The 570,592-nt window shown below is 45.5% G+C and overlaps 12 protein-coding genes across 23 annotated transcripts; 10 read left to right on the forward strand and 2 right to left on the reverse strand.

Moving 5' to 3' along the window:
* Positions 1-101,070: 101,070 nt before the first annotated feature.
* CACNA2D2 (calcium voltage-gated channel auxiliary subunit alpha2delta 2) lies at positions 101,071-300,629 on the forward strand. Its single transcript, XM_030458167.1, is given in 39 exon segments — positions 101,071-101,220; positions 124,337-124,418; positions 184,536-184,652; positions 259,563-259,622; positions 268,856-268,900; positions 276,475-276,613; positions 280,013-280,144; positions 280,398-280,455; positions 282,365-282,415; positions 282,561-282,660; positions 283,387-283,545; positions 283,985-284,092; positions 284,635-284,713; positions 284,888-284,937; positions 285,721-285,810; positions 286,012-286,080; positions 286,494-286,568; positions 286,961-287,035; positions 287,190-287,261; positions 287,609-287,680; positions 287,859-287,920; positions 290,204-290,280; positions 293,824-293,884; positions 296,167-296,264; positions 296,480-296,570; positions 296,717-296,779; positions 296,899-297,002; positions 297,087-297,185; positions 297,283-297,377; positions 297,652-297,699; positions 298,101-298,172; positions 298,339-298,491; positions 298,611-298,663; positions 298,769-298,824; positions 298,923-299,046; positions 299,497-299,606; positions 299,798-299,886; positions 300,431-300,464; positions 300,467-300,629. Coding segments are annotated over 39 exon segments (3,339 nt in total). The 5' UTR covers positions 101,071-101,095; the 3' UTR covers positions 300,559-300,629.
* A 2,602-nt stretch (positions 300,630-303,231) lies between these two features.
* Positions 303,232-305,961, forward strand: TMEM115 (transmembrane protein 115). The gene is made up of 2 exons (XM_030458172.1): positions 303,232-304,164; positions 304,840-305,961. The coding sequence occupies exons 1-2, from the start codon at positions 303,311-303,313 to the stop codon at positions 305,036-305,038; spliced, it is 1,053 nt and encodes a 350-aa protein (XP_030314032.1). The 5' UTR covers positions 303,232-303,310; the 3' UTR covers positions 305,039-305,961.
* A 79-nt stretch (positions 305,962-306,040) lies between these two features.
* On the reverse strand, positions 306,041-308,064 carry LOC103533206 (cytochrome b561 domain-containing protein 2). The gene is made up of 3 exons (XM_030458175.1): positions 307,890-308,064; positions 307,769-307,806; positions 306,041-307,575 (listed from the first exon to the last, which is right to left on the reverse strand). The coding sequence occupies exons 1-3, from the start codon at positions 308,014-308,016 to the stop codon at positions 307,072-307,074; spliced, it is 669 nt and encodes a 222-aa protein (XP_030314035.1). The 5' UTR covers positions 308,017-308,064; the 3' UTR covers positions 306,041-307,071.
* A 133-nt stretch (positions 308,065-308,197) lies between these two features.
* Positions 308,198-312,906, forward strand: NPRL2 (NPR2 like, GATOR1 complex subunit). Of its 2 annotated transcripts, XM_030458170.1 has the most exons (11): positions 308,198-308,386; positions 308,564-308,655; positions 309,100-309,268; positions 309,504-309,612; positions 309,879-310,015; positions 310,286-310,383; positions 310,469-310,505; positions 310,651-310,744; positions 310,814-310,931; positions 311,120-311,262; positions 311,518-312,906. In XM_030458170.1, exons 1-11 carry the CDS (start codon positions 308,315-308,317, stop codon positions 311,583-311,585), a joined length of 1,137 nt encoding a protein of 378 aa, XP_030314030.1. In that variant the 5' UTR covers positions 308,198-308,314; the 3' UTR covers positions 311,586-312,906. The 2 variants fall into 2 exon arrangements, with proteins under 2 accessions (XP_030314030.1, XP_030314031.1); XM_030458171.1 differs by lacking the exon at positions 308,564-308,655 and having other exon boundaries at positions 308,306-308,386; positions 311,518-311,849.
* On the forward strand, positions 312,608-321,956 carry ZMYND10 (zinc finger MYND-type containing 10). Its single transcript, XM_008499044.2, has 11 exons — positions 312,608-312,725; positions 313,281-313,397; positions 314,215-314,268; positions 314,368-314,520; positions 316,636-316,724; positions 316,979-317,079; positions 318,380-318,552; positions 318,853-318,978; positions 320,636-320,757; positions 320,941-321,066; positions 321,755-321,956. Exons 1-11 carry the CDS (start codon positions 312,654-312,656, stop codon positions 321,837-321,839), a joined length of 1,218 nt encoding a protein of 405 aa, XP_008497266.2. The 5' UTR covers positions 312,608-312,653; the 3' UTR covers positions 321,840-321,956.
* Positions 321,957-322,936: 980 nt separating this feature from the next.
* RASSF1 (Ras association domain family member 1) lies at positions 322,937-328,195 on the forward strand. Of its 2 annotated transcripts, XM_030458173.1 has the most exons (6): positions 322,937-323,187; positions 324,244-324,365; positions 326,506-326,610; positions 326,691-326,985; positions 327,507-327,622; positions 327,725-328,195. In XM_030458173.1, exons 1-6 carry the CDS (start codon positions 322,938-322,940, stop codon positions 327,869-327,871), a joined length of 1,035 nt encoding a protein of 344 aa, XP_030314033.1. In that variant the 5' UTR covers position 322,937; the 3' UTR covers positions 327,872-328,195. The 2 variants fall into 2 exon arrangements, with proteins under 2 accessions (XP_030314033.1, XP_030314034.1); XM_030458174.1 differs by lacking the exons at positions 322,937-323,187; positions 324,244-324,365 and adding an exon at positions 325,519-325,540 and having other exon boundaries at positions 327,725-328,192.
* Positions 328,196-328,553: 358 nt separating this feature from the next.
* On the forward strand, positions 328,554-333,025 carry TUSC2 (tumor suppressor 2, mitochondrial calcium regulator). Its single transcript, XM_030458176.1, has 3 exons — positions 328,554-328,816; positions 329,092-329,212; positions 330,314-333,025. Exons 1-3 carry the CDS (start codon positions 328,665-328,667, stop codon positions 330,377-330,379), a joined length of 339 nt encoding a protein of 112 aa, XP_030314036.1. The 5' UTR covers positions 328,554-328,664; the 3' UTR covers positions 330,380-333,025.
* Positions 333,026-335,942: 2,917 nt separating this feature from the next.
* HYAL2 (hyaluronidase 2) lies at positions 335,943-339,030 on the forward strand. Its single transcript, XM_030458168.1, has 4 exons — positions 335,943-335,981; positions 336,436-337,379; positions 338,023-338,112; positions 338,281-339,030. Exons 2-4 carry the CDS (start codon positions 336,453-336,455, stop codon positions 338,677-338,679), a joined length of 1,416 nt encoding a protein of 471 aa, XP_030314028.1. The 5' UTR covers positions 335,943-335,981; positions 336,436-336,452; the 3' UTR covers positions 338,680-339,030.
* An 82-nt stretch (positions 339,031-339,112) lies between these two features.
* Positions 339,113-341,456, forward strand: HYAL1 (hyaluronidase 1). The gene is made up of 3 exons (XM_008499048.2): positions 339,113-340,748; positions 340,874-340,963; positions 341,052-341,456. The coding sequence occupies exons 1-3, from the start codon at positions 339,861-339,863 to the stop codon at positions 341,367-341,369; spliced, it is 1,296 nt and encodes a 431-aa protein (XP_008497270.1). The 5' UTR covers positions 339,113-339,860; the 3' UTR covers positions 341,370-341,456.
* Positions 341,457-352,266: 10,810 nt separating this feature from the next.
* On the forward strand, positions 352,267-403,212 carry LOC103533133 (6-phosphofructo-2-kinase/fructose-2,6-bisphosphatase 4). Of its 7 annotated transcripts, XR_003988060.1 has the most exons (15): positions 368,312-368,477; positions 375,821-375,937; positions 379,531-379,627; positions 381,960-382,026; positions 383,387-383,461; positions 384,331-384,387; positions 384,704-384,825; positions 386,501-386,708; positions 387,282-387,428; positions 387,975-388,079; positions 389,731-389,860; positions 390,241-390,303; positions 392,680-392,744; positions 400,364-400,609; positions 401,430-403,212. XR_003988060.1 is itself a non-coding variant. In XM_030458304.1 (14 exons), the coding sequence occupies exons 1-14, from the start codon at positions 352,353-352,355 to the stop codon at positions 400,421-400,423; spliced, it is 1,365 nt and encodes a 454-aa protein (XP_030314164.1). In that variant the 5' UTR covers positions 352,267-352,352; the 3' UTR covers positions 400,424-403,212. The 7 variants fall into 7 exon arrangements, 6 of the variants coding, with proteins under 6 accessions (XP_030314164.1, XP_030314165.1, XP_030314161.1 ...); XM_030458304.1 differs by lacking the exon at positions 368,312-368,477 and adding an exon at positions 352,267-352,404 and having other exon boundaries at positions 400,364-403,212; XM_030458305.1 differs by lacking the exon at positions 368,312-368,477 and adding an exon at positions 368,145-368,206 and having other exon boundaries at positions 400,364-403,212.
* A 2,123-nt stretch (positions 403,213-405,335) lies between these two features.
* On the reverse strand, positions 405,336-463,368 carry PRKCD (protein kinase C delta). 4 transcript variants are annotated; one of them, XM_030458527.1, is made up of 18 exons: positions 463,190-463,360; positions 433,971-434,105; positions 430,071-430,270; positions 428,436-428,496; positions 419,079-419,235; positions 418,372-418,403; positions 417,607-417,692; positions 417,121-417,250; positions 416,377-416,477; positions 415,107-415,203; positions 413,538-413,668; positions 412,720-412,893; positions 412,113-412,204; positions 410,504-410,566; positions 408,281-408,419; positions 407,319-407,507; positions 406,940-407,068; positions 405,336-405,860 (listed from the first exon to the last, which is right to left on the reverse strand). In XM_030458527.1, the coding sequence occupies exons 2-18, from the start codon at positions 434,083-434,085 to the stop codon at positions 405,702-405,704; spliced, it is 2,055 nt and encodes a 684-aa protein (XP_030314387.1). In that variant the 5' UTR covers positions 434,086-434,105; positions 463,190-463,360; the 3' UTR covers positions 405,336-405,701. The 4 variants fall into 4 exon arrangements, with proteins under 4 accessions (XP_030314387.1, XP_030314384.1, XP_030314385.1 ...); XM_030458524.1 differs by having other exon boundaries at positions 405,339-405,860; positions 413,538-413,671; positions 463,190-463,368; XM_030458525.1 differs by lacking the exon at positions 463,190-463,360 and adding an exon at positions 462,636-462,665 and having other exon boundaries at positions 405,339-405,860; positions 413,538-413,671.
* Positions 463,369-519,181: 55,813 nt separating this feature from the next.
* On the forward strand, positions 519,182-534,486 carry RFT1 (RFT1 homolog). The gene is made up of 13 exons (XM_008498964.2): positions 519,182-519,303; positions 519,402-519,487; positions 520,056-520,172; positions 521,931-522,120; positions 522,667-522,768; positions 523,696-523,830; positions 524,721-524,799; positions 525,076-525,126; positions 526,403-526,533; positions 527,708-527,852; positions 530,105-530,210; positions 531,052-531,301; positions 532,169-534,486. The coding sequence occupies exons 1-13, from the start codon at positions 519,241-519,243 to the stop codon at positions 532,331-532,333; spliced, it is 1,620 nt and encodes a 539-aa protein (XP_008497186.1). The 5' UTR covers positions 519,182-519,240; the 3' UTR covers positions 532,334-534,486.
* Positions 534,487-570,592: the final 36,106 nt, after the last annotated feature.

The following is a 570,592-nucleotide window of genomic DNA, read 5'->3' on the forward strand; positions in this document are numbered from 1 at the left end:
CACGGGTCTCTGAGGACTTAACAGGGTGTCAAATGATTGTGGTTACACACAGCTATCACCATGCCTGCAGTTTTATCAAAACAAAGAATTACATTGTAGCTTTCATGTTTTCATTTCAGAACAATGCAAAAAAGTATTTGTTTAACACCACTGCTCAAACTGTCCCCTTCTATGTCATCTTGTCTGATACAGGAACTGCTTCTTACAGGGGTCCTCATATTGTATCTAGCTATAGTTAGTTAACAGAGAAGAATTACAAGGCTTGGCTAAACAAAGAGCAATGAGATACCTGTAACCAGTCTACTACTTTGGTCCCCCTCTTTTGGTACACCTTACTGGGCAGCAAGGTCACCCTGAGAAGGAGAGTTGAAATCCTTGCTATTGTTGCTTTCAAACTCCCTTCCAGAAGCACACAAGGTTACTGCAGCCAGGTTACCTCTCTCTGATCTCCTGCAGCTTTGTGTCTGCAGGATGACTTCCCAAGCAGGCAGAAAGAAAGAACCAAAGGACAATAGCAGGTCAGACATGAGTAAGACAGTCTGAGAGCAGAGGCCTAAGCCAGTTGTCTCCCCTGCCTTCACCACAAGTACACACAAGGCTGATCAGTTCAATCTGACATCCTGGCTCAATAAACCAAGCTGAGAGTTGCTGTTATACACACTCCTAGGGTTATAACTACCTTATAGCAAGGGTCCAGGTCTAGGAATAAGGAGGTGCAGAGGTGCATCAACAAAGGTGGATACTAACCTGGCTTGCTGCAGTATTAACTGGTAGTGCCTGTGTTAAAATCTAGAAGTAGATGTTTGAAAAAAGAGGTTGAAAAAGGGGCTTTAGCACAGCATGGGAGACCACCACATTTGCAAAAACAAAAAAAAGACTGAGGTTGCACCAGCACAACTGTGGGAGAAAAACTTGCACAATGCCTTGACTGCAGCCACAGTTGGTTTTCCTCACATTTTGTGGGCTCTAATTCTACCTAAAGTAAGAAAAGAGGGAGTGACAGACACTGCATCATCTTGACAGTCCTTTCTAAGTATATAAAAGATGAGCTGTAAGTTCCTCAGTGTCTTGCTACCATCTAAGCAGTCAGCAGGAAACTGCCATCCCTAGAGCCATTCAGGACAATGACAGATGGGTGAAAGTCAGCCTAATTCTGCCACGAGCAGTGTCCAGCCATGTTTTCCAATAGTTGGCTAATTAGTAGACATACAGATTTCCAAAAGACAACTAGGGAGCTCTGTAAAAGCCTCAAGGCTGGCTATGAGACAAGTCTCAGAGAACTGTTTACATGCATGCATTCCCCTGATTTTAAGCTGACAGAGATCAGTGTTAGACTAAAAGCCCTGATGGATGTGTTACCTGAAACTGGATGACTGTCTCAGTCCAGCTTCTCCTGGAAGGCTGCCTATACCACTAAAGAAACAGGCAGTTACCTTGTGTTTCCAAACTTGTGGGCACTTGAAGTTGAATATGAGGATATGAGGGCTAAGGTGTCTTGGCCCCTCAGGAGAGATCCATCCAGCAGGACTGAAACAAACTGACAGTGTGGAGAGAAGCAACTTAGGGCACTTTGCTTATGCTATAATTGTCAAAAAAAAAAAAAAAACAAACCAACTCACATTTCTATGTCTGTCAGTCTGGCATACTTCCCAGGCACTAAAATTCTGTAATAATTAAAACTCTGGAACATTTTCATTAAATAGCCAGAGACACTGCTTAGCAAAAGGTCACTGGGGGAGCAGAAACATCAGGTTACAGCCAAAACAAAAACCTCAGCAACAATGGGAAGTCTGGTGGATTAACAGGCTGTACTACCACAAAATTAGCTTTGCAGGGGTTGTAACTTAGGACATCCTATAGTTGTGACTGCAACTTAAGCAGTAGTGTAGGGCCACATCTTCCCCTTGAAATGGGTGATAGAAATGAATGGTAGATAATTACCAAATGGCTGTACGCAGTGTAAAATTAAGTAAAATTAAGTTTATAATTGAAGAGAACTACAAGATAGGAAGTTTCAGCAATATCAAGGAGGTTCAATCCTTTCCAGTTTAGAATAAAACAGCAAACTGTACTTAGCCTTCTGTGAACTGCTCACATGAACACTCAAAAAAGGTCTGGCTACTTGTCTGACATTTCTTAGATCTAAAACTGTGTCAGAAATCAGATTTCTGTTGGATTATTACTTTTCTGATTATGGTGAAAATATAAGGATTACTTTGGGGGATATGAACTATATATATGACTACATTCAAGTTCTTTATAGCCCAAGCCTACAATGAGATTAGCCAATCTCATTGTGCCTTATCTCATTCAGACTCCTCTCTAAGACAAAAGCTACAGCTGAGTAGATATAGCATTGTTTAAAACTTAAAATATTACTGTAAAAACGAGGAGCAGGATAGTGAGGGCTCAGATATGAAATGTTGGTAACAGTTTGTCATGAGTTCTATGCAGCAGGGAAATGTACTGCATGAAAAACAGCCTCCTACAAAACCTGGGCTCAGGTCAGGTGCTGTGGTATACACCAAATCTGCTGCTTTGAACTGCATGCTAAAGGAAACCAGGAGATAATACCATGTGCTGAGAACTGTGGTTTCTGAAACTCTTGAGTGGTGTTTTAAGGCAGTCCCATACAGAGCCTTCATTACAACAATCAGAATAAAAGCTTCTTCAGAGAGAAAAGGGGTGAGTTCCATGGGAAGTACTTGGGAAAGAGCATTTCAAGCTATCTGTACAAGAAAAAAGAAAAAGTAGCAGATTTTTATCCTTGCTAATAAGCAACTCAGTAATGGAAACAATGCTACATGTTCCATCTGCTTCCCAAAGAAACCAGCATTAGCTGTCTTGTCTCTGAGCTTCAGCCCACTTGCACCCCTGGAGCTCCTGCAGGGAGGATGGAGAGTGCTGCTCACAGAACAGCACAGTACAGCAGCAGAGCTGAGGCTGCTGCATCACTTCAGGCCTATTTGAAAATTTTTCCATGGGACTTTGGCCTTAGAAACAAAATAAAGTGCAACACAACCCATGTCCCCAGACAATGTGATGTTCCTGTAAAAAGCAGAGAGTTGTTCAGCACTGTGGCAAAATGTGAGAGATTGCATCGTGGCAAAACCTCTTCCAAAACTGATGCTTTATGGAAAATCAGGTAAGGGCTCTGGAGCACAGCTCCATTCTGCAGCTAAGGTTAGTCCCTTCCTGCTCCCACTGTAAAGTCCTCCATATCAGCTTGGATAATCCCCAGAGAAAGTGTAAATTATCCAGCAGAACCATTACAGGATATAGAAAATTATGCAGTCCATTCTAAGAAGGACTACTATTGCTTTTTAGAAGGAAGACTTTTAATTAATCAGACCACCTTCACATACAATTAGAGCTGCATCTCCCAGTGATACTTCTGCTTTGAAAACCTCATGACCTTCAGCGAAACAGAGCTTAGCAAATGACTGCTTCTAAATTTTACATATTGAGGATTTGGTGGGTCATGACTTTTGAGTGTGTTGAAAAGGTAACACAGGCAGACCAAAGAAAATATCCTCCCCCTTCCCTCTGCAGCAGTAGGCATAGATCTTCAGTTGTTTGGGAGCTGACAGCACAGGAACAGATCCAGTCTTTGGTAAAACATCCCTCCCCCACTGTAAAAGCAAGTTTATCACAGACAGATCCCTTAAGGTTAAACATAATGAGTCAGGGCCAGCTGCTCTCACAGCCTCCTTTTAGTCTCCTCTAACATTTTTTGAAATCACCTGTAAGTTGTCATAAAAAAAGAAACCAAAAATCAAAAACCAGAGAAAGCAGCAATGCTGGAAGCAGTTCAAGCTGAAAGCCAGACTGAGTGCACACCACTGCAGTCAGAGTCTCAGGTGGGAACTCTGACAAAATGACAGTGTAGAATGACAGCTTAAGAGGAACCTGTGGGCGTGCAGGCATTAAACCTGTGCCAGACACACAGACTCATCACCTAAGTCACACAAGAAGAGGTTGGTGAAACAGCACAAAATTATCTAATTGTATTAGGAAGAAGAAGAAGTTATCTAATTCATGTGTTGTGCTGCCAGAAATCCAAATCACAGCTCACAACACTGGAATTTTTTGTATCTTCAGACAAAGCGAAGTGGCAGATAAACTCTTTTTATTTTCATTCAGAACGAAAAGCCACTGAATTTTTTTTTAATTTTTTTTTTATATATATGTGTGGCCAACACAAAATCAGTGCAAATAAAGGAAAGGGCAAAGTTTGATGGTGCCTGTCTCCTAAACCCTTCCATACCACGAACAGCTGGGCAACAACATTTGGAGATGAAACAGTCTCTCAGTCAGCCTCAGAGCTAGATGAAGCAAAATCAACACCATGACAAAAGCAAAGTGAAGAAGAGCTTACCAAGGGCCAGTTTTACATCTCTTATTTTATATCTTACAACACAGTCAAGAAATCATGGATGGTGTTTGAATTCTTCATTCCTTCCTATACTTCAGCACTGCTCAAATAAGAAAGAATATTAAGAATACGTGGTATTTCTGCTCACTGGAATAGCTAATGGTCCTTTCACTTAATTTCTTTTAGCACCAAAACAGTGCTAAGAAAACTACAAGTGAATTCTAGAGACCTTGCAAACCTTCCTATTGTTAACCTTCTTTCAGTAAGACCAATGAATATAAAACTGTCAGGGCTCTGCCTGCATGAGAGGCCAGGCATGGTGAGAGCATGATAAAACACTTGAAATGGCTCTGGCTCTTCTTCTCACATGATGCTCAGAGCAGCTGTTCCTATAACTGTTCCAGGGCATCCAGAGGGATGTATTTTGCCTAAGCCATGGTGGTGAAAGGCTGTCCTTGCCATCTGTGGTGAGATGGAAAGGTGGTTTCCTTGGCTGCTCTCAGCTACGACTCTGTCCTCTCTGCTGCTGATAATCAGGGAGTCACCCTCCTCAGAAGAGGCTCCCTGGGCATGTGGTTTAGCAAGGGATTTACAGTTGGATTAGCAGCTGTACGGCTGCTTTTAAATACCTCACAGGAGGGATTTGCTGGAAAGCTCAGGCATTGCAATGGGACTGACAGTGCTCTCTAGCTTATACACGCCAGGCTCTGAGTTCACTCGAGTAGTGGGAATGGAAAGGACCAAGGAATATTGTCTTTTCACAGTGATTTACTAAACCAGACTCCAAGATAAGCTGTAACACTGGCACATGCTCCCTTGGTGAATTTGCTTATGTTGTTCAGTTTTTCTTATGACTTCCCAGCAAACTTGCTCTGAAGGTTTTCCTGTCTCCCACCATGTCTAGCAGTAGAACTTCTCTGGATCAACTGCACAGACACCTTATTCTCTGAGTTCCTTTCATGGCCAGTAATCCCCTGACTTTTCAGACCTTGGTCAAATGTGAATAACACACTTTTTAGTAGCTCACTTGACATGTAGCACAGTGCACAACTGGTGTCCTGAGGACACAGAAGTCCAGCCTCTGAGAGAACAGGCAGACCCTGGGCAATGGGAGGTGATCTGCATGCAGATACACAGAAGGATCACTACTCTCTAGGGAGCCAGCATGAAAAGCATCTGCCAAAGGAAACCCTCCTAACTAACTGCCAAGGGGTGAAAAGGAATGACACTGTGACAGACAGAGTGACAAACAAAGAGTGACATGTGTATAGTGATAAGTGTGCAGTGACAAGCGTGGAGTGCTTCACAACAGGGACCAGTCTTTTGGTGATGCTCAGAAAACCCCTGATCCTCACAAGGAGGGGAAAGGACAAACAGACTTCACCCAAGTTTTACCTCCATGGTGTCCAATGTCCTTTCCACATGCTCAGTCAATCCCAAGGCCACAGGCCAGGCAGGCACACGAGTAACTCTGGGGTAGTGCTGTACACACTGACATAATGAAATTGTAGACCCCTTCTCCTCCATAAAGATTCAAGTAATCATCCACTTACCAGCAGAAAGAGCCCTGAACCTTCCTGAGAGATCTCTGCAGAACAGGTCCTTGAAAGTCCAGTGGAAGTGATTGATGCCTTTCACATATATATGAATTAGCAGCTGGAGATTTCTCATTCTCTGTCTCTCTGCTCCATTTGCAGGATGGCCATCACTGCTGTAGCTTAATGCCAACATTGAGTTCATGCCACCTCCTGAATGCCTGAGGAGACAGTATAAATAGTTATTAAACCTACTCTAGACTTGCTGTCATATTGTTAACTAGGCACTGGAAATCAAATAAATATATAAGATGAGCAGTTAAAATGTCTATTGAAAAAACAGATTCAGGCAAAATGGCTTAATCTGCAGCATTAATGACTAACAGATTGTTCCATCAATAGTATATGAGGAGCAGCATGCAAGAAGGCAAAACTCATACAGAGTTCCCAGAGACTCATACCTTTATAAAAGGCATAGTGCAGAAGAGCAGTCAAGAACATGATTAAGGTTAAGCATGTGTTTAGATCCCAGTGATTCAGTGAGACTGAGGTATATGTTTAAATGCTTATTTGAATCAAGGTGCTTTACTGAACTGAAGAAAATTCTGTGCATAGAGCTCAACGTCAGAAGCAAGAAAAGCTGAGAGTGCAAGGCTGGCCAGTTCTGCATTGACATAAACAGCCATCCTGCTACACCAGCTACTAGGAGGAGGAAGTCATGGCTCTATGTCTCATCTTCAGCCTAAGAATCTTCCCTGAGATGCATCTCCAAAAGTAGCCTTTGTCCATGCCACACACTCTTTTTTCCAATGTAATCCTCAGAATAAGGAGAAAAATGAAAATGGATCCCCAGACTTTGCCTGGTGGCCTCCAGACAGCCTGGTGGCCTACATGGGCACAGCTCACAGCAATGTCACTGCACAGCCACCTTCTGCTCCCTGCTGAGCAGCACACGGACAGCTGCAGATGATCAGTAGTACTTCCAGGATCCATCAACAGCACCAGGGTCACACTTCCCATGCAGAATGAAAAACTGGCTTTTTTCTCAAAGAGATTGCTGATTTAATGAATGCTGAGAGAAAGAGAACAGAGGAATAAAACAGAGAAAGCTCAAGGCCTTTAAGGACAGAAGGAGTGTCTGAGAAAGGGAGATAGTAAAAAACAGACTGATAGTATTTCTTCTGTTGAACACATTCACCTAAAGCCCAGCAGAAACAATACAGGGATATGAATTTGTGTGTGAAGCCCTGGCCACCAGAATGGCCCATACCCATATTAATTGAGTATGCCTGCTATGCCATTAGCTAGATGCTGCAGAGAAAATAATGAAATTGCTCCACAAAAGCAATGAAGACAACTTGCCAGCTCGTTCTATGGCTAATCCACATTGGCTGTGTTTCTTATGTCTTATTATTCAGTTTTAACTTATTCCTTTATTTCTTATGTCTGATCAGGTGAAGCAGATATAATACTCTGTTCCATACACACACAATAATCTGTTTCTATTCCCTTAACAGCAGTTTGTGTTGTTCTGCTAGCAGCAAGGGGTCAGCATGGACAGTGGTTAGGAAAGCAGCAAAAATCAGTGTGACTGGTGCTAGTGAATGGGCTGCTCTTGCCATGAACACTTTGCTGCCTAAAGCTTAAGGAGTCACATGGGGTGTTTAAAGATAGGAGAAATTGTCTATTAATTGGCAAAGCGTTTGGAGCCTGGGGCTTTCATCCAGCTGTTACACTGAGGTGAAGCAAATCCTCTGGGATTTTTGTGGAGGGATGGAGATCACCATTTTCCCTCTGTGACAAACACGTTAGGGAAATGTGCACAAATATGGAGAAAGGAAAGGACATCCCTGTCATGCTCAATGCAAAAATCCTCAGTTATGCCTCCCTGGTAAAACCAATTGTCTTGATGTTTAATCTTTTCATAGTCTTTAAACAACTCAATGGTGTTAATTCCAAACTAGCTCAATTCCTATGCAGAATTTCTGCAAAACCACCCCTTAAATGGGTCTGCTACTATTCATACTATGGTCCCTCCTTAAATCCCTTTGGGAGAAGAAAAGGGAGTCTGCAGGCTAGAAGAGGAAGACATGGATTTCCTCTGAACTGCAACTAGAAAGCATTGCAATGCCCTTGGATGAGTCAATGACTTTCTGGTGCCTGTCAGTCAGGGAAGAGGGAGCTTTACTTGTCTGTATGAGAGCACACAGGTTGGAGCTAGGGATTCTGACCAAGTCCTTTGGAATCCTGGAGTGCAAGGTTTTAGAACAAAACGAAGTCACAGTTCCCCCTTGTCCACACCTCTGTGGAACTGACCCCGTGAGGAGGAACAATGACATGGCCCACTGGAGCAGAAACTGTTGGGCTGAAAGAAGGACTTGCAGTATGCCCCCACCCTTAATTACAGAGGTGTGTGCCTCCTGGCTTGCATTTCTCCACCTGAACATAGCATGCTGGGTAGAAGTGCTAGTTAGAGGCTTTCACACGTGCCAGAAAGCTGCCTTGGTTTGATGCCATGGAATAGACACATTCATTCTCCACGTGTTGGGGGCTGACCAAGGATGGCAGCAAACATTTACGAGCACAGGTGTTGCTGGCAGGTGTTTTGCTTCAGAGGAAGCTGCCTTCTGGCTGAGCTGCTGCCAGCCCATCTATCCACCCCCCCAATCACCACACCACCTCCCCCAGGGACTTCCAGGCAGGCCTATTTGCAAACAGCAAGCACAGGCAATGAACACATCAGGTAATTAAATGGCAGATCAATTCGACTTAGCATCTCTTGGGAAAGCAGCCCTTGGGAGACAGAAGAATGAGGCAGCAGGAGACAAAGGCAGAGGGAAAAACTGGGAGGTAGAGGAGGGAAAGAGAAGAGCAGAAGAGCAAAGATGCAAACGCAGCAGGCAGAAAGGGGTGTGCACAACCTGGTGTGAAGCCACAATGGCAGGGGAGGAGGCATTCAGGGGAAAAAGGGCATGGATAGTCTTGGCAGCATGAGAAAGACAACATAGCAAGGAAGAGAGAAGAAAGAGAGAGCATATGTCTACAGGAACTTAAGAGCAAGATAGATTAAAAAAAAAAAAAAAGACTGGATAGAGTGGGATAATGAATACAGCAACGTTAGAGAAGAATGGCCCCAAGTGGCTACCTGGATCTTAAGCACAATGGGTCCCCCATAAATGTTAACATACCTGAAAAAAAGTAAGCTTTAGAAATCTGGAGCCATCAGCAAAACATACATTTGTAATATCCTATTTATTTTATTTAAACAAAGATGGAGAATCACTGGATATTGACAGAGGACTTCCCTCCCTGAAATATGTCATGAACCCAGGAGCATTATACCAATCTGAAAAACAGACGGTGGAACTGACAAGCAGGAGGAAAGGAAATTAAAGAGGCTGGTATCACTTCAACCAGCTGAGTGGAACATTAGAGAAAAAAACAACATGAACTCCTAATTAGTTTTCAGTTTCTATCTTTAATGATCTGAGATACCGGTAGTAGTAACCCACTTAGTAATGCTAGTCCTTAAAGAGTCATGAGTAAAGTACCAAAAATCTGAGTCTTGGCTTTTAAAAAAGACACAGGATTCTTATTTTCCCCTTCTTTTAAAGCCATGGGATTTGTGTTTTCAATTTTTTTGTTTGCAACAGAGGTACTAGAAACATAATTATATTTTAGAAAGACAGATGAACTTCACAATTGTCACCTGACTTTGGGGGAGGACAACACTGAGGGGGAGGGAGGCAGAGAGAATTTAAGAGTCAGCAAGACAAAGGGGCCTTTCACAGTATGCCCTTCATCCTGTCAGATTCCCCTTTAACAGAGGGGGCCTCTCGCAGTTATGTCTCTGTTTGCACTGGGTTGGAGGCAAATATCTGTCTTGCTGCATCCAAATCTACTTCTTTCTGCTCTGCAGGACTCTGCCACATCCTCCTAGGGGTCCCCTTCTCCCATTGCTTTTATGGCATGGCAGGAGCCAGCCACAGGAGGGCCACCTAAATGTCAGGGCTTGAAGCTGCTGTGCCAAAGGACAAATGAAAGATCTCCTGGCGATCCTAGGGAAGCCATGTCTTCCCAGATTTTCAGCTAAGGTTCTGTAATATGCAATGCTCTTACTAATTCCTTTCTTGAATGGCTTCCATCCAAGCATATCAAGGCTTTTTACATACACCCACCATATTTATAAAGTGCTGTGAAGAAGCAAAAGACAAAACCATATCAAACCATGCAATGAGTCAGTGGCAAAAATGCTAATAAATCCAGATTCCTTGCTGCCTTTTTCTTCTTTTTAGATAGACTACATTGCTTTTATTCAGCTTTCTTCAACTGTCCTGTGATAGATATTGAAGAATAAATCTTTGAAGAGTTAACATTCCAGATTCTGCTAAGCAGAGGAGCCAAAAACATTAAATCAAGTGCTAGGCATGACCAGGGAATAGGTAACCAGTTAGGAAATCTAAGGCTTGATTGCTTCACACATCAAGGGCTTTTTTCTACCATTTTTTATTTTTCTCTTGCCAGAAAAAGAATGAGTTTGCCTAGACTATGTCAAGCTCCAGTTTGTCCTACAAGGTGGAATCTGACCATACTGTTCATTTAATTTTCTTTTCTCTTTCCTAAGCCTTGTTCCCTCTCCCTCTTACAGCCCACCTCCACAGCTTACACTGTGCCTTCACTACTGACAAATTCTTTAAGTTCTATACATTCCTGACAGATGTTGTTCCTCAGGCCATGAGCTCCACACTCTGCACTTAGAAGCAGAATAGCAGCGAGTGGCACTGCCAGGGCACACAGGCTGCTGCCACAGAGGAACTGAGGGTGGGAATATCAGCCAGCAGCCACTTCACCCTCTCTAACCTCAAGCCAGTGATCTCCAGTGCCAAAGCAGTGAATGGAATTAGGTAGCTTGCACTAGGAGAGAGGTAAACACACAACCAGGAGTATGGAGAGGAAAGAAAGTAGAAAAAAATTAAGTTAACAAAAAACAGGAGGGAACCAGGAACATCCTCAATATAGGTTCCCTGTCTACCAGATCCTGCAAACAAATCAAGTCCTTTACACAGACTTGAATATCCACCTCGAAGTTGCTTCTTCCTAAGACTTGACACTAAACAGCTCAAGCTCTCAGCCTCTGCTTGTCTGTCCTGCTAAATTTTCCACAGTATTTATACTGTAGATGGGAAAGATGGGCAGAAGCAGCTGCAGCATCAGTTCCCTCTTCTCCACAAACACAAGCCATGCATGGATTAGATACTGCATGCTCTGTGGAGGCCAGATTGCATAGTGGTTTTGCTGCCACAGAGCTCTGTGTCACAGTCCTGAGGGGAGCAGCTCCAGAGCTCCAGCAGCTGTGGCTGCAGAGGGAATCTTCTCTAAGGGCTGGAACAGAGAATCTGCACAAGTCCCCAGAGGAACCTTAGCCTCCCAAATATTCCCATCTCTTCTGCCCTGCTGCAACACTGCCAGGGCTTGCATTCCTCATGCACAGCAGGAGACAAGCTGTAGCACAGCATTGGAGAATCAAGAAGCAAGTTCCTGCAGCAAGGCAGAAATATAGGAGCTGGAGGTAACTAGAAAGGGAAGATGAAGTCCTCCTAACTCTCAGTGAATCCTCACTTCCACTGTTCTTTATTGTGAGACAACAGGGCTACCTGATCCCTGCTGAGAGGACAGCTAACAGGAATCCTAGCTATGCTTTAGTGGCCTTGTTCAAAGCCAGCAGATCTTTGAGTTTTCCCTCTTTTTTTTTTTTGAATCATACATTTTCCTATGTCTACACTGTCATCAAGGGGGCTGCAGCACCTGGAAACATACCAGAGAGGGTTTTAAACTGTCTTGCTGTATTCTTTGTCATGCTGTGTATGATCCAGCTGCCTGTATTCCCTCTTTCTGACTTACTGAATTGCTACTCCCAGAAATCTGCCACATTAAATAAAAGGAGCAGATAAATATTAAATGAGGAATGTATCTCTGTAATAAAAACTGGCCAAGCTTTGCAGACCTTCGTTGTATTAGCCCACTTCTATAAGGCTACAAATTAAAGGTTGGTCCAGACTATACAACTCACATCAAGTTCAACAGGTTTTTCAAAATGCAATTCACTGAGATACTGCATCTCTCAACTGGAAGAATATGGTAAGAACTTCACATCTGCCTTGGTTCTGAGTGCAAGAAAGCCATAGTGCCCATTGTGTCTATTCTGGAAATTAAAAATCAAGAATCCCAGGATCAAGTGATTTTTTAAAATATCAATAATCAGTTGGCTTTGAGACTGTACATGTTTGTGCTTCCAAGTATTTCTCCACGGGTTAGAAACTGACATTTTAAAAAATGAAAGCAGAGACTCACATAATTGCATGACCTGGGAGACCTGAAAGCTTAGGCTTTAACATCAGATTTTACACAGCTTACAACAAAAACATAGTGGCTGGTAGCATGGGGGATTCATATTCCTTTCTTTGTGGAACAAAAAGAAAGAACAACGTGCACATCCCAAACACATTCTGCCACCTGTGTTCTTCTTGATCTTTTGGAATTTATTGAGCCTGTCAATTGCAGTGGAGGACAGTTCAAAACGTGGTCCCCCAGTGGTAACATTCTCCAAATAGGTGTGCAGCGTGCAACACCACCCCTATAATAACTGCTGTGGTTTATGAACTATTCCTAGGGCAGCTGAAAAGGAGCACTAAAAATTGATATAAAGGACACTGACCATGCTTCTTGGCTTTATGTCCTGGCTTTTTATCCCATAGCACCACCTTTGTTCTTCAGGATTTTTTTCTTTCTAAAGTCTTCACCTTCTGAAAGTTCTCCTGTATTTCCACTCTACCTTCAGTCTCTCTTTTCTACTGTGATTCTGATTTATTTTTGTTTCTCTATCCTCTCTTCTGACTCCTTCCCCTCAGCTGTCTTTTAGCATTTTGCAATGTATAATTTTTCTCCTATGTCAGGTTGGCACCAGCTGAGATGTGATCAGATCTTTTATCCTGAGGGATGCAATGTCTCTGCAAAAAGACTTCGTGCTCTGCCAAAGCAGAAAGATCCTCTCTGCACCATAATTTCCAGATGTGCCAGGCTCATGAGCTCTATTTAGTTTCTGTATTGTCAGCTTCAGGTGGTTGTTGCCTTGGTCACGATACCTACATGTCCCTGTCCTAGGGACTGTGACTTCCTGATCTACAGGTGCTGGGGACAAGCATGTTATTATTATTGCTGCATTGTGCTGGATTAAGGTACTTCTGGTCTGCCACCTAGCCCAGATCAATCATTTACAAGTCTGTCACTGTCTGATGAGGAGTCCAGAAGATGCAGAAACAGTCCAAATTTCCATATGCTCATTCCTACCTCTAAAGTGCTTTCCTGGTCTTTTCTCAGTTTTCAAACAAAATAATTCTTTTTTATTATTATTTTCCTTGCTGAAAATTCCTGATTTCCAAATGGAAATTCCTCTCCATTCTCACCTTTCTGACCAATTCTGGAGTGGCAAGCCCTTGCACAGGCCTACCTGGGGTTGATATGCTTTCTTGTTGAATCTTGATCAGTAAGATAAAGACTTTGCAGATGAAACCTGGACAGCAAAGACAACCCTCTGAAACAAGGCAACTGGCAATTACACAGACATTCAGCTTCCTCAGAGCTGGTGCAATGAGGGTCTGGGGTAGTGAAGCATCTCTCTAGAAAAGCGAGATCTTGGTGAACTGGAGTCACAAACTCCAAATTAATCACTGCATTTGGCTTCCCTGAGCCTTCCTGATCTGTAGGTGGACCCAGCACCCTCCTCCCCCCGAGGTCACACCCTGCTGCTTGGCACTGATAGGACTAAGGGGCTCCACAAAGCCTGGAGCATTCTCACCTCCCAGTTGCAGCAAACGGAGCCTCAGCACATCTCAGGGCCAGGTCTTGCCTGCCAGCTGCATTCTGTGCCTCCAGCAGCTCTTCAGCAGGGGTGGGTGCTCTGGAGCAGGCTTTATAGCTGATGCATTGTATTTGCATAGGCCATTGTCATTCTCTGTGCAGCTCCTTGCAGCTGGCATCCTGAACTGGAGAAATATCTTCTTTAAGGAGAAGCATGAGCGACGCAGCTAAAGATAAAAATAACAACAATTTTACTAAATGAAACTTCATGTTAAGCACTTAAAAGGCAATAAAAAGTCAATTTTCTTTCTTTCAATTATTATGCTTATTCAGTTTTTGGAAAGGAAAAAAAAAAAGGCGGGGGCTGAGGGGAGGAAAGAAAAAAGGAGGAAAGTTTCCTAGTTAAAAAGATGTCTGGTTTTCTCATTAGCACCCAATGTCTTCATCATTTCTCACCTCTCTCTCCTCATTGCCCTTCAGCTCCCCAGGTCCCACTCTCCACAGCCATGAAGACAGCCACCAAGGCAGAGCTGGGGCTTCCTGCCATGTGCAAAGGCAGGAAAGGTGCACTGCTACCTCACGAGCAGTCTGGTTCCCCACACAAGCACCTTTTCAGAGAAATGGAAAAAGATAAAGCAGAAATTACTGCTCTAGCACAATATATGCCAAGTTCATAAGAGCAGTGTTTAACACTTTATCAAAATGGTTTGACAATGTAAAAATTAGGTTTTCGAATGTCATTAGTGCCTTATAATAGGTTCAATTTATATCATTCCCATCCCTGTTTTTTCATCTCTGCTAATTGTTTTTATTAATTTCTTTCATTTTTTACACTGTTGTCTTGTTGGTTTTAATTTTTAATTATCAGAGGACTTTTTCTTTTGCCTTACTAATTGGTCTAGGCTTGAAAAGACTGTTTCTGTCATTCTTTTTCTCCTAGGGCAGCTACAAGGGATTTTTAGGCAGGTTCTTTTTCATTGGTAGGCAAGCTCTCTCCTGGGCTAATTTGGGTAAAAAAAAGCACTTGCTTTTAGGTCACTATGAGCACCTTTTTTGTAGTTAAATTCACAGAAAAGCTCTCCTGTATTGACCTGTAAATTTCATTCTGAACTGGCATGCAGGATTCCTTTAGTACTGGCATGGAAATTGGACCTCTGTTCTACAGTTGATATGCAAACTCTTTTCTGTTTGGAAGAAGATGAAAGTTCTCTTCTCCTCTGGCTTGCAAGGTCTTTTTTGTATGGTCTCTCCTTTCTGTCACCCACCAAACAGAAATACACACACACACCATTTCTCTTCCCTTTCCATGTACAAGAATGTTCCAAGTCTTGGTTATCACAGGGCTGCAAGATGTCATTTGCATGGAGATGTATATTGGCACCTTGTTGGTTTGGTTTTTTTTTTCTGTCAGCATAAGTAGAACTGGTTGAAATAATTCCAATGACATTTTTGAGGCAGAAAACCATTTTTGGGAATGGCCATTTTTTTAGCACAATGCTGATAGCTGTTCAGTTGTATTTTGCAAAGGAATGTACTTTGAGTCTTAGTGGGAGAGAACCTGTAAAACAAAACCAAAAAACCTAGGCAAAATTACTAGCTGTGGGTGAACAATAATCTTAGAAGACAAGATGAAGAAACACTTGTGGGAATGTCCAGGGTGACTTCTTACTCCTGGTGGAAACCAAACCTTGTAAACACAGAAACTGTCCCTGACAGCAAGAGTGGGCAATGGCAGTAAAGCTGCATTGCTTGGCACTGCTGAGGACACTTGGAAGTTTATTCTTACTGTCACTCCCACTCAGTTCAGTCCCACTGACTGCAAAATCCTGCCTTCATCTTCCTGCTGGCACTGGTGCACACTGAGTGCTAATCAGACAGGAAACTCGTTAATTAGAAAGAGATCATCTCAGTAAATGAGACAGTCCAGTTTTCTTCACCCCTCCTTGGTGTCCACCATTTGAAAGGGAGTCACTATAATCACAAGGTACAGCTGCTGACATCCCAAAGCACCTTTGCACCTCTTGTATGGCAACCAAAGGCCTCGTAGCCAAGTTGTCAGACAGAAGCTACACCATAGTTTTATTCACAGGGTCTTTAATGGTGCTGCCAGGGTGGCTACTACACCTTCTCACCTAGAGGTCTACACTGTGTCTACTACCTCTTCTACACCCACTGCAGCCTCTGTATTTTACCCCCTAGCTTGAGGATACAAATGCAAGTGTTTCTTCCTACTTAACCTCAAGATCCTCTGTAAATAACATGGAACAGGTCTCAAATTAAACTTCCAGAGGCAGAGCTCATCACAGAGTCCTACCTGATAAACTGCCAAGGCACTGCCTGGCCCTGGGAGACCTCTCATTCTGTTTAATGTGCTGCTGGCTCCAGGCAGCTTTCTGCTCTATGATGGACAGGCATGGCTTCATCAAAGGTTCTCCAGAGCCTTAAATCAGGAATGAAACAACCTGTATATGAGATGCCAAGAACCTAGAGTGATGCCTGATAATAGGAAGGCCTTTTACTCACCCCTCTCTATATTTAGCAGCATTCCCAGGCAGTGTTTCTAAAAATTGCCAGCTGCAGTAATGTGATTCATATCCCCATCACCACCAGCAATGGATAAAGAGAGTGTAAATGACATGCAGGAGAAAATCATGAGCAGTGTAGCCCAAATCAGGACCGTACGGGTGTATCCCTTGGTGCCTGCATTGACGTCTATGCCAAGCTCTCACAGAAAAGCAGCTACCTGATCTCAGAGTCTGTTTTCTTTCACAGCAGTAGGTGGGAATGTCCCAAGCTGTGATAGTCACCTACAGAGGAAAGGCTTGAGACTATTTTCAAGTCGTGTTTTTGGGAGAGCCTGAGTACAATCAATAATGACAGAAGATGTGCACAAATAGCTTCTGTAAGGACACTCTGATGCTTGGGATGTCAATGCTGTCACTTGCCTAGGCTCTCTAAGGGTCTCCATCTACAGAAACTTAATAGCAGACAGGCAAAGCATCTGTTTCTACTTTTGGAACCCATTCCTGAGACAGAAAGAATGAGTGTTGTGATGGTTGTCATAATCTGCCCTGAACCAGTCTGGAAAGACGCATTACTGTGGAATCGGTCCAAGAGCTGGAGCTGTTGCAGGTAAAATACCATAAACATCTAAATCTTTTAGGGGGTTCAGTCTGCATATCTGGGCCATTATGGAATATTAGCTAAAATGCTCATTTGAAAAATTATCCTGTGAACCACTACAATGTAGCAGAGGAGCTGTTTTGCTCAGATAAATAATAATTGAAAACTGACTCAGAAACCTGCAGCCGTACCTGGCTGTGTTGAGATTTTGTCACAACTCATCACCTAATTAGTAACAGGCCTTGCTGGTCCATGGCAGAGGGACCTGCAGAAGAGGCAGAGAGTCTCAGAAAACAGTATTTATTATCTGAGAGAGAGCTCTTCTCACAGACTTGGCACTGAACCAATCCCTCAACAGAATTAAAGGGAGCTGTGCTTCTAGCAAATGCTTAAAAAGAAATTTAAAATGGTGATAGCCTTAATTATGGTTGCCCTGACCCAATAAATACTTGAGAATTACTTCCCACCATTATGAAATATCCCTCCCTTCATCTCATCTATACAACAATGTCCAAGGAATGCCATGTTGTTCCTCTCTTCCTGCTTCCACAGATATTTCCTGGTGCTTTCAAAAAGCTTTTCCACATCCAGAGAGCAATGGTTATTGCCACACCAGTTGGCAAAGCACTCTTGGACTCTTAAGGTTGAAAGCACATATATTTGATATAAGAAATGATGTCACTGTTATCATGTGCCATTGTGACAAGTTGTTAAAGACCAAAAAAGAGGGCAGTAATGAAGTCAGAGGAAAGAGAACTCGGGCATAGCTAAAACTCTTGCACATGATGCAGAATCTTAGGTAGTTTCTTTTGGTGAGCAGAATAGGTCTTCATCCACTATAGCAAAGGCCAACAGAGAAGGACTTCCTAATCCTCACTGTGTGCCTCACAAAGAGCTTGAAAAAGACCAAAGATAGAGATAGAAATAGATAGATAGAAAGACCAAGTAATATATCCACACGAATGCTGAACAAACCATGTGCAGAGAGAAGCAGAATTCCAATGGGTGGCAGCAGAGCCAGACAACATTTTACATTTCTTTAACATTTTGACACAAAGAAAGTCTCCATTTGCTTCAGCTCAGGTGAAGAACAGAAAAAGGGCAGAGCTCTTAATGTGAGGAGCTGACTACAGCAACCCAGTAAATCATTGTCTGTCAGTAATGTTCACAATGTATATATGGCTTCCTTCATGATATTTCTGTTATTCAGATAATTTTCACTGTCTTCACAGAAATTCCATGTATTCCACTACAGATTTTATTCATTTCCACCCAACTTCCCTAGCTCCAAACTGGGACGCAACCAGGGAAGGCAATGGTAGCCACACGAGGACTGGAACAATGAAAAGGTTAAGAACTGCTCCCCAGAGATAGGATTAGGGGGCATAATTTTAAAATCAAGGTGAAAAAACAGTTACTGGGCAATTTTATTTTCTATTAACCCAATCAATGGAAGGTTCTCATAAGCCATTAGCAAGGAGTTCAGATACAGAAGGTGTTGTAAGGAGTTAGATAAATATGTTTCTGTGTCTATTAGTACTGACAGCTTAGGGAGAGAGAAGAAAGGAGAGAATAAGGGTGAGAGAGAGGAAAAAAAATCAGGATTGGGACACAAAGAGAAAAGAAATTACCTATCAACATGTAAATTGTATCAAATTCCTGTGCAGATGTGACAAGACATACTAAGGCAGTGTATTAAGTCACGCATTAGAGACAGGGAATTATGTTGGCCAATATCCCAGGCCTCATCCTGCTCAGTGGTGAGTTTGGGGATGACCTTGCTACATTAAATCCAGATTTACACTGTGCAAACAACAGTGATGAAGGGATGACTGTGCCCCTGCTTGTGACCGACAAAACAGTTGAGAGGCCTCCAGCAAGCATCAGCCTACACATCAGAGAGCAGAGTGATCTGTACTGCAGCTTACTTCCCTGGTAGAAAGTGGGAAAGACCTGGGAGTTTCAACCACTGTCTGTAGGTCTAACCAGCATCATCCAGCAGCTTGTAAGTCTTCAGATTCACACACAATGGCAGCAGCAGTCAATAAAAAAATAACTCATTTATAAAAGGAAGTTCAATTGCATCATCCGTCCTAAGTAAAAATTCAGTGTTTCCCAATACAGCTTGTTTTGATTTAATGAATGGGGAAATCATCCCTTCCTTAAGTCCTAGCACATTTATTTCTTATTTATATTTAAGCCCTAGCACAAGTGGATCCTGCATCATCAGAAAGTGGACAGAGAAATATTAACAGAAATGCTGGAAACTGCTGCTTCCACACCCCTGGAAGCATTCTCACAGGAGGAAGAAGAAAGTGTAACCAACCCCCTGTTCTTCCACAGAGTGGAAGTGGGGTGCCCTGCTTATCTCCCTTTCAGTTCTAAGCTGGAAACTTGGATCATATTAGATGTTATCACCCAAGGGGAGACTCTGCACAGTTTTTACTGAGAAAAGAGGCTAATGGTGTCTGAGGGCTCTGTAGTCATGAGAGGAGCTGGAAGGAAGCATGATGTGATGGTGGTGGTGAACAGAATGTGGCCAGTTCTTGGAAGACCTCTCCCTCCTCATCTTGCAGAATTTTTGATGACAGTAGTGTGGCTCTCCTTAAGGAGGCAAGACCTCTTCTTGGTCATCTGGGTGTGTTTAGCTTTTCTGGAAAATTTCCTTTTCCCTCCTGAATCCTTTAATCTCACCCTAATGTAGTCTCCCTGTGCTGTTTACTAACCACATGCAGGCACAGCCTTCCCCATTGCTTGCTCAGGACAGTAATAAAATGCTTGCCCACCCATGCAGCCAAACACAAAGGGGGCTGCTAATGGCATCTTCCTTTTGAAGTGAAATCCCAAAGCTTTCATTTGGTTCATGTTCCTCCCTGATAAAACTCTCCTGTCTCTGTCTCAATATGGGGCACTCTTATCTTGTCTCACTTGGGGGCAGCAGAAGCTCTGAGGCTAATCTGAGGAGTGCTCTACCTCCCTCTGGTGAGGAGGAGAAGCCAGGAGCCATAGTACATAGCAATCAGGTGTCTCAAAGGGGGCACAGGACCATCATTACACCGGAACCAATAAGGGATGTGTATAATATATTAGAAAGGCAGGGAAACAGCCATCCTACAGATGTGGAGGGATGTTTCACGATTCCTAGGATCAGCCTGCAAGATGAATTTTGGGGACAGAGATCCACAGGCAAATCCTGGTTATTGCAATGCAGCTGTTGGACATGAAGCAGCTTAGTAAATACTAAACTACTGTGTTCATCTGTAAGATAATGTGTTTACAGAGACAAGACAGACAGATATGCTTTATCAGACAGACATGACTCAGAATCATATCCAAACATTTTCACCTCAGTTTTTGATGTGGTAGCTGGTTCTGCAACTAAAAGACATTTGTGTTTCTCAGCATTGGATCCAAGCTTGTAACATACCTGTTGTCTGCAGAGAAAGGCAGACACTTTGTGAGGCTGGAGCAACCTGCTACAGAGGAAATGTGCACTGTGTTGTCTCTGACCTGGAGGACTTAATATTATACTTTCTTTCCTTGTTTCCTTCTCTGAAGATTGTGAAGCTCTTCTAGTTCTTCTTTGGTAAGTGGAGAAACAGACGAATGGCATCAAGGCACAGAGTTAGCACCCACAACACAAGATGTTGTTTGGTATCATGTCCCACTAGGAATCTACCTAAAGAGCACCAAAGAGGGGAAGAAAAACCTGCTTGTTCTGTTTTCTTTGTACTCCAACACAGTCTTGTTTGGCTTCACAGATAAAGCAGATGGGGATCTTCAAGGGACCCTGATCCAGTATAGCAAGAACTTGAACATCCAGACTGAGAAAACTGCAGTTCTCCAGCATAAATGCAAATGATGTAATTGGTAGATGAACCACAAAAAGCACATTCTGGGAGTTAAGGTACCTGCAACCTGCCTAACTGCCAGTAAAAAACTATGACACCACTTTAAAAAAATCTTGATCTTAAAAATTGATATAGTTCATATATTTATGCAGTTGATGGTAGTTTGCAAACAGGGGTTATCAGCCCTCCTCCCAGTCACTGCCATTCCCAAGATGCCCAGGCTATAAGGAACTGAGAATCAGGGTGGATGTCCCGGGCACAGCACTCAGCAGGAACATTCCCAGCACCCTGCAGAGCACCACACCTCAGAGCCTCCTCCAGCACAGGGCATGTGGGCTCTAAACAGAGAGGAAAGGGTTCTCCTTTCCTACCATGGTTTTGATCCTCTGCTGCTGAGGCTGGGTGACATGTTTCTACTGAGTTCACTGATTCAGCAAGATCGAGCCCTTAGTCTTAAATAACTAAAGACCGCAAACTGAATATTGTAGCCATGGCAACGGGCAGCTCAACTTTAAACTCTCTGATATATAAAAAGCAATTTTCTTTATTTTTTTTTCTCTCTGCATTTTTATATTTCCAGAACTTACAATGGTAATAATGGCCTCAGGCCCTAACCTCCACCAGCCAGCCATTAACTTCATGAAAATGCCTTCTCCATCAGCCCCTATTGTCAACAGTCAGCACCATTCCACAGAAACCATAGGGTCTCACCACACTAACACGACTGGATGTCTCAGCTGTGCCACAGGCCTTTGCAATCCTGCTACAGACTTATTTCCTGATCATGACAAGAGAAGCGAGGCCCCATTTAGAGAGGCTGCGTGACTCTGCAGTGCTCATGCTTCCTCTTGGAAAATGGGGAACAAAATGTCTCTCATCAGACTGATTGCCATTGTGTCCTGCACATGGGCAGATCTGTGCCTTCCCCCTCTGCCTTCCAGGCTCATCCCAGTTTAGGCTCTCCCCATCCACCTTTCTCTGAATGGAGCAGGAATACCTCAGTTTAATCTGGTTTCCTATTTGTGCATGAGAAGCATTGTCAATGCTATTGAGAAAACACCAAAAACAGTGGAAATAGTTCTTTACTAACTGCTGCTAAGGCACAGCCAACAGGGGGGCTTCGGCATTTTAGGAAATTCTTTCCTTATTCACACTCAAATTCTTCCTGAAACTTGCCTTCAAGAGCTCAGGCTGGATTAATGATCTAATGAATTGCTTAGCATGTGGAAGACATTGCTTGCCTATTCATAACAGAAACAGAAAACCTCAATCCTACATTTAATTTTCTCCTTGATTCTCTATGCGACAAGTGGCTTAGCCTCTGTGCCTCAGTTTCTCCTTCTGTAAGCTAGGAAAGTGGTATTTCCATCTCTTCTAATTACAATGAGATTAATTTCATTAGCAATGTGTGTGTAGTAAGTAGAGACAGCAGGATGGATGGTAATAGCTGCAGGTATTATTATATATCACTCTCAGCAGAGAGAGATTTCTTCAGTAGGTTAAATTCTGGCACAGAAAGTACTTGACTGTGTCCCTTTAAGGTCACAAGCTATTAGGATGTTGAAGACTGAAATCCTTTGTATATGATCATGAATAAATGAATTGAGTATCACTGCCCGGCCATGTGGGATATAGAAAGGATACTGAATATCATCAGCCTGAACTATCAACATCCATCAGCTTTCCCCTTGCTCATCTCTCAGCTGTTGCAATATGAAACCCACTCTGCCCCAAGATTTCAAACGATTGGGGCTAAACAGTAAAAACATTCAGTGACTAAATTTGCCAGAGAAGGTCTCAGTCACGAATGACTAAAAACAAAATTATAGAGCAATCTCGGCTGACTGAGAGTGGAATGAAATGTGATTCATTTTCATCCACCTGGCAGGGACTGCAGGGAAAAAAAAAAAGACAAAAAAAAAGACCAGATTAACCCCTTCCTTGCAGCAATGCCCATGCTACCTGGGCTGATCTGCATGCAGTTTGCATTACTCAAATACTACTCAATACTTTTTAGTTCTTCTGCTTCTTTTGCAAGGCAACTCAGAGCTCTTATGACTCAAGTAGACCAGACCAGTAGGTGAACTGTGCTGAAAACATTTAGCATGGTTTACTTGAAAATCACATATCCTGTACTAAAACTACAGACTCTGCTGTCCTCTCTCTATCAAGAGAGACACCACTCTCTGCCCCAAAGAAATTCTAGTTTAAAGATGGAAGACAAAACCTGAACAATGACATAAGATGATGGGATAAAACATTTGTCAGGACACGCAGGCAGAGGTGTCACCATTGCATCACCTTGCTGTAAATAAAGGTGGGGAACAAAGGGTGACAGTGACATGGCTTTCTGAATGCTCACAGGAACCTCTCATGTGATGAGCAGCAGAGGAGAAAACACAGAGACAGTAGCCTGGAGGTTTGACTAGATGATGGAGACTGCTCTCTTGGGGATACAGGTGGATGCCCTGAACAGGAGCCATCATTGCAGGCTGCCTTTCTCACCACCCATGCTGCACTCAGAAGCTTTGGGGATCACCACTGGATTCAACTCTCTTGGGAAATGAGACTGACAGTGGTGCTGAGCATCCTTCATTGCATGGGAGTCTGGGACAAATGTCACTATGCAATTTCTACCCATGATTGGAAGGGAACAGGTAAAACACTACTCGAGTTTAGTTCCTGTGCATGACAAAACCTGTGACCTGAAGGCTGTTTGGTTTGCTATGTACACCAGCTGTCTGTATGTTCTGGCTGACCACTTGCTGGAAAAAATATATTAAAAGTGTGTGTATTGTCCCTAGCCCAGAAGAGCTGTGTAAAGAAAGAAATGAAACACAGACAGACTACATTTTAACAGTAAACATCTCACATGGTTTTTCCTTCAGCATTTTATCTTAATGCTTTTCCTACAAGTAGAATAGATAAAGACTGCCAATAAGCAAAGAATTTATTGATAAGTCAAGGGCTCACCCTGAGGCATCATTGTTCCTGAGGTCAGAAGCTGTACTGGGGTAGGCCAAGCTGTGCAGGAGTCCCTCCTTGGGTGCCTGATACCCTCTGTGTGGACACTGCTGTAAATCTTTGGTATAACCACAGCAGCAGTCAGAGCCATGAGACAGCAAGTCAAGTTAATAGATGATACTTGTGATACTTAGAGCAAAGTGGAAGCACAGGTGAAGTGCTGGAGCAGGAGCAATTTACTTAGAGCTTCACAGATGCTAGAGAGAAGGCAGACTTCCCCTGCCATGTTTTGAGAACACTAGACAGAAAGCTCCCTAAATAACTTCTCAATTAAATCAGGAAGTCAAGCCAGGGACAGGATGACAAAGACCAAAGAGGCAACTTCATGAATCAACAGCTTGTACAGAGTAAAGGAATGGCCCAAGGAATGACACCACGTACGCTGTGATGCAACTTACATGCTTGGTTTGGTTTCCTCCCAAAACTGGAAAGTTTTCATGAACCTTAAAAAACCTGTTTAATAATCATCCAGGTTTACTGCTTCTTTAATAAATTTATGGTTGGCCAGTTTAGACTTATGACTCTGCTCTTCAAACAACATAAGCAGAACACTTGATTTTTTACTATTCGCAAGCAGAAAGAGGAAAAAACATGGAATTGCCAGAATTTTAAGTATTTGCATCTGCTGGGGTGTTATAAAAAGCAGAAATCTTCATTAATATCAGAAGGTTATGGTCTGCCTGGACCCAACACAGCATCTCACCAGGTCTCTGAGTATCAGTGGAATGATCATAGCAACATTGCTTGTGCTCCTTAAGATGGCTCAGGCAGAGCTGGTTCAAGTTCCCTGGCTTGGCATGGTGGAGCTGCATAAAGAAATATCCAAAGGTGCCCACAGTGCATTTCCAGTTTAAAATCAGTTCTCTTCTCACCCCTCTTTTAAACTGGCTCCTTGTGTTGATTAGATCAAATGAAAAAGATTTGCTTTGCCTTATGGTTAGTGAAACACCAACATGCCTGTAACTAAATAATTGTAATTGGCCAAATCCTCACAGCAATGAAATGCCTCTGGAACACCCGGACGCTTATCTTGATCTCTGTTAGACCCAAACAAATCCATTTGCTTCAACAGAGCAGCTCTTGTATAATGGAGAGGGGGGGAAAGGAATTTGGCCAAGCAAGAATCTTCCAAGTGACAGAGTGAAAAGGGCTATGAATTTTGCTGATGAGTGGTTATTTTAAGGAACCATATGCACAGGCACTTCCTGACTCATGGTGCTGTCAATGAAGGGCAGCTGTGCTATGGCAGAATGCATCCAGGAGTCTGGTTCTGACTCTGATTCACAACATGACCACCTGCAAACCTCTTGGATCAAGACACTCTGTGAAATAGAGCTGACAGTATTGTCCTTTATTAGCCAGTGCTTACAGATCCTCAGAAAAGATTGCTCTGCTGGTGCAAAACTAGAAGTCTCAGCTGCCCAGCTGCCCTCAAAGAATGGACAGGATGAGGCAAGACTGGATTGGAAAGGGGGAGGACAAAGGGGTATCCTTTAAGTAGTACAAGATACAGGAATAAAAGACCAACAAACACTTTCCAGTGTGTGGCTTAAAATGGGAAGGTGCTCACAGTTTCTAAGTACACAGAGCATTTGCTTTGCTTGTAATTTGCTTCGCTTGCTTAAAGGGAAGCCAAAGGATGCAATTAGGATTTCATGCAAATGAAGTTCCCTTGTATTTTTTTCAGATGAAATCTATTTCCTTGACTTAGAATCACACACCACAACCTGTTAACTGCATGAACAGAAGTTGTAATGGAAATTACTAAAAAAAAAAAACAACATCCAGAATCACATTCAGCATCAGTTCCTCTCTCTGATCTGAGCTGGATGGGTACATGTGGAGTAGCATTGCTTGACTGAAAACTCAGCATCCAAAGTGGAAACACACAGAGAAGTGCAGTGACCTTTTAGGACAACACAAAATGCCACTGGCAGACAGAGGAAGGGGCCAGGGTGAACAAAGTCTTCCTCAGTAGCCCTAATTCCTGCCATCCCAGAAGAAGTGCATCACTGTTTTTCTGTCAGACATTAAGTTTGCACAAAACAGCATTTTAGCATAATATTAAAAGAATGAAGCTATTTGATGAGACTACAGTGAATTTGCTGAGCAGTATTTGATGAAAAGAAGAGGAGGATTTTGAGCATCAAACAGCTCATCTTTATATCTTTTTGTACAAAAGGTTTCTTTACTGCTTTAAAATATTTTTTGCTTAAGGAATTTATTTGAACTAAAAAAGAGAGGGTAAAAAACCCAACCAAACAACAAAACAACCCAGAAGAAATGGACAAATAAGCTGAAAATTAAAGAAAAATGTTGCTTCATTCCCACAAATCTAAAATATCAATTTTAGTCTTTTTTGGTTGAGCCACAGAACCAACAGATTCATCGCCTTCCCAGCTCTGCTCCTGACATTTCAAGCCACCCCTCCTTTGGAGAGACAGTCTTAGCACCTCCACATCATTATAGAGCCTGTAACTCTCGTGACAACTCTGTGCTTGGAGTACCCTGCATGGGAGCCCCTGTGAGCATAGTTCTGCCACCAGTCCTTTCATGGGCCTCCAGTTTTATAAAATAATAAATAAAATACTTTGTTTTATTTATTACCTTTTATTATTTTATATAAAATATGAACTAATAAATAAAATAAAAGTAAAATAAATAATGCTAAGATAAATAAAATATAAAGGTTTTTTTCACTTGCAGCTCACAGTTTAAATAAATCTTGGGGGGTATGTGGGAAAATGGAAGGCAGTTCCCTTTGATGCCCAAGGAAAATTATGCAGCCAGGTCAACTGTTCTCACAGAATTCATCCTGGTTTCTCATGGACCATGTTGAACTCAGTGATAACTGACACCTAAACCACACTTGTGATCAAAAAACACTTGCAAAATGAATGGGAACTTGAAATGCAAGGACGATAATCAAAGACAGAACAGACATAATCTCTCTTTGTATGCAATCTGCAGGCAGTCCTAATCATTTAATTACCACACAAGACTGCAGAAGTGTGAGTAAAGGCACACAGTTCCACTTGCAGGAACAGACTTGTGCTCCTATGAGTTAGGACAGGCCAGAAAGTTGAAGGGAACTTACAGGACAAACTGTAATCCTTTTCTCTTTGTGCTTTTTCCAACATCAAAGCAAAGCACAGTTTTGTGTTCTGGTTAGAAGTAAGCCAGGTGAAGGTGTGATGGCATGGGCTGCACACATCTACTGTACAAGTCCTAAATACAAGTTTGGGTAGCTGCCCTACTTTGTCCCCTGCACTGCTGGCATATGCTGCAATTCCACCTGACAGTCACTTTGCAGAGATGTGCTACATCACAGAAATGGGATTGCACCAATGCTTGGTAATCTACTTGTGCAATCTACAGGAATGCACAAGCAGGAAGACTGCCTGGCATGTGACTGTGAGCACCCCTTGATGCAGCACACACATCCTGCTCCTGCCCTCTGTGAAGAAGGCACTCTGGGGGTCACCCAGCCTGTCCTCTGCTGCCCCTGCCCACCACAGACGCAGCAGCAGGCTTGGTCCAGGGGGGTTTTTGAAAAGAGTGATCACACAGGAGCTCACTAGGGCAACCCCCGAGAATTTGGGGTCACAAGGGGGGCTGTGCCCACGGGACTTGTGTAGTTCCACACTTGGGGCCCAGGAGGTAAGAGGAAGGGATGGTGCAGAGCAATGGCAGGGGCAGCCAGGAGGCACCTAAGCCACTCTGGGTGACAGAGGAGGAATCTATGGGTCTGCACTGCTAACAGCCTCCTCTCACTCCACTCTGCACAGAAATATGTATTTAATTAAGAGCTGTGTGCCATGCACAGCACTCCTGAGAGATGGGCTGGGGTTCCCCTATAGCATTTAAGGAGCAGAGGGCCTGGAGAGAAGGCTGGGGCTCGTTCACTTCTCTTTCTTACCTGCAGGGTTTCTATCTCAGCCTAATTTAAAGTGCTGCTGAGCCTCTGCTCTCCGCAGGCCTGGCCCCATTCAGCTCACGGACACGGAAAACAATTTAGGTCTTGCAGCTACAGCAGGGTGATGCAGCTGATAAGAGGATTTCAAGGTTAAATAAACTGTTCTGTGGGCAGAGGGCTGGGAAAGGATGTCCACAGAGCCAAGGAAGAAGATGGGGAAGCAGAGGCAGTGGGGAATGGCAGGATGGAAACACTTCCCTGAACCAGGAGGGACTTGCCCGAGGCCACAGCAAACAGAGGGCTGGGAGAGCTGATCCACAAATAACAGAGGAGTTTTTGTGTCACTGCTCTTGTGCTTTGTATTAGAGAAAACAGAACCTCTGATTTTTGGCTGGGCAGTACTATAAGAAGTGAAAGGTAAACTAAATTTTTTTTTATACTGTCATAACATCTCCCAGTCAAAAAACTTGCTGTGCTTTAGACCTATAATTTCAGTAATGCCAAAAAAAAAAAGAAAAAAAAAAAAAAGAGCAAGAGTGAAATTTCTGTATGAGGAAATGTCTTCTCTGCAACATATTGCACAAGCTTTGTCACACAAAATTACATTCACCCTGCAGGCAGGCAAACAAACCCTTTCAATCAGACAGTCCAAATGCAATGGCTTTACATACTTCACCTATTTGCATGCCACATCTGCTAGAACTTCTTACCATCCAGTACTCTGTCGTGACACTGCTGTCCAGTGTCTCTCCAGGAAGGAGAGATTATCATCTGCACATCACACATAAGGAAACTCCTGAGGGAAAAAGCACACTGCCCATGGTTTACTATAAAAAGTCTAGGAACAGTCCTTAGGGGTTACTGCCCAGTTCTTCCTTCTAAGTGTCAGATACTCTTCATCTGTTTATGATACCAGAGGAAAGCAAATCCCAGTTCTAACTGTGTTCTCAGTCATGTATCTTCAGCTGGGCAGAAAAGAGGGAAGGAGCACTGTGTAGCTGGTGCCTTGACACTGCTGTTTTAAGACATCAGTAGGGACTGGCCAGGTCTGTATTTCCATACAGCCTCTATCATGCTACTGCTATTTCTCATTTGATAATTGCTTGCTGCTAGCAAAGAACAGAACTCACAAGGCACATCCATCCTCCAGAGAGCTGAGATGGAATCTTACAACTTAGGCCTCTCTCTCTAGTAGAAATACCAGCAGTGATAAGAAGTATGGGCTTGATGGTAGAATACTACACAGGTGATCCCCTGATTCCTTCAGACAGCTTCCTGTTCCCTTCGATGTTCTCATCCTGTTCTGTTGGGGGTTTTTTCTTACATACACCCTGATGCAAGCATGTAGTCCTTGAGACTGTCAGTTCACTAGGTTACTCTGGCACTATATTGCCAAATAAAATTGTCAGTACATTGCATGAAGTGACTATACAATAACTCCTGCATTGAATGAGTCAGGATGGGCACTGTCCTCACAAGACTATAGCAACACAGGGAGATCACAGCCTACCCACAAAGGGTATCTTGTAAATTCCCATAGTTGTGTAAAACACCAAAGAAAAGCAGTGGCAACTGTCAGCCAAGGTCCTGCTGACTCAGTGCCACCTTGGGCTTTTATCAGGAAGCACGAAGCAGATCATCAGTGAGGGGGCAGAGAGGGCCTCTGTGTAAGAACTCAGCCTACTTTAATCTGTGACATTCTGGATTCACTCAGAGCAGCCACTGAACAAACCCAGGACACCTTTTTCCTGCAGGAATGCTATGTCTTTCAGCCATCTGAGCCTTCCTGGGGGACAGCTGGCATCACCAGTACTAAATGAGACACAAAAGGGTTGAAGGTTTTTGCCTGACATCACAACCAGCCAGTGGAGAGCTTTGAAGCAGAGCTTTGTTCTTTGAATGATGTCCTACAAAGTCTAAACCTCTATTCCAGACTCCTCTGGGGCAGAAATATGTGGGCAGCATTAGTGACTGTCATGAAACAGACTTGCAGGATGCTATGCAGAGGACAGTAAACTTGTCCATGTTCCTTTCTTTCTTCCTTTCTTCTTAGTGGTTGGCCTTGCAAAGAAGCAGCCCTGAAGGGCCTTAATGCTCTCACTCCTGAAGAGCCCTGGTGTGAGATTAAATCCCACGTTTGTCTACTGTCTTCCCACTGAGGTTGGAACATGCTAACTCAAATGAGAGGCAGAACTATATCCATCTTTGCTCTTGTCTTCCCTGGGGAGAGGATGTCTTGTGCAATTTTATAGCACTGTGGTTCTGGGGGATGCAGGATGGTGCTGGGAGAGCACCTATGCAACTTGCATCCACCCTAAACTCTTCACTAGGTAGCACTGGTGGGAGGCTCCTGAGGAACAGCTCCTGCTCTTCCAGTCCTGCAAATCTCCACTCATACTTGTCCCTCAAAATCTGAATGCAAGCCTCCTGTTTATGAATAAAAAATCTGCATGCTAATTATCTCAGGTTCTAAGACCACTTTCATTATCTGGTACTTTAATTTGGCAAATATACAGATATAGAGACAGCTGTAGAGATACAGATATGTAAATCTGCATTCTTGTTTCATCAGAAAAAAGTGCTAGAGCATCTTTTCTGGCCTAACCACAGCAGAGAACATCAACAGAAAACCTCACTTTGCCATTTAGTACACATCAAGTACATGGGACCAAGTCTCTGCCCAGAATAGGCTCACTCAAGTCAAGCAGAGCTTACATCAGAACTGAATTTGTCACTCTGATTTTACTGAGCCTTACAGCAGAAATTCAGACAGATTCTCAGAAATATTCCCACTGAACATGCTGAAAGTGTGAGGTCACGACTTGGGGGAGAAGTGAAGTCAAAACTCTGCTGCAGCCATTTCATAAGCTTGTCTTCTGGATCAGCCCATCTGTCTGATTTGCCTTTACCATGTCCTCTTTTCAGGAAAATGGAGAACATTAGGAATTGTCTACAGAGCAAAACAGGGACACCTCTTCCTCCCTGTAAGACAAGGCTTCTGTTTGCACAGGAAATCTGAGAACACATGGCATGAAGCATGGTCTGTGTGACAAAGACACCTCCAGATCACTGCTTTCCACAACCAGAGGCCACTTTTCCACAAGTTAGAGCCCAGCTCACTGAAACTAAGCACATCCTTAAGACTTGCCCAGGCTACTCACCAGTGGGATGAGTTCCCAAATTGTTAATACACATTGTCTTAAGCTAAACTCCCTGAGAGAAACCTTGCCTCTGCTGAAGCCAGTGAAAGCCTTGGTATCAGTTCCAGTTACACCAACATGTCTCCCACCTGGTTTCTGTTCTTCACTGCCAAGGTGCATCTTTTCACTGAATAATAAATTGCTGCAGATAAGTTGAATCCATAGGAGCAGTCCCTTCTAGCTGCAAAAGGAGCATGGGGACATAAAAAACACCCTGTCTGATCCTGTTCTAATATTATTCTGAACTCAACAAATTTTAAACTGGTGAAATGGACCTGAACACTCTACATTTTCTTGTGTACCTTCCTTTACATGGTGTTTTCTTATTACAGATGCTAAAAGAGAACCTTTCTGCTGTGAAACACTGATTTCACATAGAACTTTCTGTCCATGGGAAGAGAGAAGCTCATTATAATCACCTGAAAAAATTCTCTTCTGAATTTTGATTGCTCTTGATAATTTCATTTAGCCAGTGCTAGTTCATTAATTTACCAAATACATATATTTCAAAATTGCATTTCATCAAGCTTCATATTTTCTTAAGCTGCATAACAAACCCCTAAGACAATCAACCTGCCAACAGGCTGGAGGTGGGGTATAAACCCATTTAACACAGGGTTTATGCATCAGTGTGACCTCAGCTCAACGTTAATAAATGCAGAGCTGGCAGAATGGTCTCTGTGCAAAATTCCAGTCACCCCATTTAGCTTTATCTTCCTAGAAAAGGATCTGCAGCACAGAAAACCACCATCAAAACTCTAGTGCAGAGAAACTGACCAGACCTTTAAAACATACCTATCAACTCACCCCTAGAGCAGATACCTCTAGTTCAGGAGCAAGTCACGTTGGAAGGAGAAATGGTGATTGGGAAGTGTCTCCTGTTCCTATCCACGATGCACAAGTTCTGTCACTAAATAAAGAACCTCATTCCCCAGAACCCTTCAAGCCAGGACCTTTCACCCAAACTTAATCAATTTTTAAAGTTGAAAGCCCAACTTTTAGATTAAAAGGAGAGTTTAAAACACTATTTCATTCTTTCAAGCTGTGCTACAAATGGCCAGCACCCAGGGGGGAAACATTAACTCTCAGGACCAGTGAAAAGACATATAAATCACCTAGGGAAACATCTTGGCCTACAGGGTACTAACCCATTGGAGATAAATATAGGAAAAATCTTCCTGGAGTTTTACAGACTTTATTTTAAGAGAGAAGAAATAGGGGGAAACAGCTTATTTGCTGGTTTTAATTCAAATTCAGCAGCAAATACCAGTCAGTATTATACTAGCTAAACAATACACCTTTCCCTACAGCAACAAACCACAAAAAAAGTTATCATATCCCTTATGTTAAGCTGTGAAGCTGTTACAGAATTCTGGCATTTCAGTAGCAACACTGTGTTGTCTGGATTTGCATTCACACCTCCTAAGGGTATGAGTTTATCAAAGGTAGAGGAGGTAGAGTATGCAGATAAGCTGCAGAGAAGAGGGCACCAAGGATCACTCTGGGAAGAAAAGGCAGAAAAGTCTGTGCCCAGTACCAGAAATTCCCTTTCAGAGCCCAGAATATAATCTAGCATTCAAGAGTCTCACTATCTCTTGTTGTAAGCAAGCATCTGTAGAACCCAGATGCATAATGTTTGCCTCCTTCCCTACTGTATGCTGACCTACAAGCAGTACCCATGTACTGCTGCTATCAGTTACTCCCACAGCCAGGGCAGCAGAGGTCTGTGCAGTCTGTACAAATGTTCCCACATTGCTGATGAATCACCTAGGAATGAATCTGAGCTCACGTGACAACATTTCTGAAGTTTCCATTTGCTTTTTTTTGTAAAGAAGCACATGCACAGACACACATACAGGAGAATCAAGGCACTGAAAAATTGCTGATACTGGTAAGTCATGTATTTAGAAGATGGGAAGTAGCAGGTGCAAATTTAACATAAAGACCTAGTAAATCCAGTTCCTTTGAACATATTTCTGGTGATCTGGTCCTTTCTTATCCTATCATGTACTATTTGCTGATAGAAGACTGACTTACATACTGCACAAGGCAGAACAGGAGGTTGTAATGCTAAAGGATGTTGTCTTTAGGATCTCTACGCATTCTCTGCCAAAATGGGAAGGTGTGAAGTAAACAAGGCAAGGAACTGAGGGGAAGGAAGAGGTAGGTTTCAAGATGAATGCAGCTGAATGTCTAGAGGGGTGAATTTTCTGCTGCCTACAAAAGTTGCTGTGCAAATGGCTTGGCTTAAGCAAGACACTTAAGCCAAGTACCAGGACAGGTCACTAAGCATGCCCCATTTTCTTGACTCCTGACTTGAGGCCTGGGTTGTGATTCACATTCTGAGCATCTCTGTCTGCAACAAGGAAAGATGGGAGCTGTCGGGTAAATGCGTGAAATGTTTAAAAACTCCTTACTGCAAGGTCTCTGCCTCAGTTTCCCCAACAGAAACTTAGTACAATAGTTGGCCCTTATAAGCCAGAGATGTGGTACTAAATCAGGTGATGTGTGTAGAGCAGCTGCCCACTTCAGTGACGTCTGCCACACACACAAAAAAAATAATCCGTGAGAAATTTAGTAATTTTCTCCCCAGAGTAAGGTTTGAATCGTGGCCAGCAAATAAAGCCTCGAGCCATATGCCAAGCAATGAGAAGGAAATAAAATATTGACTAGCTGCTTATTCATAAAGCTCCATCTATTCTGTGCACTGTCCTGAGACAGAACTGCTGGGTAAAAAGCAGTATGAGGAGATGCATTTGAAGATTTTATTATCTACCCAAAAGGAATCTCAAGCTTGTGTTTGCTAACTTGGCATTTGACATTGCCTAAGATTTGAAGCTTTCTTTGCAGTTCCTAACATATAAGATGTTCATACAACAGCAGGTACCCATATGCAGGAATGTTTCTGTGCTGCTCTAAGCAGGATTATGTTCAGAATCAGGTCCCTAATTCCTTTAGGTTTCAGCTGTATTGGAATCTATTAACAGGAGTAAACTGTTAAAGCAATGGTGAGAGGCAAACTAATAATAGCTCAGTTTAAAACCACAGGTGACTTCTGCAGTCAGGGAAAAACTCCCTCTGAGGGTTATCTGTGCCTCTCTGCCTCCCTTCTCTCCTCAGCAGAGATAAGTGTGTTTTCCATAGGAATTCTGTCTGTGCTAGAGAGCTAGAAATCCAAGAGCAAAGGCTTCAGCTAAACCAACTGAGTAACCTGAAGGACAAGAGGTCAGGATTTCAGAAGGGAACACAAAGCAACCCTGAGCATCTCCGGGGACAAAAATGGCAAACCCTGCACTCTATTTTGTGCTCCTGACTTTAATGAGCTTTGCTATCCTTTGCTTCCACTCCACTGCCCCTTGGACATAGACAAAGGAGTACAGTTAAAGGAATTTACCTGCTGCCTCTATCAGAGAAGCAAGGAAACAAAAACTACAACTTCGAAACAGAGAGAGGAAGAAGCAATTGGTTGTCAGCTTCTAATTAATAAATTCTCCTTGGACTGTTTCTTGTTCACCTGAGCCTGATCAATATCCATTGGGGAACCTTCCAATGGCACCAACTTTTAATTTATCTCCCAATTTCCTCTCCAGAGCCTGGGCATCAGATATAATTACTGTGCCTGTTTACTGGTTTTGCTTTTCTTCCTTGCCTGCATGCAAGGAGGACATTGTGCTTCTTGATGGGGAAACAAAGATGTTACAGTGCAAAGGAAATGCTTAGTGCAGGAGCCCTGAGTACCACATGCAGATAAACATTTCTGGCCTTCCTAAGTAAAGGAGAGGGTGCAGGAGGAGAAAATTAGTCACTGGAGAGATGACACCAAGCCTGAGGAGACACATGTGATCAGACAGCAGGAAGGTGCAGACAGGTGTATGGAAGGACACAGAGAGAACTAGAACACAGAACCCAGTTCTTTGGACTGGTAGGCTCAGAGACAAGAACATAAATGAGAACAAATTAAATTAAACATGATCTCATGAATCTATCAGCTCTTCCTCAATAGCTTTGTCTTAAAAGTGCCTAAGCCACCCAAATTCTAGGGTGTTGGAGTACTAAATCCTGTTGAAAATCTTGGTTAGAAATCTTTACTCTCCCATCTCCATGTCATGTATAATAGGGACACTTTCCCTGTGAATAGCTGTTGAAATGTAAGGAAGAAATTAACAGTTGAGCAGGTTCCCATGATTATTATCCCAGGCAGTGCTTATTAATGATGCAGTGCAGCACATTCACTAGTGCTTTAAAGATTCGGACAGGTACTGGTTATGGAACTTGGATAAATCTGGGATGCACTGTTTTACAGCAGAGGTAACTTCTTCTTTTGTACAGCTAAACTGCAGGCCTTACCAGAAGACTGAAGCTGCCCAGACATCAGATTGGTAGCAATGCTTCTCCTTGCCCTTCTTACTTAGGGATCCCCAACCAGGAACTCAGAAAAGATGGATTATAAAATAGGTGGCAAGAGGATGGGAAAACAAGCAGAGCATTCACAGTGCTGCAGAAGGCCTCAGATACACTAGTGCTCTATCCAGCCTTACTGATGCCAAGGGCCTGCTATTTGCAGCTCTACAACCCTTCACTTAAGCTGTCAAGACAGTGATTTTCCAGAGTGGCAGTGGCAGTATTTTCGCTGTAGTGTGCCCATGCTGCTATTCTCACCCTTTTTCCCATTGTTGTTCTCATGCTGTTACACTTGCATCATCCTTTGTGCAACACCAGCCATAACTGAAGCGCCACTACCATCAAGGGCTGTTACTGTGTCAACCAAACCACCAGAAAAGCAAAGAGCACAACCACAAGTTAGGGAGAATACAAGCACAAACAAGCTGTTCACATACCCTTTCTTGACCCATGTACCAGCCTGCTGGAGGTACAGCTGCTGGGTATCCACTCCCACCAGACCCTGCTGGCTTCTATGCTAGAAACTTGGTAGATAGTATCAGTTATAGTAGTTAGTAATGGGATTTGTGTATAACAGCTTAGGTCTGTTAGGAGGCCTATCAAGAAAGGAAGCACAAAGAAACAAAAAATTAACCAGAAAGGCTTGTGTGTTCTCTTTGTTGTTTGTTTCATTTGGTGAGGAGTTAAAAGGTCTCTTGGGAACAGCCCTCTTGACTGAGTCTGCATAATCATGAGTGTGCTGGCACAATTGCTCTTCCGTGATGTTTTCCAACAGTTGCTATAGCCCAAGGTACAAGAAAAACCATGCTGCTATCCTTCCAGACCTGGCAGTAAAGAAGCTCTCAAAGTCTCAGGAGAATATGAAGAATAAGGATTAAGCTGGGGAGGATCAGACAGAGCAATAAACAGATTAAACAGCAGGCAGAGAGAAGCTTACCTGACAAACAGCAGCCTAAAAGAGCTGAGGATATGAGACAAGAGGTTCATTTTCAGCTGGGAGAAGGAGAGGTGTATTGAGAGGGGTGATACTTGGTGGTATGGATTAATAGCAGGTGCTGCAAACACAGCATGCTTGTCCCACCAATGATGAAATCCAGATGAAAACTCAGAAAGGGGGAGAGATGCTGAGGGAGTCAGAAGAGGAGAGACACAAAGAGGGGAAAAAAGGAGATTACTCAAAACAAAAGACTTCCTCCAAATCCCGTTGCATTGGGTAGGAGTGATGATCCTGCTTTTATCTGAGTGTACACATGGGATGAAGACATCAGCACTCTTGATGCTGAAATCCAAAGAACTGGCTTGGTCTCAGTGCAAACTGGAGAGAACAAGAACCTACAGTGCAGTGCAATCAAAAAGCCAGGACCAGCTTTTACCTTGGTTTACATTTTAACTCTGGCAAATAACTTCACATGGCTCAGTGTCTAGCAGAAGCCTGGCTAAAGGAGCCCTGTAAAAAAAATCCTACTTTATCCACTTTGGTTTGCAGCATTTTCTGTATTCCTGGTTCCATAACTTTGACCACTCCATATCCATGTACAGGAGTTAGAGGTTATGTCAACAACAGAAAAAACAAAGGAAAGGGACAGAGACATGATCATCTGCCTAGAAGTGAAACACAATATGTGTGAGATCTCTGTGCATCTCCAACAGCAGAAGGACTTGCCCCTGCAATTAGCATTGCTGTTTAGCTTACTGAAAAGTGCTGCTTTACATTTATGCATAAAAATGCAGAGAGAGGAAAACAATCCAAAAAAAGAGAGATCAGAACGTGGCAGAGAGGATTAGAGGTGCTGTTCAAACCAAATAATTTGCACTTGTTAAAAGCAGCAGCTGGGTTTGCTCAGCACTTGTATCTAAGTCACCTGAATAACTCACTTCAGTAAATAGTATTTCAGATTTCTACAGCATCTTTCAAGAATCTGAATTTCATAAGCACAAATCAATTACGGCTCACAGCCCTCTCATGTGAGACAGGCAAGTTCTGTTACTCCTCATATTCCTCATCCTGGATTCGAGGATTTTCCAAAGCATTGCTGGGGGTGCAGACAAGCATTCTTCACCATTTTAACAAAGACAAAAACTAAAAAACCAAACCACAATCCACCCAAGTAACTTGGAGCCTTAAAATGTTTGGCCAAATGTATGCAGCTAAGCTGTGACACACAGAACAGGTTGTAGGACCGAGGCTGCCTGACTCCTACCTCCTGCTTCAGTTTCAGATCTGTCTCTCCTACTAATGTGAGGGCAGAGGAGGAAATGGAATTTTCCTCCTACAGGGAACTTCAAAATAATTCTTCATTTCAAACATGAGGAGGAAGTAAAAAATGTGGGGAAATGTATAAATGTTAAGATCTAGACATTTTATATCAAAACAGAATGATCCAACATGTCATTCTGTTGTGCCATTTTTAATTTGGAATCAACATGTTGAAGCAAAAACAACAACAAAAAAAGTCATTTATGTTGAAATGTCAACTCCAAACAAAATACTTTGCTATGTTTTTCCCAGCTGGAAAACAGTATTTTTTGTCAGAACTGACATTTTCTCATTGTAAATTTCAGTTTAGGTGAAACCACATTGTCTGATGGGAAAACATTTCTGTGAAAAAATGTTAATCAGCTCTGAAGCAACTGTTTTCTGTCAAAAAAAGGAAGACATAAAATGCTGACTTCAAAATTCTGAGGAACTGAACTGTTCTGAACAAAAAAGATCTGGGAGGCCTCTGAGCTGGACTGAAGTGCTGATTGGGAAGAAGTAAATTGTTGTAAAATGGAAGTTCTCAGCAAAGCAGAATTCAATAGCCAGATAACTGAATGAAGAAATTCAGTGTCTTTATGTAGCAATACGCAAGGTACTTTTCCTAGGCCTTGGAAACAGAGGCAGATTATATAGCTGGATAAAATATGCAATGGAAGGGGCACCAAAATTGTTTCTTGGCTCAGAGAAAGATGACCTCACCTTGTAATAGACATTTAAGACAAAGAAAAGTGCAAAGGAAACCTACTGGCTCCTCTTGATCTTGAGCCACTTGGTATGCTTCATGTTTTGAATCATACAGGTTTATTCCTCTTCTGTATCAGTTACATACAATGTAGTTTTTACTCACTGAACTTGAATTTGTAATATCCAGGTTTACAGGTAATTTGTGTTACATAATGGATTGTGACAGTAGTACACGGTAGAAGCTTTCATCAGTTACTACCCTGAAACATCTCAAGGCAAATTTCAGCTGCTGCTGTGCTGCTTATTTATTTATTTGGTTACACAACTCTAACATTCCTCTTTATCTTCTCAGTTCTGAACCACTTGCTGCAAATTCAGACTCTCTATTGATCACCTGGCCTGCAGCTCACTAACAAACACAGAACAACGTTGTTGCCATTACACAACCTGGCAGCTCTCTGCTTCCAGAAACCTTTTTGTATTGAAAATTAATGCATTTTATGTTGACCTCTCCATTTGCTGCACCTTAATTTTTTTGAATGTACAAGAAAATGACTTCACTTGGTTTTCCCTTGCTTCATTTTTGTGGACAGGAAAATGAAAAAGTGGTTGAATAGTGAAGCAAAGCTTTCCTTTGCATGGTGAAGCTGCCTTGTCTGTCAGACTGCTCTCCCTTATAAAATTTATAACACTGCTCTTATTTGTGGCTTCAGTCAACCTTCTTGGTTCTCAACTAAGCCATAATGCAGTTTTGCAGTTACATGGAAAACAGTTCTGGATGCTGTTATTATGCAATTCTCTGATGTTTTGTCCCTTCCCTGTGTGGTGGGGATGTGAGACCCTGGGACAGCGATTCAGTGACCAGTGGGTACAGATCCCACTATTGCCCACAGCCAGAACAAAACTCCCTTTCATTGTTTCTGTTTTTTAAAGTATCACCTTAAAGGCAGAAGGGTTGCTTGCCCCTTTAATTATACTGCTGTTCTTTAACTCTTCTCTCAAAATCTTTGCAGTTCAAGTAGAAATCAGTCACTCTGTTTCTCCTGGTGTTTCCATAGCTCTCTCTCACCAGTACACACCACCACGTATTTAAAACAGGTTTCCCATCTTCTTTACCAATATTATCACAGAAGCACCTAGAGGTTCAAATAATAACAAAAATCCTCCAGTCTGGGAACAAACCTTATTCTAAAAGGTTCACAGTCCAACTAGGTAAGTCACACCACAGGGGAGCAGAAGGACAATTAAATCATATAACAGATCAATAGCAGTGCCAGGAATCCCCAGGTTTCCAGCAGGTGCCCAGCATTTACACTGCTGCCACACGTAAACAAATTCCTATTTGCAGTTTCTCACCTTGCAACCACCAGCCTCACAAACATGTCTGAGTATCCCTGTCCATCACATCCACCCATCCATCCAGGCAAACAAAACCTGGGCTGTGGCTTCAGCACACAAAAGCTGCCCTACAGCTTCCAAGGACTACCTGGGTCTGACAGAGTTGGGGCTGGTCCTGCAGCTCATTGCCAGTCCTTGCAGCTATCAGGATCACCACTAAGACAATGACTGTGCCTTCATTCATATGCAGCCATCTCAGTTACTTGCACCACTCTTATTCATGGAGAGACATTCCCTAGGTGAAAAAATGTATTTTTGCTGTCAGAAGATTAATCACAATTTATTTTTTTTTAAAGTCAGGTTATTTAGATGTCCTGAAAACTTCAGCACTTCCGTACTTGTGCATTCCTCCAATGAAGACATGTAAATATAAAACCCATCAAGTGGAAATTCATGCAGTCAGGTAGAGGGACAAGTTGTGTTGGTTTGTCACACACTATCCAGCCCCAGGCAGAGGCTGTGAATCCTGTCAAGCTGCCTCAGCTGCTTTCTGCCCTCATGGCCTGGGCCAGGGCTGCTTTCTGCCTGACATGCATCCACCACTCCTTCCATCTGCATGACAGGAGATTCCCTATCTCCTTGTCATTCATCCAAATCATTCTAGCAAAATTGGGAAAGCAGGTATGAGTGACAGCTTGCTGCTTCAATACTGCCAAAATAAAACTACATGCAGAGACAGATATCCACAGTCTTGCAGCCTTAATGTATTCCCTTCTTTGGGGTCTGTCTTGCTTGTTAAAATTAAGGAAATGTAAGTCCCTTGAATTTGTCCTTCATGTCTCCTCTGCAGGTTCCTACTCTTTGATTCCTCTCCTGTCCCTTTTAATTGGCAGAAGAAAAAGAAAAGTGTATTATATTAAGCACAGGCCTATCCACTGGCTCAATGGAGAGAATATACATCCCTCTGCAGAGGCACAGATCCTGTCTCCAAGTAAAGATCACCATAGATAACCCTGCAGAAGGATTTTCATTCTAAGCCTCTTATTATTTTGTTTGCTTAATAATTTAATATAATTTTTGCTTCCAGAGTGCTTGTCTCCAAGATAAACCATTCTCAAAATATTAAAAAATAAGTAGTTAATTATTTTATAACTTTATCTAGGTCTTCTGAGTGATAACAAGATTCTATTGGTTTTGTTAAGAAAGAAAGCATAAAACATAATATTTAAATTTTTTTTTTTAAATTTCTGAGCTTTCATTTAAAAGCTGTGCTAAAATGGGAATCCAGAGTTGAGCCACCACTGAAAGATCCCAAGTCCATCTCTGACAGTTATAAATGACTGGTTTGGACTTTAAAAAAAAAAAATTAGAAATCTAAATAAAGTAACCCTGCTCACCAAGTTTAATCCCTCACTTCTTGTCATAGTTCAGAATGTCAGAGAATCACTGAATCTTAGAATGGTTTGGGGTTGAAGGGTCCTTAAAGATCATCCAGTTCCAACCCCTCCTGCCATGACAATCAGCCACACCTATGGAGAGTAGTCCTGATCTAGCAAATCCCTTTGGCACAAGCCTAGAATGAACAAGGATTACAATAAGAAACTTGGTTGCTTAGTGAAAAATTTCATAAGTAATTACCCTGCTCTAATACCATTTCATATTCATTATCTACTAGTAAGAGGAAATGAAGAAGGCTCTTCAGAAGCACAAGAAAATAAGCAAGTTAACTGGGTTACTGTCTCTCACAGGAGTTCTCCAGTGGCATCTGTCCAAACCGCTGTTACAGCATTTTTACTTCTTTCTAAATCACACCTCTCACAAGTCCAAACAATATGGTAGGTAGGAAAGGTCATTATAAGACACACAATAGAAAATTATGAAGAATTCACAGCTTAATCTGAAACACTCGGATCACCTTCAGATTCTTTGTGTCAACTCTGACTCAAAGGAATAAATCATGGTACAACCTTAAGACTTTATACAGACCACACAATACCAGCTCGTTTTTCTCTCCAAATCTTAGGTGTACACATAAAATCTGGTGCTGTATTACCTAGTTCAGTCCCATGGAGTAATCAATGTGAAAAAATATGAAAAGCATTTGCCATCCTAACTCAGATCACATACTATCCTATTACATGAGAAACCCCAAGAGGAATCTATAGGATTATTCAATGAGTAAGGTACTATTCACGGTGAGTAAAGGTGGCAGAATTAACTTGCTACTGATTACGAGCTGCTTTTCCTCACTTACACTGCTGTAAATTTAAATTAACTCCACTCAATCAATGGCAAATAATTGATATAAAATCAGAGTAAGAGGAGAATTAGTCTATAAGTATGTCTAGAATGAATAAACAGTGAAAATTTGCTGGCATATATAACACCCCCTTGAAGCTTTGCCGCAAGGTTACTTTTATAACTGATTGTTTCATTCTCAGAAGTGCTCTGCTGCTGCTCGAAAAGAAAATATATACTGAGCCTCTGCATGTTAAAATACCCCTTGGTTTCCAAGGTCTCATGTTTTCTTGGGTGGTATGAAAATCCCACGAATCCCACTGAGCTTATTTTGAGCCATGGGCACATCTAGCTAGCAAGGGCAAGTAGGTCTTCTGGTCACCCCTGGGGTATCCCATCTGTGCCCCACAGTCCCGTGGCTGGGTCTTGGCTTGCCACTGGAGAAAAGGGGAATAGCACAGGGATGCAGTGGTTTGAATGTCACACCTCTTTTTCCTCTCAGCCTGTCCAGCAGATGCTCTATGAAAGCAGACAACAGAGCAAGCCAGGTCTGCACCATGCAGGTTCTAAATAACATGGAAGCCCCTCTAGGGTCCCACTGCCTCTGTGTTCAGCCGGGAGGATTCTGCTCCTTCCTCTCTCCCCTCTATAATTTTTCTGGAGCAAGAACTATCCTTAGCTATTTTTGTACAGCAATTCCCACAACAGGGTCTGGATCTGGTCAATGCCTCTAATTACTATCACAATGCTATTATTACTTAATCTGCAGAGACCTCACGATCTCTCCCTGGGTGGCTTATTTTTAACACCCATGGCTATTGCCTGGATATCATTTAATTTTAGCACCACACATCAGATTTAGAGAATGATAAAGTTGCCTTCCCCCTCCTGTGATGCTGACCCATCCCCTGTCCTCACCTAAACACCTGCCATTGCTTTCCCTGCCACACTTTCCTCTCCCCTCCCATCCTCAAGCAGCAGGTCGAGGAAGATGCCACCACCTCTGGTACTTGCAGATTAAAAGGCAAAAAATTGACAGTAAACTGCCAATGGCTCATTTACTGGTGACGGTGAGTCAATCAAAATCCTCCTTTCCCACTGCTTCCCAGCTTTCCCATCTGTGTGAATTCATGACCCGATTTCTGATGTGTTCCACACTGTTACATTTTCCCCCTCGGAGTTTAATTGCTTCTGCTTCACATTTGGGTGCTGAAAAATTGACAGAAGCTGCACAATTCCCTCCAGCAATGGATCCTATTTATATTGCTGTAAACTACGTTTTGCAGTGATATGATTAGTAATAAAAGGGAGAAAATTAAACCGGAATTAGCATCTCTTTGTATAAAATTTGGTTATCAACCAAGTTTTTCTCTAAGGGTCACAAAAAGTGTAAACATTGTTAAATGTCCTCCACACCTTAGCAAAGACATCAAGTCCTCACACACAGGACACTCCATGAGCAGAATGACTGCAACTTGCCTTACACCAGACATAGCATTTATCCAAAGAAGTGTCTGTCTCAGGACTGAGCATTCCCAGCCACAGCACATGCAGAAGGAGGGAGAGCAGGAAGAAGAAAGTTTCTTTCCAGAAATGCCATCCTGCCCATTTCTGATGCTCTCACAGAGGACATCCAGCCCTTTCCCTACAACCTAAGTGCTAAGGTCACAGTATGTGTGAGTAAGCTCTGGGAGGGCCTGAGAAAAGAGTTGTGAACTCACTGTGCATGGTCAGAGCTGCCCTTGGGCTGCCTGAGAGCTGCACAAGTGGGGTCAGGCTCCAAGTCTCCAGGAGCTCCTCTGAGGGCAGCAAAATTATTGTGCTATGAACTTCTAGGGATGTCAATAGGGCTAATATCTTTTAAAAAAAACAAAACCAAACAAAATCATAAGCAAACCCAACAAAACCCCCAAATAACCCAAAAGCAAAACCCCAGAAAGAAAAGGTTTGGGGCACATATGCACATCTTGAATGGGATTTCAACTCTCTCTCCTCAAAGGGTTTGAAACAGACCAATTTCTTCTTTGTCAGAAGAGTGCCCATGCCATTTTTGTCAAAACTATTTTGCCATTTTTTGTCTTGAAAACACTTTTGAACTTTTATTTGCTGAATACTACAACATTCAGTAAATAAAGATCGATACATAAAAATATCACATTTTGTTTACTAAAACATATTCATAGCACACAGAATATTTAGTTATCTTTTGGGGTTATTTTCATCACTATTATAACTTTTTAAAAGTTCCCCGAAATTACATGGAAAGATTCATAAGAAATAGGAAACTCAATAATGCTTGTTGGATTGATGCTTTGTAGAAGGCTCATCTTTTTTATGAGTCATTTTGCCTGGAAAACCTTTGCACGAGGTGCTCTTGACCTGCTCTACCTAAATATACTCACTGCAAGAGCAATTCTCAGAGCTTGACTCAGCCTTACCCACAACCAGCACTGGTGGGTACTTTTAATCCTTATGAAACAGCTGCAAAATGCTGGACTCTGCTGAGATGCATTGTAAGACTGGAGCAGAGCAGGGTTGGTGCCAGAAACTTGGTTCTCCAACCTTTCAAATCATCATTAGAATTTCCCCACATAGGTGAGCACTTTTATGAACAGAGTAAACACACACACACACAGACCCTTTTTTTTTTTTTTCCCTGCAGTCTGAGGTTTATTTTCTCATGTAGTAGACCCTCATGGTGGATAACAGGCAACATGTCAAGACCTACTGGCAAGTGTTACTGCTCAGTCAGCGTGGTACCAGACTTAGGTAGCTTGAATAAGGATGTCCTTATGGCCAAAGCAGATGAAAGCTTTCTGAAGTGGGGTCTGAAGTTTTTCTCCAGGTCTCTGGCAGTGGAGAGCACTGGACAGACAAAGTTTGACTGGGCACACAGTGCCTGTAACTTCCAGTTATTATCTAACTATGCCACAGGGGTGCAGTTGACTCCTACAGAACAACAAGCACAGGTTTGGAGACACCTTGGCAAGTGAACAGTGGGATGGTCCTTCCCATCCTCACTGAAGCAGCAACATAATCAAATAAAATAATGGAGAATTGTTTTCCAGAAAACGTCCCTTTGCTTGTGAGGAATTTATGCTCCTCACAAACCAAATCGTACAGAACCCTCTGTCCTTTCTCTTACCATAGCTAAAGAGAACCTCTTAGCTGCTTCCTCTTCTACCAAGTTTCCATGAACAAGGAAGCTGTTCAGCAATTCTTCTACTTCCAGCACTGGAATGGCTGATTTATCACTCTGATCCGTTTATTAAGAAACACTTTTTTCCAGAATCCCTCTGCTAACAAACTGCAATGCAATGCTAACAGACCACCTAGTTCTCTCCTGCAGGCAGCTGCTCCCAAAGAGGAAGAAACAGATTTATTCTGCCACCCCTGGCACATAAACTTTGGATTCTGTTACCATTTTCTTATCCTTTTTTTAGCTCTCTTTGAAGCTGATATTTGCTGTGTCATGATGTTTGTGTATGACTGCACACATCTGCATGTGTCTGTAACAGGCAGATGCAGTGATATGCCCAGAAGCTGCTGCATGTCAGGACAGTGACACATGAACAAATATTTTCTCTTCCCAGAGCAGTTTTCCTCCTCCCTGTTTCAGCCACAAGGAACTTAAAATGTGAGGGTACACAGCAGTCTCCTTACTTCACTGCCCAGTAACACAGTGCAGCTCTCCAGCATCCTGATTACAATTTCACTCACAAATGTGGAGGTGGAAAGTCTCATCTACCTTCAGCAGACAGGATCTGACCTAAGTGGGACCTTAAAAATAATCCCTGTTGGGATTTTTTTCTTCAAAAAAAGAAACACTGTTACCCACATTGACCCTAGATGGAGGACATGGGAATGGCATAAAAAGTCTTCTACTGTTTGGTAGAAAATCAGCACAGGGCCATACCCAACATGAAATGTTTTGGGAAAGGCAGTGAAGTCAGGTTCTGTACAGGAAAATCATGCCATTTGTAAATTTTCTGGTCGTTGGTGCAAATGAAGTCTTTTGGCTTTAAATCAGAGGTTCTGGTTCCATTCTCCTCGCATGACCACCTGGTCAGGGAATGTAACTACAAATGGCACAAGAGTGAATCCTAAAGGTGACTCCTTTGGGACAGTGAGACAACACAGTGCAGTACAGTTTGGAATCCCTGCAGTGCCATTTCCCAAGGAATGCCACCTCAAAGTGTACTGGCACTTTTCACTGCATTCAACCTGGTGACAGCTTTACTTAGAAAAGGGTATTTTGTCTATCAGATTTCATGACAGGACTAGTGGAAATTGGGCTGGAAACCAGCAGTTCAGGCAGCTTACAGCTACAGCCCAACAAATAACAAAGTTTCAAAGGATTTAGAAATGAAAGCTAAGAAAGAAGAGCTAATGCTTTCTTTCAAAAGCTGCAGATTTCACCCCACTCTTTTTTTTAAAGGGAAATCCCTGCAGCTAAGTCAAAGGCAACCAAATGGTGGAATATCCTGTTGGAAATAACTTTTTGCCCTTTTAGAAGAGCAAATGTTTCTAAAGAAGATGGTAATATATCTCCCATCTCACACGCTTCTCTCAAAAGCTTGGGTGTGCTGGTACAACATCTGCTATTACACCTTATTATCTTTCTTTCCTGACGTATTCTGATGTACAGGTATGGGGACAACACAGTTTGACTTTTCAAGGGCTACTGGGGCACTGCATAGAGCCCCAACTAAGTTGTGAGGAGGTAACGTCACCTTTTCAGAAGACTGGTGTCAGTTTGGCAGCTTTTGGCATTTGTTTAATTTGTACTACTGTTATAGAAACCTTTTTTTTCTTTAATTCAAGGTTGAGATTCTGGAAGCTGCTCATTCATGTGCCCAGAAACTCCACTTGGGCTTTAATACCCTACCAGGGGTGCATATTCTTATCTCTGGAAACAAGGCAGTCTAAGAGACTTTTCTGAAGAAAAAAGAAAGCTACCAGTAAAATTCACAGACGTGTCCAAGATTCCCTCTGTGAATTTGGGCAAGTAACTTCGGGTACTCTGTGCTTTTATTTCCCTGTTTTTGAATGGGGGTGATAATTCATCCAACTCTTTTAAAGGTAACATTCACAAACGACTGATGTGCTCAATAAACCATGATTGAGTTGCAAAAAAATGACTGAGGAACCAGTATAAGTCTGCTAATTAATCTAGTCCAGCTTCTGCCAATGCAAGATTTCCCTGTAGACTGGACTTTTTTTTTGTCCTGTACAAAAGACAAATAGTCTTTAAACATCTGATAACCCAATCCATAGTGGAAGTCCTTCTTAGAGGCAAAGAGTAGAAACTAGAACTCTTGGGTGCTATTTTAAATTCTGCCACTTACTCACTATTTGACTATGACCAAAGCACCTACCCTCCCTACACTTCATTTCATTAAAAACAGATCAAGAGGGTATTGCAAGGTTATTATTTTTCTAATTACCCCAGAGTCCTTGCATGAAAAGCCTTCCAGAAAGAGAAGATTTTTACAGAAAATAGTAATCCATCACTTAGTTGCCAAGAAATTATAAAACTGCACAGACTGAACCATGACCAAGCTGTGTCACTGAAGCTTATTTGAACTTCTATGTGACAAACACCTGAACAAATCAGCTGTGGGAGTAAACACAATCAAAGGTTATTAGTTAATAAGTACTAATCTCCCACAAACACTTGTATACCAAAGCAGGTACCTTCAAAACACAGGCTCCCATTTCGAAAGAAATTTTGCTAAACCCAAGTTTGTTTTTTTCTTGCCTATTGCCTAGAAACTTCCAGATGGTGTTTGAATATCTGCTAGAAAATGCACCTCAGGAACATCAAATCAGAATTCCTTTTGTTTATGTCAATTGCTCCACCACTGTTCAGAAGAAACGGTGGGGTTTGATCTGCTTAGGTGACATCACTGATGTGATTAGTACTGCTCAGTTTGCTGTCACCCACCTGTGACAGGCTGAGTGCAGTTCTATCACACAGGCCTCGAGAGACAATGTGGCCGAGGCAGTTCTTGTACCAGAATGCCACATTCTGCCAGTCATTCCTGCCCAACCTACATGCCACACTTCACAGTGTCCTCTTTTGTAGAGCCAGGCTGTTCCAAAAGACTGACCTCTGTCTTTTCAGTGATGCTTTACTCTATGGACCTTTGAAATACTGAACTGGGAAAGCAGAGGGGATGTGTACCACAAAGCCTCTCATTATGGCTCTAGGTGTCAATGGCATTTACCTTTTCCAAAACTGAACAAAACTGGAGCAGAAAATCCTCAGCACTGTGGATATTTATGTTAGGTGACAACTCTCCTGACATGAATGTCCCTTTCTTCTCCAGACCTCAGAAGTAATGATGACCCAGTGACCCAATCCTGTCTGTGCAGTGTGTTGTCAGTATACCAAAGGCTCTGAAAGTGTGGGGAGGATCCCACATTAAAACCACTGAAATGAGAACTTTCAAGCTGGTTGCTTTCTCCTGTTCAGCAGCTCCTGAGCTCTGCCTGGAACTGGGACACATTCAGCTCTGACAGCTGTGCTGAGCCCTCTGGGGTCTAAGACACTTTACAGAAAAATGCTACAACCATTAACCAGCACACTTTAGTTTACTTCTAAGAAGCTGCAGTATCAAAGGCATCCACTATCAAACCCAAGAAGAGCAAAGGGGAGGTTAAGTGCCAGAGGGCTACGGAGGCTCAGGGTAGATGGTACAAAATCTGGGTTGAAGTTTTCTAAGTCATTTAAGGAGCAGCAACACACACTGAAATCTCATTCTTGAACATCTCCTCCCAGTCTTCTACTGATGCTGTGTGCTTCTGGGATATTCAGTGTCATGAGAGAGAGAGTATTTGCTCACATTTGTTCACTACTTTGAGAACTGTATGCTCAAATAGGATTTTACAAATTACTGCTGGAGTGGCAGGTTCAAGCAGCACTGAAACACCTGCCTTTCTTCCAGTCTCACTGAAGCTGACAGGACTACTTGCATGCTTCAAGTCAAACACATGCTTAAATAGCTATTATGTGAAGTCCCATCACAACTGAAGATTGTGTAAGTGATGAAGTCACCCCTGACCTGTGTGTCTCATGCTGAAACACTTCGTTGTCAACAAATGTGGCTATTTTGGGCATTAACTCATCTAGCATCAAATGGATTTCATTATCTTTCCACAAAAGGAGGTGATGCTAGTGGGCAGTGATTCCGATGCCATTTACCAGCATCAGTTTTTGCTCATGTGAAAATCTCATTTCTTGTGGATTACAGTCAAGCAGAATTTGTCAGAATTGCAGAGAGGCTGAAGACCTCTGCTTCTGATTTCTGATCACAGCTCTACCTTCCTCCACCAAGAAAATAGAAAATGATTAGTCATGTAGTGCCTATTGATTTAGTAGTCTTCATTTTAAAAAATATGTTTCCCAGTATTGTTCTTTTTTTTATTATTATTACTGAAGCAAATTGTAACACACTGAATTGGAAATTAACTCCTTCCTATCTCTGCTTTTATAGCTCATTTTCTCTCTGATTGAACAAAAGCCATAAACTGAGAACTGTTTTCGCTAAACATAGGAAATAAAAGACAGGCTTCATAACAACATGTCACGCTCAGGTTACTTGTCCCCTTTCATTCTCACCATCCACTGTAATTCCTTCCCTTTCTTCCCAACTCTTTTATCATTACCTTTCTGTGAGAATCAAAAATATCTATTAGCAGAAGCATGCAGCAGATAATTTCTGATAGTGAGGTGATCTGGCTAAACTGTCACATGAAAAATATTTTCTGTGCCTGTGACAAGAAGCAGAATAACAGCCCAGTTTGCCCCCTGGATCAGAGAGGCACCAGCTAATCTGACAACATTGCTCCCTCTCCTCTACAGGAAACCTCAGGCTTTTCGAAGAGCATTGGGATAAATGCAAAAGGAAGTCTCAGTCTGCCTTCTATGGATGGGTAATGATCCTCAGTGAGGAAAGCTCTGGAAAAGGGAGAGAGCAGCACTGAAAGAGAAGAGGGAAAGTCTGTAAAGGTCTCTGGCCCACTTTTCCCAAGCAATGAAAAAAAAAAAGAAAAGAAAAAAGTGATATGAACAACAGATGGATCTCCTCGGTCATGAAATCCATTCCCTCCAATTGTAAGTAATATGCAACATAAATCTTCTTAAAAGCCTTTGGCTACCACCATGGAAACCACTGATCTCTGAAGTGTCCCTTTCCTGAAATATCAACAACAATCAGGCAGTTAAGATTTGGAGGGGAAAATTCTAGGACAATAGCATGGCCAGTCTGGGCTTCATGTTGGGACAGTAGAACCCAGAAAGGTAAAAAGAAAACAGACTTCATGGAACTAATAAATGCTTGGGGCATAAAAGATAATAAGAAACATATATATTTGCTCATGGATTCTTGAGGCAAGAAGTGTCAGCCCATCTTGAACTAAAGTGGTGGCAGATGTTGCCCAGGAGTTGTATCCAGCTAGAACTCCACATAAAATATCTGAGTAATTGCTATATAGTCAAAGTGAGTTGGTATGGATGGAAAAGGGTAAGCAGTTCACCAGCAGTATTAAATTGCAGTCACTGTCCTGGATATTCATTCAGAGCTTTCCAGGCTATTTTTCTTCTTCTCAGTCTTAGCCCAGTGACCTTCATTTAGCCTTTTTACTAGACAAGGCTGGGACTGTCAGGCATATATCCCCTAACTGGTAAGGATAAATAGATTCATAGAATTGTTAGGTCTGAATTGCACCCACAGCATGTGTGCTCTAAAGATATACACTTTAGCTCAGCCAGAAGTCATGGGCTTGACACAGGAGATTCTGAGTGAAATTCTCTAGCCTGTGCCATACAACGAGCCAGACTCAATGATCTAATAGACACTTCTGGCTTCAAAATCTATGAATCTATGAAAAAAAACCCCATCTGTTCTATGCTTTGCTTTATTCTGCAAGCCCATTATCTCTCCAGGCTATCTATATTGAGCTTTCAGCAGCCTCAGGCTTTAAGCATTTTAGTGATTATAATTCTACCACCATTTTGCACCTCCAAACCTTTTCCAGGGAAGCCTTCAGGAACTGGAGCAAGTCACAGCCCAGTTGCAATCCCAGTTTGCCAGTTAAATTGTAGGCTGACTGATTGCAATGGTAACTGTCATTAGAGCAGAACAAGACAGAGCTGACTCCTGAGAACAAGTCAACATGGGAAGTTGTGTCTGTAAGCATCAGAAATGGCATCAGAGAACTGAGAGGTCTCAGGCTGCATGTTCTTCCATTTTTATTTATATATTGTGTTTTTAATTAAATAGGCTTCCAGCTCACAAGCACCTTAATAACAACCCTGTTATCCATGCTCTGTACCTCCTCCTTGATACCTTGAGCCAGATTCTTACTGAAATCAGTGACATTTCATTGCCTACAATGGGACTACCTGGAATTTGCATATGCCTTAGGGGAGAATCACAGCCCTCTTCTCCTAGTCCCTGTTTCACCATCACAATTCTCATTTGTTATTATTTTTTAAGGTACTAATTTAACCAAGCCACTGGTTCTGCTACCTCCAGAATCAATATTTTCTCTGTCTTTTGACATTTTTTTTTAATTTTATTTTTACATGCGGTCTCCAAAAGGGTATAATTTACAGTTAACACCATGCAATCAAAGACAATGGCAGGATTCCTGTAAGCAGAGCAGTCCTGGCTTCCTAATCATGGCTCTCATGCTCTACAGAAGAATTACAATCCTGCTCAAGGAACCATGAGGAAAATCCATGCCTCTCTCTGCTCAGGAGGATATGACTACTTAAAATCTAACCATCCCTTGGGAAAGGCACCATGAGAAAAGATGATTTCCCAGCTGGGCACAGCATAGCCCATACTGTGCTTTTGCATGTCACTTTTGTTCAGAAATGAGGTGCAAGGTTATTTTCACCACAATTTTGTGACAAATACCAGCCATGTCATGACTTCAGCAAAGCCTCACCTTGCTAGGAACTGTTGCAAGATGAGTAAATTCACATCTTCTGCTCTGCTGAGGAATCATGATACCCAGCAGAACAGTAACACCAAGAGTACATCCTGCTAGGTCTTCCACACTCAGTAGATGAGCCCCACATCAGACCTCTGACTTAAATAAAACAAAAGCAAATAAATAAAGGCTGTTGTGGTTTGAGGTAATTCTGCAGGAGGTAAATAAAGGGTAAGCACTGTGACCTTTGGTGGAAGGGAGGAGAACCCAGAGGAATCTGCCCCAAGGCCTAGATAAAAAGAACACACAACTTTAAATGTGTTAGGGTATCCTTAAAATACACAAGTATGTGTGAGGATGACAGGGTTGAGCTTCCAGTTTTGGTGAAAGGAATTTGGGTACATCAAGGCACCAATGCATTTTAGGTGTCTTTCCCCACTTGCAATCACTTTGTTGGAGCATGATTACCTTTACTAAACGAAAACAACCAAAAGGTGTCCAGGGTCTAAAAAGCAATATACAAAGCAGCCAGAAATGAAGAAGTATAGGGTAGGGATCAATTGAATTCTTCCCTTTCCACAAAGACATTTAATCTGTTGCTGCAGTGACAGCTATTCCACTAATTGTGGAGAGTACCAGTGATCTTAGTGTTTTACAGGATGAGACCAAATGGAACATCAGGGGACAGCATTAGGGTGCAAAATGTGAGGGCTTACAAACAGCTGGAATGTTGTGAGAGGCTTTGAGGCTCCTACTCTCAAGCTGCTTTTTTCTCTCTCTCTGCCAAAGGAGGCAAGGTTTGTGGTGGGAACTGCTTAGCCTGTTCCACAGCAAAAGCCACTGACTTTGTACACTGTAGGCATCTCTTAGGCAAAATTAGACTACCCCCTGTAAGCTGAAGTGGCAGTAATCCTTGGAGAAGGAACCATAAAGACAAGCTGGAACAACTTTAACATCATATTTTGCTACACTCATTTACTAAGTTAACTTGTGTCAAAATGAGCTCTTAGCACACTCTGAATTCTCCTGCTGCAACCAGTCTTTTCTGAATTAAAACAAAGTTTTTGACTCTTCATTTGCAGTTCTCCAAAAGTATAAGATGCCATTCCTTTTCAGCACTGTCCCAGCAAGCAGAGAAAGCCTGTTTGTCTCCCACTTTTAACCAAATATAACATGACCTAAAATCAAGTGGCTTCTAGGATTTTCATTTTTATGTTCTCATAGAAATTTATAGAGAAAACAGAGTTGTACAGAATGGAACAGACTATTCTCCTGCAGCATCTCATCAAATGTCTGTCAGGAAAAAAAAAAAAATCTCTGTCCCACCTCAGAAGAGGCAGTGGAGCAATGAAGATGCACTGGCTATTTCCTATAGTCTTACTCTTCCTGCTCCAAATTGTCTCAAGAAATGTTTACAAATTGTTGACAACTGAGGGAATATACCAGGAGAAAGATCACTCAGTACATGCCATTTCCTATCTCATTCCCTAGCAATTTGCTACAGAATACTGTCAGAGAAGCATCAGCATCAAACACACACACAAGTCACATTAAGCAACACAAGAGAGAGGTAAATAAATTGCAGAGAGTCCAGAAAAGGTGCAGCAGAGTCAAAGCTGAGCTCCTGGCTTTGATGGGAGTTTTGGGGAATGGAAGAGTATATCCCTGAGAAGGGCAACCCAGGGAGAGAGAATAATGCTTAGTATATAGTGCATTCAAGAGGAACTGAAGAGGAACAAAGGCATGGCCAACAGTGTATCCATGTGCTGCAGACAGGCAATTACTCTATAAATCACAGTTAAAGGAGACCTCTACTACATGGCACTAACCACAGACCCTTACTGTCAGAGGGTCAGCTAAGCCACCATCACCACAGGTAAAGCCAGAGACTTGGTGGGGAAAAAACTGATAGACTAAGGCGGGGCAGAATCAGCACTAACCCTCAAGTGGGTCCCTAAAAAAGTAGGGGCATCTCCCCTGACTGAAGGTGCCTTGAGGGTAAGAGTTCTAAAACTGATGCCGAGTAGATGATGGGATACCTGACCTGAAGGGGGGTGGCCACAAGGGCATGATGAGCTGTTCTTGAGAATCACGGGCTAAAACCACTTATCATGATGGTTTCATTGCAGGGAACAGTCATGCACTATTAGTGCTGAAAGATTTCCCAGCCCTAACGGCTAGGATTTTAAGAATCTATTTAACTTTGATAGTCTATAGCCCATCACTGGGAGTCTGCTTAAAGGTGTGATTGCTCTTCTTTGTATTGGAATTGCTGACAGATCCTTAACTATTATGGCGCTTACCAGCAGTAACCCATTTAAATAGAAAGAAAGAGGAGAGAGTAAATGGCTTGTGCTGTTTGAATTTGATTTACCCAGCAGCAGAAAAAAGTTTCGTGTATAGATCCTTGCTACACTATCCAGACCATAAGTCTGCCCTGCTTTTTGTATACCAATATACTATATAGTCAGAAAAGGCATTATCCTGGAGGAAGGATGCTACACTGATGGGAATTTTGGTGCTGGTTGTTTTTGAACTGTGCTATGTGGCATTGTAATTCTGTGTCAGTGATTTAAATGCACTGATAGAGCTGGTGACAGCTTAAATGGCTCCAGCCCCCAGCCTTCCCTCACCCCTCCTCCCTGCCTGCAGTCTCTCTTGCAGATGGAAGGCTGACAAGTTCTGTGCAGGAACAATGGAGAGTGGGAGAGTAGGTGGAGAGACCGGTAATTGTTTAGGGTGGGGTTTTTCTAGTGTTGTTTTAAAATATGAGCAAATATGGAGACATTTCACCTTCTTTTTTCATGCTGAAGTGCAACTAGCTGTGAAACCCAAGAGAGGCTGACTGCACAGCCATGGACCCTGTTGCCCCTGCCCTCCAAGTGAGAGGAATGAAAAAAAGAGTGTGAGAAGGTGACTTTCATCATCCTGTACCTGCTATGCAGTGACAGACTTCTGACAGCAGACAACCATCTCTCTGAATCAATCCTCTGCTTTCTTGTTCCTTCTTCCCCTCCCACATCCTGCAGTGCCCAGGATGCTGTGTGACAAAAGAGACCTCCAGGTGCTGGCTCTCCTTCCTGTATTACTGAGGGTTAGCCAAGTGCGCTTCTCAGGCTGCCTCTTTGGAGCCACTGTGAGGGATATGATGGGTCTTTACCTGGATTCTCAGGAAGGCTGAAAGAGAAAGGGGACCAACTGCAAGTGCAGGTGATGAAAATTATCATTGCTTCTCTTAAGATGCTCACATGAAAGCTGCCACTCGAACACCAGAGGGGCAAGAAGACAAGTCAAGGCTGGAAAAATACAGATACAGAATATACACACTGTGCAGGGCTGAACCCCACTGGGAAATAAGGCATCAAAGCATCTTGTTATCACTGCTACCCCTATTAATAACATCAGCCACTGCAGGTACAACCTCAGCAACTCTGGAATGGTCTAAAAATACTGAGTGATGGATGGTGTGGTACCACGCTCCTGATTTACATTTGTTAGAAGCAAACATCCACAATTCATTGAGAGTAAATATGTGGTGCTGTCATCCCTAACTGGTGGGAATAAAAAAATGTATTACCCTGATCTTTATCATGTGCCCTGGCTCTATTTACACCTTCTCTCCCTCATGCATGCTGATACAGATGTAATGAAAACAGAAAGGGTATGGAAAGGATATCCATCTGAGAGAGGAAAAGTCAGTGACTCTGGTTAACCTTGCAGCTTGAAGAAGTCAGTGGTAGGTGTTTTCACTTTGGACATCAAGACTTCAGCACTTCATGAGGCCACTGCTAGCACAGGTTACATACTACTAGACAGGTAACTACCAGGCACTGGGTGGAAAAAAAAAGCCTTCTGTAAGACAGATGTAGGACACTCATGAATCTGTCACTACAAACAGCAGCAGATTTTAAAAGCTCAGATTCATTGCACCTAATTCCAGCTTCTTAAATTCAGCATCTGAGATGAAAACCTTCTCATGCCAGGCTCCCTCTTTAGAAAGGGGAGAAATACTTCCAGAGTACACAGCAGATCTTTAGTAGTCTCTTGCTTTTCTCTTTTCCTAGTTGAAATACCTCAGCTAAGTGCCTAAAGTTAGGTGGGATTAACTCAGAGCAGAATTCCCTGATTTCACCTTGCAGATCCACTTTCCATCACTTCTGACAGGCAGATTCTCCCCTCTGGTCAGCCTACAGTGCTAAAGCCCACTGCTCACTCACTTTGCTTACAGGCAAGCTCCTTCATATTCCTTAAACATGAGGACCTTCTCCATAAACATCCAGAAATGCACATAAGAGTTTTCCATCGAGTTCCTTCTTTTTCAGACTCTAGGTTGTCAGGCATCTTAGGGTGCTGCTAGGGGTGGCTGCTGTTGACCAACTCCATATGATGAAGAGTGGGTAGGTTAGGGATTTGTGCCGTTAGTGCAGAGACAGCAATGACTGCAAGTAGAAGGAGGAAGGGCTCAAAAGTTCAGCAGAATGTGGCTGGGGACAATTCTCAGCAGAGGAATATGGGGGGAGGCCCTGGGGGGCTGGAGGAAGGGAGCACACAGCTGATGAGGGTTGCCTCTGCAGCATGGGTAGGTTAGGGATACAAACTCCTGCAGACTGCACCTGGCATGGAGAGTGGGGTTGGACTCTGGCCAGCCCCTGCCCAGCCATAGCTCTGGGGCAAGAAGATTGTACAACATAAATAAATAAATAAATAAATAAATAAGCTCTGCCAAACCACCTTAATGAAAAGACTGAAATTAGTGACACTCCCAGCTGCTTATTTAAAATGACAATGTTTTTATTAGTGCTAAAATAGAATGGGAAAGAGAAGGAGTGTTGTGTAAAGTATGTGTTGGCCTTTGTGCCTGCTGCTGGGGGTGTGATCAACAACACCAGCTGGCAGCTCTTTGGTTAAGAAAAAAAATAAAAATAATACAGTCCTGGAGAATACAGTGTGAACAAGAGCAAGCAGAGCACTCAGCACAGGAAAAACAGCTGGTGAGGGACACAGGCTGTCAAAGCCCAAATTGCAGTCAAAGCTCAAATTGCAGTCAAAGCCAATAAGAATTTTCTTCTAATGCTCAGGAAGTTCTCTCCATCATTTCAGCTTTCCCACACACTCCTTTCTCAGTGCAAAAGCAGATACCTGTGGAGACATGCTGCCTCTACACACCTTGGCCTGGACTACAACCACAGGGTGAGAAGTAGAGAGTGGGCTCTGGCACACATGGCAGGTTTGCAAGTTTGGTGGCTCATGTAAGGTTTGTGACTAGTATCCTGGGAAAACCAGGAACAGGAAAAAAAAAACAGACCAGGAAAATATATATGGTCCTGTCCTGCAGAGCCCCCACTGCCATGGCAGCCTCAGGCTCCCATCCAGCTCTGCAAAAGCATTTCACACACTCCCAGCTCCACCTGCCATTTCTGTCCCACAACCTGATGCAGTTCAGCTGATTTCACTCAGTCCTGCCCTGAAGCTTCCCATTTTTCAGTTCTGCACCACAGAGGTGATGTAAATCCAGTTCTGCCCAGCAATACCCTCAAGTGTCTAGAAGTCATTTTATTGTGATCAAAGTCAGTCAGCTACAGCCAAACTCTGCAGTGTGTTGTTTGCAGTGCAGCTGTACTGATGCATTCACAGCATATTTATCACCACCAAGATAAGCCATTTATTCTCCCTTTGATTGGAGGTATTAATTAAACCTATTTTTATAGAGATTGAGGGCATACAAAACCTAAAGACCATCTTTGTTTCCTAAAGCCAGTAAGGTGAAGCAGAAGCAGGCTGTAGAAAGAGTTCATTAGCTTGGGAACAAACCTTTTCTCTGACACTGACCTACTCCATGACTTTGAGCATCTTATTTTACCACGCATGACAAATACCAATTAACTTGCTGCATACGTCATTAAGGAGTTTTAGCATATACTGTGAGAAATTAAATGAGACAACTTTGAAAAAATAAGCTGGGAGGTCAGATTGGGGCTAAAGTGCCTACATATATCTTTAACTGTACGATAACTCAAGACTTTGAAAGAAAAAAAGGTGAGTTCAAAAAATTAAATCAAGAAATAATTGTGCAGCTTTAGCTCTAGATAATGGCAGCATGAGAAGTGGGATAATTAAATGACTGATATGATTTCAGAAAGAAAACACACTTTTCCTGGGCATGCACAAGGTTATCTCTGTCATTTAATTAACCTGCATGCAGAAGAGGAATTCTCTGCCGTTATCGCTTGATCCCAGTCCTGTGATGTCTGTTGGGGTTATTTTTTGTTTTTGTTTTCAGAGCTAGGTTGTGGCTTGTTGGGTTTTTTCCCCAGGGATCAGCAAGAGCTGAAGAGATTGTCGCAGAGCAGAAAAGAAGTATAATTTAAAGATTCTTTAGAATGGTATTAACTGGGGAATACTGTGTATCAGTTGTCTTGTTTGGTATACTGATGAGGTTGCTGCCTCAGGTCCTTTCCTGTAGTGGGGAACCAGTGTCATTTTGCTAGTTCAGCATTACCTGTAAGGGGGAAGAGCAATCGGTGCACTGCTCCCTCATCTCCATGATGTGGGTGAGCACGAACTCCCCTACTGCCTCCTGCCTACTAACCAGCAGAGTCCTCTCATCCCCAGCAATCTGCTTCAGCCATTGCCATGCTCCTTGGCCTCAGCCCTTTCCTGACAAATTCCTCACTTGCAGCCCTTCCTTTTCCTCAACAAGGATTTGTGCTTCTCTCTGGAAGCCAGCTCCACTCTTTCCTGCAGGATGCACCCCTTTTCCAGCTGCCCCTCTATCACACCTTAGTTTTATTTGTTCTAGATTCCCCATGAGCAGACACAATTGTGCATGTTTACAGAGAAAAAAAAAAATGGGAGTCTCTGGGGAGAGAAAAAGACCAGCAGGGAGCTGAAGAAAGGACACTAAAGTGCAGGTCTGGGACACTGGCCAAGGCATTTGTCTTCCAGTGAAATATGTCAAAATTCAGAATAGTCCCAGCCAAACCAGCACGACTTCTTTGCTGTCATCCTCAGCAGCACTGCCAATGAACACCTCAGCCATGAGGGCTCAGCTTCCTTCTATCTCCCTTGTGCCTGATGGAGGCTCAGCTGTAAGGTGGCACTGAGTGATAGAAACCCACCCATATGGTATTTGTTGTATCCAAAACTTCGATCAGTCCTGTGTCTCCCTACAAGAAAGCCAGGGAGCTCAGGGACTGAGAGAAGAAGGGAAGGCTCTGTTCAAGCTTTGCTTTCAAATTCAGTCTTTCTAAAACATACCCCAGGCCCTGCATGCTAGAAGCCAGCACTTCTTCTGAAGATGTCAAGTAGCAATACAGATCATGAGAGCAATGAGTCTATATATAGTAGACAGCCATGTATGGAGGGAAAGGGAGTAGAAGAAAGGGAGAAGATAGACAGGTGTGTGGTTGTGGAAATGTTTCTTAGAAGCTTTTGATGGTACTCTCCTGGCCTTGTCAGGAAAAACAGGCATATGTCTGAAAGCTCTTTTATATAAGATTGCCTCTCCAACTTAAAATTATTCCCTGTTGTATTCCTGTTTGGTGTCTACACAGAGGCTCAGTGCCATTGTGTATTTTTATGCCATCTGACATTGGTGCATCAGCCTGCTAAGCAAGTCCTGGAAATCAAAGTTCACTTCTGCAGAGCCTCATTCACAGTAAAGGGAGCCAGAGATCTGTTTAAGAGAAGTGACCCCTCCAATCTGGTCTGAACAGCAAGGCAGTGCTGCACTGAGAATTGGTAGGGCACAGCTTATGTATGTAAACTTCTGTTCTTATTTTAAGATCTTGGCTTGCTGACACTTGCTTCATACCAGTACAGCAACAGTGATGCAATTCTATTGGACATGGTCATCAAGGCTTTGAGAAATGCCAGTACTAAAAGCAGTTTTCAATTATTCAGAATTAAAATTTGATGTTATATAGTACAGATCCATTCTGCAAATTTCTTCCTTCATCAAAAAGCTGGGTTTGGTGGCAAATTAAAATCAGGTTACTGAAATAGTTATCATCCCCACCCAGTTGCAGAGCCTTTCTACCTTATCACTCTAGGCTGAAAGCTGGGGTTCAGGAGCAGAAGCAGAGCAGATATCCAGGCCTTGAGGTACTGGTGGATGTTAGAGAAGACAGACAGGAGAGGCAACCACTTAACTTTCTCTAGAACCCGTTGCATGTAATGTAAATGTAGTACAAACATCAAATTGATAAGGTTTTTACAACAGGAATAACAGTGTAGAAACTATTGTCTCTTCCATATGCTACTCTGTGGCCAGCAGAGGATTTTATTTTTATTTAATTAATTTTTCTGTAGGAAAAAAAAAACCCAACCTAGAAAGATTAGGCTGCCCCCTGTGGAATGATGAATTCAGAAAACAGTACAAATTACATTTGTCAGCTCTGTTCACAAGCCAGACACTATCTGACCTCCCTTTCCTGGGTCTCTGAGAACAGCAGGACTTGCATGGGGAGGTAGGAGGCAGGCACAGGAATGCTGCCAGCACTGAGAGTGTACTCATGACACAACTCATCATCACAACTGCCAGCAGTGACTTAGTCCTACTGGGGAAGGCTTCTGATGGAGAACGGAGTGAGCCCAAGCTGTGGTAAATTTGCTGTAGCAGGTCCAGAGCAAATACTACAGAAAGTCCTATGTGACTCTGGAAGAAAGATCCTTCTGGAGCCTTCCCTCATCCTGGCAATTCTGCCTACAGACCAGAGGCTACTTTTTCCCTTTCTGATTTGAGAAAGGAGCAGAAGGACAGTCCTTAAGGCACAAAATGATAAACCAAGGTCAAGTACTTTGCAGAGTCAAATGAGGTACTGGGATTCTTTTGAAAATTCATTGATGAATACAACTTGTGGATATTCTGGGGGTGACATCTACAGATAAAATCATTATCTGCCCTGAAGAACAGCAGTCAGGAAAAGTATTATCAAGGAGGTATATATGAACTACACAGGCATATTTAACTGCCATGAGATCTTGGTTTCCAGTTCACATGTTCCCAAGGGCTATTTATTCTTTTTAAAAGAATAGTTAGTCAAAATTGGGAGCCTGCAGAAAGGAGGAAAAACTACAGATACAATCAACTCTCTCTTCTGCAGTTGTTTGTATTTACAAGAATAAACCAAGTCCTGAATATTAAAGCATGGGAGCATCCAGAAAAACAGAGCTGGGGAAAAGTTTTCACCTGAACCTCAGCAGAACTGGAATAGGGATGCCCCATTAGACTGCACACCCCAAAAGAAGCACAACCTGTTGACCTCGCTTCTGTTCCGAGACCTTGGTGAAAATTTTCAGCTGTCTGGCAAATCACAAACCTGCCACAAAGGAGTTAGACAAAGGTGGTGTGCTGCAAATGCAAGAGACAAAGATTCAATGACAGCAGCACATGCGGCCAAACAAGTGACACACAATGTCTGTGACATTATTTTCCTACAGTGCAGTGGTCTAGAGAAACAAAAGGCAAACACATTCAGCCTACTGAGCCCCAGACAAGGCTCCTAAAGCATCCTGGTTGAGGCTGAGGCACTCACTAGAGAGTACTTCTGAGAGAAAGGGTCAGAGGCTTGCCATTTCACAGAGTATTTCTGAGTCAGTGAAATGCTAAAGAAAGAAATAACAAAATATTTTGCAATAATTTGGAGATGGAGTATTAATCCCTGCTCTGTTTCCTTCCTTGGCATGCCTGTGACACGTTTCAGTGACATGGGCAAGCTGAAGGAGCCTGAAACCATCCCCCTCCAACCACTACCACTTACTCGCTCAAGCTTGCAGAGTCAGCAGTGTTAATAAAGCAGTTGCAGAAAAGCATGTGACAACAAAACAAAATTAATTTGATACAATGTGATATTTAACCAGAAGAAAATAACAGAGAAAGGCTCTAGCTTTTGGACTATTACCCACAATCCCATGCACATGATGGCAGTGACAAAGTGTCAGCTTCCATATGCTGTATTACAGTGACACTTGCAATGCTAAACACTGATTAGAATTAAAATGGGAATGACATCTATGTGCATTACTCTGCCATTTATCTTGATGCTCTACATTTTATGTTGACAGTGGGATTTTGCAGGGGGAGCCTAAAAAGACACGGGAGTTATTGTGGTTTTTTTTTCCAGTTCTAATTATAGAAGTAAACATGGTTCTGAACAGAGGCATAAAACAGTGAATTACACTGGGTATCTCAGAAAAAAGACAAGATCTTTGTACTGTCGCTCGCTGGACGGAGCCTGGTTCCAGAAAATACTTGTATGAATCTGTGCAGTAAGTTTTTTGCCACCAAAATGGAAATTTGATGTGACATTATCATGAGTTTATTTAAATATTTGATGCAGGTGCCTGCAAATCACATAACTACCTTACACTGTTGCTGACTGTACCATAATTGTGTACACAAGTGGTGTTCACAAAGGGAGAGTGATTGATTAAGACATGATACCTATGAGATGAGATTCTTCTCAACTGCAGTGGAGCTGCTGAACAGGAGAAGTTCATACTTTGTTCAATGGCTTGTCCCAAGTTTATGGAAGGGTTAATACAAATCAAATATCCTGGGGGCTCTGAGGAATGCTACAGCAGTGACAAAAGCCCTTTACCACTCATTTTAACAGTCCCCACCCACTAGTTTAAAGATAAGCCTCAAAGGCAGGACAAGAACAGATCCTCTTTTCTCTGATCTACTTCCTTATTGAGCTCTGCTAAAAGTCCCTTTCTTGGGACAACACCATAAACACCCTTTTGGGAAGGGGCAGATAAAGCAGGTTACTTATCATCCACCACAGAACTGGAATAGCCAGAACCCATGCTGGCTTAGATTAGGGCCTATGTCTGACCTGCCTTTGTAGTCAAGTATCTGTGGTCCTGTAGAAACACAGTCCCTCCAGCATGGGGAGTGGAAAATGTTTAAACTATTCCTGATTTTCCTGAATTCACCACCTCTTCCAACTCTCAAACAGCTGATGGAATTTTTTTCTTAAAAAACCCAAACAAACAAACAAACAACCCCCCCAAAAAAGTACATGACTGCAAGGCAGTTCAGGCTAAAACTAAAATGAAATTCAGACAATGTTTTCCCCTTGCCCCAGTACAAGATCTGATTACACAGCAAAAGGCAACAACAAACCTAATGCACTACTAGTACATGAATGAGAAATACAACTGTAAGAGCTAAAAGCTGCTCCCTCCTAGCTAGGGAGGCCTTGCAGAGCTGCCTGATCCTACATGTAGAAGCTTGACAGGAAGGTCCATCGGGCTCTATCAGTGCACAGGAGTTAGTTCACAGCCTGATAGCTGTCCTGTGCTCCATCAGGAAGTGGTGACATGATTACAACCTTTCTCCAACCTACCTGCCTGTCCTTGCCAATAGATCAGATTCAAGGAAACATTTAGACCTGAGCTTCACTTTGCCTTTTCCTATACATGCAGTATGATTATTTAAGTGCTCAGACACCCATATGCTATTTACCAAATCATGGCTGAATTCCTGAACCAAGACTACACAAATCATAGGGGAATGTTCTATCAGCATTTCCAGGACCCACCTTAACTCTACCCCAAGCCACTGGTCTCCCTTCTCTCTACAGAAGCATTCCCACCCAGGCTCCAGGCATGATGGATAGCTTCCCTCTCCTTTATCTCATCCTTACAACACTAAGGCATAAGAGGGTCTTGAAGGGGAGGGGAGAAGATGCCTGTAATGCCTGTAAAGTTGAAGATAACATTTAAGCTTTGTTACACCGATGAGGCTGCATTAAGCTCCCATGACCTTGAGCGAGAGCTGCAGCTTGGGTTCCTCTCCTAAAGACTGTTAACAAAGTGAAAAATTGTTTCAATACAAAATGTGATATTGGGACATTGTTCGTGCATATATTGAGCTTAAGTCAAATATTCTGTGTCCTCAAATCCGACTGATTAATAATTAGAACCAGAAATTCTGTCTTTACTCTAATGTGTTTAGGAAAACTGATGGATTTAATTTTTTTTATCAGCCAAAAGTAAGAAAATGTAATCTTTCTTAAAGTATCTAATACAACAATGCAGAATAATTAGTTTCTATGAAAACAGGCATAATGGGACAGAATAATAAATCACTTTCTGTTTTGTATCTGTCAGTCTGATGGAAGAGAGATTTACTATACAGTATAGTGCATGATGCTGGAGGAAATATCAGGCAATGGAAGAAATCTCTATAAGGGGATAAAGTATTTCCAGCTGTGAATACAGCTCCCGAAACACAGGAGTGTTTCATTTCATGACAAAGCTTCAGAGATAGGTCTGAGGCATTATCAGGCAAAAAGCAGCCCCTCTTAGGATTACAACTTGCCAAAATATGTCGGCCCCTAAATCTCCAGTTCTGCACCCCCCGTGGCAGTACACTCATTTACTTCAATAGACCTGTGCCCTTTCAGAGAGTTCTACATTTCCTTTTTCTTACCATCTCCATCTCTTAGACACACTAATGAACAAAAAGGGGCTGTTCCATGCCCCTGTCACTTGGGCAGCATAATCCATATTTTGTATCTGGACAAGCCAAAGGAGATAGTGGCATGGCCAAGGCCATGTGACAGGTAGCCAGCTGCCTGAGCCTGAATCAGAATCACTTCCAACAGACTTAACCCAAAGCCCTTTTAATTAAATTGAGAGGAATACCTCACAAATCTCAGGAGGAAGGAAGATTCTCCAGCAGCAGATGTTTTATTTGATGGTAAGTTGTGGTTTTTTCTCACTTTTCTTCTAGCTTTCCTAGAAGAATGAAAGTAAGGAGGTTGATATCTTCTCAAGGTACATGCATGAGGTGTCTAGAACAAGCTTCTAGCTGGGCATTATCACCCTGCTTTCACTGTCTGCTACTAGATCATCATTGTGCTGCTTCCTCTGGGACTTGACTCCAAAGGCATGATTTGGTCTGTCTCCTTTTACTGCAGGTGAGTTCATTCTGATTTATCTTGCCAAACCAGAACAAAATCTGTTCCTGTGGGTTTAGTCAATACTTGCACAAAGAGTATTTTTATTTGATCCCAGATTCTGCTCTCCTTCTTGGGAATTCTTTTGAGACCAAAAAAATATCAGTGAGAGAGACAAGAAATTGGCCAAGAAAAACTGTATTTCATTAAGTCATATTTGGAGGCATTCCCACAGAGCCAGAGATCTGAAATCCAGACACATTGAGGAAGCTCTGCTGTTAGACCCAAATGCCCAAGCTTCCTCAGTCAATTTGACTCAATTCATATGGAAAGTCCAAGGACCTATATAATTCTTGCTGACTCTTCTGGAGCACAAGCCATGGTACATTTAGCTTTTGCTTGTGATGGGAAATGGTCTCTTCCCTTATAGCGGGGCACCTGAGAGCCCTGACTTTCCATGAGCTGTCAGCATGCTATACACAGTAGTGATACTCAGGAATAACAACAGTTACACCTTTTCTTTTAAGCCACAATTATTCCACAGATTTTTTTTTTCATTATTATGATTATTTTTTTTAGAAACAAATGTATGCAAGAAGGACTTTACCTAGAACTGACAGGAGACTTGCTCTGTAGTGAAGCATGACATTGTTTAGCAGTACACAGCAGCAATATAAAACAGTTTAAGACTAGAAAGAAGAAATGAGCCAATGACCAAAACCAAAACATGACTAACTAGACAAACAAATATTCACAGCACACCCAGGCAGTCACTGATATAGAAATTATTACAGATACCTTAATTTTTAGCTATAAGACATCTTTCCAACATCAGATCACCCTCTACAGATCGAGTTTGGTTTCTATCCCATACAGAATCACTCAGGTCTATGCCTAATCCTGTATATCATGCCCAGTTATACCATAAGGTACTTGTTCTCCCTGCAGTCTTGGTATGCCACAGACCACACACCTTTCCCATTTGCAGGGTCATCTGGGACTTGCAGTTTAAAGGGACACAATCACTATAAACACCACTAGTTAAACCACTGACAACAATGTATTTCCTTTGCAAACAGCTCATGCACAGTAATCTGATCATGAGACCTCTGTCAAAAAACTATCAACTGCTTTTAAATGGCAAAAAACCAAGGAGAATGGAAACTGCAATGATCATGCCAGCTAGAAAAAAATACTATCTCCAGGTCAGTATGCAACACCCCCCTCTACTGGATAAACTCCAGTCAGATGAACTGTGTGTCAGGGGGTTGTACAGCCGGAACTCCGTGACTCTGAACTGCAGGGCAGAGCTTCATTTGTGCTGCTCCTCTCCCATTGCTGCTATAGTACATCCTCACAGCTTTGAAGAGCCCAAGCTAGTAGAGATTTACTCAAAACCTACTTTATGATATTTCATATGTCCAGTTTGAAACTTAGTGGTTGGGACAGATTCCAGGATATCTCCTTCACTTTGAGGGACCTCTCTAAGTTTTTGGGATTTTTTTTACTCCCAGTGGTGGATACTTCTGGCTCAGGCTTGGACCTGTTTACCCTTTAAGCTGTTCCCAACCTCTTGACAGCTAGTCTCAAGCTGTCACAATCAGTGTCACAGGAAAATTACCACGTCATATAGGTGACAACTCACACCTACACTACACAAAAGGAAAAATTATCCAGTGATGCATCAAATGGATCATATTCGTGTACCACCCAACACATCCAGTTCATAGAAACTGACATTTCTTAGGCAGCTAGAGGAAATTGTAAATTACAGAATGTGCAGGCTATAGAACTGGCAGTGGCTAGCCCATTCTCAGGCCACAAAACCAATGCCTTCCTTCCTCCACAAAATCTATATACTCACATATACATAGATGGACTCTGTCACTTTAGGTTGTACCAGGTTATAAACAACACAGAGAACACATTCAAACTTCTCTATCTGTAGGTTGTCCCCACCTCCCTCCATCTCTGGATAGCTACCTGCTCTGCTGTCCCTGAACAATTCCCCCAGGGAAGTGTAACTGCCAGAAGAAGCAGACAGGAAGGCTGGGGGGACTCATGGCTGCTGAAGGTACAAGCCTGGGACTTCAGAGTACCAGATGCAACTCCCTCCTCTGCCACTGACTTAGTGTTTACTTTGACACAAGTCATCTGGTCTCTCTGTGCCTCCATTTTTCCTTCTGTTAAATAAACAGCAAACCTGTCCTGCCAAAAGAAGAATCAAGAGAATAGTATATGTTAACCAACACAAGTGCTCATATATTCTAACCAACCTTGATGCATTCTAGCTTAAGCACTTTAGACAGCCCAATAAAGGCTTTATGGAACACCTGACGAAATCAATAAATAGATGTCCATGGATTTCAGCAGGCAGTGTTTAACCCCCTGTGAGGGAATGGGTGGTGTCTTCATTGTATGTTCAAGAAATGTTTTCCATTAGACTTCTCCCTTGCACTTTGCTCTTCCCAAAATACATCTTAAAATGCAAGAAGAATCTCAGTCACTGACAGCTTTGAACCTGGAATAGCTTAGCTGTATGAAGAAAGCAAAATAACAACCTGCAAGCAGCAAATAGAGGAAAGACAATAGCAGGCTGGGACAACAGAGGTCTGAGTTATGTTCTCAGCTCAGTCCAAGATTTCCTGCATAATCTTACATGAGACATTTAATTTCAGCATGCATCAGCCACTTATCTGCAAATCAGGGATGAATAATCATTCATTTGCCCTTGCTCTCTATTTAAAATGTAAGCTCTCGGGGGTTGAGGCTTCCACTTATTGTTGACATCTCTACATCAGCCATGAAATGTTTCTCTGAATTGCAGAAAAAATGAATTACAGTCGCAGAGTATCTGTTCTGTTTCTACACTCCAGAATAGCCACATGGACTGAACACAGCCAATGAGCTCCACTGGACCCTGTCATAGGTGCAGTAGTTCAAGCACAGCATTGCATTAAGGAAGCAAAATCACTTCAGCAGCAGATTGTCCCTGTGTATTTGCATAGAGCTGTGCCCTGCTAAATGAGATCCCCTTGATACAGAGGTACTTGAGAGGGCAGCATAGCAATGCTGGAGGCAGCTCTGTGAAAGTCAGCTCCTATCAGGAAGCAATGGTATTATTTAGGAATTTTACATACCTGGAGAACCCTTGCCCTCTCTTGCTCCTTCTGAGGGATACAGGATTACCTGTACGTAGCATGCAAGCCCTCACCCCAACCAGGATGTTTGGAAATGTCAGAGTAAAGGTAACAACAACTATAGAGAAACTTGCCCACACAGAGCATTAACCCAATCTGATGGCAGTACAGAGACAGTCATCACCCAAAGATTGTTCACTCCCTTTCTGTCTCCAAGAGAGTGCTTCCAGATCCTTCTCCTCTGGCACAAAGAGTTAGCAGAGTTCAAGTAAGATGTATTTGATAAAGACCATATAGAACCAAAGTGCCACATCTGCACAGTGAATTCAGAAGATTAGGCCCATCTATTTCCTGAAGATAGGCTGCATGAAGAGAAATAAGTGAAGCTTGAAATGCATCCTGTGTGAACGCAGGGTTGATCATGAGTATTAAACCATTTCTATTTCTCTACCATAGGAGATGAAAGAACAAAAGAAATGGCTCCTGTGGGTGGGTTTAATTTTTTAACAAGTTACCATGTTGCTCTTGTTCTAAAATTTTGGGTGTTTATCTTTGTAATGTCTACTGCAAACACTGTAATTTTCCAGCAGCCAGGTACATTAAAGGCAAAAGTACTAATAATGTGACATCATTATTTTTGTTCCATAGCAACATCCCCCCACACCCCTTACACAACAGGTTATAAGTCTGTAAAACTCTGCATTTTTACAGCACTATAAACCTCCTCCAGCTGTTATAAATATATCGTTTTAAGCACTTGCATTTAAAAAAATGAAACAGAAAAATACTATGGAAAAGTTCAATGCTTTTTCTTCTCTGCATTCAATTGCATTAACTTTTTCCCTGCTGGTCTCCAGACCCACTGCTGGGCTGGCAGATTTCCACAGAAACCAGGGGAACATTCAGGATGCACACAAGCTGCTTGTTGCTATGAAAGCATCTATTTTACCATGAGAGCTGTCCAGTGGGAGTGAACTTTTAGTAAAAGGATGCATCTTGCATGTTTGCCAACATGACAGGTGCATGTTATCTAGTTGGATCCAGGGCCACTGGCAATGGATTTGTAGAGATGGAATCCCTCTTGTTGCTGTAAGCTGAGATAACACAGTACACCTGCCTCCCAGTTACAGGCAAAGGGGAACTGGTGCTGTGGCTGTTGGTTGTATCTCCACCTCATTAAACTACTCAGCTAAGCAACTCATTCCACTGGGAATCTTTTCACTTAGTCAACCCCTAAGGCAGCTGTAGGTGGAGCAAACCTGCAGCAAAGCAGGCAGTAAGGGCAGCAGAAGAGGCAGGGGCTGTACACAGCTGTACACAGGTCCAGGTCTCCTCAAAGCTGTGCACCAGGGGTACCACAAGGGCAGGGAGTGGAGAGAGCCTTCCTTGGGACACTGTCATCACTTGCCAAACCCCTTGTTTTCAGTGAAGCTTATCTTTAAAGAGCTCTTTCACTTCTGTTCTGGGCATGTCGGCTCAAGCAGTGTCTATGAAAGGATTAATTAAATATGTGCTATTTGAGACCAACAAATGTTTTACCACCAGGGACAGTAAGTCCAACAGGCATCCACAAAGCCTCTTTTTTGAGCACCGGGAGAGAAAAGTCTCAGCCTGAGCTTGTGCTGTCAGTGGAAACAGAGCTAACTATAGTCCCCAGTCACCAGTGCCTCCCATAGTGAAGAATACCTAGGCCCTGGAAGAATGTTGGTGCTTCTGCTTAAGTTGAAACACTCCAGAGCAAGGACTGGCTCTCACCCTGGGTGGTGATGAGTGTACTCAGAGCCTTGATCTCATCTAAAGGTGCTGCTATAACATAAGTAAAACCAGTATTAAATAATTGTAGGTAACTTCTGCCTGCCACCTCAAACATGCTCTGAGCCTGAAGCCTCATTTACTGGGCTGTGGATTTTACCATCACCAGTGAGATTTCTGATTTTCTCCTTTTTATAGGTTCTATTTTCCTGGCCAGTGCTTTAAGTCATCATGACAACTTGTTGGGTAATGACAGGATAATTGTTTGGTTAATTAGCCATTATAAACCATTTATTGATCATTCTATACCATCTATAATCCAATCATTATAAGCCATTGCCCAGAGAAGTTGTGTGTTGTGTGAACACTGGAAGTGTTCAAGCCCAGGCTGGATGGAGCTTTGAGGTCTGCTGGGAGGTGTCCTTGCCTATGGCCAGAAGGTTGGAACTAGATCAGCTTTAAGGTCCCTTCCAACCCAAACCAGCCTGTGATTCTGCATCTCTGCATGATGTATAGCATTCAAAATACTCTCTCCTCCCCTCTCCATTCCCCCACTGTGGGGACAGCTAAGCAGATCAAAAGCCCACTGGCTTTAAGCAATCCAATTAACAATGAAAACTTTGGAAATGAATGAGTCCTTACACCGTTTCTTTGATGACTCCCTATTAATCCTTTCAAGCCACAAAGAAAGTGGCTTGAAGCAGTTAAGACATCTGAAGAAATGGAAGTGCAGGAATAGTGAGGAAGCAAAAGGAAGGAATGCTGAAGGGCTTTTTCATTTAAGTGCAGATTACAAGTTGTGCTAACATACCAGGATACCAACAGTACCATTACTGAGTCAGGACAACAAGGAACAGGAGCTTGCTAGTGCAATCTAACATCAGGCTGATACCCTACTGTGGGCATTCTCCTCTGAAAGATTGACCAGAGCAGGTGATGAAGGCACAGCTAATCCTTACACCAGCCCATTGTGGCACTGCTTCCAAGTTCCAGGAGAGAGGAAAGGTTCAGGCTACCCATCACAACTGCATTTCTACCCAGCCATTCATTTCCTGCCAGCTTTACTGAGATACTTTTATTTCTGCATGCAGCTAATGTTCTAGATGCTATCTACAGTTTACCCAAAGGGCACTTACTCAATGACCAAATAGCACCTCCAACTTCCACCTTAAACAGTTCTACCCTACTCCTCCAGAAAAAGCATCAGGCACCATTATAAAGACAGTATAGTATTGACACCAAGAATTTCCATGCATTTATACCTGAAATTACAGCAATTTTCCCTGTAGAACCTGAGTTTTCAGCTGCAAGGTATAAGTAGATGTCAGCATGTCATAAGCACCCTGCTATTCACACACAGTTATGAGGTGTCCCAGTGGAATGAGAAGGGGATCACAGTAGAGAATAAGCATATAATCACTGGAATAGGTGGTGCTTGCCTGACTCCTACTTGGAAATACCTGGGAGAAAGGAATTGGCTCATTTACATACTTCAAAAATCACAAAATTGTTCTGGGGCTGTTGAGGAAATCACTAAGAAATTAACAAGGAACCAGAATAGCTCCCTACCTACTTTAATCTTTATCTATGAGTTTATGGGGGTATACTCACTGGAATTTATGTATTCATTCAGCAAATGATTAGAAGAGAACAGGAGAGGGGAAGGGAGGTAAATGGCCCCTTGGCCATTTTTTGCAGGTTACTGAACCAGTAGACAAATCCAGTAATGTAGGCAAATAAGGCAGGGGAGAATTCCTTGGAAGAGCCCATTCTCCACCAGATGTTGCCATGTGCATGACAGGGCTGGGACTCTCCTGAGCTAGTTCCTCTGCAGGTGTGTCTACAGTGCAATCAGGAATGTGACTGCAGCACATACTGGCATCCTTCAGCTAGTTCAAATTTAGACAGCATACACAGCAAAAGCACAGAAGCAGAGAGTGGCTTTAGCCTATGCAGCATCTCTTTATTAAAAATGGGAGCCTTCTGTGAAAAGTCCACTTTGTACCCCTATTCTGACTGCCATCTGCTGTGGCTTGGTTGGGCCCATACACCACTGTTAAAAGATAGTGGAAGAAGCTTCTATGATCACAGTACACATCAAAAAATATAGAAATAAAAGCTTACCATGATGCTTATTTGCCCTTCCAGGATGTACCATCATGGTATGCCAATATATACATATTGTCTCATTTTGAGCATAGCTTACAGCTCCCAATCACTCTTACATTCAGGATGAACATCTCACATGGGTTTGCCTGACAGCTCTTAGTGAAATCTTTATTCCTCTCCAGCACACATGATGGAGATGAGTCCTGATTTTCACATTCCTTTACATTCAAAACCAACTTTGCTCTTTTTTGAGGTTTTCTTTCTGCCACAAGACAGAGGTATGGCATAATCAAGAAATCCAAACTGTTAGTGCCTGACAGAAGATTTTCTCTGAAATACAGAACTGCTTTAGAGCAATCAATAAAGCACTAGAGTAAACCTGCACTGGAAATTCCTCCAGCTAAAATTGAGCTTACCATCAGCTAAGATGCCATCGCTGGAGGACTTAAAAGTACGTATCAAAGAAGAAAGTGTTTGGTTTTCATTATGGCAATTGCATCAGTCTCTGGTTGCCTTTGAAAACCCCCAATCTGCTAAATATTCTCTGTCCACTGTCTGTTTCCCTCTCCTTGCCCAGGAATTAAAAGAAGAGAAAGGACAAAAAATGTTTTTGTCAAAGACACACAACAGCAAAACCTGCCTGTTGATTAGACATAACACTAGCATTAGACATAACCCAGCAAACTGAGCTGATGCCATCAAATGGGAAGAAACTTTGGAAGGAAGGAGGGGTCCTGAGCATAGAAGACTCTTCAGATTTACTCAGTTGGCTACTTAGAACAATAGTAGAGTCATAAAGAAGTCTCCAGAAAACAGCACGATTGAAATCCTGTTAGTTTGAACTCAGTGGAAGGGAAATTTCAGTCCCTTGAATGGTTTCATAATGCATCAGGGCACATCAGAAGCAAAGGAAACAGTCTGGCAGAATTGCATTAATTTTCATGAACCCAGCAGCCCTGGAAAATCATGAAAACTGCTACATAATGAAAGCCTGGAAGGGAAAAACCTGCCCTCTTCTTCACTGCTGGAGAATCTGAATGCGGATTCCATCAAAGGAGACAGTCCAAGAAACCACAGCAGGAATAAAAATTAACCCTTTTGCTCATGAGACTGCAGGGTTGAGGAGTCACCATTCTCTCAGTTACCAGTCTGCCAAAGGAGATAAACTCCTGTCTGAGGGCTCTGTGCAATTAGACCTTAGCACTCTGCATGACACAATGAATTGCTGCCCACAGGAGTTAAAGAAGACATTTTCTTCTGTCTTCCCAGTATTCATCTTCTGCCCTCATTTTGGGGTCTGTCTGACTGATTTTAGTGGGAACAGGATGTATGTGTTGGATTGATAACGTCCTAGGTGGATGCTCCCAATGAGCAGGAATGATGCTCCCAAAAGAAAAAAAAAAAAAACCAAACCAACAACACTTCCTTGCTCTTAAGTGACAAAAATCAATCCCATGTGCAAAATACTGCCAGATAGTGTAAATGGCCTTATCAGATATTGCCATCTCATCTAATTTATGTGTTTAGGGGTGCAACTCTTGCAAAAGCAGGAATTGCCTACGCATTACTATTATCACTACTGACCAGAAGAATAACAAATGCTGAGGACTGTCTTAACACATGGGGGCTAAGATGTTGACCACTCCATGCCTACCTTCTGCTGCTGTGTTGTGATGAAGAAAGACACCACTGAATGCAAGCACAGATGACATTCTGTAGGGCCTACCAATGCACTTTGGTTTCATGCCTGCCTCTGCCGGTTGTGAAGCAGCCAGCAATTAGCTTAACAGCAGTTGCTCTTCCGGGAGCTTTGCTGACATCATCTCCAATGCCAGGGAACAAACAAAGCTCTTTTTGCAGGATAAAAAGCACAACATGCATTGAGGTTGTTGTTGTTAAACAAAAATAACCAAGCTAATTTCAGCTTCATTTAAAAGCATGGGAAATAATCATTGCTCAGTGAATGGGAAAAGGACGAAATCAGTACAGAGAGAAAACATTTGCAGGGTCGTGAGAGACTTTTACAAGCAACGAGTACTGCAACTATTTTTAATATTCCTCAACAGTGCCCTTGAAATATCTACTGCTCCCTACTACAAGGATTTGGGAATCTTTCAGCTTAGAGAATGTCTATAAATGAATATTTTTCCATTTTCTCCCTTTCATTTATTATATAATAAACATTTACAGTTAAATAACATCATTACTTCTAAAGCCTTGTTTGATAACATGACTTACTCTCCTCAAAAAACTTTAGCCCCTTTGGAAATGCACTCAGGGTGACAGATTATCACCGCTCTATGTGCTGTACATTAAATAGGAAGAGACACCCCCCCATTTCACTATCATAGTAAAATTTTTGCAGATATGCAAGTGAGACACACAGAAATTAACAGCCTTGCTCCAATTTGCCTGGAGTGCCAGTCAGGGAGAAGGGATTGTAGACACAGCTGCTGAGCCATTGTCCAATGCCTTAACCACAAGAAACAAGGTTTTTAAGAGACTTTGATCTTAATCACGCTGGAAGAAGTCCAGAACTACTTTATTGTCTCAGTGCAGCATCCCCAGAGACACCATTATAACCTGAAAGATCACTTTGCTCAGAATGAGCATCATCTTGCTGACCACAGCCTACCTCATTCGTTTTCCTCCTGGTCATGGTATTTTCCATCTGGTGACCTCCAAAATAGCTTTCTCCAGGGGCAGGGCTGTAGGATTTCTCAGACACCCTGCATTTCAAACATAAACAGTGCTCACAAACAAGTACCAGCCCTGAGCTCTGGGCACATGAGAAGCCCTCCTTCAACCTCCCAGCTGCTCCACAAGGCAAGGTTTAGACTGAAGCCCTCCAGCAGTCCAAGAGAGCATGGTTTTGGCCATTTGAGCCACAGGAAACACCCTTTGTGATTACTCTCCCCTTTCCAAGAGAGAAACAGCTGCTAATCCTTACGAGGGACGGGCTGCTCTCATTTTTTTCCTCAGGGAGACCACTGCCCCCTCAAAGGCCCCGACCAACACTTCCCAGTCGAGTCCAAACTTCCTCCCCTCACGCCCAGGCCATGGAAGGCCACAGGGCTGCCCGCACAACCCACCCTTCCCCGCACCCTCAGCCCCTGCCCTTCTTCTTCCCAGCACTGCCTCAAAACTGCCACGAACCTGAGCAGCTCCCGCTCTTTCCATGTTCCATCCTCCAGGAGGTTCCCGGGCAGCAGTTCTCCTTCACAGACCCGAGGCCAGCAGCCTCGCAGCCCCTTCTCTCAGAAACTTAACATCAGCTACAGCCTCGGGGCCCTGCGCCTTCGAAAGGGCCATCCCCCTCACAGCCTGAGGATGACTGACCCTGGGAAGCGCTTCTTGCCCCGGGGGTCTGCTGCCCTCTGAGCCGGCTGCTCCCCTCACGGTACGGGACCTCTCTCTGGGGGGCCGCTCACCTCACGGTGCCAGGGCGCTCTCTGAGCGGCCGCTCCACTCACGGTGCCGGGGCTCTCTTTGAGGGGCCGTTCCACTCATGGTACCGGGGCGCTCTCTGAGGGGCCATTCCTCTCACGGTACCGGGGCTCTCTCTGAGGGGCCATTCCTCTCACGGTACCGGGGTTCTCTCTGAGGTGCCGTTCCCCTCACGGTACCGGGGTTCTCTCTGAGGTGCCGTTCCCCTCACGGTACCGGGGCGCTCTCTGAGGGGCCATTCCTCTCACGGTACCGGGGTTCTCTCTGAGGGGCCGCTCCCCTCACGGTACTGGGGCTCTCTCTGAGGTGCCGTTCCCCTCACGGTACCGGTGTTATCTCTTGAGGGGCCGCTCCCCTCACGGTACCGGGGCTCTCTCTGAGGTTCCGTTCCCCTCACGGTACCGGGGCTCTCAGGAAGAAGGATCTGCGGGTGTGTTTTCCCGGCTAAAGACGTGAGAAATGTCCTGGCACAGGTGAAGCTGAGTGGTCTGGTGAGGGGTGAGGGGGTGGGCGGGAAACCAAGGCGTGAGGAGAAGTTCACTGGGACAGACCGCGTGTTCAGCACCAACCCTGTGGAGTGGGTGTCAGGGAGAAAATGACCGTGCGTTTGTGTAATGTTATGCAAATTGATGTATATCTATGCAAATTTGTGTTAAGTAGATTCTACTGACGCTCTGGTTTCAAATATTTGTAGGTATGTGCTGAAACATGTAACAGACATTGAAAACTCTCCCGCACGCCACAGTGACCCAGTCAGTATGTTGTCACACACAGAGAGAAGGTCCTCTCTTTGAGGTAAGACAGAAAACTGAACTATCCCCAACTGTTTAAGGTTTTAACATAGCTGTTAGGCATAGCTGATTCTGGCCAAATTCCAATGATATAATTGTACCTCACCTACCTACTTCAACTCTCCCGACAGCTTTACCTGGTAAAATGTGTTCCTGTTTTCCTCTGGAATGCAGTGTTAAATATCTGCTATTGCCCCAGAGACTAATACATGGCTTAGCTGTTCCCTGTGTCTGGGATGTGCCAGTACTTGGAACTGAGAAAGTTCCAGGGAGCATGTGTTAGCCATCTCTGTGACTCGAACGAAAACGAAAGGGTCCATTAGGTGATAATTTTAATTCAAATGATGAGTATACTCTTGCTTCAGTGTTGTCTTTTCAAGGTGCCCAAAGCTGTTTCTAATTTGCAGGGGAGTTTATGTTCTAAACCAAGAAATGTTGGGGAAATTGAGTAGCTTGCTCTCTATATACATAAAGACTGAATATATGAATGCCTGGGAAGTGACTCTGTAACTAAATAGTAATGGAAATGGTCAAGTTACTGAATTAAGGTTGAGGTAGAATTAAGATGGCAAGGAAAAGTTTCTGAAATTATTGTTGTGCTAAGTACATGTGGTGGAACTGATTTGAGGTACCCTTCAGAGATGAGACTGATAGATACCAATATTCAGAAAGGATCTGAATGTGGCACAGAGATCAAGTGTTGTTGAAGGTGACATCAACAGAGCACAGCCACTTGTAAAACTGGAGAGAACCTCTGTGTTGTCTCATCATTTGAAGTTGAAATAAATTGTAAACAATACTGAGTTGAGGGATTTGAATTGATTCAGAGTTTCAGAGCAAATATTAAATAGCCCAGAAAGTGGAGTGTCTGCCACATTTTATATTCATAAGGGTGGTTTTCTATGTGCATTAATTTAGTCGCATAATGAGTGGCTAAAATATTCCTTTTCCCCAAAAGCACTTTTAAAAATTGCTGCTAAATTTCTAGATATTCCTATGTGCACTCTAAAAGGAAATAAAAATGCATTTAAAGGAAATGCTAATTTCCTCAGGACCAGAACCCACAGGAGGATGGATCATAGCTCTGCATCTGCTACCAGTCTGCTTGGTGGGTGTGGGCAAATCTGCACTTCATGATTGTTTCCCTTTTTTGTGAGATGGACTCAATGTCTCTAACCTTTGTAAGGCATGTAAAGACTTATTGCTGAAAAGTGTTGTAGGAGTGCTGGATGCTATTAAAGTTGTTCAGGATTTTCATTTCAAATTTAAAAAGGTAAGAGTTTAGACATTAGGAATTAAAGACATACTGATAAATTCAGGTCCTGTGTCAAGCAGTTTTATATTTTTCAAAATGGCTTGCAAGGCAAACTTTTCTCATGGTATGTCAGCAGTGTGAGAATCAGAGTGAAGTTTTCCACCAAAAAAAAAAAAAAAAGGGCAAATTAGTCTCTGTTTTTGTGAATTTGTTGCTTTAAGAAGATGTGCTTTGGACTATTTTCCTTAGGGAACAAACTTAAATTACTTTCTTGTTCATTACAGATTTCTTGTGCATTTTTCTTCCTCTAATTCAGAGATTTTCACAATCAGCATCTTATTTAGTGTTTTTAAAAATCACTTTTTTCAGCTTTTGAACTCTGAAAATGTGTTTAAAGGAGTGTTTAGCCAGAATGTAAAGCCAGAATCCTGCTATTCCATCTGAGTGTGTCATGGCAATATAGAAGCCCTGAGAGTGGTATGGACTACCATAGGTGAAAGAGTGCTCATTTTTCTGCCTTCAGTAGATAAATGGAAATTTCTGTTCAGTTCTGTCCTACTTTCTTGGCAGGATTTGGTGTAAGTTATTTTAAAACTATTTATTTGTATTGACACATCATAATTTTGTTATGTCTGGTAATATTTAATGTGTTTCTTAATTGGTATAATCCAAGATAATTTGAACCTCAGCTTTTTTTTTTTTAAGAGTGTATTTCTAAAGTTGATAGCAAAATGGGAAGCTTGCAGACGTGTTCAGCATGTGCCAGATAGACCTAGGAAGTCAGAAAGGGCTATAAAGAAGCTGTGGTATGAACACACATGTGTAACCCCTGGGTTACACCACAACATTTGGTTTTTTTCCTTCTTCCTCTGCAGTGCTGTTCCTTAGTCATTCCCAGGTGTCTACTCATGGAATGGTGTTGCCCTAGGGTGTCATCTGTGACATTTGTGTTTGCTGTATTAGGCTCATATCACAGGTTTGTCCTTTCAAGGGTTAAAGGGTATAAATGTATTAAATGGGAATCTGTCAGTTGTTTGTATACTAATGACTCTGTGCTGAGTTCGACTTGGAGCTGAGAGCCAGAACCTCTTGCATCCAAAGGCTGGGAACACAGCTTCATGGCACACGGGGGTACCATCAGCACATGCTGATTTCTCTGGGTCATATTTTTCCTTGTCCTAGTACAGTTCATTCCTTAATTTCCCAGCCTCATTTTGTCTGTCTGTAAAATCTGACGTGTCCCTGCTCTGCTGCGGAATGCACTGTAAAGACCTAGATAGAGAGGCTAATAATGCTCTTTATTTTACTCACCTCCCAGGAGTCTAGGAGAGTTAATGTCTGCACAGTGCCTTGGCAAGTGTAAAAGTACTTAGCTTCATTATAAATTGATTTATGTGCAAGAAAACTACACAAAATAATAAAACATGCAATCTGCTTAAAATGGACTGTAGGCAGAGGAGCAACACATCTTAAATTTAACCTTAAAATGTTGCACAAATCATGTGAATGAACTGAAATAAGGTGGGCTTCCCACCAAATCCAGCACTAATGGGAAAAAGTCCTATATTTGGAAATAGCACAAGGCCCAAAGCGGGCTGCGTCTAGATGAGAATTCCCACATGGAGACAGAGACACGAATTAAATTAGAACAGATAATAGAGCTCTGGGCCAGATTCCTATCCTAACTGCAGGGAAGTAAACCAGAGAAGCACCAGCAAGTCACTGATGTAAGGCCAGCATGAGTGAGAGGAGAATCAATCCACAGGTAATAAGGGCAGCATCAGTGCCTGCCTAGGGTTTCATCCTGTGCTTTGTCCTAATTATGAGTAGATTAATGGCATGCTAAAATACAAAACAGATTTATGAGCCATTGCCATCTCCCTCTGCATTATTGTACAGCTGAGTCAACAGAACTCTTACTCCTTGGCTAGAAGGTCAAGTTAGGTTTTACTAAGCTAGAGCTGGGGCCTGGACTCAAAGAGATGCTGGCTTACTGAATGCTACTGCTGGGATAAATGCTAACCTGAAGCCCCATCTGCTCTCTCCATGTCCTGTCCAGATGGATATTTAAAATCCAACAGTACTTTTTGCATAGAGGATAACCCAAAATATCTTGCCAGCATTCTTCCTGCATTACAAAAGAATTGGACCAGGTAGTATTTGAAGTCATCAGAATTACTTCTATGTTTTCTTGCAAAGCCAGTGCCTCTCCAGAGACTGGAAACACTGAGCCTGGAATGGGAAAGGGGCAATGTGTAAAATGAAAGAGACAGTATTTTGTGTTGATCATTGAAGAAAAACAGGAAAAGCACTGTGCTGAGATTGCTGTATGCTATTGCTTGAAGAGTATTTACTGAATGTAGTGTACCTATAACAGTGCATTGCCTTTTGGGGAAAGAAAATGGGATAAGGCACAAAGCAGATGACAAGCCACAAGATTTCCTGGCTTCCCATCTAAGTGTTGCCACTAATGGACTGTAGGCAAATTCCTTCATTTCTCTGCCTCTCTGTTTCCTGACCTGTAAATAGCAATAATAATAATTTGCTGTTTTTCAGCCTGACTGTGAAACTTGACCTGGAACTGTTAACAAAATGTTTTGACATTCTGAACTAGGAAGAGGGATTGATTCAGCTGCATCTTCACTTTGAGTTGTCGATTTCTGGGGAGCGGAGTGAAAGGATGTCTCAGGAGAAAGATCACATGATACTGTTCTTGTTTCTTAGATATTCCCTGCTCCAAGGAAGCAGTTCTGTTCTAGACCTTTCATTCTATGCTTGGCAAAAATTGCAGTCCCTTTCTAGTGAAACCCTATTGTCTAACCTTCTTCATCAACCTGTATGGCTTTCTCCTCAGTAGACATTGGTCTCTCAGGGGAATGCTGCAGATTTCTTTGCTCTCTCCTTACATTGCTGCAGCCTTTTTTGGGGCAAAATTTTCACTTGCCTTCAGCAGGAATTTGCTTGGTGAGCTAAGTCAAGACTCTGGCACTAATCCATCCAGGAGGAGCTTCCAGGTGCTCCTCTTTGAAGTGAGGGCATGCCACTGGTCACTGCATTAGTGAATTTCTCAGCCTCCACTGCAGAAGCTGCTGGTTGTGTAGGATTGATAGAATGACTTTTGCCCCATGTATAATCCATATATTATCAGAGAAACTTCAGGGTGATGGCAGTAAAACAACTTTTGATAAGACTTTCTCAGTTCTGCTGCACTGCTGGGATGCAGGTATAAAATCAGCAGGCAGGTAGAAGGGTAAAAGAGGCTCTTTCACCTCTTTCTTTTCACAGAATATCAGATGTGCACCATAGTGTTCGATACCCCTGGCAGAGTTATATTCACATCTATACTGGCAATTTTTCATCTGGGCTCAGAGCTAACTCAAAACATGCTGCTATTCTAGGGAAAATGTGGGGAAGGAAGATGTGGGCACAGTGTCCACAGCCCTCTGGATACAACACCTGAAATCTCACATGTTTGCTGGCCTCTGATCTGGCTGATAGGCTGCAGCAAGACCACTTCTCTTGGCATTGCCATCTCCCTGCTCACTGCCAAAGCTGGAGTTCTGTAAACAGATCTCATCCTGGCATATGTTATATTGCCATGCAGGCAACACTGCTCTGACTGATTAATAACAAGCAGCTTGATAGGATTTGGGGAGGCACTGGAGTAATTAGTAAGATAAGGGCAGGTTCCTTTGTGCTGCACTTTCATGGATGACAAAAGCTTTCCCCCTGAAGAGTTTCACTGATAAATCTGTATATAATAATAGTAATAGTAATAATAAAAGCTTTTTGCTAAAATGTGAGCTAAGTATTTCTTTAGGGAATTAGAGGGGAGGAAATGCTCAAGCCCTGGTACTGGTGGTAGGCCAGGAAAATGGAAAAAGGGAGGAAGATAGGTCAAAGCTGGTAGGAAAGGACCTGCATCTCCACCTCTGCTGATTTGCAAGGTTTGAGATTTAATCTCCTAACAGCTAAGCATGTTCATTTTGGTTGGCATGTTGGCAGGACTGACCATTCAGTCCTCACAGCCAGGGCTGTTTGTGTATCCTCAGGGCATAATGTGCTGATTTTCTCTGGCAAGACAATGAGGTGGATTGTGGTTGTAGACTGGGCCCTGCTCTGCCCTTCCATGGAGTTGCTCCCACTTACACTCATCCAGGCATTACCAAAATCCAGATTATATGGGGCAAGTTTCAGCTTCCACATCCTTACTGTTTAGCTGCTGGTAGCAATGGGCTCATAAATACTGAATATTCCTTATTCATATTCTCAGCAGGCATAGTTTCTGTTAGCTCTGGTGAGAAATTATGAGTGTGGGTTTGACTCATACAGAATAAGTGACCAAGTATCAAAACTAAAAAAAAAAAAAAAAAAAAAAGACTAAAAGCTACAAATGTTTCCAAAGTGACAGCTGCTCATTTACTAAAAATATCTTTTAATGTTGCTGGAACTTTTAAAATAATCTCATTTATATGGAATATTCCTCACTAATTGAAGCTGTCTCTTTTTTATTAAATAGAAAGGTTACAAAAAGGTATATTGATGTTTTGAGAGTGATTCCTCTCAGGTGCACATTGTCATGAATAGGCTTTTAAGTGATGCAAGCCCCTAAATACCAACAGTGATATGAGGAGACCTGCAGATTCTTGTAATTGTAAATGCAATAGGGAAGGCTTTAGGCTATTGCATCCCCTTTCTGGAGATCATTGTTGTAAAGCTCCAAGTGTTGTTTAGCCCTTGGTGTTCTCATTTATTTCCACAGCTTTTTCTGAAAGCAGAAGTTTGAAATATGAAAGTCTTTCAAGAATAATCACTCTCTAAACACTTAATGCTGCTGTGACAGCACTGTCTATCACTCAAGATTTAACTTTGGAAATCCACATAACATAGAGGGGAAAAAAACCTTTTCCAATTAGCCAAGACTGGAGGCAGATTAGTTCTCAAATGCAGCACTGAGAGATGCCAGGGTGTATATTAATGGACCACAGGAGCTGATTTCTGACTATAATTCTGACTGCATTGGGTGGTGCATCAAATGGAAACAGCAGCCCTCCTGCCTAGAGATACAAGACTGGTTTGTGTGAGTTACTCTTGGGTATATCTCATAGGTCGTAGTGATCTACAGAGCTGTCAAGTACAAAATATCTCATCCTCATGCTTTTATATAGATGGGGAAGTCGATGTGTGGAGAGGTTAAGAGATTGCCCAAGGTCATGCTGTTCTTTTGGCACAGGTAGTAGCACCCAGGCCTTCTGTCTCTAGCTTGGTGGACATGTGCACATGTTTAAGTCCTAGCCACAAAATCTGGTCAACAAACTCTTCCCCTTTTTTGATCTTTAGAACCTGATTTAGAACCATGGCTTCATGATCCCTGCTGCTGCAAAATTAACAGTCTTTACAATCTCTTACAGTGTAATTCTCTTCACTGGGGCAAAAAGATGCTTTTCCCCAGTTGACAGGATGCTTAGATCCACAGAGGAGCAAGCCTTGAGCAATTCTTATACCAAGAGTTTAACATTGCTTTTCTCAGATCTGTAGCACAGACTTGTACCACTTGAGCTAACAGGGTACATTGTTATACTGCTATATGTCATATGATCCTGACATTAAAAGATGAAGAATAAAGAAATAAACAGATGCACACCGTCAGGAAATTTCACAGTCCTGGCTGACAACAGATGTCACAGGAGGGATGGGTTCAGTTTCATGTCTGTGTTGTAGTTCCATTGCTCTCGGTCAGTTCTCTTTCCTCTTGAGCTCTTGACTGTCCCCCAGCTTTTCTCCTGATCTCTTTTTTTTACTCATTCCATCAACATGGAAAATGTCACCAGTTCCAACTAATCTTTTCAAGTTTCTATCTCTCTTCCTTTTAATTTTCCTTTGCTTTCTTTCACTTGGATCCTTTTCTTATCTTTGGGCATCTATTTGGCCCATAACCTGACTTCTTCTCTCCACAGCCAGTCCTGCTGCCCTTTCTCCTAACTTTTTTGTGCCTTTTCAGCTCCCCACTCTGACTCTGGTCCTTCCTATTGCCTTACTGTATTTTTTCCTGGAGGTGGCAAAAGACATTCACAGAGTCATAAGTGAGGAAGAGCTGAGCAAACTGAAGTGTAGGCATGGCTACCAGTAATACATATTTAGCTTTTATTTGGGCATGAAATATTTCTTCAGAAGAATTAGATCTAAATATTACAGGACATTAAATATTAAATGACCAAAATAATTTAATATGAGGGTAAGAAAGTAGATGATGGATTGAAAAAGAGACAAATGCTGTAAAAAAGCAAACAAACAAGCAACAAAGGCAATAAACCACAGCAGAACACAGGCAGATTGTGTGCCATCCTTGTGGTCTATCTACATCCCTCTTAAGAACCAAATTCTGGGCCCCTTCTTACTGAACAGGCAGATAGTACCTGGTTACTCCCAGGTAATGCTTCTAATCAGTCTTTCATTTTGTGACTGCTGTTTTGGGATTTTGGAGAGTTATTTTTTGCAGCAGTGTTGTGGTTTTGGGACAGTAAAAATGAGATGTGGTCTGACCCAAGGAGCAGGTTTTGGAAACTCTCTTATTCTAACCCAGCTCTGAAAAAGACTCTCACTGCATCCCAGACTAATCACCTACGTTCAATGTCTTCAGCTCCTTCTGTTTTCTCAGACAGAGCTACCTGTACTGATCAAACTGCTGCAGGAGGGTATTGCACCAGGACTCATCTGCTTTAAGTAGGATGACACTAGAGCTTTGGCTTCTCCTGCTGATTTTGATAGGAAAGGTAGTTAGTTGTATTTTGCACCTCTGCTTGCTTCCAAGAAGCTATTGCACTGCTGAGCAAAGATGAGCCTGCAGTCCCTGTACCTACTGTGTTGCTTTTATTAGGACTACTACGTTAGAGCCCTGGTGACCAGACGAAAAATAGGGCACAGCTGAAATGGTTCCAGGGAAAGGAAGCGTCATGGAGAAGATAATAGCAAAGTGTAGATTCTGGCTTTCATATGTCTCAAGCTACTGTTGTAAATACCAGCCAGATTCCTGAACTCTCTGAAACCTTTTTTCTTAGGACTGCAGGAACAAGGACTGAATTAAAAGCTGGCTGTCAGTGAGACAAAATAAACCACCAGGCCAGTGAAGCTTTGTTGGTTTTCTTTTCTTTTGACTGAAGTCATAACTGGTTTTATACTGACAAAAGATGAGGGTTTCACACACTGGATAGTCCACTGAATGGGCATAAATAACATAAACTGTGCAAGTGCTGCTTAATTGGAGAGACCAACTCAAACTGCACAAGAGCCAGTTTGGTCTGTGTGCTTTCCTGAATTTCTTGTAGCAAATGCTGGTAAGGATACCAGATCAAAGAGAATATTTGTTGTCAATTCTGATTATTGCAGACTGAATTACAAGTTATGGGCCACATACAACTATCATACAAGCCCATCCAAACAGTACAGTTTTCACTAAATGGTTTGCAGGTGGATCTGGTAAGAGTTGATGAAACATCCAGGTGTTATTACTCACCTCTGAGATGGAGCAACCCACTTTTAAATAATTTATTTGACATATTTAGCAATACTTACATTGGCTTCTAGTGCTGCAGTTCCTCATACCACCTGTCTAACATTTGCCTGCTTATTTTTGCTGCAGGTTACTACTGTAGTTTTGATTGCAACAGTCAGTCTGTGGATGGTATATTCAGGTTAGTTCTCACTAGAACAAGGAAAAGTCTCCTCCCAGTACCAGGAGCATAGGAGCAGACACAGAAGTAACAGACTAATGCTCCTACATTCCCAAGAAGAATAAAAGAAGTGCACATTTGCTAAGAAAAGAAAAGCTAATAAACACTAAAAGGATACAAGTATAGTTTAGGCTTAGGTTAGAACATAAGTGGTTGTGCAATGGAGATCCTATTAACCACTGAACATTTATAGAAGAGGTTATGCATGTCAAAACTGTCATCTGATTATATAAGAAAGCTGCTGTCCAAAGTTAATATGTTCAAATCATCCCTAAATCAGTCCCAGTTAGAGCTACTGACTGTAGAGGTTTGGGCTCTAGATGTAACTATTCCTACTTTGGGGCTGGGCAGTGTGCTCAAAGTTCTCTCAAGGTTTCTTCCAGCCTTGCTTTCCAAGAGTTGATAATGTGAGTGGGAACTTTACAGTGGGGAACTTTATAGTTTTTGCAGCAGTGGAGCTTGCATAATAATATTTACAGTCCCTAGGGTTATAATAAGAAGCTAAGTGTAATATCATCAAGTCCTCCTATTAAAAAAACCTTGAGAGCTTTGAACTTCACCACATTCAGTCAAAAATTACCAATTCCTAGTTCTTCAGATGTGCCTACTGAGTTCTGAAACTGCCAAGTTCACAGGAACCCTGAGGACAAGGAATTTCCTTTTTTCCTAACAGAATCTCTGGATACCTCCCAAAATGAAGAGCAATCACTACCACTGTTTGTGCATAAAGAAATTCTTTTGTTGATCCCTTAAGTGGGATGGTAAAAGAGGCATTAAGTTACTATATCCAGCAACTACCAAGGGACTATGAAGGTTTTGGCACGTCAGAACTTCCTTCAGAGTAAATGGAATGGTGTGAGTGCAGTGAGCCCTGAGTGCCCATTCAGGTGCTCTGAGCACTTGCCTGCTGAAGCTCAAGGCAGACTTTCTTAGGCCAGGATTCCCCAGTGAGGACAACCAAAACTGCACGGGTTTGAACCCCAAAGCTGGAGTATCTTACCCATCACTACAGTAGTTTTTAACTCTGCCAAGAGAGCTCTGTCCAAAAGATGGACAGGAGAGTGGCACTCCAGCACGTTCTTCCGTGCACGTGTTTTCTCAGATTTCCAAACCCCAAGCTGCCATCTGTGTCCTCTTGCATCACCACAGGTCTCTCCCTCTGCTCTCTGCCAAGCCCTGTCCCACAGCCAGCTCCCAGAGGGCTGCCTCCATGCAGGCCCTGTTCCTGTAGGAAGCCCTTGACAAGCTAATACAATAGTTGCCAAAGTGTGGGTCACTTTCCAACAGTTCAAGAGAGAGTGGGCAGTCATAAGAATACCTGTTAATTACTGGTTGAGCGGAATTTTGTCAGGGGAGCAGGAGAGAAGGAAACTGATCTGAGCTAATTTGCAGACATGGGCCAACTGTTGTCTATGGGCTGTGCACAGCTCCCAGAGCTCTGGAGTGAGATGTCTTCATGCCTGGACACAACTCCAGCTGAGCTTTGTACCTTAACCTCAGCCTGCCTAGTTGCATCCCATTAATGTTGGGATTTTTCCCTGCCCAGCTTTAGGCAGAGCTCTTCATTCATCTCCAGCACTGCTCCTCAGACAGCTGCAGCAGAGCAGTGTGCAGCCTGCTCTTGTCAGCCACTCAGAAATGTAGATTTGTGAAAGTAAGTTAATGGATAAAACTGAGAATATGTGGAAAGATGGCATAGCCCTTTTGGGGGCAATCTGTGGGAAGTCTGTTGGTGCAAGAAATATCAGTCTGTGAGAGACAGGAGCTTAGTGAAGTTGTCTTAAGGAGGGAGGTGATGACTGGATAAACAAGCTCTAAGCATGCACAATGGATGAAGGTGTCACTGGCTTTTTGTTATTGCTGTTCAGTAACACCAGTTGAGATCAGGATCCCCTGAACTCAGCTCTGCAGGCTGTCCTTGCCCTGATGAGTTTACAAGCTGAGAAATTGGGTTCATGCTGACTATGTTTAAAAAACGTGGACCTAATAAATTACCAGGTTCAAATAATTTGCATTCCAGTGGGGAAAGGGAGTTCCTAACTTGCTGGATGCTGGCACCAAATTCTTCCTTCCTGCAATATCAGTAGCAGACATAAGCCCAGTCTGTTCATGCCATCTATGATATATTATTTGCATTTCTTGAGTGGTATCAGAATTTTTTTTCTCATCATCAGGCCTCTTAACAACAGTTCTGCTAGTTCTCCCTAATGGCTCCTAACTGTGCTAATAAGCATATTGTGTGTAATGTGGCATATCTGCCTTGGGATATTTTAGGGACATAGGAGACGAGGGGCAGTAGACCAGCCAGTGTGAGTATAATGTTTTGTGTTGCTAGCAATTTGTTCGTGTTATAAGATCTCTCCTGTTTACTCAGCTTAAAAAAAAAATTAGTAAGCATGTAAGCGTCACTCATTTAGTTTAGCTTCAATATTTGACAAAATTATGAGGACTGACTCTAGTCATTAGGACCATGGTTTCAAACCCCAGTGGCAATATTCACTGAATACAAACATAGCTGACTTACCCTCTTGTGAGAGGAGAGTTGAGCCCTGTGGAGCCTATTATAAAAGACAGTTTGATGGAAGAGGCTGAAATAGCAAGATTTATAAATAAAAGAAGTTCAAGAGAGCTGTACATAAAACAGCCCATACCAAACTAACCTAATTACTCTCTGTGGTGAGGTCAGTAAGAGAGCTGATAAAATGAATGTCTATGATATTTCTGTCTCTTTAAATCTTGGAAAGCCATTGATAAAAATCTCCTATCAAAGGGTTGGACTCCGGCTGCTGAAGCTGCAAAAGAATGTCCCAGGCATTAAAACAGGGATGAGCAATGAGGAGGTCATTCTTGGGGCCACCAGGTTCTTACATGGGTGGGTTGCTTTCAGAGACCCTCAGCATAGTTTCTCAGCTCCCCAGTGACTAAGAGCAAGGCTGCATGCAGAGTAATAGTGGGTTTTATGACACACACATCAGAAATGTTGTTAACTTCAAAGAATCTGCTCGACAATTCCTTCGAAAAGCACAAAATGTGTCAGGGGAATGGGCTAGAAAATGGTTGATGGGAGGTAACATGGGAAAATGTGAAATGAAGCACTTGAAAATCCCAAGATCACACAGCTGGCTGTGTTCAGAGAAGCCATGGATTGTTCTGGCACTCTCTGGGGCTTTGAAATCCTTGTTGGCCCAAACTAGAGCAGAGCAAGGAAAGAAGAAAACATATTTCTAAGAATGTGTAGCTATGATGTTGTGAAGCCTAATCACTGCCCTGTGTACAACCTTTCCCACTCAATTTGTTTTGATAATTGAGCAGATTTGGATACACACAGCAAAAAGGGGCAATTTGCCCGTGAAACAAGAGGGTATCTGCAAACACCCATGTGCCATTTGAGCCCGTGGCACCTGCTTTTCTCTTGCCTGTGGCTTATGCTGGCATATTTTACCTTGCAGTTGGGGGCAGAGGATAGGAATGTGCACACAGCTCAGCTAACATTTGTTCAGTCTCCATAACCTTCAATTTGGAATATAAGTGTGCATGCACAGTGTTGCACAGGAATGCCTGCCTCCTAAACAGCTCCATGCTTACACAAGCCACAAACCTTGGTAGGATTTAGGAACAGATCAGTCTGTCTGATACATCAGCATCTCTGTAGAGCTGCCAGCTGAGACTGGGACATAGTGGACGTCCAGTTCATTTCCAGCTGGCTATAAAAGCCTCTCAGATGGAAATTACTTTCATACCAAAATTAACCTGGGTTGGTTTCAGACCAGTATCTTAAAGGCGTGCAGATTTTCTGCTACCCTTTGAATCATCCAGTCCCCCAACAGGGAACTTTAATGCCAGTGCAGCATCTGCTGTAGAATATTTATATTCAGGGCTTCCTGTGTGAAGCTCTGGATGGATGTGATTACTGAGTATGTTGGAAAAAGGACAGTTTACTGCCTGCCTTTTATTTCCTGCTATTTTGTATTTCTATGCAAGGAGCTTATATGCCATGTTGTAAACAACTGGTTTTCTTGTATGATGTCTCTTTTTTTTTCTCAGTCTCTTAATGGGCTTCTCGCTAAAACTGACGTTTCAGCAGCATTCCCATTATTAGTTATGATGCCAGTAAATGGAGGTCTCAGTAGTGGGTGAAATTTAAATTGGGTTTGAAGAGCATTCAAATATTTCAGGGCTTTACTTTCATTTGGTGGTTCAGTTTGCACAGTGTATGATTTAGTTATTCACATTTTAGTTACTGTGTTGATGTTGTTTGGTAAAGACCTTGTTTTGCCTGGGACCCGACTACAGCTCCCAGCCAGTCTAATGTTGTTTACTGTAGCTAGCATGAAACTAATGTTTTGTTCTCTGGGTCCCTGTTTGATGTTATAAGCCGAGTCACACTAGCTAGTGCAGGAATAATTTCCATTTTGCTTTATACGGCTCACATGAAAAACAGCTAGGAGTGGAAAAGAACCTATTTCTGAGCATAAATGGCATAGGCATCCCTAAAGCATAGGGATGCTTTCTGCTGCTGGGAGTTTGTAGTAGTATAGAATCATGGGCAGGGCTTTGCTTTTCATTCCAAAGAGCTACCCTAAACTGTACTGATTGTTTTGAAACAGGATGTAAGAGACTAAGCAATCCAAACCTGAGTCCTGAAAGAAATCTGCAAAGTTTACACCCTTCCCTTGGACATCTTCCATCGTCCTATGAAAAATTCTTACTGGGAAGAAGTTTTCATAACCAAGGCTTATATGAGTCTTGGTAAATATCTCTCAGAAAAGAATAAGCTTAGCAGTAAATATCAGTCAGCATTGTCTAGAGACACCAGATTTCTTAGGATGTGTTTCCAGATGCTGACAATGCTTCTGTGCATTTAGTTCATCAGCTCTAAAATGAAGACATCTCTTATCATTATCCCAGGCCAACATGGGAAAAGTTCCATGCAGACTCTGGCTGTGTCAGACTGAGTTGGCTCCCATCAGTTCCACATCTGCCTTGGATGCTTTCCAGGGGTTTCATCCAGGACCAGAAGGTTCTGTTTCTCTGTCTGGTGACCGAGTGCATGAGCAGGGGAGCTCCTCCTGGTGAGGAAGTGCCATCACAACACCGTGTAATGTCACCACATCACTTGGTGCTGTCATGGCATGATGACATTAATTCATCACGCCGTGGAGCAGAGGCTGTTTATTATGATGGAGCAGTATCTCAGGAGAATGTCCAATTACCTCCATATGTACACTGGATCCTCCTGTCAGGCCTGAGATTCACCTGAATATGGATGTTTGATTACACCCTGTGAGGTACATACAGGAAGCACAGAATGAAAATAATCGAGCCCAAATGATATTCAGTCCCATGTATCCACTTCTCTTATCTGAACAGAGGCTTGAAATAGAAAAATTAAATGCTGTGGGCCTGGTTACTCTTTCATTTACGAGCACGTAAATCAGAATGAATTCCACTGAACTCAGCAATAAGTAAAATATCTGCCTGTGAGAGCAGAGCCCAACTTCTGAAATGCAGAAAAGATACATTTTAACCTTTACATTGACACAAAGGATACCCCAAGCTATTAATAGGATGCATTTAATTTTTGCCCAGTAGCCTAATTAAGAGCTAACTAGTACTTGAGAAGAAAAGGAAGCAATTTGATTTACAGTATCTTATGTGATTAAATCACCAGGGAAGAGAGAGAGGGATTTGAGATGGAAGGGGGGGAGTTTAAAATGTATCATTTGTGAAGAAGGGAATCTCTTTCTTCTACAACTCTTTTGCCCTGGTGTTCACTGATTAAAGAGGATTCACTGACTTTTATTTATTTGCCTAAACCACTGATTTTTCATCTTGGAGGGTGGCTTCAAAATCCAATGTGAACTTTTTAAGGCACCTAATGATCCATTCTATTATCCCCCAGGACAATGCTAGTTCCAGCGATTTCATGGGGAACTGATTCGGAAAATACCCTTTTTCTCCCTTGTGGTCTCCTGGGCCCTTGAATCATGTTAATATCTGGATAACTCTTTTTAGTTTTTACAACACTGTGCTGGTAGCCAGAGTCAGCAAACAAACCTGGAGTGAGGGTTGATTGGGGAAACAGGCTCACCCTGTATGCAGCCCAAACAATGTACCTGCAGAACCTCTCAATTTCACTGCCAAAGATGAGACCTTATTGTCAGGTAATTTTATAAGTGGTGCAGACACACAGGAGTCCTTGCTCTTCTCTCTAAGCATATAATACTGCTTTTTTTTTAAAAAAGCCCTTCTTATTGATTTTCATTTTGCAATAAACATTCTTACAAACTTAGGCTTGAGAAACTGTAAGCCCATACCAACAAGAAAGTATCACAGGGCTTACAAAATAGGGTGTTCACATATTGTTGTTGAACTAATAAAGAGGCAATTGAGAATGTAATAAAGCATTGCAAACTCTGGCCATCAACTTCTGTCAGAAGTTTCACAGGCATGAATCTTTGTGAGGGAATTGTGGCACTTGATGACAGTCATGTTTTTCATCTATGCAACTCAGTGCTTTATAAGTGTCTAAACATTTTACTGACTGGAAAATTGTGGCACTATGTAACCAAGGGATTTGCTTAAGGAAACACATCAGATAATTTCTGATATAATTGAGGCTAGAAATAAGGCCTCCTGGTACTCTTAGTTTAACCATTAGACCTATTCTGTCTCATAGCCTAGTGTAGGGAAAATACCACAGCAGAACTGCTGCACACTTTCTTTGTAAAACAACCCTGCCCAGAGCCTAATTCCATTCTGTGTCAATCTGGAGTATCTCTTCCAGTTCCTTCTCTGCAGGACTGAGGGCAGAATGGAAATTTAGACCCTGACTCTTTTTCAAATCCTGATTTTCTCCCCTCTGTTGCATCATGAGCCAAAGGGAGCTCAGGCTCTTTTGAAAGCAAAATGTCAGTCACACTGAAAACTCCACTCTTCTTTCCTGAACCCAGGTAGCACAGGATATTGCTGCCCCATTTCAGGAGTGATTTTGTACATGGCAAAAAAAGAGGGTCTGGATTTTGTAAAAATGATTCTGTAAAAATCATTTTTACAGAACAGAAAACCCTGCAGCCTTCCCTAAGCTAAGAATCTGGCAGACTTAAAAGGACTGCACAAAACAAGTTGTTACCTCTGCTGGGAAGTGGCAGGAGCCATTTTGGCAAGGTGGGAGTTTTCAAGAAATAAAATAATTAGCTATTCAAAGGAAAGTAGTAAATCTGCCCTCACCTGAATGCTAATTTGTTGTTCTAATTTTTCACAGCCATGACCTTTTCTTTCATTGCTAGCACCATTACTTAATTCTGCATGTTTCCAGAATGCAGAAGCACTCATCAGTTTGATGCATAGGCTGTGTTACAGCATGGGTGGGGGTAACACTGAAGTGGGGAGGTGTGATGGGCTGGGTCCCCTTTCCTGTGCAGCAATTGGGTGATACCCAGTGAGAGCTGGAATGTGTTTGGGGGGCAAGACACTGGGATGGTTAAACATGGAATGCCTGCACCAGGGTGTGTTGATAACTTTTGTCTGGCTTTACTATGTTCCCTGTATGCTCCCCTTACACCCACAGACATGGAAGAGCCTGTCCCACCACTGTTCTTGCTGGCCTTTTGGCTAAACTTGACACTTCAGCCTTGCCAAATGCTTGCTGCATTTAGGCCTCTGGGCATACATGAATCATGAGCCACCTTGGCCACAATTCAGGGAACTGTGGCAGATGTCTGTCTTCTGGAAAAATGCCACAGCCAGCCACAGCTCATAGAAGAATTAACCTTGGGAGGTGGACTGGAGACATGTGCAGAGCAGGTCTTTCAGCTGGAGTTATCTCCAGTGTCTCCTTGGGAAGACACACCCTCTGGGAAGCACCTCTTTAAGGGCTCTGTGTTTAGTCCACGTTGTAAGGAGTGCTTCAGAGGTGATCCAACCAGTTTCCAGTGTTCACTCTGGAATATTACCATGCAACATCACTATAAGATGTTGTTGCTGCTCCCTGTGATTCACTATTCTTTAGCTTGAATGTAGGTGCCCCTTGACAACCACTTCTCTTGTTGATTTTCCAGTGTTTGCTGTAGCTGCCTCCTTTTGCTGTAACACTAACTGGGAAGAACAGGCCAGGGATATTTTTCTGTCGTTTTGGAATAGCCTGATTGGTAGCACAGAGAAGATCAAAATGACACAAGAAGATAGAGACTCTTGCTTTAAAGGAGTATTGCAGATATAAGAACAGAGACAAGTGAAAAGATGTAATGCTGGGGAGGAGACAGAATTTAGCTTGGTAGAGCCAGGGAGACTGAGGGAGAGATTCAGAGGATTTGAGGGAAGACAGCACTGTCACCTCATCTTCAGACTAAAGAGCTCAAGAGGGCAGGTAAGGCAAAGGAAAGACAGAGAGGTAATGGGAGGAAGGAAGCCAAGGGATAAGATACAGATTTAGAGGGGAAAAAGGAAGAAAAAAGTATCTTAAAATAACAAAGAATATGCAAAGTTTAGGTTATATCACAAAATCAGGAGCATTATAAATTTGCCTCTTCTCCAGAATAAGTAGCTTGCTAGATTCAGGCCCTTCTGGTCCTTCTAAACTGGATGTTTAACGGCCACCTGTATGTGGCCAGAAAAGAAGGCAATGGTCCTATCAGAATATGTCAACAATACTAAAATAGTCATGGTGAGAAAGCAAGCAAGCTGGCTTCTACTCAGGGAACAGCTGTGCAGAAAGTGTCTGTGCAGCACTGTAGAGAACCACTAAGACCTCTGCTTGGGAATGCAGAGTCTGCTCTGTAAACCCAGAAACAGAGGCATGTTCTGATTTAGGGTTACTGCAGTTCTTCCTTGATGCTTACCACTTCCACCTCGAGGGGAAAAAAACAAGTGCCAGAATGATTTAAAGGCAGAATATCAACCCACAGTGCTGCAGGCCTGCTTTCCACATTTTCTTGCTTTTATAGTTTTAGTTCTTGTTCCAGGAGAAGGGTTTCTGTATGCGTGTGTGTCTGTGTGTATTTTCTTCCAAAATTCACACGTGAAATCAATGACTGAAATTCTTAAGAAAGACCTTGGTAGAGATTTTCAGAAGCTTGTGATGTAGAATATCCCTCCTATCTTCCCTCCCCCATCAGAAGGGAAGCACTTTGTAGGAAAAATAAGCGTGTGTAACTTTATTTTTGTGTCACTTTTCCATCATTTCCATTACAGCCAAATGCAAAAGGGCAAAGGCAATCTAAAATATGAGACACACCTCTCCAGAATGGGAAGAAATGCTCCCTGCAGTCCTACAACTGTTTAGTTTGATGTTAGGAAAATCACTCCCTGTTCCCCATACCTGAGTTTCTGAACTGGAATGTGGGAATTACACTTCTTGTTGCCTCAGAAGTGGTGGGAAGAGGAATCTTTTAAAGACTGTGAGATGCTCAAATGCTGATGTGGAGATGAACATTAGGCAAATATGCAAACAGGAAGCCTAGTAGATGCCTTTCCATGGGTTTTATTCAGAAACCTATCTGACAGACAACTACCATATTTTCACAACCCCAAGGGAGGTTGTGCAAGCCCTGATTTCTGGGTGGGTCTTTAAAGAGATGAGGAAGTTTAAGATCAAGGCTGTAGCATCCCAGTAACATAATTTTGCTTTACAGGCAAAGAGGCACAAAGCAGTGCCAATGTCTTTATTTGAAAAACTCCCTGAGACATTTCTAAAACAGATTTTCTCTAAAATCTGTTGCATTCACAACTACAGAATGTTATGATCTATCACAAAAGTTTTTAGAGCTACTCAAATATAATAGAGGAATCCCAGGCTCAAGCCTATAAAACCTTTTATAGAAGAGCCTTCCCTTACAGATTTCCTGTGTATAATTCCTGCAAATCAGCACCTATTGCTGTGTCAATTGGACATTTAAATGTTATGTAGGAATGCTGACAATGTTGTTCTGGATGCAGCAGTACCTATCTGATAAATAGATTATTATTTTTTTGCCCTGTAATTGAAACCTAATTAAAACACAGTGTAGAGGAAAAATTTTGAAACACATGGATGAAGTTTAAATAATTACCACTCACATGTTTAGTTCCAGAGCAAAGTGCTTTTTATTATAACATGCTTCTTTATTCTGCCTCCCAGCTATGTTGCAGTGCACTCTTTGCTGTTTTACAAACTGTAACGTAGAATGATGGTCATTACTATTCATAGATTCATAGAATTTAAGATTGTAAAGGATGATTAGATGATCTAAACCGACCTCCTGCTTAACAAAGACCAAGCAATACATCCAGTTGCCTCTGTATTGAGCCCAGTAACTCGTGTTTGACAAAATTGGATCTTCCTGAAAGATATCTACTCTTGATGTGAGCAATTCCAAAGGCAAATAATTCCTGGATAGTCCTTCCAGTATTTAATCATGCTTACAGTAAGAAAAACCCTCAATTCTGCACCCTGTTTCTAATTTGAATTTTCTGGCTTTAAATTCCAGCCATTAGTTCTTGTAATATGTCTCTTTCCACTAGATTAAGAATCCTTTTAAAACCCCCTGTGTTCTTACGATAAAGGTACTTATAGGATCTCATCAAATCACCTTTAGGTTGTCTTAATAAGAAAAATATCTTTATTTTGTAGGAGCACTTATAGGTCCCAATGACAGACCAAGGCCCCGAGGAAATGAGAGGTTTTAAAAGGGCTTAGTTTTTAGGAAACTGGAGTTCACTTCTCCTCTGTGGTAGATCTCTGGCATGTCTTTGAGCATGTCACTTGGCTCCTTTATTTCTTAGGCACAGAATCATCTACAGGATGGAATACCACAAGGATGTATAGTACACGTATATTCCTCCACAAACTCTGTATGTTAACAACTGGGGGAACAATATTAGTCACTGTGCTAAGCACAGTAGAAGCACTTAACAAGATGGCAATCCTAATTCATTGTCCAACTAAAAGAGAAGAATCCACATCTCCATGTTAGATATGGGTCAAGACTGAGTGTCTCCTGTACTGCACTCTGAAACAAGTGCTGATTACTGTTGTGAAGTAGCTGTGTTTTAAATTAAAGCAATAGTGAGCCATGACTACATTAGGTAACTGAGTGCATTGCTCTGTGACTTGATATGATGCTGACCTCAGCTGTTTCACCCTCACATCATGCAGAAATATCATTTAGATCCAAAGATAAATGCTTCAATGGCAGATGACTTGCACTTGAGTTAAACCATCTGACTGAATGCACTTTTTTTTCTTTCCAAACCCACACCAGATCTGTACTTGGAGCACAGGTACAGTTGAAAGCTGGAGGAAAATACTGTCTTCTGCTGTCCCAGCTGCCTCCAAAGCAGTGGTGGAACTCTACCCAATTTTACATACTGGCCTGTCAGCCCTTTGGCAGTGAAGCTAGGTCTTCACAGAGCTGTAAAAGTTGACAGTCATGGGTAAGACTTTGCTTCCCTGTATTGAGAGAATAAAACCAGTAATTGTTAAGTCAACAGGCAAATTCCAATTGCAGTTCCAGGTTAGACTTTCAGGCATGCCCAAAGCCTCTGTAAATGCAAATATCACCTAGAAAGCTCTTGAGACTTGCCAGTTTGAGATGGAGCATATCTACTTCATAGACTGTCTATAAAATACTTGTAGTACAAAATGACAGTGTTGAAGGAAGAAATTCTGGTTGTAGACTCACACCAGGCCTTTGCCTTGGCATGACATGAAGTCTGGGCAAAGAGCCTGTATGCTTCTTGGCGTTATAGGCCCTGAAACATGCAGGTAAGTGCCTGTTGGAGACAGATGGGAAAGGATTTTGGAATAGCTTTTATCTTGTCCCTGTGCTGTTTCTCTTTCCCATCCATGATGGTATCCTCAGGATGCTGCTTTGCTCTTGCAGGTTCTTACTCACTCCAGCTCCGAAGCTCAGCAAACAGACATGGTGCTGTTTCCTTTCTCTCTAGGCTCTTAGGTACAGTGTGGCTTCCCATGACTTGTGCTAAGTGCAACAGTACTTATGTTTTTGTCAATGTTAAGTGCATTCTTTTCTTTCTGAAACACTTACATCTAGTACCAAGCAACCCCATACATCATTAGCCAAAGATATCTGGTTTAAGAACCCTGAATAAGAATAAACCTCTGAAGTCAGGATATGTATTATCTGTTATCATTTACTCACTCTTAATTACCTCTTCCTCTTATTTGTCTCCCTTTAATGGGATGTCAACAACATTTTCTAACCTCTCACTCAGCAATGGATTTGTCAAGCCTGTAGGTAAACCTTAGCTCCAGTTACAGGCACGTGTTTAGCCATGGGGGGCCAAACTGTGCTAGCAATTACCCAAGTGTGAATCTGGACTAATTCCATGGAAGTCCTTCAGTTTTAACTGATTTAATTGTTCTGCTGAACTGCCTTTCATGTAACAAGCCAGGTGCTTGTACTACTCTGCCTAAAGTTGAAGCCTGTGTCCTGTGGCACTGCCTGAAGTTCATGAGGAAATCCTGTGCAGAGCTGTGTTCCCCCAGGAATGAGGGAATCTCCCCTACATCTGCCCATTGCAAGTTCATCAGCAGAGGCATTTCACTGTATATTGCTGTAAGGGGAGAGGAGTAGCCTTGCTGCCCAGTTCCTCTCACTGTCATTCTGTCTGCACAAAAGGGATGGGCAGTGTGGATGACTCTCCCTTCTCATTCATGTCCTGCATGACACCACACGCAGGGGAAGCCTGAACTTGGTTTACTTGAAGTAGCAAGGAAAAAAACCTTGTCCATGCAGCAGTTACTGTCTGCAAAGGCTCACATCTTTTCCTGTGAAATGATAGGTCAGAGGAGAATTAAACTCACACCTCCTCTAGCATTCACCTGCATTTGCAAATAAATCAGCCATAAGAACAACTTAGACAGCCTCCTCCTACATGGCTTCTCCACTAAAAGATGTGGGAGAGTGGCAGTGATGCTGCCTGTTTTGCTTCAACCCTCTCAGTGTTTCAGGTACTGTGCTGAATCTCACAGGGTCCTGTATGGATTACAGTGCTTCCACTGCAACCTGAGGCTGATTCACTCTTGCTCTGAGAACCTACACTGAAGTATTAAAAGCTGCTCTGGAGGCTATGGCTTGAACTCCATGTTCAAGCCCACGGTTTTGAGCTTCAGCTGTACTTGGTACCAGCGATGCTGTCTCTCCTGTCATCCTCAACAGAGTAGCAGGTAGAAGATGACTCCACTGATTTGCTTGTAGGACAGCATTGGTTTTGAAAACTGTTGGCATAAGGTCTTTGTAATGCATAGTTTTATGCAGGTTCTGAATGTTTCTCCTGTGCTCAGCTTGGAAAATAAACTTAAAGCATTTTTAAGGATGGTAAATTCATATACATAAATTCATATACAGTTGTGCCCTGAGAAATGGGCTTTGGTTGTGAGGTGACAGGGTTAATCTAGGAGCCTGCAGGCATGAATCAACACTTTTTCCTACCTTGTATCTTGGCTAATTCCATGATTTGGTCCCTTTACATTTAAGAATGTTTCCAACCAGCTTACTACTAACCAACCTACCCAATGTATGGACTGCAGCGATCACAGCAACAAATATGACATATTCAAAACCCTTCAAAATAACAGTGAAAAAAACAACCGTGACAAAATTAAAGCCAAATGCCCATCTCAGCAGTGGAGGGCTGTTCTTTAAAGACAGGCAAGGCTTTACTGTTAACAAACCCAGACAGCAACATTTGAAAATCATTGCTTGACATCTAGAGGTCCTGCAAGCCTGCAGTGCTGGGTTGTTGTGCCTGTGATGGAGCCCTCTGTACATGTGCACTGATTGAGCACAGGAGGCTGGAGCATCCAGTGCTGGGGCTGCTGCCTACATGCCCTGCATTTGCAATCGTGGAGCAGCCAGCTGCTGGGTGCCAGGCATTTGGAAAAGCAGTTGATAGCTGTGGCAATGCACAGTTGTGTCCCTGAGCTTTTCTTACAGGACAGAAGATCAGATTGCATAATGCAGAAAAATCCCCATACTATCGAGGATGTCTGGCAATTGCGACGTTGCCTCGTAGACCCTGAGTATCCTGTTAGAACAGGAACCTGAAATCTGGACCCTGTGGTCCCATATCTTGAGTTAAATGTTATCTGTTAGACAGATGCTAACCCAGGTCCTCTGGGAAAGAAAGTATGGATGTAACAGACAACAGAATTTGTCTTTCAAGAGTTTGGAAAGCCAAATTCTACACAATGAGGAGTGCTTACTGTCTGCTGCTGGCTCTGCCAGCAACGGACAAGCTGTTTATCGTATTGTCCCTCTGTTTCCCATGTATACACTAGAGATTATCCACTTTGTACTGCTGAAACATTGGAGGCTGTAAATTGGAAATGTCTGTGTGATAGGTCAGTAGCTGTGATTTCAACTGTAACAGCCCATGCAGACCTGGCTTAGACTACGTGTGGTGGGTGCAGTTTAAATACAGGATGCAAAACCAGACCATGTCCTGAAGGGTGTGCAAGGAACGGAGTCCACATGTGGTACAGGAGCTAGAGAGGGAATACTGAAGTATTTCTTAGTATTTTACTGAAGCATTAGTTTCCTGTACATATCCATCCCTGTGATGAACACATCAGGTCAGTGTGATGGTTTTGCAAGTCCAATTTTCTGGATTTGACTGCGAGTTTTACTGCTGACTTCCAAAATGAGTTGGGAGAATGATAATGTTTCTCTACCTCATTAAAAAAAGAATTGCCTCAGTGAACCAGCTTGGACTACAATTGCTGCATCAAATCCTGCTTGTTTCCATTTATATGTCAGTGCTTCTCACCGCAGGAAGTTTGTGTGTGTCTGGATGTGATCACAAGAGTTCAGGCGGCATTCTTGGTGCTCCTGGGGTACTGGTAACCCAAGCCTGGGTCACTCCAAAATGCTTTTTTTCCCCATCAAAAGCAAAGGATGGAGACAGTTCCATCCATCTGCACAGGAAAACCCTTCCTGCAAACCAGGGCATGGAGCAGCAACCTCTCCTCATCATAATCCTCCTCCCTTCCCAAAATGGAAGTCTCTCAAGCTGCTGTGATGGGATCCAAACTGCCAGGGGCACCTCTTGCTACTGTGCCTTGCTGTTCTCCCAGGCAGTACCAAAGAGCCTTTAAATCACTGATGTTTCTTTATCAGGCTCTTCCTCAAGAGCTGTCCTGTTCCTGGCAGTCCTGCCAATGTTCCACTTTTTCTGAAGTTAAAGAGAGTGAAGCGATGCTACCTCCCAATTGCCTGGCCTGCCTTTGTCCGGATTTAGGCTCTCTGGGGAGGGAACCAGAGAGCATGTGGACGGCGCTCCTGCCTCTGCCCTTGCCAGCTGTCCCTGCGAGTTGCCACTGGTCACTTCAATGAAGCTGAGCAGCTCGGGTTTGGATTTGGAGAAGACGAAATGACACTGCAGCTACCCAGAAGACAGCGTGGCAAAAAATCAGGCCTTCAAAAGTCTGGCTCGGAAGCCCTGGTGACTCCAGGCTGTGCTTTATTAATTCTGTTGTCTTGAATGTTTAGCCTGCCCTCTTGTCACGCTCCCCAATGCTCCCCAAAGTCACAGCGTGTTTAAAAAAAATAATTGTAGCTGCTGTTATAATTATTTAATGTAACTGGAGACTTCCATACGCTGATCTGTCTCCGGGAGGTGGCCCCGGAGAAAAGCGCTGTACCCGGCAGGAATGGCAGTGACAGCTCCGCGGGGGCAGCACCCGCGCCGGCGATGGGAGGGAGGCCGGGAGGGTCCCTCGGGGGTCCGGGCGGGAGGGGCGAAGGGAAAACAGAGACCCGGGGCGGGGAGATGAGGGACAGACCCCAGGCGGGGGGGTAAGGAGGCTGGGGGAGGCCACAGCCCCCAGCCCGGTGCCCGCCCGCACCTCCCCGCCTGGGGCCGGGGGCGGCGGGCGCGGGGGGGCGCGGAGCGGGGCGCATGCGCGGCGGCGGCCGGAGCGGCGCGGGGGGCCGGGGGGAGGGAGGCGGGCGGGGAGGAGGCTGGGCCGGGCTGGGCCGGGCCGGGCCGCCCGCCTGCCCGCCTATTTGAGGGAAAGTAGCGGTTCGCGGGCGCTCAGTGCCGGCCGCCGCGGAGAGGCAGCGGGCGAGCGGCCGCCGGTCGGTGCCCGCAGCCGGCGCGGCGCTGCCCCCCTGCCGAGGACTGCCGCGCTCGTCGCACGAGTGGCGGCGGGGGGAGCCGCCCCCCGGGGCCGCCACCGCCTCTGCCCCTTCCCCGCCGCGCCGTTAATGGAAACATGGCGATGGCGGCTCCGACCGGCAGCGCGGCGCCCGTCGCCCCGGCCCTCTGCGGCCACCTGGCCCTGCTGCTGCTCCTCGCAGCCCCCGCCGCCCACGGCTACAGCTTCCCCCAGCAGCACACGTAAGTGCCGCCGCCCCGGCCGGGACCCACCCCCCCACCCCCCGGCCGGCCCGGTGCCGTTGCGCATCGCGGGGCCGCCCCGGGGCCTGCCGGCGCCGCACGGGAGCGGGAGCGGCGGGCGCTGCGCTGCGCTCAGCCGGGCCGAACCGAGCCGAGCCGCGCTGTGGGCGGGCGGGCGGGCGCGGGGGTCGCCGCCCGCTCCCTGCCGGCCGCCGGAGCGGCGGGGCGAAGAACCGACCCAAAGTTGCTGGAAAGCACAAACTTCCCCGGCGGGTGCCGGGGTGCAGGGCGGACATCGAAGCGTTAATGTGGCGAGAGGGGGGAAAGACGAAAAAGGACTTTTTTTTTTTTTGTTGCACTCCCTCCTCCCTCCCCGTTCCCCCCCTGTCTGAAGCACACAATCTGGTCCCCACAACCGGCCGTACCCACCGGAGTTTGAGCATAAACTAATAATGGATGGATAGTTCCACAGGCTATCCGAGCTGGCGGCTCTACCCCTCCCTCCCTCTGGACCGCCAGAAATTGGCTGTTACCTATTGAAAGTCGGAAAGCAGCTCATTTGGGTGAGGGGGTGGGGGACCGGAGAGTCGCTGCAGGATGAATATAAATAGAATTTTTAGAAAAAAGCGAGCATTTTGGAAGTTAATGTTTGGCAATATTTGCTAAGACGTTTGGCTCCATCGCATACTGTGATAACCCCGAAGCCCTCTACCCCTCCACACAGCCATGCAAAATCTCGCCAAGATGTATTTTAAGAGGCTGTCATCTCCGTTATGAAATGTTGAGGTTTGTTGACACAAAACTGAAAAAAAAATAAATTAATTCCAGACGATTCAAAGTAAAGGCTGACACTGTGTCCTTACAGTCTGCGTTTCTGAAGGTGGGGAAAGATTTCAATGACATAGAGTTAATAATAGCAGTGTTGCCCTTAACTTCGTGATGCCCCAGTGGATGTGCACTGCTCTATGTCACAATTTTCTTGTCATTTTTGATTTGCTTAAGAATAGAAACAGGTTATATATATATATGTCATAGGAAGTATTTTTTTGCAAGCCTTTTTAGATTAATGTCTTTGATGTCAAAGTACATTTTTACAGGCATATAGTCAGGCCTTCTGAAAAGAAGGCTTACCAGCAGAAGGAACAGTGTTGTTTATTTGGGAGAGCTGTAGCTTCCCGTGTTAATATTTGGCTTTACCAAAGGCATCATCATTTGCACTCCTTGTTTATTCAGGAATATCTCCCATTTGAACAGGTTCTTTCTGGATTCTTTTGGGTCTTGTATCCATATTTATAAATGTCTTTGACCTTTGGAGCCGTTGGGTTCTGTTTCCTTGCAGTCACGTAAATACAGAAATTCTTCAGATTAAGACCCTGAGAAATGTCTACCTACAGGGGGAGGAGAGGGAATGTGCCAGTTCTCCACCAAGTGCCACAGCCGTATGGTACACAGCCACTGCTCTTGCATGAATAATCTTTACTTCCATTACATCCCTGTAGAAGTAAAGGGGATTAAGTATGTGATGAAGCACAGATAAAGTTTGTGAGATGTTTTTGATATTTCAGCAGCTTTTCAGGGGTTGTAGGTTGTTGCTTTCTCCTCTTTAAATTTGGAATGCGGTATCATATTATAGAATAAATCTCTTTTGGGTAGTGGTTTATAAGCCAGAACTGTTTTCTTTCTAACTGCATAAAGTTTCATAAGAAGGTTCCTAAAACAGGAGAGACATACTTGAGAGGCATATAATTTAGAAATAATGCATTGGCCTTTCCTCACCCAGACTAATTATTATCTATATTGTTCTAATAAACTATGCCAGCTTTTTAGCCAAAGCACTTTTATTCCAGATAAATTGGTGGGGTTTACTGGAGCAGATTTCATTAGCTCTGATTAGTGGTCTTATCGCAGTGGGCATGATCCTGTACTGAGAGAGGCCAGATGAGTGAAAACTGAACCCAGTGGCAAAGATACAGAATTTCTTGCAAATATGAAGGAGTGGTCCTGAAAGGGCCACTAATTCTGTGTGTGTGCCTCAGGTGGGTAGTGATGCTATCTGTCTGTGTCTGTAGGAGAGGCTCAGAAGGAGCACAAGACCTCGGCCTGACCTGATATCTTCGTGCTCGTTTTATTCCCCTTATGGCCTGTTTTGTGAACCCAGAGAAAAGAAGAGTCACAAATGTATATTTGATGATGATGCACGATTGTTGGGCAGTAGGTTAATGCTGTAACATGTGGGCTGAAATGCCCTCGGGCTGCTGTGATTGTTTCTTGGGAAGGAAATATTTAATAGGAGTAAAGAGAGCAACGGTAGCTGGCACCAAGGCTTGAACAACACTCTTGAACTGACTCTTCTCTCCTGAGTAGTTTCATATCTGTACCCTTCTTGTTTTCAAATACACTGGATATAACTTAGATTTTTTGAGCAGGTTTGTTGGTCAGAGGCTGAGTTGAGCTGATGAGATGGGCTGCTAGTTTCTTCTTATGAACCAATTTTCTCCTACTTTCGGCAACGCATCCTTGTAACAACTGTGAATGATTCAGAGCATTGATTAGAAACCATGTTTGTCTTCGGAGGTTTTCTCTGTAAATCGCTCAAGTCATCTTTAGCTACAGGACTCTCAAAAATGAGGCTGCTTTTTTTTTTCAGCAGCCCCAGAGCTGTTTCATTCTGACAGGCAGCAGACTGAACGATTAGGATATTTTGCCTAAGGGAGGGAAAGAAGAAAATAAAGAACAATGGATTCTTTTAATTTTTTTCAAATTACAATTGTATTAATTATCATCAGTAATTCTGTTTGTTGATTCTTGGTTCTGTCTCTGATAAATCACTGCTGTTCCACATTATCTCTCTCCTCCCTGGTAGCATGGTTTTAATCATCTTATGCTGAGCTAAGGAAGGCTCGGCTCAGCCAGTTGTCCAAAGGGGAATTTCTCATTGAGATTTAAAAAGCAAAATCCCAGATTGGAACAAACCCGTTGGGGAGGGTGCGTTAGGTGATGTCCACTGACTGACAAGGCTCCTTTTAGGAGTGGTCACGTACAAGGACGCGCATCCGTGTGGTCAGTGGGATTAATGGCTGTGGAAAGAAGGGCTGTTGGTTGCTGTTAATTATTCTTTTAAATAGTACACAGAGGATTCCTGTGGCAGCACATTAACAATCTCAGCTTGAATATCTGAGAGATTTGGTATTAGGTGATTGAAAGCCTGGTCAGCCAGGGGCATCCTGCACCTGTACAGCCATCATCTCCTCTTAGTGGGCATTTTGTGCACATGAGTGCTGGAGAATGTGGCTGCCAGTGCTGCCACCCAGGAGTAGAACAAACCCGCTCCTTACTTCGCAGAAGATCTTTTTGTAACTTGGATTTGAAAGAAAATTGCCATCTGCTAGAGGGTGGTGAGCCATTTGCTGCTTGTGAGGAAGCAGGTGTGTGCAGAATTGCTGTGCATCCGCGGGTGAGGCTTGGCTTCCTTGATGCTCTGCAGGGCATCTCTGACCACCCAGCCCGAGGAGAAGGGGATGTCTGCAGGGGAAAACACCAGCCTTGGCACCAGGTCCTGCCTCTCCAGTGTAAAGATAAACACTTGTTACGAGCAGACAGTATTTTTGGGCAGCAAGCTGGAGTGTTCCTGTGGGATGGCGGGTAGTGAAGGCTCGTGCTGAGAGCAATACAGCTGAATAGGTGCACATCACCACTGGAAGGTGGGCCTGCTGCTGCCTCTACCAAATTTAATTGCTTCCTTTTAGCAGATTTTGATTTGGACTTGTGTCATTTCACCCCAAATGAGGTTAATGATGCTGGTAGTGATAGCACATCTGGGCTAGCAGGGCTTGAAATAAATATCTCTATTAGGACTGGATGTTTTAGGGTTTGCAGAATGCCATGTAGAGGAAGCTGCTTCTCTTGTTCTACTGCTCACCTGCTGTGCAGCCAGAAAATCTCTTCCAATTACAGTTTTGATGCTTGGGAAGGGAACTTGTCTGGAAAGGCACAGAGAAGAAGTGAGGAGATGGCCTTGCTTGTCTCCAGCTACACTTGGCTGAGCAGAAAGACATCTCTTTGGGCAGGCGACCTACCCTGATGAATGACTGACAGATAATGTGACTGCATCCCTCTGAGGGCTGAGCAGTCTGCATGAGAACTGGTACCCAGTGGAGGCACAAACACCCAGTGTTCCTGCAACAGCCCTGTGTGGGCTGAGCATCAGGGGCAGAGGCACTGGAACTTCCCAGAGGTAAAAGAACAGCCCGATGAGAGGACCAAATGTTTTTGGTTTTTGTTTTCTTAAAGCCATTTGCAATATTTCTTTGGCATTTTTTAAAATTTTCTCCATTCCTGTTTACAGTTCCTGAATGCTTCCAGCTCAGGTGGCAGAGGAGGAAGAGGCAGGCATCACAGAGCAGAGGTTGGAAGCAGGCTTGTGCCTGGTGTTTGACAGGCAGAGTTTAGAAGCTCTGTTGTAAAGAAGCTTTGTGTGTATTGTACGTGTGTGTGCAACAGCCTCTTGAAAGCTGAAGGCAGTTACAGAGGGTCTAAATTGAAACCTGAAAATTTATCCTTGAGCGAGCTTCCTGGTGCTTGGCTTCAAAAGCCATCAGAAAAGGCTCTTGAGAGCTTAAGTACTGGGGCATCTGCACACTGTAACATTGGACATGTGTACAAACCATACAATTTAGACAATGTTGTTTTTTTTTTCCACCAATGAAATACTCAAGTGGGATGCAATAAAGGAAAAAGCCATTACCAAGCAAAATACCTGAGTGAAATACTCAGCAAGAAAAGAAGGTATTTGAACATTTAGGTATTTACTTTTCCAGGAACCTCTTGAAAGCAAGATGTGTTTTGTTAGCAAAATTATTTGGTTCTGTCTGGAGTAGTGCTTTGTTGTTTTATTGCTGCTCCTGTAATCTAGCCTTCGTCCTCCAGTTTGTTATTGCTGGATTGCATGGGCAGTGGGGTGCTACAAGCTGTTGTTACTGGTAAGTTGGGTTGTGTCAGTGAGCTTCTAGGCTGAACCATTTGATCTTTCTGAGAATGCATGTGGATTTTCATAACTTTGACAGTCATCCTATGACCTTTCCAGGGCTGTCTCAGCCATTATCTTTTGGTCATAAGTATCTTTTAAGAAATAAAAGATGTTTAACCACAGCAAAGAATTAAATCTTCTGTAAAGCAGAGTGGTTTTCTCATTGACTGATGTGCATCTAGATCAGCTTGTGAAGGGTGAAAGGGCTGCAGGGCAAGAGACACAGGAGCTGAGTGGCAGTCAAGCCAGACAAAGGTTGCACGGTCTGTGGCTTTTGTATCTATTCATTAACTCTGCACAAGGTCGTTATTCTTGCCTGTGATTAGGCCACCATGCTGACTCCTGGAAGCTGCTTCTGGGTCTGGTGGGGATTCTGCAGGAGCTGTTGTACAGCTCACCTTTGCCAGGGACACTGTGAGCCTGGCTTGCAGGAAAATTACCATCAGGCCTCCTCCCCGTGCTTCTAGTTGAGGCTGAGAAGTCCAGAGGAGGTAATTGCTGATAGTAATCAGGCTGGGTGTTGAATAGGGATATAAACCATTTAGTGCAATAGCTCTGGTGATGATAAAGCCTTGGGAGCAGTTGCCAAAACAGAAGTTGAGTTTGCATATCTCTCATGAGCCAAGTGCCATTGTGCAGTAACACCACTCAAGTGTGTGGAGTTACACCCAAGAAGTTACAGGAGGAAACATGGTTATTAGTTCTGATTTATGTAAAAAATCACTGAAGTTCTTGTAATGAAAAGGAGGTCTTTAATGAGTCCATGTCCTCCCACATGATTGTCCTTCCATTGCTCATGGGGGGTCAGAATGAAGCTGGGCTTTGCATGGACTGGGATGGAGATACTTTTGCACCAGTGAGTATCTGTTACAAATCCACTGAAGCCCTAGACAGACTTAAAATTTCCTTGGGTTCTGTGACTGTCAAAACTGTTCTGCTACCCTGTTCTGTACTGACACTCGGGGAATTCATGAATCAAGATGGGCTGTGCCTACAGTGAGCATGTGGATCCCTGTGATAGAAAACCTGGAGTAGTGGATTACAAAAGGCACGTTCATTTACCTGACAAAAGGTTGTCTGTCTTGAATTATTTATGAGGTTTCACATCATGGTAGTAAATTTTGTAAAAGCAATGAAGTCCTGGTAACGTGAGCCTCTTCACTGCAGCTTCTGTAGCAGTTTTGCTGAGAAGGTTCAGGAGGTGGGGGGTGGAGGAGAAGGAAGAAATAGGCAGGCAGTGGTGGGATAGAGAGAGGCTGCTGGTTTTGTATGCAAATGATGAGGTGTGCAGAGCAATGACGAGTGAATTTTTTGGATCATCCTGTGCTTTGGAGCAAAAATTTATGTAGAGTTTGAAAGCAACTTATGCTTCAGGGAAGGGTGAGGGGGAAAAGGTGGGGAGTACAGATGCAAGGACAGAGAAGGGTGAAAAATCTCATGACCACAAACAAAGGCAGCATTCCTATCTGTAGGAATGCTATTTGCAGGGGTGGTTTTTTTAAAGTATATACTCATTGTGGTGAGGTTTCCTTATCTTGACTTCTGCCAAATGAAGGATCATGCCAGAATTGTCCAGGCTTTTTATGGCATTGGGTGGCTGGAAGGCTTGTGAGCTTGCAGACCATGTGGTTGTGGACCAGAGGATTACCTGGAAGATACGTGGCCCAGAGGAGCATTAGGTCAGTGTTACCCAAAAGGGTTGAGCCAGGGCACTAAGAGCTGAAGTCCTGGTGGCAGTGTGTTACCTTCCCTTGGTCCCTGCTGAACACTCTTTCAGAGCTCAAAATCAGTGATGCAGCAGGCAGGATGCAGGTTTGTGGTGAAGCTGGCACTGCCTACCTGATCTGTTGATAAACAGAGCCTCCCTCACACTTTCAGGCTTCTAAGCTTCTTGGCCTTTCAAGTACAAATTTACCCCTTAAACTGTTAAATTGGTGGAAAGCATTGGGAGTGTTGTATCTAGCTCCTCTGGAGTGACAAATGAGGATAAGATTTTCCTTACAAATACCAGTGCCTGTCCACTCCTTACAGGGCTGGGTCCTGAAACTTTTCTCTTGTTGCAAGCTACCAGTTTGTTTGTGGTCAGTCTCTTCTCCAGCGAGTACTTAAAATTCTTCAGTCCAGAAGAAGCCAGTATCCAAAGTCTGAGTTCACATTCATCCTCCAAATAAGAAAATAAGATGCATATTTGTAAATGTTTTTTCAGAGTCGACGTTGTATAAAACACTTAAGTTTCGGAAATGTATAAAGCTCTCAGATTTAATTTCTATTGAATTGGAGATAGTCTTGTGCCTGAATTCTCATCTCTGTTGCAATCTCTGTTGTAATAACATCTCTATTGTGGCCAGTGAACACTTTTTGTACAGTACAACACAGTGAGGGTCATGAATGTAGCACTGTGCTTGCATTTCTAATGTATGGTGGGGTTTTGGCAGCTGTAACATGGAGACCAAAATAGAGATAGACTGAAGCCAAGCGGAGCACCTAATATCCAGCTTTATCAGGTGTTGAAGATTGAGTCAGGTTCTGGGCTGTGAGTGGTTGAACATCTTTTTATTGCTCCATAACGAATGCAGCAGACCCAGTAGGAGCCAAAGTACCATTTCCTCATGTCTGAGGTAGTGTTATGACTTAGAAGTCTCTCCTAAGAATTCACTCCAGTGTTACATTCCTGTGATCAGGGGCCAGATGTGTGTGTGTGTGTGTGTGTGTGTGTGTGTGTGTGTAACGTATTGGGTGGGCTCACGCGCATTCAGGACCTTTGCAGGGGAAGATTTACCTGTTGCCCAGGTAAAAGTAAACCTTCTGCAGCATGCCAGGGGAAAAAAAGGGTGGAAGAAACAGCATTTAATTATTCAAGACCTGCAAGCTGAAGAGTTTGAGGACAGTGAGCTGGGCATGCGTCACAGCGTCATGGGCACTCTGCTTTCCCCTCCTTCCCTGTCTGCTCTGGGAAGGAGGGCAGGTTACTTGAGTATGAAAAACATCAATATTTTTCCTCTTGATGTACCTCTTGGCTTTTATTTATTCTGGTTTTGTTTGCTGGGAAATCTTGATAATTGTCAATTGGTGACCTAACTGATGACATTATTTTCCCTCCCACAGAATGACAACATTTTCAAAAGCACAGACCACGGAGCATCAGCCCCAAAGGAACGCCCTCTGGGCAGGAATGTTTTCATGCTCCTCCTTACCTGTGTGCTGTGTGACTGCTCCTGATTGAGCCATTCTTCATGATGTTGGCTTTGTTGTGATGCAGAAGAGTTTGCTGTTGTCAGTCGTGCCTGCTGTACTATTTAGGTTTAAAAGCTGAGAAATATCATCATTGTTTTTGAACCTCTGGGCCAACTTAATCTTAGATGTAACAATGCTGTGGGATTATGCCTGGGACAGCTTTCTGGTCTTTGTCTTTTAACTTAAATATCATGGTGGATGTGGTTGGTTCTGACATGGTTTTTTGTTTGTTTGTTTTTTTTGTGAGACTGGGAAAAGAAAGGCATCTAACTCCTCTGCTGTCTGCTTATGCTCTGGTCCCAGTTTCTAAATAACCCCATTTAGCACTTGCCTGCCTGTTGACCCAACCACAAAAATGTTGTGTTGGCACTTCTGACATCAATACTGCCTTTTTACCCATCATCTTAAGGCTAAATTGAACCTTATGTGTCACTTGCTCCATGCTATGTTTATTTGTTTTGACCTAGTCTTCACTTTAGAGAAAAATCTAACCAGCTCTGTCTCTCTCTTACTGCCTGCTAGGAGCTGGGGCTCTCTTTCCTGGGAAGTGGCTCATTCCTCCCTCAGTTTCCTTCTCCTTCCCCTTGCTCAGTTGTGAGTTTGGAGCAGCTGGGTATGATAGTTCTGACAGACACCTCTTGGCACAAAGGTCTTGCTTCACTGTTCGGGCTGCTGAGCTACTCCTACCTTTTCCCTGCTCTTGGAGCCCTGTCCTGACAGCCTTGCTGGTGCTGTGTCAGCTTGGGCAGGCCCAGCAAGAGGTAAAACTGTGTCCCCAAGGCTGGTGCTCTGCGTGGAGTGGGAATCTTCTTTTCCTGCCTTTCTTCTCTTGACACCACTCCAAGTAGAGCCTTGTGCTGAAAGCATTGCTGGTTTGTGCAGTTTAGCAATGTGAGTGTGTGTGCAGAGAGCAGCCTTTTTGATTTTATAAGGGCCACTTAATAAATGTCACTTATTTGTTGATGCTTAGTGCATGGCTGCCTCCTCGTTGGGAAGTGGGTGCCAGACCCTGTCCTGTTCTCTGGAGTCTCAGCTGGCTGGTGGAATAGAAGGTTTTGCTACTTGCTGAAAGAAGAAAAAAAAAAAACAACCTGCTTTCACAATAGCTTGCATAGTGCTTGACTTTCATTCTGAGTTGGCTCTACTTACTGCTGTATTTTTGCCATTTCAGTTATGATTAGATCCCACAAGATAACATGAGGGTTCTTGTATGTGAAGTTTTTCCAGAGAAAACCAAGCAGCTGCAGAAATAGAGGAATATCTCAGTGATTGCAGTGGGGTGCTGGTGAACTAAAAATGAGCTGCTGTGGGTGTGATGCTCCAGCTGGGGCATTACCTGAGGGCTGTGTGGGGACCACAACTGATGTGTATACCTTCAGCTTCTTTACTTAAAAATGTAGATTCCTTGTTGGATGAGGGATTTGTCTGCAAAGTCTGGTGCTTCAGGGCTTGGGTGGAATGGGTGTTGAGAGCACTGCTTCATCCCACACCAGAGCTGCCAACCTGCACTACTGAATGAGCTGCAGTTTCTTAAATGGTTCTGAAGCTTGTAAAGTTTGTTACACAGACAAGGACTCTTCCATGTATGTAGTATTTTTTTTTGTTTAACTTTCCACATGAAGCTAATGTTTCTTCCTCATTTGGCTTGGCTACAATATTGTTATAGTGTCCTGTGCTCTCATTCTTTCCTACTGCTATGATATTCAGGTTTAGTATTTATTTTCTAGTAGTTTCTGAATAGCAGAGTGCTTGTGTGATTGTCAGTGAAGTATAATTAATCTTGAGCAGATAGCTGCAAGGAGTCCAGATAGATTTCAACCCATGGTGGCATGCTTAGAAGTGAGGAAATTAACTTGGAAATTGTTAAAATTGCTTCTGTGTTAATCTTGCTGTGAGACCACAGCTTCTGGCAGTATGTGGGTTAACAAGAGGTTTGTGGCTGAGAATGAGGACGACTTCTCTTTTTGGAAGGTTCTCAGCAAAGACCTTGTCTTACACCTTTGCTTTGAGGGGATTTACACAGAGGAATTTGGCCCATTTTCCCATTGCTAGGCCCATTTCCAGGTGTTCTTTTATCCCCAGTTGATCTTCTGGCCTACTTTCTATCCACTGTGTGTTAAAAGGTGACCAACCTGTCATCTTGGCTAGCATCAGGAGCAAAACTTGTGTGCCTCAGGCTTGTTCCCTGGGGAGACAAGTAATTCTTTCATGGCAGCCTTGGGGTTGTCCCCCCTCCCCATTGCTGTGTGAGCATCTTGTCCCATTCTCCATGGTCCACTCCTTATAATGGTAAGTGAGATGAAACTAAGGCTCCAGAGACTCCAATGTGTCAGTGCTGGAGCAGGAAATGCAACTCAGGTCATGTAATTCCTCCTACTCTGTTCCTTCTAATGAAACCATGCTCTTTGTTTTGGGATAAGTGTTTCTCCTGTGAGGTATGAACCTGACATCAGATTCAGCTGCAAGCACAGAAATGTGGCCAGGAGGATTTGGACTCCAGGGATGGTATTTGTCCCTTGGTGTTGGGAGAGTGGGAAGTGTCCTTGTGGATGAAAAGCTTTGCTGAAGGACACTGTTTTCTGGGAAATGCCTGGACATGAAAGTTTGCTTCTCTCTCTACAGTTAGGCAGAAGGTGAGAGGGCTTGCTGCTGAGAGCTTAGCACACTCAGCACTGGGCTTTTGCAAATTAAATGGGTGCCCTCTGCTGCATAAGCTCTACATTGGCCACGTAAATTATGGTCAGGCACCTTTCCCAATAAATGCTTTCCTTAAAATTGCATTTTTGTGCTGATGATGCACTCATTTAAAATTGGATCTCTTGTGCTTATTGTCTCCTTGTGGCGAGCACTCACTGGTGGGACCTGTTAGAGGGGGAACTGTAGGGCAGCAGCTCCTGACCATCCCTGGGACATTAATCCCCTCAGACAGTACCTGACAGTACCTGAGATATCATCTGAACATTTCCCACTCCCTGTGTGTGTCTCGGAGAAATTCTAGAGGCCATTAAGCTGGGTAATTTACATGCTTCTTGAGCCTGTGCCTAGGGAAATATATTTCACAGGTAATTTCAAATCTCTTGGCGTGTGGAAGAAGTCATTATTCTAAATAGAAAGGGGCTGGTGATGTCACGGGCCCCATTGAGAGGACCACATTAGAAACTAGGATTTTTCTCTCTCACAAAAAAGAGTCTGAGGCATTATATTAATACGGTTTTTGGCTGTCAGATGTTTATGGTTTTAACCTGGATACTCATTTGGTACAGCAGAAGAGCGAATTATCTTGTAACCTGATATTTCAGTTACATGTGAGCATATTGTGTGTGAGGGCTGGGAGACCTTCTCTGGGGTATCCATTGGAGTGTGGGGGTCCTGCTCCCATGCTCGAGTGCTACATTCCAAGGGCAAACATCAGATTTAGTGACCTGAGGTTGAGTTGCAGTTCTGACTCTGCTTCTGAAAGTCTGTCTGGATTTGAGATTACTGCTTTGCTATTGTAGCTCCGTTCTTCCCTCTTGAAAAGATGGAGAGTATTTTTTTCAGACATACTAGGAGGGTTTGACAGTTTAATGTTGATAAGTTCTTTCAAACTTCTGTTTGGGCTTTTGCACCGTCTGTGTTTTAGTTGTGATCCTGCAGTAGTGAGGTGAGGGAACACAAGCCATCACTGTGACAATTGTGTGCTGCACTCCTGGTTTGTTACCTTGTCACCTGTGCTGGGGCTCCAATTTCCTGGAGCAACCGAAGAGGAATTTCCTGGTGACCCTTCCCTTTTACTAATGGAGATAACTTGTTGCAGACTGGCAACAGCAGAGGAACTCCCAAGGTGCTGGGTACAGCATCATTGTTCCTGGAGGTCCTCCAGCACAGCATCCTTCTTCCTTGGGGTCCTCCATGACAGGAGGTACATCCTTTTCCAGTGTGTTAAGCTGTCTGGTGCTGGAGATGGGAAAACTGAGCCTGAGGGAGCAACACCCTGAGTGTGTATAGCTAATCCTGTAGTACCTCCTGAGTATTTCCACTGTGGTTCAGTGACCTCCATTTCAATGGGCTTGTATCCTTTCCAAAGGAAAGGTTGTAGGTATATATCTTTCCTTCTGGAGGGACCAGTGTTTGTCCCAGCTGCATGGGTAGGAGGAGAGGAGAGGAGGTGACCTGTGAAAGCTGATGGTTTCATCCCTGTTTCTGGAGTGCTCAGAGTGATGCAGCAGCATGGAGACAAAACTGAGCCGGGCTTCACGCTTCCCCTGTCCCTGCCTCAGAGCGTGTCTGGTGCCACCTTGCAACAGGAGAGGTCCTGCAGAAAGCTTTTAGATACGTATCACGGAGTAGGGAGGTAATGGCTTTAAAGTGCTGTAAATTTTTTTTTTTAAATGCTCTCCATCCCCATCCCTTTTTTCTATCCTTGCTGAAAGGGAGTAATACAATGAAGAGCTGCCACAAACGAAGGCGACTGCATAGGAAATAACGGGCCTGGGGGGTTGGCTGGTGAGAGATGCAATGAGTGAGCATCACTAAGTGCTTTATAATAACAATGATTACAGCACTCTCTTAGGCACAAGGAATCTCTTAGGTAGGGGGAAGGTGGGGAGTGGGGTTGTTCAAGATGGGGATTTAACTAGATGGGCATCTAGTGAGAGTGACACCTAGAAAGCCCTTGAGGAATGCTGCATATGATGCTGTGAGAGGCTATTCCAAAAACCCCAGGAGACTTGGATCAACATGCTTGGAGGCTGAAGAATAATGGCAATGGGTGCACCTAAATAGCTCCTGTAGCAGGAGGTCTTTGTGGTAGAGGTTAATGATGCCTTCTTGGCAAGGTAAGAAGTTGTAGACACAATTCCACAGAGGTCTGGCTAGTCAGGAGTCCTCTATCAGACTCCTTAATACAGCTTGTGTTTTAGTGACCCAGTTAATCATTGTGTGCTTAGTCTGTTGCTGATCAGCTGAAATCTGAAATTGGAAAGGTAGATGCTGAAAGCAGTCCTCTGGCTTCCTGCAGCTACCAAGAGTTACTCATTGTGCCATTTTCAGCTTGGCCATGCTTGTGTTTTGCTGCAGCTCTGTATAGCAGCATGACTCTCCCTGGCAGTAGGAACATGGTTGGATGGAGTACTTTGCATGAACAAGAGTGTTGGGGAAGTTCTTTGTAGGGGGTTGTAGTCAGTCCTTTATTTCCTCTCTGTCACTAGGGCATGACATCTCTTCCTTACCTTTTAAACAGCACAGTTGAGAAATGAGAGGTGACTACAACGTGTGTATTCAAAATGCTATCCCAGGTGCCAGGGCATGGTGTTCCTCTGTTATCCTTTACCTCATACCTTGACCAGGCTCTTTACACAGATGAGCCAAGCAAGGGGAACTGTTTTGCTTTACCCCGTGTCTTACTGTTTGCACAGCCAGGAGGTGGTTGCTATGAACTTTCCTGTCTTTCCTGCAGATACCTTGCAGGATCCTGTATCAGCTTGGGCAGTCGTGCTGTTGCTGAGCAATGATACAGGAGCATGGGGCAACTCAGAGCATCTCATCACAAAGCTGTTTGCAGATCCTTTAGATGACAGTGTTCTGGTGGCACAAAATAGAAACGCTACCCAGACTTTCTTGCTCCAGCCATCTATCCTCAAGGGACACTCAAGGGACAGCTTCACTGTTTCTCCAAACTGTAAAAAAAAGCTCATCCACTTCCAACCGAAAGTGCAGATCCTGCAAAGTGTGGCTGTTTTGTCTTCTGGGGTGGTTCAGCCTTCCACCTGGTGATGAGGATTTACTGTAATAAGCTAGAAGATGCAACATTCTATCCTACTTCTGTCTAGCTCCCAAGAGAGCCATGAATTATACACAGAAAAAACAAATAACCCAATATGTCTGTCATTATATCATAAAGGACTTTAATAATTCATGCAGCTTGCAAAATCCTTAGTAAGACCTACCCTCTATAACCTTATCTTTGTGTGGGGGATGGTATCTCCTCAGTCTCCACTCAGATTGTATCTATAAAACAGAAAGAGGCAGTGAGAAGGAAGGTTTTATCAGAAAACTTCATCTGTATAATGGGTTGCAAAGCGGTGTGCAAGAGTTATCAGCCATTGGGGTCCCAAGAGGTGCTGAAAATGACAAATGGCTGCACTGGGTGAAATTTATGCAGGTAGTGTGCTTCATAAAACTGACACCTATTCACTTATTTATTATTTCATTGTGTTTCAAGTCCAGATCTATGACAGGCTTTGAGATCAGGACCCCAGTTCTAATTCTGCGTGACGAGAGTGCAAACACGGTGGAACTCGGAGGCATCTCTTGTTTCTGATGCACATCAGCACGCCATGGAAATCTGGTTGCAAGGTGTAAAACAAGAGCTTTCAGAAAAGCAGAGAGGACAAGCATTAGGTTAGCTTTGGCTCCAAAGAACACAGTTAGCTGGTCTGGGTAGCACATTATGGTACACCAGTACAGCTCCAGCAATGTTAGCCATTGCCTTTGGCTTATTTTGCTTGTTACACTCCTGGGGCTGAGTGATGGTGCTTCTGCCACCATCACATGAGAGGCCAGAATATGTGAACTACCACTTAGTTTCCATTCACTGGGCCATCCCCATAGCAGCAGGAACAGTCCATCTGTATCTCCAGATGTAAATTCAAAACCTAATTTATTCCTGTTTGTCCTGGTTTTGACTGGGATAGAGTTAATTTTCTTCCTAGTAACTAAATAGTACTGTGCTTTGGTTTTAGTATGAGAATAATGTTGATAACACACTGATGTTTCAGTTGTTGCTAAGCACCAAGTCAAGGGCTCATGCCATGCCAGCGAGAAGGCTGGAGGTGCACAATAAGCTGGGAGGGGACCCAGCCAGGACAGCTGCCCCATGCTCAGCAAATAAACTAGAGATGGGGTCAGCTGAAGGGGGCAATGATCACCTCTTAGGGAGAGGCTGGGCACTGGTCAGGGGACAGTGAGGGTTTGCATGGTGCATCTCTTTTCTGTCCTATTAAATTGTCTTTGTCTCAACCTACAATTTGTACTTCCCCCCCCTGCCCCAATGCACTTGAATGGAGAGTGAGTGAGCAGCACCAAAGCCTTGGGTGAAACCACTGTAGTGAAATGAGGCAACCAGGTGCCACTAATTGCCAGGGAGTGAGCATGAGCTTGTGTCTCAGGACTCACCTTTTATTGGCCTCCTGGTCCTGCTCATGTGCAGTGGGGGCCCACCCTAATTAGGCACAGGTGGGCTTGACACAAGCTCATGCTCACTCCCTGGCAATTAGTGGCACCTGATTGCCTCATTTCACTACAAACCACCACTGTGGAGAGTCAACCAGACTCACTTTTGCTTATGCAGTTGTTAAGTGGCTTGGTCACACTCCCTGCACGGCAGGGGACTTCTTGCTGAACTTGTGCATTGTCCTAGCTGAAAACACCAAGCTAGCTGACCATCAGAGGTGCTTGCTTCTGCTTCCACTTACAAAAGTGTGAGTTGGTTGCAATGTGCTGAGATCAGACGTGTGCCTCGAGACTGAGAGGGTTAATTCTGGCAGGGTTTTGGTGCGCCTGGGGATCCTCATGTAGACATCCTGCAAAATAACTCTTAATTTTCAAATATCCCTCATAGGATGTCTGTGTCAGTGAGTGTTCACCTGGAGATGAGCTCTAGGCTGATAAAGATGGGAGGAACTCAGTGATGGGGCTCGTGGCTGGAAGTGTCTTTTGGGAGAATGCTGTCCCCTGCCACATGGTCTGCAGAAGATATTGCCTGTGGTTGCTTTGCCATTTGCTCTTTGGATTGCTGTGCCAATGAGAAGCCTGTACCTGCTATTGACAGGAGAGTGCAGTGTCTGGGCAGGCAAATGTACCCACCAACACATTCAGTGACTTCTCCTTCCTCTTTCTTTTGGCAGATCATCCACCAGCGGTTGCAGTTTTCCCCAAACCTTCTCTTAGGCTTTAAATTATTCACTGAATTATCCTTTGGCCTCCAGCTCCTTTGCATACCAAATATTCCAAATCAGCTTTTTATAAAGTTTGAAATTCAAGATACTTTGATTGGACATGGAGTTCTCAAAGAGTAGTTATCGTGGCTCTTTGTCCTTCTGGGAGGGCATTTCAAATGGGGTTCTGCAGGGATCTGCCCTGGGCCTCCTTTTATTCAATAGTTTCATTAATAACTTAGGCAATGGAATGGGAAATATGCTTATAAAATTTGTAGGTGACACTGAGCTAGGAGGTTGGATGTACTTTGGAAGGCATTATCAGAATTCAGAATGATCTGGAGAAATTGAATGGTGAGCTGGATATCAGCAAAATGAACTTTAGTGAAAACAAATGCAAAGTGCAGCACTTAAGAGGGAAAATCAAAAGTATGAATACAGAATAAAGAATACCTGTCTGGGTAGCAGTGTGGCAGAAAAGATCTTGAGAATTATCATGGACCTCAGACTTTGAGTCAATGCAGTGCTGTTGTAGCAGGAGGGTGCATTTATTCTGCAACATCCCATAGTTTTCTGGACAAGACTGCAGAGGTGATGTTTTCCTTCTCTTACTTTTTGTTGGAGTACCTGATCTCACATTCTGGCATGAGCCTTTGGAGATATAGGCAAACAGTAGGGAATCCTTAGCAGGGCAACAAAAAGAATGGAGTGTTTAGAAAACAGTGCAAAAGAGGGAAAGTTGGAAAAAACTGAGTTTAGAGTAGAGAAGTAAAGACCTAAAGGGCAAAGGATACAGTAGAATATTGGTTTACCAGTTGATTGGAGATTGTCATAAGAATTTCTGTGTCTCTTGTAAATGGGCTCAGTGGAAAGAGGGAAATGAGGTTCAGTGTAGAGAAGAAAGAAACATTCTCACCACATGGTGAAAAGAAAAGGGTACTGTGGGGATCTTGGATTTACCCACAGCAGATGAAGTAAAGAACAGACTAGACAGTACTTCATGCAGAGCATTCAGGTGTTTAGCTGTCCCAGTGCAACTAATGGCAGAAGAGAAATTCCCAAAGCATCTGCCATCCCCCATCTCTGTGGCTGACTGAACACTTGTTTTGGTTCTAGGTGGACTTAACTCTTAAATGGTTAATGCTTCTGTGTTTCAATGGAGAAATTGTGTTAAACAACTTTCCCATTGCCCTAAAGGTGTCAAGTTGGTGATTACTGTTGGTTTTCACACAGGTGCCTACAAGAATATTTGTTCTCAAGAACTGTTAATGAAACAGAAATTTTATGTATAACTGTCAGGCTATTTTCCCTTTTGACCAGCTCTATTTATCCTGCATTTGAGAAAACTTGCCAGTTATCCTATTTATTGTATTGTGAAACTTGATAAAGGCATCAAACTGGGATGAGAGTTGGTTTTTGGCTGGGTTTTTTTTTGTTTGGTTGGTTTTTTTTGTGTGGGTTTTTGTTTGTGTTTCTGTTTGTTTGTTTTTTCTTTTTTGTTTTGTTTTTTTTTTATAAGACTTACCCTGCTGCAAAAAAATCATAGAGGCAGAACAGAGGAACAGGCACAGAAAGTCAGTGTTTGAATCAAGAACAAACTAATTGGGTGATAGAGCTGAATGTAGAACACACTATCCCACTGTCTTTCCCCTTCATATTTCCTAAAAATCTTTTTCTTTAGGATATAATTCTAATACTCATTTGGCCCTTCCTTTCCTCATGTAATAACATCAAAGGTGCTTTCTTATTATAGGGGAGAACAGATGGTAGAGGTGAAAAATGTCTTGACAAATATTAAAAGACTAGTCCAGCAGGCAAATTCTTCCCACCCCTCCTTTATATAAACAGCTGTGCACATACTTAAAATTAAAAAGGGGTCATAAAATGACAGTGTGGGAGGCTTGATGATGTCTGGAAGCATGGTCAGTAAGTTATTTGGTTATTTTGAAAGAAATAGGTGCTCTCTGGGCCTTCTGGGAGAAGAAAAGTCAGCTTGCTTTTCCTTGATGTGCAAATATTGGCTCACATGGGGTTTTACAGCCCAGGTGTGTAAGGAGTGACAAAAACTTGGAGGGGGCAGGAGCGTGCACATACAAGCACGCAGGAGTGCCCACTGACACGTGTGCTATTAAAGGATTAAAGCATCTTGAAGGAATAAGCCAATTAGAAGAAGTTCCTGCACAGCAAAAATCAGACAACACAGTAATTAATAACCTTATTAAATAGCAATATTTGGGCACTGAACCAAAGCGTATGAATCACAGTGAAGCATTCTTGGCTGAATACGCTGCGTGAAGTGTAGACACTTGTGCAGAGCTGTCTGTGTGTAGAACCCAATAAGCTTTGGGGCAGTTTATCTACTTAGCAAGTAGTTTTTCCTCTTGTCCTTTCACGTGTGTGTGTATCTTTCTCTTTGGTTTGGGCCAGGAAGGCAGCAAGAGAAAAAGACTGAGTCTCCTGTCTTTTTTCATCATCCTCTCTCGCTTGCAGCCAAACAAGCACTCTCTTTAGGCTGCTTTGAAAAAAGAGTCCTCAAGCAGAAAACTCTTTTTGTTTTGTTTTTCTTCTGACTTCTCCTTTCCCTGTGCTTTTCTGAGAGGCAGTTTGCAGTGAGGCTTATGTTCATTAGTGGTGTGTGGGCTGCCAGGTAGAGCCCAAGGGGAAGGCAGGTGTTGGACACAGAGGGGTGCCACCACTTGAGGGATGTTACTCTGCAGGGGCAGCTGGAGTCTTGTTTCTGCTCCTTTAGCAGTTGTGTTTCTGCTCCTCAGCCTGGCTCAGGCACTGTGAGAAATTGCCTTCCCCTTTCTTAGGTTGGACATGAAAATGTGTGACAGCCTGTGGGGGTCTGTCCCTTGTACCCTGAGCCACCAGAAGCCAGAGTGACCCTGGGCTGAGTTGCAGAGGTGCATGCTCATGGTGCTGGCCACAGGCTGCCAGTGTCCACCTTGCACTGGGGGCTTGTCTGCAAATGTTTCCAGCTTCTGTAGAGAAGAGCAGGACTCCAGGCTGCCTTCTGTGTGTACAGAAGCATAGGAGGGTGTGAGCCAAGGCCCTCCTCTCTTTCCAGGCAATTCTCGCTTTCTTCTGAAGCCACACAGCTGGAGCAGTGGTGGAGCCTCACAAACCAACATGGAAGTGCACAGAAGTCTCTGCAACTTCTTGGGCCACCTAAAGCATGAAGCATGCCCTAACCCTAAGTAAGCCTTGACCAGTGGCAAAGGTGCAGGCACCCACTGAGCAGGAGTTGGACAGGCAGAACGCTGTGTCCTGGTGCTGCCTACAGCAGCACTGATCTGTCTTCTGATGTGCTGCTTGTCACAGTAAATATTTTTGAAGCTCTGCAGCTTTTTTTAAGCCTACTTTATCTCATCTTTAAGAAAAATCAAATATGCAAATGATGAAATCAATTAGCATTTTTGTAGTTTTCTTCAGAGAGGCAGTGATAAATGGTGTTGTGTTTTCAAAAATCATTTATGTCCCTTGTTAAATGTTGCAGAGGAGGCTGTAAAATACACAGGGGAAGGAAACAAACCCTTTTTTTAAAATGCAAGGGATTTTAAATATATATCTTGAATGTGAATGAACATGGTTGTGCATATGAAAGTTGTAGAGTTGTTGGGTTGGAAGAGTCCCCAGCAAAGGCAAAACCCCATGAGATGATGGGGGATCACTGGGATGTGGTGTACATGTCAGTACTAAAGAGATGGGGGATGGCAGGGCTGCCAGGCTCCTTTCATGCTGTTCTGTAGGCACAGAGCTTTGGAGTGCATTCCCAAATACTTGAGCTCAAAGATTTTTCTCCTCAGCCATGTTTAGTCACTACAGAGGACACTAAAATGGTGCTTGGTGTAAGGAGGAGACTGCAGATGTGGGACATAAAGGGGCCTGGTGGCTTTCTGTGCCCAGCACTGCATCCATGCCTTTTATGCTTTATTTGTAAATGCCCTTTCAGAAGAGCAGCAGGGCACTCCAGGCTGTGTGTTTTGAGGAGTTATCACCCCTCAAGCCCTGTAACACCCCCAGTGATGGCCCAGGAATGTGGTGACTGTTGTGTCACAGCTTCCATGGGAGACACTTCTGAGGGGAATCTTCATGTTCATGATGGGCTTTCAGTGTCCTTACCCTCATCCTTGCTACAGTCACTTTACATAAAATTTTAAGTGCAGTGTCAGTGGGAGAGAGACAAGAGGCAGAAGGTCAACTGAGACAGAATAATTAAGGGGTTTATGGGTTTTATGGTATTTTTAAAGGATAGCTTTCAACCCACCATACAGTGAGTGAGATGAGACTTCAAATTTTCAGATCTGGCCCACTATAAAGCCTCCTGAGCATGGACTTTACCAGGGCTAGAGGGACATAGTAATGGGTGAAATACACTCAAGGGTTTTGCCAGTGGAGTGGGTAAGGGATGTGCTAGCTGGAAAAAAGCATTTTTCCTATCACTGGCAAAAGCTCTTGTCTGTACATACTACACCCAGAAAAAGAAGCTGCTTCTGCTATTACTTTTTTAAAATCTAGAAAGCTGGTATCAGCTGTGCAGAAATCCCCTCTCCCCTTTTATGATTGTGAAATACACTTTTTTTTTTTATTTTTAATGGAGATGCCTAAAGCTTGTATTACAAAGCTTACTTGGGCTCTGAGGAACTGCTGGTCCATAAGGTTTAGAGCCAGCTCTCAAGACTGCACAATTAAAGCAAATCTTTTCCCTGAATGAAGAATCCAATGGCTTTTCCCTGAAATAGTAGTACTTCTTGGGGCGGAGACAGGGGGTGGAATAAGTTTTAGAACATTTTTTAAACAAATCTGACTAATTTTAAATCCCAGCCCAACTGAGCACTCAGTGTTTCTTTTGCACATGCCAACAGTGTGATACTGATGCCTCTGCCTTCCTCTGTAACTAATCCTCTCTGAAGGCTCGGCCATACGTGCCATTTAGGTGGATCTGAGCAGTTGTTGATGGATACAGCTGGAGATGGATGATATTTTTCCTCTGGTGGTGTGGGTGTTCCTGGGGGGAGCTGACACAGGCAGGTGTCATTGAAATTGAGGATCTTGCACAAAGCTGGAAATTAAGGGAGGGTGTCAGTTCTGTAAGTCCACAGCAGGGTTTCTTGGGCCTGTGTCTGAGTATGAGCATATAACTGATTTTTTTTGTTCACTGGACAAACTGAAGGAGGGGAAAAAAAATAAAAAAGCAGTTTTGGTGTTTCACAGTGTTTGTTTAAATTAATGGCTTGCACTAATTCATTAATTCTGAAAAGAATTCAGAAGATTTATGGATAACTTTGGCAATCTGAGTAAATCTTTGATGGCAGGTAGAATGTTTGGCTGACAAAAGGAAATCAACACACCAACCCAAACTCTCACTCAGCTCTCTTACCCACTATCTTTACAGTGTCAGTCCCACTGAATGCTTCACTTTCCCTTCTTTGGCAGGCAAGTGGGTTTGCAGGTGTCTTCACCCATATCCTTTCCTGGATTTCCTCTCTCCCCAGCCAGGCCCCCACTGAAGAGACAGCGTTCCATCTGGGAAATAGCATAACTTACAGTGGAAAACTGGAAAGATTTGGTGTGTGCAATTAAATCTTGTTTTCATCCCCAGCCTTGTATATTATTAGCTGGCATGAATTGTGCCCGTGTGAGTAACAGGCGTCTGTCTGCCAGTCCCTCCTTCTGTCTCCTTCCCTCTCCCTGCCCTTCACAAGTGATTTTTCAGCTCTATTCTGCCTTTCATCTCTGGCATCTTTCTGCTGTGATATTTCTGCCCAGTGTTTGGACCGTGTTGTATAATTCAGAGTCCTCCATGGCCTTGCTTCTTAGTTGGGTTTCTTTGCTCCTTGATCTCCCAGAGGGTCCCGGCTGTGGGTTTGAGGGTGGTGGGGGAGTACGTGTGGGAGACATCTCTCTGCATGAAGAATGAAATGTCTCTCTGAGCCCAAGCAAGGTGTAAAAACCTCCTCCCTGGCCTTCCACTCCTTGTGCTTCTTCTCTCCTTTCTCCAGTGTAATGTTAAAGGATGGATGAATCTGTGGAAAAAGCAGCTCCCACGGTGCTGGATGGTGCTTTTCCAGGTCAGATGGGAGATTGGGCATTTGCGTGACCAGCGGCTGGAGTCAGGAAATCTCATTAAAAGAAGGAGAGCTATCAAGTTCTGTGGATTTAGTGGAGGGTTTTTTGTTGTTGTTTTAACTCAGTGTTGTTGCTCTAAGCAGAAATCTGTGCAGTTGGGTACATGAGAGGGTGTTGTGCATGGAAGGGCTGGCAGCCACCTCCTCTGCTGTACAGGGACCAGGATGAAGGAGATAGCACATGGCAGCTCCTGACCCTTCCCACTGCCCCAGGAAGCAGCTCTGCCCATGGGCAGAATCAGTGCCCAGCTCAGGTTGGGCTTAGCTGCAGGTGCAAAGCAGCTGAGCCCTTGGGCACTTGATGCCCTCTGCTTGGCTCCTGGCCCTGCCTGGGTCCTTTCTGCTGAGCTGCAGTAGGACAGGCACCACTGGTCCTGCCATGGTTTGCTCTGCCCCAGAGCCTTGCTGAAGCAGTAAACTGTTCTCTGTACTCCACAACACTTCAACCTTGTTAATCACTGTAGGCTTAAATAATTATCTGCTGCAACTGTTTATGTGAGAAGGAAAAATCCAAACAAACATGCATTATGATTTTGGTTGTACTTTTTCCCCCCTTTTCTCTCTGTGTTGCCTTGTGCACAAATTTTGAAGTCTTGAAGTTTGCAAGCTGCCCCAGCTGTAATTCTCCAAGCCACTTGTTCTTCATCTGCCTGCCCTTGGTGCTGCAGGGAGGGAGCACTGAGCTCAGCTGAGGGCCCCCATCTCCTCCCTCTCCCTTCAGTCACCTTGCTTGTCTGCCAAGTGCCAGGGCTCTGACTCTTTCTTTCTTTCTCTCCCTTTCTCTTTCTCTCTGTCTCTGTCTCTTGCAGTATGCAGTACTGGGCCAGGAGGCTGGAGCAGGAGATTGATGGAGTGATGAGGATATTTGGTGGAGTCCAGCAGCTCAGAGGGGTAAGCTGTCTGTCTTTTACCTGTGCTTCCTTTCTTGTGGCAATGAATGTTCTCATCTGCAGAACTCACCTGTATGAACAGTTGCAGTAAGTCACCCCCATGGCTTGTTCCATGTGCAGGGTCCTGGCTGGCTGTGCTCCTGGCTGCTGCTCAGTTTGATGCATTTATTGAGTGTGTGGGAGCCAGTGTGATTTGTACCTGTCTGTCTCTCGGGCTGCATGTCACTGCTATCTGAGCATGTACCAGTGTTTTTTTTGTCTATATGACACACAAAATGCATCTTAAATCCAAATAACCTTTCCTCCAGGGACTGCAGGTAGTTTTATTTGTGTTTTAATTTTAAACTTATGTTGACAAAGCAGGAAATGTTCAGAGGATAATTTGACTAGCCCTTGGAAGCCCTTTGGTTTTAAATCTACGTTGCAGGTAAAACTGTGTAATCCTTGTTTGGCTTCTATTTCTAAGTGCACAAAACAAAACCTGGTTACAGATGCTGTCATCTGGTCCCTGACTTAGCATGGATGCAGATGGATGCGGGATGCAGAAGCCACATCTCCTCCTTTCCTGGCAGCAGTGCCCTGGGTTGGGCTAGGGCAGTTATCAAATGGTTTTGTCATGATTTATCAGGCTTGTGGATCAAAGGGTCTTTGAGACCTTCCCAGTTTCCTCTTGCCAGTAAGACCCTGTTTCCCTTTCCCAGTACTGCTGTGCTGATTGGTGTTTTGAAATGGAATAGTTTGAAATTAGGCTTATGGTTTAATTTGTAGTAAATGGACTTCTCTAGCATGATAAATATGTTATCCCAGAAAAAAAGCATGGGGTGTATTTGTGTTTCCTCATGGCAGTGGCGTGTTCTTCTCAGATGCCATTGATTTATGGGCCTCCTTCTGTCTGTCTTACACCAGTAGCTATACTGATCTGAGCAGAATTGCTCATGTTTTATGCTGTAGGTTATACTCCATTGCCTAAATAAAGAAGTTGAATATTTTCTTTCAAATCTTTTCTTTTAAATGCATTTTAAAATGAGTGTAACTGAAGGCTTGCATTCATCCATTCATTCACATTCATAGTTGGGCTCTAGAATGGTGTATCTGGGCTTTGCTTGCATTCATTTCTTCCAAACTTCAACTAGATTGATAGAAATGCATTAAAAGCTGGTACTTATACACTACTTTGGTCTTGACAAATATTTTTTGTTGTATCTGTGCATTTATGCAATGCAGTTTTGCATGTTGGCAGGACCTTAGAATGAGAGCCAGGGATGCAAGTTTTTCAGGCAGTGCAGAGGCACAAAAGCCAGCATACTCTTGAGCAGAGAACACTTAAAAAACCAGCCTGCTACTCTATTTCACAAATGTCCTCTCTCCAATTTATTCTTATTAGCTTTGATTTTGCTCCCTTGCATGCTAAGTAGGTATATCATGTAATTTTTTAAATGCCATAATTAAATAGAAATTACACCTCCAATTTGCCAGCACTTGACTCCTATTGGCCAGTCAGTCAATTACAGGTAAGAGAGCTTCCCACTTTTTCTGTTTAATTCTTCTGATAGATCATAGTGCATCACTGTAATACCAGATCAAATGACTAGAGAGGATGTTTTGAAATCTGTTTTGGAACCTTCGTGTGAAGGGAGGGAGCTGTGCACGACTTTGTGAATGCATAAACCACCCGGAGCCAAAAAATGAGCTGCTGAAAGTTACAACATCAAGCCATTAAAACAAAAAGAAGAGGCTGTATGTGGCTCTCCAGAAAAGGGGAGCTTGAGATGTGGACCTCAGGTTTGATTCATAAGTGGAATATCAAGTGAATGGCAGTGAAGGACCCCACCACTTGCTGGTGCAAAGTGGCATTGCTACGCTGATGCCAAGTGGCACAGGGTGCTGTGTCCTGAGGAACTGGGGCTGTAGTCTCAGGGGGTCCTTGTGCCCACTACTTGCACACAGGGTCACCTGGGCAGCAGTATGGCAGCTGCTTAATGTCATAAAGTGGTTCTGAAACCCACTCTGAGACATGGATTAGAAAAAAAAAAATAATTATATTGTGCTGCAACCATGCTTGAAATTTAGAGGGTGGCAACTGATTCTTATGAGTGTGTGTTGGTGGGGGTCTGTTGTGCAGGCAGTGGGTCCCACTGGCAGCTCTCATGGGTATGTGTAGCAACTGGGATGGTGCTGTACCTAAAATGAATGTTTTCTTTCCAGATCAAGCCTCCCTATCATACTGACAGACTGGCAAATAATAATAATAAAAATACCCATCTCTGAGGGTTTTATGGTTTACTCATGACTTTTTTCCACAAGTTGCTGTGAAAGGATGTGGACCTGTTCCTTGGTTATTGACTGAAATCATAACTGTTGTGGCATATGAGGCATGAAATTTATTGTCAGAAATACGGTGTCCAGGGACATAACTGCTGAGTATTTTGTCTTGCTGGAGTGCTGCCCACCCAAGAGTGATTCTTACTTTAACTCATCAGCTTTTTCCTTGAGTTGAGGTACTAAATGTCAATTGTCCCTGCTTCCCTTCTCTCCTGGAGGGTGGACAGGCAGTCATCTCATCTGCTCCCCCTGGGCAGCTTATCCAAGCTCACACCATTCAGATGCTTCTTTGCTCAAGTGGAGCAATTTTCTGCAGTAGTTACAGAAGAGGGTGAGAAGCTCTGAGATGCAAAGGGTTGTCACACCAGGGATTTGCCATTCAGCTGTGAGACACCACCTAATTTCTTTCCTGAAGTCCAGACCTTGAAAACACCAAAGTTCCAATGTCCCTGTGGGCTGGGCTGGCTGTGACGGGGCTGCATGTACATAGGAATGTTGTGGGCTTAGGGCTGTAGGGAGGACCAAGGCCTTGCTGGGTTCTTTCTTTGCCCAGTGAAATCAACACTCTGGGTCCCTGTGGTGCAGCATCATTGACTGGCTGGCTGGCTTGCTCCCAGGGGGCCTTAAAACAAATCCCAGCACTCAGAGTTATGGCATGTTGCTTTGCCTCTCTGTCCTTGTCTCCCTTGTGGCTCACCAGAGGTAACTGAGAACACAGATCTTTGCTGATTTTACTCTAACTGGCACAATGGTATGTGGAACCCTAAAAAACTAGCTGAATGGGTTGAAAATCTTGAAATAATTCTGTTCTAGAATGACAAATACTACACACAGAAATCCAACTCCCCAAAGTTTGTTCTTTTTCTGTTAGTGACTTACTTCATAGCTGCAGTGGGCTCTTCATCACTTTGCAGGACAAGAAAATGTTTCTGACCTTTCCTGCTACACTGCACTCAATTTCTGTTACTTCCAGTGTTTCTGGCACAAATAAAAGTTGTTTAGTCAAAAGTTGAAAAAATTGTTGTTTCCAGCCTAGATGGTTTATTCATGTTGCAAAACCTACTCCAGGGTAGTTTCTTTTAGTTGAAAGAGATTTCCCATGCTGGTTCATCCCTGTCCTGATCTACCAGTGTCTTGTTGTGCCAGCACTCATGGTGGGACTGATGGCAGCAGGGCCACATGTGCGGCTTGGGTTTGTGCCTCGTTGAGCAGCTCCCCTGGATGTTGTGTTATCCTTTTCTGGATAGCCAGGATGAATTTGAAAGTCTCCTCTGGATTGTTACCTAAATTGTGGTTGATCCTGTGTCTCCTGGGGTCAGACTGTGTCATTGTGTTCCTCCAGTTCCTTTTGTCTATGGCTGCCTGTTAATGGGATTGGCTCTCTGATGAAATTCACTGAGGAAGCCAAAGCCTTCAGAATGAGAAAGGGAAAAACTGGGCAGTGTAAGTCCTGAGCCCCCTTTTCTGTGCTGCCTTCCTTTCTGCTCTTCTCTCTGGCTCTTTTGTGTGACTGGCAGATACAGATACTGCTGGCCTGGTGGTGACAAAACACCCAGTCCTTAAAGGTCCAGATGGCCCCAAACCTGAGCCTAAGGTAGTAGATGGTAAGCAGTCTCTGGCAGAGCCGGGCAGGCAGTGAGGAGCTGCAGGAGCTGGGTTTGTCCTCAGCACGTGTGACTGCATGGAAAGGAGGAACAGCCCAGGGAAAGGGGAGACTCACACTGTGCCCTTTGGGATGCAGCCTGCTACCCATAAGGGCTTTGCTGAACATAGCACAGCAGAAGTGGCTGGGCTTGGTCCTGTAATCAACATCTTATTTTTCACATCAGTGGATTTTTTATATCTCAGTCTTCTTGCTTGTTAACTTGTTCTGTTTTATCAGCTTTGTTTTGCCAGCTTGGCATTTCTGCCTGGAAGAAGTGCTGCTGTTCATTCATCTGGTATTTTGTGAAAGGGAAGGATAAATCCTGCTGGCCAGTGCTTGGGCAAAGTGACCAGGATCTGTGCAGCCATCCCCACCTTTTTCCCCTCACAGCAGGGCCTGCAGCCTGCCTGTCCTTTCTGCTCAGTGCTGCTTCTCTGAGATGTCACTTCTTGTTTTCAAAGCATTGCCATCCTTGAGCTGAGGCAGCCACAGGTGAGGAACTGTGCTTGAGCTGTGCACAAATAGCAACTTGGATTTTAAATGATGAAACGCTAGCAGATCTGAGGAGCGTAAGTGGCATCCACCTTCTGTATTTCTGCAGTCACTGACACTCCTGTGATGGGGTCTCTGCAGTACTGTTTCACCAGGCTGTTAGAGTGTGTCCCTTACAAGACTTGGTACAGAGAGTGAGAGACCCTTTAGTGCCAGCACTAGGATGTAAGACATGCTCTTATCAAAGGAACTGTCAAGGTTTTCTGCTCAACTTTTTTCACCTTGGAAGACTACTGGCACAATAGTGACATAACCTAGATCTTCCAAGTAGCTGTGGTATATTACATGATGTTTATTTTGCTCTTTTGTTTTCTCTGGGTATAGAAACACTCACCTGGTCATATAGTAGAGCTGGAGAATTTAGGGTGTGCTTAGGAAATTTGAAATGAATGATGCTAGAGAGTCATAGCCCCTGGAACAGTGCTCTGCCTGTAGTGTCTGAGGAGCACATCTGCTCCCAAAGGGCTCTGTGAGATGTGCTGGGTACTTGCAGAAGGACAGTGAAGTGGTCGTTAGACATGGCAGAGTTGGGAATAATGCTAAGTTTTTGATATTTAATCTAGTACCATAATCTACCGTTTGGACTTAAAAACACTGTAGCAGAGTGCATCTGGTTTTTCCTTCTGTGAGGAGTCAGCTGCAGGCTCTGGAGTGGGAGATGAGTGATGCCCAGGGACTGCACTGTCCTCAACAGAGTTGAGAGAAGGAGTTTCAGCCCCAAGCTTGGGCAACACACAGAGCCAGCTGCTTATGCTGCAGCAGCTCTGAATGCCTGCCTGCTTCCAAATGCTGTGATGGAGAAAAGTCCTAACTGAGTTTTCCAACAGCTGGTGCCTACTGGGGACAGACCGGGACTATGGACTTTGTATCCCAGTGAAGTGATGTTTCTATGCTCTTGGTTACAAGAGCTCCATGCTCTCGGTTCCCAAGCCCTCATGCATTATCTGTCTGATCCTTGCTGTTCCTCTCCCCCTTTCCCTCCCCCTCTTCTCCCAGTGTGCACACAGCCTGCTTCCGCACACCATCGCTGTGCCCTCCCCTGCTCCTCATGTTTGATAAGAGGAAGTGTGTGATGCCAGATAAACACATTCCTGTTCCAAACTGCTTGGGTTTATTTTAATCTGCCTGGGCCGTTCAGCAGCCTCAGCACTCTGTTCAGCACTGAGTGCAAAGCCAACAGTATGTTATCAAGGAGGAGCATTTAAATGTCCTTAGCCCTGCAGCAGCTTGGCTGGAGAAGGGGGATCCTCTGTCACCCTTTGCATGGGTCAGTGTCTGCCATCATTAGCCCCCTTGCACCCATCATTTTCCTTCTCACTCCTTCTCTCTACTAGAGCTGTATTGTATCCATACTGGGAGATGTCAGGGAAACATATGCTCCAGCTTTTAGTACATTTGCATAATTAGAGTAATGTGTATGAATAATTTATAGCTGCATGTGGCTGCTCAGTGTGTGACGTTAGCACCCCTTGCTAAATCGTTTCCAGTGGGTGGTGCAGATCCTGCACCAGAGCCATTGTGCTGATGCAGTGTGCAGCCTGTCAGCAGATGCAGGAGCCCTGCTTTGAGGGATCAGGGTGTGCACATATATATATATATGTGTGTGTGTGTGTGTGTATTTAGCAGAGAACGATGGGCTCTTACAGTTGAAGGGGAAGAGCAGGCTAGAAGTTGGAGAGGCTGATATGTCCTAGACTCTCAGGCCCAAAATTTGCTCCAGTTCTGTGGAAGCTGTGAGTTAAAAAGTTCTGAAATATTTGAAAGCTGAGGCAGGGATTTCTCCAGCAGGAGTCAGGTGTGATTAGTTTGTTAGTTTGTGTGCCAGGTTTGTTTGGTTTTTAAATTACTTTTTCAGATCATAAAACTTAGTGGCTTGCAGGAAGGGGGAATAAACTGGCTTACTCTGTCTCATAGAGCCTAATCTCAATCAGTTGGTCAATAAATAGTAGCTAAGGAGTGCCTGGGCTCACACTACCAGCTCTTAAGTGTGTGAGTTCTCATGCTTCAAAGCCCAGAGTGCCAGGCAGGTCTAAAGGAGTGATCAGAGTGGTTGAATTCTGGTATATGTTCCAAATATAGTTTAAGGTAAAATTATCTGGTCCTTTCCAAATGTCAGAGAACTTTGGCTGGAGAGCACTCTGTAAACTGGAATGAAGTGCAGGCATGAGTATTTACTAGCTCATTAGTGTTATTTACTGGGAAACTGAGGCAGGTGGTTAAGCTGAGCACATCTGTGTAATGAATGTGTGGTGCAGGCTGGGCTGTCCTCTGTCATGTGTAGAGCCAGCAAGTCCTCAGAGGGACATGGATTTAGAAGGGCAACAGGCATAGTAATAGTCCTTAAAACCCATGCTCTGAACCTTTTCACTTTACAGAATTATTTTCTAAAGATAGCACACTTGCAGCCAGTTGGTGAGTTAGCAGACTCAGAGGGGATTGTTGTTTAATTTTTATGGAGTAATTTCTGATTTATACCATGGTCAGTGACAAGTTAATGAGCTCAGCATTCAACAGCCTGATGGGCAGGTGCCTGCATCTCCTGAGTGGGAGATGGTCAGGCATTTTGTGTCCCAAAAACATAGCTGATGGACCAAGCTACTCAACAACCATGTTTGCAAAATCCTCATGAATAGTGAAATTTACAATTGATGGTGTTGCCATTACACAACTGTACAAACCCATGGGAATGGTGAGATTTTGGTCGATGTTTCTGAAAACCTCACTCAGCCACATTGTCCTGCCCCTGACTGAAGAAGCTGGTGTGGTCCCACCTCTGCTCCTGCTGAAATTGTCACTTTCAGACCATGTTTGAAAAAAAAAAAAAAAAAAAGCAAGACAGAATCCCAACCAACCTGCCAGAACTCAGGGTGAATAATTAAGGGGAGATCATTAAAGTTTGCCTCCTTAAAAACATACATATTTTATTCTTTAATGGAAAGTTAATTGTTTTATTATTCTCTCCAGATGGTTCTTCTCCTTTACATTCACAGGGGAATTGAAATAGCCTGGGACTCAGTCTCCTGTGAGTCTCCTGTGAGCAGAGCTGATAACCTAAAATGCAACTATTGCTGATCAAGATACAAAACAATAAAAAATGTAAAACTTATTCCATTGTAGTTTTGGATTTTAAATACAATTTATAGGCTGTAAGTGCCCCCCACCTTGAAATGCTGCAGGCTTCAACCCAATGCTGGTTAATTGCAGCTGTGAGCTTGCGTGTTTAGTGAGCATATTTATTGTTTCTCATTGCAATAGATCACCTTAGACATCTGATGGAAGTAACATGGATGGGCCCCTTATTTCCAGCACCCAGCCACACTGAGTTGTTGGTCTGCAAGGCTTCTGCTGGTTTTAAGGGTGCTTACTTCCTTTTAATTGCTTGGATTTAAAATATTATTGTAAAGGAGGAAAAGTGGAATCTGATATATTAGATCAGCCTTGTCTTTCTCCGTGAAGTCCAGGTTATATCTGAGAGCTTTGTGCAAGACTGAGGACCTGTGCTGTGGTTGATGCTACAATTTGCTGTTGCTTTATGGAAATAAGGCTCTGCTTTGGGAGGTCGCTGCCTCTTGAGAGACTCCACATTGTGGTAACCTTCAGGATTCTGTAGCTTTCCAATATTTGAATCCTTTGCAGCTAACTTGGACAAAGCTGCATCTAATGAGCTTGAGAAAACCTGCACTCTTGTGTCCTAGGGATAAGCCAGGTCATAGTTTGAGAGGTGATACCCACAGCAGAGGGAGTGAAGGGGAAAGGAAGATAAACAGTGTCAGGAGGAAATGTATCAGGAAGGTGATGCTAATGGTTATGGATTCTCCTCTCCCTTCTGTTGCTCCTGGGCTGATCAGTGCCAACTGATGTAAGTAAAGCATCTTCTCTTTGGTATATTTTAGAGAACTTCTTTCATCTCTGAGGATTTATATTTTTTTCTGGTTCTGATTCATTTATTCACTGGGCTTCAGATTCTATTGACTTTTTTCCTTTTTCTGAATGACTGTATGAATATAGGACTTATTTAGTCTGTGTTTTTTCAGCACCTTCCATAACCAGTAGCATAATGGTTTTTGGACACTGGTCATAGTATGCATATCAAATAGTAGGTAAGAGAACTGGGAAAAATCCTGTCTGAATGAAACATCTGATGTGCTTGTGTGAAGAGATGCTGTGAATGAGAGGCACAGCTATTTCTCTCGGGGCAATTCCCTAAATGTCTGGGTGATGTGTCTTGGCCTAGTAGCAGGATCTAGATATTTGTATGTGTCAGAGGAGCTGCTCTAGGGATTGTTTAGGCAGTAGCATTAGTTATCATCTGTTGGATAGCCAAGCAAAACCTTTATTCTAGCTAGGAGGCAAGGATCAGATTTTCAGTTCCCTGCTGTGACTTTAAGGCCAGGTAAATGGAGAAGGAGGAGACAGCAGGGGGTTTATGTGACATGAGGAGCAAAGAAGATTGTAATGGTAAATGTTGGATTACTTCTAAAAACAAGTAGGTCATTGAAGATACCATGGTTGGTGAACAGAAAAAGAAAGAAAGGCAGATTTATTTCTTGTTCTTCTAAAGATTTGTTACACTGTAAAGCTCACTTCATTGCTCAGCATGCTGTCGTTTTTAATTTTGGAAGTTCTTTGTTTCTGTTTTACTCAGTGGTCCAGCAAAGATGACACTGGACCTGAAATTAGGGCCCTGGAATCTTCAAAGGAGCCTTGGTTCCCAGTTCCCCTGGGCACTGTGAGTAGGCTGAGAATTACAGTAATGCTTGTTGGGAACATCACCTGTTGTTTCCTTTTTCTGCTCTAGCAGGGATTTGCGTGTGACTCTACAGTCCTTAAAACAAAATATTTAACATTCACAATGTATTTTGTCTTCTCCTTTTGCAGACTAGCAGTACACAATAAAAACATTTTTTCCTCCATCCCTGCCTTTAAAGGGTGGCTACTTTACATCCCATGATTATTATTTGATATGAGGTATCTACCTACATAAAGAGAGTACACATAACACCTTACAGTGCATGCCTGATTCAGAGTATAAATGATAGCTCCAATTTATCCCTAAACTCTTAGTGTCTTGGTGTTCACTGAAAAAGTAATCATAGCATGATGATACTGTGCTTACATCTAGTGCATTTCATGGCTGATTATTAAAATTACTTGCAGAGAAGTTTGCTCTCACATCTTGGTACAGAACAGAAGGAAACCATTACTGTCTGTTCACTGTAAGTAGGCAAATGGAGGCTCGGGCAAGAGAAATCCTTACCCTGCACAACAGTTCTGACAGGAGGCTGTAGAGGGAATCTGAATGTTAACTCCAAGGCTCATCTTTCAAACGTCTTCCTTCATAACAACTGTTCAGTTTGTCACTTTGGGGTCATTAGGACATCTATTAGCACCGAACAATGCATCCTGGGAGATACAAGTGAGACAGACAAACTTTCAGCTTTTAATTCTCCCTTAGGAAACTTATTCCTGGCATGTTTCACAAGTGGCAGCTCCTTATTTATATTCATGGACTTTTACAAAGTGGTATTTTCACTTTGGCTCTGCCCTCAGCTCCCTCCCATGCCCAGGTGATGTCCCTTCCTTCTTGCCTTGCCTCTGCTGTCACTGACTGTGAGTTTGGAGGGCTGTGCTGCTGCTGCTGCAGAGCCCAAGCAGCAGTTGATTGGTAGCTTTCCCTCCTCCTTGGATGTGTGCTAGCTCTCAAACGACATTTTGAGGTGCCCGAAGCATTCTGTAGAAGAAAATTAATTGGTTTTGACAAACCACAGCAGTCCCTTGGGTGCCTGGGAGTGCAACATTTATTGAAACCAGGCAGGAAATCAAAATGCTCTAGTGTTCATTCACCTCCAGTGCAGCTGTATTAAAAAAAAAAAATTAAAAAAAACATTAAAAATCCTTAACCTTCTCCGGAGTTTTTGCTCTGACATTTGGATCATCCACTAACTTTCTAATAAAACCTCCTTTTTCTTTTAAAAGAGAGTTTAGTGTTCGTGAAGGATGCCAGAATGACAGCCCAGGGAGTAGATGGTCTCTGTTTACCCACAGAGCAAATGCAGCATCAGGGCAAATGTACTTGCCATTGTATTTCCACCTTGACCTGCAGCATCCCAAAGGAGAGCAGGGAATGGCAGTTTTTTGGCACTCCTAGCCTTGGCTTCTCTTCTTACACAACTCAATAAGGAATCAGGCTGCTTCTGCTATTGCAGAACAGTATCAAGGAAGGATTTTTCATCACAGCTGTAGATATAACAACTTTAATGCAAACCTCAAACTGAAAGGACTCTGCTAGCAGAAACCATCTCCTAGCCCCACTCTTCCAGGAGTCTGGCCTGTCTTCCTAACATATTGGTTACAATATGATTCATTTCTGAAACATATGCTGATATCCAGTACAAGTTAACAACCATTCTGGCCTGCAGAAGACAGTTCTACATGTGGAAGGTGTGCTGTGGTGCACAGCCCTGGCTATCCCTGTAGCCCTGGGGATGCCCTTTAGTTGGACACTGCCTTGGGATCTCTGATCTGCTCCTCACAGACTTGCTGATGGGGTCATTAAGGTACCATCAAGTTTGAATTAAGTGTTGGTTCACCTTCAAAAAAATTACAAGCTGTGTTCTCCATACAGCTCTGAAGGCAAATCTGGGAAGCAAAGGTAGCAGTTTGTAAGCACAAGGTGGTTACTGCCCAGGCACAGTCACAAAATGAGGTTGGTTTTGGTTTAACACACAGTGTCCAGCAGTCAGGCTGTAAAGTGATGTGGGATTTCTGAACTGTGCCCTGTTTGACAGGACTGTGGGATCTTTCTACAGGTCTTCTGCTGGGCATCCCCAGGAATGGTGTTAGTAGGGGGAAAATGTGCTTTTATACTGTAGGATTAGGGTTACTACGGGTCCTGGACTGGAAAGAGTACTGGAGCCACTGCAAAGGGCTGGGAAAATGATTTGCAGACAAACTATGTGATGGAGTTATCCAGCCCCTCCAGGTGCCTTGTTGCAACAGATTTGGGGGGTTTAGCAGGGTTTTTTTTCTGTTTGCCACCCTAGGATTTATATGGGCATGGTAGGGGTGAGCACTCTGAGTTTTTTAAATGAGTATCTGGGGAAGCTTTGTTAGGCAGAAGGTCCTTGTGTATGTTCTCAGCAGCTGCAAGTGTTGAAGGGAGGTGGGACCCCAAGATAGGAAAGCAGTGCTGTCCCAAGGCTGTCGGTGTGGTCAGGAGCCCCACGGGTGGACTGAAGCTCCTGCTGATTGCTGGGTGGCAGAGATGGGGAAGCCAGGAGGTCAGGGGAGAGACCTTTGCTTCTGAAGTCCTGCTGTGACCTGGCTCTGTGCAGAGGTGGAGCAGGGGTGTGTGGAGGATGTGAAAGGGACAGATGGGAGAGCAGCCTTGGTAGGTCCTTGAGACAGAGCAGGTAACGTGACTGCGGCAGCGGGCGGAGGAGTGCGAGCGGCTGCTTGCTCTGCGTCATGGGGAGACGGGAGAACTCCTCCAGCAATTAATTACCTCAGCTGAGAAGCTGAGCTCAGTGCTAAAGGTGAGCTGCAGTTGTACCAACAGATATCCACACAGGCTTGATTGTTCTGGCTTAGGACCTAGCTGGGGGCTTGTCTTGGTGGTTGTTCATGATTCGCTTTCAGAAGAAGCTCGCAGCTTGTAGGAGCATTGCCTCAAAAGCCCAGGGATGCAGGAAGACAGAGAGGGGGTCATCAGTGATCCTAAATGCATCTTGGGCAGGTCTGGGTATTGTAGGAGAAACACTCAGCTATGCAGTCTGTGTCAGAGTGCTGCTTCCACACTGTCCCACCTGGCTGATGGGTGATCCAACACAGGGAGATAAATGAGTACCAGCCCTCGGGAGAAGGGTTGCATGGAGATGCTGATAGAGATAGGGGTGGGTGAAGTTTGCACTACAAGTGACTGAGTGCTGGCAATGGATGCACAGAGTGGCAGCAGTGCTTTCTGGATTTACTGCATGGGCTCCTTCTTTACCTGTTTCCTCTTCTAATGATTCTGTTTTCTGGCATAACAATGATCTTCTTCGGATATAGGAAACTGGCTGTAGCTGAAATAGTAAATTAACTGCTTTGAAGCTTATGTCCCAGATGTCAGTAGTGATAGATACTGTTGAGTGGTTCTCAGCTAGAAAAGACTTTAAGCGGTGTCATTTTTCATGGGAAAACTTCCCATATGCTTCTCCAAGAGGCTTTTCTGGGCAATTAAGTGACATGCTGTACACAGAGATAACGTGACTTTGGAGAGCTTTTGCATTTCATCTTCTATGACATATTCTACATGCAGCAAAGGTGGTCACCACAGGTATTGCCACTGATCTCTTTTACTTCTACAGGAGCAGGGTTTGCCACCCCAGCTATGGACCTGTGGTGTTTCTTTTTATGAGCAGTGCTGCACTGTGAAGCTGTGATGTGGGAGGATCTATGGAAGAGGGAATCCCATCCTAAAGACAAGGGAGACCACTGAACAGCAGGGTAGGGTACTTAGCCTTGCAGGGCACTAAGGCCTTTCAGATATCTGGGAACAGTGAGACAAGGCTCTGGTCAAGGTTTCAGTGTCACAAGAGTGAAGATCATTTGATGCAACTGAATGTCTTCTTCTTTTCATCTCTTATTTAACAGACTAATATAGCTCTCACAAGGAACATCTGACTATGCAGGGAAAACCAAAGTGTGCTACTGCTCACATCTGGGATAACAGGACAAAGAGGTCTGGGGGAAAACTCAGCAAAAACTGTCATTCTAGAGGCATGCAGAGTCTCTCATAGCTTTTGGAAAAGGAAGAGTACAGCATGGATGGTGAGTTAGGGGGCTTTAATGAAGCTCCCCACAGAGCAGAGAGGACATCATCTGGTAGCACTGGTAGCTTCAGTTAGCTTGGGGACTGAGGTGTGAGCTGCCCTGGCCCCTGTGTGTCTCTGAGCACTGTGCCATCTGCTTTGTTGCCTCCCAGGAGTCAAGCCTTCTTCTCTTCAGGATTTTCTTTGCTTGACTCCTCTGTACCAGCAGCCCTGAAGTTCCTGCTGCTTTGCATTACAGCCGTGTGTCAAGAAATCCCAGCTCCTGGGGTCAAGTGCTAAGTGTTTGCTTCTTTATCAGATATTTACTTTGGAGAATTTCATTATACTGAATCTACGAGCTTTGAATAAATTCACATGCAGTAAATTTATTCTTGTCCTTTTTAAAAGGACTTCCATGCTAGAGAAAATTTTGAAGACCATTTATACCAAAAGCAATTACTTTCCTGGTAATTTTCTGTGTATTTTTGTGCAGATACTGTATTTCTGTTTGACTATGAGCTTTCCCTCCCGAGTGCCACTGCTGTGCTGGAAGTGGTGAAAGTTAGATGCTTGAATTTGTGGTGCCTCTGTGCTTTCACAGATTTGTCTCAGCACTTATTTGAACAAGCTCCACCTGACTGAATAAAGCCACGGGCTGATCTTATCAGAGTCCACTTGTGGTTGCCACAGGTGATGTGGGAGGGGGTTAGTTTTAGTTTTTATGGGGTTTTTTGGCTGGTTTGTGTGGTTTTTTTGACAAGACTAGTGTGTCCTCTTCTGGTTGTTCTTCAGCCATGTGGTAGAGCTGGTTCTATGTGGTGCTGCAGAGGGCACCCCCAAAACCTTGCTTCTCAGTTCTTGAGCATCCAGAAACCATACAGGTAAGCTGAAGTATTGGTGAAAGCAGCTTGGTGTGCTCTGGCATAACAAACAAACCTGTAAAAATCCATCTGCAAGTAACTTTCATATACATGATAGGGACAAAACTGACTTCTCCACTTCAGCAGCTGGTTTGCTCTGGCAGCACAGAGTGATGCCATCTGTGCAGCAGCCTCTGTCTGGGGCCTCAGTGGCAGCAAGCACTTTGTGCACAGGATCTCCAGTGCCTTGTCCACATTCAGAACAAAGCAGATGCAAAAGTAGAAATTTAGGCTGTTTGGTCTGATAATCCAAGTCCTCTCTCCACTGGTTTGTTTTAGACACTGTGCTTCAGCAGAAAAAAACCCACCAGGGAAGTCATTCAGCACCTCTGTGTTGAACAGAATAAAAATACATGGCAGTCCGTGATTAAAAAAGCAATACCTTGGGGCTGAAGATTTGATTTACCAGAATTACTGGTTGAATAGATATTGATGGTGATTACAGGTGTCCATCCTCCAATTGAATGTGCTGTTAGCATTCCCAGAGTGCAAGCATGTGCATGGATCCTTTTAAAAATGGACAAGGGAAAACTGGGGGAATGTGCATAGAAATGAAGCATGTTCATACTAAAATTCAGGAGGGTAGAATATAATTGCTTTTTTCCCAACAGGAGTTGCTCATTAATGGGACTTGTTTCATTTAGAAGTGCCTCATTGACTGATTTAAAAAAGGAAAACAAACCAAAACCTTAAAGAAGTATAGGTCTGTGTTTACTTGCAAATTCTATATTCATGCTTGATAATTGGTTTTTGGGGAATCACTGACAGTTACAATGCATGTGTCTACCTGTTGCATCAGAAAACAAAAATTGTTTTTCAAGAGGAAGTTAGGGGGGAAAAATTAATTATAAGCTATTGCTTTTGTAATGTAGAACACTTGGGCTCAAGCACAAATCTGAAATTAAAAAAATCTTGTCATCTCTACAGCCCTCAAGATCCCAGACTAAACTTGGTGGCTAGCTTTAACCCTTCTGATAGGCTGAAGAGAAAAATTGTGTGCTTTCAGATTACTGCTATCATGAGGTGGCCCAAAACCATTCATCTGAGCATTTCTATGGTGTGAGAGCATTGTAGAGCTTTCTGGGCTGTTTGTTATCGAAGTAAGCCTCTTGCATTTGAAAGAAATACATCCCACTTGATTTTTGACCTTTTTTTTTCTGGCATGGCATTTGGTTTAGGATTTCATGTCAAATAAAAAATTTATTTCTGGATCAGTAGGTCTGTGAAGTTTCAGTCAATCCAGACAGGGCACAAACTTGAGCTGATTTGCTGGCAAAAGGAGGAAAGACTTGGGTGGTTCAGGTAGAAAGTAGTTGGTCAGGACATGGGTGCTGGCTCCTGTCTCTCTCTTGAAGCCCTTCTGTGAGCCTGGGTAGCCCCTTGATCTTCTACATATGCTTCATCCTCATGTAGAAATATGGAAAAATGATGAAAATTAAAATTGTTTTCTCTCACACAGAGAAGATTTCCAAAATCACATTGAATGAATGTTAGGAAAACCCACCAAAGAAAACCTAGGGACAAATTGCACACTATTGGCTGTTTTTAAGAGGATACTCAAAGAAAACTAAGCACACTGTGAGTGCTTGGTAATAGATGTTTTCAAGTTGACACTCAATAGGTAGAGATTAGCCTGAACTGAAAGTAATGAAAATTTTTGGGCACAACAGGGCTTTGCACTACTTTACTAGAAATCCCCAAAAAGTACATTTTAACAGATTTCTGGTTTAAGCTTGTCCACTATTATAACACTTGGAGATCCAGCAAACCATGGAAAAATCACACCTGTAAACTCACTAAAATCTTTGTGAAGTTTTTTTATCCTGCAAAGCTTCTAAATGGAGGTTTAAGGCTCGAGGTGCTTCTAGTTGTTGCAGACTGCCTCAGCTTTAGTTATTTTTCTCCAAAGAGGGTGCAGAAGTGAAATTGATGCAGTAATGAAGGGTGTCCCTATTTTCTAAGGGTCTCAAGAGCAGCTGAGGACAAACATTAGCCTAAGAAGGTCTCTGGGGGTTGGCTTTGATGGAGGTAATCTTTCTTGTAATGCCATTGCTAATGTGGATCTCTGTTAGCTGTATGTAATAATGTCTTGCTCTATATTTGTTCTGGTACATCTCTGGGGCTGCTTGTATGTGCTGGAGAATATTTACTGTATTTCTTTCTTCCCATCTGTTTTGCCATGGTCTTATACATATCTATTGCAGATCTGTTCTTTTCTAAGTGTGTGGTGTTCCTCTTAGTTTTCTCACTTACCCTTTACAGCAGGTTTTTGTTTGTCTTCTCCCTCAGCTCTCCTGCTCTAAGCATTGCATTGAGGGTACCTCAAAGGACAGTGGCAGTTCCTGCTCATACTGTTGGCAGTGTTGAGAAAGGGGGGGAAAGGAATGGAACAGCAATGGTTGCCTCAGTGTCTGATTCTCACTGGTGGCTCCTGGGCAGATATGTCTGTCTAAAATGCTTGAAGGAATTCAACTATAGTAGCTATGTTTTTTCCATTTGGTCCTGGTGTGTTTCCCCAGTGTCACGGTTTAACACTGGCCCGGCGATTAAACCGAATAACAGAGGCTCTCTATTAATCTCTCTCTCCTTGATAGAAAAAGGAGAGAGAATAAGGGAGAGAGACTGATGGGTTGGAAACTAAACTACACAACTTTAATGAAACAGTAATGATAAATAGGTAAAATTACTAAATATATACAAATATACAGGAAAATGGATACCACATTCCTCCCCCCTCTCCCCCAATAACTCTCACGTCACCACCGAGGCTGTAGGGCAGCCCTGGGAAAGTCCAGGCTGGACTCCTGAAGTCTGCAGCAGTCAGGAACTGGAGGCAGGAACACACAGATATGGGCTGGCACGGATCAGGAGCACAGGCAGATGAACGGACAGGATCCTTCCAGGATGCCAAGAAGGAAGGGAAGCAGGAAATCAGGAAAAGATCAGGCTCGGCCCTCGTGATGCCTCAAATTTATACTGAGTATGACGTATATGGGATGGAATACTCTGTTTGGTCAATTCTGGCATCTATCTTGTCTGTTCCTCCCTGAAGGAGGGCTCAGGTGGGACCTCTGTGTCCTCCTAGACGGTAAAATGTTTTCCTCAGAGCTAAGCAGTGTCCTTGGCTCTGCATACCAGTCTCTAGCAGTAACTATAAACATCAAGTGTTATCAATCCTAGAAACACACACTGTCTGAGAAACTTAGCTAAAAGCAAAAGTACAAGACAGAAAATCACCTTTATCCTGGTCCAAACCAGGACACCCAGCAAGTCCTTCCTGTTTGCTATTAAATTCTCCTGACCTGATATTAGCTGTTATCAAGTGGCATCTTGATGCTTTGAGACATTTGAAGGTGTTTTAGTAGTCTTGTTACTCTGCTTCTCTTTCTTTGCATCTCTTTCGCTGTATAGACCATACCATAATAAAATAGCAGGTCATGGAGGAGGCTGTTGGGTTGGGTTTTGTTTTGACTGTTACTGCTTGATTGTATTTGTCATTGCTTTTTCCTTCTTATTTTTCCCATCCTTTGGATGTACCTGAAGATGTTTTGGTCACATACTGACACCCAGTAAACCACGGCAGAACAAATCTTCTCATAGAATAATAGTAGAACACTTGTTCAAATCATCCTCTACCTCTGCTGTCTTCTCCCTTGTGCCACTCCATCCATTATATGTGCCAGTCCAATGTTTCTGATGGCAGATAATTTCTTTTATTTGTCATCTAGAGCTCTCCTGCCTGTCTGGCCATTTGCCTAGAAAATCTAGATAGCTTTCAAACCAGTCAGAGGAATTCTATGGCACTGAGTTAGCTGAGAGCTGGGGAACTCTCTTCATCTCTGACCTTTTTTGTTCTCCAGATCAACAGAAAGTTCCAGCATTTGGAATGGGTCTGCTTCCTGTCCATAGTGTGCTGGGGAATCAGTCTTGCATCTGTTCTGCTGCTGCTTCTGAATCACAGAATCACAGGACTGTCATGGTTAGAAAACACCTCTAAGATCACTGCATCCAGCCATCAACATCCCCCCTCAATAAAATAAAAAAATATATATTTATCAATATCTGTATCACCACATCCACTAGAGCATATCATGAAGTGCCTCATCTAGTGATGGATCCACAGGATTGTCCAAACTGTCCCAGGGAGGGTGCTGAGTGGCAGCCAGAGCTGGACCTCTGCTGCCTTCCTGGGAGACCTGGGGCTGCATCCCCCACCTGTCATCCCCTAGGAAGGGAAGTGATCCAGCTGACCAAACTCAATTACTTTGTCAATGAGGATTAAAAAAAGGATCATAATCCAACTGTTATGACAATTGCAATGCAGCAAACTCGAGGAACCTTTCCAAGGCTTCTATATTTATACTTCACTCATTTAAAGCAAAAGGCAGCAGATCAGCTTTTTGCAGGCTTTCCTTATTTCCTGACCAGAGGACACCAGCAGCTCAGACAGATCTGTGGTGGTTGATAGGTGTCAGTAGGATCATCTCCCTTACTGGTGCACTCTGTGTCGAGCACCAGGGACTAAGGGCTGGTGGTGACTTGTGATAAATACATAATAAACTAAGAATAAAACCCTTGGCACTATAGTTCCCAGCTGCTCAGCGTTGCCTCTGTACCAAGCTTAAGCCAACAGCTGCAGGTGGTGATCCCATTTATCAAAAGATGGGAAATTAGAAGTACTTCATTTAAAATCTAAGTTCAGAGTCTTTTTAATGGGAAAATGCAGCATAGCATCCAAATTAAAGTAGAGGACTATGGGTAAAGGAGTTTTCTGATAGTCTCTAAGCAAATCTGAACGAGATTGATTATTAATGATCAGGTACTTTCAGGAATTTATCTTAGTTTTTTCTGTGTTCCAAGTGATACCATCAACAGCGTAACAAAGACAAAATTTCCATAGGTGTAACTGAAAGCTTGGTGCATGCTGTATTTGAAGCAACCAGGTCATAGTTTGGTTGTATTATTAAAGATTATTGTGTCTAATTACTTGGATACAAGAAAGCTAAGCCAGCAGCATAGCCCCTACAAAGCAGGGTCTAACCTTGCCATAGAGCTCTTCTGCAGGGGGCTATGCGCAGGGTGTTTGTTCTCAGGGCTGGGGGGCAGCTGAGGTTTTTGTCCTGACCACAGACAAGAAGCTCCACAGGTCCCTGGTGTCACAGGCAGAGCTGCTGTGCCCCAGGGGTGGGGAGGGACCGGGTGGGGATCTTTGCAAACACCGAGGTGACCAAACTCCAAGGCTCATCTCTGCCAGGTCTTCTGCATGGAGATCCTTGTTCCTGTGCTTGCTGCCAGGTCATAAAATCAATTTCAAATTAATGGCCAGATTCATGAGTTCAATTCAGCTGTTCTAGTGGTACAAACCAGCTGCAAATTCAGCTTTTGTGTGGTCGTTCCTTCTCCCAGCTTTTATGTGTTTGTAGCTTTGCCCTTAAAAGCGTTTTTAAAATGGTTTGAGATTGATGCTTCACTTCAAAGTGCTAACAAACACTGCATTGCAAATTCCTCCTTGGGCTACTTGATTACTTCATTTTATTTTATTTTTTTTATATATATAACTTTGAAAACAAAAGATATTCTTCAGGGAAATACTGTGCTAAGGTGAATGATGTTTCAGAGCTCACATCAGTGCAGCCTGAACAAAGCATTGCAGTTCCAAAGGCCAGTTCTAAACCCAGGATTTGCACAATTAAGAATGCCTGTTATGAAGTACAATGCTGCTAGGTTAAGGATAAAAACAAAAGAAATCTCAATTTTGCCCTCTCATACGCTAGTACCATTTGTCTGCTCTTGTCTGAATTTGTTGAATCGTGTGACAGTTTGAATTCTAAATTTTTGTAGATTAACCAGAGTTATTTTACTCTTAATAGTGAAAGATTCTACTCTCACTTATTTTAATTCTATTAAGCAAAACCATAACGATTATGGTTAAGTTTTAAGAACCTAAATTAAGTAACATATTTTGAAACATCACATTTTTTTAAAAGTCTCCCATTATGTAATTACCACACAGTTTAATTTTTTGAGGGTTTCACTACCCATTTCAGCTAGCTTATCATGCTCATTTTGCTTTCCAGTCTTGTGTCAAAGCATGACTTTTCCTGCTTTCCTCACACATATTCTTGCACAAGTGTTTTAAAATTGTTTTTAATGCATTTTGGAGAGCTAATGACAACTCCTTAGGGTTTGTAGGGGTTTTCTCATGTTTAAGCTGCTAAGTAATGTTCCCACTTAGCTTTGTCTTGAAGTATTTATTGTAACTGAAAGCTTCTAGTGGGCAAAATCACCGCTGGCTGTATAGGTTTTTTTTTAGCAGGTCTTTAACCAATTATCTGGAATTAACAGCAATGTCTGGTGTGTGTGCCTGGACAGGAGGTTGGTTTGTATTTATGCAGCAGTGAAATGGGAAAAAACACAGGCTAATGCACTGGCTTCCTCTCCTTCCTTGTGCAGCTTTTCTCTAGGAGCATCCTAGCTGTGGCTTTCAGGAGTTTGTAAGAGACCATCTCCATCTGCCTGCCTGTGTCTGATTTCTGATTTGACTTGGATGCGTTTGTACCTGACTCAGAGAGAGGGGCCAAGGGAGGGAGAGTTTGTATAATCCTCTTTGCTGGAATGAGTGAAGATCTCACTGTTTCCCCCAAATAAGCAATACGCTCCATCAGCACAACAATAAAGTGTACATGTGCATATTCATCACAACCTGTATCACCACACAGTTGTATAATTAATCAGGACTGGGGGGAAACACATTTGCATCTACGCAAATGGTCTTCCAAAAAAAAAAAAAAAAAAAAAGAAGCAAGGAGAGTTTGTTCCAAGTAATCAGAAGAACCCTCCTTGCTTAGGGCAGCAGGTTGGCTGACGGCACCGTGAACTTTCATGGGGTGGGTTAAGGAAGGAGATCTGACTATTAATTAATAAGTTGAGCAGTGGTGTGTGGTTGAGGAGAGCAGGAGGCATCTGCCTGCAGTCTGTGTGTGGTGTTGATGATGGCTCCTTTGCTCTGGGGAAGATTAACCTATTTTTAGACCAAATCGTTGGTGTGAGGCCAGGAGGAACCTTCCATCTTTTAGATTTATGGAAGTTGCCAGGCAGATCTTAAACACTTTCTCTAAGCTGCATTTATTTATGTTTTGGTTTCTTTGAAGGCCAGGTTCCCTGTATCTCCTTGGATAGGACTCTTGATATTGAAATGGGTCTGGAGTTTGCCACGTAGTCTAATTCATTCAACATTTGGAATTACCATGCTAAAAAAAAAGTAATTTATTTTCTAATTATTCCCTGTCTTGCACAACCGTGCATCGCTGAAGTGTCGCTATTTAAAATATTTATCTCTCTCCACTGCGTGATCTGCTTGAAGGCCATGGAGGGGCAATGAAATAAAAGCACTCGTTCCCAACACAGGCACATTACTTTGACTTGTCTTGTTTTGACATCTCCTGTAAATACATTTATTTTTCATTAGAATGTTTCTGGGTTTGTGGCATCCAGGAAAGCCAAAGCCATTATACTGTTCATCTGTTACCAACGAAATGAAGATAAACAAGCGTAATGAACTCCTGCTGAAGCCATTTCTCTGTTGTCTTTCCCTTGCTGCAAGCATATGTGGGTACAGCCTTGCTCGGGCAGGTGGGATGGGTGTGAACCTGTTCCTACTTGCTGCTATCCACGTTTGCCTTGTGTCTTTACAAGAAGGGTTCAGTCTCCAAGTGTGCACTAGTCTTAATATGTTTGTGTTTGGAGAGCTCAGGCATGGGGCATCACACATGCCTTCTTTCAGGGAGCTGAGGCTTTTAATTCATTATCTTGCTCCCCCACTTGCAGCACTTGTTCCCATCAGCAGTTCCCTCCAATCCCCTCCATTGTGTTGCAAGGATAAATACACCAGAGATGAAGATGTGAGGAGGTACCGTCTGGTAGGTCCAGGTGGGTGCTGGTGGGGCTTGGAGGAACCAGCAGAAGATGATGTGCTCACTGTGGGGATTTCTTGTGCAGGCTGGACAGCCCCATCCCAGCAATGAGCTCAAGGAAACTATCACAGTGCCTGTGCCATGGTAGGAAGTACCCAGTGTAGTTGGAGCTTGGTGGATAGGGAGTTAAAGACAGCCAGAGACAGGAATATTGTTTGGAGATCAAGGAAAGCTTGGAGAGGATAGAAAGTAAGCTGCAAAAAGGCATGAAGACAAGAATAAAAATGAAAGCGAATATTGAGTTTTCTGGGGTAGCAGATATGCTCTTTCTTCTTACCAGTCTTTCAATTATTTCTCATTTATTTGAACCCTCCCTCCTGCACCCATCCCCACCCTCCCAAACTGACTTGCTCATTGAGTCCAAGTGAGTTCATGTTGAATTTTAAAATAACTTCTTTTTCTCCATCTCTAAACTGCTAATCTCCCAGGCTGAGGAATCCTGGGACAAAGAAGAGTCTGCAGAGTGGAACTCTGTAAAATTAGCTTTTGCAGCATTAGTGTCTGCACAGTTACAGGCTGAAGACCTGCACCCCCCTGCCTGGCAGCCTGCCCCCTTCCCCGGGGAGGCTTCTTCCTTCTTCCTCCTCCTCCTTCTCCCTTGCAGCCATCCCTCTGCTTAACAGAAGCGGAGGAGAGAGGTTTGCATCTGCTCAGACAAGGGTTTAATTTGTGTTGTCTCGGGCTCATTTGCTGTTACCAGAGTGTGCTCTCTCTCAAATGCAGCACAAAATCGAATTTCTAGTGCTGTTGACAAGTCACAGGGGTGATTAGATGGGAAAAGAGGGATGAGAGGGGATGTTTTTGGGGTGAAGGTATTGAGCTGAGACTCGGTGCATGCTGTGGATTGGCTGCGTTGTGTCTGATCTTGACAAGCCATTTAATTTGGGACCTCTTTATGCAAGATGGGGATGGTTTTGGAGCAGAGGGAATGTGCAGAGGTGAGGGTGTTACAGGCTGGTGTTCTGCTGTACCAGCCTCTACCCAGGCAGGGAGAGTCCTATCTGTGCCTTTGGGAGATAAGCAGGTTGTGAATGGCTTTGAGTGAGTGGTTGCAACCCTGAGGGTGCAGAGCTGCACAGGGACATGTGTCTGGATGCCCAAGCAAGCAGAGAAACCAAAGCACCTCTGTCTCATGACTTTACACTTTACTGTGAACTGTATGTTGTCTTGTGCCCTGGAAACCCCTGCTGTCCCTCTGAAAATAATGGCCCTTCTGGCTTTGAGGCTTATGACACTACAGGTGTGCTGTCTTTTTATGCAAGGCATGTATGGTGCCCTCAAGTCTAGCTTTGTTCTCCTTTTTACCATTTAATGTGTTCTCTGAGTTCCATTTTTATTGTAAGAACACTTAAGCTACTTTAACCAGTTCTCACTTTCTGCCACTTGCTCTGTGCAAATGTCCTGTTCAGACTCCATCTCCATTGCCTGCCCTTCTTTATTCCTCAGTGCTTCTGCTGTTGTTTATTAACGTGCTCTGTGTGGCAGCTGGGGAATTTGTTCACTGGAAAAGGAAAATGAAGTTGTGCTGCAGCCTCACCCATGCAGCCTGCCGGGCTCTGTGCAGAATCCAGTGCCAACTGCAAACCCTCCCTGCTTCCTCTCCCGGCCCTGCTCAGCTGATTGCCTTCTATTTTTCCTTGTGGTGTTGTTATTAATAATCATATACCAATCTCCTCTGACAATCATAATCATTTCCTGGGAGAGAGCAAATCCAAGTCAACCACATCCAGCTACCCAGCAAAATGATGTGTCTACCAGGCTGATGAATGCTGCTTCTGCCTGTGCCCTTTCTCGTCTGGAGCACTTGATGATGCTGGAGGCTGCACTGAAGGTTTTAGCTCTTTGTGTTTCTCAAGGAAAGTGGCTGCAGGGAAGAGACATGGCTGCTGAGGATTAAATGGGGTGGTGATTTTCTTTGGGAATGGTCATGTGAAGTAACATAGTTCCCCTGGATGAATCTGCCCACAGAGGTCAGGTGCCATGAAGGGACTGTCCACGGAACTCGTGTCCTCAGTCTGGTTCTACATGGATGAAGTCTTTACCCTTAGTGCATGGTTGTAACTGGCTTTGCAAAAGGTTTTTTTGGAATGTATTGAGCCACATACCCTATGCTTCCACTTGTATCTGTTCCCCCAGTTTCTGTCCTCGTGTGAGCTGAGACCCTTGCCAACAGGTTTGGCAAAATGGGGGTGAAAGCTTGTTCCCAAAGATCACCCTTTCTCAGATAGCTCCCTCTTGCTCTCAACTTGGCTCTGTGGGCTCCCAGGCTGCATGTGCTGCCAGTTTTTTCTACCAGAGCAACTTCCCTTGTTACAGTTCTTGACAGTACCACTTTTTCTCCAAGAGACATTGGGCTGCTGAATGTCTAGCAAGCTCAATTGGCCTGGATGGATGGAATGAGCCAGCTGGGTGTGCTTCAAGGCAGAAACCACCTTTCCTTTTTTCAAATAAGTCACTACCAAAGAAAAGATGGTGACTGTAACTTTCTGGGGAAAAAGATTGCACCTGGGTGTAAAAAACATGGTAGGGAATGGGCAGGGCAGGGGGGCTCTGAAACAAGGTGCCCTCCATCCCTGTCTGTGACTCTTCTCCAAGGTGCCTTGCTCTGCAGCCTCCCTGGTTCTGCCTTTTATTGCATTTCATGAAAATAAGTTGTCTTTTTGGCTGATAGGGTTAACATGACTGGCTGTGCCATGTGGGAGGCTGGGCCTGGCAGGCACACACTTCACGTGCAGAGGGATTGCAAGGGACTTGTTGAAGTGAGGTGCCCAGGAAGGCAGAACTGTGGGTTGTGTCTTGGGAAACTAGGTCAGAAACCCTCAGGAGCTCTATTAACCACAGATGACCAGAACAAATTAGGGCACTGATTGCAGGACTGCTTGCTGAAGACAAGAGCCTGTGGCCTGCTTGTTTTGCTCCAGGGTTAGAGTGTCTTTATGTATTTTGCCTTTATTTTTCAATGTTTTGTTCTTGTTTTCAGAGTAGACAGCCCAGCCCTCAGCTGCCCAGGCATTGCCCTTGTGTCCAGGCTGTGCTCTCGTTGTTGGAAGCAGGGAGTAGGGTGCAGCCTCCTCCCAGTACAGGAGAAGAGCAGAGCTAGTGTCTCCCTGGCCACATGGCTCCTCTCCTTCCCTTCATGTTCATGAAGTTTGTTCAAGCAAACTCTGACATACATTTGTCTCTTCTGTATTTCCTTGTAGATTTTTCTATGAAATATTGTGAAGTGGATCCTGTTTTATGTTCCAAGCCATTCATAATGAGATTGGAGAGACACACAGTGTTTGACTGCAGTGGCTGTTAATTTTAATATGCTGTGAATCTCAAGGTGGCTTTTTATTCTTCTTACATTGAACTTGCAGGCTGCTGCTATAGTCTGAATGGGGACATGTCATGTGAAACCAAAAGGCTTAACAAAGGACAGAGGGAAGAATTCTGACAGTATTTTATAAAACTTGAAGTCTGTTTTCTTAAACACAAGTCATGATGTCTAGATGTTTAGAGGTTCATGATTTTGCAGCTCTAAGCAAAGGTTTGGCTGCAGTAAGAAGAATAAGGAGTGGTTGACACAAGGTCTTAAAAATGTACCCAGCTCTGTTAGGCAGAAGATGAGGGTGTGGTGGCAAAATACCAGTCCCTGCTGGGCTGAGCAGACAAAGTCCTTCACTGGTGAGGGATGGAGGGAAGCTCAGCAGCAGCACTAGGCCACTGGTGGCAGGTTGGTGCTATGGAATGTGTTTCTTAATGGTTGGATGAGTTGGGCAAAGACCAGTGAAATGAAAGGGGAAAGGATGGGGCAAAGTGGTCAAGACCTGGGAAGGAAACCTTGGGAACTCTTCATAAGATGCTTCAAGTGGATTCTTGCCCACATCCTAAACCAAAACAAACTATAAAAGCACAGGTGTCTAAAAAGCATCAGCTGAAGGGAAACTCCAACGTGGTACCAAAAGGCTCTCAGTAGGGTCTGAGCAAGCTCTCCATGGTCACCGAGATCTGAGTAGCAGCTTCTGGACTGATCCTGACTGAGCTCTGGGCCTAACAAACAAGGGGGTTTGAGCTGCACTGGGTTTTGGGCTCTGTCTTTATTTTGTTTTGTCTGTTACAGCTGTTGAGCTGAGTGGCTGCTCTCGGACTGCCTTTTCAATCAGAGAGGGAATGTCACCGTTTGTGTTGGGTTTGTCAGTTGCCTGTGAGCAGCAGACTGTAGATGCAAACACATTTGATCATTTGTCAACTTTTCCTTTTGTGCTGAAAATCTGATAGTGTTTGCTGGAGACTTGTACAGTTTGTGCTTGTTTGACTTGCTGCTGCAAGAGCTGCAGGTGATGAAAGCAGAGAGGCTGGGACATGGCTACCACACATCTACAATTGAATATTTGTCAACAGGAAGGTACTGGCTCAGCAGGAAGGTACTGGCTCAGCTTCCTAATAACAACCATGAGGAAAGAGGTGGTTCCAGTCCTCATGTGCAATTACTACTTGCCTGTAAGCAGATTGAAAGCATCTCAAATTGCCTTTGCTAAACTGCTGTTGGAGATGTGTTTCCCATCAGATCCAGAGCAGACCTACAGATTCTCAGCATGATGGTGACTCTCAGTGCTGTAATCCCTGAGAGATTCATATGGGACCTGGCTTTATTGCTACAACTGTTGAAGATTTTCATGGGAGAGAGCTGGGAAATGGCAGGTCTTTTTAGTATCCAACCCTTGTGCTCTGGTGCATGTAAAATTCAGCTGTACAGGAGCTCTTCTGAATAGAGAGCACTGGGGTCTTGATTCTGAGGTCTCAGGAAAGCTGGCCCCACTCACTGGGAGAGGAGGATGCCCTTTCCCTGCCTCCTCCTCCCCACTCAGAGCCTCCCTGAAGCCTGAGCAGGGCAGAGCTGTGCTTTGACCTGGTTCCTGCTGTCAAGTGCTTCCATTTACTCTGTGAAAAAAACCCTTCCTCAGTGGCTGTGGGAGCCAAAGTCCCAGGAGGAGCTCCTGGCTGTGACCACTCCTTGCCCTGTGCAGGCACCTGCGCAGAGCTCCGAGCAGGCTCTGGAGCAGCAGAAAGGCAGTGGTTTGTAAGGTGGGGTTTTTTTCCACTTTTGTTTCTCATCAGAGGCTGAGTAGCGCTCTTGCACATGGCATATCAGGCCTCTTGCAGCACACTTCATTTAAAAAGCTAATTTGTAATTGCAAAGCAATACACATGCTCCAGCAACCCCCTCCTCTCCAAAGCAAACAGAAATGCCACAGAGAAATAAAATAAAATGGGTCGAGAATTATCCATGCTTGCTCTACTCTGCTCTTTGTCTGCTGGGGGAAAAGAAGGGGTGAAGCAAAGTTGCAAAAATAAACATAATAATAAAGAAGAATAGAAACACAGCCTCTATGGTACTTAGCATTGCAAGTTGTGAGACAGGGATTAGCCTTCCTGTGGTGGGCTCTGAACTGTGGGATCAAGGTTGCCATTTTCATACCTACCCTTCTGCAAACAGGTGTGGGTGGTGGCAGTGAGAGGTGCTGCCAGCCCTCCTGTCTGGGACTGAGCTGCTGGCCAGCACTGTGGCTGAGCTCCTTCTGTGTCCCTTACTGTCCCCGTGTATTTTTAAAGAGGGAGCGAGTATGTTGTTCTGCTGTGTAGCCATGGAGTAAGGCTGAATGTGCCCCTCAAGGGACTCCTGACCAGGCTCTGCTTGCATCCAGTGTGTACCTGTTCCCTTCCCAAATGCTTTTTCAGAGGAAGGAGACAGCTGTGTCACTGTGCCAGCCCCAGGGCTGCTACCCACCTCTGTCTCCTGCCCTCCTTCCTGCCCTCCTTTGCCACCATCCTCCTTGCAGAGCCCTCACGGTGGCTCGGAGAGGGGAAGGTGAAGGTGAACCCACTGCGTGTTGGGCTTTGCTCTGCGGAGCTGCCAGCTCCGATTTTGTCATCCCTGCTCCACGCTGCCTCCGCGAGTTCAGCGGGGGCATTTTCAAAGGCGTTCACTGTAGTTCGCAGCATGGGTTGGAGGGGCAGGGAGGGGAGGAGGAGTGAGCAGCTCTTGCTGAGGAGCAGTTCAGGGTTGAGATGTGAGGTGAGGGCCAGAGCCTGCCAGGATCCTGTCACTGCCAGTATCTTTCACTGCAGCTTTTTTGCAGCATCAGAAAGGCAGGGTGGAATTAGGCTGTGTAGCCTGTGGTAGGAGCGCTGCTTGTTGGTATTGTTAGAGTGGTTCTGCTCAGAATATGCTGACTTTTTCTGAACAAAAGCTAAAAAGCAATCCTGACAAATTAGTGATTATTAATACTTTGTGCTTTCTAAGCTATGCACACAGCCATTCAGGGTGGTAAACACCCACTCTCTTGCTTCATCATTGTGTTCAGCTCGGCCTCTCTTGGATGGCAGCAAAGCCTTACATTGGGAGCTCCTGTGTTTGGGGGCAGCCTGGCAATTGTAGGACAGCACCTCTCCCCTTCTCACATAAGAGACAAGTAAACTGTTTGAAGCCTAAAGGAGTTACATGGATCCTATGGTGGCACGACTAAGATCAAGTTAGGGAGTTCATCTAGTGCCAGTTGTTATTGATTCTGTGCCTCCCCTATTACTGTGATGCAAAGGCAGACTTATAGTGACATTTGCTCTGGCCCTGAGTTTGTCTGACTCCAGTGAGGGCAGGGATTTTGTGGGATTATGAGATAGAACAGAAATTTGTGCCTGCTAAACTGAGTGGTAAAGTGGAGTTCTTTGAATCTCAGTTCTTGATCTCCTGGCAAGGTGGAGATGCATTGCCCAGCCCAGCCAGTGGGAGAGGAGAGGGTACTGGTACAGCAGGGAAGTTGCTGCGGGTCACTGGTGTCTTGTCCAGCTGAACTTTACAGGAATCCAGCACTCTTGGTGCTGGGTCCCTGGGAGGAAAGCAGGACTGGTGTGACAAACACCAATGCAGTATCTTATCTGTGCATGGCAGAGCATGGTGGTGAGCACGTGTGGCTTGAGAGCACATGGAGGTGGGCAAGTTAGGATGTCTTCTTCTTGGATTGCATTTGGTGTGCTGGTTTACGTGCAGTAATGTGCTGCTGGATTACTAGCAACCAGCAGCTGCAGCACCCCGGTACCCTTCTCTGCTGGCATCTGTGGCTGTGTGGAGCCATGAACTGGGAGTGAAATATTCATCTCTAATCTGGGAAGTCAGTCTCTCAGCCACCAAGGTAACTAGGTGTCTCAAAAATAAGTTCTCAGCCTTTCCATGTTGTGACTTCCTCCACTCCCAAGTACTACCCGTGTAATCTCCTGCACGTTTCAGAGCTACTTGAAACAGCTTCTTGCTTTAGTGCTTGCCAGATTCCCCCCCAGCTGCCAGGAAGAGAGTAAGCAGCCACTGCCTGTTCTACTTGAGAAATTCAACTGCCAAGTGGTTATTTACAGCGGGCAGAGGAATGAAAATGTTAAATGAAATCAATTGCTGGCAATGTAAAAAAAGGAAGAGGAGGGAAAAAAACCCCAAACCCTTACAAAATCAGGATTACACTGGCTGCAAGCTGCAGCCACCTTAAAAGGATTTCAGACAACAAATAGCAAACTGACAGTGACAGAAAGCCATGCCTGCTTAACCCTGCCCTCTGCTAGCACAGACTTTGGTTTCTGTGCAATTTCCTCGTTGTCCATCTTGGTCTCTCTTCTGGCAGTGGGTGGGGAGATGGAAGAGTTTTGTGAAGGTAGCTGGATTGTGTTAAAACAGTTGTTTCAATTCATTTCAACATCAGGCTCCCTGCCGGGATTTAACCTGGAGGTAAATGAAAAATTAAAAGCTAAACGAGCCCTATCTCCCTGGTGAACATTGACTTCTGCCTTAAAAATGTGAGCATCCTGATTTCCTTGAATTTTCTCATGATGGAGATGGTGGGAAGGTTACTGTGAGAGGCTCTGGTTGGTTTAGTTTTGACTAGATCACATGAGGACTTTTTCCCTGGTGTCAATCTCTTCCTTTTCATGAAAGCCTCAGGCTTCCCTGCTACATCTCTACAGAGACAAGTGAATCACAGCCTTGCGTTGGGCAGTGTGGCAATTAATCACCCATTAAAAAGGAAGACCTGCTGTCTTACAAACCAATTAGAAGGGAACTGGTTGCTTGTGTAAGTAATGTAGTGGGGTTACCAGTAAGTTAAAGACCTGTTGAGGAGAGAGGAGCTGAAATAAAGCTCTGTTACAGGGGTTTAAATAACAAGTTGAAACCACCAGAGCACCAGATCTTTCTCTTTAGAGGAAGATTCCTGATTTAACAAGAATCTCAATTGGCAGCTGTATGTTGCAGTAAACACTGTCCCCTCTGCTTGCCTTGCTGAAGAAAGTATTTTTAACTCTTGATGATGAAGTGTATTTTAAATCCCCTTTGTTCTTACATCTACACGGGGTTTCTGGACACGGGGTGGAGATGGGCAGGAGGATGCATGGTAGCTTAGCTCCTGGAGACCACCTCTGAGGCAATGCAGCAATCCAGGTGCTCTCTATCACTGGGGACAGCTCTGTGTCGTGCAGAGGGGAACGATGCAAGATTGAGGTGGCAGAGATGCAGCAAACTGGTGCAGGATTTGGTGCTTTCTCCATTAACACGTCCCCTTTCTATCTCGTTTGCAGCATAGGGTTGCTCTCAGGACTGGGGCTGATGCTTTTGCAAAGCACTTTGTGTTTGGGGCAGTGTTGGTGTGGGGCAGGATTGCTGGCTGCAAGCAGGGTCTGTGTTGCTGAGGCAGCACACTGCCTTGTCTGTGGCTTTTGCAGGGTTTACTCCAGCAGCCACCAGAGCAGATCTCAAGTGTTTAGCTGGTTGCATCAGGCTTTCATTTCTTGGCAGTTCTGCTAATGTGCTAATTTGAGCTGCTCTCTCCTGACAACACGCTCAGTCTGCTGGCTGCTGAGCCAAATAGAGCAGGGGGGCAAGCTCAGCCTGCTACCTGGGAGAACCCACCTGCTACCTGGGAGAACCCCCCTGAGGCCCTGCATGTGGATTTTAGGACTAGCCCTGGGCTCCATCCATCCTGCCAAGGACCTGCAGGAGTCGGATGGGCCCAGATGGGGTGGCTGTCCCAGCTGTAGAGAAGAAAGCTCCTGGGTGGGAGACTAATCCAGCTGATCCATTAGTTGTCTGTTCAACCTATTCTGCTTTTAGAAGAGGTGTGATTGGCACTGTTGGATTGCTAAAGTAACAGAGGTATGTTTAACTTTGGCTGATATACCATGTGCAGCTTCTTCAGAAGCTCCGTTGTAACATGGGGCCCATTAATGTCACTGGGAATGTGGGACTCTGTGTTCACTAACACTTCCATTTACCAGCAGTCACATGCAGAATTTTAACAGATTGCTCTAGACCAACTGAGGCAGTTGATCCTAATCCTTTTTTTTGCAATTCCAGTAAGTAGGAATAACTTTAGAGTAGATCTGTGGTAGGGAGACTTTGTGTTTATAATATAAAGGCAAGGCAGTGTGGGGTGGCGAGAAGGGCACTGGGTGCTCCAGCTTCTGGTTTGGCTCTAAAACTTGTTTTCTGACTGTAGAAAAGACATGTAACTTCTGTGGCCTCTCTTTTCCTGTCTCCCCTCCTTGCACAATGCATTTTTTAAAATATATTTATGACATTTCTCCAGAGCAGTATTTGCATCATTTCTACAGGAGCACTGGCCCATCCTGCACGCTGATGCTGTCTTGACCAATCTGAGTATGTGGGGGCAACACAAGCTGTACCTTTGCTTCATCAGTGATAAACTGCTGTACAGGTCAGAATAGCAGTCTGTGACAGTGAGTTCCCTTTGCTTACTGCTCAGGAAATTCTGTATTTTATGGCTGAGCCTGGCCCCACCATGGGCTTAGTTGAATAGATGCTTTGAGTCTGGCCAGGTGGAGCAGCCTCTGCTTCTTCCTCTGCCTTGCTCTTCAGATCACTTCTCATCACCCCTTGCTCCTGACCTTTCCCTGGGTCTCATTAGCCCCAGTTCAACAAGCTTCATCTTTATTAAACTGTAAGTGTGGGCTTGCAGACAGGAGGGTTGGTGTGTTTTGCTGAGTCAGGTGTGTGATTACACCAAGTGTATGACAGCTCTGCAGCCCAAGCAGAAGATGCCCACGTCATCCATCCAGCCCTGGGCTGGGAAGCAGGGGAAGCGTGCACTGCAGCTGAAAGGCACCTCTGCTGGAGCCTGCTGAGCCAATCCACAAATTGAGTTTGAAGTCATTAAGTGGAAAAGAAAATTTTTGTGACAAGTGATTTCCCTGAGCAGGTGACAAACTATAATGAAGCAGAGCAGTTTGGCTGGAAAGGTTTATGATAGCAGCTGGGTTCCTTTCCTCTCCTGCAAGCAGGCTGGGCAGGAGAGGAATCATGGAAAACTGTCCATGTGGCTGCAAGATGTGTGTGTTGGCCCTAATTAACTGTCCCAGTCTTTATCCTAAAATGCTGCTGGAGATCCTTTGGGAACAAAGGCAGGATAGGTGATTATTTCATGCCATTTCCACTGTATTCTTCTTCCCAGCAAAGCAGTTAGTTGTGAAAAGCTTGTGAGCAAGTAGCACCTCTGGAAATGGTGCAGTGTGACAGGTCTGAGAAATTTGGGTGTGCTACTGGTAGTTACATTTACACAATTTCTTCCTCTTGCTTTGGTTTGGTTCTTGTGGAATGGAGGTAGCCAGCACATGTCCACAACAGGATGTTGGGTGTGCTGGGTATGCAGCTTCTGGCATGGCTTTAGCAGGTGGCTGTAGAGGTTCAGCAATGGGCACATTGCAGCTGCATACAGAATTCTCCCCAAAACAGCCATGCAGTGCAGCACTGCCCTTGGGCAAAGCTGGAGGAGAATGGTGTGAATGAGAGCACTGGGATGGCCCTTCTGCAGCATGGGAAGAGGTTTGGGTACAAGAGCACCAGGAAGCTTATTTTAAAAAGCTGAAGATGTGCAGCTGAAGAGCTGCTACTGACAGCAGGACACTGGAGCAGGACAAGTGGTTGCTAATGTTAATGTGCAGGTGACAAGGTGTGACAGTCCGTAGCAGTAACACTTGGGAAAGTGGTGCAAAGGGTGAGGAGCAGGCTGAGCAAGTACACAGGTGTCTTGGTGAGGACAGCACCTGCTTCTCTTCTGTGCTCTGTAGGTACATAGGCAAAAGATAGTCTTGTCTTGGCAAGGTAGTGATTAAAAACGAAATCCCTAAAATAAAGATGAGGACTTGGGGTGGTGGTCAGGAGGATAATGGTCTTTAAAATAGGTGTTGTTCGTCGTGCACTGCTAACCAGGAGGTTTCTGAGGTGTTCCTCTGAAGTGGTGGGTGCCTGGTTAGATGTGAGGCTTGGAGCACTGCAGGCCAGCTGCTCCTGATTTCTTTTTTTCCCCTGATTGCTGGGTATGCAGTGTGTGGGTGGTTGTTCTTTTCTTAGTACAATGTCAACTGCTGGCTGAGCAGTGATGTGGATTTGTGTGAGGGCTGTGTGCTGGGGTGGGGGATGCTGCTGGTTCTGCCCAGGAGGAACAAGGAACACTCATGTTCTGCAGGTGCTCTCACTTGTTGCAGAGAAGTGGGATCTCCATGTTGCCTGCTCAGGGTGAGCTGCTCATGACCAGCCCCTCATCCTCTGGGCTTATGTTGGTACCTGTTTAATGGGATTTCTTCCATGAAAGGGTAGTGCTGAATCACTCAGGTTAGACATTGTTGTCTAAGGCCACCAGCTGCTGACCTTCAGGACAGTTGGATTTATACCTCAGGTGTTGAATTCCTGATGCACAGGGCAGTGCAGAGCTGGGAGCTGTTTGGTCTGGTCTGTTGTCCATCCCACACTGGACTGAATTATCCAGCTGTCCATGTCTGCTCACCCAGGCTGGGGTCTCTGGCAGCAGCACACAGGGTGAGGAGGTCATGGCTGATGAGCAGCTGTGAGGGCTTCAGGGTGCTAATGGGCCTCAATCAGCCTCACCTACTTAAGGATTGATCCACACCCACTGACCAGCTTCAGGAGCATCATTTGAGCACAGGTCCTCCTGCTTTTCTGAGGTGTGCTGGTTCTGTGGGATGGCCCCAGATTATGTAGGTTCTGGCTTCAACCTTTTCTTTGGCTGATTCTCCTGGAGGGATGTTGGAGCAACATTGCAGGTAGCTTGGCCTCTTACCCCATCTCCTGGATGGACTTTGGACCTACACTGCAGGTACCCTCTACAGCTTTGTCTCTCTTCATCCCCTTGACTCAGTTTGGTTGATGGGCCCCGGGGCTGACCAAAGGACCTGTCACCACCCAGCCCTACTCAGACTTGGTGGGACTGTGCTGGGTCGGAGAGGGCTGCCCCACTCTCATGGCTCCAAACATGGTCTTGTGGGTGTAATGTCAGGGCAATTCAGTGCTGTTGTTGAACCCTTAGCACTTGGCTCTCTGTGAAAATTCACTTTTTTTGTGCTTTCACTCTCATGGCTGTCCCTTGTCCCTGCCCAGGGTTTCTGGGCTGCTGGTGTTTGGAATGTGGTATGGAAGCACTTTCCTGTTCTGACTGAGAGGTGCCTCCTAGGCAGAGAAAGGGATGAGGATGTTGCTTAAAGGGGATGCTAAAGATTTAATGTGTGTACTGGGAATAGAGCAGGAATAATTTTTTGGAGACACTGCTCTCTACACAGGGGCTGAACATTGACTGGGGGAGGGATCAACAGGAGCAAGTGATGCCAGCTGGAGACACCAGGAGCTTTTTTTAAAAGAGCTCACAAGCGACACAAAACCCAACACACTTGCATATTCCAAGCAGTGCACGTAAGCAAGACTCACTTTTACATTTTTCAGAGCAGATTAGCGATTTTCTAATTAGGGAAAGAGCCGAATATTGAGCACTGAAATGGATAAGCGACTTAAAAAGAACACAGAAAATTGCAAAGTGAAATCACTTAAATCAGCCTTGTCTCCTCCCCCCTTCATGCTTGGTATGCTGTTTATCTTGGCAAATGGGGGTGAAATAAATTCCCTGGAGGTGGCACATACACGTTGCTACCTGAATGCGTCAGATAAATCTAAGCAGAGAGGTAAAAGTCTTGAAACTGCAGGTTTAGAATCAGCCTTCTGCACCTGCAGAAATAGAAGCAGGGCTGCATCCTGGGCTAGGGCTTGGTCTGTCCATCATACTAAGCAGCAGCTGTTTGCTGCATTTTGGTCTGGACCTGGCTGGGGTTTAAAGACCTCCAGCTGTTAAAGGTTGTTTGGTATTTTGAGCAGCTTGAAGCTGGGCAGCTTTGTGAGAGAGCTGAGCATTGCCTTGGTTGGGATTCTGAATGAGTTCCCTGGGGCAGCATCTTCCTGGATGCTGCCAGGTGTGGATCCTGAGACCCAAAATGTTGCTGGCCGGGTGCTTGTAGAAGAAAGCATGCTTTAGAGTCTAAAATCTTGTTTTGCTTGTCTGCCCTGAAGCTCTTCACCTTTTCATACCTTAGATTTGCCATCCACAAAATGGGGCATAGCAGTTGCTAAAATGGGATTGCAGTGGGTCTAGGTGGGTGCCTATGGAAGGGGCCTTTTCAGGGAACTCTGGAGAGGTGCAGAAGGCAATTTACTCCAAGAAATCTTTTCTTAGGCCCTTGTTATCCCAAAGATAAAGCTTAAGAAAGTGTTATGACCTGTAAGGATGCAGGGCAGGGACTGCATCTCGCTGTGCACAGGCAGCTTTTGGCACACTGCAGCCACTGCTGGACCATAAATAAATGTTAGTGGGCATTCTCTCTCCCCAAGTACCTATCACTGCTGTTATCCATGTGGAAAGAGGAAAGTAAATAGATTCTTGGATTGTTTTAAAGGCAGAGGGAATAGGATAGGATCAGTCTATTGGATTTGTTGAATAAACTACAAAAAACAAGATATAATTCTCGGCAGACAGAGGGTAATGGACTATGTTTGTATTTTGCATTTCAAGCACCAGAGCATTCATACTGAGCTGTCAAAAACTGGTGGATTTGTTTGAATTAACCATGCCTTGAACTGGGCACAATATTTTTGTGGCTCACTTATGCTCCAGGAGAATTTATTCCTGTTTGCAGCACACACAGTGCACTCTGCTTGCTCAGGGAGGTGTTTTCTGCCCCTAAGTGCTTACAGCATGAGGTACAATCAAGAACTTCTGTCCAAAAGCCATGCATCAGCATGACTTGGTTTGTTGGCATCTGCAGAGAGGCTGAGGACAACCCCCATCTCACCCCAGCTCTTACCCCTTGTCTGACCAAGATGCTCAGGTGCTAAGTTGTTACAGCCCAGAAGAAAAACAGAGGTGTGCTGAGGTCAGTGCTGTTTTTCCTCTCCTCTGGTCTCTGAACCAAGAGCATGGCTCTTGGTTTTTGCCCTCAAGGGATCTGAAGTACCAGGGAGAGACTGTGTGCCCTTTCCTTCTAAAGATATCTCACCTTAAAGATAGGTAAGAGGGATTTGTGCATTCCCTGACAGCTGTGGCAAAGAGGGAACTTTCCCTTCTATTCTGTAGGTGAAGGTCAGAGGTTGTGAGAGGAGAGGAGAGGAGAGATGGTGGCAGTGGTGTGACCTGTTGGTTGATTCATGGAACTGTCAGTTGGAGTGATTCAGCTTCAGGTCCTACAGGGGATTTCTAAGTATTCTGCTGAAAGCAAAGACATAAGGAAACTGAAGTGCACAAACAACATGAGAAATGATCAGCCCTGCAGCAGGCTCTTGCTCCCTCTAAAGTATCATTATGTCCTATGAATTGTATTCAAGGTGGAAAACCTTTGCTGCACCTCAACAGTTGCCTTGTGTGTGTACAGGGCACACAGGTCTTGTGATATAGGTCATGTCTTTGGTCACCTGTAAATAAGGTGAGCCCCAGAACAGTGTAAATTCCCTCTAATGTTCGTTCCCATTCCTTCCCCCCACCTTGAAAATAGCCTGAGAATTGAAGATTTCAACCACATGATTTCCTCTCTGCTGTTGCCCAGGTGTTAGTGTCTGCCCAGCTACTGTCACTGCAAATTTTGTGGACAAGATAGAATGTTTTAGTCACATTAGTGTTTTCTTTTGTCTTTGGGAAAGCAGATTAAGAGTCTCTGGTGTGTGCTGATGCTGTCAGGTAGCAGGTGAGGTGATGCTCAGTGCTGACATCCCATGTCTCAAATGGCCTCCAGCATTGCTTCTGTGCAATTTACACCCAAGACAGCTGCTGCTTGCTGTGCATGACTGGTGTTGCTTTAAGGAAAGGTGAAACTGTTTGGCAAGCTTCACCTCTGTCACCTTTTGTTTTCCTGCTGAGGAAACAAGGCCAGTGGGTGCATCTCCTTTGGGAGCCTTTTGGGGTTTCACCTGTGATGTCCTGTGTCCTTTGAGGCCACAGGTTTGGTGCCTTTCTGCCAAGTCCAGCCTGCTGGAGCACACATCTAATGCAACTTTGGTTATACAGACAGGCCCTCTGACGTGGGCACCTAAGAGCCCATGGACTAAAGGATGTTTTTGTGTGTTCTAATCCTCCTTTCCATCCGTAGAGTGTATGTAATGGGAGATGGGGTTTCTTTTATCCCCCAAGAGACCAGCAAGAGGGACTCGGGAGTGTTTCTGGTGGGGCAGCTGTGTTCCTGGCTGTCCCTTGCAGATGAGGTGAAATATTGCAGCCCTTTACGTGTTGCAGCCACCAGGATCTGCTGCCCTGGGCTCAACAGACCATCAGCCCCATGGCAGGAGAGGAGGGGGTTAGGTCAGTAATGCTGTAGGACTGAGCAAAGCCCTATTACCCTACACTGCAGCCCTGCCAGCCTGCATTCCCTGATGCCTCCAGCCTGTGGGGTTGCATTAGACATTAAATCTGTCCTAAAAAGTAAAATAAGCCAGGGGCCATCCTCTGGCTCTGAGGACAAGTGGCATGACATGGTTCATGGTCCTCATGGCTGACCTCTCCTCCCCAAAAGTGACCTCACCTGGACTGCCTCTCTCCCAAAAATATGTTGAGGAGAGGGCTGGAGGAGTCTGAGCTGTGACTGTGCTCCACTGTGGGTGACAGCAGGACAGTGCTGCAGCCTGTATCATGGTCCTGTTTATTTACTGGTGTGGAAGTAGCCAGCAAGGCTCCAATGGTGCTTGAGTCAGAAGGTCAGGGTGAGCTTCTGCACATCAGCAGGAGGATGCCCTCATACTTGGCCCCAAGACTGGAGGCTGTTCAAAGGTTTCCCCTGCGTTCTGTGGGACTCTAAGTTGGGGAGATGACCGATGTCATTTTTGTCTAGTAGCTGGGATGCTGGCTTGCAAAAATCTGGAGAAATACAGAATGGAGGAATTCCAGCAGAGTCTCACCACCTTTGCCAAGTAGCAGCCAACTCGCCCCACTGAATGCCCAGATGGGAAATAAACTTGCTAAATGAGTATATTTACTGCAAATGAATTTGTACCAAATCTTGTATGTGCAGCAAAATCCTCTTAGATGAGCATCTGATAAAGGATTAAAACTATTAAATGATTAAAAAATCCCCTCCGCCAAATGGTGGAATATGCAGATTATATAGTGCTTTGTTGTTTTGTTTTTCCCATTGGCTTTGCTATTCCCACCTTCCTTGCCCCTGTCTGAGGGAAGGGAGGGAGAAAGGGCTCTGCTGCACAGCCCCCTGAGGAGAGGTTTGCAGTGCTGGGGGAGCAGTAGTGGACTCCATTACACAGCAGCAGGAGGAGGGAAAAGGTCCAAAACACCTGCTGCATGCTGTATCCTGCTTTTCCAGGAAGCAGATGGATACCTCCTTAGTATGGAGAGCTTTCCTCATGGGAAGAACTGGGCACACTGAGAAGCTGCTGGGAATTTGTAGATAGTGAAGCCAGTTGATTGGGGAACAAGAGTAAATCCTACACAAGGGCTGTTCTGGATGGAGTAGCATCACAGAAATGTCCCCATGAGTACAGTCCTACCAGTCCTACCTTTCCTCCTTCAAAATAAGGGAAGGATTGTTTTCAGGTAGCTCTTTCCATGTGAGCTGCCAAGTCTCTGGTGAGGATCTTCTCTGTTGATGGGTGGGGGGACCATCAATGTTTCCTTCATCTGTAGGACACATCACCTTCCTTGGTAAGCTTTTCTGCAGAAAAGTCCTGGAACTCAGCAGTTTCCCATTATTTACAACATCTGTGTTGCAGGTACCAGCAGGTGAACTTAGTTATGTTGGATGGGAGCAGGCAGGGAAGCATCAGACCATTTCTCCTGTCAGAACACTCGTGGGTTTTGCTACCTGCATGTCACTGGTCAGCTCTGGGTTGGCATTGCCAAGCGTTTAGGAATTGTTGGGGATCACCTTAGCACCTTAATGCCTTAGCATTAATTGGGACAGTAATCAAAGACCCAGTATTGAAGAAAAAGTGCCAAATCTTCTGCTCAATGAGGGGTCGAGCTAAAGTTCCATCTGATGCTAGTTATGTTTGCAAGTCTTATGAAGGTGTGAGAAGACTGCCTTGTTCTGGCCATGTGCCTGGGTAACTCCTGATGGCTCTTGAAGATGAAAAGTTTTGTGGGAGGTGGGGTAAAGGACAGGGTACAGGCCACTATTATGACTGAAGGTTAAAATGGGGATGAGCCATTGGCCTTCCTGCTGTGAAAGGATCTCTGCTGCAGGCTAGAGCAGAGCCAGGATTTCCCTCAGGCTACCAAAGGCTGATTTCAGGCTGTGGACCTGTACCCCACCAGGCAAGTGCTGCTCCTGAAAGTGCCCATTTCCCTGGAGTGCTGGGCATGGGCACTGCTCTGCTGAGGGTGGTTGGGGTCAGGCCAGATGAGATAACCCATGCACTAATGTAACCCTGATCAGGCAGGCAGGGACTGCATCCGAGTCCAAGTCATGAGGAGCTGTCAGCAGCCGAGCGTTCAAGTGGAAGGATGGCAGAGGAGGAAGGAAGAGCCAAAGGGGCTGTGGCAGTGGTGGTGTCAGCTCGGTATTTATGAGGGGAATAAGCCTCTGGTGCTTTATGGCCCGTAAGATGCTGTTTTCTCTGGGTCTGTTTGATTAGATAGGATTATCTCAAGGGCTCAAATGGTACGTTGTTGGTTTCTGCTCACTTTCACAGGGACCTTCAGCAGCCCTGATCTGTACCCCTGTTCCCAAAATACTAAGAGGTGACAGGCACTGCTGAGGAGCAGTCTGTCCCAGGAGGGACTGTTTGGAAGCGTGCACCCCTTATTTTGTCTGACTCCAGCTTCCCTGCTCTGAGCCTTCTGTTGTGATTGCTTTTAGGCCAAAAAAATATTTTTTTGTCTCCTAAAATCAAGAGCCGGTAGGATGATTCCATTGTCTTGATGTATCGGGCAGAGCTGGACAAGGACAGGAAAGGAAAAAGGTGAGGGAGAAATTTAGCAGCTCAGAGTGACCAAGAAAAAGGCCACTGTTTGTAGCTGGTCTAGCACAGTCATAGTCAGAAGCATGAAGAGGTGGGGATCAGATTTAGGGTTATTGGTCACGTGATGGGTTTTCCAGCTTCATGTGTCCAAGCCCTAATTTAGCATTCATCACTCCTGTGGAAAACCTGTAAAAATCTTGTGCCAGGTACCAAGCCCTCAGAAGTCTGTCCTTGTGGGTTCCAGAGTGCTTTGGGTAAGGGCAACTGCTGGCAGCAGTCAGAGGTCTGAGCCTTACTGAAGTGAGTTGGAGAACTTAAGGGCTGCAACAGGGACCACCCTCCTGTATTTCCACATCATAGCTGCTGGCAAAAGCCTGAAATGTGGTGGCAGGTTACTTTTCTAGCTGTTGTCCATGTAGACTGCAGGCTGAGGGGTTGCAGAGCAAACTTTTCCAACAGGGTTACAGTCTTCTGACCATGTGCAGAGGAGGGATCTTTGTGCCATGGAGGCAGAGAGCAGAGCAGGAGAAAAAGGAGCATGAGGACAGGTTTTGCTGTACCCTGACCCATTAGAGGTGGGAGAAACCAGTGCATCTCCCAGCAGCATTGGAATCAATTGCCATGAGGAAAATTGTAGAATATTTCATGTTGTTTAGTGCATGAGGGTGAAGGCAAGGACACCACAGAGATGTGGGGGCTTGAAGAGACAGTGATCTTGTTGGGTCTTAGCAATCACAAGTGGATGGGTAACTTCTGCCACCTTCCTGTGTGTAGGGGACAGTGGCTTGCAAGCCAAGGAGCATCCCAACTTGGTGGCCACCAGCTTCAACACAGGGACTGTCTGTAGGAGAGGATTTCATGAGCTGCTGTGGCTGGCAGCACCTCCGGGCATCAGTAGTGAAGTTCAGTGACTCTCTTCCACTTGGCATCACAGAGCTGATGAACTTAACAAGCTTGGGGGCTCTAAAAGCACTGTCCTTACTCTTCTCAGAAGTGGGGCTGAGGAAGAGATGGAAAAGAACGGGATTGTCCATAGCACGGCAGGAGGAGGGGTGTGGGTGTCAGAGAGTTCCTGGGATGGGACTGAATGGGGGAACCTCTGGGCAGAGGAGCTGGTGCAGGTTGTGATGTGTCAGTGCAATTTGAAACCAAGGAGGGGAGCACGGAGGAGATGGCGATGGGTCCACTCAGACCCTGGGGTTAACTGTTCCTCTCTGAAACTGTATTCCCTATAAACTTATGCTTCAGGTTTTTGAACCCTTTGAAGCCTTTCCCCCCCAGTTCATCTGAAACAGAGACACTTTTTTTTCTTTTTAATTCAGAGGAAGTGCAGGCGCTTGGCTCCTGCTGGGAAGAAAGTGCAGGAGCCCAGGGCCTCTGTCCCTGCTCACACTGTGCCCTGATCAGCAGCTTTGCTGGAGCCCATCAGCTCAGGAGGCTCCTAGGGGAGTGTGGATGGAGGGGAGCAGGGAGGGATCTGTGAGGAGACTTCCTGCCTGGTTTATCTGTGCTGGGTCTGCAGGGCTTGCTGCCTGCTCTGCCATGCCTGCCTGCATTCCTGTGCCTTGCTGGCTCTCCTGGACATCACCTGCCTTTCCCTGCTACCTCTGTAACTGAGTTTATTTCCCTGCAGTGGAGGCAGGAGCACAAGCAGGGCAGGCTTCCCCTTCCCACTGTCTGCCTGGGCTGAGAAGCTGGTTTCTTCCCTCCACTGATGCTCATGATGCTGCCCAGGCAGTTATGATGGTGTTTAGAAGGTGGGACTTGGATGAGACAGAGATAAAAGAGTGGACAGATTGAGAGTTAAGCTGAGCCCTGCCAAACTCATTTCAAAAAGGCCCTGAGGAGCTACTGGCAGTGTCCAGCCTGTCCTAGCCCTTTGGCGTTGGCTGAGGAATGTCCAGGCCTTGCCACTGCAGTAGTAAAACCACTTCTGAGGCTTCCAGTCAGCCCCTCAAAGCACTGAGGTTGGATTTCTCTTCCCTGAGGTCTGGAGGCAGTAAAAGGAACTGCCAGATTGTTTCAGAGCCTGCAGTACCAGATGGACACCAGGAAGCAATTCCTGCAAAAAAATCTGCCAGCAGGGAATGAAATAACCTGTAAAATCATTTTACCCCCATCCACTGGGACTGTTTGCTACCATCAGTAGTAAAAATGGTCCTATAGCAACTATAGGCTGCCCCTTCCACCTCACTCCCACTTTAGTAATGGAAGCACTCCCTTCTCATCCAAATCTCTCCATCCTGCAAAGTTTTAATGAAGTAAACCTGGCACACAGTCTCCTGAAAGGAGGATGTTCTCTGTCAGCCAAAATCTGTGCCTGTTCCATTTTCTTCTGATTTAATTTTCCAGAGATTAAGATCCTGCTCATCTCCCTTCTCAGAACTTGGCTGCCTTTGTTTTGTTTGTTGGTTTTACTCTGCTGTTGTTTTTTTTTTTCCCCTTTCTGTGGGTGGCTTTGTTATGAAAATCCTGAAACCCCAGGGGCATTGATTCCCAGGGATCCAGCCGGGTGTGAAATCCATGGAGAGCTGTGCTTCCAACTGCCTGGCACCACCTTGCCCATGCTTGCCCCCTGCTCCCAGAAGTGGTTTGTCATCGTCCCCCAAATGGCTTTGGCATTGCCAGCACTGAAAAGTGTTTCTTGTGTGAATGTGTTTCCTCATAGCTGGGGGGTGCTCCTGGCTGCTGCTCTCACCTGATGCACTGTCTATGCATGTTCTCTGTCTATGCAGCCATCTCTGGGTCAGCAGCTCTGTGTGGCTTTAGTGACAATAAAAGTTTTACCTTCTTGTTCTAAAGCTGGAGTAAGCTCTATGGATTTGAGGAGGTGGTTGAATTGCAGATTGTGGAATAGTTGAGGCTGACAGGGGTGTGAGGGGGTATAATCTGGTCCAACAGCCCTGCTCAAGCAGGGTCACCTGGAAGTGACCTCAGTCAGGACCATGTCTGATGGCCTCTGAATCTCTCCAATACGGGAGCTGCCACAACCTCTCTGGACCATGTACTTGGTCACCCTCACAGTGGAAGGAAAAAACCCCAACAGTTTATTTACAGTTTGGTGGACTCCCTTGTATTTCAGTTTGTGTCCCTTGCTTCTTGCCCTGTAACTGGGCACCACTGAACAGAGCCTGGCTCTGTTGTCTGTACACCTTCCCTTCAGGTATTTGTAAATCTTGATAAGGTCCCCCTCAGCCTTCCCTTCTCCAGGCTGAGCAGTCACAGCTCTCTAAGCTTTCCTTGTATGGGAGATACTCCAGTCCCTTAACCATTGTAGTAGCCCTTTTCTGGGCTCTCTCCAGTTCTTTCTTTCCCTGGGGGTACCAGAACAGGACTCAGCATGCCAGGGGTGGCCTCACCAGTGCCGAGTAGAGGGGAAGGAGTACTTCCCTCAGCCTGCAGGCTCTTCCCAAGGCAGACCTGGGTGCCATTGGCTTTCTTTGCTGCAGGGGCACATTGCTGCCTTATGGTCAACTGGTGTCCACCAAGGCTCCCAGGACCTTTTCTGCAAAGGGAAAAGCAGAGTTAATGGTCATCTCTTTGAAAGCTGATGCTTGATGGCTCCATTAAATACATTCATACTTCTCTGAGTGTATCAGCACTTGCTTGCACCCTGTTCCTGATGGTCTGGCAGACTGATGGGCTTTAGCTTTTACAGAGCATGGGGCTGTTGGTCTTCTGCCTGGAGTTCCTCTGGTTCCCTCAAGGTGTGTTTGCTGCAGGGACTGCACTTTCGAGGGAGAGCATGTCTTCCATGGAGAACACATTCTTGTGTTTGTGCCAGTAGAGGGGAAGTGTCCCCAGAGCTGACCTCCCCCTGGCTGGCCTCTGAGAACTGTTGTTTCTGAGGAGATGGAAACACCCAAATATTTCCAGTGCTCTTCACAGCCTGTGCAGATGTCTGGGGTCAGTGGTGACAAATTATGTAGATTCCTCCCCCTTTCCTCCATCCTTTCTCATTTCCATTATCTGCCTTTTGTAGAGGCTGTAATTTATTGCATTTTGCAACCTTGTAATTTATGGCTTTTTTTTATAATTCTTTCTGAGCTTTCAGAAGTAACAGCTCCATGTACCCCAGTGCATTTCATTGTCACACTCGAGGCTTCCCCACCTCCCTCTACACTTCCATGCTTTTCTTGTAACTTGCCTGTTTACTGGCTAAATTATTATTGTGCACTCAATAAAAATTGCATTTAAAAAGTGATAACTGGAATGACATTTAACATGGAAAGCACTTAAGCATAATTACACTATATGCATTACACCATTTTGTGACAGTTAATAAAAAAATATCTGAACAGGGTTTTGTGTTGTTAGGGGCTGGAGAGAGTGAGTGCTGCCATTTTACCACTTTCAGAAACATTTTTGTATTTTCATTGGAGGGCTTTGTCCTGGGGTTTTTTTCTCTCCTTCCTTGCTGTTGCCACAGTTCTCCTGTACCTGGTGCAGCAGCACAGTGGGAAGAAGTCAACCCTGTCATTCTGAGGGGTTCAAGCTGGCATAACATGCTTAGGGTTTGATGTGGTTTATTTCCAGCTGGTACTTTTGATAAGGTTAGTTTATCTGGATCAGTGGCTTGAGCCAAGTTGCTGCAGAGCTGTGCCATCTCTTGTGTTGGCACCAGGGATGCAGTAAGGGGACCAGGTGACAACCCTCATGGCTGCAGAAGTCGCATCTTGTCTTCGTGGTCCACTTGTGGCAACTGGTGTCACAATGGTGAGTGCCAGCATAGCTTCAGCTCGTTGTTGTGCTTTACAGTGATTTTTTTAATCTTTTTTTTTTCCTCCTGCAAGAAGCTGCTGCTGGGTGCAGCTGAGAGCTGAGCAGTACATGTCCATGCTTTACACTGTCCAATGACTTCTACAGAAACAGGGGATGTGTGGCAACCCCTCATGACCCCATGGCTCACATTCTCACTGATATGACTACTTGATTATTAGATTACCTGCAAATCATAGCTCCTTGACCATCTGCTTTACAGAATTCCTCAGCTCGACCCCAGCGTCTGTCCAGCCCATCCGTGCAGACTGTGCTGAATTCCTGAGCATTTCAGCCCAGCTGCTGAGCCAGGGTTTCTTCCATGTCTTTTCCTGTCTTTTTCCTACCTACCTGCCACAGAACTTCTGCCTTAGGGGTGACCTTTGTTCCCTGGCCTTCTTCCTTCCTCTAGAAAGTGAGATGAGCCTTGGCATTGAGTCAGTGATACAGAATGCAAACCAGCTCTGTGAATAGTCCTCATCTTCTGTGGGGAACTTTAACTGGAGGTACAGATGGGAGGTCCTGCAGTCCTGGGATGGGCTCCCCCATAGGACCTGTGGTCTCCTTCCTCTGGGGGTCCTGAGCTGCTTGGAAAAGGGGAGTGGTGTGGTGGGCTTCTTTCTGTGCCATGAGCAAAGAGACAAGAGGGACCTCAAGCAGCAGGACAAAGGAAGATCTGAAAAATCATTTGAAATCTAGCAAATAGGTGATGGGAGCCACAGTGCTTGACATTTCCAGGCTGCATGTGAGTGATTTTGGAGTAAGTTGAGATGGAGAGCAAGTGTTTCCTGCAATTTAGAGGAGTGATCTTTAGGAAGCAATGTCTGTGGCAGATCTGGAGACTGGTCCATGAATAGGAAGGGGAGTGGGCTTGTGGGAAAGTGAGAGAAGCAGGACAACATGGAAGCTTGGGGTTTTTTTGTTTTTTTATTTTTTTTATTCCCCCCCCCCCCTTTTTTTTTTTTTTTTAAACAGGGAGAACCCTCGTGTCTGTAAGTGAACTCCCCATCATGTCTAGAAAGGCTGTGCTGCTTTGCTGTGGTGGTGTTGCCCTTCAAGTTAATAAACTGTTAATCACTTCATGGGTCATTTCCTTCAAAATGTTCACTGAAGCATCCTGAGGCTGAGAGAAAGGAGTTTTGAAAACTCGGGTGTGTTTTTTCTATTTTTTTCTTCAAATGCACACATAACTAGAAACCATGCAGAGGCAGTAATAACTAACATAGCTGGGAAAGGAATCTCCTGGAGAGATTACTCTATGCTTTCTCAAGGAGGAAAAGGCATTTCTGGATCTTTCTTATTATTTTTCTGAGTTCAGCATTAAGAAAAGGAGGGAAAATCTATCAATAAAATCCTCATCTGCTTGACAATCAGTCTCATCTGGGAGCTACTTGGTTTTATCTTGGCTTAATTCATTAGTAGGAATAAAAAGGCATTAAAAATGGACATCTCTGTTGAGAGCACTTAATTCTTTGCAACAAGAGTCGATTATGTCCTGTTGAGTAAGCCCCATGCAAAACCACTTCCTTGTGAAATTCCTCAGCCTGATAACAGACCTGGGAAGAACAAGGCAGAAGGAGGGCAGAACCTCCACTAGCAGGAGCCCTGAGAAATGCCCATTTCTCCATGGATTTGCCCATGTGCCTGAGCTGGGAGGCTGGGTGGCAGGGGCTGGGGTCATGGGGTGGTCTGTGACCTGCAGCTGGCTCTGTTGGAGGGAGAGGGGAGCAGTTCTCCATGAACACAGTGGGTGGCTGCAAGTGTGCTTTAGCTTTCCTAATGGTTTTATGGCTGAGAGCCCACTCGTTTTTGTGGGGGTATTTTTTCCCCCTCTTCAGTTTCTCCTGCACTTACTTCACAACAGCTCTTCAGTTTCTAAGGTAATGAGGCTGAATGCTTGTGCAACACGTTGCAGAGGATACTTCCACTATGTACCCGCTCTGCTTTTCAAAGAGAAGGCTGTACTGTTTTTTAATGTTTTGATTTTGTTATGGGGTTGTGTTAGGACCCCTTTGAGGTTACAACACACCCCCTGCCTGTTTGTCTGGGTGCTTGGGATGAGCCCATCACCACCGAGTCTGGGCGCCTGGCCTGGGTATGGAGCTGCGTGTGGGCTTGGGACTGAGAACTCCTGTCTGCTTGGATAAAACCAATTATTTCCGCTCAAGGAGTGTGGCTGAGTGTCCCATTTCAGCAGGAATTCACCCCAGCAGCCCTATTGCCTGTGTAGTTCAGGAGATCAGGTGCAGGTTCCTCCTGGCAGTGTAAGCAATGGCATTGGATGTGCTGGGAATGTGGCATCAACACTAGAGGCAGAGGATTGGTCAGGGGATGAAAGTAGTTTGGATAAGTTGGATGAGGAGACTTATAAATGGTAGGAAAGGGAACAGCACTGCAAGGAGAAGCAAGTTGTGAAGCATGCTTCTTCCTACAGTTTTTATGGCTAAAATATGGTGATCCTTTAAGATACATATTGATTGTTCTGACACACAAGAGATGTTTGTGGTCTATGCAATCATCCAAGTTTCATTTATGATACATACCAAAGTCAGCACTATTATTTATGAATATAATTGCAGACCTTCTTTTCTGTTACATGATCAGCTACCCTCCTCTGCAGAGCTGGCTGCACCAAGATGTGCTCCAGGACCACAGGGGTGAGCAGGGTGCTGCTGCCATGCTGTGGGGTTCAGTCCACTGGGCTTGGGAGAAGAAGCTGCAGAATAAAAACCTAAGGTCTGGAATGTGAGGCAGAATCCTTCAGCCCAGGGAAATTATAGCTTCCCCTTCAGAACTTGCTCTTTCATTTTAGGAGGAAAGTTACAAGGTGGCATTAAAAAAGCACCTGCTGCATCTCCATCAGATGTCTCACCATTTGAATTTAAATGTCTCATCCTAAAGAATTCTCAGCCATGTTTCCTTTAAGGCAATCGGAGCTGCTTGGGTTTCAGCTTTTGCTGTTGCTGTTTAGAGTACTGCTAATTAACATTCTGGGTAAAGGAGCAGAGCAGGTAAGGGAAATGCTTATGATTTGTAAATGCCACTTTGCACTTCTGGCACTATCCCTCCAGAGAGATGATTTCTTTCTTCCTGTTCTTGTTCCCACCCCCCCTGTCTTGGCACAAAGCTGATGGTTGGGCATATATTTTGCCTTAAGCATATGCAAAACTTTACACTGTGTCTACCTGTGTACTGGCACAAGAATCTGTAAGGATGTGAGGGTACCTGTGTGCACACAGAGCATGGGAATGTTGCTTTGAGCAACCTGTGGCTGATGCGTGTGAGCCTTTATCAAAGGAGGAGGCACATGGCAGGCTTGTCCCTGCTATGAGTTTCCCATTCCCTTGATGATAAGCTACAAGCAAATGGAATTGGAATCAGAAATTGGCAACATGCTGTCAGGAGGGATTGGTTTCTGTCCCTGATTAACTTTATGCTGGAACAGCAGGGGACTAATACTTCTCCATACGTGGTGCCTAATGCAACCTGCTCTGACACCGAGTAGATCCAAATCCATCCCTGGTCCTGCTCTCCTCTGGTTGTGTTATTCTAGATCCAAGTGGCAGAGCAGCTGCTCTGGATGCATAAGGACAGCCACATACACGTTTCATAATGCTAATGGAAAGTACTAAAAAAAAATCTGCCAGTGCTACGTGGGTCTGGCTTGAGCCATACAAGAGCTTTACAAGAGCTTGTAGCAGTTTTAATGCACCAGGCTGTTCCAAGAGGCTGCTGGGGGAATATTACTGTTCTCCAGTCATATGCTACCTTCCCTTTAAGGCTTCTACAACACTTGGCAAAAATTAGCACTAGATTCTTTTGAAATGGGAGGTCAGTGAGACCATTCAGTCACAGGAAGATAATTTGCCCAGCATCATGCAGGCAGGTTGGTGCTGAGTGTGTGGTAAAGCAGGGAGAGGGACCAAGGTCCCCTCTCTCAGCCATAAGTGCCAGACAGTTGCTCCCTGCTTGTGGCTAAAACTTATTTATGGTGGCAGGCAGTGGCAGGGAGGGTGCAAGTGTGGAGCTGAGACAGTGGTTTGTGACACCAGCAAAGGGCACAGGCAGAGGTGTGGGGAGCTGCTCCTCTGAGAACAGAGGGGTCTGGAGCTCAGCAGTCTGTGTGTGAGCACGGGTCTGTCTGAAGGGGGAAAGGGCTGGGACAGCATGGCCTGGAGGCCTCAGATGTTGGGGAAAATCTGAAGACCAAGAGGGCAAGGCAAGCGAGGATGCAAGTGTGCACAAACTTATGTGATGGTGTTTGGGTAGATCAGTACTTCTGGCTCCTTTGGGGGTGCTGGCTCCCTTGATGCCCAGCTCTGGCTTTCACCACATGGGTGCTTTCCTGCATCCTGCTGCTTCTTGGGTGCTGTGGGGACCTTGAAATAAGAACCTGGGGACTGAGTGCTTGCCTATCTTTGGGGCACCCCTCCTGTGATCTTGGTGTTTGTTGGCTGCTAGGAGTGATGCTGGGACTGCAGATCATCCTGCTGTGTCTCCTCTTTGGCTTTCAGCTGTATCTAGCAAAAGGTGAGTGTTTGCCTTGGTTCTTCTCTCATGTTGAGGTCCACCCTTCCAAGAGCTGAAGGTTCTGGCTGATACCAAGGAGAGGGTGGGAAAGAGCCCATGAGGTATCGCTGCACTGTCCAGGGCTGTTGGAGGAGAACTAACCATGTTTAATTCCCAAAAGCACTGCTCAAGCAAGCAGTGCCTGGTTTGGGAGGGAGGGTGTTCATTGGGGTTGGCAGGGAATGGTGCATCAGGAAGCAAATTCTGCCTGCAGCCCAGCAAGTGAGTGCTTGTGGGGTCAGGGAAGGGTCCATGGGATGCTTTCCCTCTGCTGCCCACCAAGAAGTCCCTGTCTGGTCCTTCCCATGGTGACAGTGAGCAGCACTGTGCTGTGCTTGTTTGTCACAGCCACAGATAAACAAGCAGCTGATTGAGAAGAAGGGGGAATGGTGATTCACTAAGAGGTCCCCACTGTATTTTTTCTTTAATCTGAAGGGCTCCTCAGCTGGCTGCCAGGGCTGGGATGTGGCAGCTGCACCTGCATGGCACTGGGAAGCTGTGTGCTAACAAATCCTGCACAGAAATAGCCTGGAGTGGGGGGCTGCAGCAGGCTGAGTTTAGCAAGAGCATCTGACTGACAACAGCAATTTTTCATTGGTATAATCATGTATTGTTCAGGTTGTGAAGATGAGGAAGGTGGCAGAGCAGGAAAGGATGGGACCTGGCACAGATGGATGCTGTTGAAGCCTCCCACCATGGCAGTTTTGCCATGGCACTTCCCTGCTGACCTTTAGCTCTGCTATTCCATGGCAGGATGCAGCCCCACTCCTGTCAGCAATCAAATCAGGACCTGGAATCTCAGAATTCCTTGAATCTTAACTTGCAATTCCTGTCTGAGCACTCGTGTACTGTCTTTCAACCCTTCCATCAAAAAATGTGTGCTTTGTTATGCTCAAGACTTGGGCTCCTTCTTTGGTCTCTTTTTGCCCCCACCTCTCCCCCTCACTGTATTATCTTTTCCCCCAAAGTTGTGGTTTGGGGCATCTGATCAAAAGTGCTGAGCTGTGACTGATGTGTGGACATTCTGGGGGCTCTTTTGAGCAGCACCCTAGTGAAGGATCTACCAACAGCGTTTCTTGTCACCATAATTGTAGTTTGAACCCAAGGCACTTGTATATGAAAAGTGTTAACTTGTAGCAAAAGAAGAAGTTCAGTTTTTTAGCTTACAAGTGTAGAAACTAAAGTCAGGCAAATCTTCACAGATGTAATGGGGCAGAGCAACGTGAGGCAGAAGTGCCTGTTCTTCATTACTTCATTAGAACTTTATTAGTTCTGGGTCTTTCCACCAAGAACACTGTTTTAAATTGCAACAAGGGACTTTCACTTTAGGCATCATAAACATTTTTAAGTAGGGTCATGGAGTAGCATTTTGCCTGGTGGGGCACAGGAATGTCCATCACTGTATGTCTTTAAGGTCAGAGGAACACATTAGGAATTAGGTAACTGGAATAATTATGCTAGAAATGACAAATTCACTGGACTGCCTCACTCTGTGTCTGAGTGGTCTGGGAGTAGATGAGCTGATGGGCTGCCCCCCAGCCCTCTGTGATGTTACAGAGGCTTTTGGATCTTTCAGTGGAGTCTCTCCATTCAGATGTTACACCTCTGGATGTTGTCTTCAGAAGAGGCATCCTGTGGAATCTTTCCTGCCCCTATGTCCACCTCCAAGAGTGCTGAAAAATAAAACCTGGGATGGGTTTCTCAGCTGAAGGGTTTGGTGCTGCTGCTCTTGTCTTGCTGGTGGGGTTTGGAGGTGGAACTACATGGAAGACCTCAGCTCACAGGACTTGGCAGAGGGTCACATGTTTTTGTTTTAAAAATCTCCAGTAACGTGTTTTATTTTTTGTTAAAGTCTTGCTTTCTGGACTCCACTGGATCAGAGCAGGGAGCACTAGCAGGGGAAAGCATGAATCTGGAAATGCATGGAAGAAAGCTGCCTGCTAATGTATTCTCCACATGCTGTGGGACAAGGAGAAGACTTAGAAGCCTCTGCCACAACAGAGAGGACTTTAAATTAAACATAAGCAGTGCCTTTCTAACAAGCTGGCTACAAAAACATTGGAGAGCATCAGCCAGGGAAGCCTGAGCTCTCCACTTTTGGTGGGCAAGAGTGGGGCTTTTCAGCAGCCCAGGTTAAGTAGTTAAGTAGATCCTACATGAGCCAGGGGGATGGGTTTGGCAAGTACTTTCCAGCCTTGCTTCCAATGAGTCTGAATTTAGAGAATTGCTTCCAGTGCTTGAGATTAGGGAGTAAAGCTGAAGATCAGAGAAAGCCCCAAAACCTACATCAGAAGGGAAATCAAGAAAATTGCAAAGCTGCTATTTCTAAAAGTTCAATTTCTTTAAAATAGATCATTACTCTGCAGAAAACTGTGAGGGTAACTGTTGACAGTGCTGACTTATCCTGGCCTAGATTTCAATTGCTCCAGCTTTAATAAGAGATTTCATTTACTTCCATGTCAGTGGAGTTATCCCAAATTTGCATCACTGCAGCTGAGAGCTGAATTTGGCCAGTTGTAGCAATCAGTAAGAATTAAAAGGCAGTAATTGTTACTCTCTTTCTTATGTAGTTAGAAGAGAATCCTGCAAGGGTTGGAACTAGATGATCTTTAAGGTCCTTTCCAGCCAAAATCATTCAGTGATTCCATGAAAGTTGTCTGGGAGCTTTAGTGTTAGAGGCTGCACAGCACAGTGTTTTTTCCACAGCCCTTCCTACAAGAAGCAGCAGCTTTTCTACCACAGAAGATAAAGCTGCTTTGGGAAAGAGACCTGGTTATTTATTTGAAGTCAAGTCTCTGAGGATCTGGGAGTCTTGCATCACTTGGTGTGCAACTGTGCTGTTTTGGGGTTCAGGGAGCAGCCTTCACCCTAGGACCTGTCACTATCAGGGTGCTGCAGGAGATGAAGCTGGGGGAAATGCTTTTCATCTTCCTTATGGCAGCGGTGGTCCCTTCATTGTCCTCCTCACTGCTGAGGAAAATCAGTCCAGTGAGATCCCATTTTGGGTCTGTATTAGCTTTTGTAACTAGTGTCCTAAACATTTTGCCTTGGAGAAGAAGCAGCAAAAAACCTAAAAGGAAATAAAGTTTTAAACCATCTAGCAATGGCAAAAAAAGGCAAAACTACTGCCAGACAGAATCCAGGGGTAATCTGTGAAGCAGCAAAGAGTTTCCTGTTTATCTCTCTAAGCACCATCATCATCTTCTGTTCTTCTCATTCATGTGCTCTCAGAAGCCATCAGTCCCAGGACAAACCCTCTCTCCCTGCCTGGGCTTCCTGCTTCATTCCCTCTCTTCTTTGATCCTGCTTCAGTGTCCCCTTCCGTCCAGCCCCTGGTCTTGCCCTGGTGGGACCAGCATGGTGCTTCAGCCTGTCTGCCAGTGAGATCACTTTGAGCTCTTTTCCTTAAACTGACAATCCATTCCAAAAGTGGTTTTAATCCTTGCTCATAGGTAAAACAGTGGGAAATGGAGTTCTGTTGAACCAGTATAAATCAAGCATGCATTTCTGGAAGGACTTCAAGTGGAAAGATTTTCACCTTTTGAACCTGACCTATCCCTTGCTTCCTTACAGCACAATTTCATTCTGTTATGGGCACTGGGATAAACCCAGTGTGATCCATCATGGGGAGGCACTGATTCTGCTACAGAAATAGTATAAAGCTGCAATGTAGCAGTACTTCTGATACACCTGGGGTATTCTGGGTGCAATTTAAATGATACAGATCTGAAGTACAGCTATTCTGTATAGACATGATTTAATCAAGCTGGATAGAATCTGCATGTATCATGAAGGAAAGGGGTTGAGGTACCTTTAAAAACACTGTGGTTTCCTTACTAAAGCTTTCATTATGTCCCTTGTAACCAAGAGAGCATCCAGAGTCAAAGATGAGGTTGGAGTTTCTTGTTTTCTTCTGTTTCACTGTACAAGTGTATATTTTTAGAGATCATGTGATCTCTGAATGCTTTTGGGCATTTGTCCAAGATGCTCTCTCCCTCTCATACTTTGGCATAGGTGGGCTCATGCCCTGACCTGGCAGCAAGATCCACACCATCCAGATGGCTGCGATCTGTAGCCTGGGCAGAGCTCCCATCCTGGTTCAGACCTCAGTTTTCAACCATGCAGACCTTTATTTTTACAGGACTTTATCTGAAAGGCGAAGACTGAGTCTGAGGTTGCGTGGAACTGAATTACCTTGAAGGAGATTCCCTCTCTGTAAATGCCCAGGCAGGTCTGTCACTCTGAGACCTCCCTGTGCAAGGGTTTGAGCTGCTGAAGACTAAAAGCAGCTTTCCAGTCCAGGAGAGGTTTTCTATAATCCAAGCTCACCATGCATAGCCCTTTATCCCTGTCTAGTCACTAAATTATGCATCTCAGTCTCAGGTCTGCTTTGAGGCTGGCAGGCCTGATGTCTCAGCTGTAGGGACTCGTGATCCTGGGCTGGATGAGCAGAAGTCCAGGCAGTGCCACAGAGGGTGGAAGATGTGGGTTCTGGTGCTGGATGGGGCAAGACAGTGAGCACAGGAGCAGCTCACATCTCCATTGCTGGTGGAGTGGGTTGCCTTCCTCTCAGCCCCCCATGTCCTCTGGGGTACTGCTGCCTCTTTAGTGAAGGAGGGAACCTTAGTTCTGTAGTTTGTTTGCTTAAATTATAGCTGAAGGTCCCTGAAGAGCAGCTAAAGGGTGCATTTCCATGTCCTGTTTCTACAGGAGAGATGTGAAGAGCTGCTTGGAGGGTGCCTGCTTTTCATGAGGTAGGTGGAAGGAAGGAGCTCAGCAGGGAAATGGCACTGTGTGAGGAGAGGGGGGACAGCAAATGTCAAGCTGTTTGCCTCCTGCACCCACTCAAGCACATCTTCAGCTGCTGGAGCAGCTCTTGCTGAGGACCAGGCAGAGGAGGTAGCAAGGGACATGTTGGGCTTGGTGGGAGCTGACTTCCCCCCACTGCTCCTGGCAGGGCACTTGGGCTGGGGGCTGTGCCCATAGGGCCCCCTCCTCAGGGCTATTGGGGTTCATGGGAGTTGGGCTGGGGGAGATTTGCAAAGTTCTCACTGGACTGTGGCTCCAGTGCTTACCTGAGGCTGCTTCCCTTTGCCTTCCCCACTCCTGACCCCTCGACAGGGGAAAAGCAGGATCTAGCACCTTGCTTGCTGATGGCTGCTGTCCCAGAAAGCCACCCCCGTGCCCTCTGCAGGTCCCTGTCCCCCTCATCCCTGCAGCAGTGTGTGCTCTGCTCTGTGCAGCAGCACCCCGAGTCCTGGCGGGCTGTCAGCCAGGCCGGTACTGCTCTTATCACTGCTTGATTATCCCTGACACTGCACTGAGGCTGACATCCCCCTGATGTCACACAGACACCACAATTTTTGCCATCATTGCAAGAACCATAAGCACCAGACGATGAAATTTAACAACAGTAGGTGCAGCAGGGATGAGGAGCGAGATGGGAATCGTGCTGTCTCTGCTCTCTGCCTGTGGCCCTGAGCAGTCTCCATCTTCCAGCAGGATCTCTGGGGTTTTGCAAACCTTTTCCTTGCTGTCACTCAGCCACAGTGCTCCTCGCTTGACCTGGGCTATTTCATGGTGCTTTTTCTGGTCTTTTATATTAAGGGGTAATTCTTCTCAAGGCTCTCTCTTTGACAGAGGGGTCTGCTCTGTGTGCCCAGGGCACAAGCCAGTCTGCTTAAAGCTTTCCCTTGTCTCTTCAGTGGTACCCTGAGCCATGGGGGAATGGCAGGACCCCACCATGTGTGGCTTGATACTCAAAATGGGCCTGTCCCATCTCTTATGTGGTGGAGACCACCAGATCATGAAGCTCCAGGAGAAGCCCCTAGACATGAATCAGAGCAAGTGATGCTTGAGTAGCAGTGCTGGCGAAGGGGTCTGTTTTGGATCACATGTACCTCACCATCCCATCCCCCCACCATCAGCAGTGTCCTCCCTGATGTCCTGGCCAAGGAGGCTGGAGACTGTGCCCTGGCCAGCTGGGGCTGATGAAACAATTTTAACTTTTCAGTGGGTCCCAAAGGCACACATGCTGATGGCACTTATACAGGGAGCTCCTTTCCGCCACGTTTTACCATCCTCAGCTGATGAGAAGGTTCTGGGTCCTCTTGTGACAGCTCCTCAAGGAGGGATTTCTGTACTCATGGGGGTATTTCTTCCCCCTTTTATGTTCCTACTTGGGCTGCCCAATTTCATGATACTGGGTATGCTCACAGGGAAACTGGGGAGCAGCAAATGCTTTCTCTGAACCCTGACAGCTCCCTACATGTCTGGTAGGCACAGAAGGGATTAATGGCAGAGATGAGCATCATACATTGTGTACTGGGAGCAAGGCAAACAAGTGAATTTAGAGAATGGATGTGCTGAGGCAATGTCAGATCTGCCTCTGTGGTTATACAGTCCTTGCTGTGAACATATACTGGCAATTGGTTGTGTTACCTGCACTGCTTTTAGCAAGGCTGCTTAGCACTTCTGTGCTGGTTTAGATCATCTCAGCTGTCCATAATTGCACTATGCTCAGAAGGTTTTGTGATAAAATTTTTCACATTGCAGACTGTCTTTAGCAGTTTTGATTTTTCTCTCCCCCATCTGTCACCATTAAAATTTAGGTGTTTTTTTTTTATTTATTTCAACTCTGTACTTTCTGTTATTTTGTTTGTGTTAATATTTCCCCTTGCTTTTGCCACTTACTAGTTCACTCCTGACATCCACTGCTGGATGCCTGGGTCTTCTGGCTACTGCATCCAGCTTCAGCCCTTCCCAGACATTTTATTGAGTATTCCATTTAATAATTCCATTTTGAATCCCATCCCCTGAAGATAAGCTTCTTCCTCTGTGCTGCCCAAGGGCTAACACCTCCCTAGGTAATTCAGGGGCTCTGTGGAGCCCTCCTTTTGTCTATCTTGCCAGCCCTGTGGAGCTTGGCTAGTGCAGGGCTGTTACTTCTGGAGCACACAACCTGCACCACTTTCTCCCCCAGGGTGCAGCGTGGCTGGATGTGAGTGCACCCAGCTGGAAGCAGAAGCAGAGGTTTCTTGGCTCCCAGGTCACTGCTGTTACAAATTTCATACCCTGGTCCCAGAGCACCAGTCCACAGGAGAATTTCAATGAGAAAGGCTTTTTGCTGTTGCCGAGGAGCATTTGGGATGTCTTAGGCCAGAAAATTCACCCTCTGATTGAGCTCAAGAAAAAACCCAATATGGGAAATGTCACCTTAGATAAGTAAAACCCGGCCAAGTTCTGAACAACCCAAAGCAAAATGCTACAGTGGAGAGCACGAAGCTATCTTAATTGCCTGGAGCACTACCATTCATTCCCCTGCCTGTCTGGTACGTTCTTGCTCTCATATGGTCACTGTTAATTCATGCTGGATTGTTCTAATTAACGCAAATGAACTGTTCAGCCAGGAAGACTGCGGAGCTCTGCAGCTGCATAGAGGGCTAGAGGAGCATCTCCTGGTTTCTTTTTCTGGTTTTTTCCTCCCTTGTGGACAGGCACCGTTTCTGTCTGTATCCAATAGGAGACAATTTTCTGTTTCATAATACAAAAATCCTAATGTCAGAACGCCCTCCTTACCCAAAGCTTTCTCCTTGAAGATTACTCCTCTTTGCTTTCCTAATTGCTGCTGCTCAGCTGGAGGTAGCGCGCGCCTTCCAAACACATTATTTTGTTATGCTGGCTCTTACCAAAGGGAAAAAAAGGGTATGAGAGAATATTGTCTTGAGCTTTCCTTGCTTTAACCCTTTCTGTACAGATAGGGGGTGGTTTTTCTCTAGCACAGAATGTTTTGCTATTGGAAATACCTTCTTGGGGTGTAATGCATCCTCACATCAGCATGTGAAGAACACGGAGATATCATTTCTGCTGGAGTCTGAGGTTGCCTCTAAAATGTGTCTCTTACTAAAGCATCCTCTTTGGAGTCACTGCACTTACATAACAATAACCTTTAATCATAGAATCACAGGATGGTTTGAGTTGGAAGGGACCTAGTTCCAAGCCTCCTGCATGGGCAGGGACATCTGCCACAAGACCAGTTTGCTCCAAGCCTTATCCAGCCTAGCACTGAACACTTCCAGGGACGGGGCAGCCACACCTTCTCTAAGCAACCTGTGCCAGTGTCTCACCACCCTCACAAGAAAGAATTTCTTCCTAATAGCTCATGTAAATCTCAGCTCTTTCAGTTTGAAACCCTTCCCCCTTGTCCTATGACTCTATGCCCTTCTAAAAAGTCCCTCCCAGTTTTCCTGTAAGGCCCACTTCAGGAGCTGGCAAACTGATGTGAGGTATGTGTTGTCTGGGGACCAGGATAATTTGAGTGAAGCCCTTGGCATCAGGTTGGTTGAAAGTTTGATGCTTGGAGTTACCCTTCCTTGAGGAGTGGCAGGTTCCTGAATCCCTGGAGTAGAGCTGGGATGGAGTGCTAGTGCATGTGGAATTTCGGGATGGCATGAAAGATGGAAGGAGCTTGGGCAGAGCAGAGGCCCCAGTGAGAGCTGCAAAAAGCAAAGCTGAAGCCTGAAGATTAGCCCCATCAGTCTGGGGAGATGGTGCAAAGCTGAAAGAGCAGCTCTTTACTTCGTCAGTGAATGTACTTCTGTGGCTTCAGCCTCGGAAACCACTTTGTTTAACCACAAGGGAAAGGGGAGGCTGCAGTGGGGCCTCTGCTCAGGCTCTTGGATTCATCACCAGCTCCCTTGCAGTGAGCAGCATTGCCTCCTGCTCCAGCTCATCAACATCTGGAAAAGAAAAAAGGTGGAGTGAGGAGTTTCCCAAGGTATAAGAGGGATTTCATCCTGTTCTTGAGCTGTGTGATGTTTTGCTGTCCTGGTCCTGGACACCTGCCTGCCCATACCTTTATTTTTTCCTGACTTCCCTAAGAGAAGCAGTTGTGATGGTCTCAGCCTGGTGGGTGTCTCCAGCCAAGCCTCTCCTTGGTCCTGCCTCCTGCTGCCAGCACGGGGCAAAATCTGAGGAGTTCTGACTTATGTGTTTGCCTTTTAGAGGCTGCTTGCTGGTTTTTTGGGTGCTGCTCTGAAACCCAGGGGAGATGTTTTGTGGGTAATGGTTTTTGCCCAACCTGGTCTCTTACTTTGTTGTGAATGGTCAGGTCTACAGCAAACTGGCAATTACAGGCAGGGTATTTAATCTCTAACCAAGCTCCAGTAAAGAGGTTTTTTGACCTGTGGGAAGCAATGATTCAGCTCCCAAGGATCATGCAAGCTCGGGTGTATGCCAGACATGCTTAGCATGGAAATCACAGTTAAGCATGGAGTCAGCTACCATCTTGAGGAGATCCAGCTCTCCTTAGAGGGTTTTTGGCTGGTAGATGTTTTTAGGTGGCTGTCTAGATGTCTGGAATCATAGGTATTTGCAAGGAGCCTTGAAGCATAATCCTGTTTGCTGTGTGTTTTCCTTCATATATCTTACTTAAGATAAGGGATGAGGATATTATTTTTTTCCCCTCTGTAATCTTAGATGATTTTAAGTTCTTTTCCTTTGCCCTGTGTTGGTTGCACCTGAATGTGCAGGCAGGTTGAGTTAACAAGTCAGAAAGTTGTTTGAAGAGGTACTGATGTGGCTTGGGATGGTAGACCCATAGGTCACAGCTGCCCTCTTTGGGTGCAAACATTCAAATCCAGGTATTTGTATCTGGTCTGCAGGATAATCCCAGTAGATCTGTGCCTTACCACCACCACAGCCTGGCCAAGTTCTGGATTCTGGACTGGCTGTAGAAATCCAGGTTTCCTGAGGATGCTGCTTTGCTATGGCTTGCTTAGTGACAAGGTTTTATTCTACTTAATGGGGTCATCTTGCTCCTGCTCCTGGTGCCTGTACCTGAGCTGCCAGGCTCTGTACCCTGGGGGCAGGCAGTTGGTCTTGCATTTGGAAAATCCAGCAAGTGGCCTTAGTGGAGGGGTTGTGTGAGCATTCAGTGGGCTTAGAGGTGTGTTTGGGCAAAGCAGAGCAGAGGAGGAATCAGGTGGCTTTGCCTGGGCTGCTGGTTTGGCTCCAGGGAGGTGAGGGGTAGACAGCTCAGCTCTAGAGTAAGAGGGGGAGGATGCTCACAGCCTGCAAGCATGAAGCAGCTTGAAAGCCAATGGTGTGGGCAGCAGGTCGAATACTTTTTTTTTTTTTCTGTTTGCAAAGCCTTTCTTCCCTTGCTCCCCTCATTTTCAAAGCTGATGCTGATACTGTTACCTAATCCACATTGCTAAAATTCTTCTGTGTTAGAGGATCAGCTTTTCTGGGGAAAAGACTGCTGTACCTCTCCCTAATATTAACTGTCTCTCTCTCTCTCTTTTTTCCCACCTTAGATCTACGAGGAGAACAGAAACCTGTTTAAAGTCAAGGAGAACGTGCCCAGAAAATTGGTGGAGAAGGTCGCAGGAGACATCGAGAGCCTCTTGGCCAAGAAAGTCCGTGCTTTAAAGGTAAGGTGCTGGACCTACCTGCTGATCCTTTGTCTGGAATGTTCAGTTTAAACAAGAGGGTTGATGCTGGTGGAGTGTTCTGATCTCAGCTTCAAAGTCATTCCTGTGATTGTGTGGCCTTTTCTGGGAACTGCATCCAGCAGCTGCACAGATTCATGTGGAGTTTATGTCTGGGGTGTGAGGCGAGGACAAATCATGTGAGGTTCTACTGTAGGTATCTTGCTTTTTATCTCTTTTCACCATCATGTGAACAGGTGAAGGTGCTGCCACATAAATGCAAGTGATAGCAAAAGCCTGGCAGCAGTTCTGGTCCAGTCATTTAACCAGGAGAGTGGTGGGCAGGAGCAAAGGTACTGCAGTGTCTGTGCCATATCTCATGGAGCTGTTCATACAAGCAGGGCTTGCTGGTTAGGAGAGGATACACTGAAATGTTCATGCTGGTGACTGGCACGTGAATCCTGTGATTGACTGCGTGTGGGGGGTTGCCCTCATGGGTGCCTTGTCCATTTCCTATCTATTATCCTATTTTGTAGCCCTCTTTTTATAATGAATTCATTTTACCTGTAGGGGAGCAAGGTAACCTGCTCGTGGTGCCAGCTGAGTAGAACCCAGTGGTAGCTTTAACCAGGCAGCAGTGGGGCTCTGCTCTGCCACAGTGTTCTCTGCTGCCAGGGTAGAGACAAGGGATTGCATTCCTGGAGAGATGGAGATTTCCTCTCCACTGCAGTGGGAGGTGGGAGCTGTGTAAGAGTTTCACTTCCAGGAGCTGTGGTGTCTTCTCAAGTACCTGATTGTAGCAAGCAGGAGGAAGCTGTGCAATGGACATCTGTCTGACTTGCAGAGAGTTGTGTGCCCTCTGATGCCAGGTCAAGTGTAGGACTGCTGCTTGTTGTATGAGTAACAGTTTTGTTTTCCTGTTTGGCTTCCTTGGTGTTGGACTGGCTGGTGCACTGTTAAGGGCTCACCTGATGCTGGACCCAGTGCAGAGGAGTGGTTCTGGCAGCACTGGGTTAGGTAACAAGCATTTGGTTGATGTTTTATTGTAGTGAGCGTAATGATCTGTTGACCCAAATTTGTTCATTCCAAGAGGGATCCTTCAGAGCACTGTCACTGGATGGAGGAGTCTCTTACATCCAGGGTGCATGTGAAATTCTTGGCATTTTGGATTTGTGGTACTGACAACAAAATCTGGAAACAGGGAAGGTGATGGGAGGAGTTGATGGTTGGATCTCTGAATTTCTTCCGCCTTGTGCTGGGCTCCTTTGAAGCAGTTGGGTTCCCACAGCTTTTTCCACTCTCCAGCCTGTCTTTTCTTGTGTCTCAGCACTCCCCTTAGTTGAATCATCTCTCCTGGAGTCATTTCCTCCCATTCTCTTGTGACTCATGAGACTGATGATGACTTCTTGAAATACATTTTTCAGCATCTGAGTCAGGTGGAACTCCGTGTATCAGCAGGTGAGGAGGGAGAAATGGATCCTCTCCTTGCACTATAAATTGCCCTGTCACTCATGTACTCACTCCACTGAGAAGATGCCCTCCTGTCTCCTTTGCTGCAGGAGAGAGAAGGGCTTTTGCCTGTGCTTTATGAGCACATATGAGCTTTATGTGCTTTCTAGGAAGGTGCTAGCCTTGGGGCACAGCTGATGGATGCACACATCAAGAGTTCCATTCTGATTAGGTGGTGATTCAGTCCAGCCATCAAAGAGTCTTTTTTCCTATGTTCCTACATGAAAATATAAATGTGTCTTTAATAAACTGTGTGCAGAGCACTTATCAGTAATACATAGTTTCTCAGCTTGTGTGTTGCATTTCTAAGAAGCAGAAATCAAGCACAAGGAACCCCAACTGGGCTGTCTGGCCCTGGCAGCCATAGTGCAGCACTCAGGCACAGCCTGGCACTAGCAGGACACTGATTTCACACGAGCTTTTTGGAGCTGTGCTGGAGCCAGGGGTGTGTGGCAAAGAGGGCAATTGCTTCCTAAAATAACAGTCATCTACAAGGGGCTGGTCCCTCTCTTTTTGTTCCAGACCATAGTATCTGATGACAGTGTCATCATGGGACAGAAAAATTCTTGGTGAATATTTGAATATTTTATTCAATTTCTAACTGTTCCAGCTGGCACTGGGGAGGAACATCTACAGCTGATTCCTGGGGGGGCTTTTAACCTATGTCCCATGCAGCAGGCTCTATTTGACATGGTATTTTATCTCACCACTAACATCCCTTTTCCCCAGCATCCTCTAGTGGGCTTTGTCCACAAAGATTTAATTGCTTCATACCTGTCCTTTGTGCTCTGTAGTTCCACCTGCCTTCTGCTCCCAAGCTTTAGCAGGAGGGGAGGCAGGAGAGATGATCTTCAATAGCAAAGGTATAGCTGCTCTTCTTTGAAACTGAAGTAGAATATATAGCTAAGGTGGAGCTCCTAGGAGCTCTAGTGTGGGATGAGAATTTGGGGGAAAGGAAGGGGTTTGGTAGGACAGTTCAGGACTCCTGTTTCTTCAGCTAAAATGTAGGAGCTCACAACATATTTCACTGAAGACTTTCAGATTTTCCTGTAACAAAAGTATGAAAACCTACACTTGGCTTTAGATATTTTCTTTTGGCAGAAAACTGAATACAAAGGAAAAGACTCTGGGGACTTTTTCTTTTGAAATCATACTACAGGGACCTCTGGCTGGGTTTCTGGTGGCTCTGGAGCCTGAATGAACATTGCTCTAGGAGTTTGGGGCATTCTCATCTCCCGTTGCCTCTGATCCTCAGGGAATGTGGCTGGAAGAGGTAGGATTTGCTGCATGGCAAGGATAGTTGATCTGGAGATGAGTAAGGCTCAGGTTTTCTTTCTGCCTTAAGCAAATTTCTCAGATTTTGATTTCTGAGATCTGATTTCCACCCCCCCACTCCTCTGTCCTCAGTTTTCCCACTTACTGGCATTTTTTCCTTGTGTATTCCTTCTGCTGTGATGGTGCAGTGAGTACTGGTCCATGCTTTAGGATCCTCTGATGGAGGGTGAGGTGGGAGTTTGATGCATTACCACCAAGTACTTACCAAGCCAGCTTCTCGGGGGCAAGAGCTGGTCAGCAGGGCTGGCAGGAGGCAGGAGTTTGGGCTGGCTGTGCTTTTAGTCCCAGCTGAATGCTCAGTGCATTACTGCTGGCTGGGACAAGTTCCAAGCTCCATTTATGTCTGGCAGAAGCATATATCAAGGGTGCAGAGCGGATTTAATTGGACAGGTTTATCCCTTTAACAGTTCTGATAGCCCTGAGATTTTTTTTTTTCCTTGCAGGTATGTGGTGGACGGAGTCTTTATCAGCTCTTCTGCTCCCTGATAGGGACAATAAAAGGTTTAATTTGTCTAAAGAGCTGCAAAAATTGGCATGCAGCACAGCACCTCCCAGCCCAGTTTGGAGCATCTCTTCTCTTGGTGGCACTGACCTCTGTCAGGAGGTGGGCTGGTGGGAAATGGGCAGTGAGGGCACGGCAGCTTTCTCTTCCTTCCCTCCCTCCCTCACTGTTGGAGGTGTTGCTGTCCTCTGGTCTTGGTGCCATGTGGTCTCCAGGGCAGGCAGAGGGGGTCAGCATTCAACAGGAGCAGCCCTGGGCTCATGTGGATCTCTCCTGTGCTGCTGGCAGTGCAGGGCTCCCGGTGCCATCTCACTGCCCTGCTGAGATGTCTTAAGCAAGTTGTTCCAGGCACCTGTTGGTCACATTGTTGGTGTGTTTAACTAGATATGGGTCCCAGGAGAGGAGAGGGAGAGCCTCCTGAGCTGCCTTGCATCAGGGGGTCAGGTTGGGTGGCAGATGAGGTGCTGTGCATGAGGCCCTGTTGGTTTTTCCTGCCTCAGTGCAATCCTGCCCTGGTTTTTACCTGATGGGGACTTCAGGGCATGCCAGAAGGCTACCACTGGTCACACTCTGATCTACTGGGTCCAAGCTAGGGGACACATTATGTGTCTTGCCTAGGCAGTACAATGGGAGAGGAAAGAGGGAATAAACAGTTCAGGGAAGCTCAGATGCAGTCTGTGGTTTTGGTGGGATGTGGGGCTTCATTGCCCTGAAACACCAACCCTGTTCCAGCTGCCTGGCTGTGGACAGGAACTCCTGCATGGGTGGGGGACAGGCCAAAACCATCATCAACCTTGTGCATGTGGAGGTACAAAACACATCAAGGTAGATCCCTGTGCTTTGTTAATTCATAGTGACAAATCCATCCCTCTTCCCGCTTCTTTGCTAATTGCTGGTTGGTAGCTTTTGGTTTTAATTCTATTTTTAATTCGCTCCCAAGCAAATCCTGGCTGACTGTCCCCATGTATTTATTTCTTTATTTATTTCTGCATTTGGGAGCGTGTGCCTTCTCCTGCCTCACGATTGTTCTTGTGCTGGCCCTGCTCCAGTAATCCAATTTGAATCCAATCTCCCAGGTCTGGAATTCTAATTTACAGATTGCAGAGGGGAGCTGAACAATGCCCTTGCTCCAGGATGGGGGTTTATTGTCTAATCTAATCAGGGACAATCAGATGTTTGTAACAAGTCTATCAAAACTGTATTGGGCCAGTTTGCTGAGCGATGTAACCCGCTTTCTTAATAGTGCTAACGTGATTTAGGGCTTCCTGCACTTTCATGCAGATTATGTTGAACATTTCCCTTTCTTCTCCCATGCTGGCTTGGCAGCAGCCCAGCCCGAGGGGCTTTACAACTTTATAAGCTGCTTGGTGCACTCTGCTGCTGCTGAGGTTTGGGAGGGTGCAGGGGCTGCCTCCCCCAGCACCAGAGTTTGGGGGAGCTCCTGGGACCACCCCGTCTGGGGGCACCTCTGCAAGGCACAGATTCGGTATCAGGAATACATCTGGAGTCATGGGTAGGGGAGAGAAAATCCCTGGTCCCAACCTTTTAAAATGTTCAGCAAGTCACCACAGAAGGTCTGCAGCCCTGTATGAGGGCTGTCAGCCTGCAGGCACCATGGGTTTGCCTGGTTGGTGGCAAAGAACAAGTGAAGGAATCTTTGTGGTCTCTTGTCCTTGGCAGATTCAGGCTGTTGTGTCTGGGTGTTTGCTTTAAGAGGTTTGGATGGTTGGAGTTCAGAGAAGGGCCCTCTGTGAGGTTTTGTGGGGTGTCCGTCCAGGGCCTGGAGCCAAAGAGGAGGCAAACCCAGGTCTGCAAATGAGCTGATGTCTTCAGAGACACTATAATACAACCCTCCAACTCAGACTGGAGCTTTCCTTTTCTTCCTGTGCAAATGAAGTCAGCTTCCTGACTTTCCCCTTCCCAAGAACTGGCATATCCCTCTGTTTCCTTACCCTGGCAGCTAGCAGTCAGCCAGGAGATGATTTCACTCCGGTTCTGGCACTCCAATCTTAAACCACTTAGCTCTGTACCTGATGCCTTTGCCCGGGGATTTATTTCAGGCTTATGGGTTCCTCCCTGCCCCAGAGCATCTTCCCCTTGGCAGACACCTAGAGGGGAGCTGCAGTGTCCTGCTGGTCCCTGTGTTGCATCAAGGGCTGAGGCTCATGGTCTCAGCTCACACTGCAGCACTGGCAGCTTGAGCTGAGCTTTTAAAAGCCTGAGCAGAGCTTGTCCTTGCTCCTGCTCCCTGAGCTCTGCCAGAGTGGTTTGCACACACACAGAGGAGGACTCTGCACACCCTGTAATGGGAACTTAACCTTTCCTGGAGGGTTTAATCTCTGTATGTGCTGTGTTTTCCTGTGTTCTGCATCCCGTGGCATGAGAAACCCAGAGACTTCTGAGACCAAGTGAAGAGAAGGATGAAATAGTCCTTAAAGGGTGTTTTACTTCCCTTCCTAAAACTGTGTTGTGTATTTGACAGCAGTTTGTGTGTTGTTTTTCAGTCCTTCCTGGTTCCTCCAGTGCAGAAGTTCTTAGCAGGGGTGGAGGTAACTGAAGCCATCAGTGTTGCCAAGGGATTTGCACAGTTGTAGTTCTTGGCTGTCTCAAAGCTCAGGTCCATGAGCTTGGTCTTTAACCTCTGGAGTTTCCAAGGCTTGGTAGGGCTGCCCTATTCCACACACTAAGGGGATGCTTTTGGGGATGTTGAAAGGATATAAGAAGATAAGTAAGACTTACTGGTCTATCTCAATAGATAGATACAGACATAAAAATGGTGAGTGATGCAATAAAGGAGTGGGTCTCTGAGGGAATTGGTACTAAGGAAGAGAATTGCCATTTAATTCTTTATAAAACAGCCTTTAAACACGGTTGGGAAGAAATGTTTGCAATGATAGCAAAATAAAGAAACCATGTAACTGAAAAAGGGATTTATTTGAATTTCCTTGGTTAGTTTTGGCATGAGAAAATGCATTTTCATGGCAGTTTTGGTAGCTAGAGTCACTTCTGCACCCTGTCCTGTGCCTTTGTGATCTGTGTGTGGTGGGAGAGGGCAAAGGGAAGATCTTTATTTCCCCGGGGTTGCCTGTAGTTTTGCAGGGAGTGTGTACCTGTGCTTATGGATCTGCTCTTAGTCCTCGGGATTTCAGCCCCTGCCCTCTGTGCTGCTGCACGTCCTTGAGGAGCTCTCTGAAGCCACAGATCTTGAGCTGAAAAGCCTCCCACCAATTTTTTCTCTTTTCATTCCACGCCCCCCACCCTGAATGTTTGAAATGCATCATCTGGGATGGAAGGCTCTTACATTGAATGGGAATAATTGACCTGGGAAGGAGAACTGAATTATTTTGAATTCAATTTAGATAGAATGAGGTGTTGGGTTTTTTTTAAGGGTTTCATCCCCTAGTTGAACTAAAAATCAATTATTTGTATAGCTCTGTTTATGAACAAGTAGCAAAGGTAAAGACTTTAATGATTGAGGGGGTGGAGGCTTGGTCCTGCAGGTTAATGGACCTGCATGAAATATTTTTGTCTCAAAAGCTCTCTTCAAATCCCACCTTCTTTTCCTAAAGAAAGTGAATCTGGCAAGTGTCATTTCTGCAGCCCACAAAACACAAATCAGCTCCTGCACAGTTGATCTCAGTAAGTCCTGCACAAGAGTCCTGTGAGTGGAGCAGCAGGTGAAGAGCATCAGGCTCTCATGAAGATGCTTTGCTCAGAAAGCTTTTAGCTTGTCTCTGGACAAGTGGTGCTGTGCTGTTGTCTGTGGGCTGGCACACGGGCCTGCTCTCTGTCTTCTGCTGTAATGGACCTGGGTTTCTGCTCCATGTAGCTTTGCTTTGTGTCTGCTGCAGCTTTGACAGCAGGAGCCTGAAACCTATCAGCATCCAGCCCTACCCCCTAGTAAGGAGCTATTATATATTCCCAGAGTAGCTGATGTCCATTAAATGTTTGAGTGACACTAGAACAATGTGTAAAATATCTGTGATAAGGATCTAGCAAATGTTAATAAAAAAAAAAAAAAGCGACAAGAATGTAAATTGCACATGCAATTGTGATAAAGAGCCAGAGATAACATTAAAGAGATTGTATCAATTAAATGCCAATTTAGTGCCAAAGCCTGTGATCTGCTCTTTCAAGAGGAGCTGTTGGGAGCCTGTGGTATTCCAGCAGACAGTGCTCAGATCTTCCCAGTTCTCTGGAACTGACCATCCATGCTGCCAGCATCCTGTGTGGCAGAGGTCTGCTTGCAGGGGATTAATGCAAACCTTTCCTGTCACTATCATAAAAATGACATTCCTTGGAAAAATAAAGTGCCCCTCTGCCTGCCGGCCTTTGGGTCCCTCCAAATGCAATTAAAAAGCAGCTTAATACAGCCACGTGATGAGAAATCTGTCAGCGTGCACAGGAAGGATTGGAAGGGAACATGAGATGAAACAGATGCGAGCAAAAAGATTTAACCATGCACCTGCCTGGTGGTGCTCATGGAGCAGCCAGCTGAACTGGGATGTGTGGGGCTGGAACTGGGTTAACTGGGTCAACTGGCAGCAGGAGTGGCTCCTCAGGTAGGGAGCTGGGCTGTAGCACCACCCACAAGGGCATGGAAACTCAGTCTGGACCAGCCTGGGCTCTGGGTGTCTCTGCCTGTGCCAGCCAGCATCCCCATTTTCTGAGCTGTTTTTTCTGCTTTGTGTCCTGGTTTTCTCTCCCTCCTTGACTGTTCAGCTGTGCTGCATCCCTGGAAGTGGCTGAAGAGCCATGGCAGTTTGGTGGCAGTGATAACTCCAGTGTTCTGTGCAGGGCTGCCGGGTGTTGGTCAGTATTTGTGCCTGCCAAGATACCTTCCCAAATCTTGAAACATAACAATAGGAGTTAAAGCTAATTTGAAATGGTAAGGGTTTTTTTTTCTGCAGGCATGCAAGTTTTAAGCATTAAGTAAAGCTGGTAATTCCTTGGCAAGTGAGGGATTATAAAGGCTGGGACTGAGCCACCCTTTCAGGCTGGGATGCTGGCACAACGCTCCCACTGGGGCTGCAGTGCTGCAAAGGAAGGGTTGGTTTTGTGCCCACCTGCATTTGCTTTTTGGAAAATCTATGAGCTGAAATCCCACCTCAGCTCTACACTTCATTGGGGTTGTGCTGGGAGCAGTGTTTCGTGGCACACGCCAGTAGATGGCACAGCGCTTATATCGGCGAATTACATAGGGAGCAAGCGGCGGGCTGTGCCCTTCCCCTTCCTCAGCTTTAGCCATGCCACCCACTCCCCTCCCATAAACGAAGAAGTCTCTGCTGATGTGCCTGTAGTTGAGGAAATCAGATGAGATTACGGGAGAAGATGTTGACTTGTGCAACATTTAGGGGGTGATGGGCAGAGGAGGTGAGCAGCCCTGCTCTGGGTGCAGCTTGGAAGCAGATAAGCAAACTTCAAGGTGGCTTCCTGTGAATATTCCAGCAAGTGATGAATTCCCTTAGGACAGCTATATTTGACAGCTCCAGCTTTACACGTGGGGAAACTGAGGACTGGATGGCTCCTGCTTTGTCTTTGTTACACCTGGGAACAAGAGCTTTGCTTTCTAATTAAGTTCTGGGACTTTAGCTACAAGGTGTCCTTCACACACACTTCCTACAATAACATCTCCCTGGAGCCCAAAGCTCCTTCCCTCTGCTCTGCTTGCGTTTGGCACTGTTGTACCCTGGCCGGTTCAGGCTTTAAATGGGAAAATTTTTAGCAGAAAATGTGGAATGCACACATCTGAAAGAGCTCAGCCTTAAATCTGCTCCTTGCATGATGCTGCCCAGCTGTTTTGCACCTCCTGTAAACCACAGCAGCACACTGGCCCCTTCAGGATGGGCTTATGGAGGTTGCTCAGTGGTGGCCATCAGAGCTGGGAGGGTTGCCCAAGTGCAGCAAGACAGCCATGAGAGGGAGGCTGCTTGCCCCTGCACAGCTGTGTCCCGGGAGATGTGCAGAGACCCCAAAGTTAGAACCAATCTTGTTTCATACTTTTTGCTTTCCGAGGAACTTTTTTCATGGCTGAAATTGATTTTTGCAAGTGGATGGAAAGGATATATCCCAAATCTTGAGGGCCTGGAGTGCATTTGGAATATAAAGCAGTGTATGTATATGCTGCCGTAAATAGAGTTGTCACTCTAAAAGAAATGGGGTTTCTAGTGCTTGTCAGATCACTTTAAAACCATTTTTATTACTAGATTACATTCTGAGATAAAATTTATTGTAGAAAAAAAGAGGGGAGGTGTAGCATTTGACTGTAGATTTGGAAACACACTTTAAAATTATGAAGAGTCTTTGAGCCTTAGCTGAGGGCAGACTGCCTGCTCCAGGGTTTTCCTCCAGCACATCTCCTGTCCAGCTGAGTTAAAGGATGATTTCCTGATTTTGCTGCAGACTCTCTCCTAGCACATTGCCTTTTATCACCAGGCAATGATGGCCCATGCAGATGTTGGCACAGAAGCTCCAGCTCACAAACCCATGTCCTGAGTGTGGGGCAGAAACCCTTCCAGGGCACCCATCCCCGCTGCAACTACCTAGTTCCTCAAGTGTGGCTTTAAAACAATGACCTTAAGAGTTTGTCAAAACTGAGGTTCAATCCTGGCACATGCTGACTTCTTTCCCTTCCTCTTCCCCTGAGCTTTGCTCCTTAAATATTTTTGCTCTAGTTACACGCTTTGTCTATGCTCTAACTTATAATGCTAAGTCTGCAAACAAAAGAAAACACTGGGTAGACGCCAAGTCTTTTCTTAGCTCTTCCTTTCAGATAATAGTATCATCCCTTTCTTTAACCCTTTCCACCTTTTCCTCCTAGTTTTACTGTGTGATATTTGTCTGCCTTTGATATGCATCACTGAAAAAGTTGTTGTTTGATGCAGCATACCAGAGAAAACAGCAGTCTCCTTCTCCCACCAGACTTGGGCTTCAGAGCTGTGATGTTTCACAGCTACCTGCTTCATCTACTACCCCAGTTCAGACAACCACAAAGAACATCACAGCCCAGATGCTGGAAGAAGCAGTTCCTTTGCAAATCTGACCACTGCACAGAGCAAGCGTGGTACAGAGCTGCAAACAGGAGCAATCTGCCACTGGAGAGGGATATTTGGATGCAGCACATCTCCTGCTCCCAAATTGGTGTGCAGGTTTGGTCACAACTGGGTTGGGTTCTTTTTTATGTTGCACAGATATTCAAAAGTCAGTCTGTATCTGGAGTGGTGAGAAGAAAGTTGTCTGGATATAATCCTTAGGCTTGGATAGAGCCTTGTTTGCCATCGCCTCTGGCCTCTAAGGAAACAGGTTTATTTTGCATCCAGATTAATGCAGGCAGTCTCCACTGCCTTGATACCAGTGTTTTTCTGCCTCTCCCACTGTCAGCTCCTTCTCAAACCCAGAACCTCCCCCCCCACAAGGTCCCATTCTGAGTAGCTGCTTTGCTCCCTCTGTGCTGAGCATCTCTAAAACCTGAGCAGTAATAGCATCCCGGCTAATTATATCACTGCAGATTTATTTCATGGTAATATTATTGCTGGCCTCAGGCATCATCACTATCATTGGAAAACATCGAGCGATCACAGCTCCTTAGCTGCCTCCATTAAACCTGAGAGAAGCGTCTGGGCCTGTTTATAAGTTTGTCTTTTGATGAGAGCCAAGGATTGATGAGTTGGTGGATGTGAGGTTTGCAGAACGTGCCCTGGAGGGAAGCTGCCTCGGCACAGCAGCCATAAGGTGCAGATGGCAGGGTTGCTGCCTGAATGCAGACACAGCCTGGGATGTGGGGAGCCAGGCAAGTGTCACCTTTATCTCTTCAGGGCAGACTTTGCCCTCTCCCTCACAGCAGAATCCAGCGCCAGGGGCTCCATGTCCTTGGTGTGTGGGATGGCTCAGCCCTCAGGACCGGCGGTGCCGGCAGCTTGGTCAGAGCTACTCCCAGGGAAAGGAGTGTTTTGAGTAAACATGACATCTTGTGAGGCTTTCTGCTGCAAGTCTTGGAGACTGTACGGGAGGAAAGGCAAAAATATCAGTGGTGTTTTATAACAAAAAATGGAGACAAAGAGCTCAAGAGTTTTCTCGATGTCTTCCTTGCTAGAAATAAAACCCCACAGCCTGGATACCAAGGCCTTTTGCTAGGAGCGTGGCTGTAGGTAAGTGCTGTTATCTCCAGGGCTGTTCTGCTCCTGGCACCCAAGCTTGTAGCTGCAGACCCCACCCTGATGGAGCACAGTGATGGGATGGCAGGAGGTCTGTAGGGTGAAAGATCTGGTACCCTCTCTGGGTTTGGAGGATATATCAAAATATTTCAACATATATCCTGGTCCTGTGTAGGTTTGTTGCGAGGGAGTTTTTATCTGTGTCTGAAGACTGGTTTGACTGCCAGGGATGTGGTGACTGTCATCCCTGTCTCAGTGTGTTTGACTTCCCCATGGTCCCCAGACAGCCACCTAAGGGAACAGCAGTAGATTATCACAGATCTGGGATTTAGCTCATGGGGAAGATGCCCAGAGGTAACTTACCAAAATCCCTTTCAAGATCTATAAAAGCAGATCAGCTGTTATTGATTTTACTGTGTCTGGCCATAAAGTCCTTTTTGGCTATGGCGTGAAGTGCTCCAGCACAGCAATGAGTAGGCCAAAAGCTTGACTGAAAAGGGGTCAATAAATTACATGCAGACAAAAGGCACTTACACTCAGACTGCATCAAGTCTCCTGGTAATTTCAGCAAAACAGTCAGAGCAGAAATATGCTGGATAATTATTTAAATTAGACTCTGAGCATGGAAATTTTTTTCTTCGAGTAACAGCACTTCAGCACTTGCCCAGATGAGTGCTAATTTACCCAAATGGAAGGGTTTATTAAACATGCCAGCCAGTGCTTTAGTAATATTTAGGACAGCAATTTTACTTTATTATATCTCTTAACAAAGAGGACACAGGCTTCTTGATCCAGCACCTGAGCAGTTGGGGGGTGTTGGGCAGGAGCCACATCAGCTCTGCCTGGGCTCAAATTAAGGTGCATCATTTCTGCTTCAATTCTGCCTCTTTGCCAAGTGCAAGCCTGAGACCTGGTTTGAAAAAAACTTCACTGACTTGATCAGCTTTAAAGAGACTCAGATTCTGGATGTCTTCTAAGCAGAGGAGTCCTGGCTACGTTTTGGAAATGCTGAAGGATGAAACTGAGTTTGGACTGGTGAAATGGATCCTGGCCTCATGCTGAGGAACAGGAGCTTCACCCTCTCCTCCTGCCTCTCTTGCTCAACAACTGTATCATTTTGTGAAGAAATTTAGGTGCACAAAGACAATGCCAGAGCATCGTTTGCCATCTCTCACTCATCTGCCACACACACAGCCTCCTGGTCTCTGTCCTTACAGTGTGTGGTGTCTCATAGGTACCTACAAACTGATAGGTGCAGTTGAACCTGAGCTGGCAGCTATCTGAGCTTGAATCTGTCCAGTGTGTTTATTGTTTCACAACCAAGCCTGTCTTCAAACTAATTACATTGTGCTCTGCTGGCTTTACTGCTTCCCTTATGACCCCAATTTTTAATTTTTTTTTTTCTTAATGTGTTCAAGAGGGTGCTTCACAAAGCCCCAGGGACTCAAGTTCAATGAGTGCAGATGTTTGGTTCTGTGGCTTCTCCCTGGACTCAGATGTGGAATTAGGACTCCTGGCATGGATAAGTGATAGTGTAGAAGTGTCTTAGCCTGAGGAGGATGTAAGGGTTTCCTGGAGATCCACCCAACAAAAAATTACTTTTAGGCTTTGAAACTCCTCTGGGTCCTCTGGAATAAAGCCATTACTTCCTTTATGTGTGCAGGCTCACCAGGGACATGAGCATTAGAAACACTGTATAACATACCAGAGTCTGTGTTGGGCTCTTTACATTGTTAAGACAGAAGGCCAGGGACAGAATTTTGGGAAGGACTTCAGTTCACTGCCATTGAAGTTTTAATTGGAGTTGAAGGAATAGGAAGAGTTAACTATCCTGCTGTGGGGGAGTGTAGTTTGCATACATCATGTTCATTCATAATGGTATTTTTCCATCCTCTGATTATTGGTGGGAACTGTCAGCTTTGCTGTTACAGAGGAGATGTCTGTCTTTACTGAAAGCTTTTCCTCCTTGCACCTTCCATAAATATCTCCTCCTTCTGTCTTTCCATTTTACCCCCAAGACTACTGTGTTAAACTTTTGTACTGTAAATCCTGGGAATGTCTGGAGCTCTGCTGTTTGCAGATTTGGCAAGGGAGAACCTATGGGTATTCTGGGTTGTAATTTCTTCCAGAGCTCAGGTGCAGCCAAAGGTGACTGGAAGATTTTGGCTCAATTCCAGGCACTGGGCTGTCTTCAGTACCTCTGGGTGAGCAAGTGGTGTCAGAGCAAGGAGTGGGTAGGCTGTGGCTACTCTTCTCTGCACATATGGATGTTGAGTGTCCCAGAGGAGAAACAGAGCAGTGGATCTTCTCTAGAGTTAATGCAGAGGCTCTTTAATCTCCTCAGAGAGCTGGAGTCACCCCAGACCATTCAAATACTGTTGTGTCCTGCTCTGCTGGAAGTGCAGAAGAGCTGCCAGGAGGCAACATGCCTTGTCTGCTCCCCAGCATGACTGGGCTGCAGGTTAGGTCTTCTAGGGTCAATTCCCATTCCCCTCATGCCCCAGGAAGGGCAGAGCAGGAAGGGCTTTCACAGCTCCAGAGAGGTGGGCACTGTGTGTCCTAGGGAGGGACTTGGTGCACAGTGGTAACATGGCATGGAGATGGACACTACTTACATGTGCTTTGTCACCAGCTCAGCCTTGGGCTTCCTGTTCTTCATCATGCAGATAATTAAACCCAAAGTACCTCTAGTGATAGAGTGTCATGAATGTTTCTAGCAGACCCTCAGGTCTTAAAAGCAGCAGAGCTTGTTGTAGGGACAGCAGTGCTGCCTTACCCAGACGTGTTTGGTGAGATGAGTGAGCAAACCCTACACTGCTCACTGGCTGCTGCATCCCACCAGGCAGCTCTCCTCTCCTGGCAAAGTCCAATTTTCCTAAGGTTTGCAAAATGTGGCTGCTGCCAAGTGTTTTGGGGCAGCCACCAAGATAAACCCCATCCATGGCTATCGATTACCCATCATGTTGCTAATTCCAGTCCTGGCAGTGGGCTGGTAGGAATATGACGTTTTCAGAAGGGGGAATAGAAATGGAAATAATCTGAAAGGAAACTCTTTAGCTCTGCATTATTGATGATCCATGGTTTTTAGTGTTTGGCATCCCACAGGGAGGTGTGCTGTGACACCTTATTTATGGCAGAGCCCCAGTGTGCTTTGGACTGTCAGCTGATCTCACCCATTCACAATAACAGCTTTGTGGGGAAGCAGATGAGAGGAGTCCTCCTGGATTATCCACCTTTAAAAATCACAGAGAGACAGCCTGGGATTTAATTTTACTGTTCTAGCACCTTTCTCACCACCCTGATTGGAAGTCCTTAACCTCCTCTTCATTAATCAGTTTGAATTTTATCTGAAATTCATTCTCAATGGAGGCAAATTAGATAGAGCCTGTTGCTTCAGTCCTGGGCTGAAAATGATGGCAGTGCACACAGGATTTAGCAGGTAAGGACACTGCAGCTTGGATTGGTGTGACACCACATTTCTGGTGGCTCTGTACTGACCAGGCTAGAGGAATCAGCCATGTCCTCTGTCCTCAGTTCCCAACAGCTGCATGATGATGTCCTGTTGAATCCCTGGGGACACATGGTTGGGCAATATAAGCAATATAAGTCAATCACTATGTCACTGAGGTTGGCAGGGACCTCTCTGGGGATCATCCACTTGAACCCCTGCTCAAAGCAGGGAGAGCTGGAGCAGGCTACCCAGGAAATCTGTTGTTCTTAGGGAGGATGCTCTCATTGTTCTCATTTTACAGACTGGGTGGAGGAGGCCCTGGGCTGTGATACCTGGGAGTGAGTCTGCAGGAGGTTGCCTGGTGTGGGAAGGTGAAGAAGGCCTTGAGGCCGCAGGTGTGTGTGTGTGTGTGTGTGTGTGTGTGTGTGTGTGCTTCCTCATAATTTCATGAGCTTCTGGTTGCAATGGTGCTGTCTTTCTGTTAAGGATTTTTTTTCAGGTATCAAAGCTACTTAGATCTGTAAGACTTGATGAGCTTTAACATCAGTACGCAAATGCATCAGAGAGATTTGTCTTCTAAACAGCTTGTTTACTGTTGGATGGTTTTGTACAGGATTGAGTGGAAAAAAAGGAATAGGGGGATAAGAGACTGAACTTTGTGGAGTCCTTGGCCACCTTTCTAATGAGATCCTCTGTGAGAAGGACTATTGTGAAGAGATCTTTTCTCTAATGATCTGGGGACAGTTACACAGTCTTCCTGGTCCTTTCTGCCTCATCCACAGAGAAATCTTACAGCTCTTGCCATAGGAATTTCTGAAAAAATTAGGCAAGTAGCCAGGTATCCTGCTAGATCCTGGCCAAGCTATGCTCTCCTGCCCTGGTGTGAAACAGGCATTCCACTGGGGTAGCTCTGTCAAAGCCACACATCATCTTAAAATGTCTGATGAATCTTTTGTGGCAGGATTTCAGCCAAACCTTGGGAAGGGTAACAACAGCAAGGTGGTCACATTTGAGCTCTTCCATCTATCCAAAACCTGCAGGTCCATCTCCTGAAGGAGAATTCCTCCCAGTGGCTGTGGCTGATGAGACAGGGAGAGGGATCTGAGGGGCTGTGGTATTGCAGAAAACTGTGAGCTGATTTACCTGAGCTGTGGTGCTGAGCTGAAATGCAGAAGTGCCAGCTCTCATCCTGCTGCAGCTGTGCTTTCATTGGGAGGGAAAGGGGGGAGAGCCAGTGAGAGAGAATCAAGCTCTTAGGCTGTGTAAGTTGCTAGTCTCCTCTCCTGCTTGGAGGGCAAAAAAAATGGTCATCTCAAATTCTGCTTTATTTTCTGTTTGTTTTTCCCCTCTCTTCCTGGTGAAGGCAGGTAGTGCAAGAATTAACCTCAGTGACATCCTAGAAAGAAAAAAACCCATTATTTGCAGGCTCCTAGGAATGTGAATTTCACTGGCAGGAACCACACCTAAAGGACCCAGTAGTGTCTGTTGGGATTTCAATATTTTGTAAAGTGTCCCAAGTCCTCACTATGTCACCTTGGCTGTGGACCTGGAAGGCCCTTATAGCCCCAGTCCAACTCCCTCTTGCACAGCACCTCACTGTGCTGCCTGTGGGGGTTCAGGACCCAGTGTGTGAATCTGTTCTTTCCATGGGGTTGCTCAGTTGATGGCTGGCACATTAACAGTCTCCCACATCCCATGGAGAAGAGGAATGTGGTGGAAACTAAAACAAACCCAGTTTTGCTGCACTGCTTGAACCAGCTGGTGAGCTGGGAGTTTGTCCTTCCAGTCCTTTCCTTGTACCTTCTGCTTTATGCTGTGAATGATGATTGGGATGAGAGCAACTTGGTGGAGGAGCTCCACAGGCAAAGCCTTCTTGCTGTCTGGACCTGAGCCTCCTTTTTGCTGCTGCTGCTCTGATCTAGCTGCTTACTAATCCTTTGATGCTTGTGGGTTGCCCCATTAGGAGGAGGAGCTAATGATGCACCCCTTGCTTCCAAGGTCATACACCAAGGCTAGTTTTGCCCATACAACATCTTTGCTCACAATTGCCAGAAATTCATGTGAGAACAGTGCTCAGAAAGCTGTTCTTAAAGCTGCAGGAGCCATTAAAGCCCCTGCAAGTACCAAAGCCTGTCTGGTCTTCTGTCTAGAGACTTTCCCTGGCATGATCCTGTTGCTTGATTCCTCTTCTTTCTTCCTTTGTTTTTTGTCTCTTTTGCCCCATTAAACACATGGATTTGAATCAACACCCTCTGTCCACTTCCATTTCTGGCATGCCCTGCACACACAGCCTGGGTTTTAGGTGATGCCCCATCTTATTTCACTGGTTCTGCTCCAAGGAGACAGCTTCTGAGCCTCCTTTTATTCAGGAAAAAGAATGTTTTACAAAGAGCTTCAAGCCCAACCTTTTGGACATGGATAGGCAGCAGGGAGCTGGATGTCAATGTGAAGACTCCTCCCTGGTGCTGATATTATGGAGAGATCCTCCTGCCTGCTCTGATGCTTGTTTGTCACCAGGGGAGAGGTGTAACTGTGCTTGAGGTGTTGGGTGGTTGGTTGAACACTGGGACAGGTTGCCCAGATAAGTAGTGGAGACTTCATACCTGTGGGTATTCAAAACTCAGCTGATCACAGTGCTGGTACTTGGTGGCCCTGTCTGCATGGGGACCAGGACTGGGGTATATGCTGGTCTTTTCTGTTGAAGAGAAGTAAGCATTCAAGCTCTGAACTGAGGCAGGAGGTTTGGTGGTGGTGCAGCAGTGGTAGCAGACAGGCTGCCTGCAGTATGTAGGACACCCTCTCCTGACTTCCAGCCAAGCTGAAGCTGGGGGAGGGAGTCTTAGAGATGACTTTGTTGAAATCATCAGGAGAACAGCACGTCTCCAACTTGCTTTATAGGTCTTGTGCGGATTTCATGTGCCAGAGCTAAAATAATAACGTGATTTGTTAAAGTGGCTCTTTTCACGGTTGTAAGAAACAACCCAGCCATGCTGCAGAGAGCACTGATGGGCACTGGCAGGGTGGGCTGTGCTGGCTGCTGTCAAAGTGCTGTTTCTGAGGACAAAGGTGGGAACAAGGGAGCCTGAAGGCTAAAACTGGACCTTGCTGGACCGCCCTCGGCAGCACATCCACAACGGGGAGTGCAGGGAAACAAAACGGGAGCAGGGCTGCCAAACTGGTGGCAGTAACATCTGCAGGGTAACCTGCTAGAGAGGGAAAAGAGTCAGCCTAGCTGATTTTTCCAGTAAATGTGACCGATGCCTCCAGGACATAGGAGTCACACTGGTGTGGGGTTCACCTGGCCTCTCAGGTGTGGCATCCAATGCACTTTTAAGGCATGGAGGTTTTTGAAGATTTCCATTACTGGTTTGCTAAATCCAGAGCTGTTGCTGTAGTGAAGAAGGTTGTTAAAAACAAACACCAAAAAAAGTGGGGGTCAGAGCAGTTGCAAAATTCAATTCTGCAGAATCTATAATATTCAGGAGCTGCCAAACCTGATCCATGATAAAGGACAATTTTTTTCTGTTCCTTGATGAGGTTCCTCTGCACATTCAGTGTGAATTGGGCTTTTTGCTGTCTTTCCTTACTGTAATTTCCTAATTGGTTTGCTGCATTCACTCCTCAGTCGCTGTAAGCATTAAAGTGCAGTGAGTCCCATTAGATAGCCCTTTTCCATCTCCATTACCTACTTTAGCAAATTTCAAATTAAGATTTTCCTTTTTTCCTACAACTTCAGCCTTTCTGATGTGCCAAGCAGCTCATGTGTCAGATATACTAGTCTCATGGGTGGTGGGTTCCCTCAAGTCAGAGGGGAATGATGGCTCATCACAGGACAGCATCCATTGCATCCTGCTCCCATTTGCTCCTTTGCCTGGATGCAATTTTGTGTTGTGGTTTTGTTGTTATAAGGAGAGGATGAATGATTCATTGCTGCCTCACAGCAGAGGGGTCAGCAGGTCACCCACAGCCATATCTTATTATCTTCTGGAGCTGAGGCTGCTGAGGTATTGCTAACCATCTGTAACACATACTCCTCATTTCCGTGGCGTGCTCATAACCTCTGCTAATTATTTATAAAGGGTTAATTAATAGGATTCTGCTCTAAACAGTGACCCAATGTTCTTTGTTTCTGGTCCTTCAGCTAAAGTAACAGCACTGCTACTGAAAACAACAGTAATTTATTCTTGAGAACTAAGGTTTTGAGGTGCTTTATCAAAGCTCAATGGAAAAAACAAATGTGGCATCTATCTCTTTCCTCTGATCACTGATTTTGTAATTTTATAAAAGAAAGCAATCAAGTTTGTCTCATTATATTGGTGCTCATTGTTAAATTCCATTATCCTTTTAGGTTTTTCTCTCAATGTTTGTTCCAGTGTTTTAGTAAGGCTTGAAATTAGACTAATTCCCCAGATCACTCTTCTTCCAGTTTTAAGATTTAGATGAAACAGATTAAGATTATTGAGTTTTGAAAATCAAAGAGATGACAAAGTGCAACTATTAATGTGCTGAAAGAGACCACTTGCCTGGTCCTGTTAGCCCCTGCTCCGAAAGAAAAAGTAGAGGGCACCTGGGATAATTGAAGGCAACAGGTCTACTAGAAGTTAAAGGAAACACTTTTTAATACAGCTCATAGCTAACTGGTACAACTTGTTGCTTAAAGATGTTCTCAGAGGAAGAAAGGTAGCCAGACACAAAAAATAAGGGAAGGTTGTTATGAGGGTAACTTGCTGTGATCCACCTCACCTGGGCAGCATTGCCACTGAAACAGTGAGGGTACTTGAGGGATGGAGGCTTTCAAGATCAATGTGAACATCTGTAAATTGAGCTGAGGAGAAGATAAATGACCAAGGCTGTTCTGGCTTTTGCTTTGGGAAGATTTAGGGCAATAACTATTGAGGCCAGAAAAATGATTTTCATTCTTGCAGATGGATTTTGCAAGCTAGATACTTGCAATCTTTCAGGCTAAGAAGATGGGAGTTGGGTCTTTCTCTAGGCCATTTGCAGGATACAGAAGTTGGTGGGACTGTAAGCTTTTCCTGAACAATGCATTAAAACTGTCCTATTCATGCTTTACAAGTACACCTCAGACTGAAAACACCTGGCCATAAATCTGTGTACAGAGAGCCTCCCAAGAAGCTATCTCCTACTTTACTGGGCTCTAAACTCTTTTGTGTCTTCAAAGTATGATTGGCAGGGAGGAGGAGTATTTTTTAATACACCTGCCTTAGTAGCTGAGCCTGATAGCTACTCTGCCTTTTCAACTCTATCAACTGTTTGGTTATAAAATATGTATTTTTAAAATCATTAATGGGAAGATGAAAAGGAGAGATGAGATTAAGCCCACTGCTCTAATGGGAATTTTAGGCATAAGAGATGTGTGTGCACATCTTCAGTGCTTCTGCCTACAATTCATTATTCCTTTCTAAGCCTTTTCCTTTAAAAACGAAACAGTTTCTTAAACAGGGAGTAGTTTTGCATGAATTTTACCCATTCGGTCTATTAAAAGATCTTGACCCCTTCATTTCCATCTTTTGGGATGAAAGTAGTGAGCTGTGCCAATTTGGTAGTCAGTGTGTGGAAATCAGTGTGTCTATGAAATGCATATTCCCTTTGATTGCCTGCATTTAAGCCTGATTATGTTCGAATCACCCAAACATCACAAAGTGCCATGCAAAGTATAATAATTTGTCATCAGAGGCAGACAGAGAGAAGGGGAAACAACCTTTTAGATTTTGGTAGAACCCAAAGAGTTTTACACATCAGCTTTTCAAACACCAATCTGTTGGGCACATGCAGAGCCAAGAGCCCGGCTGCTACTTTGCAAGCTCAGAAGCCCAGACATCTCTGAAAGGGATGAGGCTTTAAAGCCAAGAATATGTTTTGTGTTTTAGTAAATCCACCCCAGAAGTTGCTGATGTTGCACAAGTCACTTACACTCTACCAGATTCCAATCTGAAGTTCCTGTTGGGTGCAGTGGAGATGGAAGCAGGTCTTTTGCCATCCTCCAAAGATAAATGAAGTCATCTGCTCGTCTAATGCCTGAGCTGCTCCTCAGTGGTATGTCCCAGAGACCCTGCATTTGGCCTTTGACAGAACTAATTTCTTGATCCATTTCCCCTCTAATAACTGCATGCAGTATGCTTTGATCATGGCCCCGTGGGTTAAAACTTCTGCTGCCCCAGACCATCTCAGAAACAGTGACCATGCTTCTCTGCATCCCTCCAGGTGTTGGGGTTTTTTTGGTGTAGTGCTTCTCAGCTGGGAGGCAACTTCTGCATTCTAAATTTATTACCTTGGCTGCTAGCCCAGCAGTCTGTGGCCATAAAATCTAGTTGTCAAATAAAGTAACTTATTTATCCTCTAGGTTATGACACTGGTGGGCTGGGTACCCATGAGGAGGGAGAGGAGGACACCCTGTCATCCTCCTTCCCTGCAATCCCACTGTGGGGTGGGGATGCTCTGTGCTGCAGCACGTGGCATGGCTGAGCCTCCTGCCCTCTGAGGTGACCATTAATCAGATCAGAAAGGTTTAAGTGTGGAGATAGACTTTAAATCTCTTACATTTACAAAGGGGGAGAGGGTTTGCTGTTTCCCTTCCATGATGCTGAGAATATTGCATGAAGTGTCTCGTCTGGGTCTGGGGTGCCCTGGCACGCAGGCACCGTGGGAGAAGGAAGGGATGGAGTGGGAGCTGTAGCTCCCTGCCTGTCTTCCCTCTTCCTCTGTGTAGCTGCTGGAGATTAATATTGCCAGCTTAAGGCATTCATCCATTTAACTCAAAAAATGTGTTTGAAGGGAGAAGGAGGGGGAGGGCAGACCTCTTCCCTGGAGCGAGATGTTTGGCTTGCAGAATTCCAGCTTTACTGTTTCCCAATTAAGGCCCAGTAATGTCTTCAAGTGGATGGGAGTCACTGACCTGACTCTCTCTGGTAAGGCTGGAAGGTTTCTGGGTTGGGAGCTCTCCTACACACGTGTGGGTGTATCTGGATGTGCTGTGCATGGATGCTGCCTGGCAGAGCAGGTCTCTGTGTACCAGCACTGCAGGACGAGTATGGTGAGTGAGCAGAGGGAATGCTGTTTGCTTGTCTCCAGGCAGCTGTGCCTGGAGGTCTCCTTGTCCTCACAGAAAGCATGGTTGTTGCAGTTTCAGGGCTGTGCTCTCAATCTCTTAAGTAAATTACCAAGAAAAATGGTTGATGCTATTTTTCTCTCTTTGTGCTCTATTGGTTCTGTTTGGGGCTGTTGTGCTGAATTTTCTTCTCTTTATCCTCTTGTTTTTCAGCATGTCTGCCTTTTTCCTTTCTCTTTATATTGAGATTTGTCTTTTCATTTATAGAAATTAAAAACACTACAGCCCCACCAATCTGAGACTGAGGCAAAACTGAGGCTAGACAATAGTTTGTGTCTCACTGAGATTTGAAAAATACCCCTCAATGATGCTGTCAGATATTATGCGTGGGAATATTTTGATTGCACTTGTTATGGCAAGCCCACGTTCTGCCATTGCAGGATAAAGAGGACAAATGAGAGGAGCATTCCCACCAAGAGGTGTCTATCCTGAGGAGCTCAGGGGGGAAGCCGTGTTGCTTGTGCACATACATCAATGTCTGGCCTGAAGAGGAATGCAGGGATGTAAAACACTGTCAGGTTTGCTTACCCACATTGGGCTTTTTTGATTTGTTCTACTGTAGCCTCTTGCCCAGCTGAGCTCCAGCCCTTTGGGGGTGACATGAGCACCAGACAAACCTCCTCGGTGCCTTTGCACCATTTTTAGCAAGAGTACCCTGGAAGATGGGCTGAAAGCTTTGGGCAATGGCCTGTGGGTCTTGTATTATTAAGCTTAAACTTCCTGCCTGGAACATAAAGCTCAACTAGAAAACTGATAGGAGTCTCTAAAACTGGAAAATGCTGCTGCAGTGCAAGTGTCCAGCATGGGCAGGAGGGGAGAGTCATCAGCAGGAATATTCTGGAGTATTCACAGAGTTAAACATGTTTGTAATGTCAAAATACAGATGGGTGCAGAAAGGCTAAGCAGCTAACGGCGAGCTCAGCAGCCCTAAATCTGCAGTTGAGCCATAAAGAAGCAAAGCCCAGTGTCCATCAGCAGCTTGAGCAGGGAGTGCCTGGCATCCGTGCAGGGCCCGGCCCGGCAGCGGGCAGCTGGCGCTGGGAGCGAGGGCTGCTCGGTGGCAGACAGTTAATGGGGAAACAGCTCTGCCATTTGGGCAGGGTTCAGATAAATGCCAGACCAGGAAAAGAGCTAAATTTGGAGAGAGACAAGAGCGTCTGAATGCTTAACCAGCCATCAGGTGCTCTGTGAAGGACAGAGAGGAACAGAGTTGGTCTGCTGAGGTCTGAGTGCAAGACGTGGCTGAGCTGTGGCATCCTAGCATTGTGATCCATGCAAGGGGTGACAGGGAGCCACCTCACTGCCCACACATCACCCCTACCCCTTTCTGCTCTGTGCCATGGGAGAGCCATAAGCCAGCAGCTCACAGGTTTTGACAGCTCCCTTGGCTGCTTGTTGTTTTCCTGAACATTGGAGTCCAGGGTGCAACATTGGAGTTAATTGGTCTGTGAATGCAAAATAACTAAGGATCTGCCAGAGGCGTTTCCTGGCAGAGTTGGCACCCAGACTTCAATGCCTGAAGTTGAGGAACTGGTATCCCCCAAGTCAGTGGGAGGCTGGACCTTAATGACAGGCCTGTGGCTGGTGTCTGAAAGTCGCCCCTCCAGAGCCTGCAGCTCGACCTGGCATCCATCAGTGCTGCCTTCCTGCTTCTAAAACCAGTGGCTGTGCATGCCTGGCCTCCTCTGCCCTTCCATCCAGGCTCTGCTTTGTGCAGGTACAGTATTGCAGAAGAGGAGGCTGAGGGCTTGTAAGCCTGAGGGCTGAGCAGTGCTGGAATGTTTTCCCATACCCACTTTAAAAATAGATGTACTTGCATCTACGGATTGCATTCTTAGATGGAAGGCAGCGTCCTTAATAAGAAGAGTCTTTCTTCCTACATCTAACCACTCCAGTTCTGTGTACCTCCAGGGTCCCCAGAGCCAGCCTTGAGTTCTGTCCTGCTGTTGACTCGCTTCCCAAAGTGGTTTAGAAAGCAAAGAGATGGAATTGTTCAGCCGCTGTGAATGCTGCTGCCACGGCGGGGAGCACTGGAGCCTGCGATGGAACTGGGGGGGTGCAGGTTCGGGACCCCCTCCTCACCTCGGAGTCGGGCCTGGCACTCCTCCAGTCTCCCCAGTACGGTGCAGAATGGGGCAAGTGTGTGTGGGCAGCTGAGAGTGAGTGAATCCGTGATTTTTGTCTCTCTCTTTTTTTTTTTTTTTTTTTTTCCGCTAAAAGGTCAAATTTACATTGTATAAATTTGTGTATTACAAAGTAAAAACAAATGTAACTGCTTGAGTGCTTGCATGGGGCACTGCCTGCTAACTGGGGCACTCAGAGGAGCACTGGTTCCTGGCTTGGAGGCAGGCGATTGCTCTCAAGTATTGATCATTTTAGAGCAGGGCTGTGCAGGGAGAGCAGAGGAGGAGGCGGGTGCTGCAGGGAGAGGCTCGGTGGCAGCACAGCGGCTGCTGCTGCAGCTTTCGGATGGCTCTGGGGAGGCAGAGCTGGGCTGGGCTGCTCAGGAAGCCTCTGCTGCTGCCTCAGGGAGAGGAGGGCTGGAAGTCGGTAACCCTAAAGCGTAGTGATTTGTAGAGCAAATGGCTGAAATCTGCTGGAGCTGCAGGAGTTTGGCAAGTGCTGAGCATCATCAGCTTCTCCTTGAGATGAGGCCTGTGGGGCTTTCCAAGCTGCAGGCGTTTGAGGAGGAGCTGGAGGAGGATTCCAGAGGAAATGTTGGGAATGTTGGAGCCATGGGGAGAAAAGGCAGGGCTAGGGTGTGGAGCCAGAGGCAGCCTCATCTCCAGACTCTCCTCAGATCTTCATCTCTGTCCTGCATTGCCATTTCACAGCCTCTCTTCTCCCAGCAGTTCATCCGTTCACAGCTTTTTCTCTCAGATCATCCTGCTCTCCTCTGAGTGTGGAAGCTCTTCCTGGTCAAGCAGTGGAAAGCTTCTGTGCCATTGTCATTCAGATCTCCCTGGAGAGCTGGGTTAGAGATGGAGAAGGATATCCCTCAGCTGTCCCCCAGCACCCCAGAGTGAGGTGCTCAGCTTTTCCTTCCCTGCACGCATCCCTCAGTGAGCCTCCTTAGTGTGCATTGAGATACTCCATGCTTTCAGATACTGGTGATGACCAGCTGGAAATCCAAAGTCTTTTGAGGAGTTAGTGACTGTGCCCCTGGACCAGGCATGTTGTCCAGAGACCTCCACCTTTTGGTGATAGTGGTTGCAGGAAGGAGTGAGTTCTGCAGCTTCATCAGTGTTGTTCCAGCACTGCCTGGCCATGGAGCATGGAAACTCATGTGACATGTGCCACAGGGCTTGGTTTTTATTTTATGCTTCCTCAGGACTGCTTTCATGCCTGTTTTGCACAACCTCTGGGTTGTGCAACGTTTGCTGAAAAGATGCCACTTACCCCCCTGGACTTCCCTGTGGATGCTGGGTCCAGGGCATTTTCATGCTGGGAGACAAGTCTGAGACACCTGTACCCCTGGGATGTGGTGAGCTCCCTGCACCCCAAAGGTGAAACAGCTGACAGCAAATGTACCCAGTGCACTCTCTGTGCTCTGTGTGCTGCTCCCCAGAGGCAGGTCCAACCCCAGGCAGTCTGTAGAGGGAAAACCTCCCTGAGAACAGCTCCTGCCCACTTTGTGTGAAGTGGTGTGAGGCCCATCCCCTCTTCCCCAGTCATTTTGCAATGATTTATGCTATTTGTGATCTGCTTTCCCATGGATAATGCTCTTGCTGCAGTCCAGTGAGTTGTTTGTTGGGTTGATTGATTGGGTGACAGTGTCTGGGAGCATTTTTGAACCTGAGGAATGCTGCAGATGCTCCTCTGTTGCTGACCATTTTGAGAAGGAAAAGGCAGTGGTAATTTGGCAGCACTGCTGTGGTGTGGGAGTCAGCACACCACTCAGAGCTGAGGGAGGGAAAATCATGGCCAGGGGGCTAGCAGGGGGGGATAAACCCATTCGGCAGAGAGTGGGGAACTGCCTGGACCTTGGTCACAGTCATGTGTAGCCATGACTTCTGTCCTGGCTCTGCAGCTGCCTTCCAGGCAAAGTTGGTCATGTTTATAAAAATAAAAAGGGACCCTGGAGAAAAATCTCTCCCCTACCTTCTACTGCAAGGATAAATTCAGAAGTGACTGTGAAAATTTCCAGCCCTGCTGTGAAGGCCCTTGGAAATACCTGGAAAGGACAATAAATTTCCAAGCTGTGAGCATTGCTTAACCTAAGCTACTTTCCATGGTCCCTGCACTGCAATACTGTGGTTTCAGAGTCACTCTACCATTTGTCCTTCAAAGAGCACAGCAAGAAAAATAGTTTCTTTCCCAACTCCTGCATTTAATTCTACTGGCACTGGTTTGTTCCTCTTGTTTTAGATAGTGTTGTTGTGCTCCATCTATCAGACCCCCGGGTGCTCTGGGCTCAGTCAGGAATTCCAGCTTTGTGCCTGCTAATTGTGCAGCCATTTGGTGGCTGGGAGCTCTTCCAGCTGATGGATGGATGATGTGTGTGGAGGTTTTGCTTCATCTTGACTGACACCCCATAAGCAGCAGAGCTTTGTGTGCACCCCCAGCTCCCAGGAGAGGGTTTTGCACAGCCATGCAAAGCAAGATGTGTTGTGTGCGCATGGGGCTGTCCCCTCACTGCTACTGGGAGAGTGTTTAGGCTGTCACCACGGGAGCTCTGGTTGTTGAAGGGGTGCTGGGTCAGCCAGAGCACAGCATGGACTCCTTTGGGATGCTGAAATGTTGGAATGGGGCCCTGCAGGGGTGTGATGGACTCAGCAGGTTATGAGAAATTGGTGGTCCTCTCTGGTGGGAAGGCACTGAGAAGCAGGCATGCTCTGACCTAGCTCACACCCTTCCACAAGATACCATGGGATGCTGACCATGATGGCAGAGGAGCAACATGCAGCCAGGTCCATCTCCCAGCCTTGTAGAAGTGGCTGGACTGCAAGGTCTGCATGGCCTCTGTGACTGCCTGCAGCTTCCCTGAGTGGTCTTCTGATAGCCCTGCGTGGCTGTTGGGGGATGACTGCCCCAGCACACCTTGGAGAAGCCTCCTTGCATCTGTAAACAAGTCTGGATCTGAAGGTAGAGCGTGCTGGAGTGACAGGTTTACCCTTCTGAGGCACTTTGATTTTGCAGGTTTGACTTGACATGTCAGACAGCTCCTCAGATTGTAACCCAAAAAGGGTGTTACAGGAGATTGTGTGCTCCGGGTGACACTTTTAATCTCATCTCTCCCAGCTAATGCCTTTCCCTGATCAGTTTGCCAAGCAGAGCAGCCTCGCTGGCCATGCCAGCCCTGAGCTCCTCTGCCGTCTGCCCCTCATTCTGCACACGCTGCCATGCAGCTTAACGATTGTGTTTTCTATGAATAATTTGTTGTCTCCCCATCAGGCAGTCTGTGGCACTTGGCTTTAGGAACAGCCAGCAATGCTGGTCCTGGGTGAGTCTGCCCTGGGCCTCCCTGCACTCAGAATAAGAGCTCAGGAATTTCTCCTTCAAAGCAACGTCTTTGACTGCGTGCACACACGCTGTGTGCATCTCCTTTTGGCTGTGCTCTCTCCTTAGTGGTGTTTCAGTGTCAGCTGGTGAGTAGGATGCTGTGTCTGTCCCCAGGAGAGTGCTTGTCCCCTCTGTTTGCTGCTGGCCATGATTTGTCTCTTGTGGTGGAGCATCAGAGGCAGCAAGGGACCAAAAGAGCCCCTGCCCCTGTTGTGCTGGCCAGGAAGTTTGCTTTCTAGTTATCCCCCAGGTCTCAAGGCTGACACAAGATCCCCTTAAGAGCAGCACCTACCCTGACACCCCTGGGGTGGGCATTTCCAGTGGGTGCTCAGCTGGGGCTCTCCCAGCTGTAGCTTTCCTTGGAGAGATTTATTTGGGCTACAAGTGAATCCCCTTGCTGTGATCCCACCAGCTGCTGTCTGCACAGCTTTCCCAGGGATCAGCTGCGTCCTGAGGATGCCAAAGGAGCTGGTTGAACCCTCATACTTGAGCAAATAGCAGCTTCCATGAACTCTGTTATTTGCCCTAGAAATTTCTTGTTAGTGCTCTGCTGCTGACAGAACACACAGGATTTGGGTATCAGATTAGCTCCTCCCAGGCCTCAGAGCAGCATCCTGATCACAGCAGACATCAGTTCAGATTCCCATGTTTGCTCAGGAAAGCTTTCCTTCCAGGATAATGCTCAGGCAGCAGTCAGGCAGGGGCTGGCAGGGCTGGAGGGAATGTCCTGCCCTAGCCCTTAGGAGTGCAGTGCTATCTCACAGGGATGTGGTGCTTACCAGGCCCTTCTACAGGAGGCTGGTGCAGCATTGTTTCTCCCAGTGTATTTTCTGACTTTTCTCCCAATTTGTTCCAAAATTGCATCACAGCTGGGCTTTACAGACACTATTCTTTCCAGAAATACTGGAATTAGCCTACTAAAGCTAGCTTGTTTAAACAGAAGGGGTGGAGAATAGATAAATATTCCTCTGGAATACTCGTGACTGCTGTCAGGATCCATCTATGAGAACCTTTTCTCTGTCCCAGCACTACTGCCATGCTTTGGGATTTGACTCAAAGTCCATGAAAGTCAAGATGAAGCTTTCCCATGGACCTTCTGGGCATTCAGTCTTGCCTGAACATCTGTGGGTATGTAGTACTGGTCAAATGGATATAACCATGTTTTTAGAGAAGGGGAAACTGAGGTATAGAGTGTCTGAGTCAGAATATGGATCCAGCCGTGTGGGAACTCAGTGCACAGGCTCTGCTCATTCCAGGAGAGGGACAGAGGGAAAGTTGTGCAGTGGCCCAACTACTCAGTGGAAAGGCTCATATTGTTACAGTCAGGAGGGCTGAGGTTTCCTTCTGCCATACATGACCTTTTCAGTGGCTTTGAACCAACATCATTGACCCAAAGACCTTGCTCTTGTCTTTATGATGACCCTTAGGTGCTGTGGTTCTGTGGCCAGCTCAGAGGCAGGCCAGCACTATCAGATGCTTCTTGGATAACAGCCCATGGGGCTGTCATTTCTGTTGGCTTGTGATACTCGGTGCATGTTTTCAAATACCAACTGGAGTTGTTTGCAAATGCCTAGTAAATCCCAAAATAGCCCCAATTTACTGAATTTTGTGAATAGCATCAGCCCACTCCAATGACAATAGGAGTCTGCCTCCATGCCTCGCTGGAGCTCTGCAGAGGTACAATAGTGAGAGGGGCAATGAGTGAGGCTGGGCGAGCAAATGTTATTATTCCAGCTTGCTGCACAAACAATGGGTGCTATTTGTTTTTCTGGCTTCTAGAGCATCTTATTTATATCGGCTCCGATTCTTCCACTGCATTCCTTGTTTTTCTTTTGTGGCTTCCCACTCTTTGGGGATTCATTTTCCTGGTGAAGCGTGGTTCCTTTCCGTTGGCTCTCCAAAGCTGGAGGACTGATGCTGGGATGTGAATCACCTCTGATGGCATCTCCCTCCTGCGTGGGTGGGACGTGGGGGAGGATGCGAGGGGGATGTCTGTCTGTGAGCATCCCTTCTGCTAACCCGCAGTGGCGTGTCCTCGGTTCCCCGGGCTCCCTGGGAAGCCTGGCAGAGCAGGGGCTGCCTTCCCCCCTTGCCCCAAGCTCCTCTGGCTCTGCTGTTTACGTGCTGGAAAGTTTATCTGCTGCTGTTTCTTCCTGGTGTCCAGCAATGCGATGATGATGAGGAGTGACAGGAAGGTCACAGCGCAGGGGAGGAGAGGGTGAGGAGCTTGCCCTGAGCTTGGCTCTGCCTCCCCAGCCCTGCTCTGGCTCTGCCTGGCACAGCCATGCTGGGACAGGGGGAACATCCTCAGCTGCCCTTGGGGCTGCTGGAGGTGGCAGCCTTCCTTTTCCCTGGGGGTTCTGCTTCATGTGAGACATGGATCTTTATGATCCTTTATTTATTCCTTTTTTGCCTTTTATTTTCTCATCTTGTTTCTGAGGCAATGGGTGCATGTGATGAGCCTGAGCTGGCTGCTGGGGATGGGCGGGTCCCAGTAATTCTCCTTTTGGCTCCTCTTGGGAAGATTTCCCCAAGGTGGATAGACCTGCTTTGCTGCCAGTACTTGCTCTGGAAGAAATGGTATTGCTTGGGTTGGGGAAGGGATGCAGGCAGGATGACAAAGCAGCTGGTGTGCTGCCCAAACCATCAGGCTCAGCAGAGCCAAGAAGCTGCCAAGACACCTACCCCAATGTGGGAGATGTACATGAGTGCAATGGGACGGGTGTTGCTCTGGGGATCAGGCAGAGATGGGACCTGTTGCAAAGCCATGTGATGCTCAGGCTTCATTTATTTATTGTGGGAAGGGAGCCCTGGGTGCTGTGCTCCCTCTCTCCAGTACTGTCTGAAGCCTCAAACCATGAGTGGGATTGGAAAGGGTAAAATTCATTAGCATGTTAAAAATAAGAACAGAAAAATTGCTGTCTCTTCAGATTTGCTGTAGGCTGATGGACTGCTGGTCTACACCAAGCAGTCACTGCCCAGCAGAGACCTCTCTCCAAGGCTGGCTGCAGTAATTGCAGGGCACAGTGCTCAGCGTTCATATCTGAGCTTGGCATCTGTATCTAATCTGAAAATAAGTCACTATGTATTTCATGAAACCAAGGGCTGCTGCTTTTATTTGCTTATTTTGAATATTTCTCTTTTCCCTTGTAAACCAGTCTGGTTTAGAGAAATAGTCTGTGTGCATGACCCATCCTGCCCCAGCCCTCCCACCCTCCCTGGGAGACTCAGGGGCTGAGCCACTGTCCACCCATGCTGCAGGGAATGGGACAGGAGGGTGTGGCCCCATGGGTGACACCCATGGACATCCAGCCCTGTCCTGGGACACACATCTGCATGTCCTGTCTGTGCCACAGCCTTGTGACCTTGAACAAATCACCTGCAAAGTGTTTGGCCCCTCCTTTTCCTGTCTGTACTGAGAGATGGAGCAGCCAGTGTGGATGACCCTGAGCAGCCACACAGACCTGTGGGTAGGTGGGCTGTTAATATTTGCCCTCATTTTGGCCAAGATGAGGTGAGTGGGCTGGCTTCACCACTTTGCCTGCTGGCAAGCTGCCTGAAGTAATTACCTGGCCTGCCATGCTTTTGGACCATGAAAGAGTCTCAAACCAGCAGCAAATGAAACCTGTTAACTTCCCAGGTATAACTCTGCCCCACTTTGCTGAATTTTGAAGTTGTGGGAATTGTATTTTTAAATTTTGTGCCCCAGCTGGGACTGCTGGCTTTGTACTTCCCTGGTAAAGTGGAAGTTGAGGTTCTTGGGTCATCTCATGGCCGAGGGGGTTGTTGCTTTGCAGGGCAAAGCCCCCAACTCCTGCCCCAGGGAAGGAAGAAGGGATGTCAGCAGCTTGGGTGGGCTGAGAGGAAACCTCCTACAGCCAAAACCTTGCATGCTGCTTACGTGCAGATCTGTTAACATATGGCAATTAGGAAACTTATTTCCAGCCCTCTGTTTGCTGTGACAGATTCCTGAACCCCAGCCAGTGCTTTGCAGGAGGAACTGTCGTGGAAGAGGAAATAATGGGAATCTCGGGCTTTTTATAGCGCTCCCGGGTCTCTCTCAGCTGCCTGTGGGGAGCCTGATGTTCCTGGCACCCAGCGTGGTGTGGGAGCCCACTGCAGGGTGAGTGGCTGGAGCAGGACCCTGGTCTGAGGACAAAGTGGGATCTGGATCCCAGGGGAGGTGGGACCCAGTGTTTCTGCTGGGTGACAAACCAGAAGGTTGAAGCACGCTGAGCGCCCACCCATCCAAAGCCTGTGTATGCCAGGATCCTCTCTTTTGGAGGGTGCTTCACCATCCTCACAGCTGGCAGCTGCCTGACCAGTTGCTGCCTGTAAGGGGAGCAAGTATTTGGGAATTTTTAGGAGTAGATGGTGATTTTGATGCCTCAGCTGCTCGGCAATACAGCTGGAACTGTGCAAGCATGCCTGGTTCTCAGACTGAAGTAGAGCTCTGCTGGGCCTGTTGATCCAGGTCCTGAATCACTTGGTTGCCCAAAAGTTTTTCTAGAAAAATCTCAACCTTGCACCTGAGTGAACTGAATTTTTTTTATTTTACTTGAAGTCTTCAGTACTCTTTCAGCTGCGCTTGAACCACACAACCAGGAGAGGAAAACAAATCCTCCTCTTTTTGTCCCAAACTGAGTCCCCATTGTCTCTCCCCACTCTTACTGTCATCTCACTAGATTCACTTCTTGGATACCCCCCTTTTTTCAAAACTAGTTCCTTCTTTAACCTTCTGCCCCCCAGACAGGGCTGGGCTGGCAACAGGCAGCACAGGGCAGGAGTGTGGCAGCACAGCAGAAGCAATGGGGATGGGAATGGGTCATTTCTGGGCTTGCTGCTGCTCATCTGGGTGCTCCCTGCACATGGGTGCTCTCTGCAGTTTTGAGCAACAAGAACCCAATCTGATGTCTCTGTGCTGTCCCATCCTCCCCATGCACCCAAAGATATGGTGTCCTTGGTGTGAGGAAAAGGGAAAAATGTGATCAGAAAGCTCCTGGTGCAGCTCTGTGTCTCCTGCTTCTTTCCACACCTTTTCTACACACCTCAAGGTCACTGGGTTGTTGCTTTCTACAAACTGCATTTTCCATCCCCCCTCTTGCTCTCATGTTCAGCCAAGTCCAGCTGCTGCACAACCACTGTGATTAAAGCATCCAAGCTCTGCCTGTGGTGGCAGAACAACTCCAAGTGTTGCTTTCCTTAATGCATTCAGCCTTCTTGCCTGGCAAGGAGCTGATTGACCCTCCAGAACTGGATGGGCACGTGTTAAACACCACCTTGTCTCAGACATGCTGGCTATGGAGGCCTTTCCAAGGGGCAAGTCCCCCCTTCCCATCATCTGGTTGCACTCCTGCATTCTCCCTTCCATTCAGAGCAAAACCTCAGGAGTAGGAGCACACACCTTGTGCTCTGCCCTCAATTAAAGCACGTTTGCCTGTTGGTGTTTTACAGATGGAGGTGATCACAATCCAAAGCATTTAAAATTAGGACTGTGCATGTAGCAATGTGTTGTCCTGCTGGTTACTGGGGGCTCTTTCTGCATGATGCTGAGATGCAGGCATGCTCTTTAACCAACATCTCTCTTTCATCCTGATTGTGTGTGGTGAGGGCACAGAGAGAAGTAGGCTTTGCTTGGCAGAGAGGCAAAGGGGAGGATATCACAGGGGCTGTGTTTATTGCTGGTAACTCTCAGTGTGGGATATAAGACCAGCTGGATTCATAAACTGTGTGTAACCCACCTTAGGGACAGAAACATCTTGGCTGTGGATTGAGAGGGAGTTTTCAGCAGGAGCTAAAAGGCACAGCCAGAAGCTTGTGAGACCAGAGCTCTGCTTGTGCTGTGATGGCCTGTGCAGTTCTCCTTCATGCTTTCTGGGGGTCCCTGGAAAGCTGCACCTCACTGTCCCAGCCCTGCAATACCACACCAGGGTTGTGGGGACACCAGTCCATGCAAAGCCCAAATCCTGAATCCTGCTGGTCTCTGCCCTTTGCATCCTCACGAAGGGAAGAACCCACAGTGTATAAAAGTGGAACATAAGCTGTCATTAATTGCTTTGGTCTTGATGTCTCAAGCATAAATGATGCAGTGACATCTGTCTGAGCCAGCAGCTGCCTTTCAGGAGGGGAAGGAGCAGCAGCAGTGTTTTGGGAGGGAGCTGCTGCCACAGGGGACTCATGCTATTGCTGGGGAAGCCCAGCAGCCCCTTTATGTTCCCTGGGTGCAGCATGGTAGGAGGGTACAAACAGTCTGGGGTCTTCCCCCTGTAGCCCACAGTGACTGCCCCAGAAGCTCCCCCACACCTCTCTCTGCAGCCATGGCAAAGCAAATTAATAGTAACAATAATAATAAATGCCAGCTGGGCCACACTGCTATGTACAGCTTAAACCCTGGTGCCCTTGCGGGAGTGAAGCTGCTGGTGTGAAGAGTGGGAGCAGTCCCTTGAAAAAACAAATCTTCATTAGTGATGCAGAAATGGTGTGATCATAGCCTCTTACCCTCACTGTCACCACTTGTGTTTGTAATCAGGGGGCTGCTGGAGGTGACGGAACTGGCAGGAGTGGTTTTGGGAAGCAGTCTCTTTTCTGCTCAGGGCTTCTCTTTGATTTTTCTACAAAGATTTCTTGTTCCCCACTTCAGCTTCTGTTATCAAATGCCTTTCTATGTGGTGCTTTTTTTGTGTGTGTGTGACTGTGGCACGTACACTGTCACTGTCTTAGGAGTGCTTTTACAGGGAAGAATTAGGGTGAAGGGTGGCAACGTTTCTTCTTCACCTTTTTTCCCTTCTGTGTTGAGAGACTGCTGAGGATGATGCTGGAGAGCCACGCTGGCTCCGAGGGCATCCCTGTGTGTGTGTGCACGGGGCTGTGGGTGCTGCTTGTTTCAGAAGGGCTCAGATGCTTAATAGCAGCTGCTCTTGAGATCGGGGCTGTGCTTCCTGCAAGAACAAGCTCTGATCTCCTTCTAGAGAAAGCATTCAGTGGCAACCACTCTTTGCCCAGAGCCTTCTTTATGCTGCCTGTGCCTGGAGACACAGAGAGAACGCTGGTGTTTTGCCCGTCTGTCGGAACGCCACCAGAGAGGACTTTGCAGAGGTACTTCCCCAGGGATTTTGTTAAGTGCTGTTCTTCCTGATAATTTTCCAAATGCCATTTGTACGCTGAGTAGGGTTTTATTGCAAGCATTAACAGCACAAAGAGCGTACTGTGGCTCTTTCTTGAGTTAACTACAAGCAGCTGTTCTGGCTTGAAACTCAATTTCTCTCTTTCATCCTAAAGTTCACCATATTTCTTCACAAGATCTGCTTTTGGGAGGGGAACGGTGCTGGATAAAACATTGTTGTCATGCACTGAGTCACATGCAGCCCATGTCTCTCCATGCCACCCCAGGCTGCCGTGCTGAGGGCATCAGTGGGGCAAGAAAAGATGAGTTGCATTGGTGTGAGTGGGTTTGTTTCTCTTTTTGGCTCACTCTCAACAATTTTTCAGGCAGGCACAAAGCACAGTGAGGTCGCTGGTGCTGTCTGTGCTGGCCTGAGCTGCACTCATCCCATCGATGTACAGGTGGAAGGCTCCTCAGCTGGCAGCTCTTCCCCTGGACTCTGGTTGCAGCATGTTACAAGCCCCATCCCTGATTAGTATTGTACTATCTTGCTTTTGTTATAAGTAGCAAAAATTGAAGCCCAGTCCCTGTTCCATGATGTGAGTAGCATTTAAAGTTGATGATGATTGCAGTTCTTTTAGCTTCTTTTGTTGCACAGGGTGGTTTAGTATGTTTACCCACAGTATTTTTGGCATGTGGGTTTCACAATTTGTTTAGCAGTGTCAATACCATCTGGAGCATCATCTATTTAAAGTACATTAGAGAGATGAGGAACAACCTATCATATTTTTCCATAGGGTGCATCAAGATTGGAAATGAGAGTCATTCAGAAAGGTTTAATGGGAAAGAGATGTTCGCTGCGCTGCGCCCTCATCTCTTATCACGAGCGGTTCCAGCTCTGGTGCTGTTCCTCTCCTGCTTTTCCTGATTGTATTGTGCCACTGTATAATGTCTGCCTTGAAATGCAAACAAAGCTGTCGTGGAGATAGGATGAAGGGACAGGACCTTTAACATATTCCCCTGAATTGAGTAGGACTGCTTGCAGAGGCTCTATCGGTGCAGAGGGTGTCAGATGTGGTCTGTGATAAAGGCTGTGAGGGATCCTGTTCCTCCCCTGCTTGTGGATGCAAGGCAACGATTTGATCCCAGTTACATCACTTTTGGGATACTCTGAGCCAGGCCTGCTACTGACCTGCCTTGATGGTGGCCTTGGACCTGAGAGGGGAGGGGGTCCCACATCCTTCATCCATGGGCCAGCCCAGCGTGAGCGTCAGTCCATGGATCATGATGAGCTCCAGCTGCTGAGATGGAAACCTCTGTTCCTCCTCTGCTGTAGATCCCCTTTGCTTTGAGTAGCACCAGGTTTCAGCCCTTGTGCAGTGGCACCTGCACTGTCCCCTCAAGGGACTCTGTGGGGTTTGGGGTGGTACAGCTGTTCTTCACCAGGAGCCCTGGGGATGCAGGGAAGGTCTCAGCAATGCTGGCTGCAGAGGTCCCGGAAATCTCTGGGATTAAATTCTCTGTCCAGCACTGGAGCACTGCCTATGGTAGTGTCCTCAGGTACATGCATGTGGGGCCTGGCAAGCCTGGCTTGCTTCTCCTGGTGCCAGGACCACTTTTGGAAGGGGTTAGCATCACCATGCTAGCAGTTAGGTGCCAGTTCCTGATTTCTGCAATAGAAGCAGCAGTCCCAGCTCCAGCCTGCTCAGGATGAAGCTCCAGAGTGCAGATGCTCTGAGGGCTGTTTGGCATCACTGACATCTTGGTGAGGGCTGTAATTCCACCCTGTGAACCCTCGGAGGGGTGCTGGGGGATGCTGACCACACACCTGCTGCTCCTGAAGGTGAATCACTGATGAGCATGAACCCTCCTGACCCCACACTCCCAGGGGTGGTCTGCAGGGGCTGGTGGGCTCCAAGCACAGCTCACATCCTGGTGAGAGGAGCAGAGCCTCCAGCTGAGCTGGGGATGGTGACATGCCAGTCACTCATAGGCTCTCTGTCTTCCAAACCTGGAGGTGATGATTTGACACCTATGCAGTGTTAAACCCAGCTGGAGGGTCCCTGTGGCACGATGACCCCTGGGGTGCCCAGTTCCAGCTCAGCAAGGTGTGGTCTCTTCACCATCCCCATCACCTTTCTGCTGCTTGCAGTTCATGAACAGCTCGACTGCTAAAGGGCACTCTCCTGCTCTGCATCAAACGAGAGTAATTGAATTTCCCGTTCCCTTCGGTATTTAGCATTATTTTCAGGTCGTGTTGGCATTAGCAGGAGCCTGGCTGTGGTTTGCATGAGGATATTTATAGGTCCCTATGCAGATGAAGCGTCGCCTCCTCATATCATGTGCCCAGCTTGGACGAATAAATTTCACATTGTTCCTTTGAACTGGGTCACCAGAAACTTCAAAAAAATATATTCCTCTGATCGTTTTGATACAGGTTACTTAACAAGGGAGATAAACTAGTACTTCAACACAGTTATAGGGAGAAATGGATTTGCAGAGCCCAAGGCTATGTCAGGGCAGTGGAAGCTGTTCTGATACACATTCTTCAAAGCTTCTTATTTTTGCCAGCCTTAGCATTTTTTATCATTCTGCTGGCTGGCATTTGTCTGGTGAAGAGTATCAAAGCACTCCTGCAAATGGGCGAGTGTTTTGCCACAATCATTAGTACAACCCTACACTTGTCAACCTTTTCCCCTTCAGGAGGTTGCAAGGGAAAATCCTCGACGTATTAAGCTACAGGGGGGTTTGCTCTGTGTAGAGGAGAGGTTGTAATTAGTTCCTACTGCTGGATTTGGGGAAGTTGCTTTGTTTATTAGAGGAACTTGAGTTAAAGCTTTACCCTAAGCTTCATGACTCCAGTCCAAGGTGCTCGGTGGGTTGGAAGGTGCTGTGGCCTCTGGGAAACCTCCCAGCTCCTCCAGCCAAAGGGAAGTCAACACGTCTGGTATGGGGAAAGAGTATACATTAGCTCTTGCACATGCCCACAGAAATGCTCTCCTGCATCACTGCATGCAGATAAATACCTGCCCTTAGGCAGCCAACTGAAATTGAGACCCAGGTAATAATTAAATAATTGTGTTGCATTTAAACAGAATGGTGACCCACTGAAATCTTGCTGTGACAGCTGCACATACATCATCCTGCAGCTTGAGGTCCTCCTCGTTTGTTTTAGCACTGGCAGAGTATGACAAATCTGTGTGACTGGAGCTTGAGCACTCAGAGCAGGGGGACCAGGACCCAGCACTGCTAAGCCCAAACCCTCATGTGTCTGTCTGTCCAGCTCTGCTGTTGGGGGAGGATGTCTGTGGCTAAAAAAGGGGGATCCAAATCATATGCTGATCCAATCTTTGCAAAAACTATTGTTAAACCATCGCTGTGCCTTGGGTTTATTTATATTTATTTTTAGTGGCTTACTGAGGTGTTCAGATGAACTCATCCAAGTCCCAGATTCCAGTCTTCTTACAGAGCTTAGAAAGAAAAAAAAATTACACAATTTTAACGTATACCTATAAAGTTGTGATGAGCTATCAAACACAAAGCCTCATCTGAGACAAATTATGCAGGCACAGATTCTGCAGTAGAGAAGGCACAGGAGCACTTTCCTGTATCACAACTTGGGAACAGTGTCCTGGAGGATTAGATGAGTCACTGGGGTCAGCCAGGGGGACAAGAGCAGAGCAATGAATTCTCTCCTGGATTCCAAAGCCCCATTGTTTTAATTAGGAGACCATCCTGCCAGGATCTGGTACTCAGTGATGGGCAGAGCTGATGAAGGTGCAGCTGGAGGCTGTTTCGCTCCATAGATTAGCTTTGGACACAGTGGTATTATCTAGGTTTGGGGCCTGGAATGGGACAATAAATCATAGTTAACTTTAATCATTTACACACATCTCCATGTGAAAATGGCACAGATTTCCCCACTGGGTTTCTCATAAGTCATACCAACTGTGTGAAGAGAATATTTTCCTATCAAGGAAGCTAAATAGTTCATCTGTGCTCCTGGCTGTCCTAATGTGTTTGAGAAGTCTTTAAAAAGCCCGAGAGAAATAAATCCAGATTATTGAAAGCAATTTGTCTTGTACAAGGTGAACGTGCCTGCATTTAACCATGTCTCTCTATTTTGGGTCTCTGATTTCTTGGGATGCAATTGTAGGCTGGTGTGTTCATCCTGCCTGCTCGGAGCTCCCAACCTGCCACGGTGGCTTTCCTGCTGCAAGCCATACTGAAGGATGAGCAAACACAGAGGAGGTTGTGTCTGTATGTGAAATGTGTCTATCTCTGCCCTGGAACAGGGCAATTGACTTTGATCTTGTGGGCTGGTGAGATTCACTTAACACTGGACCACTCAGCCCCTGGATGGGGAGATGGGAAAGCCCAAGCCCATCATGCTCAGCTGGGATGGAGTGGAGGTGTTTGCACCACCATCCTTCCTCTGGGAGCACATTGAGCCACCTGATTCCTAGGGTCATGTCTGACCTTGCCATCCCCTCCAAGGCAGCAGGGCCACTGTCACTCATACCTGTCCCTCCAAAGGAGGATTTATCCTCCCAACTCTAGGACCTGCCTCATTTGCCCAGCTCCAACCTCCCTGGGGCATGGCATGGAGCTCTTTTTCCTGCTCTCTGTGCTTGACCAGGGGAGGGAGGGAGACCTTGTTGTTCTGGCTTGTGCTGTACAAGTTAAGTGCAAGTGGTTTTGTTTCAAACATGTTGCAATGGGTGTTTCTGTGCTGTCAGTCAAGCAATGACATTTTCTCGGGGTGAAGCTTGCTGAGGCAGCACTAGTGAGCACCAGCGTCACACAGGAGGGTTATTTCTGCCTGGTTTTAAGCAGCTACCAAGAATTAGTCTTTTATATCCAGGACAGCACTGTGTGGGCAGCAAAAGTAAAACTTCCAGCTCCAAGTGGATAATTAGGCTTCATGCCTTGGGGACCCGCAGGAGAGAGAATGGGATCAGCAGAGTCTTGTATCTGCATCTTGATGTGAGGTTCAGCATCTCAGACCAAGGTTCAGAATCTCAGTCTTGACTCCTGTGTCCTCACAGTGCCTGTGGCTCTGAGGGGAGACTTTCAGGAGCCAGACCTGACTTCTTGGAATGGCTGCGTCCTCTCAGGCTTATCCAGGTCACAGCTCAGCATCTGTGGCAGGTCAGGGGCTTGCAGTTTGAGAAGAGCCAGAGGCTGGCGAATGGTCTGAGATGCACTCCTCTGGGGAAGGTCCCTCTTTAAAACAAATCTGGGAACATGGCCGGGGAGTTGATGTCTGCTGTCTTAAGAAAAAAATAAAAGAAAAATAAAGAGGTCTTGCTTCTTCTCCTCAGCAGACTTTAATGAAGGCTCCTGCAGAGTGTGTCTTAATCGCTGTGAAATTATCACTTCATCTGTGTGATATATCTCTGTGTCTGTATCAGATCCCTCTGAGCAGTTTGGCTGTCATGTCAGCTTCGCCACACTGCCAGAAGTGACTCCTCTGGCCCCCTCCCTGCTCCCCCCTCACGCTTAAGATAACATGGAGGGAATTTTTCAACACACAGAAGATGGTAATCCATAAAGACAGATTAACATTAGTCTAACAAAGGCTGAGACATTGACAGATGAAGGCCTTGCCTAGGCGAGGACTCGCTGTGTTGGTGGTGGGGCACGTGTCCTGTGGGGATGCCCTGGCCCCAGGCAGAAAGTGGGGTGTGCTGGCTGAGGTTTGGGGTGCTGCCCATGAGCACCAGCCTTCTCCATCTGCTGCAGCAAAGGGTCATGCTGCTTCACTAGCAGCAAACAAGGCTTTGGTCCCAAGCTCTTTGGCTGCTCCCGTGGTATTTGGCATGGGAACCACAGCACGCAGATCTTACAGGGTGGCAGGGCAGGCTGGAAATAGGGTAGAGTTTCTGCCCTGCATCTGAATGAGTTTGCTGTTGACAGTGAGTAGTGTTATTTTTTAATTCTTCTTTGCTGCTTGCAGCTAGACATCTCCTATTCAGAATAATCCTGTTTGTGTTGCAATAACAATGGAATTACTGCAGCTAGCATCAAAGCCTGTGTAGGTCATAAGTGTTTTGTTTCATAATCTCAATGTGGTGATGATGATGATGACCTTTTGCTGTCTGCGTTTCCGTGTACCTGTGTCTCGTTCTTATTAAATATCCTTGCATTGAAATCTCTTGCTAATCTAATCTCTCCATGTGGCTGCTATATAATTATCTCATTTTGTAAAATATTGCATCTGTCATTCTCCCCCCCACACTTTTGGAGCAGAAGGGAGGGTGAGGGAGCGACGGGAGCAAAGAAGCTGCTGGAGGAGGCAGCAGTAATCCCACTTAAGTGACAATTTGTACAGTATGGGTTTGTAACAGCTGCCGCGCGTGCCACCTCCTAAGAACCACATTCCCATCACCGTGGGAGGCAAAAAAGGGTGGCCTCAAGCTGGAAACATGTCTGCTGGACTTTTTAACTTGTTTTGGGGCTTTTAATAGATTTTCAACTTGGTGGGTCTGTCCCCACTGTGGTTGCTGCCTGCGTAGGATCTGATGCTGCTTCCTCATACAGCTCCACAGGGAGGAAGGAGAGCAGAGTTGTCCCATGCTGACCTTCCTCCCCAGCTCAGGGTTTGGTGCCAGCCAATGCTGCCTTCACCCACTCAGTCACAGAGGGGAATTTTTCCTCCCTGAAACAACTCTTAAACACCTGCACTCCAGGAGCCTCTTGTGCTGGCACCCAGAAGCTCCTCTGCTGCTCCCAGTTGAAGTGAAGGGGGTGTTGACCCAGTGCTGGAGATGGGCAGCAGCAGCATGGGACCCAGAGCCCCTCTGGCTGGTTGTCTCAGCAGGGTGGCACAGGGCCCTTCCACGCAGAGCCATCAGCTAATCAACAACTTAAAGTGAAGAAGACAGCAATGCCACAGGGCTCCGTTTTTGTAAAGCATCCCCAGGGAAGGACCAGAGCACATCTGCTCTGGCAGGTCCTTTCTAGAAATAGCAAGTTTAATTAATCATCCTGTTTTCTTTTCTTAAACTGTATAAATTCTTTTTTCCCCTCAAGGGATAATGCATTGCTGCCTTTTAAATAAGTGCCTTGGTTGTAAACTCCTGCCATACTTCTGTCTGGGAGCACATCTGTCTTGTGGCTCGGAGCACATCTGTCTGTGCCTCCCAACTCATCACTCCTCCATTCTGGCACAGTGGGAAAATGTGTATTTCAGAAAGGAATCACACAGATACTTTCAGGCTGTGGAGGGTGTCAGATGCAGAGCCCTTTATCTTCTAAACCCCCTTATCTTTTAATTCTGAGACATTTTTGTCTGACAGTTCATAAATTAAAAATGTTTCTGAGGTGACTTCTTGCTCCTGTTTCATATGTATTTCATGTAAAGACTTTACAGGCCTTTGAGTTCTGGAAAGAATAATGCAAACCCAGAAGCTCTGTTTTTATGTTCCTATGGGACATGCTTGGCACGCTGCAAACCATGACGCTGAAATCAGTGACTGAGCACTTTAAAAATACCAAGCTCTTTAGGGATGGTTGTGAAATTTTCCTGTAGCCCAAGTGTCGCCCTGAAGACACATCAGATGTGTTGATTTATCTCACCGAGCTCTGAACTTGAGTGAAGTTCATGTGCTGACCCCAGCCTCATGCTGCTCTCTCTTGGCTAAGGGCAATGTTGATGTAGTGATGATCTCTCCAGTGATGTGATAATACCTTGAGTGCCAGCTCAAGGCTTTCACACCAGGCTGGGTACTGCTCTGGGTGTGCAGGGGTAAGTCTCTCCATCCACGACTGGTCACCCCCCTGCCTCCAAAGCCTCTTTTCTTCATGCTGCCTCTCCTTGCTGTGCCTTCTGATGCCTGTGTAGTGGGTTTGTTGTTGTTTTTCTCTCTTCTCTCAATATTTCTGCTGTTTCTGCCTCCTCCTTCCCTCTCTACAACATGGTCCCGACTCCTGGTCACAGATGGTTTTCACCCCCACCTTTTCTTTACTGCAGTTTATTTTCAGACACTGCCTGTTTCTCCATGCCCCTGTTCACCTGCCTATGTTTGACATTCCCCCCCTCCCTGTGCCTCTCCCGGGTCCCCAAGCCACCACTCTCAGAGTCGCTCTCCTGTTGGGCTGCTGCAAAGATATTTTTTTTCTCTTCTATCTTTATAAATCAACTTCTCTGCTTCAAAATACCCCCTCACCAAGGCCTGTTGCCGTTTGCCTTCATCTTTGCTCCTGTTCCCTCTGTTCTCCTTGAAATGCTTTTCTGCATCTTGTTGCTTGCCCTGAAATAGCCCCTAAAAATACAAGTCAAGCTCCTTGATGGCTCCCACCTCCAGTGGCTTTTTGCCTGCACGGCACACCAGGAGCGAAATCCATCTCCCATAGGCAGCTCTTTGCACCTCTGTGAGATTTCAGGGAAAATAGAGCTGCATATGTATTGATAAGGCAGATGGAGCAGAGAGGACAATTGAATCGCTGAGGCCGAGGCATGCATCAGTGTCCCTGACAATCCAGTAATCAGCTGGCACAGGAGAGCGAGCAGCGAAATGAGCCTGGCAGTGTGTTCACAGGCGTGAGGGCTTGGCTACCACAGAGTACCTGCTTTCTGCCCTGACATCTGGGGCTGCACTGGGATCTGATGGCTTCTTCCACTGAAAGTCACCGTCACCTTGGAGATCACAAACAGCCACGTGGAGAGCAAGTTCTCACGCAGGCGCCAGCGATCCCTCCCCGCTGCGGAGCTGGGTGGGACTTGGGGTGCCTGTGCTTTGTTGCTGTCTCACCCCTCTTGCTCTCAGCTGTGGCTGTTTGCACAGCAAGGGGGTCTCAGGCTTGCAGCACAGTGGCAGCACCCCAAAACCTCATTGTTGGAGACTCTAGGTCGCTCTCCCTCCTTTTCTGTTGCAAATTTTATGCGTCGATGGTAATGTGTCTGTGCTGAGGGTTGGGGGTACCAGGGAAAAAATGTCCCCACCTGCTGCCTGGGGTAGGTACAAACAGATATATCTGAACACCTGTGCAGGTGAGGTATGGTGAGGAGGGGTTTACACAAATAGGGGAGATGGGTACTCAGGATGACATGTTTCTGCTTTGGTTGTTGAGAGCACCGTGGTACAGTCCCTCAACACAGGCTTTTGAAGAATTAAACTGCTTTGGAATAAGAGGGAGGATGGATAATTGGGTAAATGAGAGATTAAAAGGTGTGGAGGAAGTTTTCTTTGTTCTGTAGAATTCCCTGTAGGGTCAGTGCTGGTCAGTGTCTTTATACACAGCGTGGGAAGAAGGCTGAGAACAACACCCCAAAGGTGCCTGGTGCTTTGGGTTTGTCCTGGGAGGGGAGAATGAGTCAAGTGCAAAGAGTTGCAAGGGATGTCAGGTAGCAATGAGCAGCTTCCCCAAAAAACAGCACTGAAATCCAGTGTCATTGAAGGCCAAGTGACCCACAGGAGGAATAATCCTCACATGCATAAGTGGTGCCAGGCTCTGACCTGGCTGTTGCCAATGAGAAGCCATGTCTTGGAGTTAGGATAAAGACTTCCATGAAAACGCCAACTCTATAGCAGTCACAAAAGCAGATTGAATATAATGAATTTTTAGGAAACAAAGAGAAAACGAAACCCAGAATGGTTACAGATTGTTGCAGAAATCCACCATGTGTCTGCATGGGAGATAAATACCACGTGCAGCTCTGATTCCTTGCTTCAAGGCAGAGAGGGGAGGCAGAGCAGGAACAGAACAGGGTGACAAAGGAGAGGGGACATCCATACAAGATGTGGCAATGTAGGTGATGCTCAAAATCTGCAGTGGGATGGGCAGGGTAGCTGTGCAAGTAGGGATGAGCTCTGCGAGGTCAGTAGGAAATGGCTTCTCTTTGTTTCTGCTAATCAGATGCTGGGACATCAAATTAAATTAATAGATGGCAGGAGCAGAGCAAACACACAATAGCTCCTCTATGGCAGGAGGAAGGAGAGTAGTGGAACTGGCTGCCAGATGAGTCCAGAAAGCTTCCAAAAGTAATTAGACAAATTTGTAAGAGGAATATTCCATCACAAGTGTTGCTGGCACTGCCGGTGATGAGCTAAATCTCTGCACCACAGGATGCATCAATGGATGCTTGTGTGACCTTATGACCTTCCCAGGGCATCCCCAGTGGCTGTGGAAATAGAACTGGACTGATTGCAGTGTGTTCATCTTTTCTTGGAGTGGCTTCAGTTTGCATGTGTTGCACAAGTGGAGTAGTGGATTGGTAGCCAGCAGCGCAGAGGAGCCAGGCACTGGAGAGCTGAGCATGACCAGTGCAGAACTGGGACAGCAGCTTGGCATCATACTGGCATGGCTGTGAGTCCCACTGGGATAAGGATGGCTGCTGACCCTGAAGGTGGGTGTGTAGGTGTGGGTGTGAGGTTTACAGTCATAGGATGGAGGGGGAGGGAGATACCTCTGGGCAGGAGGCATCACTTGAAGAGCTGTAGGTGGGAATTGGAGCTTGGGATCTCCCCAGTGCAGCACTCAGGGTTAGGCTGGAAGGCACAGGCTGCATCTCAGGGCAAAAAGGTTCTTCATGTTCCTGTTTTCCTGTGCTGTGAAGGTGTGTTGGGCTGTTGCCTTCATGTGAAGGAGCTGAATAATCAGTGAGAGAGGTGGAGAGTGAGAAAATACCCTGGTAGCATCTTCTGTTAGTGGCCACTGGTGTTCCTTGACCCTGGCATCCCTCACAGTGCTTGGCCAGGCTGTCCCTGCTGCTGCCATTCCAGGGAGCACAGGAATACCAAAGCTCTGCAGGGAGGGGGAAAGCAAAGCAAATAAACAAGGAGTGCGACTTCAAATCTCTCCAAGTGTGCAGTGTTTTGTGACTAATACCAGCGTAATTGCTGTCATGCTTTTAACACAATGCTTTTATCTCCCAGATAGACTCCTTCTTCTGGTCATTAATCTCCAGGGTTTGTAAGCAAGTGAGCGTTAGAGAGCATCAGGAGTGCAGAGCATCCCAGGGCACACCCGGGACTGGGGCTTTGGGTTACCCTTGGGGCTGTGTTCACAGCTTCACTCTGAACCCTTAGAAGCCCTGGGGCTGGACAAGGCTGTGTGTATTCTTGATTTTTTTTCTTCTCCGTATTGCTGTGCCCTGGTGGCCCATAAACCCAGCACAAGAGCTGTCTGACAGCTCCCTTGGTGTGCTCAAGCTGTCTCCATCCTCTGCTCAGCATCCCTCCACCCCTCTTTAACCTTGAGGAGCAGTGCTCAGGGAACAACTTCTCCCTCTTTCCCAGTTCTCTGAAGTCCATGGACACGAAGGCCAGGAGAGGCAGTTACAGCCATAAGCTCTGACCTCCTGCCTAACAGGGGCCAGGGAATTTCACCTAGTAATTCCTGCCTCTAGCCCCTGCCTTCTCTTTGGACTGGCCCCTGCCTTCTCTTTGGACTGGAGAGCACCATGCTGATAGGCCTGATGATGATGTCTTTTTCTGAGATCATGCTGGTCTCCTGCAGGATGGTCTGCTTCTGGTTTTTTTTTCATTTGGCCTTTCTGGCCTGCTGTGTCCTGGGTCAGTATGTGGAGGTGTGGCTGTGCTGAACCTGCTCCTGCTGCTGGGGGGATGACCTGCTGGCAGCAACCTCCTTCTTTCTGGAAGCTCACTCTTGGTGAGACTCCAGGTTGGTGCTGCTGAAAGGCTTCCAACCTCACAAAACAGCTGCTCCAGCAAAGGCAGAGCCAAAGGAGGAGAGGCAAGGAAATCCAGGCTAATTTCCAGGAAATCATCTTGCTGCCTCATTTGTTTACTGCAAAGGTCTCAAAATGTCACCCAGCTCCCCGAGACATTCTGCCACAGCAAGAGGGAGCAGCCTCCCTGCAGGTTTGTGCAAAACTTGCAAATCTGCAGCCTTGCCCAGCACTTACTGAACATGACAGTAAGGGTGGGTGCTGACAGTGCTGGATCCCACAGCTCAGGGATGCTCTTGAGAGCGGCACCAGTCTGAGCGAGGCTTGGACTGGGAGCTCTGTCCTACCTGCTGAGCCAAAACCAATATCTGCCAGCCACCTCAGGAGCATGTCACATCCCTGCCCACTGACAGCAGGCACTATGGTGCTAGGGGGGTGTTGGAGAAGGGTTTGGGGAAGGGGCTGTGGCAAGAGCCAAATGCATGGGGCATGGTGAGGGCACCCCAGCTGTGTGTTCCTGTCCCATTTTCTTTACCCACCACCCATCCCTTGAACTTGTCTGGGTTTCAAAGGAGGAAATTGAACCAATCTCAGTGCTCACCCCATCCAGCCTTTCACCACACCCCCATCACTGTCAGGCAAAGTCCCATCTCCTCTGCTGTTCCCAGTGTGTCCCAGTTGGGGCTTGGATTGGAGGGCAGCAAGACAGTGTGGAGTATTTCAGACTTTCCTGGTATTGCTGGCTTATGATTTATTTTTTTTCTCTCCCTCTGCTCCAGAGAGTTCCCCTCTTGCATCCTTCCTCTATCTGGAAAGCAGCCACCCCTGCAGATGACAGAGATGCAGTGGGTGCCTCCCACCCACTCTGCCCCATCTCCCCCACCCAGTGCAGCATCACTGCAGGTTCAGGCTGGGCTCTGCTCCATCCTGCCACCCAGGGATGGCCAGGCTGGCAAGCACCTTAGGCATCTCCTCCTGTTGATGAAATGCTTCTGACCATGCAGTCAGAACGATTTTGACATCCTGGGGAAGGAGAGAAATCCTGCCCGGCATTGTGCGTGGTTGGCAGAACTATTGCTGACAACATGAATAAAGGTGGATGGCTCTCAATCAGCTTCCCTTTGCTATTTGTTTCTAATTCAGACATATTGTCAGCAAACTGTCTCTTGGATCAGTTTAGAGGATTCTGTGTGCGAGTGTTGTGTTATGTTTGAGCTATAATGACATTTGTGGCTTTTGGCATGTTGCAGAGTAGGAAGGTGAGATGCCCCCTTGTCCTGCAGAGTTCTGCAAGGATCATTGCTGGCATCACCACTTGCTTTTTGTATTTTGGCAGCTCTTTGTTTCCTGCTCTGCAAATACAGCCCATACCCAGGGGAGCAGAGAGCCTCGGGGGCTGTGGTGGCAGTGGGGATTTTGGGTACTTAATACCCTGACATGTCATGAGGGTTGATGTGGGAAGTGGATCCTGGGCAGCAATGTTGAAAAGAAGAAGCTGTTCCAAATCTTACCCGATGTGACAGAGGGAGCAGGTCAGAGCATTCAGAAGCAGCAGCCTTTACAAAGCAAATGTTGGTGATGAAGCACCAAGGTTTGGTTTTGCTCTTGCCAAAAGGCCAGTCTGGGTGCATTGGCAGCACTGGGGACATCTGTCCTGTTCCATGCACAGATCCCCCAGCACGCACTGCTCTGGGTCATGCATCCCCAGTGGGCCCACAGCAACCAGTCTGCAGCCCATCCTGATGCTGGGCTTTCCAAGGGAATCTTCCCAAGGACTAGGGGGCTGTTCAGAGCACCTTGCTTCCCCATTTCACTCTTTGATACATAGGTAGTGAAGTGGGAAACAAAACGGAGTACTGGGACCACACTGAGTTTTGTTTCCAGTAAGCATCCCCAAGACCATGTTATTCTGACCCCCCGACCAAAGTGGGATCTGGTATTGATGCTCTGAATTAATTCAGATGAAGTAGGAGCCTTGTCCCACTCTGTACATGTCGTTGGGTTGTTCCCCTCCATCACCTGTTCAAACAGACAGCTCCCAGGTCAGTGTCAGAAGAAAGGTTTGGGTTTAGAGCAGATAAGAGCTCATTGCCCCCACCATGATGTCTGCCTGGTGTGCTGAAGTACCTCTTAGTAAGGATCAAGGAGCTGCAATTCCTTCCTATCCAGCACATCCCTGCATGGACCTGCTGAGACTGCCAATGCTCAGGCAAGCTGCAGGCAGTCTGAGAGAACCCAACAGGGACCATCCAGTGGCTCCCATGCCAGCCCCTGCCCAAGTGGAACCTGCAGGGATACTGTAGACCCACTTGATACTGATGCACAGATTTCTCCTTCCCCACCCACAAAATAGGGGTGCCTTTTTCTCCTCCTCTGGTCCTGTGCTGTACTGAAGGTTTCCACTACAGTGCTGCAGCTCATCCTGGTTGGTCCTTGCTGCTGGGTCTGGAAGGGCAGGAAATCATCACCTTCCTCTTTGCTTTGGCAGCAGTTTTGGTGCACAGGGGGCTGGGCATCCATGGCCCCCTCATTGGCAGCCCAGACCCCTACAGCTGCTCCCCCCGGGCTCACTCCTCTCCCTGAGCAGCAACAAGTGCATGCTCCAAGGGAGTGATTGCACTGAGTATTTTACTGCTTCTCCAATGTATGGTGCCATATGGGAGCATACCATCAGTCAATTACAGCTTCTTTTCATATCTAAATAAAATGATTTGTTAATTTGAGTGAGTGATCACTGCATGGCCAGGATGCTTTTCCTGCACTGCCGAACAGCTTGCACGCTCACAGAGATGGATGGTGAGCTGGTGCCACTGGATACTTTCTGGGGTTGTTTTCAATTTAGCTGTGAATTGAATGAGAAGAAAAACGTTTCTCTTGGCAATTTGGTAGGCGCTAGCTCTTCTGACAGATGTTGGAGTTTATTATCCCACTGGGACAATGTTTTGTGGTTTGGAATTGCTAATTGCTTTGGAGGCTCGGTGCTGTGGGAGAAGCAGGATGTGGCTGTCAGCAGGTAGCAGGTGTCACCAGAACCCGGAGTGATGGACACTGTCGCCTTCCCACTAAATGGCTTTTGACCCTGGCTGCCAGCCCGGCCTCAGCACCATGTCCTGCACAGGGACATGGTCATTGGCTGCTGTCACTAGGGAGGGAGTGTTTGGGGGCTGTCCCCCGTGCCAGCACCTGTCCCTGCCCTGCTCTCCACCATTGCTGGGTGGCACTGGCTGCAGACAGGGCTGGTGTGGTCCTCAGCCACCTTTTCTGTACCTCCGGGGATATCTCGGGGCTCTCTGGGCGCTGCAGCCCTCTCTGCCTTGCAGTGCCCTGGGGCTGCAGGACCATCTGGAGCAGAGGCACCCCCCTCCTGCAGCCTGGCTGCCCAGCCCCAGGGCTGGTTTTTCTTCAGCACCGCTGCCCCCTGTGCTGTTCTCGCCTCTCCCCCTGCCCGGTGTGCCCCACTTGTCTCAGGTCACCCAGCTGGAGATGCTGGTGTAGCTGCAGTGCTTCAGGCCGTGGGTGTGGAAGTGTGCTGCTCCCCTTCAGTCCTCCTCGCATGCTCCGGCTGATGCCGGAAGGAAGGTTTAAGATGCACAAAGGCTGTTAACAGGAGCCAGGAGCTGGTTAACATCAGTTATTTTCCAAGCCCATCCTCCCGAAGCGGAGCAAAGCCGAGCCGCAGAGAGAGGCGAGCAGGCGCAAACAGCACCTGGCAGACATGCCCACGGTGGCCCCGGGGCGAGGGTCCCCCAGCACCCACCCGCCTCTGATAGTGTTGGGGTGTTCGCTGGAGCGGCTCGGGGCTGGTTTAGGTGAGGATTTTTGATGGGAAGTTGTGTGAGCAGCTCTGGGGCAGCAGCTTGCTGGAGCTCCTTCCCTTGGCAGGGGCGTCACCGGGCTCTGCTCCTCCCTGCGCTGAGGTGTCCTTTGCTCCTCCGTTGGAGGGAACCCAGCGCTGGTGGGACCCTCACCCCTCCTGACTGCAGTGCCCTGTGTGCCCTGGGTTGGGGAAACCGAGGCCCAGAACTACACGGCTACTCCAGAGATGGGAGCCGGGACCCAGGGGTCGGTCCCGCAGGTGGGTGCGGGCAGCAGCAGGGATCACATCTGGGAGGCAGGTGTGGTTTTGGAGCTTCACTTGCCCGCCCTCTTCTGGAGCCTCCCCCGGGAGCAGCCCCTTTCCCAGCGCCTGCCCTGACACCCCTCACGTCCTCTCTGCGGCGCAGCGAGAGCCCGGCAGCTCCTGCGTCCTTCCCGTGCCCTTGGAGACGGAGAAGCCTTTTGCAGAGCGGAGCGCAGCAAGGGCAGCGCAAGGAGCCGGAGCCGCAGCCGCCCCGGGTGGCTCTGCGGCCGTGCTCGACCTGTGCCGCTGCCATCCATCCATCCAGGTCCCTGCAGAGAGCTGGGGTGAGCGGGCAGTGCCAAGTGCCCAGCCCAGCCCCGGGAGGTGTTTGTCCATCAGCGTGGTCAGGAGGGCTCTGCTTCCCACCCTGCTTCTCAACTTCCCCATCTCCATCTTGGAGCTTTGGTGGAAGTGCTCTCAAGGAGCTGGGCTGCACCTGTCCTTCAGACCACACTTTGCCTTCCCACAGGGACCTTTTCCTCGTGTACTCTTGCTTCTCTCTCTAGTGTTATATATATATATATAACCCTTAACACAATGCAGTGCCTGTTCTAGCTGTGGGATTCATGTAGCTAGTGGGGTCTGGCTACAGTCTCTTAATTTTGCTTTTGACTCACTGTTAGAGCTCAAGCAAATATCTTTACCCCTCTGTGCTCCACGTGCCTGTGGGTCAAACCAGCTGATGGTGAGTGATACAAAAAGCCCGGGGTGCCCTTGCTGTGCATGGCAGTGTCATCACTCAGAGATTGGCTTTCTGGTGGAAGTTACCACCATGGCTGTGCCTGGAATGAACAAGGGCTGGGGTCCCCGGGAGGACCTGGCTGCTCCACAGCTGCTGTCCCAGCGCCCTTGCTCCTGACCCAGACTCAGAGCAGAACATGGGACATGGTGTTTTTTGACCTTCAAAAGTCATGTGTTCAAAGCCAAAGGTCTGTGCATCCTCCCTGCTTGTGTCTAATTACAAGCAAAGGTTATTCCAGGCCAGGGTAAAGTCCCTTCCCATGTTGTTAATGATGAGAATTAAACCTGCTCTGTCTCTGAAACCAAACCCCAGCACTGCCAAGCCTCAGGGAAGCTGAGGCTCCCTGCATGCAGCCAGCACATTTCCCACGGGCTGCATCAGTCTGTGATTCCTGAGGAGTGGCTGTGCTGGAGGTTTCCCTGGAGGGGTGTTGGATCTGGGCACTTAGTGCTGTATTTTAACTTCTGCCAGGGCTGCGGAGAGGTGAGAGCCAGGAAGAAAGGCTAAGAGGAGAAGTGATGGAAATCTCAGCTGGCTGTAGAGAGATGGAGAAGCAGATTGTAGTGTAGAAGTCTTTGATTGACCACAGTACCATTTTGTGGCTTTTTCTCCCTCTCTCTGGGTAAAGCTGCACCGTGACATCCATGCCATTAAATAGGCCATGTTCAAAAGAGAAAATTGCTGCTATTTTCCCCCTTTACTGCCATAAAAAATTGATCCCACATAGCATCCTTATTTCAAAGACGACTTAAAAAAATACAAAATTCTCATTTGGTTTCTGACAGCTGCATAAAGCATTTTTTAAATGAAAGGGATGTGAAACATGTAAAAAAAAAAATCTCAACCCTCCTCATCCCCTGAAGTTTTTGCTCCAGAAAGATGACCTTATTCTAAAAAGTGGGTGGAAAGAGGGAGTGTGTTAGTGTAAGAAGGGATTCGGTTTCTCTTTCCTTGTGGCTGGTGATGGAATTTAAGAGTTTACTGGTAGGTGGACAAGAGGTGGAGCAGCAAACCCCCTTGCTTACCTGGGCTGGGGTGTTATGGACTTTCTTTGGTAGCAGAGGGCTTTTTCAGGGGGTGATGGCAAAGAACTTTCACTGAGGTGGGAAGGCAGCAGGCAGGAGGAAAGTGAGTACAATTGGTGGAGAGTGCAAAAAGGGATTTCAATGGGCTGCAGATCCCTGTGGAGGGAGGGGATGGAGCCAGGGAATACAGGACTTGGGCAACCATGAGTCAGAGGTGATGGAGCACATGAGATGGAAGGGATGGTGTGGGTAAGGGGAGCATGGACCTGGCAGAAGAGGACTGCAGAGCGCAGGGTAACAGGAGGTCAGGACAGCTCTCACTGGAGGAGTTAATGATCTTAACAAGAATCCCATTTAAACAAGATGCTCTTCTGAGAAGATTAAGCAGAGGGAATGTTGATAAAGCACTGAGCGGGGCTGCCAGGACTCCAGCAAGCAGCAAGCTGCTGCTCCCTCTCTCTCCACCTGCTCTCCAGCTCCTGCTCTTTCCCTGGTTAACAACCAGTTGCTCATGGCCACCGGGCATGGATGCAATGGGGCCACTGATGCCTGTCCCAGTGGCAGAGGTGGGTGCCACACTGCAACGGCAGAAAGAGGTCCCAGCTGAAGGGTGGCCCTGAGCTCCTTGCCTGGCTTGGCTGGATGGAAACAATTCCTGGGGAGACGCACAGTGGGTCTGGAAGGAGGTATCCCTGATGTTAGGTGGGATGAGGCTTGGCAGAGGGATGAAGAGGGAAGGTGACAGTAGGACAAGCTGTTTGAGCTGCACAGCCTCTAAGTGTCAGCACCAGAGTAAGAGCAGTTGTTGCTGTGCACTGCATGCCCAGCTTGCTTACTCTGAGCAAGCAGGGCCATCAGCTGAGCTATCAGATGTGCCACCAGATCCTCCCTGTGTCTTCTCCCCGCTCACATTGACATCTGTTTGCCTTTCATGTCCAGCAGGCCTCTGAGTTATGAGGCTCTTTCCTCCACCAGGATCTTAGGGAGATGATGAAAAGTTAGACGAGCTCTCCATAAATAGCTCTGCCATTAAGAAGACCTCAGCCCCTGTTTTAATGTTAGCAGGATTAGCCATCTGCAAAAGTACAGGCTTAGGACTCAGCAGTAGGCTTTGCCCCCGTAATATGTCTCTATTTTCTCAGGCTTGATTTCTCCAGCCAGCCTGGCTCTGAATGCAATAAATTTTGCTCTTTACACCTCAGCTGATGACTTACTCTTCAGAGCCTGTGTCCTTGACTAGCTAAAGACCCTTCAAAGCTAAATTTTGTTCTTGCCTGCTCTGAAACCAATGAGGTCCTTACAGAAAGGACCAGAATGCATGCAACTATGAAGGTTGAAAGATGTTACTGGTTCAGTTCTCCAGTTTCCAGATTAATCTTATTTTTGATTAATGGCCTGGTTACAAAAGAGGATGTGCTAATCAAATCTATTGGGGTGCCACATGCATTATGCAGGCAGAGGAGGGCCAGGCTGTCACCAAAGAGCCCCATGACCTTGAGGACTGGACAAACGTGAAGCAGCTGGGATGGGAGGAGGACACAGTCAGGGAAGAAGGATAACAGAGTGCATGGGTGAGCACAGGAGCTTCTTCAAATGGGGATTGAACTAGAAAGTCTGAGCTGTGATTGTTGGTTGCAGGGTGACCATGAGCTGCTGACATGATGTGCTCCTGGAAAAGGCACGCAGGATCTACAGGAGTTCACAGGAGAGCCCCACATGGTGATGATGGGCAGTCAAAGTGTCATCCCACAGGGCTCTGGTGAACTGTGGCTTGTGGTGTAAACATGGCCTGCATCCACGTGTGTAGTGTGCTGCGCAGGGAGCCCCAGCAGTGGGAGAAGTTACCTCTCCCCTTTGGTCATCCCTGTGATGGGGTAGCAGCTTCCAGGAAGAGGACAGGTGGGGGCTAATGCAGGACCTGTCCCTGCTGCATCTGCAGCCTGTGAGCATGAGTGGGAGCCCAAAGGTTGGGGGCAAATACAGTTGTGCTTGTGATACAGCAGGGGGGATAAGGGTTGTTGATGTATAGCATCAGCCCCAGAACAAATGAGAAATCTCCAGTGATGATTCTGGAAAACCACCTCACCAGTGACACAGAAAAAAATCAGCTGACCCATCTTCAGGCATGTTCCTTAGCAGTTTCCCAAGGGGCTTCCATGATTTGTATGCCTGTGGACAGTGACCTAAGGACACCTCCTGAGCCACCCTGTCCCTAGACAGCCAAGAGCAAAGCCAACATCTGCCCTTCAGTGTGGGGCTGGGGCTCTGTGCCACACTGCCCCTTTGCTTTGGGTTTGTTTTAATTTTATTTTTTTTCCACTGCAATATAAACCCAGCATGTCTTTAAGGCCATGGATGTGTAGGGGGATTTGCTGATGGCTCATCTTTCTAGCAGGTTTTTTCAGCTGAATGTCAGTTTATTGCTTTTGCAAATTGTCTTGTGCCTACATGGAACCGGCTGCCTCAGCAGCGGACTCTGCCAACAGCGTGCTCTATAAAAGGGTTATTAGGATAACAAGAAAGAAAACAGAAACCTTTGCAGAATCATAACAGCAAAGCGTAGCCCAACCCCTCCCCTCTCCCAGTTTATTACCCTCAAGTGCTTCTGAGTTGGGCTTCAAACCATTGTGCTGCTGGATAGAAACAAGACGGTTAAAGTACCCTAGACAGGAGGTAACTCTTTGGCAATTATCTGGTCAGTGGCAGAGCACCGGTCTGTAGCTTGGAATAAACATCATCAGGAAAATATGCACAGTTTGCAAATTAAAAAGCAATTGTACTGTCTCTGCCCGAGCCAGAAGGCTTCTGCTATGATTAGGGTCTTACCCATGGAGCCAGCCCAAGCATCATTCGGGTCTCTGACATCAGTCCTTCGTCACAGGAGCCCATTGCTGGATATTTCTGTTTTATCTGTGGGATATTTCTGTTTTATCTGCAGGATATTTCTGTTTTATCTGCAGTGCTTTTGTACCTGTCTGGGGGGCATGTGTTATCAGATGTTATTGTTTTCCAAAACAGCACAGATTTCACCATTAAAAGGAAAGAGGGCAGAGTAAGGCACGAAGAAGACAAGGTAGTCTTATGTGATACTTTTGAAATTATATTGCATTTCTCTAAGCTTTACAGAAGGGAAACATTAAGTGGAATGCTCTGGTTGATGCACTGCAGATGTGGCTTGTTTGTTGTTTTCCTAAGGTTTAGGGTCAACCTTTATTATAAAAAAAGCCTTACTGGGGCTGCTCTTCTCACCTGGGCTTGTTCTCTGATGTGCCTTACAGCCCTCTGTGCCAGAGGGGAGTTGTTCTCTCTTGTGTGAAGCCAGCTGGGACAGACAGAGGTGAACTGCCTTGATGAAGTTTGCAGAAAGCCCGAGCAGAGCTCACCTCTTTGAGCCCACAGAGTAGCAGAGGTTGGGCCCAGCCCCCTCTTTGTGTTCCCATCTTCCTCAGAGCTCAAGAGACTTCATTGCTTGCCCTGGGCTACCTGCCTAAGAGCTGAGCCTAAGACTTTGGGAGGTGAGCCTTGGGGGCTGCCATGATCCAGAGGTATTTGCACAAGCACAGGTTGTACAGTTGGACTCAGAGATGCATGAGGCAGTTTGGTGTGTGAACACACCAACATAACCAGCTGCCCTCCCAGTTCCCAGCCAGTTTTTAGGTGTCTCTGCAAGCCTGCTTTTGTTTCAGACCAAGCCTTTTGGTGCAAAGATGGTTGAAGTCACCTCCTCAGCTGTCACTCTTCCCCTCACTGTCAGGCAGCCTGAGCTGTCTGAAGATGAAGGGCTCCCATCCCAGCAAAGCCAGGACACCATCTTACATCAAATTCTGCTGATTCCTCCTTCTAAGAATCTTTCCCAGCCCCATAGATTGGGCTGTGCTCAGCTCTTTCATTCCTTCTTTGTTTTTTCTTCCCTTTCTGCCCAGGGCAGGAGCAGCAATGTTGAGTTCCAAGCAGGAGGCAGTGCCAGCACTGGGCTCGTGTGCCAGGTACCCAGCATCAGCAGGTGGAGGTGACAATGGGTCTGAGCAGGCAGGGTGCCTTGCCAGTGTCTGGTGAGTGTCCCCTGCCCCGCCAGTTCTTGTGACACTCGCTGCTGGCTGGCGCTGGAGCTCGGTCCCCTCCACACCACGTTTTCCCAGCACGACTCCAACAATGGCTTCCTAAAAAATGGGAAGCAGCGCTGTGTCCCCATCCTCCTAGGAGGCTGCAAAGGCGACCTCCTGTCAGCTCCGATATCCCGTTCCCATAGCAATGCTTTCCCTCTGCTGCTCCCGGCCCTGAAACGCCTGGCGAGGCTCTGACGTTGTCCTTGGTGCTGCCGGGCTGTGACAGCCAGGGCAGGGATGGCAGCACAGGCCCCTCCGACATTCTGTGCCACATCCCCTTCCAGGTCAGCTCCGGTGGTGGGAATACCCATTGGAACATTTCGCTTGGAGATGACAAACAGCCCAGCAGCCAGGACATGGGGAGATGTCAGTGGGATGAAGCTGTCCCCAGGGCTGAGCTGCCAGGAGCTCCCAGGGCTCCTCTCCCCAGAGTTCTGATCCGGCGTGTGGCCCTCTGGACCATGTGTGTGGTGACAGTCCCTTGGGTGTGTGGTGGAAACAGTGTTGTGCTGATGGCAGCACCTTCCCAGCCAGCTCAGGCATGGTGGTGTCACCAAGGTGACATCTTGGGGACCAGACCTTCCAGAGGAGGTTTAGTTTTCAGCTGTAGAGCTTCTCTGCACTTCTGAGCATTCCTCCTTTTACCGATGGTTGTTCTGAAGTGGAGAGAAGCACCTGGTGCCTTTGGGTTGGGTGTGTGCAGAGGGTGTTTCTTTAACCATCAGAACCCTGTAGTTAGTTTGAGATGAACTGCTCAGGAGCTGCTTTGCTTGGGATGTCTCTGCTGGTAGCCAGCTGCCCTCTCCCCAGCTGCACATCTCCAACTCTGCACTGGCCCTTGTCACCTCCACCACATTCCTCACACAGGCCCAGGAGGCGTGTGAGCATCAGTGGTGGCACCAGGCAGGGGTAAGTAGCTCAGCTCCCCATAAGCTGGGAATTGATAAGGGGTTTATTTGTATTAAGAGAAACAGGCATTGCAAAGGAAGGGTTCACCCTTCTCCTGAAGATGGGGGAAGCCATGGATGGGACACAAGGGGCCCCCAGTAAATGCTTGGTGTGTGAAACCCTTCAGCATTTGGCCATGAGCAGCCACCAGAAGATACTGAGAGGGATGCTGATTTTTTTCCTTTCCTACACGCTTTGTGCTGGTTCTGCACATGCAGAGCAGAGGCTGGATGTTGGATCCAGCTGGGTGCTCCTCCCTGCTTCTGCTTCACCTTATTTTACTTTCTGGGGAGAGGACAGGGGAGTAAAATTCTTGACATTTTTCTTGTAGCTCTAATACTTGAGCTAACCTTTCAGTCTGAGTTTGTTGGAGGAAATCAGTTACATTGGATGCCTCGGTGCTATGATCCTCCTCTCTCCCTGCTTCCTTCCTTCATACACGTTTCTTCTCAGTGTTATTTCTGTGCCCTCTCTCTCCAGCCAGCCCTCCCTGATGGTGTTTGGAGTCATTTGGGTGTAGGGAGTGCATTCCATCCCACGTCCTGCCTTGGCTGTGTCCCAGCCCTCCAGATAACGCTTTTGAACAAGAAGGGGGAAGCAGGCAGCACGTTCCCAAATCCCCATGTTCAATCTTAAATGGCAAATGGGTCATCTTCCATTAAGTGCACCACATGTTTGAAAAGAGCAGAGGGGAAAAACCAACAAGAGCAAAGGTGAGGTGAGGTTTATCTAAGGTATGAGTGAGTTCTGCTTGCCTGGGTTTGATGCTACATCAAGCACCGACTCGATACCATAGACCTACCACAGAGAAACTGCCTGAATGGGAGCACTCGTCCTCCCACAGCTTTGTATATACACTATCTGCTGGGGAAATGCTCCATTTTAGGAAGCAACTAGAAATTATTACAACAAATTATACAGAAATCAATAGACTTGCTGCTGAGGAGCCTACCTCCCCATGGGTGGTGAGCTCCAGGAGAAGGTATCAGTGTGCTCTGCTCTGACAGCTTCTGCCTTGGTGCAGTCCAGGTTACCCCAGGAGAAGCAGTAGTGTCCTCATGTTCCATTTTGTAAGGTAGCAATGAGATCAGGTCAGGTTTATGATCCACCTGGCTTATTACTATCTCCATTAGTAGCTGCTAGCAGATGTTGGGAGAGAAGGATTATTACTCTCACTGTGTATACTTAGCTGGCAGATTATTGAAATTTCTTTCTAATCCTAAGCAGTTGCTTGGGAGGCATAAACCCTTCAGTGATAGCACTTATATTCCTCTGTACTTTGATCTTGGCTGGCATAACCAATGATATTCTGATTAACCTGATATCCTTAAAAATGTATCATGTCCTCACCATCTCGAGGCACTGAGTTCTGCAGGGAACTGTTTCTTGTTGTTGGATCAGAGTGCTTAAATAATCAAGCTCAGAAATACTTTCTCTCTTATGTGCCGGTTTGTACCTCTGCATCCTTTGAAATTAATTTCTTCCTGTAAGTAAATCCAGTCCCCTGAATGTTTTCATCTTGTCTTTGCCTGGGTTCCTCTCGTGCTCCCACCACACACATTGCTCTTCCCTGCCCTGCATCTGTCTCATCCCCACACTCAGTGCAGCAGAATCGTGCACGGTGTCACAGATGAGGGACCCACTGATTTATAGACCTGCTTGCTAATCTGACAGTTTTATTTACCACTCGCTTCTGAGCATAAACTACCATTTTTGGACTATCATTTGCACTGAGATGTTTGTGCTCGGTCATGTCTCCATCTCCTCCTTGGACAGTTGGGATTAATTTGGAGCACGTGTGACAGCTCCTAATTGTTGCTTCCCAAAAGCATCACTCTGGATGTACTTGCCCTGAATCTCATCTGTCGATGTGCTCTTAAATTCCCTGAATTTAAGGGGAATGAGCTGACTCCTTCCAAAACTACTTGCATGTCTATTGGGTCCCATCTGATGTTTTTCCCCTCTGTAAGGGATTGCCATCTTACATACTCCCACTTCATGCTCCACCATTCCTCCTTTCAGTCAGTGGTTTGGTGCCTGTGCATTGTGAGACATCCTTCTCCTTCACTCTCTGCCCTTTCCCATCCTCTTTCATTTATCCTTCTCCAGACTGACCAGGCTCAAATGAGATCTGTTCCACAGAAGAGCCTCACTTCTTTTGCCTTTCAGGAGGTGAAGAGGCCCCAGCAACTTTTAGAGGTCCTTGGAGAAAAGGTTTTGCCACAGGTTTTCTCAAGTCAAATCTCTAGTCTGCCCTCTACTTATGGTTTTTTTCCCTTTCCTCCCACTTGAGCAGCAAAAACTTAGGAAAAGGTTGAAGTGGGTGGCAGTGGTTTTACTGGAGTGCAAGCTTGTGTTTGAAGAGGAGGCAAAAAAAGGAGGTGCTGATTGCATCACACCTTGTGCTGTGTAACCCTGGTACCCTCCTAAGCTCTGTCTGTACCTTGGCTGATGCTGGCCTGGGGCCCTGTGCCTGGTGCTGTGCTTAGAGAGGGATGGTAAGTGAAAAACAGGCATAAGGATAGAAAAGAGTATTAGAAAGCATGCGCCTGTTTGCAGGTCCTGGAAGGAGAGGTTGTGTTTTTTCTGGAGCAGATGGAAGTAAAACATGGTAACAGCCGTCAAAGCCATAAAGGGTTGCTGTTGCTGGGCAGGAGGTGGTAACAAACCCCTCCTCCTTCTGCACACCTGCATCATTTTTTAAGCTGTTGGTGTTTTATTTTGCAGTCTTCCCCTCTGCAGAGCAGTTGTACCTCTGCTCCATGCCCCATCTCCCTGAAGCCCCTGACTGCACTGGGGGGCTCAGCTCTGGGATCACAAAGGTTTAGAGATCCCTACTCAAATGTGCAATCAAATTTTACTTATCCCATGCCTCGTCATTTTGAAGGTCATCTTCTAGCCAGAGGAGAGGAGTGTGAAGGGTGTGTGGTTGGCTCTGCCAGGATTAGCTGGTGCTTGCTGCAGTTTTGCTGCTGGCAGCCTGACACTGGCATGGTCTGCTGGCTCTGCCATCACTCTGAGTTTCAGTGTCAGTGCTGTGCTGGTCACACCAAGGTGCTGCCCTCTAAACCAAGGTCTCCAAGGCACCTCTCCAAGGCCCATCAGGGTTGCAGCAGCAACTGCTCTACCACATCCTGCAACCCTAAAGTGGGACACATTCATGTCCTTGTGGATCGTGTTGAATCAGCACCTCCACACTTCTTATCCTGCTGTGAAATCTTTGAAAGCTACAGATTTCTTCTGGCTCCAGCATTTTGTGTGCTTGTGCCCTGAATGAGAAACCACGGAGCATCCCCCACAGCCAGTACAGCAGGGACAGCTGTAGGATGTAATACATGTGCTGGTCAGTTGGGATCCTCATGCTTTCCTTTTGCTTCACTGCTTACCCAGCTCAGCCTTCCTCAGGGACACATCTCCACAGCACTTATTTATATATTTTTCCTCCCCTTGCTCCTCAGAGAAATCAATTCCATTCCCCAAACAATGGTGAAGGCCTTGAGGAGATATTGATCTGTGGCAGAGCCAGAGAGGGGAGCATTTGTGACACAGAGATGCTCTTTTGTAAGTAAAAGATAATTACCAGATCATGGGGACACTTGCTGAATAGGATGACATTAAACAGGCATCAGGGTGAAGGGCGCCGGGGCCTCTGAATGAAGCATTGGCATATTGCTGTCCTCCCCAGCACCTCCTGCTCCTCCTCCCTGCTTCCCTCTGCCATTTCTCCTTCTCCCCACCCCATAGCCTCCTTTTGTCCCTCTAATGCTTCCAATTTCATCTCTTTGTCATCCTCTCATGGTTCCCCAGCCATCCTGTCTCCCCCAGATAAATCCCTGCCATGGATGCAGCCCCTCCTTGCTCCCTGGGAATCCCTGCTGCAGCTGCCATCCCCAAAAACAGGGCTGCAGAAGGGGTCCCTCTCCTTGCCTTTGTTTTTCTGGTGCTTCCAAACCCTGGTTTCTTTATTTAAATACTAGTAGCACAAATAGACCTCAGCAGCAGTGCTTTTTTGCAGCAGCAATGAACCCCATGGTGATTTTAGACAATGGGTCTTGAGTGGGGCAGGGGGCTGCCCCTCTGCTGTGAAGCTCCTGCTAATGGGTCCGGGGTTGGGGTGGCTGCTAGAGGACCTGGAGCCCGTGTCTTGGCTCATACTGTGGGTGCTGAGGTCCCCTCAGGAGCTGGTGTTTGACTCTCAGCATGTTGGTAATAACCTGTGTGTGTGCTTGGAGCACTTCTCTGCTTGTGCTGTCCCCCAGAGGTTCCAGGACACCAGAGGATGTGGGGACAAAGAGTTGCCACGACCATGATGTAGCTGTGTGGATGAGGGCACAAGTGGGACAGGGTGTGCTGAAGGGTCAGTAACTCCTAGAGCAAGGAGGGAGCTGGAAAAGGACACTCAGGATGTCCTTGATGCTCCCTCGTGGGATCCTGTCACCTCTGGAGCAGCTGCTGGTGTGAGTGGCAGTCTGGTTTGGTTTGGCTCACGGAGGAGCCACAGCAGATTTATTGCCTGGGCTTTTCAAGACATCCCTGGCAGCCGTCAGCTTTGGGGTGCAAGTCCCAGAGCAACAGGCACAAGGTGTGTTCCCAGATGTCTCCTTGGCAGGAAGCTCTTCTGCATGGGCTCAGTGTGATATTTGGTGGGGATATTTGGTCACAGGGCTGGATACTGGTGCAAGTCAGTGGTGACTGGGAGAGTCACTGCCAACTGTGTCTCAAACCGGTGAAGCACAATGTGAAAAAAAAACCCTCAACTCAAAACACTGTGTCATAAAATGTCCCTTTTTATTTACACTGACACTAGTAGTATTCTCTTAATTACTTGCTGGTACACTCAGATGGATTATGGTGCTATCTTCTTGTCTGTGTAGGCACGTGATGGTGGGGATCCTCTATCTTTGGAAGTTTCTTTTGATTCCAGCACATTTCCAAACCCAGCACTGCATTTCCTCTGAAGAGGGAGCACTTCTCCCGCTGTTACCAATGCAGTGTCAGAGAGAATCGAGCCTTTTCCTTTACTCCCAGGGTGGAAGGGCTCTGATATCTGAGTGTCTGAGCTGGTGGTAGCAGCACTTACCCCCAGTCCATCCTTGACTTAGCAGTCATAGGGCTGGCACCTCTCTCTGGTTCCTGCTGCTCCTGGGCAGCACCTTTGGGTTTTGAGTCTTTGGTTCTTTGCATCTTTGGAGTTTACACCTTTGAGTTTTGCCCTTTTGGATTTTGCACCTCTGGATCCCGGCCATCGAGGTGCTGGGCCGAGCAGGGTGTCAGAGCAACCAGCTGGGATTTCCATGCTTCCTGCAGCTGCCAGCTTCCTCCAGCAGCCCCGTGTCCTGGTGTCATTCCCTGCCATCACCAGGAGAGAACCGGCTTCACAGCCCGGCTCACGCCGTGCAAAGCCAGCAGAGCAGGGAGCCTTGTGCCTTTAAAACAGATAAATAAATAAATTAAATAAACCCGTCACCATTATTGAATAAAATACCGACGATTCTAAAAACTCCTTTAAATATTGTTGCTGTGTTTCCAGCTGTTAAAATCTTCTGTATTTCGTTATCATAATAACAAAGTGCCGCGGCTGATTTGAGCAGCGGGGAGGCAGCACCATTATTCAGAAAGGTTTTAAACACTTGGGTTTTCTGCCTCGCAGTGGTGCTCCCTTGCCTATTGAAAGCCCTTTTTGTTACCTTGGCACCTCTGTCCTGGGTGGCAGGGGTGGCACCCGAGCATTGGCAGAGGGCCCTGCTGGCACTTAGCACTGGAGCAAAGCCATGCAGCCTCAGCAGGATGCTGGGGAGCTGGGCACCATCGTGGGCACCTGCAAAAAGTGGAGCAGAAAAGCTCTGCCACTTCTCTGGAGGGGTTTTGTGCTGTGGAGTTGATGAGGAGAAGGAAAATGGAGTGAGCAACACCTGGGCTACCAGCACAGGGAAGCACAGGCTGGCTGAAGCAGGTCTTCTTGGCCAAGCTGAGCTCCCAGGTGCTGGAGGAGGTGGGGATGGCCACAGCCAGGAGGGTTCACCTGGCGAGCATCCTGGAGATAGCCAGAGTCAAACCCAGGGTTGCTGGAGAGGCAGGAGCAGGCTGAGATCAAGGATGTGGCAGATTTCCTTCCAATAAAAAATGGGATTTCAGTGCCCCCTCCCCAAGGTGGTGAATGTTGGCAGAGACACAAACAAGCCTGCAAAGACTATTAGAACCATCTTGAGCAGAACTGAACCATTGAACCATTTCTGAGCAGAAGCAGGCTGCTACTGTGCAGGCTCTGGGGACTGCCAGAGCTGGTGAGCCCAGGGGGAATGACCTGTGGTCAGCAAGTGGCCATGGGGCAACCAGCACAGGATGGGGCCCTGGGAGGAGGTGGCAGAAGATGCGGGGTCCAAGTGACAGGAGTTGGTACTGCCAGCCCAGTGGGCTCTCATCCATCAAGTTTTGGGTGCCAGGCCACATGAAAGCATTGTCAACAGGAGTGACCACTTTGTCCCCCAGCACCCTCCATGGCAGCATCTTCCCCAGAAGGTTACCTCCATCCAGCAGTGCACTGTGGGTAATGAGATGCAAATTGAGAGCCAGACAATAAGGCTGTCTTGTGAGCCCTTCCGACGGGGGACAGTGGTTAAAAGTCAGCCTGATTGCCTCGCTGGCAATTTGCATAGCATTAACCAGAGAGATTTTCTTTTTAAACTTGAACTTACTTTTTTTTTTTTTTTTTTTTTTTTTTTTTTTTTTTTTTTTTTTTTTTTTTTTTTTTGTCCCCAGAGGTCACCTCAAACTAATTACATCTCTGGTGCTGCTTTACAAAAGAGGCTCTCGGGCTGCCAGGGTGGGCGTGGAGTCTGAGCTGGGGACTTCCCCAGCATGAGGAGGGGGCAGATCTCAGCCACGTGAACTGGGGTGGTTTTCCCTGCCTGCACCAAGATGGTTCCATGGGAGAATCCTGTTGGGTGTGTGTGGATGCAGCAGCATTGGGGCTGGAGCCTCAGCAGACAAGAAGAGTTGATCCTCCCCATAGTTATCTCCAGCACTTGACTGGGCTGGAAAGCGATGGGGTCACCCCTCTGCCTACTTGGGACGCTGCAGGGTTGGAAGTGCCAAATCTTGGGGTGTTTTTGAGCCTTTTCCTTCGACACAGTTCAAGAAAGGATTTCAGGATGTTTGCTTTGAAGTTGGTGTAAAAGCAACTGGAGACCTCAGGCAAGGAGCTCTTCAGGACAGTGGTGCCAGGCTGCTGGGGGCACGGGGTTGTGGCTCTTGGGCCATTTGCTGTTGCAGTTGAATTCTGTCTGGGCTGTTGGTTTGGATACAAACTGGGCCAGAGTCTGCTTAGTCTTGCAGTTGGAGTAGATGATCATTGTAGATCCCTTCCACCTGAACTCAACTCTTCTCTCTTTCTTCCACTATTCTCCCCTGGCAGGTTCATAGCTTTGTGTAGATCTTTGCTAACCCAGTTCAAGTTCCTGGGTTTTCACTGGGCAGCTCTGCCAGTGGGTCTGGAGCAGCAGCTTGTGGGGAAGCCAGGGATGCTCCCTCCTCCCAACCTGCCAGGAGGCACCAGGCTCCTCAGAGGTTCCACATGGCCAGCCAGGGTGATGACAGAGCACCTCTCCTTACCAAGGCTGTCTTCAAGATGCAAAGCCTGCTCAGCAGCCCTGGGTGGCCATGGGACAGTCCTGTGGGTTGGTGTCTGCATGTTGCCATGCTGGTGGAGGGACTTTGCCTCCAGCAGTGCCACCGTGCCAACAGTACTGACAAGGCCCTGTCTTGGGAGGCAGGGAGTCAGGATGGTGGCAGGTTTGAAGAGCCAGCTGGACAATTTTATGACCATTAATGTTATTTGTAGTTAGGCAGGCCATGGCCATGATACAAATAATTAAATCTCATGCTTCACAGCATCGTCTGATCGCCTGCTGCAGTCAGGAGTGAATCTCCTACACAGAGTGTGTGCGACTGAGTAACTCTGTTATGGGGTTCTTTATGTCCTCTTCTTCTGGATGGTTCCTCCATTTCCTTCCTCCTGGCTGCTGCTGTGAGGCTCAGCACTACAGCATCATCATCTCCTTCACGAAAACCCATCAAGAGAGTTGTCCCCTGAGGTCCTTTGGCATGGGTGGAGGCAGCCCACACGCGAGTCACCCACAGGTTCCCGACCACCACCAGCTGCCTGCCCAACCATGTCCCAGGCACCCTGCCCAGGTGATGCTGGGGACTTGGCAGCTTTCACATTCCCCTCGCTCCTCCCTGCTCCTGGTGCTGGAGGCTGGAGATGCTCAGTGGCATACAGCTGGTCCACAGGTAAATCTGCCTGCCAAGAGACTCCCCTGCTCCTGTCTTGAGGTCTTCAGGCCATTTGTTCAGTTGCCTCCCAGCTTCTAGAAATCCTCAGTCCTTGGGATCTTGCCCTCTGAGCTGCCATGAAGCACTTGTCCCCTACCAAGGACTTGTTCCCTGCCCATGGCCCCATCTTATGTTGTTCTGCAGCCACATCATCATCATCATCTCGTGGAGACACTTCTCCTTCCAGGCTGGAGCCAGATGGATTCATATCATCATCATCATCATCTTCCTCCATGGCATTCTTCTATCCCGATTTTTAGCACAGACCCAGGACACAGAGCTCACAACACTCCTCTAGGTCTGTGAACAGTTCTGGCACCCTTGATCTCTTCTCCATTCCCTGAGCAACTCCTTTCTGGAACAATACTCCAGCCAGTCCCAGAAGGACAAAGATCAGCAGTATGATGGCACCAAGTTATTGAGCTGGCTTAGCAGGTCACTGTGACACTGTTGTGCTTAGCCAGGGACAGCAGAGCTGCTGCTGCTGTGGCTCTGTGACTCACCAAGGGAACTGGGGTGGGAAAACTGAGCAGAGAGAATTTTATATTTTTCCTTCTTTTTTTTTTTTTTCTTTTTCTTTCCTCTTTTTTCCCATTCCTAAAGATTGAGTATAATCAGAGCTAATCAGAAAATTATGAGCTGTCTGATTGCTGATTAGATTCCTAATGTTAATATAGTCAAGAAGCCTCTCTTAGTGTTGTATTTTAAGAGAAGTGTAAAAATAACATCTTAGAAGGAGCAAGACAGAGCTGAGGGAGCAGCAGGGAACCCAGCACTGGCTCCTGCGAAGGAAAGCAGAGCTTCACCACTGGCAAGGAATTGAGGCCAGCAGAGAGGGAAGGCACAGGACCCACCCAACCTCTATAACCAGATGTGGTGGCTTCAAGAGGGCTGCAAGAGCCTGGGAGGAGGAAGAGCAGAACACCAGCCCTTCCCATGGGTTAGAGCTTGTGCAGAACCAGACTTGGGAATTTTGCTGCTTTGCTCAGGAAGCAGGCAGGCAGCTCTCTGCCCTCCCAGAAAACAGCATCTTCTTTGCTGCAAGCAAGGGGCAAAAGTAACCCCAGCATGTGCCTTACACCAGGGGATGTTTCAGCCAGAGCAGTGACCCACCATCCCTGTAGCATGCGCTGGTGGGGTCACTGAGATGACAACACAGAAACTGGGACAGATTTTATGCTCCTTCCACCCAAAGCCTTCTACAAAACCATGCAGTTGTGATGTAGGCTGTGTCCAGAGGTTGTCCTTCACCTCTTCCAGCTGTGCTGCCATGGTATTCCCATTGCTGCCCTGGCCAGGCAGTAGCTCTCACCCATTCAGAGCTGGGCAGACCAGCTCTTGGATGAGGCTTTTCTGCTGCCTGTCAGCTGCCTCTGCTGCCTGCTCTGGCTTTCCTTCCAGGGCCAGGGAAGTGCAGGGTGCTGCTCAGCACCCTCACACTGCCCCTCTCATAGATCAACTCAGAGATGCACTATGCTGTTACATCTAGCCACCCTCTTCTGAATCTTAAGAAGGGCTTTCAAAATTAATAGTAAAACCAATTCTTGCTGCTCGGTTGGCATGAGAGCCAAGTTCTCTGGGGTGCTGGTGAGCAGAGATGCTCCCTTGGATGCTGGTGGGAGCTGGGGCAAATCCTTGTCCAGTTCTACTTGGTTGAGCCATCGAAAAAACCTTTAGGGCCTTCCAGAACCAGAACTGGAGGGAGATGCCGTGTTAAAGTGGTTAAAGTTTTGCCCTTTCTCCCTGTTGAGGTGCTGAGGATCAATCCACTGGTGCCTCAAACCATGGAGTGAAGCTGCCAGCTCTTTCCACAACTTTCCTTCCCATTCCCCGCCGGCACTGGCGCGGCAATAGCTCCCAGGCTGAATGGCAGGTATTATGTTCTGGTGCACTAATGTTCCCCTTAATAAGCTCCTTGCCATTCACTCTGTGTTTTACTTCGATTCATCCCGACAGCAGTGCTGTATAATGGACTATGTACTGTAATTGTCCCCCATTGTCACCACTTAATAACTTAGTATGATGTTATCGCAGTAATTCGTGTATTTTTCCGCAAACTTTGATGAATTATATTTTGTTCTTAGTGAATTTAAAAAAAAAAAAAAAAATCAGGGAATGGTGAAAAGAGGCAGAAGTTAGACAGAAATCTGCTCTAATTGCAGAGCTGGCTTAATACAAATGTCCATAGCTGGTGTCCGAGCTGCTTTTGTTTCTGAGCCTTTGGGAACAGGCCACGAGGCCATCTCGAAGGAGCTACTCTTAACTATAATTTCTCTTTTAAAACATCTTGATCAGCAGGAATTGCCTCTGTGCTTGGGGGATTCATTTTGCTTTGCTTGCTCTTGACAAGCCCAACATCAGACAGAGCAGATGGGATTTATGTTGGTGTCCACAGGCAGGGTGAGGGGTGATGTCCATGGGGTCAGTGCAAGAGCCATGAGGGCAGTTGCCATGGTGAGCAAGAGTGTAGATGGTGGTTGTTGTGGTGTGCGTGGCTTGGGCATCACACCAGCCCCAAAATCTACCACGTGGGGAGGAATTCAGGCCTCAGGATGAGCAGCAATACATGTGCTGTAAGCTGTGCTGGAGCCTGGGCAAGCATCTTGAGCTCCCTGACTGCCTCTCCAGGTTAGACATGCAACATCTCACCCGATGGTTTATGTCCCACCATATACACTGTAATCCCAGTATATATTCTATGGTTCTGTGATTCATATTTGTTGCCCTCAAGCATTTATCAGCATCTTTGAGTGCTTATGTGCCACACTCCATGTGTGGCACGGGAAGGAAAAGTCCAGAAGAGATCAAATCTCAAATGTGATGAAAATGAAGGCAGGGAGGTGGATGCCTGGGCTGGAGCACACCAGGTGGGAGGCAGGGAGAGCTCCTTGGCATCCACAGTGCTGCAAGTGGGGACCTAAATGAGTTTTTCCCTGTAACACATGTCCTGACCTTTTTTTTAAAATGAAATCTATTTTATTAATTTTTTCTTTTTGATCAAATCTGTCCATGAAACATTAAAGATACGACTCCAGAAAAGGTCAGGAAACATGTAGTTGTTGAAATCTTGTTCCAGCTGATGGCTTTTCCCTTAGGGGAGCTCTTCTGCACCTTCTCCTCCCCCAACTTGGTCTTTAAACAAAAAAGTGTCAGGTCGCCTTGAGCTTTGGGTTTAACAGTAATGCTGGAAGGTGCTGGGGGAGAAGGATGGAGGGCAGGGCATTGCAGGCTCCCCAGCAGGGCTGCTGCCCCCGGGGAGCTAAGGGATGAAGCCAGCATTGCCATAAGGACAATCTGAGCTGGAAGTAATTTCTCTTGACAAACGCAGACCCTGAGGTGGGGCTGTAGGGTCTGCAGCCATGCCAGAGCAAGCCAGAGGCCAGCACAGCCAGAAATCCTATTCCCCAGGGAAGAGAGGCTCCTCAGGGGCTGGTCTGCAGCCAGGGCACAGCTCAGATGAAATGAATAAAGATGAAGCCTGAGCCGTGGGCGCAGCCGTGAGGAAATGGGTCTGGAGTCCCTCTGCTTGGCTTGGGCAGCTCTTTCTTTGCCGTGAGAATGGGATTCAGTCCCACTGGCCAAAGGGAGGAAGGGGGAGCTCAGCTCTCATTTCAGATGGGTGTATGAGCACTGATGCTCTCTGGGTGTCAGATCTGCTGGGCAGGAGCCACGTGCCCAGATTTGCGGTGGGAGACGAGAGCACTCTCCTTACAAAGGGCCAAGAGAAGGAAAGAAAGACATGAAAAGACAACAGTTAAGTCAGGAGTGGATCTGTATTAAAACTCACTTGGAAAAATTACATTAAGGTAACATCTGTGGAAGCCAGAAAATGGAGAGACACAGAGTGAAGTTGAGTGGACACATCTCCTATTCCACATGTGTCTCTGTGGGCTTTCAAACTGGAAAATTTTCAGGCTTCCTCTTGAGGCTTACTTGGGGCATGGGGGTCATGACATTTTGGTGCGTTCTGAGGAGATTTCTATGTGCTGAAAACGCTGCCTTACCATAAAAACTTAATAACAGAGGAGCTGTTGCTGCACCGGGATGTTGTGTGGAAACCCCCACGCAGCAGCAGATAACAAACGAGGTGCTTTTTAAAGCTCACACATCACAGCGCAGCAAGGGGTGATGCCTTAAAATAAATCAATTGTGAGTGGTTTCCAGTGCAAACTTTGCTTGAATGGGAGGCAAAGAGCTAAAGGAGAGGATTTCAAAGGCCAAAAAAAGGCCTCATCCCCATGGAATAGGGAGCCAGGGAACACCAGGATGCTGGTTTGATGGCTGGCTCTGCTTCAGGTACCCAGGGATGCTCTCCTGCATCTCACTATTGTTGGTACCCTGCAGAGAGCAGCAGGGGAGGGGGAGTCACTCCTTGACCTTCTTGTCATTTGTAGAGGAGACTTTATTTCTTTGAAATAAGGAAGGATAAGAAAGTAAGATATTTTATTTTTCATGGGAGACTTTGACTGCTAAGTCCTGGCCAGGCAAATTCCTCCTTCTCCTGCCCAAATGACAGGAGTGAGCAATACTTTGGGGTAGGAAAAACACTCCCAGGCAGTGATGCCCTCCCTTTTCTTCTCTCCCTCAGCAAACACATGGTACCCATCTGCTTTGGGATGTTTCACCTCTCAATTCCCTCTGGTTGTTACAGCTGCTGATGGTGTTTCTTAAAGCAAAAAACATGGTTCTGGGGGAGAAGGAGCAGAGAGAGACATTGGCAGGAGAACAAGAGCCACACACTGCTGGCCTGCAGAGCTGGGAGTTATTGAGATGGTCAGTAGAAATTATTAAGGTTGTGGCTTTGGGGCACGTCCCAGGCTCCTAGGGCACTGGCTGTGTGGGGTCTGTACTGATTCAGGCTCTGGTTTTGCTCCAGTTTTGTGCTTGGAACCCTCACTGCTGGTGGCCCTGGCTCTGCCAAAGTGTCCCCTGCTCACCACCCTGCAAGCTCCAGAGACAACACTGGGGACTGAAGCCCTTGGAGGATTTACCACTTGCTCTTTACTGTCCACTGGGGCTTTTATTGCCCTCCTGCAGGCCAGAGAATATTAGCAGCCAGCACTGGCCCAAGCTCCATCGTCCCCTCCAGGACAGGCAGGATCCAGGTGCCAGAGGAGGAGAGACAGGCTCTGGCCACCACTTCCTCCACATGGCCAAGGGATTTATTGACAAACAAGTTAGTGCTCTGAAAGAAAAACAAGTACTTCAGTGTGTTTGAAGCTGGCTCCTTGATCAATACTCAGCTGTGGCTGAGCCCATCACTGACTGGATTTCAGGTGACAGCTGCAGGAGTAATAAGAGCCCTGGGATCAACTGTCTGGGAGATTATTACAGGATGAGATGCTTCACTGCTTTGTGGTGTTTACTCAAGATTTATATTCCCTGTGTGTATATAAAGGGGTTGTCATCTTTTGTTGCTGGTTGATCATTTTTTGGTGGCAGTGTGTGTGCTGCACTGTAAGGGTTTGGTTGGGGATGTGTGTGGTGAGTTTGGTGCATGGGGAGAAGAAGGAGAGCTGGGGCTGAAGCACCCTGGAGCTGGTGGCAGGAGGTGGGACTGTGGCACAGCAAGGTGTCACAAGGTGCACAAAAGTGCACAAAGCATGTGGAACAGGCCTTCACCTTTCCAGATGCTGGCTTTTGGGATGCTCCATCTATGGGGGGATGTTGGTACTTGGGAGAGGGCTTGAACCATCATCACTCATCCATCATGGAGGAGGAAGAGCTGCAAAACCAGCTCCTGGGGGCTGTTCCTGCTCAGGGTTTGAGTTGCTTGTCTTTGTCGTGCAGGTTTTCACTTCATCTTAACCTTTCCTCTGTGCTTTCTCACTCTGGAAAGAGAGCTGGGCTGACACAGTGCTGCATGGACCTCTCCATTCCAGTAGCACAGGGCTGGTTTATTCTCCAGCAAAGATTTCTCCTTCCAGCTGTGTGCTCATGTGTGGGGGGTTAATACACTTCACACCATTCTAAAGGAGCTGAGATGAGGGTGGTAACAGCCACATGGAGAGGAGTTAAATGAAGGCTTGGCAGGAGCTGCTCTCCCTTGGAGCAAATGTTCCTGGGCACACAGCAGTGGTGTGAGCCCAGCCCTTGCCAGGCCCTTCCTCACTGGCTGTGGGGAGAAACCAGGGAAAGCATGGCAGGAAAGCATCCCCCAGCATCAGCACAGGTGTCAGGTGCTTTATTTTCATGGGGATGGTTGGAACACAGCAGCAACATTGGTGCTGTTATGCAGGCTGCTCAGTCTCCTCCTGCAGAGTGTTTGCTGTAATCCTGTTTTATAAATCCAGCCTTGGCCTTTGGCCTCCCTGTGCTGTGCCAGTCTCTGCTCCACTGCCTCCCATGTTAAACCCACTGATGTGACTGAGGTGGGAACAGCCAAAGCATACTTATTGCCATGTGGGGGCTGGGAAGAGAGGTTTGGGAAAGCATTGGACCCGTTCCCTTGGAAAATCACTGTGCAAAAATACTGGAGCAATGCGGGAGGCCCCTGGGTGTGATGGGGGAGGAGGAGGAGGTGGGCAGCACCCTTCAGTGCTTGCCACATCGGGGACAGTCCCCCAGTGCTCTGGCCCCTCAGGCCCCAGAGATGCTGGCAGAGGGGACAATCAGCTGTGCCTAGAGAGGAGGTTGTGGTCCCTGCCTGCCCCAGCTCCGATGTTCCGAGTGTTCCCCATTGTCTTGCTCCCAGCAGCTCCGGGACAGCACTGCCCCCCAAAAAGTGCTGCCATGAGTGAGCACGGAGCAAAGCGAGAGGAAAACAGCTTTGCATTGGGAGGTGGCATCCTCCCGGCAGGCAGAAGATCACCCACTTTGTCCCCCCTCTGCATTCCTGTGCAACTTTCAGGAGGGGGAGGGTGCGTTCCCGGCCGTGCCACCTCTGCTGCCAGCTGCCCACCCCCAGCCCGTGGTGTCCCCAAGGCCCTTTAATCCCGGGCGGGGCGATGTCCTGAGCAGGGAGCTCCGGAGGGCTCTGCCCTGGGGAGCAGCCGGGCGGGGAGCAGCGCTGTGCGGAATACACAAGTGGCAGGAGTGAGATAAAGCCCGTGCAGCACCTTCCTCCTGGCAGACCCCTGCTGTCGGGATCACCAGACACCAATCCCTTGCAAATCTCCTCCTGGCCTTTCATGACCTGCAGAGTCTTTTCAATTTGGTGTTTTCAGCCTCTAAATCTCCTGTCCTTAGCCCTCAGTGACTCCTGGGGAAAGAGCCGTGCAATCCCTGCACCAGAGCCTGCTGGAAATGTGCAGGTATTTCATACCCATGCTTTAGTTTTGGTAATTCCTCTAATTTTTCTTGCTTCTGGAACCACATAATTGACAACCCCAGGTCTGAAGCTCCTTGGAGGTCTCACTTGCTGCTGTGTTCAGGCACAGGAGCCCTGCCCAGCACTGCCTGTATCCCCTGTATCCCTGCGAGGGACTGATTGATCTGTAACACTTGAAAAATAATGGTTTAATCATTATTAAGGATTAGAAATAATCCTTGACCTGCATCGATCACAATAGCATTATTCATGATGAATTTATTTGGTGTGAATGGGGATGTTCTGCAGCAGTGTCTGCCTGCAGGCAGAGACGTCACCTTGCCCAGGGACACATGGCCAGGGGGGCTGCTGGAGCAGCAGCAGATTCCCAGCCCTAACTCACAACTCCAGGTCCTGCTTGTGAGCAAAGCTGTCCCAAATAACCCCCTCAGAAGGCCTGTCCTAATAGCTGTGGTTTTGGAGGATCCCAAATCCAGTGATCACCCATCTCCAGACAGGGGCTGTCCAGAGCTTCCCTCTAGCACCAGACAAGGGTGGGACAAGACTGCTCCCATGGGATTCCCCAACACAGCATCACTCTGAGTGTGTACCCCAGCTGGGACAGAGATGGGAAGAAGGTCCCACGTTGCAGAGAGCTACTGGCAGCCAGGATCCAGCTCAGCACCCTGCTACAGCAGTGCTTCCTCATCCCTGCAACTTGTTGTTCACCAAAAAATAATTTAAAAAAAGACATTAAAAAAAAAAATCCAACACCAAAGTTGTGTCCAGATCGACTCTGACTAATTGACATTTTGCAGAGGAAAAATATCTTGCATCAAAGTGTTGTTCCTGGATGTAGCCATCCCTCACTGCACCATTTGCAACACTCCAGGCACTTTGCATGAGGTGATGAATAGTTAAAGATGTCCATAAATCTTAACCCAGCCTGTAATAAACAAACACACTCTTATCAAGTCTAGCAAAATGCATATTTCATCACGGCTGCCTTAAATGTGACTCAGAATAAATACTTGCCTTTAATCAGCCACCTTGATATATAAACAGAGCAAAAAAAGCTCGGGGGAATGAGGTAGAGCTTTTCCAGGTGGTTCCAGGGAGGCAGGGCTGTGGCTGGGTGGGTGAATCCCTGGAAAATCTGCCCTGAAAATCAACATTGGTTGGCTTTTCTGTCCAGCCACATGTTGTCTCCCATGCTCTTCTCTCCCCCACCAGAGCCATAGGTGTTTTGCTTCAATGCTCAGCTGATAGCCAATCTTTCTCCTTGGATGCTGGCTGCTAAAAGCAAGTGCTTTGATTTGGAAATCAAGATTAAAAACAAGCGAAAAGATTAAACAGGAAAGTTTCAACCAGCACGTGTGCTGAGATTGTGTGGTGATGGATATGCATTTCCCCACATCTGATAAGAACAAACTGCCTTCTCTGGCTGGGGAGGGCCACATTTGTGTCTTTCACCACTCATCACCTTAGTTTTGAGCACCTGAGCTTTGCTCCCTGTAATTTGGCTCTGTGGGCAGGCTCTGGGTGTTGTGCTACCACCTCTGGTCAGGGTTTGGTGCTCTTCAGGTTGTACAGCCCTGGCTGAGAGGTCCCTGCATCCCTGGGGACCCTGGGAAGGGGCAGAGGGAAAGGGCTGGGTTGCTTGTTTTGCTTAGCTTAGCAATGCAGAGCAGACCCAATTGGAAAGCCTGGAGCTTTTGCCCTTTCTATGCCCCTTGGCTCCATCACAGGCTGGATTACAACTTCTTCCCAGCACTGCTAGCACCCCAGGGACTGCCTGCCCCCCTGCTGCACCCTTCATGCTGGTGAGGCCTCCCATGGCTAAGCCCAAGGCCAGCCCAGTGCTGAGCATCACCCCATCCTGCCTCTGTGTCCCCCTGCCTCCAGAGCCACCGGGTGAGGACACTTGTGTCTTTTCTGAAGCCTCAATGTGCTTTAGTGGGGGAAGGTTTTATTTGCCACAGTCTCGTGGCTGGTCCCAGGTTGATGTGGGTCATGCCCAGCTCCTCTCACTTTCCCCAGACTCACTTCTCCTCTCCTGCTTGCTTTGCAGAGGCTTGCCAACGCCGCAGAGAAATTCCAGAAGAATCATCACTGGCAGGACAACATCCGGGTAAGGTTCTGCGCGTGACCCAGCTGCTCCCAGTGCCTTCCATCCTGGATAGAAACTCTGCAGCCTTGGGGATACCTCCTGGCATGGCAATAGTAGAATCATAGAATGGTTTGGGTTGGGAAGCAACTCTAAAGGCCATCTAGTCCAACCCTTCTGCAATGAGCAGGGACATCTTAAACCAGATCAGGTTGCTCAGAGTCCCATCCAACCTGACCTTGAATGATTCCAGGGATGAGGCACTTACCACCTCTCTGGGGCACCAGTGTTTCCCCACCCTCCTTGTAAAAAATTTCTTCCTTCTACCTAAATCTCCCCTCTTTCAGTCTGAAACCATTAGCCCCTGCCCTATAGCTACAGGCCATCTGTCTTATAACCCCCTTCAGGTACTGGAAGGTGCTTTAAGTTCTCTCTGGAGCCTTCTGTTCTCCATGCTTACCCTCAGATCTCAGCCTGTCTCCAGAGTAGAGGCCATTTTTGTGGCCCTGGTCATCTCCTTGTGTCACCTCTGCTCCCATCCCTCAGCAGTTCTTTCCCTCCTTGCCCCTCTCTCAGCACCCACACAAGCCACCTCTGGCCATGCCATGCTGTGTCACACAGGCATCACTGCCTGCCAGCACTACCAAGAGCACTACCAAGGCCATTTGGAGCTCATTTCCAGCTTCCTCTCTGCCTGCACACCCACTAAGGAGAAGGCAGGAGGTGAAGCTGGTGGCTCAACAGTGAGGTTTCGGGGACCAAGGACACTCTTCTCCCCCCCTTCCTCCCACCATCATCACTGGCTGCTGGTGGGTTGGGTGCTGAGCAGGGTCTCGTGTGAGGTGACAGCAGTGCTGGCTCCTCTGTGGTACCTGCCAGCAGTCATGGTGTGAGCTGGTTCTGGGAGAAGGAGCAATGCAAGCTGGGAGGGGGAAGATGCAGGTTTAATGATTGCATTTGACTTTGTAATTCTGGTGGTGATAGAGCACAGCAGGAACCTGGAGGATTCTGTCTGGAAATGGTCTCAAATTGTAGCAGTAATACAAAAGGAAGGAAAGATTGTTTTCCTTCCAGTCCAAATGGAGTCAGCAATAAAAAATACTCCTGAGGCACCCAGACCCTTCTTCAGGGTCAGACCAGATCCTGCCTTGCCCTGGGGAACCCCCATGCAGTCACTGGGGGGACATTCCAGGGGCAGCCCAGCTGCTGGGTCATGCTGGTGTGTTGGGTGGGGGGACATTTCTCTGTCTGCAGCCAGGATCCCATCAGGGTGGAGAGGAGATGAGGTCCTGGAGCCACATCCCACTCTTGCAGATCCTCCTGCCATTGGTGATGGTCACTGGGGTTTGGTTTGGAGAGGAAGAAGCAGGAGGAGCAGCCTCTGAGACCTTTACTGCAGGAGAGCACTGCTGAGTTACTGTCACCTCTTTCCAGGAGGCTGGTGGAGGAGACATGAGGAGGATAGTGAGGGTTGGTGTGTGTGCAGACTGATACCAACACCAGTGCTTCCCCAACACCTCGACTGTGGACTGGGGGCTCCTGGGGAACTGGGGAAGGCTGGGAGCAGTACCAGGGAGGCACGGGCTCATAAGCTCTCTGCCCTGATCCTGTGTGTCCTTGGGGGTCAGGAGCCCCAGGGCAACTGATCCCTGGTCAGCACCCAAAGCTTGGCTATGGGTATTCCAGGGACATTGTTGTGGTCCTGTGCACCCCATACTGGGCTGGCACCCAGGGGTGGGTGCTCTGTGGCTGGGGCATGGCTAGGACAGGTAGAGCTGCAGCAGAGGCCTATCCAGAGCCACAAGGAGCTTCCTCTCCATCCAGACCCGGCTGCCTTCCTCTATGAAGCAGATAACAGTCAGGATACAAAATGTGTCAAGAAGGGCTCCAGCGCTGGGGAGCCCTTGGCTCGTTTTGCCATTCTCAGCACAAACCTTTCAGAAATCCACTTTTGTAGAAAAAATATTTTTAATAGCACTGTTTGCAACCACTTCATCAAGGTAATTAGGAGCGAGTCACCCAGAAACAATGTGCAGTGACGCGTCACTCCAGGGCTCTCCACGGCTTTATCAGGACAGCCCAGACCCGGCTGGGACACTTGATGGACTGGCCAGGATCTGTGCACAGCACTCGGGCCATCGCTCTCTGGCAGCACCAGCCCTGCCAGCACCAACTCTCCCTGCACCAATCCTGCCTGTGCCAGCCCGAGCTCCCGAGCAGAGGGAGGGTGGGTGGATGGATGGGTTGTGTAAATGACTCTCGCTGCCAGAGTTGGATCTCTTTTTGCTGTCCTTCGTCCATGAGATGGCAGGACACAGTCAGACCCGGCTGCCAGCACCGGTGACACCGGCTCTGCTGCTGCCTCCGCCTTCTTGCCGGCGCTGGCAAGAGCGTCAGGCAGGGAAGGCAGCAGCGCAGCATCCCCAGCTCCTCCTCTCCTCCTTTCCCAGCAAGCAGCTCGTTCCATCCCGGCCGCAGCTCCCTCCTCCTCTCCCGACATGTCGCATCCCAACCTCACGCCGGGGTCGGTGACAATTGCCGAGCGCGGTTGGTTTTGTGTCCCCACCGCAGGGCGCGGCAGCAGATGCCGAGTGTCCGCGCTGCGGTAGCGCTGGTGGAGGCCCCGTTAAACCTGGCTGCGGATGGGTTGCTATGGAGGTCCGGGGGAAATGAAAGAGGAGAACGAGCGGCTGGGAGGCTGCTGCCAGCGATCGCTTACAACCCGTCTCTGCGGCGAAAGTTGTGAGGTTTTTGGTTTGGTTTTGGTTGGTTTTTTTTTCCCTGTGTTCCCAGCCTCACATCGGCCGTGCTGGCCTTTCAGAAGGGATTGACTTCAAGCCTCCCAACTCAGGGGTTTTGCAAAGCACCTCCCTGTCCCCAAAACACACCCCCCGACCTCACTCTGTCCTGCCCCGTCCCTGCTCCTTGTCCTTCTCGCCCACCCCCAGTCCCCCCGTGTCTCCTGGCCATGCCAAGCCAGGGCTGTGTCCCCCCTCTGCAGAGGGTTGTTTGGGACAGGCTGGCTTTGCTCTGTGCAGAGCCACAAGGGTCTGTCCCTCAAGACACATCAGGGATGCCCCCTGCTCTGGATGTCCCCAGCCCTGTCCCCAGCTGTGGTATCAGTGCTGAGCACAGAGCATCCCCAGCAGCAGATGGAGGTGCCAGGGCTGCACCCTGCACCACGCTGTTGTTTACCAGGTTTCCATCCTCTGTTTGCCACCCTGCTCAGTGAGAGACCTGTGAAATGTACCTATTATAATGCTGGAATGTCCTGTCGAGTTTTTTGCTGCCATCCTCCGGATCCATCCTCGCTGACAAGCTGCTGCACTGCCCATCAGACGTCCTGTCCAGCTCCTGTGTTCTCCCAGCTCCACTCCACTCACATCCTCCAGGGTTTTCCACTGCCTTAGACTCTTTTCCGGACCTTCAGCCCCATTCCAGCACCATTAGAGGGGTCTCGGGTGTCCTGCACTCCCATGGTGTGTGGGAGCTGGGGCCATGCTGACCCAGGGATGCTGTACCAGGGATGCTGTCCCAGGGATGCTGTCAGAGGTGCAGGTATATGCTGCCAGCCACAAAATGCATCCCAGGGCATTATCATCTCTGCCTGCTGGTCTGCTGGGGTGGCTGCAGCTATTTGTCCTTTTAAGGGGCACTCCAACACTGCAGAGAGCCATCCCCGCATTTATGTGCACTTGGCAGGATTATATAAATTGCCTTTAGAAGTTGACTTCTTTATTAGCCATTTTCTGCTTCATAAAATGTTTATTACTGTTATTTTTTTCTCCCAGTTCTTCTTCCTTGCTGCATTTTCCATAGCTACACTGGGAAGCTTCCCCCTCCCTCCACCTGCTACCCCCCTGCCTCCCCCCTCTCCTCACTTTTTGGGAGACAAAAAGGGTATTTTAGGGCTCAGAGCTCAGCAGACCCTTTCTCCTTGGAAAAAAAGTGATAGATACACACTGTGTAGGAGTTGCTGGGGACTGGGCTTAACTGTCCCACAGTTAACCCCCACACATGTGGTTTTGGGGTGCACAGAGGTGTCAGAGGGAGCATGGGCAGCCCCACTCCACTGCCCCCATCGGCAAACACACATCCAAATAACAAAGCCCAGATAATTTCAAGCTCCATTAAAATTGAAACTCCGGGGAAAACAGCATTGTTGTTTGCCAAATGGAGGAGGAGGACAGAGGGGATAGCAGAGATTTTGCTCCCAGACGCCCAGGGAAGGTGAGGGATGAAGCTGCACTCCTGCAGGGACCTGCAGACCAGCTACTCCATCCAGCATCACCACGGTGTGCCCGGCACAGGGCTGTGGTGGGAGAGGTGGCAAACACCAAGAGCTCTTTCTGTGGGACTGCCGTGGCCGTGCAGGCAAAGCTTTGTGTTCAAAGCGGTGTTGGAAGGGCGGTCGCCAGCTCCTTATCCCCTTTCATTTTTCTCCTCCTTTAATTACAGATCCTACTTATCGGCTGAGAACAGAAAGATCGTCTCTGTAACCTTGTACTTGCCCTTGCAGAAGGTTTACCTAAAAAGTTAGAAAATAAAATCAAATACTCTAATTTGCAGTCGTCTTGCCATTTCAAACCCAGTTTTCATTACAGCACAGAAAGTGCATTGAAGCTGTGTTTATAACCCCCTTTTAGATAACAAATCACATTTTCTTTTGGCTGGCGAGTGTGTAGAATTGATATTTTTTTTTTCAGTGTAATGGGTTTGTGTGTTCAGGAATGATCTCCATCAACTGAGAGTCTTTATTGTGTTTGATATAATGTCAGCTTTCATTACGCTCGGAGAATTACTGTGTTAAAGCACCAACCTTGCTGTAGAGCTGATCTGGCTGAAAAGCAGAGCAAGAAAACCATTCACAAAAACCCCATGTTGGTGCTGCTCCTTCTTAAAAGCCAAGGATGGGGCTCAGGGAGGTTCTCCTCACCCACCCCACCCCTCAGCAAGATGGTTGGGCCACCTGTGGTGGCCCCATGGCTGTGTTGGTTCAATGGAGGTGCTGCCACCTTCCCCCCCCCATCCATGGCTGACAGAGCAGGGGATCCCCAGCACCCCACAACTCTGTGTGGGTGCTGGCATCCTGGTGGTACCTGGGTACAGTGGAGGGGGAAGGAGGCTCTGTCTTGTTGGATGCAGTGTCAGAGGAGCAGAAGAGGATGAGAGGATGGGAGATTCTGTGTAAAGAAGAATAGCTGGTGAGGCGTGATCAGATAAAACATCCTCTCAGGGAGATGAAAAAACTGTTGACGGGTCACTTAAATATTTCCCCAGCTCTGTCAGAGAGACAGAGGGAGGAAATTGCTTTTTTTTAAAAAAAAAAAAAAAAAAGAAGATGGCTAGGCAGATTGTGATGACTGTTTCCACCTCTCCTTGGTAATGCATACAGCGACTGCTGCTGGATAGGATGCCAGGGGACTGGTGTGGCACGGGCTGCAGGAAAGGCCTGGTCCCCCAGCAGCTCTGGGGACCCATCCTGGGCCCATCCAGCAGCCTGTGGTGGCTGGTGTGACCATGATTATTTTCCTCCTCCCAGGAGGTGGTGAAGGATTTGTGATGATGTGTATGGACAAGGACAGCTTTAGCCTGGTGGAAGGATAGGTCTCACTGACCCAGGGGAGCCACTGCCAGAGGTTTTTGTGATACCCAGAGCCAGGCATGGGTCACAGGAGGGAGTTTGACCCAGGAATTCACCCCATCCCTTTGGGACCCTTTGTGGCCCTCACACCACCCATGACAGCTGTTGCAGGAGCATTTTCCTTGCCGTGTTACACAGCTGCTGCCTGAGAGGGGCAGAGCTGGGAGACCTTGGGAGGTGAGCCCTCACCCAGCTGGGACATCTGGCCCCAGTTACCAGCTGGGACAAACTGGCTGGCATGGAGCCATCCCCAGGCACAGCTACCAACGTGGGCAGGCTTGGCAGGCTGGTTTTTATAAGAAGGGTGCAACCATAAGCAGAATCTGTCACTGTTCCAGTGTGCATAATGGTTCAGGGACATGAAAAACTCCCTAAGTGTTCCCTGCCCATTATAAGTGCTGCTGGCAGGGGAAGGATGGGCTGGTGAGCAGAGGCACTGCACAGTGCCAGCTCCTGTATGTTCTCCTCACCTGCTGACTTGCCCATGGGTAAGGACAGGGACACATCCCTGTCACCCAGCTTGTCCCCAGGTGGACAGGCTATGAGCTGGCATGCTGGCCCTGCCACCAGCCCTGCATAGTAGCTGAGAAATGGGCAGTTTCTGGCTTGGGATCCAGCTTGGAGAAATGAATCCCACAGCAAGAGGGATGGGATGGACCAAAGCCAATGTGGTGCTGTGGGAGCTCCCTGCAGAGCTGGCCTGAGGAGCTGCAGTGTCCCCAGGGCATGCAGTCAGCAGGGTGACCTTTAGAAGATAGCAGTGAGCAGTCCTGCAGGGGACAGCATGGGGAGGAGAAGGCTTAGCCAGTCAGGGGATCTTACAGAAGACTTTTAGGGGGTGAGTGAGCTGTGGCCCCTCTACTGTCACTTGTGTGCTCTGGCTGGATGGGCTGGAGCAGGAGCTGGTGGCCACCAGCAGCTTCCTCCCAGGCTTTTTCAGGCTGGTGGCAGCTGTGTGCTTGACATGGTTTGAGTGCCACCTTGTTAGATCACTGACCTGGAGGTTTGGGCCAAACTGCCAGGCTGCAGCAAGGTAGCAGAGCACTGACTTTTCTAGTGTTATTTTTAGTTGCTGTAATTGTTTTAGGTGAAAAAAAGGCCTCTTTGAGTGCTCTTTAGGGAGGTGACAGGGAGGAGATCCCTCATCACCCACCTAAGTCCCCTCCATGCCCCTCCTTGTCATGGGCTTTGACTCAAACCTGATCTGCCAGGATGTGTCTGGGGAGCACCCATGCCAGAGCAGGGTCCTCCCTGGAGCTGCTGGCAGGGCTCCAGCCTGGTTTCCTTAGTTAGCCTTTTGCTTGGTGTTTTGGTGTAAAGCAGGGAAAGGAGCAGAGTCAAGGACTTAGTGTTGGCACAGTGGTTGTAGGGTGGTTTTGCCAGAGAAGCCTGGGAGATAGCTCCCCTGGCACTTGCAGATTACTCTCCCAAAGCCCTTCTCACTGGCTTCACCCTGTGGGTTGAGGAGACTGAAATTGCCCCTTGGTCATCCACAGTGACACGGAGCTTCTTGCAGTGCCACTGCCACTCACCTCCCCTCCAGCCCCAGCCAGCAGTGGCTCTTTGCAGGCTCATTTGCAGGAGACAGGGACAGTGTTTTGCCCTGAAATCCCTCGACATCTTCAGCCTCTTGTTTTCTTTACTGGTATTTATTCTGAAAGGCTCTAGACATATCCATGCTATTTACACAGGCTGGGTGCTGGCTTTAACACGGACTGGAGGAGGAGGAGGAGGGGAGGATTAGATGAGGAAATTGTAGGAGCCCATGTTCCTCTCAAGAGATACCCAGCATCTCTTTAGAGCATCTCCAAGGCCTCTGTCTCCCCTTCCTGGAATAAATTCCCACCAGCCTTGGGGTGCTGAGTGTATGGATTCCCTGCCAGCTCCTGTGCCCCAGAAACCACCCCCAGCATCAGTGGAGCTGTGGCAAGGAGAGCAGGGCCTGGTATCAGGGCGTGTCACAGTGCCAGGGCCATGGTGACACTGGCTGTCCCACATGTGCCATCTCACATGTCCAAACCTCAGCTGTGGTGTGGAGTGGGGCTGGGATCTCACCTGGGTTCTCCTGAGCTTGAAAAAGTTCCTGGCAAGGGAAGTGGGTGGGAGAGATGTCCTTCCAGGAGGGCTGCTCCCTGTGAAGGGGGCCACCACATCTCAGAGGGGACTCAGGCTTTTCAGAGGAGCCAATGGAAGATAAAATTAATAACAAAGCACCTTCTGGATGGCTGTTGTTAGTCCCACTCACTTCTGATTAAAGATCATTAAACATGAAATTAGCTCATTTGTGTTATGGGCCTCCTGGGGGTTCCTTTAATTAGGAAGTGCAGATGGCCATGTAGCCAGGGAGATGGCCACACCAGTGAGGGGCAGGGGCGAGTGTGGGGCTGGAAGAGGCATTGGGAGGGTATCCAGAGAGAATTTTAATTATTTTTCCCTTGTTGTTGTAAACCCCTCAGCATTTCACAAGAAATCACAGATAATTAATAAGTACATCCCCTAATGACTAAGCTTTTTAACAGCAGAAATTGGAAGATGCTGTGTCCATTTTTTTGTTCAATTTCCCCTCTCAGCCCTGGCTTATCACCACAATTGGACTTGCAGAGTCCACCAAGACACCCACCCAGCCCCTGTGCCCTTGCCACTCCTCATCCCAGGGGGACATCAGCCACACAGCCTGCTGGGGTCCCCCTGCCACTGGGTGTCATGGTGCCACCATCTTTGCCATGAGCCCTGGCCTTGTTGGGTGCTACAGTGGCAACAGCAGAGCAGGAGTTGGGGGGGACAAATTAAGGTTTTGGCCGAGTTTCTGTTCTGGGCCTGGATGGCTCTCCTTGTTGGATAACAGTGGTGATGATCACCCCAGAGCAGTGGTGGTGGGAGCAGGAGGGCTGCTGGCTGGCACGGTGTCTGACAGCTGATGGAGCAGCAGACACGTTTGCACGGTGACGCTCGCGTCCCCACACGCAGAGAAGAGGCTCTGAGTGCCTTTTAATTACCCCTTCTGATGGCACAGGGAACGCTGCTGTGACAGCCTGGCTGCTCTCTGAATTGCCTCTTTAGGAGTTCTATCAGCTGCCTCACATCTTGACATAGAGGGAAGAGGACTCCGAGCAGACCTTGATGCGTAAATAGGAGCTAAATACCCCAAATTAAGGATGGAGGTTTCTTCACAGAGTTGAGGATGCTCAGCTCCCTGCCTGTGCTGGAGCTCTGCCCATTTGTGGGACCTACTAGTGCCACACTGCCCTCCCACAGCAGGACCAAACCATCCCGGGTGTGGGGACACAGTGCAGCTTCATGCCTGGTGGCAGCACAAAGGCCACGGTCACACCAGTCCCTGGCAGAGGCTGTGTGTGGCCCCAGACTGCTGCAGCTCAGTGGAGGGAAGCAGAGCAGATGATGATCAGTCCTTGGAGAGCAGATGAGGGGGTGCGGGGTCCCAACCATGTCCCAGGATCAGCGTGGGGTGGGCAAGGTTTGGTCCCTGGTGATGTGGTGGCTCCCAGCAGCACGATGGAGGTCCTGCAGGGATGAGTAAGGGGGAGGGAGGGTGGTGATGGGAACCCTCTGCATCCTTGCCCTGCCCTAACTCAGCTCTCCCTTTTCTCTGCAGGAGGAAGACATCGAGTACTACGACTCCAAGGCTGACACTGAATATGTGAGTACTGTCCCTGCCTCACTGCTGGCACTGCCACCACCCCTGCCTTGCACTGAGCCCCTCTATGGGACTGTCCCAGCACTGTCCCTGGAGGAGACATGGTACAACACGGTGTAATAAGACCCAGTGGTGGGCAGCAAGTGCCCAGTGTGCCCCCACCAGCCCAGCTGTGGTGGCATCTGTCTGCCATCTCTGGGCCCAGCAGCAGGCAGGTGGGCAGGTTGCTCCACTGCCTGCAAAAATTTCTAAAATTAAAGCTGGCATCTGAAATTCAAATGAAGAGTAAACGTTTAATTAGAGCCTGAATCTAATTCTCTGCCCCCCCTCCCAGCACAGCCATCCCGTGATTTCTGGCAATCAGAGCTTTAAATACAGACCCGACAGCTCCGCTCCCCCGGGTCCTCCCCAGGGGGTTGGCATTTGATGGCTCCTCCACACAGTGACAGTGACAGTGATGGCACTCAGGTGCCATGCCACGGGTGCTCCACCCACTTTGCTGGGGTGGTCACCCACCTCTCATCTCATGCCATACCATGGGATCCTTTCAAAATACAGGTTCAGTGATGCTTTTGGCATGGTGTGGCTGGGGAGCAGAGGAGTTGAAGTGTCCTCAAAGCTGACCAGGAGCCCCAGGCAGAGCAGGGTGGGGCTTGGGGGCAGCTCCAGACAGTGCTGGTGTCCTGGGACAAGCCCTTGTCCAAGGCAGAGTCAGCAGCAGATGTGCTTTTGAGGGATGGGTCCTGCAGCAGGAGTGGAGGGATGGCAGCACATGGTGTTGGCAGCAAACCACTTGCAAACCATAGGGCCTTGTCCAAAAATAATCCTGGGATGACCCGACGAGCCTTTAGAAGACCATGTGCAGAAGGGAAGGGAGGATCCAGGCTTGATGGGGTCCCACCAACTGCTTTGGAGACGATGCACTGAAGCTGGGGGCAGGGTGGAGCAGAGGATGGATACCTTGAAAGCATCAACAAACCACCAGTGCCACCATGCCCAGGTGGTGACAGCAGGCAGGGCTTCTTGGCGGGGAAAGCAGGAGCCAGGAAGAGCCTGGGAGGTGGAAGGAAGTCATGCAGATGCTGTGACCAAAGGGGAGGATGCTTGCTCTTCCCATCATGGATCAGGAGCATCCCTCCCTGCTTAAGGTCCCTCTCACTGGGAGCAGGGGGTGTCTTCTGTCCCACCCCAGCCCAAGGAAAGCTGGACAGGCAGGATCCTGCTCTTCATGGCTGCTCCAGAGAGGATGGAGCTAATGGGCTTAAAATGCATTAAAGAGGATCTTGGATAGAAGCAGAGGAAAACCTGGTTGGTGGTGTAGGCAGGAGGAGACAGCCCGGAACAAGGGCCAAGGAGAAGGGCTCATGTATCCCTCAGGCTGGGCAGGGCTTTTGCCATCACTGCCATGGGGCAGGAGACAGGGGAGCTGGATGTCCCCAGAGCCAGTGTTGCCCTGTGCAGTCCCACCCCCAGCTGGTGCCAGCAGGGAGGATCCAAGCTGGCAGCTCCTGGCTGGCAGCTTTGGGAATATCCATTTCTGCAGGGTAGGAGAGCATCCCTGCTTACATTAGGCAGGATTAGGAAACAGGAGTCATCTCCACCTTTGCCTGCCAAACCCTTCAGGTGCACCAAGCACCATGGTGTCCCAAGGTGTCCCTGGGGACCGTGGGGCTCAGCTCCCTGGTCCCCAGCCCTTCCCCAAGGGGGGTGGCTTGTCACTGGGAAGAACACCCTTCCAGCGTCAGCCACACCAACTTCAGTTCTCCTCTGGGCACATATCAAACAAAATGGGGGTGTCTTCTGGCCATGGGCTGTGGGGCCAGCAGGGCCAGTGCTTCCCTATCAATGCAGTTCCTGCTTGCTGGTGAAATCCCAGCAAATTTAGTTCCAGCAAACATAAATGGAGAGAAAAGAAGGTGATGCTAAAAGAAAAAAAAAGGAGGGAGATGATACCCAAGGGTCTGAATGGAACTAAATAGCACTCTTTCTGTCTTTTTCATTATTTAGCTTCAATTTTTATATTTAAATGGAGCAGAATCTAGCTGCAATGGAGTTAGTGCTGATGGACAATGCCTATTCAGCCTAACTGGGGCTTATTCACCAGCCTTTGCTGGCTTTAACTACAGCTTGAAAGGAATGAGCTTCCTATTCATTGGGTTGCACTTCAGCTCCACTATCTTTCAAAACAGATTTTGGATTTCCAAGTGGTTTTTAACAAATGGGAAAATCATAAAATTTTCCTGGGGGTCCCCAAAGCTCTCAAAATGTTTGCAGAAGCAAAGTTTTCACCTTTCCTTACTAGCAAGGGCTGTGGGGTTTGTCCGTGGAGGAGTGTGCAAACCAGCAGCTGGGTATTTCAGGCAGAGCAACACAGAAATAGTGATTTTCCATCTTTACTACTGTGTTTATGAAAGGGGATGATCCTTAAAGCACAACCAAGGCCCAAACCCCCTGGGATGTGCCACTGGTGGATGGGAGGTGATGGAGCCATGCCCAGGTCCTGGCTGGAGGACCATGCTGCAGGCTGTATTTTCTGCTTTGCATCAGCCTGGAGCTGTTGGCTCCACAAACTGACCAGGAGATGTTCTGCTGTCATTGCTCCTCCCACAGTTGGAGAGATGTTCTCTGTGGCAGTACAGGACCTGATGCCAACCCCTGGGAATATCTATGCAAGCCCTGATCTTTGTCCCTGTCCTTTGGACACCTGCTCCAGGTCCTTGGGAGGGGAGAGAGCCTGAGAGATGGTGGTGGGAGGCTGGGGGTCCACCAGGCTCAGCACCCTCTGGGGCAGGGAGGCAAGGGCAAGCACCCACTGGGCCCAGCCACAGGCAGGGGCTGCCTGCTCATTGCTCACCCTGCTCACAAGGTGCAGCCAGGCAGGAGTGGGAGGAGGGGAAAAAAAAGCCCCAAAATGTCAGCAGCAGATGAAGGGTGTTGGAAAATTTAATCTTCCAACTTTCTCAACTAATGTGACATTTGGATTTCCTCCCGATAAGCTATCAGCCCCAGAAGTTTCTTTCTTTCGCCTTTTTGCTTTTGCTTTTTTTTTTTTTTCCCCTTCTTCTCTCCTTTGCCTGGTAATTTAAAAATAAATGATCTCAAAAGATCTCTAAACAGTACCTTTGGCAAAGATTAAAAAAAGGAAGAGGGGGTAGGGGAGCAGGCTGGCGGGAGAGACTGATTGTTATTTATAACCTGGGCTGCTGTGAAACCAGGAACGTGGCTGGAGAACACATCATCTCCCTCTTTGGTATTAAATTGCTGCATTTCAGGAAAAGCTGAGAAATTTAAGAAGGAGAAATACCCTTTTGCATAGGCCTAGAGTTTCTCAGCCATGTGCCAGGGGCTGGCATTGTTGTTCATTGTTAGTGATAATCATGACGTCTTGATTATGAATATTTTGCTGGTTTTCCCTGACTTAACATTTCCTTGGGAAATGTAGGATGTGTTGGGATATATTCTTGATTGGGTGTGTGAGGGACAGGACATGGGATGCAGGGCTGCTGTTGGGATGCTGTGGTTTGCAAGAGCTCTGCCAGTGCTGGGGGGGAAGACTGTGGCTACCTGGCTTGTCCAGAGGTGCCAGACCCAGCTGGTGTCCTGGGGTGGCCACAGGCTGGCTCAGCTCTGCTTTTGTCATCAGTGCTGCCATTTAAGCTGTCACCATCCCATCATTAGCTGTGATGGCTCGTTCCCATGGAGATGAGCAGTGAATAGAGGTGTCTGCATCCACAGGAGCTGCCTGACCTGTGGCTCCAAGTCACATCCCTGGGTCACATCTCTGGGTCATATCCCTGGCTTGATCTGCATCTCCAAACCCTGTCACCAGTGGGGACCCCCCAGTAGTCCTTCTGCCCGTGACTTGTCCTCAGCCAGCACCAGGCTGGATGTGATGGAGGGCAAGTACTTGTCAAGAGCCCAGCAGCCTCCAGTAAAGCTCTTGCTTGGTGCTACTGGTGCTCACTGAGCATCGAGGTGTCTTTGAGTTTTACCCCTTGCCCATCAGGAGTGCAAGGACAGGGAGCCACAAAGCAGTAAAATTGGAGTAAAACTGAATAAACCTGCAAGATCAGGTTGCTCAGAGTCCCATCCAACCTGACCTTGAATGGTTCTAGGGATGAAGCATCTATCACCTCTCTGGGCAGCCTGGGCCAGTGTTTCCCTACTGTCAGTGTAAAAAATTTCTTCCTTTATAACTAGTCTGAATCTCCTCTCTTCCAGTTTAAAACCACAGAGTTCTGTCTCTACAGGCCCTACTACAAAGCTTATCCACATCTTTCTTATAAGCTCCTTTAAGTACTGAAAGGCTGCAGTAAGGGCTCCCTGGAGCCTTCTCTTCTCCAGGCTGAACAGCCCCAACTCCCAGCCTGTCTCCATAGCAAAGGTGCTCCAGCTCTTGGATCATCTTTGTCACCTCCTCCAGAATCACTCCACATCCTTCCCGTGTTGGGGGCTGCAGAACTGGACACAGTACTCTAGGTGGGGTCTCACAGGAGCAGAGGGGGAGAGTTACCTCCCTTGATCTCCTGGCCATGCTTCTCTTGGTGCAGCCCAGGACAGGGTTGGCTTTATGGGCTGCACGTTGCCGGCTCACATCCAGCTTTTCACCCACCAGTACCCCCAAGTCCTTCTCCTCAGGGCTGCTCTCAATCTTGTGACTGGCAACCCAGCTGCTAAAGCACCAGAGATGGCAAAAGCTCTCGGCACGCAATGGCTTCTTGCTGAAGCAATAAATATGTATAATATTGATATATTGCCATCGAGTCAATTTCTAATGATGTGTAGCAAATGATATATTCAAACTGTGGCGTCTGCTTCTGTGACGTCCTACATATTGTAACAGATCAGACATTAAATAGATGTTTCGAGGTTCTTTTGAAATGTAATGATGAGAAGTGCTGTGAAATCTGTCTGGGGGCCTGCCAAGATGCTCACCATTACACCGGTGTAAATCCAAAACTTGAATCATATTCTCCTTTGCTCTAATATAAATTCAATGCAGTGTTTCTTCCTCTGGTCTTCTGAGGTGGCTCTCTGTAGCTCCAGCCTGCACTGAGATGCTCCCATCCCTGCCTGGGCTAGTAACAGCTTTGCCTGCCTTCATATGGGTGGAAGTGACCCCATTTCAGGTGGCAAATTCAGCTTGGCTTAAACAGGAGTAACTCAGTTGAGGTCAGGAGATTTATGGATAATGGGTAAGCATGGCTTGGATAACATCAGTTCTTCCCATGGGTCTCATTGCCATATAGGTGTCAGTGATGCATGAAGTGTCCCACGTACAGACAGCTCTATGTTTGTCTCCGAGATCTATGCATTTCCCTCTTTACAGCTCCATGAATGAGAGCAGCCAGACAGCCCCGAACCTCACAGAATACAGATGAGCCCCTTGGAAGTGGGGGATACAATGGAACAACAATAAACTGGGGAGTGGTAATTAAGTACAGTAGTCCCAGCTCTGCTGGGGGATACCCATAAGAAGGGTTGGGTTTTCCCCAGTGACATCAGGGGGCAGTGGATGAGCTGGACCTGGGCAGGGTGCCCTGATGATCTGAGATGGGGAGGTGTCACCAGGACTTTGCTGAGCTGGGGGTATAAAACATTTTTAGTGTGAAAGCAGTGCTTTTCTTGCTGCAGGTGCCCTCGGGTCATGGCTTTATCCCCTCTAAGGCCTGTTTCCAGCAGGAACCTCTAAATCACCATCTGGTGCTGGGAGAGGTTGGCAGGGACGAACTAGTGCATGGGCATTTGCTTTCCCCAGGGACCTGACCTCACATCCAAGGCAGTTCTGGGAACAGATCTGCTCTCTAGATAGCCTGTGGCCTGGCATGCAGCCGGGGTGCCAGCTCTGCTGCAGCAGTGCAGCTTTGCAGGGGCCTAGCAATCAGGTTTCTGCCCTACCTCTGGGTTTATGTGAAACTGAGAGTGTAATCTGGATTTCAATCTTGGTGATATGGCTCAGGGAAGGTGGGGACTGTTCCTGCCCACCTCTCACTTGGCTGCTGCAGCTGTACTTGAGTTCAGCATCATTCTGGATGGCTGGAGCCCCTACCCCGGGATCAGCTCTGGGTTTACATTCGCAATCCATCAGCTGGAATTAAAGCCCAAACCTCTCATGTCAATCCTGTTACTCTCCCAGGCTGTGGAGAATGGTTTGGACACCCCTCACAATGTCAGGGGAATGTCACTGGGGTGGTGGCTGGTCAGAGCTGGAACAGGGCAGGTAGCATCTCTCCATTTCATCTGTGGAGAGGACACAGGAGGGAGGCCAGGATGGGTTTTTAACTGAGCTTCATAGTTTATTTACCAAACACGTAATTTTCCTTTAAATCGATGGCTTTTCCCATGAGAAATTCAGTTCTTTTATCCCCTGGGTTTTGTCGAGAGAAGTCTGAGCTGTGGGAGAGCAGTTTGTATGGGGCCATCGAGGACAGCAGGATGGGACCATTCCCTGACCCTTGGCCCTGCTGGTGCCAGGGTGCTTTGCCACAGGATGGCAGGGGCCATCCCTCCAGACTGCTGTCCCCATCACAGCACCACACGATCCCGCCTGGAGCTGCTCACACTTCCAGTCACGTTGGCTGTTGTTTCTCTGGGGCTGATCTTTGCCACCACAATCAAACAGCCTTACACAGGCTCGGAGATCGGCACAACACTCAGGAGGAGGCACAAAGGGAGAGGCACTGAGCTGCTTCCTGAGGGGAATTTGCTCCCTCGTTCCCTCTCAGTGGCCAGATCCGGTTCTGCTTCCCTGCAGATGCTGCAGCAGCATCCTCCTCCCCACCCTGAGCATCTCACGGCCAGCTGCAAACACCCATTGCTGGCTGCCGGGCTTGTGGCAGGGACACAGCAGCCTGGATCCAGCACCTCCTGGGTTTCTTTGTGATTTCCCCAGTGGGTAGCAAGGCCACCCACTTCCTCCTGCGTACCACAAAGCCCCACAACTCAGCTCCAGCCCTTTTCCCCCACTCTGACCCTGTCCCCTGCCCACAGCCACCCAGCTGTCCTGTACTGGTTCAGTGTATCCCTTCCAGAGGGGTTCTATCCCAGTGCCAGACTGGCAGCCGGGCTGTGGGAAGGAAGAGGAGGGCTGGGAAGGTGCAGCAGCACTCTGTGGCACCGGCTGCAGGGAATTTGCCATCTCTCCACCATAATTAAATATTGTTTGCATTGCTTATTGACAGAGCACTAAGCTGCACTCCATTTTAATTTGTTCTTTGATAGTTGCCTTTTGCTACTAATTGATTTTCAAGGCTGGCTTTTTTTTTTGGTTTGGTTTGGTCTGGTTTTAGGTTTTTTGGGGAGGGCGTTGTTCAGCTTTTTTTTTTTTTTTTTTGTCTGGTTACTGCTTGCCATGCTACCAAAGCTGTAGAAGCAAGTGTAACCAAGGTTTGCCTTTGTGCACACCCACTCTTCTGTGCTGCCAGCCAAATCTGGCATGAAAGCCAGCACTGCTTGTCTTCACAGGGGGATATTTGATGATGGACTTTGGGCAGTGGTGTTCCAGCTGTGTGTCCAGGGCTGGCACACCCAGATGTGTGTGCTCACAGATGACCCCATGTGCTCTGCTCCTTCCCCAGGACGATCCTGATGGAGAAGAGATCGAGAAGGAGAAGTCCAACTCCTTGAAGCTGGAGTTCACTGATGATGACAACTTCAAGACCAAGGTTAACTACTCATACGCTGCCGTGCAGATCCCCACGGACATCTACAAAGGCTGTGAGTGTCCTTCCTAACCCTCTCTGCTCTGCTCTGCACTGTCAGGCCAGGCTCAGCCTTCCCCTCCCCTGCTCAGAGTGCTGCAGCCCTGGGGACTGTCAACCCGGGGTGCCCCAGGTGGGTCTCGGTGCCAGGGCACCCTGGCTTCCAGCCAGATGGGCACTGAGAAGCAGCAGAGTCACCACGTCAGGGCAAAGGTGACATGTCCATCCCCAGGGACTCCCAAAAGCTCAGCATGGGCCGGAGGCACTTCAGGGGTTAGGGGTTTTTAGGAAGGGATGGAGAGCAAAGGAGAAATGGTAATTTCGATAGAAGATAAAGCTGGGCTGTGCCTGCACAGCTGTGCTCCTCCCGTCCTCGTAGAAGAGCTCAGCAGATCCTGAGGAAGTTCAAAGCAGGTGCTGGAGATGATCAGAGGGACGGAGCAGATCAGTATAGGAGGGATTATGGCAGCAGCAGCAGCTCCCATCTGATAGGAGGGAGCAAGATGGGGCTGAGTGGTGGGAGAGGGTGAAGCAGGGATGGTGCCTCACAGATTGTGAAATAGGGGGTGAGGCAGCTGAACTCCTGCAGGAAGGCAGCAAAGGCCATGGTGGGACAGTGTAGTGCTTTGGGGTATGGAGGGTGTCAGCCCCATGGCCATATCCCTGGGGATGCTGGAGGGTACGGGCTGCTCCAGAAAGGGGTCCCGGGTTGGTGGATCAGCCCAGGAGTGGGCAGGGAGCAATGGGCTGAGGGACAGATGGACAGACAGAAAGGATAGGACGTGTCACATGAGATTTCAGTCACCAACGGGAGGTGACACAGTCCCTGAGCTGCCAGAGCTCTCTCTCTTACCTTCCCTGCCGCGGTGGTACATGGTGACAATCGGTCTCCATTTCCCTCTAGTGGCTGCTCTGCACCGAGCTGGGGACCGCTGCCAGCCAGCGATCATCCTCCAGCACCCTTGGGATGCATCCTGCTCCCAACCCTGCTCCCTGCTCTTGGGGGGACCCCTGGTCTCCCCACACCACCGAGGGCTCCACTGTCGCCGCATCCCCTTGTTTTAGTGACACTTGTAGAGGGCTCCCGGGTGGTCTCAGCGGTGATGGGGGCTGAGCTCACGTTCCTGCCCCGGTACACGGGCTCGTTACCGGCGAGGCCGTGCTCAGAGCCGCATCCGTGCGACGGTTCCATCACGGTGGCAGTGGATTAGAAATTTGCAATTAGTTTTATTACCCATCTAGCGCAGGCCAGGCAGCTAATGAAGCACATCATGCGAGCGGGGGTGGCCAGCGGGACGGGCTGTGTGGGATGAAATATTCATTACTCCTCACCCCTACTCTCTAGCCGACGCCGCGGCTGCCAGCCTGCCACGGCCACATAAATCACCCCCACTCGGCCGTGGGATGAGAGGAAATTGGAGATTAACCATCTCCAGGAATTCAGGGCTGCTCGGAGAGAGATGCTGGAGAGGGGTTGGAGCAGTGAGGGGTCCCAGGGGAGAAAGGGGCCACAGCCACGGGGAGCAGCACAGGGATCAGACAGTTCCCGGCTGTGCCAGGGGGCTCCAAAAAAACCAGGGTGCAGGGCAGGGTGCTCAGCGACTGCACCCCAAAGAGCAGGTTTGGCACAGAGCCACCCGTGTGTCCTCCTGCTGGGGACACCAGCGAGCGTCGCTGGTCCCCAGACAGCCGCCGGCAGAGAGCGTGCCCCTGGTGGGACCCGCTGGAGAGGCACTATCGCTGCCTGGCACGCTAATTAAACCGCTGCAGAGACGCCCTCCGCCGTCACCCCTCGCTACACACACAAATTACATCCTATATGTGTTTTATTTACTGTGCCGCTTTTAATTAAACCTGCAATTGCTCTCTGGCGGGGCGGGGCTGGGCTCACCCTGATGGGGACAGGGACAAGGTGGGGACAAGGATGGGGGATGTCACCAGGGGGGCTTCGATGAACAACAGCGTATTGCTCTGAGCACCAGGAGAGTGTAGGGGCTCTGGGGGGGGGCTGTGTTTGTGTGCAAGGATGGTTTAGGGTCTGCATTGATGAGCAGGGATTGCTATAGGGGCTGCACTGTGCAGAGATGGTATAGGGGCTGTGTTTCTTCACAAAGATAGTATGGGGGCTGCATGCAGTGCAAGCCTGGTGTGGCTGAGGGGATAGGGGTGCAGGCACTGCTGGGGCTCTCAGGGATGTGTCTGTGGCGCTGCCTGGGGCTGCTCCTGACAAGCTGGAGCCCGGCAGCCTGCTCATGTCCCCTTCTCCCGGGAAAAAACACTTCTTGTGGCAGAGCCAAACAAGAAATCATCCCAAGAGCCCAGATCACAGAGCTCTGTGTGGCCACAGGCTGGGGAGATACGGCTGGAGCAGGTGGAGGTTTGAAGGCACAGCAGCCTGAGGGAAGGAGAAGTCTTCAGCAGTGGTGTTGGGATGGAAGGACCGGGGATTCACCCTGAGTGAAACCTGCCCACGTCCTGCCAGTGCCTTGGGGCCATGCTGAAGCTTTGGACTGGTGATGACGGTGTTTTGAGGAGGGACAAGTGTAGGGGGAAGCCTTAGGAGAGCTAAGTTTGAGGAGTAAATTCGAGTACTCAAATTTGTGGCCACTCTGGGGAGCTCTTGCACCAGGAAACCCCCAAAAACGCATGAGCAGTCTCCCCAGGAAGGAGCAGTGTCTTTGGGGTGCTGCCAGCTGCCTGCTCCTGCCCACAGCAGCACCTGGGAGCTCCTCCACGCCGCGGCCCCGGGCTGCTGAGGGTGTCCCAAAGAGCTCAGGGGGGATCCCACCATCCCCAGGGCAACCCCCCCCCTCACTGGCTGGCCAGCCCCATACATGCCTGGCCGTGCTGGTTCCCCCGCGCTCTCCCAGCCCCCCTTGATTAATCACAGGCTGGGGCTGCCAGCAGCTTATCTTTTGCTTTAATAGCTGAATAATTTAAAACCGCTGTTTGCCGGCATCTTAATTGCTTTTGCGTCAGGTGCGGGGCCAGCGGGGATGCAGAGCGGAGCCCAGGAGACACGACCTCTTGGTTTCCCAGCTGGTGGCTGTCCCCAGGGAGCGGGGCTGGCACGGTGACAGGAGGAATAAGGCGTTTCCTGGGAAGGGGGTGAGATGGCAAGCTGGTTGTCCCCAGCCAGGGCTGTCCCTGCCCCGGAGCCAGGGGACAGGGATGGCGAGCGCCTGGGGGAGTCTTTGAAGGGCTGGGGACAAGGGACAGCAGGCTGATGCTGGAGAGCCGGGGGAGCAAGAGGACCAAAGGAAAGCCCACGTGGGTTCCTCTATGAGAAGGGAAGAGGGGACACACCACCTCTCCCTCCCTGCCAACATCATGGGGACACGACGCTCCCCACTGCCACCAGCCCACCCCCAGCTTCCCCACACCCACCCATTGCCCCCGGCTTTGTCTCCCGCAGCCACCGTCATCCTCAATGAGCTGAACTGGACGCAGGCTCTGGAGGATGTCTTCATCGAGAACCGGAAGGAGGATCCCTCCCTGCTCTGGCAGGTGTTCGGCAGTGCCACCGGTGTCACCCGCTACTACCCTGGTGCGTGGTAGGGGGCGGTGGCCGGCTGGGGGGGCTGGAGGAGGGCAGCCTGAGTGAGATGTGAGCAAGGATCTCCTGCCACCAGCCCTTGGGGCTGCCTGCCACATCTAACTGTACTGTGCCGAAGCCCAGGAGTTCCCCACTGGAGCCAGCTGCTTCCTCAGCCCTGGGCATCCCTCTGCCCTGTCCCCCCACCTCGTTGTTTCCCCAGGACAGCCCCCACCTCACTCACCTCCTGCCTTCCCCCCCGCAGCCACCCCCTGGAGAGCCCCCAATAAGATCGACCTCTACGACGTGCGCAGGCGGCCCTGGTAAGGGGGTGTTGGGTGGGCAGGGGGTCCTTTGACCAGCACTCCTCAGCTGGGAGCAGCCCAGCTCCCTCCCCTTTTCATTTCACACATGGTTGGCATTGATAAACAGGCACGGGAACGCAGGAAGCGGCGAATGAGCTGCGGCTCAGTCTCCCCTCCCTCCCCTCTTCCCAGGAAGGCAGCGTGGGGTGGAGGGATAAATCCTTGTATAGGGATGAAGCGTGAAGAGCTGCCCCTCACCCTACTCCTCGCTGCAGCCACAGTGGCCAGCACTTGGTCCAGGCCAGTGTTCCCATCCAAACAGGAAAATAATAATCTCTTGGAAACTGTGAGCTGGGAGGATGGGGAGACAAGAGGACAGGCAGCACCAGGTTAAGTGATAGCTGTAAGCAGCCATTTATTCCAAGGGCAGGTGAGGCTGGATGGAATCACCCCCCTTCGGTCCAGATAGAGGTGTGCTGGGTTGGCAGCACTCATTCCCGTGCTGCCCATAGGGAGCTTTGGCCCATCCTGCCTCCAGTTCCTGCCTAAAACTACAGGCAGGGAGAGCAAACCACGCACAGGTCTTTAGGTATGTGCCAAAGAGCCCTAGATGCCAGGGGAAGCACCCCCTGCCTGTCCCTCTGCAGGGACCTGTCCCCTCTTCTTGTCAGAAAATTAATAGCCTTGCTGCTATGGTTAATTGTCTTTGAGGTTAATTGCCTCCACTTTAATTATTAACTGTTCTCCACTGGGGCAGCCATGTGGATCATTGGCAGAGTAGGGACAGGGAGCCATTTGAGGAGGGCTGCTGATCTCTAGGGGGCTACCAAGCCCAGCTAGCCAGGTTACCTACCCACTAGCCTGGCCATCCATACCCAGCCATGGAGGAGCAGCAGCACCCTTTGCTCTGGGGACACCATTTTGGGGTCCTCTCCTGACCCAAGGCCACTCACCTGCCCCCCCTCCCATGATGGATGGTGCTGTTAGCCACAGTTGTCATCCCCCACCCCAGGCCAAGGGATTCAACTAAGCAGGGCAGCTGAGATGGATGAGCTGCCAGAACCCATTCCAAGCATAATCTTAGTTGTGCCTGGGGAGGTGGTCAGGCACCAAGCCCTTACTGGGAGGAAGCTGCCTGCATGTCCTGCACCCCAGCATGGAGCAGGGGATCTTGGGGGGACACAGCAGCCCTGCCAGCATGCCACATCCCACCCAGGTAATCACTTGTAATTAGGGAACATCAAGACCTGGGATTAGTAATCAGAGCCTGCCCCTTCCCCAACCCTCCCCAGTAATGGTGAGTAATTAATACTAATAGCAGACTAATTAATTAGTGTCAGGTCTGATCCTGATCAAGCCAATAATGAAGCTGCCTTGGACTTCAGCCATGGCAGGATCAGGCCCCACGTGGTGGGATGGGGAGGCTGAGCTGTTCTTTGGGGGGTGAGAAAGGGTTCCCTAATTGTTTTTAGGGGAGGTCTTAAGTAGTATTATTATTTTTTCCTCCTTGAAGCTAAAAATAACCTCATCAGCCTGGCCTTTGTAGCTACCAAGGGGGGTAAATAGCATCTCAATATGGATGCGTGTGTCAGCATAATCAGCTGGCAGCAAAGGGCCTGCAATGATGGAGGAGTTTAGCATTTAGAGCTCATTAGGCTGCTACACTGCAGAGCAGCAGGTTGCTGGCAGCCTGCCATGCCACCCCACATCCTCACCCCCCCCTCCCCTGCCACCGCCTTCTCCCTGCTCCTCCCTGCTGGGTTCCCAGGGCTCGGGGTGCACGTGGGTGCATGGGTGCACAGCAGTATCCCTGACTGCCCATGTGCTGGGGAGAGCTTTGTTCTTGGGCTGCACCCAGAGAGTGTTTGGGGGGGTCAGGGCCCCCCAAAATGAGCTGACCCCGCTGACCTCTCTCCACACCCCACAGGTACATCCAAGGTGCTTCCTCCCCAAAGGACATGGTCATCATCGTGGACGTGTGAGTACACGGGTGGGGCTGTGCCAGGGCAGGATGGTGGCACAGCTCACCGGGGTGCCACCATCCCACTGGTGGTCCTGGGGAAGCTGTGTGGGAGCACCCTGCCCCTCTCTGCTGAGCCCCCAGCACCCCTCTCTCCCACCAGGAGCGGCAGCGTGAGCGGCCTCACCCTCAAGCTGATGAAGACCTCAGTCTACGAGATGCTGGACACCCTCTCAGATGATGATTATGTCAACGTGGCCTCGGTGAGTGACACAGGACAGGTAGCAGGGCTATGCCCCCCCCAGGCAGCTCCCAGCACCCCACCGTGGAGCCCTTTGCCCCCAGACCCACTTGGCTGAGGGCTCTGCAGAGAGAATTTCCTGGGTTTTATTTCTAATTCTTAACCACCCACCTACACATAAGCAAGGAAATGGCAAATGAAAGCTGTCCCCATCACAGGGCGTTTGGCAGACATGCTCCTAGGGCAATCCCAACCAGCCAGCCCTTGTCTGTCACCAGCCAGTGACACCATACCCCCCGTGGCAATGTCATGAGCCCGTGACCTCACACAGTGCAGTGGCTGTGCCACCACATCTGTTCATTGCTGGGTGCCCAGCCTGTGCCAGCCCTCCCCTGCCTGACACTAATTAACATGTCTGGCCTGGCTCTGTGAGCTGGATCACTGCTCCCCTATCCGTGGGCCCTACTGCCAGCAAATGAAGCTGTAAGTGAGAGGCAGCACCTGCTCCTGCTGCTGGCACAGGGGGTCCTGCAGTAGGGAGGGCACAGCAGCACCTACTGCTAGCACCCACCAGGGTTCTTGGTGCTGGATTTGTCCCTTCCTAACCCCTGGTCCCCGGGTTATGGGGCATGAGGTGCTCCAGCTTTGTCCCACCCACTGGAGCTGAGCGTGGTGGGTGGTGTGTGCCCACTATCTGTGGGTCCCTGTCCCCTTTCTGCATCTCACTCCCCTCCATTTTGCCTCCCAGTTCAATGAGAAGGCGAAGCCCGTGTCATGCTTCAAGCACCTGGTGCAGGCCAACATCCGTAACAAGAAGGTCTTCAAAGAGGATGTGCAGGGGATGGTGGCCAAAGGCACAACTGACTACAAGGCTGGCTTTGAGTATGCCTTTGACCAGCTGCAAAATGTGAGCCTGGGGGCTGAGCTGTGGGGTGGGGTGGGCAGAGTGCACCCATGGGTGCCTGGAGAGCTCTGAGAACCCTGTGATGCCTTGTGCCTGGGGCTTCAGATTGCAGAGGCTCCTTGTCTTTCTTTGCAGTGTCAGGAGGGACATCCCACCCCCTGGCATGCTGTAGCCAAGGTTTTGCTGGAGCTCTGGCCCCTCTTGGGTTATTAAAAGTTAGCAGGGCTGGGCAGAGAGGGACAGACCCAGCCAGACAGCCTGCCAAAGGCAAAATAAAGATGAATGGTGCCATTAGAGGCTGAGCAGCAATAGCCACAATATCATTTCCAAGCAGACGGGGTCCTTCCTCCTGCCTGCTCACCCCAGAGAAACAGGCTGGGAAAGGAGATGGATCAGGACCAGCCCTCCTGGCCACATCCAGCCCCATCTCCTTTCCCCTCAGTCCAACATCACACGTGCCAACTGCAACAAGATGATCATGATGTTCACGGATGGCGGTGAGGACCGGGTGCAGGACGTCTTTGAGAAGTACAACTGGCCCAACAAGACGGTGAGGGGCTGGGGGGATGTGTGCCAGGCTGAGGCCACTCGCCAGGGAGAGAGATGGCTGCAGCAGCTCCGTTGCTGTCACAAGCAATGTCCCCATCCTTCCTCCCTCCCTCCCTCCCTGACAGCCTCTGCCATGATGCTGTCCTGGAAATGGGGTGGCTAACAGACCGGTGCCCTTTATAGCTCCCACCTTGGTGTGCAGGAGGCAGGAGGGTCCCCAATGCCACCCAGCACAGACCCCTCCTCAGGCAGCGATGCCCCAGCATAAGGACCTCGAGTCACTGGGAACAGTGGCTTTGGCCATGGGGGACAGAACTGGCTGTCCCCAGGCAGGGAGAGAGGGCTCCATGCCGCCTGCCAGCACAGCTGCCCTCTGCACAAGCCTTCTCCTGCCTTCTTGCCCTTGGCCATGGGCATCACCAGGCTGCTGGGCAGAGAACAGTGCCACGCTGTCCCCTTAGAGGTTACCATCAGACAGGAGCACCTCAGTGTTTAGGGCAGGGGTACCTGGTGGATGGTCCTCACCGCTTTGCTCTGCCACAGGTCCGGGTCTTCACCTTCTCTGTTGGTCAGCACAACTACGACGTGACCCCGCTGCAGTGGATGGCCTGTGCCAACAAAGGTGAGTGGGGCTTCACCTGGGGGGGCTGCAGGGTGCTGGGCTCAGACCTCACCACTGGGGTTGGCACCGGTGTTCCAGCACCGGTGCTGGCTGCAACCCCACAGGGATTGGACAGCAGGACAGCCAGACTGCCAGACAGCAGGCTCTCTGACTGCCTTTCTCTTTCTTTCCAAGGTTACTACTTCGAAATCCCCTCCATTGGCGCCATCCGCATCAACACACAGGTATAGCAGGGTGCTTGCAGGGTGCTGGCAGGGTGCAGGGGGGGTGCTGTCTTCCCTGGGTGTTCTGCCTGGGGACAGGCTCAGGCTGCAGAGAGCCCACAGGCTAGTAGAGAAGGTGGCAGTGAACAAGAAGGCTGAGCCCAGCCCTCAGCCAGGCCTGGTGCTGTTGAAATAAGTAATTCATCTTCAGCAGCTCCCCAGGGACCTGCTGCTTTTAGAGTGACTAATTATGAAACATCAGGCGTTAATCAGCACGGAGCAGAGCCAAGTGCGGGCAGGGAGCGAGCACAGGCAGGGCCAAGCTTGGCAGAGCCAGGCATGGCTGCCCCTTTTCTACCCCTTTTCTGCCCCTTTTCTTGACTGGATGCATATGGCGGGCAGGTGATGGGAGTCCCTGCTCTGGGCAGCCCCTTGGGGCAGGGCTGGCATCGTGGCATAGGGGCTTTCCCCCCACACTCCAAGGTCTGCCATGGCAATGTGAGCCAGGATAAGATCCCAAAAGGCCACTGGGGTGACAGCAGGGGTGTGGTCCAGGCACTGCCTGGGGAGCCCCTGCCCCGCTGGTGCACACCGATGTTTGCATCTTGTTTGCATCTCAAACAAGCCCATTCTGTTTCCAGCTGGAGCCATTCCTCTAGGTTTGGGAGCTGCCAGCCTGCAGCTGGGGGATGGCACCAAGCACCCTGTTAATATCTCCTGGGGAACGTAGGGGACAGGGGTGTCACCAGTTTGAAGTAGGTGACACCAGCTCCCATGTCATGTTTTTACCCTGTGTCCCTACAGGAGTACCTGGATGTGCTGGGCAGACCCATGGTCCTGGCTGGGAACCGAGCCAAGCAGGTTCAGTGGACCAACGTCTACCAGGATGCCCTGGTGAGAACACCCAGCCTTGGGTTACCAGAGGGGACAGTGGCCCCAGTGTCCTACACAGCCCTGGGGGGCAGCTGGGGACACTGGCCCTGAAGTTCTGCAAAGTCCACGATCCCATCTCCCTTGGCAGGGGGGTAACCCCCCTCTGCTCCCCACTTGCAGTCCCAGAGAGGGGACGTAAGACATTCTTCTGTGCTTGTGCAGGGGCTGGGCCTGGTGGTGACAGGCACACTGCCAGTGTTCAACCTGACAGAGGACAGCAGTGACAGGAAGGTAGGAGACTGTGGCTGCTCCCACCCTGGCTGCACTGGGACACGCAGGTGTGGGGTCTTTGCTGGGTGGAGAGGGTATCCCAAAACTGGATCCATGGCTGCATTGTCACCCCTGGGGTGCTGCTTGCTCTGCACCCGCTCCCTGGGGTGAGACCAGGGGTAATTGCCATCCCAGAGACCCAAACTGGCCTTGGCTAGCTCTCCTGGTTCAGTGGGGACAGCTTGCAGCTGCAAGTCCCAGGAGGGGCTGCTGAGGACTGGCACGTCCCACCCTGTGCCCTTGAGATACCTGGATTTGACCTACATGTCCCCAGAGGGAGAAGAGACCTATCCCCCTGGTTCCCTGTCCTCGTACTGGTGGTGGCAGGTGACAGCCCTGCTCCCACCTGCTTCCCTCCCTGCCTTTCCTTCCAGAACCAGCTCATCCTGGGTGTGATGGGGATCGACGTGGCTCTCAATGACATCAAGAGGCTGACACCACGATACAACGTGCGTGGGAGACCCTTCCCCTCCCTCCCTGCCCTGCGCTGCCTGAGCCCATAGCACCTCCGGCAGCTGTGGCAGCAGCTGGCTGCAGAAGCCATGATTGCAGGCAGGGGTCAGAGCTGGGTGATGATCTGGGACCCAGAGCAGAGCTGAAACCCTTGCAGGGCCATTGAGGAAAATAAACCTGATTTTCCTGGGGAAAAGGGGCAGCGAAGGAAAATCCAGCACTGGGGTGAGAGGTGCTGTTGGTCTGAGAATAGAAAGAGGCTGAGAAAAAGACTGAGCCCAGGGGGTGGTGAGGTGTGAGCTCTGCTTGCAGAGGTGAGGGTGATCCCAGTGGCATGGCACAGAGCTGCCTGGTTGGCCTCATCCCTCCTCCTCCTCTCCTCCTGCAGCTGGGGGCGAATGGTTACGTCTTCGCCATCGACCTGAACGGCTACGTCCTGCTGCACCCCAACCTGCAGCCCCAGGTGAGGAGGGACCCGTGGGGCTGGGTTAGCCCTGTGGGACACGTGGCTTCCCCCAGGGTCCTGAGGAGCTGATTGCAGATGTGATGTTCATCTGGACTCGGTGACAGCCATAGAAGCCCTGATCCCATCCCCAGCTCTCTCTTTCTTCCTTCAGATCATCAATTTCCGTGAGCCGGTGACATTGGACTTCCTGGATGCTGAGCTGGAGGATGAGAACAAGGAGGAGGTGGGCAGACCCAGGAGCAGGTCTGGGGGTACAGGCTGACACCCTCCCCCAGTCTGCAATTGCAAAGGGCACTCAGCCCCTCAAGCCTGTCCTGGGGAGCTCCTCATCCTAAAGGCCCCAGCACTGCTCCTGTGAGGCCATGATGGGGACAGGAGCTGGGTCACTCTGTCCTGGGTGCCAGCCCAGCTCTTCGTGCCCTGCACTCCTCAGATGGCCCCCAAGACCCCAGGCTGCTCACCCCTGCACCCTGTGGGTCCCCAGTGCCACCATGCCAGGGGGGAGGGGATGAGCCCATGGGTGTATGGCCAGGCTCTGTGGCCCTCAGTCACCTCCTCCATGTCCTCCAGATCCGGAGAAGCATGATTGATGGGAATGACGGGCAGAGGTTCATCAAGACCCTCATCAAGTCCCTGGATGAGGTAAGGCTGCAGGAAAAGGGGGTCATGGCCAAAACCGCCATCATGCTGAGCACCCACCCCTGGTGGCAGGGAGCAAGGGGCCACAATCCAGCACCAGACTTGGAGCTGGAGTCCTGTGCCACCGTGCTGGCCACCTCCCAGCATCACAGAGGCCTGACTGGTTCCCTCTGACCTGCAGCAATACATCGATGAGGTGTTCAGGACCTACACGTGGGCCCCCATCAAAAGCACCAACTACAGGTGAGCAGCACCACCAATCCCCTCCCCTTCACCTGGACCCCCACCAGCACCGTCTGTGGTCTCCCACCTGCAGCTCAGAAGGTCCCCAAGGCCTCCAGAAACGTGCCCCATGGGCTGTGAGGTTGCAAACACACTGCTGGGTTGTTGCATACAGCCATTGGTGCTCTAAGGGGCACTCCAAAAGTGCTGCCTGATGGGATTCAGCACTGGAGCTGGGCCACTGTCCCCAGGGCTCAAGGCAAGAGCTTCAGAGCTGGTGTGCAGTGTGCAGGACAAGGGACACCCCTGCTACCATCTGCCTGCACAGCCAGAGGCTCACACAGATCTCTGCTCTGGGGTGGGTGACAGTGACATGTGCCCAACCTGCAGCACAGGTAGTGGCTGAGGGCAGAGGGAACTGCATTTATTGATGAGTTAGGACAAGCAGGCATGAAAAAAGACCCCAGTGTGATCATGTCTGTGCTGTCCAACTCTGGCTGCCTTTGTCCCATGAGGAGCTGCACAGTCCCCTGCTGTGCCCTCCTCCTCACCAGCAATCTCCAGAGGGGCTGGCAAGGGTCACAGCCACCTCCTAGAGCTGCCAAGTGCCTCCCATGCAGCTCTGGTCCTGTGGCAGCTCCATAGTGGCATTGCTCTTGGGCCAAGCAGTGCTTTTGAGGAGGGGACAATGACATGGGGCAGCAAAGCTGTGACCAGGACTGCGGGTTGATCTGTAGGACAGAAGGTGTTCCTGTGGCTCTGTAGCACAGCATGGATCTTCCATGGGTTTCCATGAGACGCTGTCAGCATAGAATCACAGAATGAGCCAGGTTGGAAAGGACCTCTGAGATCATCAAGTCAACCCTTGATCCACTACCACCCTGGTTTTCAGATCGTGGCACTGAGTGCCACATCCACTCTCTTCTTAAAAACCTCCAGGGACGGAGAATCCACCACCTCCCCGGGTAGCCCCTTCCAATGTCTGATTACCCTCTCTGTAAAGAATTTCTTCCTATTACCTAACCTAAGCCTCCCCTGGCAGAACTTAAGATCATGCCCTCTTGTCTCACTGAGAGCTGCCTGGGGGAAGAGACACGATGGTGGCATATGAGACCCATGTGGCAGAGCACTGAACAGAAAAACTCACCACCCTCCTGATGCTACCTGTAACTTGGGGTGCCACCAGCTCTGCCATGCTTGCTGGGGTGCCCAGCCCAGGCTGTCAGGTGCAGATGGAGGGGTGGCCTGGTGGCTCAGGTGCACATGTGACATTTGATGAGGGCCAGTCCTCACCTGCCCCTGCTCACTCACTCTGGGCAGCACCTGGCACAAACAGCATTACCAAAGGCCACCAGCTGCTGCAGCCAGCACCCAGGAGCCCAGCTCCTCTGACAGTGTGTCCTGTGGGGGTGGCAGCCTTGGCATCACCTCCTGCCACCTCCTTTCCCCCCTCCATCCTGCCTCCAGTGTGCCAGACCCCCAGCTCGTGGATCCTTCTTCCTGGCTCACCAGCAACTGGTGCCTGGGGCTCTCTCTGATCTCTCCTCACTGGGAAGGTTTTGTCACTTCGTTCAAGGGCTGTGTCTCTTCCTGCCTTCCTCCCTTACAGGGATGTCCTGTCCCTCTTCCATGTGCTTCTCCCTAGGTTCCCAGCCAAGTGTGTCTTCCCTGTCTCAGCCCTGGCTGGACAGCCTTGACACCTCCTGTGCTCAGGGGTGCCCCTGGGACAGCCCTGGGTCCTGGACAGCCAGCGGGATGACCCGAGGTGCTCTGGAGATGGTTTGGGTCCTCTGGGAGCAAACTTGAATGCCATCAGAATGGCCTTGGGGGCTCTAAGGATGACCTTGGAAACCACCAGGATGGCCCTGGGTGCCCTAAGATGACCCTAGGTGTTCTGAGGATGGTCCTGGCTGTTCCAGGGGATGGCCTTAGGTGCTCTAGGAATTACCTTGGGATCCACCAAGGTTACCCTGGATGCTTCAAGGACAGTGCTAGATGACTCTGGGTGCTTCGAAATGAGTCTGGATGCCCCAGGATCACCCTGGATGCTTTGGACACAGCCCTGAGTGCCACCAGGATGTCCCTAGGTGCTCTGGGACAACTCTGGGTGTTCCTAGGACAGCCCTGGCAGCAGTCCCTCAGAGAAGGAGGTAGTGGCCTCTGCAGGGGGCCAGCAGGGATGCTGCCTGCCATCAGCTGGGGCCAGGTGCTGCCAGGTGGGATGCCAGCAAGGGGCTGGGGGCCGGCCAAGGTCTCTGGTGAGTGTAAAGCCTTACACCACCTGTCTGCTCTCCCCTTCCGCAGCCTGGGACTGGTTCTGCCTCCCTACAGCACCTACTACATCCAGGCCAACCTCAGTGACCAGATCCTGCAAGTGAAGTGTAAGTAGCCCCTGGCTTTCCCTCCTGCCCTCTCATCCTCCTGCTCACCCCCGTGCTGGCCCACGACTGTCGGGGGGAGAAACACCAAGAAAAAAACTGGCAAAAAGAGCTAGGGATCACTATGAGAGGCCAAAAAAAAAAAGAAGAAAGTAACAGGAAAATTTTAAAATAAGTGAGGCATGAGTAGAGGTAAAGACACAGAGGGAAAGGAGCTGCCTGCCTGGGTGCCCCTGGGTGTCAGGGTTTGGGCTGTGGGCTTTGCACCCCAAAACCCAAGCCCCAGGCTGCAGGCAGGGGTTGAGGGATAATGTTGTAGCAGCCAGTTAATTTGTGAGCCTGGGGAAGTTTGCATGGATCTCTTTGGTTTCCTTTGGTTTATTACAATTATTTGGTTTTGGTTTGGTTTCAGTCAGCCATTTATTCTTTTTATGAGTTCGGTTTCGATTGGTTTCGGTTTTCGTTTGGAATTAATCTGTGTACGTGTGTGTTAGCCTGGCCCCCCCTTTCTCTCTCTTTCTCTCTCCCCTAACCCCCCCAAGCCTTTTTCCCACCTCAGGTCCGCTCTGTTCCCAGGGACCCTCTCCCCTGTGGGAGAACTGGGCCCTTTCCCCCTCTCCCCTCTGGTTCCCCCCCGTCTCCCCTTCAGCCACCCCGGTGGTTCAACCCCAGCCCCACTCTGGATCCAGCCCCTGCTGCCCCCTCCATCCATTGGCAGGAGCCTTGTGTCCCATGGGGACGAGGCCAGTCTGTCCCTGTCCCCGGGAGGGGGGACCCCCCGTCCTCCCTGGCTCTGCCCGCCCTGCCGTGCATGCCCCCTAACTCAGAGAGGACATTTTGATATCAGGACTGTTGCACTGTTTGCTACTGACTCTCATTTTCCTTTGGAGTATTGAATATATATATATATATATTTCTCTAGTTATATCTTTGCATTTTTATTTTTATTTTTTTAATTCTTATTTCACCGTGGCCTTTTCCTTTCGTTACTGGGTTTTTTCTTTCTTTTTCTTTTTTTCATTTTGTTTTTTGCAAGAGGTTTCCTTTTGGTATGATTATGATACACAATATTTTTATTCAAACAGCAATTGAATAAAATATTGTTTGTGCCCCCCTTCCCCCTTTCCACCCAACCCCCTTTTTTTTTGTTTGTTGTTTTTTTGTTTGTTGTTTTTCTTGCTTTCTCTCTATGGTGGATTCACACAGTACCAAACATCAAAATAAAGGGCAAGTATTTTCAGTCTCAGACCACTCACCTTCACCACCCCGTCCCCTGCCCCGTGTCCAGTCCCCCCCAGCCCCCTGCTTGCCCATCTCCCTGCCCGTTTGCCACACCGAACCTGCAAACCGCCACTGACTCGCCCTTCCTCCCTCCTCCTCTCCTCCTCCTCTCCTCCAGTTCCCCCTTTATTTGAAAGCAACATGTCTTGTTCTGTCCATGAGAGCTTTGTCACGATGATCCCCCACTCTCCCCCCCTGCACATTGCTCCCAAACCTGGTTCGATACCGTTCAAGAGCCGATCTCGTATGAAACTCTGCCGGTTTTGATCCATGAGGGGTTTTGTAGCTAGTTTGATACCCTGCTCTTCCTCCTCTCCCACCACCACCCTCTTCTTGTTCCTCTCCTCCTGCTCGTCCTCCTCCGGCTCCTTCTCCCCCTGTCCCAGCTCCTCTGCTTTTCCTCCCTCCCCAAGACAACTCAACCTGAAAGGGATAGGGCTGTGCAGGGAGCGGGGGACACAGGGTGGGCACCCAAAGGTGATGGGAATGGAGAGCAGGTGGGGGGACCCAGTCTGCTGCCATCACCCTCTGGGATGGGCATTTCTGGGGAAGTCCCTAAGCAGGAACCTTCAGCAGAGGTGGGGATGGGACCATCCCAGGGCGATGCCACCCCTCTGCATGGGGGACAGCCAGCCTGGGGACAAGGCTGAGCCCCGGGGTGCTGTGCTGCCTGACCCCCCACGTTGCTCGGTGGCTGTCTCCAGGGCCCAGCATGGCACGATGTCCCGGGCAGCTGCAGCCTCCCAGCACCCTCCATGCCCCCTGGAGACAGTCTGAGTCCAAAGTTCCACCAGGGCAGGTGGGGGGGGCCGGGGCTCATGTGACCCAGGGCGGGATTTGAGCCGTGTCCCTACGATTCCTGGCCACTGGCTATGAGGGAGAGGACCCATGGGGCTGGACCCACAGCCTCAGGGTGGGTCAGGGGATGCCCTGGCATGCAGGGTCCCAGGGGACCCGCCAGCTTCCTCCCCAGCACCTACTCCTCAGCACGGGCGGGGGGTGGCTGCAGGGGACACGGCAGCACAGGGGGGGATGGGGCCATCAGGCAGGACAGCGGGGTGCTGGAATTGTCACCCTCAGCCCTGTTCTATCAGCTTTGAGTTGCCTCTTCCCGGCGCCCCTGCGATGGCAATGCTGATGGACCAAGTACGAGTGTTTTGTACTCCTTTCCTTCTCCTCCTTCTCCTCTTCCTCTCATCGCCTTGTTCCCAGCCCCTGCCTACAGCCCTGGGAGAGCAACAGTCCAACCTCTGGCTGTGCCATGCAATGCTCCAGGGCCAGCGGGAGGGCGAGGAGGTGGCTGTGCCCGCCAGGGGCCCTGGCAGCCCCGGGATGTCCCAGAGCACCCCCCACTCACCCCCTAACCTGGCTTGCAACCTGTGAGCTGAACCCCGCATCCGCCGCCCTTCTGCCGGGGGGATGCCCAAGGGGGGCACCCCAAACTCTGCCGGACTGTGAACCCCCTCCTTAAAGCAGAGCGAGGTGCGAGGCTGGCGGGCGAGCCTGGGCCCCCGCTGGAGTCCCACTGCCTCGGGAGGGAGGGGACAGTGGCAGAGCCTGACAGCGCATTGCACGGCATTTTGCTGGCGGGGGGGGGCCTCCTGGTTGGACTGTCCTCGGCAAGGTTTCCCGTTTGGCTATGTCGGTGCCTGAAAACTCCTTTTCTTTGTTTCCTTTTTTTTTTTTCCTTTTTTTTCTTTTTTTTTTTTTCTGTTGTTCTTCTCGTTTATTTTTCTCCCGACAACCAAGTGTTTTGGTGATCCTCCTCCGGCCAGGAGCGCAGCATGCGGTTCCCTCGCCCACCTCCTCCCCTTCCGAGAGAGAGACGCCCCACACCCCCCACACCCCCAACATGCATATATATATATACATGTGCGCGCATATATATATGTGTGTGTGTGTCTCTGTGTGTCCCTGCGTACACACCACCGGCCGCGCGTACGCAACCGCCTGCCTTCAGCCCGCCACCGAGCAAATTCGAGCCGAGATGGGCAAACCTCTCCCAATTTGGCTATAGCTTTCCTTCCTGTGCGGTGCCAGCGACAGCAGAACGGCCTTTTCCTTCCTCTCTTGTTACCAAGAGCAGCAAATGCCTTTTTTTTTTTTTTTTTGCCTTTTTTTTTTTTTTTTTTTTTTTTTTTTTTCTTTCCCGTTGTTGTTGTTGTTCCCCTCCCCTCCTCTCTCTCTGTCCGTCTCTCTCCCTCCTGGCCCCCCGGCTTCCCCTTCCCCCCCTCCCCGCCGGATAACCTCCCCTTTCTGTTGCAGATTTTGAATACCTGCTGCCCAACAGCTTTGAGTCGGAGGGACATGTGTTCATTGCTCCCAGGTAGCCTTTGCGTGTGCGCTTGCCGAGGTGTGCATCCGCCCCGGCCCCGCTGCCGATCCCCCCCCTCCCCCCCTCATCGTGCCTTGTGTCCCCCTCCCCTTCTCCCGACCATCCCCCGTCGCTCTGTGTGTCGTCTGCCCGCTCGGCCAAGGGAGGGGCTGCTGCCAGGACCCCAGCCCCGCTCCTGCCACCCGGTTGCATCCAGCACAGTATATATGCACCCAATCTGTGCGGGTGCATATATAGGTATAGTTTCTGAAAATCCACCCCTCTCCCAAGCCAGGGGCCGGCGGTGGCATCATACAGTCGCGCTGGTCGCGGGAGGGGTTTAGGGAGAGGGAAGAAGAGGTTTTTGACTCATATCCGGAATGCCCGGGAGGGTTGGGGAGGCTGCAGGCTGTGAACGGGGGCGTGAGGACAGCGTAGTGGCCCCCGGACAGGCAGACATCTCCCCTCCCCTGGAACCCAATCTTGTCACCTAGCAGGGACACGGACTGTCCCTTGGTGGGGTGTTCCTGGAGTCCTCTGGCTCTGCCAGCACCCTGCCCTTCCCACTGTTGCAGTGCAACCTCTGACCAGCCCTAATTAACAGTGCCAGATAATCACCCTTGTATTTACAAATCATTATAGCAACCGAACTCCCTGTTAATAGGTGCTTTATTGCAGTTCTTGGGCAGTGCAAGCCGAGGTAACCGCATCGCTGTCACCTGTGGGTACCCCCTCCCCTCCCTGCCTACAGCAGCCATCACTTGCACTAACCCTGAGTAAACCAGCCCTGAAATGTGCAGCTGTGGTACAGCCCCGGCTTTTGGGGGAGCACTTGGTGCCCAGGCAAGGCACAGGGCAGCAGGGGTGAGGTCCAGGAAATATGGGAGCCAAAGCAGAGTATTGGTGAGAAACAGAAAAACCTGTTTATTAGAAAAATGACCCGAATCTGTGGCTAAGGGGATAAATACAGTGGTGAAGCCTGAGCCCACATCCCGAGGAATGAGTCTGCCCCTCGCTGCAGTGATAGGGTCAGTGTCCAGTGTGGGGAGTGTCCAGTGTTGCTAGTGGATAGAAAAGCAGGCCTTGAAAAAGAGGGGTACCCCTTCGGTGTCCACTGGAGCTGCTCCATCAGCATCCTCCCTGCGATGGGTGCCAGCCCGGGGCGTGAAGCCACATTCTGGGGGGGTGCCCAGCACCCAGGGTGACTGTATGATCTGCCGTCAGCACCGCTGTGCCCACAGGCCACTGGAAATTTTCAGAAACCGTATGTCCTCCTCCCCCGTGGGTGTGTGAGTACCTGTATCTGTGCGTGCCGGGGTAGATATTTAGGTGTCCACTCCCCCCGAGCAGGGGCTAGGGGGCTGGGACAGGCTGGACAGGGTGCCCCAGCTCCTTGGGCTGCCGTGTGGGCACACTCCCTGCCACCCTCTGCTCTGGCATTTGTCCTTTTCAGTGAGGTTTTGGGCAGAGTCAGGAGCTCAGCAGAGGGGACCAGGAGCAGGGGGAGCCCTGAGCCCCCCAGCACCACCTGCAGCTGTGCTGCTGAGCCAGGGGGACTCTTGGCACCCCAGGGTGGCACTGACAGGTTAGAGCCTCGTGATGGCTGGCAGGGTTACATCTGTCCCCACCATCAGTGGGGATTGAGATCTGCACTACGGGTGGCCCCAGACCAGATGGGGGATGTGGCAACCTCACGGTGCCTGTCCCAGGAGGGGCTCAGGGCCAGCAGTGGCCGTGGGCAAGCACCCACCTCCGCCAGCCAGGCCTCACCCAACTACCTGCACCAAGGGCACGGATACGGCTGCCGAACACCGGTGTGGGGGCTCCTGAGGCAAACCCCCACCCCCCGGGGTGCCTCAGGGCAGGGTGGGCACAGCAACACCTGCGTGGCCCCCAGGTAAGTACAGTGGCACAGGGGCCCTGTCCCACCAGTAGCCCCACCAGTATGGGGAGAGCCAGGCTCAGGGTTGCACCGCTCTGGGCAAACTGGGATCTGTCAAACCTGTCCCTGGCAGCGGTGACAGCACCGCGGTGCCCGTGGCAGTGACAGACCCAGTGGCCGGTGTGGTGGCCGAGCTGGCAGCAGTGCTGGCAGCAGTGGGCTGGGTCTACAGAGATGCCCACAGCCAGCTGCTCCCACGGGGTGACGCTGGCAGGAGTGGTGGCACATCACCACCATCATGTCCCTGGGTGCTGGTGGCACAGCTGGCACCTGCCCCACCGTCCCCAGGGGAGAACTCTGACCTTGCCTTTTCCATCCTCGCGAACGTGAAACCTTGTCCCCCAAACCCCAGAGAGTATTGCAAAGACCTCGACTTGTCGGATAACAACACCGAGTTCCTGGAAAACTTTATTGCCCTCATGGAAAAGGTGACCCCAGATTCCAAGCAGTGTGAGTAGTCACAGGTGGCTGGTGGGGGGGCTGGGGGCGTTGGGGTTACAGGGGATGGGGAGATGAAGGGAGGTGGGGCAAGGAGTGAACCATGTTGGGGCTGGGGTCCCCAGAGCCACTGCAGAGCAGGTGGCAGTGCTGGGACAGGGTAGAGGGTCATGGGTGGCCCCTGTAGGGCTGTCCCCCACCTTCTCCCTCTCCATCTTCCTCCCCAGGTGACAACTTCCTCCTGCACAACCTGATCCTGGACACAGGCATCACGCAGCAACTGGTGGAGAAGGTCTGGAGGGACCAGGACCTCAACACGTAGGTGGGGGCAAGCTGGCCTGGGATGGGCAGCACTGGCTGGGGACAGAAAAGGGGGGTCATGGAGCTAAGATGGGCTATGGGGATGGGACAGGGGCAAAGCAACACCCTCTGATGCCTGGTGTGCCTGTCCCCTCTCCTTGCAGGTACAGTCTCCTGGCTGTCTTCGCAGCCACTGACGGGGGCATCACCCGCGTCTTCCCCAACAAGTGAGTTTCCAGGGGGTATGCATGTGCCAGGCCCCATGGGGTGACACACTGCTCCTGCTGGGCCATCTCTGGTGGGACTGGAGCTGAGTGACATCTGTGGCTGTGGCTGTTCCCCCCAGGGCTGCTGATGACTGGGAGGAGGAACCAGAGCCCTTCAACGCCAGCTTCTACCGGAGGAGCCTGGACAACAAAGGCTACATCTTCAAGCCACCCTACAGGGATGGTGGGTACTGGCTGGGAATGCTGGGGGCTGGCACAGACTGCTGCTGGTCCTGTGTGTCCCCTGATGCCACTCTGCCCTCTGCAGCTGGCTACCGGGGCCTGGACCTGGAGAACAACACCATTGGGATCCTGGTGAGCACAGCTGTGGAGCTCAGCATTGGGGGCAAGACACTGAAGCCAGCAGGTAGGCAAGGGGCTGGGTGGTCTGTCACCAGGCTGGGGGGTCCCCTGGTCGTCCCCTCTGAGACAGAGCTGACCCTGTCTCCCCACTACCCCACTAGTGGTGGGGGTGAAGTTGGACTTGGAGGCCTGGGCTGAGAAGTTCAAAGTGCTGGCAAGCAACCGGACAGACCGTGACCAACTGGGAGCCCGTCGGGTACGTCCCCCATGGCACTGGCGTGGCATGGAGACAGGGACAGGGACAGGGACAGGGACAGGGAGGGAGCTCTGCTGGCTGGGGATGTGGCTGGAGAGTGCTTCCAGGGCACAGTGCACATGGCTCTACTGGGCTTGTACCTCCACCCTGATTGGAGCACCTGTCCCCATCCCCTGGGGACATCACCCTGCATGTCCTCTCCTGGCCCAGAGGACAGCTCTGGGCAGTAGGAATGTCCTGCTGACCTCTCCCTCTGCCCTGGTTTGCCTGACAGTGCGACCCCTCCACCAGCTGCGAGATGGACTGTGAGGCCAACAATAAGGTGGGTGGTGGGCAGGGGTGGGAGCAGCGGGGCACAGCAGTCAGGGGGTGGCTGGGAGGGCTACTCATCCTCTGCCCACCCAGCTGGTGCTGTCTGGTTGAATGTCCCCACCTTGTCCCCTTGCTGCTCCCAGGGCTTGGTCAGCCCCCAACCCCCCTTACAGGGACAGTGCCCCTGGGGTTGCCTCCTGGACTGTGGATGCTCCCCAAGGCTGGTAAACCCCCCAGGGTGGGTGGTGGTTCCTGCTCCCTGCACCCCCCACAAGTGTTCCTGACAACAAGATGCCCCTGAGCAGCCCCCAGGCTTGGGAGTGTTGTGCCCTGCCCGACCCCCCACCCTGCCTGTCCTTGCTTTGCCCTGGGCATGGCCACAGAGTGGGTGACACTGCCCTCCTTCCCCAGGACCTCATCTGCGTCCTTATCGACGATGGGGGCTTCCTGGTGCTTTCCAACCAAGAGGACCACTGGTACCAGGTGAGCGGTGCCTGTGTGACAGCTCTCGGGGTGGGATGCCAGTGGGGAGCTGAGACCTCTGAGCTCATGTCACCTGTGGTGTGACACAGCCCACACTAGGGTCCCTGCCAGGGGAGACCCCCAGGCAAGGTGTTGTTTGAGTGCAGACTTCATGTCCCCATCCCAGGTGGGCAAGTTCTTCAGCGAGGTGGATGCCAACCTGATGTCTGCCCTCTACAACAACTCCTTCTACACCCGCAAGGAGTCCTACGACTTCCAGTCCGTCTGTGCCCCCGAGGCCCAGAGCAACACGGGTGCTGCGCCCCGCGGCGTCTTCGTGGTGAGCATCCACGGGGATGGTGGCTTCCAGGTGGTCCGGGAGCTTGGGGACCCACAGGGTTGTCCCCAAGTGCCCCTGAGATGGACCCGCTGGCTCACCGCCCCCCTCTTTGCCCACAGCCCACTGTGGCTGATCTCCTGAACCTCGCCTGGTGGACCTCAGCTGCAGCCTGGTGAGACCCACTGCATCCCCTCCTGGGGGACATTTACGTTGAGGGGTGACACCAGCATGTCCCTAGGGCTGGGACAGCTGACGTGGCCATACTCTCCTTCCCCAGGTCCCTCTTCCAGCAGTTCCTATATGGCCTTACCTACAGCAGCTGGTTCCAGACGGGTGAGTCCCTGGGGAGCCTGGGCTGGGGGGTGGGCAGGGGAGGTAGGGGGGTGACAGGAGGTCTGTGGCCCCTGTCCCACCTCACTGTGCTGGCACAGAGGAGGTGGCAGGAGACGGCATGGAGGCCAGGGAGACAAGCTGCATCATGAAGCAGACACAGTACTACTTCAGCACTGTCAACGCCACCTACAATGCCATCATTGACTGTGGCAACTGCTCCAGGTAGGTCTGGGCAGGGTTGGGGACACCCCTGAGGCTGCCTTTGCCAGGACCCCATGCAGCCACCTTCCTGGGAGATTCCTGCAGTGCCCAGACAGGGTGGGCAGAGTGCAATGTTAGTGCCCCTGTGGGCTGTGGTATGACAGTGATGTCCCCAGGGCTCCTCCAGGTGGGACCGAGCCCTGCAAGCACATTGGTGCTGGTTCCCTGAGCAGCCCCTTGGCACGGGGATGGGGACAGGGACTGGGTTGGCAATGGACATGGGAACAGGGATGGGGTTGGAAATGGGGATGAGAGGGGATGGAGATAGGGATGGGAACAGGGATGGAAATGCCCTATGAGCTCAGCCTCTCCAAAGCCACCTGATGTCAAAAGTGGCACTGGGGGCTCGGGGGGGGGGAAGGGAAAGAGGGCATGGGATGACCAGGGTCCTTGCTGCCATTGCACCCCCAGGCTCTTCCACGCCCAGAGGCTGGCCAACACCAACCTCCTCTTTGTGGTGGCTGACAAGCCCCTCTGCAGCCAGTGTGAGTCTGTCAAGCTGCTGCAGGCAGAGGTAAGAGGTATCCTTTGGTGGCCCAAGCCATGTCCCTCCAGGATGGGGTGGCAGAGGGTTGTGGGGACGGGGGATTGTGAAGCTGGGAGCTGCAGGGGTGGAGGGAGGTGGCCTGCTGCCAGAGGGGCTTGGGGTGGCCATGGGGCACTCCACAGGCCCCTGTTGCCCTGTCCCTGGTGGTTTCCTTGACCTGCAAAGCCCCCCCGAGGGACCCCAACCAGTGTGAGCTGGTGGACAGGCCCCGGTACCGGAAAGGCCCCCACATCTGCTTCGACTACAATGCAACAGTATGTGGGGTACAGGGGGGGAGCGGAGCTGTGGCGGGGCCCTGGGCAGCAGGAAAGTCTTCCTGGGGGTGGGCCTGGGGCAGTGGGTGCCCCTGGAGAGGGGAACAGAGCTATGAGGGATCCCCAGAGGGGGATTGTAGGGGTGGTTGCCCCTCCTATGGGGGAGCAGAGCTATGGGGTGACCTTGGGGAAGCAATGCCATGGAGTGTGCCCCTGGGGGGAGCAGAGCCATAGGAGGACCTGGGGGTTAGGAGATCCTTGGGGTTATTCCCAGGAAGGTCAGAGCCATTGAGAGCAATATTGTGGGGTGACCTCCTGGGGGGGAATGGAGCTGTGGTGGTCCCGAGGGGAGCAACACCATCCCAGGGGCTGTGCTGGGGAGTCCCAAAGGGAGCATCACCATGGGGTGTCCCAGGGGCACTGCCACGAGATCCCGGGGCAGGAGACACAGCAGGGTGTCCCGGGTGCCCCTGCCAGGGCAATGGGATGCAGAGGCACCAGGGGAGATGCTCCACAGCCCTTTTCCCTTTGCCCCCTCCCCCAGGAAGATACCTCAGACTGTGGCCGAGGGGCTTCCTTCGCCCCTCCCTGGGGGTCCTGCTCTCCCTGCAGCTGCTGCTCCTCTACTCCAGCTCCAGCCGGCACCCGCTGCCCCCGGCCGCCTGCCTTTAGCCCCCCCGGCCGTCCCCGCCAGCTCTCTTTTCTTTCAAGCTCCATCTCCATCTCCCTCCCCGGCCCGGTGGAGCGGGAGCGACGTCCCCTCCTCTGCCATCCCGGGGACCCCCGGCCATGCCGCAGCCAAAGAAGAGTCGGGGTGCGGGCAGGGGCTCCCCGGCAGAGCAGGGGCCGGGCTGGTGCCCTCCCAGCCGCTCGGACTCGGAAAGCGGCGTCGGTGCCCGCCACACCCCCACCCACTCCCCCCCAACATCCACCTCGCCTATTTTTTTAGTCTGAAGATTTTAATCCAGATCTTTCTACATCGAGTTTCCAACATTTTTCACCTGGAGAACGGCGGTGTTTATTGTCAGCAATGAGGACACGTGGGGGAAAAAATAGGGAAAAAAACGGAAAAAAAAAAAAAAAAAGAAAAAGGGGCGGGGGAGAAAAACAAAGGGGAAAAAAAAAAAAAGGGACTTGACTGTGCGGGTCAGTATGATTTGTTCCAGTGGGTACCAGCCCCCCGGGTGTGCGTGGCAGACCTTCAGCATCCCTGGGGGCTCAGGGGGCTGCGGGCAGGGGTGAAGCGGGGGCAGGCAGCACCGGGGCAGGATGGAGCCCTCGTCGCTGCTCTGGGCTCAGCCGCTCTCCTGAGTTCTTGGGCACAGATATCGGTGGGGGAAAAGGAGGGGGGGAGAAGAAGAAAAAAAAAAAAAAAAAAGAAGAAAAAAAAAAAAAGTGTATTTTGTTTCTTTTCCGTTCTGCAGATCACTGTGAAATCCTGCCCGCTCCCCAGCCCGCCCTACCCCTCAGCCTCCCTGCCAAAGAAACCGTGCTGGCCAGAGGGACGTGTGGCCTGTCCCCACATGGGCTGTGCCATGTGTCCCACACGTCCCCCAGCAGCAGGTGCCACGTGTCCCCAAAAGGGATGTGCCAGGCCGTCCCTCGGGGCTCCGGCATGGGGGCTGCAGGCAGCGGTGGGGGGGGGGAGCTGCCCCCTCAGGCATTGGCTGGGGGCACCCAGATTTGGGGTACCCCGAGGTGCTGAGGATCACACCGGGACACTGGGGTGGGGGTGCCATCTCCCACCAGCCAAAACGCTGGATGCCAAGGAGGGAACCGAGTGGCACCCGCACCCCAACAGCCCAGCTGGGAGAGGTGCCACGGGTGCAGGTGCCCATCCATGATACCCTGGGGGGCTTTCCCCCCCTCCCCCTCCCCAATGCCCCCCACTGCTCCCTGCAGTGTCGGGGTCCCTGCCCAGGCAGGCAGCCCCAGGGACCCTCACCCCCCTGGGGCACCCTGCTCAGGGCCACCCCATCCAACAGGGCCCGGGGAGCCCCCTCGGCGTGGCCACCCCGCGGGGTGGCTGGGGAGGGCGCCAGGCACTAATTAGTGCTGGGGTTAATTAATGGTCATTCTGCTTGTAGCTTTTTCAGTGTGTGTTTGGTTACTGTCTCTGGGAACCGTGTTTGAACAGATGGCTCTGTGTTACCGGGAGTGTGTGTACCTCTGTAGTCTAGTTAGGTGCTCTGCCAGAAACCCACCACTATACATACCTATAAATATATACATATATAGTCTATTTTAAGTTAAAAACCAATGAGATGATGGGGCAGCGTGGCTCTGGGTCTCCCCATCCTGCCGGGACACGTCGTGCCACGTTCCTCCTCCCTCCCCTGGAAAGCTTCTCTCTGCTCATTCAAAGGCGTTGGGTTTTTAATTGATTTTCTTTAATTTATTTTTAATTTCTTTGGGTTTAATTTTTTTTCTTTTTTTTTTGTACAGAAGAGTTGGAAAACTTAAAAAAAAAAAAAGCAACAACAAAAAGACAATTTGTAAGATATCGTGCGTGTGACTCCTTGTAAAATATTTTCAAATGGTTTATTACAGAGACTCAGTTATTAAATAATGTTCATATTTTCACTTCACAGGCGGTGGCTGCGTCATTCCCGGGGATGTGGGCAGGGCCGGGGGGAGGGCGGGCAGGACATTGGGGTGTTCCCTGCTGCCTTCACCCTGCCCGCACCTCTGCGGGGGGGCTGATGGGCAGGGATGCGGGCAGGACACGGGCAGGGATGCGGGCAGCGATCCACCGGCATGGGGACCGGGAGAGAGGAAGGGGCAGGGAGAGAGGCGGGGGCACAGGCGGGGGCACAGGAAGAGCTCCATGCACAGCCCCCCCCAGGCTGTACAGGAGGGGCTGTGGGTCAGCAGGGACTCAGCCCCCCCCTCCCCTAGTGAAACCCCTCCAAGCTCCCCCGATCCCTGTGTCCCCTCAGGACTCTGTCCCCCCCATCTGTCCCCCCTTGTCCCACACCCTCCCTATCGTGTCTGTGTCCCCACATCCATGTCCCGTGGGATCCACGTCCCCGAGTGGCCCCCCCACCCATGCCCAGCCCACTTGTCAACACTGCCTCCCCACCAAGGTTTGTGCCTCTCCCCGTGTCCACGTCCCCATAACTGCCCCCCACACCTGTGTCCCCCATGCCCTTCCCGCCCCTGTGTTCCCGTGTCCCCCTCCGTGGCGGGCAGTGCCACCTGGACTACAACTCCCGGCATGCCCCGCGGCGGGACCCGCCCTCCCCGCCCCGGGCCCTCCCGGCGCGGCCCGGCGCATGCGCGGATCCGCTGTTTGTCCGCGCCCGGCCTGGCCCAGCAGCGGGGCCCAGCGCGGCCTGGCCTGCGGCGGAGCGGGCCCCGGCGGGGGGTGGGCCGGGCGCTGTAGCCCCCGCGGGGCAGCCCCGTCCCGCCGGCGGGGCCGAAGATGCGGCGGTACCTGCCGGTGGCCCGGCAGCACTTCTTGGCGGCGTTGGCCGGCACCAGCGTGGTGGTGAAGGCGCTGAGCGCCGCCGTCGTGCTGCTCTACCTGGTCTCCTTCGGCCTGGACACGGCCTACGGCCTGGGCGTGACCCCCGGCTACCTCCTGCCCCCCAACTTCTGGGTCTGGACGCTGCTGACGCAGGGGCTGGTGGAGGAGCGGGCCTGGGGGCTGGTGGCCAGCCTGGCCACGCTGGGGGCGGCCGGCCGGCTGCTGGAGCCCCTCTGGGGAGCCCTGGAGCTCCTCGTCTTCTTCGCGGTGGTGAACGTCTCGGTGGGGCTCCTGGGGGCCCTGGCCTACTTCCTCACCTACGTGGCCACTTTCCACCTCGCCTACCTGTTTGCTGTCCGCATCCACGGCGGGCTGGGCTTCCTCGGCGGAGTCCTGGTGGCCCTCAAGCAGACGATGGGGGACAGCACCGTCCTGAAGGTGCCCCAGGTCAGAATGAAGGCTGTCCCCATGCTCCTGCTCCTGCTTCTGGCTTTGCTGCGGCTCGCCGCGCTCGTCGAGAGCAATGTACTGGCCTCGTACGGCTTCGGGCTCCTCTCCAGCTGGGTTTATCTCCGGTTCTACCAGCGGCACAGTAGAGGCCGCGGAGACATGTCTGACCACTTCGCCTTCGCCACTTTCTTCCCTGAGATCCTGCAGCCCGTAGTGGGTCTGGTGGCCAACCTGGTGCACAGCGTCCTGGTGAAGGTGAAGGTTTGCCGCAAGACAGTCAAACGCTACGACGTAGGCGCCCCCTCCTCCATCACCATCAGCCTGCCGGGGACCGACCCCCAGGACGCCGAGAGGAGAAGGTACCGCTTGTCCCGCGTCTGCGGGGATCGTGTGCACCGGGCAGCCGGGGCAGGAGCAGCGGGGACGTTTGGGTGCGGGACGCTAAGGGAGCGGGGGGTGTCTTCTCCAGGGGTCTGTGGGGGGCTGCCCTCTGTGATGGAGGGGCGGGGAGGGGAGTATTTCGTGGGGCTGGTGGGATGGTGTCCCATTCTTCTAAATGCGGTGGAAGTGCAGAGGAGGAAGGAAGAGATCCTGGGAGAAGGGACGAGCAGAGTTTGGGGTTAGGGGGACAGTGGCCTTCTGGGGAGGTGCCAGCCCCCCGTACCTGTCATCGTGAGACGGGGAAAGGCGCTGAGTCAGCGCCAAACGCCTGGCATTGGCCTCCCCAAGCCCCGGCAGGAAGGTTTGTAGGAGACGCTGGCACTCCGCTTTCCCCCACCCTGTTTTACACCTCTCCTCCCCCGTCCCCGGGGCGGCCCATGTGCCACCTGACAGCCTCGGAGTGCAGCGTGTGTCATCGGAACTGGGTGTCACGCTCAGTCTGGCAGCGGCAGTGGATTTCTGCGGGGCGGTCCCAGGGTCGTCTCAAGCGCTGCCGAATCTTCTCCTGCCGGGAGGAAGCCCCGGGACCAAGCCCCGTGGAGCTCTGCCCGTCAGAGCCGGAGCTAACCCGCCTGTCTGCTCTCACCCCGCAGGCAGCTGGCCCTGAAGGCCCTGAACGAGCGGCTGAAGCGTGTGGAGGACCAGTCGGCCTGGCCCAGCATGGAGGATGAGGAGGAGGAGGCGGGAGCAAAGGCTGACAGCCCGCTGCTGCCCGATGCCGGTGCGGGGGGGCCGGGGGCCGGCCAGGAGTCCAGCCTCATCACCTTCCAGGATGCCCCGTCCCAGCAGTGACCGCCCCCCTTCCCGTCCCGCCTCCGTCGGAGAGCTGCTGACCCCGCCGTGTCCTGGGACGCTCGGGACTCCTCCCACGGCAGAAGCAGGGGGCGGGATAACTCATTCCAACGCTTCGTTGCCGCTCGTGGCCAGCACCGGGTTTCCAGGACAGTGACACTGCAGCAAGGACGGGGGTTCCTCCAGCTGCTCCCCCTGGTGCAGGTTGGGACGTGAACACCGGGTTTTCCCCCCTGGGAGGGGGACGTGGGGCTGATCCTTGCCCCCCCAGGCTGCTGCACCGGCCCAGCCAGGAGCTTCCTCGCTTCTCCACGCCGGGGCCTGGGCCGGAGCACTCAATGCTTATTTCCTGTTCCAAAGGTAGCTCTGTCCCTAACTGAGGGAACGGGAGGGCCCGTGGGTTCCTTTTCCGAACCCCTTTCCCTTGTGGAGCCTCCCCTGCCCCAGCAGGAGCTCGCCCTGACTGGGGAGAGGTTTGCCAGGCAGGGGACAGGCTGCTGCTGGGCAGGAGGGGCTACCAAGTCCCGTTCGGTAGTGGTCCAGCACCAGAAGCCCTGGGCAGTGCTTGGGGGTGTCTCTCTTCTCCCAGCCATGAGGAGCCATTGCTCTTGGCAACTCCTGGCCAATCCGTGTGTCAGATTACACTAGTAGCTGGAATTTATTTTTAGGGTGGGGCTCTCATTGCTCCCCCCCAGCAGCAGGTTTCCTTTTCTGCGGGTAGAATCTGGGCTCCCCCTTCTCTTTTCCTCCGTGTTGATGGGCTTTTTCTTTTTTTTTTTTTAATTTTGTTTGTGGATGGAGAGGATGCTTCCTGTGACAGCCTCCTCACAGTTCCTGACACCCCCCCCGCCCCCCAGGCTGTAGGCCAATGGTGTCACAATTATTTTTTTAAAGGACCACATGAGAAGGTTTTGTCAGCTGGGGAAAAAACAAACAAACAAACACTTCGTTTATCAATAAAGAGCTCTTTGAAAGAGTTGGCTCCCGCAGCAGGGCAGGGGGCACAGAGCAGCCCCCAGGGGCTGGGGAGGGGGTTTCTTCTTAGTTGCTCTCAGCAGGTGAGATGCTTTGCAAGCAGGAGGGGGCAAATCTGGGGAGATACAGGACATCTGCCCACACCCCAAAGGCCTACTGGACAGGAAACAGGACTTGTCACACTGTAGCTGCCTGAAATTTTTATTGAGTAAAAGCTCTGGATACAGAGGAATTTCCCAGCTGGGAGCTGCTCCCAGCTCTCCAGCCCTGCCTAGAGCAGGATCCATGCTGAGGAGGAGCTGCTGCAAGTGCCTGTGAGGGCTGGAAGGCAGGCAGGCTGCTGTGCTGGCAAAGTGAGGGGGCTCCTTTCTGCCTTCCCAAGGGCTGTGCTGCAGGTTGGCTCGAGAGTTTTTCCCCCCCCCCAAGTTCTGTTCCCTGAGCCCCTCAGAGCCTTCGCAGGCTGCCCCTTTCCAGCTCAGCTCTGTAACCGCTCTGTAAAATGGCCCCCACATCCCAACAGGCTGAAGCTTCACTGCCCCAGCCTAGGGGAGAGATTTGTGCGTGGAGCTGGGCACCTGGACCCAAAGCTGTTGGTCAGGGCTGACTGCACTGGTCCCAGAGAGCCCTGCCCCATGGGGACAGGCACCATGAGTGCTGCCACCCCACTTCAGCCCTCCAGTGGCTGAAGCCAAAACCGTGCCCAGCGCCTTCACTGGCCAAGCTGCCTCTGTGGCAGGAGAGGCAGCGTGGTGCCCACTGCAGCCTCCTGGGCGAGCGGGGACTCCCTGCCCTCCTCACCAGGAACACAACAGCTCTGGGTGGGAAGGGAAGAGGAGCAGGAGTCCTGAGTGAACACTCTGGTTCCCAGCACTGAGCACCAAGCTGCTGCAGGGACCAGCAGCTTTACCTGTGCTGGGAAACGTCCCCACCAAAGCAGGCAGGAGGTGGGTAGGTGACACACACCCAAGCCACTCTGTGGGGACGAGACACTAGAGACAATCCAGGACTAACAAGAGATGAGTAGGGAGAAATCTAGTACCGAGGAGACCCCCAGACCCTCAGTGCTGGCTCCGCTTGCGGTACAGGTAAGCGTTGCTCACCTGGTTCATGATAACCAGGCTGGTGAGGAGGGGACACAGCATGGCAAGGTACCAGGTGACGCTGGTCACCGAGGCGGTGAACCACAGAGAGCACATGCCCAGCATCAGGCTGGCACAGCCCAGCAGGTAGCCCACCAGCCCCGAGGTGGCGTGGTACAACTTGAGCTTGGCCAGCGTCCAGTTCTTCATCAGCTTGGGATAGAGCAGCAGCGCTCCCCCCGTGCACTGCCCGCCGGTGTACAGCACGGTCAGCAGCCCCGTCAGGCCGTGCCAGGTGACGAAGTGTGCCTTGCCGTTCAGGTGCTTGTTGTAGGTGATGATGCCCAACCCCAGGAGGGCACAGAGGAGGGCCAGCAGCTGCAGCGCCCAGTGCACCCGCACCTTGACTTTGCGGGAGAAGGAGCGGAGGGGCGAGGTCTCCGGGGAGAACACCAGCAGCGCTTCCGTCATCAGGAACGAGAACTGGGAGACAGGGGAGCAGGGGGTCGGCACCGGTCGCCCCCCCCTCCCCTCCGCCTCCCCGGGGCTCAGCATCCCGCCAGCCGGGGGGAGCAGAGGAGCCTCGTTCCCTTGCGCCCGGGGGGTCCCCGCCAGCAGAGCCGCTCCCTGGGGTGATCGGGGGGGGTGTCCCGGTAACCGTGGCGGCGGGACTTACCGCGAGGGCCATGAGCAGCGGGTGCCAGGAGAAGAGGCCTGCAAGGGAAGGGCAAGCGCTGAGCTGAGCTGAGGGGAGGCCCGGCCCGACCCGACCCCCCCGGCCTCACCCCGACACTCACTGGATCCGGGCCGCGCCAGCACGGCCACGGCGGTGGGGAAGCCCAGAGCCACGAGATGGGCGGCGGCGCCGGCGGCGGCGCGGAGAGAGCGGTAGAGCCGGGACTCGGTCTCGGCCGTCAGGGCCATGGCGGCCTGGGGGGAAGGGGGGGGGGTCCGCCGACACGGCCGTCAGCAGGGGCCGGGCCGCGGCCGGGTCTCCTATTGGTCGAGGCGGGCTGTCAATCCGCGCTAGGACCCTCCCCCGACGCCCCTCGCCGCCGTTGAGTGGGTGGGCGGCGCTGTCACTCAGCGGGAGGGCTCCGCCCCTCCGGCGCTGCCGGGTGACGCGTTCGGCGGTACCCGCGCGTGCGCCCCGCCGGTTCGGTTCGCTCCGCACCGGTACCGCTGCTGTCCCGGGACCCAGCGGGGTCCTCCCCGGGCAGCCATGGGCGGCAGGATCGAGTGCGTGTTCTTCAGCGAGTTCCACCCCACGCTGGGACCCAAGATCACCTATCAGGTGGGGGAGGGCTGCGCCTGGGCTCGGGGGGGGGAAGTGGGCTCTGAAGGTACCACCCGGGGGCCGGTACCGGGGCAGGGCCCTGTCGGGGGCCGCGTCCCGGGAGCACCCGCCCGCTACGGGAGGCCGGCAGTGGGGTCTGCTCCCCAGCAGCGCGGTGCCTGTGTGCCGCTGCAGGTACCGGAGGATTTCATCTCCCGGGAGCTCTTTGACACCATCCAGGTGTACGTGATCACCAAGCCCGAGCTGCAGAACAAGCTGATCACCGTGTGAGTGCTGCCGACACACCGTCTGTCTGTCCCCCCGGGGCTTTCCGCTCTCCTCGCCACCACTGGGCGGGTCTGACCCAGCGGGAGGTGTGGCAGAACCAGCTCTGGGCCCCAGAGGTTCTGTCTCGGTGGTCCGCGCGGTCACTACCGTGCCCGCAGTGAACCACGAAGGGGTCTACAGGGCTGGTTGTGAGGGTGGCCGGTGCTGCATGTGGTTGTCAGCCTCAGAGAGTCAACCGAGCCTTGAGAGCTGTGCTGGTTTTGGAAGGAGACTGTTTTCTCCTCTTCCCCACACACCCCTTCCCCAGACTCTGTGTTTTGCACTCTGAGCCACCGTTTCTCCTGCAAAGCAGAGACCCCACCCACCCACCTCTGCAGCCACCCTTGTGCCGGGCTCATCCCTCCCTGAGGGTGTAGGTGCAGGTTATCTTTGTCCCCCAGCAGCACGGCCATGGAGAAGAAGCTGATCGGGTGCCCCGTGTGTATTGAGCACAAGAAGTACAGCAGGAACGCTCTGCTCTTCAACCTGGGCTTCGTCTGTGATGCCAGAGCCAAGGCCTGTGCCCTGGAGCCCATAGTGAAGAAGCTGGCTGGCTACCTCACCACCCTGGAGGTGAGACCCCGGCCAACATGGGACAGCAGCTGCCTCACCATCTGCCCCGTGGAGTCACTGCTACTCTGACACACCTTGTGCATCACTGGGCATTGCTGGGAGGTGGGAGGGGGCAGCTTTATAGTGAGGAGGGGTTTGGCTGGTTTCACTTCAGGGACAATAGGACCTGAGACTTGTGGTTCCTAGAGACAGGAATCCCCTGGGAAGGAGCTGACTCGATTTCTGCTCTCTTTAGCTGGAAAGTGGCTTCATCTCCAACGAGGAGAGTAAACAGAAGCTGGTTCCCATCATGACCATCCTGCTGGAGGAGCTGAACGCCAAAGGGAAGTGCACCCTGCCCATAGGTACGGTGTCAGCAAGGGCAGGAGCTGGGGAGGGCAGTGATGGGGGGCTCTGGGCTGTCCCCTGCACTGCCCCTGGCAGCTCTCTGCCTCTCTGCAGTTGAACCTGAAAGCTGGCCAAGCCAGCCTGGGCTCCAAGGGCCAGGAGGGATGGGGTTATGGGCTGCAAAGCTCCTCCTCCATGTGGTGTGGGGGTATCCTGGGACTGGCAGTTGTGACCTCCTGAGGAAGTTTCTGGGAGGTCTGAGTGTTCCCCCATCCCTGGCCAGATGAGTCCAACACCATCCACCTGAAGGTGATTGAGCAGCGCCCAGACCCCCCCATCGTGCAGGAGTATGATGTCCCTGTCTTCACCCAGGACAAGGATGACTTCTTCAACTCCCAGTGGGATCTCACCACGCAGCAGGTCCGTGTGCTTGACCAGGGCAGTGTGGTTTGAGGGGGATCCTGGGTCAGAGTTGGGCTGTACTGGAGATCACCATGGTGATGAGCAGGGTGTGGTGCTCCCCTTGTCCTGCTGCTGGGGCCTGCGTGCAACATGTTCACCAAACACGAGGATAAAACACTGCCAGAGAGGGAGCCCAACCATCCCAGAGTGCTCCCAGGTGCTGGGGGGGCTTTAAGGTGATGCCTCCCTGCTCTCTCCCTTCCTAGCTCTTGCTTCCTCCCCTCCTAGATCCTGCCCTACATCGATGGCTTTCGGCACGTCCAGAAGATTTCAGCAGAAGCAGATGTGGAGCTGAACCTGGTGCGCATCGCAGTGCAGAACCTGCTGTGAGTGCAGGGGGGGCCTGGACAGCCTGGGGCAGGGGCTGGGTGCTTACAGAGGGTCTCTCACCTTTTCCCTCCCTGTCTGCAGGTACTATGGGGTGGTCACGCTCGTCTCCATTCTTCAGGTGGGTCAAGCCACAGGGTGTGGAGCTGCAGGTGGGGTTTGGGCATCGGGGCAGCCACTCAGGGGGGAATGGTGGGGTTTGGAGTGGGGTGGGTCTGTCTCTGGGAGCTGTGGCTGAGCAGCTTTGCCTTTCCCTCACCTTCCAGTACTCCAATGTCTACTGCACCACACCGAAGGTGCAGGACCTGGTGGATGACAAGTGTCTCCAGGAGGAGTGTCTGTCCTATGTCACCAAACAAGGTACAGTGACACACTTCTGGGCTGCCGGCAAAGGGAGAAGGGTGGCTGACTGGTGACTTGTCCCCACAGGGCACAAGCGAGCCAGCCTCAGGGATGTCTTCCAGCTGTACTGTGGGCTGAGCCCTGGCACGACAGTGCGAGATCTCATCTGCCGATACACCCTGCAGCTCCAGAGGGTGGATGAGAGGTCAGAGCCAGCACCTTCCTGCTCAGCTCCTGGGGGTGGCAGTGACACCAGGGGTGTCAGGGGGAGTGCCCCACTTCTGTAGGTGGGGAAACAGGCAGCAATGTTGTGGAACCAGGTGGGAATGGGGGGAGCTGGAGGGGTTGACTCTTCAGTGTCGTGGTCCCAGTCTCTTTCCCCCTTCTCCCCAGGAGGCTCATCCAGTTTGGGCTGATGAAGGGCCTTATCCGGCGGCTCCAGAAGTACCCTGTCAAGGTTGCCCGGGATGAGAGGAGCCACCCAGCCCGGCTGTACACAGGCTGCCACAGCTACGATGAGATCTGCTGCAAGACTGGTGAGGGTCTGGGCTGCCCCATGTGCTCTTGGGGCTGGTGGGAGGTCAGGGGCTGCTGGGTGGGCACCCAGGGCCTTCAGACCCCGGGGAGATGGGACTCTGGGCTGGGCTCTGTTCTGGGCTGTCAGACCCACGCTGGGGTGCGGGGGATTGAGGGGCCTGGCCAGCTCCCAGCCACCTCTGCTGGCCACCCCAGCCACCTCTGCTGGCCACTGGCCCCCCACTAACAGCTCCCCCCCTCTCCCTCCCCCCCAGGCATGAGCTACAAGGAGCTGGATGAGCGCCTGGAGAACGACCCCAACATCATCGTGTGCTGGAAGTGACGGGGGAAGGGCAGCCGGGGCCCGGGTGTCCCCGCGTGTCCCCCGCGCTGTGTCCCCTGTGCCTCCGGACCACCCCTTTTTTGCTCCTCCGGACCGCCAGGGGGCGCCAGAAGCTTCTCGGTGCCGGCAGGGGGCGGCAAAGGCGCCCCATCGCTCCGTTGCTATAGCGACGCCGCCGCCATGGCCGACGCCGCCGGGTTGGCGACGTTGCTGCCCGCCGAGGCCGAGGCGATGGTGCAGGCGCTGCAGGGCACCGAGCTGCGGGACGTCGGCGGGCAGGGGTGCGAGGGGGCGGTTTGTTAGGGTGCAGGGCCTGGGGGGAGGAGGGGACACAGTTCTGGGGCGTCCCCAGCAGGGTAAGCACAAAGAAGGGGCTCTAAGTTTGGGGTGTTCCCTTTGGAGGTGTGGGAGGAAGAGGAAGGACCTCTGTTTTAAGGTGAATCCAAGGGGTCTGGATGGGCGTAAGGAGGACTCCCCTGATGGTCTTAGGGTAGAGAGGAGCAGTGTTCATTTTAGGGCCCTCACAGTGTGTCTGTGAGACAGAAGATGAGAATAAAGAGGAGTCCCCTGAAGGTCTGGGGAAGAGAAGAAGGGCTGTGGTTTTGATGTGACACCAGATGGTCATGGTGGAGTGGGGAGAAAGGAGGAGATTCCCCACTTCTGGAGCCCTCCTGGAGGGGCTGAGAGAGAGAGGAAAGTCTGCACAAGGAAGGGCCCCAGTTCTGGGATGTCCCCAGAGTGTTTGTGTGGGGAGGGGTAGTGGAGAGGAGACCCCCAGTTTCAGGGTATCCCCAGTGGTGTGTCTCATGGTGGGTGTTGCTGGGGGACAGTGGGGTTGGGGCTACCACAGGCAGAGCTGCTCTCCTGGGGAGCTCAGTCTCAGTTGACAGTATGGGGTGTGGAGGTACCTGGCAGGCTTGGGGCATTTCCTGGGAATGGGAGCACTGGGAGCACCTCCAGGAGCAGAGTGGAGCCTAAAAGCCAGTGGCCAGAGGTCTCTGTCACTGATGCCCATGCTGGCTGCTCTGCAGATGGCTTCGGCAGCATGAGTATGTGGAGAAGCTCAACATGCATTCCATCCTGAGTGCCTCAGCAGGCCAGGAACAGTTCCTCATCGAGCTGCTGGTCAGCTATGCCAAGGTGAGCTCCTTGGGTGTGGGAGTGATCCCTCTGCCAGCTTCAGCCTCAAACTGGGGGTGTCTTGTGGACACCTTGCAATTCTGGAATAAAATGGTGAAGAATCTGGTGTATCTCTGGCAAAGTTGTTTTACTGGAGACTTACCAGTGTTGTTTTTTTAAAAAATTAAAGGTTGAGCTGCTGTCTTTCTACTTGCTGGTCTGTGGTTCCTCTTGGAGGTTGCTTTGTTCCCAGTCATGCACTGGCACCTCTGGTTGCAGATCTCTGCCCTGTCCCGGGGGATTGCTGTCCCGGAGCATGCTGGATTGCACTGGGATGCCTGGTGCCCTGGACCTGCTCAGCTCCTGGGGGTCCTTTCTCCCCTTTGCCACCCCAGGAGCTGTCTCTGCCCTCTGGTCTCTTGGGGAAAGGCTGCTGATTTCCAGACTGGGTGACCATAAAGTCAGTGTGCTCCATGTCCACTCTCTTCACTGGGATGACTCTGAAGTCTTTTTGTGGAATAACATCAACAGTGAAAGTGGTTCCTGGTCTGAAAGGCTTTGCTCCCACATCCCTAGATTCCTGTGCTCATTGGGGAGCTGATCTCTGTGGAGATCTGGAAGCACAAGATCTTCCCTGTGCTGTGCCAGCTGGAGGACTTCAAGCCCAGAAGCACCTTCCCCATCTATGTGGTGGTGAGTAGAGGAGGCAGTGGGAATGAGCCTGGAAATTCAGCTTAAAAGTAAATCTCACTTGGAAGATCCCAGAGCTGAGGTCTTGTATCTCACCAGCCCAAGAGGCTGTGGTGAGCAGCCTGACAGGGTGGGAAGCACCTGGGTTCCCAAAGCCACAAGCAACAAGCTGGTGTCCTCACACTCTGAGAGGGACAGGAACTCACTCCCAGAAGAGCTCAGCCCCTGCCTAATCCTGCACAGAGACTCACTGGAGCTGCTTCTGGAGCTGGCTATGCTCCTGGTTTGCAGCTCTCAATGACTTGGTGCTACCCCAACTTCCAGGCAGCAGCATCCCTGGGGTGTCTGCTCCTCTTCAAGCAGTTTTACCCTGGCACCTCTACCCGGAGCACTGTCCCAGGTTACCTGCCTCTGGGCTAAAAAAAATCATGGGGAGTGTGCTGAAGGCTTGGAAGTTTTAACCTGGTTTTGGTGCCTTGCTCTCGGACACTGTGTGGCTCTGTGCTGGTGCTGAGGGCTGAAGGTTGCCCAAGGGCTATGGCTGTGGTGCAGAGACAGAGCCCTGAGGAGCTGGGCAGCAGGGCTCTGGCAGTCTGCTATAGTGTCAGGGACATGTTAGCATGGAAATTAATATGAGCTTTATGAACTGGAGTGCTTTTAAAGATTATATCACTTGTGTTTGGCTCTTGGACTTGCATTTGGCTACAATTACATGAGTAGCCTCTTGGAAGAGCCTTTTCCCTGTCCCAATGCTCGTGTCCTCACTGCTGTCCTGTGACTGCTCTGCTCTTACCTCACTCTTGCTGTTTCCCTCCTGCAGCTGCACCACGAAGCTTCCATCATTAACCTCCTGGAGACAGTGTTCTTTTACAAGGTAAAGGAGAGATTCCACTTTTTTTCTGTGCAAAACCCCTGGGGTTGCAGGGCACAGCTGTGGGGCCTGGCCCTCCATGACACTCCTGTTGTCCTGAAGGAGATCTGCGAGTCAGCAGAGGACAGCATTCTGGATTTAATTGATTATTGCCACCGAAAACTGATCTTGCTCACAGCCCAGAGTGCCAATGGACAGGCAGTGACCCCAGCAGAGCTTCGTACCAAGGATCTGCCCAACCCCTCATCCATGCAGGTGAGGAGACAGACAGTGCTGTAGCTTGGGGGGGACAGAGGATGTGGGCAGCCTGCAGAGGCACAGGGAGCCTTCCTGTGGAGAACTCCTTGGTCACAACCCCGGCACCTCCAGCTCATCCTGCAGGGCATCTGGTGCTTGTCCATGCCACGGTCACTTGTGGCAGGGCCAGCCTGAGCCTTCCTGTGGGACACGGTCCTGCAGGGGCACTGGGGAGCTGCCAGATACACGAGATGTTCAGGAGAGGCTTTGGGCTCTTTGCTGTTGCTCTGAAATGCTGTGTGTGTGTGTGTGTGTGAGTTTGTGTGTGTGTGAGTGTGAAAGTATGTGTGTGTGAGAGTGTGTGAGTGTGTGTGTGTGTGTGTGTGTGTGTGTGTGTGTGTGAGAGAGTGTGTGTGTGAGTGTGTGTGTGTGAGTGTGTGTGTGAGAGAGTGTGTGTGAGAGTGTTTGTGTGTGAGCCTGCAGCCTGTGAAGCCACCTTAGCTCAAGCTGCAGCTGGAGCCAGAGTCAACCATGAGAGGGATCCCTCTGAAAATCGATGTACAACACAACCAAGGATTGCCCTCGTGTTTTACCCCCAGTTTCCTCACTGTGCTGGTGGGGAACCCGGAGCTGTTCCCAGTCTGGGTGTTCCATGGCTGCCACACACACACCTTCCCAGTGCAGGAGCTCTCTTTGCTCTTAGATTTTGCCTCTCAGCACCTCAAGTTTTCTCCTTCAACTGCACACATGAGGAGGTGTGACTGGAGAAGCAGGGTTAAAGTGATAGCCTGCAGGCTTGGCCCAACCTCACTGCCTCCAGCCCTTGGCTTGCTGCCCAAGCACGTGCTCCTCTTCCAGAAGAGGGAAGGAAGTGGAGGGCTCTGTAACACAATAGGGATGTTTTCCAGGAAATGTTTTCCCAGCTGGGGAGGAGAAGGGGGTATCTCTGTTAGTGCTTTGACGTGACTCAAGTTTAAAAAATTACCTTTTCCAGCCAATGTGGTTCTAAAAAGTGCTCATCTGCCAAGGAGCCTGGTTTCCTCTGATTCATTCCAGCCCCTCCTGACTCTGCATACTGTAATCCCCAAGAAAAAAAAAGTTTTCCTGCCCTCTCCTTTGTGACTGTGTACAGTGTTCACCCCTGGAGCAGGACCCATTCTGCTGTCCCCAGAAGACAGTCCCTGCCTGAATGCAGCAGGGATGAGATCTGGATAGTGGGAGGAGCTGCAGGAAGCAGCCTCACCAGCAGAGTTTGGAGAGGTGGGGGGAGTGGAGGGCAGAGCTCAAGAAGCTTTCTTGGTAGCATGTGGGGCACCAGAATGGGGAGCACAGAGCTTCTCACCACAGGAATTTGGAAGGGAACTGTTGCAGAGGCACTTTAGAGGAGCAGGAGCTGCTGAGGTCAGTGCTCTGCACACAAGGATGTGAGCTGCTGAGCACTGGGCTGGAGAGCTGAAATTCTCTCCATGGAGAAGGACTTGGCACCTCTAAGCCTTTCCATCCCAGTGGTCTCAGAAGACCACTCAGGGGGTGACCAGGCTGTTAGCCTGAGCACTTGGGGCACAAACAGGGAGTCCACACTGCCTGGGAAGAGAAGGAGTTTGGGGCGCTGGAGAGCATGACGTAGCTGTAGGCTGGGATAACCACAGGCAGACACTCAAACTGACTGTCCACAAGCTGGAGGGAAGCCAGATCCAGGAGGGGTGATGTTGGACTGCCAGAGTTTCTCCTTCTTCCTCCTCTTCTGATTCCTCTGCTCCCCACACAGCTCCCCCCTCCCTCAACCTCACATGTCTCTGCAGGGCCATGTGGCATGGGATGATCCCAGAAGGGGACAGAGATCTTGGACTGGCCTTTCAGGGAGTGTCCTGGGGCAGGGGTGCTGCTGCCCATAGCTACCCACAGGGGCAGGGAGGTGAGGGACAAGCAACAGTGTGCTGTGAGCACTTCTGCAGCTGCCCTGGCAAACAGGCAATGCTGGCACAGTCGAGAGGAGAAGCAGAGTTTGTATTGCAGGGCTCTGCTTTCCTCCCCAGCCTATGGTTCCCGATGCACAGCTAGCAGGCTGCTGGCTCCCTGTAGCTCCTGGGAAATGGGGCCTGAAATCCTGAGGCTGTGCTTGTCCCTCCACAGGAGCTGAAGAAGCAGGCAGAGATGATGGAGTTTGAGATTTCCCTGAAAGCCCTGTCTGTGCTGCGGTTCATCACTGATCAGGTGGAGAGGTAGGTGCCCAGGAGCAGCAGAGGACATGTGCCCAGCTCTCCAGTTGAGATTCCCAAGGGGTCACAGCAGGTCCCTGCATCCCTGGTGGCACTGCACCCCAGGAGGCAGATGCAGCATCCACCCCACCTTGCTCCATGGTACTCATGGTACTCCATGGAGCCCGGATCATTGTTGGTTTTCCTGCCTCTCCCAGTTGCCTCAGGAAGCATTTGTATCTCCTCTGGATGTTTCAGCCTTTCTGTCATCCCTCCAGCCTGCCCCTGAGTGCACTGACACGGATGCTGAACACCCACAACCTGCCCTGCCTCCTTGTTGAGCTGGTGGAGCACTGTCCCTGGAGCTGCAGGGATGAAGGTACAGATCATGTCCCCCCAGGGCACCGTGGGCACACTGATGGTGTTCTGGGAACTGCATCCACTAGCTGGTCTGCTGCAGAAGCCTTTGCTCCCTCCATTACCCCTCTCCTTCAGCCCCCCTATTTACTGTTTCTTGCCTGAAGCTGTTCAGCTGGACAGCAGCTGCCACACACTGGGCTGGGGACCTGGCAGTGCTCCCCAGGGCCCCTCCTCACACAGGGCTGTGTCTCTTCTGTGACAGGACAAGGAGCAGGAGCATAGCATGTCTGTCAGCCCCAACTGCTCCTCTGAGGAGCCTTGTCCTGGTCACAAAAAGACCAGAGTGCCAGTCCCAGTCTCAGCCCCTCTGCACCTCTGGGGGACAGCACTGAGAGCTGGAGCCTGACCTGGGCTCTCCCAGGCAGCTGACCCATTGCCCTGAAGCTGCTGGTCACTGAGCTTTGCTCTTGCCTCTGATCAGGTTGTGGCCATCGCCTGCACCCCCAGCCCTCCCTCCTGCAGCTCTGCAGCCAGATGTGCCCCCTGCACAGCTCCCCCAGTTCCCCCCCTGCCTCCCAGCACAGCCTGGAGCGTGGGAACCCATCCTCCCATCCCCAGCCCGGCTCCAGGGGGGTCACAGTGCAGGCAGGGATGGAAGAGTTGCTGGGAAGCACGTGGCTCTGCGCCTGTCAAGAGGAGCCCAGCTGGTTGTGAGAGCTTTCCTTCTTCCTCCAGCCAGGAAATGCATCCCTTCTCCTCCCTTGTGTGCTTGGGGTATCAGAGGGAGCTTTGATCCAGGGCCCTGAGGGAGGGACTGGAAAGAAACAAGGCATTTCCAGGCTGTGCAGATGCAGAGTTACATCCTCTTCCATCCCTCAGAGCAGCACAGTAGCTCCTGGAGCTTGTTTTGTCACCTCTGTTATATTCATGCTACTTCTGGCTTTCAGTGACAGAAGAACCTCCAGAAGAGCAGGCGTTGGCCCAGCTGATACCCCAGAACAAGCCTCTGCAGCCACTCCTGCTGCAGCTACCAGTGCTCTGTGCTCCTGGCCGAGTAGAGAGAGAGATATTTTAGGGATCTTTCTGTTCCTGCCACAGCACCAATATTTTAATAAGCATTCTGTTTGTGCTCTTTGATGTATTGTCTCACTATCAAGAGGGCTGCCACGCTGAGTGAAGGGGTGGGGAAACTGAGGCAGGCTGGAGCAGTGGGGCTTGCCTCTGTGAGGCAGTGAGCTTAGGTCAGCATCCCCACCACTGAGCTGTCTTCCCTTGGGCAGTGCTTTCTCTCTCAGGAGCTGTGTTCTTCTGTCCCTCAGGCAAGCTCAAGAAGTTTGAGAATGGCACATGGCATGTGGTGCCCCCTGAAGACCAGATGAAGATGACCAAGCTTGATGGGCAGGTGTGGCTTGCTCTCCTCAACCTCCTGCTCAGCCCCGAGTGCCAGCGCAAATACCACTTTGATGGCTTCAACAAGAACCAGCTCCTCAAGGTAGGACCCTCTACCATGAAGTCCATGGGCCCCACAGCACAGTAGAACCTCACCAGCACTGGGCACATCTGAGCATCTCTCCCCATCCCTGCTGCAAGCTCCTGGGAGCCAGTGGTGGGCTAGCAGAGGGGTCTGTCACTGTGCCAGCAGCAGCAAAGCTTGTGAGTGCATCCTGTGGGACCCCCATGGGTGTTCTGGCAGTGCCCCAGAGATCCCTGCTCTTGCTGTGCTGCTTCCTCAGGTCTGGCTCCCTTGTCTTGATCTTCCTCTGTTTGTTCTTCTCTTCCTCTGTGGCTGCAGCTTCGTGTGTTCCTGACTGACACCCTCATTGACCAGCTCCCCAACCTGGTGGAGATGCAGAGATTTCTGAGCTACCTTGCTGTGACAGAGCCAGCTCGTCCTAAAAAGGACCTTGTCCTGGAACAGGTATCCTGTGGCTCTCCCTCCTCCTACCCAGCCACTCTGTTTTGAGCCTGGCAGATCCCTGTGCCTTTTCCTCCCACCAAGCTCAGCTCTGGAGAGGTGGTGCTCTGGTAAAGTAGCCAAGTGCCCATGTCACAGTTCCATCCTTACTGCCAGCAATGTTTATCGTGGGCAACATGAGAGCTTTGTCCTGCTACAGCAGTGGCCAAGGAGTCACATCTAATAGCATAAATTCTGGGTTATAAACAGCTGTCCAGATGGCATTGAGTCCCCAGGGTGGTGGCTGCATGGGGCAGGGACAACCCCTGGCTTGTTTTGACAATTAACTCCTTATTTATCAGTGGTTCCCTGATGAATTCTGGACTCCCCAGTGGAGAAGTCCCCCTTTCAGCCCTGGCACAGGGCTGCTTGGCACACTGCATGAGGAGGGATGCCAAGGTCTGGTAACAGAGCCCAAACTGGTCTCAGCTCATGTCTGGGGTTCTGAGGGTCTTCAGACAGCTGGAGGTCCTTGGGATTTTGAATCTGTGCAGGGTTAACCACTGGGGAGGAGTGTTGCTACTGCCTTCTTTGTGAGCCTGGGGGAGAAAGTGGGGGCATGGGCAGATCTGCAAAGTGGGCACTGGGTGAGCAGAGATTCTTCCCCACTGCTGGAGCTGCAGGGAGGCTCCACACTGCTGGGGCTGTTGGGCAGTGGGTGCTTGGGCTGTGTGGAGGAGGAGCACACTGTGCCCAGCTGGCCCTGTGGCCTGTGGGTGGGTGGTGTGCCCCTTGGTCTATGCCTGGAGGTGGGTCAGGCTCCAGGGTGGCAAACCCAGCCCTCGGATGGGGATGGCAGCCAGGCAGAGGTGGCTGTGGATTTGCTCCAGGTGCCTCAACTGGCAGCGTGTCAGTGGGGCAGGGACAGGCAGCTGCCACTCTGGGGACCTCATCCAGCCCTTGCCCAGGCTGCTGCCCCTGTCTGACACTCTGCCTGTGTGCTGGTGCTGCTCCTGCCTCCACCAAAAGTGTGGGGGCTGAGCCTGGTGGGCAGGGACAGCCAGCTGAAAGCACACACGTGGGCTCCCTACTCTGCCCAGAAAGTGGTGAACTCACTCCCTGTCAGCAGGCCAAGCTTTGGAAAGGCCTTTTTCCATTCCCCTGCTTCCAGAGCAGCCTCCTCCCCTCCCAGGCCTGGCTATTTTTACTCTGCTGGAGAAGACAGCACTGTTTGAAGCAGCAGCATCCCCTCCAGAGCCTGAGCTCCCCACACTGCTCTTGGCTGGTGCTTTCCCTCTTGCACTGGCCTGTCCTTCCCCGGGTGTTCATCTTCAGGGAAGTGACGAGTGGAAAAATCTGCTCAGGCAAATGGCTGCAGAGCACGGGATCACAGGGTGCTGAGACCCCAGGGCTTTCTCTTCAGGAGCCTGTTCCTCACGGCTGGACTGGCTCACAAACAGAGTGTGCAGAGGTTTTTCCTCATTTCACCTGAACCCTGTCCCCTTCCTGTACCCAAAACCACAGCTGCACTCCCTGTGCCTTCACCTCTGTGTGTGCTGCCTCCACTCACCCTCCTGTGGGGACACACTGCTTGTGCCCAGGGCTTGGCCCCACATCCCCCCAGATACCCCCATACTGCAGCACCTTTGATCTGGCTGTGAGCAACACTTCCTCCTTCCAGGTTCCTGTCATCTGGGACCACATCCTCAAGAAAAATGCAGGGAAGTGGGAGGCCATTGCTAAGCACCAGGTGAAGCGTGTCTTCAGCCCCACTGAGGAGGAGCTGAAGCTCCAGGCACACAGGTAAGACCTTGGCACATGCCCAGGGAGTGCCCAGTGGAGCCAGTATCCCCATTAGCTCAGCACTGGGAGGACAGAGGAGTCTGCGGTACTGGCTGGGGACGTCCCCTCAGTGGCAGCAGGGACAGTTTGCTGCTTGTTCACAGCTCCCTGTGAGCAGCCTCACCCCGTTTCTGCCCACCACAGGTGGGCACAGACCTACAGCCTGGACATGATGGAGGCTCTGGTCCCTGACAAGCCTCGCTGTGGGGCGTGCGGTGTGGAGGCAACCAAGCGGTGTTCTCGCTGCCGGAACGAGTGGTACTGCACGAGGTAAGGGAGCCATGCAGCCTCCGGTGCCTTTCTGCAGCCCCCAATGCCTCCCTGCAGCCCCCAGTGCCTTCCTGCAATCCCCTATGCCTCCTGTGCACCACAGACCTCACCAAAGGACACTGTGAAAGGGCCAAGAGAAGCCAAGGGCTCCCTTGCTCAGCACCACTGGCTCTCCGCTTGTCACATACATCTCCAAACCTTACAGTGAGGCTGATGTGCTGGGACACTGGTAGAGGAGGTGCTGGAGAGTGTTGTCACCCCTCCTGGTGCCCACACCAACAGCAGCAACAGGCGGGGTCTCCCATGGTGACACTGTCTTCTTCCCCTGAGCCTTGGCAGGACAGGAGTAGTAAGAAAAGCTCCTGTGGATTTGTGGATGCAGGTGATGTGGCAGCTGGGATAGTGGCAGTAAATTAAATCTTCTCTGCTCCTGAACCATATGGCAAGGTCTGGCATTAAACCCTCTTAGCCCCTGGAAATGGGGGCCTCATACATCTCCCTGTTGGGCTAATGCTCAGCCATGCCAGCTCCCACCCAGCACCTGAAGAGTGCCGTTGTGGGGTTTGTCCTTTTCACTGCTTCACTCACAGGGATGGGTGTGGCCCTGATGCATCCCTGCTGCATCTCTGCTTGAGCTGCAAGCACCCCAGTTTGCAGCAGAGCCCCTGAGCTGCCTTCCCCTCCACAGGGAATGCCAAGTCCAGCACTGGCAGAAGCACAAGGCTGCCTGCAACCTGATGGCCGAGGCACTGAGGAGAGCAGATGACCCTTAAGACTGGCATCTGACCCACAACTCAGCGAAGCAGAGGGGCCAGGGACCACAAAGAAGTCAGCAATGGCCCCTTTTGCCTTCTCCCAGACCTGGGCAGTGCTGGCCAGGATCAGCTATTCCTCCCCCCCTCCCCCAGCACCCCTTCCCGAGCTATCCCCAATAAACCCCCTCCGAATGCTGCTCAGCTCCTGCTTTTTTCCTGCCAGCTGAAGATGCTAAACTGCTTCCTCCCCTCCCTTGCTCCTAGGGCAAAGGGGCATGGAGTTATTTCCCTCCTCTACAACAAGAGATCCCAGAGAACCCAAAAGAAAAGAGCCAGTACCCCCACGGTTACCAAACGGGCCCAGCCTTCTGCAACTGAGAGAGGGAAGGGGGCACGAAGGCCTTTGTGTTGCCATCATTTGAGCAGCTAGGGGAGGCAGAGGATGTGGTTAGCATGAGCACCTCGCTGTGAGAAAGCACTTGAATTTTTCTCGGGTGTTCATCAGCCGCCATCTCATAGGGCTGATTCTCCCCCTCACTCATTAGTGAGGGAGACCAAGCTAATGGTCCCCTGCGCACCTGCATCTTTCCACAGGGTTTATTGATGGTCTGTTGTGCCTCGGGGTGCATTCCCACCTCCTCCTGGCCGCCAGCCTCTGCCGAAGGACCAAAGGAGCCGTGACAGTGAGCAGGAAACCATCTTAGTCTTTGGAGTTTACTCCTCGCCCGGGCTGCTCAGCTGGAGCTGTGTCGGTACCAAGCACGGGGGGCTTAGGCTGTTTCTCCCCCGCTGCCAGAGGTTCCCTTAGCACCTTTCCCCCCTGGGAAACTGAGGCAGGGAGCCAAGCTGGCCTCGGTGGAGAGAGCAGGGCTGCCGGAGCCGGGCCTCCCCCTTACCCAGCAGCGACTCCGGGAGCCTCATCCCCGCCTCCAGCCCAACCCCGCCGGGGTTGCCAGGACCGGGGGTGGCGGTCGGGACCCCGGGGATGCTGCGCGGCTTCCCCTCCCCGCCCCGTTCCTGCCTCAGTTTCCCCCCCTCAGTGCCCGGACGGGGCGGCCCCTCCCGGTCCCCGCCCCGGCCCCATCCCCGGTGCCGGCCCCCGGCCGCGAACGGGACATGGAGCTCATCGAACTACGGGAGCTGCAGCCGGAGCCGCGGCCGGGACGGGGCCGCCTGGAGCGAACCAACGCTTTGCGCATCAGCCCTGCCCGGCGGCACGGCCCAGGAGCGCATCCGGACCCGCGGCTGACGGCGGCACCGGGGACCGGGCACCGCTTCGAGCCGCGGCGCCGCGGGCTCCACACCTGGTGCGATCTCTGCGGGGACTTCGTCTGGGGCGGCGGCAGGAAGAGTCTCCAGTGCCGCCGTGAGTACCGCACCGTGCCCCAGGGCTCCCGCCATCCGGAACCCCCACGGGGCATCGGGCATCCCTCCGCCGGGCGTCTCCACCGGGCACCTCCACCAGGCACAGGGCACCCCGCCACCCCGCGTCCCCAGCACTGAGCATTGGGCCACTGGGCATCCCCACCGGGTACCAGGCATTCCGGTACCGGGCATCCTGCCACCAGGCACAGGGCATCCTAGTACCAGGGCACCCCCACTGGGCATCCGGACATCTGAACCCCCACCTTTGGGAAGCCCCACCAGCCACTGGGCATCCCAGTATTGGGCATCCTGCCACCGGGCACAGGCATCCCACTGCTGGGCACCAAGTGTCCTAGTGCTAGGTACCCCCATAGAGCAGCAGGCATCTTGATACCAGGCATCCCTGCCAGGGATGAGCACACACCCCAGGCACTAAGCACCCTGGTACTGGGCCCCTCTACTGGGCACACTGGGCATCCCAGTGCTGGTCACCCGCACTAGGCAGAAAACATCCCAGCACTGTGTAGAAGCCTCCTGACACTGGCCACGGGCATCCTAGCACCAGGCACCCACACCAGATGTGGAGTATCGTGGAACAGGGCATCCACACTGAGCATGGCATGGTGTACCAATTACACCATGCACTGGTACTGGGCACTTCCTTCAGACCCTGGGCATCCCCACACTGGGCAGACCCCTGGGTAGGGAGCAAAGGCACAACAGTGCTGTCCCCTGGGACACCTGCACAGTGTGGGCAGGCAGCTGGCACCACGTGCAGTGGCATCCCAGGCACTGGGTACCAGCACTGGAAGCAGTGCAGCCCGGGGTACTGGGCTCCACTACTGGCACCATGCACCAGCTCTCACCCCACTGGGCACCAATACCCTCCCTGGCATGACCAGCAACCCTAGCCTGCAGAACCAGGCTCTGGTGGTGATACCAGCCGTGGTTGATATCCAACAACACAACACAAAGCATCTTAAAATCCCACCAGGATTTGGGGTGCCATGGGATGGGTGGCCCCACTGACCCCCACCCATCCTCTCCCTGTCTCCAGACTGCAGCTTCACCTGCCACTACCGGTGCCGTGCCCTGGTGCGGCTGGACTGCAGTGGCCCCCCGGGTGCTGGTGACGAGGACGATGGCACTGAGCAAACGCTGGAGAAGGACACCAATGTGGTAGGGCTTGGCCTGTGCCTGTGGAAGGGGAAGGGGTGGCCAACCTGGGGCTGCCTGGGCTGGGGTGGCTGTGCTGTGTGAGGCCATGTCATGTCATGTGCTGTGCCACACTGTGCTATGCCATGCCATATGAGGCTGTGCCACGCTGGGCTGGGTTTCCTGTGCTGTGCCATGCCGGGCTGTGCCAAGCCGTGGCTCTGTTGAGCCATACAGAACGGAGCTGGGCTGGGCTGGGCTATGCCGGGATACACCAAGTGATGTTGGGCTCTGCTGGGCTTTGCCGTGCAGAACCATGCCGGGCTGTGCCGAGCTAAACCGATATGGTGTGGGCTGTGCCATGCCATGCCGGGCTGTGCCGCGCCGCGCCGGGCTGTGCTGTGCCACATGGGGCTGATCTGGGCTGTGCCACGACGGGCTGTGCCGTACTGTGCTGTCCGCCCTGCCCGGGTCCCCGGCGGGTCCGGGCGGGCGGGCTCGTTGGCGGTGAAATCACCGCCGGAAGCGGGGCTGAGCCGCACCGCCCCCGGCCGGGGCGGAGCCGAAAGGGGAGAGGGAACCGCGCTGAGTCGAGGCTGGGACGGAACCGCGACAGGCATCGGGCTGAGCCGAGCCGCGACTGCGACAGGGACCGGGCGGTGCTGAGCCGGGCCAAGGATCGGGAGCGGGCTGAGCCGGGCCAGGAGCGGGCGGGCTGAGCCGAGTCGGGACAGAGAGCGGGCTGAGCCGAGCCGGGACCAAGAGCGGTCCGCGCCGGGCCCCAGCCGGGCTGGCGCGGGGCCGGGTGTGCCCGTGTGCCCGCGGGGCCGCGGGTCGGCCGGGCCGGCCCGCGGCCTCCGCCGTGTCCGTGCCGGTGTCCGGGGCGGGGGGCGGCCGCGGCGCTGCCGGGGGCTGCGGGGCGGCGGCTCTGGCGCTGCGGCGGGGCGGCGCGGGGGGCACGGGGGGCAGCACGGCCAGCAGCGGCTACTGCAGCCAGGAGGACTCCGACTCCGAACCCGAGCTCTTCTACACCGCCCGCACCTCTTTCGGCCGCCGCCCTCGCCGCCGCCAGGTCGGTTCCCGGGCCGCCGGCCCTGACGTCACGGGGGGATGGGGTGACGTCAGCCGGGGGAATGCATTGGGGTGACGTCAGCGGGGGGAATGCATCTCCCCCTCCCCCCGGAGGCTGGGTGCTGGGGGTGAGTTGGGCGGGCAGGCGAGGGTGGGCTTGGTGCGGGGCCAGTTGTCGCCCAGCGAGGGGGAAAACATGGGGTGCTGGTGGTTGTGTCTTGGAGATGTGCACGGCCCTGCTGTGGAGCGAGTGTGGGCTTGCTATGGGGAAGCGTGGCTCTGTCCAGTTGGACATGGGGCTTTACTGCTTGGCATGGCTGCCCCATGCCCCCCCAGGCCTGCAGCTGCTCCCAGAGGGGGTGACGGATGGTGTCGGGGTGAGCCCCCTGGAGCAGCCTCGTAGCTGTCCCCATCCCTTGGGCACCTCATCAGGGTCCAGCAGTGCCTGCGTGCACATGGGGTGATCATCGGGGCTGGGAGCCTCAGGTGCCCCACGGCGCTATGGGGACACGCGTGGCTCTGCGCGCCGGCTCCGTGGCCCCACGTAAATACTCATTGCCGAGTGCTGGCGGCGGGGACGCCGAGCTGGGCCAGCCGGGTTCCCTCTGGCGTGGGGCCAGCGCTTTGAAGCCGGGTGCCAGTGGCACGGGCGGGCTGCACCCCCAGCCCTGCCCTCCTACCCCAAATCTCGGGGCGTCCCCGCCGGCGCCTGGCCTGCCCCGACGCCCTGGTGCCAGGCTGGCGGCTGCCGGTGCTCTGCCTCGGGGACAGCTCTCTGATCTGGGGTGTCGGGACGGGACGCCCGCAACCGGGACGTTCTCGCAGCGGATTCATATGTCCTTTCGGCACCGGGGATGGAGACAAGGGCAGGGGGGAGTGGCCGGTGGCCGTTTGTCCTCTGGGGGCCTCGGTGATCTCAGCCTCGCTTCCCCGGCGCAGCCCAGCTCAGCGCCAGCCGGGCTGATGCAACCCCGCGCAACTACCTACGCGTGTCACCGGTGTTTCGGGGCCGGCGGGGGGGCCGCGGGGCGCTGGGGTGGTCAGAGGGGCCCCCCCGGCCAGCGTGCCACTAATCCCGGCTGCTGTCCCGCAGGATGAGCCCAGCGAGTGGGAGAAGACAGAGCTGGACCAGGCGCAAGTGGAGCAGCGGATCAAGGAGTACAACAGCCAGATCAACAGCAACCTCTTCATGAGCCTGGTATGAGGCCGGCGCGGGGCTGAGGGAGGGTCGCAGGCCCTGCACTGGCCCTGCTTACCCCCTCTCCCGGTGTCTTCCAGAACAAGGACGGCTCCTACACCGGTTTCATCAAGGTGCAGCTGAAGCTGGTGCGCCCTGTCTCGGTGCCGGCCACCAAGCGGGTCCCCTCTCTGCAGGGGGGGCGGCCGGGGCCACGCGCCTCCGGGGTGAAGCGCCGCACGTCCTTCTACCTACCCAAGGGGACCGTCAAGCACCTGCACATCCTCTCACACACCCGGGCCAGCGAGGTGATCGATGCTCTCCTCCGCAAGTTCACCGTCATTGACAACCCCCGCAAGTTCGCCCTCTTCGAGAGGTCCGAGAAGGATGAGCAAGGTAGTGCCCGGGGCGACCTGTAGGAGTGGCTGTGTCCCCGTGGTCGTGTCCCCTGTGGAGGCAGTATTCCCATGGCATTGGTGTTCCTGTGGTGGTGGCTTCCTCCCTGGTAACATCATCCCTGTAGCAGCAGTGTCCCTTGTGGCAGTGGTGTCACTGTAATGGCAGCATCCTTGCTGCAGTTGTATCTTCCGTGGTGGCAGTGTCCCCAGTGGCTGTGGGACTGTCCCCCATGGTAGCAATGTCCTCCATGGGGATCTCCCCATAGTGGCAACATCTCTATAGTAGCAGTATCGCATTTTGGTGGTACTGTTCCTTGTCACCATGGGCATGTCTCCCGTGGCAGCAGTGTCCCCCATGGCAATGGTGTCCCCCATAGTGGTGATGTCCCTACAGTGGCAGCATCTTTATGGTAGCAGCATCCCTGTAGCAGCAGTGTCCCCTGTGGAAGTGATGTCACCACAGTGGCAGTGTCTCCATGGTGCTGATGTCCCTGCTGTGACACATGGCCACCATTGCAGTGTACCTGCGGAAGCTGGCGGATGAGGAGCAGCCCCTGCGGCTGCGGCTGCTGGCCGGCCCCAGCGAGAAGGTGCTGAGCTTTGTCCTGAAGGAGAACGAGACCGGGGAGGTGAACGTGAGTCCGGGGACGGGGAGGGGAGTGACACCTGCACCCCTGGGGGACGTGGTGTGTCCCCACGCCACATCCCCATAGTGACAGCAGCCCATGTGTCTGCAGTGGGACGCGTTCACGCTGCCGGAGCTGCAGAACTTCCTGCGCATCCTGCAGCGGGAGGAGGAGGAGCATGTGCGGCAGCTCCGGCACCGCTACGCCCGCTGCCGCCAGAAGATGCAGGAGGCCCTGGCCACGCGCATGCCGGGATGACCGTGACAGCCGTACCCGTGGCCAGCCAGCACGCCAGGACCCTTGCCTGCCGGCGGGGGAGGGGGCACACTGGGCCATCACGGCCCCCATGGGGCTGGCCCAGGGAGTGGGTGTCTCCTGGGAGAGTGAGTGTCTCGAGAGAGTGGGGGCCCTTGGGGGGAGAGAGTGTCCCCTAGGGGTGTGCATGTCTGTAGGGAGTGAGGGAACCCAGGGGGAGGAAATGTCCTCTGGGGGAGAAGGTGTTCTCCAGGGATGGGGGTGCCCTAGGGAGCAAGTGTTTGCAGGGGAGCGAGCGTCCTCAGGGGGTGTTGGGTATCCCCAGGGGGTGTTCATGTTCTCAGGGGAGTGGGTGTCCCCGGGGGAATGGCTGTCCCTTGTGGGGGAAGCAGGGCATTGAACACCAATAAAGACATCTGGGTGACGAGGCCTGGCCTACGGCATGTCCTTGGGCGGGGAGGGCTGGGTATGGGGCGGGAGGGGACAAGATGACCCCTCCGGTGCCATTGAGGTGGGTGTGGCGGTCGCTGCGGGATTCGAACCCGTGGTCCCGGGGTTCCCGCGGGGCGGGGCGGGGAGGCGGGCGCGTCCCGCGCCGCTCTCACGTGATGCAGGAGCCTCCGCCTCCTCCCGGGGTCACGTGCGGGGGCCCGGCGGGCGCCGGAAGTGCCGCAGCGCGGCGGCGCAGGGAGGGGCTCGGTCGGCGTCGCCGGCGGCTCCGGGCCGCTCTCCCCCGCCCCCCTCCCCCCCCTTCCCCTCTCCCCCTTCCTCTGTCCCGCTCCCGCCGCCCCCCGCCATGGGCACCACCGGCTCCAAGTCGAGGGGGCTGTGGCCTTTCGCCTCCCCAGCGGCGGGTGGCGGCGGCGCTGACGGTCCCGGCGGGCAGCAGGCCCTGGCCCGGGCGCGGGCCGCGCGGGCCGCTACGCCCTTCGTCTTCACACGGCGAGGGTGAGAGGCGGGGAGCGCCGTTGCCATGGCAGCGGGGTTGGAGGTGGGTGGGTGGGGGTTCTGCGCCGCTGGGTCAGTGCAGGCCTTGCCCGAGGACGGGCCCCGGCATGGTGGGGGGGGGGGGGACAGGCCTGGCGTGGGGCAGGGGAGCAGCCCCTCACGGGACTGGCGGTGCCGGCTCGGCTCGGCCTGGTCCGGTCCCGGGGGCTGACAGCTGTCGCCATGCTCTCACCTCATCCCACTTCACCTTCTCACCTCTTCTCCTCTCTCGGCAGCTCCATGTACTACGATGAGGATGGGGATCTCGCACACGAGTTCTACGAGGAGACAATCGTTACCAAGAACGGGAGGAAGCGTGCGAAGCTGAAGAGGATCCACAAGAACCTGATACCTCAGGTAGCTTGTGAAGGGTGGGGGAGAGCGACTGCCAGAGTTCCATGGTGACAGCTGAAGTCTCAGCTGTGCATGGGCCTTCTGCCTCTGGGCAACTTCTGGCCAAGAAGGATGTGTGCATGACAGTGGTGTTGGCAGTGATGTGTTTTGTACCTCAGTGGTGCTCAGGATTTAGTCTCATCTTAAAATAAGAAGTTGGCGTAGAGCTAGACCAGGGATAGGGTCACCAACTGAGGGACTCGGAGCGGGAGGAGGATAGCCTGCTTGTAGGGAAGCTTCTGGGGGCATAAAAGGAGAAAAGGGAGGATGAAAAGGAGAAGCCCTGCAGGAGTCTTTTCTAAGTACCCAGAAAGGCAAGCACCTGAGATAAGCCTCTGGTGTGCTCCAAGGGGTGAGCCTCCCACCAGTGGGATGGGACCCTTCTGTGGGCTGAGCAGGCAGTTGTGGGAGGGTGAGGATTCAGTGCTGCTCCCCAGGCAGGCCTGGCCTGTGGGACTAACTCCTCATTGATGTGGGTTGAAACTCACCCGATTGCAAAGCTGGGTTGAGCTGGAGACAGCAGGCCCTGATCCCTGCCCCTCCTCCCCCCCCTCCATCCCAGCCCCCACCTGCCAGCGGATCTTCCTGGTGTCGTAACAGGAGAAGGCTTGGACGGAGCATGGGAACGGTGCCTGTAGCTGGCATGCGGGGAGCGTGCATTCAGCAGCCTCCCCTCTGGAGAGAAAGCTGCTTTTCTTGTGCGCCAGCTGCCCTGGCTGCTTTCTCTCAGAGAGCTCTTTTCATTCTTTTAAATCCCGTGAATGAAAGGTGCCGGATGAAAAGCGCAGGCAGCCAATATCTGCCAGTCACACACCAGCTGCTGCACGGGCAGTGCCTGGCAGAGCAGCTCCCTCCTTCCTCGCCCCGCTGAGCTCTGCGCCCGCCGTGTGTGGCAGCCAACCCTCGCTCTCCAGGGACGAGTTCGAAGGGCAAAGTGCTTTTATGGCTTCGTGTTCCCCGAGGGCAGCGTGTCCTCTGTCTGTATAGGGCGACCCACGAGGCTCAGGGCTGCTGTTTGGTGGCTCTTGGGTGGTCTCCTCTGCTCACCACTGGCTCTTCTTTCAGGGCATAGTCAAACTAGAGCACCCTCGCATTCACGTGGATTTCCCAGTGATCATCTGCGAGGTGTGAGTCGACGGAGGTTGCTGCCCCTGGCTGGGAGGCCCTGCCTGCCCCGCTGCCCCCAGCCTCACCAGGCCAGGCTGCCTTGTGTTCCCACCCCAGGAGGACTCTGGGTGCGTGGCAGGGACAGTGGCTTTCCCCTCACCCAGAGGTGAGGTGGGACGGAACCGGCCGGGCTGGGCTTGGCTTAACACTCCTCGCAGGAGATGGGTGACCTTGTGCAGCGACTGCTTGAAAAACACCTTTGCTTGAGTCAGAAGACTTAAAATACCTTTTGTAGCCTCTAGCCGACATTTTGATGGGTAACTGGAACTGCAGACGAGCTGCTTTGTGGGAACTGGTAAAGGGAGAGCGAGCCTGCACTTCTCACCAGAGGATATCCCCTGCTTCTCAGGTACGCGGCCCAGGGTGAGCCAGGGTAAGGTGATGTGCTGCCTGGAGTCCCTCGGGCCCAGTGGAGAGATGGCCAGTGTTGCAGCCTGGCACTTGACATGGGGGTTTTGTGCTGCTGCCCTGGGCAGGTCTGTTGATGGAGGATGAAGGCTGAGGGGGTTCCATCTCAAAGCACACTTGGCTGCTGCTGCGCTTCTCTCAGGACGGGGACAGAGATCAGATGCCACTCTCATGGACCTCAGTCTCTCCCTTCCGTGTGTTTCCCACTCATCCCAGCACTGGGGACTTTGGCTTTGCTGCTGCCCACAGTCCCTCAGCATGCAGATCTCTGCAGCCCGTGGCTGCTGCTGGTGGCAGTAAGGTCCCCAGCTCTGCAGCAGACTTGCTCCTACCAAGCGCTGTCCCTTACCTGCTGCAGGGCCGAGCTGCAGGGCATGGTGTCTCCTCATAATGTCCTTGTCCCCCAGTGCCACCTTGGATGTACCTGCTGGCGGGGTGAACCTTGACAGCACTGACCAGGAAGGAAATCATCACTTCCCTCACTGTCCCCTGAATCAATTGGTGTGCCCGGCTTGGAAATCTCCCTGGCGATGTGATCTATGGTTCCTCCCGCATCCCAGCTGGTGGCAGGAGGAGAAACACGATGCACTTTAAAGGAAGGCTCTCTGTTCTGTCTGGGAAGGTTCTGCTCTTTTCTCCTCTTTCCGCCTGCTTGAGAAGGTCAGGCTTGCCTTGCAGAAACCTGAAACCTCTCTCCTCTGTGTTTGAGCCCCAGGACACCGAGCCAGTTGCCCCAGGGCCCGGAAAGGGCCTAACCTGCTCCACCCTTGCCAGTGCTGGGAGCCATGGCCTCCCTGCTCGGCTGTCCAGGAGCAGGCAGGTGGAGGTGGTCTGGCCATGGGGCACGGGCACAGCTTTAAACTGGGTCAGAGCCTGCTCCCCATGGCAGCCACCTTGGCTTTCCTCCTCTTTCGTTCCAGAACTTATTTACTTTCAAAGCACTTCAGATGTTTGCTACCTCGATTTTTAATTTAAGCCACTGGCACTTGGCCGCCAGCCCTGTCGGTGTCTACGTTGGATGTATCCATCCCCACGCCCACCCAGAGCCGCCTGGGCGCGGGGCCACATTCCCGGCTTCGGGGAGATACGGGCGGCGTGGCTGTTGCCGTCTTCCTGTCACCACCTCTTCCCTCCGTGTCCCCTCACCCGCTGTTCCCATCGGCAGGCGCGAGCAGGGAGGGTGAAGTGGACGTGCTGGCAGGGAAGCCGGCAGGGCCGGGCAGGGCTGAGCTCGCCTACACTGTGATGCTGGGCGCTCCTTTCCACGTCTTTTGTTCTGCTTGCTTGAAAAGAGTCTTGTCTTGAAACAATCCCCCACTGAAGTGTTTCTTACTTGCACCACCGGCTCTCAAATTCCTCCTGGGCTGGATCTCCCTGGGAAGGGGTCCCCACAGGAGAGCAGGAGCTGCTGTCCCCCAGGAAGAGGAGAGGAGAGAAAGCCGTGGCTGGGCTGCCTGGCCCTGCTGCTGTCCAAGGGCTCAGGAGGCTGCACTGAGCCCACCTCGGGTACCAGAGAAGGCAGAGAAGGAGCAGAGAGGAGGTGGGTGCTGTTTGCCTGCCCTGACTGGGAGCCCCTTGCCTGGCTGCTGGCCAGAAATCTGCTGACAAGGCACAGCCTGAACCCCGGGGGGACAGAGACGGGAACCAGCTTAGTGAGGATGCTTTTGTCCTCCCTGACAAGCTGCCTGCCCTTCCCCCAGCGTGTCAAACATGCTTCCCCCAAAAAAAAGACTTCTCCCACCCTGCCGTGTCACCAGAGCAGCAGGGAACCTCTGCAGACTGCCAACAAGTTGTGTCCTGTCCCTCTGCTTCCCAGGCTGGTCCCCGAGCAGCCAGACTCCCAGACCCCTCCCTTACACTGCAGCAGCAGGGCCTTAGGAGGGCCCAGAGGGATCTTAAAATGTGAAGGTCACTGTAAATAGTATCTATGTCCACTGTGGTGTTGGAGCAAGCGAAAAAACAAAAAGGAAAGTTTTTTCCTTTTGATTTTGTGTTGGGATTTTTTGTATGATTTCTGTGCGACATTGTGCTTTCTTGTGTGGATGTGTAGCTGAACCATACTCACCAACACTAGGCTCCTTGCTCCTCTAGAGTACGGGTAGGACCCGTGGGGTTGGGAAACGTACACTATTTATGGTCCTTCTCCCAGTGCATCTGTCCACTTTTGTTAAACTTCAATAAAATTATTTGTAGAGCCCACAAGTCCAGGAGCTGTTTGACTGGGGAGGGCGGGTGGCCGTGCCTGTGGGATGGGGAGCTGAGAGGAGGGGGGCTTTGCCGTGCTGGGCTGCTTGCTGCTGATCTCTGTTTTTTTCTGGAGGGAGGTGTTAGGAGATGCCGGGCTGAGCTGGTGGTGGAGGAGTTGGGAGTCATGGCCGTGTCCAGGTACTTGGATTAGGCACGGCTGGAGCCGATGGCTTTGTCAGACCGAGACTCCACTTGTAGCTGCTGTGACAGCCTTTAAATATATAAACGAAATGTATTTATGTAAATACAAGTCTCTTGTTCAGCGTGGTAGGGTTGGAACCCAGGCCCCCTCGCATGGAGAAGGAGGTCTGGGTTGGAGGCAGGGGGTCTGATCCCAGGAGGATCTGTCTGTCTGCTCCTTCACTGCCTGCCCTGCCAAATCAGTGCCTTGTTAACCACCAGGGCTGACGACATTCTCGAACCCGGCGTGACCCGGTGCCGGGATGCTGCCTGTCCCGGAGTGGTGCTGGCTCCCCCGTGGGACCGGCGTGATCCCACTTTTTTCCCTGTGTCCTGCCCCCGGCTGCCCTGTGAATGTTTTCGTGTAGCCACCGCCACCTCTCATCATTTCCTCCGCGCAAGGCAGCTCGGAAATGAGCCGCTGACGAGAGCTGTAATGAGTGAGTGGTGCGGGGTGTCCTGCCAGCGCTTCGCCTTGTGCGGGGTGAGGCACTGGGATTTTTGCCCAGTGATCTGTAGAGGCAGCAGCCCCAGGAGGGAACGGATTGTGGTGCCCTCCAGGGTGACCGGGTGGCTGCACCGGGCATTACAGCTCAGCGGGGTTAAGCCAGGCAGTGGTCACCTCTCTGTCCCCAGCTCAGCTCCTCTCGCACCTTGGCCGGACCCTTCCGGCACCGGCGGATGTGACTAACGCCCCGTTATCCGGTGTCACGGAGGGATTTACAGCTGCAGGTCGCTTGCTGGGCTCACCCCAACCCCTGCTCACCTCCACCTCTCTTCTCTCCTGCCTGCTGGGAACCGCTGCCCCCTCCCAAAATCCAGGGTTTTCCCTGTGGGTAGACAGGCGGGAAACGGGGGCCGGCAATGCCAAACCGTGCCGGGGGGTGAGAAGCTGCCTTGTGTTGAGGACATCAGCCCTCCCAGCAGCAGAGCCGTGTCCCCCTCAGCCACCCCGCTGCTGGGGGGCCCGTTACCTACCACGCACGAGGCCGTGGAGGGTGGAAAATTTTAGGCATTCTTGGTGCCGGATCAGGGAGCTGTTTACTGCCCGGAGGAGAGGGCAGCACCCGCTGGAGCTGGGATTTCTTGGCTCCCAGCAATCTCCCCCGAGGGTTTCTGCAGCCAACGCCTGGCCACTGGCCGACCTTCCCTGCCTCATTCCCGACCAGTGCCCGGCCCTGCCCACGGGCCGGGATGAGCTGTGAGGCACAGCCTAGCTTTGGAGCAGCCGGCTGGGACATCATGCCTGTTCATGGTGACCCTCCTGTGGGATCTTGGCCATCAAAGCTGGCACTGGAGTGGGTCCCGCTAACTGGAGCCATCTGTGGGTGCTGGTGGCCCTGGGCTCAGCACCGGGGACTGGCACTGAACAATGCCAGCCTGGCACTCCCACCCCATCCCGGGGGAGCACGGGCGGCTGGGGAGCGCTTCCGCAGATTGAGCCCCGCTTCCTTCCCTGCCGGCCGGCACACCCTCGCACTCCGGCCCCACGCTTCCTCCGCGGGGACACCCCGCTGGCCCCTGGGGCCAGCCCTAGCAGGGACAGGCAGGACACAGGGCGGCCACATGGCTGGTCCCTATGTCCTGCCTGTCCAGCTGCCCACCGGGGGACCGTCCAGAGCCTCAGCAGCACCCCGGGAAGGAAGCCCCCCCAGCCCGGCTGCTCCTGCAGCCCCCTTTGTCCCCCATGTCAGGAAACCCGTGGGGCCATGGCTGAGTCAGCAGCACTGGCTGTCCGGCCCCACACAGGACGTCCTGTCCTGCACAGCACTGCCCTGGGGACACCACCATCCTGTGGACACCACCATACCAGAATTTCACTGTCCTGGGGACCACTGTTCTAGGGACACCACCATACCAGGGGCATCACTGTTCTGGAGATACCATTGTCCTGGGGACACCTCTGTACTAGGGACACCACTGTCCTGGCCATACCTCCACCCTGGGGATGCCACCACCCTTAGGACACCACTGTTCCAGGCACACCACTGTTCTGGGGACACCACCATGCTGGGACCACTACGGTTCTAGGGATACCAACAAACCGGGGGACATCACCATGCTGGGGCGACACCAGTCTGGGGACACCACCGCCTTGAGGACATTGTCACTCTAGGGACACCACCATTCTGGGGTCACTACTATCTTGGGGTCTACAACATTCTGGGACCACCGCTCTTCTAGGGATGTCACTATCATAGGGGACATGACTATTTTGGGGTCACCATTGGTCACTGCTGCCCTGAGGACATCACCCCCCCGAGGTCCCCACCACTCTGGGGACACTCTCATCACGAAGTCATCACCACTACTCCAGCGTCACCCCCATTTTGGGGTCCCCGCTGTCACCACCGCCTTGGGCCCCCCCCGCGCCCCGCAGCGCCCCCTACCGGTGCCCCCCGTCGCCCCGGCCCGCCCCCTTCCTCCGCGCGGTGGGGGCGGAGCCTCCCGGGCCGTACCAAGCGCAGCGCGACGGGGGGCACCAAGCCCTACCCGGTACCACGGCCCCACGGCGGGAGGTGTTGGAAGGGGGACCAGGGGGGCCTGCCGCCGCTCTGCCCCTCCCCAGGCTCCACGGTGGTTGGTTCTGCCCCCCCGGCACGCGGCGCGTGGGGCAGGACGGGGGGGGGGGGCGGTGCCCCCGCGGGTGGTGCGGGCCGGGGAGGTTTAAAGCGGGCGGCGGTGGGAGGAGGCGCCGGTGGGAGCCCGCGGCGGGGAATGGCGTGAGGCGGTGAGAAGAGAGCGGAGCCGAGCGGTGGGGAGTGGGGCCGGGGGGCCGCGCCCCGGGGCTTTGTGTGCCGGCGTCGGACAAAGGCGGCGCCGCGCCGGCACCCGCGGGAGCGGCGGGGAGAGGGAGCGGGGGCGTCCGGGAGTGGGGAGGACCGGGAGCAGCGGAGATCCGGAGCGAGGGGGTGTTCTGGAGGGACCGGGACCGACCAGGAGACAAGGGATATTGAGGAGGGATCGAGACCGACCAGGAGTGAGGGGCTACTCGTGAGGGACCGGGACCGACCGCAGCCGCTTAGGACAGGGATTCCCGGGCGTCAGTCCCCGGGGCACGGGCAGAGCCGCCTCGGGCCGGGTTGTGGGGAGGGGGCTTAGGGCAGGGTCTGCCTTGGGGGGTGCGGACGGAGCCACCCCCTGCCCTCACGCCTCTCCTGACGCCCCTCTCCCACTGCCCACAGGCCCCGCCTTGGGCAGGATGCGCGGGGGCTGCGCGCTGGCCGTGGCCCTTCCCTGGCTGGCCCTGCTGGCCCTGGCCTGGCAGCCCCCCGAGAAGCCAGCGGCCACCCCACTGTTCACCCGCCGGCCCTTCTTGGTGGCCTGGAATGTGCCCACCCAGGACTGCAAGCCCCGCTTCCAGGTGCCCCTCGACTTCAGTGTCTTTGACCTGCAAGCCTCCCCCAACGAGGGCTTCGTGGGGCAGAACCTCACCATCTTCTACAAGGAGCGCCTGGGGCTCTACCCCTACTACAACGAGCAGCGTGTGGCCATCAACGGTGGCATCCCCCAAAACAGCAGCCTGTCCAAGCACCTCGCCAACCTTCATGAGGGCATCAACAAGTACATCCGCTCACCTGCCAAGGAAGGACTGGCTGTTATCGACTGGGAGGAGTGGCGGCCAATCTGGGCACGCAACTGGAAGCCCAAGGACATCTACCGGGAGGTGTCTCAGCATCTGGTGCACCAGCGGCAGCTCAACTGGTCCCGTGAGGAGGTGAACAAGCAGGCAGTGTTTGAGTTTGAGTTGGCCGCCCGGCAGTTCATGGTGAGCACCCTGCGTGTGGCCAAGAGCTTCCGCCCCAAGCAGCTCTGGGGGTTCTACCTCTTCCCCGACTGCTACAACCATGACTACAGCAAGAACAAGGAGAGCTACACTGGGCAGTGCCCGGATGTGGAGAAAACACGCAATGACCAGCTGTCCTGGCTCTGGAAGGAGAGCATGGCCCTCTACCCCTCCATCTACCTCGAAGCTCTCCTGGCGTCCACCCCTAACAGCCGCAAGTTTGTGCGGGCACGGGTGATGGAGGCCATGCGCATCTCACAGCAACACCATGATGGTTACTCCCTGCCTGTCTTTGTCTACACCCGGCCCACCTACATCCGCAAGCTGGACGTGCTCAGCCAGGTAGGGCTGTGCCACCGGGATGTCCTCATCCCTAGCCCCACACGCCTGACTTCTGGGGTCAGCCAAATTGGTCCTGTGACTCATCCCCATCCACAGAGTGGGACGGCTCTTGAAGCTGATGGCCACGCTTATGGTGTCACCAGCACCTTGTGGTTTGGCTGTCCCCTCGCAGGGTGGTGAGCAGCACTCTTTGGCATAGGGCTGGCCTGGGAGCCAGGAGGAGTGCATGTCTCTGTCTGTCTCCCTCCCAAGGGGGTTATGGGCACCCAGTTCAACTCTTCCATGGGTAAATGCTGAGGGCCCACAAACTGCCCCTGCTCTCCCCTTCCACTTATGGGCAAAAAATATCTAGCAGGGCTGGCACCAGTGGTCACCATCATCAGGTGACCACAAGACTCCTGGGTCCTGGCAGCCAAGACCCTGAGGGATGCGAGTCCACAGCCCCTGTACTGTGCTGGCTTAGCCCTTGAGGAGGTGTGGTGGAGTTGGGAAGCCTGGCCCCCATGGAGCTGGGACAGTCCCCTCTCCTTGTGGCCTGGAGCAGGGATGAGTTTTGCTTCTCTGACTCCACAGTGGGCTCTTTGAGGCACACTGTGCTGGGGGAATGGGGTCTTTGGGCACTAACTGGACTCTATCCCTGCAGCTGGACCTGATCTCCACCATTGGAGAGAGCGCAGCGCTGGGTGCAGCTGGGGCCATCTTCTGGGGTGATGCAGACTACACTAAAAACCGGGTAAGTGTGGGGTCAGTGTGCCCTTGGGGACATAGGTGATGACTAGGAGGGGTTACCTGCTCCTAGAGAAGAGGACCAGTGGCTCATTGCTGGGATGCCTTTGACATATGGAGTGCTTTTTCTCTCTGGGCCACCCCAACACACACCTGATGCTCCCCTTTCCCCCAGGACTCGTGCCAGATCATCAAGAACTACCTGGAGGGGGACCTGGGCCGCTACATTGTGAACGTCACAACAGCAGCACAGCTCTGCAGCACAACGCTGTGCCAGGGCCGGGGCCGCTGCCTGCGCCAGGACAGCACCGCCGACGTCTTCCTCCACCTCAACTCCACCAGCTTCCAGCTGCGGCGCCGGGAAGGGGACAACTCCCAAGGCCCCCTCTACTGGCCCGAGGGCCATCTGTCCCCTGCTGACACCCTCTTCCTACGGACCCACTTCCACTGCCACTGCTACCAGGGCTGGCAGGGTAGCAGCTGCCAGGTGCCCGCCAGCCCCCGCAGTCATGCCCCAGCCCTCCTGGCACCGCTGGGGCTTGGGGTGCTGTTGGTGCTTGCCAGCTGGTGCTGATCCCCCCCCTGGACTGAGCTGGCACCCCTTTTTTGTGGCGGTGGAGGGGACCTATTTAAGATTCCCCCACTCTGCCAGTGTGGCAGCTTGTTATGGGGGTGCTGCCCCTCTCCGAGTGGGAGGGGTGTGTGTTGTTGCCCCCCCTCTGCCCTTCCTGCTGTAACGCGGGTGCCCCTCATGGGGATGGAGGGCAGGGTTGGGGGGCGGCCTCTCCTGTTGTAAGGAGAGGACGGGAGCGGGGGGGACTAAGGAGGGCATGGGGGCAGGGAGCGGGTGCTGCGTGGTGCTGAGCCCCTGTGCGCTGCCCCACACTGAAGTGCTTTACCTCGAATAAATCTGGGCGGAGTGTCAGTGGGCTGTGGGCTGATTTGGGGGAGGGGGAAGGGGTCACCCTGGCGTGGGAGTGCGGGTCGGGGAAGGTGCTGCGGGGGCTGGAGATGCGGGACGCGGCTGGGCCACCCACGTGGAGGCCGCTGAGGCCACGCCCCCTGCCCATAACCACGCCCTTTGCTCTAAGCTCCGCCCACCTGGGGGTTCCCCCGGGCTGGCCCCGCCCCGCAGCGCGTGGTGAGGGCGGGACCGGGCAGGGTTCGGTGCGGCGAGGGTCGAGTGGGTAGCGCGCTACGGGCCGGGCCGAACCGAACCTCTGCCCCGAGTGTCGCCGGGTACTGCTGTCCCCAGGCGGTGCCCTCCTGTGTCACCAGCGTTCCCGGCGCTTGTGAGTCACCAGATCCTGCCCCACGCCGAGAGCTTCCTCCCAGCAGTGCCCTCCTTCTCCTGCCTCATGGCCGATGTTCTTCTCTGCGCTACCCCAGCAGCCCACCCCCCTCGCCGTGACCTTGACCCCCACACCCTGTCCGTGTCTGTTTGTCTTTCTAGGCCAGCTCATCGCCGGCTGGTCACTGGGTGTTGACTCTGCGCATTCCTCCCCAGCTCTCATTAACCGGGGCAGGCGCGCTGCCGGCGCACTCCGGAGCCACCCCGCTGGGCTGCGGCGGATGCTGATATCTTGGGGACTTCACGTCAGGAGGTGTGAGAGGTGACCCTGGTGACTGGCGTTGCTTGGGGACGGGGGTGTGGGTTAGGGCTGGTCCCAGCTTGGGCTAAGGACAAAAACGTTGAGGTCTGCCCAGATCTCAGCCCATTTCAGCTCTGGGGCCCATCCTGTACCCACTGTCACCATGGCAATGGAGTGGTCCGTCTGGGTCCTCCTGGTGCTCCTACCCACCGTGACCTACACGGGGGGGCCTGGCCCTGTCCTCATCAACCGCCCCTTCGTCACCATCTGGAACATCCCCACCGAGCGCTGCTCCATGAAGTACAATGTCACCATCAACCTGGAGGTCTTTGATGTCTTGGCCAATGACCACCAGTCTTTCATTGGGCCGGACATCACCCTCTTCTACAGTGAGGAGTTGGGGCGCTACCCCTACTACACGGCTGAGGGGGTGCCAGTGAATGGGGGGCTTCCCCAAAACGCCAGCCTGCTGGCCCACCTGCTCCAGGCCGCCCAGGACATCAAGGTCACCCTGCCCAGCCCTGCCTATGATGGCTTGGCCATCATTGACTGGGAGAAGTGGCGTCCGCTGTGGATCCGCAACTGGGACTCCATGGATATCTACCACCAGAAGTCAGAGGAGCTGGTACAGCAGCAGCACCCGCAGTGGTCCCCCAAGGAGGTAAAGGAGGAGGCCATGAAGCTGTTTGAGCAGAGTGCCCGTGCCTTCATGGAGTGGACCCTGCAGCTGGGCAAGACCCTTCGTCCTGGTGGCTACTGGGGGTTCTATGGCTTCCCCAACTGCTACAACAATGACTTTGACAGCCTGCCCTACACTGGGTTGTGCCCAGAGGTGGAGCACGAGAGGAACAAGGAGCTGTGGTGGCTCTGGCAGAGCAGCCGGGCACTCTATCCCAGCATCTACCTGCCCCCCCACTTGAATGGCACCAGCAAAGTGCTTCCCTACGTCCGGCACCGCGTGGCCGAGGCTTTTGCTGTCGTCAATGGCAGCATCCCCGTCGTGCCCTACTCCCAGATTGCTTTTGACTGCACCAGTGACTTCCTCTCCCAGGTGATGGGGATGTGGGGATGGTGGGCACCTCTCGGGTTGATAGGTTGGTGCTGGGGAGTCTTTAGCTCTGCCGGGGCACTGCAGGGGCCTTTGGGCACCACTGACTTCTCTTCCCATGGTTGCAGGAGGACCTGATCAACACCATTGGGGAAAGTGCTGCTCAGGGCGCTGCCGGCATCGTCCTCTGGGGCAGCCTCAACTACAGCATCTCCAAGGTGAGTGTGCTGGGTGGCACCTTCCCACTGCCCACCCAAACCTCCCTGCCCCATCCGTGCAGGGCTATGACACCAGGTGCCATTTCAGGAGATGTGCCTGAGGCTGAAGGACTACACGGAGGGGCCCCTGGGACACTACATTGTCAATGTGACGGCCAGTGCCGAGCTGTGCAGCCGGAGCCTCTGCTCAGGCCGGGGCCGCTGCGTGCGCCGGGACAATCAGCGAGGCTTCTTCCACCTGGATCCCTCCCGCTTCTCCATTGACCTGCAAGCCAGGAAGCCCTGGCTGGTGGCACAGAGCCTGGAACCTGGTGACGATGTCTCCCAGCTGGCCGAGGAGTTCCGCTGCCAGTGCTATGACAAGTGGCAGGGACCCCGCTGTGACAGGCAGAGCTTTGCCCTGTGAGCTCCCCTCTGGTGCTGAGGACACTGGGCAGGGCAGGGTGAAATTGTGGGGCTGGGAACCCGGCTGCTAATAAAGCTGATAGGCACCTGCATGTGTCTCCTTGTCTTCCACCAAGGTATGTTTTGGGGCAAGAGTGTCCCCCAGTGACATTGGCAGTGCCTTGGGATGCTGCCAATCGGGCTGTGCATCGGTTGGGGGGTCTGGGAGTGGAATACCTCAGAGAAGCCAGTAAAAAAAAAAAAAAAAATTATGTGAAAAGGTACAAGAACCTCCAGAAATGTCTTTGCTGTGCTGGTGGCTTTTGAGTTGCTGCTCCACAGCCTTTGGCAGAGAGCAGGGTAGCAGCAGGGCTGGAACTTCAGCCAGTGTCCAGAGTGCTGGCTTGTGGGGTCCCTCCTCAGCCAGATGCTGCTGCACCTTCCCTGTGTCTTACCCAGGCCCCCTGGTCCCCTTTATTTCTCTTGGGTTTTTCCAGCAGTGTGGAGTTCATTTCCCAAGCTGAACAAATGCAAGAAAATAGAAATCTCTTCCTGTTTTCTGCCTGTTTCGTGAGAAGGGCTCCGTGGTTTGAAGAGCACAGTTTCCACATGGGAAGAGGTGTGTGCCCAGACGATGCTCCCTTCCCACACTGCAGCAGTCTCCCAGGGGCTGATAACTGAAAGTAAAACACCACAAAAGTTGTGTACAGGAAATGGAAGGACAGGGATGTGTGCCTCCCCCTGTTCCTTGCTTTGGTTCCTCTACTTCTCTTTGTTTTTTCCAGTGTAAGAACAAGAGGAACAAAACCAATCCTGCTCTGTAAAGCTTTAGCATCACCTCCCTCTCTGCAGGATCAGGTGCTTTGCTGCAAAGGAGAGGTCTGATCTCCAGGCTGTGGGACTCAGCAATTCTCTTCCCTTTTACACAATCCTTCTCTGGATTGTTTATGATCCTGTGAGTGTTAGGGCAGTAAAGGTGAGGACATTAAGCATAGGGACAGTGTGGGCAGAGCTCCATGGTGGGCATTTGGCCAGAGCAGGGAGGGTCTCCTGGAGCTTGCAGAGCATCACTGAAGGCCTGGCCTGGACAGAGAGGCATGGTGCAGATCAACTGGACTTCACTCTTGCCCTGCAGTGCTGGCATAAATGGAAGGTTTGGTATTTCCCCGCTGCAGAAATGTCATATGGTCTTTGTTGCCTTGTCCCTGGATGCTGACTGGAAGGAATTTTCATCCAAGCTGTGATCACAGCCTAAATTTTGCATTTGCCAAAATGCAGAGAACTGCAGCAAGTGTGTAGGAAGAAACCTCTGCCAGGCACAGGAGAAGGTGGCCCAGGCAAAAAGGAGAATTGAATTCCTCCAGTCCTTTCCTTTTCCAAGTAACGTTGTAGCACAGAGCCAGAGGACAGACATCTCTTTCAGAAGAGCAGAAAGACCGAAGGGAAACTGCTCAGCAGGGACTTGCTATTTTTCTTCTCTCTGGGCAAGTGCAATGCAGCTGCCTTCATTGTCACAGGTAGGAGAGCTTGTGCAGGTAACACAGTTTTAGCAACAAAACTTTATGACAATGAAAACAGTTCTAAGTACCTGTTTTTAAGATGGGCACAAATGTCTTCCAAAAAAGCAGTCACTACCACCACCATCCTGGCATGAGTAACTTAGGGTTGTACCTTCAGCAGTCTTATGGACCCCAGTAAGAACCCGAATTTGATTTCTGCAGAGCTGCTGCAGCTGACTTGTTCATTTCTTGTTATACTGACTATGGCTCTGAGAAAGGATCTGCTCTTTGGATTCCCCAGTCATGGCTTTCAGGAACTTGTACTGGGTTATCACCAACCTCTTTGCCAAGCCTGTGCCCCCCCCTAAAAATTAGTCAGAATTGGATTGTGTCCCAGAATTAATTGTTTAATCTAATTGTTATATAGTTAGCTTGGTAAATGTTGGGTGTGGATGTTGGGAACAATGTTATCTTAGTATTTTTTGTATGTGGAATGTGATTTAACTTAATGAACACTCAAACACACTCCTCCCAAGTTACAGAGAATTGGATATTTACCATTTATCACATGCTGGAACTGAAAGCAAAGTTCACCCTGCTAATCAGACAAAATGTCTGAATTTCAAGAACTCCTGATGCCTGGCAGGTATCACAGCTGTGTGCCAGGAGCTTTCAGTCTGTTCTTTCCCTTCAGGTTTTGAGATTCTGAATATCTGGTGCATTGTTAGGGGCTGGTTTGGGACTTGTACTGGGCACAGAAGTTTATGTTATCTCAGCCCATTAACTGAACTGAGCATTGAAAGAGGTATCAGGAATGATGCTCTTCTGGCCTTGCAGAAGGGTCTAACCCTGTCAGCAGTTGCACAAGCACTGCAAGAAAACCTGCCTTTGGGTGCTGCTCTGCAGTTCATCTGAGACGGGAAACCCAGACCAGACCTGCTTCTTGTTGTTGAAATGATGCAAGTTGGGCATGAACACATAATAATAGTTTAAAAGGTGTAAGAGGATTTGTTTTATTCATCCTGTTTGTGGTAGCTATTCCTTGGTTCTTCCCTCTTGCCATATATCTAAAGACACCCAAGACACTGGATTTCATGTAACCCAGCTCATTATCCTCCAGCCTCCAAGGATCAGACACAAGTAAGACCTGGCATGCTCTGCCAACAGGCAGCTTAGATGCACTGAACATCTGCTGGGCTGGTTTGTTTTTTTTTTTTTTTTTTTTGGTTTTTGTTTGTTTGTTTGTTTGTTTGTTTGTTTGTTTGTTTTTTTCAGGTCTGAAAACCACACTCCACCTTTTACCTGTGCAGTGCTCTCCGAGTCCACCCACAACATGAGAGAGCCTGGGCTGGAGAGGAGCCAACCAAGATCCCACAGCGTGGGTCCCACCTCTGCCTGCTCCACACCAGGTGGGTGCAGCATGCTCATGATGCCCTCACACCAGCTCCCATCTTCTGTGCTCAGGGTGATTGAGAAATCTGCTGTGCTCAGAGCTCAGTTGTCCTCTGGGCTCACTCAAAACTGCTTTTTAGGCTTTTTCCATGTGTTGCTTAAAGAAATAAGGGCAGGCTGCCACTTAAAACTGTCCTTACATTGCACAGCTTTTCATTTCAACCACTAAGGGTTTTTTTGCCTCGGTAGCTTAAGCCCCATGTTATTGCCCAAAAGAACTTAAGTACTTACTATGGTTACCTATCCCAAGCAGACAAAATTCAGTTGCTGATTGCTCTGAAATGAGAAAGATTATTCTGTGATCTAGAATGAAGCTACTGCTAGTGAGAAGCCTTAAATGCTTCAATATGACTAGGACATGAAGGTCTAGCTGAATGGTACAGTGTAGATTAAGTCTGCATAAAACAGGCTGAAGGAAACTCTCCCAAACAATCCACAGGTTTTTCAGGTACAAGTTGGAAATTAGAGGCCTGGTAATAAGCTCATAAGAAAAGTTCTCCCCTGCCTTGTTCCCTGAGTAAGAAGGTCACAATCAGTAAAGACAGAATTTTTCCACATTCCTCTAAGTGTGTCCAGTCAGACACTAAGATGATGTTTTCAGTTTTGTATTTGTCTATGCCTATGGTCTGACCATCAAGATGGTGACTGTATTTTGAGACCTCAGGAGTTGTTTTAGTTTTCATTTACTATTGCACTCCACTTCATACAATGCTTTGGACAGAAATCATAAAATGAAAATCAGAAGAATGGGAAGCAGGTCCCTTCAGCCCATTTCTCCTGCAGCCCTTGCAGCTGGGTGCTGAGCTTCTCCCACAGCCTCTGGACTCAAGGTACAAACAAGCAGCAATTTTTTATTAATTTAATCCTTCCTAAAAGCAGTCACAGCAACTGTATGGCTTGAAATTAGATGCCATGTAGGTGTTTAAAATGCTTTTTATTCCATTTACATTGCAGCAGAAGTTTGTGGCCCCAGTACTAATGTTGCTCTGGGTACCTGTAAGCCCATTGCAGCTGAAGGAAGACAGAGCTGAGTGCCCTGAACCTGGAGGAGATATTTAGAATCAGTGCCAGCAGCATGAAGTGATGACAAAACTCTGTGTTCATGTGAGACCAACTTTAATCCACCACCAGGTCAGTACAAGGCATGAGACAGTGTGGGGGCAGGACTGGAGTGTCCTGGGGATGGGTGAGTCTGGGTATGGGCTTTGGTTGTTCTGTTTAGCTGCAGTCACAGAAAGCTCATCAAATTCCCCATCACCAACAAGCTTAGAGGTGAGAAGCTCACAAAAGCAAAGGAGCTCAAAGGCTGTGGAGAGAAGCACCTTAGAGAAACAGGAGACCAGGAGGAGGAGAAGGCACAAAAATGTGTCCAAGGACAATTGCACTTATGAGTGGCTCGAGGTGCTACCCAGAGCAGCAGGAGGGAATGGCCTCAGGTTGTGCCAGGGGAGGTTTGCATTGGAGATTAGGAAAAATTTCTTCCCCTAAAGGGTTGCCAGACACTGGCACAGGCTGCCCAGGGCAGTGGTAGAGTCACCATCCCTGAAGGGATTTAAAAGATGAAAATATGCATTCATGTATTTCTTAGGGACATGATTTGGTGGTGGAATTGGCAGCGCTGGATTAATGGTTGATAATCTTAAAGGTCTTTTCCAACCAAAATCATTCTATGGTTCTATCTAGAAGAGATGTAAATCAGTCTTCAGGGGCCACAGATGCTGCTGTCGCCTTGAATGTGGTGCCTCTTGCAGGGATATCAAATGTCATTCCTCTGATTCAACAGATTGCAATTTCAAAAGTTACTTGAAAAAAAAAACCAAAAAACCCCAAAAAACCTAAACCCTGAAGCATGGTTTTCAAGCTCTCAGCAAGTGTTGAAACATCCAGCACCAACAGCAGCCCCTGCCTCAGGTTGTGTAAATAAAAATGCCTCTGTGTTTGGAAGCTTGAACCACTTTGTTCCATGATTTTTTTTTTCAGATCTGCCAGCAATAGGGCTGGGCACCCAAAGAGAGGTGCAGGAGCCTGGTTTGTGTGCTGCTCCCCTGCAGCCACAATGGGCAGAAGCAGCACACTGGTGTTACTTGCAGTATCTCTGCTGCTCTGATTTGGCAGCAACTCCTCTCCTAGTTATTTTCCAGCCCGAGGAACAGGCTAATCACTGTCTTGTGCTGGCGCTAGGAAGTCGGCAGGAGTGTTACCAACAGCCTGAGGAGAGTCAGAGCAAAGCCTTGTGAACTGACCTCAGTGAAGCTGTTTGCTTGTGCTGTGCAAAACGCCCTGCAAAGTGATCTTCCTCTGCTGACACACGAAACCACACACTGCTCCAAACACTGCTCTCATCTGCTGATGCCAGCTTCAAGCAGACACCCAATATTACAGCAGAACAGTCTCCAGGACCTGTCCTGCATTTGACTGTAATCCTTCTCAGGAGGAAAAACCCTGATTTTACAGATTACCAGTCATAATTCCCAATGAAGACATCGATAGCTGTAATCCTCTGTTGGGTAGAGCTCAGGGTTAGTTTTGGCAAACACAAACCAAGTTGGAATCGAAGGGGGAAAACTAAAAAAAAAACCAAACAAACTTTGAGGTTGTTCCTGCCCTCAGTGCAAAGTATGTATTCTTTACTATCTTATTTGTTTTAGCACACACCAACCTGCTGCACACAGCAGCTATCAGCTGAGATAACAGGGAGTCCAATGTTTGAGGCCCAGCTTTCCTCACCATAACAACAAAGCTGTAAAGAGAGTAAGGGGACGTGGGTAATTGCAGCATCCAGCATGGCAGGTGCAGCCTTGCTGGAAGGCTGATATTTTGTCAGGATTTATTTTATACTGTCACGGTGCATGATGTGGAGCCACAGTGCATGTCTGAGCACAGATACCCCACATACTCTGGGGAGTCTGTGTGGTGCAAAGCATTGACAGAATATAATATACACAGTGTATACACAGTGCCAGAGAGCATGTGTGTGCTGCCTTGTCTTCAAGGCAGCTGGGAAAAGCGGTGGTCTGTATTTAATCTTCTTGTCCTTTTATAAAATAGTGGAGGTGGTGACCTTTGAATATGGTCTTCTGAAACCAGCCTGCTCTCCCTGACTGATTAAGCCAGCTCTTGGGGCACAAGTGACTCTTTATATTCTCTGATCTAGACCAGAAAAACCTCCCTCAAGCAAGCTGCCCTTTTCTCCCTGCATCTCTGCTACCCTATCAAAATTCATTTGATGGGGCAGATTTTCTGATAAAAATCCAGATTGCATTTAATCACACTGAAAATACCTATGCTGCTTTTTATTTCGTGTACTAACACTGTTGTGTTTGCTTTGCCAGTCTGCTTGTAGACCTTGTTGAATCAGTAACCACATTCAACTCGAACCAATTAATGGCAAAAGCTCTCCCCACCAGTCTATGAAAGCAGGTAAGCCCTAGAACAATCCACCAAAATCTCCTAGCAGCTGCTCTTTAGGGTGTTAGTCAGAAGGGTCATGAAACCTTTTCCTCTTCAGTTATGGCCAGAAGGCATAATAAAGTATATAAATCCAATAACATGGAGTAAAGGGATCTCATCTTAGAATGCCTGGGTCTGAGTTCTTGCTAGATAAATCAATGTAGGAGCTAAAATAACAAGGCAGTTAATTGATGAGTAATCCCTAAGTGGCATGGAACTAAAATACATCAAAGTAGTCCTTTCTGTTGTGGCTGAGCACATTATTTATCGCTTCTACTACACATATACTAGTAGAAAGAAGTGCAACAGAAATGCAAGCAATTTGCCAAAAGATGTGCTCAATATAATATTTATATAATCTTCTTATGTGCTGCCTGTCGTGAGGGGGGCCTGCAATGAAAGAAAGGGTTTTTTTTCCCAAAGGTTATGGAAAATCTCAGTTGCCTGGGATAGAGAAGCAGCAGTTGACTACAGCTGTGTGTACAGAAAACGTGAGGCATAAAAATAGCCCAACACTCCAGCAACGCACGCAGCAAGATTCCCCACTTCCAAAGAGCCTGAGAAAGGCCAGGCAAGCTCTTAGGGTCTGACCAGACTTGAATGAGAATTCCCACTCACCAAGATAAGGCTTCCCAGACCAGTCTTGAGGTAGCTTAACATGCTTCTATGCTTCAGGACAAGACTCCACTTAGTTTTTTAAAATCTTATAGTCTGGACAAATAGCTCAGAGAGAGAAAAATCAAGGTAGTGTCTGACTACATCAGTAACTGTATTAACTTTTGCTTGCCAGTTCAATGGTTGATGTTTCTGCCTTCTATTCTTCTCCTTCCCACTGGGCAGAGACTGCAAAATGTCTTAAAGAAAAAGAGTGGTGCTACCTGGCACAACTGAATGCAGCACAGTCCTGCATTTGCCCAGTTCCTATGAAATTTAACAAGGACCCAACAGGTTAAACTTTCCAGTGAAACTGAGGAACTTGACCACAACCCAGCTGAAATAGTTACAAACCTCTCATTGATTTACCCATCTTTTATTTCTTGTCACCCAGAGATAAAAACCATGGGCTCATAGTTAAAAAAGTAAAGTAGGAGAAAGCAACCTGTTAAAATAACAGCAGCATCAGTGTCCCCAGGCAGCTGAGGCTTGTCACAGCAATGCTGCTGATAAGCCTGATCAGATGCATTCCCTTGCCAGCAGCTGCAGGCAGCTGCATTTGTGTGGCCTTTTCTTCAGCCTCGGGGTAGAAATACACACTGAGCTGATCTTGGAAGCCACAAAAGCACGTCCAGGGCAAAACATTTTCCAGGGTCCCCAAGTGTGGGATTGTTTCCAATTTAACTATTTTTGAGAAGGACTCGGGACTAAGTCACACGTTTTCCAAATAGATGACCCTGCTTGCTCAGTCTGTCTGAGCATAAACTGGGACCAAATATCCCAGGGAGAAACTTTGTGAGTACTTATCTTAAACTCTTCTTCCTTCCCAAGTCCTCTGAAATGCAAATAAATTATAAGATGTATTTTTTTCTTTCCATAAATCTGCCCCTAGTTCCACTCACCTAATTAACTACACCTCTCTAACTTGGACAAAACCAGCCTGATTAAGGGTTGGCTGCACAGATCTTGAGCAGAACTCAAGATTTCTAGCATTCTTGTACTGGTTTATCTGCTATTTAATGTGTTTTGCTTTTAAAAACACTTCAGTCCTCTGCAAACTTTGTATCCTGCAGTACAGCTGCTTTTCTGGGAGCTGCAGAATGCCAAACCCTCTGGGACAAGAAGGCACAAGAAGGGACAAGCCCCACCGCAGGCAGAGGATGGGAGGAGCTGAGGGCTAAGGTTTGCCTTTGCACCTTGAAGAAAAGCTACAGAGGAAGATGCACGTGGTTAAACAAAAGACAGAAACCACTGAGAGGACACACAAGCACCTTGTTTGGTCTGCTTCTGTCCATCAGCCCACACCAGACTGCAGGCTGCTTTCACAGTTAGGACCTTCTGCATGAAGTTTCTGGTTGTTACTGAGCTACTTCTGACTGGATGGGGGAAGAATCCCTTTGAACCCTTTTGCCAACATGGAATCCTTGCAGCTGTGTGGTTTTGTTGGGTTTTCTTTACTTTTAAGGCCAAGGACAGGAGGGTGAACTGCTGCAGGGCCCAGCCCCTGAGCTCCATTTCTGGCCCTGTCTCAGCTGCTCATGATGCTTCATGCCAGCTGCAAAAACCTCTTTTTTTTTTTAATTTTTTTTTTTTTAAGGGAACATGGGGATGAGGTTTCACTAAGCCCAGAAACTGGGGCTGTAAGATGTTTCAACGTGAGAGCAGGTGAGATCAAGGGCCTCTCCCCCATCCCAAGGGCTTACAGCTGCAGGACATTTCTTATGAAGTCTCTCAGAACTCCAGCAAGTCGCCCTCACTCCAAGCTGGAAGGAGCCAAACACCAAAATCAGAGCTATTTATATCCAGTTTTGAGCTATGTCATCCCTGCCAGTGATAACCACTCTGCTCCACAACAGCATTGGTAACATGGTAGCCCTGTGCACCTATTGTATCATCATTTTCTTCATGCTGTTAACAGTGGGCAATGAAACTTCTAATACAGAGAAGGCCACGGTTAGGTGAAGTTACTTGAGCTTCTTAAGAAGATAAAGCAAATGAAATGTTAATGCTTCAGATGAAATCACAGGGAGTTAAGAAGGATTGTCCAGAAGGGGGACAAAATACTGTCCAGCAGGTAGATCCAATAGGCAACTTTGGTCTCCATGGAGCCAGTGACTTGCACTTGGGCACCTTGAGAAGCTCTACAGCTCTCCAGGGGATTTCTGTGGGTTACTGCTTTCTTTTGGTACAGCTTAGGACTGAAGGAGTGGTGGGGTTTGGTCTCAGAGAGCAGTAACTCAACCCTTGATCTGAGTCACCTACAGACACTTCAAGGAAGTGATACCGAGCACTGTACTGACCTCAGCTGCCGAGTTTCCTCATTACAGGAGGCATCATCACCTGCAGATAACCATGCAATACTCTGTTTGCAAAAAAGCTCCCTTTCTTTCATGTGGCTTAATTTCTGTAAGCAATTAACACTAAAGAACCTTTTTTTCAGTAGAGGTTTGAAGCACCAGGTGATCCCCAGGCAGAGCCAGGGTAGTTACAATGCTTGTTACCAGTGGGAGTCTGAAACCTGCTGCCCAAACAGCAAACTTTTGAGCTCACTTGGAGAGAACCTGGGAAGCAGAATGAAGATGTGCAGGTAGAGTAAGAAGAACAAAGATGCATAGGTAGACATCCTGCCTACAGGATTATTCTGACTTTTAGCTGCCAAGCACTTACAGACTGGTGCTTTCTTAAGCTTCTTATGTTTTCTGCTTGGCCCCTTTCATTAGTGGTGGTATTTTTCCCTCCCCAAACTTGTTTGCCTATCTTGGCAGGTCAAGTGCTCTGAAAGACAGATAGCAATGCTCTCCTGAGCACAGGGCTGCCTCTCCTGCTCCTCACCACGTACAGGACATGCTTACAGTGTGATGAGATAACAACTGCAGAGCTTCCATGCACACCCATTGATTTGATGCCTCCCTCAAATCGACAGTGTAATAAAATTACAAAGCAGTTGATGAAGCGAAGCCATAAAAATAATCTGTCCCTCCTTGAACAAGGCAACATAAACACTTAAACACTGCCATGAGGATAGTGTGAGGAGCCAGTGGATTGTTGTCACCATGCTTGAGCTGACAAATTGTCCTCAGAGATCCTGGATGGAGAAGCTCCTGCAGGACCAGGTAGGGGGCTGTGGCCTGGGTGCACTTCCAGGCTGTCATCGCCCTCTTGGCTTCCCTGGGATCTCACTGAGGGGGATCCCAGCCCCGAGGTGTGTGTGTCCCTGCCCTCCTGGGGACACTGCTGGGGTGTGCTGCTAGTTGGACCCACTGGGTCCTTGCTGGGGTCACCTGTTGACTCCTGAGCGAGTGCTTGGAGCCGACAAACATCGTTTTCTCCCGAGAAAGTCGGTCCCTGCCTCCAGCTGGGCTGGCTGCCTTCATGGCCAGGTCTGCAAAATGGCTACAGCAGCTCCACCTCCGCTGTTTATTTGAGTTTTGGGATTTTTGTTTGGTTGGTTTTTCTTTTTTTTTCTTTTAATTTGGCTCATTTTACCAAAAAAACATAAAGTCAACCAAACAACCCACCATAAAACCCTGATCAGAAAGTAGGAGCGCGGCTGACGTCCCGGGCGGGAGCTGGCACCGGAGGAGCTGCCGAGGGATGGGGCCGCGCTTCACCCCGGAGGGGCGGCTGCTCTGCCGGGCTGAGCCGAGCCGGGCCGGGCCGCGGGCGGTGCGGGGGTTCCCGCAGCAATGGCCGAGCGGAGCTGATCCCGTTCCGCGCCCGTTCCGCTGCTGGCACGGGCGGGCCGGGGGGAGCGGCGGGGGCGGCCCGGCGGGGCGGGGGCTGCCCGGGGACGGTCTCCGCCGCTCCGCTCCGCCCCGCGCGGGGCGCGCACACCCGCGGGCAGCTCCGCGGGGCGCCGCGGCCAGGACCCTCCGCTGCCGAGCCGAGGGGTTGCGGGAGGGTCTCCCCGCGCACCGCCGGGCCGGGCCGGACCGGACCCTCCGCCGCAGATGTGGGGCTGCCGCCGCCGCCGCGGCTGCCCGCAGGGCCGGCACTGCCGAGGTAGGAGCCCCGCGGCCTCCCCGCCCACAGCGGGGCTGCTCCCGGTGGCTGGGCGCCCGCCGGGCCCCTTCGCCCCTTCCCATCCCCGGCTGTAAAGGGGGGGAGCCCCGGGGCAGCCCCCCCACCCTGGGGAGCCCCACGCGTGTCGGGGCAAAGCTGGGTGTGGGGTTGGGAAGTGTCGTGTGTTCTCTGGGGCAGCCCTTTCCAGCCCTTTCCTCTGGATTGTCCTTTCCAGCTCCACCAAGCAGTAAGGGTGACCGACATCTCCAGGGCTGGGGAGGTGGGAAGTGGGAACCCTGGGCCAAGGCAGAGGAAGGCTTGGGAGATGTGGGTGTGGGGAGAGGGAATGGTAGTGTACCAGCGACTAGTTGATGTCTGAGTTATTTTTGGAAACTGCTGTGAGGGATATACGTGTTTTTTAACTGTCTGTGGGAAGGTGTATTTACATCGTGCTCTTCTGAGCGTTGGTGCTTTCCATTGGCTGTAAAATCACTGTTCTGGCAAACGCTGGTCCAACCGGTTAGTTGTTCTTTCCCATTCCTAATGGCAACACCATAAAAAACATAATCTGCATCTTTTTTATCTCTTCCCTTGGGATTTTGCTGCTAGCTTGCTGTAGCCCTTCCTCGGGAAAGGCCAACTCTCCCCAAGGACTGAGGGGCCTGGTGTGTTCATCCAGCACTTTGTGTAATGCAGGACAACAGCCCTGATGCAGGCACTCCAAAACTTTTAAACGTGGGCTCAGTCTTGGTTACGTTAGGCTGGTTCTCCCCTTTTCCAGGAAAACTGTGTCACATAGGCTGGAATATAAACCTGGCTCCTTCCTGGGCTCTCCAGGAGCCATGGGCAGGATGGGGAAGCCGAGACAAGGCAGGTTTTTTGGCAGGTCTGTTAACGGGACTGGGGATCCTTGGCCTGGCACCCTGAGTGCCACAGAAAATTGGGTGTCACTGGGTGTTGAGTGGCTGTGACTTCTGCCCAGTGACTCAGAGGATTGCTCTTGTTTACAGCCATTGCTTTGCTTCTGCAAGTATTCTGGTAGGCAGCTGCCCTCTTCATCCATGCCTGGCCCCAACCCAGGGCATGGAAATGGATTTCATGCAGTTTGGTGGTAGTTCCAGGCCCTCTGGTCTAAGGGGACCCTGAATCAGCTGTTGAAACACAGTGATGGGCCACTGCTTGTCTCTGGATGAACTGAAAACCCTTTGTTGCTCCTCATGTCATCAGGTCCTCATTGTGTCTGCTGTGAGCAATGGTTTTGTGGCTGTGTGTGTGGAGCTGCAGAAATGGATAGGGGCTCGTGTTCCTTATTCTCAACACCTTGTTGCCTGGCTCAGTATTGACACCGCAGCAGCTCCTGTTGTGCTCACGTGGCTATTCAGAGTGTGGGGAGGAAAAAAAAAAGTATTAATGTTGGAGAAATTTGAAGGCTGAAGTTTTTCCATCTTTAGAACCATTTATTCTGAATGGAACACTTTATATTGCTAATTGTTGAAGAGAAACTACTTGACCCAAGGCAAAAACATACTAAATCAAGTATTACTTAGAGTGATCCCATATAGGGTCAGTTGATTTTTTTAGTGCTCTGCAGTGGGCTGGTGGTGGGACTGAATAAGTACCAGTTGTGGCAATCCTGATGCTCATCCAACACGCTGCGGAGAGGTTTGCGCAGTTTCCAGCAAGTTTGCTTAATGTGGCCTTACTCAGTTGCAAGGCACTCCCATAATTATGCCAGCAATTAAAGGCAATAACATCCATTTACATAAGGTCCCAGTCCTTTTAAACCAGCGCATCATCTAATGAGAGCTTTCGTGTAGGGATAGCTATGCAGGACGGGGGCCCAAAGCTGAGAGGATTGCAGGGAGGGTTTTGTTTCAGAAGTTTTTTTGAGGTCATTTGAAGGAGTGGTCTGCTTTAGTCAAGTGATATAGGACATTTTGTTATGAAAAAGTACAGAGTTATAAATATAGTCCTTACCAGTAGTAGGATGTTGTTGAATTATATGCTTTTAGCACTTCATTTTTTTATGCATCCATGTAGTTTTAAAAAAATCATCGTGATTACACCAGTATTTTTCTCAACTGGGTTGCGTCAGTGTTCCTTCTGCTCTTATGAGTAAGAGATTTGGTAAATCCAACTTGTGGATTAAATGTAATTGCTGACAGAGCACTGCGGATGTGTACCAGATTGCTCACTGAAGTCGCCTGGTTTCCTTGGGGCTTAAACTCTGCACGTAAAGTCCACAGGTTTGCCTTTGAGATGAAAGTAATCATTAATTTATAAATGCAGAAAAACTTCATAGATTTGAGGGGCGTTTCAGCTTTATTCTGAAGAAGATGACCTGGTGGAGTCAACTCACCTTGCTCTGTATGGTGTTTTGTCCTCTTGTTTCAGGTTTTTTTGGTTTTTTTTAATAGTGTTGTTTTTTAAATTCACTGAATGTAGTGTAAGCCCCACACCCTGGCTGAGGCAGGTCCTTGGGAAGAGTCGCAAGGCAAATGTAATAGCAATGGTAAAGAGTCTCAAAATAGAATTGAAGAAACACCAGTCTCAGGTCAGAGAAGTGTTGGGTTCTTTGGGTCTGCTCTGCTTTCGTCCAGAAGCCTTTTTTTCCCATTTTAAGTCAAATAATTAGTCTGTTAATCTTCTATCACAGACACAGCCCTGGACTTGTGGCCTCTAAAAGCACAAGAGGTTAGGTAATTAAATGCTATAAGAGCGTAAAAAAGAATAATGAACTCCAAACCTACTAAGCTGTCTGGCTGGGCTCTCCAGTGGCTAAAATTAAATAATTTGATTCTTGTGTTTACATAATTTTTATTAGGAGTTCAAAGTAGGGATGAGGGAAAGAGCCCTGCGCTACTTCTCATGGGTTATTGTTTTCAGAGGTGAGTTTATTTAAGGTACAGTTCTGTTGGACAGCTGATGAAGTGAAGCCACAAAACCAATCTGTCTCTACTGGAACAAGGCAACATAAACACTTAAATATTGCCATGAGGGTGGTGTGGGGAGCCAGCGTTTGGACAGAGGGGCAGTGCAGGGGGGGGCACTGGCCTGGCTGACCCTGAGAAGGTGCCCTGTGGAGTCAGGTTGGCTGATATCCCAGGCTTGTTCTTGGTTCCTGCCAAAGCCCGGCCCTAAATATTGTAATCACATGCTAATTATGAATGCTAATCTCCAGATGTACTTAATATATTACCAGGTGAAGCACTGACCTTGTAGGTGCTGGGTGGTGGTCTCTGTGGTGTGGGTGTTTTCAGTAAAATCAGTGTAGCGTGGTGGGGTGTGAATTTGTGTCCCTGCAAAGTGAGGAAATCCTTGTGGTTCTGCACGAAATATGTTGAACTTACCCTTGCAGGGCAGTTGTAAGTGCCTTTGAGGTTGTGTGTTGATGATGTCAAACAAACTCATCTGTCATTTGAGAGGCAGGTGAGTGGGGGGCTCTTCTGAATGCTGGCATCCAGATCTGCAGCATTGAAGGGTCTGAAGCAATGCACTGGAATTAATCCTGAAGTCTTTAAGCTGCCATGGTAGGTCCTGAATGCAAGTGATGAGTCTCCTAATTGTGTCTGATTTTTATCCATGTGATGGGTAAAAGGGATGTTTTGTAATGTTTTATTAATAAAATGGGATGGATTTGTCACGAGTGCCTCTGTGGAAATAATGTGCCTGTAACAACTTTAAGTTTGTGTGTGTTGGTGTAATTTCAGCACAACTGATTACTTAGATATATGAAATGACTGTGTGGCATTGGTTTCCAGATGATTCAGTACATTACTATTTTGTTTACAAGGCATGTACAAGTAGGAGAAGGTAGGAAAGGGTAAATCAGATTGCGTTTTAATTCTTATTTTCCTTTTTTCCATTACTTGAAGGGGTCTACAGGAGAGCTGTGGAGGGACTTTTTACAAGGGCATATAGTGACAAGGCAAGGGGGAATGGTTTCAAAGTGGAAGAGGGGAGATTTAGCTTAGATATTAGGAAGAAATTCTTCCTGGTGAGGGTGGCCCAGGGTGCCTGGAGAAGCCGTGGTTACTCCATCCCTGGAAGTGTTAAAGGCCAGGTTGGATGGGGCTTGGAGTAACCTGGGCTGGTGGGAGGTGTCAGGCAGAGGGTGGGACTGGGTGGTCTTTTAAGTTCTCTTCCAACCTAAACCATTCTATGATTTTTCACTCTGAAGTTGACTGCCTAGCTTGTTCCCAAATAATTAGTTTTCCAAAAGGAAATTCTCTTCTCTTCCCACATAGTGTCAAGTCTCTGCCTGTGTCATGGTCTAGGAACTGGCTTCATGTGTGTTGTGCTTCGGCACGGGGAATTGTTGGGCTGCCGGGAATTGCTGGGTGATCAGGCTCCCTGGCAGCTGTTCCCAGCTAGGGTTACAACATGCCCTGCCAGCCACCGACCTGTTGTGGGCTTGGTCCATGGCTCTTCAGTGATACCCAGACTGGCTTAGACGTGCTGCTATTTCTGCCTTGCTCGGAAGGGCTGCTTGTGGTGTTGCATCTTTTGAAATGGATTCCAATGTGAATGATTTCTCCATTGGCAGACAGCAATGTGTTGTGTTCACTGGGTTAGTCTGCAGTGTAACTGCAGGGGCCTGGTTTGATCCTGCCTGTGGATTAGGTGCATAAATAGAGTCAGAGAATTGCAGACTCTTTCAGGTTGGAAAAGACCCTTGGGAGCATTGAGTCCAATTATCATCCCTGCTCTACCAAGTTCTCCCCTAAACCATATATCCCTAAACCATATCCCCCAACACCACATCTAAAATGGAAAGGTTTTCCTCAAGCAGCAAGAAATCCTCATGACTGGATTATATACATTTTACCAGTGGGTAGTTTCAGTCAGTTGATTCAGGGGAGAAAATATTTGTGGTGGTTTATTTATAGTTAAAAGCTTCCATGTGACACTAGACATCCCTTTTGACATAAACTAATTAAGGAGCACAACAACAGGGGTTGTTTTAGTGCATTTGAAACTGCTTCTGACAGTTATTGCCACAACAGGATTTGGATTCAAAGCTGGCTTTCTTCCTTTTAAGTTTTCTTTTGTGATCTATTAATCTCTGGAAATCTAATTGATGTCTGTTAATAACAAGCAACATTTGTTTTTCATGGGAACCCTATGGATACTCTTAAACTTGAAGCTCTGCAACATTTGTCTTGCGCATTAATGGAAAAAAAATAATAGAAACCCTTTGTAGTTTTTCCAATACCAGTGTGAAACTGGTTTCCCCAAAACAATGGGGAGATTTCAGAGGTTCATGACCTCTTGCAATTAAAAAAATTCAGATGGCTTGCAAAAGGCAGACTGATGGGGCAAACGAGGTGGGGGGGAATAGAGCTCTTACCATGGGGGAAACAGGCACTCCTGTTACATCTGGCTAGGTTATCGCTCATTTTTGGTAGGACTTCCATTTAGCTGCCTTTTTTTTCTTTTTCTTTCTTTTTTTCTTTTTTTTCTGATAAGTTTGGGGATTAGAATACAGGACCTTACAGCAGTTCTGGAAGACAAGTTTAGCATGGCTTTCTGTCTCAGGGTTGCAGTTGACCTTTCTTTCCCAGGCTGGGTCAGCCCCAAGGACTGGGGCTCACCTGGTGCCAATCTTATGTCTGATGCCACTTGAAGCACTGGCAGGCACTGGCACTTTTTCTCTTGGTAGCTGGGTTGCACTAAAATGTAGGAGACCAATGTTATAGAGACCTCTGTCTTGTGTCAAATAAGGGTCAGATCAGTCAGTGGCTTCAGATGTCCTTCTTGGTGAGTGGGAGCCCTGGGGAGGACACCAACCAACCCAACCACCCACTATGAGGTGGCTGGATCCAGCAAGCCTGGGTGGCTGGTATTCTGTTGGAGTTGGCTAGTGTATGAGGGCTGCTTTTCCATCTTTATATCCCATATATGTTTGGCTTTCAATTTGTATTTAAATTGAAATGATTGAATGTGTATTTACACATTCTGATGCTAAAGGCTCTCACAAGTGCTGTGTGTGATTGAGTATGGCCTTCTGCACACCTGAATAAATTTTTATAATTTATTTTCCCTAGGGACATTTGTGCTGAAATAAAATGAGTTTAAGGAATTTAAAATAATGCAGGGGGGTTGTTTCTGTGTTAGTATTATGGTGCTGATTCCTATTTGGTAAATGTTTTCCCTTGCAAGAGCTTTTATTTGTTGCATTTGTGTTGTTTAGCCTGTTTGTGCTCCATAAATTAGCTTATTTTGTCTGTTGTAATTTTATTATCCTTTTTAAGCTTACTCATCTACATATTGATCCTGTTAGTCTCAGGAAGCTGATAAGCCATCTAGCTGTACTTGCAAAATACACAGAAAATGAAGAATCTGCCCTGGAGGCTGTAAGACTGAGATTCATCAGCAATTTGAATCTCTGTATGTCTGGCCTGTGTTGGTTTTTTTCTCCTCCCTCTGTGCTGGGCTTTAGACTGGGTGACAGCATTGCAGTTTACCAAATCAAGATTAATTTTATCATTATAAATTCTGTCACCAGTAGCTTCTGAGAAGCTTTGCTTTCGTTTACTTTTGTCAGGATGAATAAAGCTTAAGGATTCTTCCCCAGGCAGCTGGTGTCACACAAGCCGTGAGGTTTTTTTTTCTCCTTGTGTCATTTTTCTGTGCTGGCTTTCCAGTGGGGTTTATTCTTTACTTTCAAAACCCTGCTTTTCCTGTCTCCCTTGCCTACAGGACACACATTAAACCAACTGAAGGTGTGTGTGTGTAGGACTTGGGGCCAAGTCACTGCCCCATTAACTCGTTTGCTCTCTCTTCCCTTGCCATTGGCTTTTTACTTAATGACTGACTTATCCCATATGGTAATATGTGCTGGAGTATTGCACTCTGTTGGACCTTTAGTTCTCATCTCCTCATCTTTCTGGTCATTCTAGCTCTGAGCCAACTCTGGTCCCTCTTAGAATGTGAGGCTCTATGACCTCCACCTCAGCCTCTCCCATGCAGAGTCCATTTTGGGTGCTTATTGCTGGCTGACTTGTTATTTATGTCACTGAAATGGTTGAAGATCCCTGTTTTGTTCTTGTTCTCCCTGACCTCTCTGCACAGTTACTGCTGCTTCTAACATCTCCTTTTTTCTTCCATGATACTGTCTCCCCCCTTCCCATCTGGTGTTTCCTTCTCCTCCTACAGTTTGACCTTGTCTTGCCCTTGTTCACAGGGTTTCAGCTTCTGTTGTGTGCCAGTGACTGGCAGATGCACTCTGCACCCCTGATGGTTTGTCCAGCAGCTGTCTTCCTTCTCTCTTTCTTCTCCCTGATTTCTCTGTCAGGAGTCACTCAGTAATTCAAGCCCCAAGCCCCAGATGGTACTTCCTAAGTTCTCTTGTCTTTTAAAACACTGCCCACCTAATAAGTAGCTTTGTCCCAAAGCCTTTGTTATATTTTAAAAAATTTGTTTGGTTTACTGCATGCATTTGGGTCACATGCAGATTCCACATGCTCTTTATTATCAATATATTTCCCCTTTTCTAGCCCATCAGACATCTTTCCTAATGCATGTAGTAAGGTTTTACAGTTGTCTTTCTCTAAAATGGCTGTCCTGAGAAATTCCACTTCACAAGTCAGTTGGTAGTGCTTGATTTCAAAGATAGCATTAAGTGTCTCAGTTCCACTCTGAGAAGGCAGCTGCCTTTGTTTTGCTGCTTTTGATATCTAGCAGCCCAGATCTAGCTGTTGGAAACAAGTGGGATTCATGGATTCCTAACTGAATGAAAGGAGAAAGGATATGTACACATCACAATTGCTAAATTACTGAATATAAAACTTGCTGTAGTGAGTCTAAATTATAAGCCTTTCAGCTTGGAGAAGGGTTGTTGGTTTTGTTTAAATTTACTAATCCTTTCCTTCTGCTCTCTTTAACTGTATTCTGAATTGTAACAGCAAACCAGAACTCGGAAAAGTTTTTCTACTGTGCTTAAGTGAATAGAGAGTTTTAAGGTGATTGAGATGCTTTCAGACTGCTTTCCAGAGATTGCTCTTATGCAGATTCAGCAGATACGAAGACAAAGATTCTGGTGGATGCAAGTATGTGCTTGCTTTTCATACTCTTTCAAGAAAATTTTACACATTTATCAAGCCTTGGTTTTCCCAGGTTGCATCACGAGTTCCAGGTAAGCAGTCTTGCTGCTGTATCACGCTTCCAAGGAAGAGGAGAGTGTGTCAGGCTGGCTGATACCACTGGCCATCCAGAGGTTGTGCCAGGCTCTACGTGCTGTTGCTGTAGTAACACCATTGGATACGGCCACAACAATGTGTAGGAAGGACTGGGATCTGCACATTTCCCATCTTGGAAACTCAGTATTCCCAGTTACCCTCTAGGCCTGTGAATGTAAAGAGGCTATTTGGGCAAATGCACAATATCCTCTTGTGTATTTTAATGTCCTCTTTCTTGACTTTTTAGGAACACCAGCCCCCTCATGTAAATGGTATACAATAACCTACGAAGTGTTCTTTAAACCCAAGTTCTGGGTTGAACTTGGAAAACATGAGTAATGGATGCCTAGATTTAAAATGTTGCTTAATTTTGTGACAATGGAAATAGTTTTAAGGAATACCTGGAAGCAGCACTTGAAGATCTGGCATATTTTTCAAAGAAATAATTTCAGTGTGCTCTTAGAGGTAAAGGTGGGAGGCAACAGCTGCCACTGGAAGTGTAAAGAATTAATGTTTTATCCTTCAGATTAAATGATTTTAGTTACTGCAGACCAGCCTGAAATCTTTGCCTCATGTTAGACCTCAGACAGGAAACTTCCCTGCATGAGAACAGGGGCATCTCCATGATAGTGTTTATCTCTAGACATTCTGTTTCTCCCAAGTTTCAGGTAGAGATTATTTTTCCTGAAATGTGATAGCCCCCTGAACTAACATGTTTATATATTTAGAAATACTAAAAGTACTCTGACCACACTTTCAAGAGTGGTTCACATAAAGATAAATAAAGACCAGAGTGACAGTGCAGTGAGATGTATTTTTTTTTATTTAGTTGATAATACCGTGGATTTGAATCTCTGCATGCTCTGGGATTCTCATGCAACCCACATGTTGGTGAGGTGACATTCTGCTGATAGCCTGTTATCTCCTCCAGTAATCTCTGGTTGTCTGATAGGCTTTATTTGCATAAAGTGCATGGGTTCTGTAGAAAGCTGCCCAAGACTTTATTGGTATAATTCTTACAATAAAAACCTTCATATAGTTAGTACTTGTCTCCTGATTCTAGCATGTAACCTTGCTGGAATCAGGCCATGCATAAACACAGCTGTAAGGGATACATCATTGTTTTGCATACACAATGAATAACTATCATGATGCTTCAGCAGATGAGGAAGAAAATATAATGAATGCAAATTGGTGTGGGAATTGGCCCTCTCTCCAAAGAGAGTGGTGTAAGGCTCCTGAGGTCCCAGACCTTGTCAGATCTTCCATTGTATCAGATGTGTAGATGATTGTTAGAATAGGAACTTGTTTTATCACAGATTAAATTTATGCCAACATCTCCTGTTTGGATGAGTTATTTTCCTTATCTATAGTGACAAATATTGTTTCATCTTAAAGAATCTCTCTCTAGTATCTATATCTCTGCAGCTTCTGTGTGGGATCTTGGATGTTGTTTAAATCTGTTTCCTAACTGGCATTGAAGAGGTTTCTTGTTCTCAGTAGTATCATATTCTCATACAAAGCAAGATTACAAGTGGGGTTTTTTTCTTCATCTCATGTAGATTGATCTGAAGCCAGGAAGGCTAATAGTAAAATGAACTCCTGTAACATCTAAAGGTGTTTATTGCTCAGGGCTGATTCTTTTTTAGTTCTGAAACCCTAATGGCTTTGCTTGTCTTTGAGGTAGCTGTCAAGTTCAAGACAACTGGAAATTTTCCCCTTTAGGCAGTGATAGGAAATAGGATATGGAGTGTATGGTGCCAGTAATAAATGTATATGTTGCTCAGAAGAAATGGAGTAAGTGCTAGTGCCATGTATCACAAGGTCTGGTCCTCATGATTTCAGCTGGTTTGGAATCAAGTTCTAAATGGAAGGACCTGTGGAGATGGCATGGGGAGCCTGCAGAACTTGTCATGTGAGATGGTTGAAATTTTTGGGGACTGAGTGGGGTATTTGTCATTTTTGTTGGGTTGACTCCTAAGATATTAGACTGTGGGAAAACAAAAAGGATGGTGCTTCTGGTTGGGGAGAAAACCGTAGGCAGTCTTGAAGAGACAAGAAGTCTTCATTTAAGAAGCTAATGTAACACAAAGTCCTGAGATACTGCAGTGAGAAGGTCTGAATCAATGTATGTTGTTTTGTCTAATACAGTACTGTGTCTCTCATCCCTGATTCTCATGGTGCTTGCAAAGCTTTTCATGGGAAGGAAATTATCCTGTCTCTGTGGGAAGTTGTGTGAGAAGTTTTGAACTAGTAAGGGATCTCCTCTGCAGAATGACTGTTACTAAGGACGGGGGCATCTTTTCTTTTTGGTTGCTAATGCAGCTTCCTTTGTCTCTAGGCTTCCTTTGTAATCGAAGAGTAAAGTAGAATTAGCCTCACAGAGGTGACAGCATAGCTAGCAGGCAGCAGTGTGTTTTCAGTAGCTGGTTAAAGGCTCCTCTTCAGTGAGGAAAAACCTGCCAAGCTTGATCTGTACTTCAGGAATATGAGGATTACCTTGGGGAGGGAGCAGCCTGTCCCCTATTGAGGTGCTAATGTAATGAGGGATGTGATCAAATAGGCCAAATGTCCCATCTGTTTTACAGTCATTCGTCTCATTATAGTGGACACTCGGTTCAGTTTCCAGTTCAGATGCTGTCATTACTCATAAGCAGCAGCTTTTCACCAGGTAAGAGCTGTAAGAAATGCTTGTTAAAAAATAAAAAAAACAAACAGTGGCATGGACTGTGAGGGATGTGGGGAGAAATCTGTCTCATTCCACCTGAAATCCAGTTTTGAAATGCTGGAGTGTTGTTCCTTGTGAAGGAGAAGGGTGAAGCATAGTTGTGAGTTTGGTCACCATCTCTCCTCATTGGCTGGCAGTGTTGTAACAGCCTGGTATATTAGATAGCTGTTGGTGGCTGTCCTTGGGTGATGCTTCCAGCTGCCTGGATTTGGGCCAATGAAGGACTGCCACGAGTCTGCTGAAGGTACACTTGACATCCTTTTTTTGCTAAGAGAGGAAATTGGTTGTAAGTTAATTAGGAATTATCTTGTATGATTTATAGGAATATACTTTGTGATTTATAGAAACACTGCTGCAGTGTAGCAGGCTGCTGGTTAGCTGGCCAGACCCCTCCAATCCCTGTGGGAATGGGGAGTGTTGGTTGGATGCTGATGCTGGATACATAAGATGTGTGTGTGGCTGAACGCCGTGCTGGTGTGTGTCTGTGTTTCTTGAGTAACATTCATACGTGATGTTCTTTGCAAATTGGGCATTCTTTTGTGCCTCCTGAAGCTACACTGAAGCTAAGCTGGTGCTGTGCTGTGTGGCTGAGGTCTTCTGGAGCAGCTGTAAAGTGGGGAGGGCATACAGCCCTCTCTGTACCTTTTCTTACCTCTCCTCCTCTCACCGTTGCAAAATATAAATATCTATGTTAAAATGAGATAATTTAAACTAATCCCTGCTTGGTAGTTTTAGCTAGAACAGTAACCTGCCAGTTGCAATAGGAAACATCTGGATTTAGGGTTTTGGCGCCTATTTGTTGCCCGTGTGTAGAAGTCAGATACTATTGGTTTACACAAAGTAGAAAGTAAATGGCTGATAAGGCAGGGGTGATAAATTTACCTCATGGCATTGTAAAAAGAGATTTGCTTTAGAGAGATGGAAGCATTAGGTTTAGAGTGAAATATATTTTTTTGGTGTTTAATATCTAGAAAGAATGGGAATATTTAGTTCTGAGTGTGTACTTCTTCCCTCCTCCAATAACTTTTTTTTTTTTTTCATTTGGTTGAGAAGATAACTTGAGATTAGTAGGTAAGACTTTGTGTTTGTTTTGTGTTGTTTTGTTTGTTTGATTGTTCCCCTGGAGTTTCCGTATCCTCCGACTCTGTCCGGTGTGCTTGAGAGCCCAGAGTTGGTGTATTTTAATACTATTGTTCTGTGCTCCTGGCAGTCTTTACGGTGCGACTTAGCTGTGAGTTTCCGCAGTGCAAAAGCGAACCACTGAGTTCTTCCCGAGGAACAGTCTGGGTACAGGCCAGCTGCTCCTGCTCAAACCAACTTTCAGCTCGAAACGACTCCAACATTTGCTCCCACCGACCACCGGCTGCCGCCGGTCCCGGTTCCCCCCCGACCCCCGGCTGCCGCCAGCCCCGATCCCCGTTGCCCCCGACCCCGAGTGCCGCCGGCCCCGGTTCCCCCCGACCCCTATGTGCCGTCTGTCCCGGTCCCGGTTCCCCCCGACTCCCGGGTGCCGCCGGTCCCGGTTCCCCCCGACCCCCGGGTGCCGCCGGTCCCGGTCCCGGTCCCGTTCGGCCCCTGTGCTGTGTCTCCATTGGGCCGCCAGAGGGCGCCTGCATCCTGCACGCCCGCGGAGCAGCAGCGGGCGGTGCCGTGTCGCCCTCTGGCGGTCGCGCTCGGTCCCTGCCGCCCCGGAGGAGGGTCTGAGGGGTTCACCCGGGAGGGAGGGAAAGGAGGGCATGGACTGCCACGGGACTCCTCGGTTCCTGGGGAAAAAATTCCGTTCCTGTCGCGTTTGGTAAATGCGCACGGTAACGGCCCAAGTGCTGGTTGTTAGGGCTGCGGTGTGCCTCGGGAAGCGCAGCCGGCAGCACGGATGGCTCCTTCAGACAGCGGCAGTGAGAAGGGGAAAACGGGAAGCTTGTGTTTTAGCAGCTTTTCGTCATGAAAGTTTTGCTCCCTGCTCGGTATTTCAGGAACTTCCCAGGAAAAGCTTCGTCGGGCTGTGCTGCGAAAGCAGCAGCAGGCACAGGACATGGCCACAGTCTGGTTGGGGCTCTGAGTGTGACACCAAAGGATCTCCGGGCCTGGCACGGTGTGGAGGCTCCTTTGCAACCATCCTGCTTATGCAAACCCGGCGTTGTGACCTCTGGTTGTGCCGGTGTGACCTCTGGCCATTTTACAGAGACCTCGTGAGCTGGTTTCTCATCATCTGTATCTGCTGTGAGCAGTGTGGTGAGGGTGTGGGCACCTGGAGGACTGGAAAGCCTTCTTGCTTATTCCTAGCAGTGAGCTCCTGCTGCCAGAGCATTGAAAGAGAGGCAGGAGGCAGAGATGCTGGATGTTTTTTATGGATTGTTTTGTCACTTTATATTCTGACAGCCTTTATCTTTACTAGGGAAATGAGATCCATGAAAGTGACGTGCAGGTATTGTGGAACTTGTGTGATATGGTTACCATATGACACAGCTTATTTAGAGATACATAGTAGGGTTTATGCATGATCAAGCAGAAGCCTTGGTTCAATCTCCTCCTTTATTTCTCCCTGTCTCAGAAGTAATTACCACTTGCTGTATGCATTAAACCATGAGTTTCCTGTCTTGTCAGTCAGTCACTTGAAAAGAGTAAGTGTAACTGAGTTCCTTGGCTCAAGCACATTGTTCCCCTGCAGCAGTTCATTTTCAGGGCTGCTGTTCCCCTCAGCATTCTGCCTCTTCCAGCTCAGTGAGGCCTTGAGAGCAGCAGTTTTGTGTAAAAGCCTTCCAAGGATATAAGGAAATAGGCTTATTTGTGGTTTCCCTGTAGCAAGCCCAGTCGAGTCCTCAGCAGTCCACCTGCAGGAACCAGCCCTGCTTCTCAAGCCTTTGTCTTAAGACAGTGTTTGATGACAAGGTGATGGTGCAGTAGGTGATCTCTATCGTTATTTGGAATCTAATGAGCAATGTTCATTTGTTCTTTTCCTAGGAATTGAATGTAGTGCCTTTGACAATGCCTATATGCCCCAGGAATGACACAATAGTTCTGTATTTGCTTTCTCTGTGTCCTCACTCACATAGTGCACTGAGTTTATAAAACACCCAAACCCTTAAAGTTTGATCAATAACATAAGTTTGTCATCAATCAAGCAGAAATCTTTCAATCTCAAAAATAGAGGCTAGCAGGTGTCCATGCACACCTCTGATGTCATTACAAACACCTGGGCAAACCCTTATTTAAATGTTACACAGATGCCACTGGTTTGTTTAAATCTGCCTGAACAAGAAGCGAGCTCTGCTCGTGTGATTCCTGCTTAGGGAACAAGACTGAGAAATGTGGTAATTCACTCTCCAGACCTCTGAAAGATGTTATTCTTTCATGAAAGTCAGCTGCAAGGCAGGTGTGTGAGTGGAGTTTCGGTTTTGGTAAACTGTCTGGATTTGTGGATAGGAGGTACAAACTTTTTCTAGAGACTTGGAAGGATTTTGTATATTTTTTTATGTAATGGATGTAAAGCAAGCCTGAGAAGCATACTTTCTAAGTCAGCATTCTTGTTGGTCTTTTATTTCTGTTAATATTACAACTGTTGAAGACTTGCCTGGCTTTCCTGGAGGCACTGCTAAGAAAGCTGGAGCATCCTGGTGGCAGCATGCCTGGCTGTGATCAGAGGACAAGGTGAGTAGGTCCTGATGCTGGACTCTACCCTGAAGTCTGCACAGAGTTCCAGGGTTAACTGGGAACACGAAATGAACTGTTCCTGCTCATGGCTCTTTTGGCAACTTCTGAAAGTAAATACATACTTAGGAGAAGAAACCAACAAGCTTTAGAGGGTTCAAAACCTCCTTCTCCCTGCTTCTAGTTTACTGATCCGTGTAATGTAACTCCTACGGCCTCTCTGCCCTTCCCTGCCTTGCCTAGTGACTCAAAATCAGGAAAAAAATGCTAATGTAAAAAGAGAGTGAAGATGCTTATGGTTGAAAATTGTTATCAGTCTTGAAGAGAAGGAAATCAACTTTGAAAAGGGGGAAGGGCAGGTCAAGCAAACATGGTTTTGGAAAAAACCAGTGCTGACTCTCATGGGAGTCTCAGCAAGTGTCTCTGAACTTATTTTCTGTTGTTTAAGAAGGTACCTTTCAGCTTGTGATGGAAAAGCTAAAAGTGATCCTCAGAAGCTGACAGTCTGACTAGAATAAAAATACCTACATGTACTGGTTTTATTTGTATTTAGGCCAGTGTCAGAATGTCTGAATGCCTGGGAGTGAATATTATTGAAAATGTGCATTGTACTTCTCTACTGTCTTTTCCTTTATCTGTCTAAAATACGTAGCTGTATTAATAGTGAAATATTCAGCCTTTTCAGGACTTTGCTTGGCTCAGTTAATGGACTAAGTCGTGGGGTTTCTCTTGGTTGTAGAGCTGATGGAGCTGGTGTGGAATGGGACAGCTGGATGTTGTCCTCAGCCTCTGTCCAGCATAATTTGTGAATAGTTTGGGTTTTTGGTAGCTAAACAAGATGTTAGAAACCTATTATTTATTTATGGTTTTCTGCGTTTAACTTAAGCTTCAGGCCAAAATAGACTTTACGGGGAAAAATACATCATTCAGCACATGACTTCTTAAAAGAATGCTCCTTGGACAGGCTATTTTTAGGACTTTTTTTAAAAGGCCCTTCTGAGGCAGCGTGATGTTCTCCGCAGAAAACGAAGTCGTAGAATCAAACGCAGAATCCTAGAACGATTTGGGCTGGAAGGGACCTCTAAAGGTCACTTGCCTGTCGGTGCACAACACCGGCTGTCCCCGGCCCCTCGCTTCCAGAAGACGACTCTGCTTTTTTCCTGCCCCTCAGGCTGCGGCGGGCAGGGCCTCAGCCCCCTCAGCGCCTGGGGACGGCGTAGGGGGGGGATTGTGTGAAGCCTCTCCGGTGAGGTGACCGCGGAGCCGCTCCTCCCCGCGGGCCTCGGGCGGTCCCGCTCCCCGTGCCCGGCCTTGCCTGAGGGGGCGGCGCGGCCTGGCCCGGCCTGGCCCCCGCCGAGCCGAGAGGCGGTGCCGCCCCGCCCGCAGCCACTGCAGTGGGAGCCGGGCGAGGATGGCGGCGGCATCGCCGGCACGGGAGCTCACGCAGAACCCGCTGCAGAAGACATGGGAGCCCTACGACAACGGGCTGCCGGCGGGACACAGCGCCCAGCGCGGCGGTGAGCGGGGCGGAGGGAGCGGGGGCTGCCCGGGCCGCGCTGTCGGAGCCCCGCCGGGGGGCGGCTGTCAGAGGGACCCCCGGGCGGCCGCTCCTCCTCCGGGCCGCAGTGGGTGAGACGGATCCCGCCCAGCAGCCCCCGGGGGTGATTCGGTCTCGAACGGGGTGCGGAGAAGGCGGAGTGAGGGAGCGGGAGGGTCCCGCAGTGACCGAGCCCCTCAGTGCTGAGCCCTTGGGCTGGGGTTTGACGCCTGAAGCAACGGGTAGGAGGGCAGAAAACCCCGAAACTGCCGGATCTGTGCCCAACTAAGGCAGCAGAGCTGCGCTGGGAAGAGTATCCTTGCCCAGGTGCTGTGGTTGGTGTGTTTGTTTTTTTTTTTTTTAAACGCTGTGGTTCCGAGCAGCCTTTATATCCACAGGGTTCCCCTTGAAGAGAGGCCTAAAAATGTCACTGTATGATTATGTGTTTTTTTTCTTCTAAGGTCAGTGCCGTCTCGGGCCATCTGCTGCGTGAGTTAATGGCTTTCCTTATTCTGAGGTGCAGCCAACCAGCTCATCAACCTCTAGAGACTTTGGCTGCGGCGTCCGTAAACCATAGTTTGTTAACAAACTTTGCCTCACGGGTTTTATTTTTATTTTCTCCTTACTTAAATAAGTGAGGATCAGTACACGGCAGCTCTGCAGACAACAGGGGCTTTGTAGGGTGGAATTGTTTCTGTTTGTCATGTAAAGAGGCAGCGCTGACAGAATGAGCTGAGGGCTCTGCTGGGATGGCAGGAGTCCATGGGCTGCTGCCTCTGCTCTGGTCTTGCGTTGGTGCAGCCCCTGGTTAAAAAAAAAAAAAAAAAAAAAGCACAAACTTTCTTGGTTTCTCCTAGGCGAGCAGGCCTGTGCTTCTGTGTGAAATTAATTACTCCAGCATCTGAAAAATTGGTGTTAAGAGGATGTTGAAAGACGAGGAGGGTTGGAAAGTGTGTATAATAGCTGTTGTAAACAGGCCAAGGAGAATGCTTCATTTTGGCCTTAACATGGCATCTCTTTTCCAAAGAAAATAACATTTGTTATAGTAGCTTTGACACAGGCTCTGTGCTTTACCAAAAAAACCTAAAACATGAACAGCTCAAAACAAAACCCAAGAACAAAGTTGCACATCAGCCACATGTAATATGGTGACATATGAAGTCATCTTAGTAGAATTATTTAGCTCCTTTTGACTATAACTTTAAAAATATATTTCACATAAATGTTTATTGGTAGGATTCTATAATTTTTATTGCCTGAGATCCCTTATAATTGGAAAACCTTTTTGGTTTCCAAAAGCAGATTTGGAAATGTATTTTTTTTTAATCCTGTGTGTGCATGTGTTTGCTGTAGCAGCATACCCATCATATGTCTACAGTAATTTGTGATGCATAAGGATTACAGACAGCCTGAAGAGTAGCAGAATTTACTCTTCCTTGATAAAACCATCAGCAAACTGAGAATGCTTTGTAATTCTTCTTGTACAAGGGAGTTCTTTATACTCAAACTTCCGTGTATGCTGCATCACCCTGACGAGGCAGCGTGACCTGCTGGCTCTGTAACTGTGCTGTGGTAGCTCAGGGAAGACTGCCCAGGTTGGGTCATTTGAGGCAGTGTTGGGTTGAGCAGTTACAGTTCTATGCTTTTACAGGTAACTGTTAAATGTTATTCTTCAAAAAAATACAAACTCAAGTTGGAAGTGGATTTCTTGTCCTTAAGAGTAGGTTTCCAGTGGAAGTAGTGAAGCTAGTCAGTCTGTTGCCTTCTGAATTTCTAGGCTAAGCAAGATGAGCTCTTTCAGTCTCCTTTGGTTGGGTTTTTATTTTCTCACTAATGCTGGTGACCTTTATCTGCATTACTGTTAGTCTTAATTTATCTTTCTAGAAGGTAGATGAACAGAATTGTGCATGCTTCCAGTTGAGGACTTAGTAGGTTCATTTCAGAGGGACTTCCCTGTGTTTGCTGGTTTTACTGTGATTTTTCTAACAGTTGAAGCAACTGTAATTGTCTAGGGAAGAAGAAACCTGGCTGACTGTGTAAGGGTTTCGTTGTCATGGGGCTTTGAAGAGCTCCCAGAACTCTTCAGGGAGGAGTTCTGATCGTGGGCAGCCTGCTGAGCAGACTGAGCTTTTATAACCTATGAGACCAATAAACAAAGATAACTGTTCTAAATTACTTATTCAAGTAACACTTGAAGGCAGTAAAAATGCAGATTTTTAATGAAATCTACCACAGACCATTCCTGGTCTTTTGTGAAAGGTTTTGTCTGTAAGGCTGCACTAAGCTACTCAGCATTAGATGTTGGACTCTTGTCAGGCTCCATGAATCAAATAATGGGCTACAAACATGGGCATAAAAATAAATAGTCAGATATTCTAAAGTGAAAGTTTTTTGAGAGCCTAGCAGAGGATGTTTGTAGAGCAATAGATAAATAGTGAACTTCCTGTGGTTAAACATAATTTTTTCCCTCTACTACAGTTAGGGCTTTTGTTTCCCTAAAGCTGCTGGAATTTGGTCATTCTAATAATCATCTGTTGTTTGTAACAGCAGTATGAATGTACATCAGATTTAAAAAAAAAAAAAGGATCAAATGAAGATTGTCTCTGCTCTAAAGAACTCTACCTTTTAAGCCCAGGCTGCTTATGTGTATTTGTACTCCCAACCCTGGGAACTGGAGATGGAGAAATGAGTGAGGTAAGGACAACACCCAGCTGCAGCCTGAGGATCAGGACATATGATGGGATCATCAGTGTTGTAGGAAGCAAAAAGTAACCCTGAGCTAGTGGATGGCAGAACTGCTAGGAACAGTTCCTGGCATGAGTCTGGCTAGAGGACAAACATGAATTCTGAATCTCTTTTGCCAAGATGATTTTGGAAACTGGTGATTAGGAAGAAAAGAGGAGAAACAAGTTAGAAAACAATTGACTTCAGGTATAGGAGTGGGGAGGATGAGTGGAATGATGGGCAACTTGTCCCTGTGGGATGTGAAGAAGGGTAACCAACTGTAATCATTGATCAACAGAAAAAATAATGAATTAGCAGTAGTTTTGTTGGGTAAGTGATAGGGGGAAACATGTAGGGCTAACATTGTTTGGAACTTACTGTGGATGAGCCTCTAAATAGTACAGTGATTTCAGAGAAGGGGCCTTGAGTTGAAGGCCATAGAAACAGCAAGAATCCTTCATAAACTTCAGATGACTAACTAACCTTAGCAGCTTTGTACAAAAGGCAACTGACCTGAAAAGTTGACTTAAAATTTTAACAGAGATAAGGAAAAAATAAAATTTCATCTTGGGTGAAAAGAAGGGACAGCTGATAATATATTGGGTAGTAGGTGAGCTTGAAAAATACCAACTCAGGTCTCTGATTTCACAAGATCATGAGAGTCTGAGAGCTGATGAAATGCTGCACAGCTGATCTAGGTTGTTCAGTGTCCCAGTTTGGTTTCACAACATTCTTCTGCATCTTGAGTTATTTCACAATAGAGTCTAAGAGGCAAGAATGAACATACAGCTTCTTCTTTTCTTTGACTGCTAAAGCCTAGACTTTAGCAGGGCAGACAGACGTAATTTTACTCTGAGTTGCAACTTGGTGTCTAGTAGTGTATAAGAAATCTTTAAGTGGGGTGATGTCTTTGCTTAAATTGCAATACTTGATTTAATGTGCTGCATCGTTTGGCTGCTTTCCTTCACTGATTGGCATTTTGGAGGATTTTTGTGTGTTTTGTGTTGCAAGGGGATGCAACACGTTTCATTTTGCAGCTATTTATAAATATGCAGTCTTACATGCATATATTACAAATACCTATTTTAAAGAAAAAAACCTTGAGTAATGTCAGAGCATCTTCTGGAAATGATAGCATATAACCCTGTAAGTGGTGGTGTTCCAAATGTGTATTTTGCTCTAGCAGAATCAGTGCTGGTAGGGGTAGGGGGCTTCTGAAAACCCTTAGGAGTTACATATTTGAAGCAGGATGAAAAAATGAGTTTGTTTTCTTAAGACTAGATTGTGTAGAGAGATTTCTGGAGGTAAACCAGACAATCCAGTGGTAAGGAATTGAGAGAATGCTGCCCTGGCACTGCAGCTTGTGCCTAGATAACTACTTCTGTGCTGCAAGTGGTTTTTCATGTAAAGTGGATGATGGTGAGGTGCTGTGAAAAGGAGAATTGAGCCTTGTGCCATTGGGAAAAATCTAAACTAAAGGGGCTTTTTTATTTCAGGATTTTAGCTCTATGCAACTTGTGGTTTGTTTGGCTTTTTTAATCCATTTTCTCTCACCAAAATTGCATACATTTCTTCAAATGGAGGTCTTGAGACACAGACATTTTGAATACTGTCATTGGAATGAATGTTCCTCCCCACTTGTTGGCAACATTTTGTTGAGAAAGCTCTGATTCAGTCAGATAAAGTGAAAAATAATTAAATGATTTTAAACTTTTGAGTATTTGGTACATCCTCAGAACTTTGCATTTTTCTGGTCTTGGTTATTTTACTGACCTAATAAGCAAAATTAAGCCTTGTTAATGACACAGGATTGGAAGGAAAAAAAAAACAAAACTGCTGTGCTGAGTCCTAAGTGTCTTGTTGAAAATGTCTCGGCCAGCAAATGTGCCTCTGATTTTTATTTCCAAATGCATAGGTGTGTGCTTGTCATGAAGTGCCACCTGTGTAAGTGGCATTAGACTGTAACCAGTGTTAGACATCTGAACCAGAGCACCAAATATTTTTTTGGTGCCCCAGGTTTTAGATTGTGAGCTGGCATCCTCACGCTGAACCCAAGCACCAACTCTTGGTTTGTGCTACAGCACCATGTACTGTGTAGGGGTGTTTACAGGGCTGTGTCCTGATGTGAAAGCCCAGTATTCAAGATGGTTGGGATCAGTGGTGGAAGTCCTTTGGGTGTGCTTGGCATCTATTTTACTGGCATCTCTCCTTAAAGAGGAAAAGCACTTGCTCAGCCTGGCACCTAATCAGAATAGGATTGCAAATCGTTTGATGGGGATCAGCAGATAATTAATTCCCTTGTTTTCTGCTCTGTGTTCACACACTAAGTAGCCACGCACAGTAATTGGAGTAACAGGTTAGACCCCCGTGTTAAACTCCATGTGTAGGGCTCTATAAAGGCAATTTTGCTGGGTTTTTTTTTTTTTTTAATGCTTGCTTTGAGGAGATTTGCATGAAAATCCAAGTGATGCTAGACTTGCACACTAAGTGCTTGGCAGTGGGAGGAAATGTCCCTCTTGCATGTTGTTGTAGTTGTGTTGATCTGGTTTGCTGCTCAGGGAGAAGGTCTGTTACCAAGTGAGGTAGGCAGCAGGACTTGGCCCACTTAGGGGGTTGTTGGTGTCACCTGTGAAACAACCATTTAAGTGGATTGCAGGTTTTTTCTCCTTAATCTTGCAAAATGAAGCTTTGCATTATCATTATGTTACCAAAAGATGGATGTTCTTTGAGAAGACTCAGTTTTATGGCTCACCCCAGGTGAAGGGAAGGAGGAAAAAGAGGTCATCTAGATATAATGTTAGTTGGAAAATTCTGTCCAGAATGGGCAGCAAAGCCTGTTCCAGTTGGCACAGTTCCTTGCAGAGCAGGTGAGTGTGAAGCTGTGTACAGAACCTTTCTGTACACATCCTGGTTTTGTCTTTTGAAACTCTTACTGCACTACTTACTCTGGAAAATTGTTTAAAACTCGAGCTTGTTATTTCAGGTGAAGAACCTTTCAAATTGGCTTTGAAGAACAGTGTCTTCTTTCAAAATTTCTGAGGGCTCAGGATTTTTCTCAATATTTTATTGTATTGACCTTAAAACCTGAAGCAAACCTGTTAAACTTACTAGGCACTGTACTCTTTGCACTTGGTAGACTGTTTTTCATGACGTTCCTTCCTTCTCTTGGAGAGAGGGTTCACAGGCCTGAACTTGGGACAAAAAGGCACAAGAAAACATTGCCCTTTTTGCTTAAGGGCTTCTGCACAGAGGAGTGTCCTCTGAGGGCTTTCAGCAGCATCCTTTCATGGGTGTGCTTGGATATGTCCGCTTTGGCACTTCCCTGTAACTTTGGTTGCATGGAGCAGCAGATTCTTTCCTGGGTTTGAGGTTAGGTAATGTTTTGCCTGCTCTCTCTTATGAAACCTGTTGTAGTTTTAATGTAGTTGGGGTTTTGGTTTTGTTTTCTATGTGCTTTTTAAGAGTGCATCTGTTTCAATCTTTCTTGATGTGTTTACTATGCAAAGTAGCTGTGCCAGGTTTGTGCAAGTGAGTTCGTGGGATGGGACTTTGTCAATTCAAGGTTTGACTCTTGGGCCATCACAGTGCTTCGTGCAACAGTTTATTTATACCTTACAGTGTAATGCTGAGCTTTAGTCTTTTTGAGTGAATTGACTCCTCTGTCAGGACACTGAAGAAATTGATGTACATATGGATTGTATAGGAAGTCATTCCATTGAAATATGGGATGGAGGGAGCTGGTGGTATCTTTGCATCACTTTAGTATCTTCTTTCTTTTTAGGCAGTTCCTTGTAGCTGTTATAGATTCTTGCAAGGTGCCCATAGCTTTGTGCCATTAAAATGTTCAAAAGCTTGTCATTTGAAAGGAAATTACACAAGGTTTTCAGTTGATACACATAACTTTAACTTCATACAGTGGATTTTTAACTGTAACACTCTGCCTTTGATTAAGAGTATTTCTGTACATGTATCTGTGTATCAGATTATTGTACCTAATTGTATAGAATACTTGTGCTTTATTCCTTATAATCATCAAAGAACAGTCAGAATGAGCTGTTTGTGTTAGTATACAAAGGAGAAATGAATACTGTGTACCATGTCACACTGTAATATATTAAGCTGCATGTGTGATGCTTTTTTCACTGAATAGCAAAAAAAAGTTGAGAAGTATTGAGGTCTCTAAAGATTTGAAAACTATCTAAAAATGGTGTACACCTTCTGTTTCCTTTCAATGCAAGCATTGAACCAAGGTACATGGGGTGCAAGATGTCAGTATCTTTCTTTTGGTGTTGTTTTGTATGTCTTAAAACATGCATACAAATACATAGGTTTGTTGTTTACTGCCTGTATACTTCTCACATGTCCAGTCTTGCACTGCCACTCACTTGTCCTTCCAAAATTCAGCACAGGATTAGGAAACCCAGTTAGGAGCTACACCCAGCTCCTGAGGAGAGCCCCAAAACTGAGACACAGTGCATGAGCTGCTTGAGTGGTCACTTCCCCAGAGAGCACACAAACTGTACTTTCCTACCCCAAACTCAGCCTTTGCTTTGTGAGAATACTAATGGTAAATCCCAGTTTTCTTGTTTTCTGTTTCAGTATGCATGACCAACTGCCCTACCCTGATTGTTATGGTGGGTCTTCCAGCAAGAGGAAAAACCTACATCTCGAAGAAGCTGACACGCTATTTAAATTGGATTGGAGTGCCTACAAAAGGTGATGGATTTACTTTTGTTTGCATCAGAAGGACAGCGTGGGTGTTAGGTGTTTTATAAACCTGATTCCCAGTCATTTTGTTGCCAAATTTGACTACTTAAAGGCCTTTCTGCCTTGTTAAGCAATAGCATACACAGGCTCTCTGTTCTGTTCTAGACATTAATTAATCAAGTTCTGGTGACTGTTCATTTGCCTCCTTGTTCTGCCAGGTGCCTCCATCAACTTTTCAAACTTGTTCCTTTACAGTTTGGTTCTTCAGCTGTACTTTTTTTTTTTTTTTCCCCCCCTCTTTCTTTTTGTGGGTGAAAGGGAATCCTGTTTACAAGTGGAAGAGCAGTCAGCACTTCTGGGTTAAAGTTCTGACTTCTCCATCTTCTTTGTGAACTTTGTGCAATGTGTATTTCTCTGTGTAACTGTTTACCAGCATTTTTGAAATGTTACAGCTCTTTAAATATTAAAACCTCAAGAAACTGAAGCAACCACTTGTTATCCCACTCTTAAGGACTTTATGTTTTGAGTGGGAAAAGATGGCTCACATGGGCTATTCCTGGCTGTTTGTTCTAGTTTCTGAGGTCCTGTGAGCCCAGGCTGACAAGTGAACAAGGCACTTGTTCCAAGTCCATTGGAGGTTCTGAGCAGCTGTCTGCCTTCTCCTCTGTCTCTGTAGAAGAAAAAGATAGTTGTAGTGTTCTGTGAGAGATGTATTTCCTAGTAGCTTTAAGAAGTCAAGATGTAGAGTTCTGGTCTATATTTAAGCTACTTTTTGAATCTAGGGTACAGGTTTTTTTAGTTGGTGTTTTCTTAGCTTCTTAGAAACTTGTCTAATGTTGGGGTTGGGGTGAGATGTTATAGAGAATACATGACATTGTTTGAGTATGAGAGTTAGCAGGATTTAAACTATCACTTGAGTTTTGACTGTTCTCACACAGTCTCATCCCTCTGATGAGCAGTACTGCATGTTTAGGGACTTCAGTGTTATCCATTGGGCTGAAGTGGAGTAACAATTCAAATAGCCTATATCCAAGCTGATGGAATGTCTGTGATACAACTGTGCTTGTATATTAGATACACATCTAACTACCATTGTATGTATGTCACTGTGCTGAGCATTTTACTGTGTGAACTTTGGGGCTGTTCAGCCTAAAGAAGAGGCAGCTCAGGGGAGACCTCATCGCTCTCTACAACTACCTGAAAGGAGGTTGGAGCCAGGGGGAGGTTGGTCTCTTTTGCCAGACGACTTTCAACAAGACAAGAGGGCAGGGTCTTAAGTTGTGCCAGGGGAAGTTTAGGTTAGATATTAGAATTTCTTTACGGAGAGGGTGATCAGCCATTGGAATGGGCTGCCCAGGGAAGTAGTGGATTCTCTGTCCCTGGAGATATTTAAAGAGACTGGATGTGGCACTCAGTGCCATGGTCTAGCAACCGCAACGGTGGTTCAAGGGTTGGCCTTGATGATCTCTGAGGTCCCTTCCAACCCAGCCAATTCTATAAAAAAAAACAACTTTGGAAAGCAGAAATTTGCTGTTGGACAACAAATGGGATGCTATCCACATGTGGCTCGTGCTTGGTTGTATATATCCCAAACACAGGAAAATAGGTGGGGGTGGTCTGCTGTAATTGTAGGGATGATCTTTCCTCTAATTGGTTACAGGAAAAGTTCTGTGGGCTACAGTGAGCAGCACATCAGAAAATATATGCATGATAAAAATTAGGGCTCTGCAGCCCTAATTACAAAATTATACAACATTAAATTACTATAAAAGCTTCCATCCTAGGTTGCTGGTTAAGGTTTGTCTTTGTTAGAAAGAGTGACTTCAGAATTTCTTGGAAAACCACAAACTCTTCCTGTTTTTGTCATCAGTGTTGCAATTTTACTGAAGCTGAAATAAATTTAAAATGCTTCACTGGCTGAGGGAATAGATGACATGGTGACTGATGTTCCCAGTTGATTGGGGCTGAATCAATTGATATATGATAAGTATTGAGCAGCCCTAACATCTGTTACTTTTTGGCTATTAATGTATTAACATCAGTGTGTAGTTAGTATAGTAAGTGTTCCTAGTCTGAGACAGGTGGGTAAAACTGTGGAGAAATGATAAAATCTTTTGTGGAAAAGATAATTGTCATCTTTTTACCAAGCTGGAGAGTTCAAGAAGTAAAGAGCCCAGTGTTGATGTTTGTTGACTCATTTCAGCCATCAGTTCTGTGCTTTCTTCTATTCCTTCCAAAATCTTCTGTCGTTTAGAATGTGAAATGATTAAAAATACAAAAGACTTTTGTCTGGGCTTCTTGAAGGAAATGAGGTCAATTAGATGCCTGAATAGAATTGTGTTGCAATTTGGTTTTTTAGATACTAAACTTTGGGAAGCTCTTTTGAATAGTTCTGGCTGTGGGGAGCTGTGATACCATTTATCTTTGTGAAACTCTTCCACAGAACTGGATGCTAATAATAAGGACTAAAGATTGTTCCATTAGATAGCACTTTTTCCTTTACTGTGCCTGACTCTCTTGCAGCAAGTATTCTTTTTCAGGAAATTCATTATTTTGATTTTTAAAGGGCTATTTCCTGACAACACTGGCTATCTGAACCACTTGCAGATTCTGTGAACCACCTTTTCATGTAGCTAGCATGGCCAGTGCTCATTGTACCTGTCACAGAATAACCTGGATGATGCTGTAATCCATGTCATACAGTTGACCCCCCAAAACTGCATCAACATTTTTGAGTTCAAGCAAAACTCATCTATTTATTTCTCTATTCTCTGCTCCCAGTCCACAGCAATCCACATACAGCAGCTGATGGCTGAGCTCTTTATCTTACATCTTTTTTCCTTAATTACAGCTTGGCCATTTTATCTTTTACTTCTTTTCCTATTTCCAGAAATGAAGTCTGGCAAGTAGTTATATCTTGGCAGCTTCTCAAAAAGAAATCTTAAAAGCTTAGCAGTTCAGCAGAGAAAACCTATGGATCAGAAATAAGTTAAGCATTAATTGCACTTCAGAGACTGACTTTCAGAGCTGTTGAATGAAGTTAATTAGCAGACAGTGTAGTTGCATTCTGCATGGCAAACCAGAACTTCCTACCCCTAACCCCACATCCAGTACTATGACATGTATATGGCCTTAGACAGTTTCCTAGGTAAAGGAATAAGATTGGGTGGCCCAATTTAGAACTCTCCCTTGCTAATGTAAGAGCTGTAAGTTTTGGGAGGTGCTATCAGAATATTGTTTCACTGCCCATATACACAGAAGAAGAAGCTAGATTGTTAGTATTCCTTTGTAGTCTACCAAAATAGACTTACAGCTACCCTGAGAAGGAGGAAAAGGTTTTTTTTGTTGTTCAGGCAAGCTAGCAGACATAGGCATAGCAACAGAGTCAAGTGACTCCATTGACCTGCAGCCCAAATATTATTTTGCCATTTCCATGACTTCATGTTTTCTTTGTAGTTAAAAACAAGCACACACACACACCCCAGAACACAAGTAGAAGTATGATACATTGACTTAGTACAAGCTAAAGTATTTTATCCTTATTTGTCTTCTTTACATGTGAGTACCATCAGTCCCTACTAACACTGGTTTCCTCTCTGCAGAATTTAATGTTGGTCAATATCGTCGAGATTTGGTGAAAAAATATAAATCTTTTGAATTCTTCCTGCCTGACAATGAAGAAGGCTTGAAAATCAGGAAGTAAGTTTTAAATGTGTTTTGTAATTTGCTCTTAGAGACTGATTTAATTTTTGCATGCTCAAGAGGACCCTAAAAAGACTGCAGTATGAAATGACAAGGAAAATAAGTTCTACTGGAAGAGGAAAAGTGATTGATTTAGGTTGCTTAAAATCAGTTGTTTCAGATAAAGCTTCAAATATGCAGAGACAAATACTTTAAATTGATTCCTTTTCACTAGGCTGTGACTGATTTTATTGCTGCAGATATTCCAGGATATTTTCACTCAAAATAAAATAGTTTTAACAAATAGTTATAATTTTTCTCGACTTTCTGTAAGTTATCAGCTAATAGATGGGACTCCTTCTACTATCTGGTTCCTAAAATGGCATTTCAGAGTTTTTGTATGAATCATAAAAAATGAAAAAAGACAACATAGCTGCTTTTCTTTTTGCTTTACATACTGGAAATTTTCATCTGGAGTATTTAAAATATATTTTTCATTATCCATTCAAATCGATGGGAATGAAACTTTATTATTTTCTCCCTGAAACTGCCCTTTTGGCCACTATGCAGGTGCTTCATGTGGTTGGTCAGTGCACTCCATCAAAAACTGCTGTTTTGCTAATGCTCTGCAAAGTAAGGTGAGCCCCAGGTGAACATCTGAGCCCACATCAAGCACTTGCAACTCTCCTCTTGCCTGGAAAGAGCTTTTAACATAAAGAACTTTAAAATAAAGGGTAGATGAAGAGAAGGTCAGAGGAAGAGGGATCTGCCTCTTCCTTACACAAGATCAGATGGGAAGATCTTTCCGTTTTCTGCAGCATTCATTGCCTTTTTTAGTGTGTTCATGAAAGCATTTATGAGTGTGCAGCATGAAATGAGGAGGAATAGAAATTTTAGAGGAATGGAAATGTTTAAGCTACTTAAAAATAGAGTATTTTGTTCTTAACTGCTTCAACTCAAAGAATTCTGAATGTCCATACTGTTTGGAGCTTCTTTTGTGGCTGTCCCTCTGCTTGTCCACTGTCCCTTCCCATCCCCCTCAGCAGCAGCAGAATATTGCTGATGTCAGAGGAGAACCACTTGCATAAGAACCCCCTAATCCTCTGAAACCAAAGAGTAGTTATGAGGCACATTAGCCTTGCAGGCATAGAGCCAAACCTTTTAATGTGCCTCTGTGACACCTATTAGACTAAATGGTGGAGAATATAACATGAAATGAGCTGTGTGAACTAATCTGCCTAGTTAGCAGTGAGTAAAGAGCCTTTATATTTATTTAGTGAAGATTTGACTGATGAATCTCAGCTCCTGACATCTATTAACCATGCTAATGTGGAAATACTGTCAGGATTGAAAAGCCTTCATTTTTCTTTGAAGATAAAGCTGTGCATGCAGAATATGGTAAATGTCAGAACAGAGTTATGCATTTCAGTCTGGAAGTCAAAAGTAGAGTAGTAAAGCATAGAAAGGCTGTTGAAATTAATAGGTTTTAATGTTGGTACTGCAGAAAGGCTGTTCTTATTGAAAATAAATGGGGCTTTGTTCTACTAATGAGTAAATCATTCACAATGCTAATGTTGCCCTCCAGTATTATTTATGTGTTAGAAATTATAATGAACTTTGAAGATAGACATTTTGGGGAAATAGGAAAATCTGCAAATTAGTTCATTCTTGCCCAGATTTAACACAAGTGCAAAGTATATAGGAGTGGGGTTTTTTGGTGTTTGTCTTCTACAGCCTCCTGTACTAACTGCATGGTGTTGGTGACTGCAAGGAGATGTTATTTTCACCTCTACCCTAATACTTGGTGCTTTGTTTTATCCTCTGTTTTAACAGAGTATTCTTTTATATATGAGGTTTTTTGCACAGTAGTTCAAAAGAGGAGTAGTAGATTACTGAAAAACAGTTGTCTATCCACTTTAACATAACAAGGTAGAAGCCTGAAGTTGGTTTCTTCCATCCCTGTTTGAGAGACAAATTCCATAAGTATCTCTGAATACATCATTGGGGAAAGTGTACAGCTGCAGGGATGATTCAGTGATGTTCCTTTAGAGGAGTGAAGGTTTATCCTGGTCAGCAAAGTTGATGGTATTCCATGGTATTCCATACAGCTGTATCAGCTGCACTGGGAGCACTGGGCTGGGCTGGTTTTAGGCACCTGGCCATGGCTGTGGGGAACGTGGTTGACCACTGTTGTTTTTTCTCATGCTTCGTGGGGGTGACTCATTAGAAAAAAACACAAATCTTGGAGAGAAATTACCTGACATTTGCAGGGCACTTTGATCACAACAAACAAGTGCATTAATACCAGAACTTCAACTAGGGTTTGGTTTTTTTCTCTTTCATTTTGAAGACAGTGTGCCTTAGCAGCGCTGAATGACGTCCGGCAGTACCTCAGCGAAGAGAACGGGCACGTGGCTGTAAGTTTCTTGTTGAAGACACCTTCATTCTTGAAATGCTTCCCTGCAAAACACTGTGTGTCTGCTGGATAAGATGCAGCCTGGGTCACTCCAGTGTCACTTCAGGATATCAGGCTTCCTTTACTTTTGGAGTTGTATGTTAGATCTGCCTCTAGAAAGGAGCACTTAAGTTCAGGGTGATGATGCCAAACTGAAAAACCACCTTTGTGGTGGGACCTCTTCTCATCACACTGTGGAATGTACTGTTAAACACATCTGTTGGTTTGCTTGCATTTGTGGTTCTACTTGACAGTCCTGGTGTGTAGTGAAATGAGGCAACCAGGTGCCACTGATTGCCAGGGAGTGAGCATGAGCTTGTGTCAAGCCCACCTGTGCCTGATTAGGGTGGGCCCCCACTGCGCATGAGCAGGACCAGGAGGCCAATAAAAGGGGCACAGGTGGGCTTGACACAAGCTCATGCTCACTCCCTGGCAATTAGTGGCACCTGGCTGCCTCATTTCACTGCACTGGTGTTTGAACTGAAAGGCAAGGACTCACTAAACAGCAAGCATCATGAGTATTGCTTGGCAGTTGTGTTACTGACGAGGTATCTCTAAAGTGAGCAGGAGAAACTCACAGTAAATTGCTGCACATCTGAGTATTTAATAATGGGATGCAAAACATCTGCTCAGCTGTGAGGCTGCATCAATATGAATTGACATGAATGATATTTTGTGGGTATTGCTTTTCTTAAGGCTACAGACACAGTGCTGTAGTGCTTTTATTAATTAATCAGGCAAAACCACTAATAATCAAGTTCTGGGACATGAGTGCTTTGTACTTGGGCAAACCTCTTACTTCAGTAAAACACTGTTGTGTTCAGAGCTAAAAGTAAGTTCTCAGAAAAATGGCTGCATTTATCTTGTAGTTCATGGGCAGGATTTACATGTCATGCAGATCTTCTGCACTTAAAAAGTTTTACACTTTCATTTTGAATAGTGTATTGAATACAGCATCTTTTTTTGGTAACACAGGTTCAGTAAATAACTGTGCATTAGGATTTAATGCTGGTGTGGGCCAGGAGGAAGATGCTGTCCTGTATTACATGTTAGGCTTAAATTCTGGTTGCTTCTTCCAGATACAGTATTCATCTAGTAGTGCTGTCAACTTTCAACACTTCTTTTTTTTGTATTTAGAAAATCATGTGTGCAAAGTAGGAATGTTGGGGTTTTTTTTATTTTCTGCTGAACATGTTGAGGTAGAGGGGAAGGGGAAGTGTTTGCTTTCTTTTGCATTGAGGGACTCTGAACTGTTGTTTTTGTTGATACTTAAGACAGGCCATCATACTTTTTAAATTCCAACACCCTCCAATTATTCCTAGGTCTTTGATGCTACAAATACAACTCGAGAACGCAGAGAAACTATTTACAAATTTGGTGAAGAAAATGGATATAAGGTGAGTCAAAAGCCAGGGAGTTCTGACCTAATGACTAGACAAGTTAGGGCAGTGATTGTTTGGCTCTCATCTGTACTCCTGGTTAAAAAGTGTGATAACATAAGCCACAGCCTTCCTAGATAGTTAGTCAGTAGAGCATTTTGTGTTCTTAGGCATTGTTTGTGATTGAAAGTCACTCCATGATCACTTTTCCTATCTTTAGTATTTGCTACTGTTCAGATCTAATATCTTTTATGCCATGGTTTCACTTCTGTCATCTTGGACCTGTGGTTTTGTGTGTACTGTTATCAAGAACTATTTAGAATATGGTTGTTAGTGCAGCTCAGTTTTTTCTGCTGAAACACACAGTTCTGCACAAACAAAAAACTTCTGGGGGCTTTCTGCCTTCTGTCTGGGATTGTTTGCATTTAGCTGTTCTTCATTAATCTTCCACTTCCTCTAAACTAGCATCTCCTTTCCCTTTGAGACAGCAAAACCCAAACCTTTTTTAGTGTGAAGCTACTCCATTAGTTGAAAGGCATCTAAATTATTATTTCAGAAGCATTAATTACTGTTTTCATGGCTGAGCTTGCATCCTTCCCATTGCTTTCTTCCTCTTATGTCCTAAATTTTTCTCACTGCAAATATTTTCCCCTTAAAAATCATTACTGGGGAAAATAGTACAGAGTGTGATGCTTCAGGGAATGGTAAAATGAGAGCACTTGGAGAAACCTTCTGAGTAAATGAAGGAAAGTCTGAGGCATGACTGTGTTCAAAAAGGGGTTAGCATGGAAGTGAGCAACGTGCTGTGCATCTGCAGTCTCCAGAGGTGTTATAATAAAGCATCTTCTTTCTTCCTTCCTTCTGTGCACACTCTGCTTGGACTGAAGACTTTTTTTGTTGAGTCAGTCTGCGTAGATCCAGAGGTCATTGCTGCAAACATTGTGGTGAGTATAGGCAAAGTTTGCCTTAACTGCTTCAAGTCAAGAGGTTTAAACTAGCTAAGTATTTTTTGTAAGAACTTCCAATAGTAAAAAAAACATTAGCTCCTACTGATGGAACACTTGGTTTATTTTCCTGTCCATGTGAATACTAACTCAGAAGTTTGATTCTATGAAGAATAGCTCTTTTTGCTTTACATTTATTTTAATTAACTTTCAGAAAACAAGTTTTTCTCGTGTTCTCCCCCTTCCTGTTTCTTTAAACATCTGTTAAAAAGGTAAAGAAACTTATGTACTACTCTCCTGTTTTTATTTTAAACAGCAAGTGAAGCTGGGGAGTCCTGACTATGTTGATTGTAGTAATGATGAAGCAACAGAAGACTTTATGAAAAGAATAGAGTGCTACAAGAACTCATATGAGACATTAGATGAAACTCTTGATAAGTAAGGAATGAAATAATACTGCTGTTGCAATTGGGCTATTTTAAGATCTTTTCTTAGGAGATGGTGCATCCTGTATCAGGGATTAGGGCTTTGTAGCCTTATTGTTTCAGTGGCTTGAGCTCTCTTTCATTTGGCAAAGCAGAGAGTTGGTTCTGGGGGTGTAGCCTGGAAACTTGCTTGAGGAAAATTGAGTAATGAGTCCACATAATATTCTTTTTTATTTTTCCAATTGGAGAATGCTATGATTCTTCTGGGACAAGAACCAGTTGTTGGTTGTTATTTGTTTTAGTACTTAGAGGAGACCTGAGGGATTTGTAAGCATAACTTCATTTGTTTGTATAGCTGAGATGAATTTTGAACACATCAGTCTGAAAAATGTGTCACCTATTATTTGTGCTTGCAAATTATCCTTCAGGTGCAGGGCTGTGGGAATCTTTCTTAGCTAGATTATTTGCCTCATGACAAAGCATTCTTCTGTTTTTCATTTGCTTACAACACTTGAAAGTAAAGCATGGATGAACCATGTGTGGAGGAGCCCTTTTTCTCTTGCTACTGTGAGATTTTGGTGTGGGATTTTGAGCTGTGCTCATGCCAGGAGCTCCTGGTTTGTTTCAGTGCTTCAGGGAAGCCTGGGCTGCCTTTTAATGTAATTGAGTGTAAGCAGTGTGAAGCTGGTTCAATCAGATCAGTTCATGCATGTAATTCCTGTGATGGACCTAATGGTTGTGCCTGGCTAAAACAGTAATGATTAACTTCAAAGAACACTGTCAGAAATGAGGTGATGATGCTAGCTTCTCATCACCTACGTTTGCTGTTAGAAGTTCTTTTGTTTTATTGTGATGTGATGTCTCAAATGCATCACTGGAAACCCATAGTGGTTATTTTCAGCACATTAGACTTTTTTTCCTCCTTTAAATGAGGTACTACTTGGAGATTATAGCTCAGATGAGAAAGGTTATATTTTCAATTTTCAATGTTTATTCTATCTGATGCTGAGAGGAGGTAGTGGTAAATTACTGTACTGTAAATAAATAGCTGTTATTAGAGTGGCTGAGAAAATACCTTGCTTCAGGCTAGTCCCTGATCCTTCTGATGCTGTAGTTTTTCTGGGTTATTTGAGATGGGTTGTGATGGTGCCTTTTGACCTCTAGGTGTAATCAGAGCAATAGTGTCTGTGTGGGAATGTTTGTAACTTGGAGAAGAATATCTAGCATCATAAAATCCTGGGGTATCTCACTGGCTCTGTCACAGTTCATAGAATCACAACTGGTTTAGGCTGTAAGGGACCTTAAAGTTATCCTGTTCCAACCCCCCTCAACACCTCCCATTAGATCAGGTTGCTCCAAGAGTTGAATGCTTCCACTGCACCTTTCTTTAAGTGGGAATGCTGTATTTTTCCAAGAGTAGGATGTAAATTTGGGAAACAAAGTGCTGGTAAAGAGGACAGAAAAAAAAAGTGAGCAGCTCCTATGTGAAAGGAGCAGAGTTTATCCTGTACCTTGGGAGCATTGCATTGTGTTTTAGGACTACTGCATATCCCATGGGTAATCTAGGGTTTGTCTATTGACTTGGCTTGTTGCCCCTTTGTTTTATAATGAGAGGAAGGGTGGGAAGATTGTAGTTTGTGCTGATGGAAACTATGTGGAATCTTACTTTGTTTGTTTGCTTGTGAAAGGGACCTTTCTTACATTAAAATTATGGATGTTGGAAGGAGTTACCTTGTGAACAGAGTAATGGATCACATCCAGAGCCGGATTGTTTACTACCTCATGAATATCCATGTCACTCCTCGGTCAATCTACCTCTGTCGGCATGGAGAGAGTGAACTCAATCTGAAAGGGAGAATAGGAGGAGATCCTGGGCTGTCCATCAGGGGGAAAGAAGTATGTACCTCCTGAGCAAGTGTCAGTGGGCTTTGTGGGTGCAGTCTGTGCTGTGTCATTAATTACAGCTTGCTTCCTCTACACCCTTTTCTTCTTAACATCTTTAAGAAGGAATTTTTTAGTTGCAAATGTCTATAGTGGAAACTGGGTGAAAGCACTGTGTGTGTTACGATTTGTTACATGCTCTTTTATGTCTGTCATTCTGTTAGATGAAATTCCTTTTTATCCTACAGTACAAAACATTTGTCAAGAAGGCTTTATTTTTAACTGTATTTTTGTAAAATCATAACTTGTTGGATAAGGTTCTTGGGATAAGATACTTGGGAAGGTTCCCAAGTTAAAAGTTTAAAAGAAAATTCCTGCAGGTAAAGCTAGAAACTGCAGAAAATTTCTCTGTCTTGTAATCCATTTCTTCCTTTCCTTGGTTTGTTGGAATATGTTCTTAGTAAAAGCTTTGACAGTCTTTTGGAAAAGTTAATATTAATTTACAGAGGTTAGAGCTTGTGTGTTGCAAGCTGAACTCAGTGCCTCAGCTCTGAGCCCTCATCCAGTGTTGCATGTTTTTTCTTTCAGTTTGCCAAAAGCTTGGCACAGTTTATTAATGAGCAAAATATCAAAGATTTAAAAGTTTGGACCAGTCAGATGAAAAGGACAATTCAGACTGCTGAAGCCTTGGGAGTGCCTTATGAGCAGTGGAAGGTTTTGAATGAAATAGATGCAGTAAGTTCTTGTTTTCAAAATGTCTGAGTTGCTTTGTTTGCTAAGGATGATGTACTTAATATTCCAGTGGTATGCCTTTTATGGGATAGAAAATCATTAAGTCTAGAGGCTGGAAAAATGGTCATTAATTCCTGTTAAAATGTTTTATAAAAAATTGACATAATTAATTTAGTCTTGGTTTGTCTTTCCCAGAAAAATATTCCCCCATAGAAGCCTCAGTGCTATGAAATTTTTGATAGGTGGGGATTGGAAAGAAAAGCAGCATTGCTAGCTTGTGCTTTCCAGCTGTACCTGTAAGAGAGATAAGAGGTGCAATAGAGAGAATGGGACCTTATTTAGTGACTTTGCTTGCCCAAATATGCAGCTTCACTTGTCCAGGGATTTAGTGATTCCTTCCTGACTCAGTCTGTCTTGTTCATCGTGCCTGACAATTTTGTGTCTCAGTGTCAGAGTAAGAAAATACAATTACTAAAGGCAGGTTTGGTATGGTTTTATTTGAAAGACCTGCTGGCAATACATGCTTTTAATTGCTTTTATTACCCATAGGGAGTGTGTGAAGAAATGACATATGAAGAAATACAGGAAAACTATCCACTTGAGTTTGCACTGAGAGACCAAGACAAATACAGATACAGATACCCTAAAGGAGAGGTATGCTGGTTTTTCCCTATTGAAGTGAAGGGCATTCTTGTCTGTTTGTACCCGTGCATGCTGTCTCTAGGAAGGATAAAAATACTTTTCAAAATTAATAAAAAGATGGCTCTCTCCTTTTTCTAGGGGAAAGCACACAGGAGGGTGCAAGAATTGAGCTCAGACCGTTTAATTTAATTCAGGGCTTGAAAAAGAAAACAATAGATTTAGAAAAAGTTGTGAGCTTTGATCTTGTGGGCATGGTTTCCATGCAGTGATAAAGCAAGCAGGCTGATTGCAAGGCTTCAAGCTATTGCATATGCTAACACACTGCCAGGATTGCCTTTTCCTCTTCACCCTTGCTGTGGGTAATGGCTGCGTTTGGATGCAGCTCTGCCCGAAATCCTGCGGAAATCTGTAGCCACATTGGTCTTTCACTTTAATAAACTCCTTGCCTCTGGGAAAATAACTTGCTGACAGCTTTCCTAAAGCAAACCCATTACAGTGCAGCAATTACCAGATGGTCCCAGGGCCTGTCTGGGTGCTGAAGGCTGAGGATTCGTGGAGGAGGAATAATTGGAGCAGCTGCTGGGCTCTTTGTGTCAGGAGGAAGCGGAGCTCTGAGCTCTTCTTTCCGCAGCTCTCAAGTGATCACTCTGCTAAGGGCAAGAGCAGTGTTCTGTAGGGTGTGACCCCTGTCTTACTAATAAGGCAGTCATTAAGCTGCAGAGTTCTCCTAATCCATTGGAACAAGGAGTGTTTGTTTTCCAGACTGATGCCATCCTCTAGGAGGTCAGGAAACATTGCCAAATGCCTCCTCTCCTTGGGATGATGGGTTGGTCTGGATTGTTTGTCAAAGGCAGTTTCTCTCTTGCTGGTACTGGTGGCACTGGGGTTTGCAGAGCCTGGCTGGAGACCACTGGGTTTTTCTTGGCAAGGTCTGACCCATCCCAGCCTGGCAGCAAAGGATCTGCTGCCATCATCCTCTGCCCTGCTGGGATGTGCTGTGTCATGCATTGCACATGCAGAGAGAACATTTTGGGAGTACTGTCTGTACTGTGCATGTGAAAATTAAATTCACACACAGAGAAATCCTGGTGTTTACCTGTGTGTGCTGTGCAGGACAGGCTGGAAGAGAGAGCTGGTCTCCTTGCTTTCAGGTTTTTGGTGGGATGGTGGCTGGCATTGCCAGGCCAGTCCATCAAGCCCATAGTTTTCAAAGGGCAGCCTGAATAAATCAGGCTTTGTGAATGGTTTATATGCTGATTGTAGGCTGGGCTTCCCAAATTTTCATTTGGAATGGAGATGCTTTTGAAGATTAGGTGTGGAAAATAATGTGCAAGACTTAACCTGTTTGACAATGCTGTGAATTAAATTCTTGGGATTTTGCAGGGAAATTCTTCATCTTAGCAACTAATTAAATAAAGCTTTTCCACGAGGGAGCTACATTTTGTAATAAGTATGCTCTTTGATAGTCTGGAAGACTTGGACAGTGTTCTTAATTTAAGGAAAATTATTTCTACAGTATACTGTGATACTACAGTCTACAGTATTTGTGTACTAGTATGACATTTTTAAGATGTGTAATATGAAAGTAAGATCCACTGTATGTATGTACAATATTCAGAGTTTTCCCTTTTTAATGTGCTGTGTGTTTCTCCTCTCCACCCAGTCCTATGAAGATCTTGTTCAGAGGCTGGAGCCAGTAATTATGGAACTTGAAAGGCAGGAAAATGTGCTTGTCATATGTCACCAAGCTGTCATGCGCTGTCTGCTGGCATATTTTCTTGACAAGCCTGCAGGTAAGGCTTCCTTGATATATTACAGATAGTCCATTTAAATAAAAAAAGTACTGATTAAAGTTCTGAACTGTGAACTCTAACGATTTCCTCTCCCATCAGAGGGTGGTTGTGGTAGGTCAGTATGCAAGTGTATTTCCTTGTGAATGAGTTACCCGTGTTACTGTGTAGGTGATTTTTTATTGAGCTGTTTCTGACCTGCAAGGCTGTGTTTGTTTTTCTGCAGCTGTTTCAATAGCAGTGTTAAGGAAGAAGAGAGATACAATGTCTGATTGGGAAAAAAAAAATAAAATTCTTAATCGATTGGCTTTGTAGCATTAATGGAAATGAGAAATGTTTTTGTTATTTCTATTTCATATATAATTTATTGTTTGATTTCTCAGAACAACTGCCTTACCTGAAGTGCCCACTGCACACTGTCTTAAAGCTAACCCCGGTGGCTTATGGTGAGTAGCATTAAGTACCTGTAATGTAGAAGTGCTTCGGTTTTTGTTACGCTTCAAAACAAATTGAGACAAAGTAAATGGCTTTTACACCATGAAATCTGTCTGGAAATAGTTTTGTTGCTTAATTGCAGTGATGTCCTGCAGTAAGAAGTAAGTCTGTACTTTGGTGACACCTTGTGTTCCCAGCCTTGAATGACAGGCTGGAGTTCTGAATAGAGGTTTAGAACAGCTAAAACTTTTTTTTTTTTTTAAAGGTCAGTTTTTGAATTGTCTTGACTAGTGAGTTTCAGCTTGTTTTCAGAGGTATTTTTTGGAGGGGTGATGTTTTCTGTTTTGATGCTGCTGCTGCTTTTTTTTTTTTTTTTTAATAAATGTTAAGAGGGTCATAAAATGTTAAGGGCTCATAAATTTTAAGAGGGCCTGGATGTTTGCTGTGTCAACACACCCACTGAATGAGGGAAGAAAATAAATGTTGCCCTAGTCCTTTTGACTTCAGCAGATAAATGGCAAGGTTTATTTTTCAAAGTGTTTGAAACATATTTGTCTGATTAGTGCATTTCAGTCTTTATATCTGAAAATACCAAGGCTGCATGCACTGTTTATGCACTAATATTCCCCAGCATTACCTCAAGCTGATGTGGCACTTGCCTGCAGTGAGGCAGGATGCAAGGTGTGTTTAGTAACTTCCAGCTAATCCTCTCCTGGGGTAACAGCTCCCTCAGGGGGTTGCTCTTCCAGGGGTTTGAAGCAAGCATCCTTCCCACCCTATATGTCTCAGCTTTAGTAGGGGAACATCTGCTACAGCCTGACAGTTCCACAAAGGTAAATTAGACTTTTACCCAACAGTCCAGTGAGGCAGTGGTCTGTGTGGGAGCACAAAGGAAAAAGAAACTGCACATCAGCCATGAAAGATGGGTTGGGAATATGTGCATTGTTATTACTATGGAGTAACCCATGTCCCTTTAGTTTATATTTTAAAAAAATAGTTATGTATTTATTAAAATTTTTTTTTTCAGGTCTTAAACTCAGCTAGTGGTAAGGACTGAGAGTTCTCTGTGGGAGTGTCTGTGCTGTGTAACCAGTCCCTGGTAACATCAGCATCAGGGACAGGAGATTGCGTTTATGTGGTTGGTGTCAGGGATGCAACAGACCTGTGAACAGAAGATGACTGGGGTCCTTTTCCAGGGGGAGATGTACACTATTCCCCCTAAAAATCTGTTTTCTTCCTGACTGTTTCTCTGTGTGCCAGCCTTCTGCAGTGTTTGTTTGGTGTTCATGACAAGTGGGGTTTCTCAGAATAGTGTTCCTTGAGGGAAGGAAAAATATTTGCCTTGCTAATTTGTATATGTATTTTTTTTAAAGTGTAGTGGCTTTCTAAGAAAGAAAAACATACTTTTTTATCATGTAGCAATTCTATGGAGTGTGTTGTGACTTTAGGAAATAGCAGAGCTGAAAAATTGGAGAATGTATTTGTCTTAGAATGGTGTATCAGAGGAATTTAACTATTTGTATTGTGTAGGGTTGTGGTAGCTTATGAAAGTATTGTTCCTGAGACAGTGGCAGTTGGATATTGCTTAAAATGGCATCCCCACAGTGTATTTAATAATTATAATTCTCTGAGTCAGTCAGCTTATAGAATCATAGACCAGTCCAGGTTGGAAGGGACCTCAAGAGATGATCTGGCCCAGCCCTAAGTGGGAATGTGAACCCCATGAGAACTGGCAAACCCATTGCATCTTGGAAACCTCCACTGATGGGGACTTCACCGTGTCCCTGGGGAGGTTGTTCCAGTGAGTGATTGTTCTACTGCAAAGAAATTCTTTGAGATGAAACCTGTCCCAGTGCAATTTGTGCTCACTGCCCCTTGTATACTACCCAAGTAATAGTTGTATCTTCTCACTGTTCCAGTATTTCTTGCTTCTCTGGAGTTCTCCATTTCTGGGTGAAAAGGAAAAGTTCCTTTACAGCAGTCAACTTTAAAGTCCTTTCTAACTGGGGATTAAAACTGTTTTGCACACAGAGAGGAATGGGATTTGTCTTCTGTATTACAATGAAATTCTAGGAGGCCTAGAATGCTGAAAAAACCAAAAACATAAAAGAACTTTCTGACTGAATGTTGTCATTTGTAGACATTTAAAAATGTGAATTTGTTTCAAAGAAAATAATGATAAAGCTAAAGTGAGGAGGTGGATTATCAGAGTGACAATAACATTCTTCCTGGTAGAACAGATTGTTTTCAATAGCTTTAACTACTCAGAATTTGAGAGTCAGAAGGAGTAAGTGAACAACATTCACCAACTCAAAATTCAATTGCATTGTAGCTGTAACTTCATTTTTAGAGCAGACCAATTTTAAAAATGTGTTTTCTATCAACAGGATGTAAAGTAGAATCTATATTCCTGAATGTTGAAGCTGTAAACACGCACAGAGATAAACCTGAGGTAAGAATATTTTTCAAGTGGGAAAAGCTGATGTAATTTACTGTCTGAGCTGATTTCCATTGTCCTTGTGGCTAGAAATGATAACTCAGCAGACCATATTTAATTTTACATATCAAGCTTTACTGCCAGCTTGCTGTGAGGGGGGATGGGGTTGGGTTGGTTTTATTGAGCAAATTTATCTTATGAGCTCTAGCAGGAGTAGTTTATCTTCAAAAAATGAATGAGAATTTGAAGATATGGTATCAATCAAACCTGTATAAAGTTTTTCCAGTCTTTGTCATTCAGCAGAAGTAGTGTGTAGTCAAAAAGTACATTGTTATGAATGCCACACTTACTTTGGAGAGAGTAAATAATGAAATCATCAGCTTTTTCATCACTGTGATCATTGAAAAAGAAGAATTGATGATGCTGTATGGGTTTTAAGCCAAAGCTGGAGTGGAAGAGTAAATCTCTAGAGGTAGCAAGAGCAACTGGGGAAAAGGAAATTGAGTGTATTTGTAAAATGAGATGTCAGGCTGCAGCAGCTTCATACTCTCCCTGTGTCAGGCACACAGTTTCTGGGTGCTCCTGGGTGCTGATGCTGCTCACACCCAGCTCTTCCTTTGCTGTGTTACCAAAATTATGTAAAATGCATCATGATGAAAAAATTTGTGTTTCCTTTGCAGATCCTCATGCTAATGCTCCCAGGTATGGCACTGCTGAGCCTGAGCCTGAGCCATGCCTGTTGGGGAGTTAAGAGTCAGTTTGGTAGTGTGAGGAAAAAAAGGCTGTTTGTGGTGGTTTACAGAGCTACCAAAAAAGAAATACACTGATAAAAGTGGATTTATGTGTGTGTTCAGCAAAGTATGGTGATGCTAAATGCCTTACTTCTGTGAGGGTCTAAATTTGTGGCAGTTGTGCAGAATTCATGCTGGAGGGGACTGCAAAGAAGTCTTGTTGTCATGACTGTGGTATTCTGAAATGACCCAGTGCTGGTTGTGCATGGTCAAGACATTTTCTATTAGATAATGATGCTGTGTGCTTCCTCTTTCCTCCCATTTCCCCACTGTCTTTCTGCTTTGTCAATTTAGCTTGGTTTGTTAGGTTTAGGAAATCCATTTGTTTTCACAGTGCCTAAAAGGTGTTGGAGAATCATGGTGAAAATAAACAAAGTCTTAGAGCGGGTGTTATTTGTATCATGGAGATCAATCAGACATCTTCAGTTTGGTTCATAAAATATTGGTGGTGATTTTACAGCTGGGTTAAGTGTCTTGGGAGCTGCTGTTGGAAGTGGCACTTCTCTAACTGAGGATATTTATTCTGAGGGGAAAGCTCTGCCTGAATCACCAAGTGACTCTTAACACATCTAGCAAGTGATGTGGCTGTACAGCTGTTGATGTTGGGTGGTTGTATTTCTGGCATTTTTACTGATAAAGGCCAAACATTGTTCTCCTCCTACTTCAAAAGAAACCCAGACCAGGGACGTGTGGGTGATGATAAGCTGTTCCTGAAAGACTCAGTTGATTCTGTCTGCATTTGAATGCTGCTCAGAGAACTACACGAATTTCAAAAGCTTTCATTTTTATCACCTACGAAAATGTTAATTACTTCTGTAAAATTAAATTTTCCAATAGTCTATTGAAGTAAAAGCATTTAATTAAATGCAGCGTCACAGATAACAACGCTGTTGAACAATGGAGCTGTTTGATTCAGAATTGCCCAGTGCCCCCACAAGTCATTTGTGTTTCAGAACAGTGCAGTCCTTCTGGGCTTCAGCTGGAGGCTTCTGTTCTCAGAAATGCAGAAATGCAGGCAAAGCCCTGGAGTAGTTGTGTGCAGACTTCATTGTGTGATGATGATTTGCCTGAAGTGGATTGAAGCTTTGTGTTTTGTCTGCACTGTAGTGACTCAAGTTCCTGACCTTTTCAAATGAAGGAGTCTGTAGTCTTTTTACTGAGAATAATTCAGAGGAATCACTTCAGCTGTTGGCTTGGGGTCCCCTCTTTGGGCCAGAAAACAAACTCTGGGGTAAAATGTTTGCCTTGCACTTCTGTCTCAGTGGGTGACAGATGGGGAGAGTGCAAGAAACCCAGATCTCCTTTTTGGGATAGGAAGGTGGTAGAAAAGCTGAATTTGTTTACACTAGTGTGAAACAAGTAAGACTCAAAGCCCAGCAGCATGATGTGAAGAACTGGCAATGGTTTGGCTTAATATGAGCCAAGCTGTAGATGAAGAAATTGTAAGGAACTTCAGGACAGTTTATCATAGCCTGCTTTCTTTGATAGGAGAATGCTACTTGCACACTCCTTGGGACTTGCATGAGGTGGTAGCAAGGCAGGTGTGATTCCTGAGCTTGGTTCTGCAGGGCTGCACTCACACTCACAGCTGTTTCCCAGTGCCAGTGTTTGGCTGTGCTGCTGTTTTGCTTTTGTTGGGTTTTGAATAATTTGCTGCATTGTATGGATTTTTTTTTTTTTCCTGGTTTGGTTTGGTTTTCTACAGCCTCTGCAAAATGAGGTGAGATGTAGTTGGTGTGATTGGTCTTGGCTTGTTAAAGTGTCTGAGAAGAGATCTTTTTATTTTGTCAGGTGTAGTACATTACCTATAACCGAAACAAATGTTAAGGTCTTTGGGAAAGAAGTAGATGGTATTGTTCAGCAAAGCACTGAAAGCTGCTTAACAGATAGATGTGTATGTTTTGAAGCACATGTTGAAGTGCATTCCTGCTTGGGCCTGTAGCAGCTTCCTCCTAAACATGAACAACTTGAGCTTTTAGTAGCATGGTCAGCATGGGTTCAGTGATTATTGTAAATATGTTTTTCTGATGTCTGGGACACCAGCCAGTCATCAGCCTGCTGCCTTCTCAGGGTATGGGGGTGGTTTTAAAAAAAAATTTCTGCATTTAAGTAAATGCAGTTGTGTACTTGTGAAGGACTCTGATTGGTATTTTTACTGCTGGATGATAAATACTCTCCTCTGTATTTTTATTATTATACAGAATGTAGATATTTCCAGGCCTTCTGAGGATGCTCTTGTAACAGTCCCTGCTCATCAGTGAATCCTGTTTGCTGACCAACTGTTGAACTTGGGGTGCTGATTTCATCCTACTACTTCAAAATAAATTGAAAAACTAATCATTGCAAAAACTTTGAAATAAAAAAGCCCCACCCTAACCCAGCAGCTCAAAACCCAGCCCATGTTTGTATAGTGCATGACTTGGGGGGGGGTAAATCAAATCACAATAAAACTTTTGTGCTGCTTAAATTCTTGTGGATGAGTTAAGAAACATTGATCATCTTTCAGTGGAATGCTGTTCCTGTGAACTGCTATGATTTAAAGATCCTGCAGCAAAGTTTCATTGTAAGAGTCAGCAATTATTTCATGTTAGCTGCAGTGTGCTTATGAAAGCCATGAAACACAACATCCTGTATGAGATAAGACAAAGCTGGAGTGTGTTTTCTAGGCACCAGTATTATCTATTTCAGTGCCCTTGGGAGTGATTGGACTGCTGTGTAGCATACAATAACAACCCATATTTGCTGTAAAACCTTAATCCTACTGATCCATAGCACTGGTGCTTTAGGTGTGCTAATTAACAATGTGCTGTGTGAACAGGGCAGCAAGTTTTCACTTCATTCCAGAGTAATTATTCAGGATACAGGAATGTGTATAAATGTTTCTAATACACAGCTTTTAGCAGCTGTTCTGCATTAACCAGGCTTTAGGGTTTGCCTGCTGGCAGAAGTGATTTTAAATTTCCTCTTCTGCTGCTTGTATGGGTGATGGAGCATTTATAGCTCTGTTCCATCTGGTTTGTACCCAGGTTTAATCTGGGCTACAGTGAGCAGCGTTTCAGAACATGGAAGCAGTGTTAGCCTGATTATTTTGTAGGTGGGTTGTGGCTTGCCTTGGAAGGGTTTTCCTCCTTCCAGCATGTGTGGGATCTCAAGCAGGCAGGATAAGCACCCAAAACTCAGTTAGAGCAAAACCTTTGGCAGGCTAGAGGAGAGTGCAGCATGTTGGAGATGTAGTGCCAAGCCTCAGCTCCTTTCTCTGTGGTGTTACAGTGGGCAGAGTGAGGCAGTGGGAAGCAAAGCTGCCACTGGAACAGCTTTGTTTAGGTAGCATTGAGTCTGGGAAAGGCAAAATATCATGAGAGTCCTGGAACTGATAGTTGGGGGTCTTTTAATCTTGAAAGTAAGCAAGCATGGCATGTTGTGGGAAGCTTTTATCTGTTTTCTCAGGTTGTGTGTTCTTCCAAACCCAGGATTTTGGAAAAGAAGCATTGCAGATCTACACTTCTAAAACTACACTGAATTTTCAGAGGTTTATAATGGTCAGGAATGTCTGATAGAACCAAATAACCTCCTGGCCTGGGAGCTTCCTGCTGGGCTGCTTGGTATGTAGCTAAACCAGTGTCCCAGGACAGGCTGGGACTGAGGGGAACCTGGGTGATTTTCCCCTCTGTTGTAACTCCATGTGGGACTGTTCTGCCACTTCTCATTGTCCCAGCCTCTTGGCATCTGCTTGGCCATGAAAAATTCCACCAAGGAGGAGCTCCAAGCCTGCTGTACCCACTCATGGGTATTAATTAGTCAGTCCAGTTGCTTTTACCTGGCAGTTGAGGTGACATCTCTGAGAAGTCACATCTCTTACATGGTCACAGGGGCACTGGCTGTGGTTGGGTACTGAGGAACTGCCCTGGGGTGCTGTCACCTCTGCAGGTCACACCTCAGGGAAGCAGCACTGGGCAAACTCAAGCTCATGTTTGATGGAGCCAAAACCTATGCAGATGCCTGTTGTGGAAAAACTGAGTTTTGCCTATTGAAAAAGGATGGCTGGGGCTGTCAGAGGAAAAGAAGGGATGGTGTAAGGGGCTGGAGAGGAGAGCCAGGTTTGTTGCTCTGTGGCTGGGAGAGGTTGGGGAGGGAGGAGAAGTGAGGATGGCACCGGGGGCCCTCTGTGCCAGCCCCATCTCCTGGGGTTGTGGCTGGGGGGATTCTCTTTGCTGAGCATAAAGCTCCTTGTGTTGATGTGTTCAGTGGACTGAAGTGGATATTTAATAGCAGTTTTGTTTAGTAGTCTTCACTGGTTTATTTTCTCAGTAAAAGAAGGGCCCGAGGCTGGGTGGGAGGCAGCAGTGATGGTTTATGGCACAGCACTGAGGACAGGCTGGCTGATAAGAGAACTGGGTTGTTTGTATTGTGCTCTTTATTTCTGCCTTCATGCCTGTGCTGGCTGTTAGCTGTGCAGAGCCCTTCTGAACTGGGTCTGCTTTGGCTGTCTTTGTGGCTCCTGTGTCCTTCTGAGTCTTCTTCCCTAGAGGAGCTTTCATGTGAAATCTCCCCCTTTTGCTGCTGATCACATGGAGCCAGACAAAATAAAGCTGAAATGGCAGTGTCCTGTTTGGAAACCCAGAGCCTCCTCCCTCTGGGGGAGGCTCTGTTCTGTAAGAAAAAAACCCAAACCCACAGGTCTTCAAAGCAGAGGGGAATGTAATGAGGAGAGGAGGAACAAGAGGTATGAGAGTGTGTGTGGGTTAATCTGTGTGGTTTCAGGCTTTCCAGAGGACTGGGTGAGATGGGCAAGGCAGGGTGAGGGCACTTCTGCTCCTTGGGGAAAGGTCTTGAAGCAGAGGGAGTGCCTGTGTGCCTTGGCAGAAAGGGTATTTAAAGGGCTGTGTAGTGGTTTTGTTCGTACTCCTGTGTTTCTCTGGCACTCCAGATGTGGAGAGCTAATGTGATTCCTAGGAATCCATTAATGAGGATATTAGTCCTTTCTAAACATCATCTGGTCTGCAGTTAGATATTCCTTTGTGTCTAATAAGCCCTAGAGTGTATTTATCAGGGTTTATCCAAATTGGATTTTTCTTTCTTCAGTGTGACAGTTCAGTTACTTCACTTCTACATCCTCTTTCTCATTTACTTACATTAAAGCCCTTTTTGCTTTCAGCTTTCTTGCCTGCCTGTTGGTACTCAGTCTCAGCTCTGTCTGGTTATGGAGATGATGCTTTCTCTGACACCTCTCCTGGACTCCCATAGCTTCTCTTCTGCTTTGTCTTGACCACCTTTCAGCTTCATGTTTCAGCTCTCTGGTTCTTGCTGCTTGTGGACCAGTTTCTGGTACCTCTGGATTCCTGCATATTGATGCTCCATTTCATGCTCCATTTAATTTTCTTTGGATCAAGAGCAGATGCTCAGCTTAAAAGATTTCAGCTAATCTTCTTGGAGTGCCTGTGGAGACACTTCTGAAGTCCCAAGGAATTTCTCTGTGTGTTCTATCAGTTGCTAAGAAAAATGCAAACAAATGCAGCAAATGCCAGCATATTTTCTGGTTTTGTTTGATTTTTTTCCTGTGTAGTCCTGCAGAGTGTGGCTTGTTCTTAGATTCCTCCTGTTCTCAGACAGATTCTGACACTTTCTGTGTGTCCTTTGCTGACTGTAGAAGCTTCTCTCTGAAATAGGGTTGTTGCTTTTCTTTCCTTCCAAGAGACAAGTCAGAGAACAAGTTGGGCAATGTGCTGGTGGGTGCAGAGATGTCCAGGGCTTTGCTGACAGCCCAGCAGTGTTCAGATGTTCAGCAGTGTTCTCAGGAACCTCTGTGTGCTGTGTATATGGTGGGGAACAGGGATTCCCCAAGGGCTGTGAAGGCTGAGGAGAAAAAGGGAAGGACTGACACAAATGTAGGAGAATGGGTAAGGGTAGGAGTGGTGCCAGCACATTTTAACCCCCAGATAGAGTCTGGTGCTGCTTGTTTATCTCCTTGTTTTCATAATAAATGACTGAAAATTCTAGAAACTGGGGTTGGGGAGGGGAAGGACTTGCTTTTTAAGTTGCATTTTAACTGAGAGTTGTGCACACTTGCTGTGTGCTAGTGGGGCTCTCCTTTTCCTTGGGCTGGGCTGAGGAGACTTTTTTTCCAAATAAAATCTAATAAATGTTGCTATAAAAGCACTGAAAGGTTTTCTGATGTCAGTGTGACGTCTGCCAAGATGCCGATGTATCCTGAAGTGCTTGTAAACTTTGTTGCCAGCTCCTCAGGGAGTTAGTCAGAGCCCTTCCAGCAACTTGGCTGCTCAGAGACAGGATCAGAATTGGCTCCATAGCTGCTGGGGTTAGAGTCATGTCCTGGAGTGTGCTGGAAGCAAGGGGAGATGGACTTCCCTCTCCAGATTTTACCAGTTCTTGTGTGGTTTATGACCTTTGCTGCATGATTCTGTTCCAGTGATTCTCGTACTATATGTGTAAAGAATGGGAGAGAGAGTGGGTGAGAAATATGTGGATAAGGAAAGGAAAATCTTAAAAAACCCCATAAAGCCGTGATCTGCATGAAGTGTGCAGAGGTGACTGTCCTGCCAGAGCTGGTGTTACACACACCTCAGAGCTGCTGTTCCCCTGGCAGCAGGAAGCTGTGTTTGGGCAGCTGAGGGCCTTGGGCTCTGCAGAGCACCCAGCAGCTGGGACAAGGTCTGAGCGTGGCTTCTGACCTCTGCTTGTGTGTTAAAAAACATCTCGAGGAGATAACCATTATCTTTTGTGTTCATCTTTTACCTCTTGGAATAGCCACGTCTTAAGCAAGACTACAGCTGTCCATGAGGCCCCCTGGCTTTAAAATCCTTTTTTTTGTCTTTAAATGTGCAGAATGTAGGTGTGGATCGGTCGAGAGAAGAAGCTTTGAGGACAGTGCCCAACCACCTATAGCTCTGGTCCCAGGGGCAGCAGCCCTTCCTCCAGCACAGGAGTGTGAAGCAGCAGCTCAGGGCCAGGAGAACACTGAGCACCCAACGAGTGGGACCCCACACCCCTCCCCTTCACCCTCAGACATTTCGAATGTGATTCAACTTCTCTGGAGAGCACTGTAGTTGTGGGTAACTCCAGTGTGGAAAGGTATCAGTAAAAACATCTATGGGAAGCAGAGTAGAGTTGTTTGTAGATTATTTTTTTTTAATGTGTAAATTTGTGCAGTTTCAGTGGTTTTTATCGTTCATCTGTGGATACTGCAAGATGGTTGATTGCCCATGTCAGTTTTACTGTCAGATTTTAACTAGATTTTACTTTCTTTTTTTAAGTGTTTTTTCTAAGACTTCCTCTTATTTTTACTGTGAATGATTGCCTAGAATTACATGGAGATGTTTTTGATGATATATTTAACATAGATGAAATTCTACATTTTGAGCATTGGAGGCTTCATGTTGCAAAACTGCTTAACCTGGGAAAGCCTTCCAGCTCTGAGAGCTTTTGGTTTTTAAAGTGAGCTTAGGTTTGCCAACCACACCTTAATTTATTTTTTTTTTTTCTCAAATGGAGAGACTTTCCCTTGGGAAAATAAAAGCATTAAAGCTTGATTTCCAACCTAAGCCATTCTATGATCTGCTGCCTGAGAGATTCTGATGTTTTAGCAATATTTTAACATTTTCCATGGGCCAGCTGTGGTAGGGAGGTAGTGGTAGACACAGTATTAAGTGGGGGAAATGGGTGTGAGGATTGCTGCAGCCTGATAATGAGCTGAGAGAGACACACACAGCCTTTCTGCTGCAGTTACAGGAAGGGATGAGCAGCTTTCCTGAGACTGGAAAGAAGGGGAAAAGGTTTCTAAGTGTCACTGGCTAGAGAAAGCTGCTTGTCTTATTAGTGCTGTGTTTTGTTTGTTCCTTGGGCAATATTTGGAACTAATTTCAACACAAAAACATATGTTTCTCTTTTATAGCAACATTTAATACCTACATGAGGAAAGAGTACAAAAAGGTTAGGTGGAGTTTAACCATAACAGCTCATGCAAGGAAAACACCAGGTAAATTCTGAAATTGTTTTTAAAATGGCACACCTGCCCTAGAGTTTTTCTGTGTTGTTTTTAAGCTCCTTCCACCATCCCAACTCTTTGCTGTTCTTTTATATGTTGTGAAGCTCCAGTGCTAAAAATGGAATTTTTTATGTCTGTTGAGGCCACGACTTTTTAACTCTCTAAATCAATGTGTATTTTGTATGTGTGTTACCAGACATCTGGAGTGAGCTGCCAGCCCTGCTGCTGACTCTTAGTTTTGAGATGAGAAGTATTCTTTGGTGGTTGGACTGTGTTTGTTTTTCTAAGGACTTCTTTTCAGTTAATGGAACTTTTACTGTATCTGCTGTTGGGGTTGGTTCACTTTTGGGTTTGTTTTTCTTTCTTTTTCTCAGCTCCTGTGTGACATACCATGCTCTAGTAAGGTAGCTTTGCAGGCAAGGGCTAAATTGTCTTTTGTTTGTGCAGAGTTGATAAAACATTGTGCTGCTGTTGTGATTTGTCCTAATAAGCTAATTTCAGCAATATATTCAGCTCTGGAAGTTAAGCCATACCATCTCCCTGGGTTCTGTTCCAGAAGAGGGATGTGTAGGGAACAATGAGGAACACTTGGCTTCAAGTGCTGCTGTCTAAAGCTTTGTGTGTGCCATCCACAGTCAGGAGTGCCCATTTCAGCTCTTTATTAATTCAGCTGTGTCCACAGGGGAGAGACCACACAGAGCTGCTCAGAGAAGTTAATTTATTGATGTGTAATTACCAGGGACACCTTTAGGGCAAAAATGTAGAAGTATTTTCCCCTCTTGATTTGATGTTCGGTACTGCAGAGCTCCATCCACTCACTGTCCAGCCATGACCGGGAGCTGCTGAGCAGGTTTTAGATTGAGAAAGTCCAAGTTTATCCTTAGTTACTGAGGGCAAGTCCTGGGAGACTGTATTAGAAAAGCAGATTTTACCAGCAGGCTTCACAAGCTCAGACCTGGCTGAGGAGATGGGGTGGAAGGGAAGATTTCCTCTTGTGAGAGCTGAGCCCAAGGATTGCTTCTTTTCACTGGCAAGTGTAGCTCAAGGTGTTGTTGTCCTCTCTTTCTTTGTTTTACCCTTCTAAACTTTCAGAGGTGCTGTAAAATTCCCTGAGGCTCAATGTTTTATGTACAGTAGGTATTTTGGTAGCCTGCTTTTGAATTTACTGTGAGTGTTTTACTAACTTGGGTGTTCACTGAAAAAAGAATTGTATACAGGTGTAAATAGGCTGATACTTGAAGAGAAAAAAAATAATTAAGTTGTCTGTTGTACTTTAGGAAGGTACTAAATCTCTGACTGCATCCAACCCTTTCTAGCTGGTGAGAGTAAGTGTAGACAGTGAATGTAGGTTTGAAGTGAGTGATCAGTTCTCCCTGGGGTGTAACCACCTTTCCAGGAAGGCTCTGTCAGGAACTGCAGGTTACTGTCACTGTCTAAAACCTGCATACATCCCCACCTCCTGACCCAACCATCACTGACAGGGAAGGTAAAACCCCTTGTCCCCACTTTGTATATTTGTACCCATGTTTATTTTACTGCCTTCTGACTGTTCAGGCACTTGCTAGCTCAGATGCAGTCTTGCAGATGGGATTAAACTATCTTTTTCTTACATCGTTGGCCTTCGGCTTCATCTTTCAGACAAATGTAATCATTTGACCTTTGATCCAAGAAATAAAGATCAAATGCTGTATGTGTGCTGATGTCTGCTTCTTTGTGTGCCCATTTGCAGTGGCTGAAGTGCCAGGGGTGTGTTCCTGCAGGTCAGCAGCTTGCCACAGCATTGGGAGGTGTAGGAATTACAGCTTGGTTAAGAAAGCTCATGCATAGGCATAAGAATTAAGTTGCTTTACTCTGTTGGTTGTTTTACTCTGACAAATAATTATAATTTACATAACTAACTTAGTACCTGAGGAAGAAGTTGGAAGAATTGATTAAAACAAACACAAGTCAAGAGTTGTACACAATGGAGGAAGAAGGTAAACAACTTTAATTTTACTTATTTATTGGTGTTTAGGGTTCTGATCCACACTCAAAGCTACACTGTTCTTACAGTCTCACAAATTCTGGTGATTTTTAGAGAGAGCTGAAACCCCGCAGCAAAAGGGCTCCCTTTTAGTACAGGTTTGCAGATATGGGTTAGGTAGGTGGGAGTCCATTTGCTGGGCTACTTGTCTTTCTGAAGGAGAAGGGCAAAGTAAATTCCTACCTTGTGGTGTGGAATTATCCACTCAAATGTCAGTGTCTTCTTGATCACTGTGTCCCCTAGGGTGGTAACCACTTGGATCTTCTCTGCTGGGTATAAGGAGTAGTGTCTTAATTTTCAGCTCTACAGTGTTAGTGGTTGAATGGGAGATAATACTACTTGTTTTGGAGCTTTCAGGCTGCTTTCTGGATAAAATTCTTCAATACCTCCACTCCCTGTAGCACGAGGATGGCCCAGATGGCAATGCTTGAGTGAATCCATCCATTTGCTGTCTGCCAGGTGGCCCCTGGGCACATCAGGTCAGTGAAGGAGATTCCTGGAGCTGTGCGAGCTGTGAAAATGTCATTTCTGGTTGCTGTGAGGAGCTGACATCTGTGGCAGGGCAGTTCCCCACTCAGGTGGTGCAGTTACCACAGACAGCTGAATGGGACAAGTGCTGTTGAGGAGTTGTCACTGCTCCACAGAGGAAAGGTGTTGTAAGTGCCATGGGGCTGTTAGGAGCTGCACTTGTGACAGGAGCTGGTCCAGGTAAGTCAATGATCTGAAGGAGCTGCTGTGTGAAGACCAGGGTTCCCCTCTCAGCAGGTCTGGCAGCCTTCACCCCAGAGGGGAGCAGGTAAGTCCAGTGAGCAAAGCTTCCACAGTGCCAGCTCTGCTACTTGTAACTCATTGCAGCTTCTTGTGGTCCAAATGCCTTAAACACAGCCAAGCATCCATCACTCCCCTGGAAGCAGAGGAAATGTAGTGGAGAGTGGCAGTGCTGAGGTGACTGAGCAGGTTACTGGAAGGGGAAACCCAAGTTTGCTGCTCTCCCTGGCAGCAACTTGCAGCATCCTGTTTATTCCCCCTGTGATGGGGGTTTGTGTAGGTGAGCGTGATGGTTACTCTGTCTGTCTGTCTGGAAATGCCAACTGTGACCTGACTATTCCAGCTTAAATGTACTGTACACTTAAATACACAGTTCAGTAATGCCAGTAAAGCTTGGGTAGCAAGAAGCTAGAGCTGTTCTTTACCAGATAAACAAAGATGGTACTGTGTTTTTTTAAGCCCATAGGAAGGGGGTGAGAGTCCCCCTAAGAGCTCTACAGTGTTAGACAAATTGATACAAAAAAACTGGTACAGTTTGGGTTTTTTTTCAGCCTGCTCAACAGTTGAAAAAATTAAAATAATTTCCAATACTGTTACAAGGTGAAGAAAGCTTTTCAGGACCTTGCTTAATTATGTAGCTCATGTGCTGATTGCAACAATCATAAGAGTTTGGACAGAGCTTTGCATTACTTTTTTTCTTTCTTGTTAAAGATTAGAAACCTAAATTCAGAAGTGGGTATTGCAACAAAGCTGGATCTAGTGTAGTGCCATTTTTAGAGCAACACACTTTAGAAAGAAGCAGTGAGTTACCCCACAGCAGCTCCTGCTACACTGTCAATCTCTGCTTTTGAAAAGGTAGGACTTTCTTCTTCTTTCTTTTGGCTTATTCTCATAAAATACTTGTGCTATTTATTTAAATGATCAGGGCTTCTGAATGCTTATTTGTATTATTCAGTAGTTTAAAGAAAACTGGAGCTTAATTGTGTATTTTAGAAAAAAACCCCAAAACATAAAGCTGTGAAAGTTTTATGTGACTTTAATTGAAGACAAATAAAAGAACCAAGGGCTCAAACACATTTTAAAAAGACATCTAACAATGTCTTCTCTCGAGCAAAATATACAGCAGATTTATATATAAAACATAGCTACATTCAAGTACCAAACAGAATTTACATTTTCCCAAATAGAGAAAATAATGCACGTGATTCACATACCTTAAACCCAGCCATGCACAAAAGAACACTGCTGATAAGTCAGCATTTGGGCTAATTAATCACACTGCTGTGTATTATCTGAAGTACCGACAACACCACTGGAATGCACAACACTTGGGAGTCTGGGGTTTAGAATGTTTAACCCTGCTTTCAAGTCTGACTGTGTTCAGAGATTCATTTCTCTAAGATCTGTTCAAATTTAGTGTTGATAAAAGAAAATCCATCGAATGCAGACTGATCCATGGACTCAATCAGGTTCTTGTCACTGTAGGATAATTTTGGCTTCTCGCTCAGGAATTCTCTGTCAAAGTTGTTGTAGTCACTTGCTGACTTCTGTGTTAAACAGAGAGAAGGCAGCGTGAGACACACCTTGGCACTTCTTCCAGAACAAACTGCTTAAACATGAAAGGTTAGGGTTTCATTAGCTTACATGTAAGCTCAACATTTCTTGCCATTAACCAAAATTTTTTAAAGTCCTGAAGGCATTTTTACAGTCTGTACTTTTTCAGAGAGAAAAAACAATGCCCTATTGCAGCTGCTTTGTGTCTGCACAAAGTATTTGTGTAAGTTCCATTTATAAACCCCCGTTACTGAAGGCTGTGCTTTACACTTCCAAAGGTTGCTGTTGGTAGGACCCTTAGTTTTGATGGGGACATGCAACAAGAAGCCTTCCCTTCTTAAACAGGACAGCTCTCCTCCATGAGTAAGTAAGTACATTTTAAAGAGGCTGTGTTACCTCCAGATCATTTTATCTGTACTAGGAACAGGGTGGAGGAAAACTGGTTTAAATTTCTAACTGGGTGAGATGAAGCAGCAGCAGCATCCCCTGGTGCAATGCATGATCTGTTCTTCAGATACCTTTTCATGTAATGTTAGGCGTGTACATTGCAACTGTTTGAAGTTCAGTGGCACAGAGAGTGTCTTTGCATTTTGAGTGAGTTTGGAGCAGCACGTAGTTAATGCTCAGACAAAATGCCTGCAGGCAGCTACAGAGTGAGTAGCCTGAAGTTATTGGCCTTTCTCCCTTGTGGCATTACAAAGGAGAAAAATCGCAAGATTATCAACATTTCTAGCATCAAGGCATATAAAACATTCTGTTTTTTCAAAGATTCATGAAGAATGAGTATCAGAAATATTAGTCAGTTTTCCTGAGGATTATAGTAATATAAAGGAGCTCCTTGAGAGCGTACAGACAGACAGCTTTAATAAGGTTTCAGGGCAGCCAGAGGAATTTCGTGCACTTTTAGATAGTTGAACCATCTAAGAGCAATGGGCTTTGAGACAGGTAACTATTTCATTTATAAAAATGGGAGGAGAACCTTGCAGCAGGGTTGAGCAAATCTGAGACATCAGCTCTCACCCCTATGCTGATGTTTGTAGTCCTGCAACAGACCAAAGAACACCCCACATACCACTTTTGGCCTGAAGGGAGGATCCACCTCCCTCTTCTCTAGCGCCGTCCAGTTGATGGTTTTGAAGAAAGGATGGTCTCTGATATTCCCAGTAACCCCCAGTCGCCTTGTTGGGTCCCTTTCAAATAGCTGCAGGAGAAGATAACTTGGTAAAGCCTCATGTCTGTTGAAAGGTAGGTGCCATGGGAAGAATTAACAGCTATACTGCTAAAGAACAAAAGTTGCTAGCAATTAACTAACTGTTAGTAATTAAGGTGACCTGATGTACTATTTGAAAAAGTAACTTGCTTGCTGATAAACAGTTCCTTATAAAGCCTAAATTAGTCCCTTGCTGGACAAAACCAGTACTTTGACCCACCTGTTCCATCACCAGTCGTACCTTTTCTAAGATATCTTTTGATTCCTTGGTAATCCAGCGTGGGTAGTGAGGGGTGTCCACTCGGATTGACTCAAAGAGTTCATCTTCATCGTCCCCATGGAAAGGGGATTGTCCAATGAGCATCTCGTACAGCAGGACCCCAAATGACCACCAGTCCACAGAGAATGTGTACCTCAAACCTTGCAGGATCTTGTTCCATAGAAGAAGTACAAGCAATTAGCAAAAGGCAGCAGTATATACCAGATAAAAATAAATATATTTAGGGGAGTGACAAACAATCCAGCTGCTAGACAAATTGTTGACTACCAGTGGCACTTCTGTAGTTCAATCCCTGGCTGCTGTTCATGGAAATGTGGCAGTGGACAGGTCTGCTCTGATTCAGAAATTTTCTCCATTAACTTTAAATAACCACATACTTGGAAAACATCTTTAGTTTCTTTAGAAGATGAAGGGAGAAGCAAGTAGCAATGAGAAGTAGATTACTCCCAGACAGACTGTGACATAATTCATAGCTTTACCAGCTATCTACATTATTTAGACTACTTTTCAAATCAGATTAAAAACCAACTATGAACACAGGGAATTTTAACTTGGTGAGATTCCCCTTAGAAGCTGCTTTTGGCTTGAATTTTGGCTGTTTGCATGGGCACCAGCCTGCTCACCATCTGCAGCACATACACAATCATTTTGTGAGAGCCCCCTGTGTGTGCTGGCTGTAAAGGCACCAGGGAAAACGAGCTGTTCAAAACTCAAACATCTGAACATTTCAAAAACATGTTTTTTTTTAAACCTGCAGCTAGAGGATACTTAGAAATCTCAGGTAACTTCTAGAGAGAACTCAGATTTAATTCAGACTTAATTTTCTGAACTATGACTCTACAAGGGGATGATTAATCACAGTGGCCATTCTAATACAGGTGTATTAAATCCATGCCAGCAGCATGTGCCAGTTCCATACTGACCTCAGGAGCAATGTAGTCTGGGGTCCCACAGAAAGTGCTTGCCTTGTTGTCACCAACAACATTCTCTTTGCACATTCCAAAATCAGCTATTTTGATGTGGCCTTCTTTATCAAGCATCACATTGTCCAGTTTTAGGTCTCTGCAAAAAATGTTCAAAAAAAAAAAGTTATTTTAAGGACAATTGATTTTTTTTTTTTTAATTCGGTGCATGCAGGTTCTTGACTGATAAACACCTGCCCCACATTATACAAAGAGGCTTTTCAAGAAAATAGTTATCCATCAACACAATACATACAAAAATAGTACTTTTGTACTTCAAAGGCAGCAGGGAGAAGGGAAGAATTCTCTCGTCACAGTAAATAAGAGGCTGAGGTGAATATATATAATGTGTAACCTTAATCTTCAACAGTTGCTTTCACAACCAAAAGCACACCCTGTGCTTTTGTTGCTTCTGGAACAAGGTGTGAGGTACCACTCCACCAGCTGACACAGCAGGGCTATACCAACTCCCTTGTTTAAAAGGATTGTTGGATTCTTAGGGCACTTGGCAGAACATGAATGTTCAAAGCCTGCCCAAGTGTTACCAGTACCTGCAACTTGTTCCTAGTTACAGCACGAGAGTTTTCCTGTGTTGTGGCCACCATCTATGAAGTGTCCTATTCATGTCTTTTTTCAGAGTAACACTATTAAATCAAGTCAGAACTTCTTAACAGCAGTTTCCAAAAGCTACATTCCCTCCCTTTGGCTGTGCTGCACTTTTTTTGTCCCTCTGGCTGCAAAAGCACATACCAAGGAGGGCAGGCTGAAGAGACACACAACAGCCCTTCTGCTTACCCAGAAAGACTTGAATAAAGCAGATAATTACACATGGGAACAGAGGAGTCTTCTCTCCTTGGTCACTTGGGTTTGCAGTATCAGCTACTTAGGGTGAGCTGCAGCTTGAACCAAGAGTCCCTGATCTAATGCTGTGCACCAGAAATCTTTGATCTTTGGACATCAGCTGCTGTTCACCTGAGTAAATCAAATGTACTGGAGATGGGGAAGACTCATGGTAAGTGACTTGGAGCACTGCACTTGCCTACCTACAAGTTTTAAAGTCTCTTGTATGGATGTGCCCTCCTTGCCTATCTAAACCTGCTCCAAGTGAAGGGCTGTGCTTACACTGGTAAACATCCTGGATAAGACAGAGGAAAAAACATCCCTGTTTTTGCTGGCATCTTGCTGGAAAATAGTACTGGTGCTCCCAAAATGCTTCATGCTCTGGAATCTCCCTCCAGCAACATTCTATTTTAATACCAGGAAATCTAACAGCAAGCCTAAAAATGCTCTAGAAAATCTGGGATGGAAGGATTTCATGCTGATGGTGGAGTTTGATCCTTTCCTGTATAGAAGGAGGCAGTGGGAAACAGTTGGGTGCATCAGGTACCTTCCTGGGTTATGTCTGTCTTTGAGAGGCAGCATCATCCTTCTGCCCCCAGCATTCCTCTGATGTTCATCCTCTTTACAAACACTTGTGAAATACTGGCCTCTAATTTCAGAAAACTGCTTTAAATGGTGGATGCTCCAACAGCTGCCTCCCGTTTCTAGAAAGGGAGATGGACAATACCAGATGTTTTGGGGCAGCTTTACCAGAGTCTCCTTGTGTAACTCACTCCTAAGCCTGCAGCTGTAACCCCCATTGTACCTGTTTGCTACAGAGGTAAGAGCTACCTGAGCCAGTGCTTGAGCTGGAAAAAGGAAATGAAGAGGAAAACTCCATTAAAAAACCCAACTTCTGATCTCTTGTAGCATGGATTTTTACAGTAAGAAGCAGCTGATCAGGATCTGTCCCCTGATGTTCCCTCCTGGTGAGGCAGAAACACCAACGCTGTGGTTTCAACAGAAGGCAACAGCACACAGCTTCCACCTTGGTGGCTCTCACAAGGCTGGTAGGAACTGATAACCTCAAGGCCCCTCTCCCTTGCCTCCAAACTAAATTGACTTATGATTTGAAGGCAGTGTTTAAAAATAACTGAAACAAAACCACCTTTGTGTAACATAAATAACATTCCATCATTATGGTTGCCAAGGAAAAAACACAGAGATAGATTTATCTGGGGCATATTAATGCCCTCAGAACAACATCAGATCTCTGACAGGCAGCCTGGGTACATCACTCAGTAATTCAAAGCTGCATGAAGTGCCAAGACAATTCACAGGTCCCACACTGGAGCTGGTACTCACCTATAAATAATGCCTTTGCTGTGAAGAAACTGTAGCCCACATAAAATTTCAGCTCCATAAAACCTGAAAAGACAAAAACATCTTCTGGCCTGTCTTGCTCAGTTAAAACAGTCAATGCAGCTGGCCAGAGGGGCAGCTGCACACATGTTCATGGCATGAGAACTACTGTACATGTCTTTAAATACTGATATACCTGTATTTCTGTGCCTGGGTGCTGTGAGCAGCAAGTTAATCCCTTCCCCACACAGCTGCAGTATCTAATGCCAAACAGTAGAGGGGACATGACAGCAATTTGCCTTAATGCTTCATCCCACTTCCATGAAGGAACACTGTCCCCCTGCTACTCTTTAATGTTATCAGTGACATCCATGTGCCTTTGGAAAGAAGCAGGCAGCTTGCAGGATTGCTTTAGGAGGGACCAGGCACTGATGGCTGAGTGAAATACAGAGCTCACCTCTGTCCCTCTGCACCTTCCCAGCTGCAGCAGACAGACTGAAAAGCAGCATCACATTAAGGGCATTCTCCTCAAAAAATAAGGTGATAATCCAGAGAATATAAAGGAAAATGCTAAAAGAATGCTTCTCCCTGCCCCTAGACTGGATTAAAAGAGGTTGTGGGGTTGGCTTATTCGTTTTTTTTAATTGAACAAATACAAAACTATTTCCATTTCTGTATAGCAGAATGAATGTTTGATCCAAAGCTTCAGAAATCAGTACAGATGCCAAGAGAGGCTGCCAGGAGCAGAGATGTTTGCTGGAATGCAGGTAAGCTGGAGGGGCTTCTTCCAGATTTTTGCTGGGGAGAGTGGGCAGGGAGCTTGCCCTGACCTCTAAAGCTGGCAGCTGCCCAGCCACTCTGTGCCAGACCCCTTGACCTGATCCCACCCTGTTGGTGTTGCACAGAACAGTGCAGAGGAATAAGGCACTTTCCAGCCTGGTTCTGCAGCAGCACTGGTGTGTAGGGGTAGGTCCACTACCCTGCACTGTTACTTTTAGGGTCTTGCACCCATCCATTGAATAATACAATGAAACCCTCATGCTTTGGGGTGAGAGAGGTAGAAACTGACCTGAAACTAAAAATTGTGATTGGCAAAGTAACAGTAACACAATAGTTCTGCCTTTGCTAAGACTTCAGCCTTAAGAATCTTTGAGCCATAGGTAACTGACCCACTTGCACCTGCTAAACAAAGTGCTTACCCAGTTCATTAGCATCTTGTGGAGTGTGCAGGTTAGCCTGTACCATCATGTGAACTGAGCAATACTAGTAATATAAACGTTGGGCTTCTTGCCCATACTATTTTCCAATTTTTCCATCCAAATTCCACTCCTAATACCCTGGAGCTGTACCCTTTGCTTTGCATTGCTGGCTTGTGCTAAGGTTGATTTAGCATCTCTAGGTACAGGTATCCCATAAAGTAAAACATCACACTGCTACATAAATTAGGAAAATCTACCTCCGTGCATCATTAAATGAGCTTATTCATTGTATTAAACCAGTGCCTAGAAATACCTTTTCAATCATCAGCCACTGAAACTTGAGGCACATAAGTGGTCAGAATTAGAAGCATTAAACCCACAGAAAGAGATAGGAATGGAAGGGATGGACTTACGTTGCTCTGTAGAGATCAAAGCGCCCCTTGTCCTGTATGTGGAACATCAGATCCCCCCCGTTCAGGAACTCCATAACAAAGAACAGATGATCCTGTTTGCAAACAACCAGAGCACAGAAAAATCACTGATGCTATCAGCCACGTACGAAGCAGAGATTTTGCCACTGATGACCAAACAGCCACTTTCCTTCCCTCCTGAAGTGTTTCTCTATTTCATGCTCCCGAGTAACCAGGTCCTGTATTGTAAAGCTAAACAGTTGATCTTATATTGTGTGGAGTTATACATTTAATAAAAATATACGTTTAAAAAACTTAACCTGTGGCAGTCATCTTTTTTTCCCCTCACTGAAGTTAAAGCTCAGATCAAGGATTTAAATTAAACTGCCTCTTATACCAGATGGCATGGATGTTTCTGTGCTCAGTCTGTTCTCATCAGTACATGTGGGGTTATATCTACTTTCCACAAGGCTTGTGAACTACTGCACAGAGCACAAGAAAAGGAAATTTAATTCTTGCTACATAACTAAATGTTGCCTTCACTTGACTGCTGGTAGCAGCATCCATTGGAAGGCTAAATCTGTTCTGTTGCCATTGAGCTTTTTCTTACCTTTGTCTGAAACGTGCAGTAGAGATGTGTGAGGAATGGATTTTCCCATGCCAGTGCTAGGACCCTCTTTTCCACCATGGTACATTCCACATCATCATCAATTAACACCACATCTTTTTTCAGAGCTTTGATAGCAAAGAATTCATTCTTCCCTTTCAGCTCAGCAAGCAGAACCTACAAGAAAATGGAAGATGAGGTTACAGCATGTGTAGGGCAGACTGCTACTGATGATATTAGTAAAGGGAAGTCCAAGGTGTTTATAGCAGGTGAAATGACAATTAAAAAAACATTTATATGGCAAAGATGAGTGAGGTTTGGGAAGATGGAAGTTGCTGGGATTAGAGATGAGGAGATGTGGCTCAAGGATAAGGTAACACAGGCTTCCAGGGCAGCTTCTCTGTCAATGACTTGTGAGTGTACAGACAGATGTGTGGAGCTCATTCCTTCTTTAGAGCTGTAGTTTCACAGGCCAGGGCAGGCAGAGGTCCTGCTGCTCTCACATCTCCCCGGGCCATTGCACTGGGGCATCAGGCAGTGTACAAACATAAAATATCCTTTTTGCACTGTGGTGCAGGAAGGGCAATTCCTCTGCTTTGATACTGCGTCACTGAAAAACTATTGTGCAGGATGAATCACTTGAGTTTAGACAAGATTTAGGTGATGAATTTCTGTGGTCCTTGACAAGGGTGGCTGTATTCAATCCTGTTAAAAGTTTCTGTACCCCAGTCTAACCATTTTCTGGTTAATGAAAATAGCCCCTCACATTGCAGAGATCAAGCAAGGCAATCAGTCACCAGCTCTATGAGTTTGTTACATACCTTTCCAAAACTTCCTTTCCCTAGTACTTTATGGAGGACAAAGCTTTCTATGTTGAATTTTCTCCTGCTTGCAATCCGTGATGCTGTCTTGGCTGTGTTTCCCTCCCAGAGTTTATCGTACTCGCTGCTATCTGCTAAGTGAAACAGGGAGTTTAAAGTTCAAAATAAGCAGAAATACTGCATGACTCTGATCCCCTGCTAGGAACTCAGTCCTGACATGGTACTGCAATGCATTTGCTGCTGGAACACCAGATCTAAACAGAAGGGTCAACTACTGTAGTTCATAACAGAGTTTAAATCACAAGTTTAAAATACTTGACAGCATTGGATTTTAATTGAATCTGTGACTGTTTCTGATGCTGGGTTTAAGCAATACTTGGGCATTATAGAAATCAAAGGCCCTAACTTTCCCCTATGACTGTGATACAGAGCATAATTTGGAGAAAAAGATAAAAGGATTGCTTGTAAACAAATTATTTCTCTTCTGTTAGCAGAACAGCCTAAGCAGAGAGGCCAACAGGAGCTGATTTATGCTAAGAAAGATGATGAAATAGGTTAATCCTGATTATATCCTAAAATTAATAACTATCTTTTATTGACCTCTGCTGCACAGAGCTGCTGGGTCACTAACAAGGCACTGATGATCATCATGAGATGATCCCATGCAGCCCCCATGAGCTGCCCAGCATCTGCCATAACCCAGGGAGGAGGGGTTTATTGCTTAAACCCCTACTTCATATTAACCCAAAACACCCTTTTTTTAAACTTTGCTCTGGCAAACTAGAGCAGGTTTGTTAAGTAGTATCAAAATAATATTCTTATCGGGCATTTTGGCTGAATTTGTTCAATGCATGGATCAATATATTAAACCCTCCAAACCACAGTTATCTCTTACTGAGCCTGGTGATTTCCATCTGGTAAAATGTTACTTCTACTGTTGCATTTATTTTTGCATAGCTTATCATAGCTTAACACATATGAAAATAAAGCTTATACAGTGGTAGAACTCCTTAGCAATAGTGAAAAAAAACAAACAAAACCCAACAAACTTTACTCAGAACCTGTAGAGACAGGATTCCAGGTACTAATAAAACTATTACAGCTGTTTAATCTCCTAAAATAGATCCTAAAACTACACGCTAAAATAGATAAGCACTTCTCATAAGTTTCTAATGGTTTGTGAACAAATAAAGATTATCAATGATGTGCATGAAATTCCAGTCACAGGAGGGAAGCACATTGTACATGTGTGTGTCTGCTTAGTCAGCTGTCATCAGACCCATCAGGGCACCTGTGCTGCAGCACACACAGAGGAAAGCATTTTTGGCAGAAATGTGGCTTTGCTCGTAGCCTAAAAAGTGCAGGTGTTTGTGAAAGGTTATATAAGCAGCCAGGAGACAGAAAATGAAAAGCATGCATGTATGTTCTTTAGCAGTGTCTATTACAAATAAATATGGCAAGACAAATAGCCTAACCTAAGGCAAGAATGAATTGCTACTGAAGTTGTTAAGTTTGTGTAGTCTGGTAGGTAAATAAATGGCTAAGTTAAAATATTATAGCTCTCCTCACCTGTTGTGTCTCCTCCTGGAGCTCTGTGTTTCTTATCAAAATCTTGATAAACACCAACACTTTCTACAGATCCAGAGTCAGACCTTCGTGTAGATTTCTGAGGAGGAGGGGATCATTTTAAATGATATTTGTACTACTACTTTAGAAATACTTATAACTATAGCTGTTAAATTTAACGTGATGGCAGTATAAACTTTTGTTTTTAATTATTGATTTCTAGTACATATATTTTCTCAGGAAGTCTGGTTCATAGACTATTAAGTCACATTCTTTACATCTTCAGACCAGCCAATTGTTTCACATCTTTCACTGCAAGAAAATACACCACTGAAATCCCTGAACAGTCTACAATGTCTTGCTTGTTGCAAAATTATTAAAGGTACAAAGTTTGAAAGTGAAAAGCATTTAAGCTGTGTGAAAATATCCCCTGTTATGTTCATTTGAAACAGGAGATGGGATTTGCTGTCATACTGGACACACTGAAGTCATTATCTATGTGTGACATCCATCTTTAGCACATGGAAACAAATTTTTTGCATGGGAAAACCCCTGGATCAAATTTCAGTAATGAAAATATTGAGCTTTTCAGTGCTGTGAAAGAGCTGGAGCAAAAGCTCTCACTATTTTCAAAGTAAATATCCTGTGAAAGCTTAGAATACTGATCACTCAGCTCAGGAGGAAATACCATTGGCTTTTGTGATATATTTTCCTGTTTTATTTCAGAGCCTGTGTCTGAATCTTCATTTGCAAGTCAGCAGTCTACAACAAGAGACAGCCATGCTGCAGCAGGAAATGAGCAATGTAAACTCTGGGGCCAGTGTTATTCCAGAGGAGTTTTCTCTGTGTTTGTATCAGATTAATAAAAATGTAGTCTATCTGGTATATTTCTCCTTTATTGAGTTTTAGCATTCAAGTGGAATTCTAAAGTTGAAGCAAGGAAAAAGAGAGTTCAGAGTTATGATACCACTATTTAAATAATTCAACTGAAGGGGAGAGAATAACCTTGGCACCACAGAACAAAGCTGGATTCAGGAAACTGCTCACCTTTTAAAAAATTCTTTGTTAAGTGGGATTATTTTTCTGAAATCTCAACCTCAGGCTACTGACTTCTGTATTAGTCTCTTTGCAGGTCAAATTAAAAAGAGAAAGCTGTTTGTGTTTCCTCCATTCCAAACTCAGTTTCCATGAGAGTGATACAGAAAAAATAAAGTAAAAAGCCAAAAATGCTCCAGAAACAACCAATTAACTGATAAATAGCAACACAACATACCTGGCTAACTTGATTTAGAGCTTCAGCTAGCAGCTTCTGGTTTATGCCACATAAGTTTGCCACCTTCTTCTGGCATTTATGATGCACGTTCATCCCACATTCTGAAAGAAATGGAAAGACAGTTACACAAGCAACAGGAAAACACTGTCTGGCATGACAAGAAAAAAGGCTCTTTCTCTACATGGGTCAGAAACTTTATTATAAGACCAGAGAGACATGGATCTATCACTGTTAATAAACTTGCAATTTTCATCTTTAACTCAATGGCTTTAACTTCAAGGCCACAAAAATTATTCAAAAGGTAAAGGCTCCAATCATCATTACCTTCCTCTCAAAATCTGTTACAGTAAAGATCATGTTGCCTTTTTTGTGGGAGAATTACAAACCCCATATTTACAGTAAACACCCTGGCTACACTTCTTGGTGTTCCCTTGAGTCAGACTCACCTGATTTCAGCTGTTCCCAGAGCAGCAGTTTTGATTGTACTCAAGCTCACACCTCTGCAGCACATTTTCTGGCTGCAGCAGAAGCTCACCTTGGCTGGGCTGTTCCAGAAGCCAAGTGCCTGTCTCTCTCTAGCACAAAATCTTTTTCAACCACGCATGGATGAGATTAATCCCTTTCTATGTAACACACATTTTCACACACACAGTGCGTGCCAAGAGCTGTTCTCTTGGGGGTTTGAGGGGGAGAGACTTGACTGTAAGAGCCTGGAGAAGTCCCAGCTGCCTCCATCCTCCATACCTTCACATTTGAGTCCTTGTTTGACCAGCCCCCAGAGCAGGCTGCCACAGTGGTCACAGAAGGTGGGGCTCATGTAGTTGTAAACTTTGAAGCGATGAGGCATGTCAATGTTGAACCTTTCCTTCTGAAACTGAGGATGGGGAGAGGGGTGAGGTACTCTACCCAAAATAGGACCAACTTCTTACAGGAAACAGCTTGGACATTACAAAACTACAACGATTTCATCTGGAATACCCCAGTCTCAACAGCCCTCATCTACAGAACCTGCCCTTCAAATAGTACCCACCCCCTGGCAGGGCTTTTAAATACATTTCTTGCTTTAAAGTTTCATCCACTACACATTACATATAATGTTCAAGGGTAGTAACTTGTGTTGTACGTCCAAGCACCTCCCACATGGGTGTGGCTGTTCCTATACAAGGTTTTGTTAGTTCAGCAGTGTTTAATTACATAATTACACTCTAAATACACCTTTCCAGTTCTTACCATTGTGTCCCTGCTGTTGGCTGCAGTGCCAGTACACCTCCCAATGATTTTATCAATACATTTCTTATGAATAGCAGCATTGCATTCTTCAAGACATGCACAAGAAAAAAAAAAAAGGATTTCTTCAGACAATAAATACATGGGATGAGGTGTTTGCATTTCATAGCATAAGGTGAGGAAGTGCACACCTTTCCAGCATTCTATACACACCAAAACCTTTCTTTTCTATCAAGATGAACTTTTTAAAGCAGCTTCCTCCCCATTTTCTTTTTACATGATCTCTGTTTCCAAACAAAATCTGTCACCACTAGGAAATGCCACCAGCACTGGATAACAGAAGGACAATATTATGCTTTTGAGTTTATCAAAGGGGATATCTGCCCTATTGTTTCAGGCAATGCACAGAGATCCATGCTAAGTCAAAAGGACTTTTCAATTCTGCTGTAAAACCCATAAATAACTGCAATTAATTTTAGAAAATGTTTCATAAAAACTGCTCTCAGAAATCAGTGCAACTTTTCAGCTGCATTCCCATTCACTTATGGGAAGATTAATTAAGTCAAAACCTTGATACTAAAAAATCAGATAGGGATCATAATTAGACAGCATTAGATTGTCATGCAAGACTGATGTTTAATACTTGCTACTACCTATAGTTGTGATGCACCATGCCATGCACATATTCAAAAAGATTTTTCAACAATAACTAGTAAATCTACAGGTCACTGTGGAAAGTGGTAGAAGAAGAAAGTAAAATTAACTTACGCCTACATTTGTATCCCTGCTTGTTGAGTCCCCTGGAAAACAAATTGCAAGGAAGGAAATAATTAAAGAATGTATTTGCCAGGATTAAAGGTAGATTATTTAGTTTTATTTTTACCATGCCAACCCATCAATCCTTTGCCTATGGAAATATTTTTTCCAATTAAAAACTGGTCTAATTTCTGCTACTCAGAATCCTCTCTTAGGAAGATAAAGTTCAGAAGATAAAAGAGTGTATTTCAGTAGACCAGCAAATTAGGAGAGAAACCCAGAAAAGCCAAGGTTTCAATCACATGGGAAATCCTCCTGGGCTGACTTGCTAGGACAGTGGCTTTACTATGAAAGAGATCCAGCTTTGTGCTCTCTATGGCTCTTTACTATCAGCCACTTCACATCTCAAACTTTGCACATTATATTCTCAGCTCCACCCATCTCACTCTCCTGTGAAACAGCTCCTGTTGATCAGGGGCCAGATTCACTTGATGCTGATGAATTTTTGATAATTATTTCAGTGGCAAAATTGTTCAAGTTCTATTTTTCTAATATGAAAGAGACAACCACAGTTCTTAGATACAATGATACTCTTCATAAAGATATTACTTTCATTTCCCAACACATGATTTTATATATCATGTTTTGTCTTAATGTACCTGAAGTGAATTTAGCAATTAGACTTTCCAGATGGGGGAAGTTCAGAGTTTCCTTCTTACCATACAAAGTCTTTGCAGACGGAGCAAAATGTTGGTTGTCCAAAGAAGGTAGCAATAAATTCATGATTTTTGATGTAGTGGATTTTGGCTTGCTTGATAGCTCCTCTCCTGTTCATGGTTACTTTGCCACCATCCTCCCTCATTGACTGTTTGCAATCTAAGAGGGAGACAAGAAGACACTTTTAATACTTTAAGGCATTACAAAGATTAATATTTGCTTCACAAAAACATTCAGTTTTCTGAATTTCTGTTCCACAGTAGTGCTTCTATTTATTTTAAACCTGCATTCTGCAGACTTCCAGCCCACCAAGGGTAGAAGAGGTGTACACACTGATTCCTAAGCTGTCTCCATGTCCTTGTTTGTAAATTATTCCTTCTCCTGCTCACTCAGAAGAAGCCTTCAGCAAATGAGCTGAGAGGAAGAAGCAGGAATGGATTACAGTCTTGCTAGAGAAATGACAACTATGTTGTTTTCTGGAAAAAAAAAAGAAGCTCCTATACATTATGTGATTCATGCACAAGAGAATTAAATGTTGTATTAGAAGCAGGAGGGTCTTCTTCAGCAGAAGCCTTTTCATGCCCCACATGCCTTACTGAACCAGGACTAGAACAGAAATGCAGATGAAGTGCTGCAGGACCTCCTGAATCACCACTGGACCAAGCTCCTGTAAGATGGGTTCCTTCCAGCCTCCAGGATCATTAAGCAGTGAGAACACAGGAAACTTTCAATTAGACATTTCCATTATGCTACCTCATAACAACTCTTGATGCTGTCTCTCAACATGTCCCAGTTCTACTTTCTGCTCCCAGCCCCCACAGGGTTACAGTATGGAGCACTATATGGTGCTATAGCAATCATAGTAAGGAATGTGTATATATTGTAGCATTTAATACCAAATACATAGCAATCCCATACGGTATAAGCCAAGAAATAAAGCAACAAAAAAATTCTCAGGCTCTGGGTCCAACTGGCTCACACAGGTTCTCCATTAGAGGTGATAGGTATTTCCACTCATTTCCAAGGAAGTTTGGAAAAACAAGTACTTTGTGTCTCAATTTTTCAGGCACAATACAGACAATATAGTCTGACATATATTTTTAAAAGAATAGGAGGAGTTTGCAACAGAGGAAATCCCATGAAGCTGTACCAAGAGAGGCTGGGTAACTGGTGATTCAACCCTAGGACACCTTTCTTGTCAACAGAGAGGAGCTGTCGAGGGACAATCCCATCCAGCAGGGAAAGATAAAAACCAGAATCAGCAAGAGAAAGCTGATCAACTCTGGCCAGTGGGTGCCAGTCTGTAAGAAATGTGGACATGGTTTAGGCTGACAGGAGATTGTCATTTGCACGGTGAGAGTTCCCACAACAACAGAGTAAGGAAAAAGACAGAAAAGCAATGTTCCCATTATCAATACAATGGGGTTTTATTTGCTCCATTGGATTGCTGCCTTTTGTCAGTATCAGTGGGAGATTTGCTTTTCATACTGATAGAAGAGGTTTGTTTCCTTTTCCAATTCACACTAACCACAAAGCCTGAAATTATTGTGAGGTTACCCAGGAGCTCTGTATTTCTTGTTGCCAGCTGTGCTTGGTTTATGTCTCTTTATTAGCTGTCTGCCTCCAGTACTATCCCAACAGACAGCTGCCCATAGAATACAGTCTCTCATTTGATGCCATTTGTGTCCTGAACTCATTTATCAAGTCACAGCCAACAGCAACCAGAATGCAGCAGCATGTACTGTCTTAGAAAAGATAGGACAACATCAACTTGGAGATTAAGGAAAGACTAGGCATATGAGTGAAAAGAAAGATTAAAAAAGATCGCTGGGTTTTGCTTCTAGATATTAATGCTATTTTCTGAGAAAATGGACACCTGATTCAGAGAAAAACCATCCTGCCTCCCCTCAGAACATGCACTGCAACACCCTGGCACTACACACACCACTGAGCCATCCCTTCCTCTCCGGAACAGGATTAATTTCTGCTGTTCAAACAGACTGCAGAGTTCACCCAACAAAAACTCCCATCAGCTGCTGAGCTTCAGCTTGTTGAAGTCTGCAAACAGTGCTATCTCTTTGTTTAATCCTGCTGAGCAAATAGACAGACCTCACCCACTGCTCCTCAGTGCTTCAGGGAAACCACAGACTGAAATGTGAATGCAAGGAAGTCGGGAATACTTCATAGTGCTTACTGCATGAACAGGATGTCTTCACATGGGTGATTTAATCAGTAACAGCAACAAAGCAGAGAAGCATGTATTCTGAGGAGATAACCAGTGATAGAGCAGATTAAGGGACAAAAGCCTCCCTCCCACAGTCACACAAGCAAACCAAGTGTTTTTAGTGAGGAACTAACAGGATTCACCAGGTGAACAGGACGTGGCTTCCTCTCATGCTGAAATACTGGTAGCCATTTAGTACTGCTGACACTGTGTGCAAAGTTCTCTGACAAAATCTGATCAGGATATGGGGAACTCTGGTGTTTCCTCCCTGTCCTCCAGTGTCCTGGCACACTACCAATGACACTGACAGAAATACCTAAGTCTGGCATCTGTTTTGAGGGGGCAATTAATAAGCTAACTTTGATTTGTACAAATAAAAAAAAGATTACAATTCTCTTAAACTGTGAAGTATGCTTGAAAACAGCAAAACTTAAAAATCTGCACGTGGGGACTAAGTCTTCAGAGCCAGCTGCCTTATTAAATACCTTTGCCAAAACCAACCAATATACTAAAATATAGCTGAAAACATTTTTGTATGCTTCAGAAGAAGCTGAGAGGTTTGGACAGCAGCTGTAAGTCAAATGCACCTGAAGCTGAGATTGCTCTGTAATGATAGTGTGCTTCATTTCAATTTACTACCTGTGTGTTTAACAAGTTATTTTTAATGTGTAAATTACCTTTAATGTGTATTGCTCCAGAGTTTTATGAGGTTCAGCCAACCATGGACTCAACTGGGAGATAGAAGCTTTATCTCAAAGACACACAGACAATTAGTAGCTCCAAGGAGGTAAATTCCCTAACAAATGCAGGGATGCAGGGCAGGGATGAGAAGGGGGCAGAAAGGCTCCCCCCTACCCCCCTCAAGGAAGCCAGGATTTCCACAGATGAAACATTTGTCCTGGGCTGGCACACAGTCAGAAACTGTCATGTACAAAAAAGCTGATTCAGTGGTCAGAATTCAGGTGACCTCTGAAGCCTGGACCAAAAATTAATCATTTTGGACACAGCACATACCATTAAACATAACCTATTTCCTCTACTGGGAGCCCTGGTTAATATTTATCATTGATTATGTATTTCAAGGTCCTCTCTCAAAACTTTCAACCAATCTGACAAAAGCAGCCAGAACTCCTCCCTGCCCTACGCCCATCAAGAAACCATTAAGCCCATCTGTGAATTGAGAGGGCTCCTCTCCAGGAGTGCTGTAAGCACACCATTGGATACACCATTCAGCTGCAGTCCAGACTTTCTGAATATTTCATAGTCCTCACAGCCACTAACACAACATGCAGCCTGTAGTCTGGAAAACATTTGCTCAAACAACATAGCCAGGACTCTGCTGAACTGTAATAAACCTCAAGGTGAGATGTCAAATTGCCTCAAACGAACCTCAAAAGTTCAAGGAAAAGAGAAAACAGCCTCTGGAATAACCCTACAAGAATTTTTGAAATGAAGCAATAGAAAAAAATATTTACCATCTTCAGAGTTCATTTTTCATTTTCACTTGCTCATTTTGCAGTTCTGTTTGTAAACAGAAGGATTAACAGTGCTACTGTCAGAAAGCAAGAACCAGGACTTGCCAGAAAGCAAGAACCAGGACTTCATCACTTCAAACAGGGACCAGCAAAACATTTTCTGAGCTAACCATAATAAACTACTAAACCTACTAACATTTCTGTTTAAAGGAGAGTTTCCTGGTATGAAATGTCTCTGAGGAAAACTGCTCTTTACCTTGATCCTGGAGAGGACTGCTTTACAGAGCATCTGTATGGAACAAAATACAGGTTCTCCAGAAGTCTACATTTCTGTGGTATGAAGTTGCTATGCTAAATAATTTTGTGATCATCACATTTCATTTACAGACAGACTATTAATATTGCTGTTAATATTTTCAATAGCAATAAATATTCTCCCTTTTTTTTTTTTTTTAACTATCTCCTCCATTCTCAGTGCTTGTGGATTTTACACTGCTGACAAAGTAGCACTTCCAATAATTTGCTATTGTAGAAGCCAATACTATTTGCTCTCAAAGCTGACACAAAATCTTAGGTCACCTATCTTGGCCCTAGGCAGTTATACTTCAAGTTTTAGCAAGAGTGGTCAAAACTGGTGTTGCAGATTCTTAGTTGCACCTTTATGAAAGGGGTGCTCCATGTAATAGCATATGCTTTTTGACTGTAAGAAAAACTGCAGGTATGTTATGTTCTTGTCCATGCATTGACTGGGACACCCATGGGACAGGGACACCCATGGGACAGGGACTTCTTACCAGCTCCTTTAAATAAATGAATGAAGTCCTGCTTGGGCCACCAAGCCAGCACCCACTACTGGAATCACAGAATCCTAGGTTGAAAGGGACCTAAAGGATCATCTGGTCCAACTGTGGTAGGAACAGAGCTTAGATAAGACAGCCCAGCACCTTATCAGACTGAGTCTTAAAGCTGTCCAGTGCTGGGAATCCACCACTTCCCACTGCCTGCCTGACACTTCACAGAGCGTTGGGGTGGACTGCTCTGCATGTCTCCACTGACCCAGTCTTTCATAGGCATTAATAAATCAATGGTCTTTTCTAAAAGTGCTGAAACATTAAAACTGTGGCATTTCAACAAGCCCTGCCTTTCAATCCAGGAGAAAAAAAAAAATCCCATGTCCACACCACAGTCTTTTTAGTGCTCCTGTCACCTGCAGAGCTGCTGTGCCAACCCACACACTGCACTCAGCTCTGCAGAGCCTTTTTTAAACATTTCAGTGTTTTGGTGAGCACTTAGAATCATAGAATAGAACTGGCTGGATTGGAAGGAACCTCAGAGATCATCAAGTCCAACCCTTGATCCACTCCTGCTGCAGTTCCCAGCCCATGGCACTGAGTGCCACATCCAGTCTCTTTTTAAATATCTCCAGACACGGAGAATCCACTACTTCCCTGGGCAGCCCATTCCAATGTCTGATCACCCTCTCCGTAAAGAAATTCTTTCTAATATCCAACCTAAACCTCCCCTGGCACAACTTGAGACCCTGCCCTCTTGTCTTGCTGAGAGGTGCCTGGGAAAAGAGCCCAACCACCCCCTGGCTCCAACCTCCTTTCAGGGAGTTGTAGAGAGTGATGAGGTCTCCCCTGAGCCTCCTCTTCTCCAGGCTGAACACTCCCAGCTCCCTCAGCCTCTCCTCATAGGGTCTGTGCTCGAGTCCCTTCACCAGCCCAGTTGCCTCCTTTGGACCTGCTCCAGGACCTCAATCTCCTTCCTGAGCTGAGGGGCCCAGAACTGGACACAGGACTCAAGCTGTGGCCTCATCAGGGCTGAGAATCACTTCCTTCTGCCCAGATACCTGCTATCTCTTTGTCAAGGTAAAATGAGGAGTGAACTGGAAAGTGGGTTTTCTCTTGTTTCTTTTTTTTTTTTTTTTTAATTACATAGGCACTTTGTAAAACCAACCTTTAAAAATACACCCTCTAAGCTAAAGTTCTTGTGAACACACAAACCATGCCAATTTTTCTCTGCTCTACACAACACATTAACCACCTTACTAACCTAATACACTGCCAACTTTGTGTTTATGCAATTACTACACCCAAAAGTGTTTGATTAAGTCAGAAAATGTTTTTATCAAATTCATGCAATCATAGTTCTAGGTGCAGATTAAGGCAGATGTTAGGTGCCACTGAACAGCTATGACATCTTTCTAGAAACAATTTTCTCAATTAGCTGATGAAATGATATCAACTTGCCAGTTTATAATTAAGGCCCTGATTTTTCAGCCCTCATCATTATTATTTACTAATAACATGACAATTCTTTCCCAAAGCACCTCATCCACAGAGGAACCTCCTTCAAATCTTAATTTACACCCATTAAATACACAGAATGTGGGGGTAAATCCATTATTTTCCCTATTATTCTAAAATCTCATGTTTCCCCAACACTCATCTAAAAACATATTCAAAATATATGCAGTTCTCTGGTTGGTATTCTTCTCCTAGAAGTCAGATACTCAAGGTATCAATAGTCCACATGCAAATCATACTCCTCCTGATACATCTAATAGCATTTTAAAGAAAGAATTCACTAACCCTTTCTCCAGGAAGCTGAAGCCAGCAAAATGCAATTTAGAATTCAAAACCAAGAGACAATTATAATTCCACTAAAGCCTCCAAAGCTGCTAACACTGCCCAAGACACTCAGCAGTGCAGCAATTCACCTCTGTGATCCTGTTTTCTTACTGGATAAGGTCACTAAGTACATTTGAATAAACAAAGATCAAGCAGAGCATTAAACATATTACAACTCCCCCCTATTAGAACCAAAGCTGCTTTACAGAATTCTAACCTAGTTTCAATACTACAACGAGAGGAGGGGCAGAAAGAAAACAATATTCTGTAGTGAAAATAGGGATCATCACCCTGCTTTCTCATGTTGCACACATCAAAAGAAAAATTTCTAATTTCCAGCACAAGCTTGTTTTCAAATCATAGGACATATTACACAAAAGCTCTTTGACAGCTCTAAGCCAGGGCTCTGCAATCCCCATTTTACAGGTTCTAGAAAGAAAAAAACCTTTCAAGATGGAGAAGACTTTTCATATATTGTGCTAAATTAACTGGCCATGCCCAAATCTGCAAAAATAACACACAAATGAAATGTGGCAGTACAGCCTGCCATGGAGCAAATTTTAATACCAGTTTATTCCATGAAAAATTTTCTCTAATAAAAAAAATCTTACTTCTCAATACAGCTGCCTACCATCAAAGCAGTTTTCTCTAAAGGTAGTGGGATATTTGCTACTTGGAAAGAAAGGGTAAAACCAAAGAGCTTTGGTTTGGAGAACAAGCCAAAGAGAATCAGTCACTTCTGTGAAGTGCTTGGAGATTTCCAAACAAAAGGTAGCATCTGTAACTCAGAGATAGTAATGGTAGCAATACCTTCAAATAAGCCATGGAACAACTGAAACACCAGTTTCTGAGCAAGCCTTTTTTAGTGTTTTAGAAACACAGCTACCACACAGTTCTGTATGGGAAGGCAAGTCCCAGAAAACAAAAGAGGATGTGCATAGGAAGGAATGTGAACTGTCCCTCAGCTGCTTCTCAACTCTTAACTCGGGGGTTTAGCAATGTGAAGAATGGAAGTTAATACAAACATCTTTGTAATGCACTAATACACCTCCCTGCTCCAACACTGGTAACTGCTAATTTCACTAGGGGAAACATTTACAGCAGTGCAATGATGAGCCAAAAAAACCAATGTTTGCCTGTTAGCAATACACAGATAAGTCACATGAGGGAGGCCTGTGATTTTGAGGATTAGTATGTTAAAATGCATTGATGGGTGATGTGAACAGTGCAAATATCAGATTGAGTGATTTTCCTTCACAAAATGTAGATGTGTATGTGTCTTGAAAGGGACCACAGTGCCTCTGTGGTTTAGTTACCAAAAAGATATTGGTGAGTCATTTTCTACAGAGCAGAAGGTAAATAGGAATTTGTTGCAATTAGAAGGTTTAACAGGAGCATCAACCAGAGAATTGTAACTTGCCAATTAAAGTATGATTGCATGACTTCATGATCTGTTTGATATTTAGGCTTCATCCTTTACTGTCTGCAATCCTTAATAAAGGTAATGATAAGAATTGCAAGAACATTGTATCTATTTTAAAATCATTTTGATCAACAACTAAGTACAATTATTTTCATACTAAGAGCACACAAGTCTATTACCTTTCTACTAAAATCTAACAGCAAATTATAGGAGGTTTTCACTTATGCCATCTCTGCTACTCCTCATGTCTGTGTGGAGAGGAAAAGAGATACCTCAGCCTCATCAGCTACACAACAGAGGTTGGTTTAGTACAATTTTGGTTGAGCAACTTCCAAGTTTCCTGGACAAATGGAATTCTGCATGTCTTGTACTGCCCCATGACACTGCCTTGCACAGGAAAGCCATGGCAAAGAACAGGATAACATTTTTCTAACATAATGGCTCAACAGTTTGAATGCAGAGGAGAGCGCAAGTGGTGCATCAACAGAGAGGGTTTGATCTTCAGAAAAACACCCTTACATACAGGCTCTTCAGAGCCCCAGATTTTTTTAAATTCTGCTTCAGAGAGTACATTTTTTATAAAGGAAACCAAAATAAGTAGTGTATAGGCCATTTTTTTGCTGTTGCAAAAATGTCAACTCTGAAATGTCACCCCCTGCATATCATATTCTGTCGTTAGCAGCTTTTCTAATAACTGCTATACAGACTGCACATAAGGTTAAAAAATGTATGGTACCTTCACAACTTGTTCTGTGAGGGCAGAACTATATTCCCTGTATATATCTCTGATGGAAAAAAATCCCTACCAATGCCTTATTGCCTACTCTTGCCACTTATTATTTATAAACACATAGTATTAAACTATGTAAGAGTGTTAGGCTAACATGGTAGACCAGTTCAATTCCCAAGAAATAACTGTTTCATGGGAAAGTTTTAACTACTGTCTAAGCAACTAATGAGGTTTATATCATTTCCTTTAGGAACTAATTCCACAGATACATGAATCCCTGCCAAAATACTTGTATTTATTACTGTACTCAAAACTTCCCCTCTTATAATTATCTTCTCTAACCTCCTAGTTTCTTTTCCAAATGTTGTGTGTAAATTTCTGACACATATAGATTGTTCACTTTTTAAACTGACATGACAGAACATTGACTGGTTTGCATTTTAACTCTTAACCATTCACTCACTGCTATAAGCAGCTTCCATGATCAGTGAGCCTGACATCTGTACCCCAGCAAAAACTCAAGACCTGGTTCCCCAGTCCACAAAAAAAGCTTCCCAGACAACCTAGAACAAGAGGGTTTTTATTTGCACCTAAAAATGAACTGATAATATCTTTGCTGTTGGATCAAAACATGAGGATGGGCATACTAAAGACTTAAAAGCAGCAGGAGTAATACAGGGCACAAAGGAATTTGGAAATGAATAAATGCAGACATGACTCCATATAACAAAAAAATCCCTAAAAAAAAAATTAATAAAACTGGAAAATTCTATTCAGTATACCAGCTGTGAGCTCATCCTGTATTCTATAAAAGGATAATGAAAAAAGAGTTTCATTTTTATATAACTAACTAAAGATAAATACTTGACATTACCTGTATCTTCCAAAAAATACTGCACAGCCATCAGCACCTTCCCCTGAGGTTGCAGGTCAAGCTATGGAAAAAAAGATATAAAGAGTGAAGTATGTGGCTGACTGAAACTCTCAGGAATTCAAAGAGCTTTCTTTCTAGAGAATCAAAGTATAATATTCAGTAACTATGGGATTACAAACTTCATCCATATCTCACTGCTGCAGCTGAAAGTGGGGCTTTTATTAGCGTGTTGCACTGCTTTGATGTCTATCCAAAAACTGAGCACAGTCAAAGTTCACATTGTTTTTTCATGTCCCTTCCCCGTTTCTGCAAAGATGTTTGTGGATCTCTGATTCTTCTATTAGTAAACTCAATTTGTACAGGAACCCAGTGTTATAAGAAAAAGTCTATACAATCTTTTCCATGCTTATTGAGAGTACAAACCTTAGAGATATCAAATACTGTTGCCATTAAATCAGAAAACACTAGCATCAAAGTTTATTTTATTTTCCCCCTCAAGTCATGACACATGGTTTCTGTGGCAAATTCTACAGAGCAAAAAATAAAAATAAATGCCTTTTAAAGGGGTAGCTGAGGCGAGTTCCCGTGCTCAGGAAGTAGCCACTAATTCTTGAATTGCTGCCTCCATAAATGCATGAATCTATGACACATGAAACCTTATAGGCTACAGTAAGTGATCTGATCACTACTTGGTTTAACTACTACTCTGAATAATTGCTCATCTCAGAATTCAAGTTAAGGTGTGGGGAAAAAAGTGTATTATTTCAGTATATAAGAGGTGAATACAAACCAGTGAGATCCTACTGACCTAGCAAAATCTGTAAGTCCCTTCCCTTCTCACTAGTCCTACAAAATAAAATATATTTTAATTTATAATTTTCTGCTTATTTGAGGTTTCCAGTGCTAACTGAAATTAATTCACATAAAATTACTAATAATTGCTAGGATTTATGTAATCTGACAACTAATAATAACTACTGGCACATTTGGAGTATATGGTATTTCTAAATTTAAAACTATATTAAACCATAACTTTACCTCCCCTGTTACATTTCTGAGATTCATTTCTCAGAACTGTACTCAGGGTGATACAGGAGCAAAAGACATTCAGCAAGATGCCATATCCCTTGGCTTCACATACAAGCAATTGTTTGGGACACAGGGGCAAGAAAAGGTACCAGGATAACAGAAATGGGGATTAAAAGAATCACTATTACAGCAGCAGCAAACCAACTAAATTTTATTGTAAAAATAAATAAATAAAATTAGAAATTTGAAATGAAAATGCCTTGGTATGAAGTTCACCTTCCTTTTTCTCTGGATGAATTACAATGATCAGATCCAGTTTAAATGTCTGCTATTTGCAATAGAAACTTCTAGAGTTTATAATATAGGCATTCAATGTGATATACACCATTATTTCAAACACTAATGCCAAGGATTTTATTGTCAATTCCTTGAACTTTGATTCTGCATTATTGGTTTCACAAACGTTAATCAAATAATTGCCCTTTACAGCCATGCTGCTACACGTGCTGAGGGGATTGAACAGTTTAAAAGGCATAAGGCACCCCATCCAGCTTGAAAGTAACATAACCAGGTCACCAAGTTTAAGGAATTAATCTGCTTCTTTACCCAGAATTCTGCTTTGCCGTTGCCTTTCTTGCAGCGCTCTGCCAGGACTGACACACCCACAGTCACTTCAGATAGTGGCTCCTCTGCTGCCTTCATGAGAACAATCTGAATCACCCGGCCTTCATAAATGTGGGCATCAAAAGTTGATTTCCATTCTGGATACATGGTAGGCTTCTTCTGAATTAGAGTTTTTCCTCTCTCTGAAAGCCACAAAAAGAAGACAGAAACTGTAAAATCAAATAATCTAAGATCCAGTACATAACTCAACCAAAGACAATTCTTGTACTGAAAACAAAAGCAAGCTTACTTCCCTTGTACTCTTGTTGGGACAAAGTTTAAATATTTGCTTCAAATATTTGTGACTTGGAAGGCAAAGCTCACCCTGACAAACAGGGCATGCTCATGCTAAGGCAGTAAAAGTGTCAGAATGAAGCCAGAGAGACCAGAAAGGACAAATCCTATTCTAGAATTCAGAAGTAGACTCAGTCACAGCTTGACAGGAAGCATTTGCATGGCTGCTTTCTGGTATCAATCTCTGTGACATGTCATCTGATCACAGTGAATACCTGCTGCTGTAAGATAAATTAAGATACATACTATACTGACCTAGTTTAATTTGCAACTGGTGGCTGAGAGATTTAAAGCTCCACATTTCATTAATCTGCTTCCAAGTTACCCCAACATGTCACTTCCATACATCAGTCACTCTCTCTGCCATGACTGCTGCTTTTTAAAGGACACTGAAGAGGCTTATCTGTTCTCTCTGGCACCTGTTCTTTCTAGACCTTGTGTATTAAAGAATAAGAAAAAGGCTGAATGGACCTCGAAAACATCTTCATCTTTTTGGCAACATTTACCCAGCCTCCCATAACAGCATCTCCACAAGACTCCTTCCTTAGGAGTTTTACAGTGCTTCACTAGCTTTACTTAGATGGATTTATTTTCTGCTACAAAGCTCTAGTCTCTCTTGCTACCAGTTTAGCTGATTTCTTCCTGTCCTTACCTCAGGGCACAGAAACCAGCTGGTGATTGCACAGTCTACATGAAGCTTTAGCATTTTTCCAGATCTGGGTTTCTTCAAAGTCCCATCAGCTCATCCAAAATAATACTGTCTCCTTAGCACCACATCCAGCTCCTCACTGTGCCTCTAGACATATGGTGCCACATCCCCAGGTTTTCTCTGGGATTTGCTGCTGAGCCATTTATTGCCCATTTTCTGCTCAGGTAACTGAATACAATCTTGTACATTTTGCACAATTTCTGCTATTTATCAAGATCATTTGCTGCAGCAAGAGCTCTCTAGGTGCCTCTCCAGCTCAGAACGGTCCATTTTCCCCCTAAGTAATCTGGTTTTATGATATAAAGGCAATAGCAAAGCAGAATAACTGGACCCTTCCCCAGGAAGCTCAAATGTGGTCTGTCCCATCAAGTGAGCACTGGATTTTCCATTCATTTCAAACCTAGGAAGAACGAGATACTTATTATTTCAAAATCTTCCTGGAAACTCAAGGCAAAGTTTGTGTCCATTCATGAAGAACTTGCTGGATGCACTCCACTCCATTGTGCTGAGCTATCCAAACAAGAGTAGGGAACAGTGTCCTTGTACTTCTTTATTAGGGCCTGCCTGCCAACAACAGCATTACAAATTACAACAACTTTGACTAGCAGACCTAAGCCTGCTTGCCAAAGGGCATTGCCCAGAGACAGACACCTGAGGAACTCCTTCCTCCATTCCAATTCAAACTTGAAGCATTCCTCCTTTAAGTCAAAAGCTTTTATCTTGCATTTGGAGAACTCTGCAGAAAGAAAAGCTGCAATTCTTAGCAATGCAAGCCTACTTCCAGAGCCTTGTAGTTGGTATTCGTAAGTAGGGAAGAATTTGGAAATATTATGGTGAAAATATATAAAGCTCAAACAAAACACAATATAAGAGGCTATTAGGATGGACAATAAAGGTGAGGGAGAAATAAAAGTAGGCTGTCTGCACAGCAAGCTTTTACACTGGCCTATTTTTTAGGTTGCTAAGGCCAGACCCCTTTCATCAACAAAAGGCACCCTTCAGGAGGCATCCTTGGGAATATGAGAAATGGCACCTTGGACAATAATTTAAGGTTTGCAGAAGCAGCATTTTAGTAATACCAACTATTACACAATATTTGGTAACACTCTTTGTAGGATCCTTAGAGGGGAAGAGAGCTATTCCAGCCCATTCACAAGACCCTGCCTATTCCCATGAGCCAATGAACATCTGCTTTGACCAGTTCCATTTTTACCCTATCAAACCTGAAAAAAGTCACCTCAATTACTGGCAACAACTTCCAGCTTGACCATGCTGCTTTTGTAATTAAAAATCATACTATTCAAGATTTGTCATGGATCACACTGCAAAGACTTATGTGTCAGTGATGAACAGCTTTTAAGAACAACACTGTTCTTACCCCTCCTGTATTCAGGCCTCCTGTGTTCTCTACTTTCATTACTGGCTTCAAAACATTTTACATGTTTTCAAGTTGCTTAATGCCTAAACGTTGGGCAAGTGATGTTCTTCTTCCTATATAGTAAGGACTGCCTTAATCAAGTTTCAGCATGCATATTCAACAAAAGTTATTCCAAATCTTGTCAAACTGATAAGGGAAGGATCAGTTTCTTTTCCTGATTTCCCCAATCAGTCACTGCTCCAAGGTTCACTCTACTCTCCTCCCCCAGTTTCAGTACTTCAAAGACACATGGAAGCATCAGGGAGAAATGTTGGGACAATTCTACTTTACAAAAGGAGACAGGTGGGAAAAAAAAAGTGGATTACTTTAGACCACTACCACCTCTCCACACATCTGGGCAGCTTCAGCACTTTAAACACCATTTTTTTGGAGGTCTTCCAAACTGATTTGGAACCTGCTTCCTTGGACCTTAACACATTTCCTTGATGACAACATTTTCTGAAAGAGGCACTGTGCCTTGTGTTTGAAGTTTAGATGAAGCTTCTACCCCTGAGACAAGAGGAAAGCTCAGGCATATTGTAAGGAAGAGGAAAATTCACCCTTTCCTGCATTCTTTGATGTCCTGGAGCTGTAATACAGGATTATATGGCTACATTCTAACCCAGTATTTCAATTCCCTCTCATCCTGTTTGGCTACAAATTATGTATTTTAGCTAAATGCCACATTATTAAAACATTATAAACCTTCAGACCAACTTCTGTAAGAAGCATTCTTTGAAGGTTGAGGGCTGGCTGAACAGAGGTGCTAAGAAAACCTTGGATGCAAGTCATTCCAAGCAAGTAATTCTGCCAAAATGCCTCATATGCTACAAACAACAAACAACACTTCTCATCAATACCAATCCTTGTTGTTAATAAAGATGATTTACTGCTCTAAGCTTGAGGATGGCTCTCTCAAATTTTCTGCAGTTCAGATCCCTCTTCATGTCACACCATCCCTTCCTCTGCAGAGCTTCTCCAAATGCAGCCTGGCATTCGCAGAAGTGGACAGCACAATGCTTCCCTTAACATTGCAAACCTTTCCCATGTCAAACTCACAACTCACCTTAACCTATGCAAAAGTGACATTTCAGCTGCCTCAACACATATTTTGTCAAGAGCTGTGAGTCCGTGGTGAAGTAAGAAACTAAGTAACTAAGAACACAAATAAGATCTTAGGCTTCACCCTGCCAAGTGCTAGCACTCTGGCTGCAGCAAAAGAAAGCACTAATAAAGAAGCCTTGTTTTAAGATGGGGATAAAAACAAGTCATAATTTCTTCCAGGCTGGAAGAAATGCTCACGTTGAAGTGTTTGGCATGACAGGAACAGTAGGACTTATTATCATTCACAGACTAAGAACGATCACTGTATTTCTCAAAAACTTACTCATATTCAGAAAAGCAGCATCATTTGTAACCTCACCTGTAGTCAATGCTTCCTTCATCTTGATAGCACAGAAAGGCTGCACTTGATCCCCTTGATTCTGCACAGGTCCAAGCTCAAACGCATTGAAAGATATCCGTAAGAAGGGGGCCATCTCTCACAGGGATACACAACCTAAGTAGAAACAAGTAAAGAAAAATCATAGAATAAAAGACTTGGTCTGAGAGTTATAAGAAGCAATACAGAGCTCTCAGGAGCCATCATAGCTGACAGAACTCATCCTCTAAAGTTTGAAAGTCTTGAATGTGGCTTTGACATCATGAGCAGCCAACTGACACATACCAAAAAAAAAACCCCAATAACCCTGTAACATGTACAATCAAAGAGTGAATTTTAGATACCCTTTTATCTGTGTCCTGTTCAAAGTAAGTAGCAATTATGCCTTCAATTTAGACCTTGCTCATTTTTTTAAACACAGAGGCCCTGCTGTTCATTAACACGCAACCATTCTGATCAAATAATTAATTCACAAACTAACAAACAGATTGGGGTTTTCAAATTTTGTTTTTCTTGACATGTGGAATGAAGTGTGGGTTGGGAAAAAAAAAGGAGGAAGACAATTTTTGTGTGCCCCACATGTCCCTATCCCAGTATATCACACATACAAGGAGGGGGAACTAGGAGGAAAATAAATCATCTAAAGCTTACATTATTTTGTTGCTTTTTAGGTACACATTATTTTCCTTTTTCATTGCTACACAGCCACAAAAATTCCCAGACAGAATTCTAGGCATCTCGATAGGCAATCAAATGAGTAAAGGAACACCTATTAGCATCATTTTTAAAGATTATCTGAGAAAATACTGCACTTACAGACAGTTTCTGGACACTGCAGCAAAACCCACCCCCAGATGTGCAGTAAGTGAAGCATTTCCTTAAGCACAATCAGGTAGCTGCACCGTATATGAGCAATATATGAGAGCAATTTGTCACAGAAATGTCTGAAACCCAAATATTTCAGTAGATAAGTGCATATTTTGTTTTTCATACTTAACCTGGCCAACCATGTATATTCCAAGTACCATCACCAAAAAGTAACAAATATAATACCACACAACTTCTATTCAAGCACTGCATTGTGGTGCCAGTGAACTAACTCTAGAAAGCATCACAGAGCTAAAGATTGAAACCCTTAAAACTGTTTTTGGCAGTGGAACTCAGTGAATGAGATTCAGTTTAATTCAACAGTTTCTCAAAATCCCTGTTGAAAACATTCATCCCAAGTTTTGTCACATTTGAAAAGGAAAACCATGGAAAGCAGTACATTGTGTTTTGCTTACTGCATTTTAGACAAGAGTCCTTCTGTAGTCTCTGTAATTATTTGAGAAGTGACAGAACAAGTGTTGACTCTAGTTTTAAGAGCTGTATCTGTGAAGAACTGGAAATGCTACAGAATACCAGCTATGAGTTGAAGGAGATTTTATACTCTACTCATACAATCTGTATTGATGCTATGAAGTACTAAAGACAAACTCTTCTCCTTAAAGGTTGTGGTTTTATCCAATACCAATGGTGGAAAAAACAAGATGAGAACTGCAAAAATACTGCAAGTCTAAATTACAGCTTCAGTATCCCAAACAGTTCCAAAGCTAGGAGAAAAAAATCCTTTACTAACGTTATTCTCTCTGAAATCCAGGGTGATGGCCACACTGATTCCCAGCACACCATCAGATGCTGCCCAGCACATTTACTCAGTCAAGGATCCCTGCCCTGCCCTGTTGCAAGATGAAAGCACATTCTGTGTGACCTGGGATGCTGCAAAATCCACAGTAATTTCCACAAAGCTTTAGAATTGAGAGCTTTCACTATTTAATAAGGAAAGAAAATCAGCCATACTATCACCTATAATATGCATGGAGCAAGAAGGGTAAAAAATTAAAACATCTTCACACCATCAATGTCAAGGACATTGTTGAAGGAACAAATATTTGGTTCTCATGTGGATGTGTTTGTAACACATGGTTTAAAGAAATCTTCAAAAGAAATTAAAATCTTAAGTATTCCAAAGAGAATTTTCACAAGATTTGACAGAAAAAAACATGATTCCCAGTAGATTAAAAATCTTGTCCCCCTACAAAGGACAAAGGGGGAAATTTGTAGCTTCCAACAGCACACAGCAGCTACCAGGGACTCATGCTGGCACTGAAGGCATTACTGTCAGGGTTCCCTTGTTGCTGTCATTCTGCTAGAAACATCCAGGGCAAGCTACCTCTAACAGCAGCCAGACACAAAAATGCCATTTTGACTCTTACACAAAGTGGGAAGTAACATCAAAGCAGTGGATCATCTGCAGGAAACCCTGACACAGCCAACAACAGAGCACTGGAGGGACAAAAAAGCCAACAGGCACAACCAGAGCAGGGGCTGTTCCACCACTGATAGGGGGGCTACATATCCAGAGAAATGTAAATAAGAAAACTCCCCTGAAATGGAAAAGCTGTTCAAGAAAGAGAGCAACACAGTACTGAACAATTTCACATGATGCCCCCACATCACTTCCAAAATCACAAACAAGGATTTCTTTCCTCTCTGTGCACAGCCTACAAAGGTGATTCTGATGCTACTTTCATGATGATAACAAAGAAAGCCTGCAGGCAGAGATGCCAGAAGTGTGATTAGCAGCCTTCACCTGGGCAGACCACTAATGTGGACATTAAGGTTCTTCTGTTCCCAGGTACACTGCTTTATGCTTACTGTACAGATAAACCCACGTGAAGCAGACAGGCTGGTTACAGTTCCTGAAGAACTCCCTTCCCAGATATTCTTTCCAAAGCAAAATCAAAGTGAACCAAAGTGATGATGCTGACCACTGTCTATAATGCACACCTACACTTACTCTACAGAGAACCTTAGCAGGATCTGTTGCAATCTCTGGTCTCTATTTGCTGCTCTGTAGGAAGAAGTCAGTCTAAAAATGAAGTCAGTTTGAAAGAGGCTTACTCTCTTTGCTGTTTTCAACCTTGTCAAAAAGATACACTGCAGCATTTCTTCACTAATATTTCTAAAACAGTGTTATCTTCATAAAATATTCTTAAATAATTACACGACAGGACTATGAGAAGTGAGAAAAGATGACAAGAAATTTAACACCACAATTCAATTTACTTGCTGTTAAGTTTATTGCCAAATGATTTTTTTTCTTGATTCATAACTTCAAAATGGTAATTCTACACACAAAGCTCCAGTGTAAATGTTAGAAGCTTTAGGGTTGGCTTTGGTTTTGTTTAAAGTGCTTCACAGTGTCCTGCAAACCTAGCTCGGAAAAATGTAGTTACCATTTCCTTCCCCCCCTAGTCCAGTATTTTCTTTTAGATACTTCTGCTTTTGTTGGGTTGTGACAAGGCTACAAACAGAAACAATGACATAATAAAACCCATCACTGTTTGTGTTGCAATATTCTGGAGAAAATCCATGTAGATAAGCCATGTAGCAAGAGATGTTCCTTGGTTTCATCCCACTCAGCCAGAAGCACAGATAATTCCTAGTTTCCATGCCTTTTTTCAACACTCAGCCATCCCCAAAGTGCCTGAATTTATGGCTGCCATATAAATTGTTGATATTTCCTCAACACTTTCAAGGCCAAAGAAATTACTGATTCTTTCCCTTTTCAAAATATGAGCATCAGAAACCTTTTTCTAAACAAGCCAACTCCTTCAATCTTGGCAGCACAAACTCCTGAGAAGTTCCCTTGAGGGGAAAGCAGATAACAGGCAAGGAAGAACTAAAGCAGATCTAATTTTATGGGTTTTTTGGAAGACATGCAGCCCGATTTATTTGAGCATATGCTAATATACAATTATCTCAGTAACAACAGTTGACTGTTCTTAAAGTGGTTTCAAGTGTGCTGAGTAAGACAGGTTTTACACTACCAAGATCAGTAAACTGAGGAAATTTTGGGCTCTGAAACAGACAGCAGGACAGGCTGTTATGTAACATATGCTTCAAGATAAAAAAAGGATTTTACACTGACTGTCCTTTTTTGGAAAAAGAACAAGAACATTTGGATCAACAAAGCTGCCTTTTTTGATATTCCACACCCACTACTCAGGGGGCAGAGGGGGGAAGTACTGTCAGCTGCTTTTTCTTTACAAGTGCATAAGAAATAGCCACTGAAACACTCCCAATTTCTTCTTCCTCTTTGAATGCTCAGGACTAAACAGAGATAAAAGTACTATAGGAATGCTGCTTCCCACCAACAAAATCAAGTCTGCAACAAAAGCACAACTGAATCCTGTTCATTAACTTCCAACCCAAACATCACACATTAAAAAAATGCATGAGGAGAAAAACTGTCTGAATCCCAAAGACTTTGTTCATGATTTCTGATAGCACAAACTGTTATCATTTGATAAGTAGCAACTGCAACAGCATGGAAGAATTAATACAATGAAGCTGGCTTGGTGAAGGTCTAGGTGAGGGAACAGTTCATTAATATCAAATCACATTATAAAATGGGACCATGTCCAAAATATTAGATAGAAGACTGGTTTTTTTCTGGGCCTGTGTAAGTTAAGACTAATAAGGAAACTTTTTTTTTTCCCTAACATGAGGAGCAAATAGAGTAGTGTGTTTTTCCTGCAATTAAATAAAACAGTTCCCTCCATGCAAGAATAAAAAAATTACTAGGTGAAAGGGATGATGCTACACCTCTTAGTCACTACAGAAATACACTCTGGAGCCAAGGTTTGCATCAGTTCTGGCTCTGTGTCACTAAGCAAAGCCCTGGCTGCAAGTCTGAGCCCTTGACTAGCTCTCAGCTCCCACTTCCACAAGAATGTCCAAGGAATTTGCCAGTATTTAGTTAGCATGACCAGACTGCAAAAACTGTACCTCAAGTTTCTCATGTGAATATGAGCACTCCAGAGGAAGCACATTGCAATTGGGTTCATAGCCATTCTTGTAACAACCAGCACGCTGAGAAAAGCTAAGCAACTTATACAGCTTTCAGAAGTATCAAACCAAAGGAAAATAGCCAGAGAAAATCCACTTTTTTTTATACTGTTTCTATCTAGGCATCACAGTGGGCAGGGATACACATGCAGGTGTACTCCCTTAGTATCCCTTAAAAGCAGAGTCAAACACAGAGTCAAGCTCATTCTTAGGCACCACCCTCACTCTTGCTGGATCTGTCTTGGATGCAGTATAACATTTGAGACTTATTTTCTAATATATTATCATCTACACAAAGCCTCTGATTTTCTACACAATCACAAGCTTCCTGGAAATTGAGCATAATTTCCCAGAGAGAATAACACAAAATGCCAACAACATGTTTTCAAACCAAAGAGAAAACAACATCAAAACATTATAGCTAAACTTTTACAACTGAATAGACATTTCCTTTCTTTTCAGAACTCTGGAGATTTTTCAATTATTTAAGGAGTGTTTTGTTGTTTTTTCCCCCCCTTAACTCTGAAACAGACAACCACCATAAAGACAGCTGATTACAGTTAATGGATTAATATCTCCATATGAACAATGAAGTAGCAAAAAATGGAAACAGAGAAACTCAGAATTCAACAGAAACACAAAAATGTCTTCTAAAACATTCCGATTAGAGAACAAATTTACTTTGCACTCTTGAAACCACCAGCAGATTATACACTCAAAGTGCCTCTCACAAAGTACAAGCCTCCAAGCCAGAAACTTACACTACTGCCAGCACTATGACCTAATCCTCCAAGTATCTGGAAAGCAAGAATATTCATTAGCTGAGAGAACTGTATTATCATTCATACATGCTGGAAATCCACTGCTCAGATAACCTCATCATAGGAAATACAATCCAGTTCATGGATGCATGATTTAGATCACAGCTTTTAAAGTAAAAGGACATAAGGTTTGTGAACCAAAAATTTTGCTTACTAACTGTGGACAGAGAAAGGGACACGCTCCCTACTCCTGACAGCATCTGGCATTACTGGGTTTGTTTTGTTTGTTTCTCTGAGAAGCTGTTTTTTCCCTGAGGGTCACAAACATACTTAGTCACTTCAGTCAGACATTAGACAGTAAGATGGCCCAAAGCTGCCTTGCTGTGCACGATGCTCCTGCTCCTTGCTATTTCCTGGTACATAAAGGATTCCTGCTCAAGGTAGGCAGGAATCATCCTTTTATCCTGGATTTTATTTTTACCTAGAATGTGAAGGCAAAAAAACCAACAAGAGAAATATAAGTGACTAAACCCAATCAAGACTTTTTCTATGTTTTAATAACTGATAATAAACAGTGAAGTCACCTATGGATATGTGCATCACTGCCTCTGAAAACATCACTCACTTTTGCAGAGAAGAGATGAAATAAGCACAGCTGAGTAACACTGGGGACTGAGATCTGTAAAAAACACTCTCTGGCCATCTCACAGGAAGCCAGTCCTATTACTTGAAGGAACCAAATTTCTGGGGATGAGTGCAAATCAAAGTATCTCATGTTTATTATCTGCCATGGATTTTTCCAGCTTCCACTCCAGCACTCATCATACTAAAAACTGGAGAATCATTTAAAAATGAGATGTTTGGTTTGCGTATGCAAGACACTACACACAGAGAGAAGAAATTTACCCCAAAATGTCACTTAACAGTAAGTCAGCATCTGGGTCATTGCACTAATGAACAGCATGATAAGACACAAACTGCATTACATGTCTAAAAAAATACTTTAAAGAAGAAAATGCAACTGTCTTGCGAGAGTACTTGTAGATAACCCAAAAAAGTAACAGAACACAAACCCTTAGATCCTGGTTGTGCTCTCATGTCCCACTCAGCCTGCAGAAGCAATGGTGTATTCTATGATTTTACTACAGAGAAGCTTTCCTGGCTCATTATAGCCTATCATTTCCTCCATTACTGAATGAATAAATGAGTTGAAATGTTGGTTACTTTACATGCAACTTCCCATCAAGTCTGACTTTTTGCTCTACCATTCTTTTACCATTAAAGTGCTTCTTTAAGACACTTTTTACAGCAACCTAAATAGTCATGTCATGATTGGGAAGCATCCATACCATCAGGGCATGCAATTTCTGTTAAATCACTAAGTTAAAAAGGATAGTACATGGCTGCTACTGGCACAGAAAAACTTACAAGGAAGACCAAACAGCTGTAAACCAGAATGCTCCCCAGGCAATCAGCATTCATGGTGTGTACAGCCTTGACAGGGTGATCATATATTTAACAGACAGGCAGATATGGGGCAGTATGTAGGGAAGTGAAGCCTACAGGAACCAGAATGCTCCTACCAGCTCCAAATGCAAACGTTCCCACTTGCAATTAGAGAAGATCCCTTTCTTAACTGCCAGCATGGAAAGACGGCAGGTCCCCAGGCAGCTGAGTGGGAAAGTCTCTTTCCACATGGAGTCATTTATCTGAGTAGATGTATCCTTAATGGTCTGCCCAACCCTGCCTCCAAATCTTTCCTCTGTGGATTAGCTCTGTCCACGCTGCCTTGATTCTTTCCCTCCTTGAATGCCAAGCAGCACTTTCATACTGTTCACTACACAGCTTTCTAAATCACAGCTTACTTAATTATCCCAGCATTTTGTAACTCTGAAATACCTTTCACTTTGTTTTGTCCATACCCTCCTTCCCACACATCCTCATGGCTCCAGTGAGTGAGCAGTGGGTGCTGGCAAGGAACTCTCCTCTTAATTACCAGAAGCCACATCCCCACTACAAGTCAGCCCAGAAGACTCCTTTCTGCCTTAAGAACTCTGCTGGCCACAGAATGCTGGATTTTCCCCACAGCTCTCAATATTTGCTTCCTCTCCAGCACTGTGAGTACATAAATCCTGTTCCAATACTTCTTTTTCCATGTTAGCAATTACCGATGAACCCACAGACATGTTCTGTGACCAGGACTAAGAGGCAATTCACACAACTAAAATGACATAAGTAGATGCCCATAACCCACTCCTTATGAAAAGTTACTCCACATCATGAATAATTTGAGAGTAAACAAAAGTTAAAGCAGCTTTGGCCCAATGAATTTGGAACTCTGTGGAAGGAGCTGCAGACAACTCCATTTCCAGCCTTTAACAGACAACTTTATTCTGTCTCTGTGAGACTATTAAAAAAAAAGTACTCAGACCTGAAACACAGCTATATTGAAAAACAGACTTGCTTGTATTGTGAAAAAGCCTTAATTCAAAACCAGTATTGTCAAAGTAATTTTTATGCTCCTGTAATATATCTCCTTGTCCAAGTTGCAGTTTCCCAACTAGAGCATTAGTGTTAACTGTTCTAAAACTAAATCTACCTCTAGAAATAAAGCCCTGAAACTGTGAGAAATAGTCAGAACTATAAAAAAAAAGCACTTAAAATTCATCTGAGGAAATGTGAAGGGAGAAAAGAATTTCATATGAGTCTCTTGCAGCTGTCAGTGTCCTTTGCTCATCTAAGATGTGTACTGAGAAACACTGTTTATTGCTAAGATATGCAAATTTATACCATCTGCATAAAAATCAGATATCCTGAGGAAGAATAATCATTTTCATAATGATCTCCTCACACTAACATTTTTTTCCACTGCAGGTCTAGGGTTTTTTCCATTTTAAAAAGTTACGAGAAAAATACTTGCATAAAGCCATCGTGATATTCAGCTTATATTCATTAAATATATATTAAAAATCTGATGTAATATTGATTACAAAGAATATATAAATAGATAAAATAGCTCCCTGGACAGATGGTAAAACAGAACATCCATATCTACTTGTCTAAATGAGGAATATGTTTCCAGCATTTCTGATGGAAAGAGTGTATGTCATGAAGTATTTTCTTAGTGGTTTTATTGAACCCTTTCCCTTGTTTTGTTAGGATTATTGATTAAAGGCAGCTATAAAAAACCTGCATGTATTGACAATCTACACATCTCAGGCAAATGAGACAGACTCCTCAAACTGCCTTCGCTTCCTTTTCCAAAGGAACAGTGAAAAAGGAAAATGGAGAACAAACTCCATGCTGCTGACTTCAGATGTTACCCACAAAAACTACAGAAACCTCTAGAGCAAAAAAGCCTGCATCTGCCCTGCCATTCTTTAAAGGGCAAAAGAGTACTTAGAAAATAAAACAAGTGCTTCTCAAGGAAGAAACAGGGAAAAATGGTGACTAGAGATTCTTTCTTGTCATTGTAAATAATCTTACAACATTTTTCTAGCAATAGCATTCTTTTACAGTGGAAGATAGACTGATGTAAGACACCTGAACAGCATAAGCAAACTAAGAGAAACTGAAAATAGTTATTTTTTTAAAACTGTGCTAATCATATTCTTATGGTGTTCATGAATTGTATTAGCCATACAGCAGAATGGATTTGCATATTGACCTTTCTCAAAATGCTTAACACTGGCTAAAAGGTTCAGTGCAACATAAACATCAAGAGACTTGTATAAATTGGGGTATTAAGAGTTACAAAAGTTTAAATCCCTAGTTATTACAGACTTGATTAAAACTTCCCAAGATTGTTGCCTCTGAAAGAGTCAGATACAAGTAACAAATGCCCCAAGTACTCAGTACAGTTATGGAGCAACAATTCATAGTGCACATACTGCTCAAGAAATGGGTACTTCACCCACCTTGAAAGTACATCTGAGCAGTTCTAGTGTTTTACTTTGAATCTTTGAACAAAAAAAACCATGGAAGCAGAAGCATTTTAAGCATTAATCTGTACTGTTACAGAATACAAAAGCAAATTAGAAGACCCAATCAGTACTAGGGCAGAGCTGTTTCCACAACCACTGTTTGTAACTTCCAACCATGTTAAAATTTAGGACAAACAAGTCCAATAAACTCTGCCTACAAAAGAAAAAACACTGTTCAGTTTGTTTTCCTCACTTGTAAATATTTTTTGGCTCTTGCTTCATTCAGAATAAACCTTCAGTATGCTATACAATGGAAATATTAATTTCTGCTCTCAAACAGAGAAGGGTGAGAGCCTTTAAGCAAGTGGCAAGTTTAAAAGTGGCAGTAAAGTTTCTCCTAGCATCATCTAGTGAAGTTACAACAGCTACACAGCAGTGACTCTGGTTATTCCAGATAGTTGCACAGATTCAGAGCTCAGTGGAACACAGCATGACATTAATGAGCTCAGGATGGGAGAAAAAGAAAACGGTTCAGGTTTGTGATCCATTTCCCTCCATTCTAATTCACTGTCACCATTTATCTACTAGAGAACAAAGATGACCAAATGAATAGAGAAAGGCTTCTCTAGTAGTAGCACGATTTCATCATATCTAAGGATTATACTCTAAAACTCAGAGTTTTATCCTTTCTTTCAAAAACAATCAACAGAAAGAGTGGATGTTCCAATTTAAACAAGGTATCAGGATGGCCAGTGACATGCTCCTATTTCACTTGGGTTTGATAGTCAGAATTTTTCATCCTGTCTCCTACAGGAAGGGGAATGAACAATCTCTCTGTAATTTCTGGAAGATTCATTACACACTCAGGTTAATTAATGTGCTTCCAGGATCAGAAAGAAGAATATTAGGATTCCTCCTTGATATGAGTCATTCTTGGGGAAATTCCCAGCTCCCTCATTTACTCATAAACCAAAGACCAAGAGTGCTGAGTAAGTGTATACCTCAGAATTTCAGGGACAGGTCATCTGCCATTACAAATACTTATTGAAAGTTCAAAAGTTCTCTAAGTAGAAACAAAATCAGCAAACCTTCTTTCCAAGGGGCATCTCAAGCAGTCTGTAGACTGCCTCCTTACTTTTGAGGTATATTTTTATAAAATTGCAAGTGAGAATAGTAGACATCTTTTTTTCAGAAGCTGTTCCTTTCAAGTGGCCTGAAACAAGTTTATTTCAAATGGCCTGAAAAACAAGCTGTTTTCTTATTAGTAAAACTAAAAATCTTCTTATCAGTCAAGAGCTATTTAGGCTATTCAGAGCTCAGGATCTTCCATACTGCAAGGATTACTGAAAATTCTGTATCAGACAGTAAAAAAATAGAACAAAAATAAAGTAGTACTATTTTTCATATGGTATTATACCAAATACACATACTGAGTCTCCTTCAGTTAACTGAAGGACTTTGATACTGAACAATGTCCTGTGAAGCTTGGGGCAATGTTAAGATGCAGGATATGTGCTTGGTGAGTGGCTGGACATTGGAGCCAACCAACCTGTGGAAGAGCTGAAGGGCAGATGAATGGAGCTGCCTGTTAGCTTTGGATGTAAGTCTAGAGGCCAGGCTTGATGTAGATGTTAATAGCACCTTAATTAACAAGTTCTCAGTTTACATATTAAACAGTGTTAAGTAAAACTTATTTATCCAGGAAACTGCTTCCTGGCAAAATCTCAAGCTTCCCCTACTGGAACCTTCACAATAAATAATACTGAGTAAACCTAGCTAAATAGAAGGAATTATGGAATTGAAAACTACCCAGGGAAGTGGCAAAAGAGAACTTAAAATATAAAGATTAAATTTATTATTTTCTTTCCAATATATTAACTACTATTAGCAAAGTATAAATTTCACAACACCTGAGGAAAACTACCTGGAGTTTTCCAGGTACCTGGAGGAAAACTACAGCTGAAGTTCTTCATACCAGGCTCACCTTAGTTTCACCAGGCACCTCTCAAATAGGAAAGTAGTAAGAGTAGCATTCTTTTGGGTTTCAACAGATGTTGGACTCACTACAAACAATGACTAAAACCTCATTTTCACATCCAAAAATAAACAAGCATGGGGATACAGTAGATTACACAGCAGCAATTAGCACCTTCTGCTCCTAGAAAGGGCTCAGTATCCATAGAAGTAGACAAGCTCTCAAGTTGAACTGTGCTGTTTTTCTTTGAGTTTGACCTTGAATACACCATGATCTTGAGAAACCCTTAACATTCTCTTCCTTAGTTTGCTTTAATAAAACAAAATAGATGTAATTGCCAAGGTGCTTTAATTATGAAGACTGGTGACAAACTGTAGTATTAAAAATAGGATTTATTAACACCAGCTCTCATCTTGGAACAAATTGCTGAATTTATGGCTTGTATTTAGAGATGAAAGCAAAATTACTTCAGCTCAACAAGCCCCACAAACAACAGTTACATAGAAGAGACAATATTTTAAAATCCAGATTGTCCATCACAGCCACAACTGCAGAACAACTATCACAAACCATCTGACTGGTGGAGGAATTGCAGCCAGAGAGCAGCAGCCTCTAGGGAGGCTTTATGGCATTAACCAGCTGTCCAAATACAGCTCAGCTCTATGGGAACACACCAAACATTCTGGGACACTCTGCCTGGAAGTTTACAAACACTCCATAAATAATGCTTAAGCATCTAGTAGGAAGGAGATGCTGAAACATGACATTTAAGGTCAACAGTATAAGCAATGCAAAATATCACTTCAGATCACCTAATAGAGATAACCAGAGCTCCTTAAGAACTGAAGATTGGTTCTTCATTGGTATCTTGTAGGTAAAATAAATGTTTTGGACTGTGAACACTGACAACACACACTAGCAGCAGACCTAGAGATAAAGAAGAGAGATGCAGATGAGCAACAATTGATTTAACTTGTTTGAAAGACAAAAGAATTAAGCCAATTTAGAAAACTGTAACAACTGAATCCTGCAGGAAGGGTGGTGTGGAAAAGCAACAGGTGGGGGAAGAAGATGGAGAGGCACTGCAAAATTATTTTTGTTGCTAGCTTTCACCTTTGTCTTAATCATCCAGAGGGCAGACCCTGATGGTCTGGACTTCAGGATACAGGCAGCACACATAAGCTTTTTCCATCTCCATCAAACTAGCAGGTTGTAGACACAGAGTTCTGGATTTTCAGAGATTTTAATCTGCTTATCTATTTCAAGTGACATGCCCCCATTAAGTATATTTAGAAGAATTCTTTCCCTCTCATTGCAGGATAACATTAGCTCATATCACTTCTAGAGTGGTTTCACCACTCCTTTTGTCACAGCTTATGGACATAAATATTCCTGCTCAAGCAAGCTATGGGACTACATGGGAACATAGAGTTTACTAAAAAAAAACATGGTAAAAACATGGTAAAGAACAAGGAGCCACACCACTACAGGTGGAGTGATAATAAAAATTTTTACCTGAAATTCCTAGGTCTAGAAACTAGGAATAAAAGTAGTCTGGAAAAAAATAATAAAATAATATTTATTTTATATAAACTTGGAATATAAACTTTTATATAAACCTTGGAAATTAAGTTCTCCACAACTGCAAGGAATAAATCGTTCACGTGTAAGTGTATGGAGCATAAGATATCACCAAATTAACTTCTTGTGCTCCTTTGAGGTGGCAGTATGGCTGTCAGGATGCATGCCAGGGACCATCACTGCCTGCTTCAGCTAAGCTCCTAAATAAGTACAAGTCTTCTTGGGAAGAGACATATGCCAAACACATGCCAGGAATGCACACATGGATCTAACAGCCCTGACTAGAATCCCAGCTTCTCAGCAGGTTCAGCAAAATCAAATTTTATCACCTATAAGTTGGGCTGTTGTAACACCAGAACTTTCCTGTATTCTGACACATGCACAGAAGGCACCAAAACCACCTGAATACAAGAATACACAATAAGCACATATTTCTTTCAGACTGTTCCTCTTCCTTTGAAAATACATTTTTGAATGACAAAACAGTAAAAAGATATTACAATGCAGGATTAGTTAATTGGTAGTTCCCATGTTCTGTGTACTTAGCCATACAATTAAAGAGTATGTTATGACTTCTCTTACCCAAATGATTCACTCACAATGGCAACAGCAGCCTCTGACATGCACTGAAGGCATGAGGGAAAGAAATTTCCAATGAAGTTGTTTATCATCTGATTAACAGATGTGTTTTCAGTTATTCACATCTATGTCTAATTTCAATCACCACACTGAAGCATGGAAATCCCACAGACTTGGCAGGTTTTCTGCCTCAAAGGGACAGAGGAGTTTTGAAGTTTCATCCAAAAAATTACAGCTCTTTATTAGGACATGGGAAATCACCTGGAATATACTTTGGAGGCACAGGTGTAGTTAAAAACAAAATATGAGCTTAGCATCATAAATATATATGAGAATCTTCTACTTTCCCCATAACAATTTTCCTCTTTTAAAATGATGGTAATTCCACCTCCCACTGACACAGAAAAGTCTATGGAAAATCACAATACAAAGGACAAGATTAAGGACACTATCCTCAGAGCAGTTTAAGCAAACAAGTAAATAAATGAAAAATAAGGTACAATTCCCAAAGAATTAAAGGACAACAACAACCCCCATCTTCCTCCAGCCTTACATATTTAAGGAAGCTCTCACATAACTACAGGCTGCCTCAGCTGTAGTTTGCATACTAACCTCCATTTGGGCATTCTCCAACATTTCATAAACTGATTTTTCTGTCTGGCAATGGGAGATGTGATATACACACAGGATCTGGAACTGGCATGATTTCTGCCCAGTGGATCCCCCCAGCACATCATGAAACACAGTGACCTGTTCTACCAAAGGACAGAAGGACATTATTTCTATCCCACTGTACTCTTTGTTCCCAGTGATCCTGTTGGCAGTTATCTTCCTTTGTAAGTGGAAACTTGAAAGCTTGCCACTTCAAATAGCTGCATAATAAACTAAAATGTCTGCCAAGAGTACTCACCTGTCATACCTGTCTTTCATACTTGGCAAGGATTTCACTGTCTTCCAAAACTCTCAGATACAGACCACATCTGACTACGTTTATGCAAGACAGAAACAGTCACATCATCAGAAGAGCATCTGGGATTTTTCCTTGAATACACAAGATAGTAGATGAGTAATGTGTAAACCCAAGAAGTTGCCAGGTTTGTTTTTCTCAGGAAGCACAGAGCAATAATCTGTATTTCCTGTTTCTAGTACAGCCTAAACACAAAATTTTAACTCAACTGAGTTAAAGTCTATTAACTGTATTTAACTCGAATAATAAAGAACAAAATAAATATTTTGCAGGCTTTTTAGCCATTTTTCTGATTTTTCCTTAGAAGTACCTTCCCACATATGAGTTTTCTTTAGCCATTTTTCTGATTTTTCCTTAGAAGTACCTTCCCATATATGAGTTTTCTTTTAGCTAGCCCACAGTTTTTAAGATCCAGGTTATGGTAAATCTCAGTTACAGTGACACAGTCCTTCAGGGAACAGATGCAGCCTTGGCACCTGCCAGGAAATAATAGCTGACAACTGAGTGAAACCGAGAAGAATCCATCTAAATGAGCTTCAGAGGTTGAAAACATTTCCTGTTTTTCCAGATAAACTGGGCAGAGCTGCAGAAGACAAGCTTTCCCCGTTGTAAATGGAGCAGCAATCAAACTGAACTGCATGATCCTCATTCTCAGGAATGAGGAGTCACAGTGAACTCAAGAACAAATGTTGGAAATAATACCTGTGGCAACTGATATAACTTTATTGCAGCCAAATACCCAGACAGCACCTGTCCTGAACTCAAACCTGAACTCTAATTACTCTCCTGAAGTTGGACAGTAACTAGAACATGAATAACAGAAAACAAGTTGGAGGGCAGACAAGAGAGAAGCCCTGATGTTTCATACAAAACTTCACTAAGAAACTTTTCCTTGTTCGCAAAGAACCAGTCTGAAGGCAGAAAGCAGAATTGTTAAAGCTGTGCCTTCATAGAGAAGAGTCAGGATTTAGCAATAAATACAACTTTGCAAAATAAAGCATGTGTATGTTTGCATTAATTTAACAGCGACCTTTTTCAATCTGATTCCATAAAAAGTTATATTACCCCCTGAGAGTAATCAGGACTTTGAATGTTTCCACAGGTTCTGGGGAAAAAAAAAACCACTAAAACAAAACAAATGTAGATCAAAGCATGCAGTAAAGTTTCAGCCTTCAAACTCTGGAGCCATAACAAGGGCTTTATAATCTAAAAAAGATTAAATGGTTGCCATTTTAGAGTGTTTCTGTAAGTGAGAGATAAATGAGAATATGGTAAAGGTCCAAAATACACCAGCTGAATAAAACCCAATCTGTTAAATTTTCCAAGACGATGCTCTGCTCTCTGAGCTTTATTAGAAATACCATGGTGAGTCTGGCCAATTTTTCCCTGAACAGGAAAACCCCAGCCCTGTATATCAACGGCAAGAAGAGCCAAAGAGTGTAACAAAGACCCTTTCAAACACAGGAAAATCTAACTAAGAAGAACAAAACAGCTACTGTGAAAGAACCAAAACTTCTATACCCTGATACATTTCCAAAGGTGGGGTTTTACAGGAATACATGACTTTCTTCTTATACCCTTACACTTCACACTAATGTCTTATCACTTCTTCTAAAGTATTTCACTAAATCAAACAAGCACAAGCTGTGGCACACTCAGAGTAAAGAACTGTGTATACTTGCAGAATTGTTTGATCACAGTACAGTTGCTCTGAGTTTTACACTGACTATTCACAGCTCTGGTGACTTTACAAAGCATTTTGAAAGGGAAAAACCTCAAGCTATAAGCAACTTCTCAATGTCAGCTCATGGTAGTAGCTCCTATATTTCTAGCCACTGAACAAACACCCATTGGGAAGGTTAATGCAAAACCTCAGTGATTTTTAAGAAGTATCTTTTAATTGCTCCTTTGAAGAGATTAAGACAAGCAAACCACTTACTGTAACATCCCAGAAGCATGTAATGGCAAACTGCAAATGGGTTAACAAGAGCACACTTTTGTTCAGAAGCAAAAAAAAAAAAGACTTCCACTTCCATTCCCATAGGGTGACCAGGAGACTTAATTTTGGCCACAATACAATTTACATTTTTTACATCATATTTTTTCTCTGGAGTTTTACCATCCACTTCTGAAAAACTCGATATTAAAGTTGTAAACATTTTCAGAGACCATCAATTTGCTTTTTCTCCTAAACTGGGACACCTGTAAAAACAGCAGTTGCCATGTGAAAAATAAAGAGTACAGAAAGATGACTTAATGACTGATCTCAGGAATTTATTAAATTACTAGCAGGATGCAATGTGCTGCATTACCATTAGAATTGGTTATTTGTTTTGCAAATCGACTCTCTGTGGAAATGTAAACTTGCCCAGGAGCACAAGCGAATTTCCATCTCTCTCTGGAAGGAATAAACTAAGAAAAATATCAAAGTGGACCCAGTGGAGTTTCTTAAAATCAGTTTTTGTGTGTTGTATCTTATTTATTACAGAAACCTGTATCACAGAAAGCAAAGGTCAAGGAAGAGTGTGGAGTGGACAACAGAAAAGCAAGTTTTTGAGGGTTTCCTGATTTAAAAGGTTTTGCTGCAGTTCATCAGATCAAGTGTTCAGAGGATTCAAAAAGAGAAATTTGGTTTAGTTGAGTGTGAACATTTGCAAGCTCAGCCAACCACAACCTCAGGTAAAACATGAGGACAATATGATGCTGCTGCTCTGGGCTTCTCTGATTGCTTCCAGAGGGAAGCAGTCAGCATCAGAACACAGCTCCAAGAGAGAGTCTAACTGGGATCTGTGGCAATACAAAATGAACCAAAAAAACTTTTCCAGCTTCTTTTCCAAGATGACAAAACTGTCTCTGTTTCTCACCTCGTTTTCTCCCCATCTTAACAGCACACCTGCATTTGCACAAGAGGTGTGAGAACTTAATGTAAAACCTAACTTCAGGGAAAAGAAATCCCTCAGAAACTTTATAATACATCATAAAGTCCCCAGGAACGCACAAGAAAACTCAAAGTCTCAAGACTATTTGCTTTTCCCTGAGATGATGGCAGAAACATTCCCCTCATCTTTGTTCCAACCTTGATGCAATGTTGTACACTGTCACTTACACAGAAATCTATCCAGTTTCCACTAGAGAAGGGCTCAGGCTGTGCAAGGCTAGAAATGGGTGTTGGTTCCCTCCATTCCTTCATGCACTGAGCACAGTGCTAAGCAGAGCCAGGCTACGGCAGCTATAGAGTGGCTACAAAAGACTTAGAATTTATAGAAACTGCTGGACTACAAAGGGTATCTTTTTTTGTAGCTTTGCAAACTTCTTAACAAATTAATTAGGGAGATTTAATGGGTAAACAATTTAGTAGGGGTGTTAAGTGGACTTTGGAAAATAAGACCATGATCAGAAGATGGTGAGTGTGCTCCTCTTCATTTACTTCCTACAACTTCATCCATTAGAACTCCAAGTAAGAGCTAGAGGACCACAGGAATAATACCAAAAGCACAGAGACACAAACAAGCATGTTGTAAAGTTGCCTTTAACTCTTACTAGGTAGCAGGGTGCTCTTAATAATTAAAGCAAAACTAAATGCAGCAGCACAAGGAAATCCTCTTCCATCTTTGTTTGTCTGGGACACTTTGCCTATAGCAAATGTTTTCAATTACCTGAGCCTGGCACCCTTTTCTATGTTTTTAAGAAGCTAAAACACTAGAAATGGCTGTCTTCCCTTTGAATGCTCATACTACTGCCTCACCACAATGTCTGAGGAGCATTAAGTGTACAGCCTAACTGGGGGAGCTGTTAATTCAAAACAGAGCTGTGTAACTCTTATGGTTTGTTTAAAGCAAACAAGGAAAACATCCCTCTGTTGAGACTCACTCCATTTTTTTTTTACTATTAGGATCAGCTTACCCACTGGAAAGCAGCATGAAGTAGTAAGCAAAACAAATTGCCTTTAGAAAAAAGACACACACACAAAAAAAAACACCCAACAAAAAACCCAAAAAACCCACAAAAAAAAAAACCATATCACACACACACGATTTTAAAATCAAGACTAGAAACAATGCTGAAATCCTTCCACAGCCCTCAAAATAAAATTGGTTTGTGAATGGAATTAGTTCTTCAAGACAGTAAAAGAAACTCAAGAATTCAAGCATACCATCACTACAAGTGTGTGCATCAAAACATTTTAAAAGTATTTGAGCCTTTTCTTCACTGTCTATAGAAGTGTGTACAGTACAGAAGTGTGTACAGTTATTTTTCCAGCAAATGACACCCCAGTAATTGACAGTTAAATTTAAGGAACTGAAAATAAATTATTTCTTTTTCTACTGACTGGCATTATAGTCATCACAGATGTCATTATGAAGTCTTGTCACAAAAAAAGACTCACAAAAAAGGCTAATTTTCTGTTTGAGTGTGTCCCTTTGTCGAAACTGAATCCATGCAATGTCATGGCTTTCAGAGCATTTTTAGCTTAAAAAGATATTTCCATTTTAGGTCATAACAACCAAAGAGTACTGCAGATAAGTAAAATCAGTTTTGTTATCAACCAGCCAAAGCTCAACTCATTGTTGCTCTGGTAATTAATTTCTCATAATTCATTTCATGTGGCCAGAAAGGGTAAAAAGGTTTCTTCCTGGACTTTTTTCCATTTAGACTTCTAAATAATTTTATAAGTTTCATCCTGTCAATCAAATTGAACTTTGCTCTAACACCAGCAGCAGCACAATTTGTATCCACACAAGTGGCAAATTAGTTTACAGTTGTTTCAAATGGCTGTGTTTGCATAGGATTTTGTATTTAATTGCATCAACCTAAGAACAGTCTTAAAGAGGAGTGCCACATATGCTTAGAAATGAAATGTATTTTGGGCTAGCTACATTAAATACCTATATAAGACCTCATTTTCTTAATGGAGATCTAGATTAATTGGCAAGTTAGGTATAATCACATATTATAGACAATCAACTGCTAGCTCATCCCTAGGAAAAGAAAAATCATGAAAATAAAAGACTTCTCCGGCTTTCTACTCAGTGTTAAGTATTTTCCCATAACATAAAGCACTGGAAAGTGTTGGAAAAGCCCTCTCACTGTTTTGTTTTAACAGCTTGGAAAGAAAAGAAAAAAAATCAGTTCTTAAAGTAAGTCAAATAATGCTCCACATAACCCACATGCATGATCCACATGCAATTCTTTCTCAACCTGACTTCTGGTGTCAGCACTGATACACATACTTCTTACAATTTAAAATAAACTGATTTAACCTAACCTCTACTGCATTTAGAAATGCAGTAATTTGTACATTAAAAATATGTATTTGTATTCCCATAAATACATACTTCACTTGTGTTTTACTTATAATTATGGAATCACTCAATGCACTAATGTATACTTGGAACCTAACGTGCTATTTTAATAATATATGCTTGAGACTCAGCTGTGACTAACTCCATACAATAAATGTGCATGAAAGTACTCTGAAGTAAAACTCTGGCCCTTCCAAGGAAATAGTTATTAGGGTTATACTGCATACTAAACTTTTAAGAATCAGTTAATTCTAAGAATAAGAATGTTCAAGACTATTTGTCAAGATTTGGTTTCTGAAAGGAGAAGGAGTGGTGCTACATGTTACAGTCAAAATGAAAATACAGATCTGAGAAACTGAACACATTGCTGCAAACGTTAGCTGCTCCCTGCCTCAAAGTTTTGAAATGAGGCTTACACAATGCAAAGCTCTAGTGACAGAAAAACTGGGCTCACAGTTATTAATTAGTAGGAGAATGAGGGAACAAGCAACAGAACAATACACAAAAGGTAGAAGAGATTGAAACTTAAGGCGGATTTTCATTACAAGAGGTCCTTTGATTTGCCCGTTTCTCCAGAGAGGAGATGCAATGAAAAAGAAAAAGAACTCAACATAAGGAGAGAAAATAAAGGGCTGGCCTGTTTCAGCTTCTCTTCCCATTCCTTAAATACATTTCTATATGAACTTCCAAGCAAATAAACATTTTTTTTGCTTTGCTTCAACTGCCACCCACTGGAAAAGAAAAGCAACATTAATTCCAAATCGCAGCACCTTAGCTAGGCTGGAAAACCAATCTGACATTGGATCACATTAAAACTCTGGGATTTCCTTGAAAATTTTAGTGGCACTTCTAGAAATAAGCAAGCTTGCAAACTAAGTCAAACAGAAAACAGAATACAGCAACAACTCAGAGCTCCACTTCCTCTCCCTGCCCAGGCCAGCAGGCCTTTGGGTTGTATTGCAAAAGTTCTGGAGAGCAGCTGGAGCTGGCAAGGATGAAGTGAGAGCAACGGGGCTGGCAGAGCTCCTCTGACAAACGTGGTGCAATATGGACAAGCAGCACTGCAAAGCCTGGCAGTTCTCATCACTCCCTGCTGCTTCTGCTGAGCCCCAGCTCTACCTTGAAACGCATATTCCAGCTCGCTCTCTCCTCCTTGCTCTTGCCTTACAGCAGTAATCCATCAACTTCCTTGCCTGCATGGCACCTTTGGCACTGCCCCACTGGCAACCTCCATATTCCCTTCAAAGGGCAGGCAAGGGGCTGTGCTGCAGGTGCTGGAGGTGCAGATCCCATTTCTTAACCTTTAAGGTAACAGAAAGATATGGAAAGGCTGCAACAGAGCATTGTCACCCACTCTGGACAAAACTTTTTCTAACTTTAGATGAAATAAACACAAACTTACACCAGAAGTGCTTGCCTAGGAGAGCAGTACAAGGGATCTGCATGCAAAAACATGCATGTCAGATGCAAAGACACCAGTGTGACAGCATGTTGCATAAACACAGCAAAACTCACCCTTAACTGGAACAGACTGTCCTGCAGACACACTTGTCTGGTGAACCTGCACTGAGGCTGTGATGGCTCAGCCAGGGAATTCAGCAATCACAGATGAGACCACTGGGCAAGTAAACCTAAATGATGCAGACACGCCCTGACTTCCTGGAGAAAAAGACTCAGACTCTATTAAAATAAGAAGAAATAAATGGGGAGAAATAGATTCCAGAGAACCTTCCATTTTTACCATATTCTAAAGGGTATATGAAATGAAGCAAGTTTTGCAAACAGAATACTAATTATGGATGAGCTGAGAGGTATAAAGTGATTGCAGACTCCCTCATTGAGAGTGTCTAAAGAAACTGGAGGAAGGGAAAAAAAGCAATCTCAGAACCTAGTACCAGCCCTGTGGAGTTTAACAGAGACCTACAAATCCTTTGGTCCAAATGACAGTTTTTTTCAAATAGGCCTGTAGAAAAAAAATCTACCAGGAATATCCCCTATGAAATTTAAGCTTCTGATGTTGTAAAGGTGGGGAATCCTGTGGTGGAACAACTTTACTAGAGTTAATCCAAGAGAGGTGCCTCTTTCACAAGCCAGAATCGGGGCCAAGATACCTGGCAAATGTTTCCAGCTGTCATCTTCCTGCTCTCTAGTTCAGAATTATTCTAGGCCTGAAAAAAGTGTCACCCACTGACCCCTGGTTTTACCTGTCCTTCCCTAACCTTTGTGCTAGGTTTGAAGAAACTAGGTAACTGGGATACTGGAGTCTCCTTTTTAGCTGAGAGACTGAGAGAAGACATCTTCAAATGTTCAAATGCCAATGGCTCACTGCATTCAGACCAAATTCAAAACTGGAAGAAGGGTTTTGGTTCACATTAAGAACTAGCTGCTGAGATAAACTTGTCAAACAGAGTTCATCAGGGTCAGCTTCTGACAGTTATCAAAGAACACAATCAAATGCAGTATGAGAGAGCTCACATGATTTCCTAACAGACAAATCTGCTCTGGATATTGGGCAATCAGCATCCCCGAGTCATCAGTAAGAATATTTGAGTTCAGTGAAGGCCACAGTCATCGGCCACAGACACATCAGGAAACAGCTGAACTCTTGTTGAGCAATTCACAGCTCAGCACCAGCACAGCCTTTGTGGACCAGCACACTGGATGTGAAGAACTGTAATCAGCATTGATCAGGGAGTGCAAGGATCAGGTAATTAAAAAATTTCCTTTAAATAAGCCAAAACTAAGTAGCTATTGATACTGAAAGCATCTCTAATAAAATCTGCTCCTTCACAGGAGTGCAGACACACTTGTATGACTGTCAGTTTCACATCCTCTTTCTTTTTTTAATCTATAAAAGGAACAGGGTTTGTTATCAAAATGAAAGATCCTGGCAGCACCTACTTGATGCTAGACAGCCATCTGGGCTCTCTCTTACAGGAGTATATATCAAATACATTTTTTTTAAAAAGCAAGAATACATATTATTTTCACAAGAGTTTACCAGTCAAATATTCTGACACAACTGTTCTTTAGGAAGTGAAGTCTTCATTCCAGTTCAACAGGCACTAACAAAATCAATAAGGTACAAAATATTCATTTTGGTTACGTAGTCATGCCAGCAAAATGCAGTTAACCAGAAGCATTACAAAACATATAAAAATCTTGAAATAAAACATACAGGGCAGTCAGTATCACACTTCAAACACTGCAGTTTTTCAAAGTTACTACACTGTGGCTATTCATCTTAAATTTCTTAAAGAATACAAGTTAAGAGCATATAACGGGCCCTACTTGATACTGGATGGACTAAATCTTCCTCGCAAGTTTTCACACTGAGGGCTTTTTTGGGAAGGACAGACTGTTACTTTTCAGAAAGAAATACAATATTCCTCTTTTGTTCAAACAAGAATCAAATACAGTCTCCTCTTAGAAAAGCAGAGTTCAGCCATCAAACAATGTTTAGCTACACTGCCTTTGTATTCATGGGGAAACTTCCCAGAAGAAGGCAGACCACAGAGCCAAGTTTAATCTTGAGTTTGGCTGCTAGACATTTTTTACCACCTTTTCAAGTATCTATTTACATGTTCAAGCATCTAAGTCTTAAAATAACCTGGCTATAAGTTAAAAAGATAACTTTACTATCAGCAAGAGAAATCTGGTGTCAAAAATAAAAAAAAAACCTTCTTTCTTTACACTGCTCCTCATATTAAATAATGATACATAATGATCATACATTGAATTAAATTAGACATCACTGATGTCTAATTTACAGTACACTGATGATGTACTGACTAAAGACTAAGATTTCCTGGCTTCCTTAGGCAGAAGAAAAACATGGCAAAACTTAAACTGCACGAACTCAAGAAATCAGAGAATATGATAAAGAATCGAATTAGTATTTTTCTCCAAGAAGTAGGTATTGATGGGAAAAAAGATGTTTTCAAACACTTGGCAAGTAACTTGACACCTAAGTGCTAAAAAAAATGCACTGTTCTGTCTTTGTTATCTCATCATTACAAATTTGCCACACATCAAAGAGCCAGGCTAGACCAACAATCAGTTCCAAATCAGTAACATGCACACCCCCATGGATCAGGGAGAGGGAAAAAAGCTGAGGCTAAAGCTTAGATTTTCTGCATATGTTTCAAGATACCCTGCATAGCAGGTAGCCAGGATTAACCAAGTCTATAAATAATTAAATCATTTATAAGACTGCAAAAGACTAAAAAAGACAAAATGTAATGCAAACCAAAGCCACTCATACACAAACATCCATTTTAGAGGTCTGCAGGCACCCAGGAGATGAGAAACATGAAACTAATTCAGAACACTCCTCTGAGCCCAGTGAGGTGGAAGGGATCAGAGCCAGACACACCTCTTCAGAGAAGAGGGGCACCCCTACTAAGCTCTTTGGGAAGAGCTTTTTTTAGTAGGTCTCTGCTACAGACACATACAGTGCCTATGCAATGATACCTTGACATATTAACCAGTGCCCCAGAGTCTACCCAAACTCCACCCACACTACCAATGGGTAAAAGTGAAACCACTTGGTTACATTTCAACCAAACAAGACCATGGTTTGCTCAGCTCCAAGGAAAAGCATTAGGAATGGCAGGATAGGAACACATGTTGCACATCTGTTTTGTTATCAAAAGTGGGTAGCTCCTTGGATTTCAAAATGATCTTGTTATGGGGCATGGAGAGGTGTTGCTTTTTTTTTTTTAAGCTTGAATTTGATGGTTTTGATGGTTGGTGAATCCAACAGGAGGACATGGCAAATATCCTCTCCTCCCTTAACAGTCCAGCAAGTATCATAATACAAGGCTTAAAAGCTTAATGTGCATTAGCTTCATTAGGTTATCTGTGATGGTCACTCCCAGACTTAATGGATCATGACTGTTACCATATGAATATCAACTATGCTTTAATATCCTTAGATAAACTTTTCAAGATGAACCATTTATATTCAACAGCAAAGAAATTACCAGGAAACACAGTAATTTCAGTGAGACGATACTGTAAAAAGTATTCTGTGGTTTTAGGCATTTGCTAAGCTTAAGAAATATTTTTAAAGAATTGGTTTTATGGCCTGCCTCTTTGGTTTGCAGCTGTTGATAGACATCCATGTTTCAGCACCTCCACTTTTTAGACAGGAACTGTCAAATCTATTGTCAATCAGGAAAGAGCAAGAGCTAATTTAATAGGTTCAAAACAAAACTTATTTCATGCATGTCAAGTCACCTTTCTGTCACTAACAGGTAGACATCATGTTCCACCCACATAAATTAAAAAAAAAAAAAAAAGCCATTAGAAAATAACACAAAAAACACAGATATATACAACAGATACCCATTTTTTTGTACCAGATACCCATTTTTTTGTACCAGTGTTACTTGTAATTACAGAAGTCCAGTCAGATCAGATCAGAAATAAATCTTGCACCTCTCTTGCCAAGGACAGATTTGAGAGGTCCCCAGTGGTCCTGTCCCAGATCTCTCTCTCCCTTTCCAGTCACAAAGGCAGTATGTATAATCTAGGTGGTCTGATAGAGCTGGAGCCAGTACACAGCTTCCTACAGAGCAGACTTTTGCAAAATTACTCAAATATCATAAAAAGCTACCAGAGTAGCTCAGGCTTAGGGAGATAATGCCTCTTTAAGAAAGCCTTGAAACTTTCTTAAAGGCAAAAATAACTGTCTTTTAAATGAGAACATAACACAAGCCATTTCAGCATTATTTTACCAAGGCTGTAAAGAGCTCTCCCAGGCTCATCTTCGTTAATTGCATCTTTCCAAAATACAGGCAAGCAGATGGGGAATGATTACATTTAATGTGTTGCCCAAATAGCTCTGAATGGGCACAGGTAGTTTTCCCCCTTTCTTTTTTTCCTGCTAGCTGTCCCTTGGCTCCACACTGAGCCCTACAGAACCAAATCTGCACTCAGATTCTGCAGGTAAAGGAAGAATGAGAGAAAGATTTCAAGTTTTGTCATGGAGCAAGATAAACAGTTAAACAAAACCTACTTGAACACAAACTGTTCTGGTACTTTTTAGGCAGCTTTTGGACAGGCTCTGATGATTAGGATGCTGCATTTAATGCACAGATCGCATAACCTTGCTCATCAGTGGATGATTAACACAGGAATTCAGTTTCTAATATAGTCAGCCAGCCCCCAGACTTCTCTGGTAAATCCCTCCTTGTCATCTTTCACATTTCTCTCTGACTCATCTGCAACACGCATTTCAACCCCCAGCCTTTTTTACCTTTTTCCTCCATTCTTATTAGAGCAGGTTCAGCATACACCTCATCAAGGCAACGAAGGGGAAGGTGGACCACAGGTACACAACACATATGGAGCACATCATGAAGAGACACACCTGAGAACACAAACTCCATACAGGCACATACCTCAGGGCTGGCCAACACCTGTAAAGTATTTACACTGTACAGCCCACACAGAGGCTTGTGCCACTGCACCTTCACAGCAGGGCAGCTGAAGTGAACTTTGCTACATCCACATGTGCTCCAGCCCCAACTCCAGTCCTAGTGCAGCTGTGGAACAAGAGGTGATGAAAGGGCTCCTCTTTTTGGGAGCAGCAGCCAGAGCTGAGCTTCACATCCACAAGGCAGAGGATTTGTGCCTCTCAACAGAGACAGGGTGACAGTGACATCCTTAATCAGAAACAGGGAGAGATGCTTAATTTAACCTATTAGGCACTAAATACTCAATTCTACATGAACTTTAATTGTAGTAACTGTGGCTTTTAGACACCAAAACAGACAAGGAGGCCTGAAAGCCTCTGTGCTTTTCCCAGGAAATCAATGATTTGAATAAAAGATGTTTCATCTTTCCAGGTTTTATTGTTATTTCCTTGATCTCTACAGCATCACATAGCCAAGTTCTCTCTGAGAGATTCTTCTAAAGATTCATCTTTAACAGAAGTAGCTATATAACTAAGTTTTCAAGAAATAGTTTCTAACTTAAAAATAATTAATTCTTTATAGAGTATAATTTCAACCATGCTGTGTGATCAAAAAGTCAAAATTATTAAGCCTAATGAAAGGTGGGTTATAATTCACAATATAAAAAATGGAATAAAGTTTGAGAATGAGCTCTTTTCAGGTAAGAACAATACAAGTTTCTTCCTGATCTCACCTGAATTCACCGAAAAGAATTACCTCATGGCATAGTCATTAACCACACATACATCACAGCTGTGAAACAGAAGAGAGTTTCCTATATGTTCATATCAGCCACTGAGTGGCAGCAATTCCTTCATACTTAAATCTGAATTATGAGATGTAGGATGAAAATTTTGAAGTATTGCTAACCCTTGATTCTTTTATGCTACATCTAAAAATCTTCTTTGCATTACACACAACCATACAAATAATGCCAAGTAAAATATGATATGTTTCAATTTTTAAACTGTCAAAGTTTCAAAACTTATATACTTAATTCTGATAATCATACTTCTCAGAAGTTTGATGTATTCAATTCTACAGAAAGATAACTCTGAGTAAAACTGTGGATCATGGAAATGGAAAATGTCAGCATTTAAAAATTTCTTAAATTAAAGCACAGACATCTATCTTATTATTAAACCCAAGCTGAGGGTGAGAAACTTAAAAAAATAAATAAATGCAAATACATGTTCTGCAGCCTTATGTTTCTTCCTCCCTCAGTACAGCAGTGTCTTAGGGTGACTAAAATCTATCAGTCCAAAGACAAATATCTAATTTTAAATACAGCCATTTTCAGGAAATGCTGCCTCTATACTTTTTGAAAAAAAGTATGTTTATGAATTATTGCTTAACCACTTGAGAAGAGCTTCACAGTCTCTTGTTCAGAGAGCTCTATTGGTTATAACTTCCTATTTGAAGAGTACAGTGCTACACAACAGTATCTGATAGATGGAAAATGAAGGTTACTACACGGTTAATAAAAAAATGACTGTACAAGGCACAGGCCCAAATAAGATTTAAAAGAAATTAAACACACAAGTGCATCCAGGATTGTTACAGACTATTCGTAGGATGTTCAATGTTGTAATCCAGACTTTAAATGAGTGCCTAAAACTAAGAAAAGGTCTAGGTTGAGAACTGATCCTCCCATTCCTATCTTCTCTGAAGATTCCATCCTGCCCTCGGGAGCATCCAACTCCCAAAAGATGGGATACAGGGCAATGTCATCCTTGCACATACATCTGCAAAGCTCCTAGGTCCAGACTGACAGTGCTCTGTACTACTTGGTTAATCTAGAAGTGGTGCAACAGCCTGAGCCCATGAGTAAACAGATGTCAGATGTAACCACAGAATGCCATAATTCAATTATTTTAATATTTCATACCCTAATGCAAGTGGGGAAATCTCTAGCGGAAAGCTGATTTTTTTTTTTCCAGAGATGCACGCCTGGCATGTACACAAAAGCAACAGGCATTCCTGCTTCTTCACGGCTTATTGTCTGTCGCCATTCAGCTGGAAACCTGACCATTTAAAAGACCAGGCACTTATCTGCTTCAAACTCACTGTCGTTGAGGGAGACACAAACATATTATCCACGCGGCTGGGTGCGAAGAAAATAAAGAAGTTGGGATTGTCAAATGTGGTATTTCTGCTACGGGAAAACTCGGTGTTTCTGTCAAGCACCGCACGGGTCCCCTCACCCCATCACTGAGGCACAATCCCCTCAGGGCCGCCAGCTCCCGCTCCGGCGCTGCCTCCCGTCCCTCCGGCCGGAGCCGGACAGACTTTCCCCGCTCAAGGTCGCGCTTCGGGAGCGAACCGGCTCCATCCCGCACACTCCCGATCTTGGTGACGGGAAGGTTTCGGTGAACAAAGTTCGCGTCCGGGCCGGCTCCGGGACTCCCGCCGCAGCCCCTCGTCCCGGGGAGCGGAGCCCAACATGGAGGCGCGCCTGAGGAGGAAGCCCCGCAGCAGCCGGCACCCCGGGGCCGGAGGCAGCACCCCCGCCTCCCCCCACCCCGGCCCCACTGTCCGGCTCGCCCGCCCCTCGCCCCGAGACACAAGCTGGGGCCGGGGGGCTGAGCACAGCGGCATCCGAGACGGGCACTCCTCTCCCCACCGGGAGCCCCACAGAAGCCAGCCGAGCCGGAGGGAGCCGGAGCCCGTAACGCTTCCTCATTCACCCCGCGCCAGGCGGGGCAGAAACTGCCGAGCAGAGGGAAGCTCCGCGCCGGGAGCAGGTACCGGGACTCACCCGCTTCCAGTATGATCTGTGGTCGCTGCTGAGTTTCGGGCGCTGTCCCAAGCGAGAAAGTCAACGACTGAGAGAGAGAAAGAGAGAGACGGGAAGGGATCCCGTGGGTCACCGCTACCACGGCCCGACCCGGAGCTCCCCGGCTCGGAGCTCCCCGGCCCGCCTTACGCTCCGCCCATGGGGCGCAGCTGCGGATCTCGCCGTGCACTCACCTGCAGCTGCTGCTGCTGCCGCCCCCGCCCCGCCCCGGAGGTATCGAGGGGGGCGGCCCCACCGCCCGTGTGCCGTGCGGAGAGGCGGGGGTTAGCGCTGCCTCAGCCCCTGGTGCGGCCCCTTCGCCTCCCTCTCCCGCCTGTGTGGAAACGCCTCAGCGGCAGCCTGGGGAGCCCCGAGCTGGCCGGGCGCCAGCCCAGCGTTACCTTGGCGGGTTTGCCTGAGGAGCCCTCACCGCTCCCTGGCGCGGAGCCGAAGTGGGGAGGCCGCGGATAGAGCAGGGTTGGTGCTGAGGGGATTGGACTGCGCTTGAGACAAGGAAATTAATTTTTAAAATATTTTTTTGTTTTGTTTTGCTTTTTGTTTTTTTTTCTACTTTGTTTTGTTCTTTATTTCTTTTCCTGTCCCACTGGTCTCCGAGGTGTTAAGAGCTTCTGGGTGTAAGGAGCTGTGTGGCGGGAGCAGCGTTTAGGTTTCCTCACTTCTTTTCCCCGCTTTGTGAGAAACAGTAAATGTTCCTTGGTGGTTTAAAAGCCATGGGTGTTGTCTTAATAATGGGGCCAAAGCTGGGTGTGCTGTAGCTCTGTAGGCACTTCACCTCAGCGGCTTTACCTCAGAGATGGCGTTTGCCGCTGTGGCGGGAGTTAGAGGCCCTCATGGGGCATTCAGGATCCCAGATGGGGCTTTCCCCAGTTTGTACTCTGCCCCAAGCAATGGGGCTTGGTTTATCAGTCTTGGGTACTGCAGTCATCAATGTTAAAATGAGATGTTTTAAAGATGGGTTGCAGCTCAGCAATGTGTTAAGAACCAGAGAAAATTGCACCATAGTGCTGCAGGAGTCTGAAGCTGAGCTTTGTCATCATTTTTTAACTGATACAGGTCAGGTGGAATTACTTAAATGATCTTATGCTGCCATAGTTGAAAACAGTGATGAAATTCCAGATGTTTTTTTGTGACACTGTGGGTGTTTCTCCAGGCAGGTGCCAGGCTGTGGGATGCAGCAGTGGGGTGTCCTGGGGGACTGTGGCCCACCTGTGAGATGGCTGCAGAGTCCTCTTTAAAAGCTGCATTCCACCTGTTTGGTGTCCAGCTTCTTTCCATCATTCCCCTTGATATTCATAAGGTAACGTCACAGTTCCTCAGTTGCTTTGTTTGACTTTAAATCTGAAAGACTATAGCGTGTATGTAAATCAGCCTTGTCAATAGTTTAAATATGGAGAGTTTCACTTGAGCTGATTTACTTTAAAATAAAATTACCATTAGCTGAGAGCTCTATTGCATATAATGATAATCACAGTTTGAAAGCCATGGAGTGGAGCTGTCTTTGGTCATTTCCTTTTAACTTCTGCTTCAAATAAACTATGTTTTTATGCATATGTGTATGTTTATGCATGTTTAATATTTTCCAATAAAAACCCCCCACGCTTAATATTTTCCTGCTTTGAGGCAGAATATTAACATTGATGCTGCGATAAATTGCATTAGGACCCTGATTTAAAGTTATGTAAATTGCTATTATACTGAAATCCCAGGAACTTAATATGCATGAGCAGTTCATGAATGTTGCTATAAAAGGAAAACTAAAACTAGTTTGAATGAGGGAGGAAAAAGTAGAAGCTTACTGTGCTCGAGTAGTTTCGCCCATTGTGGTGCTCCCAGTGAACCTTGGCAAAACAAATTTAATTTGATATTGTTTCGATATTTAATGGAGTGTAAGTGGTCAGAGAGAGTCCATTTTGGTCTGTGACCTTACCATATAATGTTGCAGCATGCCAGTTGTTAACTGCTGTTGCATTTCAATTATTTAGAGTATCACTTTAGTCTGTCTTTCAAAAACAAAATTTTTTCTCATTTGAACTGTTCTGTTCTGTCATTCAGTGGTTTCAAGTTAAACTGAGGATTTGATCCATGGAGAAAAATCGTGGAGGAGCTTTTCAACTAATACAGAAATGTGGTTTTCAAAACTTGGGTTTTTTCCTGGTACTGAGACTTGCTGACAGATTATTTTCTATAATTTTGCTTTTAAAACTCAGAATTGCAAAAAACATGGTGATGCTCTAACAGCTGGAGATTGTCTTCCATCAGAGTAGATTCTAAACCAGCTCAGAGGGCTTTTTAAACACATTTTACAAGCAGTGGAATTGCAAAGGGGAAGAAAATCTGTTCTTACTGAACAACCTTTAGTGCTTCATGTCAGCATCTAGGGAAGTAGTAAGGTATGATTGATTTCATTGAGGCTACAGAGTAATATTGGGAAATAAAAGGTCAATCACAAAAACAGGTTTAAAGAAAGGGACAGTGGCACAAGGGTGTTGGCATTACAGTCTGTGATTGATTTTTCTGAAATGTTGAGTTACTTTGTTTTAAACCTACTCAAGGCTTTTCTTTTTACAGTTCATCTCTCATGTAGCTGGATAGATTGTTCAATACCTTCAAAATCCATGGTATAAGGCACTCCTCTTCCTTGTCCAGGAAAACCTATGGGAGGAAACAAAATACCAGGGCCTCCTGCAGCTGGATTTTTCTCTTGAATTTTCCCTTCCAGAAAGCCCGCTTTGCCTGGTGTATCTTAATTTTTGCCATATGACATGATGACAGTAAAGGGGGGGATGTGAATTTAAGTCCTTTCGCATGCATAGATATTTTTTTTTTAAGTGATAACTTTCTGCAGCAAATGTAAATGAAAAATTTGTAGTGAAAGTTAAGAACTTGAAGATTTCAGAACTAGACTAGATTAAAACATCTTTCTAACAGTGTGTAACAGTCTTTTGTGAGCTGAACCACTCTATCTGTAGTACCTGTTACCTTGATTAAACAAACTTGATTTCAATTCTGAGGGCAGATACTTGATTTATGCAAAGACTCAGCCCAGAAAACAATCCTGGCAGTTGTTGCCAAGTTCTTTTTCACATCCCCACTTTGTAACAGGGCTTTACTGGTCTCCTTTCCAAGACTAACAACCAAATGCTTGCTCTCATTTCCTCTTTTCTGATAGTAGTGGGGTTGTGAAAAGAAGGGTCTGCTGGCCATGGGGGTTTCCACCCATTACCATCCACTGTTCTGTGGTCTGTTGTGTGGACGCTAATTTTGAAGTGTTTTGGACACTTTTGTCATTTATTCAGCTTTTGCTGAAGGTTGAAGTCAAAGTCTTGTGTCCTTTATAATGCCTTTCTTCTAGTTTTTCATACTTTTCTCCTTGAAGGACATAAGCTGTTCATGAATTATTGATGTCAAAGATACTGAATTTGGTCATATGAAGGTCTGGCTGCCTTATACAGCAATTAATCCTTTCATTTCTGAGATCTTGGAATAATAGATATTCTTTTGATAATGATATGAATTTTTTTGCTACTTACCTTTGCAGATCTTACATTGGCTAAGGAAATACTAGTATTAGTCAGCATGCCATTTATTGAGACTTGCAGCTGAGTTGGTCTTTCCTAATTTTTAAGGGTTTATTTCTGTGCATGGTGCATCTGAGGCCTTTGTGCCTCCATAGGGCTGTGATAGGGTCAGGAAGTCTTCTTTGCAGGAGAGACCTTGTGGTTTGTCACTACATCTAGGAGGAGCTATCATCTCTACTAATATATATTTGTGTTCTAGAAACTGCAGTTGCATAATGTTCTGTGCTTAGGTAGAGTTTAAATATTTATTTTTTTTTCCCTGAAGGATGTGTTAAGTTAGTCTGTGGTTCTGGGGAAGTTTCTCATGTCAGATGCAAGCATGTGAATTTCTATGTGTTTGTAAAAGCAACTTACTGCAGAGTGGTTTTTGTTATCAGATGTAAGTCTTAAGAATTTGAGATTAAAACTGAGACATGCTTTATGTCCCAATCACACTGCAGTTTTACTCACTTGAAGGAGTGTTTATGTATGATTCACTTATAAACCAGGCAAGAAAACAATTTCCTCACACTTTTGCTGAGGTGCCTGGCTAGAGTATTGCCAATTCTTGTGGTGTTTGTTTTTTGAAGCCTGTGTCCTTCGAGAGAGTGATTACATTAAAATCTTGGTCACTTTTTCTTTTTTGTTAAATAGATCTATTTTGCATGCTTATAAAGAAGATTTGTAAATGTAATCTAGGAGTTCCTAGAACATTGAAAATCTAGACTACATATTAAAGGGAACCCAAAAAGTATCTTGGTCTTACAAATACCCTCCTCCTGCCTTCTTTTGTTGAGGGTAGGAGATTGAGAGAGAAAAATCTGAGTTCGTAGATGTAGGCTTGGTTACATCTGTATTTTTCAGAAGAATTTAAAGGCAAAAAAAAAGTGGTGGTGTTTCCTGCATGCACCCTCTGTGCACCGGGCTTCAACATGTCAGCTGCCAGGGTTGATTCTGAGCAATAGAAGTGTTCTACTTCCCCTTATGAGAGCTTTGCAAAGTTCATATGATGGTAGAAGAAGGAAGTGTGTATTGATGCAATTTTCATTCACCACAGCCATATTTGTAGTTGTTTTTACAGTTCTGTGAGTAATGAAGATCAAACTGTGCAGTTTAAGAACAGAAGCAGGATTTTCTGATTGTTTATTTTTAAGCTCTCTCTTGAACACCAACATTCAAATGGGATTGTTTCATTTTTAGCTTCAGGAGATCAAGGTACAGAACAGAGGCTCTGTGGAGAGACAGTTCACATTTCTGTGGATTGGATTTGTGCAAGGTGGAGTAATGGTTGTTTTTTTTTCCAAGTCTCTCTTGATGTACAGCTGAAGTTTGTCTCATGAATCAATGAGAACAAACTGGAAACCATCAAGTCAGTACATTCAGGCCACCACATGACTTCAGGTGCTGGTACCTTGTGCTTCTGCTTCTCACCTGAGAGTAATGAAGTGAATGAAGTGATAGCAGCTACCATGCTATCACTTGAGGCATAAAAATCTGCTTTAAAGGTGATGCCTCAAGGGTATGAGGTATGAAGAGCTCCAATGTTGAGGAAATTCTGTCAGTGGATATAATCTGACTAAATGGTAAGATAGGATAATGCACATAGGGTTAAAACCAAAGCAAAACATATTATGGATGTTTCCAGAGATTACAGGTGTTCTGTGAATCTTGAAACACTGGAACAGGAGGTTTTGAAGTCCTGCAGGTCTGTCACCTGCAGTGACAGCAAGGTGTGGCTGTTAGGGGAGAGCCTGTGAGTGTGGCTGCTCTGCACTGTCTTGGGGCTAAAGGCTGGTGCTGGTGTTCAGGTTATGGTCAGATGGCCTGAAGTTAACTAAAGTTTTTTTCTTTTTGTCAGTGTAAATTTGTATCCAACAATTAAAAATGGTGTAAGTGTGAGGGTGTTGGATTTGGTCTGCTTGAAGTGAGTTAGCTGTACTATCAGACTGTGCAAACAGTGACATTATTCAGTCCCTTTGTCTGGAACAAGGCTTCATTGGCAGAGAGAAAAATTGTGACCTGGTGTGAGGATATGGGAGTGCCTGCATCTGAATGCCATTGGGCAGCTGTGTAATTTTAAAGCAGTTTGACCACTGCAAATGAACACCTTACATTTGGCAGCTAGTGCTTCTAACATTTAATTCTAAAGTATTAATGCTTTTCTGCTGGGGTAATTTTCCTTGTTAAGGCTAGAATGAATAATGCTGTTACTGTCTTTCAGGCTGCTCATCTTGAGTCTAGTTTCCTGTACTCAGGAAGATATGATTCAGAGCATTGTGCTTTGGCAGTAATTTAGTGCTATTTATTTTTATTGGTATGGCAAGTGCTGCTATCAAAAGCCAATCATTCTGCCTGTGAAACAAGACAGTATGCAGAATAAATCATTGTGAATCTTTAAAATTATAGCAAACTTCAAAAACGAAACTGCAGACCGGAAGACTGAAGTCATCTGTGCTGGGCATGTCACAGTTTTGCTGAACCACACAGGGACAGTTTGGTGTAGTTCATGTCTGGGGTCATGTTGAGTCATGGCACTTCAGAGGGAGATGCTTCTCTTCCCCATCTTGCATGGTGGTTAGAGAGAGAGTGTTTGGTGGAAAGAGTAGCTCTACCTTGAGCTTTCCAAATAATGGGTGAACCAAACTCATTTTGTGCATGTTTTCTGAAGTGAAGGGTGGGATTTGAGATTGCAATTTGAAACAATAGAGAAACTGAGAATATTTACTTTAGCTTTCAGTAATAGGCTAAAAATCTATTCTTTTGCAGAAGACTTGACTGTATAAAAATAGATTGAAGAGGAAAGCCCATCTGTGGCAGAGCTATCTTGCAGACATGTGTCTGAAGTCAGGTTATACTGGCACCAGAGCCAGCAATCCAGATATTTCCTGAATAAATTCTGCTACGTGTGTGACTTCTTTGTAACTGGAGGATTGGTTTAACTCTGCAGTTTGTCTCTTGTCAAAAAAAGTTAACTTGTCAGGTGTTACAACTCTTCTATTCAAGAGGCTGTAGAGTTTCTGCTTTTTGGTGCACGTATGGTGTCTTGTGTCTGCTGAATTATAATGTGTGGTGTTGCTCTGCAGCATTTGAAAAGCATTTATGGGATCACACCCATTTTTCTGGTTAGTGTTGATGAGACCTTGTGTGCTTAAAGGTGATGCTAAATGGAAACAAGTATATGCAATTTAAGTCAGTTGGTCTGGGAGCCCTTTTATTTTTTAAATTATTTAGGTGTAAATAATTTATAATTATGATTTGCATACTTTTCTACAACATAACCTGAATATGTAAGATCATTTGTGCCTGGATGATCTACAACACACCGAAATGTGCAGGATGTTTTGGTAGGCTTAGTATCCTACACCAGCTCAGGTACCTTTTCCCAGTCTGATATTAAATATGATTCGTTACTTGTCCTTCTCATGATTAAAAGATGCCTGTGGGTTTTTTTTATAACAGAAAGGTAAATGGAAGAATGATTCATATGTTCAAATATTAACTAGCCACCTTCTCATGCTGTCAATTCGGTAAACTTTATTGCTAAGTACAAATGGCTTCTATTTTTCTTTACTGGTTACAGTTCTTCAGTGGCTTTGATTTGCTTGAAGACAGCAGAATCTTTAGGGGGACAGATCTGCCATATTGCTAAGTACTTTCACTCTGCAAAAGTTTCAGTAATGTGTTTGGAGGTAATTTTTTTAAACATTGCTTTGACTGTGAGAAAGGATGCATTATATATGTGCACTTAGAAGTATATCAGTTCAGAGCAGCCAACCCTTCTGAGTTGCCCTATGAAGGACCACGTTTCTTTACATTAAATAGAGTAGGAGTGTAAAGCAAATGATCAAAATGCCTCCTGATGTCCCTGAAAAAAAGTTTTTTCTCTAACTACAGCATTGACTTGGATTGATAACAAGCATGGATAAAATCTGTTTAATGCAACGTATTTAAGAACAGCCAGAAAGTCTGAGCACAGCTATTTCTGTTTGAACACTTACATCCTACATGGAACTTCTGAAGATGAAGGTGAGATGATTCTTATCTTGTGTAGGTGCTGGCTTCTGTTGTGGGTACTAAAGCATCTTGAGCGTGACTTAAATGGTTGGGCTCTTCCATGAAGTAAAAGAAAAACTGCTAAAAATCTGCCTACAATCTGCAGGATTCATCACACCAGGGTGAACAGACAGAACAAGCTCACTCCTGCTGAAATCAGAAGTCATACCATCCCCCATCTTTTCGTCCCCATCTTCCTGCCTACTTGTTCTCACCTTGTAGCTTGTGTCAGATTTGAGGCTTGCTGGAATACTCTGTGCTTTGATTTAACTTGTTAAAATGTCAGCAAACTGTCCCAGCAATAACCCAAACAAACATGGTCAATTTTCTGCCTCTTTATTAAATAAACAGAAGCTCAATGAAGGGTCTGCTTGAGGGAGATGTAGGGTAAGTGGAGTCCATAATAGTAGGAAGGCAGCAATATTTCTCCTGTTTGGCAGCTGGAGCTGTTACAGTGATTCTGATGTGTGTGAAAGAGCCCAACCTGCAATCATTTCCTTAAATTACAGTCACATGTGGGGTTCATGTAGTTAAATTGTATTTGGCCCATGTGTTTTGGGGTATGTGCAAATAAATGAATTTTAAGTATGGTGTATACAAGTGCATACTGAAGTAGAACTATGCATTTAGTCACACTTAATTGCTTTTTTGAAGGGCATTTGTTTGTCCCTAGGTGTGGGTCCTCAAGCTGCTACATTGCAGTGGTTGAGCTGTAAACACCAAACTTACTCGGAATAGTAAATGTTCTCAGAGTCTAGCTTGCTTTTCTCATGAGTTTAGTTCTGACTCTGGGTATGTGGAGATAGGAGGAAGAAAGTATTTTCAAGTGCTGTTGCTATTCAGAAACATTCAGGTCTTGAATTTAAAAATAAAAATTCATAAAACTATCTTGGCCACCTTATCTCATTGAAAAGATTTTGTTCCTTGAATCCTAACTCATATATCTGGTATACCAGGAATTGACCTTTTGAAGCTTTGTTTGATAGGCTTGTGATATTCCAGCAAATCATGGGAGTGCAATAACATAGCAGAAAGCTTTAATATCCTCCTAAGCTGAACTTAGGCCTGTTTTTTTTCCAGGCAATAATAAAATGGAGACCCAAGCACTGAGGTCTGCTCCCAGCCAGAGCTGCATGCTGTCAGCTAGCTTTGTGCATGGCTCTGAATGTTCCAGCTTGGGTTTGTCTATACTGTACTTTGTAGTTTTCTTCTCCAAGTCTTGCCCTGCTGGTTATATCTTCCTGAGAATATCTTTCTGTTGGATGTTCTTTATTTATTTGTATGCTTCAGTGTTCTTCTACCCTTTCTTCCTTGTCTTTTCTTTTTACTCTGTTCCTCTTTGCTCCCTCTTTTGCAGGTATTTCATAGTATCTAATGTACCTTTAGTCTTAGTCCAGTTCCTGGTGGACAAATGGTCAAAAGATGGAAGTCTGTAGATGGCTTAAACAGATGTTTCTGTCAGAGTCAAAATATTTAACTCTTAAGTTCTGTGCAGGGACACTTCATCTAGAGGTGATGAATATTTACTGGTGTGCCAGGGACTTGTGTGGCTCCTCTTCACTTGAATTTCAACTTGACACCTTTCAGGAGAAAAGTCTGCTGAGAATGGCTTTTATTGTTTTCATTGCTATGTTAATCTGAAATTCTCAGTCAAGATCTGTGCTTGTGCCAAAACCAGAAGGTTGTTTTGAACTAGTTGAAGGAATCTGTCCTGCGTGCTCTTCAGTAAGGTCTGGGTGAATTTATTTTTAATCAATAAATGCAAGTTGTCACTTCATTTTCAAAAATGAAGATGAAATGTCAAGATATTAGAAAAGAGATTGTGTGTGCTTTAGGGCATATTATTTGAATGTAAATATATTGTTTATCCAAGTTGTTCTTCAAATGTCTTAAAACCATGATGCTTAAATTATAATATTTTATCATAGTTATAATTTTAATTCTTAATCCTTTATTTAATCAGGGAAGGTACAAACACAGTAGCTTACAAAATATCATAATGCAAATAGAAGCATATGAATGCAGTCATCACAAACTAAAAATGCATGAGTATGACAATCTTCTGAAGTTAATTCCTCTTAGGTGCTTATCAAGCTTTAGATGTTTTACTTCAGAGTTAAATGCTTTAAGGAACAAATACTTGGGGTGAACTCATCTGTAGGAAGAACAGGAACTTGATGGTATAGTAGGTGGTAAGATTAATTTATGATAAATTACAATGGAATTCCCCTGCAACTATGTATCCCACCTACTTGAATGTGCAATAATTCAAAAGATGAACAGTATGCAGCAAATACCAAGTGAGAAAAAAAAAATTTGGCATGTTATTGTAAAACACAGGACTAAGTATATGACTAAACCACTGTCTGCAAGTAGCTCTTAGTACTTCTGATGAAAGTTGTGGTCTGGGTATGTTGAACTTGTGTGGTTCACCTCATGTCTAATAGCTGTCATTTGGACAGTTTTATTTGTCCTGAGTACTGAGCCTCTACGTTTTAAAGCATGAGGTCTGCACATAACAGGAAGTGCTACCTGTCCTTCTTGAGATGAAGTCAGAATTACTATACCTGGTAACTCTGGTAAGAGATGCTATTTTCAAAATTACTCTGATTTTTAAGTTTTAGGTAGGCAGAAATTCTGGAAATGTCCAAGTAATTGGGAAGTTGGAGGGGTAGGGAGAGGGTAATGTCTGGTTTTGGACTACTTTGAGAAAAGTTCTTATTACTGCAATGTGAATACAGTATGCACTGTGCAGACTGAGAATAAGTGGTATAGTTTTTACCTATGTTTACTTGATGCAAGCTACTTAGTGGAAAAAACATATAAAATGTAATTGCAGATTTCTAAAGCAATAATAATGTCTGTTGGTGTTGAGGGACTTATCTCTTGAGGATATTACATCTAACTATGTGAAATAGTTTTATATGATAGTATTTTTTGGGTCAGTGTGACAATTCATTAATTCAACAGCTTGTTGCCAGTGAGCTTAGTACTTAAGCACTCAGTTTGCCAAGAAATAAATAAATACACTCAAACCTGTGTTTCTGAAGTACATGAACAGGATTTCCTTTTACAGAGGTAGTAATGCATGGTCTGCAATGACAAAGTAACATCAAGAATGAGTCTTTTCTATTATGCTGAGCAATAACAAAACTGAAAGGAAAAGTGATAACGATACCTGCTAGGGTGGCCTAATTAATTTCATTATATGTGAAAACCCTAAAGTGTTTAGGGAACTTTCACAACTGACATTCTTTTGACAAATCTTCAATTGTTTCCATATGCAAGATTTGTTTAAGGAGTTCTAAGGGAGCTCATAAAACTGGTACAGATGTGTATTTTTAGTAATATTGGAAGGGAGGGAGAAAAACTGATTGTGATTTACTTTTTCTTGAGAACAGTAAACTACTGGTGACCTTGAAGGTCAATGGGGATGTTGTCTCATTCAGGACAATCTGATTGTTAACTGCAGATTGAGGGACACCTCTTTGGGTGTGAGGAATAATTATAATTTTAATTTAATGCCCTTTTTAATGCCAGTAACATTCTGCTTTCCCCAAAATGCTTTAGTTACAGCAACTGAAAAAACCTCAGTAAACAGGGTCCTGCCAGGTAGTGATTTGTCACCAGGAATTGTACTTAATGCTTTGTAGCTTCATTAAAATAACGTTAGAAAAATACTTCACTGAGGTTATTACAACAACATAAAAAGAATATAAAAAAAAACCCAAGAAATCCAAAACAGCAACAACAAAAAACCCACAACAGAAGAACCCTAAAGATACCTGCTATAGCTTTTTTCACTTGACAGCATGCAATTATAATTTTGCCTCTTAAATTGTGCCATGATTGACAAAAAATCATGCCAAATCATTTAGCTTTTCTTGTTTTGACATGAGTACAAAACTGTTGTTCAGATCCTGGAAGGAGTATGCAGGCTAAAAGCCTTGGCTGGAATTGTAGTAGTAGGTGCCTTTTGCTAAGCAGCAATACTGCAATATGTGAAATAGATGTTAATACAGCTAGTTAGATTTCTTTTGACACCAACAATAGAGTGTCACTTTGAAGAGCAGCTAACACAGACAGATAAATCTATTTCACAAAGAGGCTTAAAATTACTATTTTTAATAACTTACACCACAACACAGAGGCATCTCAGTCTTAGGAAGATATCTGTTGAAAATGTGCCATCTTGCCAGATGCATTTGAACGTGCACCAATGATGGTTGTTACTTTATATAAAAATGTATAAAACACTTCCTGACTTGCAGGTCTTGATCTACCAGCTGCTGAGTTTTGCTGTGATCCAGAGAAGCCCACAAATTACCCACCTGAGGTTCAGTGCAGCTCTGAATCGAGCACCACTTAGTTCTGCTTTATGGTGCTGATGAATGTGTGGAGCTGGTCTGGTAGGTATTTTAATTGTCATATTTCCAGCATGAGCTAGGAGAAAGAAGTTCCTTGGTTGTCATGTGGAATAGATTGAGAGGGCTGGGCTTATCTTAACTTTCTGTCCATACCACAGTAATGAGGAAGTGGTGCAATTTGAAGGTGGTTGGTGTTTTTATCTAAGCATATTTTAGTACACATATACGTATCAGAAGGGTGGGATTGTAGGGGTGATGGTGTAGCATCAGGGTGGGAATAATGGTGCAGGCACACAGTTGAGAGGAATAGCTTGTGCTGTTATTCCCTGGGACTGGTTGTAGCTGATTTAATACATCCCAAACCTCTATATAAAAGAGGATTTCTAGCAGATTTTAAAAAATGAAATATTTTCCTCTCCATTTAAGACCAAATGAGGCAGATTTTGGTATTCTTAACAATTCTGACTGAAGGGTTAGGAAAATTGAAGAGACCGACTTTGGGAGGATTATTAGGACTCTGTTAATTAACTTGACCAAAGTAGCAGTTTAACTGATGCTCTTGTGCTGGTTTCTTGTGTCTTCATCTCAGGTTATTTTACCCCGTTGTAGAATTTTTTTGTACTTTGTAACACATTTGAAAGAAGAGGCTTTGATGGCCTTTGAGGTTCTGGTTTCACCCTGCTGGTTGCACCGGTCTTGTGTCCAGGTTAGGAGAAATTGTGAGCCCCTTGGAATGGGGTGTGTTTTAGAGGATAAAGTATCTAGAGACCAAGAGTACTGCTATGTGATCACTTGCTTTGTCTTTAAGATGAAGATACTACCAGTTAACTATTGTTTTAAATGCATTGCTGTCTCTAGAGGAAATCTTTCCTTAGTGTTACATATTAATAGGTTAAGTTCAGCTGCAGGGCAAGCAGAATGAGCTGCAAAGATAAAGAAACCACACCTGGGTCTGCTATGGCTGAAATTGCTTTAGTTTTGAGCTGTTCTGAAGTGCACATGCTTGCAGAACATGAGCTGTCTTTTGCTGATAAATATGCATTTCAGAATAATTTGCTGCATGTGGAGGATCTTTGCATATATATATTTGTTTACATTTTCTGATTTATATTTTAATTGAAATTATTACATATATTTAGTTATTAGGATTATTGGGGTTTTAATTAGTGAAATCTGTATGGAGTGCAAGAATGCAGTGGGTGCTAAGCTGTCTGCACTTTCTTGTGGCTTTGTCATCTGCTTATTTCTAGTATATAATCTGTCATTTATAACATTGGTAATTTCAGACTCTGTTCTGAATCACTCACTGTCCCAAAACAGGTTCTGATGAAACAGGCAGTGTTAAGTGGAGGTCCTGAGATACCAGGGTTTCTAAGCTTTGGAAGAGCTACAGGAGAGGGTCTGAAAAGCACACCTTTAAGGAAGGTATCTTACAACTATGTCAGTATCTAAGTCCAGTTTTGGACAGCACTGCAGAGCACTGGGATGAAATGCTTGAAGGATGTGATCAAGCTTACCTTACAGGGTCACTGTTCCTCAGTGACAAACAAATGCTCTTCACCAATGAAAACTGTGATGAAGAGCAATTAGAATTGAAAACAATGAACTGTATCAATGTCCAGGTCTGCTGAAAACTTCGTTTCAGAGTGTTGAAATCTAGAGTATCTTAGTAAGCTAGGTTGTTTTGTTGGCTCAGACATAGGTGAAGTACAGGTGAGGAACTTCAGATGCAAAATCATTCCTGTAAATAGTTCCCAGGGGATCTGCAAGAATGAAGTCCTTGGTGAAAGCAAACATCTTTAGACAAAAGGTCATGTGTTAGTGACCTTTTCTTGTTGCTTATTTGCATTGGAAGTAAAATATCTAAGCTGAGATGTTCTGTAGAAAATTATCTGGGACAGTGGTGCTCAGGCGTGTATTGCAATGAATTTAGTACTCTTATCCACAAGGAAATTGGAAGTCAAATGGAAATATAGTGTAGAGTTCACTTTGTAGCAATGGAAGCTTTTCTGTTGAGATCTGGTTGTCCAGGGTATCAGGTTTCATCACTTGGCTCCTAACTCTGTATAAATCATCAATTGCAAAAGCAGAATGGTTTCCATCATGAAGCAGAAGCTGCTTATCTTTGTCTCACAGAATGACTTAGGCTTAAAATTCTGTTGTTTTCCCTGAAGGGAAATGTGTCAAATGTAGCTGCAAGAAAAAGAAAAAATATAAATCAAGTTTGTCTTTCACAACAGGGATGTAATATAAGGAATTGTATTTCTGTTCTGCTTAGAGACATCAAAGTAATTAGATGCCTTGAGATTAAGTTGTCCATGTGAGATGATTATCTGGATGAGTTAAGTTGCTGAATCTCATTTAAGTATGAGAAAGTTTTACATCTGTATTGCTGTGCTTTCTTTCCTTGTCCTGTATTCCTTTAAAGCTTTCTGGAGTTGTCTTACTGTGTTTTTTTTTTCTCAGCTATTGAATGAGATTTGCAGAATGGGATGAAATATTTTGCTTCAGGGAGTCAGCACTAATAGTTTAAACATGACTCTTCATTAGTGTGCAGAGGAGGTGAAGGGAGTTCATTGGTCCTTCTTGGGGCATGTTCTACATGTCCTTTTGTGTTCCATGTGTTCCACTTGTGATCAGCTGCTGTTCTGTAAGATGCTTTCCTGAATAATTCAAGTAAACCCTAAATCCCACAACTAGGAAAGAAGGTGACTGTTTAACAAGAAATGCTACTGTTTTCCTAATCCTATTATGTACTTTGCAAAAGTATACTTGAGTATACTCATGTGGACCCTTTGTTCTATTTGTGCTTTACAAAAAGCAGAAGAAATGCATTTGAAAATAGCAAAGGAAAAAAAAAATCAGGATGCCTCATGAGGTTGCATTTAAACCTAGTGAGCCTTTCCTGATGTGTGGAAGAACACATTTTTATTATGTGATTCTTCCCTGTGGTATTAGTTATTGCAGTTATTGCCAAATGACTGCTGAATTTCAGCTTGAAACAGGCACATCACAACTGACAATTTCACTGTTCATATTATTAGAAACCAAGACATGAAAAATTTATAAGAAATACCAGAAGTGGGAATTTATTTTCAGAACTTTTGGATTATGTTTAGGTCAGCTTTATACTTTTATCCTCTAGATGTGGTAGCTAGAAATGTCTTTTCAGTGACAACTGGCATTCCCATGCAGTCATTTAAATTTCACACTCAAGTTTTCAGGGAGAAACTCTAATTGTTCCTGAAAAAGTCCTTTTCACTAAACTCAGGAGCTGAAGTGGACATGGGAGTTTCAGTGCTGTTAGTGAGAGTTCCATCCTTTGATTTCAGTGGTGCAGAGTAACTACCTTGAAAACCCCTGGTGGCTATAGAGGGGGCACCTGCTGAGCCAAGTGGATGACCTGCTGAGTTGCAGAGAGAAGAAAATCCCTGCTTTAAGGATGTGCTTCAGCTGGTCTAACTTCTGGATGGTAAGCATGAGGATCACCTGAAGGAAAGACTGATAAATTCAGGCACAATTATGGCAAGTAGGATTTGATTTCTCTGACACAGTAAAGAACAGTATGAAATGTACAAGTAATGCAAGTAATATGGCTAAAGTATATCATAGCTAACTGTGCAGTGTTACTGTCCTGATTGTCCTTTCCTGTGGTTTCACCAGGGTGGATCATTCTGCCTCCAGTTTCAGTACTTGTGCAATACTATTTTGTCTGCTAAATAGGCCATGAAACAGACACATCTTACTCTGTGTGCTCTGGACAACTTTTAAGGTGCAAGGCAATGAATCCTGAAGAGTTAAACTTGTATTATCTGCATTTAATTTTTTTCTTTATGAGAAAAGTAAAGAAAACTTAGGTTTTTATTTTGCAGAAATTTCAGGGTGCTTTAATCAGAACAAACAAATAATGTGATAAAATAAAAAATAAAAACTGGACAAGCTGTCCTATCCATATATGTTCATTAAAGCACTGTTATGTTTCAAACAAACAAGTATCATAGTGTTTCTATCCCTGTGTATGTCAGCATTCAAGACACTACAGTCAGAGGACATGGTCATTTACTACTAGTAATATAATGTCTTGCTTTGAAGAATATTTAATTTTGGATCAGTTTCTTCAATCAATTTCTGCAACAAATCTGTATTTGAAATATCTCAAGTTATATGTAACAGGAATTTCCCAATCAAAATACCTGTTAGTAATACAGTTTCTTAACTTCCTTGTTTGTCTGACAGTGATTCAGCCTGGCTGATGATGCTGACTCAGGAGTAATTCTTGGTTTTCTTTCTGTTTTGAATGTTCCTGGTTTCATGGGTATATTCCTATTGATGGACTGATTCTTACCACAAGAGATTTTCATGCTTGTGACTCTGGAGCAATGTGATGATTACAGGAAAAAAACCTGTCAGTATCAGGTAAGTTAGTATTTACATTTTGTTTATACCTTCAGCTGATAAATCCTGAGGATTTGCCAGATGTTAAGCCTTGCAAGTCTTAAACCTTCCTCTCACCTAAGAAATAGTCACTCTAAATTAAATGGAACATAAATGAGTATTCAGAGACCTTACCCAGGTTGAGGAACAAAACATGTAAACTCATGCTCACACTGTCTGGGCAGCAGTTGCAGCTGCACCTGAGAGCAGTTTTATACCTGCAACATTTCCCTCTGCCTGCTCAGCTTCTTGCTTTGTCTGGATTGGTCTGGCCATGGAGAATGAGGACGTGTCCTTGGACCTGAAAAGAGCTGGTGCTCCCCCAGCCATTGCTCCACTATCTTTGTGATTCAAACTTCTTAGGCCTTTGTGAGACTTCTTTATACCTGTGCTTTGCTTTCACTGTACAATTACATTTTTCTGGTGCAGCTGCTGGCTGTTTCAAGCTGCTGTTGACATGCCAAGGTGTGCTGTGGCAAGTAAAGTGGCACCAGTGCCACCATCCAGATGGAAGAGGTTTTTTCCACATGAGTGGTTACAAGTCTTCCTTAGTATTTCATCAAGGAATTCTTGACCTGCTCTACTGGGTGTGTTGTTTTCTGTTCAAATCTACATGGATTTCTTTGTCTTATATGGAAGGAGTTGCACTGTTCAGAATCATAGAATGCATTGAGGTGAAAAGGACCTTTTGAGGTGGTGTTGTCCATCCCTCCTGCAGTGAATTTAAAACTATGCCAGGGGAACCCTGGACTAGAACCATAGAGTCACAATCCTGTGCTGTGTGTTCTTGTCATTTGCATCAACCTGAGTTTGTAAAACTAATTTCATACTGATGAATTGCCTTCAAGAAAAACAAATCCAAGGCAGCAGGACTTTTTTTCTCCAGTCCTGTTGACTGCTGTAGTCTAGTTCATGGACAGCCTTGAAGGTCTTCAAGGTAAAATAAAGGATGAGGTTGGTTTGTGTTCAGATAGTTGAGAAATCACATAAATGACTTGCAGACCCCTTTAAGCTATTGGTTTCTGAAATAATCATGATGTAGGCCAAATGTTAGCACACATCACTGATGAATAAGCACCCAAGCAAGGCAAGATCTTTTTCGGCCTTGCCTGATTCTGACTCATTGTCTATTTCCTTATTATTGATGAGGCACCGAAGGGAGTCCCTGTTTCTGCACTAAATTAATTTTCTTTTTTTTAATGAGTTAGTTTATTTTTCCTTATACACCAAACAAAGACAAACCTTTCCCCCTCTGTTACATCTTTCTACTTTTCTTTCTGCTTTGGATCACTGGCGGAGAGAAGGCACAGAATGTGCCCCGGCAGATGCTGGTGACTGCTGTTCTGCAGCCCAGGGAAGCCTGCGTGACTTTGCTGCCCTGGAGCTGTGTCAAACACACCATGGATACTTTGTAATTTGAATGCTAAAACTGAGATCTGCCCAAGTATTTGCAAGCAAGAGCCAAGAGGTAGAGAAACAGAAAACAAAACAAAACCAGCCTTTTAAGCAGCGTTAAGAGGTTTTGTAAAATTTGCCCCAGGCAAGTTTTGGTTTCTTCGTTTTACAAGTTGTTTGGCTTTTCTGTAAAGTCAGATATTGGAGCTCTTTGCCTTTGATTTTTCTTGGAAACAGAGGACACTGTACCCATGAGAGCTTCAGAAGGTTAAGAAGCAAGCATTTCGCTGTCCTGGATAAACCTGGCATTTAAAATATGTTTGTACAGCTGTCACCTTTGTCCCTTAAGCTATTCTCTTCTGTGGTCAGTGGGTGTTTCTCGTGTGTCTTTCGGATGACAGGGAAGGGACACACCTTGTGGGAAAAGATTCTTTTAAGTCTGTGCCCTTTTGACACTGTTCTGAGTGAAGCAATGTCCAGAAAACCTGAGAGACTGTTTTGCTGAGTATTTTTTTTTTTTCTCGAGGTGCATCTAAAATTCAAATGGATTGATCAAAATTAAGTAGCAGGAAGATGTTTGGTAAAAAAAAAGAGACTCTGATTTCCTAAAATGCATTTAGTGATGTGTATGCTAGGGAAAGCTAAAAACTAAATCTGCATTGTCTAGACCTTTGTGCACAGTTGCAAATTCAGTTCAACCAACTTGCAGACTGTTTTTTAAATAAAAATAAATGCCTGAAAGAGGATTCTCATGCCTTTCTTTTTAGAGATGTCAACTTCATTTGCCAGCAATAAAAAAATCAAATTGGTATAGTTAAGTGCTTTGGCCACTAAGGAATAAAATCAGAAGTAATCCTCAGAATGGAAGAGGATTTTCCACTTATTCTTTTCTGTTTCTCTTTCCATTTGAGGTGAATTTCCCGGAAATTTATTTAGGATATCATTCATTTACATTTCTAGTGTTCTATCACTCTATCTCAATTTCTTCTAGTATAGCTGAGGTTAAGCAGAGACCTCTTTATGTCAGGCATTTTTGTAAAGACACTCTTCACAGAAAGCAGTGCCTAGGAAAATAATTCAGATGCTTTGAGACAAACTTTAGTTAAATTGTCTACTTTTCAGTTCCACTGTCCTGGTTTAAAACTATGTGGAAGTTATGATTTGGTAAATAGAGATGTGTATAAATAAGATTTTTTTTTTTCCTAATATTACTATAACTTACATGCTGCTTTCTTTAGTTGTGGTTTGTTATTTTCTAGAGCACAAGAATAAAAAGTGTGAATATTCTGTTGAAATGGGTGAACTTCAGATGATTTTGGGTAGGTGAAATCAGTTATTTGCAGCTCAGCAGGGGAACTTGTCACCAGAAGTCACCAGAAGTTCTAGGACTCTTTTTTTTTTTTTTTTTTTTTTCCAAAAAGGCTGAGATTTGTGTTCTGTGGTTTCCAATAACAAAGAAATAGGTATTATGCAGGGGATTCAATGGAATCATACTCTTCATGTGTGTTTTGGCAGTTCATTTGCAAATGCACCAGTTGTGATTTAGTGGAAATCTCACCTTTCAAAGAACAGTGGAAAGCCCAGATTAGTACAGTCTGGGATATCACCAGCTGAGATGTTCCACATGAGTTTTATGAGAAAGCTTAAAAACACAAGTTGAGGGGTTTCAGCTGGTGGCTTTTGGGTTTGTGGCAATTTAATTTATTAAAAAAAAAAAAAGATTTAAATCCCCTTGGTTCTGCTAAAACCTGGCTTGATAAATGATTCCATGTAAAACCCAGTATTCATGACCATTTCAAGTTGAATTTTGGAATTCACCAGGTGAATTCACCTGGTGTGAATACACCAGGTATGTAACTTACTGACAGTTTTTCGAAATGAAGGTCAAGTTTCACTTTCTCTCTGAAGAAAGCAAATCTGTTTTCTGTTGTTCTGTCTGGATGAACACATGTACATAGAACTCACTAACACAAAGGGCTCTGTTGACCTTGCCACCACCTTCCAAGAATTTGTTTTGCGTGACTTACTGTGTGTTGGAGGGGCTGAGAAAGCAGCTCTGTCAACTGCTTTTGTCAGCAAGTGTTGTCAACCCTTTTTCAGAGTCAAGGGTTACGCAGAATAACTGTGTAATCATTAGCTGTGCTCTAGGCAAGAGTTAAGGAGGACTCGGATATCACCGGCTGAATAATTGCTGGGAAACCTTGAGCTAATAAATTCTCTGGTGAGTAGCACTTGATCACTCACTAAATCTGATTCAGGAGTCCTTAACAGTTTCCTATTTTCAGCCCTTGAAGGAGGGGTGTGCCCATCATCACACACTGACTAAACCTTCTGGAGTGCTTTGTGGGGCTATAAATACAGAGTGCTCTATTTTGGTTGTAGTACCTGTGAAGCAGATCTTGGAGTCGGAGAGAATTTCTCTGCCAGTGAGGGCAGGATTCCTGCCTGACACCGGTTTTGAGGTTGCCAAAAGTGCTGCATGTGCCGTGTTTACCTGCAGTTCAGTGCTCCAGAGGCAACCAAGGATGTTTTGATTGAAAAATTGTTACTTCTCAGGCAAATGTTTAGCTGATGAGAGTTTCTAAAGAACTTCACAATCTGGAGGCAAAGTGCTTCCAACCTTTTTTCATTTCAAACAGAACAGACCTGCAAGGAGGAGCATTGTTTGTTGTAATACGTTGTTTGCACTGTATATTGTGTGTGGTCTTAACTGCTGTGAAATACCAATTACTTTTCACAGGCTTGTAGAGTGTAGTTCAGCACAGTAAACAAGTCTTTTTTAGATGTTGGAGTGTCCCTGTGGACAACTTAGGCAAGCATTATAGATCAGAGTAAGCTTAATGTGGGGGTAGCAGCCTCTGGGTTTTGCAGGTATTTTTTTTTTTTTAAATGATCCTTTATTAAGTTGGAGTAGCTACAAGGGGGAAAAAATTGAAATAGACATGTCTCTTACTTGCTGTCACCTTGCACTGTTCCTACTCTGCCCCCCTTAAATTTAGCCCATCTATATTCATATTCTTAACTTTTTATTTGGTTGACTGCTCATGCACACAGGGCCAAGCAACAGACAGAGGCAGTAACTGGACTACAGGGCTGTTTTTTCTTGCATCTCTGTTTAATGAGGTACAATCTTATTATGGGGTGAGATCTGCAAGGCTGTTTTGTGAGCACTGACAGGATAAACATGCTTAATGTTGCCAAGGAGAACAAAGGAAAATGTTCTCTTTGTAGGTGTTGGGCCTTGCTCTGTTGCTTTCATCTTTGTGAAGGAACTTCTGAAAGCTTCCAGCACAGATCAAGGTGAGCAACATCTAAAGTCAAGGCATGTATACACAACTGCTGCTTTGACCACATCATGTACACCTTTGACAGCTTCTGGATTCTGAACTAGAAAAACCAAAGCAACAAAAAGCAAAACAAAACCAGAAAAAACGTTCATGTTTTAGTCTTGGCCACTGCTGTGTTCTTTTGAACAGTGTTGTAAAGCAGGAGCTGTACCAACTGCAGGATGAGAGAATCATCTGAAGCCTTTTACGATGGGAGTTGTGTTTCTGTGTTCTGGGGACTAATGTAAGGACTTGACAATTATCCTTAAAAGAATCTGAACTATGAGGCATTTGAGGAAAGAGCCAGGGGACTGGTGGGAACAGTGTTCTGGCAAGTGCAGCTGCAAAAACATGAAGCTGTTTCTCCCAAAAGGTTTGGAGGAAAATATCGGTGTTTCCTTTCGCAGCAAATCTTGGGATGTGTAAATGGAAAAAGGAAAGACAAGGGAGCCTTTACCCTGCCCAACAGTGTTTTTATCAAGACAGTCTGTTAAAGCTGTGAGTCATATGATGTTATCATGGATTCTTTTTTCTTTGATTTCTGCTCATTTCCATTCTGACAGCTTAGATCTGGGTGGAAGAATTTCTGGCTCCCACTTTTTCTTGTGTTCTGCAGTAGCTGAAACAAAACATTTGAAACTTGATGTTCTTGATACATGAAAGACTTCCCCTGTCATCTCTGCTGAAGGCACATACTTCAGGATTCTAAGAAGAGTTATGTGCTGTCATTAAGATTCATGTTGCCCACTCCTCTTCCCTCTTTGTAGGTATGTCTTTGTAGAGATACCTTTTGTGATAATGGAGCTGCTTTGGTCTTGCTCTGTTGATATTCTGATGGCAAAGTACTGTAACAAGTATCTACAGTAAAGAAGGGATGGAAATTTTCCTCACCCAAAGGGGTGGGACCAAATCCAAACTTTCAGAAAAATGAATGGCTTTACTAGAGTGCCATAAACACTCCTTTTTGTCACTTTGGCCCTAAACCTTTGAGTGACAAAATGAAGATTTTTTTTCTGTTCTCCTCAGAATCCATTCCTAGAGGATGGAAGAAAAAAAAACACAAGTGAGTTTTTAAATTAGTTTTGTGAGGTAAAGTGCCAGTATCACTAACCACATTCAATAATGTGTTTATTAGCTGGAGCAACATAGGTAAAAGCAAAATAAGAGAAACATCCTGTCACTCAGGACACACAATTATTGAAATGGTTAGCTTGGAGCAGTTTAGGAATTCAGAAATTATTGGAGGGTTGGTAACTCCAGAACACCAAAGTCACAGGGGCTGATTTGTCAGTAAGATGGAGCCTACCTTTTTCAGAGGTCTACTCAGAAAGTGGGGACAAGGTGGTAATTTTTTATATCATTCTCTGCTGGTAATAATGTCTTTCACAAAACTGAACATGGGATCTAGCAAGTTTAATACTTCCTGACGAGGTGAGGCTGTGGATTACAGCAGCAGAGGTCACTAGGTTTGTTATTATATGAGGTACTTTGTGTACCATATGAGGTACTTCCACCATCTAGTATTGCAAACTGTGTGCAGCTAAGATCCAAGATCTAAGCTGGAGGGAAGTTTTTTTTACTGCCTGTTGAAAAGGGGCAATAAAAAGCTTGCTTTTTTTTTTTTTTTTCCCATGATGTAGGACCTCATACCTCCAGCATCCATTCCAGTTTCCAGTGTGTTCTCTATAAACTAAAATAAACAATTTATCTTCCCTGTTCCAGTGAAGGAATTGTAGGTTGAGGCAACATATATTGCCCATCACTTAGGACAATAATACTAGCTAATTTACAGCTTTGGTATAATAATATCAACTTCTGCTAAGATGGTTAGAGTTATTTCATGAGCTCCTTACTTGGTTGGCAGAGCTGCTATATTCTTTTTCTCACCTGGGTTTAGAGGCTATTCACAGGTGTTGCAGGGATTGTTTGTGGTGTTGCTCTACACAGGACTGTTGAAACCAGGACAAAAAAGCACCTGGATAAAGTATGTGTGTGTGGTTTTCTTTGTGGTTTTGTTGTTGGTGTTTTGTTTGACTCATCCTTTCACAGATCCTCTCTACAGCTAACTCTGAGCAGTTGTTCTGGTATTAGTGACAAGTTCTGCCCATTGCCACAGGTGGGCACAACTGATGACCCTGCTCTAGCTGCTTAAACTGACTTTGCTGCTGATGTGTCCTGAGACTCTGAGGCCTTTACTGAGAGTTCGTGGTGTTATTTTTTTCACAAAAGATTTTCACTGTACTTTCAGTCACTAGAAAACTCTCTCCAGATATTTGGATATTTACATATCTCCAGACATGTAAAATATTTGGAAATCATGGTAACTGTGCTTATAGCAGCATCCTACTGTACTGCTCTGAATTCAAAGAGCTGGGCTGTTAGTAGTGGGTACCATTCCATTTCTGGTGTCACTCCACGTGTTGCAGCTGCATTATGCTACTCGGGAGGGACAGTTCCTGTTGCAGATAATGTGTTTTGTTATAACAAAGTGAGAGCAAATTGACAGAGGCCAAATCCACCCTTTTTCAGAAGCACCCTCTAGAAGGCCACCTTGTAACTGCTAAGGCAGGCTTAACTCATTCTCTACAGACTAATCTTTCAAAGATCCTTCTATAGGGAAAAAAGTTGTTTTGAGGCTTCAGATTACTCAGGTTTTGTATGCCATGATTTCATTCAGCATGCTGGTTTTCATACAGATATTTTCTGCTCACTGTGTTTTCCCAGTCAATCTATCCCTGCTGGCTTGAAAGAGTGCAGACCAGGCATCACATTAGCAGGAGAAATTATAATTTGAAAATATGTATTAAATTGTACCCTTCCAAAGGTAAGGAGAACAGAACTCGGGCTACAGTTTCTCCTTAGTATTACTCAGGTTCATCAGGAAACCAAAGTATGATGAATACTCCAGTCTCTACTATGATCCTATTATAATCTCAGCATTTGTGTAGGCAAGGAGAATAGAAGGAGACAGACTAGAAGATAGCCCTAAGTGTACAAGCAAAATCCCTTTTGTTTTCAACATATCCAGAAGCCATGGCATCTCCTGTTAGAATGTGGTTTCTATTTCAGGAGGATTATCAGGAGGCTCAATGGCTTTCTGCTTGTTCTCTGCACATTCATACAATTCTTCCCTTCCAATCTTTCCCCTGGCATTACTGAACAGCTTCTTGCTGTTTGCGGAGGTAGCAATCAGTGGGTGATGTCAGCAGAGCTAATGTATCCTTTATATAGAGTGAGAACATTTCACGACGTGGATTCTTTTTTACCACGCAGAGCACATCACATTGCCAGAGTGTCTGTTTGAAAGGCAATTAAGAGCTACAAAGCCTGATAGATCAACTGCCTGAGGAAACAAAGTTCACTTTGTTCTGAAGCAAAGAGAGAACATAAGGAGTGGTGTGTTCAAAGTGAGGATATATTTATTTATTTGAGTTTTAACTTTTTAAAGACAAAATAAGTAAACTTTAAGAACAGCTCAACACCTGCCTAGCAGGGGAACTGCACTCAGTTATTTGGAATATTTGCCACTGGTAGGGTACTGTCTTAAGTCTGCAGCATCTCAGTAGTGTAGAATCTGGCTTAGGCCATAAAGATAAACAAATTGTACTGGTGCTTTTACCTTTTAAAGGATCACTGTTCCCTGCTACATTGACCAAAATTACCCACCCTTCATTTTGTGTTCTGTGTATATTATTCACTGGAATAAGCTTCACAGTTCTCATTGTCCCTTCCCAGAAATTGCTTGTATTTACCCTAGGGTACCTCAGCCTTCTGCAAAAAATTGAGGTTTTTTATTCATTAACAGGTTTGTGTTCTTTATTATGATAAGAGGAAATAATGTTGCAGAAATACTTGGCTTCTGACTCTCTGAGACTATCAGCCATTCTCCATGAAAGTCAGGGGAATGGAAATATCTGATGTTTTCTGGAGTCTGCCTGTGTTAATGTTGACAATTCAAACATTCATTGGCTTATTTGAAAAAAAGAATTTCCTTGATACATAATGATAACTGGCACAGAAGATTCTTGGCAGTTCTTGAGGAGCACTTGTTGCAAGGGTTTGATTAAATATATAAAGAAAAAAAGCTTTAATTCAAAACCTGTAATATACCACAAAAACTTCAGATGTTTTAGGTGACAGATGTCCTGTAGCTCAGTAATTTTGATTGTAACATGATAGGTAGCAAATCTGAAATACTGAATGGATTAGAACCTGAATACTCTAAGGTAACTGTCACTGGCTATATACACTTTTGGTCATATTAAAGGTGTTTTTACTAAGTGTGATAGCTGGAACAAAACCTGTAACTTTTGTTTTCTTGCTAAAGTCTACTTTAATATCTGTGTGCACACATTGAACTTTTATTAAGTTTCTCTACCTTTTCAAACAGAAAACTACTTGTTCCAGCAGATATTTTTTAATGCCTTTTAACTTCCTTCATAAATTCTGCCTGATTTCCTCAGGTAGCCATGGATTTTCTGAGCATTGTATTTTCCTTGAGAGTCACACACCTAACCAGCAATTTTTATTTGTTTAGGGCAGTCACACAATAGGGAAAGATGAAAAATACTAAAGATGAAAGAATTGTGGACAGATTTTAGCTTGGTTTAACTGCATTAACTTAATTTGTCTTGTATGTTTAGTGGCTTGGTGTCCAACTTTTATGCAATCTGTACTTTTAGCTGCCAACATTCAATTGATTTCCCAAAGTTTTATAGATGATAGCTAAGAAGAAAATAAAACCTTATAGTTGTGGGTGAACTAAAGGATGTATGACTGGAAGCTCATTAGTTTATTGGAAACCAGTTGTCCATAGCTAATTTTAAATTACTCAGTTTCCTGTTGCTTCATTACTTGTTTTATTTACTTCATTGCTTTTTTCTTAAAAATCATCTTGAATTAGTTATGAAACCTATTCTTTAAGAAAAGTCTTTGTATTTAGCTCTCAACCCTAAGTATTTCTGGCAACCATGCTAATGGTTTTGCTGAGCAGAATATCTTAAATGGCTTTAGAACTACACTTGCCTTGAAGTAGCTAAGCCTCTGCCATACTGAGCAGTCCCAGGTACTGTCTTTATGTAGCAGGACATGGACAAGGCCATATTTAAATGCAGAATATCTGGAAGGAATCCATGTTTTTACTGCAGAGCTGAGTGTGTGATTAATGAGCTGGGAGATTGAGCTCTGCCCATGACACTTGTGATTCCCACTGTAGGTTTAGACTTTCATTTGCTCCATTTTATTGGCACGCAGGAAACACCTAAGCATGGTGCCATCACACCCCTCCTGCTATACTAGGATTGTTTCTACCACAAATTACAGGGTCATGACTGACCAAGAAGGGCAGGGCTTGGTCTCTTGTACCTTTTTATGGCATTGCAAATAGCTATGCAATCATCCTGGAGTAACAGTGCAAGAATACAAATTACAGACTAACCCAGGCTGCTGGTGTCTCAATGCAAATGGTTGTTTATGTTGATTTCACTCTGCTGGTTGTTTCACAAAGGCTTATGATCATGAAGAGGGTCAAAGAGGTGTAAGGTACATTTAGTGTAGGTATTGTTGAAATTACTAGTGAAATGATCTATGAGAATGAACTGTTGGTACCACATTGGTTTATAGCAGTTCAAAGACAGTGGAAGTTCTTTCCAATTTGGATTGCTGATGAGTACAGGGAAGCAGCCAGTAATTAATGGAAGAAAATTATTTTAACTAAATCATCTGTTTCCAGAAAATGCCAGAAAAGCTGAGTTTCTGCTTTCTGATCTGGTACAGATGCAAAAGCATCACTTATTTTAGGGTCCTTGAGTAGTTATTACAAAGACAGGAAGGAGAGGATCACAGGTTCATGAGTGAAAGTTAATGCAAATATTGAGGCCTGGGTCGTAAAGGTAAGAGGTTGAAAAGTCCCAGAGCACTATATAAAGTACCAATCAAAGGAAACTGCTTTCTCAGGTGGTGTTAGTAGTCATGGTCATCTGATGTTTGGTGTAATAACAACTGTTCATCTCCATATGATTATCAGCATACATGGTATAGGGAGGTCAAATTTCACTCTCGTGCCCTATGGCTTGCTGGAATGAGAAGGTTCCCTTTTCTGTCCCATAAGGCTTCTTTTTTTCTACAGGGAAAATCCAAAACCCTGTGCATGAAGATCAGATAGAATAGCCTAGTACCACTTTGTTTCCCTTGTGAATGGTGGAAAACTCCAACTGTAAGATACTGTGACATGGGCAGGGATGACACTCATTTTGAAGCATCACAACCCAAAAATCACTTGAGGAAAATGTTGCTTTGAAACAAATCAGAAATATTTCCAACGAGACTGCTTTGAGTCTCCTGGTGAGTTCCATCTCCAGTCATAAGACTGCAAGCTGTTGCAATATGTGCTATTTATTTTTAGGATTAATACTGCACAAAAGTTTAAAGCATCACAACTTTCTTCACAGAACTTAAACCCATGTAAAAAATTCTCTCCTTCAGTTTGAAAATAATGCTTTGATTTAAATAACAGACAAACAAATTGCTGTATCTGTAGAGTGGGCGATGGGTGTGAGGTTACTTCTGGTTTTATTTAGCTATATGTTAGAGATGCATATTATCTTTGCATTTGCATGTTCAGATCTTTCTGTACTCTAATGGACTTGAACATACAGAACTCTGGAATTTTGCCCATTTCTCATGTAGACTGAAGCCTTGGAAGTTTGAAAGTGCAGCTCTTATTTTGTGGAGCATCAGTGCATGAAACATTAACCAAAACAATTTAGAAAGGAATTGGAATTAACTGGAAATTGCAGTTGGAAGCTGCTATATTTAAAGTCTAAAAGAACTGGAGAGGGAGAGAGATAATTTAAAGGCAATTGAGAAAAATAAAACCATTTACTGCAAGCAATGTATAAAAATGTTTAAATTTTCCATCTGTCTTCTCAAAGATAGAAAAAGTATCTACTGAATTTTAAAGGAGTGCTTTCTGATCCTTCAGATCAGAAGCTTATGTTGTCTTTTGTCTTTTGGCAGGGGCTGTGTGTGGAGTGCATGTGTGGAGAAAGTTAATTGTGTCACTTAGAAGCCCACTTAATTCTGATCTGCTCTGTGCTGTTTTTTCCTGTTTATGTAGCAACTTTTTAAAAAGTTTTAATTTTATTTTTACTTTTTTTAAGGAGCCAGCATCGTTTCCTTCAAGCTTGTGAGTGGATTTGCATTCTGCTTTGAGCCTCAAACTTGGTTACAATTGCTCCTGGTGGTGACATGGTTTCTGCTGTGGTACTTTGAGAGTGTTCCAGTTTCTTGAAATTACACAAAGATATTAATTGATAATTCTGACTCCCAACAGTGAATGTTTCATTTGTTTGGGAGGATAGGGAACAAAAATTCCCTACAGAAATGTAGCCAAACAGAGAGAAGGCTGAGATGCAATGGTTTAAAGCCTTATTAGAACAAATTATGCAAGGTTCTATGGCCTCTAGTAATGTCAGATGTATAGCATCAACTGTCATGCTATGTTTTAGATCTCAGTCCCTAGTTTCTTTATAAAAGGTATAGATTTATTGTCAGCAGTTTTTAGTCCATCACAGTTACACTAAAGCACTTTAGCAAGATTTCAGCAATCATTGTAATGGGAAATTGTTTATTTTAGCTCTGAGCTGAGTTACTTCTGAGAACAACAATCTGCCTTCAAAACACAGGTTTTACTTCTTGCTATTCTCAGCTACTGTTTTTCACAGAAATCTTTGTACAAATGTGCAAATGGTAGTTCAAATTCTAAGTAACTTCTCTATTTATTTAGAACTAAGGATTTGTGGCAAGATGAGACTTTTTAAGAGCAAGTGTACATCTTTCCTTGAAAATCAATTATTTGGCTGCTGTGTGAGAGATGAGCTGTCCCAGGCTGCTCTGGATGAGGTGTGGCTTCTGCACATGTCCTGTGTTGGATCTCTTCTGTCCAAGTCTGTGGATGTTTACAGCTATTGAAGGATTTTAATATCTAGTTGCATTCCTGTTGGCTGCCTGTGCCTTCATTATAGCATGTGTTCCAATGCAACTTTTCAGGACTAACTTTTCCACTCTGTATTTTGCAGAGCTGAAGTTCTGAGGGAAAGAGCTGGGCTCTCTGCTGATAGTTATCATCAAATATTAGTAGCTTCCCTGTTTCCTTTCTGTTTTGCCTGCATGAAGAAGGCTTTCTTCTAAGAATGAAGTGATTTAAGACTTTTCTCTCAAAATATTTCTAATTTCAATAATAAAAAAGCATATGTGTGTAGCTTACTACTGTGAGTCTACACATACTTCATGTAAATAACTGTAAAGGAAGGAACACAGTGACTTGTTTTCATTACCTTCATTTTATCAGGTATGAAATCACTGGTACATAGCAGCTTGGTGTGTCAGTAGTAACCTCAGAGGCTCGAATAGTATTGATGACATGAGATAAGAATGCTGCAGTCCTTATCAAGAAAATGTGTGAACTTTTTGAGTGACAGGCTAGAAGACACTGCACTCCAACTGAAAAGCTAAGAAGGTCTTAAAAGTGGCAGCCATTAGCAATGCTGACGAACTTTTTAAAAAATGACAAGTGCTCAAATCATGTCATCTTGAAGAGCTATTAATATGGACCATTATCTTCTTGCTTCTTTTGAATTTTCTGATTAAATTATAGCAGGCAACAGAAGTCATTACCACTGAAATGGCTGCCTAGTTGCAGATCAGTGTTTAGCAACTGCTGAGTTTCTTCTGTTAGCACAGCACTTCATGGTTCTGTTGGATAAAGTTTTAGTACATACACAGAGCTATCAGCACATCACAGCTAATTCAGTGTCTCCCATGGCCCTGTTCTGTTAGCTGATGTAGTTTCCATGCCTAATGCCATTGCTTGATAGTCTTAATTTCTTTTATTTAGCTCTGAACCCTTTGATGAAACAAGAACCTGGTTTACTAGAGCCTAAATGTGGCATGAATTAAATTAGGACTTCTTTGTATTTAGTAATAAAGGTGCATCTCACTGTCTGGGGAAGTGTCTTTGCATACAGCTGTTTGTTTCCTGAAGCTGGTGCATTATTAAATGTTTCAGGGCACGTGGAAACTCCTCTGCTGTTCCAGGACTATTCTCTGTATCTGTGAAATGGGGAGCAGCACATAACCAGGGTGCTCTGTAGATGTTTATTTGAAGAGGAGAAATTTACAGTGGTGAGTGAAATGAAATTGGAAAAGCATGTTTTCTCCAGTGGTTCAGGGATGTTCAGGTGTGCTGTCTCTCTTGATCTAAATATTTCCTGTACTGTTTTCAAAGAACTTTTTAATTTTCCTTTGTGAAAACTAGATGCTGCTAATAGTGGGTTTCTACTGTTTCTGTAGGAAAACTTTCTAGCTAAAATATCCATAAGGTGTATCTCTACAAAGTGCACAAAATGGCTGAGAAGATGAAGGAAACTGGTAGTGTTCTTGTAGCTGAGATCATTGATATCTGCAGCTGCAGTTCTAGCAGGAGCAGCAAAGCAGGGAAACCACATCTGAAGATCTCTGTGTTCCAGAGATTGTTTCTGTACACTGTTGGGCTTGGGAAGTGTGGGTCCAAGTGACTAAATAGGCTCAAATTAGCAGTTAGGTGAGTGATTGCAGTCAGAACCATGAGAGTTACCAGTCAGCCTGGTTTTCTTTGACAAAAGAGGAAGAAAGTTGTATGTTATTACATTTCATGACTGATCTCTGATGTTCTCAAGCCCCACCATTTGAATATGACTAAATACAAATTGGAACTTTGTCAATCAGCCCAGTCCCCAGACAGTAGCAGGAAGGCATCGTGGATCATTTATACTCCATCCATCACTGGTCCTATTGCTGTCACTTCCAATTTGTTTTATGGAGAGATCTGATCAACACAAAGCTGGAAAAGGAATTCAATTATTGGTAACATGGAGGGGAAAGCCCTCACAAAAAGAGGTTGACTTGTTCCTCTGAGTCCTTACTTCAAAACTCAAAAGCTTTGTGCTGCTTTTAGACTGCAAAATATGTAATGGATCCCATGCTGAGCTTATTGTGACACACAATGGCTTTTTATTGTTATTCTCCTAACAGCTTTAGGAAACCTCAGAAATAAATGTTTTCTTATCCTGTCATAAAATCCAGCCCTTTGTAATAGCTATCAAAACTCTTAATTCTTCCATGAAGCAGTTAGGCAAGAACTGTAGTTTCTATTTAAGAAGAAAAAAAAAAAAAGGCAATTTGCCCAAAAGTAATGGAGAGAAGCAGCAGATTCAATACTAAAATACACCCACCAAGAGTGCTTCCTTGCTTAGGAAGCCTTAGAATCTTTTGAAACGTTTCTGCATCTTTTTAAGTATAAAAAGATATAAAGCAATGCCAAATTGTCCTTCTTTTTTATGCAAGACACATTTTTTTTGCCTTCCTAACTTGAAGGCTATGGGATGGCTTCCAAACTGTCTGATACTTTAAGGGTCTGGAGCCTTATAAAGAACAAACAAGAGACTAAATTTTGCTTTTGTGTACGCTGGGTTCATGCCAGAATAACCAGAATAACCCAACTGATGTTACTGGAGTTATTTACCCTTGTACAAATCCAAAGTAACAGAATAAACTTATAGAATATAACTCTCTTATACTGCAAGGAGGACAAAAAATAAGAAAGTGTTTGTCAGGTGACTTTTCTTTTGTTAAGCTAGGCAACAATGAAACTGCTCTCACCTGCTGGTCTTGCTCTAGCTTTAGCTGTAATTTCCCTTCTGAATTTGTGTGGGTGTTCCTCATGAATACCAAGACCTCAGAGTTAAAGGAAACACCCTAGAAAAGGGGTTGGCATGGTAAGGATTCTTCTTCACTGTGGGAAAATGTCCTTAATGAACAAAACTGATAAATCCACTTAACCATATAACCTTTGACAATCACTTGCTTACTGTTTGCTTGCATCCATTTTCTTTGACAGCATGATCCTGAGCAGAGAAGGCTATTTCTCAGCAAGGGTATTTTAATTCTGACACTTTGTCTAGGATTTTAACCAATAGTTCACCTCATGGTGCAAATACTCTTTCAGTTTGTGATCATCTCTCTTCTATAGTGGCCCCTTGAAGCAGGGTCCCAGTTGACTGCCCACAGTAGTTTTTATTCCACAATACATGAGTGCAGCTTCTGATGTCACCCTGTTTTTACAGTAGAATCTGGGTGTGAACAAATGAAATTAAACTGTAGAGTTGTGAAGTAAATAAGCTTATTACTGTAGGAAAAGTACTTCAGTCAGATGAATCCTTATGCTTCAGTTTCCAGCCATGTTGAAGTGCATTGCTAAAGGGATTAGAATCAAAATAATTAGGCTGGTAGAAAGATCAAGTCCAACCTTCCACTTGAAGCAGAGTGAACCTGTACCAACCCCCAGTCTGGGGGAAAAATCCAGTTTCATCCATTCCTGAGTTGTGGCTGGGAAAAGCATACATAAACTTGGATGCTTTGTTAGGGTGCTATCTGCTCTTACCCTGCTTTCCCCCTGCTACTTTTAATTTTGTATCCAAACACTGCTCCTTTTCCTGACAAAACATCAAAGGAGATGTTTAATTACAAGTGTCCAAATTGCTGTATCTTTTTCATTTAAGCAATAATGGAAACTGTCAGTGAGGGGGAACTACTGGGCTGATGACTTGCATTGTTTTGTTTCCCATGTCCTCTAACTAGTGCATTTTTTTGAGAGAGGTTTTTTTAATTAACTATATAATAAAAGCACGACGACGAGAGTGAGATCAAATTTAATTGTTAGCAGAAGTTTTAAAAACTTTAAAAATGATACTGTGATGTGTTGCACACTTTAACTACATCCCTTGGTCATTTTCCAGTTCACAGCTGGCTAATAAAATTCAGCCAACATGGTTTAGGGAATACATACTACATATTCAACAGCCATAAGGAATCCAGGCTGACAGCATGCATTTACATAGGTTAATAGCTCTTAAAAACAATTTCAGTACAGTGGTTCTGGAATTAACTTTCTAATAATTGTACAACTGCCCAAGCAACTGGAAAATGTGACTGGTATGTTTAGACTAACAGTGGAATATGTCTAAGAAGCAGAGCTCCAGAAACAGAAATCTGTCATTTCAGAGTTTTAGTTGGATCATGGCCAGGTTTAAAAGATCAGACCTGTTTAATGTCAGAGTTATCCTAGCACATGAACTGGGTAGCTCTCCCAAAGACATGCCCAGTCAAACAGCACCAGTAAGAAACAGTAAAGCCATATTTGCTAAAGGTGCTGCCTGATCTTGGAAGAGTCACTAAAGCTCTCATGGCAGCTCTCTTCTGCAGTAATGAACTTGTCTGCTAACACAGGCTGAGCTTGTTTATGTATTAAAACTGGAGAGGAGTGTAGAGGAGGAGAGATTTTTGCCATTATGCAAAGAAAGTTCTTTAACTTTGGCCATGTTCAACCTGAATAGTAAAAGCTGGCTGTTACTAACCTTACTGGCCCTCCTCCCTGAAACGATTTCTATCTAAAGCTGAAACACATCAGTGGGCAGTAGTATCAAGGCAGGAGCAAGGCTGTGGGTGTTGAGAACAGATGTGGCCTGCAAAAATGTATTTTAATAATAGGTTTTTAATTTTGCATAGGAGTTGACTGCATATTTGGACTGTATCTTGGGAGCCCAAGGCTTCCACCCACACTTGTTTATCACAAAACCTTTTTTAACTAAGTGGGGAAAAAACATTTCTTTGGGGCCAAGGCAAAACTGGAAGCAGCATGGCAAAGCAGGGATGTAGGCATGGGACTTGCTTAAGCCTCAGTGAGTATTTTTTGCTGGATCTACAGCTTGGTTATATCTGTACACATTTTCAAGGATAAAGAGGGAGAGTAAGTGAAGGCTATTTTCACTCTTCAAGAGCTTGCTTAAATTGTAATGTAAAATTTTAATTTACTTCTGTGAATGCAAAAAACAACTTCGGAAGGAGGTGAAGAGAAGACAGACAAGATCCTAATGGGATTTCTGGCAGCTCAAAACCTTGATGAGGGATTATCTGAAAAAGCATTACGTGAAACCCAGGTGCCTGCAGCTTCCTTGGGCCCAGGCAAGCAAGGATATAGTTCTGTGTACCATTCCCTTACTTTCAAAGATTATGATGTTTTGTGGATATATAAAAGGGCCTTTAATTCTATTGACACTGCCAAAGACAGTGAGGATATGTATTGAGGGCAGATTCTAATATGCACTTCTTAATTTGGTTTCTGAAAGGCTAATTTAATGCACTGCTGTTTTTTATAGGATGCCATTAAATAAGGATGTTAAGAAAGCATTTAAAAATACATAGTCCTCAGGCAAGCTGTTTCATAGCATTGAAGAGATTTTATCCTGCCTTGAACTAGAAATCAAAAATTGCATTTATATCTAAAGACAGTCAAGTGCACATATCCTGTCTTGGTTTAGTTGGTTGGTTTTTCTTATTTAAAAAACCAAACAGAAAGGCAGGGTTGTTTTCTCCTAGGAGCTGTCTTGGAAAAATGAATAACAAATGTGCTTTTAGCTGGAAGAGGAATCTTTATGGGGTAGGACGAATAACTCTAGCACAGTGTAATGTACTTGGTTGTGCTGAGCACTTAGGGTTTCTCTATGTGGATCAGATGCAGTCTTACACCTTTTAGCTCAGTGACCTCTGTATCACTTGTTAGTCAGGACTGAAAATAAATTATATGTTTGTTCCTAAGGAGCATTAATGTTAAGCTCAAAGACTTGGTAGATCTATGTGTGATATAGGGTAAATAGTTGAATATAGAGTATTCCACAGAATATGTTCTGTGTACCATTCCCTTACTTTCAAAGCTTATGATGTTTTGTGGATATATAAAAGGGCTTTTAATTCTATAACTCTAGCACAGTGTAATGTACTTGGTTGTGCTGAGCACTTATGGTTTCTCTATGTGGATCAGCTGCAGTCTTACACCTTCTAGCTCAGTGACCTCGGTATCACTTGAGAGTCAGGACTGAAAATAAATTATATCTGTTTGTTCCTAGGGATCATCAATGTTAAGCTCAAAGACTTGGTGGATCTATGTGTGATATAGGGTAAATAGTTGAATATAGAGTGTTCCACAAATTGCACTGTTACTGGTAGTACCCTTATGAATGGGAGTGAATTAAGTTACAGAAGTGTACTAAATTGTACATAAAACTATGACCTGTTTGTTCCAGCTGTATGCTCTGTGGATGGAGCAGTCTCAGCCTGCCATTTGAGGAATCTTAGAATAATGTAGCCTGTGGTTTGCCTAGAGTTAATTCAGTGCATTCTTCTCTTTGTTCACAAAGTTCTAAAGTGCCATATTGATGGTCCATGTTGGCAAGCCAAATAAACAACCAGTGTTAGGTGCTCTTTACAATATTGACAGTGCCTCCTTATGGTTTATATTCCATTGTTAGGATGAAAGAATTCACACTCTTAACTGACTCCAGAGCTGTACAGGCTTTAAATGTAGACTACACCTCTGAGTTTTAAGATACCATAAAGAACAGATGAAAGATTTGAGCAACAGTTTGTTCTTCTGAATGGCTGCTTCCACTGGGTATAGGATTTGATTCTGTGGTCGTAAGAGTTTTAGGGAGCTTTATGGATAACAATGTTAGATTTTGGGTTAAGAGACTGAAGATGTGTCAAGCTTAAATCCTTCAAACCTGTGCACTGAAATGTTTTATAGTTAATGAATTATAAATAAGAAACTTAGCTCATTCATTAAATGTAAGTGGATGCTCACTCATAGATTTAGATACTCAACCTGATGGTACAAAATGTGTTATAAATTTGCAGTAAAACTTCAAATATAATTCATATACCACTTTTGGTGGGGGGAAGGGTATAGCTGGACTGTGAAAGATAAAATTTCGTAATGGCTATGGAAGTTGAAAAGTTGGGAAACTGTGAACAAGATAAAAAGTAACTTCTCAGCTGAGCTCAGTTCTCAGAGCCCAGACCAGCAGTGTTCTGAGAGCTGAGACACTGGCAGTGAATCAAGTATTTCTTCCTTCTCCCGCACCAGTAGTCCCAACATGCCTCTTTGGAGAAGTGTTTTTTCACTTTGAACATACGGCATTATCTTGAGCTGACAGCTTTATGGATGTTTCCAAGAAGGCCAAGTCTTATATTGAAGGCCAAGAATGCAACTTCATTTCCTCTTCCGAAGTTTAATCTCAAATTTTCTTTGCTTTTTTTGTACAGATTTAATTTGGAGCACATGTGTACAACATATGTAACACCATCAAATAGTTGTCTGATGCTCATTAAAACAGTGGGAATGAAATCAAACAATAACTTGAAGGTAAATATGGGTAACTACTGACCAGGATGAATTTTCATCCAGAACTGTTACTTCAACTTTTGTAACAGTAGTTTCTGCTGAGAAGAAGCTAGAAGTAGTGGCTTTAAAATTGAGGCCTAGACAATGTGAATTTTCATATCACCTTTGTGTGTATTTATAAACATTTGAAACCTTAAAATAATAACTCTTGTGTGTATTTTAAATACTATTACAAACTAGTGTATTTCCTGTGCCATGGGGTAGGCTTCATAGTGCCATACATCATATCCCCAGTGAGCACAATATTTCTGTCTGCAAACCATTGCTGTTTTCTCTTCTGGCAGATCACCACCACCAAGTTATGGTGAAGCATTCTTTGTACTGTTGTAGGGATGCCATGAAAATGTCACTTACTGGAAAAACAACAGCACCTTAAGTGACTTGGCATTTGTATGCTACAAATTGCATATTGTAGGTAGGTGGATTTTTGAGCTCAGCATTTAAGGTAGAAAGTTGTGTAAACAGAAGTAGTTGGTGTGCTCTGTAATGTTAGCAAAGGAAGAGACTTTCAATAGGACAGCTCTGCAAGTAAGGTATCTATTCCTGAAGACTGTTTTCAGGTCATCTGTTGATCTGTTTATCTCACAAAACAGAGCTCACTTGTGCATCTTGTGTGGACTTTAAATAACTTGAAACTGATTTTGTGTGAAAATAAGGTGTAACTTGAAACTGATTTTGTGTGAAAATAAGGTGTAACTATTGATTTCTGCCAAGTTAGCAGTGTAAATAACATAGTTTCTGATACTTGGGTTTAGTTTTTTTTAATCTAAGGTAGTTAAATGTAATTTTAAAATAACAGATTATGTAACTGTCTCTAAGAGCAAAACGAGGTTGCTGAGGACCCATTGCTCCTTACGTAAGTGCTCAGGTTAGAACAAGGGCTCAGAGAGAAAAGCAGCCATTTTCATAGGTTTTGGCAGTGTTCTTAGTGCTTTGGTTTATTTTTTTAATGTGAAGTCAAAGTAAATTTTACGGAATCACAGGCCCAGATACTTGAACTACAATCATCCATAAATGCCCTCGGTTGGACAGTTGCAGCTCCCGTGTTCTCCCACAGCAAATCCTGATTACAGGAGAAGAATGCTTGAGGGCTGTTGCTGAGATTAGGCAATGTGAAGTCCTCTTGCTCCAGCCCTCACAGAATCATTTCTGTAAGTCTCAGTAAGATGACATTAATTGGCGTGTTTTCTACATCAGTACTGACTTGATGTATTTTGCAAGTTATATTAGAATATATCTTAATGAAGTCTCCTTAAATTAAATTTGCATCCGTTATGTGATTTTTTTCATGTTCTTAGCAGAGTAAATACAACTTTAAATACTACTTTGATACCAAATACAGCATGTATCCTCAGTCAGGAGCCTGCTCTTCACTGGCAAGTGCTCTCAACATTGCTTTTCTACCTGGCTCTTGTTTTCTTCTCAGTATTCTCATTGCTTCTTGAAAGACAAGAAGACATTTACTGTCAGCCCTCTTTCCTGCTGTTTTTTCAGCATTTCTTCCTTCTTACCTCTATTTCCCCAGCTCAGTCTAGGATCTGATTTTCAGATGAAACTCACCATATTGTCACATGTATGAGAAATGAGGGCAAATTGGGTCTAAGATGTCACTCTGGTTCAAAGGAAGAGCGTTGTGATTTGTCCATGCTCTGAACAGACTGCAGAGCCCTAAGGTGCCGGAAAAGATCCTCAGCAATAAATGATCAAGTCCAGAATCTTGCTGTGCTATACACAGAGCAGTCAGACTGGTGATGCTCCTGTAAGCTTCCTTTACAGGAAGCCTGAGCAGCCTGAGCTCTGAATCAGGGTTTTCTTTGTTACTTTACAATTTCATTTACCATATATATATATATATAGTATATATAAGTTGATAACATTTACTTATTTAGTCTAGTAATATTACTAATGATAGAATCCTTTAGGCACATCAGTGAGAAAATGCATGCATTTATTCTTTTGAGTCTTTTAAAGTACATCAGATGAAAATTTAAGCTTCAGTTATATCACATGGAAAAGCATATGGTCACATCCGTGTTTGTGAAGACATTTGACTTGGCTAAACTCTTTTCTCAGCAAGCTTGTCCTTGCTGACTGCAGGATTGGGGGATTATAAGAGGAATGTAGACAAAGCTGTCACATCCTTCAGCATTTTTAGCATGATGTAGGTATGAGCACAGGTGGGCAATTAAACATTTGCGCTTCATTTCCCACTGGATGTCAGTTATTATATCACTCCCACGACTGGAAATAAATATCACTGATGATGGAGCATCCTCCTCTAGGTTCTATAGCCAAATAGAGGGCATAAGAGCATCTGAAAATGTGGCTCATGTTCTTTGTCAGGGATGCTTTGGCACTTCTTCCTAGCCCAAAGGTAAAAGTATATCTAGTCCTTGCCAGCTGACATGGATTTTTCCTCAGAACTGCACTGCTGCATTTTTGGTGATATGGATAATATATTTGCTGTTGCTGCTGTTGAGAGACTAAGGGATAGAGAATAACAACATGTTTTCTTGTGGATGTGGGTGCCTGAGTGATCAGAGAAGTCTCTGCAGAGAGTAATGAAGGGAGCAAATGCTGCTGAGTAGTATTGCCTTTGTTCACAGAGTACAGTAACAAATTAAATTTAGAACTGTCAGTGAGTTCTACTACAATGGGGAACAATACTGGTAAGAAAAAAGCAACTGAAGCAGCTCCAGAAAAGATGAGATTTTGGGTGATCCTGCAGATTCATTTTTTACAGAAAGTATGGATGTTGTTTCAGGGAATTTGTTTTAAAATAAAATGTTTGTAGTAGAATCACTCATCTCAGGTGGCTTGAGTAGAAGTTTAATTTATAAAACACAATTTTCTGTACAATAGCAGACTAATTAAACATATACAGTGCTGAGAGTTTGATGTGCTGTAAAACAAAATGAAGGATAGTGGAGTCCCAGTTTGTGTAGGACTTGTCATACACAGACAGACATTTGAGAGTTCTTCAATTTGGCAGCAAAAAGCTGGTTTTTTTTAATCATCCCCTCATTTTCATAAAGGTAGCCTGAAACATGGCTCTGGAAAGTGAGAGCAAAGATGTTCTCCCTTTAAAAGCTCATTCTCCTAGCTTGGTTTAACTGAAGGTTTGGTGGGTGGAGAAAGGGCAATAGGTCTTTTTTTGAGATTTTTTTAAAGGAGCTGAGGTTTATATTAACTTCACAATTTGTTTATTTTATTCCTGTCCAACAAAAAGCTGCCTTTTCATGGGAGCCTAAGAAGAGCACACTAGAGATGAAAGGAAGTGGAATGCATCTGAAAGAGCAGCCAGATTTGGGTGGCTTTTTCTTACTGATGGTATGAGCTGTTAAATCTTTAAGAAGGAAGTGTTGCTTTCCTCTTATAGGTTGTCCAACTCTTTTCCATCCTTTGTGAATGTATCATACTTGGTCATCTGCCAAAACCTGCTTAATTAATTTTTTAAAGAACAAATCCCTTAACTGTGATTCGTCCATCTTAATTAGACCCCATGTAATAAGGTCAAGTTGACTGTCAGAGTGCTGTGTGACTGAAGGAATTATCCTCTTCTATACTTCAATTTGTCTTCCATTACAGTTGTATAGTTCCCAAAATGAGATGAGAAGTCGGGCAGAAAATCTGTGACAATTTTTAGACTGCTTCTGAAGCCTTGCACACTGAAGATCTATAAATGTTACTAAATTAATGAGTAAAAGGAATTTCATGGAGTATTAATGATAACAAAGTGATGTTATCATTCTTAGGTTTTTATGTAAGGCAGTTACACAGTGAATGAGAGTATGTAATGGAGAGACTTAATTGATTCAAAAACCTCTGTGCAGTAAAGGGGGAACTTCAGCTTGAGCTGTGTGCCATTAAATGCTGAACTTGTGGTTGTTTTTCAACAAAATTGATACAGAACCAAAGTCTGTAGTGAGTCTTGTGACTGCAGCATTAATAGAGCTTGACAAGAAAAATCAATGCCCAGTCCCTAAGTTAAGCATTTAATAGTATCCATGTTTTATGTCATTGATTTTTGTGGTCCTTAAGGTCTTAATTTACTACCAGTGTCTGGATCTGGGGAGCTCAGTGACTTAGAGGAATGTCATTTTCTACTTATTCTGTGTATGGGTTTCTGCAACTAAAATCTGTAACTGTTTCTTGTGAAAATGTTACTTGAGACATTTACCCATATGCATAGCAAGACAAAATACCATCACCCAGGTAGTGAACAGGCAGCTGTATTCCTTTCACAAAACCAAGCAGAGTATTCCATGGTTTATTTTTTAAACTCTCTCTTCTGACAGTAACAACCACAAGTTTGGGTTTTTTGGTTTTTTTTGAAGTCTGTGATAGACTCTTTATTAAAATACAATTGTCATATGACTAACTTAATTTAGTCAATTGTTATATTCCTTGTAGAATTATCAGGACTGAAGCTTGGTTATGAGTAGTCCTATGTGATATTGCAGTAAACTATTAAAGAACAATATATGAAATAGTTCAGTTTCATAATTAATAATTTAGTAATAGGCCATTTAATAATTTGGCTGAAAACAAATTGCATTTTATCTCCTCCCATCAGTGAAGATTTAAGAGCTGTATGCCCTGAGCTTTCATTTCATTCAGTAACATTTCTTTCCTTTCCCAAAACATGCATATTTATGAATGTTTTATAGACTAGAAGCATAGCTCAGTTGTTAATATTTCACAGTGAGTTTCAAAAAATTTTTACTATTAACCAGTTTATTTTTGTGAATGTATACAAGAGATTTTGTCTCGTGCATTATCATCTTGAAGTATTTTGTATATAGTGGAAAACAAGGCACTTAAAATGTGGATGAGTGTTTTAATTCACAGCTCTTTAACACTACTGGGAATCAAGTCTGTCTTGACTCACAGCCCTTTCTCTAACCATTTTGTAAGTAATATTGCTTCTTGAATGGGGAACTACTCAACCAGACTGAAATAATAATTTGCAAATGTAGAACACAGTTCATTTTCAAGTTGCAGAGTCTACTCCATGGAAAAAAAGGGGGGAAGTTTCTATGTCCATACATGGTAAAGAATTTCTGAGAACAGTTTTGGAATTCCTGCTGAATCACTCTTAAAATACTTAGAAGAATACTCTGAAAAATACTCTGAGAAAAATACTCTGAAAGATGTGCAGTGATGTGAAGGAAATTAGCCACAAAAATCTATTTGTGTGGCCAAAAAGTGTGTCTCTTTTTTAAAGACAATTACTAATGCATCTAATTTTCCTCTGTAAATTGGACAGAGTAGTTGCAATTTTTACTGAGAGAGAGAAATGTATTGATAAAGAAGTATCCTAGACATTTACCTATGTTTTTTTAAATCATAAAAACTGCAAATGCAGAGTCACATGTTAGTGTGCATGGCTATTCCCATTCCCAGTCACCCTTTTGCTGCTTTTTCTTTTGATGAACTCTAAAGCACTGACAGTATTACTGAGGCTGGTGAAAATACATCACACACAAAAAAACCCACTGCTTATTTTGTGTTGTTACTGTAGAAAAATAATTATCCTTGACATGGCTTATTTTGGTTGCTCCAGTGGTCAGCAGGTCAGATTTTGAAAATGGAACCTGTGTGTGTTTAAGACAGCTTGTTTCTCTTTGTTAAGTGAGAGGTATTATATTATCTTTTATTAAATTCCTCCATTACTTATTCACAGATTGTCCTAAACAGGAGTGCTCTTACCTGTCATCTGTCCTTTCAGAATTTGTCTGCATAGTCTCTTACAGCAAACCCTGTGCCTTGTACACATTTACAGCCATGTAGCTATGACAAGTGGTACCTAATTTTCTCTTAATCTCTTAATCTAATCAGCTGGCACACTGTGATTCCCAACATGCAATTGGATTATCAGCACAGTCAAGCTTCTATCCAGTCACAGTTTAAAATGAACCATGCAACAAGGCAATAGTAAAGGCACTTAATTGTTACAGTAGGGGCACTTAAAACAATCTTTAATTAGGTAGTTAATCAGAACATCTTTGAAAACACTGAGCTTTGATGGCTATAGACTAAGATCCTAATTTAATCATGTGCAAATATGATTTGCTTTTTCCAGTCTCAAGGTAGGCCTCACTGCTTCATGGAAGGAGATGTTTGTTCCTCACAGTGTGTGTGAGCAGTGGCTGCTTTTCACTGAAAAAAGGGTATAAGTCCCTTTTTCAACAGCCGTGTGTGGGGTTTTTTGGGGATTTTGTTTGGTTTTTACACTGTCAAGTTGTACAGAGCCTGTCAAAGCAAGGCACTACTGCTTAGGCTGTAGCCTGGATAGTTTCATAGTCTTTCATGTTCTAATGAGCTCTTTCCTTGGATTTTTTTTTCATATGTCTGTAGAATATTGATCACGCAGAAGGAATCTTATTGTTGCCATCCACCACCTTCTGTGTACAAAAGAATTTTTTTGTAATTTTTAGCAACTTCTGGTAGTGACATTGCAATGAAAAAAGGCATTTTTGGAATCTTTCATCTGTGATTCTTCCAGCTAAGAATGAGAGGTTATCCAAGAAGAAAGTGAGTATAACTGGTAACTGGATATTTTTGGCTTTGTCAGTGTGTCAATTATGACATAAAAAAAACTTGGTAAGCTTTTGATGAAGATTTCAAGTAGCATGAGCCTAACTGTGCTCTTAAAGTCAACTTAGTCTCTTATCAGATTAGAATCTGTTTAATGCTTCTGAAGTTGAAGTCCACAAATATATTAGGGTGAATGTGGTTGCTTGGGTGACCAGACAAATTGCTGGAACATGCTCCAATCAATAAATACTCCAACTTCCAGGTACTCCATCTTCAAAAACCTACTAATTTGAAACTCATATTTTAGAAGTGTAGCTTCAATTGTGAGCTGATCTCTTTCCTAGATAGCCAGGCTTGGAGTCATGAATCCTAGACCCTGGGCAAGCTGGAAATGATGTTGAGATGCACTGCCTTGCAGAGTGCCTGATGGTAAGTTAAACACTTATGGAAGGCTTGTTCCAGACATGAGTAAGTTTGTGTCTTTCTTAGCAACATCACTGATATCAGTGTTCAGAAGTTTACATGAAGTGTATTGGCTCTTTCAAGGGCTAAAATAATTTCTGTTCTGTTGTGAGGAGTGGCAGTGGGGCTCTTCTGTAGCTCTGAGAATTGAGAACTTCAGGAAAGGGTCCACTAGGTTTAACCACTACGTGTGAAGATCAAAGCCTGCTGGATTCCACCTCTGAAATACATAGTGGCTCATAAAAATGCCCTACCTACAGGGAATGGATATGACTGTTCTGAAGACTGTTACTGTCTTTTTGGTCTGCCCAACCAGGAGGGGGTGGCTTTTGTGGACAGGAGCCAGCCTGTGTGCTCAGCTGTAAGAAAGAAACTTCTGTTTCTGAAGAGCATTGCACACCTGAAACTGCCAGCAGCCACCTGAATGTGACTCAGTTTGTGGCAGTAGCTACTGATGCCTCATCACTAATGATCAAACTATTGCTATTAACAGAGATGAGATTGAAGTGCAAGAGGAGGGGCTAAAATATCTGCATGCAAATCTATCATTTCTGAAGAACTTAATGAAAATAGAGGCAGAAAGCCAGGAAGATAAAAATCAGGCCTTCCTGTGCACTGTTCTGTTAGTCACCTGTCTCTAACCACACATCATTTTCAAGTGCTTAATTATCAGTATAAAATTTTATCCTAGAATATGTTCTGAGAAATTATTTTGCAGCATTAGCAGCTGGGAGAACATCCTGGCTGTTAATTATTTACATTGTCTGTCTCCCAGAATAACAGCTGGCAAGCATCAGAGCTTAGAACAAAATCCAGCAGCCAGATAAGTGCCACATTTAGGCTGGCATAGGAGCAGACAATGTAATCTCTTAAAGACAGTGCCTTCAGAAGTCATTAAGTACTATGTGATGTAGAGACTGATTTGGAGTACACACTGTGTTGGTATGTGTTAAATAAATGGAAAGGACTTTCCTCTGTGCAAGTGTACACAGGGCCCTTTAATGCTTACAGCTTTTTTAATGTGACAGTAAAGAGATGAAGAGTTCCTGCCTGAGTAGTTGGTCAGCAATTTATCAGTCAACCAAGAGAGCTGTCATCTTTGAGCTGTGTTTGTCCTTGCTGATCTTGAGGAATAATATAAAGATAGTAGTTAGGAAATCTCCATTGGTGGTCTTACATGTGCAGATTCCTTATTTCTGCAAGGGGACATGAACACATGGCTAAGCAACAGCACCCTTACTCCAGGAAGGGGGAATATGACTCTACTACCAAAAATGTTTTTAGCTCTGAACAGTTTGATTGTTGTTTTCCTGAGGAGGTAAAGAAGTAAACTAAAACCTTATATTTTGTCCCTTTAGAGTCTTAAGTCATTAATGTCTTTTTCCCAGTTTCCTCTTGGTTCCTTTAGTATATCTTCCTATGGAAGTTGGTGAGGAGCTCTACATGTGCTTGCTCTTTGCTTGAGGATAATTGGCATTGGTCCTGTGAGGTCTGGATGCACACTGAATCATTTGACCCCTCATATTTTGCCTTAGAGAATGGAGCCAGCACTCTCCTTCAGAGACAAGAAGCTGATAAGCTGAGGCTCTTTGAAACCTCCATGCCACTTTCAAAGAGGACATTCACTATTAGGCTCTCAGCATTATCTCAGTCTCTAAATGCAACTTGCAGTTTCATGTAGTTAATTATGCTTTATTTCCTCTTCTGCCCTGCCAAATTGTAACGCTTGAACAGTGGAAAAACTATTTTCCCCAGAGGCAAATACAGTTTTGTGAAGGACAAAGTATCTGGAAAACATTGGGATGGAAAGGAAGTTCAGGAATTGCATGGTAGTTTTCAAACAAAAATTCCAAAATGTTTTTTAATCTTAGAAAGGAATGGTCTGCTCCATTCACCTCAACCCCTGTGGTTCATTTACTTCTCAGTTTGTCATTAGGTTCATAGGTGTGCACTTGGCAGTATGCTTATTGAGAATATGCAGCATATGTTGCACTATCCAGGCTAAAAGTCCTTGGGACAAGCACTGATAAGTTAAGAATAAGCTCTGATTGAATACAGTGCTGTTTGTAGCTGGCTGTCATATTGCTATTTGTTCGTCTCCTACAAGTATTCTCGCAACTAATTGATATGATGATGATCTGAATGTTCAAAGGATTGGACAAACTAAGTGCCAACACAGCCATATGCCTTTTGGCAGAACTGGTGGGCTCAAAGAGAATGTTTGGCTGTTTTAAGATGTAAAAATTTCCACTAGGTGAAATATTTTTTTCAAAAAGGAAGGAGTCAATAATGAAGTAATATTTTGTGGCCTATGAGGAGACCTGTTTGGTATTCTTGGTACACATGTTCAGAAGGAAGTGGTAACAATGTATATTCAGGCCATTCCTTTTATCTACATTAATAATAGTCACATGTTTTTGGCTGTTCACAGCAAAATTCTGGCATTCACTGCTTATTGATTGTAAAATCAATAATCTTGGACACTTTAAAGGGAAGATTAGGAAGTTTTACTGTTTCATCTACTGTCTTCATCTCACAAATTACACTGGAATAATTAGACTGAAATTTCCTGTTTGTTCACAAACCAGCAGAGGGTGGGCAGTGACACTGGAAATTATCCCAAAACTGACTAATTCTGGTGCTGGTACCTCAGTCTCAGTAGCAGTCCAGTACTGCTGGTGTTTTCTTACTGATGGTCAAATGTAGCAATAGTTGCAAAGGAGAGTTGTGTGAAATTTCCCCTGTCCCCAGTGTTCTGGGGGGGATTTAAAAAAGCCATTCTTGGCCCCACACTGCCTTGGCAGCCCCATCCAGTTTTCCCTTTCACGTTTTCCACATATGGTTGTGAAATCCAGTGTCTGACTTATTATCTAAATATAGAGTTGTCATTCTTTTGAAAATTATTGGTGTGATAAGTTTCATCTACTTTCAAGACCTTTCTTTCTCCTTTTCAATATAATCAAGTATTTAACATTCTTCTCTTGTCTATTGCAGATAATCACTATTTTTTTTGGTTTACTGAGTGTTGGGAAATATCTCCCTGTAACTTTTGAAGCAAGCAACAAGAGCACTTTCCTTGGCCAGTGGAAGGGTAGCCATGCTTGCCAGCCTGTGCCCACTGGTAGCAAAGAGCTTGGTTTTTATACAGCAGTGCTTGTTGCTTTCTTTGCATTCAGAGAACAAAAGCAGTGATGAGAGTATTAGCAAAGAGCAAGCTTACTGGTTTTTTTAGAGGAATTTTGAGCTTTTGTCTTTTGTCCATGGAGCTGTAACCTCCTTATCTGCTTCTACATTATTAAGGTGATCTAATGGAATTGCCTGTAAATGAATCATTTAACACTCTCCTTAATGATGCCAGAACTGAAAAGTGACTAAAAGTAAGTCTGGGTTTTGGAAAAGGTGGGTAAAGTGAATAAGTTTCCTTTTTTGCTTTTTTCTAGATTTTTGTTTTTTCCCAGCTGGTGAATCTTCATGTGTTTATCTACACACAAAGCAGGAAACAGCCCATGATTTTAGAACCATAAAATGCTTTTGGTTGGAAAAGACCTTTAAGATCAAGTCCAACTTGATCCAACTAGCATGGCCAAGTTTGTATTTAATAGTATGATTGGAACAAAATCTGAGGTTTTGAGCAGCTTTCACTGCTTTTGCACAGTTTTCTGCTGTCAAATTTACCATGACATTACATAACTATTCAGAAACAATTCCAGCAGTGCAGATCTCAGTTTTAGTGGCCTGTAACACCCCCAAACCACTCCACTTCTTTTGGTACAGGAAAGAATATATTATGTCACATGGAAAGCAAACCAGTAAATGGCACTTTAAAGGAAATGGCTTTATTCAGAAAGAGAAGCAATTATACCAGTCTGCAACTAGCAGGCACAACTGGAAATGGTCTTTAAAAGCAAAGAGTTCTTGGGCAGCAGGAGGGCAAATACAAAAATAGAAAGTTACTTTTAAATTGCATGTTAATTTATTAAGTCAGACTAAATGGCTTCCATTCTCCTAATCTAAATGTTCTTTTTAATAACTAAAAGAATTTGGAAAAAAACACTGAATTTTTTTTATTGTTTGAAAAAAACAATATGCAAGAAAACCAGTATTTTTTAATAGTCTGCTGAAAAATCCAGAATGAAAAGTATTGTTTGCTTTCATTATGAATTACCAAGGCACCTCAGGTTTGGGCCTATATTGTTGCAAATGTATTTTGTATCTGTATAATTAATTACATTGTTTAGTATCATGTTTAGTTGAACTCTTCCCTTTGTCAATAATCATACGAAATTAGTGACATAAAGATCTAGAAAACTGTCAGAATTGCAGTAAAAAATAAGGCTGATTTCTTACACAACTTCCTATGTGTCTTCAATGGAAAGGATGAATTTACCACTAGCTTCTTGCTGCTAACAATTCCTTGCTTTTTCTGTTGAATTCCCCGCAAGATTGATAACATAATAGTGAGTTTTGCAAGCAGATGGAAAAGAACTTTCTTCATAATAGACATGAAGTTTTAGGAATATGGTGTGGGTAGAAGAAGATATGCATTGCTGGTTTAGTCCCAGGCCTGTGGTCAGATCCTTTTGTTTGAACCTCCCCACATTCTTCAGGATGTGAGTGGGAGTGTTCTACCACACATGAAAACCTTAAACGAGTCCTGTGATATCTCTGGGCCTCTGATATAATTGGTTTCCAAGAAAAGAATTTTATGTTTAGGTAGGATGGACATGGAGGCCTAAAAATGGATGGTGTAGCATACAGTGCTTTAGATGTCTGCTAGTGAAAGAACTGTGGTGTGAACCATGACCTGCCAGCTGCAGAACAAGAAGGAAAGGTAGTACTAACATTATGGCTCCAGATTAATGGTGTGTTCTACACAAGCCTTTTAGCTTTGTGACATAGAGTTTATGAAGTAAGGAAGAAGTTTCTTCCTTTTAGTAGTATTTGTCTTCTGATGCAAGTAACAGTCGTAGATGTAAGGGCAGAACGTGAGCCAGGGTACAGCTTTCCTTACCAGGGCCTGTGTGTGGAGACCAGATTTGTGAGCAGGGTATCCAGCTCCATTTATCTGGTATGAGCAGTTCTGTCCACCACTTAGTCAGCCTTCCTCTGCTTTGGTAAGGACAATAAATATTCGCAAGAATTCTGGAGACTGAGAAGACCTAATTTGGTTTATGATTTTTTTTTGGTGTGTTTTTTTTGTGTGTGTTATTTTTGTTTGCTTGTTTTTGGGTGTTTGTGGTGCTTGTTTTTTATTTTTGGTGATGGTTTTTTTGTTTTTTTGTTATGGGCTATGGAGTTGACTGTATTCTTTTTCAACCTCTCTTCCTCTATGCAAGAAGTCTAACTGTGATTCTTGGTAAAGATGGAGCCTTTATGGTAAAATGGAGTATCTGGTAGGATATATGCATCTCCTTTCTAGGGAAAGAGTGCCTTCCAAGTCATGTTAAAACAATACCTCCTGTGTTATGAGTAAGCTGCCTAGTAACATATCCAGGTATCTTGACAGTATTAGGACCAATAATTTTTAAGAGGAAATAAACCAGAATAGCTTATTTAGTAGGGAAACAAGGAGGAAGTTTTACTTTACAATCTCCTTAAGCATCAAGGTTGTGGAAATCCCTTTACATTGGTAGCTTGGTGCAAGATCTTGTATTTGAAGTCTTGCAGAAACATCTCATGTGTTGACCAATCTCATTTGTCTTTTCTGTTTGCCCATCACCAGATCTGTCATGGTTGAGGACAGCTTTGACCTGAGCCATCCTGTGTTTGATCATTCCATATAAGCTGCAGACTGAGCCAGCTGGGATGGCAATGAAGCAAAGCTTGGAGAGAGAGCAGAGTCTTGTTCCTAATGCACTGTGAGGAGGACTTGTCAAGGTGAGTTCTCTTATGACCTTGGGCCACCTTGAGCTCAGAGAGCATAATTGTACTTCTGCTTGAAGAGAAAGATGTGCATTGAAATCATGTCTTCAATTCAAATGGAGGCAGCCTCACTGTATGGGTGTCTGAATTAGGGGCAGGGATGATTTTTACTCCCTGTGTTGCAAAGGGGTGTTTAGGTGGCCTCCCACTAAGAGGTAAAAAGTTCTTTTGGGGAGCTTTCCTTTTCTCCTTTTTGTGGTTGAGGGAGGCCTGCTGGGCCCAGTGTGAAGCTGTGCTTCCTGTACTGCTAGGGAGTTTTTTCTAACAGCATTTCAGGTTTTTGTACTGAAAGTGAAGTTTAATTTTTGAAGGGTAATGTGGGAATTTCTGAAACTGAACAGGTAAACAAATATTGGTTTTATATAAGAGACTCTGCTTGCCACTAAGAAGCAAGAGGAATTTAAAAAATGTATTTCACTTTGCTGAAACTTTCATGAATGCTACAGGAGGTCCCATTCAAGGAGATGATATTTTATTCTATCAATTTGTCAAACTAATCACTGACTTGCTCAGAGGTGTTGTTTCAGTGAAGAATGGAAGTCAGTTCTTGAGAGATGGGAAATGAATGACATGAAGAGATACCTGAGTCATAATTAATCCTGTTCTACAGGTGATTATGCACAATATTATATAATATCATACAAATGTAATTTAAAGGCAGTGTATGGTGACTCACAAATTCTGTATTCTCAACCTTTATAAGGCATTCCATTAAGTGATTCTTCTCCTTCTTGAATGCTGAATTACTTAGAATAGCAAAACCACTCCATTTTGTGTCAAATATCCTCCTGGTTAAGTATAGCTCATGCATATATCCATCTACTTCAAAAGTAAGTCTCCAAGTGACACGAAGGAGAAAAGGAAAAAGAAACAGGAAGATTCTACAGGAGTATCTTTAATTCATTGTGTTTTCATAATCCAAACTCCTTTGTGTATTTCAGAAGCCAGTTAAATCCTTTAACTATGTGTATTCTACCATGTTTACTGAGTTATTGTCACTGTTGATTTTAAGTCTTAAGGCCATTTCGTGCCCAAAGAAGTGATGCCAAGGTCAAAGCAAGTTTAATAATCCCTCTTGTTGAATTCTAAAATATAGGAGGAACATTCCACATGAGTACTCAACAGCTGGGAGCTGTTTTAATGAACAGATCCTTATATCTATATAGCTATTAAAGCAAATAGTGTTTGTGAACACGTGTTTGCATAGCAAGTAGAAGTCTCTTTTTCAGGCTTTCTGCACCTCTATCTTTCAAGTACATTTTACCTCAAGGTAGGTAGCCTGGAGCTTGTGGAATGGTTTTGTAGTGCCAAGATGCCAAGCACGAGCTAGTAGAGATTTTTCAAGTGCAAGTGCTCAGAGCTGCAAAATCTGCTTCTACAGTTTTACTATGGCTCTTGTGCTCCAGAAGATACTTCTGTGTGTTCACTGGTAATTTATTAGTCTACCCCAAATCTGGAGCAGAGAGTGTGACTGTGAAGTTATTCTTGCAGAATGCATAGGAAGGAGGAAAAAATGTATGCATTTTGCCACAGCATCTACTCCTCACCTTTATAACTCAGGTTTGTAGGTTAGAGTTTGAGATGTGCTAACCCCTGGAAACAGTCTGGGAGGTGTCCCTGCCCATGCAGGGTGGTGGGAAATAGATGATCTTTAAGGTCCCTTCCAACCAAACTGTCCAATGATAGCTGAAGTTGCATGTATCTGACATGAACAATAAATGAAGGCAGCTAATGTTTTTAAAATGTATAGGAAACAATCCACAAGAGAACTTCTCATTTATGATTATTGCTGACATTTCCAAACTTTCCAAAAGGTCTGTGAGATGCTAGTTTAGTGATTTTTTTCTTTTTTTTGTATATACCAGTGTAATCATTTGATGCTGTTTTTGAAAACTTAACGCTACCCCAACCTTAATATTTTACTATTTCACTTTTATACTATATATTACTATTTTAGTTTTGTATCTGTATTTACTGCATTTTTGCTTTTCCTCTGAGTTGATAATTGATTCACATTTTCTTTTACATCTAAAAAAGTATCTGTCTTCCATGTACATAGTACATAAAATCTTGCAATAAGTAACAATTGAATCTAAAAGTAAAATTGTTGAAGGCAGCAAAATCAGTTAATTAAATTATATATGGTGCACTGTGAAAATGTGAGGAAAAATTAATGCCAACGACAAAGTCAAAGGCTGCTCTGGAAAGCAAAGACAGTGCATTTTTCAGATGTTGCATATCACCGAAAGAAACCAGTCCTCTGCATTCTTCATAAAGCCCCATTATTCTTCCATCTCAAAGGAAGGATGTAAATTAAATCCTTGCTGAACTAATAATAGAGCCAGGAAAAAAAAGAGATGCAAATTTCTGCTTAACCATTTAACATGTGTAGAGATTAACTTGTTCACAAGGCCTGGGGAAACTAATTTAAAAAGCCCTCTGGGGACACTTTGGTTCAGGAAGGAGAAACTGGCACAGCAGTAAGTAACTCCTAGTGTGTCCTTTTCTGGTGAATGGCCTGTGAAACTCTTCTTTTGCTTCCTGCTGTTCTGCACTGAATTGGAAATTTTACATTGCAGGCTCAGATACCTCCCTGATCTGAGAGGGGTGATCACAGGAGGGGGGAAAGCTTAAGGAGAATGAGTGGTAAGTGTCCCTGTGACTCCTTGCTTTGACCCCAACCTCCTAGTGACTTCTGTGAAGGAAGAACCATTGTATGATCAGGAACAAAGAGTGAGATCTCTTCAGTGCATTATTTTTAAAAAAGGAACAACAAAATTCAGACAAGATAATTTGTTGTGTGCTGTCACAAGCCTTCTGAGCAGTATAGGGAAAGTAATCTTTTGCCATTCCAGGAATAAAGTATTTTGTCTTAATGAAATGGCAAAGTGTGGACTTGTAGCAGAGGCTGAGCAGTTCTGTTAAGCAGAATGTGGTATTGTGATAGGTGAGCTGTGTACAGCCAGTACTGATCCTGTTCTGTACCTGCTCCTCTCCTTTGATAGAGTTCACATGTTCAGCCATGACACAGAGTACTGCTGCAGGCCAGAGGGATGGGAAGAGAAGTGTCTATCCATCTTCTTAGGCCATATGTGCTATTTGGGAGGGCCTGCTGCCTTCAGAGCCTCTCCTTTCAGCTGCAAAAGCACTGGGCAGGGCTGGGTGCATTTGGCTGCTCTCCATGGGGGTCAGGAATCCTGCTTGGTCTCTGTGCAGGGAATCAGCCAGAGGATACCATTAAGGGGCAAGGGTGCTCAGCCAGCACCAGGGGTTTTGAGTATTTATTTTGCTTGTTACTAAAATTGGTCCTGACTGCAAAGCTAAAAGCTTCTGCAGCAGCTGTAGATATCTACAGTTTTTAGCTCACAGCACAGTCTGTCATTTTATGTTAGGTCATGCACTATTCTAGGAGGTATCAGAGAGCAACAGAACTTTGCCTTTGATTTCATAGCACAGTTGGTTTTCCAACTTGATTTCTCAAAGGACATTTAAGGGAAAGGAAGGACACAGAAAAGATGTTAAAATATATCACTATTTGTGAAGTGCAGTATTTAATGAAATAGGTTAATGAAATGCAAATTTGCTATTGATCCTCTAACAGGATTTGGTTTTGGTTCTGCAATGAGATCCTTATTTTTAGAGCAACTGAGATGTTGTGTTTGTTTCAAGGTCTTGATGCTAATTTAATAGATTCCTGCTTCCCATTCTCACTCTGTCATTTCTTTAGGATTTTTTGTCCTATTATAAGATAATGATAATTTGAAATGAAGTTAACTTCCCTTCTGCAGAAATGCTATTGTGGAGCATGTCTAACTGTTCTAAATGGGTTTGAAATTTTCTGGACTACTGTCAACTTATATTGTTTGAAATCTGAAGTCAATGTTCACCTTTCATTTTGAAATATCTTATTAACAAGGTAATGAAATGCAGTTATCTCAGGTAAGACAGTGACTGAGTACCATGAAACACTAAGATTTTTTTATCTGAAGGAAAGTCTCAACTCATTCCAAGGTCTGTACATGTTGCATATAGAGACTACCTGTTTTTTTTTACTAGTTCAGTTTTGGAGTAGATCAGAGATTTTTTCTGCTGTAGAGGTTCCACATACCATAACAACAGGAGTTTAATCCATTGTCCCATGACAAAGGGTATGCATTCTGTGCTGGAGGAACATCCAGCCATGTCTATTGCCAAATGCAGCCCAACTCTGGAAGATAAGTTCTTTTAGTAGTTAGTTTATCTTGCCTCCTACACTGCTAATGAGAATGAACTATTTTAGGGTATGCTGCCACAAATGGTTACCTCAAGACCAACAAAAGGGGTATATGTTGCAGTAAGAGGATGCAAGGATGTTCTAGGTGGGCATTGTCTGCTGTGAGAATTGTAGAGCAGTTGTTTTGACTAAGTGTTCTAAGCTTTCTCACTGGTGTATGCCAGTTTTAGTAACTTGGTCCTTCTTTGTTATTACCAAATTATGGTTGGTTGGGAGTTTTTTGTTGGTTTTTTTTTTAAAAAAGGTTTTTTCCTGTCAACTCAGTTGTTAAGCCTACTCACACAAAGTTGTGAACAAAACCAAGTTAGCTGATAGGTCAGTTTGTAAGTTGGAAATACTGCTCTTTCTCTGATTTTTACCGTGCTGTGCCACATTACTGTTATGAGTTAGCTTATTCTAAATATTTTTCAGTCGTAACCGGCAGTAGACTCGGAAAGATGCTACTGGAGTAAAACCAGTTATCTCAGGCATGCTCTGCGGGGACGCGTCTTGCTGCTGGCTGCCTCAGGGGCCGTTTGCCATCTAGTGGCTTAGGTGCATTAATGCCAAAAGGGTGTAAGTGGCAAAGCTGGTTCCTATTAAAAACAGCTGAAGCTACAGTTGCTTCTCTTCTTTTTCCACCTCCCCCCGCTTTGCAGCTGTTTCTGTGTCATCTTTATGAGGTGACAAGACAAACTGTCCTACAAAACATCACTAGTTGTCACTTACTGGCAGATGCCTGAAGAGGTTGGACTATTGCCTCCAATTAGAACACCATTTTTTCTTGGTTTATTCCTTGAAGTTTCCTACTTATCATGAAAATGTTTGTGTAGGGAGAGAAAGGGAAGAGCAGGCATTCTTACTGCAGTGTGGGCAGATGCTACATACTTTCTGCTCCTCAACTGCATTTTTGTTTCCCTGTGCAGACCATCTATGAATCTGTGATGGGTTTTCATCCCCACGGACATCAGCACAAGTTCTAACATGCTCTTGATTTCTGCTGTCACTCAAGCCCTGAGCCTGAGTTAGGGCAACATTTTAAATTGCATTTTTCGACTGAGAACTGGAAGCTTGCCTAGAGAGAGGTGGTGGTGATGTTTCCTGCCCTTTAGCTACAACACCCTTCTGTAACTTAAAATCTCCGACTTCTCTTCCTGTCTCTGTAATTACCCAACACAGAGCAGTTTATTTTCTCTGTCCTCATCTCTCCATTTTTACAATGGGATAATAATATCTTTTTGTTAGGTTTTTACAAGTTAGGTGTTCCCAATATTACTTAAAAGAATTCACAGGCTGTTCTGTTTTGCAGCATACATCCACCTCACTACTCTCAACACGTGAAGAATAAAGTGGTGGGTGTCATGCATCAGAGGATGGAGGGGGTTTTGTGTAAAAGACAGAATTGATGGGGAGATGACTCCTTTGCATAATCTTGAGGAATATAGGTTGATTGTATATTTTTCTCAAGATCCTGATTTCAAACTGGTGCTGTTTAAGCTGAAATCAAGTAGGGCTCAGGTACTTCTCCCTCCTTGCTCTGAAAACACTTCAGACATGAGGTTTAATTTTCCTTCAACTGTAGCATTGGTAACAATATGACTTCTGAGCCAGAAGTGCCACACTTTTGAAAGGAATGTTCTGTAACGAAGAAACTTTTCCCATATTGCTGTTTACATAATAATCTGAAATAATCTGAAAGTGCTGTGCTGATAAATACGGAGTCTGAAGTCTTGGCTGTTTGAAAGACTTCATCAGTGTATTATTACACTGTCTGCTACAGTTCCATCTTTGCTGTTTGAAGGGGTGGTTAGTTTTTTGTTTTTCCTTTCCACTGAATGAAGTAAGATACTTTCGTCTTCCTGAAGCCCAGGGTGTTTTCTCTCGGTTTTTGGTTGTCCTTCTCCTTCAGTCAGGCAAGACTGCAGGGTTTGCCCTCTGTTCAGAAGGGAATTCCTGGAACTTTCATGAAGTTTTTTCAGCATTCTGTGCAAAATGGCTCTGGTCAGAAAAGGCTATTTAATGACATCTCAGTGTGCAGCGTTTGGGGGTAGTTACAGTAGATACCCGATTACCAAGCCAGAAGGCTGGCGCTGAACGTGTTCGCATCTGAGCCTCCGGGAGAGCCGAGTTAACCATTTGCGTCCCAAGCGTGACTGAAAAGCAAACGCTTATCCTGGTGCGTTAAGAAAAGCAGATTGGATGAGCAGTTGTCTCGTCCCGTTACCGGCGGGTCTCGTCCCGTTACCGGCGGGTTCCGTCCCCTCCCGCAGACCGGGGCGGTCCCGGCCGCGCTGGGCTCTGGCACCGCCCGCCTGACGGGATCGCGGCGCGACGGCGCCATTTCCTGCCGGCGGGGCAGGGCGGGTGCCCATGGCTTCGCAGGAGGTGCTGAGCCAGACCACCCGCTTGGCCTCCTCCACCGCTTTGCTGCAGGTGCGGGGCCGCCTCTCCCCCTTCCTCCTTGGTGCCTGGCGGGAGCCGCTTCAGCCCCGTTCGGCCCGCAGGTGTTTCCCGTGCGGCTTTTTCCACAGGTGCTGTTCCGGGTGGTCACCTTCGGGCTGAACGCCTTCACCCTGCGCTACCTCTCCAGAGAGCTGATCGGCGTGGTCAATGTCAGGTGAGGCGGAGGCCGATGAGCACTGGGGCGGGAAACCCGTGTGCCCCTCCCCGACCCATGAAGCCCAGGAGGCATCCGTGAGGCTCCCGGCATCAGGGGCCTTTTTGAACGAGTTCGGTGGAAGACCTCGGGGTCTGTAGTTGCTAATAACGCTGCGCATAAAGTTGTTTAATTAGCTGTTAAGTGTTTTGCAGTGTTTGGTCTCGAAGTTTACTCTTTGGCCTAAAACAAGCGGGTACTGGTGGTCTGGTTTCATGTTAAACCATCAGCTTGCTGAGGGAAGCCCCGACACATGAGCATGTTGCATGCAGTTGCTATATGAGAAATTCTGTAGCTGAGCTTTTTGGGTTACAGAACTAATGAAGTATTCACATATAATTTCTTTCCCTCCTATTTTAAGGAAATGATGATAGTTTACCTCACATCACCACGTTTTCTTTAAATATCTGTTAGATTACTCTGTCAGGCAGTCCTGTGTAAAAACTGCTGGTGATGCTGCTGCATGAAGGATTTCAGAAGTAGTGTGAAAAGAAATAATTTTCCCTTCTTGTTTTCTGGTCTCCTTTAGGCTAACTCTGCTGTATTCAACAGTTGTCTTCCTGGCCCGGGAGGCATTTCGCAGAGCTTGTTTGAGTGGAAGCACAAAGAGAAACTGGACCAAAACAATTAATCTGTTGTGGCTAACGTAAGATAATTTTAAAAATTCACTTCTTAACTTATTTCTAATTCCTGTTTAAGAACTTGCAAAATTAGAGCAAATATTTTCTAAGGTAATTATTTCAGCACTGGGCATTTAGTATCTTCAGTATGTTTCAGGACTGATTCACTAATCTGGTCAAGTCTGTTGCTTTAATGTTTATGAACTTCATCTCTTTTTGGGGTACATGAGAGTGCATCAGCAGAGGGGTTATCAGTGTTACCAGGACCCATTTGTTCTTTCACTCACCGTGGAGTTTCATTTATGTTTACATGTTAAATGCCGGCCCTGGTGCACAAATAGTCTTCTGCCTGCTCAGTGTTGCTCACATTACTCGATATGTGTTTGTGAAGCTGCTTAAGCTGTTTTTCTTCCCCCCTTTAAAGTATTTTTTAAAATTCTGCCACTTAGCAGCATGGCAATATAAATGTGTTGGATAGGAGGGATATGAAAGAAAAGGTTAAAGTTAAATGATAAGGAATAAGTAGAACTACTTCTTCCAGCTATAAACAGCAGAAGCTGTATAACTGAAAGTCTGAAGCTGCATCCAGAGAGTGTAACTAAAGGCTGCAACTAAATGGATCTTATGGATTGTTTCTCCCTTCTGGTTACCTGGACACACCTCTCTGCTGATTCCTTCAGTCAGATCTTGCAGCTGTGCAGCCAGTTAGGTGGGTTGAGAGGTTAGTTTACCTGTCATGATGAAACAGAAGTCCTCCCTTGGGTCACTAATGGCTTTCCCTGGAAATCCACTGTTAAGCAGATCTGGGTCAGGAATGGGAGGTTGTGCATGGTCGTCTACATCCCCAGGTACAAAGAAGAGGGATTGTCTCTTTCAGGAATAGGTTTCATACTTATATTTTAAATGTATTTCATCTGTTCTCCTCACTGTAGTATAATTTTTCTGCTATGTGGCAGACTTTCAAGTGTGCATTAAATGATAGCTAACAGAGACTTAGTGCATGTTTCTATTTTAAATTTTCCTTCAGAAAAAGTGTAACTTAAAAAGAAGATCAACTTTCTTGAAGAATCTAAAATACTTGTTAGGAACTTGATGTGAAATACATTAGGGATCTGATAATGGGAGGGTCAAGTAGATCCTGCTGCAACAAACTGCACTCTGCCAGAAGCTCTCTGTTCCTGAAGCATTGTTAATAGACCTCTGCACTGCTGTGCCAGGCTTGGCTTTTCAGCCACAGCTGCTAAACAAAGTGCCTCTGAGCTACAGTGGAGCATTGTGAACTGGCAAACCTGAGGTGCAGTCATGCATCACTCTGCTGTTTGGTTTCTGGAGAACCAGAGATTTCTGGAAGAATGAGACCAGCAGTAGGAGTGGTGACATCTTTAGCTGTTACAGTGCAGCATAGTTTGTCTGCCAAACTCCTTGTAACTGCAGACTATCAGAATTGCAGCAATGAGGGGTTTGCAGTGTTCTGCAGGGTCATATGGCACTAGGATTGTTAGATCATAAGGAATGAGAAATGCAGATAGTTGTCTGTTTCCTACTCAAGAACCCTAACATAAGGGTTGACTCAGAAAAATGTTTTCTGTGTCTCGCAAAAGAATGCTTTAAAAATGTTCATAAAAAAAAATACTCCTGACATTTTAATAATGGAAATTAATTCACCATGACTTTTAAAATTCTAAACTATTATGTCACTGTGTGAAATTTTAATCTAGTTTTCATGGTTTTTTTCCCCCACTTAAATAACATTTCTTCTGATTGTTTTTATGTTAACTTTTTAGAGTCCCTCTTGGTGTTTTTTGGTCTATTTTCTTGAGCTTAGTCTGGCTACACTTGCTTGAAGTACCTGATCCTTCTGTGGTTCCTCATTATCAGGCTGGTGTAGTGGCATTTGGTCTTTCTGCAATTATTGAGCTTCTGGGAGAACCACTCTGGGTTTTAGCACAAGCTCATTTGTTTGTGAGACTTAAGGTTAGTAAAGCACATGGAGTGTGTGTGTGTGTGTGTGTAATTCTTTTTGTCTAGATGTCTGTATATTCAAGCATGTAAAAAACCTTCAACTTCTGTTGAGCATTCTGACATAACTGCACCATGGATATGAATTTACACCTGTTAATACAAGAAATTTGGTTAATTTAGAAATAATCACTTTATAGTCATGAAATACTTAATCATGACTTCTAATTGGAGGGAGAGTTTTGCATTTCAGAGGATTGTTGGGATAAAATTGTGAAATGGCAGCAATTGGCAACATGATTGTCACAAGCAAAGCTTTGTCCTGTAAGTCCCATACGAAGGACTGGGAAAGTGCAGTGGAAGAATTGTGAAATACAAGAATAGAAAATTTACAGAGAAATTGAAATGGAAGATGGCCAACTCAGCAGAAAGAAGCTGTGATGCAGTCACATGGACTTTGAAAGTCCTATATTCTTACATAAATTCTGTGTGTGAAACTAATGTATTTTAAGTCTAAGTTAATGTGGTAGAAAGCAAACTTTCTCTTTCTTTTTCTTAAAGGTAATTGCTGAAAGCCTTTCAGTAGTGTCAAAATGCATTTTGACTGTTATTTTAGTAGTCCTTTATCCTCAATGGGGTGTCTACATTTTTTCCTTGGCTCAGGTAAGTTTCCTGTGTTCTTTCTTCCTATAATTTCTTGATTCATCTGAGTTTTTATTTGTCTTTGACATTTAGCCTGTTAAATAACTTTGAGGTGAGAGAAAATGCTTCAGGGAGGTTTGATTTAGCACTTGTATTTAGTATTTTTCTGATACTTGTTACTGGTTTGGCACTTTGACCTTAGGCAGTGTAATAAAGCATCTTCCTCTGTCTCTGAAGGCACATTTTGCAAGTAAGGTTATATTATTCTATAAAAACTTTGTATACTTTGAAATGAATTAGACATTGTAATGCTTGAAGACTCATCATCTGGCTTCAGCTTTTGAGTTTGGATTCTATGATAATAGCAAACTATCATCACATGTAACTTTACCAGCCTGTACCACCAACCTACATCACCTTACCATAAGGTGCTAATCATGTGTAGCATGTGCTCAGATGGAAGTGTTTTTCTTTACTGCAATGGGGAATGGAATTATTGACACCAGAAAAGTGGAGTTATGTCCTATGCACTTATCAGTTCACCTAGAAATGAAAATGTGACCCATCTCAGATTTGGAAGTTGGACTATGTTTTTGTTCAGTTTTTGCAAGTAGGTAGCTTGTAACTGAAGTAAGAGATGTAGACTGCAGCTACTCTGTCAACTTGAGTTTTGACTGAGTGAATAATGGCTTTATAATTAGTTTAATCATTCTAAAAAGTACTGGATAGAAGAGCATAGAAGTTAGCAAAGGGCTTTGGTAACCAATAAATTAAGAAAAAATCAAAAAAGAACAGCATTCTTGAGGTGTTAAATGAAAGGCTTTAGTATTTTACAGGAATAAGGGCTACTTCATTTTCTTATTGAGTTTGAAACTAGCATGTAATTCTGCATTTGTGAGTTTATTTGATATTACTAGTTGTTTTTCTTCTCTTTCCCTGTTTTTCTAGCTTTTATATGTCAGTGTTCTGGTCATGTGCTATGTAATTTATTTTGTGATGTTTTTGGGGTCTCCTGAAGCAACGAAGAAGTCATTTCCAGTTGCTAGAATGAAAGCTCTATTACCTAACTTGATAGAAGATGAGGTAGGTTGCACGGTTCATTTCTTGATTTAAAGTTTTCCTTTAGACACCTTTGAAAATTAGCATGAGATAGTGGAGTTAATTGGGTGATTTTGTGGATCTCTGCACTGTAGAAGATATGACTGATTAAAAAGTTTACACACATGTTCTGTTTGTCATTTGTAAAATGCTTGTCAGAGAATCTTAACCTCTTTGTAGTTATTGGCGTATTGCTGACCTATCTTTTAGGATCTTTGGAAAAACCATAGCCTGGATATAGAGCATCTGCAGTTTGCTGGGAAATGACCATGTATCATGGGTTCTGAGGCAGGAAAGAAACCAGAACCATTTTACCATGGATTTTTGGTACTCGGACTTTTCTGCAATATAAACATGGTGGTACACAGCATCCTGCATGATATACATATCTCTTAAGTGCTCACAAAAGAAAAGGCAAGAAAGAAAAGCACAGTGAGGAAGAAGACATTGGAAAATATTTGCAGGTAGAGAAGATCCAGTTTGCAAGACTGGTGGGGACAGCTTGAAGAGCAGTAAACAATTTTTATCAGTGGTAAAGCTGATAGTTATATTGGCATGCTAATAAGCATGGGTTTGGGGTTTGTTTTTTTTTTTTCTCCCCCTCCCATCAGTCTTTGAGTAGTATTTTCTGTAGAAAGCCTGTTTGGGTACTTCATCTGCAACAGTAGTTATTTTCAGCAGGGGAAAATACCTTTTCCAGATCAAAGTGATATTGGTGCTTGTTTTTAGCAGTATTATGGATTAGGTGCTAGTAGTGGTGATAATTGTTGGTTTTCCTGATCAGTACAGTTAGAACAAGCCTTGAGTAGTGTGCTGGCTTTCTATCTTCTAGTTCCACTTTGTATTTTGCATTGTGTTTGATGCTTTTTTTTCAGACCTTTGTTAACTGGAAGGAAGCACGGTTGACTTGGAGTTTCTTCAAACAATCCTTCCTGAAGCAGATTTTGACAGAAGGTGAGGCTTGACATAGAGTTGTGATGGAGGAGGGGTAGTGAAAATGATTTAAAATTTACTGAAAGCTTCAGAAGGCTTGGGGGGTGATTGTGGGTATGTGACTTTCAGATTGTTGCCAGCAGGTGGTACCACCCTGAGTGAAATGTGTGTGTATTCTTAACTAGATGCTGTCCCATTTGACTTTGTCTCTTGAATACTTAATGCTGGAAGTGCCTGAAAAAAGTATTGGGAAAGATTTAGGGATTTGTATTAAAGTTCTTTGTTTTGAACTTACAGGTGAAAGATATGTGATGACTTTTTTGAACGTGTTAAATTTTGGAGATCAGGGTAAGTGTGATGGTAGTGTGGAATGGTGGCACAGTTTTCTTAGTTACTGCTCTTCAGATGGTTCTCAAAATGACTTAAAGCATTTAAAGATAACTGGCAAATCTGAGAAGATTTCACAGCCTTCATGGTACATTTCAGAGAATGATTGATATAGATGTAGAAAAGAAATATAGTATCCTGGATTTTAATTTAACTTTTCTTCAGGATCAAAGCTCTTTTCCTGCTGGTTTCTGTCTTCCTTTTGATTCTCTGTTAGCTGCTGTGGCAAGAACATGGTTGTTCACCTCATTGCATATCAAAATTGAATTATGTTCTGTGGAAGAATCCAGCATGGTTACAAAATGATTTATGGCAGTAGATATTAAAATGACAGAGTTGGCCATACCTTGGGCCTTTATAGCTTGTGGAGGAAGGAAAATAGGCTGTAATTGCTGGCCCACTCTTACAAGATTCTTGGCTAGCTTAAATTACTTTTAATTGCTGGCAGTAGTCTGTTCCCCCATAAATACTTAACTGTGTGCTTGCTCCTGGTAACTGTGCCCATTTCTGATCCTCCTTCCCTGCAGAACAACTGAACTGCCCCTTAACTTGAAGGGCCTTTGAAAGGAGCAATGAGTACAAAGACACTTGTACCCTCAAAATGTTGGGAAACATTGGTTCCAAGTCCTGTGAAATCAGCCAGAACCTTCCTCTGTTATTTCCTGTCAATATAGAAAGTGCTTCTACAGATGCCTGACTTAGTATGCTTCCAGTAACTGTACTTTGTGTGTGTTTATACAACCACACATGTAGATGTGATCAGGTTTGGAGCAGTATCTGCTGTGGATGGAAATGCTGGTAAAATGTCAGGTAGGATTGCTCTTCCACTTCAGTGAAAGTAAAAAGAGCAACCTCACACTAAAAGCAGATACCTTTCTCTTCTCTTGCATCAGTAAATCCTTACATTGATGTTCTCAGTCAATTATATTGATCAGGATCTTTTAACTTCCTCTACCTTAAGAATTCCTACGTGGTTTGGTGCTGTTACTAAATTCACACCTCTGTAGTTGATACTTTTGTCTGAGCTTTGCCAGCTACGACCAAGTCTTGTTTTGTGCTGTGGTTGCTGCGACTGTCAGAATTTTTAGGGAGCCCTCCTTTAATGTTGCACTAAATTCCCCTTGTTTCCTCTTTGGTGAAAGTGTTAAGTGAGGATTCATGTTATTGTTGAAGACTTGGAATTAAAATGCATCTGAAAAATAACAGGTTGCTGTTGTTTTTGTTTTGTTTCTTTGAGGTGTATATGATATCGTGAATAATCTTGGTTCACTGGTGGCCAGGTTTATCTTTTTGCCTATTGAGGAGAGTTTTTATGTCTTTTTTGCCAAAGTGCTGGAAAGAGGGAAGAGTGTAAAGGATCAGAAGCAGGTATGTTTATTTTTGATTAATTATACGTTTGATACTCAATATTTGTTACAGATAAGTTGCATCACAGAAATGTGAGTTGAAAATTGACTATAAAGGCTGTTAAAATTGAGAAGTTGGAAGTGAATGGAAAAAATTACCTTCCAAGAAAAGAGGTAGAATGGTAAGGGAATAGAAATTGATATACAGTGGTATAATTTTGCCTTGTTTTGTAACTGAAGTTACCTGCTCTGAATAGTATGATATAAACCCAAGTGTACCATGTATGTCCAGATGTACACAGGCAACCCTTTATATCACAGAAGTGTGCTCTTTCTATCAAATAAATGCTGTCTGAAAATACCAGACTTGAAAAATTAAGTAGCTAAGTATTAATGTTTCAAAAAAGTGCAGTTTTGGGAAGAAATGAAATTGTTTTTCATGGCCTTCTGTATGTTGAGTATCAGTGATAAAACAAACAAGTGTTTTGCTCCACAGAGTGACACTGATGCATGTTCTAGGTAAGAACTTCTTGATCAGTCATGAAGGTCAGCCTTGGCTTTTGTCTGACACTGACAACTTTTTGCAGTCATCCAGCTACTTGCACCATTGCACGTGGTTAAACAAATCCCATGTTTCAGGTGGCAGGCTGAGAGGTGTGTGTATGAGTACATGCTCTATATATTAAGTATCTGGTATGTATAAGTGGCAAAATGCTTATGAGTTTTCCTTGCATCTACTGAAATTATATTACATTACAAGAATAACTCCTGTAATGAGGTAGTACAGCTGACAAATTGCTTGGTATGTTGTGGCAAATCCTGTAGCCCTGTGTAGCAATAAAACTCTGACCCTGCTGCTGAGTTCAGCTGTGGCCTTAGGCATATGCTGTGCTCTCCTTTGCCATGTGTACTGACTGCTAAACAGGTGCAAGTGCTGTTTGAACGTTTCCTTGAACAGATTTGTTGATGGCTGATTATTTGTGTAGGATATGGAATGAGTAAAACATAGGATGAAATAGCATAGACATTTTTTAATATATTTCTGAGGACTGTGTGTATGGATGGTTCAAAAACAAAGAATAAGTTTCACAGCTGTTTCCACTGTGCAAACTGTTTTTTTCTGTGAAGTGGCTTTTCTGTGTGAACATAAATCAGATTGTTTCTGATTCATATAACTGACTACAATGTTTTTTCAGGATGATATTACTATGGCTGCAAATGTGTTAGAATTGCTGTTGAAACTTGTGCTTCTGATTGGCCTTACCATCACAGTTTTTGGCTATGCCTATTCTCAGCTGGCTCTGGATATTTATGGAGGCTCATTGCTCAGTTCTGGAACAGGTAAACTTTTATACAGGTGGCAAAAAACCTCAAATATTCTTAAAAAGTGAAACTGTAGCTATTATTCTCGGGTAAATCAGCAGATACTTTTTTTCTGCAAAACTTGTTGAAATCAGTGACTTTGTTTGAATCCAGAACTCATGCCTTTGGAATAACATCTTTAATATGTAGTCACATTAAAATATAAATAGTATATATTATATATATGTATAAAAATGCATGTGTTATATATATGTATATAAATATAAATATAAAACATAAATATATTGAGCTCTAAAATAAGTCTGATCAGGTTTGGGACTCTACCTTTCTCCATTTTATGTTGTTGGAAAAGAACATTTTAAAGGACTGCTTGATTACTCCATGATGTAGAATTTCTACTCACAGCTGTTTAAAACAACAACAGCCACCCCCTGAAAACTTGTACAACAAACTGGAACAAGAAAATCCATAGATTTAGCATAGAAACAGTAAGTTTTTTAAAAAAATGATGTTAAACAGTAGGAGTCATGCTATAGTTGTGCATATTGTTGTCCATAGAAGCACTCAATTTGTAGCTCATTGTAGGTTTTCAGGTCAGAAAGCAGAGGTTCATTTAACTCATTTTTGAAACAAACACATAAATTGTATCCTGCAGGTTTTTCTCAAGTTCTTCTGCTGGTGTCTCAGTTGACCTGCAGGAGCTTCTAGAGAAAACAGTCTGTCTGCTGTGGCTGAGCCCTGTGTAATGTCTTGGTTCAGAGTTTCCCTGTCTTGAGAGAAGATCCAGCAGCTCCTCGGTGCTGTTGTGTTGGATTTCTCTCTTGAAATTTTGCCTGTGTGCTATTGTGGTAGCTTATGTTTTCCATTTCAAGATTTATTATAATTAGGAGGAAGTTACAGGGAAGGTAAAAGCTTGTGACAGTATATTGTGCTGAAGACACTTGCACTTGTCAGAGTTCTGCACCTTCATAACCTTGGAATATTGCTTATTGGGCATTAAAACTAATTTGCATTACCTTATTCAGTGTAAAGATGATTTGATGTATTCTAACCCCATAGACACTTCTCGGTTTTAACGTGTTAAGCATTTAGATATTTTCCTTCAGACCCCTGCGTGTTATTTGGAAGATGGTGCTCAGTTTGTACAGTGACTCTAAGGAAAACTCCACATAAACAAGAAAAAAATGCTAATAACTAGTGGATGTTGTTTTGAGTTGACTTGCTGGTTCTGTCAGATTTGTTTCTAATTTTGGAAGCAAATGTTGTGATAAATTGTCATTCTGGAACCTGGAAGCCAACTATTTTTCTGAAGAAAACATCTTCTGTTCCTCTTTCTCAACAAGAATGATTGTCTGGGCCCAATCTTTTAGACATGCTTACTTGGCTGAAAAGGGCTATGATTAGGAAAATGGGTGCAAATCAAATGACTCAAGGAGTTTTATTATTTTACCCAATAACGTTGTGTGAAAATGAAATGTTGAGCATACATACTGTCTTATTTTACCAGATTTTCATGGGTATATTCATTTTGATATTTCTTCCTTCTGAGTGCTCTCTAGTTTAATGTTTTTATGCAAATTTGAAAAGTCTTCAGGTTTTCTCCACTGTATTTATTTACTGCTCACTGGGCAGTTGTTAATTGGAAACAAAACAGGAGGAGGCTCAGTAATATGAGCTACAGTGCTGCAATCAGGAAAGGATATTCAGGGATGCACAGTAACCTGCTAAAACGGATGGGATTTTTTTCTGTGTACTAGAACTTCTGAAGGACAAGAGAAGATTAAGATATGGATGGATAATTTTGAAGTTGTTTATAAATTATCCCCAACTCATAGAAATCTGAGTGTCATTTTTCATCCAGCACAGTTTTGAATGTATTGAACAACTTATCTGTTTTTCTTGCTGTCATCTTCAAAATATAAATGTTGACCCTCACAATTGCTCTTGGATTGATTTCCAAAAATTCCTGTACAAAAGATGATTTGGATTATGATAAATACTGACTTTTAATTGGGAAATCCCTTTTAATACTTGGATGTGTGTCTTCTTTGTTACTACAGTAACTGCTATTCTTGGCTGTATAGGGCTTGGGTTTTTTGTTGTTTTCATTGTTTATTTGATTTTTTTGTCAGGAAATCTAGACACAACTTCTTCAAATGAACTTAAGTTTCCATTAGTTCCATTGGTGATAACATTACAATTTTGAGTGTAAAATCAATGCAGTTTTATAACAGAAATAATAATCTACTTGTAATTCTAATGTGTTTTAGGTCCAGATCTTCTCCGGTGTTATTCTTTGTATGTCCTATTTCTTGCTGTCAATGGAGTAACAGAATGTTTTACCTTTGCTTTGATGTGCAAAGAAGAGGTAGACAGGTAGGAAATGGTATCCCCAGAATATTAATGTAATTAATTTGCATATGGTTTGCTTGGAGGTCATGTGTGTGGAAGTTGTTTTTTTCAATGGAGGAAATTTTTCTGAGTCACTTTAAGAACTGTCCCTTGTCTCAGGCACTGTGGAGATTTAGATGTAGGAGCCTTAGCCAATGTTGAAATGTCTGAGTCAAAAGGTCAGAAATTAAGAAATAAAAGGTTGTTAAATTAACTTCTGGTACATGAGTAACTGGAAAACATTTAAAATATGAAGCCTTGTTTTATGTACATATGTGCTTGAAGTTAGTTTTACACACAGATTATGACTTAAAGCTTATAGCATTCTTTCACCTGTTAAATTTTTAGATTGTGGAGTCACTGTGATTTTAGGTGCACTTCAGGATGCTCTGAACAGTGGGTCTGAGTTCAGTGGTTTGTCTGCTTGAAGTAGGAGGTTGGACTAGGTGGCTTTCTGAGATCCCTTTCAGCCTGGAAGAAACTAAATATAGCATCATCTTGTCGAGCACTATTTTCCTGTAAACCATACTATAAAATAAAGTAACAAAAGATCCTCATATTTCTACTTTACTAATAATTTTTATGGAATTTGACTTTCTGAAATTAGCATACAGCTGATAAGGGAAAGTTTTCTTCTCATAATTTAGTTCTTGGTTTAATTTCTTTGTATTTTCCATTAATTTGATGAATTTTTTCAATTAACATCTCGTCTCTGATTTAACTTCTTTCATTAGAAGGATGGTGAGAGTATTTCTGTGTTTATTTTAGAAAACAAATTGTGGTAAATTCTATGACTACTGTTAAATGGTTTCTATTTTTTTCCTAGGTACAATTTTGTAATGCTGGCATTGTCCTTCACATTTCTTTGCATCTCTTACTTCTTGACCCACTGGCACGGCAGCATTGGCTTTATCCTTGCCAACTGCTTTAACATGGGGATTCGAATAGCTCACAGCATCCACTACATCTATGATTACTTCAAAGAAAGCACTTACAGACCCTTGGCAGGCTTGCTTCCCTCACCATCTCTGGTACTCGTTTATATCATAAGTGGAGTAATCACTGGTTTCTCAGAGGTAAGCATCTTTCTCAGAGCTTGCTTTCACTGCAAAAGTTGGTGTCAAGTGGCTTTTGTGTCCACAAGCAGAGAAATACCATTAGCAGCAGGCTGATGAGGATAGGCTGGAAGACTTGGATTGCAGGCAAGGTCAGGTATAATATTAAGTGACTTTTATTCCCTCTCCCACCTGTAGAAGATGTATTTGACAAGTGAAGTAAAAGTTAACACATTTCTGCTATATATGAATGAATCCATGTTCTTAGCTCTTAATTGAAATTTTGAAGTAGCACAAAGAACTGTTATTAAAAATTAGTAATAAAAAGTGACAGAGGGAAAACAATGAAAACAGGAGCAGAAACAAAGTGCCTAGAGCACATTTATCCCTTTTATTCAGACTAAGATGGTAATTGTGCAGACTAATTATTAGAGAGATGGTAGCATTTCAATGTACAACAATTTGACAAATAGAAAGTCTACTCTGCCTTAGAAAGGAGAGCTTTATATTTCATAATGGGAGATTTCCATGGGGTTTTGTAAGAAAATAGCCTAATATGTTGCTGCAAAGTAGCAAACTTGTATGGTAGCACCAAAAGAGTTTTTCTAATACCTTGAGTAGCATATTTCTGCATGCCAGGTCAGAGTAACTTCTACATTTGCCAGGTATCTCCTGAATGCTCTTCTTTTACTGACAGAATTTTCTGCAAGTGTTGTAAATACTGAGGATGATTTATTGTAGGCTCAGTGCATGTGGCAAAGCTGGGCTCAGCTTGTTGATGGCATTAGCATGGTCAAGAGAGCTTTTGGACCTTTATTGTTTCATGAGACAGTAAATCTGCTTGGTGCTGACCAGTTTTCCTATGCTTGCTTGTTTCTTTTGTTGCAGGTATTCTTCTGCTGTGATAAGGGCTGGATGGCAAGGCTGGTGCACATCAGTGTGGGGGCTCTGTGCTTTGCAGCAACCATCATTACTATGTTCTGCACAGAGACCAAGCTCATCCACTTTGTCAGAAGTCAGTTCCTCTCCCGGTATATGAAGAAAGGAACTTGAAATGCTTGTGTGCAGAATAGTTCCTGTACATGTTTGCAGATAAAGGGCTGCATTTTTATTTTTTATTTTTTTGCATAAAATCTGTATGAAAAAAAGGCTTCCACCTGTGTTTATTGGAAGCCTTGGTATCAGAGTAGCAATGTAAAAGGTTGCAATCTGAAGATTTTTGTCTTCTCAACTGGTCAGTACAGTGAAGGAGAGATGAGTAATTTCTTCTTTCCACATCATTCTCTCTAAGCTTTTCTTCAAACAGCTTCTTTGGTAATGAATGAAGGCTTAAGATACACCTTCCTGACATAACCTAGGGGACAGATGTCCTATAGAGAGCTCCAGTTATTGCCAGCAGGGACCACACATATGGAGGAATGGCTTACATCTTAAGGTACAGTTAAGACTGCCCTTATTGGTGTGGTTGGATGCTTAACTGGTTAAAAAAGAAATGATCTAACCAAAAAAGAGCAAAGCAGAACCCACAAAACAAAAGCTGAAGAAAACATGGGAGTAAGGACCAGCAGCAGTACAACTGGTACTGAAGCAAAACATAATGTGGTGCAGAGAGATTGAGTTGTCAGTGTTCTGAAGTGCAAAGCAGTGAACAGAAAGTCCTGATGTTTACAAGTAAATTGGAATGCACAGCATGTGTCCATGCTAGCTATGTGAGATTATTTCATTGAGCATATCATTCATTTATGAGGGTATTGATTAACTTGTCACAATACTTTGAAGCCTTAGCTAAAAAGAAAAGGGGTTTTGAGTAGTGATTTTACAGGTGTTAAGTACAGTCACTGGCACAGAATTCCTAAAAAGGTTAATCATAAAAACTTCTTAATTCCATTGTTTTTTGGTTTTATCTGAAATGTTAAATGGCAGAACTAGCAGATTTGTCTCAATAAAATTATTTATCTTCTCTGTGAAATAAAATATTTATTATATTTAAGATTTATTTCAAAGATTTGTGCATATTGAAACTTTTATTATTGGATAGAAAATGTTTCATTTTGTTCCACCAGTTTTCCTTGTGCCTTGTTACTTTATTTGTTCAATCAACATCAATATTGTTTTTTTAAATTGCTGGAAATTTGCACAATCAGAAGTTGTTAAATTGGATGTTAGGCTGCTGGCTTAGTCTTACTAATTGTGTATTTTATTGTTGTCTTAGACCTGAATTTAGCAGTTTCAGGATGTACAAATGTCAGGTTTATAATGATCACTGTTCCTTTTGCAGTGTTTGGATGGATCAAAAAATGTCAAGTGATGAAAAATGTGTGCTCAGATGTGTGCAGCTGAAAGCTTTTAGTTTAATTATGTAGCAGCTCTGCAGATATTCAGACCACTTAAAAAGCCTCTTCACTGTAATGGCATTGAGGAGTTATCCTGCTAACCAGAGTTCACCATGTGAAATGCTTTTGGTATGTGTCTTCAGTTTGAGTCTGTTAAAAATGTTTTCTTAACTCTGGTAATTTTTACTTGGAGATTATTGCCAGAGATATTTTATATGAGAACCTGGCAAATTAAAAATTAGAGAAGACAAAATGTAACAAGAGAAGGGTGCTCTTCCTCAGCTAGTGGTGGCATCTCCATTGCCCAGCTGGAAGGCACTAGAGAGAGAGTTATTGATTTTTCTGAAGTTGCTAGGAAAAAACCAAGACAGTTGAATTTCCAGACTCTTTTAGATTGTCTTTTTCTGTGTGACTTTGGGACATTACTGTGGGAGTATCTAAATGTGTACAGTCAAGTTTTAAGAACTACTTAGAATGAAGATGAAGAACTTTTCATACAAAATGAACTTGGAAGTCACACTGTCTTGTCTGGTCTTACAATCTCAGCTCCTCTGGTTTTACTTCTGGCAATGTTGTCATAAATAGGGTGATGTGAGACCTCATTTGGAATAACAGGCTGGCTGGTCTCATACTCTTTAACATAAATGCTGTGCTATTTAAAGAGAGGTTATGTTTTAAAACCAATTAGTTTGATTTAATAATGGAAAGGCTTGTATCTCTTGAATCTCAACATGTGAAAATGCAGTTTGTGTGAGTCAGGAAGACATTTAAGGCGAGTTAATCACTGTCTGCAAATTAAGGATCCATTCCTCTCTAACATGATTGGCAAGCTGCTGAGTGATGGCAGGCTGAGTTTTGTGGTTTGTGTATTTTTAAAAAAATGTGTTTTATGTGGCAGGAAACGGCAAGGAGGGGCAGGAAGTATAGGACCTATGAAGCTGTCTCCTCAATTCTTAATTCTCTGTGTGTTCCTTATTGCAAAAACTATTAATGAATTTATAAATGAAAAAGAAAACTCAGGGACAAAATTGACCAAAACTGGACCAAACTTCCCTTTTGTCTGCTGTTCTGTCCATCAAAGGCACTATAGGATGCTTGTCTAGAAGTTGGAGGCTGTTTTGCTTTGTTTTTCTGCATCCTGTAGTTTAAGCCAGAGAAGAATAAAAACTTTTTCTTTGGAGAAAGCTATGATTTCATGCATCATGTGATGTGTGGGGGCTTTTTTAATACTTGGATGAATAACATTCAAACAACTGTAAGATAAAATGGTTATGTAATAGAATAATGCTAAATAAAACTGATTTCACTTATATTTTGTTTTTGTCTTCCAGTTGAAGGTTACTGGCATGCTGTTGGTATCTTTGGTACATTTGATGTCTAAATTTGGTTGTCCTTTCTAGGATCTTTTATATGTACATTAATTTTTCAACCTAGAAACAGATGCCATTTCCTCACACATGCTGAGAAAATTTACTGAAGTATCTTTGTAGGAAGGGTCATTATTATGGTCACCTCTGACCTTTTATCATCTGCTTTTGTCTAAATGTATGTATGGATTGGGATGACCAGGTTTCTTTGCTTTTAAGCAGCTTTTATCACAATAGTTCATTGTTTAAGTGGCCAGGAGAAAACTTGATAATACTCTTAGCTGAATTATGCTGCAGCTGGCAGTACTGGTGTTGGTACTAAGCAATTGTTCAGCTGGTTTTGCCCCTGTTTTTTTTTGTGTTTTACTTTTATGTAAAAAAAGTGGGGCCCAGGGGTACACACATGCTCTTTTAAGGATGTTAAGAGTTAAGGCTTTTACTCTTAATGATAAATTTATTAGGCATGAAAAGTTTTAGATGTAAAGCTTGAATGTTGATTACAATTTAGTACCTGTAAGAGGTGTTGACTTGTCAGTTCATATGAAGGCTTGTTTGACTGTGAGTACCTTGAGATCAACCAGTCCTAATTTGCTGGCTTTTGGAACTTCAAAATTCTTTGTGGATTGCATATTTCTTGTTGTTTGAACATCACACTTTTTAATGGTTTAATTACTCTTATTTTAAAGTTAATACTAAAGAGAGAGGATCGGAGGCTTTCTGAACGTTACCACATCAGTTAAGTCTTGCTGAGATGCAGTGATTTCATTTGGCAGAAAATACATGAGTTCATTTGCATTCTGAGAGGGCTCTGTAAATGCAGTTCATTTTCATTATAAGCTTAAAATGAAGTTTGAAGCTCTCCACATCTGATGTACAGCTGGGCCATGGAAACGAAGTGCAAGGCGTGCTCAAAAGCATTAGCAGCTGGGGGATCTAAGCACGGATAGGAAGTGCTTATCTCTGTTGCATTTTAGATTACTGCCACAAAAAAAGATGCTTGTGCTCTTTAGTTTGTGGATCTGAAATGTGGTTTGTGTTACACTGCTGTCATCTATAAGGAGGGATGAACCCTTCTCATCGGGGATACCCATAACTGCTGTCGTGAGCTTCGTGCACGGAATCTGATGAGTGCTAATCACCTAAGGTACCATAATTGGTTTTCCTGTGGGGGGAAAGGTAAAAAACAGTTTTGGGTCTTGTTTTGCCAGGCCTCCCTGCTTTTAGTTGTGTCAGAGGCTGTTCCCAGAGCTCTGTGTGTTGATTTGCTAACAAGGTTTTGTGGCTCATGTCTGTCTTCAGTGTGACATTTCTGAAGAGTTTGATGCCATCTCACTGAACTGAGAAAGTGGAAAGGAACAAAACCAGCAGGACAGATGTGTTATATCCGTGACCCACTTAAGAAAACTAAAATAATTTAAGCTGTGTCCAGAGGAAAAAAAAAGTGACATAGCAATCCTTACACATAAATAAAATATGTGAGTAATTCTAATCTGCTCTTAAGCAAGAACTATATTTTGTTCTTTGTAATACACTTTGGAGATGGAGCTTCAAAAAGGGAAGAATGTAATGGAGCTTGGGAGAGGACTGTGGAGTATTGCCTGTAACATTCTTGAATGCAGGAATATTTCAGAGTTGCTCCCTTGAGGCTCCTTCTTGGGAGAAAGGAGTTTGTGGAACAGTCCCAGTGCTGTTCCAAAGATCCTTACTTGTGTCTCAGAGCAAGTGAGGCCTAGTTGTGATCTACCTGTGAGAAAGAGCCTTGTGATCACTTGTGGATATCTTCAATTCCTGCCTTTTTTTGATTTTAATTTTTTTTTCCTTCCTTGATTTCATTCATTTGTTAGTAAACCATTCACAACCAGCTCCTGTATGTAAATATTTCCCTTCTTTATTTACAGAAAAAAATCATCCTAGTAAGTTTCAATGCAGAAATGTGGTGGGTCACTGGAGTCCTGCACTGGGGTGGAATGAGTGTCTTTGTCAGGCAGCTTGAAGGTTGTCTGACCTGCTTGCAAGGCACTGAAACCAGGGAGTGGGGAGGGAGAAAATAGAGGCTACACAGGAAAATTGAATTGGTTTTGGTTCTTGAAGCCTGACTTGGCAGTACTGAAGTTTTCCTAATAGATGATTTTTTTGGGAACAGTTTTATAAAACATGTACCATAAAGTACACTTATGTGCCTTCTCTTATTTGTATAAGGATTTTTAGCAGTCTCTTGTGGGGAGTGAGGTTTATGGTATGAGGAAAGAAAATGGGAAATGTGGCAGAATACAGTACATGTGCAAGGAGCGTAGTGTTCCACTGAGGAAAGGTTTTTAGTCTTTGAGTTACTTCCATGTCTGAACGCTTTTCTGTCACTGCAAATAAAACTGAGTATCTGCACAAGTGCTTTTCCAGGCAGCAGTAGAAAATACTTAGAAGAAGCAGACTGTGCCTGTGAAGTAGAGTTTACTTTGCTACAGACCACTCATCACAAACTTTTATTTTTGCATTGAAAAGACAAGCAATAGTGTGATAACATTCTTCCTCTTTAACAGCTCTGCTATTTGAGGTTGACAGTATGTTAGCTTGTGGAAACTGTGGGGTTTTCTGTGGTTCCATCAGAGTTGTATTTATGTTTTTGGTATTTTTTCTGCCTCATGTGACTTTGTTACAGAATAGCTCTGCACACACCTTCTGAGAGCTCTGCTGAAGTCTGGGGCTCTGACCAGGAATGTGCCAGGGCTTCACTCAGCTTCCATTTAGTACTGAAAGGTTGGATGAGGGCTGGGTGGAACCTCCCATGGTCAGTTGGGAGTAGGTGTTTTGACCCATGGACTGGGGCTCCTGCTGCACAGCTCTGAGCACCTTGGCTCAGATTGTTAAGGAAATGTTGAGAGCTGTGAAAATGCCTGTGGTAAAGCCATGCAGAATAAAGGACTAGGATTGCTTTCTTCAGACAGCAGCTCGAGTATTCAAGAGGAAGCCACCTATGGCTATACATTCCTTAGTGTAAATACAGGATTAGGAGATGGCAACTCAGGAGACCTGAAGGTTCAGTTCAGGGAGCTGCAGAGATTCTCTGCATGAAACAGTTTGCTAGTAGAGATGCTGAGTGTTCTGAGTGTATTGTGCTCTGTGGCTGAAGTTCTGCTGGGCTTGTGCATCTAAACCAGTGTGTGGCTTATCCTTTTAAAATTGAATATATCCTACTTGTGAAATCTATTTGTAATTGACAAAAGTTGCCTGAATTAAACCACTCGGAGGACTGCAAACTGAGAGGGCAGGTGAAAGAGGTTTGCTGGAGTGAAAGCCAGAGACTGAGAACAAGAACAGAATAAGAAACTGAAAACAAGTGCACAGCAGAGAGGTCTGGTAATTGAACATTAAAGGTACTTGGTTAGGATTCCACCAGGGCTGACTGTTTACCAGGTGGGGAAAACTTTAGTTGAAACATCAGCAATTTAACAAGGTATAGGATGACTCAGAAATAGCTGTTTTCAAAGATTTGGAAGTGGCTTGAGGAGCTGATGCCAGGTGGTGGCCAGTATGGGGAAAGAAAGGTGTGTGCTTGGGAAATGGTGAAACACTTAATACCCTTTTGTAATGTGGCTCAGTCCCCAAGGATTATGTAGGATTTGTGTGTGTGAAGGCACATCTCAGTTGTAACTGTGGGAAAAGCTGGCTGTGTAGTGTATCAGGGAGAAGTAGCAAAAAAGAATAGACCTATCTAAAAAAATACCTATCTTGCAAGAAGTTACTTAATTTTGGTTGAAGCTTTGAAAGAGTGAACCAAAACCTTGTAACTTAATAGTCATTGAAAGTTCTTATGGTTTATTTTTCAGGATGATGCTGCCATCTTGAAGAGAAGTAGTTCAACATAATGATGATGTCCTTTTCAGAAAGTGTCTTAGCTATAGAGACTCCTGAAGGGGTTAAAAAAACTGAGTGGAAGAGGTTTGAAACAGGAACACTAAATAGTAAAAGTACTTTAGTCAAGAGTTCAGAGAATTTGGGGATTTAACATGCATATGAAAGAAAAATTACAAATGAAATAGAATCATCAAACTGAGAGGTAACACCAAAGGAAGATTGTATGAGTAAGTATTAGTATTATGTTAGGATTATAATGAGTATTATGCTGTTGATAAAACTGACTGTAAAACTAATACTTGCTTTTAGAATAAAGGAAAGAATGGTGGAGATAGCTGTATTCTAGTAACAATATCAGACAACTGCAAAATAAAATGTTTCTGTGCAAGCTGTAGGTTCAGAGCAAAGACTTCTGCTATGAGACTGTGCCAAGAAAATATGATGGTTCTTGGTAGTTACTGTTCTTTGCCTGGTCTAGTAGGATACTTCTAGAACAATTATTTGTACTAAATACAAAGGTGATTTTGTTCAATGGGGAAATGTGGAACCAGTGGTTTATAATTAAGCAAATGGAGAACAGAAATAAGCAGCTGACAGTATTACTTGAGTTTGCTGGTTTAGGTATTACCAAAAAAAAAAAAAATGGAGAAAGAAGTTTGTCTGGATACAATTAATGCCTTAGAAAGGAGAGAGGCTCAGTGAATAACTTGATCAAATTAAAAAACTAGTGATACTGTAGTTTTTCTTCAGTGATAATGTACCATTTCTGTCATAAATGACAGGCAACAGTGATGGCATGTGAACTTATAGTTAAAGACTGCCACTGCCATGAAATATCTTAGTTACCAAGAACCAACAGCCATTAATAAGAATAATTGTTTACAAATACCAAAACTTTGTTCAACTTCTATGCCACTTGTTGCCATCACAAACTACTGATGGTTTGGTGTAGGTTATAGTAACACTCAGTGACTGCCAAAGACATTTCACCCACGTGGATGTCAGCACGTATGTCCAACAAATATGTATTTGTGTGAGAACATCATAAACCAAAGGAAATGTTTATTGTTATACAGCAAGTATTAATCATCAGTGAAATCCAGTTTGCACCATTGTATCCATAACTATCTTAAAGTAGCACTTCTGCTAAATACCATGCTTCCTGGAGACCATTTCTAATGGAAGATCAGAGGTAGCAAATTTGGCTCAGAAATAAGCAGTAAAACTACATGGTTTATTTTGTGTCCTTGTTGTTTATTCTTTAAGACTGACTTCCTAAAACTACAGTCACAGTGCACCCTGCCACAAAGTTGCTGATACCTGTTCAACAAAAGAAATAGTGCTCTGCTTCTCCTGATGGGCTGTGGCCATATGGTTATATGTAAATATGTGCTGTTCTTTTCATACCTGAATGGAGTGACTTGGCTTCTTTTTTCTTACTTGCTCTTGAAAGATCACTTTAGAAATTGCAGAAGGCTTTATACAGAGTGCCTTTGCTGAACAGTATTTTTCTTTTGGCAAATTAAGACAGATTTTTAAAGAATGCTTTGTTTCTTTATTTCTGTGAGTGAACTCACTTATTGCATGTCCCTTTTTTCCCTTCTAGACTGTCCCCAGAGTGGTACATGCTGGTTCTTTGATACACTGACTTTGTATTGTCAGCGTTCTCTTGGCAAAACCAATATATTTATTATGTCTTATTGTTCCCAGTCTGTGCTCTCTTTTGATGCCTTCGGTGTTTTCTTCAAGTCTTTTTGCAGTATGGACTGTGGGATCCCAAGGGAATTTTCTTTGCTCTGAACTGTGGAATGTCTACATGCATGGTCCAGTTTATCCTTCAGCTGAGTTGTGAATTATTTGAGCAAAGCCCATGTATAACAACTGAAAATGAGGTTAAGACACTGCCAATTGCACTTTACTGCTCAATTCTTGACTTAAATGTTTGTGTTTAAGGTAGGAAGGTGTTCAACTGGTCACAGCAAAGAAAAAGACAAGGACTAATTATTTTAAAAATACCTCCTTCTTTTGAGTATGAATTTTGGTTTGTAAGTCTTACAAATAATCTGGTGATGGAGTAAAGTCTGAAAGAGAAAGGATTGAAGCCAGAAGATGCGAAGCAAATACATTTTTCCAATAACAAATGGATTCTATCATCTGAATTACATAACCTAAAACCAGTTCCCTGTTCATTTTGAACAATTTCTTATGGGGTTGTGATGGTTGTTTAAATATACTTTTTTTTCCCCCTGCAGCTGTGAATTAGGTGGAAAACTACTGCAGCTGAGCATGATGTTGTTTTGTCACTAGAAAAATTCACTGCTGGCATTGAATTCAGCCTGAAAAAGTAAAGAGGTCATGACACAACATCTGTGTTGTGGAGAGCATAGTGATTACCACCAGTAATACTGCAAACACTGGAGTGGAAAAAATAACTCCAGAGCTGAGATGCTGTAATGATGCCTTTTTGACCACTGTTCTGTGGACTGCAATAGCTGGATTTCCCCCAGATGTGTGTTTAGAAGGTGGGTTTGAATGAAATACTCATGCTACTCAAACATAAGGTGGAGCTGTTTCTTTGTGATAGAACTTCCACCTCATGATCTCCACAACTTTTTTTTTTCCTTACCAAATTTTCAGTGTTGCCAGTGATTTTACAGGCAGTACTCAGGTGGGTGACTAAGGGTTCTTAAAGTCCTGCAGTAGTTTACTTTTGCTCTTAGATTTCATTTTGAGCTCATATGCTCCATATGAGACATTAAGGGATGTTACTGTGCACTTACCTGTGCTTATCCTCTGCTTACTGTTAATCTGATCTGACTGTGATTCCTGTACAGTGCTTCCTTGAGCTAGTAGTAACTGTGATAACTTCTTACCTCTTCCTTGGTGTCATTGCCTTTGTGTCAGAGACAAGGGGGTTTCTGGGGCTTTTCAGTTTTTTGACTGTACCACAATCTGTGTTTATTTTGCACTAATGCTTTTGAGAGAAAGTATTCAAATAATTAGGCAAAGCTTATATGTAACTCATGTATTTAAAGCACTGACAGCACTGGACACCTGCTTCACCTGTTTGGATCATGACCAACTCTGTGTGTCTTCTAAAGCCAGACAAAAGTAATTCCAGATTCAAGTAACACTGTGATCCTGCAAAACAAGAAATTCTAGTGACTGCATGGTGCTGCTAGAGAATTTATTTCCATCAGTCTTAATTTGCCTGTCAGAGTTCAAGAAATGTTTTGGATGACTGAGTCATATGATTTAGGTAGTCCTGTGAGGAGAAAAGTTGGACTCGATGATTCTTATTGAGTCCCTTCCAAATTGAGATATTTTATGACTCAGTGAGCTGTGCCACAATGACAGCATGGGGAATTCCTCTTGCAATGATGCCTGTGAGGGGGGTGGTTCCTTTTTTCATAGGAATAAACTCAGCCAGAAAAGTAGTGCTGGGCTACTTGATAGATCAGATCACTCACAGGCCAGCATGGGTATCCATTTTTTCCTTCCCAATGGCATTATGTTTTGTGGTTGAACTGGCTACTCAAACTCCACCATTTGCTGTTTTTCTAAAATGTTAGTGCCCCAGTAGCAGTAAAACAGTTGAACAAATATTTTTTGTAGAATGCTCTGCCCAACCTGGTCTTCAGTGTCATTTCCAGATTGTCCAGACTCCCCAGAGAAGCCTGGTGTGTGCATTTCTCATTTTTCCTCTGCCTTCCTTGGAGCTGTGGTTCTTCAGATAAACAGGGCAAAAGTGCTTTTCCACTAGTACTTGGAGACTACCATGCCTGCTCCAGAGCCAGAGTCAAATTCCCTTCTTAAAAGTTATTTAAGTTACTCGTCATCTTTTCTTAAAATGAGTGTATCTGTAGCCTTGGGACACTGGAGCATTTGTGAAAAGATAGAGTGTGGTTTCCTGTGGATAATTTGCTGCTACCTTTTTTTTATTATTATAAAATATAATAAATGGTAAGTCACACATGAAATGGAAGAAGTTTTTTAATTAGCCCTGTGTTTTTTAATTAGCTACCAATTTCACACAAAACTTCTGACAGTCTGCAGGAGTGCTGGTTCCCTGTAGATGACATGGTCTGGGTTGTGATTAAAATCTTAAGACAATCTACCCAAAATTAATCTGCATTAAAAATGTTTTTTTGAGAAGTAACATGTAAAGAATACCTTCCTTTTAGAAGTCTGTACATGATACAGCAAATAAGTTGTAGTTATGCAAACACAGAGGAGTTAATGAGGGAACAGGCTGTTTGTTTATGCCTTGTAGTGTCTACTGGGATTTACAGTGATGCTGCTGTGTTGGATTCCAACAGAAATGATCTGTGTATCCCTGCCTAGAGAAAGAATCCAAATTATGCTCCCCCTTTTCTTGATCTTTGCTAAAACAATTTCAGAAGTGATACTTTTATTCTTTTTGTTCCTCACTCCCTCATTTGTCCCTTTCCCACTCCACAGAGTGCTGCTTCTCTCATTCTAATTCTGGCTTGCCAAGGTGCACTCCACTGGACCATAGCTGGGAGCTTGTGACTGAAAGAGTAGCTCAAATGAATTCACTGAGCAATCTAATGCCTGGTGCACGTTTTCAGGTCTTGGGCCAGCTGGTGAGAGAGTTTGCTGTGCTTTTCTGTTCTTGGGTAGGGATAAAAGCAAAGGTCAGCATTTTGTAGATTCTGGGGGTTTTGTTGGTTTTTTTGAGTTATTGTGGGACTTCAGCAGATCCAGTCTCTACTTAACACTATTAAAAGATCATTTTCAGGTGACTTAATCTTTGTAAAGAAATTATTTATAATTTAAAAAGTAAGAGACATAGCTATTTCTTTTCCATTTCATTGTGCCTTTTTCTGAATTTTTAGTAACAACTTTAACTTGTAATTTCTAGTGATTGCTTGCTGAGGGCAGGAAGTGTTCTGACATCCATTGGATGCCAGAGACTGGATGTGGCACTCAGTGCCATGGTCTAGCAACCGCAACGGTGGTTCAAGGGTTGGACTCGATGATCTCTGAGGTCCCTTCCAACCCAGCCAATTCTATGATTCTATGATTCTGAGTCAAGTGAAGTGTTTTACAGTGACTGTACTGACACCCGTGGCTCGGGGCTGCTGACCCTGCTGGCAGTGTCACAGTGTCACAGCTCTTTGCTTTGCAGTAATGATTTGAAACACGGGTGCAGTGGTCCCAGGGGAGAGTCAAAGTCTGCAATTGCAGCCAACCTCCACAAGTGAGCACCTTTCCCTTTTGCTAATAAGAACCCCTTCTGTTCCTGGTTGGCTTTGACTTTGGAGCTGCTTTCCCTAGTTCCTTATTTTCAGAGCTTGAGACTCTCACCCTTCTTGCTCTAAGCCAAGTTGTCAGTCTTGGCATTAATTGGCTTATGTGGTGTCCATAAACGGTGTTGTGTGATAAAACTGGGAGATAACCAGCACCTCAAAATGTAAATTCACTTTCTGCATGTAGCAGATAGTGCTACATGATACTGAGTCCTGAGAAAAACTCCTCACCCACACAGAAAACAAAACAAATTCTGGCAACCCCTTGTGATAACCTTTGTTCTCAGGTTTTGCAAACACTTAAGGTATTGAGTAGTCATATCAATTCTTTTAAAAGCTGTGCCCCTTAGGGTCACCTTCAGCTAGTGAAACAGAGTCCTTTTTATGAGGTTATTCTTCTCATATTCAATTCTGCAGTGCTAAAGTTAACTCACCAACCCCGACCCTTTAGAGCCAGATAAGAAATCTACAGTGCAATTTCACTTTTTCAGCCCTGATATGCCACATATTAGTCAGTTCATTTATTTCATTAGTTTATTTTGTAAAGCAATTACCTAACTGTTACCACAATAGGGCTGGAATGGTGTATTACATTTACTAAAATAACTTGCCAATTAATTTCAAATGATCTCTGGGCTGTAATCTCTTACGTATAATAGAATTATTCAAATGTCAATGAACATTTTACATGCAGTACTGGAGTGAGTTAGATCAATCAAAAATTAATTGCATCCAAGGCATCAGTATAGCCATCTGGGATCAGCTGAATTCCAGTATGTCACAATAAAGTCATAATAATTGATGTAGCATTGAATTGTGCCTTTGCTTCTCCCTTATAATGGCAATTTTATTAACCAAGCAGGGTAGGTGGAAAAATGGAAAGAAAAGAGAAATGAAAGTAAGTTAAATACCAGCTAGTGGCCATTAACTTTGATTTAACTCTGTGGTTATGTGTTTTATCATCCTGACACTTTCTGTGCGCCTGGAATAGCTTGCCCTTGTTTTGCACAATTGCATTTTCTCTGCACTTTGTATTGGTATGTGCAGGGAAGAAAGGAATATACTGATCAGTGTTCAAGATTTCAGCTCAAAATATTTATTCTGAATTTTGATTTGATGGCTTTGGCATTCAACATTAAAAGTATCCCCATTAATTTGCTTATATTTAGCTTATTTAGTTCTTATTGTGAAAACACAGTTTTTATTTGACTCTAATTTTGATCATAGTAGAATGATTAAGTATTATTTGTGATCTCCAGTTGTAAAAGTGTGCTTTGCTAGTTAATGGAAATACTTGAGAGGCTGTGCATTGTCCCCTTTCCCCCCTTCCCCCTTGTTAATGTGTACTGATCTATAACTGTGAAGTTAAAGGTGTTTTTTCTCTCCCAAACTGTTTTTGTGTAAACAGTTCTCAGTCAATTAAGAATTTGTCTATGGACTTGTAATTTCTAAAACTGCAGGTATACCCTAGGCAAAGTTGGGCTCCCCAGATTCTTCCTCCCTGCCAGGACCAGGAGGTGCAGTCAGGGATCAAGCTGGCACAGGGATCCAGGTGAGTGGTGCAGCTTCTGCTACGGCCATGGATATTTCTGTCCCAGCTTTCTGTGTTGCAGAATTAGGGCTCCTTTAACTGGAAGAATCAGGAAATCTGAGAATGTGTTTTAAGAAAAAAAATAGTTTCTTACTGGATCATTCAGGTTTTTTATTATTTCCATAAATGGATATGTGAATAAGACTTTCTTAATGTTCTTGTCTTACGGTAACTGAAGAAAATGGGTGGTATTCAAATGAAGAATACTGGGAAACAGCTCCATGTTAAGACCATTGATCTGCTTTCTGTAACTGTGCCTTATATTATTGCACATAATGCAAATGTGGCCTAAAGCAGTATAGTCTAATAGCACTGTCCTGTTAAGTTATAGAGAAGGATTTCCCATAACAAAGAAGTGATATTTACCTTAGATGATTTTATTTTCTTCCATGATAGTCCATGGCACATCTTTCTGGTTGTTTACAAGCCAGGTCTTGTCTTTGTTATTGAAGGCTGTTCATAAGTATGTGTTCAAAATACTTTTGGAAGCATCAGTGAGGACAGAGACCTCTGGAGACTTATCAGGATGGAGCCTGGAAACGGCAGTCTCTTCCAGCTGACTATTGCATGAAGTTCTTGACTGAGATTTGGTGCTCTTGAGCAGGAACATTTTAGCAAGACATTGCTATTGGACATCTCATTTTTTGTTCTAAATGTCAGATGTTCAATGATAAGCTTGCAGCTTGGGGGACAATTTCAATTGTGGGTCTTTTCCAATTAATAGTGGCCTGGTTTCCAACTGCTGGTAGAGTGTGGGAGGAAAAGGGGACCCAAAAGCATTGCAGTCCTTTCTTCTGCCAAAAGATGGAGTAAATGATCTACTGAACACCTGGGCTGCAAAGTGGTTTTCTAGGCAACTAGGAACTTTTCTGCTGGGAAGGTTTTTTGTTGCCTTTCAGTGTTAAAGCTTCATACTTCTCATAATCTGTGCTAAACTTAATGAGGCAATTAGTTTTAATTAATTGACCAAATTGGTTGGTAACAGATGGGTTGTTGATAAATGGGTTAATTAGGAGTCTTATATAATCAGTTTTTATTTCAATTATTTTGTCTACTTATGTGTGAAAGGGTTTATTTTAAAACAATCATTTCACCTCTTGCAGAAAAAAAAAAGCATCTGTGCTGTTGGTCAAAGTCCCTTCTCCAAAGACAAGGGATCTTCATCAAATCAAACTAAAAATAGTTTTGGCATTCATTACAAATGAAAGGAACTAACATTCTCAGTAGTGCAAGGAAGTTATTTAAGACACAGTTGCCATGGCACACTAAATTTCTTTGGCAAATAAAGCCACATGCTGTAAGCATAGCTGGGTATATATTGTCCTTTCCTGCAGTTTTTCATTGCCATTGTCCATGCTAGAATTACCTGTTAGATTCTGAGGAGTGAGCTGCTCCTGTTAATTACATTAGCATGAAAGCAGTAGACTTGGTTTTGGTCTATCTGTGTTACTGTTTGCTTCCCTTAGTGTCTGCCTTTGTGCCAAGGGATCCTGTCTAATTATTCCTCCCAGGTATGCACGAGGTGACTTGACACTATTACTAACCTCTTGAGGTAGGTGCTGCCAATCTGAACCAGTAAACAAGAAGGGCTTGGAAGACTAATCAGGGTTAGTTGAAGGAGGCTGAAATCAGAGGGGAGAGGCTGTGTAATTTGGATTCATCAGGTAAATGAACTACAGATGTGTACTATGGGTAAAACTGGTCCCAGAGTGGCCTTCTTTGCTTGGGAACACTGGTGACTTTCCAAAGGTACAGTAAGCTGCTATTTCCATTACAAGCTGCTGTTTCTGTTATAAGCTGCTATTTTCACAGCAGTCTTTAGGATATATATTGTAGCTAAGGTCTGGTGTCTTCCATTGGCTTGATTTTTTTTTTTTTTTTCCCCCCAGCATTCTCATCTTGCATGTAGAGGCAGTCTCATTTGACTGCTTCCAGAATATCCCTTTTTCAGTCCAGACTTAGTAGCTCTTCAGAGAATTGAAAGATGGAGGACTACTTTTAGCTTTGCACATTTCCAGTAATGCAGATTTTCCCCTTTAAATGTCAGTAACTTGCAGCATTAGAACAGAAGTAAAATGTCTGGTAAGTGGCATAAATGGGGCACAGAGGTTAAATGACTTCCCCATATGCACTAACAAAGTCTGTGTCAGGTTGCAGTCCAGAGCTGAGCAGGGTTTGGAATTTGGTGCCTTTTTCAGGCTACAGATCATTCTAGTAACAACTTCTCTGCATTAAATTTTAAGCATAACCCCTTGGTTCCCTCTTGTCCTACAAAAAAGATGCAAACCAATGTAAGCTCTTAAAAGAAGATAATGTAAAATGCAGTGTGGGAAGGTGAAGGAGTAGCAAATTGGAAGATTTTTATGGAATAAATTTTATACGTTTTGGGCACTAGGAACACTGGCAGCTCTAATTGTGTGTTACAAGACTTTATTCAGCTCTGAAGTGCATTTAGATAACCCTTTTTACCCATTATTGTAAAAAAAGTGTGAGATATTTTAGCTAGATCTCAAGTTCACATACTGAGAGGCTGAGGAGGAAAAAAGCTTTCATTTGACACAAGGTGAAGAGTTTTTACTTAAACCAAGTCCTTTATGGTGCCAGATTTGCATATTACTTACACTGTTCTGAAAATTAAAAAAAGACTCAGGCTCGCAGCAGTTCGCTTTTTAAATATTCTCACTTCATTTCTTATTCTATATAAGGCATAACTATCTAGAAGAACAAACTTAAATGTTAATGAATTCAACTGCTTAATCCATTCGTGTATTCATTTTAGGGGAATTGTGAGGGAAAGGAACAGGGATGAAAGAGGTAAAGAAGCAAAGGGATGCTTTGTGTAAAAGGGAGTTGCTTCTAGAAGTAGATCTTTATCTTCAGGTCAAAGAACTATTTCAGTAGCAGACAGTACATAGTTTCTCCATTGGTTAAATAAAGATGTCAGGTGTTTTGAAAATCTAAAATCTGATACTGTTGAGGCTGGGTAAGTGAAGTATGTTTAGGTTTACAGGAAACAAAGCCAAACATTCATGAGCTGGATCACGTTTGTGGAAAGTGACTGCAAACATCATGATACTGTGAGGCTGACTTAGTGTTACCCCTAATTCTTGTTTAATTTTGGATGTTGTGCTGCCTGGGAAAAGTCTTCAGCTGGAGATGACTAATGTAGTACTGGCAGCTTAAAGGTCCCCATTATTGTGAATGTTGAAAACATGCCTTTTTCCTCACATACTAAATGACCATTGGTTCCTATTTTTCACAGAGGTGGTGTGTTGTTGTCTGCTTAAACAGTAAGAAGATGACTTAATATATAGTGAAGTAGACCCAGAGCATAAGACAGTGCTCTGTGAAATCCTGTTGGTTTATTTCTGCTTGGTATAGCTGTGCCAGGAGCTCTGCACAAAGCTTTATCTCTGGTGGGGTGCAGGCAGGTTACTGCAGCCCTGGGTGTGGAAAGGGAACCTGTGTTAGGAGCAGGTAGCCTGTGGTAGCTACTTGTGTGGACATGAGGACTTTAATAGCTGTGGCTGTCTTGCTGGTATAGGCAAAATAGGAGTGGTCTCATTATTAAATGTTTGCATTACAGCCACATAAGGTGCACTTCTTTACCCATGCTGGTGCTGTGCAGTGATGTGACTGTGGGAACTCTGTGCATTGGTATAAATAACCTTTCTTTCAAAGCATTTAATGCCCTTAGGTAAATTGACTTGAGATCCAGGAGTAGTCTGCAGTGTGAGTGTTGAGAAGCTGGTTGGGTGCTCCAGTCAAAGGTGCAGCCTGGTCCCTTCACTGAGGAAACTGCAAACTGAAAATGTAGATGCTTGGTTTAGGGTTGATTTCTGGACATCCTTCTCTTAGAGCAGCTGAGGACAGGCAGAGTCAGGCTGTGGCTTTAGTTCTAGAGCATGTTAATGGGACTTTCATCTGTCATGAACATAAAGATACAGCTGTGAAGAAGCAATCCCTGACAACTTGATTATGTGCTAGTTTTATCATCTCATCTTGCTCTTACTGAAGTACTGAAACTTTGTCTTGGAATTAAAATGGATTTGAATTTTTAAAGTTCCATCCTAAATACAGTGTGTATATATAAATGCATCTTAGAGATCAAAAGTTATGCTGTTGGTGTTTTACAGCTTAAAAAGGGGTATTACAATGTTGACAGTGCAGTTTAGATTGTGGCATTTGTTTGTACTAAGGTTGAGTGAGCTCCCATGTCTGTCTTTTAAACCTAAAATATTGACAGTAATATAATCAAAGCCCTTACTTTTTATAGAAGGTTTCCTCAGGCAGTCCCTCAGAAACCTATTAAATCTGAAAAAGAAATGAAAACATAATCTCACAGGGACGACTTAAAGGACGCAGGAAAATCCAGATCTCCACTGAATCTCATTCTTGACATGAAACTGGCACAGACTTTCTTAGCATTTCCTTGTTTCTTTCCAAGTGGGCTTCTTTTCCAGCTTTTATACAGGAGTATGTACCAGGAGACACCAGAGCTGTTAATCTCTTCTTTCTTTTCTTGTGTCTCTGTTAGTGTTTAAAACCAGCTTCCTGCCAAGGCCTCTTCTTTTTAAACCTTTAGCATTCCTAATGTAAAGTCCCAGTTTCCCTAATGAACTGACTTATTAAAATATGGATTTGAGAAAAAAAAAACAAAAGGAGCAATTTAATTTTATTTTTTTTTTTTTTAAAAAAAGCTTGTTACCATAAATCAAAGCTACCACATTACTGGTGCCACAATAGTGGCTTAAGACCTTTGAAATGTTTCTTCCAGTTAGCTGGCTGCTTGTCTTTGCATTTGCTACTTTTATTCTGGCATAAAATACATTCTAACCTCCAAAGTGTCAGTTTGCTCATCACAGAAAACTGTTGCATTGTTTTAAATTTCTGTCAGTTTGGGGGAGAGCACTTTGCATAAGTGTCTGTAAATAGATGTTTGTAAATAGACATCTATTTGCTCAGTTGCAGCTACTTTAAAAGATATTCCTAGCTGAAAGCCATTTAGAAATTGCTGCTCAAAGTAGTTGTACAAAAAGGGGGTTTTTTTGTTTGTTTTTTTTTTTTAAAAAAAACGAAATAAAATAAATGCACCCAGTGACATGGCTCCAACTTCATATGATCTTCTTGCTATTGGTGACCTCTTCAAGCCCACTATAACGTCCCTTATTCCAGAATTGTAGGCAAAAGTTCATAAATGTTTTTTTCTGTTAATTTCTGCTTGTGAAGGCGGGGCTGGATACTGACATTTCCTAAACACTTCAAACTCTCAATTGTATTCTTCATATTAAAATTAAAAATTGCCTGACACATGAATGTGCCAGCTCTGCTGCTGCTTCCTCCCTGGCATGCAGATGCCCTGTGCTTGGGGCTCAGGAGGAGTACTTGCTTGTCCTGGTTTATACAGAACTGATCTGCCTTGAGAGCACCATGTATTCCCTCTCAGAAGGAGCAAGTTGAATGGCTGATGATTTTTTTTTTCTTTGGGATGCAGAGTTATTTAGCCCAGGTGTTTCAGGAGGGGGAGAGAATTGAAGGAGTGTTCAGTGACCTTCATACTCACCCTCCCATGTGGTTTGGTTCTGGCAGAACACTTTGTGCTTCCAGTGGGACCTGCCTGGTAACACTAGAGTGGTTATACAACCATCCAAGTTTCCTTTACGTGGTGTTTTTTTGGACAGTCTGTCTCCTGCAGGTGGAATACTTTTTGTGTCAGGAATAATTCCACATGTCTAACTAAAAGGGACTTTTTTTTCTTTTTACTTTTGATCCCTGGCCCATTACCTTATTTTTCTTCCTCTGCATACATAAAGGAGTCCTCCTCAAGTTCTGTTAGTGTTGGACACAGGCCAAAGGGCTTTCACCATATGGGAGACCCAGCTGTGCAAAGCAATGGTGCAGTGTAAAAATGCAATTCTTGACCCAGAAGAGCTTCCAGCCCATTTAGAGGCAGGAGATGGGGCATGATCCACGCTCAGCTAGGTGAGATGGAGTAAGGGCTCAAGGGAATGCAGCAGGGCAGTGGTGGAACCAGAACCAGAAGTAAATCATGCATTACAGGCTCTATTGCTCTGTGCCTTTGACTTCTGCTTAGGTGATCAGAGAACAACTTAAAGAATCAGGTCCAGCAGAAAGAAGCCTGTGATGGATATTGCTGTAGGATACAGTCAGAGACCTTTCCCTTGGCTGGGAAGTAATGTGGCTACTGTGCATAGAGTAGGACTTGCTATTAAACACAGGAATGAAGTTGTATTACTAATTCTGCCACTCTTATTTTGCACCAGTAAAAAAACCCTTGTTCTGTGGCCTTAGTTTCCCTGGCTATGGAGTAGGCTCACTGAAGGCTGCCTGGCACTGGAAACTTGTGGGCAAATTGTTACCTTGAATCAATTTGATTGAAATATAAACAACATGAACAAGCTGTTATGAGTTTATAGCTCTCCTATACATAGCTGTACTGTTGAAGCAGATGGTGCTATCTCTGGCTCCTGAGTTAAAGTAGGGCTGGGAACATGTTTGATGCTTCAGTATTAATCCTGGAAACAAAGTATTAATCTAAGAATTCAACAGCAACATTTTTCTATACATGTAAAAAAGCAATAAATAGCAATAAAACAATGAATGTTCTTAGTACATGTTAAGAGGAAAAAAACCAGTATGGAAAGTCATAAAACCTGTAGTTGGTAAGATATTGTCTCCTGGTTTAGGTCTCTAATGTTTCTATACTAGAACAATTTTTTTGTCTTTTATTGTTCTGTTTTCACCATAATTCATGTCTTAATTTGCTTTCCAAAAACTGTAGAGAAAACCATTTCAGCCTGTGCTTATGTGCTGGCTTTCCTGGCACTTGGTGGCTGTGTAATGTGTAACTGGGCAGAGGTGTCTGTTTGATTTTCTTCTTGCTGTTCTTGTGGTGCAGAGGATGAAAACAGCATTTGGTTACAAGGAATTAAAATGTTCCCAACATCTTGTTGAAATCAGTGTCATCTAGTCTTGGTTTTTAATTTTTTTTAAGTTATTTTTTGTTGTCTTTTTGTTTGGTTTTGGTAAACTGCTCAGAATGTGCTGTAAAGTTTCATTTAGGCAAAATCCCTTAGACTTTTATCTTGTGGAGAGGGTTGTGGTATACTTGTTTGTCCCAGTATAGCCTCATTCATAGTGTTTCCCAAAGCCTGATGCTGTTTGCAGCAATGCCTGAGCACATGCCCAGGAGAATACTTCAGAGCAGGATCAGCACATCAGGAGGCTTCCCTGACTCTTCCACTCATCCACGTTATTTCTGAACCAACTTTTATATCCTGAGGCAATGAGTTCTACAGTCTAATTACATTTTGCAATTTCATTTGACATCCTGTAGCTCTTGTATTCTGGGAGCTACTGAACACTTGTTTCCTACCTAGCTTTTCCATGGTCTCTAGTATCTTAAAATCTTTGTCATACACTTAGGTATTGCTTTTCTGGACACAGTTCTGATGCATTTAGTTGTTCTTCTGAATGGAAGCCATTGAATTCCTTTGTCTTTGCTGTCTTGTGGGTTTTTTTCTAGTATATGACAGCTTTGTTGTGATGGAGAGAAAAGGAATATACTTATTCCTTTGTTCATAATTTCTAGCAATTGGCTTTTTATTTTTTTTTAACTTCTAATGAAGATTGAGTTGATGTGTTTACAGAACTGTCAATTGTAACTTCAGAATTTGATTCCTGAATGGTAATAGCAGTTTCAAAGTCAATCACTGTGTGTAAAACTTTAGGATCATCTTTCTCTGCATGCATTACTTTACAATTGTCAGTTTGGAGTTTTATCTGCTCTAGTATTAAAGGCACCCAGCACTCTGAGAACTCTCTGCATTCAGGCTATACAATTATAGATACTTTATTGACATAAGCAAACTTTGTCATCTTGGTATTCAGCCCTTTTGCAGATGATTTTGAAAGATGAACAGTTCAGCCTTTAGAAAAAAATCTGTGCTATCTCTGATACTACACAAGCAGTTGGGACCACACTGGAGGCTTCCTGGATTAGATGATGTGTTTATTTTGTATTATTCATTTCTGAACACTTAACAAATTCAACTTGTATATTTCTGTCCCCTGGAGGTTTACTTTTATATGAACTTTCACAGAGGTGTGATCAGAAGCCATATGGAAATCCAAGAAGATTCTATCAGGCATATATTGTCCATATGCTCTGTGGCTCTTTCCAAGAACTGTAGTAGCTCGTGAATTGTGATTTTTCTTCTCTAAAGCACAGTGTTAACTCTTCCTCCATACATTTTATTTATTCCTGTGTCCTTAAATTTTCCTTATTACTTCTGACAGTTCTTCTGCAGCAGAAGCCTGAGGTTTTGGTGTGTATTTTTTTTTAATTATCTCCTGAGAGCTTTTAAAAGTTGATGCTGCAGTTTGCTACCATCAGTTTCCCTTGACATCAAGAGGAGGTTACATCTGAGCTATTTAATTTTTTCCCATGGTATTCAGGTGTTTTATTTCTGGCACTACAGCTTCTTTCTGCCTGCGTCCACAGCTATGAAAGGAATAAAATATAAATATTTGTATATTTTTTATGTGAATTGACTTAAGACCACAATCCATGTGGTTCTGGGCTGTTGTGGGAGCATTGGGAGAGTGTTCTGACCAGTGAAGCTCCAGAAGAAATAACTACTGGGTGCAGCTGTTTGGGAGGAAAAGGGAGAAGCCTCCTGTTACTGGCAGAGTACCCTTTCCTGCAGAGGACACCTTAAAATTGAATAATTTTATTGTCTCTCTGGTTCAAGGGTTTTAATGGGCTGAGTGAATTCAGTGTCCTACTACAGGCAGTGGACCTGCCTGGGTTTTTCAGTAGGTAGGAGCTCAGTTATGGGATAATATTTAGGTGTTGTTAAAAGGGGAAAATGATGAATTGTTTTAAATTGCTTGTTGTGTAGGGTCAGATGGAAAGAGTGGTTACCTCCTCAGCTATTTTTAGGACATCAATAGATTAGGTGTTGCAGAGGATTCAATCTGGTTGGTTAAAAGATGATTTCACACTTGTGCTGCACATACCTTGCTTGGCAGCACTTTAGTGGAATAGCTGGGGACATGCTGACTTTTTTCTTGAGAATAAGATCGTGGTGCATGTTACATACTGTATGATGTTGTAATTGCAGCCCTCAGCCATAAATGTTTTATTTGCCTAATTCTAGAGCTGGCTCTTCTTGTCCAGTTCACTGTAACATTTTGGCTATCCAATAATACTGGGATGCTTCTGATCCAGCCTAAGTAAATTTCATGATACATGTTTAGTGAATAAGAAGCTTAAGTTTGTATGATCCAGTGTAGTAGGAAAAAAGCAATCTAAATACATACACTTGATACTTTCTTTGAGCATAGACCTCTTCACATATCACAACTGCTTACCTTGATATTACCTGAGTGTTTATGCAGTGAGACATTTCATGCTTAGTGGGGATTACAGAGTATTATATTCAGAGTCAATATGAGTCAATCTTAGCTCACTCCATTGCCAAGTGTGCTTTTACTGGTAAATTGATTTTTTTAAAAATCTGATGGTTTTCTCTTCTATAACCTCTTTTATCTGTTTTCAGTATTTAATGAATTTGAGATATGCATTGTATTTAGTTTGCAGTTGGTTGTCTAACAACACAGCATCAGTCCCATCCTTCTGTCCAGAGTACTGGGAATGTTCTTCTCAGTCTTGAGAATGCTTACACTCTTACACTGAGAGAAGGATCTGTCAGCAGCATATTATAGCTTTCCATCTAGGTTATTTTTGGGTACTTTAGTAAGGTGTGCTATAATTACATTATTATTAGAAATAAGGGTTTCAAAATGGAGCATGCAAATCTTGGGAAACAAACAGCAGGTTTACTGTTGTATGGTGCTTTTTGTGTACAGAATAGGGAGGGAGCCTTGCAGAAAATGAGTATGCAGTTGTGCAAGTGAAGGCCATAAAGCTTCAATTGCTTTATAGTGAAGAAAAGTGGCTGGAGTGAGCCCTTTAGGTGGGTTCCAGCCTGTTGTTCTATAACTTGAGAACCTGTTTTAGCCTAATTTTCATATTAATGAGTTTTCCTAGCAACCTACTGTTCTCTCTCTCTCTCTCTCTCTCTCTCTCTCCCAAAGAAAAAAAAAAAACACAAAAATGTTCTCTTCCATAAACTATTGGTAAACCATTGCCCCATCATGGTTATTTAGATTTGATCTTCCAATATGCAGTGGGGTTATTTACCAGATTAATTTGATGAGTTGGTGGCAACAGAAGGCTTACTCTGGAGGGGAATGGTCAGTACCATGTGCTGAGAGCTTCTGGAGGATGGGAGGAGGCATACACAGCATCAGCTTCCTTCTCTCTGAGATGGTGGGTGCTGTGTTGGTGCTTTGGCACTTACAGGCCCAACACTGTAGCATTTATAACAGTGGCTTTTATTTCAGTGTGCTCACAAAGGTTATGGGACAAGCAAAAGCCAATGCTGCTTCTTGAAGTTCTTGTCTTTCTTAATTGCAAAGCCTTCCTCTAAATAGTGGCTTTCCATTTAGCCAGACAAGATAGTTAAGTGAATAGTAATGGTCAGTTTTCTTTCTTGCAAAAGAAATGTTTTTTTTTAAGCCTGTGGGGACCCACAGCTTTTGATGAATTGGTGAAATGATGAAAAAAATTATTTTTCTTCACTTGACATATGAAAAGTAAAAACTAAAGGAAAAAATGGGACTTCTTTTTAAAAACAATTCTCCAGTTGAAGTTCTGTTTCTTCATTTAAAATTTCTGTGCCTTTACTCACTCTTACAGTGCACAAGGGAAGGAAAGGCTTTAGTGCTCTTTTGTAGAAAATAGAACTGGAATTGAACTTTCAATTACCTTCTTTTCATGTCTTTCTGACATTGAAAAATGAACATTTCCCCTAGAAAAACAAAAAGGCTTTTTATTAAGCCAGTTCCTCAGTGGGACCATCTGTTTTAAAAACTTTACCAGCTTTATTAAGAATCCTGATTATAGTGGGTTGTTGACTTCACACTCTAATTCATATAATATGAGTGTATCTGCCCTTGCAGCACACACAAATCTGCTGCCTTTTCACTTCCAGAGGTTGTGCTGGCTTTGACACTTCCAGGACACATCACTAAGGATGTCGTGGTTTTCAGTAGGTCAGTCTGAAAACTGAGAGTGAGAAAGGGTTTTCTTTTCTAGGGCTTTAGATAAACCATTCCTGAGATGTCTCATATTGGTAATCATTTTTTTAAATCACAAAGCTGAAAGTGTTGTAAAAATATCTAGTTTTTGGTAAAGATTCTTTTGCATATGACTCAGGTTTATTAGAGCAGATGAAGAATAAATGCATTAGGAGGGTCTTCAGTGAGTAGCTCATTCTGGAAACGGGTGGTTTCCTGGAGATTTGGACACTTTGTTGGTCAAAGTTTGTATCCAGACCTCTACAATGCATTCCAAAGTTTTTACCATTTGGATGTGCTGTGAAATCAGCTTATCATAAACCTGGAGCAGCATCAACTCTCAAACTTCAGGAGAGATTAGAGATTACATTATGACTCAGGAGGATTTCCTCAAAGAGAAAGATCATCTGCCCTTTGTGTGGCTGGCAGGAACAATAAAATTGACCTCTTGGGTACACACAGGATTTTTTTCCTCTTTAATAGTTAAATGCTTTCTGACAGCACTAAGTGTGATTGAAACAAATGAAAAGTTGTTTAGTTATGAGTAATAGCAGTAGAAGCTGTAGATATGATTTTAATAGCCATGCTTTGTAAATATACCAGAGGAAATTTTATTTGTGTGTGGATTTCTCAGGTGCTTAATCTCTACAGAAATGTAAGAATTTTTTGTGTAATAGCAATAACATTTCTTTTGAAAATATTATTTTACACAGGCTGCTTAAAAGCTTAGTTTGCAGTAGATTTAGATGGCAGTGGGTTGTGAATTGTTAAAACAAAGGATATAATCAAGGGCAGTCTGCTCTGCAATTTCAGGATTTAGCTTCATGATGTACAGTGTTAAATATTGAACTAATTCTATTAAATGAAAGGCAAGCTCCTCTTTTTTAGCCAGTAATTGGTAAGTGGATAAGAAGATACCTGAGTGAATCTCAGGAAATGCAGAAATGAACTGTAGATAAACATTTAACCTTCCAGATAGCACTTTGGGACTTGGAAGACTGACTAAAACCAGACAAAATTATCTTTTCCAGGAGACTTGATTCTTCCCTTTCTGATGCATATTGAAAACACCAGCAGGATAGCTGCTCTTGAATGTGGGAAATAGTAGACCCTGAAAACTGAATTTTTCATCAGGATTGAAGCTGAGTTATTGGAAATGTTGTGATGAGAAAACCAAACTTGGTGTAAGTTTGTGTGTGTGGGCTGTTTTGTGTAAGATTTTTATTTGTGCATACATATATTGATTATATACATGCATTTATTTATATTGTGCTCTATATATGTTGTATATATGAAAACATACATGGTTACTATATATGACATTTGTGGATTTTTTTGTAAAAGGTTAGGGTAAAATATGAATATGGTTACAGGACCTGAGGTTGAGGCTCTGGGTACAAAGAAAAGCTCAGATGGCTTCATGCTAACCTTGTCTGATGAAGATTATTTTTTCCAAGGGGAACTTGTTAAGCTTGCCTAGTAAAAATTGGATGGACTTTTCTTCTCTGCTACATAAAGGTCCTCTGGAAAAGATTGTTTGAAATCTAAAAAGCAAGACATCTCTCAGTAATAAAACAGAGTCTGTAAAATGTGTTAATTTATTACCAGCTCAAGTACTAAAACGTATTATTATACATAGGGATATTTTGGGGGAAAAAAAGGATAATAAAATCCTGGTGTCAGTAGTTTTTATGAAACCCAAGAGAAGACAACGTTTATTCTGTCACTTTCAGCAGTAATTTCTGTAGAGGTTCCAGCTAAGCACCTCCTGTAAAGTGCTCTGAGCTCACGGGTAGTTTCTCCCTTTTTTCCTCTTATGAGAAAAGTCCTGAAGGATTTAACAGAGAAGAAATAGTAATTTTGAAAGAACTTGGGGCATTCAGATGTTCTCTGTCATCCTCTGGAACTTCAGTGATTTGACAGATCTCAAGCAATAATGTGATCACTATGTAGAATGATAGAATGCTTAAAAAAACATATCAGGAAGAAAGTTATTCTTTGCAGAATATGGAATATTTGGAAATCAGATAAGTGTTGGAGTGCAAGAAGCAGATCTGTGTAGGGGTGTGTGTAAAGTTTTTGCTCACTCCCTGAATTGGCCTTAATCTGAAAAGAGGGAGCCTCAAGAAGGAGTTGGGTTCTGTGCTAAAGTGCTGAACACATTCATGCTCAAAGAGATCAGTGAAAAATGTTAGAAAAATAATAAAGCCGAGTTATATGGAAAGAATTTATTGGTAAGTTTCACTTTACCAACTTCAACTTTGAGCAGGCAATATTACTCTTTATTCAAGGCCAGAATGAGACTAAAGCTAGAAACAGTGCGCACACACAGAAGGCAAAAATGAAGACAAGAGAATGAGTAGAAATCTGAAGATGGAAAGAGTACAGAGGCATTTCTGAAAAGGATTTCAATCACTTGTATGACTTGAATTGGTCAGTAGATTTTTCTTGTGTAGTGCATGTACACTATAATTGAAAATATGTGGCCTTAGAGATGGCTTTTAGTTGCTTATTGAAAGCCAGCAGCAATTAAGAACTTTTTCAGATAAGCAAGGCAATTAATTTGGCATCTCTGCTAGTGACCTTATTTTATTCTTCAGTATGCAGTGTTCAAAGAAAAGGAAGTGTTTGCTAGAATTGCTTGAGGAGGGCTGTGAGCAGGCTTCTCAAGTTTGCAGTTAAACATCACTTTTGAAATCCATTAGTGAGATGACTGGTTCTGTACAGGGCATCTAATGCCGTGTTTGCTTTTAGAATCTGGTGAGCAAAGACTGGAAGAAATGTTGAGTGTATGGATGCTGTTCAGTGCAGTCTTCTGAACTCCTCAAACAGAAGTTTTTCTGTGCAGAGCACACTATAAGCAAGAATTCTGCTTAATTCCCAGATGAGGTTCTTCAAACATTTACTGTTGCTCTCCAATACTTATTTAGGCAAAAGAATATCTCACCCTCCAAAATGTCAAATAATAACCTTTGTGGCAGGTAATAGATATAATAATAGAGTCACTTTGTGACACAAGAAAGAGTTAATGATTTAATTGTTAACTGATTTCATTGTGTGCAGAAATAAAACAGGTCTGAAGTATCTTTGAAAAACATAAGCTTTAAAATTAGATCTTTAATGAAAAATCTGGTTTGAAATAGTTGAGCTACTTATACTCTAGTAGGAATGGATGTGATTTTAGGGAAGAGTTTAGAATACATGGTTATCTAATTTTGCTTTTGAAGACAGCTTTGTATGGCACAATGAGCTAGTGCCTGGTTATGGTGTGTTCAGTGAATTTTTTTTTCTTAATTGAAAAAGCCACATGCTTTGCAGTTTTGTTTTCCTCTCTCAGTAACACAGAACTTAGGGGCTACTTCTTCAAAAGATTTCAGCTTAAACTTTTTTTTTTTCAAATAAAATTCATTATACAAGTAATGATGGCTACAAGCTTGTACACAGCTGAGGTGCAGTACAGACCTGGACTCCAATGGCAAAAGAAAAAAGCCAGCTCTGCCTTGTTGTTTGGGCTTTTTTCCTTTCAAGTCTGATGGACAGATGGGCCCCAGCTGAAACTGAATGGGCAGTTTTGATTACAACCAATCTGGGTCAGATCTGAACTGCCAAGCCTGGTGCTGCAATCCTGCCTAAGTCCCAAATAAACTGGCTACCCCTCAGGTTGCTATTTAGAAGTGATGATGTTCTCTGATTTGCTGCCACTTGCTGTTTCACTGTACAGTCTATTAGATTAAAAAAAAAAAAAAAAAATATTGATTAACAATGTAAGATGTATTGTAAGCCTGGGGATCCTTGGTATGTCACTAGGAGGCTGTTAAATGGTTTATGATGATTGTGGCTTTATTCTTAGATATTTGATTGTCAGGATAGTACAAGAGCATTTTGGGAATGTCATGCTTAAAAAAATAGTGTTTAACATTAAAATTAATCAGCAGTAGAAATGTTAATTGTCATATCAATATTGGTTACTATTAAAAGGATTGTGTGTACCATGGGAAGCAGGGGGCTTTTTAGTTGACAAAGTAATGAAGAAAGCTGACAGCTACAGGCAAACTCCAGAGGTGATTTGTGTCTTGCTGAATACTTGCCTATAACCTGTGTAAGTCTTACTGGACAGATTCTATGTACAGTGTAGGGTGGACAGTAAGGTTTGCACTGTACCACTAGGAAGTGAAATCCTTGTCAGAACATACAACTGACAACTATTGCCACAGCAACTGATTTTTTTGTGTGTCCCCTTTGCTGTTCCTCCTGACTACCTTGCCTTCACACCTTTCTTATGGATCACTGCTCTGATGAAACCATTGGGTAATTCTTCTGCTTTAAACATTGCCAGAAATAGGTCAGCTGAGGTGAGGGAGTCTTGAGGTCACAGGTGGCACTGAAGTCCTTCAGCCAGAGGAGACCTGAAGTGTCCTACGAGGGAAGTGTCACTGCTGCCTGAGAGATGAGCTTCATCAGCAAATCTGTGAGTTGGTAGAGTGAGATTGGATGTAGTGGAATGACTTAGTTTGTGTGAGGTGTGCTGACCTGTGGAGAGGAGGAAGGGCCTTGCAGCATGGATTCTTTAAGATAAGATACTGTCTGTGACTGTGGCTTTTGAGGTAGGTCAGTTTTCTAGAAACAAGAGGCTAACAAATACAACACTCCATCTTGTCCTGAGTTATTCCTCTTTGATAAAAAGAGTAGGTACAGCACCAGTTCCTCTTCCTACCCCAAGTAATCACTTCATCATTATAAGGAAGATGGGTTCTGAATTTTACTTAAGTTCTGTGCAAATTAATTCTGAAGTTAACAGTGTGAGTCCTCATATACCCAATGCTGCCCTACTGTCTGCAGCAAGCAGACCAGGCTGGTCTTCCCTGAACCCATGGGAACCAGGGACAAGTGACACTGAACTTAGTTTCCTATTTTTCTTGGGAAAAATCATCCTTATAAAGGCATCCTCTAAAGCTCTTTGAACTCATTGACCCTATCTAGAATTAGAAATAGACTCAAACTGATAGTTGTGATAAGTATTGTGTAAAAAAAGTATATTTTGCCTCAGATGCTGTTGAGTGGTTGTAACTCGTTTGATCTCTCAGCCCTTTTCTTCATAATTTGTGCCTGTTCACCAGCATTTCATTCAGTTTTCCCTTATAGGCAGTTTTGATTGGCAATTTATACACCAGTGTAATATAAACTCTATGAAAAATGCTTTTTACACAAATCATATTCTATAAAAGTCACATTTCTGCAGGGTAATTCCTTAGATTCTTAGTGAACCATGCAGATCCTGTATTAGATCATGGCTTCTAAAGGTTTTATTTTAAACATCTTTACACTTAGATGCTTTGTTTGGTGTGTAATCAGCTTTAATAATGAGTATGTAACTGTTCATGGCTGAGAAGAAATCCTATGGAAGAAACTAGAAGGGACTAGAGAAACTTAATTAGGATATATAAACATTTTTCTAAATACCTATAAAAACACAAAAATCTGAATTGCTTTATAGCTGCTTTCAGCCACAGCTGAGAAAGTAGAAGATTCATTATTTAACCAGAAGGTTTTTCCCTTAAGAGGCTCTGCAGTTCTTGCTGCCTCAGAGCTACCAAACCATGCACAGCTCAGGCTTTGTGCCTCTGGCCCACAACCTGCCCCATATGTCTGGGGCTTGGGATGCCAGGGATGGACATCCCTGTGGAAGCTCTGCTGTCTCTGTGGTCTTTGTGGGATATGGGTGTGCTCAAAAAGCCTGTCTGAACAGAAGTCTGATCACTCACAGACTTTATACTTGGAATAAAATACCTTAAAATTTGCTTTTTAGAAAATACTGGGTTTTTTTTTTTTTGTTTTCACTCTTCCAATTATTTTATATTTCACTGCAGTGTCTTAATGTTCTGTACTGTAAATCTTCAGATGCTTGCAGCTATCAATTTTAAGCAACTTGGGCTTAACAAATGCTAGTGTTTTATGTATGCCTAGTGTGGTGGGGTTTGGCTTTATTTAAAGATGGAATTGGAAAGTAAGAGGAAAGGAAGAATACATCTAAAGTAGATAGGATTTCCAGGAATGATAAAAGGGAAGAACATGTTGTTCATTTTCTCTGTGAGGTTTTATTTTGAGGTACTACAAAGGAGCTAGGGAATCTATGGAAAGGCAACTTTTTAAGTTGTGGAGTTGTGTTTTTCATGTAATTCTGAAAATCCAGTGGAATATGACCAAAATATAAGCCTGTGGAAACCCCAGTTTCACAAACTGTTGTGAGGTGGTGATTGAGACACGCTCTGGAGCTGCTGTTGAAGGGATCCTTTTAGATGCTTGGGGCTTCCTTTACTTCCTAGACAAGGGCTAGGAAGGAAAATGAGGCAAGAGTTTACAGAATTGGGTAAGATAATTGGGGGAGGAGAGGAGTGCTAGAGTTTATCATGATTTATTAATGCAATAGGCTTAACTTCTGTTAGCATTAGTGTTTAATAGCAACCCATTAGCTCTCTTTTTGCATTCCTTCTGTTTTCCAGGAACAAGAACATAATGTGTCTGCTCTGTGGCTGTTTCTTCAATAAAGGCTGTTCCTGTTTCCAAGGCAGGAACCTAACAAAGAGGTAGGTACAAGTGAAGAGATTATTCCTCACCATTTCATTTGCTGACAAATGGAGAACAGAACACGGTTCTGTTTGCAGCTACCAAGGACAGGAAACTGAATTGCCTGTAGGCATTCACTTCATTGTGATTTTATTATGGTGTGACTATAATATTTGCATTAATTGCATCAGCACAAAGGATACATAAATGCATTCAGAAATATTGTCTTGCTCATACAATTTACATTAGGAACCAGATGCAGAATTGTATTTTCACAGCAAGTTTTACACATTATATTCAATTTTTTTCTCCCATCAGTATGTTGCATATTTTTAAGCCTAGCTGGGCTCAGTGCCAGCAAGGAACTACAAGGATCTATGGCAACTGCCACATTTGCACTTTTCATTTACAAATTGGTAACTAAATTCTCATTAAATATTCTTAACCAGCCTGTTCAACATATGTTTGCTTGGGTATTAGTACTTATAAGTTGAAACAAATTAGATCAGTAGCTAAATTTGCTTCCTAATAGCCAAAGATATTTGAGAAAAGAATAGGTTTTGGAATATAGAAGTGGCAATAATGCCTTTCTCCTGCTTTTGTTTAAAAATGGGATATTCAGCTCTGCTCAGAAAAAAGGTGGGAATTTGAACTCCCTCCCTCCATTTTACTTCTGTGGGGAGAGAGGTATAAGAAGAGCTTTGAAATGGAGCCAGTAAACATCCACTGACTAGTGTGGTGTACAAATTAGGTTTGTTTTGACACACATCTTCTTCTGTTTCCTTCTGCACATTTCTCCCTTTCAAACATAAAAAAATTTGTATTTAATAGATTTTATAGTAAGACCCTTGCTTATGGAGAAGTTTTCATCTTTGTCACAGCACTGACTCTAGCTGCAGAAAGACCCACTTCATAAAATGAAGTGCAGAGTCATAGATATTAGATTCAGTAGGCCCTTAGGTCATTGCCTCTGCTTAAATAATTTTCACACACTTGCAAAGATTCTTAATGATCAGTGTTTAATTAGTCTCATTGTGTTGTCAAAACTGTACTACAGATCATACCATATTGTTTCCAGGTTTGTGCTACTTCAGGTAAAATTCTGTAGCAGATTATCCATAAGGTGTCAGCGTGCTGCTTTTCCACAGGCTCCTAGGGTGGTTTTGGTGCATCCAGCACTGCCTCACCACACCCAGAGCCCAGGTTCTTGAGTTCTGCTGGTGGTTCCTGCCTGGCTGCAGTGCTTAATCACATCATTGTTAACCTTTTGTTTCTGTATCTCTAAAATGCATTTAATGTTTGTATACATTCTACACAGATTCCATGGCCATTTCTAGAAACCTTTGATACGTATTTCTCTAAGTGGGGAGTATGAGCAAGTAACTTCTTTGGGCTTTTTGAGCAGTTTATAATTTTTAGTTTTATCTTTGCCCAACTAAGGAAGGTTAAACTGTGACATAGCATCTGTGTTTCTGGAGCAGAAGTCTTCAGGAAAAGAACCCTTTGTTTTTCCCATATAACCCAGGTCTCTGACAAGTCTTCCAAATTTTTTTCGGTAGTTTTGCCTCATCCCTGATCTTGCTTTTGATTTTTCTGAGGTAAGACAACCTCTTTCCCTGGAGAGACCTGGACTCAACTTCTCTATTCAAAACCAACAGAATCAGTTGGAAAGCATGTGTTGGTAACTCATCCAACTGCAGCAAAATAGCTTTTTGTGTGAGCTGGATGGCAGTGGCAGTCAGGAAGCATGACTGCAATATAACAGAGCATCCTCTGACAACTAAAATGAATACAACTGCTAAGATCCCTCCTTGTAGGAAAAAAAAAAGATCTTTTTTTTTAAAATAGGGATCTTTAAGACACTGATCCACAAGTGTGTGTGGACCTGTGGTGGATTTGTCCCCTAGTAAGAGGCTTTTCAAAGCTACTGGAATTTAGGAAACCATTTTGATGCTTTTTTTCTTTTTTTTAATAAAAAAAAAGGACATAAACTGAACTACAGGGAAGACCAAATGCTTTCTTTTAGGCTTATCTTTGGAAGCAGGTTTTTCAGTCTGCTGCTCTGACCCAGGCTTGCCTGGCCTGTTCAGTGTGTGACCTGCATACTGGCTGTGTATAAAACTGTATCAGCAGCTGAGCAGGTGGTAAAGAACAAAGCCCCACAAAGGAAAATGTTGAAAGCCTGTTTGAAAACACTGTAACTGCAGGAGCGGTTTGTTTGTTTTATAAGCATGTTGGTGTGGAGAGGGAGAGAGAAAGGGGAAAACAAAGATCCAGAGCAGCAGTGCTGGTATTAACTGGCCTTTTCTATGCTGGAAGAGATTGCTTCCAACTTCTTCAAGTGAAAGGTTGATTTCAAGAATTATTTTCCCTCTGGGAATAGGATTATAACAAATATTTTATAACCAAGTAAAATGAAATAATTAAAGAATTAAGACTTCTTTTTTAAATGGAGTAGCTTGGTTGTTTACTCATTTTGTTTCTAAAAAAATACAGTTTCACAATTCAGAGGGACCAGAGGAAATTTTGGAAAGTACTAATTGATGTTTTAAGAATACATTGAAAACCTTGGGAAAGCATCTCTTCAAATTGTCTCTGCACTACTCCAGTGACACTAAGCTATTTTTCACATGAAGTCTAACAGAACAGAAGTGGCTTTTAGTCTGATGACAGTTTGCATTTAGCTTGCTGCATTTTCCAATACCAGTTAAAGCTTGTAAATAAATCTGTGATGCAGTGCAAAAAAAAGTTTAAGGCCAACATGTTTTGGAAGAATTAAATTCATTTTATTAAAGAATCAAAACATTTCTTTTATAATTGCTTAAATGTCAGCTGTTGATTAGCTCCCATATGTGCTAGATTGTATTTGTCTGAAAATCAGAGTAACAAAATACAGCAGTTGGCCATTTCCATTATTGCTGCCTAGCATAAATATCCTGTGATCTTCATATAAACTTCTTGCCTTGTTTATTTTATAGGTATTTATTACACGTCTGCTGATAGCTTACAAAACAGGCAATTTTGTGTTTAAGCTAGTGATTCAGAATTACCAAACTTCTGATTTCAGATAAATCATCCTGTGCTGTGTTCCATATCTAAATTGCTTTCATTCATGAACTTGGGATAAAAGTCTTGGAGGGGATTTTCATGCATCTGACTTTCCCTTTCTCTGACCAGGTAAAAAATATTGGGAAAAAAAAATCATTGTGTTTTGTGATTAATGATTATTCAGAACATTGTGTTGTGCCCAGAGTTGTGTATCTTACTGCTCTCTCTCTCATGATTATTTTCATTGCAAGTGGACTTGGTTTTCCTGGATCTTTACAACTAATTTTATCATCACAGAATATGTCCCATTGTCATGGCACATGTCATGAGAGAGGAGCAGCCAAATGCAACTGTTTCCCATGTCTTTAAAGAAGTCAAAACACAAATTTCCCACCATGTCCCATCACCACATATAGAGAAGAATAATTACAAGTCCAGGCACGTGATGAGAAGCAGAGCCACCTCTCCTGTAAGTGCAACATAGTTTTGCTAGTTAATCACAAAATAAGGGGATTGTACTATTTCTGTTTGGTTCTGTTTGGTTCTGAATTGCTGTATAAAAAGTCTGTGTGATTCAAAAAAAAAAAAAAAAAAAAGGCAAGGTTAAGTAGGTTAAGTACTTGTGGGTTCTGGTGATAAAATAGTTTTTGGATTGTTTGGCTTTTTTTTTTTTTTTTCCCAGTGGACTGGCACAGATGCTGGAAAAATGGGGAGACACAACTTTTATTTATTTAAACCTTAGCAATATCCCCTCTACCATCAAAGAAAACACCTTCACATTTCTCAGTATCCAAATAACTCTGCATTGCTCATTCACAATATCAAACTGTAAATGAAAACTTTCCAGAACAAAATCCCACGAGTTACCCATATGCATATGGATATAAACACTCCAGTAAATGCTAGGAAGCTATTACAAATCTTGTCTTTTCAGCCCCTGTATAAATACTAGTTGTTGCTTATGCAAGCAATTAACCTTATTTCCTTATTTTCTCTTTAGAAAAATACATCCAAATTCACATGGTTATGTGTTAGGGATGCTGAGAATTGAAACAGAGCAGCTAGGAACTTGAGAGTAACTGTACTTTAAAAAACTGTAGAAATCAAGTGGTCTGTGTAGCTGTGTGAACTGGTCTGAAGTTCCTGCATGTGTGCAGTTTCCAGATATATTCCTGGCCTGTATCAGGAACAGCGTGGCCAGCAGGTCTAGGGAAGGGATTCCGCCACTGTACTCAGCACTGGTGAGGCCACACCTCGAGTACTGTGTCCAGTTCTGGGCCCCTCAGTTCAGGAAGGAGATTGAGGTCCTGGAGCAGATCCAGAGAAGAGCAAGGAGGCTGTGAAGGGATCCAGCAGAATTCCTGTGAGGAAGGGCTGAGGGAGCTGGGGGTGTTCAGTCTGGAGAAGAGGAGGCTCAGGGGAGACCTCATCACTCTCTACAACTCCTTGAAAGGAGGGTGTAGCCAGGGGGGGGTTGGGCTCTTCTCCCATGTAGCTACCAGTAAGACGAGGGAATGGACTTAAGCTCTGCCAGGGGAGGTTTAGGTTGCATATTAGGAGGAAATTCTTTACAGAGAGGGTGATCAGGCATTGGAATGGGCTGCCCAGGGAGGTGGTGGATTTTCTGTCCCCGGAGGTTTTTATGAAGAGACTGATGTGGCACTCAGTGCCATGGTCTGGTAACCACAGTGGTAGTGGATCGGGGGTTGGACTTGGTGATCTCGGAGGTCCCTTCCAACCTGGATGATTCTGTGATTCTGTATTCATATAGTTCAAGACCTGGCTCTCCAGCTATATTTGGAAAGTGCTTTTGTAATCTTAACTTATTAATTTATTATCTGTGCTTCCAGCAGTTGACTGAGGTCTGTGATATGTGTGGTGGAGTGTGATGATTTAACTTTGTTCCTTGAGCCATCCTTTTCCCTCCATGTGAATGTACTGCAAAATAACCAGGCATGCTATGGCTGACTCTAAGTTGAGTTAAATCTCTCATCTTGGGAGTTGTCTAACCTGCCTACCTGGATAAAGTGTGACTTGAGCCTCTTATTTTATTCTCTGTATGGTCTTGAACCAGGCTCTACTCTCAGAGAGGAATTCTTTACAAAAATTCCCTGAGTGTATGCCATAAGCCATTCTACTCCACAGCAAACCATGCACTCCTGGACTGTTCTCTTCTGTCACAGGATATACTTACCAAAACCCAATGAAAATATACTCAAGTTCAACTGTGAGAAATGTTCAGTATTGCATTTGAAATTGCCTGCTTTCAAAGTGTGCTTCAGCTAGGGAAAAACCAACACAAATTCTTTTTATATTTATATACAGTCATAGAAGCACAGCACAAATTCTTGTAGCTTGTTTTTTTAATCTATGTGTGTATAATTGTACCTGCATAAAAATTAACTGTTGAACCACAGTTTTTCTGGATAGAGGAGCTGCTAGAAATTCTGGCAAGTATCAGTGAGAACAGAAGGCTGAAAAAGCTGAAAGATCAAAGATTTCCTTGAACATCTAGGAAATAAATCCTTCTTGCCTGGTTTGCAACTTGAATGATACTGACAGTCTCCTGATCAGTTCTGCTGTGTAGGGAAAGGGACAATGTTGGACAGTGCTGCATTTGTTCCTGCTTTATGTGGGTAGAGAAGGAAACTGGGATCTGTTCTTTCAGTATGCAGTCCCAAGTTTAGAAACCTGGAAAAGTGGGTTGGTGTTAATTTTTGAAAAATGTAGCTCCTGATAGAACTAGTGCTAGTTGTGGTAGCTTAAAGCACTGCAAAGAACTAGGGAGTAAGCAAGCTGCATGTCTGTAAGGATAAAGATGGTCTTTTTTACTAATCTGGGCTGTATCTTGAACTCTAGCAAATAGTGCATGTGACCCCAAAACTTCCAGAGAGAATCACAGGAGAATTTCTGGTTGCATGGACAATTCCTGACTTTTGTTACCTCTGTCACTGCCTGCACTTGAGGATGTAATGAAAAAGCAGAAAACCTGCAAGGTGGTCGTAAGCTGAAAGCAAGTGTTATGCAGCTCTGAAATGAGTCTGTACAGTCCTGCTGCTGCTCTGATTTCTAGAAAAAATGGCACCTAAGGAAGAGGGCCCCATGGAGCTCCCCCTAATCTCTTCTGTACATCTGTGTGTAATGTAGTTGTGTGAAAAGCTGGAGTTTGTAGGGTGAGATCTATCCTAGTGTTAGGTGGCTTCTAGGCTACCACCTCTACTCAAATTCTGCATTTCTTTGAAATGATGGAAGTTGCCTAATAAGCAATCTTGTGTCAAGCAGACTCTAAGGCAGAAGTCACAGCACTGAGATGTTCTGGACCTTGATAGCTGGTTAAAGACTTGAAGAACTGCTTTCCATCAAGTGCACTTAGTGACTGAGGGGTCAGTCAGCTGCACTGTATCCATGTGGTTCAGTCATGCCTGGAGTTGCTTCTTTCAGAGAAAATACGCAGTCAAGCCTAAAAAGAGGTGAAAATAAACACAATTAATAGGACTTACATGAGATACTTTCTGCTGTTAATTCCTTCCTTGCCAGGTTTTTTAGGACAGCTACTCTTTAAGAAAAACTTAGCAGGAATAGTTCTGAGAGGTCTTGGCTCTAGGCAGTGTTATAAAACATGAGTAGATTGTAAACTGTGAGCATAACCCATTATTTTCCATGCAGCTTTACTGAAGGATTATTTGTGTTTCAGTAACATTGTTGGCTGTGATAGCTGTAGCAAGCATCTGTTTCATTCCACTGTGACAGCTAGGGAGCTGGGTGTGTGGTTCTCTCTTTTTTAAAAAAAACTTATGGCAATAATAAATGTAATAGTTAAATCATAACGTTTTATATTGCACCATCTCCGGCCTTCTGCTTTTATTTAGTTTGTGAAACAAGGAAGTGGCAAGAAGTATGTTTTTAATTAACTCTTTTTACACTGCTTTTTATTACTTGAAGATCCCAATAACTGTTAACTAACCCCAGACCCTGGAAAATTTGCTGAGCAGGCTACCAATAGCTGATATTCTGTGTTCTTCTTTAGGAAGTTGTCCTGTGAGTGCTGCATGAGACTCTTGGCTTATTTCATTTGTCACAATGTGCAAGATGCATTTCAGACAGTTGCAGGAGTACTG

Source organism: Calypte anna, chromosome 12, assembly GCF_003957555.1.
Source record: "Calypte anna isolate BGI_N300 chromosome 12, bCalAnn1_v1.p, whole genome shotgun sequence".
Classification (NCBI taxonomy): domain Eukaryota; kingdom Metazoa; phylum Chordata; class Aves; order Apodiformes; family Trochilidae; genus Calypte; species Calypte anna.

Bases quoted from the DNA above. Each gene is read 5' to 3' on its own strand.
- NPRL2 (XM_030458170.1), top strand. From the start codon at position 308,315: ATGGGCGGCAGGATCGAGTGCGTGTTCTTCAGCGAGTTCCACCCCACG. The intron at 310,016-310,285 runs GTCCGTGTGCTT...CTCCCCTCCTAG, and splicing joins GGGATCTCACCACGCAGCAG to ATCCTGCCCTACATCGATGG. The intron at 310,745-310,813 runs GTACAGTGACAC...TTGTCCCCACAG, and splicing joins GTCCTATGTCACCAAACAAG to GGCACAAGCGAGCCAGCCTC.
- HYAL2 (XM_030458168.1), top strand. From the start codon at position 336,453: ATGCGCGGGGGCTGCGCGCTGGCCGTGGCCCTTCCCTGGCTGGCCCTG. The intron at 337,380-338,022 runs GTAGGGCTGTGC...CTATCCCTGCAG, and splicing joins AGCTGGACGTGCTCAGCCAG to CTGGACCTGATCTCCACCAT. The intron at 338,113-338,280 runs GTAAGTGTGGGG...CCTTTCCCCCAG, and splicing joins CAGACTACACTAAAAACCGG to GACTCGTGCCAGATCATCAA.
- HYAL1 (XM_008499048.2), top strand. From the start codon at position 339,861: ATGGCAATGGAGTGGTCCGTCTGGGTCCTCCTGGTGCTCCTACCCACC. The intron at 340,749-340,873 runs GTGATGGGGATG...CCATGGTTGCAG, and splicing joins CCAGTGACTTCCTCTCCCAG to GAGGACCTGATCAACACCAT. The intron at 340,964-341,051 runs GTGAGTGTGCTG...GTGCCATTTCAG, and splicing joins TCAACTACAGCATCTCCAAG to GAGATGTGCCTGAGGCTGAA.
- TUSC2 (XM_030458176.1), top strand. From the start codon at position 328,665: ATGGGCACCACCGGCTCCAAGTCGAGGGGGCTGTGGCCTTTCGCCTCC. The intron at 328,817-329,091 runs GTGAGAGGCGGG...CTCTCTCGGCAG, and splicing joins TTCGTCTTCACACGGCGAGG to CTCCATGTACTACGATGAGG. The intron at 329,213-330,313 runs GTAGCTTGTGAA...CTCTTCTTTCAG, and splicing joins ACAAGAACCTGATACCTCAG to GGCATAGTCAAACTAGAGCA.
- LOC103533133 (XM_030458301.1), top strand. From the start codon at position 368,372: ATGGCGGCGGCATCGCCGGCACGGGAGCTCACGCAGAACCCGCTGCAG. The intron at 387,429-387,974 runs GTAAGTTCTTGT...TATTACCCATAG, and splicing joins TTTTGAATGAAATAGATGCA to GGAGTGTGTGAAGAAATGAC. The intron at 388,080-389,730 runs GTATGCTGGTTT...CTCTCCACCCAG, and splicing joins ACAGATACCCTAAAGGAGAG to TCCTATGAAGATCTTGTTCA.
- PRKCD (XM_030458524.1), bottom strand. From the start codon at position 434,085: ATGGCCCCCTTCTTACGGATATCTTTCAATGCGTTTGAGCTTGGACCT. The intron at 417,693-418,371 runs GTAAGTTAATTT...CATGTCTTGAAG, and splicing joins GCAGGGATACAAATGTAGGC to AATGCAATGCTGCTATTCAT. The intron at 407,508-408,280 runs GTCAGTATGGAA...CTATGGAACAAG, and splicing joins CAGACTACATTGCTCCTGAG to ATCCTGCAAGGTTTGAGGTA.
- ZMYND10 (XM_008499044.2), top strand. From the start codon at position 312,654: ATGCATTCCATCCTGAGTGCCTCAGCAGGCCAGGAACAGTTCCTCATC. The intron at 314,521-316,635 runs GTGAGGAGACAG...GTCCCTCCACAG, and splicing joins CCAACCCCTCATCCATGCAG to GAGCTGAAGAAGCAGGCAGA. The intron at 318,553-318,852 runs GTAGGACCCTCT...CTGTGGCTGCAG, and splicing joins ACAAGAACCAGCTCCTCAAG to CTTCGTGTGTTCCTGACTGA.
- LOC103533206 (XM_030458175.1), bottom strand. From the start codon at position 308,016: ATGGCCCTGACGGCCGAGACCGAGTCCCGGCTCTACCGCTCTCTCCGC. The intron at 307,807-307,889 runs GTGAGTGTCGGG...CTTCCCTTGCAG, and splicing joins GCTGGCGCGGCCCGGATCCA to GCCTCTTCTCCTGGCACCCG. The intron at 307,576-307,768 runs GTAAGTCCCGCC...CCTGTCTCCCAG, and splicing joins CGCTGCTCATGGCCCTCGCG to TTCTCGTTCCTGATGACGGA.
- RFT1 (XM_008498964.2), top strand. From the start codon at position 519,241: ATGGCTTCGCAGGAGGTGCTGAGCCAGACCACCCGCTTGGCCTCCTCC. The intron at 522,769-523,695 runs GTAAGTTTCCTG...CTGTTTTTCTAG, and splicing joins ACATTTTTTCCTTGGCTCAG to CTTTTATATGTCAGTGTTCT. The intron at 524,800-525,075 runs GTGAGGCTTGAC...TTGAACTTACAG, and splicing joins GAAGCAGATTTTGACAGAAG to GTGAAAGATATGTGATGACT.
- TMEM115 (XM_030458172.1), top strand. From the start codon at position 303,311: ATGCGGCGGTACCTGCCGGTGGCCCGGCAGCACTTCTTGGCGGCGTTG. The intron at 304,165-304,839 runs GTACCGCTTGTC...CTCACCCCGCAG, and splicing joins CAGGACGCCGAGAGGAGAAG to GCAGCTGGCCCTGAAGGCCC.
- RASSF1 (XM_030458173.1), top strand. From the start codon at position 322,938: ATGGAGCTCATCGAACTACGGGAGCTGCAGCCGGAGCCGCGGCCGGGA. The intron at 324,366-326,505 runs GTAGGGCTTGGC...GCTGTCCCGCAG, and splicing joins TGGAGAAGGACACCAATGTG to GATGAGCCCAGCGAGTGGGA. The intron at 326,611-326,690 runs GTATGAGGCCGG...GGTGTCTTCCAG, and splicing joins GCAACCTCTTCATGAGCCTG to AACAAGGACGGCTCCTACAC.